The sequence below is a fragment of the Episyrphus balteatus genome, chromosome 4, assembly GCF_945859705.1.
Source record: "Episyrphus balteatus chromosome 4, idEpiBalt1.1, whole genome shotgun sequence".
Taxonomy (NCBI): Eukaryota; Metazoa; Arthropoda; class Insecta; order Diptera; family Syrphidae; genus Episyrphus; species Episyrphus balteatus.
The window spans coordinates 4,203,724-4,629,080 of NC_079137.1; the positions used below are offsets into that span (position 1 = coordinate 4,203,724).

The following is a 425,357-nucleotide window of genomic DNA, read 5'->3' on the forward strand; positions in this document are numbered from 1 at the left end:
ATACGTAAACCACAAATTGATATAAAATCAACTTCCCTCTCAATTGCTACCACTTGTCATAAGTTTGTGCGAAAAAGCTTTATTTTTACAAATGACTCCACAATCAACACACTATCAATAGCCAACTTGGCAGAGAGAGATCTTTCTAACAACATGTCGACGTTAATACGTCATCGAGTGCCAGCGCCTCTGACAAACTACACATTCAACGATCGCAAAAGTTTCGTACTCCACATTTTCGGAATATATCAACGGCATTGGCAGCCAATAAATTTTATTCTTTTGGAGAGCTCGCTCTTGCTACTTCTAGCTGCTAGAGGCTTCGTTTATTGAGTGGACAAGCTCCTTCGATTCAAATTTCAGTTCAGTTTCATTACGTTCGCGCCATCGGCTGGATGGTGTCTGCTTAGCCTCCTTTCTTGCAATTTCCTTTTTTTTTTGTTTCTGGTGTAACTTTGTTTTGTATCGCACTACGGAGTGCACTTTATGTGATAAGGCTCTGTCTTCTCAAGAGAGATAATGACAATCAATCATACAACAAGTCGACAAAATCAAACCAACGAAGAGCTATCGTCACTCATTTGATGCTCTTTTGTCAGAAATAACGACAAAAAAGAAAAAACCACCCATTCCATCTAATTTTTTTTTCGACAAACTCGTTTTTTAAGTGATTTTGTTTTTTTGCGCTGAAATTTTAAATTTGGCGCGTGAATTATCACCAAAAAAAAAAAAAGTGAAAAGGTGCACAAATTTGATTTGTTTTGTGATTTGTGTGATTCTATTTCTATAACAATCTTTTACGGTTTTTTGTTTGTTGATAATTATTATTTTTTTTTTTTTGTTAAATAAACATCAACTAATAGTTACTCTAATTTTGTAAGAGTTGAAAAACGATAAGAAGGGAATAATGGCGGTTGATTATGTTTTGGAGGACCTAATGGGGAAGTTGGGTAAGTCGTGTGTAACGTCTAGACATTAAAACAAAAATGTGTAATTTTTATTTTTCTTTTGTTTTGATATTTTTTGAGAACACATGTGTTTTGAATTTAGCGAATCGTGATCTACTTTTTTCTTTTGTTTATTTGTGTTAGGTTAACATGAAAAACAATAAAAAAGAATGAAAATTTGAACTTTAATCTTAAAAATGGTTAAGTTAAAGTCAGCATTTTTATTTTTTATAATCGTGATGACGAGGCTGTGTTAATTGCTTGCAACACTTTTGCTTTTGGTCTTTGGCATTTTTTTTAACAATAATCTTTTTGATCTGCCAGTTTGGAATTGATGTGAGAGCTGGTGAAGTGAAGGTCACACGTTGCAAAGAATTTGTTAGTTATGGTGTTAGGTTGCTGCATTAACTTGTTTGGAAACCTTGATTTAGATTTATGTTTAAATAGACATAAGACAAGTTTAATTGCAATTTGATTTCTTGATAAACTCGAATTTGGTAAAAAAATTTGTTTTTAAGTTCAACAACTTTAAACGTATTTTTTGTCCCCAATGATGAATTGATGTTTATTGGGTTCATTTATTCACAAATAGGAGTTTTTTTTTTTTTGTCCACAATAACAAAACTATAGAATGCTTACGGGGTCAAACGAACCTCTGATTAAGATTCAAGTTGAATAGATTTAACAAAATGTGCTGAAAAAACAAATTTGTAGTTTTAGGGTACTTGATTTCTATAAAAAATGCATTTTTAATGACGATAAAAATAAAGCGCTCAATTTTTGGTGATTTTAACAAAAAATTAAATTAAAGAAAAAATATCGATTGACTGTTTTCAAAAAATTTAATTTTTAATAACAAAAATCATTAATTTTTACTTTACAAAATTTTTTTTTGAACATTGTTATTCGAATAGATGAAAACGTTTCAAGACTTAACATTTCACTTTTCAAGCATTTTTTCATTTTCTATTTTTAATTAACTTTTTTCCTGGCCAAAAACATCCCCACAAAGTTTTAAAAAAAGAAAACAAAAAAAAAAATTGATAGGGCGTTACAATTCTTTGCAAAACAAGTGCAAGGAGGTATTTCGCTCTCTTTCTGCGTTAACCACGTTTTCTTAACATATTTTTTTTTTGCTGGTAAACAACCCTTTTTTTTTTGAAAATAAATTAATTGAAATCTTTTCAAGTAATTTCGACTCTTGATTGCTCATACGTGGTTAACACAGAAGAGGGACGATATGTAGGATCTCGGAAAAGATATCGGCATGATAAATAACACTGGTCAACAAAACTAAACTTTTTTTTGCTACAGAAACCAAAATATACTTTTCTATAGATTTTTTGTGCTGAGCTCGAATCCGAAGTCAGAAAAATTCTATAACATCACGTTTTTGAGATATCCCCGTTAGAAAATTTCCTATCGTTTGGTTATTTATTTCAATTAAATTTGTAACGGTTTCTAAAAGAACTTAGTTTGTCTTTCTAAATCCGTTTAAATCGTTTTAATATCTCTTTTCTTCCTCTAGATATCTTAAGTTGAAATCAACGTGTTTGGTATATCTCATGTTTAAAGAGCTTTACCAAACATCAAACTCCATTTTGGGCATTTTGATGATAAACACTTTAATTGTTTAAAATTTAATTATAGTTCAAATTATTGTTTTTTATTAATCACGTTGAAATGTTAAGTTATACCCATTTTATACAATAATTTTATAAAAAAAATTACGCATACGCCCGAGTGATAATTTTTTCTTAAATTCATATTTTAGACAAAATCATGCAATCGATTTCTGTATCATCGAAGTAAGACAGTTCTTAGGTAGCAAAAAAAAAAATCATTAATAAAATAAATAAATTGAGTTGAGTGAGAAAGAAGTCGATAATATTCTAAATTAGTACCTAATTATTTCTCAGTAAACTTTTTGCGTTGTGTCTACATTACTTTACCTCACTTTTAAAAATTCAACCGTTGGTCATCGTAATTATAATCATCTTCCTTAATATTCAGCCCTATATAATAGCGCATGTTTGATAACTTTCTTACAATCGAATGGAAAATTCTGGAAGTTAAAGATAACAGTCATTGTTTTGACAATAATAAGCCAAATTGTGTGCTGGGCAGCGAAGCAAATATCTTTACAAATAAAGATATTTCTTGTTTTCGAATTTTTTGTGAACATTGGGATTTAATAATTTAAACATTTTCCATTGATGCAATATGCATATTTATATTAGATATACATATGTACCTACAAAGATATCCTTATTCAAATTTCTTATTTTTGTTCCAGTGATTCTAAGTTTTTTTTCTATTAGTTTGTGATTGTCAATCGACCTATCCAAACACCAAACGTCATTGACAGTATCGTGTGAAAAGTAAATAAGAAAAAAAAACAAGATTAAGGGCCAATTTATTGAGCCTCCATTAAATTTTGAAATTTATCGCTTTAGTTAACGGCCTCGTTAAACTATTGTCGCCTTTAAGTATACATCATTAAAAATTCATTTAATTCACTCTTCTTTAGTTAAAGTCCTTACTTTTAAGGGAAACTTTAAATTTAAAACTCTGTTAAAAATATCCTAGGGATTTTTTATTTTGTTTGAAAAATAATCTGTCAAAAGCTACAATTTTGTCAAATCAAATAGATTTGAATTGGAAGAAAAACCAAAAAACTATGACCCGTAAGTATTTTGCAGCTGAAAACGCCAGAAAATGAAAGAGATTAACGATATACCAGTGGTAACCAATGAATGCTACAACCTACAATTGAAACCATGAGAAGAAGAAGGAGTTAAGTGAAATTTTTAATTTTTTCCATCGGTGTCAATATAACAACTTAAATTTAAGTGTTATCGGCATTCATCTCGTGTCATTGGTTTAGAAGTAAGCTTTACATGTATCTCTTCTTCTCATGGCTTCAATTGCGATGTTATGTATGTTATGTATGTATTATGCAGCATCTCAAAAATGATTAGCTTTGAAGTGGAGAATATAATCTAGTAGATCTAGTATTATCTGTGCGAAGTAGACAAGAAATGCATTAATTTCTTTGAATTTTGTTTTTTTTTATGGTACAAATGCATGTGTGTATACCTACAAAAAATTCTAGTCTGGACTTTTTTCTTAATTGTGATGTTTTTTTAATAATTCTTTAGCTCATTTGACATTTTTCAAATAAAATAATAATTCAAATAAAAAAAATTAATGAAATGACATTTGACACTAATGGAGAGTGAATAAATAGAAATTCTGTTTAAAACCTCCATTAGCTCTAAAAATCCCTCTTAAAAGGTCGAATTTGGTGTTTTAACTAAAACAACTTTTAAATTTATTGCTCAATTAGTTAATGATGCCAAACTTCAAAAAAATCCTTAAAAGAGACTGAATTAAACGAAATTGGTTTTTAATTTTAAAATTCCCTTTTTAATGGCGATGTAAGTTTAATGGAGAGTCAATAAATTGGGCCTAAGACAAGTTTTATGAGATGAGGTAATTAATACTCAGACAATAATGACACAAAAATAATTGAAAGTCTTATTTGATTCTAAGAAACTTATACCTATTTGTTTATCATTGATGTTCACAAATTTAAAATTCATCTCATTTTATTTAATTTGAAAACATTTCGAATGTGGTCTATTAATTGCAAAAAAAGGTTACGTATACGCCCGAGTGTCCCGCGAATCTTGTTTATTTTCATTACAAAAATACTTTATTTCAGTTGTGAAGACAATTTTTAAAAAAAAAATTTTAAGAAAAATAAAACTCAAGAGCTTTTAATTGAAAGTAAACAAGAAAATTTTATCTTATATTACCTTTAAAAACCATTAAAATTAAAAAAAATTCTGTTCAAAACTATAAAATTGCAACTTTTAAAGTGAAAAAAACACATTAGTAACAATTAGGTGTCTTAATTAACTTTGTAACTTTTCTATAAATAGTCAAATAATGCGTCGCGCCAGACGATAATAATATCGACACTTTACACACTCCAAATATATATGTATATATCACGTCAATTAAGAAATTAACCAATTGAAAACCATGATCAGTCAATTAGAAGCAATTAGCACATACTTAATTGATAGCTCACCAAAAAAATATAATTGATAGACAAACTAGATCATCACTGCGAAAAATATAAATAACACATCTGCTGATTTATAGTCTGAGCTCAAATTTTTTAAAGTTTTTTTCAACTATTTTCTGTTGAAATTTTTTTGTTGCTTTCAAGAGACAGGTCCAGAAACATTAGGAATTGAATATTTAGTCGATTTAGTCGGTATCTGATTGGTCAACTGTCAAAAAAATTCTTGTGCACGATTTGAGAGTTGGTGTTTTTTTTTCCGTCAGTCAAATTATTTTGACATCAATGCAAAATTTATCATTCTATCATTTTTTCATATTTTATTATTTATATATTATTTTCCGCATTGATTGTGATTGCCGGGATTTTACTTTTCTTCGTACTGCAAGTAAACTATGGGTACTTTAAAAAACTTTAAACAAAGAACCTGTCAAATTCGCATGGCTCCCCTGTCAAAACAAATAATTGTTGCATTTCTTTCTAAAATACAACATTACATTCTAAACTATAAATATTATGTAGATACGATGAATTGAACTATTGTAAAAAAAAAATAAATGATGGTGATTTTAAAAATCTTTTAAATTAATACAAAGTACCTAAAGCTAACGACAGCATAAACTGTATTAATTGAAACATAATTACTTATATTCAAAAGTTTAAGGAATGTTAATGGATATTTAATTTAAGTGTCTCAAGTCATGCTCATGATGACTATACTATAATGCATATCCATCCATCAAGTTAACTACGACGAGTTTTGATTTACTGCACGAAAAACATGACAAAAAGAACCTGTCACTCAAATTATAAAATCAAACAGTTCTAAATTTCATAATCCCTTACCAGCAAGACTTAGTCAGCTGATTTGCAAAACTGGCTACATAGTTCTAGAAAACACCTTTTATTCTAGATTTGAAACAATAAATTTTATTTAGGGAGCCGGCTAGACTTGCATTTCGCATTATATTGTATTGTTCTCATTTGCATTTCCAGTCCTTGAGTAACTGAACTTGAATAACTTAAAATGTCACTCATTGACACTTAAAAACTTCACATATAAATAAAAAAATTAATCAAATGCATTTTTTAATCTGTTACTAAGGAAAGGAGCTTTTTTTTATTGTAGAATTCGCATAGAATTAAGTGTCATTCATGAACAAACACCTCCGCACAGTCTAAGAATTTTAAATAAATTTGTAGAGTTCTCAAATTAGAATTAATGACATTAATGACATGGAAATGGACAATGATGGATCGGCGGGCTTAACAGGTTGGTGAGCCTTATTATGGCGATCGTTGATCGCATCTTAGAAATACCAAGCAATTTGTGAATTTTTCAATTTTTTTTTGACATTTGAATCAAGCTATACATTTATACCTTACACCTGTCTAATTTTTATAAAGATACAAAATTGGATTCACTTGATGGTCAAATTTTCTGTGATCCCGGATCAAAATCTAACAAAATTTCCAATTCATTTTCAAAAGTCCAAAAACTGCATATTAACTTGATAGTAAAAATGGGACCCTGTATTTAATTAATAAAACAAATTTACGCGGTCAAAATATCCATTTTGATAATTATGTTAAATTATTTTTACGGCTTAAAACTGTCATTTAGACAGGTGTCAAACAACCCATTTATATGAGATCTGGTGATTACAATTTGCTAGATGATTCATATCTACATCCATACAAAGTGGTTAACTATTTGAAAAGACTTATTAACATTCAACCTTGGAATAAATTTTAAAGTTAACAGTCTATCTCTAGTTGCGCTTGATGGCGTACCTACCGAACAAAATGCACTTGCAAATGTAAACCAATGCAATTAGAAATTTCATATGTAAATTTATTGGTAATCTTTTCAAAAACTCAAACAACGACCTTCAAAGTTGTGAAAATAAAAAAACCGGAACAATTTACCTTCAAAAGTTTCACGGTTGAGAAAAAACAGATATTTTTTTATAGCTATTCGTGTAACGGTTTCCATCAATCGATCTGATTTTTGACAGGTATGAAGAATGAAAAGAGTTAAAGCTAAGGCCATCTCACACTAGGAAGAATTTCATCAACAAATAATTATACAACTATGGTAGAACTGCTTATTAAAATAAATAAATTAAATTGATTTTAATTACTCATTAAAGTGAATATTATAACTTCACAAAAAGTTGATACAAAAAAAAAACTTGTAAAGTACACTTTAACGGGCTTATTGATATAATTTCAATGTTGTTGTACCTATTTTACTTGCTTTTACTTGCATTGAATGATTTGTACTGGTTTTATCAGAACTAATAATAGTGCTAATTTGAATAAAATGAAACCACTTTTATTAAGCCATCGGATATTAATTTAATTTTATAGAATGTTAATCAACTACAACTTGATACTGTTTCGCTAATTATCTTAGGTACACATAGATTCCCCTAAACCTAAACTATTTGTATTTACAACTTATCATCAGACTGGTGATAGTTTTATTTGAGTTTTGGATATAACATTCAAGCCTTAGTAACACATTTGTTTGGATAACTTTGATGGAAATAGAAATGGCAATAGCGGAATATCTTTCTAATACCGAGCTTCTGATATAATCTTTGGATTAACTGTTTTATGACTTATGGGGTTAATTTTTTGGAACATTGAAACAACACCATAAGGTTTCGTTCAGACCGATTATTCCTCTCGGAATAATTAAATAATTGAATTTCTTCTTCCTATTTTTGTTAATCTCGTCTTTTTAACAAGACTTGCACTTAGTGTAAGATAATTGCTTTTGACGATTAATTTTCTGACTTTTGACGTTTATTAACCTTGCGATGTAGGTGTTACCAGTTCTTTACAGTTCACTTTTAAATCACAATAAAGGTTCAATTTGATTTTGAAGACAATTCGATCAACGATGTTCAATGGAAACGTCAAAATTTCTACTTTGATGAACACTCTTGCTAATCTCTTTGGAATTGTTCCAAAAAAAATAAATCAATAAAACACGATTGAACAATTGACAATAAATTCATAGTTAAATTGATTAGAACCTCGTTTTTAGATGACCTTGCATTTTTGTATCTGTTCAGTTTAATTTATTCTATGGCTGTCACTTTTTGACTTTGACAGATTCCGAAATTTTACTATACGATGGTTATAGGAGTTGATAACTCAGTTTTTAAAGTTTTCATCTTGATTCATTCTTGGTGGCATGACCTTGTCAAATTCTTGAATAAGCATTGCTATAATTCTATTCTGACTTGTTTTATCACCGCCAAACTCTTATTGTTTTCTCAGGTAAAATTTCAGTTGAAAATCAAAAACCACAAGAGTGTTGGATTAAATTTTATAATCCTAATTTGAATCAACCCATCTTATTGTGCATAATAAACAACACAATTAAAAATGCAACTGATGACAGTCATAACTCATTATTATTAATAATGGCATTTTAATCAAACGTGATAGAGAGATCAATTTTTTATTATTGTATTATTTAGAAAAAGTAGACTATTACCTAATTTGAAATAAAAAAAGTATAATTATCAGAAGTTGTTGTCGACAAACACCTGAGAAAATAAAGTGTAGCTTTTGTTAACTTAGCTTGGATTCATATATGTATTTTTTTTTGTCATATTGTGAAACGTATTTTATTATTTCAAGGTTAAAATAAAACTGTCAACTGAATAACATTTTGACATTACCTTTGGATTACTATGACGTAAGTGTAGGTACCTAAAGTGCGTAGGGCTGTCAAAGTTGAACAGAACTGTTTGATTTTGACGAAATCTTATATATTCTCAATTAGAGTCTGTCAAAAAGAACCTCCAAATTTTAAATGCATATAAAAGTCCTGCCTTACATAGCTATTCGTATTTTATTCTCACCATTAACTGCGAATGAGAAAGCAACACAAAACTGTCAAAATGAGTTGGCATTAAGCCAGAACTATAATTGGCGGATGGAATCGGAAGCTACTGTCAATTGTTGTTGTTTTCCATAAGTTTTCATCCGACGAGTGCGCTCGCAACCGCACTCGACGGATGAAAACTTATGGAAAACAACAACAATTGACAGTAGCATCCGACTCCATCCGCCAATTATAGTTCTGGCTTTAATCTCTCGCTAACTGTCAAAAATATCTACATATAATCAGATTTTTTGATTGGAATTAATTTGCTTTTACCATTTTTTTTTTCTAACACGTCGCGTCTTCATGTTAATATTTAATTCACGGAAGACTTTTTTTTCTGTATTGAATTGTTTTGTTTAGTCATTAAATTTCTATTTGTGTTCTAATTTATGAGAACAATGAAATTAAAAATTTAACAAACTCATACATAGTACCGTGGATAAATATAAACAAACTACTCCTACGTATTATTTTTAGTAAAATATTTTTCGAAAAATTTCCACAGATGAATTATTTGAATGGAATTTTTCTAATTCAACGAAAAAACTATTTTCAATAAAAATGACGTGTATAATAATATAGACACTGAATAAACACCACGCGCCTCCCTGTTTAAGAAAACAAACAGTGCAAAAATTGATTTTTTTTTCTCTGCTTTTGGTTCTCTTTGCTAGAAGATAATGTGCATTCAGCTGTTAAAATAACTTTATAGATTCAAAAAAAAAAAATGTATAGGAAACCATGTTTAATAACTTTATATTTTTTTCGTCTACAAATGATTTTTGTTTGGACAAATGTATGTTGCGTTTTGAGAGAAAATTGTTTAGTTCTGTTTGATCTAAGAGAACCAAAACAAGGTAAACCAATAACTGTCAAACGTAAATACGGAAACTGACGTTTAAAAGACAAAAAAAGGTTGTGTAGGTGAAATTTGACATTGTGCTTAAGAAAATATGCAACATCGAACCGGGTATAAGGATTATGATTATCTAGGTAGCAAAATGACTTTGCTTATATACAAATTTACAGATAAATAGGTACTGTAGCTCCCATAAAGGTTAATAGAAGTTTTTAGCAGGGTTAAACAGTTCGGTCTGTCACAGAAGTGGATACTGTGACCGCTACAGGATTAAGTACTGTTGTAACTTTAACGCTACCGTATACCTTTTTAATGTGCCAATACCTTCTTTGAAAAGTGGTCTTTCAAGGTCTGATTTGTTTAAAATTATAGATAATTTAGTATTTTTAACTTTTTATTTATTTCAGTAAAAAAAAACTTGATTTGCATCTTTTACAGCTACCTTAAAAGGTCCAATCAAAAATAGTTAAATGACCCTAAAGGCACTTATAAGTATCTAATAATGAATAAGACTTGTCTAACTTTAAATCGCCGTCATCATCATTCAACAAAAAAAAGTACCTCAGCTTGCAAAAAATGAAATCGAATAGGAAGTCCCTGGCCTGGTTCAATTTCAAAGAAAAAAAAAAAAAACCATACAAAGTGCAGAAGAAGAAAAAATAAAACTACCTTATTGGTCTTTCTAAATTACAACACAAGTTTCCCCGCATTCACACCTACCGATAGATATATAAAAGTTGCAAAGCTTCCATTTAAAGTGATTCCCCTACATGTCACTTTCGTTCGATAGTTTTACTGATTCAAAGTCCGCTATTGCAATCGAGTGACGCTACTTAAACCTTCAATTCAGCAAATCTATCAGAAATGATCAACATCAAGAACTGTCAATTGGAGTTCATTTCGTTAATTAAGAAACGAAGAAGAACAGACACAAAGAGAGAGTGAGATAGATGTAAAACTGTAAGGAGGCTGGTGCACACAAGTCAAGCTTCAAATAAACCAAATGCTTGTGCTTTTTTATTGCCATGCGAATCAATTTATTTAATCAAAGAAAATATAAATTTAAATATCGGTCTCACCTATTAAAGCATATGTCTGTGCTGTGGTGGTAGTTTGCTGAAGTGCGGTCACTAATCAATTATCATGTGGTTTAGCGTACGCGCAAAGTAATATTCTACGTCAAAATTGTTGTCAGCATATCACCAAAAAAATAAAATGAAAGCGTAACGTAAGCTAACCAAAGGCATATAGCAGCGCCACCATTTAGCATTTATGATTGTTTTGTGTAACAAATTGCAGATCTTCTGATTTTCCATAGTTAATTTTGTAAGCAAAGTAAAATGATGCCAATGGGGTAGTAATATAAATATGTATGTATATATTATTTGTGAATAAGTAAAATCAATTGATTGCGGAATTACGAAAAGGGGCCGCGCCGCATGTGTGACGGTTAGCTTGGTTATAAATATCTATCAAAACAATAATTGATTTGAGCTTGAGTTTTTTTTGCTACCCTTTCACCACAAGATTCCACAGTAAGGTTTACGTAAGAGATTGTTATTTGTAATTTATTAAAGATTTAGGTCGATAATAATAAATTTATTGAAAGTAAAACAAAATATAGCTAAATGTGATTTGAAGGTTCAGTTGAGAAAATTATTGGAATTTTAATCAATGATTACGTATGAAAGTACTAGAACTGCAGTTACTGTCAATTTGCTGATCATTGATTGGACAGCTGTCACTCGAATTGACTTTTGTATGCCATCCATACAAAGTCCTTCAACTAAAGTAATAAAGGCTCTCTGATTTGTCAGCTGTCATAAAAAGCTCAAAAGCCATCTTGGTTTTTTGACAGAATCAGAGCCTTATAAATTCTGAACTTATGTTATTCAGATGTCTATTCTAAATGAGTCTTTAAAGTGCTTACTTCCTTTTTATTTTAATATTTGCTTGCTTAATATTAAAATAAAATGATCACATGTTTTTTGATTCCCTACAAATCATAGTAAAATCAACAACATTTTTTTTATTTAATTAAATCAGAGAGATAAAAATTGAAAACATGCTGAGTACAATGAACCTGTCAAAGTTCAAAGCAATTAACAAAGCGTGAATAATTTAAATTTGAGTGTGTGTTATTTTTGGTGACATGATAATTTTGAATTATTTGCACAATTAGCTGTGTTCATTCATCTGTAGATTTTAATTTATCGTCATATAAATAGGTGTTGAGTGAATCATGAGTATCTATTCAAATTTATAAATAAAACCAAAAAATATGTAAATCTTTATCAAATGACAGACGTGGTTGTGTTTCTATAAAAATTTACATATATTTGTGAGATTTTGAGGAAAGAATAATTGTGTCAAGGACTTAATGATTTTTTTTTTTAATTTTAAATTTGTGTCTGGGATTGAAGATTAATGTTTGGCGCTATGTTGGCTGAAGATTAATTAATATAATAATGCATTTTGACAGGTTGTGAAATTGGTTGGATGACCTACATTTAATTCACGTTACATTTAAAGCCTGGTACGCAGATCTAGCTAAATTTTAGCCGAGATAAAATTCCCATACAAGTTATCGATAATTTGTATGGGATCCATAGCTCGGCTAAAATTTTTCGATAATTTGTATGGGAGCTAAAATTTAGCGCGAGGTGCGTACCAGGCTTAAGAATTGTAGTAGAATAGAAAAAAAAAACACATGTGACTTTTATAGTTTCAAATAATCTACAACTAGACAGTAAATAATTAATAGTGTCAATTTTTATTTACGATTATTTGTATTCTTTTCACATATGTTGAAATTGCGCGATTTCAAGAATTTAATTAGAGGTGTCAACACTGCAATTAAAATGATTTCATCTCCAGTTCCAAGGCACCATTTACTTACATGAATGAAATTGCGCCCAGATGTTTTTTGTTCTGTTTGTTTTCTATAAAAAAAAATCTATTATAAAACTTAATTTTGTTGAATACAAATATTATTTCAAAATTGCGCCTTTGTAGGTTTTTATTTTGTCGTCGTACGCTACCATCTTTAGAAAAAAAGGAAATAATAAAAACGTCACAAGATTTTGAAGGCTATATTAGTCTTCCAAAGGATTCGTGTTATTAAAATTCGTAAGTTTTTAATAAAAGTATCTCGCTATCTTCTTTACAAAGGTTAATCAGAAAACAGCTAACATGAATGTAGGTACTAACGTCAGAAGAGTTGTTTTTTTTTTCAAAATCGCATCCGCTTTAAACGTAGTCTTATTTACCGCCGTCTGACGCACTGTAGTAGTACATATTCCTAATAATTTACAAATAATACCTTTATCAATAAGAGAATTCCAATCTCATAGCAACGTCATTTCTATTCATTGTCAATTCTATTACAATAATTTATGTATTTCTCTAGCAAACCAACCAAATTGTGGTTCTTCTTTTTTTTTCTTTAGGTTATTCTTTTGTAGTAATTTAATACAATTGCGATCAATTTAAATTTTATTAACAATACCACCAATTGACCGACGCCAAGTTAGACTAACATTCAATAAGGCATAACGCCATCTGTGACATAATCATTGCCGACACTCTAGTATGTTTGTTGTAAAGTTAGGAAATTGTCATTTAAATAAAAATTTGCGGTTTTGTTTTTATTAATAATGAGACCAATAGTTCTGTTTTTTTTTTGTGTTAAATACCACAAAAGTAAACAAAGTTATTAAAATAAAGATACGCTTAGTTAATTCTTATTTTTCTATATTGATTATTTTTTTTTGTATATAGGAATTGTAAACAATTGTGTGTCGGCGGCATTATGTTTTGACAACTTCAAGTATCAAGATAATGATGGCCGTAATATTTATTGAAGTGTAAGTTTTAATGAAATTTTATCCGAAATCCCCATAAAGAAGTAGGTACTATATGAATTGAATTATATTTCGAAATGGATTATAGATAGTTGCCATAAAAATAAATAAATTTTTTCTATTCATTCTCATTGACGGATTAGATTGTTTTGAAACTTTTAGGATTTTTAGTGAATTCCTACTACTTTCAATTTATTCTATTACCAAACGCATCGAACGCATCATTTTAACATTTTCTATACTGTTGATTTTGTATAAGCCTACTCATGAGTAGGAATCTAGTAGGTACTATCTAATCCAATCTACCAGTACTAGATTATATCTGATAATCGAAATAAAATGTTTGTAAAAGATTGCGAAACACTGCATTATTTTCTATTTCTATCACCTAAATTGCTTGAACTAGTTAGCAACATATATTTCAAGATAATCATTTTGTTTGTTACATTTTTAATTAATCTTAAGATAATAAAATAATTTAATAAAATATGTACCTTGTGTCTAGATTTGAGGGATTCCTATTTGAAGATAAACTATATCAACAAATAAACACTGATAAGTGTGACAAAATAGTTGAATAGTAACCAATATTTTATATGAAAGCTTGAGCATTTCATTTAATATTAGGTGAAATATAGTAACAATCAGAATATAAATAATAAAAATAGCTAATCAACATTTTGTATCGCTATCAATAAAGTGTATACAAACTTTGATCGATGATTACTTTAAAAGTAAATCTCCATAAATTTTTTGTTTTCACTTTTCAAATTTAAATCAAAACAACATGCTTAATCGGTAGATACAAGTATTTTTCTACTAAAATATTCAAGAATAGTTTTTTAGTCCATTTAAAAAAAAAATTGTTTTAGATTAAAAAAAAAAAAAATGGAGTGAGAAGCTATAATTATGTGCTTTGTCTAATGCAAGTGAACAAACATTTCTATAAGTCATAATATAATAGATCCGTTCCTTTGGAGGTGGTAAACTACTACCAGTACTTTACTACCGATTTTTACTACCGATTTTCGTTTAACGAATAAATGCAATTCCCATCTACTCGGCAAAAAAGCTAAAAGCATGAGTACTTCTAGTAGTAAATGTACTAGATTATCTACTCATGAGAGAACTACTTATAAACATTTTTTATAACAAAACTAGATGTGTTTAAAATGCCAAAATTTTAAACTATCGATTTGAACCTCAATCTGCTACTCCCTCGTAAAACATTTTTAATTTCAAATTTGAATTAATATGTTTTTAAGTTCTCCTAAAATTATGCAACATTTTTTGCTCACAACGAAAATACATATCATCAACAGTTTGATATTCACTGAAAATAATATTTTTGAGATTCCGTTAAAATTCAAAATTTTAATAATTTGCTCTTTCTTATTTGTATTTTCAGGTGATTTTGGCAGTTATCAATTCTACCAATTCATTCTACACATCTTGTCAGCTTTACTTGCTGGCTTGCATATGCTGTCATTAGTGACAGTTGCTGCTGTTCCCGATCATAGATGTTATATCGAAGGTGTTGACAATGGCACCGATTATGCTCCATGGAATTCATCAGACATTCTAGCTGCCATTCCTTTGAAACCATCTGGTGAATTAGATTCCTGTCATATGTTTGACAGTTTAAATAATACAGTGAAATGTCAATCGTATGTTTATGACAGAACTTACTATCAATCATCACGAACAATCGAATGGAATTTCGTATGCGGTGATCGTTGGTTGGGTTCGATTGCTCAAACTATGTACATGTTGGGTGTTTTTACTGGAGCTGTTGTCTTGGGACGAATGGCTGATAAAGTTGGACGCAAGACAATCTATTGTTGGTCAGCAACTTTACAATTGATTTTGGGTGTAGGTGTTGCCTTCGTGCCGGAATATCATGCATTTTTAGTTGTTCGATTTTTGTTGGGTATTTTTGGATCAGCTGGAGCGTATATAACTGGGTTTGTTCTAACAATGGAATTGGTGGGGTTGAGTAAGAGGACATCATGTGGAATAAGTTTCCAGGGTGTATTTGCTGGAGGAATTATGTTGGTTGCTGGATGGGGAGCTCTTATCAAAGATAGACAACTTCTTCAGATTGTTTATGGACTGCATGCACTTCTCTTGATTCCACATTGGTGGTTGATGGATGAATCACCCAGATGGCTCTGGGCACAGGGTCGCGCTTCTGAAGCGGTTAATATTGTTGCTAAGGGTTTGAGGATAAATGGATCTGGAATTCACATCGACAAAGAGTACTACATTCAAAAGTCTAAAATGCAGACAAGTATGGAAACAAAGTCCTCAGCCGGAATGGCAGATCTTTTCAAAACTCCAAACATGCGAATGAAAACCTTGAATGTCTGCCTTTGTTGGTTTGCAAACTCAATTGTCTACTATGGTCTGTCGTTGAGTGCCGGAAAGCTCTACGGAAATCCTTTCCTCATATTGTTCATTATGGGATTGGTTGAGTTCCCCAGTTACGTTACAATCATTCTTGTCCTCGACAAACTCGGAAGACGTTCAATTACCAGTACTCTTATGTTAGGTGGAGGAATTTGCTGTATTGTTGCTGCCTATGTGCTCCAAGGAAGCACCACATCAACAGCCATTGTTATGATGGGAAAACTCTTCATTGCTGGATCATTTGCTGTGATTTACAATTACTCAGCCGAATTATTCCCCACTGTGGTGAGAAACTCTGCCATGGGATTGGGTTCTATGTGCGCTCGTTTCGCTGGTGCCCTAACCCCTCTCATAACCTTGCTAGATTCGTTTGATCCAAAAATTCCCGCAGTTGTTTTTGGAGTGATTTCTCTACTCTCCGGCTTCTGGGTGATGTTCTTGCCGGAAACAATGAACCAACCAATGCCAGAATCAATTGAAGATGGTGAGAACTTTGGCAAGGGTGACACTTGGTTCAGTCAGTGTGCAGGTAGAAAACAAACATACCCAGAAGATGATCCTGAACATATGGTGCCACTTAAAGACATCGATCGTAAATGAACATAAAGTATAAAAATATGACGTGTTCATTCAAATGAGAGCAGAGATTTTGTTTATTATTATTATTATTTTTTTTTTTTTGTTAAATTGTAGTATTGGTAGAAACTTAATACTCTACAGATGATGTAAAATTTGTTAATTACTTCTTAAAATACTTATTTAAAATATTCGATTTTTTTTTGTATAGTATTTGTTTCTTTTTTTTATATTTTTATATAAAAAAATCTATTTTGCTTAAACTTTGAAATTGTTAAATGTTTAAATCAAAGTTTAAATTAAACTCTAATAAATTATAATCGAAGTAATTTTCTAATTACTTAAATGGAACATTCCAAAATTATCGCCAAAACTTATGTATTAGAAAAAAATGTACGTATCGCATACTCGTATATACGAGAAAAAGGTTACTATTTTGTATGCAATAGTAGAGATGTTAAATAATTATAAATAATTGTTAGTTTAATATTATTTTATAATCAAATTTCAAATCATACATAGAAATCATAATAAAAGAAAAAAATATTAATTTAATAGTTCTTTAATATTTGTTAAAATTGTGTATTCGCGATAGCTTGATCTGTGCCAACCAAGACTTGATTAGGTAAGTTGTAATTTGGAAAGAGAAGCAACTACTTCTGAGAATTGGTATATCAATTGTTTTTCAAACCATTACTGGTTTGCACATCACTAGTGTGAAATAATCAAAACAAGTTGTTTGCCCATCACTACGGACGTCAATGTGAAAACAAAAATGATCGATCTTTAACTCCTCCTTCAATTAACGCTAGTTTTGCAAAATAGTAGAACATGGTACTGTACTTGTACCTTCTTAGTTTTCATGAGAGCCTAGTACTTCAGTGATGATTTTTGTATGAATTCTTGTACGCTTTGCTAAAAATTTCTTCTTAGAAATTGAAATGAGTAATCAGGCAAGCATGCAGCTGCAATAGGCATCGAATGTTTGTTTTTATTGAGCTTTACAAAACAAAGGGGTTCTTTCTTATAGTGTAACAGTGCATCTAGACTCCTCCTACAAGAACTGGTGGTTATAATAACGTTTTTTTCTAACCCCTCCTTGTGCTAGTAAATGTGCAAAGCTGTGAATAAACAGAAAAGGAGTATGAAATGGTTCCTACTTATTATTATGAGCGCCTAGTAGATCGATAAGTATTTTGGGAGCATTTTAGTTGAAATAAGTAGAATTAGGTTGTTTTCGTGTGTGTGGTGTTTTTAATTTTGACATTCATACAAAAAAAAAAAATTGGAGTAGAATAAGTTCTTCTGAAAGTTGGCATTTCAATCTATTATTTTTTTTGTTTCTTCAAAATGTCATTGCTTGCTCATCACTAGTTCGAAATAACAAAATAAAGTTGATTTCCCATCACTAGCTGTAAACAACAAAATACAGCTGACAGAATGTTAGTCCATTTAACTCCTCCTTCAATTAAAGTTAGAAAGAGAGCGCCGGTCATTGTGATGTTTTGTGAGGAGAAATTTCAAAAACAGCATGTACCATACCTACACTGTGGGCATGGGCGCCTAGTATATCGGTGATCATTTTTGTATGATTTACATAATGACGTTGTTTGGTAGTAAAATTCGTGTGGTCGTCTACTAATCAGTTGTGGTTTATTTTGTTATTGTTAGAAGTTAATAAGGAAGCATGCAAAAGTGGTAGGCATTGAGTTCGATTGCATATTTTTCGTTGTTTTATTGCCCATCACTAACTGCGAATAAAAATAAAAAGATAAAATAAAGAAGGAAAATCGTATAGAGGAAGGCATAACTACTCTTCTACATGAGCGCCTAGTGGGAGTATGAAAATTGTATGGAGGAGGAGAATTTAAAGGGTTTGGGTCAAAATTCTGCCGGGGTCAAAATTCTTTTATCAAAATTCTGCTTTCAAAATTCTGCTTTTCAAAATTCTGTTTTTCAAAATTCTGCAAAAAATTAAAAAAGAATTCTGTAAAATCATCTTTTTGAAAATTTGTCATTTTTAAATGAGTATTACGTAATTTTTGTTTTATGAATGAATAAATTTGAAAATTTTAAGAAAAGGTTTAATATAAAACACTAGCTAACCCTCACCCGCTTCGCTGAGTGCGCTTTTGTAAAAAATTGAACCTGTGTGAAACTAATTTAAAACCGAAAAAGAGAATTTATGTTTATTGTAATGAACATTTCTAATGGTTTTTGGTACACAAAATTTTAAAAAGAGCAGATGGATTTCCTACTCGCTTACAGCCAACGTACCTATATTAAATTGTCCAAAAATAGGTAATTTCAAAACCAATACCTCATATTTTCAACAATGGACCTTGTGGTTTATTTATGGTTAGAGCGAGTGCAAGATAAACAGGAAATCAAAGAGCAAGTCTGGCGGAATCATTGCAATTCGATGAATCAAAACATCTTCGTCTTTGAATTTTCCACACAAAATGCCAGCTTTAATCAGAGTTGTTATTAAATTCTTTACGGGAAGTCTGGTACCATTACAAAGTTAAACCAAATGATTCAATAACTGCATCGGATAATATTCTAAATCGTTTTCACTTGTAATTGTGTCAACTGATTTGTCTGGGCTAAAAATTGTGCATTTATATCGCCCAAAAGTATTACTATGATTTTTAAAAACATTTTTATCTGTACCACCCATTATTGCTTATTCATTTAACCAACCATAATTTGTATAATTATTTTTTATGTTTGAAAACACAGTTTGATTCAATTCATTCCTCGAACTTGAATTACAATAAAAATTGGTTGGAAGTGTAGTTTGGCCTTCAGAATAAAATGGCATTATTCCATTACCAATGTCCAATAGTAACTAAGAAAATTTTGCCGCAGATATATAGTTTTTTATTTACACGCAAGAATTTTTGGCCAATGTTAATTTTCTGACATATAGCCAAAAAAATTAAGATTTTAAACAGACATTGATTTTGCCTGCAGCAGTACACCATGTTACCTATAATCGTCAAAGTTTGTCGAAAGTCACCAGCCAAAAAGATCATGGCACTGTCAAATATTTTATTGACTTCTTAGCAAATCCATCTAGGTGGAATCTAAGTTTTCAAGTGATTTTAAGTGCGCCATTGTGCTTTCATCCACACAATAGCCTGACAATGATAGCAAAAATATTTTCCCCGTTCCACCAAGTGCATACAAAAAACACAAAATTATTATGATTACCATCTAACTTCGGCACATTAGTTTACACAAACATTTTTGATTCAATGCAATCGTATTGCCTTTCACTTGGTCAAGAAAATATTGCTCTTCTGCACGATTTGGAGCAACCATTCCTAATTTTGCCTGTGTTTTATTCTTAAAAATAAGACTGAAGATCAGAACTTTATTGTAAATTTCATGTGTGTATTGAAAATATGGATTAAACGTCACACGACGCTTTCGATATGCTAAAATTCGAGTGGATTGCAAGCGGTTATAATTACTTAAAATAATATCTGTATTTGATGTGACGAAGACCAAACAAATGTATCAGCAAGCTCTGAATCGGAATGAGTGTCAATTTCAAGCAAATCCAAACGTAAATTTTCAAAAAATTGTTTGAATTTCATTTATAAATTAAGTGATATTAAAAGATTTTCCTTAGGTTATTTAAAGAAATATGTACATATATGGGAGTTAAGGACAATTTTCCATAGCAAAATATGGAAATATTTACTTTTACCACGGAAAACCAATCACACTAATATTTTTCCATGTCAAAAGAAATGTTCAAAAAATTCTTATTTCATCGAAACGTTTAGGAACAGCAACGGTAAATACACTATACTCACTTTGATTTTTCGAAAATCCCTTTGAGTTGAGCGATTCTCCCAATTCAACTATTAGTTTTTTCAAAGACCCACTTTAAAAGAAGACTGTTATTATTTTGAAACCATGTCTTAATTAATTTGTTTACTACTTACTTACTTTTTTACTCAAAAACGATAATAATTATTTTGAAAGTCTGTCTTGATAAATTTCTTTACAAATTAAGCTTAGTTCAAATTTTTAAAAAGCTAGAGTGTTTCTTCACTCGTACAAATTGACAGCTATGTAAAGATGGGAGAAAATGTATTATTTTTTTTTATACAAACCATCTACATATTAATACCTTTCAACCAAAAAAAAAATTACCAAAATCGAAACAGCCAAACGCGAGTTTATCGGCCACACACACTTAACGAACTCATTTTTATATATAAGATTTCCGAAAATAATTAAAAATTTATTAATTTATCAAATAAAGATGAATGTTCAAAAATTTGAATAAGAAAAGAAATATTTTGTATCAAACAACATCGGTTCCAATTAGTTTACATATTTTATTTGAAAGAAAGTCAGTATATGGAATTCAAAAAATATTTGCGACACTTAAATAAAAAAAATTAGGAAAGTACCAATGTTGAATTACATTAATGAGGTGTATTTTTCTTTAGCCAGTGAATTTTTTGTTCAAATATAATACTGGCAGAATTTTGAAAAGCAGAATTTTAAAAAGCAGAATTTTGAAAAACAGAGTAGAAAAAAAGCAGAATTTTGAAAAACAGAATTTTCGCTAAAAAGGCAGAATTTTGAAGCCAGAATTTTGACCCGATCCCGAATTTAAAATATTACATATTTGTACACATACAGTGGTGGTCATAATTTAAAGGACAGTATAAGATCTCAGTATCATCGTAATTTTATGAAAGTGCTATTTTTCCTAAAAATCAGTCTATTCAAATTGGCCCTTAGTTAAGAAGAGTTAAATTAGGTATGGAAAATATGTAATTTATCTCAAAATAAACTACCGTTATCTGTTAATTAATTATAGAAATCTACCTTAAAATAAGGAACGCATTTCATTCTTTGCTGGAGAAGATCCATTATTTGTATAAAAGATACAATGGCTGTTAAATTTTACGTCGGTGGCTTATGGAAAAGTGTCTTGTTGCAGTATGCCAAAAACAATTTGCCATTTAGATATATTTTACAAAAGGATAATGATCCAAAGCATATGACAAAGATTTTAAACAGGTTTGTTCAGTCTGAAAAAATTAATATTATATTTTTTTCTTTTTTTTAAACATCCCCTGTATTAAAATTCCACTAAGAGCTTGTGGAAGTATGTAAAAAATCGTATTGGAAAAGAAAAAATAGAAGTCAAGACGAGTTTCAGAAAACAAGGGAAGGAAATATTAGTTGAAATCTGTGGAGGGTTTTAGGGTTTATGTCTGGTAGGTGTCAAGCTGTTTTGCAAATTTTGCTAATGTGGCTAATTACTAAGCACGTATAAAGTATTAAAAACAGAAACATTCAGAAACTATCAACAATTTTGATCATTTTCCAAGGAACTAAATCAGTGCCCCTATAAATTCGACCAGATGAAAAAGATTAAATTTTGATTCCTTAATTTTTTTACAATTTATGTGAATGATATTAAAGTTTATTTTTAATATTTGATGACCTCTACAATGTGTTTTCGAAAATAAAGTATAAATCTATTTAATTTCGGTTAAATTTTTCTTTAGAAATGTTAAAACATTATAAAACCTACACTGTCCTTAAAAATATGACCACCACTGTATGTGGGCTTCATTTGCCCTGTTTTGTTGCTTCTAAATTGTAATATCTTTAGTTCTAACTTTAACTTTGGTAACTTTTATACATTTTTGAAAACTGCAATAACACGGAAAGTTTTAAAAATAATAACCCAGTGTCACACCATACAAATTTTTTTCAGGGTTGGGCTCTGCAATAAAAGTAAGAAATTGAGTTTTTAGAAAACATGGAACTGTTAATTAATTTGCAGCAAAATGGCGTATGAAAAAAAAAATATTTTGATTAATTAATTATTTCTTAATATTAGGCAATGTTTTAGTGAAATAATTGTAAAAAAAAACCAAAATCAATTATGAGCGGAGGAAGCAAAATACTGTTGCAAAGTCGGGATTTTTCGAAATTTCACAAAAACTGTATTCGCATCGAAAACCGTAAGGATTTGGGTTTTGGGATAAACAAGTTACCAAATTCTGAGAGCCCTTAAGTTGGCCTATTAGCATATTCCGTTTGATCCATTACTTTTGGGACAGCCTGTATATTGAAATTCAAAGATTGACGTAATACCAATAATCCCTATTCGAAAAAGATTTAAAACATGTAAAATGAAAAATTCAAAAATTTAATTTTAAACAATAACTATATTTTTTGTTCATTTATTATCGTCACATAATTAGTGTTATCATTTTATTTTACTTATTATCATAAGTTTCTCTGTTTTTTATTAATTATTTTATTTTTCTATAGTCATTGTAGGTTAGGTAGGTATTTTATTTTATTGATTTGTTTTTAAATTTAAGTTTAGTTTAGTTCTTGTTATACACGAACACGGTGTTAGTCCTGTTTAAAAATCTGTCAAACAGACTAAAAGATGACATATAAAATATACATTTAGATTAAAGGTTTTTTTGTTCTTTTTTTTATAATTGAATTTCATCTATATTCAAATCCATTGAATTTTAATAAATATTCAACATAATTTTTTGTTATGTAGGTATTTTTAATAGTTTTTAGATAAAATTGCTTGTTTCTGTGTGTGTATTTTTTTCATAATTAGTGGATTACATCGACTTCAGTAGCATTATTTGTTTGTTTTTAGTAAAATACATATTTACTTAAGCAATGATTTAATTTGTTAATGTATGTACTTTTTGTTGGATTTTTTTTTGTTTTATTAACACAAAGTACACAGTGGGTACAAGCCATACATGAATTAGTTAATAGTATTTTTGAAAAAAAAAAACGAAAAATATTTTTTTTATTTACATAACATTCATACATTGACAGTTTTTGTTTTTTTTAATTCTTGGAATATCCATTAAGATTTGTGTTCTAATATTAAAAGTCATTTAAAGATTGTATATGGAATTTGATTAAATAGTTGGATTAACTACGCGAATTTATAAAAAAATACAACACAGTTTGTTTGCGTTTTTTTTTTTCATTCGCCTGTATGCTAGGAATTATCAGTTTTATTTTTAAGTTAATTTTCAAAAATAAGAAAAAAAAAAAAACAAAGTGAAAGAAAAAAAAAAAAATCTGTTGGTAAAAGTTAAAAAAATAAGCAACCATGTAAATGTTAGAAAATTGATGACTTTTTCAATGATGTTAAGAGAGTCATGTTCAATTAATTTATGTAATTGTATTAATTTATTTCATAAGTTATTCTCGCCCGTATTAACCTGAAGACGTTAATATTCTATGAAGAAAATAAAAATACATTTATTGGTTCACTATGGCGTATACGTACTTTTTTTTTAATTTGCTTTGGCTCCTATTATGACTCGAGCTTTGGACTCAAGACGAAAGTTTTGGCAAACACTTGTAACGTGGTATTCCGATTAGAAAGCAACCACGAGCAAGCCAGTCAAGATATAGAAAATGATAGGACAATATCATTTTTAATCAAAAGATTTCTCGAACTAGCTTAAAGGAACTGATATTGCGATAGCAGTTGATTTAGTGTCCGACCGAAGGTCGATTTTCAGCCGAAGCCTAAGCCGAATTATTAGGCTGAAAGAAAATCTTCGGCCGAAGCCTAAGGTTTAAAAAGTTAAGAATTCTCCTTACCAAATGGATAAAAATATTATTTTTATTTATTTATTTATGATGACACACATGTGTTTTGAAATTTTTGAATACCTACCGAAGAAAAGATTGCAATTTTTTCTTCGGTATTCAAAAATTGAAATATTTTCAGGAGCCTACTACGATGCTCCATAATAAACAGATTCTTCGGCTTCGGCCAAAACTTCGGCCTAAAATGGCCGAAGCCGAAGGTTTGGCCGAATGTTGTTTTTTTTGGCCGAAGCCGAAGCTTCGGTGGGACACTAAGTTGATTCTCCAATTTCGAAAAATTACAGTAAACATTTTTTTCAAACACTGAACGAATATAGATTTCGTCGTGAATGTGTCCAAATCTTTAGAATTTTCCATTTTTTGCTAAGTCACCATTTTGATTCTATCGTCGGTCGACTCAAAGCGGACAGTTTGACGATTTTGCAAGAGGCGTTTGGCTTTTAAAATTGTATAGGATCAAAAAAGCATTGAAGAAATAGAGGGTCCAGGAGCAACACGTCAATCCAATCAAAGAATTGGTGTTCGGAAGTAATTGATTGACAGTTACTGACCTAGCTGCCTTAAATATTTCTACCTGAGGAAAAAATTCTAGTAGCGCTCATCCCGAGTTTTACCTTTTTTGAAAAATTAGAAAGGAAATTGTTTGTGTCTTTCAAAAATATGAAAAAAGTGTCTCCTAACTGATCAAAAATACGAAAGAAAACAAGTTAAAACCCATAAAAAGCTTTTTTTTTTTATTTTTCAATCATTTTTAAACCTGAATTAGAGACCTACGGATTCTATCCTTCTTTCAAAAAAAAAGTCATTCAATTAAAAATCATCTTCATGTTCCCATTTTGTTAAAACGTCTATCAAAGAAAGAAAAAAAGAAACTAATTTCAAAGTTACTGCAAAATTATTATAATTAAGGAGTAACTTTCTAACCTTATTCTAGTAGCGCTCATTCCAAGTTTTACCTTTTTTCGTCTTAATTTGTCAATATTAATTTCTGACATATGTACTACAAGATTATATATAGAAAAACTATTTAATCATTTTCAAAAACTATATAGCTCAAATATTCCAAAAATTAACATTCTTTAAAGGAATTACTTCTACAATTTAAGTTGGAAGGAAGTTCTGCACCCTTTTTAATCCTCCCATCGATTGATACCAATCATGGTATTAGTTACAAGTCTCATGCAAGGAAATCTCGAAGTTCGAAAATTGAGAAAATGTGAAAAATTGTATTCTTGAAAACATATGGCATCGACAGCTACGATTCTTTGACAAAGGGTATATTATCATAAAATCCGAGCTACAGTAGACGCATAATAAAACGTACCATGCAACATAGTAATCCACTTACATGTATATTACACAGATTACTCTAAATAGAAAACTATGACACTCTCGATATAGTGAACTTTGTTTTAGTTATTTTACTGGGCACACGCTTTAAAAAGGCAACGAAACTCATGGCGTACAACAGTAGAGGAAAAATCAACACAACCTCGGAAGAGATGGAGCGAACTGAAGTACATTTCAGAAACCGTACACGATGGCGCGCAGGTGTAGTTTTGGCTTTATGTCTACCTACAGACATAATAGGTCTGAGGACCTTGGTAACAAAGCAATTACATGTTATAATAAGCTCATTTGCTTTGAAATTTACGTTCGGAATTTTATTATAGAATAAACTCCCGCTTGAAATAGTAAAGTGGTTCAATATAGCAGACCTTTTATGGTCATAAGTTTGTTGTAAGATATATATCTTTTAGTTGAATACGTGACAAGGTTATTTGAATAATACATAAAACAATTAAACAAAAAAAAATATACTTAAAATCTAAGATTTTTATAATATTAATAAAGGGAATAAACAAAGCAAAATCAATATTGATTGAAGGAAAACAAAAAATAAAAACTTTATTTCATAATATTTTGTTCAATATTCAACAGCCGAATGTTTTTTAAAAAATTTGTGTGTTTATCTAATATTACATATTTTTTTTTATTATTTTAAAATTATTATACACAAATAAGTTTTTTTTTTAACATTAAATGAAAATATATTTTATGTTTAAATGTTTTATTATGTTTTTTTTTCATGTTTTATGTGTGTATAAAAAAATATTTATTTATTTACAAAAAAAGTTTTTGCAATATTTTTAAAACGCTAATTTTTTTTTAATATATTTTACTTTCTGATTTAACATAACTAGTTTTCTTTTATTTTTAATTTTTTTTTATTACAATGGATTTTTTTTTTTGTTTTAATTAAAATTTCACATCTCTAGAGATATTTAGTGTTTGATATTTTTGTAATTGTATCATTTTTTTTTTATTTTTGTTAATTCAACATTATTTACATTACAATAACAATTATATCATTTTATTTATTGATTTTTTTTTTTTTTTGAAAAATATTATTCCATTTAATAAAAATTCATTTAAAATACCTATAATTTTTTTTATTCTTGATAAACATTTTTTTTTTCAATTTTTTTAAATTTTTTAGCACAAAAAATGTATAACATTTTTGTTTTGTTAATTTTTTTTTTTTGTTTTTTAATATTTTCATCAACTTTCTATAATCAGTTTTGTTTTATTCGATTTATATGGTTATTTTCTTTTTTTTTTTGTATATATGTATATCATTTTCTTGTATATATGTATTTGTATATATATGTGTGTGTGTGTAGTAGTAGTAAACCTCTAAATTCTATGATTTTCTTTATCTGGTTCGAAAGAAGTAACATGTTTTTTTTTTCAGTGTACAGTTTTACGCCCGCTCTGGGCATTTGGTGTGAACTATTGCCTGCTTTGGAGCAGCAACCACACCACCGCTGCTGTCTTGTAGTTTAGCTGTGTGCACAATGATTGCCGGCTGGTCTTCGGTCTGAGGATGCAGCTCATGGCTCTCACCGGGAGTGAGACTAGCCAATGCCGCCAACAAATCATGATTTACCAATGGTTCATTTTCCTCTCGCGGTTCCCAGCCAGCTGGAGGGCTCGCTGGTGGCGAAATGAGAAACTGTTTTACCGGTGCTGGTGGCTGGAGATTCTTGTGTGACACAGGCGTCACAGGCTGGGCAAAATAACAACTTATTATCGTCTTTTTATTGAATTCAAATTGGTGCAGCTTGATGCGGGCATTAGCCGCATCGATAGCATTGTCATAATTCACGCGCAGTCTTCGGAAGCTACGTAACCATTGGAATGTAGCCGCTTCCGAGAATGTTCGGAAGAGGTCTTCCATCTGTGCTTTCATTTGGTCGCTGGCAAACACCTCCGAATGAATGTTTGTTACGATTATCGACGTGGGCAGATCATCGAATGAATCCAAATCGACTTCGTTGTGTTCATTTGTGGCATCCAGTTCGGGTAGAGTTGGATGCTGAGAGGGAAGGCCATCGACAGGATTTATAAAGATATCTTGATCTGGAGATAGTTTGTCAACGCTGTTTGTGCCACTATTCGAGCCCGTATGGGTCGTTGTTGTGGTAGTGTTGTTATTGTTGTTGTTGCTATTATTATTTGTTTGATTGATAGTTGTTGGAGAGGAGGTATTGTCCTCTTGTGATTGAGGCGGAGTTGTGGAGGACATTTTTGTGGCTTTTTGTTTTTGGTTTCTTCTTTGAGATTGATTGTTTGGTGTCCTTAGTTGTAGAGGTTTTAGCCTCTTATAGGTTGGACAAGGTGATGAAGTTTGGAGTTCTGGAAGAAAAAAAAGAAAGAAACAAAAAATTAGAAAGGAAATTGTTTGATTATTTCCAAAATATGAAAAAAAGTGAGATTGACGAAAGAAAACAAGTTTAAACTAATGAAAAGCTTATTTTTCAATCATCTTTAAACCTGGGGTCGAATTACGGCACACGATTACGATCATACGTTAACGTTTTGACTATTTCTGTCCCTATTTATTTATTAGAAAACGATAGGGACACATAGCAACCATTCGTTAACGAACGTATGCCGTAATTCGACCCCTGATTTAGAAACCTACGCATTCTATCCTTCTTTGAAAAAGAAAGTCATTCAATTAAAAATCATCTTAAACATAAATATAATAGCTTCATGTTCCAATTTTGTTAAAACGTCCATCAAAGAGAGAGAAAAAAAAAACTAATTTCGAAGTTACTGCAAAAATTATTATCATTAAGGAGTAACTTTGTAACCTTATTTTCTACACATTTTTTCCTTCTTCAAAGTTCTAAAGATTTTTTTCTTTTCTTTTTTTTTAATAATAATAAATATTTCAATCTTCAGTTCCTTGCTCAATGAATTGAGAATTATTAATGAGTTTGGTCATCGAATCTACTTTACTGAATATTGAACACTTGTTCCTGTTTAAAAATTTATATTATGGTGGGAGTAGGTATTCTTTGTCCATTAATTTGTCAATTCAATTTATATTAGTTGTTAAGTATTTAAACCCTTTTCATAACCTTTTTTTAAGATTTTGTAAGTAGTTTGATTGGGTTCTTTCAATAGGGACAGTGTAATTTTATTTCAAACAAATTTCATACTTTTTTTTTATGTTATGTCACTGTCAAAATGTCAGTAGGAGTAATTTTTCTACCACGAAGCGGCACGGGTGGGAAAAAATTAATAAAGACATGATTTCGAAGTACCTAGGGTTAAGTTTAGTACGAACACCTTGTGTATTTATTTCATAATTGTATACAAATTATTTGGTTTCTTACACAAACAAATGTCACGGGTGGGACTCTCTCGCAAAAAAACAAACTTTTGAATTGATTTGCAAGAAATCTTGGTTTCTTGTAATTTTAAAATTAAAATATTATTTATTATGAATTAAAGAAGTCAAAAGTTCGCAGTCAATATTTTCAGCTTAGACTGCATGAGATGAGTCTTTCATCTTCTTTTGCATCACAAAAGAGTAAAGAGATTTTTGTTTTATTTTACATAAATATAAAGTAAGCAACATTCTCAGTTAATTGTATTCTTTTTACTTCCTTTTTATCTTTGGGGTTTTCCAAGTTTTTTTTTTTTTTTAACCAAAACCTCAGATGCGAATCTTCATTTTTCTTTCGAATAAATTGCGTTATTTCAATGTCAATTGCAAAACTAACTAACTACAAGTATGGTCATAATTTGCTTATAAATTCACCACATATCCAATCTTGACCAAAACTCATCCTGAATATGATTAGCAAACCAAGAACAATATGTGGTCATTATAGTACACAAGAGAAAACAAAAACCGTAGTCATAGAATAATCAAACGGGTGGAATATATTTCTTTTTTGTTTTCACTGGCTCTATAAGGCAAGTATTGGTTTCGTATCGAAAAAAAAAATTGTGGATTTAATCAAAACCAACTTTGTGATGATGGAGAACTCCGATAAAGTGGGTGTCGCAATTCCGTCATTGCGTCTGTGCGTCCATCTGTACACATTTCCACAGCTTAAACGAGTGGTACGAAATTGGTACAGATGATTTTTATAGAATCCTGAAAGTTGTTTTTTTTTTTTGTTTTTTTTTATATCTCGCTCCACACAAATTTTTCAAGTTGAAGCAAATTACTCGAAAACAGCTCTAACGATTTTGATTAAACTAAGCAGACGTAATATTCAAAGCAATTGCGATAAAACTGCATTAAGTTTTTCCCAACTACGGCCTTGGTGATGTTTAATTATAAATGGTCTTCTACCATAACCATCTTTCAGGACAAATGTTATTCACAGTCTTGATGTGATATGAACATTAAAGAGGCAGAGAGGAGAAAATGAAACTCATAAAACTTAAAGCCCACATAGCATTCGGAAACAAATTGACTTCGATTTGCTTGAGAAATTACGTCTTAGAAGATTTTTCATGCATATAAGAACACATTGGAGTAAAAAATGTTTTTTGATTTGGTCAATTAAAGTGCCAAATATTTAGTGTTCTTGATATTATTTGAATACATACAAGACAATTTACAATCAAAGCACTTTATGTTTGTAATTTGTCTTGTTTGCTTTTTTAAGTGTTTGTTTTTTTTTTTTTTTTGTATGAAAATGGAAATATATTATGTTTGAAAAATGATATTTAAAATTGAATCCTAACTGACATGTTTGTTCATTAATTCTAGTCCACACTAAAGTATCTTACAAGTTGTTTAGAATTTTCCTAATTTTTCTGTATGAAAATATATTTATTGTTTAGAAATGTTAAAAATTGTGTACTTTTAACTTAACAAAGTACAGATTTAATTTTGATGATTTTTTCTGTAAAATTTTTGCTTTGGAAGATGCCATCATCACGTGTGGGACACTTGTACAATTAATTTATTATTTCCCATACTAGCAACAGTAAAATTTGTTTTTTTTTTTATTTAAACTGGGTAAAGAAAATTATGTCAATTTGATTGCTTTTTGAAAAGAGCCATGGCATTTTCTACTGTCACGGGTGGGAAAAATAGAGGCGATTTTGAGGTTGTGGAATATCTTCGAATCCGTTCCAAATGGTATTTTTAAATAAATAAAAATCAAATGAAACATTGTAATAAAGTCAAAATAACCAAACCAAATGACGCAGGCATCTTTAGATTGGGAATAATTCATTCATGAAATTTGTTTTATTTTGTTTTATCGATCGATGCATGTACAAATAATATTTTCATTCAAAAACACAGAAAGAGCACCACAATTTCTCAATCAATTTTGTAATTTTTGTTTTATTTTTTTTTTGTGTTTTTAGTTTCTCAAGAAAACAAAACATTACTTAGGAGTTAGGAAATAAATCATGTTCGTGGAACCACTCAAAAGAGCTCTAAAATTGAAATACAAAAACAAATTTTTTTTGAAAGCTATTTGCACAAAATATCAAATGACTGTTTTGAAAGTGAGTTTGAGTTATTTTATACTCAAACAATTATTATTCAATTCAATTCAATATTCGACTTTTCCATAAATAAATCTGATTAGTCATTTTGTTAAGCACTTGTAACTTTTTCTCAAAGAAATAATATAAAATAATTTTATTTTTATGGTGTACATTCATCTGCTTATCTATGTAAGTCATCTATAGAAAAAATAAACCTACATGTCTATCGTCTGTATAAATAAATTATCTCAAAGAGAAAATGTCAAAGGCTGATGTCAACTGACGACGACAACGACTTGAAGTAATCAATCTTTATTATACCTGGCAAAAGGTAAATGTAATGCATACTGTGGATATGGAGCACCTTCCTACACAAAATACACTTTGGCATTGATTGCCAATTTATTTATTGAATATATCGATTTTCAGTAAATTTATTTAAGTTAACAAATATGTAAAAGTAAGAAACCATTAACTTTGATTTTTATTGACTCAACAAGAGGTAGAGGTTGTCACCTATTTTGGCAAATTGTTATCAAGTTGTACAGAGGAAGTACTCATATGTTACTTAGAAATGTCAAATTCAAAGTAACGCCAAATATCATGGCAAGAATCTTCTAATCTTAAGACAAAAGGTCAAGTTTGGATAGAAAATTGCAATTGCGTCATAACTGATATTGTTTTTTAAGTTTGATTCAAGTATTGATTTTAACTTTTTGTTTTCAGAACTCCTCTTCTTTATTTATTTACATTTGCTTAGTTGGGGGAGGGATGAAAGACCTTAATATTTTTAAATAAATCTCTTTATAAGTAAATTTACGTAGACAAAATGATTTACGTGAGCAATAGGATTAGAGTTTAATTGCTTGCGGTGAGATACTATATTGAGATTTACTTGTATTGCAAAACCAATCGATGATGGGGTTATTTAAATTGACCTAATCATGAAGAGGCCAGAAAAAAAAAAAGATTGCATTTGGAGAAATATTGAAAGTACGTCAATCATCAAACTAAGTTTACCTTTTGCAGTTTTTGAAACTACTTTACAAATTAAATGAGTTTTCACAAAATAACGTCATTTTTAAAATTGGATGGATTAAACATTTAAAACAAAATTATTAATATATCTTTTTATCAATAAGTCAGTCTAGTACCTATGCCTATGTGCTAAATTTTGAAAAGTAATTGAAAAATTGATATATTTTTTCAATTTTTTTGACCTGTTAAATTGTAAGATATCAAAAATTTAATTTGATAGATTTTTATGGTTTTATAATTTTTTTTTAACACCAAATAGAAAGTGAAAAATAAAAATCCAAAATGCCGTCCAAAAGGTTTATTTAATCAAATTTGAGGAATTTTAAAACTACTGAGTCAGATTATAAATTCGCTGGGTTGAATAAACAAAAAAATAAATTAATTAATATTAAATTGACTGATTGATTGGAACTTTCAAATTCAAACTCATTTGAAACGTATTTGGAATGAAAAATTGTCATCAAAAGATTTCAATTCAATATTTTTATTTGCGATATAGGTACTATATATTAAGTTATGCATTCGTACAAAAAAAAAGGGGAGATAACATTTTTCCATGACATTACGATGGTAGAGAATTCCAAAAAAAGTGGGTCCCGGAAGTCCGTCTGTCTGTCAGTCTGTCTGTATAAGGAGCTACAGCCTGAACGGATTTACCGATTGACTTCAAACTTGGTATGTAGCATTTTTTGGAGGCTCTCCAGAGGGGTTTTTGGAATTAATTTTTTTGGTCCAAAAATAACGGTACCTGTCGTACAAAAATTTCGGAAAAGTTTAATTTCACGAAAACGGCTCAAACGATTTAAAAAAAAAAAATTCAAATGTTAGTTTTTAAATGAGGTTTATCTTTTGAAGAAAATTTTTTTTTTGAAAATCATTATTAACGGTACCTGCCATAGGACCGCTTTTTTCAAATCGGATTTTCTGCAAAACTGCTTATTGTATTTCAACGAAATTTTTTATACAAAAGCATTTATATATGTACTTTAAATATAAGCCAAAAATAAAATTTTGAAAAAAATAATTTTTGGATTTTTAAAAAAATTTTGAAAACTTTTTTTTGAAAAATCAAATTTTCGAAAACGGGACAATGAATTTTTTTGAAATTTTGTTTTTAGATGTCGATTAGTGATTGATTTACAAAATAGCATACCAATTTTATTTTAAAACTTTTTTTTTTCAAAAAATTATCTATACAAAATTAGTTTTTTAAAAAACGGCTCTAACGATTTTGAAATTTTTTTTTCTAAAAATGCACCTTGATATATCAAATAAAACTGCGTACCTGTTTTGTGGGGCGATTTGATTTCAGATATTGTTTTATTTTTTTGAAAAATGTATTTTATTTTTTTTTTATTTTGAGGAATTTGAATGAACAACAACAACTTGTGTGTGTTACCACCAAGTTCATAGGCTGGAGTTATAGCTATTTCACGGGGACCAACCCGATCATCAGACTCCTTTCAGTGGTGCTAAGTCGCTTATGTTCAATTGATTTTGAAAATTGCCCGAGCTGGGCTTGAACTCACGACCTAGCGGTTGGGAGGCCGACGCACTACGCTTCGCACCACCGCTGCCACTTGAGAATTCATAACCCCGAACAGGTTTTCCAATTATCAAGTTCACTTGAACCGACTAGCATTTTTATTAACTCAGACAAGTCTGTTATTGTTCATTCGGTTTCTTTCACTTTTTCTCCAACTCTATTCGTATGACAACAATTCGTTGTTCGTATACAAGGAGGGAGATGAGCGGAAAGAAGTTGACCACTGGTCAATTTTTTATTTGTTTTTTTTTTTTGTTTTTGTTTTTATATATTTACCCAATACCAATTCCCAACTTTCTATATAAAAAGTCTTAAAAACTTAAGCAACTTCAACTCTAAGAGCAAGTTCGTGCGACCCAGTCGTGCATTTTATTTTTTTATCGAAAGTGCTATTTACAATTTGGCTTAACGTTAGTTTACTAGTAAGGGTATTCCATCGTCACGGGTGGGACATTTGTTCAATGAATTTAATGTTTCCTTTCCCTTCGGTTTTGTATGCAAAATATTTGCATTAACATAAAAGTTAGTTTTTATACACACAAAAAATGAGTTTTTAATTTGTCACGGGTGGGAATTGCCCTGCAAGAGATCTTCACAAGGTCAATTCAAAACATTTACTTTGAAGGCGGTCCGACCGACGGTTCATCTTTTTGAACAGGCCATGTTACCTCAAAATAAAAATCTACAAAGACTGTAATTGCAAATTCTACATAATGAAGCTAAAATAGCTAATTACGAGCTTGCTCACAATTTGATGACTTAGTTACTTTATAAATTGAACATCTTTAACTTAACTAAAATATTTCACTTGTGTTCAAAATGCATCCATTATTATTTTCAAATGCTCATAAGTCGTAACATATGCATACATAAATGACAAGTGCAAGTGAAAAAATTCTTTCCACATTTTTCTCTATTTTATTCAATTTCCATATTGTACTCGTACAAGGTTATAAGCACCGTGCATAGAAAAAAAAGAACACAAACAAGGTTAAACTTTTTCTTTACAGAATTTGCAGTGGCAATTTTATTCCCTGTTCGATTCACAGTTTTGTTTTTTATGCAGAGTGGATTTTATTATTTTGATTTTCTTGTCATCAGCTGCAGAAGGCACATGTCAGATAGAGAAAAATAGAAAAAAAAAAAACACAACCATGGCAACCCTATTCCAATTAGTTCTTCCTTTTACTACACTAGCGACTATTGTTTAAAATATGCAATAAATTTTTTTTTCTACCAGAAATTGTATGGATTTTTGAGGTTAGAATGAAAAGCGTTCTTTGTGTATCTATATTTACTGTTACTTCGAGAGCAGGTGGCATGTGTATGTGTGTTGTACTTATTCACATTTTTTTTTCAATTACAAAACGCGTGCAGATTACTTTAATTCTGCAAAATTAAATGTTATTATTAATGTCAGCAGGAATCATTGTTTCCATTTCGTTATTGTTGTTGTGATGTCCGCTGTTATCGTGGAATTAAATTCAATATTGAAATTGTGTTTTTGTATAATAAGATGGCGGTTGGTGTACCTCTATGTAAATAGACTGGTCACGACAGAATGGTTGATTGTGATGGAATTTCAATTTAAAATGAATGTAGGTACCTGCTATGTAACCAACCTTATTTATAAAAAGAAGGGAGTTACAAATAATTGAAAATTTAGTTGAGAGAGGATGAGAGGGAATTTTCACATGAATTACTGATCGAATTTAAATGCGCTATATTGATTGTGATTAATTAATAATTTTTGCTATGTTTTGCGCAAAATGTGGACAGTTTGTAGAATGAGGAGGACATGAAGTATAAAAAGGTTTAGTTGGAAAATGGATACATTTCGTATTTTTTTTTTTCTATTTGTATATTTAAGTTACAGTTTGTGTTGCATAAACGAATAATAAATAAATATTTAAGCTTTAAATCAAAGGTTAGTGGAATTAAGTTGAGTTTATGATAAGTACTTATGTTGAACTTTTTGTCAAACTTTTTTGTTCAATAAATATGTATATTTTTTGTTTTAGCAAATTATTTATGCAAAATGATGGGAAATGAACTAATCACAATAAAATGTTCCATCAAAACTTATTTGGAACAAATTTTAAGTGGAAAAATACAACGATATTGAATATTTCTATATTTAAATCATGATAACGAAATATAAAAAAGTACGTATACACCATAGTGAACAAAAAAATATTAGCCCTAAACAGGGAAGCTATTGTTATGCTTACATTATTAATGTGGAGAACTAAATAAAAGATTTTCTTCTTATTTATCACAAAAAAGAAGGCAAAAAAAGTCGTTAATGTACATTCAATTCTGTACTAAACACATACAAATGTGTACTCTGTAAATACAACGCTGAAATTGTGAGTACACACAAATCTATACTGAATAAATTTGACTCTGAAATCAGTACATAATAGTCTTTTAAGAGTACATTGTACAAAAAGCTTGTACTGACTATGCATAACAATTAGTACTCAGTTCAAAAAGGTGCACAAAGAGCGTAAATTTCGTAAATGTCTGTACTGAGTGCATAAGTATAAAACATTTATGAACTATTTTTAATCAGAACACATTAATCAGTACAATTTGCACCATGTAGGTACTCAGTATAATTTGAATGCTTCTAGACATTTTTGGCATTTTGAATTTAAAGTGCAAATTGTTTTTAAATTTGCTCTAAATAAGTTTCAATTTCACAGCAAACTTGTGAAAAAAAAACTCTTATTAAACGAATCAAGTCTTCAGGCTGTAATTTAATTAAAAATGTTCGTTTGTATTTTGTGAAAACAACTCTTTTTATTTTTATTTAAAATTGACTTTTTTTAAATAAAACATTTTTTTTTTTTTAAACAAAATAAAATAAATTCCTTGAACATCACATTATGCTAAATATACTATATCTATTCATTTTTAGAGTGCTTGTTGGTTGTCAGTTAGTTTAATTTTGCATAGAAAAATACCACACAATTCTATAAAAAAAAAAAAAGTATCTCATGAAAAATCCCACTAACTAAAAGTTGGCGCGTATATACGAATAAAGTATATTCTTTCTCTCTTCTCTCTTTGTGTGTCGTGACTTAGTTTCAACATTTTATTTTATCACACATTCTGCACATTTTGCCAAGAGTTGTTTATGCCAGTTATGTAAATATATACGGTCCCTAAAGTTTTGCTCCTGTTTTTGATTTATGCTCAAAATAATATTGCCATCGTAAGCTGAATGTTGTCCTGTCGTAGTCGGTCGTTGTCTAACAGTGGGGTGTTTGAATCACTAAACTGAATAAAAAATATTTTACAATTTTTAGGATTGAATTACGACAGTCTAGATACTAACTTAACCGGGGAGGGATTAAGTTAAAATCAATTGCAAAAGAGTTTCAAATCGGTTTCAAATTAATTTCAAATCGATTGTATTATAGTTATAAATCAGTTGTAAACAAAATTCGTAGGAATTTCAAATTATTTACAAATCTATTTAAAAAAAGTTTAAATTAATTGAAAATTATTTTTAAAACAGTTGCAAATAAGTTTCAAATCGATCGCGAGGTGTTTTGAAATCGATTGCAAATCAGTTGTAACCATTTGCAGTTTTTTTTAAACAATAATTGAACACTTGTTTAAAAAATAAGTTTCGAAAAAGTAGAAAATTCGTTTAAAGATTCTTTACAAATTAGTTTCAAATTGGTTGCAAACTGGTTTATGTTGACATTCTGAAGTTTTTAACCATTAAAATAAAAGAAAAATTGTAAGAAAAGGAGCCATTTTCTTGAATTATATGAAGGAAAATTACAATCAAAGAACCAATTCCTCGAAGAGTGTTTTCGATGAGATTCTCCACCAAAATGTCCATCTGTTTTCAAACAGAAATAACCAAAACAACCAACTATGCCAATCCTACGCTACAACACAAAAAATACTTTCGTTCTTTTTTTTGTCGTTGCTCCAAGTTATTTGTGTTTTGCAAAAATATGTGTGTGTATGATATCCATTTTCCGTTCCGTTTTTCCTTTTCCGTCGCATTTCCTTTTCTGATATTATTTAATACCCCATTTTGCTAACCCGTCTTTCAGTTACGTTTTTACTTTTTTTCTTACATTCTTTTTTTTTATTTCGAATAAAAGGAGACCCAATCATGGACTCCATCATCATTATCATCATCATTCCACCCACATTCATATAAAAAAAAAAAGTGGCAAAATGGCCTCTCCCATCACTAGCAATATGCACCCATTTCAAATTCCACGAAACTGTGTATAATCATTTTACACTGCGATGTGTCAAAGTCGATTCTCCTTCTTTGGGAGTAACATTGGAGGACATTTTCATTTTTTATTAAATAAAAAAAAGAAATGTAATAGAAAGTCTTTTACAGATAGCCACGTTCTATCAAGGCATAAGAAGGAGCTTAGGCGGTTACGGTTATCGTGGTTATTCTTCATTGTTATTTTTTTGATCGGTTTGTTTGACAAAATGCCTGACGCGTGGTTTTTTAACGCCGTAATTGCAAACAACAAAAAAAAAGATGATAGGAAGAGATAGGAAAAATTATTGCCACTAGGTGGTAAGTCTTTATCAATTTTTCAAGGACAAGGTTATATGATTGATTATAATGACATTTCAATAATGCAGATGTATAGCTAAAGGGGGTTTGATATTTATTAAGTTTGATAGAATTTCAATTTTGTATAATGGGATTATTTTTTTACGGTTTTTATTATTTGATTTTGGGATTTTGGGATTTTGTGGCTTGAAGCTATGTTTTGTAATCTGTTACTTAATTCAATCATAATGTTTTTAAATAAATCGAAACAAATATGATTGTTTTGGTGAAGCTTAGGTAATTTGATTTAGCATTTTGTCTTAAAATTAATTTAAAACTGTAAGATAACACTGGGTGAGCAAGGGTTTTGTTTTATTAAGTTCGATGAGCTTTTTTGAAAGTTTTTGGGGTGCTGAAGGTCTGGTTGCTAAATTATTTGCAATCGAATTTATTTTTCTTACATTCGGAAGCAGATATTTTCGGATTAAAGTCTCGAAAAAAGTTAGTTTTGATTTATAAAAACGAGTTCACAATAATCAGGCCTATCTAGTTATGCAAAAAAATTACAAATTTGTTTTTTTTTTTGTGATTTTCGAAAAAAAAACAAGGTTAACCCATTGCTAAAAAAATTTTATTTAAAAAAAAGTGTTCAAAATCCATCGAGTGAGACATCAAAAGAAAGGTCTCTTTTAGCTCTATTCATAGCTGAAAACCAAAAGTTTCTTGGAAGACTGGTTGCTGAATTATTTGCAATCGAAATATATTTTTCGAGATATTCTCGTTGAAAAATTTCAATTATCAATTTTTTCTACTTTTCAAGCAAGTTAACAGTGTTTTTATTACAAAGAAAAAAAATAATTTATAAATTTTTCTTCAACTTAACACCTTTAAACTACCTATACTAAAAGTGTGCAATGTGCATGCAAGCATCTGATTTGGAACGACTTGTGCTGTTTTTCCCAGGACCCATCAAATTCAAAAACACAAGTATTAAGTTGGCCTCAGAAATAGAACAATCTTAAACCGGAAAGCTTGCCACCGCACCGCTAACTAAGTTCAATCCGGCGATTGAACCACAGACACACGGATAACTATTGTCAAGTAGTAACGTGCGAGAGTTGTGATCCCCTCAAAGTTGAGTTCATGATAACGCCGAACAAGAAATTCAATGAGTACTCTTACAAGTTAACCAATACAGTACATAAAAGTCTGAATTCGGTACAAAAAAGTTTTTACTCACCACTTAAAAATATGAACTCTGTCATGACATCTGAATCATGTACATACAAATTTGTACTAAGTACATAACCCTTTAAAGAGTACATACCTTTTGCTCTCATGTGTACTCATTTAATGTACATATTGAGTGAGTAGTTTAGACATTGAAAATAATGTTCATATTTTATTTATTGAATTGTAAATCTACTCAGTAAAATTTACTGAGGGGGTAGCTTATTTACCGTTCTGATTTAATTAACAGGATACATTTTGAATAGAATCCTGTACTCATTATATGAAATATGTACCATACATTTACATAACGTAGATATTGAACAATTTTGAAAACATTAATTTTTAAAGGTTTTTTTTTATAGAACTATTCACAAATGGGATTTACTTAGCATATACATAACATGTTCCTTTATTTGGACGGGGCACATGATTTGGTACACATACTGAATTGTAAATCCAACACGTTAACAGTAGGTACTCAATACTCAATTAAAACTTCGATATTATAAAAAGAAAGATCAAATAGAAAACAATATACCACTTTTATTTTCTGACAGATCGATATGTTTGAATTTGAAATGATAAATAGAAAACATATTTTCTTAGAACACGAACCGAACAGAAATGTAATCATAAAAATTCAGTTTTCTGGATTAAGAAAAATGTTTTTAAAAATATAAATTTCTGAGCCATAAGCAAATATGTAAATATTTTTAAATGTCAATTCAAGAATTAAATCTCTCTCAACACTTTGATGCACTTCAATACATTTTTAAATAAAATATTTTCCATCAAAAATATTTGTATACCGCTGTGTGGTGGTTTTCCACTTTTCTCAAAGTCATTTCTGATAAACCACAAACAATAATTAACGTCTCTGAATGGTAAAAGTGTAAACAATTTTGCAAAACTCAAATAAAAACAAAAAAGGAACCTGCCGCTACCATGCTTCATAGTCGGTCGTCTTGTCATCATCATCACAATTCCATATAGTATTTTTATCAAGTTATAAATTATGATGTGTGCGATGCCGTATTTACGTCATTTCCTCTGTTAATACAAATTCTCAATCAATTTCAACATTTCTCTTGTACGTTGTAAACGCATGAAATGTTTTTACAATCATCCAACAGATTATTTGTTTTGTTGCCCCCATTCCCCCCGCCATCCTCAATTGAATGATGTTGATGGGACCACATCCCATGGCCGCATAATAAAATTGCTTTTTCTGGGATGAAATTTTTCTTTTTCTTGTTCTTCACACACTCATATGAAATGAACCAAATTCCCGCAGATTAATAAACCGACAAAACCAACAAAATGCCATGTTATTCAATTTCCACCACATTTCTATCCTTCTTTTCACCACACCGCCACCGTCGGTCGCACCTTTATATATAATAAAATTGAAGTCCAAATATTACTTTTGATTAAGCCTCTTTGCGTACAGAAAGAGTGTTTGATGCATCAATAAAAAAAAATAATAATTTACACCCCGCATATACACTTGTTCATCATTATTATAGAAGCGATTGTACCGAGTTATTCATGACGAGGGAGAAAAAACCTCAATTTTCAATGGAAATTATAGATAAAAAGAATTCGAGAATGTTTGCGTAGAATTTGCGTCAATAGGGGCAGGGGCGTACACTCCCTTGGGGCAAGCGGGGCGGTGCCCCGGGGCCCCCGACCGACCCCAGGGCCCCCACTGGAGACAATGCAGGGAAAAAACTGTTAGCATAAATTGAGTTACGAAGTAACCAGTGAGACAAATTATGACATTCAGTGTAATGTATAATGCATTGGTAGCCACACAATATATGTATATTGATTTAAAAAAAAGTTACCCCAGGGGCCTCAAAAAAAAATAAACTGCTTTTTTAAAAGAAAAATTATAATTTTATCTAAGGGCCCCAAAAAATATTACTTGAAAAATCTTTGCCACCACAAATAATACATTATAATCCAGTCAAATAAGGGTTTAACCTCGGAATGAATGTTAGTAGAAATTTTTTTTGCTCAATATCTTCCTTTTGCCATTCTATAACATATCTCAAAAGTCTAGAAAAATCTCATGTCCGCTTGTCGCGATTTCAAGGTCAAATCGCGAAATGGAGATTTTCAAAACTAGCAAAAATAGGCTATGGTATTATATACACATATGATACATGATTTCAAAGTATTTTTTAATGCTGATTCCAAAAAATCTAAAATCAAGACAATCTGACGTCTCTGGAAAAAGTTATACCTGTTTTTCATCTGTCAACTCATATTATTATAACAGTTGCAAACTCACTGCCGAAAAACCCTTAAAAGTTATGGTAGATGAACCAAATTTTGCATGAAGATTTTAGAATCCATCATTATTAAAAATCAAAACAATCCATTACAAAAAATATATATACCTACGAAATAATGGTATTTTTTGATGGAGCGGCAAATTTTGGGATATGCACTAAAGAAGATTCTTGTTCATCTTAGGAAAAAGTGCTAATAGGCTAATTTTTTCATTTTAATCTTTGTTTGGATATTCTTTAACTACCCTCAAAAATCTAAAAAAATCTCATGTCCGCAAGTCCTAATTTTCTTGGTTTGAAAATAAGGTGCAGATTTTAAAAAATTAATAAGAAAAGTTTAAATTTTTATATGTATACCAACATAAGCGACATGATTTAAAGGTATTTTTTAACACTTATTCCAACAAAACTCACAAACAAGTCAACCTGACCATCCCTGAAAAGTAATGCACCTTATTCATGTTGATCTGACACAAATATCTGAAGTGTAGTTTTTCAATTTTTTTAAATCTGCAACTTATCTTCAAACCAAGAAAATTGGGACTTCCGGACATGAGATTTTTTTAGATTTTTGAGGGTAGTTAAAGAATATCCAAACAAAGATTAAAATGAAAAAATTAGCCTATTAGCACTTATTCCTAAGATGAACAAGAATCTTCTTTAGTGCATATCCTAAAATTTGCCCCTCCATCAAAAAATACCATTATTTCGTAGGTATATATATTTTTCGTAATGGATTGTTTTGATTTTTAATAATGATGGATTCTAAAATCTTCATGCAAAATTTGGTTCATCTATCATAACTTTTAAGGGTTTTTCGGCAGTAAGTTTGCAACTGTTATAATAATATGAGTTGACAGATGAAAAACAGGTATAACTTTTTCCAGAGACGTCAGATTGTCTTGATTTTAGATTTTTTGGAATCATCATTAAAAAATACCTTGAAATCATGTATCATATGTGTATATAATACCATAGCCTATTTTTGCTAGTTTTGAAAATCTCCATTTCGCGATTTGACCTTGAAATCGCGACAAGCGGACATGAGATTTTTCTAGACTTTTGAGATATGTTATAGAATGGCAAAAGGAAGATATTGAGCAAAAAAAATTTCTACTAACATTCATTCCGAGATTTACCCCTTTTTTCTCCTTATTTTACTGTATTATTAGTGGCCCCAAAAAAGCAAAAAAATATTATTTGAGGATCTTCAAAAGTGGTTCAAAACCATCAAATGGAAAATAAATATAAATTCAGGGGCTCCAACATAAATACATCAGGGCCCAAAATAAAAACATTACGTTATTGGTGGCATTCCGAATATTACTTCAGAACAGAGGCCCCAATACCTATTAATTCTTGGCTCCAAAAAAATTATATTATATTTTAGGGGCGTCTAAGCACTTAATTTTGAAGCTCTAAAAATAATTTTTCAGGGGCCCCACAATTAAAAAAAATATGTCTGATGATGGAAAATAAAACATATATTTATCACTTCAGAACAGAGGCCCCAAGAACTATCAATTCTAAGCTAAAAGAAATTTTATTTTAGGGGTCTCTAAATATTTAATTTTGGGGGCCCCTAGTACAAGTGTTTACTACTTTTATAAAAGACATTTTAAGTAAGTATAGCAAAGTGCATTACGAACATATTAAAAAATTAAAATAAACCTAAAAATAAATAAGCCATCCAAAAAAAAACTATGGCGTATACGTAATTTTTTTTAACTAAGGGGCCCCCAAATATCAAAGGGGCCCCAAAATTTAGTCTTACCCCGGGGCCCCGGCGAATCAACGTACGCCACTGAATAGGGGTCACAATAATACGTAACACAAAAAAAAATGAAAACATTGGATACAAAAAATTCTAGGGGCACAGTTACAGATACAAAACGCTTTAGAAATTAAAATTAATCAGTTAAGTTTTTGCTTAAAAGATTTGTCAGTGAAAAACTTCTGTGACATTGTCACAAAAGATTTCAGCGTCATTAGAATTAAAGTCAAATACAATTTTTAAAGAAGTTTCAAAATCAAGCGCCTATTACATTGCCAAAAAGCCATCAGAAATGCCATTTTTGATGAACTGAATAACATAAACTCCTGCTCAAAATTAACGCACACATTTTTCGTCTGAAGTTATACCCCTGCATCTTATTTTAAAAGGCTTTAAAATTCTTTGGTGCATTTTTTTGTGTTTTGTTATTGTTTAACAAGTCGAAAAAATGCTAAACTGCAACAGTATTATCAACCAAAAAAAAGATAAACCAATAACAAAACGAAATTTTTATTAACAAGTTAATCTGTTAAAAGGAACAAAATTTGTGGTCTCGATTATATTGAAAAATGATAAGTCTCTTCCTTATTGACCGCAAAAAGATTGAAGAAAAATAAAACAAAAAACAAAAAACAAAAACACAAACAAAATTTAGTTAAGTTGTACTTTATTTATATTTTTCCAATACCGAATGCATTTCGGAAGGCAATTGGCCTACCATCATCAGCGTAATACGCGTGAACGTAATACGTTGTTCACGCGTATTACGCTGATGATGGTAGGCCAATTGCCTTCCGAAATGCATTCGGTATTGGAAAAATATAAATAAAGTACAACTTAACTAAATTTTGTTTGTGTTTTTGTTTTTTGTTTTATTTTTCTTCAATCTTTTTGCGGTCAGTAAGGAAGAGACTTATCATTTTTCAAGATAAACCAAATTTAACAATTCAAGGTCTGAAAACTGATTATAAAATAATTTTTATTTTTAAGAAGAAAAATTTAAAAAAAAATGGAAGCGGGTGACGGTTCTTTCCCATAATTGTATGCAATACTTGGTATAGTCTCCTCTAGCGCATATGACAACCTGGAGTCGTTTGTCCATTCCACTAATTAACTTTTGAAGGTTTTGTTTTAACACTTCTTTCACTGATGTTTTCAGTTGATCAAGACTGCTTGGAGGTGGATTTCGGTCGCGAATGAATCTTTTCAATATTTCCTACACATGTTCTATTGAATTCAAATCCAGATTTCTGTGTGGTTAATCCGAAGCTGGAATATTAAAATCTTGAAGATATTCTCAAACTACTCTAGCATGCATTATCGTGCATCAGACTAAACTGTGGACCAAATCTAGGGGTGATTGGAACCAGATGCTGTTCGAGGGCATCAGTCAAGTATTTTTGGGTACTTAACTTAGGTCTAGAAAGGCTCGCTAACTCCGTAGGTGTTGTAAAGCAGATTTAACTCCATGAAATTTTATGACTCTTCTTTAAAAGGCTCGCGGGTTAACAGACAGACTTCAGCAAATCTCTCCCCAAATCTTCCCGACAAACATATTATTCCATACCTTTAATTTAAGATCACTATTGTCTCATTTGAGAAAATAACCATGATGCTGTGGCATAAAGTAATAGCAGGACTTTACTTTAAAATAAATTTGAGCAGGAGTGTAAAATAACACTAGAACTGAGGCTGCTCTTGCGATAGCTGCTTTTAATCATTCTGCTCTTTCACTGAGCAGAGAACAGTTGCGATTGCTCTTCAATATCACTGCTCATTCCTCAGCCTTATAAAAGCGATCAAGCGAACAGGGAGCGGAGAAAAGAAAAAAATGCTCTATGCTCTAAAAGATTTCACGTTTTTTTTATAAGCAATACTGCTCTCTATTCTTTGAAACTTCACTGCTCTTTTTCAGAAAATGTTCTCGGACCTTTAAAATTTCACTGCTTTTCTATTTTTTCACATGTAATATTTTGATTAACAATGAAAAAAGCAAAGATGTAGACAAAATTTTAGCATGATGATGACGAAATATAGAAGTTACGTTTTTAATTATTTTTTATTATAAAAATCGTCAATGGTCACTTTCAATCATATCAAGAAGAAATTTAAATAGTAATGTAGCTGCTATATAAAGACAAAGAGTGATTTAATAAAAGATATTAATAGCTGCTCTTTTTAAATCCTGTTAACTGCTATCACTGCTCTTTAAAAATCGCTCTTTAGCATACCCTTAAACAAAGAAATTATCTTTGTGATTTGTGAGAGTTGATAATCACATTGCACTATTTTGTTACTGCTTGTTGGGCTGTAGAGCATACAAATATTTGCAATGTGAATATCAAATTATTTAATTTAGATATCAGACAACAACTTGTACAAGCGCACAGTGGGTCACCTAACATACAAAGTGCGGTCAAAAATATAATAACCATTTTCTTTTTTAATGAAACACCTGTATTATCATTTTATATGATTTATTATTGCAAAAAAATGCATCAAGTCAGTTTTTTAAAATTTTGGTTATTTTCAAGAAAAATAAAAAAAAGGTAAAAAAATTTTTTTTTTGAAAATATAAAAAAATAAAATGCACGACTGGGGTCGCACGTACTTGCTCTTATGGTAAAAGTAACTCTTATGTTGAAGCTTTTTACCAAAAAAAATTAGAAAAAATCTAAATTTTGTAATTTTTAAGGAGTTTCATAAGTAGAGCAAAAAAATAAAATCTGTTTTTATAATTAATTAAACACCGATTTAAAGGAACTTTTACACAAAACCAAGTATGCAGTCTGATTTCTTGCATAAAAAGTAATTTTTAGAAAAAAAATTTCGAAAATCGTTAGATCCGTTTTTTAAAAAAATAATTTTTTATATATAAAAATTTTATAACATTTTTCAAAAAAAAAGTTAGTATGCCATTTTTAAGAAAATATTATTCAACACATAATAACAAAAATTCGATGAAATTCATCAACCCGTTTTCAAAAAAACGATTTTTCAAAAAAATATTTTGAAATATTTTTAAAAAATCCAAAAATGAGTTTTTTGAAAATTTGTTAAAGTTTTTTAATTAAGTTTGTTTTAACGTTTCTGTATAAAAATTTTGGTTGAAATCTGTTTTGTCGTTTACGAGATATTCATAAATCGAAAAAACCGTTCTATGACAGGTACCGTTAGTAACGGTTCAAAAAATATTTTTTTTATTTCAAAAGTTGGCTCTTATGTGTAATACTACACACAAAAATTTTGATCAAAATCGTTAGAGCCGTTTTTGAAAAATATTAACTTTTCTATTTCCGTTATATGACAGGTACCGTTAGTTTTGGTCCTAAAAAAAAAATTTCAATTTCTCCTCTAGGGAATCACCCAAAACTGTTAACTACCAAGTTTGAAGAAAATAGCTCCAGTAGTTTAGGCTGTAGCTCGAGGTTCTTACAGACAGACAGACAGACAGACAGAATTGCCGGACCCACTTTTTTGGCATTCTCCATCATCGTAATGTCATGTAAAATGGTTATCTCGAGTTCGATTTTTTTTACGAATCCTAAACTTGCCCTATAGTACCTACAGCTGTGTTCAAAATAATAGTAGTGCCTGCAACAAAATAACATTTGTTATATTTACGGTGCTTCTATGGTTAAAAATTTAATTTCTTTGATGTCAAAGTTTGTAACGGTCAATTACTAATAAATGTATCGTAATTTTAAAGTGAAAAAGAAGGTGCCAAATCATTTATCAATGATTTTTGGTTGTTCTTTCGAATTTGACCTGTTCAAAATAATAGTAGTTAAAGTTATTTTTTAAGAATTTAAAAGCGGTTTATAACTTAGAATATTTATTTTTGGTGTAAAAGTAAGTACTCATATAATTTGAATAATTTTTCAACAAAAAACGATTTGTTTCGGTTTTAATCTATTTAAAGTTCGAAGAGCAAAACACTGCAGTTCGGATAACGGAAACTTATACGAAAGCTGCTTGAAGAAGGGAAAACCTACTTGGAAATTCAAGTTTATATTAGGATGCTCCCCTACAATGGTAGCCAATGCAATAAAGTCAACGAATAACCCGAAACGCGCGGTAGAAGAAGAAAAAAGACCGCCGTAGATGACAGGAGTAATGTCCAGAGGAGCAAAGTTGAGCCTTCTGCATCGTTGTTTCACATCCAGAAGGCTTTAAGCCTGGATTACAGTGCAGTGAAAATTCGGAGGCGAATGTTAAACACTAATTTGTACGCTTGAAGTCCACAAAAAGTTCAGCGAAACATGTTAAAAAGCGTATCCAGTTTGTAAAAGACCACATAAACTGGCCAGCAAAGTAATGGCGTAACATATTGTTTACTGATGAGAGCATATTTGTCCCCTTTGGTGGTACTGGATCTCCAGAATACGTCCGACGTCCACCCAATACGGAATATGTTCCAAAGTATACGACGGAAACAGTTAAACATGGAGGGTCGAAAATTTAAGAATTTAAACATATTTCTTTGTTAACAGCGGAACTTTTCGTGGACTTCAAGCGTACAAATTAGTGTCTAACATTCGCCTCCGAATTTTCACTGCACTGTAATCCAGGCTTAAAGCCTTCTGGATGTGAAACAACGATGCAGAAGGCTCAACTTTGCTCGTCTGGACATTACTCCTGTCATCTACGGCGGTCTTTTTTCTTTTTCTACCGCGCGTTTCGGGTCTTTCGTTGACTTTATTGCATTGGCTACCATAGTAGGGGAGCATCCTAATATAAACTTGAATTTCCAAGTAGGTTTTCCCTTCTTCAAGCAGCTTTCGTATAAGTTTCCGTTATCCGAACTGCAGTGTTTTGCTCTTCGAACTTTAAATAGATTAAAACCGAAACAAATCGTTTTTTGTTGAAAAATTATTCAAATTATATGAGTACTTACTTTTAAACCAAAAATAAATATTCTAAGTTATAAACCGCTTTTAAATTCTTAAAAAATAACTTTAACTACTATTATTTTGAACAGGTCAAATTCGAAAGAACAACCAAAAATCATTGATAAATGATTTGGCACCTTCTTTTTCACTTTAAAATTACGATACATTTATTAGTAATTGACCGTTACAAACTTTGACATCAAAGAAATTAAATTTTTAACCATAGAAGCACCGTAAATATAACAAGTGTTATTTTGTTGCAGGCACTACTATTATTTTGAACACAACTGTATATCGCAAGTAAAAATGGTTAATGCCGGAAATGGACCTGCCTGTCAGTGGAGCACTTTACCCTTACCCTCTAGTTCAGTCTTTTATAAAAATAATAGTGCCAAAATGGAATTTTTTTAGTTTTACGTTGTAATTTTTTTTCTTCGTGTATCGTCATTTAAACTCGTATTACTCGAAAAGGGAAAAAAACGGCGCTATTATTTCGAAAGGTAGGACGGTATTCTTCATTTGAGAACTTAAATTGTAGAGGGCACTCGAAGGCAAATCAACTAAATCTCTAATTTAATGAAATTTGAGCTAAATAAAAATGATCAAAATTGCTTCGCTAACGAGCCCCATTACAATTAGCCTTAATGCTATTTCACAATATAATTTATGTTTTTAGAAAGTATTAACCTTCTCGTTTAATATCCATAACAATTTAATACTGTTCACAATTTTTAACACCCGCTATCACTATCGCAAGTTCACACCTTATAACTGCAGCGATTAAAAAACTGTACCTTTTTTTATATACCGACTTTGAATGGCTATTAAGAAATTTTGGTTTTGGTTTTGGTTCGATGGGAGATTGTAGAACGTTGTTTAATCATTGGATTTTAAAAAATTGACATTTACTTTTTTTATTTTTGACCTATGGCGGGACCCACTGTTAAGCGGTAACAAAAAAAAATTTAATTTTCGAATATAAGGGAGGCTATGTCATAAATAGTTTTTTGGCTCTAATACCCCCGTTTCTTAATTGTGTTTTCTTCAAAAAAAAATTAGAACAATGGAAAACAAATTAGAAAAAACCTGCGACTAACTTCAAGCACACTTAATGGGTACATAGGAACAAAATTTCAAAAGAATTCATAGATGGGGCATTCCATGAAAAATGGTAACTTTTTATAATTAGGAAAAAGAGTAATAGATGGGATTTATTGCAATGAAAAACTTCTTTAGAGGCAGATAACTCTTTGTCAAGAGTTAATAAGTGATTGCGAACTTAACTCCTAAATCGATATTCACCCAGCTAAACTTTTCATCAAGTTTTAAGTAAAAATACACGCTTAAACGTGGTTGACTTAATGTCGTTTACGTTACGCAACATATGTATCTAATTTATGGTAACTACATATATTTGTTAAACTGAGACATGTGGACGGTTAATTACATAGAAGGGATAATCTTAAATTATTTCTAAGTGTACAAATCGATCTAAAAACTGTTTCGGCACTATCTATTTCAAAAAATCTATTTCAAACACCAAAAAACATGCAAAAATTTCTTCTACGTTAGAATGGAAAGCTCCAGATCTGTTTTAAAAATTTGATTTTTCAAAAAAAAATTTGTTTTGAGACCAAAAATGTGTTTTTTTTTTTTTTTTGAAAATATTTTTTGAAATTATTGTGCCTGTAATCCTGTATTCGTCATAATCACTTTGATTTTAATCCGAAAAGTTTTTTCCGATTTAGCTGGTGAAAGAAGAATGCACTATTATCATACCAGGGTAGAATACATTTTGAAGTTATTAAACGTAAATATCAAAATTGATTTCTTAATTCAACTGTTAAAATGTCAATCCATATAATTTTAATAGTCTTTGAAATAGATGTCGTTCCCTCGAGTTTCAAAAAAAAAAACCTCTACAAATTGAATTCTGTTTTCGGTTTAATTAAATAAAAAAAAAAACTCTTCATCTCCAGTTGCACTTGAGTGGTATCAGCTTCCGCATAGTCTTTATGATTGAAAATAAATTTTTTCAACTTTCAGTTTTTTGTTTTTTTTTAACAAAAAATAAAATAAAAAATAACTCAAAACAAGTTTGCCAACAAGTTTTGGAGAGTATTCTAGTTAAAAATAAATTGCCAACAGAATATTTTAGAAACTTGCAAAACTTTTGATACGATATATGTGTTTCTGTTTCTGTGTGTGTTTCTGACATTTCCCCAAGTGCATACTTCATCCACATCAATTCCGTTTCTCAAGTAGATATTCACTTACACAATAAAATGAAATAATAAAAGATGACATTCGTCTCCAAAAAGTTTCAAAGTCAAAACTAGCCATCACAACGACGACGACAACGCACGATGACAACTACAGCAAAGACTACGACGACAACGACAATGACGTATCTATCTCTTCAGTCCTCAACAATGTCAACGACAATATCTGAAAGTTACTTTTTTTTTTGAAATCCCAACTAGTACGAGTACGAGTATATGCGTTTTGTGTTTTACCACAAACTTTCGCTTTGAACATTTTCTTCTTATCCGCATATAAATGGCTTGCAGCTGTATAAAACTGAAAAATGTCATTTCCCGCCACAAAAAGAACTGGTAGCAGCCACAACCATCAGCTTCAGCCAGCAAACTAACAACCAAACCAAACCCAGGGATGTCCTCTTCCATTATCATTTTGAATAGATGTCAAGACACACATACCTGACTAATGAGAACATTTGACCTTCCTTGGTTATGTCTAATAGTCATTGTCTTGGTCGTAGTCGTCGTTGTCGTTGTCGGTAGAACGACACAGATGTTGTCGCCACAAGATGGATTACATGAAGGATTATTTTTAGCATCCAATCGCGCACGAAACGAAACCAAAACTATACGACAAAAACATAAGGCAAACTTTTATCTTTATCACTCTTTTCTATTTTCTATCTCTTTTTTCTTTCACTATCGACCTCTTTCTCTATGTTAGTCTATTGTTGTGACAACCCTGATTAATCTACAAAAATCCACTTAACTCAAGTTGTGGTAGAAATTTGAATGAATTTTACCACTCTGCTAGGAGATAGAGATGGCCTCTCTTCTGTGGTCGTTTTGTTCAAAATGTGTCATTGTTTTCTTTTCCTTGTGCAAAAAAAAAAGAAAAGTTTTTCCCATTAAAATGTCGTCAGAGTATTTGCGCCACCAGCCAATGACTCATTTTTGGAATATGAACAAGACCAACTATAGATACTATGGCAATGTGGCAAACAAGGTTACCCTTACCACCTACACACGCAGGCTTCTCTTCAATGACAATGGTCTGGCTCTTGCTTTTTTTTTTATTATTGTTTTTATGCTTTCACCAATGTCATTGAGTCATATTGTTAAGGAAATTCATTAAAGATATAAAAATGATAGATATATAGTTCGTCTGGGATGAAAAAAAGTTGTATAATAGGATATTCTGCCGCGCCAGTTCAATAGAAGATAATAAGAGTACGTAGTTATAGTTAGTAACTGGTGAAATTTTTTTTTTTTTATTTAACGAGAAAAGTATGATGAACGTAATTTTCTTTTCTTGTGTCATGCAGTTTTCATAAACGAGGGAAATTTTTCGTTCAATCTTTTTTGGAGATAAAATAGGATAAAAGTATTTTATGGCCTACAAAAGAGTTTTTCTTCAGAGCTAAATAAAAATAAAATCAATCAAGTTATTTGCAATATAGCGAAATATTGAAAGAAAATTAATTTTCGAAATTAAAATTTCACTTCGTGAATAGTTAGTAGTAGTTTTTTTTTTGTATTATTTGTTTTTTATAAACATGATTTTTTCACAGCGATTAATTATAATTAATAATTATTAAATTTAAAGATAATAAATTTATTCAATAGCTAACATTATTTTCAAATTTTTTCCATTTTCTTCATAGCTTACGAAAATATAAAAAATGTCAGTACCGCGACATGATGTTTATGTTATCAATTTTTAACTAAATTGACTAAATTCCGGTCCTAAAACATCGGTTCCAAACGGAAATTTTAGTTAGCTTTGGTTTCAGTGGAAGGGCGGTAGGTGTTATTAATTACAACCTAAAACTCCGCTTTAAATTGTTGCTAGAGTTACACAGAGTCTTAAGTGCTGAAGCGATTTTCTGGGTATTTATCAGTTTTGGGTGATAACTACCAATTTTTCTTAAAGGGGGAAATGCCTGTGGAATTTTTCATTTTTGCATTATTTTTTTTTTGCCTAATTAAATCATTTATCAACCGAAGAAACTATTTTCAGTGGTCTTAGCCTTAAATGAAGCATCAAAAGTCCCTAGATAGTTCCGAAACCCATTCGCACCGAACCTACCACAGTACGAAAACGAAAACTTTAAACGCATTTTTCTCAAAACGCGTTTTTTTTCCGCGCCGTGCAACGTTACTCAAAAACAATAAAGCTATCGACTTGAAATAAAATGCATTGCATGAACCTAAAAGTTCAATAAAATTTTTACACTAAATATTTTTTTTTACAATTTGTTTACAAGAAAACATTGTGTTTTTTTTTAGTTTTTTTTTTGGTCTCTAATTTTTATTTTACACTTTTTTTTTTACTAAATTTAGGTTCATGCAATGCGTATAAATAGATTTAATTGGAAAAAAATTTCTTTTTTGATTACAAATAATTTTCTAGATGTGGGCATTGCACGGCGCAAACTCGAGGCGTCAATTTTTAAGAACTGTAGAGCCACCATTTTTTTTTTTTTACTTAAAAAAATTGTATCAATACTTCATAAAGTCAATAATATCATATACATAGTTTTCCAAATTTTAATAAATGCTTTCACAGTTTTACAAAAAAAATTATTGAAAAAGGTGTCGTCCAGAGGGATTTCCCCCCTTAAGACGGTGAAAAAATTAATTTTGTTCAAAAACGGCTCTAAAGATTTTAGTTAAAATTTTTGTAGTCCAATTTTTGATATAAAAAAAATATTTTTGAACCGTTATTAATGGTTAATGGTACCAGCCATAATTATTTTTTTATTTCTGAACTTGTTGTAAGTCACTAAATTCATATTTAAAAAAAATCATACAGACGCGTTAAAGCAAACGTACTTTTCAAAAAACACATTTTTGAATTGAAAAAAAAGTATTCCAAACAATTTTGTTTTTAATCTTTGAATTTTTTCGAGTTTTCGTTTTAGGTATTGCTTAATATTTTTTTTAAAATGCAACTTTTTTTTTTTTTTTTTTTAATTTTAGAAAACTTTTATATACCTATACTCCAGTCAAAGCGTCGGAAAAAAGGGCCTCACCTTGCGATGAGAGGCACTGTCAGTTTTTATTTCATGGATCGATAGGGGTATATTTAAAAGGCTTAAACCCAATTTCTCACCACCTGATCATTCTTATTAGGGGAGTTATTCACAAAAATGCATTTTTTGGGATATTTTACTTCTAAGCTAATATCTTTGCTCCAGATTATTGTAGACCAAAAAATGAACATTCATTCTCTTCCTTATAATTTTTTCTATCGTTGTATGTAATTTTATTGTATTTGAGTGAGTAAATACAAAATAGCAGCCATTTAAAGTCAAATTCTTGTTGTTAAAAAACACATTTTTGTCATTATTTCGAAAAAAGCTTATATCATGATTGACATTTTTCTAACCTATTTTGTAGCCCTGTTCATGTCCTGCATTTTACAGAAAAAATGAGCTCTTTATCACCAAAGATGGCCGAGCTATTGATAACTGAACGCATGCAAAACCGGTGTGAAAACACCCAAAAATATCGTTTTTTGGGAATAACTCGACTTCAGAATGTCCTACGGCAAAAAATAAAGCAATGAATTGTTCGTTACAACATTTTCTATCAATTTAGTCCACAATCTTTTTGTTGAAACAAATAAAAAATAAGTAATATTAAGTCAAAGTCGTTTTTTTGTTTAGCAAACTCTTGCCTTATTATTTTGCAAACGGTGCGAGTATTGGCTAAGAAAATAAAATATTATTGTAGTCCTTTAAATTATCTACAATTAAAAAAAAAAATTAGCTCTCTACGACCCACGGGAGCCGAGCTATTATAATTTTAAGAAAGCATTAATCCGTACGAAAATTCAAAAAAATTTCCCTTGTTTATGATTCGAATACTAGTTCTCAGTGAGAGGGGTTGTTTTCATTGTTTCTTGTTATAAGAGAATTTGTCTTATGTTTTTTCGTTGGTCATTTGGACCTTTTTTAAAAAATTAATTTCTCGGCTTGTGTGGGTCGTAGAGAGCTAAACTTTTTTTTAAATTGTAGATAATTTAAAGGACTAAAATAATATTTTATTTTCCTAGCCAATACTCCTACCGTTTGCAAAATAATAAGGCAAGAGTTTGCTAAACAAAAAAACGACTTTGACTTAATATTACTTATTTTTTATTTGTTTCAACAAAAAGATTGTGCACTAAATTGATAGAAAATGTTGAAACGAATAATTCATTGCTTTATTTTTTGCCGTAGGACATTCTGAAGTCGAGTTATTCCCAAAAAACGATATTTTTGGGTGTTTTCACACCGGTTTTGCATGCGTTCATTTATCAATAGCTCGGTCATCTTTGGTGATAAAGAGCTCATTTTTTCTGTAAAATGCAGGACATGAACAGGACTACAAAATAGGTTAGAAAAATGTCAATCATGATATAAGCTTTTTTCGAAATAATGACAAAAATGTGTTTTTTAACAACAAGAATTTGACTTTAAATGGCTGCTATTTTGTATTTACTCACTCAAATACAATGAAATTACATACAACGATAGAAAAAATTATAAGGAAGAGAATGAATGTTCAGATTTTGGTCTACGACAATCTGGAGCAAAGATATTAGCTTAGAAGTAAAATATCCCAAAAAATGCATTTTTGCGAATAACTCCGCTAATAAGAATGATCAGGTGGTGAGAAATTGGGTTTAAGCCTTTTAAATATACCCCTATCGATCCATGAAATAAAAACTGACAGTGCCTCTCATCGCAAGGTCAAATGACGCTTTGACTGGAGTACTACATATGTATAAAAAATAAAAAAGTATAGACCCGACTTAAATATTTAATTTTTTTTTTAATTCCTTTATAAACACGAACTCATTGTGAACTCCACTTTAAGGTATTTTAATTATTTTATGTTATTGTAAAAAATAGTTATGTATCTATTTATTTTAGGCAAAGTAGCTTCATACAAAGGAATAAGGAAATGATTAGTTTTGCAAGATTTTTTGTCAAAATTAAAGCAAAATTTTCGAATTAAAAAAAAATAAAATAATTTTTGGGGATTTTTTGGGACTTTTTCAGTACAAAAATTTGGTTTTTGAATATCTCCTTAACGTAGGGTGGACAAACGATGATTTTTTTTGTTTGTATCCATTTTTCGAGGTGGACAGACGATTGCTGTTTGAATTTTTTGTAAAAACGCAAAGTGGAAAAACAACGATTTCTGGTTTGTAACAATTTCTCGAGGTGGACAAACGATTGTTGTTTGAGTTTTTGAAAAAAAAAAAAAAAAATAATTTTTGGGCATTTAAAAAAAAAAATGATTTTTGTATGAGAGTTGGTATAAAAAAAAAATCTTTTTTGAATATCTTCTAACCAGAGGGTGGACGTACGATGATTTTTGGTTTATGTAAAGAACTCGAGGTGGACAAAAGATAGCAATTTGAATTAAAAAAAAGATTGATTTTTGGGGATTTTAGGGGAATTTCAATTTTTCAGTGCAAACGATTGCAATTGGTGCTAATACGTCTATCTCAAAATTTGAGCATTTTAGACGATTTTTCATTTCTCAGACTTCCTATAAAAAAAAAAGAATTTGCTTTAAAATTTTTTTTAAGGGTGGACAAACGAATTAGACAAATTTTGTTCAAAAATTTTGAGGTCGCAGTTCTGGCTTCACTGAACTAAGCAAAAAGGCAATTCAGACTTTTGTAACGGGTTTTCTAGTCTAAATTGATGCTGAAGGTAACCATATTCTAATAAAAAATAGTTCATCAGAAAATTTACAAAAACTTGCGAAATTAGTTTTAGTCAGGTAGTCAATGATAACATAGAAAACTGACTTCGTGTTACAAATCCCTTACCAATGAAAAACAAAATAAAAACAGTTCTCTCGGAAAATCCCAAACAAAAATATTTTTATTTATTCATTTGAGCGAGCAAAAAAATCTTTCCACTCAAATTGGCTTGGCCTTTATTACTCTTCTGGGAGGAAAAAAAAAAAAAAAACCATTTCACAAAGTCAACAGTCCTTTCAATTTCACTAAACAATCGTCGATATTATTGTGTTTATCTTTGATTATAAAATCATTCCCAAAGGCATTTCCCAAAGCGCTATTATTGTCAATATTATTGTTGTTGTCGTCATCGTCGTTGATGTAAAACTTGATTAAACATTAAATTTTTGATTTTTATATAAGCATTTAATAATCCTTTCAAAATCATTCATTTCGAATCATCATCATCATTGGACTATCATTTTTTACTTTTCTATAAATTTCATTTGAATTTTCAAGTTTATTTTTAGGGCTATTTTATTTCGAAAAAACGTTCTACAAACAATTATTGAAAAGTGAACCCAATCCATCAAAAAATGTGTGTTAAACTTTTAGCTTTAACTTGTTTCGTTGTGTTTTGTGTATCGATAAAAGGTCATCTCTTTGTATAGACACGATATTTTGTTGGGGTTCATTTTTTTGTGTTTGCTTCTTAAACAATAAACGCAAAGGGAAATAATAAGGAATGAATTTGAAACTTAGTCATTGTCAGCAGGGGGTTCTTGTCCTACGGGCGGTATATTTTGTCGGGATCTATTGTTTACCCACTTGCTCAATCAATATTGAATTTTTATTTTTTTTATCAGTTTCATTGATGCTTTCTGTGAGACACTTTATTTCTCAGTAACAAATTTATATTTAAAAGGGCCTTAAAATTAAATGTTTTATATTTTATGTTTTTTGTTTTATGGTTTTATGTTTTATGTTTTATGTTTTATGTTTTATGTTTTATGTTTTATGTTTTATGTTTTATGTTTTACATATGTTTTATGTTTTATGTTTTATGTTTTATGTTTTATGTTTTATGTTTTATGTTTTATGTTTTATGTTTTATGTTTTGTTTTTTTTTTTGTTTTGTTTTATGTTTTATATTTTATGTTTTCACTATAGAAACGACTGAAATCTATAAATATATTTTAAAATTCAGCATCATTTCTACTTAACAAAACAAATCCATCCCTGTATCCTATGTCTACTCTCCTTGTAAACAACAAACAATATGATACAACACAAAAACCAATACCAAAATTTTCAAGGATCAAATTCTCCATATAGCCTTGAGATTCTTAAAATGTAAGCCTCATTTTGTTTATTTTAGTCCGAAGACACGATTTTATCCTCATTCCAAAAAAAAAAAAAACAAGAAAACATGGAATAAAGGAGAGTAAGTAAGTATGTATGTTTTATAGATAATTCCCAAGTCTGTTCTGATTTTAAATTGATTGAAAATTTTGTATCTATAGACTTGTGTTGGTTTTTTTTTTTTATTTATGTTTGCAAACATATTGAGCGATTATGTTTTATTCAGTTTGTGACGGCTGCTGTTGATGTTTGGTTTTGGTTTGGCCATGATTTGTTCATGATTAGGCTATAAAAAATTGTGTTCTGCATAATAACGGGTGGTAACACAAGTCGAGGGAATATCTTTAAGGAGATTTATTGTTTTACAAAGGCAGAAGATATTGTTTTAAAGAGAAGTATGATTTTGAGGTTTTATGATGAAATTTTAATTGTGTGGCATTTGGAACTGTATAATTATTACAATTTAGAATTTTTTTTGGAGAGAATCGGGTTTCATTAATCATACTACAAGGTCATTAAAAAACAATGAAGCACTTTTAATATCCTTATTTTGCCCTCCAAGAATAATACCTTTATTCAAAATTCTTCAAAAGAAATTCACAAAAAGCTTTGAAATGAAGTCAAACAAAATGTAAAAAGGGAAGTCTGCTAATAGGTAGATGCTTTTAATATTGGCTTAAAGAATCTTTCAACCTTTAACAAAAAAAAAGCTTATACACGAGACTTTGTAATGGATTCTGGTTAAGCAATAATTTCCAAAAGACAATGCTGTCTGGAGTAGCTGTTTCACAATAAGTCATTGCTCGTGTTACTCGTGTGTTGTTGTTTTTTTTTTCTTAAAGACAGACAACCGGAACCGGATAGAATTTCAAAATGTTACCAGTCGTTGTAAGTCACGACAAGAAGCATTGCATAATTTTGTGCAATAGCAAGGAGACTGTTAGTTGAGATGGGAAATAAAAATAGTCTTTCCTCTTTCTTTGCTTAATGAATGACTTCTTTAGGTTTATCTTCGCTATTATCCCTGAAGGAAAAAGAAAATTCATTGCACAACTGGAGACGTCTTTATTTGGTTACCGAAGTGAATTTACACATAAAGAAACTTATTGATTTTTATTTCAGTCTCAAAGTGATTTAGAAAAAAAAAAATATAACTTTCATTTAAAACAATTGCGTCGCTTTCAAATTTCTCATCTTTCAATTATGTATTTTATTTGTTTAAGTTATTCACACAAAACGCCATTGTTAATTTATTCAACTGTGAATCATTTATTTTTCATTTATATTATTGCGATCAAAATCATCGTCGCAAAATACTAACGGAAAATTTAATTCCAATTGTACATGGAGCCATGTGAGTGTCATAAACGGGCTGACATTGAAATATTCAAATATTGGAGAAGTAATTTAATTGGTAGGTATTCCATTGGTATACACTTAGAGAAATATTATTTCTTGAACGTTTTGAATTCCATACTATGGAGGACAATATTTGTAAAATCTCTCTGTTTTTTGCAGAGCTATTTGCACGTGTCCCACCAGTGACAAAAACTTGTCCGACCCGTTGCATTAATATGAAACTCATTTTTTCTATGCAGGGACGATAATTTTTATTTTTATTCGCTTTTTGTTATAAAAGCAACAAATGTTTTGCTCAGGAAATCAAGGGTTTCTCCTGTGACGATGGAGCACGCTTAATGTTATGCCAAAACAGCCATAGCGATTTTGATAAAAATAATGAGTGCATTATTGCAATTTGGGACGTATTTTTACAATAATCAATCAATCATTTTTTTAATCATACATTTTTTTTTTTTTTTTTGAAATAGTGGAGTAACTAAAGCTCAAAAATTGGCAATATTAGGGAACCCGGCCGAACAGCTTAGATTTTGATGATCTTTTTTTTCAAACGTCGGTAATTAAAAATACTTTAAAGTCTATAGATTAAAAATTGCCGGTGTTGCCGTTTTGATTTTTTAAAGTTAATTGAAGATTTTTGTGAACAAAAACAAATTTTTTTCAAAAATTTTTCTTAAATTTCATAAATTAATTGATGCCAAAAGATTGTCTAGGAAATTCAAGGAAAAAAAATATATGGGAGTGAGGGACAATCTTCCATAGTTCAAGCGATAGATGCAATTTTCTTATTAATTGACTTCAAACACAAAAAAAATTATTTGAACACAACGGCAACACCTACAATATTCAAATATACATTTTTTAAAAGCTAGAAGCTTAGTCATATATGTAAAATTAAAATTAAGTTAATTGAATGAACGGCTTTTGAAAGAATGGTAATTGAACTCAGATTTTGAAAAAAAAAAAATTATTGAAAAAAATTTAACATGTCGTTTTTTAAACTTGGTCGTAATATAAAATGCATTTATTTTCAAATTTTTTTGGCCGCATTTATTATGATTTCAAATTATAAAAGGAAATGTCAATATGTATTACGGTTTATGAAAAAAATTCGAATTTCGAATTTCAACTGATATTATTTATGGTCAAAAATTTTTTTAAAATAAATTCATATTTTATTAGAAAAAGTTTGGAAAAAAGTCATTTTAAATTTTTCTAATAACATTTTTTTTTTTTATTCTGAGTTTGAGGACCATTTTTTATAAAAAATCTTGATTAAATTTAGTGGATTTAAATTTAAGAGATAAGAATGAGCTTCTGGCTTTTTAAAAATGTATTTTAAAATATTGTAGGTGTTGCCGTTGTTTTCAAAATATTTTTTTTTGTGTTTGAGGTCAGAATGTTAGAAAATTGCATTTATCAAAATCAGAGCTGTTCGGCCGGGTTCCCTAATAATTTGCTTTAGTTACTCTACTAAAACTGGTTATTCAATTTTGTTTATTTGTCTTTTTGAGTGCTAGTTTATATGTATGTATATTTTCAAGAATGGTTTGATATTTTGTTTGAAAAAAAAACGTGGGATATTTGTTACAGACTACTGAATAAAAATAAAGATACAAAATTGCATATTTTAGGGATTTTTGAAAAAGATGAATCGTTGTCGTTGTCGTATTAAAATTTAATGTTTCTTATTTTAACATCTTAGGACAAAAAAAATTTTCAAGTAACCTATTTTCCGCAATTGTAAAGGAAACCGTTAAAAAAAGTCATAAATATTTAATGTCCTCTTTTTTGTTCTATTGACTTTGAAAAAAAATTTTGTTTATTTAGCTTCAATTTGTTGATTTTTTAAGACCACTAACTTACTTTTTTTAGCTGAGAAAAACGATCTGTGCTTAAATCTTAAAGCAGGATTGATTTTTATAACGATTGCGATACGAACATAAACGGATGGACCGATTGATGTCAAACTTGGTATGTAGCTTTATTTGGCGACTCTCCAGAGGGGTTTTTAGAATTAATTTTTTTGGACAAAAAATAACGGTGTCATGTACCGATTTTAGTAAAGTTGAAATTTCTCAAAAACGGCTCCAAAGATTTTGTTTACAAAATTCAAATGTTAGTTTTATGACAAATTTTTTTTTTTTAATCATTATTACCGGTACCTGCCAAAGAACCGTTTTTTTCAAATCCGATTATCTCCGAAACCACTTATTCTATTTCAACTAAACTTTTTTTAAATTTATATAATTTAAATATAAACTAAAAATATAATTTCGAAAAAAATCATTTTTGGAGTTTTAAAAAAATTTTTAAATTTTTTTTGTTGAAAAATCAAATTTTCGAAAACGGGACATTGAATTCTTTTGAAATTTTGTTTTTAGATGTTGATTAGTGATTTCTACAAAATGGCATACCAACTTTATTTTAAAACTTTTTTTTCAAAAAATAATTAATAAAAAACTAGTTTTTTAAAAAACGCCTCTAACGATTTTGAAAATTTTTTTTCTAAAAATATATCTTAATATATCAATTAAAACTGCATACTTGTTTTGGAGGGCAATTAGATTTCAGATTATTATTTTATTTAAAAAAAAAAACAAATTTTATTTTTTTTTGTACCTACATTTTCCAAATTTCTACAGCTGTGTTCAAAATAATAGTAGTGCCTGCAACAAAATAACATTTGTTATATTTACGGTGCTTCTATGGTTAAAAATTTAATTTCTTTGATGTCAAAGTTTGTAACGGTCAATTACTAATAAATGTATCGTAATTTTAAAGTGGAAAAGAAGGTGCCAAATAATTTTTCAATGATTTTTGGTTGTTCTTTCGAATTTGACCTGTTCAAAATAATAGTAGTTAAAGTTATTTTTTAAGAATTTAAAAGCGCTTTATAACTTAGAATATTTATTTTTGGTTTAAAAGTAAGTACTCATATAATTTGAATAATTTTTCAACAAAAAACGATTTGTTTCGGTTTTAATCTATTTAAAGTTCGAAGAGCAAAACACTGCAGTTCGGATAACGGAAACTTATACGAAAGCTGCTTGAAGAAGGGAAAACCTACTTGGAAATTCAAGTTTATATTAGGATGCTCCCCTACAATGGTAGCCAATGCAATAAAGTCAACGAAAAACCCGAAACGCGCGGTAGAAGAAGAAAAAAGACCGCCGTAGATGACAGGAGTAATGTCCAGACGAGCAAAGTTGAGCTTTCTGCATCGTTGTTTCACATCCAGAAGGCTTTAAGCCTGGATTACAGTGCAGTGAAAATTCGGAGGCGAATGTTAGACACTAATTTGTACGCTTGAAGTCCACGAAAAGTTCCGCTGTTAACAAAGAAATATGTTTAAATTCTTAAATTTTCGACCCTCTATGTTTAACTGTTTCCGTCGTATACTTTGGAACATATTCCGTATTGGGTGGACGTCGGACTTATTCTGGAGATCCAGTACCACCAAAGGGGACAAATATGCTCTCATCAATAAACAATATGTTACGCCATTACTTTGCTGGCCAGTTTATGTGGTCTTTTACAAACTGGATACGCTTTTTAACATGTTTCGCTGAACTTTTCGTGGACTTCAAGCGTACAAATTAGTGTTTAACATTCGCCTCCGAATTTTCACTGCACTGTAATCCAGGCTTAAAGCCTTCTGGATGTGAAACAACGATGCAGAAGGCTCAACTTTGCTCGTCTGGACATTACTCCTGTCATCTACGGCGGTCTTTTTTCTTCTTCTACCGCGCGTTTCGGGTTTTTCGTTGACTTTATTGCATTGGCTACCATTGTAGGGGAGCATCCTAATATAAACTTGAATTTCCAAGTAGGTTTTCCCTTCTTCAAGCAGCTTTCGTATAAGTTTCCGTTATCCGAACTGCAGTGTTTTGCTCTTCGAACTTTAAATAGATTAAAACCGAAACAAATCGTTTTTTGTTGAAAAATTATTCAAATTATATGAGTACTTACTTTTAAACCAAAAATAAATATTCTAAGTTATAAAGCGCTTTTAAATTCTTAAAAAATAACTTTAACTACTATTATTTTGAACAGGTCAAATTCGAAAGAACAACCAAAAATCATTGAAAAATTATTTGGCACCTTCTTTTCCACTTTAAAATTACGATACATTTATTAGTAATTGACCGTTACAAACTTTGACATCAAAGAAATTAAATTTTTAACCATAGAAGCACCGTAAATATAACAAGTGTTATTTTGTTGCAGGCACTACTATTATTTTGAACACAACTGTATATAAAAAGTCTTAAAAATTTAAGCAACTTGACCTCTAAGAGCAAGTTTGTGCGACCCAGTCGTGCATTTTATTTTTTTAAGGGAAAGGGATTTTTTTTTAAAGAAGGCATAGAAATCACATTTTTGATTCATTTTCCATTTGTTTACAGTATTCGTCGTCGCTGTCGGAGTCTTTGCCTTCGTAAGGTGTTGAAAATTTTATAAAACAATATCTTCTTTTAAGGTTAAATAAGAATTGAAAACTTAAGTCACAAAAAAAGTCCTAAAAAAACCTTCTTTTTGACTTGTTAATGTTCAAGTATTTCAAAACCAGTAAAATTTGTAATTTGGATTCGGAATCAACTCACAAAAATTCAATTTTGGTTATGTTCAAACTCTATTTTCGTTAGTATAATGGGCCCTATTGTGAATTTTGATTAGAATTTTTTCCCCGGAATATTTTTTTTGACCTTTCCAATAATCTTGTTTTATTTTCAGATTTTTTTCACTTTGGTATATGCTTGAATTGGAACATGTTAATTTTGTCTTAATTCTTAAATATGTTTAAGAAGCTCTAAAAAAATATTCAAGGTCCCGAGAAAAGCATATTTTATTTTTGACATTTTTGATTGTTGTACGAAATGATTTCACGAAAGAGAGTCTTGTTGGCAGAAGCCAGAATTCAAATAAAAAAAAAAAAAAAAAACAGAATCCGGAAAACTCAAAATCCCATAATCGATATTTCGAAATATTATATAAAATGAAAAATTTGCGATGTTTTTGTAAAAATATAAATTGTTGTTATATATTCATAGCTATTTAATATTTTTAATTTTGTTTAGTCTTGAAAAATGTTCTTAACAATATACAATACCTATATTGTATATCCTATCCTCACATCTATTAAAAATTGAATTTGACCTTGTCCTATTTAGATAGTCTATTAATATTTAAAAATAAAAAATATGAGAAAGTACCTACTTAATTATTTTTTTCTGAGTGCATAAAATCTTCTTTGCCAAAAACAAAAATCTCATTAGACGTCATCGCTATCGAATGAAATTCAATTTACAATACTCGTAAAAAAAAGCAAAAAATAAAACCAACTATCGGAACGAATCAATTTCAATTTAATTCTCAATACAAAATGGCATAAGAAATCAAAAATAAAAGAAAAAAAAAAAAAAACTTTGAACTTCGATAATAATTTTCAATTTTATATTTCTGATGACTCCTGATTTTTTTTTTCTTTCATTTTTTTTATAACCAACACGACGACCTATATAAACGAGACTTGTCCGCGTGTAATCGGGCGGTGGTGGCGGGCGCAGCGCGGCGACCCGAGAAGTATAAAAATATATAAAAGATGGAAAAGGTTGAAGGGAGGCATTGTTGTAATTTAATTTTTGTAATATATTTCGTTTTTTTTTTTTCTTCTCTTTGAACGATTGATTGAAAATGTTATTCTCGAATCGAATTGAATCGAATGGAATGAAAGACGACTTGTTTCGAGTTGAATTGGCTTTGCTTTGCGTGTTGAAATGTGATATTGATATCACTAGGCGTCAGGGCAAAGACTATTACATACATTTACTTATTTTCTTCGTCAGAACAAAATATGTATTTATAATAAAAAGTTACTGAAATCACAGTTGCAGAACGAAAATTTAATTTGCATTCAAGTGTACGAAGGATAAATCGCTTGATTGGAGCTCATTACTGAGAATGCAAAAATTTTGTAACTTTTTTTTATTTTTAATATAAAAATGAATTACCCATCTCATCGCTAAGGGTGTGTCGACTTTTTAGATAAGGGTTTGAATTTACTGTGACCTTGAGTGATAGAAATTGTGTTGTTTACATATTTTTTAATGAATCTATTAAATTGTTGAACACGTTTTTTAAGGCCATGAACATACAAACATCAGAAATATCAATTTCCGAATGAGTATTCTTTTTCAATGAAAATATATTTTTTTTCTTGTTTTTTGTGATAAATTGAAGTTTTATATTCACAAAAGAATAGAAATGCAATAAGTTTTTGCAAACTTTCTAGGTTTTTTGTTTTTCCTTAACAAAGTATTGTCAACAACAAAAATGATGTAGGTTTTTCTAAGAATTGAAAAATGATATTGAAAAGTTTTTTTTACTCACACACGAGATTTTTTTTGTGTATCAATCAAAATGATTGTCACTCTCGACAGGTGGAATGACAGACAGACATAGAGACACTGACAAAAGAAAGCAAATGAGAGATTCTTTCATTTTTGTTAAATTTTCAAATAACTTTTCTTGACAAGTTGGAAAAGATTTTTTTTGTATTATGAATGTAATTTCAGGTCAATAAAATCATAACGAGTTTAATTAAGTTTGAGAGAAAGTTAATTTACCTTGATCTTATGGGGATACCAAGGTGACGTTAAATGAAAAAAAAGGCATAGAAAAGAGTTTTCACTCCAGTACAAGTTTTATAAGCAAGGTTTGCATCAGTAAAAAATATTAAACTCGAGAGAAATTAAGCTGTATGGAGATAACCACAGAATCACCACATCATAGGACAACTCATCATGAGGAAAGTCATCTCAAGGTTGGATTGGAATCAATTAATTTTGAGTTAATTTTATTTAAATATTTTTCGTTTGTGATTTTTTAATTCTTTTTCTTGATTAAATACTCTGTGTTTTGTCCTTTTGATGGGCTTTGTCCTTTGATGGGCTGTACATTATGCGATGACTTGTCCCAGTTACCACACATATTTCTAATAGAGACTTACATTTATTTCTTAAGCAAATCGTACTCTTTAAAGAACGATAAGAAGTGTTTTCCATATAAATGATTCTTTTTCTTAGAAAAAATTTAATAAAAAAAACTTATTCGGAAAAGTTGCGAGCTCTATTTGTTTTTATAAAATTGTTCAACATTCTTTGGTGCATGGAGCATATGAAAAAATGCACTTCGTACGTCTTTCTTTAAGTTTCTTTGAAACAGCAAGCTCTGCTAACAAGATCACTCGGGCGTATACGTAATTTTTCACTTTTTTGAAATTTTTACTTGGGAATTGGTTTATTTAAGCTTAAAGAATCATAAAATACATAGACAATACATTCTTGCAAGGTAAAATTAAGGACATTTTTGAAATCGGTGAACGTCCAAAGTTAAGGGTTGACAAATTTTGTTTTAATTTTAGCCTAAAAAGCGCTTTAATTTTTCCAATGAAGATTTGTATTAAATAACGAAGAAAAAAATAACAAAAATAATAAAAAATTATTAAAATTATTTTTATTTTAAGTGGAGTGATTGAATATAATTCAATATAAGTTCAAGTATTCAAATATCAGTATTTAAAGGTAGAAGCATTCAAGAACTTTTGGTAAGAGTTGCTATTTTTCAAATATTGAATTTTTGTATTTCTAAAAAATCCATAAAAATGGCGCTTTTGGGTTTTGTAGGCAATAGAGTCATTTTTATGGAATTTTTTAGGAATTTATTTAATTCTATTTGTTTAAAACAAAGTATCCAAATGTTAGTCTGAAATAGACACAAAACGATGAAAACTTACTGAAATTAATTTTTATAGTAAAAATTAGTTTAGAAAATTTGAATAGGTATGTAATATTTCTCACGAAAACGTGACTAATGTCTATTAAAAATAGCCATAAAAAGTTAAAAAATTTGTTTCTTTTAATTTTATGAACAGTCTATTCGTATTTTATTGATTTAACGATTTTCAATGTTTTTTTTTCCAAAAAAAATTATATTTATGGTAATAATTCAAACAATTATTTTTAAAACCCTCAACTTTCTTAAGAAGCTTAATCATTAAACTAAAAACGTGGAATCCACTCATGCATTTTACTTGCACTTCCTTCGAACTACCTACAGCTACCGAGAAATTTACTGCATGCAAATCCTTTGCTAGCATAGGTCACTCGGGTGTATACGTAACCTTATTTTTAACAATAATTTTACTTTTGCAAATTCGCGCATTTAGTAACTGTTGTGTCAGTATTGTGTAACGAAAATTCCCTTAAACTATCCGTTATTTCTTTTTTCTGTGTTCAAGTTTTTCCAAGAGATAGAATTTAAAATGAAAACTCTACAAACACACACATATTTTAACGCCCTCCAGTAAAGTAAGTATAGTATAAAATTATATCCTTTTATTTTTTTCATTTCTTTAGTCGTCTTTTCGATTGCTTTTGATATGCAAAATTAAAGGACACATATAAAAAACCAAAAAAAAGAATAATGGGTATCCTTTTATAAAAGAATTTAAGGGAATATTAATTCTAAATCAGATAGATACAGAGAAAGGGAAAGATAAAACAAGAAAAAAAGAAATTGTGTCCTTATTCTATATTATATAGTCTTATCGATCGATTTAATTAAAATGCCAAAAGGATTCAAATAACCGGTCACCACTTCTGTTTTACACCATTATCACTGCCTACGCCTCGTATCGCCTCCAACCACTTACCAGTTTATATACATATATAAAGACACCATTGTGCATCATTGTGGGTTTTAAGTTGAACAAAAAAAAAAAAAAAACAACTATTGCCTTTAATTTGTGGATTACATATTTTGAAGTGGCATGAGATAAAGGAATGTTGCACTGATAATGGCAGCAGAGGATTTTCGGCTATTAAAAGTGTAGGTGTTTTTGGTCTGGATATAAATGTTGGCAGAATTTACACTTCAACTGAAAATACATTTTTTGTGGAAAATAGTCAATGTGAAATTTTCAATATTTCAACCAGTTTAGGTTTTTGAGTTCTCTGAGAAAACAGAAAATAAAAATGAGCAAATAACCAAAAATGTGTAATTTTTTTTAGGAATCCTGTAGTTCGGATTATTGGATCTCATTGATGTAAACTGGAAAATTTATTTTAAATCATAATTTAAAAATTAAAAAATAATAAAAAAAATTTCTCATAAACCTGGGGCCAAATCGTCGCATCCGTTGACGAAACCTCAAGCGTATGAAAGATAATTTCGTGATACATTAAACGAGCACAGCGATTGGGATGACGGCATACGTTAGAAAACAGAACGAAATTTTTGGTAGAATGTACAACTGCATAGGCCAAAACATAATTCGTGACAAATTTGACTTCGTCGACCCCTATGCGAGGATGGCCGAGTGGTCTGAGGCGCCTGACTCAAAAAACAATGTTGCCTTCTAAAGATATGGGAGCGTAAATGACATGGGTTCGAATCCCACTTTTGACAAGAATTTTTTTTTTATTTTTTTTAGGTATACATTTTAAGAGTTTTATTATTTTTTTGGCTAATCACGTCGTTTTAGTTTTAAAATCAAATTTTTTTTCCATATAATTCTAATTTGAGGAATTTTTTTTTCTTAAATCATTGGGGGTTGGTGCTGGTGCTTTTAAACTCTTTTGGTGAAATTTTATTTTGTTAATATATGCCCTAATGTATGTTTTCGTGATTTTAAACAGTTTGATTATTTTTAAAATAAGATATTCTTATATTTTCATTACTTTTTGAACCCATTAACAATATGTTCGAAAGCTTCAAACCAAACGAATGACATTCCGTTCAGTTGAATACGAAGTCGTTTGCTGTACGTATGACATCATGCCAAATGAACAGATTTCGTTAACGAGTTACTCGTTAACGTATGCGACGATTTGACCCCTGTTTTTTGTATGTATGAAAAACTGTTTGCAGGGAACTGAATAGGGACGTTTAAAAAAGACAACAGTACATTTCCGTGAAGAATACTAAAAGGTATCATTCTTTCAAATCTCTAGTAGGTACTATAGAAACATGGTACAAAATCTCTGAACATGCAGAATTCAAGGACGGACCGATCGGTACCTGCCATATAACCGTTTTTTTTTTTTAAATCCGATTTTCTGGCAAACTACTAATTTCATTTCAACGAATTTTTTTTATACAAAAGCATTTCGTCGCCGTTCAATGAAAACTCCCTAAGTCTATTTCGACTTCAATTACATTTTCCAAGTTAACCAATAACGGAAGCTTTATTTTTCAATTGTAAGAAAACAATTATTTTACCGAACACGTACATAGATTAAACCATTTTTGGATTTTTAATATTGGATAACCAATTTCTAACGCGATTACGACGACCATTTATATAATTTTAATATAAACGACAAAAAAAAAATTTAACAAAATGTAATTTTTGGATTAAAAAAAAAAATTTTAATTTTTGTTTGAAAAGTCAAATTTTCGAAAACGGGACAATAAATTTTTTGACATTTCTATTTTAGATGTTGATTAGTGGTTTCTACAAAATTGCATACCAATATTATTTTTAAACTCTTTTTCCAAAAAATTATTCATACAAATTTTGTTTTTTTTTGAAGTGAAAACTTCTTTAGTATCGTAGTGATTTGAAACAAAATGAAACGAAAACGCGACACGACTTCAACTTGTTATAACTTTTTTGTTTTAATAGATAGATGAATGAAATTTGTACTGTAGATAGGTAATTAAATAATATATTATTGTACAAAATTTCAATTAATTTCATATTCAAAATTCGGAGATAACGGTAAAAAGATGTTCTTTTCCAACACACGTTATATCTTTTGATCTGGTGCACATACAAATTTGATTTAACTTTAATACGCATGCTGATAACATAACCTTTTATTTGATATATCACACATAACGGTGCGTGCTCTACAAGTTACACAATCTTAAATTAAAAAAAATTGAAACATACCTCAAAACACCTGTGGAGATCTGTTGTCGATGACCAGCTACCAGTGTAGGAAGTACCGTAATCTCAGTCTGGAAATTCGACATGGTTGACTTTAAAAAATTCTAACTTCTCTTGTAGACATCTTTGAAATAAGATTTATATATCATTATACAAGGTAAAACAATAAGCTTTCACATGGTATAAAATTTTGTATAGGTTTTCAAACAAAAAAATTGATTCAAAGCATGAGAACATAAAAATAAATGTTTTTTTTTTGCTTTTTGGATGAAATTTCATCGAGTTTAAAAAATTCTAGCTCTTTTTGTAGATGTCTCATACACCTGATCGATATATATATTTTGAGCTTAGACAATAAGCTTTCAGATGGTGTAAAAATTTGTATAGGTTGTTAGGGAAAAAATGGATTAAATAGCGTGAGAAGATAAAAATACGTGTTTTTTTTGCTTTTTTTGATGGAAATTGATCGAGTTCAAAAAATTCTAGCTCTTTTTGTAAATGTCTCACAGACCTGATCGATATATATGTTTTGAGCTAAGACAATAAGCTTTCAGATGATATAAAATTTATATAGGTTGTCATATAAAAACATGGATTTGAAGGTGATAGAATAAAAATAGGTAGATTTTTTCTATTTTTTTTTTTTTGCAAGAAAAATGATTTTTTAAGGTTTCACTTCTACCACGTGTGAATTGCACACATGATTTTTTTTTTTTTTTTTAACGGCTCTAAATATTTTTAATTTTTGTTTCCAAAAATGCATCTTCATAAAACAAATCAAACTGAATTGAGTTTCAAATGTTGTTTTATTCCTTTGAAAAAAAAAACGAATTTTATGTTTTTTTTTTTTTTTTGTTCTATACATAACCAAATTTGTAAAAATTTTAGCAACTTGAACTCTAAGAGCAAATTCCTGCGACCCAGTCCTGCATTTTATTTTAAGTTCAATTACAAATATTTTAATACAATATAAATATGTATATAATGATAATTTTAGCAATAGTCCAGTAATTTTAGGTTTTATCTGCGGAAAAATTCCTACTGGGCTCGATTTTGGTATAGACCTTCGTTACGGCGTTGTTATGAAGATGTGAAAAATCGACATTGATATCGCGTCCGCGTTAGAAGTTATAGAGGTCAAAAGGTCACGAAAATGTGTTGGATTTACAGAAAAATGCTTAAGGCAATATTTGTAGATAATTTTATGACGAACAGTTTTTCCATAGACCCCTATTGACCTCCGAGCAACAGGTCACGAGACATATGCGAAAAACTGATTTTCGTGACCTTTTGACCTCTATAACTTCTAACGCGGACGCGATATCAATGATTTTTCACATCTTCATAACAACGCCGTAACGAAGGTCTATAGGCCAGTCATTATGTCGGAAAAAACGGCATAGAAATGCAAAATGACCGAGAAAGCTAAATTTTGGATATGTTGTAGAGGATGCTTAAAAAAGCTTAACTTGAAGTTTTCGACCAAGATTTTCTATGAGCTTTTTCCACCATTTTGAAAAAAAGGATAAAATTGTGTTTTTTTTTGACAATAACTCGGCTATCTGACGAGATGCGAAAATTTTACAAGGAGATTTTTTGTAGCTTTTAACGAGTTCTACAATTCATGCATACACTTTTTTTGTGTATTATGAACCGTTTTCGAGATATCGATTAAAAAAGTCAAAAATTTAGGACATGCTATTTGTTTTTTGACATAATCTATTTTTGGGTGATGAATATCAAAAAAATTATTAAAATAAAATTTGTAAACCACATTCAGACCTACAATGTCGTATTTTTATATTTTTTTTTTTGGACAAAAATTACGACTTCCAGCCGGCCGCAAAGTCGTTTAGTCCGCACCCACCGCCAAGCAAGCCGCCCGTTTGGTTGTAAAAAAAAACAATCATTCATGTTTTTTTTTAATGTTTATATTATTATATCAGTAACACATACATACAAATGTATGTACTTATTTAATAAATAATGAGAAGAAGATGGTAATGGTTTTTTTGTAACCCCCAATTTTGTAAATACAGTATACCGGCTTTTTGTGTTGATTGTGCATTTTGTAATTTGCTTCAATCTCTATATTATTTAGTTCATCAAAATTGCAATTAGATCAGTGCCAATAATTTTTAAAAATAAAATTGGAAAATTTAGGATCCTTTTTTTCAAAATGGCGGAAAAAGCTCATAGGAAATCTTGGTCGAAAACTTCAAGTTAAGCTTTTTTAAGCATCCTCTACAACATATCCAAAATTTAGCTTTCTCGGTAATTTTGCATTTCCAAATGTATATAATGACTGGCCTACTATACCAAAATCGAGCCCAGTTGGAATTTTTCCGCAGATTGGGGTAAAAAATGCCTAAAATTACTGGGCTACAAGGAAATTACTTATTTAAATGAATATGTCCCTTTTTTAAGTGCAATATTTTCTTGATGCAAAAATATTTATGTAAAATGGTAAATTGTAGCGGGCAACATTTAATACAGATTGTTTATATTTGTATTTATTACAAACAAAAAAAAAAAAAAAAAAGACAAACAAAACTGAAATTCATCTTTGGACCTTATAAACTCTCCCATAATCGATGTTTGTTTATTTTTGTATTTACTCATTGAGATTTTAAAAAATACGTCTTAGCGTGTGTATAAAGAATTCACACCTTATCGTCTCAAGCCCATATGGGACAACAGACAACTCAGACAGTTTATTATCAAATCTGTCTGGTCATTGATCTTGACACATTTTAACCTTTTTTCAAGATTATACATAAGTATAAATAAAAAAAATACTCATCAAGACTGATAGAAAAAAAAAAAAAAAAAAATCTAAAAATAATATTTTGTTTTGAAATTGAATCCAAAAAAAAAGTTCTAACACATAATTAAATTATTCTCTCTTTACACCTTGTATAAATCTTGTAAATTGTTTTGGCATACCTATCCTCAAATTTACAATTGAAATTTATTTTATTCTTAGAAAAAATATTTACATTTGACCTTTTTTCTTTCCTTTACGCTCATTTAAATTTGAACTTTTTACAACGAATGAACAAAAATAAAAAAAAAAAAAAACAATAAATTCTTTGAAAACCCTAACCCAACATGAATGAATCATCAAAGTTCATTGAATATTCAAATTCAAATTTCAAATAACATAACCTTTCAATGAAACAAACACAAAGCTACGCAATTTCTCTTGAAAATTCTTCACTTCACAAAATTTTCATATAAATACACACGTACATTTATTCATTTACACTAAATGTATCCATGTGGAATTTTATGTTGAATTACAATGTATCTTCTATAATTGGAGAAATATATCTATCTATTTCAAAATTCAAGAATAGAGAGAGATTTGGTGTATTAATTGGGGGAATTTCAAATCAAATTCAAATTTTAGTAATCAACCAGGCTTAAAAAATAGAATCAAATTGTTTTACAAAAAAAATTATTAAAATCCTTAAAAAGAGTAAAAATTTATACACTGCCTCAATTTGGTTAATATAAAATATCCTTTTATAATTTTTTTGATTGGAAAAAAATTATCAAATTTATCGCTCGAAGCAAAATCCCATTTTTCAAAATTATCAGGATAAATTGTCCCTAAAGGATAAGGAAAGGAAAAACCTTAAAATCGCGTAATAATCAAAAAAATGTTTAAATAACTCTATCCTCATGGTACTGGTTTGATAATAATAATTACCAAGGCCAAGGACCTACTTTATCCTTCCATCGCACAGTTCATCCATATAGCCTGTTTTCAATCCCCACTTATCCAATTAGAACGTGCTACAATGCATCGTCATTGGCATTTCGATATTCCGAGGCTCTTTCCACTCCTATAGCTGTAGCTCTATAGGAGTAAAACTCATCCTATATCAATTGACGGACTGAGTAACTCATCCCAATGTTCAGCCTACTAATTACAGAGGTAAATATTTGCCCAACCAAGACCAAGAGCAGAGCAGGATTTATAGATAGTAGATACATATAAGCCAGGAGCAGGAGCAAAGCAGCTTCATAGTCATTGCTCCCTGGCCATATCACTTACATATACTTATATCTATTCTATATACCCGGCGTCCTCTTATCGTTTCGTTTTCATTTCCAATTCGATTCATCCCGGTTAAATCCACTTAATGCTGAAACAGGATCTAGCACTCCAAAGTGTATCATGGACTGAGGAGGGAAGGTGGAGGAGGAACACGAGGACGAACACACGAACAGTAAATGCAATCTATCCAGTGTGTACGACGGTATGGTGCGGTCGGGTCGGTCTGTTGGTGGGGGTGGGGGTATAAATTCAGTTATTCTGATGGTTGTTTGCAGAGTTGTTGGGTGCACTCTTAGTTTTGGTATCAGATATGTCTGGCCGAGAGGTCTGATGGTGATGACTACCCCACTTTTTTACCTTAAAAGCTTCTAAGGGGATCTTTCATTCTCTTTGTTTTCTTTTTTTTTGTTTAATTTCAAAATGGATGACCATGGTAAGTATCAGAAGGGAAGTTTACAAAAAGCTTTAAAAAAAAGAAACTTTTTGAATAATTTTTGAAGGATATTAAATTTACTGTTTGCTTTCATAACTTTTGCTTGTGTATCTTTTCTCTTCAATTTTGGAGATTTTTTAAAATAAGTGTGTATTGATTTTCCCTCTCAAACAAAAAAAATTTATTGGACTTGTAGCTTTTAAAGGGTTCTTGGAATTAGTTTGCATGATTTTGACACTAGAGGGCGCCATATTCAATTCAATATGACGTCATTTAGCCTATAACCAGCGGACAAGAATGACGTTTTTAACGATACTTTATTTGTCAAAATGCGATAAACAGTTTAGAAGTTATGAGGGAATAAATGAACACTCACAGTGTTTTTAAACAACAAAATTATTTTTCATTAACTTTATGATTTAAATGTTTGTTAAAAAGGATAAATGGGTTTTGATTCACCTCGAAAAAAAATAAAATTTATTGAATTAGTAGCTTTAAAAGTGCGTGATAGAAATAATATTTCAAAAGTTTGTATGAATTTGCCTGAAGCGAGTTTCATATTGAATTTTATGTCACGTCACATCACTTATAACCTGAGGACAAACATGACGCTTCTAACGATTGTTCATTTGTCAAATAGGGATAAGTAATTCAAAAGTTATGAGGGAATAGATGAACATTTACAGAATGTTTGCAAAAGTTGCCACGATTTGGCTTCTAGAGGGCGTCTTATTCAATTTTATGTGACGTCACATAACGTATAACCAGCGGACAAGCATGACGCTTCTAACGATGCTTCATTTACCAATTTATGAAAAGTTATTTAGAAACTATAATGGAACACATGAACAAACACCCACTGACTATTTTTTAAACAACATTTTCTATAACAATTTCATCTTCCAAATCATTTATATAATGATGAAAAATGTCAAAAAATTACACAAGTGATGACTTCAAAAAACCCACATAGATGCTTTTAAAATGATGAAACATCATCTATCCTTTTTAACTTTTAATATTGATTGATGGATGAAACACATTCACACAACAAAAAAAAAAAAAAAAAAAAAACTTTTGCAAAAACTTGTGTAATTATCTTGAGAGAAATTTCCCTACCAAACATCATCATCTGGGTCTTTAGGTCTTTTTTCAAAAGTTAAATATACATTTTATCCCTAAAGCTAAAGTACCAATGGAATGAAATTCAAAATGATGTCAGTCTTTTTCTCTATTCATGTCCACTGCATAACAAATGACAAACAAAATAGAAAAAAAAATGATATAAAACGTCTATCCACAGCTAACTTTTAGTTTGAATTCCATGTACGATTTTTAATTTAATAATTTAACAGTTGAAAAAGTTCCTTTTTTGCTTTTTCTTCTTTTCCCGTCCGAACGCCTACAAGGTTGGTTGTGTTTCAAAAAAAAGTTCTACGATACATCAAAAAGTTTTGAAAAAAAACTTTTGGAACTTGAGAAAATGCGAATATTATATTACGCCAGACAACGAAAGTTCACTATCTTTGGCTACATAGTTAGATTATGGTTTTTTATAGTGTGGACAAAGCCTAAAGCAAGAGGCAGAAATGTAAAATGTATAACTTTGAAAGATTTAAATGGGAAAATGTCAATCTATTTTTGATTATTTTTTTTTTCACACGCGCGCCGGTTTCAGTTGAAATACAGTCCGGCACAAATTCTTTATCTTATTTTTTCGAAAAAGTGTTATTGATATTTTTCAGAATTTGAAAAAGTTTTCGACAATTTTTTGAAATTATTATTATTATTATTTTTTTTTGTATAATTGACTTGGAAAATATTTCTGACTTAACTCTGATCAACTCCAATTTCTTGTTTAAAAAACCTTAATTTAACCGCCTTTCAACGAGAAGTCCTTTTAATAAATATTTTTATTTAAAGCTAAAAAAGAGCGATTTTTAAAGAGCAGTGATAGCAGTGAGCAGCATATAACAAAAAAAACAGCGATTAATAGCTGCTATTTAGTCACGCTTAGAATAGCAGTTAAAGTAGCAAATTACTCTTCCAGTTTGGAAATATGATTGAAAATATGGAATACAAATTAAATAAAAAGTTATTTACCACTGTCGAATTATGTAACAGGAAATAACTGCTTGAATTCCTGCTCTGAAACAATATTAACATAGATCTTCTCTTTTTCGTCCTCATCACGTAAACTTTGCTTTTTTCATAGTAAATAAAATCATAAGATAAATAATGTAGAAAAAGAATGCTCACAAAGAGCAGTAAAGTTATAATGAGCAGAGAGCAGTTTTGCATATAAAAGCAGTGACATTTTTCATGTTCACTTTATCGCTTTATGTTTATCATTGTAAATCTAGGAAAAAAAAAAGAACACAGAAAATTAAATTGATTTGGATAAAGACTGAGCAGTGAGCAGCTTTATTGAGGAGCAATCGCATCTGTTCACTGCTGAATGGAAGAGCAGAGTGATTGAAAACAGCTATCGTGATAGCAGCTTCAGCTCTAGGTACCATTAATTTCTTTTTTTTTTCTTAAGTTTTTTTGATGAACCTTCGAATTATTTTTCCAAAATTTCTTCAGTGGTTTTTCTTGTTTGGAGTTCACGTTGGGCGCCATTTTAATATAAGTATGAGGTGAACTTTGACCGTACTAAAGCAAGCATATCTCGAATAAGATAATAAAATAAGGTTAAAGGTCGCCGATAAAATAAAACCACTGAGTCTTTTTTCATTTACTGGGTAATCCTATTTGGATTTTAAAATGCACAAATAATATTTTACGGAGCTTTTATCCTTTTTCGTGTTGAACAAGAATATTTAACGATATAATAACCATCACTAATCTCTTTATTTATTGTACTTATCGAAATGTCCAATTCTTTTTAATATAATTGTGGTTTTAATCAGAAAACGTGCAATGCCATTCTCAATATTATTATGCTGATTTTATCTCTCTGAAATAACTCATAACTTAACTACCTGGTCATCCACAACTTTTGACTTTTTATTGATATTCAGAAAAGTTCTTGGACTTGGATTGCAATTTATAAATTGACCCACATATTGAACAATTGCCTGAAGTGCAAACGCTTCATAGTTCCACCTAACAACACAACTTTACACCGAAGGTAGGTCATATACGTCACAGAAACGTGATAACGATTCCAACGAAATAATAGTAGTTTGCCACTGGCGTATTGAAGTATTACTGCAAATCTGTTCGGTCAACCTCAACTCATACCATTCTCTTCTACTCGCATTCAGTTCTGAATCGATAAAGTGCATCATGATTTTTATTATTTTTTTTTTTTTTTTGTTATTTTTGCTTGGCATCATTTGGCGCTCGTGTTCGATGAACCGTAATGCAGTTTCACACGCGTGACAACAAAATCAAGGAGCAAACTTCATTTACCATCGTCATCCTCATATTGAATATGCGAGCACGAGTAGTGCTGCAAAAAGATTCTTGATGGAACTTCTGTTTTTCTAAGTGTGTCACCCATCATCAACTACCTTGTTGTTTGGTAAAGGATTTTTTTTTTTTTGTTGAAAAATTATGTAATGACGCATTGAGAACATCTGGTTGATTACAATTTCAATAAAATACCCATTTGTGTAAATCTAGAAAATATTCTATAAAAGACATGTGTAACATTCGAGGTACTTTTTTGTAGAGCAGTTATTTCTTTTGATAATAATTTAATGAATAGATATAATTTACGGGTAGTAAGATTTTCAGATTTTATCTGGCTACTTTGGGGTTTTTTGTATGCGGTCACACAACTTGTGATAAATAATCACAAATGATGATTGATTTGACATTAGAACATCGAATAATGAGATATTGCAAGATTTAAAGATGCATACTTACAAAATTCTATAGAATTTGAAAACTTTGATGTGCATACCTGAAATAAGAAAAGAAGTATTTTTAAATAAATTTTTAGTTTTAGAAATATTTTTTTTTTTTTAAGAGATTAAGTTCATAAAATTAAATCCACTTGACTAGATCACATGTATTTAATTTGTTAAAATGATAGATATCAGGAAAGATAGAAAATTTAGTACCAATATCAGAAATAATTATGTTATATTAAAAATATGTATATTAAGTCACTATCAAGCTGGTTCAAAGTTTCCCAAAATCCCCATATTGGCTTTTTAAACAGCTTTTAAAGATCACGACTAAAATGGGGGATGATAGATCATCAAGCTGTGATTTTGCAGGGAGCGCACAGTGCGGCGATTGTATGGAGATGGTGGGCAAAAATCAATTTTATAAAAAGGAATTGATTTGGCAAAGAAAAATTGTTGTTGATGTAATAAAGAGAAATTCTAAAAAAATTGACGAAATTTTCACGCCCCCTGTCACGCCCACTTTTGTATATGATTATTTATATCTACAAAACGGCGTGCACCATTTGATTCAAATTTAGGAAATTTGATTATCTAGATGAGTGTGAAAATTAAAAAAATAGTTTAGACCCTTTCCGCCCCCTGCCACGCCTACTTTTGTATATGATTGTTTATACCTTAAAAACGGTTTGCACCATTTGCACCAAATTTAGGAAATTTGATTATCTAGATGAGTTAAAAAAATATAAAATAGTTTTGACCCTATCTGCCCTCTGCCACGCCCACTTTAGTGGCTAAAGGCTAAACGCTTGCAAATTTTCCTTTTTTTCGTCTTTGACGACGCTTTTAAATGTAGTGTTTCTGTCTTCCACGACTAGTTCCCCTTCATCAAGAGGTTAAAATGCTATCAGGTAGACTAATTCTATTTTTAGGATTAGCTTCATGATGCTTCTCGAAGAAAGCATGAACATTGTTCCCATCGTCGAGGTTTGAGTCAAAAAACTTAATTTGTATATTTTAGATCATTTTTAAATTGTATGGAACATTTGTTTATCTTCAATTCATACAAAATAATTATTAACATATTCAATTCGTGATTTTTTATAAAAAAAAAAAATCCATTTTAAATTTTTAAATTTTTTAAAGATTTGACCTTGTCCTAGAAATGTTGAAAATTTTTAAGAATAGCAAAAATTAGCATGAAAACTTTACATTTCCACAAAGTAAAATATTAATACAGTGTAACGATACTAAAAATGTTGCTATACTTTGCTAAAATTAATTTATAAACATATCCAAAATGGAAAAAAGCGTTAAAAAGCAGTTTTTTATGCATTTCTTCCCCCTCGGATCAAGAATTATGTCAAAATTTATCAATTTTTTTCATAAAACACTTTATGTGGCAGTTGCTAGTACTTAACTAATTCAAAATAATTTCAATATCTTCATCTTCTCCCCTGTTTTTGCCAAAACAAATCCACCTTTCAAATAGTCGTTCATTTTTTCTGGTCCGACTTTGGCCTACAAAAAGTCAAATATTTTGAAGGTTAGCAAAAGTTAGCAATGAAACTAAACGTGTTCTCAAAGAACAATAACAACACAAGATAATGCCATAAATCATTGTGCTACAATTTGCTACTACAACTTTGTAGGCTTAATTTAGATGAAATTTTATGCCTTAAAAAGGAACTTTTTTCGATAATTCACTAAAATTCAAATTTATTTAAAAAATTAAATATAACTACTCATACAAGTTCTCAATGTATCCATGATTATTATTCACAAATAAAAAAAATAAAACTTTGGTACTTTTCTTACACGAACCAAATGAAAATGCACAAAAATAAAATCTCGAGCTATCAAAATGACTAAAATTTTTTTCAGTGCTTTTGAAAGTCCCGCTAATCCCCCAAAATGAGCAAAACAGAATTAAAAACAGCCAAAAACAGTAATTTAACATATGCTTGACCAGCTCCATAGCTTAGAAGATCAATATTGCATTTTTGTTTTTTTTTTTTATTTTTGTCCACTAGTCAACGCACTGTGGAGCGGGCCAAAATTCTGACTTCAAAATTATGGTTTTCAAAATTCTGCTTTTTTAGGAAAATTCAGTTTTTCACCAAAACTCTCCTTTTTTTCTATTGTCTTTCAAAATTCTGCATTTTAAAATTTTTCTTTTCAAAATTTTATGACCATATATTTGAACTATATACAGTGCTGCTAAAAACATTCTGGATTTTTTTTTGTCATTTCATCAATTGAAATTTTATAACACAAAACTGTAACAATATATTATTTTAATATTTTTTCTAGGTCGTTTATATATCAGTTAAGCAATTTTAACAGAAAAAAATTATCTTTAATACATAAAAAAATTTTTAAAATTGAAAAATAAAGTAGTCAGAATTTCAGCTTGTTTGTATTAAAGATCATTTTTTTCTGTTAAAATTGCTTAACTGATATATAAACGACCTAGAAAAAATATTAAAATAATATTTTGTTACAGTTTTGTGTTATAAAATTTCAATTGATGAAAATGACAAAAAAATCCGGAATGTTTTTAGCAGCACTGTAATTAAAAACGATGAATTTTCCTTTTTTTGTTAAATTTTTTGTATATATTAGTTTTTATTTTATAAATAAATAAGTTTTTAATTATTTTTCTCAATATTTTTAAATTTATTGATTTATCAAAAAAAAAAAAAAAAAAATGAACATTAAAAAATTTGACAAAGTAGGTACATAATCAAATAAGTAGAAAAATTAGCTAGAAGATTATTTTACAAAATTCTGCAAAAAATTAAATAAGGGTTTAAAATATGTTAAAAAGTGCGGAATTTTTGACATTTTCCTAACTTTTTTTTTATTTTTTTGTGGAATTTGGTAAAACAGAATTATGAAATCCAGAATTTTGAAATACTTAATTTTGAAAAGCAGAATTTTGAAGTAGAATTTTGAAAAGCAGATTTTTGAAAGAAGAATGACCTGGGAATGAGAACGCATTTGACAATTTTAAAAAAAGTCATTTTTTTGCAATGCTTAATATTTTTTCGATACAAACAAAACATAGGCAAAAAAAAAAAAAACATTTTTCACTGTGGTTTTATTTGTAAAAAAAATACAAAAATTCATTTTGACTTGCAGACACGTAATTTTAGGAAATTTTTGAGGTAAGATCAAGAATTTCCAAAGACCGATAAACTTTCATTACGAGGCTAAATCTTTATTTTATTATTGATAGCAACTCGCTTTTTGAAAATGATAACACAATTAATGATTTGCTTGAGTAATTAAAAATTTACTTATGTCATTATTGCAAGCATAATGACTGCGTTAATCAAAAAGGGAGCAAACTAAAGAAAAATGAACAAAAGGACTTTTAATTTTAATACTTTGTCATACCTTAACAAAAATACATATAAAACAACTATTTGTAATATATTAAAACCAACACAAAAGAACAATATATCGAAGAAGAAAAAAAAAAAATAATAACAAAACCCACTTGGTCAGCGAACTTTTGTTCAGATTTGTATTCTGTCTTTTTCCGGACATCGTTGAATTGGCTCAACGTTAATTTATAAACACACTCTTACATTTCTCTATGGTCTCGTTAGACAAGACTCCCTATTATCCCTGCATATTATGAGTTTTGACCTTGTGTGGGTGGATGGATATTTTCTAAACGGAAAAGTTCTATCTTTAGTTCCTTCTGCATGCATTAGGTACCTACATATTGAAAAATGGCAACATTACCAGCTTTAGGTTTAGTCTCTCTCTCTGCCATTACATCAACCACACTACTACAAACAAACACCCACACACACATATAAACATACGTCGCACATTTTATGTCATTAACAGAAGCAGCTGCCATTGTTCTCAATTGACAATGTGTTTCCTGTTTATTTTTTTTTTTTTGGTTTTGCTGCTTTGTTTTGTATTCTTGTGTGTGTTGCCTTGTTCAAGGGAGGGAAGGCCAACTTATCCAAGCCCCCGACAGCCCGACACACACATGATTATCGGTCGTCTTCGAGTCTAATCCCTGACTTCAATATTGGAAATAGGAACGATAAACGCATCTCATTGCATATAAATGACATAATCAATTCAATGCAATTTCAAATTATAGTCGAAGTCGCACACATATGGTTTCAAATGGCAAACTAAAAGAGGACGATGGGATATCGAGGAGCTTATAATCTTTATATTTTATTTATTTGCTCTCGATTGCTCCTTTGTTGTTAAGGGAACTATCCTTGATATTATAGAGCCATAACAGCAGATGTAATGATATTAATCTTTAGAACTTGAGATATATATATTTTTTTTTTCAAACTTTAAAAGTTTATCCGTTTTGGTCTTTTGTCGTCAAATTAAAAATATTGCCCATAAAATTTTTTCATTTTCAATTATATTGACTCAGAAATTCCACGGAACTATGTTGCAAAATTTTATAGACCTCGGTTCATACAAAATATTTATTTTTTATGTTTCACACAAACAAATAAAAGACGTTAAACCGTTGTTTTAAAAAATTGACGAACCTACAAAAAAAAAAAAAAAATAAATAAATAAATAAAAACTAAACTAAAATAAATTGCACGACTGGGGCCGCACGTACTTGCTCTTATGCTTAAAGTTACTATAATGTTAAAGCTTTTTATTCAAGAAATTTAAAATTTGATATTTTGAAGAAATTTCATAGTATAAAAAAATTAAATCTGTTTTTATAATTAATTAAACTCCGTTTTAAATTATCTTAAAAAAAAAAAAAATATGCCATTTTATTTCTTGTATAAAAAAGTATTTTTAGAAAAAATTTTTCGAAAATTGTAGGAGCCGTTTTTTAAAAAAATAATTTTTTATGTATAAAATTTTTTTAACATTTTTCAAAAAAAAAGTTGGGATGCCATTTTTAAGAAATAATTAATTTACACATTAAAACTTAATTTCAAAATTTTTCATTGATCCGTTTTCAAAAAATTGATTTTTCAAAAAAAAATTTGAAATATTTAAAAAAAAAACAAAAATGCGTTTTTTGAAAATTTTCTAAAATTTTAATATTATCTTTACTTACACACTTTTGTATACAAATTTTCATTTAAATCGGGTTAATGTTGTACGAGATATTCAGAAACGAAAAAAACCGTTCTATGACAGGTACTTTTAATAACGGTACAAAAAATATTGTATTATTGGCTCTTATGTGTAGTACTACACACAAAAATTTTAATCAAAATCGTTAGAGCTGTTTTTGAAAAAAATTAACTTTTCTATTTCCGTTATATGGCAGGTACCGTTAGTTTTGGTCATAAAAAAAAATTTCAATTTCCCCTCTAGGGAATCGCCAAAAACTGCTAACTACCAAGTTTGAAAAAAATCACTTCACTCGTTTAGGCTGCAGCTCCAGATAGATTGCCGGACCCACTTTTTTGGCATTCTCCATCATCGTAATGTCATGTAAAATTGTTATCTCGAGTTCGATTTTTTTTACGAATCCTAAACTTGCCCTATAGTACCTATCGCAAGTAAAAAAGGAAATTTAAAAACAAATAAATAGAACAAAAAAAAAAAAAATTAAAAATAAAATTTTGTTTAAATAAAAAAAAAAAATACTTACATAAATTAAAAAAAAAAATTAAAAAACAAAAAATTAAAAAAAAAAATAAATTTAAGAAAAAAATAAATTTAAAAAAAAATAAACTAAAAAAAAAATAAAAATTAAAAAAAAAAATAAATAAAAAAAATAAATAAAAAAAAAAAATTAAAAAATAAAATAGAAAAAAAATTATTTTTTAAAATTAGAAAAAAATTAAAAAATAAATTTGAAAAAAAAATAAACCAGAAAAAAAATCAAAACAAAAAAAAAATTCCAAAAAATAACATAAATCCAAAAAAAAGTTTGGGCCTACTACGCACCACAGATGAAAATTGAATCTTGTGTTATTATACAAATCCCAAGATTTTTCGAGAACACTCGGTATTTAATTGCGGAAACTTGGGTCTTTACTCTGTGTCTCGTAATCCTACTGGGTTAACCCGGGGTTTTAACAGATGGATCCATTATTTTACAAGGAAATCCATGGTTTAACAGGTTCGACCCACGAATTTACAGGGAAAACCCGTGATTTTAGTGAATAGACACGTTATATTACCTTAAAGCCCTTGTTTTTTCAAATCCAAACCCTTTATGATTAAACGGACAGACTTTAAACCCAAAAATTAAATCTATATTAAACGAAATGTAAATTTTAAAAAAAATAACAAATATCAACGAGAAACAGTGAATTTCTATCAACCCCCAGATTTAACCCTTTTTAAAAAAGTTGATTTTTGAAAAAATAAAAATATCCATCCAAAAATAGTTTTTCTTGAAATTTGAGATTATGGACACATAATCGCTTGTAAAAATTAAAGTTTTTGAATAGCAGTGGCATTAAAACTTTAAATAAACCAAAAGACTTTGTAATTTCGTCTCATTTGTATAAAACTACGAACTAAGTGTGCCAGGATAAAAAGCTTAAGAGAAAATTTAAACAAATGTTTTTATTAAACTAGTTGATTCAGAAACTCTATTAAAACAAAATAATTACATATAAACCAGCCAAAAAGGTATTTGAGTACGAGAAGAGTAACTACATCAAATATAGTACAGCCCTCTTCAGTACCAGAATTACACAATTTATCAATGTTATTACCAAGATTATGTTTAATGTTTTTCATTTTTATTTTCCTTATTTTTCTCGTTATTTTTCTTAGAGTGAAAGAAAAAAAAAAAACAAAAAAAAACATTAAATAGTAAAAACACCCAACCCCAAGAATGGTTGTGGTATAGACCCACAGTGGTATAGTGGTTTAATATATAAAAACAAGAACATACCACTAGCCTCTTGAACATTAATTTTTTTTGTTTTTGTTTTACAAGAGAAAAACAAAATCAATCATCCAAACGAAAAACCAAACAAATGACTGCAAATGATGGTTTGGAAAAGAAGAAAATACAAAAAAAAAAAAAAAACCAAATATTAATGGAAACAAAAGTTGTTGTGGGTACAGTGGTATAAAGTGAAAAATTATTTGGATAAAAATAAAAATTGTGAAAAGTTAAATTCTATTATTTTCTTCAGTTTTTTTTTGGCTATCCAAAAAGTACATAAACCATTTATTTTACACTTTTTCACTATTTAAATTCTATTTTAAATATCTCGTAATTTTTTAGAATATTGTGAATAAATTATCTTGCAGTTTCAAAACTGAAAATACAAAGTCGATTTGCAAATAGTTTATCATTTTGATGAGTCAGAAAATGTACAATTGTTTGAAAATTTAAAAATCAATTTTTCTATCAAATATTGTATTCCATACCACTGTTGGAGTATACAATACCTATAAGCAGAAAAATTATTCAAGAGCACAATTCGGGTGTGCGCAAAAAACAATAAGTATGTAGGTGGATGTGAATTTTTACAGAACTTAATAATACAAGTGCAAGAGTCTGTAACCGATATGAAGAGGGATTTATGTTGTGAACGTTCCACTTCGATGTGATTTTCTTCCATCCTCTCTAGAGCATGTACCGATGGAAAACGAAAGAAAAAAATTAAAAATAAAATCGAAGAGAACAACCAAGAATATTTTTTGTTGTTTATGGATAACTTCCTGAGAATATAATGTGAAGTGTTAGATGTCACACATTCGTAGGAGATGACTGGATCATTTTTGTTTGACATAAAAATAAATTTACGTAGCCTTTTTGGAGAATAATCTGAAATTTACTTTTTATGTATCTTGACACCCGTTTTTATTAAAGCCTTTAAATGAAAATTACAAGTGTCCAGTCGTGGTAAAGTAAGGTATAACCCTTGCGAAGGCGTTTTGGGGTAGCAAAAAGGCATCAAATAGCGGAAAAAATCGAATTGATCAATAAAAAAAATATTGGTCTAAAAAGGTATCCCTGTTGGACACCAGTTAAACAAATGAAAATACGAATATGTAAAGTTCTAAAACTTCCCTTAATATTTCTTTAAAAAAATTATCTATGTACATTGTACATCCAATTCTTTTTTAGAGGTGACAGCTCAAAAAATTATATTTTCTAGAGACTTAATAATTTATTTAAGCAAAATTCATTTCATTATTTCTTTCATATTTATCATATTTAGTAAATAATAATTCCTCTTAAAATAATACATTTTATGAACTTGACCTTTTCAAAAATAGAATCATGTGCCAAATATCCCATAGGTTCAATTATAAACCGAAGATTTACTTCCTATTTATAGAGTCTTACAGTTTACATCCTTTTTCACGTATTATAGTTAACAAATTGATTAATTTATTGTCAAAACGTCAGCAAATAACCTATAAGCTCGCATAATACTTATAGACGTAGGTATACTACACAAAACGTGCCATTTAAATCAAAAACGTGACGTGACGTGACGTTTTCTCTTCCTCTGAATTGATCAAATTGAAATAGTATCCCGCTACTTTATCAATACTCTCTGATGAATTCAATTGACCGTAGATAATCATGGCTAAGAGCAGAGGATGAAAATTAGGATGAAATTCGAATGACTTAACAAAGCCAAACAACAAAACGTAGATATATTTATATATATATATATCCACCACCACCTCCAATCGAATTCTCCTGCTGATATTGCTACTCCCTCCTCCCATGACTCTTAAACGAAATTCAATATTAATTGAATAATCAAGTGGCATCCATTGTATAGGGTCAAAAGTCCACTGAACGTAATTTCCTGGCACGTCAATTGAAAAACGTATAATTTGTGTGTGCGAAATTGGCTATAAAAGTAAGTATATACGAAATGAAAATCAACCAAAATGAACAATATTGCAGTCATTCTTTTGTCTGCTGGGCGTGTGAATTAATTATATTCTAAGGAAAGTGTCAATAAAGCCTTCACTTTTAGAAGGTTTTCTCCAAACCAGTTTAAAGGGCATTTTAATTAATTGCGTTTGCAGTGTTAACATTGACATTTTAAAGGTTTGAAAAATAGGTTCCACACTTTTTTTATGACTGTTTTCTTAATTATTGATTTGTTGCAGTATAAACAGTATTAAAACAAACAGAAAAGAGGTTGTGTTGTGACAAAAAGCTTCCACTCCACAATTAATTGACAAATAGGTATCACTTACAAAAGAAAATTGTATGTAGTAACAGTTTAAAATTGTGGAACGTATTGACGTTTTGATTATACTAGACTAGAATAGATAACTAATACAAATCATGCAAGAATTAGTTCCACTCAGTGGAACGAGTCTTTAAGCTTTATAGATGTTTTTTTCTCAAATACGTTCCACACTATTTTACCTGTGGAACGTATTCATATTTCTTCCCAGTGCAGTTGATATGAAGAGGATACAAAGTTTAACTCTGTAGGGTTCATTTAGATTCATTCATGAAATTAATGCAATTAACTAATATTTCATGAATACGTTCCACAACTGTTTCACTAATCACGGAAGCACAGTGAAAGTAGGTATTGATGTAGAATGGAAATTTTTAAAGATGAAAAAAATTACGTTTTTTATGAAAATATAAACTGTGGACCTTGACTTCCCACAAAGACCTCATTTTCACTTCAAATCTACAATCCACCTCGCGTGAAATGAAATAGTCCTTCTAATTATTTCAAAGTCTGTATTGTATGTTAACAACCATGGATGGAGAAGGGAATTAAGAAGTGAAATATACCAATCAATAGATTTTGTTTTATGGTACAACTTGTGGAACGTAAGTTTTAGAATTTCAAGCCTATGATTTAATTTCAATCAAAATATGGACTTTTTCAAATATTAGAGATAGATTTCTTCTTAAATTAAAAACGAATACCTTCTACAAAACTTGAACTGGAGCATTCAACCAGGCGTTACTGTATGTAACCACGTTGTAATTTTAAACCTTGAAAACAAAGTGTACAACAATACCAAAAGTGTTAATAATGAAGGATACAAAAAATTAACTTAATTTAAATCTTCCACCTGCACCTGCTCAATTTCCACTTTTCTCAACAAAAAAAAAAAGTAATTCACAAAAGATTCACCTTGAACAACCATTAAGCAGAAAATAATAATAAAAAAAAAAAAAACTCTTGACCTACCCCAAAGTAATTAATTTATTTTACCAGAGAATCTTTTAATTGAAAAATCGTTTGTGTAAAAAGATACATACATATATAAAATTCCTATTTTCCACTGACGTTGAAATTCGTTTATAGTTTTTTATTTTGATTTTTTTTTGTTTTTCTCTCTCTCAAGGAAAACAACAAAGTGAAATGTTTCAAAGAGGTCAATTTCAATGAACACTGACTGACTTTTAATAATAATCGTTAAAAATATATTTTCTAAGAATCGGAGAGGAAGCTATAGGAAGTGAAATATAATTATTTGCGTTTACTGGCAACGAAGACGACGAAGCAAAAGTGGTTAGATAGAATTTTTTTTTTGTGGTGGAGTTTTTTTAATTGATATTTATTTAGAAACCATCATGATTCAGTATAATAGTGAAAGGATTCAAAGACTTGATTTTGTTAAAAATGTTTTTTTTTTTTTTTATTGAGTAAGAAATTATAAAGATTTTATGACTTAGTCATAATATTATAGTGGAATAACTAAAGCTGGAAAAATTAAATTTATTAGGGAACTGTGCCGAACAGCTCCGATTTTTATGATTTTTTTTAAACTAAAATATATTTCTTTTTTCAAAAAATAAAATTTATCTAAATTGCAAAATACCTATGTTTTCCGTCAAACTTTTAAACTCACATTAAAGTCTTCAATAGTAACAAAAAGATTGCATTAATTTTTTAGTTTTCGTTCTGAAAGATTTCTTATGGTTTCTACTTCGTTTACTTTCCACTATTTATACAGGATTATTTTTTCTTTTATTAAACAATAATTCTCGACAGTGGGCATCTTTTCATCTCATTTAAGTGTCCATGGGTAAGTTTTTTTTTTTTTTTTCATTAAACAATAAGAAATAAAAATCCCTCCATTCAATCCAATACTTATCGTTGCAGAAATGGATAAAAGGCTTCTCCAAACAAAAGATAACCAATGAAAACATATTAATAATGCTCAGTTGCATCAAGTTTTCTTTAGGGATTTGGATAAATTCTCTCATTGTTTATTTGATGAAAAAAAAACATTATATTTCAAGAGAAAAAAAAAAAAATCAAATGACGTGAAATAATATTTCCCTCTTTTGGGAACGTTAGCGTTGCACCTAAATTTCCTTCAAAATTTCATTTCACTCAAGTTTTTGTTTGAAGAAAGTTTATGTCAAGAAAAGTCCACGATATCCGATTAAAAAATTTTTGAGAAATATATTTCTAGGGAAAAAAAATTTCCCTTGCGGCTTTCATTATGACACGATTTGCAAATGATTTTTAAATTGATATGAAAACATACGCAAAAAAGAATAGTTAAAATGAATACGTTCCACAATTTTTATCTAGTGTTCATATCTTGTGCAATAAATGTCCAACCCAGTTAACGTGAAGTTCACGTGAAATTTCCAAAGTTGTTACAAGTTTCACTCGATATTAACATTTTCCTCCAAACTGGTTTGTTGTTTGCCACCAAAATTAAAGTGAAAACGAGTTGCCAATAATTTCGCATTTTCATTGAAAATAAAACAAATTTCGCCCGAAACTCAAACTAAGGGAAAAGTGATGTTCAATTTTTCCTCTCCTTATCCACTCCTTTCTATAATTATTCCCTTTTCACTCGAACTGAATTCAAGGGTTCAAGTTCTCGTAGTGAAAAAGGTAAAAAATTCCAGACAAAAATGAAAAATAAATGGATTCCACAGTGTATTTACAAGTCACACTACCAATTTTTCAAAATGTAATGTGAAAGGAAAACTTCTATTGTAGTATTGAAGATTTTAAAATTTGTCAAACAAAGAACTTTAAAAGTTGTCAAACAATACACTCTTACTAAAAAAAAGGACCTGTGGAACGTAAATTTTCAACGGAAACGATTTTTGTAATTGTTTCATTTCCACGCGGAAATGTTTTCCACATGAAATCTGTTAAAGTTACCAACAACTATGATACGCTTTTTTACAACTTGAAAGGATTTTCTCTGCAGTAAAAATTTATTAATTGTAATGAATCCAGGCATGATTTCAATGAACTTAAATATATATTATTATGGGCAAAAGCCTCTTCAATTGTCTCCAAATAGAGCCTGAAGAAAAAGAAAAAAAAAAATAATAAAAAAGGAAAATTTATTTGAATTCCTTTTTATTTTATAGTATGTTTGTATGTAAACCCAACACCCTGCTGATAAATTTTCCCACCTAAGGGCTACAACAAACGAATAAATTCCCACTGCTTCTGGGGGATTATCCGTATGCCACGTGAAACAGGCAAAATGGAAATTCAATTAAACTGTTTGTTATTTTCTTCAATAAGCGCACGAAAATAGAAGATATTTTAGTATTATTTTTTTTTTCTGTTTATTTTTGTGTTTCATGACCCAAAAGTTTTTTTCTTTTTGTTTGGGGTTTTGAAGTGGGTTCGTTTTTTTATTTGAAACGTCACTAAAACTATTTTTTATTTTTAGTTATGTCATACTTTTAAGGGGAAACAAACACAAGAAAAAAAAAAACATTTTGGTTTATTTTTTAAACTGACTGACAGTATACTAAATTGGAATGCGCACTAAGAGCAACGGTGACGTGTTAGGTAGTGTGCATGCCACATGCATCAAGGACATTTACCTTAACTGACAGCAAATTCATCCCGAATTTATGTGTACCTTCATATTTCATGGCAAAAGGGAATTACAATTTTTGCATATATAGGAAAAGGTGTCTTTTTGAATATACTACATTATATACCACTTTGATGGGACTTGCAATTTTTTAACATAAACTATATATTTTTTGTAAGGAGATGATGACGGAATGACTTTTTGAGTATTAAAAGTCATGTCAATCATACCGAGTATTTTTTGAGGAGAAACACAAAATTTCAAAAAGAACTTTGAATCATGAAACATTTTTTTTTTAAATTGATCATGACCATGATTGATGATTATAGATTTTTTTTTTTGTTTGAATTTTAAACTTGAAGAATATTTATGTGAAAATGGATACGTAGTTAGATTTTTTGCGAACAATTTTTGTCCACCTCGAGTTCTATATACCTACATACCAAAAATCATCGTTTTTAAACTCCGTTTAGGAAATGTTAAAAAAAAAACAATTTTTACACATATAATAACTCATACAAAATATCTTTTTTTTTTTCTAAAGTCTTAAAAAATTTTGAGCGTTTTAGACGATTTATTACACTGTGCAAGTCGAAATCTTTGACAAGTGCGCTGTTGACTGTTTCCCCCTATTTCGGACCTGAGAAATCGATTGGCATCATTAGTTTTTCGATTTATCGGTACGACTTCGAACAAAATTTTTTTCGGAAGTTTTTTCAGTACTTTTAAGCATTTTGCCCGGTTGAAAGTCATTTTTCTTGTTTATATTGCTATTTTTTTCTGCTCAAACGTTATTTACTACCAGCATAAACTACTGGCTTTGTGAAAATGTATATCTTAGTAACGAATGTGTTGCCGTTGTGTTTTAATACATTTTTTTTACATTTGAAGCCGATTTGTGAGAAAATTGTTTCTACCGCCTAAACGAATTAATCTTATCCTTCACTCCCATACAATTTTTTTCTGTAAATAATCTAAATAATCCTTATACATCATTTTATTTATGAAATAAAAAAAAAAAGTTTTGAAAAAAAATTTATTTTTAGTTTAAAAATAAAAACAAAACGACAACACCGGCAATTTTAAACACATAGATTTTAAAGTATTTTTCATTACCAACGTTTAAGAACAGAAAATATTAAAATTGGATCTGTAATTTGCTTTAGTTACTCCACTAAAACGTAATAAAACGATAACAATGCAAAAAAAATCCAAATTTTTTGAATTTTTTCAACAAAAACTTGCTAAATTGTTAAATAAAGTGCATAAAATTGTTTATTTGTTTTATGCTGGTAGTAAATAACGTTTGAGTCGAATAAATAGCAATATAAACAAAAAAATGACTTTAAACCGGGCAAAATACTTACAATTATTGAAAAAAACTTCCAAAAAAATTTTGTTCGAAGTCGTACCGATAAATCGAAAAACTAATGATGCCAATCGATTTCTCAGGTCCAAAATAGGGGGGAACAGTCAACAGCGCAATTGTCTCAAAAAATTTTTTGAAAAAACTTGCACAGTGTTATTTTGCAGACTTTCTATATAAAAAAATTTGCTCTCAACAAACATATTAAACTATTTTGGCTCAACAAATTTGAGGTCGCAGGATAGGTTTCCATCAAAAAATTTGTAGTTTTACAAAAGGTCATGATAATAATTAAAAATAGACTGCCTTGAGAATATTTACAAATTCAAATAATGTTATTATAAATAATTGACATCTTTATTTTCGTATTTTGTATTTATTTTTAAATAGAATGTAAATTAACTTCCCAAGTCACACTTACCTGAGAAATACCACAGCCAAATAACATAAATAGAAAATAAAAATATACAAAATATTCATATTCAATTTAGTCAGTAATAATAATTATTAAAATACTAATGAAATTACTGACAAATTAACAATAACACGTGTGGCAATGACTGTATGACAACCAATGCAAATGACTGCCTGTGTCGTTCTTAATTAATTCACACAAAATGATTGAACACACAACATAAAGTGTTGTGGCTCGTGACCACATTTATTTATGGGAGCGTTTTGGTTCTGCCAGCCGCAATCAAAATTTGTCACACAGAAGCCCTTTATAGCCCAGGGAAATTAGTAATTTAAATCGCATTTTTCGCGGGACAAAATTTTTTTCATGGAATGTGTTCGGGTGGTTGTCCTTATCATAAAAGTCAATTTGTTGGGAAAATTGGAGGTTGGGAACAGCCGCCATCTTGGAAAAGAGATTGGTAGCGTTTTTATTGAATAGCTCCATTGTTATTCATTTTAACAGAAAATGACAAAGGTAGGACTTATTAACAATAAAATTATCTAAACAATGATATACAAAACAATTCCGTGAGTTGATTAAATAAAATTTTATAGTTGGTCAAAGTGCGGGTTTGTATCGCAAGGTTGGGACAAAATGACATTTTTTCATATATCTGACGAACTTTTGATTTGTTTGGATAATTCTTCAAGAATGTATTATAGTACTTATAATTACCTATAAAATGAGCCCACAATCGTTATTGTAACCATCGTATTGTAGAAGTAATCTAACTCCGAAACTCTCCATGTACTAGTCAAAAGTGAGAAAAAAGCTAGTTTTTTGCTAGTAGGCCGAGAAAATTTTGGGAGTAGAGGTATAACCAAAATATAAGTACGCAGTTTTGCTGCCATACTCGTGTTAATGTCGATTTCAAAGGTCTGACAACTCTAATTTTGGGCTTTATACGGTTTTTGGGGGGTTAAATAACTTAAATTTTCCAGTTAACGTGAATGGGCTAAATTTGTACTATTTGAAATTATAAATATACAAGCTGATGCTCTATTATTTTTCCTAAATCTGGACACCTTAATCTCGGCTATGGGGTTAATAGAACTCACGATATAAGCTTTTTTAACTAACCATATCAGGCTTTTCAATTCAAATAAACAAACAAAAATCGAAACAAAAAAGCCTCTAAAACATAATCGTATAAACGGCTTATATCTTGAGTTCTATTGGTCACATCCTCAAGATTGGGGTGTCTAGATTTAGGAAAAATAATAGGGAATCAGCTTGTATATTTATAATTTCAAATAGTATAAATTTAGCCCATTCACGTTAACTGGAAAACTTACGTTATTAAACCCCCCAAAAACCGTATAAAGCCCAAAATTAGAGTTGTCAGACCTTTGAAATCGACATTAACACGAGTATGGCAGCAAAACTGCGTACTTATATTTTGGTTATACCTCTACTCCCAAAATTTTCTCGGCCTACTAGCAAAAAACTAGCTTTTTTCTCACTTTTGACTAGTACATGGAGAGTTTCGGAGTTAGATTACTTCTACAATACGATGGTTACAATAACGATTGTGGGCTCATTTTATAGGTAATTATAAGTACTATAATTCATTCTTGAAGAATTATCCAAACAAATCAAAAGTTCGTCAGATATATGAAAAAATGTCATTTTGTCCCAACCTTGCGATACAAACCCGCACTTTGACTAACTATAAAATTTTATTTAATCAACTCACGGAATTGTTTTGTATATCATTGTTTAGATAATTTTATTGTTAATAAGTCCTACCTTTGTCATTTTCTGTTAAAATGAATAACAATGGAGCTATTCAATAAAAACGCTACCAATCTCTTTTCCAAGATGGCGGCTGTTCCCAACCTCCAATTTTCCCAACAAATTGACTTTTATGATAAGGACAACCACCCGAACACATTCCATGAAAAAAATTTTGTCCCGCGAAAAATGCGATTTCATGCCCATATTTTGACTAATTGCCCTGAGCTATTATGACTTGTGGTTGGGTTGTTTTTGGAAATTTGTTTTTGTTTTTCTTGTCTTTTTAATAACAAAAAAACACTCCTTGGCGGAGATTTTCAACGAAAATTTAATGGGCAATTAATTTTTGTTGTCTCCCTTAAAGCTATAGTAGGTAGGTAGGATGTGAGAAAATATTAAATATTATGCAAATGTGTATAAAACTGTTTTTATCTTCTCTTGATGTTAAGTATCAATTACCTGCCAATGTTCTATTCAAATTAGTTTCGAATAGAGTGTTATTTTATCGATTCATATGAAGTAAAAAAAAATAGCAACTAATTATAAATAAAAAATAATTGTTATTCACAGATGCATACAGAGGTGAATTATTATAGGGAACCTAAATGTTCTCACAAAAAAATTCAAGATCAATAGTCACGTAATAATAAATAGTCTCTGTTTTGGTTTATGTAAGTTTTGCATCTCAATTTCTTTATAATTTCGGTACCTTAAGTAAATTCGTGATATGTGAAAATCATTTTAATTTTTAATTTTAATCAAGAATGGAATGATTCTATAATAAAAGGCTTTAATTTTTTAATTAATATCCAGACTTGAAGTACGCTGTTAAAAAAGAGCGAAATTTTTTCAAATTGAGAACAACTAGTCTCCGTGAAGCCAGAACTGCGACCTCAAAATTTTTTGATACAAACTAGTCTAATTCGTTTGTCCATGTTTGTCAAACCAACATTTTCGTTTGTGTGGACAGAAAAAAATTTAGAGCAAATTGATTTTTTATACAGTCTGAAAATGAAAAAAAGCTAAAATAGACGTATAAAACCAATTGCAATCGTTTGTCCACCTCGAGTTCTTTATACATACCAAAAATTTTCGTTTTTCCATACTCCACTTAGAAAATATTAAAAAAAAACTATTTTTTATAACAACTTTAATACTAAATGTCATTTTTTTCTAAAATCCCCAAAAATGATTTTTTTTTACTAAAATGACGATTGTTTGTCCACCTCGAGAAATGGGTACAAAATTTGCACTGAAAAATTTAAAATTTCTCAAAATTCTCAAAAAGAAAAAAATTGCAAATATTTAAGTTAAATTTAGTCGCATATTGTAGAAAAAAAATAACTCTTAATTGCATACATACAAAATAGAGACAACATTATCCAAGCAAATATTTTTTTAAATTTTTATGAATTAAAGTGTTTTTTGGGGTATGAAACAGAAAACAAATTATGCAGCTCTCTAGCTGCAGCTCCATAGCCAAAATTTTGACTTTACAACCGTATAATTTTCAGTTAGTGAATGGTCAAAAAAATTCAGACGATTTTACTACTCAGTCAGTTTTCAGTTATTAAATTAGAGGAAACTAAGAAAGTCACTGTGGTGTATACGTAACTTTTTTTTTGTAGTTTTGAGGAATTTTTAATTTTTCAGTGCAAATTTTGTTCCTATTTTGAATATCTCCTAAACGTAGGGTGGATAATTTTTGATATGTTCAGTTCAGGCTTCACCAAGCTCTGATATTTCTGCAAATTTCTATGTAATTCGACTATATACCCTAACTTTCCATTTAATGTACCTATCAATTTTAAATTTTATCATAGAGTAAACTCTTTATTAAACTGTAAATTGTTCATGTCTATAAAATTCAATGAAATTTTCTCATCATAATACTTTTTTTTTTCTTTCATCCTTTCTCAAAAAACCACCAACAAGAGTGAAAATATTTTTAATAAGAAAACCAACAATATAGACGATAACAATTGAAATTTACATTTGACTTACTCTCAACAAAAAAAGAGAAAAAAAAAGGAGAAAACTGATAGCACCTACGCATCACATGTAAAAGAAATCCAATTCAACAAGATTCTACTTTGGTTAATAAATATGGAGAAAGACATTTTTGCTCCAAGGTAACTCAACACACTTGTGTAATATTTTCCCTCAGGTTCTCATCATTATTATATGAAAGTTGTTGCTAAGGTGTTTTTTTTTTTTTTTTTTGTTTTGTTGTACCGAGATATTCTTTTTGAAATCAAATATCCATATTTTGAAAGTCGTTTACCTCAAATTATTCATGGTTTATGAAAAAGCAAATAAAATAAGTTAAAGAAGAAATTCTCATGAAAATCAATTTTTTTTTTTTTTTGATTATGTCATGGTTATTATTTCTTTTAGTTGTATTGGAAATGTCTATGATCAGAGGAAAGAAGTAAAAGAATTTGATGAATGACATGAACGAGACACTTTAATACAACAAAAGGTTAAAAAAAAAAACAGCTTATGACGGCTAGAAATAATGTATCGCGACAAAATAAGTCTTTGTTGTATCCCACTTCTGATTTTGTAATTATCTGATGTAAAAAAACCATCATTAAAAACAGTCTGCTTCAAAAATGTCTGAAAATTAAAATATCGAATTGGGCCAGGAGCTCAATTTACTAATTTTGATTTGAATGAATTGTGTTACATTTAACAATAACCAGTAGGTAATTTGTTGCAGAACGGAATATGTACCTAAGGGTAGCAGACTGTTACCAACTGCATGAAATAAAGCAAATGAATAGCTAAAATCACTTATTGATAAACATATTCAAATTTTTAAATAAAAGTTGTAGAAAAGAACATGCTGAAGTGTTTAATGTTAATTAAATCTACAAACTTCTCAATTTCGTTTAAGAATTTAATAAGAGAAAACAATATTTTAAAGGCTCTACCTTCTTTAAGTTTTTAAAGGGACGGTTTTGACATTTTTTGTAGGTAATATTTTTTGAAAACTTGTGTATTTAAGTGTTAAAAGCAAAAAAAATAGTATTCTTTTATTTTTAACTGACCATCGACTCAGATTTTCCAAAAAAGGACTTTTACGACCTTAAAAAAACGCCTCATATGTACGCAACTATAGTCACTATGTGATTTGTGAGTTTCCCAGAATATCTTAAACATCTTTTTATAAAATTATTTTGGAAACCAAGAAAAATTGACACATTTGCTTGTGGTTTTATTTCTTTGATGTAACTTTACTTTAATTAAACCATCTGATGATTAAAATTTCAAGCATTCAAAACATTACCTCGAATAAATGTATGTTGTAAATGTATACACATTTCTATTAAATTACAAGAACCCTTTTTTTTCTAACTATAGTGATTTTTCATTCAGCAGAAATCTGACGAGAGTGAAGTAGTACTCTATTATCGTCTAATATAAAGGTTCGTACGTAATTAATTTCTTGTATATATGTAGGTATATATTTTCTCTCTAGAAATGCCTCTACATGATAAGAAGGATTATTTTCCTTGGATACCAAAAATAATTCGGAATCTGTTTAAGAATTCCTTTTTAATTTTAAATCATATTAAAACAGATCCCTGTCTCTAATCTAAATTCTGAATTATAATTCCATACAATGAATATGGATTTTACAATTTTAATGCCTATTTTTGGAGTAATTTTATTCAAATTAGTATAAAATGTTTTAATACCTATTCCCCACTGGTTGTAAGATTTCCTACTTTTGTTCGTTTCTAAGTCTTTCATAATTATAATCCTTAAACATTCTTAAAAAAAAAAAAAGTAATATAACCCATATCACTCAAATCATTAGAAGAAATGTCACACTCATCCACACTCACTTTCATAATTCATATAAAACACTTGAAGAACGATCCCAGTTTTTTTTTTTTTTATTTAACCCTTATCTCACCTTAAACCACCACCATCCTTTTTTCCTATATAACACTCTAAATTCATTAATCACATCTTAAGGCTATATTCCTTAAGGCTTATTCAATTACGGTAGGGCTAATTTATACAGGGTGATTAGCATTTAATATGACAAAGAAAAAGGAATAGGGTGTCTTTGTTTAGACAACTCACTATGGTGGATTGCTTTTACTTTTCGTCAAGTTTTCGTTCACTTTTCTTTTCAAACTAAAAGAAGGCTACAGTTTTTTTAAATGAATTTCAACTGGCTTTAATTATTAAAAAAACTACTATTCACTTAATTGCTTTTGAGAATTTGAAGTTTCGTTAAGTTACTTTTCGTTCTTTTTTGACATAACCTTATAACAAATTCTGAATACTTTGATAAAAATGAATTGCCGGAAAGCCGCTTATGTGGTAGATAGTATGAAATTGGGAAAATGCACGGAATTCAAATGACGATTTGTTACTTTCGTTCAATTTTTGTTCATTTTTGCTTTCAAATTAGAATAAGGCTATTCGCTGAAGTTTTTTTTATGTAAATGAAAGCAAAGATATTTTAAGAGGAAATTATTTTTAGTCGAAAGAAAAAAGAGCAACACTATTTTCCATGATAAAATTCTCTAAAAATTACACCATTAATTGTAAGCTGGTTATTGTCTGTATATTTCTGTCGTTTTCTCTACTCAACGAAAGTTCATATTTGCTTAAAATCTCGACTTCGAGTTGTATTTATTTTTGTTTAGGTGCAAATGTGTAATTTCCCCTTTCATTGATTGTTTAAAAAAAAAAACCTTATGACGTAAAACGTATTAAGTCACCATGTATGAATTCAGTTTGAGTTCATTGAAAAAATTAAAAAAGAAACCAACACACAAAAAATGTATTCATATATCCTCTCTTTTTCGTAAACCTACTACAACAGACTTCTAACCGTTCCGAGACAAAGAAGAATAAACCAAGCTAAATCGCAGAACGTGATCAAAAACAATATTCCGACTATTTCAACCTCATCCTCATCGCCCTCTAACGAAACCCCACTTTTGCACTCATTGTTCGGTGTAAAATCTAATTTTGTCAAAAATGTTTGCTTTTTACGTCAGAAAATGAGAATGAAGATAAATAAATTGGATTCGGTGGGTGAATCTTTTTCTTTTTTCTATTCTTTTTTTTTTATTTTGTTTTGTTCTTTTTTGTCTTTGATGGGTTCGCCTTGCTCTCAATTTATTTGTTTGTTTGCCACTTGAATTTTTGAACTCAACGTAGGAGATGATTTTGAACATATAAAGAAGAGAAGTAAAAATGACAGTGGCATTATAGAGCGTTATGGCAATATTCTCTCTTTGGTCTACCAACAAATCACATATGTACGAGTACTTTCTGTATCACGTGTGGCAATCTGTTTCTATTGTTAAGTGTCTTTTTGTTTTTATTTTCCTTTTTTTTCTTCTTTCTTTTGATTTAGTTTGATATTTGTTTTTAGAAGTAAAAGTAATGGGGAAAACCATAATTTGGACTACAATGTTGTAATAAAAAAAAAATAATAATTGAATCATTTCATGATTGCATTAGGTTTTTGAAGGAAGTTGAATTGAAACAAGTTGTTGACATTTAAAAAGGAGACACTTTTCAACGAAAGTTTAAATTGAAATGGTCGTTTTCTTTCACGACATTTTTTGAAATTTGAAAATATAAAGTCGTGCTTAATTGAAGATTATTTTTCTGAAATAGGGTTTTAATAAAACGATATTAAGGGTACCTTATAAAGTGTTTAACTCTATTTTTAAAAAAATTATACAATATCATTTGTTTAAGAATAGTTAAGAGGTAAGACACCTTAAACCTTCGCAAACTACAGACTTTCTATCGAATCATAGTTTAGTCGAACACTTGACCAGTATGAAAATATGTATCTATATGAAAACGATTTAGTATCGATCGATTAAAAAAATTACATGATTATCCTTAAACTTAATAATCGGCAAACTGTCTTCTTCTTATTATATTTTTTTATGAATATAAATGTGTTTAAATGCTAACTTAAACACAAAATAAAGTTTTAAGGAACTAGTTTTAATGAAAAAAGAGTTCACCAGCTTTCAATACCTACTAAAAATATTTTTGTTTATTAGAAACATCGATAATCGTTTGAAACCGCTTGAAATCGTTTTAATTGTCCATTTTAAATAAAAGTAGAAATTTCAATCACTTTATTCGCATACATCGGCTAATCAAAAATCACTTTCATCAAAATAACGACGTAGGAAATCGCTTCTGTCGAAACCGTAGCCTAGGACTCGAAATAGAAATATATTTTAAAATAGATTTTGAATGAACAACAACAACTTGTGTGTGTTACCACCAAGTTGTTGTTGTTCATTCAAAACCTTCAATGTAAATTGATTACACAGGCAGCATCACTGCAAATATGAAAAGCCATACAAAAACCCCTTTCTAATTTTTTAATAGGGTTTAATTAAAACACAACAATAAAAACCGTTTTTATTGTTGATTTTTGTGAGAAGTTAACCAAACTTTATAAGGATGCTTGTCGCACACCTGCACTCATTTTTCTTTTTTATAAAAAAAAACCTGCATTTATGTGACTGTGTTTGGTTTCGTTTAGTTTTTGAGGGCCAAATTGTATTTAGTGTACGCACTCATTTCCAATCCGACTATTCAATCTTCCCGGTATGCGCACAAACAGCCCAGATCAACTATACTTTTACCCGCTAGAATGTCTGCGGTGTGCAAGGGCTCTTAAAGTTATAACTAGTTTATCTAGTTTTCAAAAACAAATTTTTTGAATAAAAAACAAAAACTTTTAAAAATCAATTTTTTTTTTTTAACGAGTTGATAAATTTTTCCAACTTGGCTTCAAGTTGTTTATATCGTTTATGTCGTTTTATCCTGAGCAGATCGATGAAGTACAGAGCTAAACAATTTTGTGCTCTGATATGTCTGAGGTAAAAAATAAACACAGATATCTTTTTTACAGTTGTGTAATTTCATTAATCAAACAGCTTTGAAAACTTGAAAGAACTGTTTTTTTCTGCTTCAAAAACGTTCTATTTTCTTTTGTTGAGTGTAGAAAAATGGAAACAAAATATATGTTGTAGAACTTTTTCCTAGCTACAGAATACCGTTTGGTATTTTTACTTTTTACCGACTTCCAAAAACGAGGAGGTATTCAATTCGTCTGTATTTTGTTTTTTGTTTTTATGTTTGTTACCTCATAACTTTGGACTGAGTGAACCAATTTTGATAATTCTTTTTGTATTCGTTTAGTACTGGCCATAGGAACTATTAGAAAAACCATTAAACCCAGTTTTGATCAGGGAAGTCGGTTTTGTTTTTTTGATAAAAAATATTTATAAGTCTCAATCTATCAAACAATAGTTTTTGAGTTAAGAGTACTTATTTTACTTGAACGACACTTTAAACTTAAGATTTTCAGCCAGTAGTCAGCTTCTTTATGTGTAATCAATTACTCATAAAAAAGTTTCTGTTTATTTACAAAAGATGATAAGTCGGAGGCTTTTATCATGTTTTTATAATACAGATTTATTTCGCGTAGCTGTATTGAATATGGACTGAGTAGATACTTATATGTACAGTGCTGCTAAAAACATTCCGGATTTTTTTGTCATTTTCATCAAATAAAATTTTAAATCACAAAACTGGAACAAAATATTGTTTTAATATTTTTTCTAGGTCGTTCATATATCAATTAAGCAATTTCAACAGATAATATCGATCTTTGACACATACAAAAAATTTAACAATTGAAAAATAAAGTAAAGCCAGAATTTCGGCTGTGAAAAACTAACCGGATTTTTTAATGTTAATGTTTAAAGTTAATATTTTGTTGGCACCAACGAGACTTGGACTCGGCCAAATTAAATAAAGTAGAACGAAGAATATGCTCCTAGTCATTTTTCAAAGCTACAAGTACGTTAGTTGCTGAGGTGTGCTTTTTCTTCTCTACCTGGCACTTAAAGATGACCCACAAATTTTCAATCGGGTTCAAGTCGGATAATTGTTGCTGCTTTGTCAAACCAGGAGTGTTTTCTACCCCGAAATACTGTTTTACGAGCTTTTAAGAATTTTTGGCATCTTAACCTGCAGGAAAAGCCAAATTAAAGGCATTTCTTTCTCCTTTTATGGAGCCATTATCGACTCCAACATCTCTCCATTCTGGAAATGACCCATAAATCCGTTGATTTAGTGTAACGGGGTAGAGCCTGCAGCTGAAAACACCCCAAACCATCAATGATCCTCTCCTGTGCTTCACGGCAGGGAGCACATTTTTTTGGTTTCAAACATGTCCAGCGCCTGGCTGCCATTTTACAATCGGAATAGAACAAGTTAAAATTGCTTTAATCATTGAAAAACATATTTTTCCGTTTTGTTATCGAGCAATTCAGATGATTTTTTGTAAATACAAGCATGATGAAGTATTTTCATTTTAAAATTTAAAGTTTTTCTTAAGATCCTTTCATTGCCTACTTTTTTAGACAATGCTTAGCATTAAGGAATGGTTTTTTTCCAAGCGGAAAAAGATTAAGACCAAATCTCTCAAAGCCTTCCTTACTGTACTTGATGTTGAAGGCAGATTAATCTCCTCACAAATCGATTAAGAAGTCGCAAAAGGATCTTTTATTAAAAACCTCTTTATTCGCCTATCAGTTTTTAGGAATATTTTATTATGGCATCCACCCTAGTGATCTGCTTTAACTGATTTTTTTCCTTTTTACTGTTTGACGATATCATACTCACTTGACGTTGCAATTTACAACATTCCAAAGGGATAACATTTGGTTTTATTTCGACTTAAAAGTGTTCTACGACTTAGTAACTAATTTTATGACTAGAATGCGTTTTTTCCGTTATTCCATTAAATAATTTATACAATTCACAAAGCTAACAACTTTGTTTGTCACTGCAAACAAAAAATTTTCAGAAGTGACGCTTAAACCCGTTACCTTAACACCGAGAATCGAAATCCTTGAAAAATCCGGTTAGTTTTGCACAGACGAAATTCTGACTTTCCTTCATTTTTCGATTTTTAAAATTTTTTAATGTATTATGTCGTTTTCGATTGGACGTCCAGAAGCGTCCAGAAGCCTTCTGAAACCATTTTATTGGCATGAAAATGACAGCTTGAACGATTCTGAGAATAGGAATTCTCTTCTCGATTTCAAATCAGAATCTACTCAAGAAGTACTAATACATGAATTTTCAAATGCAAAAAAAAAAAACTCAATCAGTGTGTTTTGTTTTTAATTCAAGAATTAATTGTTTTCTGAAATTGAAATTAATAAAAAAAATAGAAATATGTGCATAAAAGCGATGGAACTATTTATTATGATTATCTTCTTTGTCGTCGTCCTCATAATTATAATTTTTCAACTTTAATACCATGTTTGCCAGAAAAAAAAATTAATTCAAATTTTTGACATTTAGAATTTTCAAAAACGCAAAAAAAAACAGAATTGAGTGGAAGTGATTCAAACCGTTTTATTGGATTTCAGAACGAGTGAATCCTCGAGTGAAACCAATCGAAAACGACATTAAAGAACATTATTTTGTGTTCAAATTCCTTAACTGATATATTAAGGATCTAGAAAAAATATTAAAACAATATTTTGTTCCATTTTTGTGTTTTAAAATTTTATTTGATGAAAATAACAAAAAAAACCGGAATGTTTTTAGCAGCACTGTACATATTTTGAAGTTAAAAACAAATACGAATTTTGAAAAAAATAGACTTATCATGTTTTGAAAATAATTGATTCATTTTATGACACTTTGTTTAGTTTGAATTGTTTATTTTTTAGGTCTGTTTGGATACAAAATATATTTGTTTCTACTATTTTCAACCCATTTTCTGTTAGGGTACTTGAAATATGGTAAGTTTTTTCTAGCGCTTGCCTGAGAACAAAAAACTGTCCATTCTTGCAAATTTCAGTCCAAAAATGTGAGTTTGGTTAAAACCCAAATAACAACAATAAAGAAAAAAAAAAAACGATTTGTTTACAAACAATTGTCAAAGTGTTACCTATATTTCATGGAAAATAAATCAGTTTTATTCAAATTGGGGCGTATTTATTGACACTAGATATTTAAACTGCTATTAAGAAAAACCCGAATTTATCCCACTTGAATTGCATTGGCTAAACTCCAACAACTATGAATGTGCCCATTGTGTTTTTTTTTTTTCCATTTTAATTTTATGCTTATCTCGCTACACCAGATGACAAAAAAAGAAAATTAAATAGTAAAATAAAGAAGAAGAAGATTGGTTTATAATGCAAACTTAAGGCAATAGAAGCAAAAATAGCACAACAAACAAATCTTATTTTTTTTTTTAATAAAGTGGGAACATTGGTTATTTGACAGATAAAATGAAATTTTACAATTGTCAATTGGTTCTGTTTGATTTGTTTTTTTTTTTTTTCAGATTTTAAGTCTTTTTCATTTGCTATGTGAAAGCAACATCCTTTTTCTTTTATTTGAGATTTAAATTATGAAATCTCAATTATTTGTCCCCTAATTTTTTGTTCGTTGTGTATATTTAAACAAAACAAAAAAAAAAATAATGTGCAATTCCCTTCCTTTTCTTCTGCTTTCACTAATTTTCCGCAAACAACGTAAATAACTCGAATCGACGACCCACCGCTATATTTACCCAAATAGAATAACCGAAATAAAAAAAGAAAAAAAAAAACGGTAAAAATAAAAGCAAAAACGATGACGCTTTTTGTTTGTTGTGTTGTGTTTGTGTGTATTGTCTCATCCAAACGGGGTTTTCATCAGTTTTTCCTTGGAGCTGTTATTTTTTTTTTGTTTGTAACCTTTTCCGGTTTTCCTAGTCGTCGTCCATATTATTGCATAAGCTTCCAAGTTGTAAAAAAGGACCAACAAAAAAACAACAACAACAATAACACAAAACCCTTGCCAAAAAAAAGAGAGAATTTGGTTTATACCGTAATTTTTTTTTCTACTCACCTTATTTCACGTCAGAACACCTTTTTACAGTTAGTATCCTTTATTTTTTGCCTTTGTGGGGTTTGAAGCGGGGGAAAATTGGAATGAATTTATTTTGCCAAAGAAACAACAACAAAACAGCAGCTGCGTTTTTTCCGGTTTTTTGTTTATTTTTTTGCTTCTTTTATCAATTTTTCACTTATAAACAATCAATTAATGGAAATTTTCTTTTATATTCCCAAGCTGAATTCGATTACGGCACAATTCCACAAAATTTTTACAAATGAGGAGCAGGACAACACACACACAGAAGATAGAAGAGAGGGAATGAAGTGGTGGTAAGTGTGGAAGAAGAGTCGAGAGAAAAAAGAAAAAGCACGAAACAAATCGATTTGCAAATTTTTTCCTTCTTTTCTTTTTACAGTTGAAAACTTTCAATTATTATTCTTTGCCGTTAGCAAAAACAATAACAATATTAATCTACCGCTATGTTTAGTTGGAAAGAGGAATTCTAATTGGGAATTTTTTTTTCTAGATTTTTCTACTTTTTCTTTCGGTTTTTTTCTTAGGACGGCGAACAATATAATCACACAAAAATGACAAACGACGACCGATACCGTTGGAAAGTTAAAACGAATTTGAGGAAGAGAAGATTTTTGCTTTTTCACTTTGTTGGTTGGATTGGAATTTTGCAAAAAAAGAAAATTGATGAATTTTTTTTTTTGCTTGCGCGAGAGCAGAACTGCGTCAGGTGCTGTTGTGTTGTTGTTTTTTTTTTTGTATTTGATTTTTTGGACAGGTGACAGGAAAAGAGAAAATTTTATTTTACAATGTTGGTAGAAGTGAAAAACAGGGTTGTGCAATCAATTAGTGAGTAAATTGAAATAAAATGTTTTAAGGCCGTTTAAACATTGGTTATTTTCAAACAGCGGCGATTTGAGTAGCATATCCCAAGTAAAGGCTTGGCCACACCGAATTGTATGAACAAAATTCCAAACTGACACATCAACGTTCAGATCTCGATTTTTTTCATTCAATTACCCGTACCTTAAGGCTTGTAGACACCGGAGGGTATGCGGTAGCGGTACGGGTAGAGGTAACGGTACTTGTATGAAAAAATTCCAAACTGACATATCAACGTTCAGATGTGGAATTTTTTTCATACAAATATCGTTACCGCTACCCGTACCTCTACCGCATACCCTCCGGTGTGGCCAAGCCTTTAACATTTCAGGTTCGGTAAAAGTATTCGAGAAGTAGCATTTCAGCTTCTTTTCAACTTAAGTAAGGTTGTTGGGCATGGAAAAAGGAGAAAACTATACAAGATTGAGCATTTATAAGAATGTCCCATCTAACGATTTCGCTTCTATAAAGCTTTATAGAAGCAAAAAAAGCATGTATAAAGCTTTACAGAAGCAAAATTGTTAGTTGGGGTACTTATAAGGTCTAAAAGAAGCTTAAACCAAGCTTTACCGAAACTCTACCGAAGCTTTGATATATGAATTTTATCTTTTCATCTGAAATTATATATAATAATCCATTGGTTGTTAGTACCTATAACTATTTCAATAGTATATACTTTTTAACACACCTAAGAATCGAACTTCGTATCTGCTGGCCCTACTAACAATTTTGCTTCTATAATGCTTTACAGTAGCAACACCAGCATCTGAAAGGCTTTATAGCACCAAAATTGTTTGTCGGGTGGTAGCAGTCCGTCACTCTTCCTACTCGGCCATTCTGGTATCATATTCATTAATATACTAGGATGGAGTTCAAATAGCAGATATCGCACTAGTATTACAAGACTGTTGTGATTCAAAAAAAAAAAAAAATCTCGCTGAATCAGCGAAAAAATGTTCCAAACTATAAAAAAATAATTTTTTATCAAATTTTTATATTAAAATAATGCAATAAACTATTCAGCAGTTATTTAAAATATTGGATTATATAAATATAAACTTACAGGCATATTTATTAGATTTTTGCCTACTTAATCACTGTTTAACTAAATATCACACTATTTGAAGTTAAAATAATCTATACTTAGACACAAGTTTGACAGCTATAAGACAAACAAAGTTCTTGAACACATTTTCGAAACTTAAGCAGTTGCTTAAAGTTAAGCAACGATTATAAATAATAGCCTTATTGTGTAAAATATGATGTCACCTCAAGCAAAAACAAATTTTGAGTTTACAACAGTCTTGTAAAACTAGTGCGATAATGTCAAAACAAAGAAATGTCCGAGCTAAGTTATTCAATGTATAAAATAAAAAGTGTCCTAGCTAGATTATTCAATATAAAAACCAAAAATCAAATACAAAACTTGGTAACTTCTGTAAAGCTTCTATAAACTATTCACTAACCAAGCTTATCCAAAAAACAAGCTTTCTTTAACAGTATTTAAATAACTTATTTACAGTTGTAAAACAAGTTGGAACTTCTATCCCAAGTAACAATTTAGCTTTCATAAGGGTCAATGCAAGCTATTTTTTGACTTGTTTAAGAAGAAGGACAAGTCTTATGCAAATCATTTTGGCGCACATTACCGAATTTCCCCAAGACCTTCCTCCACAGGCAATCCACAAGCTAATAGCTTGTGACGAACAGCGTAAAACGACCTTATGCAGGCCTTTTTACAAAACAATGAAACATTTTAGGGAAACTATAGCTTCGCTAAGGAAACTATCATTTGCATTGGATGTTATAATAAGGCCTTATGGAGGTTGTTATAAGATGTTGAATTTATGAATAAAAAAAAATATTTTATTGAATTTTATTTTCTTTTAATTTTTTTCTATTTTGTTTTTTCTTCTTTTTTGGCCATGTCAATGCTTTTCCTGTCGTTCTGAAATGGGAAGAATTTTATTTTAATTGAAAACGAACACATTTTTTTTTATTCACAAATGGCCCCGCCAGGAATCGATCCTACGTACCTCTGCATACCAAGCCAGCACCTTACCAGTAGACCATACTCGAATATTAAAGATGAGTGGCAAAAAGGGAGCTAATTGAAACCTCACATAAAAATGCAATGTTTTTTTCTAAAGTGTTACAAACATTGCATATCTGCAGGATAAAAGCTTTGCATACTTATTGGTGAAAAACATTGCATACTTGAGAGATGAAAACATTGCATACTTACAAGAACCTCTTGGAACAGGTCTTATGAAAGCCTTCTGTCACTTGAAAATAGAAGGCTTCTTTAAAACGGTTCAAACTGGTCTTATGAAGGTCTTCTTTAACTTATATTTACAAGGCTTCTTCTAAACACTTCCAGATGGCCTTAAGGAGACCTCCTTTGTTTCCAAATTGGATGATTTGGGTAAGTAAGCCTTAAACTAAACTTATACAAACTATAGCTTGTGGAATCGAAGAAAATGGACCTTATGCAAGTAAAATTGTTACTTGGGATAAGCAGTTAAATTCTGAAGCAAGCTCAATACAACCTGTATAAAAAGTAGTACCTACGAGACTTTAATTTACAGAAGTGTTAGTTGGTCACTGAACGAGTGTTCACTTTTGCACTTTTTCTTACTAATAGTAGATGTTCTACTATCATGCTCTTCTTCCCGATTATATACGATTTGTGTTGAATTCGTAGAAAATGCATTCCATTGAAAATTGCTAGTAAACTACTAGTAGTACTTTGCCACCTCCCAAAAGAACAGGGCTTATTAGTGATCAATCTAGTATTAATTAAAAGTGCATGTTCATCCTTAAAAAAATTATTATTCAATTTTGATCAATTTTTTTAGAAAAATCAACTTCAATTTGCAAACCCACCTACTCTACCATACCGACAAGAGAAAAAAACTTTTTTATCCCTAACAGTTGTCACCCTGATATGTCACATCTGCCGCTGTCAATAAAAAAAATACAAGCAAAAATTTTAACCCAAAGCATTTATTTATTTTATTAAAAAAAATTTGCATTTTCTTAACTAAATTAATCAATATTCAAAAAAAAAAACTAAATAAATAATAATGGCAAATGTAGAATCAATGATTGTTGAAGAAAAATCCCAACCAGCTAAACAAGTTGATAGAGAAAAGGTAACACAAATGAATTCAAAAAAAAAATTCCCCTGAAAAACATCTCATTTTTAGACCTGTCCTCTCCTCCTTCGTGTATTCTGTTCCACTGGACGTCATCATTCCGTCTCCGAATACATGTACGGAAATGTTCCATCCAATGAACTACAAATCTACACTTGGCAAGATGCAACTCTTCACGAGCTCACTTCACTCGTTCGCGATGTCAATCCGGACACCCGCAAAAAAGGAACCTATTTTGACTTTTCTGTCGTCTACCCAGAATATCGAAGTCAATCCTTCCGAATGCGTGAAATCGGTGTCACTTGTTCTGGCCAAAAAGGCGCCGATGACAACAAAACTCTCGCTCAAGCGAAATTCTGCATCGGAGACTTCTTAGACATTTCGATTACTCCGCCGAATCGTTTGCCGCCAATGAGACGACAACGTCAGTACTAATTTCAGACCAAAAGGAAACATTCTCCATTTTTTTTTACTTAAGATTCTTTTTATTTACAAGCTAAAAAAAAAACTGAACTTCTCATAAATAAAATAAAAAAAAAAACTGATCCAAAAAACAAAAAAAAAAGAAGTCTTTTTCTTAATCTCTAAATGGGGGAAGGGGGAGGGGAACTAGGCCCTCTTCTGTTTATTTAGTTTCTATAGTATTGTTGTGGTTGAGCCTGCTGCAGAACTGCACCCGGTCGCTTGGATTTCTTCTTTCCCATTAAAGCCAGGTCGATCTCGAGACCGTTTGGTAAAACGGCTTTGTTCTGTTCGTAATTGACAAAACCACTGTTTTGTAACTCTTGTCCCTCGGGATTACGATTGTTGGGGTCACATTTGATTCCAGTTTCGTAGTGGTATTCTCGCTTGGTACCATCTGGATCCACATAGCCATAAGTTCCCCTGAAACAAAGAATTTTGATAAGATTTCTTTGATATTGTATAACAAATTATATTATTTAATATTCAAAATGAATTAAAACATGACCCTAAAAACTTTTGGTCTTTTTGTGAGTAGTAAACGGATTGTTGACTGACACCCTAACTCTACTATGAGCTTCAATAAGAATTCAAGTCATGATTCGCGAGAAATTTCAAATATGTTTGCTAATTTCTTAGAAAGACGCATTTTTATTAACCGATTCTCAATTCATTTTCACTAAACTTAAGTTTTTCGCACCAAAGTTCGATCAATTCTGAAAATTCATTCAGCCCTATAAAGAAATTCTAGTGGACAAGATTCCACCCGGAAAAAATTAATTTCACTATTCCCCAATTGTGAATTCCGGGCGAAAAGTTGTTCACGCTCGGACATCTCTCGGTAATATGCGAGGTAACGATAGCTCTTCTCTCACTTAAATTTGGATGTCGAACAAGAACTACTTCAGCGGGAAATGTAAATTGCCTTCGGGTGAAACTAACGATACCTTTAAAAATTCTGGGCGAACAAAAATATTCCGGATGGAAAAGATTTCACGTGAAACTCACGATACGATAGGGCGTATTAGAAGGGTACAACAGCATCTTACTGATGTGCCCAACTGTTGAGCCTGGGCGAAACGCATTATTTTGGAATACAGGTCAAAACAAAATATAAAATTGAATTTATTTTATAAAGTCCACAAAACAAAAACAAATTCTTGTTTACGTTTTCTTCTTCTTCAAAAAAAAAATTACGATATTGAAAAAAAAATTCAAAAAGGCAAATAAAAATCAAATAAAAGGCAAAAAAAGGCATTTATGAAATAAAAAGAAAAATGTGCTTGATATTTAATTATGAAAGTATTGAACTACTAAAAGCTCTTTTAAGTTTTCAGAAAAGTTCTCTCTTCTTGAGCAGAAGTAGAGACCCGATTTATAATTTTCGAAGTTATTCACTTCAATCTTTTCTGGAAGTCTGGAGTTGATGCCGCCATTAAATACAGAATTTATTATTGAAGTTAAAAACAAAAGTGAATTTTCAATGATTCATTTTCTTTGATATTCTTTCCAAAGGGGAACACTTGCCCAATCGGTGTCGTTTGAAAAAATAAAAGTAAATAATGTACATTTACAGTCTCTCAAAACTATCTGATTTTCGTTAGCTTTCGAAAATTTGGGTTTTAAGGTCGAACAAAATTCAAAAATTTATTTTAAAGCTTGAGAAAAAAATAAAAAATTTAATCTAGAATAGAAAAGTACTAAATCATTCCATACTTTCTTTTTCTAATAAATTCAGTTCAAGCAAATCTGGTTTTCTTTCGCTAGGTACATATGTTACGGCCATATTTTAATGCGAAATAATCTCAACTGAAGGGAAAGAAATTTCATGCTGTTATGGCATATAAAAATTTAGATTCAAGATTTTTTTCGATTTAAAAAAGCAATATAACTTAAAAAAGTCATACAAAACCAACAAAATTGCCAATAATATACAAAAAAGGCACTGATGAGTAAAAAAGGCAAAAAATGCACTTACGGGTAAAAAAGGCAAAAAAAGTCAAAATTAAAAACTTGGAATCAGAGTTCAGAGGGACATAAATCGTGTTTGTATATAATCTATATTTTCTTACGATAACGCAAACGCAGAAAAAAAGGCAAAGTTAGGAAAATCCGTTCCCTGTTTATAAGATGTGACTATACATATGTTGAACACTCATCTCGACTGGATAAATTATCCCTGTTTTCCAACCTCGGAATTATTTTTGACCAAAAACTGACTTTCATTGATCACTACAATTTTATTGTAAAAAAAAAGCAACTAGGATTGTAGGATTTCTTAAACGATTTGCTCGTGAGTCCCAGGGTTCTTACATCCTAAAACTACTTTATGTGTCTTTTGTGAGACCAGTACTAGAATACCTACTTCATTTAATGTTAATTTTAAAAGAAAGAATATCAAACAAAGTTTCTTTAATGCACAAAAAAAGATGCAGGCCCTGACTAAACCCCTAGTCCTAGAAAAATGGTTTACACCTTTTAGAAAACTATGTTTTATGTAGACAATAATTTCATTAAAAATTTTTACTTTAAGGCTATAACTAAAAAAATGGCCTCATAAGACAACATAGACCTATTTCAAATGAGAAAGAACTTTAAACCTCTTGGGGCGCCATCTATCGCCAAAATAAAAATCTGAAAAAATTAGGGGATTTTTTTTTTATTATTTAGAAACAGTTTTTCCACTTAGGAACTTGATTCTCAAAAAAACCTAAATAACGAACGCCCTAATGCACATTTATGTAATATTGTATTTAACGTTTTAAGTATATAAATTTAATGTTAAGATGTAACGTTAGTATAACGAATTAAATAAATAATAAAAATAGATAACAACTTACTTGGTTATGCAATCGATTCCAATGACTTCCTCTTTGAAGGAACCATCGTCGTTCTCGTAGCCCCAGGTGATGCTTCCATCTTCGTTCTCTTCGCGGTATTTCCTCAGAATCTGTGCAACTGGTTTGCGTGGTCGGTAGTCATCTTGACGGAGAACATTCTGTTCAATTGGACGATTTGGGACTTGAGCACTGGCTCTGGGACGTTGTGATTCGTATTGAGGACGAGGTTGTTCTCGTGGTGGTGCGCTAGCACGAGTTCTAACTGGTTGCAGACGAGGTTGTTGGGGTTGCTGTTGTTGTTGGCGTTCAATGGCAAACCTCTGACCGGCAAAGTCATTCTGAGGTTGTTGTGGTTGTGGTGGTGGAGGAGCTGGTCGTTCGATGAATCGTGGTGGTGGTGGTTCTTCATCCTCAATTGGGGAATCTTGTTGAATTGAGTTCGGTTCGTTGAAATAGTTTGGTGCCTGATTTGCATACTGAGGTTGTTGTTGCACCAATTGTGGTTGTTGTTGTTCACGCAGGAGCTGGGGAATGAAAGGATCGTTGATTTCATCTTCAGTGGATTCGGTCACTGGTTTGGGTTCATCAATGATTCGAGGGGCAATTGGTGGAGCGATGGAATTGCTTGTTTGTGATCGTAGACCTGGACGACGGACTCGCAGAGGTAGATTGTTGCGGATAAGAGGACGGGCTGGGATAGGTATTGCTCCGGGGATGTTTAATCTGGGAGGAGTTGGTTGAGCGGTGACTAGAACTATCGTCGCTGCTACTAAGAGCTGAAAATGAACAAAACATGGAGAAAAACATAAGAGATTTGCATTTCAACTTTTTAAATTTTGAATTCGCGCCAAAGAATCAAAACCGGAAATAAGTTGTATTTCCATTTCCTTTTATTTCAACGGAATATTCATACAAGGCGCCTTTTGTGTGAGATATAAAAAAAGAGTTGCCATAATACTATTTTTGTTTTGCATTTTTTGTATTGTTTTTAATTTTATAAAGTATTTAGTTTAGACTGTGGATAATCTTCTCTTATGAATTTTTAAGCAATTTTCAAAAGTAAGGAGATGCGAGATGAAAAGAGAAAAAAATCATGAGTGCATTTTTTTCAAAAAATAATTTACCTACAAAACTATGCAGTTCCAGAACACCCAAACAGAAATTGGTTTGAAAAAGTAGAAATATTTCTGTTTTAAGCAGTAATCAAACAGACCTTTTGATTGGTCTACTGTCACAAAAACAAAGATGGATTCTAGATTTTTTTTTGACAGCTGATCTTCAAGATTTCTGCACTTAAGTTCACACACACGTATTGCACACGAAAAGCTCTCTGTCTGTGTATTTTTTAATTTTTTTAGTGAGAAATTCATAATTTGTGCTTATGTGTTAGTGATTGTCTACATGTAAAATAAACTAGTTTAAGATCTTTTTTTAAAGTGTCTGCGTGATAAAAGTTTTAAGTGGCAATACTTTGTTCAGAAGATAAAAAGTAAGCCAACAGAACTTGTGTGTGTTCGTTTAAATTTTCAATAGAAAATTGTTAAGTGTGTGAAAAAATAAGAACAACAGGGTGTTCCCTTTTTCATTTGCTATTTAGAATATTTCGTCAACCCTTTTTAGGGTTTAGATTTGTGATTTTTGTTTGTATTCCATTTTTGAAATTAATACAGGGTGCCCCTAAGGAAGTGCCATAATGTAAATTGAAAAAAAATGTTAGAAATGCAAAACAATGAGCGCTGGTTTTCATTTTGCAAAATTTATGAAAACAAATGTACCTAGATTAAATAATATCGGTCAAATCAGTATCTTCCGATTTAATTGACATTCGAATAGTTTTATCCCAAGTAACAATTTAGGTCTCATAAAACATTGCATACTTACAATGCAAGCTATTTTTTGACTTGTTTAAGAAGAAGGATAAGTCTTATGCAAATCATTTTGGCGCACATTACCAAATTTCCCCAAGACCTTCCTCCACAGGCAATCCACAAGCTAATAGCTTGTGACGAACAGCGTAAAACGACCTTATGCAGGCCTTTTTACAAAACAATGAAACATTTTAGGGAAACTATAGCTTCGCTAAGGAAACTATCATTTGCATTGGATGTTATAATAAGGCCTTATGGAGGTTGTTATAAGATGTTGAATTTATGAATAAAAAAAAAGATTTTATTGATTTTTTTTCTTTTAATTTTTTTCTATTTTGTTTTTTCTTCTTTTTTGGCCATGTCAATGCTTTTCCTGTCGTTCTGAAATGGAAAGAATTTTATTTTAATTGAAAAAGAACACATTTTTTTTTATTTCACAAATGGCCCCGCCAGGAATCGATCCCACGTACCTCTACATACCAAGCCAGCACCTTACCAGTAGACCATACTCGAATATTAAAGATGAGTGGAAAAAAGGGAGCTAATTGAAACCTCACATAAAAATGCAATGTTTTTTTCTAAAGTGTTACAAACATTGCATATCTGTAGGATAAAAACTTTGCATACTTATTGGTGAAAAACATTGCATACTTGAGAGATGAAAACATTGCATACTTACAAGAACCTCTTGGAACAGGTCTTATGAAAGCCTTCTGTCACTTGAAAATAGAAGGCTTCTTTAAAACGGTTCAAACAGGTCTTATGAAGGTCTTCTTCAACTTATATTTACAAGGCTTTTTCTAAACACTTCCAGATGTCCTTAAGGAGACCTCCTTTGTTTCCAAAATGGATGATTTGCGTAAGTAAGCCTTAAACTAAATTTATACAAACTATAGCTTGCCGAATCGAAGAAAATGGACCTTATGCAAGTAAAATTGTTACTTGGGATGGCATTTTTAATTGTTGCTCACAAAATGTTGTTCGAAACTGGCTCTTTCTACTTCTTGTTTTTTTTTTTTTTAATTTTTTTTTTTGCATAATGACATTTTTGAAAACTAGGCACATTCAACTTTGTTTGTGAAATTACTTTGCGCCACCGCGTAGAACAAAATAAGACCTTAGATGTTGACCATTGCACCAATTTAATATAGAAAGGTTTAAAATTGACAGTTTTTCCAGGAACGATTATTGGCGTAGTTGTAATCCCGTACCCGACTAACAAATTTGCTTCTATGAAGCTTTACAGGTAGTAATGTAGCTCCTGTAAAGCTTTATAGAAGGGATATTGTTTGTTGGGTACCTTTAGGTGTTTAAATTAAATATTGAAATATGTACTTGCTTTCACAACTGCTATAGCCTTTTGTTTTAAAAAACTGAAAAAGTATAGGCACACAAACTAACTTTTGGTGTCCCAACCATGGACAAATCTTTTAACTATAATTCTAATATTGCAGTTTGAGTCTGATAGTCTCTTTATTCAATTCTTTACCATATTCATCGAAATGCTAAAATACTAATCTACCCAAATTTTCTGAGAACTCTATAATGATCTTCTTACTCTCATAGATAAGATTTAAAAAAAAAAATCATATTTATTTATTTCTCAAAAAAAATGTTCAATATTTGCAATTAAAGTGAATGGTAAGATTAACTGCAATCAAATCTATAAGCCTCCAGTCTAATTGGTCCTGAAACTTGATTTCAAATAAAGCTACAAGGCCGTATCATTTGAAATAACTTAGAGCCATCGATGGGGGAGTAAAATTTATCGTAAGAAACCTGGAGCCACGTTTCACGGTCAAGTTAATAACATTAAAATACCCAATATTTGACAACTAATCGAATCTCCATTGAAAAAATAAGCGCTTTTTTACAATCCATAAGTTTAAGGTCTCCCTGTAAAATTGGCCATCGATTTATTCTATTGTCAAAGATGTAAATAAAAAAAATATATTTTTGGAATCGGAATTTAAAAGGTCATCTCACAAAATCTGACAATTTATTTCACAATGAAGACATCTCTAAACTCTGACCGCTCAGTCATTTTTTTTTTGTATCTAGGACGCTTTGTTTATTGGCCTTTGTTAAAGCATTACAAAATTTCAATTTGATTCTTATTCAGTTCAAGTTTTTAATTCGTCAGTTAAACTAAGGTTTAACTACGGTTCAAGTTTTTTCTTGGCTATATTGACAGATGAAAGCCTTGAACCTTAACCAATATTTGTACAAAATAAAACATGAGTTCCATGTTCTTCAATTTTACATATATGAACCTTTCATTTTCTTTCAATTTTTAAACTTGAAGGTAAATAATAACCCCTGCAAAATATTTCCAGCTATACGGCCTTTTTCAAACTGTTGTTGGTTAAATTTTTGCATCTACTCGAGCCACAAGTCGAACTTGTTTTGCATGGGGTTTCTGGTAATTGAAAGCTCTCCATACTGACCTGCATACAATTCGACGATTTATGTAATTTCACACTAAAGTGGGCGCCACCACACCGGTGCTTTTATCAGTAACGTGTTTAACTAACGTGTTTTTGCTTCCGAAAGGGATTTTTGTATTTTTTTTTTCCTTAAGAAGCAAGTTCTTCCTAAGAATTCATAAAACTTACCCACTGGGACTTTAAAATTTTTGAATTCTAGATTTCGTAGACTATATCCTCTACCGCACCTCCAAAAATTTCCCCTATCTATGCTCCAATGACCGAAAGACCAAACCACGATCTGATTTAATAGGAGATTTGAGTTTATTTGCCTGCGGAATTTATTATGCGATATCGACCTGCTGGCCCTGTTTTGTTGTTTTCTTGCTGGTTGCATAAAAATTGTCTGTAATGTATTTTGGCAGTCTATAGACTCCTCAAAGTACACACCAAAAGTGTTGGTGGATTAGACAAGATTTGTGTGTTGGTTGTGGCGGCACGGACCAGTCCAGTTCAGTCCAGCCGGGCAAGGTGGGGTCTGTCTTGAAAAATATACTTACTCACTACCAGTTTCTTTGAATTTTGGCTCATTTTTAGGTCAGTAAGAGTAAGCCGGTTGGGTAATATTATTAGCCGAACTTTATGTACCCCCAGCCTAAAGTTATTTACTTGTTTAACAACAACTCTATCCTCTATGTCTTGTATATGTGCGGGTAAAGTATATTTGAAATTCTTTTAGGTAATCAAAATTGTGTGGTTTGATCAGTGAGGTTCAATGGGGATCAGGAATTTACTCTATTGAATGGAAATAATGATGGTCATTAAGATGCAAAAATTTAACTATACAACGGAATCGATGGATAATTTATAGAAGTTCTCTGTAAAAATGTAATAGATCGTTTTTAAAACCTTGGCAGAGGTTGAATTTATTTTTATTTTTAGTAAAAAGACAAAAAAGTGTAATCAAACAGAACTTTTTAGTACTTTTGACAACGCGTCAGTTATAAAAACTCACTGAGAAATATGCCGAGTATTTCGACAAAGTTAGTAAACGTTGACGAAATTATGACAACTATTCAAAGCCATCCCAACTAACAATTTTGCTAACGAATTTGGAGGCAAAAGTGCAATTGATACCTATAACGATCCTATAATATGATGTAATACTTCTTAGGAATTCTTTATAGTGTCTTTACAGATACAATGAGAAATATTTCTATAAACATACTTTAATTATGTTTTTTTTTTTCCCAATAATAATCCGAAGAAAGTCCTATAAAGCTTCTTACCCTTCAACTAACAATTTTTGTTTAAATAAGACTGATAAATAATGAATATGATACGATACAAAATTCAAATTCAAACACAGACCTCCGCGATAAGTTTAATGCACCTTGCATAGATTTTTATCGATTTTCACAAATCATTAATAAACAAGAGTATAACAATCAAAGTGACATCCAATGGGCCATTGTACTGATTTAACTTAGCGCAACGATCATTTGATTTTAAAATTGCCATCACGATTCCTCCTAATCGTTGGATCGTCAACGTCGTCGTCGCATCGATCGTTTGTTGAGTTTCTTTTTTTTCTTCTTCTTTTTTGTGTCAACCATTTGGACATTAAATTACTATTTTATTTATATTTGTATCTGATTTATTTGAAAGTGTTTAGATACCGTTACTGCAAAAAAAACTAGAGACGAAGAAAAAAAAAACTTTCATTATGATAAACCACATTTTTGTTTAAGGTGACGTTTTATGTTTGTGATGCGGTAGAGGGCGTGCTGCATAAAAAAAGCTAGAAATGCAATGCGTTCATGAACTTCCTCGTGGTTAATGGTAAATATTATATCAACCTTACAGAGAAGTAGAGGGAGATATTTGCACATCTTGAATCTTGAAATATCTCTGATGCAAATGAGATTAAATGAACGCAATTAACCTGGTGTCGGGATAGTTATAAAGAAAGTGACAATAAATGATGTCTTTTGTGTTTTTACTGAAATGAGTAAAATATTTGCAGAAAATTACAATTTTTCTGTGAAATTTTTATTTATTCCTGGGAATTTAAAATAAGTAGGTACATAGAATATTAGATATTAATTTAAAATTATCGCTGCTCTGATAGAGGGCTTTTAAGCAAAAAGATCTTAAACGTCAAACTGTTTACTTTGAAGACATTGACATTATTTTTTTCTGTTAGAAAACGTCAATGAGAACATTTAAAGTTATTTTAATAAAAAATCAATTTAACAAGAGTCTTTAAATAGTCAACAGCAATTTAGCTAGTAAATTCTCCCGAAAATTAATAAACCCGTGTTTTATTAAATTTAAAATTTATTTATCTGTCAAGTTCTTCAAAGTCAGGGTTGTAACATTTAACTTATGCCGGATTTACACCACTGGAAACTTTCCAATATTTTTGCCATTTTATCACCATTTTTATTTTCATGCTTATTCCTTGCCAATATTATGGCAAAGGCATTTGACAGTTGTGTGCCAAAATTACTGGCAAATTGCCAGTCGTGTAAATCCGGCATTAGACAGACTCGCTTACTTCCCTATCATACAAAATTCTTACAATTTTGGCAATTTTATTAGAAAGTTGACTGAAATGTTAGGTCCGTTCAGAAAATGACGTTGACTAAATTCTGTAGAACTGAATTTCTTCGTAAATTAAAAATTGTCAAAATGACAAAGAAAAAAATTTAAAGTCCTGTGTTCGTATTTTACTTTTCATGTTCCCAGTTCAAAAGGGGCACTATATTCTCAATGTTGGAAACTTACATAAGTGTCATTTTGAGTTTACAAATCGGCTAATTTAATGACAATTATTTGCAACTGTCAAATTGGCCCTTAATAGCCCAATTCATTCCTTTGTCAGAATTCATAAATTATAAGATCTGAAGATGAAGATTGTTATGAGTAAAAAGCTCCTCTAAAGGAGATCAAGACTTTGATTGGCTTATGAATTATGACTCTTGTCAAGTCACTTGGAGAAAGAAAAGAACCTAATGTGTCATTTGCTCGAATGGACTTTAAAACGGTAGAAAAGTAGACAATGAGTGAATGGTATCAATTACCATTCGCTAATAACAATTTAGAACTGATGGTGATACCAGAAGCAAAAATTTGAGGTCAGACATCAAACTAATCGATTAATAACCGTAGACGTTGATGACAACCAGCAAAGTCTGAAACGTCCTTAAATGGCAGTAAATCCGGATTCTACAACTCTTAGCAAAAAGCCAAACAAACAAAAACGTCAAATAAAAATCATAATACGGTTGAAATTAAAAACCATGTTTATTTTTCTAAACCGCCAATATAAAAACTATTATTATTATTGTGTCTATCAATAAGCTCAATACTGTTAGGTACTGTTATAATATCTCTTGTGTCAACACGGTGTTAAATCACATTCCGAAATCCTATATGTCACCCCAAGTAAACCACATTTTGTTTTAGTTATCTTGTTGTTAATTAAGAAACACACTACATCACAAATATATTAACCAGTAGCAACAAAATAATGTCTTCAGTTATTGTTAGTTTTGATGAAAAGAAAAACAAAATCCACAGTAATCTTAAAGCCGGTTTTTATTTCTTTCAAATGTAGTGTAGTTACACGTCTGACAGATTCCAATTCCACCCGTAAAAAAAAAAAACTTGGAACGCGGGATATATTCACATATTTTATTTTAAAGTTGCAATGCGACACCAGGTGGAAGAAAAATGAAACATCGAGTTCAATTACAAATCAGAGTAAAAAATGAATAAAGTATACAAACGCAAATCCAAACAATCAAGGTCGACGACTTTTAACTTGAGCTGAATTGTTGGATTATAAAAAAAAATAATAATAATCTAATATTGTAAGAAGTAAATACTGGAAACATATCTTAAAGCAAGAGAGGGTAAAATACTTCAACACACATGTGTTGACCATAAGCTTAATAAGTGTCTCTTTTGAATGAATTGAGGTACATTCAATTGCCAAGTTGATCGTTGTACATTCAATGGCGGCTTTTTTGCCTGCAAGTATTATTCATTACCTTTGTATTTGTGTGTTAACATCTGATAAAATACATTTTAATTGACAATAACTAAAGCAGGTTGCAACCGACAGTAAATAAAGGTAATATAATAGAATGCAGTCTAAGTAACGGTACTTTGGGAGTGATGGAATCATTTGGAATTCGTAGTTTATGTTGTGTGCCTTTGTGAGCACGATTACTGAAAATAGAAATAACAGGTAGAAAAACATCACGTATACGCCCCAGTGTACCGAAGAAAAATACATTTGGAGACTTTATACCGAACACTGAACCTAGAATAATTTTTTATAATTATTTTTCGTAGTGTCTTTCTATGTTTCCTATTGAGTGAAGTCAGTTAATTTTTTGAGAACATTGGAAATATTGCACAGTTTAGTTTTAAGGTTATCACAAACTTACGGGATAGTTTAGCAGCAAGTTACCAAAATTTGACAGCTGAACGTTACAGTAGGTAACGCATAAGTTGCATCAAAATGTAAAGACATAATCATCATTAAGCAAAGCAACTTTATATTAAATGAACACAACAAAATACGCCCTCTTTCTTTGCCATAAAAAAAGTAATAAATTTACCACTCCTCTGAGTAATGTGTCTACTCGTTGAACCGATCGATCAAAAAATTAATTAAATAAAATCCAGTTTTTTTAACGCCTTTGCAATCTTTTTACAGATGTTGGAGAGCATGCAAAAGTTATATAACTTCTAGTTCTTCAATATATTTACTAAACCAGTAGAAATTATTCAATAATACAATACTTTATAATCTTTGGTTTTGTTAAAAACTTTCCCACGGGTTAAGAAATGAGTAGCTGTCAAGGTCACTTTCAATTTCAATTTTTCAATTTTTTTTATTTCATTTTTAATTGAATTCAATTCAATTAAAATGAAATGATTTTGCAATTTTATTGATCTAATTTCATGTTCATGTTATATTTTAACTATCAACTTGTCAAATTTTATTATGAGCCATGAACGAATTTCAAAATTACGTGAGGTGTGGCTTTGTTTTCATTTTATGCTTTTTGGAAAATGAGTATGTATAGTATAACTCCATCTTTTATAGTAGGTACCTTCTTTTACGTAAGCAAATACAAAATATAAAAGTTTATTAGTTTGTCAAACATTAGTTGATCTGTCAAAAATAAATGATAGCGTTCAGATAGCAGTACGTTAGCTATTTTATGTAAAAATGTACCCGCGAATTTGTTTGTCAACGAATAAAATTAGGCTAGTTTAAGATTTGTTCATACTATTCTAATTAGAGTGGACATGTAACGTAACGAAAGCCTATTTTTTTTTGGATGTTGTCATCTGTCAATTTAATGTCGTTTTCTACTGACTTTTGAGATTTTTGTGTTTTCCACTGCAAATCGAATATGAAATCTAGTTTTGTAATTGTGTACGAAATCTGTGCGTATAAAAAAATAAAACAACAACAAATGTTCAGACAAATGTCAAACAGAGGAGTGTGTGTGAAAGTGCGTGTGTTTGTATGCGTGAATCTTGCTAAAAATCCAGATTCAGATTCTTGAATCTCAGATTCATTTTTTTGTCATTTTTTTGAATCTCAAATAGATCATGGAATCTGAAATTTTTCCACTATTTCCCCTCTTCACCCCCCCCCCCCCCCCCTTTCAGCTGTCAGATTCACAAATCTCATTCTGAGATTCATCAATAGAAAACGAAATAATGCAAGTTCAAAACGAAACGTTGATTATTGAGACGATGTTCGTTTGACAGATTCAAAGAAACATAATGCCAAATCGAGTGTTTTTCCTTTTTTGCTATGTTTGTTTACTTAAAGAAAATAAAAAGGAATATAAAAAACCACGTAAGCTGTCACATAATGTAAGATGTAAGATTATTTTTTTAAGTGCTCAAAATCTTTTCCTTCAGGAAGTTCAAATATTGTTAGCACGTGTTATGTTACTATCTCAAGTACGTGGTACCTGCTTTTTGTTTTTTAAATTTGTTTCCAGAAGAAGAAAAACACTCAAGTTTATAGTTACTTATTTTTTACTGACTCACTTTCAAAACAAGAGTAATCCCATGAAGTTGATCTCTGACAGAAATTTCCATTCACGGCTACAACAAAAAAGTATAAATAAACAAACCGTCAAGGTTAAATGGTGAATATTTTCTACAAAATGCGATGCAAAAAGTTGATCTGGGTTTCAGATTAACATGCATTATTATTTTCAACAACTTTTGCGAAGCTTTTTAACCGGCAGGGCGTCTGGTCAGAAAGGTTTACATAACAGAGGTGAAAGAGATATTACACATCAGTTTTGAATTTTCAAGATATCTACATATTAAATCCTGACCGGCAGTTTATATGTTTTGTTTTTTTTTACCTACATGGAAGGTAAAAAAAATGACCAAGTACTTGAAGAGAACTTGTGAGCTCGATAATTGTTGCCATTTTGTTTATACTCAATGTACAAGGCCAACGGCTTTTGTTGCACCTTGTTGGAAGGTTATATTATGATGGTGACGCGACTTGTGTGCCTTGTCATCTGATGCTGATAAATGCAGTCGCATTAAAAAAGAAGTAGCGCATGTTTGTCTGTGTTTGCGAACGCGCGCAAAATTATATGTCTACCCCTGAGCTGCGCTGCGCTGCTGGCTGCGTGCGTGATCTTTTGGGCCAATTGTTCCGAGATGATAATTGCTATTGACATTCCTGGCTTGTATGTTTCTGTATAAGAGTGTGTTTTTGTGATATATTGTGGATAAGAGACGACGACGCATTGCACTATGCTCTATGCATTAAAAGAAAAAATATATATAATTTTACTGGTTGCGCAACACAAAACTTATAATAGCTGGTTTTTGGGGTGCGGTAACTAAAATGCTACGTGGTTTGCGTTACTATTTTTTTTTGACAGAACAGACGTGTTATTAATTTCTTGCGTTCATTTTTCTTATTTTTTTTTTCGAAGGTGCGATGAATGGTTGGCTTAAAAAAAAAGTATATTTCTGGGTGGAGACACAATATGCTTCGAATACATTATACTTTTTTTTTTGTCTAATGGATGACAGATCGGAATTTATTTTTCAGCAGAAATTTGGTTTGTTTATTTATGCATGCATCTATCTGCACACTAGACACATAAAAGGCGTTATACAGAAAAGGAGTTACAAAAAACTAAAAAAAAAGAGAACTTGTTTGTGTTAAGTACTTTATGAAAATGAACGCCTTTTAATAATGCAAGACACGTTTGACAAGTTGAGTCATTCAAGGAAGTCGTTTGATGGAACATTTAAAATGTTTTGTTGACATTTGAAAAATAGAGAACAACTGTCCTTTTACATTTGAAGATTTATCTTAAAAGATATCGATCAAATATGGTGTTATGATGACAGAAGACAAAAAGAAATACCTGAATCGTGTTGGAATTTTTGCGCATACATAAAATTTAGTTGTCAAAAGATGGTGCTTAAATTAAAGTAAGGTAACCCTGGAGCACAAAAGTGGTTCACGCAAGGTCAGAGAGTAATATCAAATGCATTTGATCACCGGGCTAAGAGCGACCAAAATAGTCGACTCAAATCAGGGTTAACTTTTATCTCGCAGTGAAAAACTGAGCCTTAAGCCCAGTACGCAGATCGCGCCAAAATGTATCTTTCATACAAATTTCCTCCAAAGTTTAATTTTAGCGAGGATTTTTAGCCAAGGTAGTACGCAGTTCACGCACTTAATTTGAATTCCCATCTACTACTTTTTTAAAAAGTCTCCACTCAATTTTTCACAGATAAATTTTGACATTTGTGCTCATTGTTGTTGTTGCAAGAAAACAAATAAGGAAACAAAATTTTTTTTCCATCGTCGTTGGATCCGAAGATCTTTTACTTTCGAAAAATTATATCAAGGAAGATTCATTATTTTTTTACCTCTGTTTTGTAGCAAGAGCACACTATGCAGGTGCAGCTGAAGCAATACAAAACTTTCTGTCTTCAAGATGATTCTAAGATCACAGTAAAACAAAGCTCGTGACTCAGTAAAATGTGTGGATATTTCTCCAGTTGTCAAAATCGTGCAAAAAATCGATATATTATATACCTATAATAAGTGGTACTCTTATGAGTCACTATGTCAGGTGTCACTAAAATTTAACGGCTGAACTCGTCTATAAAGCTACTTACAAATTTGTATTTACAGCGTTCTCCACAAAAATTATTGTGATACCTATAAGAAATATGAATACTAGCCATTTTATCATCTCTTTTCAGGGAAATATCTGAACCTGTCAAAGTCAAAAGTGACAGCCATTACTTTGATGAAACTAATACAAACTACAAGTTCTCAGTCAATTCTAATGAATTTACTGACTAAATACTTGTCGACTGTTTGAAAAAAGGGTGTTCAATTGATTTGAAAGATAAAAATTACACAGGTCCCGTAGTTCCTTCCAAAAACTTAAATAAATGTCAAATTCATCACTCTGTCAAACGCACTGTCAATGTCGGATATCAAATATGTGTGGCAACGAGAGTGCGCATCAATCCATTTACAGAATTTTTCGCTCACGATTACATGAAATAATATCCCTGGGCTATAGATAATGACGTCATTTTTAAGTCAAAAAAACCAATACGGTAAAAAATTAATGACAGTTTCATCAAAGTGAATATCTTGACGTTTGTTAACAAACGAGAGAGGAATATGGATATTGCCAGAGGTGGTTTACGTTTGAAGCCAGCTAAATTCACTTCAATTCCTTGATTTAGAAACTTTTTACAATGTCAATTACCTAGTTTGCAATTTATTTCAAATTAAGAGAACTTGTTGTAATAAAATGTATTGCAAACATGTCCGTGTGAAAAAAATTAAAACTAGATCAACTGTCTTCGCAGAGATGTCTTATAAAGTTGATCAATAAAAAAATATAGACATTAAGAGCTGATTCGTGTCCGATTGGTCACTCTTGAACTACTTCGTCTTATATTAAGACCCATTCATGGCACGATCTTTTTTGATCGGCTCCATTTATGATGAAATGGTCACGATGGACTGTTTTTGTACTATAGTCCCGGTAGCAAATTAATTTCTTGTTTGCGAAATGTACTAGTGTGAGCATTTTGACACATAATTTATTTAGTACCCACAATAACTGTCTTAGATAAAATTGTTGTATTATTTCAAGTCTTTTTGTAGCATAAAGTAAAGAAACAATAAAATCGAAAAAATGGTCTCACTTTTTTACTCCTCAATTTTGTAAAAAGTAGGAAATTATGTTCAATGGTTAAATCTAGTTTAATGTTATGCACAATTTTATGTTATTATATCTTGACCAAGTATCTTCGGCACGAACACGGTAGTTGTATCTTTCTTTTACGATGTCATAATATGGACAATATTTTTTCAGTTTTTTTGCATAAACATATTGCATTTATTTTTATTTTTCATTTATTAACAATTGTATTTGTATTGCAAAAAAGATTAATATCTGTCAAGAAAAAATAAAAAAAAAAAAAAAATAAACGCCACCGGGCTTATTTAAAATGACTAAATTAATGGCGATGATATAATCAATTAATTGCAACTTTAAAAATATACGAAATGAAAGTAAAATTTAAAAACTTTAAATGTCCTTGTGTCACATATTTAAATATTTTAAAAGTATGTATATCACAAACTGGTTTCTCCTTCGATCTTATGTCCATCAAAATAATTTATTTGAAAATTTGAATAAATCACAACACACACTCACCGTTATATGTAAAAGCTTCATTTTTTGTTTGTATCCTTAACTTTAAAGTTCACTTTTAATCACTTTTTTATTTTATATCCTTTTGTAATCCTTTGTCCTTTTGAGCTTCAAGAAATACCACCTTTTTCCAACACCTTCTTACTTCACCTATATGAGTTACTTATTTTTTCGATCTCTAAGTACCTTTATCTGCGACCGACTTGGTAAGTATCTTGCTGCGTAATGATGTGGGTTGGGTAGCTCCAGTTGGGTTTTATATCGACATTCCTTCTACTCTTGTTGTTTCTGGGCAAATAAATGGGGGATACAAAGAGCTTTCATCATGAATAGGTATATCTTCGAAGTTCCATACCGGTAAAACAGCCATCGTGTATAGAGGTCTGTTTTTTGAGACATACTAGATACCACCAACTACAATTGTCGATGATGTTGTTTAAGATTGGTTCGGGGGTGATATAGATATTACTTAGGTGTTTATCTATGGTTACCATAGTTAAACTTGTGTCATAGTTTGTATTTGAAGTTTAATTTTCTCTGTTTTGTCTGTTAAATCTATTATTGCTGATATAAGGCTTCTATAAGGCTTTTCTTTCTTAACTTGGTTTTGATATTTTGCTCTTCAGCTTCAGTTTGAAAGCTGAGATTGGAAAACATTTCATTTAAAATAAAATAAAAATAATAGGAACGAAGTAACTTCGAAAAAGCTTCTTTAAATGCACACACAGTAAGCCTTATAAAAGTTGTAGAAGCTCTTGAATTTGGTGATTTGATTTCCCTTTTGCAAACTATTTTTGACAAAAAGTTAAAGATGTTTGGTGAATAAATAAAAATGATGACTTGATGTCAGAATATTAGTGATTTAATCTGTGAAAACTCTTAAAGAAGCTTTATACAAGTTGTTATGTTTTTCAAAAATCTTTTAATTAATAAAATTACTTTCTTAGCTTTCAAGATAAATTTTCAAGCTTTTTAAATAAAGAACAGTTGGTCACCTTACATCTATACACCGGGCATATTGTACTCATACATTTGTTATTACAAAAAAAGTTATTAAACAACAATTCAAATTCGAATTCGAAAAAATTGTATGCTTGTATTAACATTTTTGAAATTCTTTACAAGTTTGCCAGACGTACTTGCACTCAAAAAATCATAATACTTGTTTTGTTTTGGATTTTTTTTTTCTATAAACATTAAACTTGTTATAAAGTAACAATGAAAACACTCGTTTCAACTCTGTTCAAGTTTTCTGTTAGGTTTGCAATATGCATGCTAAAAAAGTTAATTTTTGCATCGTTCAGTTTGTTTTTATTTATTATTTGTTTATGATCATTTATTCAAACTTGCCGATGGATAGAATTTAAGTTTGTTAAGTTTTCTTGGCTAAGCTTTTTTTTACAATATGAATAGTAGCAAATTATCCTTTGAAACATAATTTAAATTTTATTTGATTTTGCAAAATTAATAAATGTTTATAATCTCAAAAACATGTTATCACTGGCGTCACAAAAAAACTAGGTATTGTGGAGCAATGTTATGCAATTACTAATCTCGCAGCCTTTTTGCGAAACGTTTTCCAGGTTTGCTTGGCAATCGGTTAGCGCCACCGACTAATCAATTTTTTTTACATTCTTCAGTTTTACATTGTTGATTTGTAACGTAGTTTTGCAAAAGTGGCATACATAGTTTCATAATTTCCATTCATCATGATTGTAAGGTCATTTTTAGTTTGTATTCCAAATATGATTTATTTAACAATGTCAAGAAATTCACAAAAAAAAACAAAAATCGCAAAACCAAAAAAATTATTGAAATCATAAATTTCTATAGTGTTGTGTGATTCGCATCTTTAAAGTGAATATTCGCATCTTTTCCTTCATGGCTTAAAATATAAAAAAAAAAAAAAACAACCCTCCATGCATAATGTCATGCAATATAGTTTTGTATCATAAAAAAGATAAATTTAAAGTAAATCGTTGCATTTTAGCTGCTATTCAATAAAAATGACACGTACAACTTTATAAATTCATCACTTCATTTAATACCGTTATGACATCACCTTTGACAGGATTGTCATAAAAAAAAACAATAATCGTGACTTTTTTTCTTTTTGTACGTATGACAGGAGCTTTAAAAAATCGTGTTTGGAATCATTCAATAAATTGAATTAATGGAAGCTGTTATTTAATTATTATGTTTCATGAATTGCATATGGTTATTTTCTCATCATCTTCATCGGCATGATGCCAAAATGAAATAACTAATGCAGAATGGGCTACGGTTAGATGCGCGAATTGCTGATATGCTAATGAAGAAAGAATAAAACCATATTTAAAAAGGTTTTTTTGCAATCGTTCTTATTATATTACACTTCAGCAGTGTTTTCTTTTATTTAAATTTGTAAAGTATAGAATTATGACTTTCTAGTCCCTTAATTATTATTATTGGACTATGAGGTAAATTAACGAATTCTATCCATTATATTGGAAATTACATTGCTAATGTAAATGAATATAATTGACGATGACAGAAAATTGGTCACTGTGACGTATGAGTAATTTTATGAAAAACAGTTAATTAAACATTTCTGTCGAAGAATGTGGAATTTTTTTCTTAGGACCACATCCAACCAATTAGAAAAGTTGGAACGACGTGGCATTGATTCAAATTTGTAAATTTTGTAGTGTGGCAAATAAAGCTTTTTTAAAATGAATATTTTTTGAACCTTCAGAGTTTGAACCAGAGTTGTAAAAATATCAATTGAAAAAAAAAAATTATTTGAAATAAAAAAAAATATTTGCATTGAAAACAAAATGTTTATTGCAAATAAAAATGCTGTATTAATATTCTGAATTGAAAAAAAAATTTCAATGAAAAATGTGCGCATTAAATACTTATTTTTTTTTTATTCTCGTCGAATTTCTTATATTTTTGGTTATTTGGCCTTGCATTAGGTTCAAGTTGCCTTGCATTAGGTTCAAGTTGAAATAGCTAATGTATGGTCAAATAGCCAAAATTGTCAGAAATTTGACGAATATTAAAAAAATATATTTAAGCACACATTTTGCATTGAATATAATAATTTTTCAATGCAGAAATTTAATTTAATTTTTTTAATGTAAAAAAAAATTTTTTTGCAATACAAATTTTATTTTCAAGTTGGAATATAATTTTTTATTGCAAAATATTTTTATTTGCAATAAATATTTGTTTTTATGGAAATATTTTTCAGTTGCAACAAAAATTTTGTTTAATGCAATTTTTTTTGCAGTTGCAATAATATTTTTTGTTTAATGCAATACATTTTTAATTTGGAATAACTTTTTTTTAAATTTATTATGGAAAACAAATGCTAAAAAAAATAAATAATTTTTTAAAACCCTGCACCAATCGTACTTGTTTTTGTTTTTAATTCGAAATTTTTCGGCAACAACTAGGCCGATTTAAATTTTTTGTGCAGTATCGTTATATTAAAATTAAAATGAAAAATATTTCAAAACATTAAATTTTTTGATGAATTTTTTTAATTTCGTTTGTTTGATTAATATTTTCTTAAAAATGGCAAACCTTGTTTTTTTTTGAAAACCCATTTCATTTTTACTTGAATGTTGTGAAATCGTGTATGAAACATATTGTCTAAGGGCAAGGGGAAGCTTGATGCTGCTCCTGGCTTATTTTAAAATTTTATGAGGTTCTTCCAGATGAATCCTCTATCAAACAAAATATACCATTCAATGACCTTCTTTTTTTTAAGTTTGGTCTTATGATTTTTTGTTCTCTCTGCTTCAATTGAAAAAATATTTTTAAAATGTACATTTTCATTTTTTTTTGTGTTTTTAATTTTCTATTTATTAAATTTAAAATATTTCTAAAAGAAACGAGGTGAAATCTTACATATACTTAAAACATGTGCGAACATTTTTTATTTTTCTTATTTTCTTAAATAATAAAATTAAACTTAAATTCTAAAAAAACTTTACAATTTCGGTCTTAATCCATTCAAATACATATCACAACGATATTGACTCGTTATATTCGTTCTCCAATAAAATGATTTCCTTTTCAATTCAGTTGATCGAGGTCTTGTTATTAATGGATATTCTTTCATAAATTCCTTCCAGCTTTCTACAAAAAAATATTTTATAAATTTGTTTAAAAAACAAATCAAATCTAGTACAATTTATTTTTTTATTTTGATAAATTTTGTTAAACCTCATGCACATTGAATTCTTCGTTTGGTTAGTAAATTTATGGCATTGTATTTTGTTGTTATTTAAATTGATCATTAATATTTTTAAAAAAATGCATAAATTCCATGCTAACAAACTAAGTTCAATGTGCATGAAATTTGACAAACAAAAACAACTTACAAACAAAAAAAATAACAAAAACATTCACTAGGACAGCAACAAGAGGACATAATACAACATTGTTCAATTATTAAAATGACTATAATAAATTATATTAAAACACATCCCAGGAAGAAGACACAATATAAAGCAAGACCTCAAAAACAACACAAACATAAAAATCAACCTCAAGCTGATGCAGAATGTTCAGATGGATTCAATGATAGCTGACGCATGGTAAAGGTTGTTTTTTCTAACAAAAGATACAAATATAGAGAAAATGAAGAAATCAAATAGAAAATTCGGCTAGTTTTTTACCAGGAGTCCTAAGGCCATCTTGAATTTTATAGTATTCACCCAGTTCCCTTGAACTACACAATGGAGTGTCAACTTGGGTGGTTTCATTGAAACGCTGATAGTCAATTTCATAAGCTTGACGATCTTTGTTATAAACCACAACAGGATCAAATCGATGTCCCCAAAGGATCTCAGTATTTACATAACTCGATCGAGCTTGGGTAGTCTGACCGGTGGATTCTACTGTTCCCTCAAGGATCACAACAATTTCGAACTTTTCTTGTATCAGATCTGTCGCAGACATATTGTACAGCGGTGAATCCTCGGTGATCCTGTGGGTAATCACCATTGGCCAAATAAAGAAAATATCAGAACCACACTCATCAGTGCCTATTTCGAGTTCGGTGAAATGTTGTGTCATTACTTCTCCCTCTTTTGAAGTTTTCGTACGAATCAATTGAGCTCGTACATTGGCACCAATAATATGGCTCTTTCTCATATCTCCCACTCGGAACATCAAAGCAAGGGATCCGTCTCGCTGACAGATCACAGCGTTCTTTGAAAATAGTAAAGTTTGTGTTCTCTGTCGCGGACGGGTCATCTTTGCAAAGACTATTCCTGCCATAAATGCCTGACTCATAACTCCGTACATGGATTGGAAACACATCATGAAAACTGCTTCAGGACATTCCTCATTTGTTGATCGACCACCATATCCAATGGTATGTTGGGTTTCAATCGAAAACAAGAAACAAGATGTAAAGGAGTAAATTGCTGAGACACAGGGTTGCCAACCGCTTTCATCTAAAAGGAGAAAATTCTTTAAGTACAATGTTGAAAAGTTCAAAGGGTAAAAAACCTTACCTTGATTGTCTGGCAAATGAAGCTCTTCAAAATCGCCATGTGTAAACATAATAAGCCACCAAATGACTGCAAACATTCCCCAAGATAGCATGAAACTCAAAGCAAATGCTAACAGTGTCCATCTCCATTGACTATCAACGAGAGTGGTAAAGATATCCTGAAGGAAGCGAATTCTTCTTTTGGCTAAATTCTTCTGCAGGACGTTGCATTCGCCATTCTTGAGGACTGCTCTGCGGCGAATTTTTCGCATACTTCCTGGACGGAAATTGCGACTTCTGAAATTAATAATAAAGAAAAAAACATATTGAATAGTCTTCTGACTCGTTGCAACATGTTGCCTGGTAATATTTCCCTACCATGGCTTCTAACAATATTTACCCAAGAGATACATATGTCACTTAGAAATGTTTCCAACAGGGAATTATTCCCATAAAAATATTTTCATGGGCCACATGCTTCCAGAGGATCGCTATGTTTCATAGCGACAAGTTCCTTCGTGAGCTATTCTCAATTAACATGACGTCTTGCAACATGTGTCTTAATGACATTTTCCGCACTAGTAAGTAAAATAAATATATCCCCAAGTGACATATCGTCTACCGACACATCCCCTAGAGACCTGACTTAAAAAAATATGTTCCTACTGACATATACCATAGCAACATGTCCCTTAGGAACATGTCCCCTAAATATGTCATTTAGTGTCATTTCCCGTACCTACTGATATCTACCTTTTAGTCATATCATTTAGCGACATTAACAGGGGCTCCTGTGTAGGTGTTTCCTAGGAATGTTTCTGCTAAAAAAAACTTCCGGCACAATTAATGAAGAAGTTACAGTATTTTAATAACATTTTCCAATTCATTCAAGATATTTCCAAGTGTGAAGTTAATTTTATTTATTTCTCTTTAACATCGTAAGTAAATTGCAATATCGTAAGCTACATTTCTATTCAACTCTCAACGTATTTGTGTAATGATCGTTTATTGATTTTTAAGTCTACTTTTAGGTGCTACCATATACAGAATTACAGCACACTTTTAGGAAAATTTTTATTTAAATTTTCAAAATGATAAGAAATGTTTATTATTTTTATCTTCTTCATCGAGGAAACAATCTTGAACTTATCCAATGCAAAGGTCAAATAAATAATCTTCTAAGTGCGAGGGTGAAAAGTGCTAATATTTTGCTTGCAAATTGCAAATTACAAATTATACTAGCGTCCGTACAATTGTTTCAGCTGGGAACAAGCAAATGGTTGATGGGGAGATAGAGAGATAGATGAATGGATAGATGGGTGACAACGTGGGTGGATGTATAGTATACAGTTGTTTTATTATTGCCTTAAAAAGTAGCGATCGTCTTGTGATCTTGATATTTGTCACACATGTGGCGTGTAATTAATTTGATTAAAACCAAACGCAATCTTGAGTATCTGTGTTTTTTTTTTCTCTTCTGTTTCTATCTTAAAGATACTTTGGTGTTGATTTATGATGGCAGAGATAAATTGAGGGAAACAAATTGTGCAGATAAGATCAAGATGAAGTGATTATTGTTATTTATTTTTTTTTTCTTTTTCAAAACAAGGAGATTTAGGAAAGTAATCTTGAGGTAAATGATGTTTTTTTTTGAGCTTTTGGAGAAATTTTGGAAAACTCATGTCTATCAGGTAATGGGTTAGTTTTTTTTTTTTTCAATAAAAAAAATTTACGTAAAAAAACAATTTTGAATTTTGGTGTCTTTTAAAGATTGAGGTGCTTGAAATTGTTGTTCCACACCCTTTACTTTACTGCAGTAATGTAATAAAATAGGGTTAGGTCATACCTAGAAAATGTGTGCCCTTAGTGGTTTGAAGCAGTTGCTTAGATCAAATTCACATAAATAAATTACTATTATCTACTGTAACTGTCAGTTTTTTGGAATTTTTTTTAAAAATATTGTGTGATAAGAGCACGGAGAAAAAAAGGGCACATTAAGTGGAATCTGCTTAAATGCTGTTAAATTTAAGCTGAATTTCATTTCATTTTAAGACGAATTTTCATTCAGTTTATCATAGTTAGTTCCAGCAGTGATATAGCTGATGGTAAAGCATTTGCCTAGTAACCCAACACCTGTAGGATCGATCGTCAGTAGCTGACAGTTTTTTTTTAATTAAAATGTTTCCATATAAAAATAAGATGATTTTCCGCTTAAATTAAGTGGATTTCTTTTAACTTTGCACATTCAAGAATTTAAGAAGGAAATCATCTTGGCAAAAAACCATGTAGAAATCCGCTTACTTTTTTACGGAACCCGCTTGTTTTTAGGTGGTCTTTTTTTTCTCCTTGAGGCTGTTTCCTACTTGATAAGAAAACAAAATCGATTAACACGTTGACTTGAGATAGAAAATGACGTCAAAATCTATCCTAAGGGTATCTTGCGTCGTGGGACTGTCAACGCATTGACGGTTACAATCACACTTGTACTGGCACACATTTTTGGGTTTTGACACTGACAGTGTGAAGATAAATATTTTTGGTGACGTCAGCGAGTCCACGCGTTGACCAATTTCATTGAGTCCTAGTCTCTAATTTGACTTGGTCAACATACAAGGCTTCTGTCATAAGTCAAATTTTGACTTTTCATTTACCTAATCTAAATTTGATCTTTTGATGCAGATCAAAGGTCTTTAAATCAAAATAGTTTTGCGTCACAGTATAACACGTAACACATTGTGCCATCAAATCTGAATTTTTCTCAACATTTCATTGACAAAAGTCAAGCAGTATAATATGACGCCTGATTCATTTATACACACTTTTGCGTTTTGCTTACGCTTAAATTCTCGGTTTCCGGAACTTAATTCAATTTATATCATAACATAACATTGTGCAATAAATATTCGCATTTGTTGAAATAAAAAAATTAAATTCAATCCTCTCATCATCATTATGATAATGGCGTGTGTGATATTGCACTTGAATTTATTGGAGGAAATTGAACAATTTTCTATAATCTAAAGTTGATCATCAGGTGCGTAGACAGCGAGAGGGTAGATCATTATGTCAATATAATGTCAGACTCAATAAATTCATTCTTTATTGACATTCGTTTACTCTAAGTGACATTCCGATGCTTTGTCAATATGCTGAAATTAATTAAGCTAGAAAATATTACGCAATATCATTTATTGTCTCTTGTGGTGTCAACTGTCAGTACTTTCAATACTCAGTAAATAAACGTCAGTTGTAATTGTGCAATTTTTTATATCTGTCAAAAATGACAAAATCAGTGGTTTGGATGTCAAATTTGCGACCCCATTATTCTTAAATCCCATCTACGGATCTGACATATAAAAATAACGTTTCAGATCATTGCCCCTAGTTGATTACTTTGATCAGCAGATCAGTTACATAGACTCATGATCCGCGATATTTTTTGTTGAATAGAATAGAAAAAAAAATATATGCAAATATAAAATTATGCAAATTATGTGCGCATTGTGTTGTCCTGATGTTTTTGATAATAAATTACAAAATCACAACTATACAAATCGACCATAAACGGTTTATTGGCATTGCATAATTGATAATTATTGTTGAATTAGCTTAGATAGATGTGTTTATTGGATAAAGTGATATTATTTTTATTTTTACTTAGCTGAAAAAGTGTAAGTAGGCGTAATTCTTAGAGGCTGTAGACTGCACTATGTAAGTGCAATTTAACATTTAAGAAATTTATTTTTTATTTTATACGTATAAGTAAGTTCTATCAGTTTTTTTTTTTGCTCTAGACAGCTATCTTACATAATCAATATTTTATGAATATTTATACGTTTGTCGCAAGTATGCAATTCAAATTTGAAATAAAAATAATGTGTGTAGAACATGGGCTTGTTGACTTAGATGTAACTACATGAAGCGTTGAATTTATAAATCAGAACGTGTGGAGGTTTTTTAATTTATTAATTTTGAAAAAGTTTTGAATTTGCATCTTTCTCGACTTGAATTTCTACCAAATAAATCTTTAGAAATTCCAGAGGATTATAATTAAGTGTCAAATAGATGCAACACAGAGATGTAGCAGCATTTTTAATTATTCGTCGCTCAGAGCAGATCATTGAACACATCCCAAGTATGTAAGTTAAGCTTGAATTGAACATTTTACTAATAAAACTAAGTTAACGTTGTCCCATACTAACGGTAAGAAACGCCACAGACACCGTTTTTGAATGAAAAAAAAAATTATACACCCGAACGCCGACGTTCCAGTTTAGATTATTTTTTTTTTCGTAAACGTTGTCGGGGTTTTTTTTGTCGTAAGTCGTCGCTTTTTTTCAAACAATAATGCAAAAGTTTGATGCTGACATGGAGTTCTCTATATGAATCCGTTTAGGATAGAAATTTTGTTCTAAAAAACCATTCACTATTTTGAAAAACCATTTGTTTTGGAAACAATAATTTATATAACCTTGAATAAGTAATATATTTTTTAATAAATTAATAAAGATTTCTTGATTTTTAACCAGTTAACCTATATTTTTTCTCAAAGTAGAGTAATGTGCAGTAAGAATTTTCTAAAATTCTAGTTAAAGACCATTTTTTTGAGCTCAAGACCTTGAGTCCACATGAACAAGTTATGTAGTTACAAAAACATTTGAATGTATGTAAAGAAAAACTTCTTCCACTATCAAAGTCATATAAGGCAAAAAACTATTCTTAAAAATTAAAACTTTTGAACCCTGCCTGTTTCAAAAAGAAACAAATCGGAAAACCCGTACCGAAAGCTTCGGAAGAACAGAACTAGCTAATTTTTTTATTGTAAAGGAGATGGCACATTTTTCTATGGAGCTTGGGCCCAGTGTGTTCACTAACGAAATTGGTATCAAATGAAAGGTGACGGTAGGCACATTACGTGGGTAAAATATTTTCAAATTCGTTAGTGGGGTTTTGGAGATATTTGAGTTTGAAGTTTCAGATTTCAAAATCAAGATTTCAGCTATTTTTTCGAACAATTAATCGTAGAATGCGTAATAATGGGTGTACAGAAATAATATTGGTATCAAATGAAAGGTATTTCTGTTTTCTATAAATCTGTATCAAAAATAATACATATTAGGTATTTACTTCTCAAAAGGTGATTTTTTTAAGCGATGCATTTAGCACATCGAAATATCAAAATATTCAGTGGTGACATGCACTTTTTTTTTGTAATTTTTCGATAGCTTAATGTGTTACCTTTAATTCTATATATAAAATAGTTCTATAAAACATACAAAAACCTTATAATAAGCAAAATACACAAAAACGCGCTGAAATATGCCTATTAAATAATAAGAATAGAAACTATTGTTCAGTCAATGGGGAAAAATCTGGAAAAAGCTATGACGTCAGCTAAGTTTGAATGTATTATTGAAGAGGGGTTTATCCCAAGTACAAATCTCAGATTGCGTATTGTTTGGTCTTGTGGGGCGACCGCCATTTTGAAAAACGCATTTGTCTCAATATCTCGAGAACGACTGGTCGGACAGAAAACTAGAAAGAACTTTTTAGATTAGAAATTAGTTAATCTTTCTTTTTCTAGTACATCATTTTTCTCTAGGAGTTATAATTTCAGAGTTACACTACCGAAAATTGTGTGTTTTTTGATATTTTAAATATTTTAAACAACCCTTAGAGTTAAGTGCGGAATTACTGAGAATGAGATACTTTGCGGTTCTGTTACTCTGAAAGTATAACTCCTAGAGAAAAATGATGTACTAGAAAAAGAAAGATTAACTAATTTCCAATCTAAAAAGTCCTTTCTACGCATTCTACGATTAATTGTTCGAAAAAATAGCTGAAATCTTGATTTTGAAATCTGAAACTTCAAACTCAAATATCTCCAAAACCCCACTAACGAATTTGAAAATATTTTACCCACGTAATGTGCTTACCGTCACCTTTCATTTGATAACCATATCGTTAGTGAACACACTGGGCCCAAAAATGTGCCATCTCCTTTCTCTTTCTTCGATTAGTTTGAAAAATCACCAAAAACTGAAAATTAAGATATTTTGATTTATGTTTTATGTTTTTAAAAAGCTCAAAAACATGTGCTATTTTCTATTTATATCAACAACAATTTCACCAAAATAGTTGATGTATTGTACTTTGAAGTAAATGAGGATTTGATTAGCGAAACGCTTTATAAATTTATGGAGTTGAGGTCACTTGAACTTATAAATTGAATTATATACAATCGCTCCACTTAAAATAAAAATAATTTTAATAATTTTTTATTATTTTTGTAATTTTTTTCTTCGTTAGGATTTGATTAGTTGGCAGATCGATACTAAACTCTGTTGAAAGAAGAATTTCTTAAAACAGTTTACAGAAAACTGTTTTAAGTTGGAAGGGTTATTTTAGAGTGGTATGAAGCTGACAACTCCTTTGAGATCCATTCTGTTTAATCAATATTCGTAGAATGACCGGGAAACTGTAAGAAACAATAATCTGTGGCGAATTCATAGTCTTATAATTTTATTTTTTTTTAGAAAGTAATTTTAACTTTATTTTTTTAGAAAGTGCTGTTTTGTAACCTTGATACAATTGGCATTTTTGCTCCTTTAAGTGGTTCATAGTTAATATCGCCAACTTGTGATGGTGTTGAAGAAGTTCCCAACATATATTGCCTTCGCCATTGTGCTGTTAGAAGAGCCGTATTGTCACCGTTTGATTGAACGTCAGTTAAAATTTGCATATTTTTACACAGTAAATTACAAAAAATATTAAGAAAAATTTACTATTGCAAAATGACTTTTGTCTGTAGACCATTAAAGACCGATCGAAACTGAATCAAGATTTGAATAAAAAGCTTGCAAAACGCACCCAAAATAGTTTATTACACCCAGATGCAAAGTGATAATTGAATAAAATATTCAATGTGATATTTTATTAAATAAAACAATTGTGTTAAAGGGTGTTTCTTCTTGAGATTGAGATCAATACAACAACTATCGTTTCTCGAACATTTAAGATTGATTCGATTTATTTTTACTTACAAACAGAGATAGGTCTTGGCTTTTTTTTGGTTTTCGAACTATGAAAATCTTTTTAAAGATAAACAATTTGTAAAATTATTTCAAATATTTAACAATCTAAAACGAAGCTGTATTTTTGGAGTGGATCCTTACTCTGGAATCTTATCTTAAAGGAGTGCATTACAAACGGGCAAGCCATTTTTTATTCTTCTTGTCAAAAAAAAAACACCCTTTATTCAAGATTCTGTTTGCAAAACAAAAATATTTTGTTGATATTTATTTTCAATTTTCTGATAAGTGATAATTTAAAAGTCCGTCTCTGATTTAAAATAGATTTTAAACGTGTGTTTATGGATAAAATAAAACCATGTAAATATTTATTAGACTTGAGATTCATATAATAAAATAAAGTTTTTCCACAAACTGAAACTAAAACTGATTCCTTGGCGCCATAATCTATGATGTAAACTGACATACTACTGTCACTTTTAATATAAAGATGTATCTTTTGTTTGTTTTAATAATACTTAAAATACATAATAAATATTTACGTCAAATAGAAAAACTCACCTGCAACTACCTTGACGATTAAAAGTTTTGCCATTGCCATTCGCTGAATATCTATAAATGCTTGCTGGTCGACTGGGTACAATTGTTATTGGAAATGAATCTGGATTACTTATTACACTATCTAATGAATCGGGTTCTTCTTCAATGGTTATTTGTCTACGAAGTGGTTTCTTTTCGGCATTTGGATTATCTGAAATGGATTTTTCATTTGCAGGATCATCGGTTTTGTTGGGCTTCGAAAATATGTTGAATTTCATGATGCTGGTGATGAGACTGAAATAAAAAATTATCATAATTAAAAAAATCTGTAAGAGACAAAGTCGGTTCAATTAAGGCTTAAAATATAAGTTATTTATATTACACAATATTTTTGCATAAAGGACATGGGCGAGTCCTTTTTACAGAAACTCTTTGGAGTATAAGTAACGGCAATAATAATATAGGTAAAATATGTAGGCGGCATTGAAAAAAAATTGTTACCCTCATGAAACTTGGATAAGAATCAAGAATCACCAATTACAGATTTTACTGCTTCTTCGAAAAAACAATCCTGTAACCTTATTTTTTTTAATGAAAACTGTTTTTTCTTGTTTTCTATCCCAAATGCAATTTTTTTATTAGATTTCATTAGGGCCACCCTAATTGTTATATGTATATATTAAAGACAATTTAGATTTTCAAAAGTAACATTATTTCAGAATTTCAATAGGGTACCACCATTATAAATTAGTTTTTTCCATTAAACCTACATTTTCTCACACCTAAAAAAACACCCTTTCACATGAAACAAATTTATAGACTTATTTTATTCGGAATTCCCATGGGAAAGACAACATTTTTAATAAATTTCGTAAAGATACATTTTTAATACCATTCATTTTATCTGACTTATCGCTTATTTTCCTTATTTCCAAAAAAAAAAACACCCTTTCACCTTAAATATTTTTAAAGACTGGTTTCTGTTATAAGTGAAACATTTGTACCAATTTTTATTAGGGTAACATTTTTTTCCCAGTTTTTGTGGTACTAATTTCAAATTTCATCATTTCATATAAAAAAAAAAACACTCTTTCACTCAAGATAATTTTGTAGACTGTAGATTCTTAGTTCTTATATTTATTTTATGTCATTAGGTTTTTATATCTTTAAGGAATGAAATTCACAGAAGAGAAGTAAAGGATTTGCACACCGGGTTTTGTGCTGAAGGAACTCTTTTCAAGTCCTGGGACACTGAATGGAAACTAAATCCTAACTTATTCTTGTTTGGCTATACCAAGCTCTTTTTAAAGTCTTTAAAATTCTTTTTCGAATTGATATAAAAAAAACAGTAGGTAAACAAAAATAAGAATAAAAAAAAAGATAGAATGTAATATTGCATTCGTGTAACAATAGAATAAACAAAAAAAATATATAACTTTTAAGGCTTAATAAAAAAAAATATAAATATTTATATGAATCATGAAGAAATCAACATCACTATCAGTCTCAAAGCACGTGCATTTTTATCACTCACTATAGAAGTGTCATTCAAAAATTACGTTCCATTGAAAAATATGATTATCGTCATCACTCTCATAAAAGATCAGATTTTCAGTGTCTGTATCTAGATCAAAATTGAGTGTCGAGTAAGTAGGAAACATACTGATTTAATCTTCTGTACTTAATGAAAAAAAGCAAACACATTTCCTAAGAAATTGTGTAAAAAAGTATTTTTTATCTAAACAAAAAATTATAATTACAAAGTTTTGTAATAAAAATCCGGAAGTTTGTTAAAAGGCAGAGAAGTAGGCGTTAGTTGAAGTAATTTACGATGGATTGGCTTGTAAAAAAAAAAAACAATCTATCAAACTAGTTTCATTTTAATATAACTTTTATTTATTTTTCAAATATAGATAGTAGGTAGGTACCTAGTAAAAAACTTGAAAATAAGATTAAAATGCAATCGAAAATATTACAGTCGTCGTCTTCAAACTAACCTTCAAGCACCACACACTTAGTGAAAAATAAAATGAAAAAAAACCTACTTATAAAAAAAATGTAATTCAAACTGATAATGCAATTTGAATATTTGCACAAACATGCAGTTTATTATTTTTATTATTTAACATATTACTGTCATAATTCATTTGAATAACATGGAACTCATTTATATTATTGAGTAGGTATAGAGATGTGTTTTTTTGATTACATTTCGACAATGTTTGTATGCAAAATATATATAAAAAAAAAAAAGAATTCGTTACAATATCATTGTGCTAATAAGAATTGAGTTACATATAAATGATTTTTCTCTCAACAGTGGGGGTTTAAAATAATGCCGAAATAAAAAAACTTTTTGGGATTTGAAAAAACTAACCTTTTTTACACTTTTAAAAACACACGATCATATATAATAACCTTTAAACCACAAATTCCAATCGTTTACTTTTTTAGAATAAATATATTTATGCTGTGGTTTTCAGTTCTCATTAATTTTAAGTTAAAAATAGATGACAATTTTTAAAATATTGTGATCTTTACTGTTGGCATTTTTATCATTTCAAATTGGTCATCCATCTTCATAAATATAGATAAATCAATTAGTGAAGACGATTCAATGATAAATACACTCAAGATGGATTGCTTATCAGTTTAAGAGTCTTTTTAGCGATAAATTGTAAAAAAAGTTTCGAAAAACACGTACCAACCTATATGAATAAGAAAGTTTTTTTATTTAGAAGACTGCATTTAAACTTGAACTCTTTGAGAATGCGTTAATTCAAAAATAATAAAAAAAAACTGTCTCCACCTTGTCTCCTCAAAAGCTCTTTTCCAACTTTCGTGTTAAATCTATTCCTTTTTTTTTGAAAAATAATGAAATTAAATAAGCAATAGCTAAAATTCATTGAGTAGGGGAAAGGTGCGGACAGTGAGACAGTGCAAACAGTGAGACAATCCATTTTTCTCTTTTCTGAAAATAAGCACAGTAACGCTAGTTTGGGTCAAAACGTTTATTTCCCCGTCTGCGTCTTTTAATTTTGCCCCGACTTAATTAAAGCTGTCCATTTCCCTACGCCGTAAAATATCACACAAAATCAGGTGAAAGTAGTTTTTGGAGTGTTATAAAAAGAGTGTATAACACAAAAAAATCTGGTTAGTTTAGAGAACTTTTTTTACATATGTATTATATTTATATGTTCTTTCATAAAAAAATATCATGTAATTAGAATTCCTTCTCGTTTTTTATAATTTTATATTTTTCCGAAAAATGACAAAAAGTAAACAGTGAGACATTATGTAAAAGCAAACAGTGAGACATAAGATTTTTAAAAAGCAAACAGTTAGACATATAGTTTTTAAAAAAATCTATTATTTTAGAATGTTCAATATGATTTCGAAGTGTTTTTTCTTTCGTTTTTTTTTGGGCTTTTTGTTATTTTTATTTGAAAAAATGGGTTAAAGTAACATAAATTAATTATTTATATACTTGTCAATTACCTAATTATTTGACGTTTTCGTAAATTTTTTGTTTCACCTAAGAATGTCTCACTGATCGCACCCCTTGCAAACAGTGAGACGTTTTGACTTTTTCTACATTTAAGTCCAATGTGATGCTCTCATTCATTCTTTAAAAACAAGCTTTTTTGCAACAGTAAGATAAAATGTGTCTTAAACTGTCTTCAAAGTTTTGTTAAGCTATCTTGAAAACATTCTAAGATATACCAATTTAAAAAAAGGGTGTCTCACTGTCCGCACCTCTCCCCTACCTATAAAAACATTATACACAATTTCAGGTATTTTTTTTTTTTTTGTTTAAAAATTCATATATTTTCTTGACAGTTTAGCACTTGTTTTGTGTTTCTAATTGTTTACGTTTAATATATAAGGTCTGGTAAACAGTAATAAATCATTTTTACTCATTTTTTTCCAAAGAATTTTTACAAATAAAGCAATCTTTTTAGTCTTAAAAAAAGCTACCCTTGATTTAATCAATAACACTCCATGACACTGGAATAAGGACTTATTTTGAAATGTAGGATTTCTTTGAAATATTTTAATGCATACAAATATTTAGGTGAGATAATTGTACGAAAGTCTTAGGCTCTAATGAAAAAAAAAAATAAAGCAATAAATGATTAAATTAAATGACTCAGATTAGGTTTTAAAATGGATAGCAGTTTGTTTTAAAGTTCATAAATCAAGGGGCACGGTAGTGCCCAGCCAAGTTCTCTAGCAACTTTGGCACTACACCCTTATTTACAGGAAACAACTCAGGCCATTTTCGACCCCCCTCTAACTTCCACACCAAAGATACTAGAAATTTCAAACTCGCTTCATTTGTTAAGCTAGTCAAAACAAAACTCCTCACAAAATTTCAGCTTGCTACGATGAGTAGTTTCTTAGATATAGGGCTTCGAAAATCTCAAAAACCGTAACTGACTGACTGACTGACTGACTGACTGACTGACTGATTCACTCACTGACAGATCATCAAAATTATGGAGAACTTCCCGTTATCGTAGAAACTTGAAATTTTACACGGTGATAGGACTTGTGGTGTATACAAAGGAAAAAATCGAAAATTTGAGATTTTCAATTCAGGGGGCGTGGCATCCGCCCATTTCCGCTGAATTTTCATCAAATATTATAGAGCACTTCTGATTATCTTAGAATCTTGAAATTTGGTAGAATGGTAGAGTTGGTAGTTTATACAAAGGAAAAAATTTTAAATTTGAGAATTTCAGTCAGGGGGCGTGGCAACCGCCCAGTTCCGCTAAATTTTCATCAAATTTATAGAGCACTTCTGATTATCTTAGAATCTTGAAATTTGGTAGAATGGTAGAGTTGGTAGTTTATACAAAGGAAAAAATTTAAAATTTGAGAATTTCAGCCAGGGGGCGTGGCAACCGCCCATTTTCACTGAATTTTCATTAAATATAGAGATTTTCAATTCTACAGCCTTACCTTGCAAAAAGTAGTGAAATCACAACAAAAACATTACTGTTAAAAAAAGAGCCAAGTTCTCCTATGTTGAAATTATGCTGGCACAAAAAGTACTGAGATGTAAAAGTGTACCAAGTTCTAAAGTTTGGGTTCAAATTCGTATCAATAAAATTTTGATTGTTTACTTGGCAATTTTTGAAATAACTTTAAAAATCGGAAATTAAAAGAAAAATTGTCAAGAGAACAATCAAAATTTTATTGATACGAATTTGAACCCAAACTTTAGAACTTGGTACACTTTTACATCTCAGTACTTTTTGTGCCAGCATAATTTCAACATAGGAGAACTTGGCTCTTTTTTTAACAGTAATGTTTTTGTTGTGATATCCTTTTCTTGATGTCAAAATCACTATATTATATTCTTTTTTTGTATCACCAATTTTGTAGCACAAAATATCAGTAATAGCCATCGGATTTCGAAATTTAGTCACTAATTTAAATTTTGTGTAGATTTTTAAAATTACAATTTAATGGGTCACTGTGGTGTATGTGTAACCTTTTTTGCTTTTGAATTCCATTTTCCATATTAAAAATAACTTTTTCAACATTTTATGAGACTAAAATGAACTACGACTGTATGGATTCCTACGTAAAGAAATTTTTTTTATTTTAGGTTTTGAAGAAGTAAGTTAACTTCAGTTTAGTGATAACTCAAAAAGGCAAAAGGTGGAAGGTACCAAAAAATCTTGTTTTCCACGTTTAAACATTAAAATAAAGTCAAATTTGTCAGTTCTAAATGCAAAACTTTTAATTTTAAAACCATTTAACTCTCGGAATTATTTTGAAATTTTGGAAGATAAACTGATACTACTTGGAAACTTATATAAATACCCTCTATCAATGACCATCACAATAACACTATTTGCAAGCCGAATATTTTTTGTTCATACACTTTTAAAATAAAAGTGTACTGGTGGTAGGTACATTATCATAAAAATATGGATGAAAATGTATCTGCTAAGACGTATATCTATAAAATTTAAAGGACTGTCAGTTTTGCTGTCCCTAACGCAGTTAAATTTAATCAAGAAAATCAAAATGTTGCTTTATCCATAAGAATGAAAATCTCAACCTTTAAGATTCAATCAATAGGACTCAAGATAAAAGCTTTTAAAATGAAACATAACTAGTATTTTTCGGAGACTTACTTATACATTCATCAAATAATTTTATGCAAAGGAATTTGATAATTTAGGGAATTTTATGTACAAGCGATGCCAAAATTTTGGACAAAACCATTTCTTTTAGCAAAATCAAGTCGCAGTTATCCTCTTCAAATAACTCCCCTTATTTGTTTTGATCAAATAAACACTTGTGCAAGTAGGAAAATTATAACTTAGTTTTTTTTTCAAATATTTTCGATCGACTTATTTTTTTTAGTTTTTATTGAATCGTCAAAACAAAATAATAAAAAAGTTTAATTTATTTTCTAAAACAAATAAAAAATGAAAAAAAGTTCAATACCGAACGGAAATGGGTCTTAAACATCCCCTTTTAACAAAACCAGTCAAAAGTGAAGCTGTTCTTATGAAAAAAAAAAAAATCAAAAATCCTCAAAAGTTGGAAAACGGAAAAAAACTCACCTAAAAGTCTCTGGAATGTCTCGAAGTTCAGTGGAAATGTAGTAACCAGGTACGAAATTACAATATTTTGTATTTTTATTTAGGGCCAATTTTTCAATAGTCAGTTAAACAGTCAGTTAGTACTTATTCCTAAGGATAGAGAAAAAATCAATTTTTCAACAGGCAGATATAGCTTATTCCTAAGAATAAATCTATCTGCTTCTTTCAGAGACGAATAAAATTATTCGAAGGAATAATCTCAATAAAAATATTGTGTCAGTTGTCAAAGCTGTTTTGAAAGAATTTTGAAAAAAATACAGTGGAAAACAAGAAAACAAAAACAATCATGAATAAAAATGACGTTTAATTTTAAATATTTTTGAATTTGACAATTTTTTTTTGTTATTCTGTAGAATAAATTATTCTTGATTGAAAAATTCAATGTTTTTATCTGATTGTTTATGAGCCTAATAACTTTACTCGTCGAACAGTTAACTGACTGTTTATTAGAAGATTGAAAAATTGGCTCTTAAATAAATTAAACTTTTAGTTAGCACATCTCATTTCCATTTCGCATCTCAAAAAAAAAAAAATCTTGAACTATTAATTTTTCTATAAATACAAGTCGACTGTCGTAATTTAATCGATTTTTAAAGAGATCTTTTCAAAATCACTTAACTGCACTAAGTAGAATCACAAATCCCACCGATCACTACCGTCACCACTGCCGCCGCCGCCGACGATATTTTGCATAACAAAAAAAAATATTATTTGTTTGCTAGACGCATTAGCACCTCTCTCTTAAACAAGCACCCTTCAGTTACTAACTAATAGTAACTATAAATCTGCCAAACGTAATTTCTAGTCATCAGAACATTCGATTGTTGTTCGTCTCTTAAAGTTCGAGTGGTGTTTTCCGACTAAGAGATAGACGACGACGACGCGACGTCTTTGTCAACGCAACGCAAGAACGATTGAATCAGAGAAATACTTTTACACACTTTCATTTAGTTTGGACTCTTTATATTTTTTATCCGCGTAAACCAGAATGAGGGTTGAGGTTCAGAAGACTCTTGTGATCGGAAGCCAAGTCAAACACCGACTAATCGACGTACAAAAGATTTGGAGACATCTGAGATACTAAGTATTTTTTTTTATTTTTTCATATCATAACTGTGCCACAGGCACAACAGCAGCAGCAGTAGGGTATCTCTACTACTAGAGAGATACTTGAAACCCTCGCGTAAGCGTAACACCAGATAGTAAGTAGATCCGTACTTTGCATTTTTGCGGTGATGGTTGGAGTGCGATTGTGAACAGGGTGGTTATAAAGAAAGTATTGGGGGAATTTCACCAAAAATAGATGTAATTTATTAATGTATAGGGTTTTTTTTGAGGGTATTACACATGAACCAAAAAAGTTTAAGTTTTATATGAGAATTTGTTGGTCACTGTGGCGTATGTGGAATATTTTCAAATAAAAAAAAGACAAACTTGAAAAGTTGAATGTTTTTGTTTGTTTCACTGATACAAAATAATTAAAGTAGTTAAATTAAACAGTCACAAAACAAACACAGAGTTCTTTAGAATTTGCAAAGCTACTTGATCATTTGAAGCGATCGGACTGTGATTATGATAACAGAAGATGCACAATTTTATTGCAAAAATGTCTTGATTTTATTCCTATGCTAAATGCAGTGAAAAAAGGACACTGCAATTCTTTGCCAGTACGAGATAGATTTGTTCCCATATTTTTGATATTAAAACTTTGTATGTATTGTACTTAATATGTTCATATAAAAATTTAAAAAAAAGTAAAAAAAAAAAAACATAAAGTTCGTTCTTCTAAGGACGAAAACATCTTCTTAAATGAATTTGATCTCAAAAATAACCACGCAACTTGATTTATTTTATTAATATGCGTTTTTAGAAAATTAATTTCAAAATCGTTGAAAAAAAAGTTTGTAAAAATTAAAAAAAAAAATTATTTTTTCAATATTTTTTTTATTAGGTAGGTATCTACAAAAATTTTTTAAATCCTTTTTTTTTTTGTGAAATAAAATCGTTGAAATTGTACTTTTGTTTTGTAGAAAACCAAAAATCTCTTATGTTGGCAAAGTAAACTTTTTCATCTATCCTATTCTACTAATCTTTTCTGGAAGGAAAACAGCATTTGTCCAGCCTGGTCCTTAAAAAGGAAGGAATTTTTTTAAAAGCCCCCCTCTGTGTTCAAAGGAGGTAATTAAATGTGTTTTATTCGTTGTAAGTGAACTGTGAAACCTTACCTGTCTGTCTATCTGTCTGTCTATATGTCTCTATCTCTATCTCGAGCTCCAGTCTAAACCACTGAAGCGATTCATTTCAAACTTCATAGTTAAGAATTTTTGTGTAGTTCCCTAGAGGAAGAATTCAAATTTTATTTTTTTGACCAAAATTGAAAAGGTTACTACCTTATTGGCATTTATCTAATAGTTAGAAAATATTTTTTAGACCATTATTAACGGTATACTTGCCGTTTTCTTGATTGAAAACCATTTCTCATAACCGTTAACCGATTTTTACGAAAAAAATTGTACAAAAACCTTTTTGTAACTTCAATGTTTAAATTAAGAAAAATTAAAAAAAAAAAAAATATTTTTGGGTTTTTAAAAAAAGTCTCGAATTTTATTTTTTTTGAAAAATCAATTTTTTGAAAATAGGTTGAATGAATTTCACTGAAACTTTGTTTTTATATGTCAATTAATATTTCATTTTTAATGGCATACAACATTTTTTTTCAAACATTTTTGAAAATGTTGGTAAAGAAAAAACTTAAAAAACGGCTCTAACTATTTTCAAAATAAATTTTCTGAAACAAAGATTATACAAGATATACAAGTGTATATATTTTATTTTTCGGTCAAAATTATTTAAAGAGATGTTTTTTTAACTTCAAACAAAATTTTGTATTGTTTTTTAAGGTTTTTTTACTTTTTAAAATTTCTTATAAAATCTTTTACGAATTTTTAAAAAGCTTTAATATTCCAAGCAAGTTTTAACATAAGAACAAGTACCTGTGACCCAGTCGTGCATTTTATTTTTTATTGTGATTAGTCTTCTTTCATTTCATTCATTTTCATTCATATTTTTATTTGGTAAAACATAAGTAGATTTCAAATTTCAGCCATTTTGAAAAAACATTTTTAAAGCAGCCATCCTTTCATAAAAAGTTCAATTCAATGAAATATACTCTATTTGTTACCCCTAAGCCCAACAGCATGGGAAGATATTTTATCCATTAAGAGAATAATATTTTAAAAATTCTGTTTCTAATATTACTTTATAATAAATTGCAAATATGTGGCCATTTCTTGAGGGAAAAATGTTACGCATACGCCATAGTGACCTTTTAAGTTTAAATTTTAAAAATTGATATTTTTTTACCCTGCACAACTTGGGATTCAATTAATTTTCTTTTCATTTATGAAACATAGTTTTATAGACAGGATATACCAACATTTTTCAAAGTGGAGAAAGTAATTATAATTTATAAAATGTTTATCTGTATATTTTTTTCCTGTATTTGTGTTCATCACACGGCTAAAACTACCCCCATAGTTGTAGTAGATACCTGCTGTTGCACAACAAAACAATGATTCTTATGTCACAATGACACATTAGAAGTTCTTCGTCGGTAATAAATTTTGTACCCAACAACTGAATGTTTGACAATTAAATGTCATACAAAATAATTAATTATTATATTTTTTCAGGTGGGTTTACCTTCTGTAATGTTTGTTGTGGGTCATAAGTTTTTGTCTTTTGATTTTGTTATACAACAATTTCATTTTTGTTTTGTTTTCCTTATATTATTTTGCTCACTGAAAGTGTCATGTTCTATTACAATTATGCCCTAAATTGAAAATTATGATCATTTTTCAGACACTAGAGGTCGTTGTATGTATAAAAGCAAAAATAGCAAACTACCGTAATCAGTTACAGCTTACAGTCACACTGTAAACACCGCCTATGATCAAAGTCAAGTTCAAAAATCATAAACTCTCGAGAGATGGACCATGAAAATAGTGTTGCCCCCCCGGGTTGTTGTGTTTTTGCTCGACTTGAACACTCGTGATGATTTGTTTTATCAAAATCGAGTGTGGGTGGTGGATGATAGGGGTTAGCTAGATCTAGACAACCACAGTCATAGACGATGACAGAATATTGTCTTAATTAGGGTCATAATTTTTTTGAGACGGCTTTTTGTTTTATTTTTTTCTATTTTTTTTTTTTGTTATGGTTCATCATGATGAATGTGAATAATAGAAAGAGTTAAAATTAAGTATGAACGGAAGCCAATGGAAAAAATGTCATTTTTTATGGGAATTTTTGTGGAATTTGTTATTATTATATCCGTCAGGAGTTTTATTTAATGAAATTTAAAAAGTAAATAGCTTTTTTGGTTTAGAATATTTATTAAGTCGCATGCTTCCACGGAAGCAAAAAAGTTAGCATAATGTTAACTATCTATCAAGTTTCAAGTAATCTAAATTCTAAAATCGTAGAGCTAATTCAGTATGACATCCTTGATAAAAGACACTCAACCACAAGACCAACGAGACACTTGGAATTTGAATTAATTTTAATGCTTGCCACGAACCAATCAGCAGTTCATAGTTCACACTTGCTACCATTAACTCAGGCGGTCAGAGTAATTGAAAAAAAAAAAAAAAATGCAATTTATCTAACCCCTCAAATAAAGACATAATGAGTAATTCCAATGTCTCTTCCGTCAGATGAGATTACCCCCCATTTGTAGCATCAGGTCTGCACTTTATGATGACCCCCCATTTTGTTGTATGGTGTGAATTTGTTTTCTGATGAAGATAAAATCGACTTTTGTCGAGCTGTCAATGTCATATAGTAAGTGTCAAATGCCAACGCTCATACAGTTAGCGACCGGCCGGTAATGGCGGCATCGTTCGATGAAATAGTCGGATAAAAGTAATTGAATAACGAGACCCAAGCAAAAAGCAGTGTGTCATCGTTTAGTTGGCAGCGCGATCGACATAGCAATGAAGATATTTTATGTATGTTGTTGATAATGACAGAAGATGAGTTAATTTCTTGACATTTACAAGTATCCGATAAAACTTTCATGTAATGTGATCAATTATATGATTCAGTGACAGACTTTATCGACGTGATGATAAAAGATTTTATGGATATCTTTGAGATAGGTTTTGTGTGACAGATAACAAAATTTAAGAAATTAAAACTCGTGTTTAGAATTATTATGTTCGCCGAAGCGGGTAGTGTAGAAGAAAATTAAGAAGGGACGTTTTGGACGCGATTTGGACGCGTTTCGGAACCTTTTTGGATTTGTTATGGACGCGATTTGGACGCGTTTTAGACGCGTTTTGGACACGTTTTGGGAGCGTTTTAGACGCGTTTTGGATGCGTTTAAGACGCATTTCGGACGCGTTTTGGACGAGTTTCGGGCGCCTTTTGGACGCGTTTTACACGCGTTTTAGACGCGTTTTGGACACGTTTTGGAAGCGTTTTAGACGCGATTTGGACGCGTTTTGGACGTGTTTTACCCCCTGAATACAATGGTGTAGCTGTGGCTGTAGCTTGTAGCGCAAGTCGAAGAATTCTCAACTTTTTGCTTAGCTGCCGCCAACTTTTGTTGTTGTTTTCCTCAGTAAAATTTTGACAGTACTACAAGCTTCAGTCACAGCTACATCATTGTATTCAGCCATTAAGACGAGTTTTAGACGCGTTTTAGACGAGTTTTCGACGCGTTTTGAACGCGTTTTGGAAGCGTTTTAGACGCGTTTTAGACGAGTTTTAGACGCGTTTTGGAAGCGTTTTTGACGAGTTTTAGACGCGTTTTAGACGCGTTTTAGACGAGTTTTCGACGCGTTTTGAACGCGTTTTAGACGCGTTTTAGACGAGTTTTCGACGCGTTTTGAGCGCGTTTTGGAAGCGTTTTGGACGCGTTTTTGACGCGTTTATCGGCCATTATTTAAAATGTGTCGATTTTTAAAGACTATACAGCTTTGCAACCTAATCTTTAAATACAACTCATATTTGTTTTTTTTTCAGTGGCCAATCATGTCTCTATTTTATATTTATCAGAATATGATTATAAAAATACATTTATTTCATTGTTTTGACAAAAAAAACTTCTTATTATGCTCCGTATACGCCACAGTGACTCACTAAAAATTACCTTACATAAGCAATATTTGTCATTTTGACAATTCTTTTTCGAATTGGATTCAATATTTGACTCTTCATGCAATTGAGTTTAATTTGATTTTACCTGTGATTTTAAAATAAAAATTGGTCGAAAGTAAGAACCTTGAATATATTTTCATTTTGCTCAATCTCTCAAACCTAGCTGATAACACGATTTTTATTAAATATCTTATCGAGACGTTAAATTTTCTGAAGATTGAATTTGAAATTCAGATAAAAATCTCGTCATTTATTTAAAAAATTTTTAAAACAATTCAAACTGCAGCCTAAAATCAAATACCTAGTTTTAATACGGTTTGATCATATAAGTATGCAATAATTTGAGTAAAGAAACGATAGTATGCTCTAAGAAGTATTCAACAAGAATTCGTGGACTAAACCCCTTGTGGTGTGCATGTTTTTCATTTTTGCACAAACATCTACATTTAAAGGAGGTAGTTACTAGGGTTGCCAAAGTAAATGTATAATAATGTGGCATTTAAATTACAAAATCTTTAAAAATAAATTTTTGTCATCCAACACCTAACATTATTCCAATCAATAGGCGTTATTCTTCAATTCTTTAGTTTTAACCATTCCAATCGAAATTAAAAACACTTTCAAGAAATTCATTTGGTTTTTTGCTTTATTTTTTTTTTATGTTTTCATATTGTTTAAATTTTTTGTTTATGCTTTTGTTTTATTTTTCAATTTTTTTGTTTGTATTTATTTAGATAATAACTTTGAGATAAATTTTTGTTTTGTTCCTAATTTAGGCTAACTTTTCATTTTTTTTTTTTACATAATCTTGCAACAAATTTGATTTGTGCAATATTATAAGCTCTAAACCTCCCACATTTCATCTTCTTCATTTTTCACTTTCAATGCAATAAAGAAATTAAAAAAAAATAATATACATAATTAATATATATTCAATTATATTGATAAATTCGTTAAACAAAACACTTGATACAATACAAAAATTTGCATTAAGCATTTTTAACATTTCATACTTTTTCATTTAATATTTGCATTTTTTTTTCATTCAATGAAATAAAAAAAAAATAAAAACAAACATACAATTTTCCCCGCTAAGATTTTAAATTTTATTTTTATTTTTTTAATAAATAATTTTTTTTTGACAAATTATTAAATAAATTCATAATTTATAATATTTAGCGGCTTCTTTTTTTGTTTTTTTGTAAAAAATAAATTTTAATTCTTTCGAATGTGTTTTTTTCTTTTGTTTTTGGAAAATAAAAAATAAATTAAGTCAAGTGGAAAAGTGTATTTTTTTTTGGAATAAAATTAAAATAACAAATTTTGTTTCCTTAAATTTACATTAAATATTAAATAATAATATAATGGTTTTATTTTGTATTTAAATTTAGTGTTTTTTTGTTTGTTTTTTTTTTTTGAGAGGAGGAAAGAAAAAAATCTTTATACACAATATACGAATATAGTATAGAGTGATTTGATTTCTTTTTTTTTCTAAATTCTAATTAATGAAGTTGTCTAGGACTTTTATTTTTTTATAATAATTTTTTGTTTTTTTTTTTTTAATTTATAGGTATTTGACTAAAATATTATTATTTTTTAAAATTATATTATACTGGAAAACATATATCAGCAAATTGAATCCACTGATAATTGATTTTGTTTTATCGACAATCTTCTGGGTACCGATTTGGATCTGGATTTTTCATTAATACTATTTATCGTTATTCCATTTGGCGATAGTAATGCTGTGTTACAGGTGATGTTGTTGTTATTTATGGAATGGCCATCGGCATCATCATTTGGTAAGATGCCATTTGGTATTGAGCCTGCACGCATATGCAGGCGGCCAGAGTCTAATGACTCATCACTGGCAGGATCTAGGGAAGCGGCCGATGAAATACGGGGCAAGATACCGGCAGAAAGGGCACGTTCTGAAATTGAAAAAAGAATAAAATTAGATATGAATTTGCTTAAAGTTAAATCGAAAAGATAAAATAATCCTAAGAAAAAGACAGATATTTGATTTAAATTGATTTACCACAGGGAAGTAAAATAGGGCCTGTACTCTTTTTTTAGTTTTCTCTTATTTCAATTAAGATTATGAAGTTGTTTGTTTTACTTTAACCAAAGGAAAATTTATATTGTGAATATTCAATAATGCGTAATGGAGAGAAATTCTGAAGAAAAAGCTAACTTTTACAATGTACAAAATTGTACATAGAGAACTTCTGAACTTTTTGGGTTCTCTTTCTTTTCTACTTTCCACTCTTGAACCCTCTTTTTGGCCTCATCTTTCTTATTCCAAAAGTTAATTTAAATTTAAAGAATATTTAAACTATTTAAAAAAAAAATTTAAAACTTACCCAATCCCGTTTTGCTGTTTTTACTGAATTCAGCCTTGACTTCATCCAGTTGCCTTGAACTACACAACGGTGTATCAACATCGTATGTGTTATTAAATAGAGTATAATCGACTTCATACTCTCCGGTTTCTTTCCGGAAGGACACAACATTTACAAAACGATGTCCCCATAAAATTTCCGATGGTAGGTAACTCGAACGTGCCTGCGTTGTCATACCAGTAGACTCAATTACACCTTCTATAAAAATGGAAAAATGCAAACAATTGAGTAAAAAAAAAGCTTTTATATGTAAAAAATGCGCTCTTACCCAACATAACGACAACTTCGAAACGTTCCTTCAGCATATCCGATGCGGACAAGGTATACAAAGGACTCTTTCTATCGATTTTATGTACAATTGTCGTTGGCCAGATGAACATTAGTCTATCTTCACCACCGTCAGCCCCCACTGTCAGTTCCTGCTGATAGAAAGGCATGATTTCTCCTTCTTTTGTCACCTGGTGATGGACAATAAAAAAAAACGAAAAAAATTATAAAAAAACTCATTCATGATAATCTGTCATCGTTTTGAATGAATAAATCTTTTTTATTTTTCAAGAAAAATTTTAAAAAATTACATTGAAAAAAAGTTTATACCTTCTTGCGAATTATTTGCGCTCGGACATGTGCCTCAATAATATGACTCTTCCGCATGTCACCCACACGAAACATCAGACATGGCACTCCATCCCTATGACAAATGACCGCATTCCTCGAAAACAACAACGTCTGTGCGCGTTTCTTTGGCCTCGAAAGTTTCGCAAAAACAATACCAACCATAAATGCTTGAATGAAAACTCCCATAATGCATTGGAAGCACATTGTAAAAATTGCTTCAGGACATTCTTCTGTCACAAATCGATTACCATAACCGATGGTGTGTTGCGTTTCAATCGAATACAAGAATGCCGATGTTAGACTTCGAATTTCGGTAACGCACATTGTGAAATTCAAGCGTTCGGCAGCTTCTTCATTTTGTTCACGCAAATGAATGTACTCGAGATCACCGTGTGCGTATGCTATCGTCCACCATACAAAACCGAACGCCGTCCAGGATAATAGAAAACTGAGAGCGAATACCAGCAGGGTCCAGCGCCACTGTGCGTCCACTAACGTTGTGAATATATCCTTTGAAAGGAGAGAGAGATTCTGAATGATAACTTAGAATTCTTCCAGTAACTGCCCACATCCAGTGAACCTCCATAGAGATATTTACATAGGATTGTCATATAATTCTTTACACATAATATTTATATATACAAGAGAAAAGAACAATAGACACCGAGACGGGGGTTTTAGACAAGCACTTTATAAAATGGGATATGATTTGAATCTGGTACATAAAATACTGCGAGCATTTTTTTTTGTTGTAGGTTTTTAATCTAGCTGTCAACTTCTGCGTAATGAGAAAATATACGTTCCACAATACTTATTCTGAGTTTGCAAATATTTTTTCAAAGTTTTAATTGAAAAATTAACGAAAAAACCATCGGAAAAAATGTGGAACGTATTCATAGTTATTTCAAAGTAAATAGTAAAAGACTCAATACGTTCCACATTATATTATCACTTTGGCTAAATTAAATAAAAAAAATCCGTAAATATTTCAAAATATAAAACGAAGGTACATTCCACAAACTAGACTTCCTGTGGGACCTGTTTTTTTTTCACCATTAACTATGTTTTAACGATAGTGAAGTGAACGAAATACTTTCTAGAATCCAATCTGTGGACATTCTTCCTTCGTGTAAAAGTTTTCCACGGAAATAAATACATATCTACTTTAAAAAATTGTGGAACTTATTCACTTCTACTACACTGTTGCAGAGTTTTGCCCAAAAATAATTAAATGTGGAAATTTACGTGAAAATAGTGAAAAGGCGTGGAAAGACACAAATAGTTTTTCAAGGAAAATACAATAAACGAATACGTTCCAATTTCTATTCACACTTTAGAGAAAAAAAAAACTAACTCATGCAAAGTTTTACACAAATTATAAAAAAAGTGAAATGTGGAATCTATTTGATTTCACTTCGTGTAAAAATAATAAAATATGATTACGTTCCACAATGCATGTTTTTATTTTTTTCTGTGTAAAAGTTAAAAAAACAAGAGAAAAAATTATGAAAAATAATCAGTTTTTTGCATTGAGAATGGAATTCCACTTTTTATTCTCACTTTTAGTCAACGCAAAAGATTTTGCTAACAAAAAAAAAAAACAAATTTTGACATAAAACTTAAAATGTGTGCAAAGACGACAGAAAATAAGGTGCAAATTGTCTTGACAATGAATTGTGCAAGAATCGAACATGATTCATAAATTAATGAACGCACGAAAACGTGAAAATATTGAGAGATTTGTGAGAATGCGAGTGAAAACATAAAAACAAAAACTAACAAAAAGTAGATAATAAAACAAACTTATTGAATTTACAAGTTTTCTTGACCTCTCGATGTAAGAAATTGAATAACTAGTTTGAGTCGTTAAAACTTACATTTCACATATTTTCACAAGAAAAAATACTAATGTGAAAAATATAAAATATCAACAGAGAATATGCAGTGAAATAAAGTTTGGAACGTATTAATATTCGAAGTTTGACTATGTTAAATCCAAGCAAGCTTAAGCATTTTTTTCTTTACGAAAACACCCTGTATAAAAAACATAACTCCTACAATATTTTGTTTCGATTCAAATCATATGCACATTTATATAAATAAATTGACAATAATACAAAAAAATTTTACACAAAAAACATAAAAAAAAATGTTAGTTTAATGTTGTTTTTTTTTAAGCTTAATTTGGAGGATTTTTTTTTTAATTTTGTTTAATGCGCGGACTCTGGGTGTGGGAAGATGTTTTTGGTTTTTATTGGAAAAGGTTAGAATTTGAAAATTAAAATTGTTAAACAAACAAACTCACCTGTAAATACCTTCGTCTTCGTTTCGCAACATTGCCTTGTACAACATTACAGTCTCCATGTTTGAATATTACACGTTTTCTAACACGCCGGGAGGAGAAACGTGTTTGACGGTACCTAAAAAGAAATAATTTAAAAAATATTAATATTAAATGTATTAAATAAAATGTGAAAAAATTAAATAAGTATCATTTAATTACTATCACAACAAAAACATTACTGTTAAAAAAAGAGCCAAGTTCTCCTATGTTGAAATTATGCTGGCACAAAAAGTACTGAGATGTAAAAGTGTACCAAGTTCTAAAGTTTGGGTTCAAATTCGTATCAATAAAATTTTGATTGTTCTCTTGACAATTTTTCTTAATTATCGATTTTTAAAGTTATTTCAAAAATTGCCAAGTAAACAATCAAAATTTTATTGATACGAATTTGAACCCAAACTTTAGAACTTGGTACACTTTTACATCTCAGTACTTTTTGTGCCAGCATAATTTCAACATAGGAGAACTTGGCTCTTTTTTTAACAGTAATGTTTTTGTTGTGATTTCACTACTTTTTGCAAGGTATGGCTGTAGAATATAAAATCTCTATATTTGATGAAAATTCAGTGAAAATGGGTGGTTGCCACGCCCCCTGCCTGAAATTCTCAAACTTTAAATTTTTTCCTTTGTGTAAACTACCAGCTCCACCATTCTACCAAATTTCAAGATTCTACGACAATCAGAAGTGCTCTATAATAATTTATGAAAATTCAGCGGGAATGCCGGTTGCCACGCCCCCTGGCTGAAATTCTCAAATTTAAAATTTTTTCCTTTGTATAAACTACCAGCTCTACCATTCTACCAAATTTCAAGATTCTACGACAATCAGAAGTGCTCTATAATAACACGGTGTTACAAAAATGAGGTTTTAAAATATACGCGGGCGGAGACCTATCAGGTTTTGTAGAGCTAGTCGCACTGAATACGAAACGGTATTTGAAAATCCCCTAACACCCCCAAAATCTGGAGTTACGGGCAAAAAACGGTTTTTTGGACCTTCACCCATTGAAAAAATTCTAGCTTCGACAATTTTTTACCCATTTTCGATTTTTTTATAGTTTCTGATAGAAGATAAATATACCTTTTTAACAATGTTTAAAACATGTAACTCGGTTAAACCACTTAGAATTTATAAGATGTCAAAGTTCAAAAATTCAATTTTTTTTGTCATTTGCCCAACTTCGGCATCAATTTAAAGTATATGTTTTCAAAACAAAATGCTATTTAAAAAATATATTCTAAAATTATATCTATTTCCCAATTAATCGAGGTATTTTTTATGAAAATCACTTCAAAATTGGCTTAGAAAAAAAAATTTTTCGATTTCAACCCAGATACAGAAATTCGAACTTTTAGGTATAGAACAAAAATGTTGTTTCGGCACGTAGTAGGATAACTTGGGCGCCAGGATTCGATAACGGGTTTTTGTAGAGGACTCAATACAATCTTTTTTGTTCTTTGGAAGGGGGGTCTATCTCTCCCCGTTTAGGTGGGAGGGGCATTTTGCTAAAAAAAAATTATCAAAATAAAAAAAAATTATTAAAAAACAACGGCAACACTTACAGTAATAAATGATACCATTTCCGAAAGGCAAAATTGTACATTTGACTCTAATTTTTAAATCAATATATTATAACCAATAGTTTTTGAAATAATCGATTTCAAAGTTAAAAATAGGTGAAAAAAAAATTTTAAAAATTCATTTTATACTTTTTTTGTCCAGACCGTGAATTTAAATAAAAAAATTACTCACATAGAAAACTGCCTCAATTTATTCCTTATTAATGTGTGAAAACTATATGTTTCTATGTCTTCTAGTTTTTGAGAAAATTGAAAAATTATTTTATCAGATTTTTCTTTTTTCAAAATATTTTTTGTTTTTATTTGTTTTTATTTTTCAATTTTCTCATAAACTAGAAGATATAGAAACATATACTTTTCACGGTTCGATAAGGAATCAATTGAGGCAGTTTTCTGTCTGAGTAATTTTTTTACTAAAATTAACAGTCTGGACAAAAATAGTATAAAATGAGTTTAAAAAATTTTTTTTCACCTATTTTTAACTTTGAAATCGATTATTTCAAAAACTATTGGTTATAATATATTGATTTAAAAATTAGAATCAAATGTACAATTTTGCCTTTCGGAAATGGTATCATTTATTACTGTAAGTGTTGCCGTTGTTTTTTAATAATTTTTTTTTATTTTGATAATTTTTTTTTAGCAAAATGCCCCTCCCACCTAAACGGGGAGAGATAGACCCCCCTTCCAAAGAACAAAAAAGATTGTATTGAGTCCTCTACAAAAACCCGTTATCAAATCCTGGCGCCCAAGTTATCCTACTACGTGCCGAAACAACATTTTTGTTCTATACCTAAAAGTTCGAATTTCTGTATCTGGGTTGAAATCGAAAATTTTTTTTTTCTAAGACAATTTTGAAGTGATTTTCATAAAAAATACCTCGATTAATTGGGAAATAGATATAATTTTAGAATATATTTTTTAAATAGCATGTTGTTTTGAAAACATATACTTTAAATTGATGCCGAAGTTGGGCAAATGACAAAAAAAATTGAATTTTTGAACTTTGACATCTTATAAATTCTAAGTGGTTTAACCGAGTTACATGTTTTAAACATTGTTAAAAAGGTATATTTATCTTCTATCAGAAACTATAAAAAAATCGAAAATGGGTAAAAAATTGTCGAAGCTAGAATTTTTTCAATGGGTGAAGGTCCAAAAAACCGTTTTTTGCCCGTAACTCCAGATTTTGGGGGTGTTAGGGGATTTTCAAATACCGTTTCGTATTCAGTGTGACTAGCTCTACAAAACCTGATAGGTCTCCGCCCGCGTATATTTTGAGTGTTACACCGTGTAATTTATGAAAATTCAGCGGAAATGGGCGGTTGCCACGCCCCCTGGCTGAAATTCTCAAATTTTAAATTTTTTCCTTTGTATAAACTATTAGCTCTACTATTCTACCAAATTTCAAGATTCTACGACAGTTAGAAGTGCTCTATAATAATTTATGAAAATTCAGCGGAAATGGGCGGTTGCCACGCCCCCTGGCTGAAATTCTCAAATTTTAAATTTTTTCCTTTGTATAAACTACCAGCTCTACCATTCTACCAAATTTCAAGATTCTACGACAATCAGAAGTGCTCTATAATAATTTATGAAAATTCAGCGGGAATGCCGGTTGCCACGCCCCCTGGCTGAAATTCTCAAATTTAAAATTTTTTCCTTTGTATAAACTACCAGCTCTACCATTCTACCAAATTTCAAGATTCTACGACAATCAGAAGTGCTCTATAATAATTTATGAAAATTCAGCGGAAATGGGCGGTTGCCACGCCCCCTGGCTGAAATTCTCAAATTTTAAATTTTTTCCTTTGTAAAAACTACCAGCTCTACCATTCTACCAAATTTCAAGATTCTACGACAATCAGAAGTGCTCTATAATAATTTATGAAAATTCAACGGAAATGGGCGGTTGCCACGCCCCCTGGCTGAAATTCTCAAGTTTTAAATTTTTTCCTTTGTATAAACTACCAGCTCTACTATTCTACCAAATTTCAAGATTCTACGACATTCAGAAGTGCTCTATAATAATTTATGAAAATTCAGCGGAAATGGGCGGCTGCCACGCCCCCTGGCTGAAATTCTCAAGTTTTAAATTTTTTCCTTTGTATTAACTACCAGCTCTACTATTCTACCAAATTTCAAGATTGTACGATAATCAGAAGTGCTCTATAATATATGATGAAAATTCAGCGGAAATGGGCGGATGCCACGCCCCCTGAATTGAAAATCTCAAATTTTCGATTTTTTCCTTTGTATACACCACAAGTCCTATCACCGTGTAAAATTTCAAGTTTCTACGATATCGGGAAGTTCTCCATAATTTTGATGATCTGTCAGTGAGTCAGTGAGTCAGTTACGGTTTTTGCGATTTTTGAAGCCCTATATCTCAGAAACTACTCATCGTAGGAGGCTGAAATTTTGTGAGGAGTTTGGTTTTTACGAGCTCAACAAATGTAGTGAGTTTGAAATTTCTAGCATCTTTGGTGTGGAAGTTAGAGGGGGGTCGAAAATGGCCTGAGTTGTTTCCTGTAAATAAGGGTGTAGTGCCAAAGTTGCTAGAGAACTTGGCTGGGCACTACCGTGCCCCTTGATTTCTTTATTATTGCATTGAACGTGACTCATTGAAATTGTAATAAAAACGCTAACTAGCTAAAAGTAACTATGTATGTAAATCGACACATTACACAATCGAAGCTTGGGATGACTTTTCTTGTGATGAGTTGTGCTGTGTGATGTTGAGTTGATCCTTATTAACACATACAAAATCTAGGGCAACATGTGTTGCCAGGTGAACTGAATCAACCCTGAATTGGAGTTTGTATAATGAAGAAGTCTTTAATTTTTAGTGTGATTACTGACCTTAAAAAATCAATCAAATTACTTTGACGTCATGAAATGATATTTATCAAATCAAAGTTTTTTTAATCTTCCATCATTGAAGGCCTACTTGAGTGAGTGAAGATTACTAGATAGTCCTTGATAATCCGTATTTCTTTTCTTGATAGTGAGGTTATCTTAACTTTTTTTTTCTTCTATTTTTCTTATCAAATAAAAAATTCGCAAAATTAAATTGCTCCCACATATCACTCAACAAAAATTTCAATTCAATTATCAAATTGATAAATTGTTCATTTGAGCGCAAAAAAAAAAAACAATATCAATCAAATTTTAATTATTTTGTTATTAAATTAAATTCATTAAAATTAAAACAAAAACACAATCAATTTGACTTAATTGAACTTTTGAAGATAAATTTAAAAATGAAGTATAATCAATATGAACTTTCTAGGTTGACAAAATGATAAGTACCTAATCAAAAAAGATGACATTAGAGGAATAAATCATCTTTTATATGTGGGTTTGGCATTGAGAGTCGGGCATTTAATTAGTTGCTGATGGGAATTTTTTTTAGATTAAGGCGTAAAAATTTATAAAAGTTAAAAAAAAAATATCTCTAATTAACTATAATTAGAGCAATGTATAATGAAACTCTTTATCTTCAGAACATCCATTCCCAACTTCTTAGAATGTAATTAAAAAATTTAAAAGTCTATTTATGAACTTGTTGTAGAGTTTTTGAAGCTGAAAAGTACATTTTCGTGCTAAATTTAGTATAATATCGTGCTTCATAATACCATTTAGGCCAGATAAAACCTTTGAAGTATTCTTAGAATCAAACCTGGATCTAAAATGTTTGATACCTGATGCAGCAAACCAGTACAATGGAATATAAAGAAAAGAACTCTCTTCTGAGAGAGAATAAGTTTTTAAAAAGTTTTTAGATTTTTTTATTTTGTAGACATTTTCGACGCGATTGACTCCTTTTAATCACTTTAAACTTCGCTAATGCCAATAGAATAAAATTGTAAACAATTAAAAAATGCCTAGCCTCCGAGAGGTTAACTTTGTTATTAAAAATTATGCAGCAATGGAACTTATTATACTTTTGCTCTTGTTGCATAAAAACTTTAATGCATTTTGCAACGCACTTACTTTTTTAAGTACCACTCAGCACGAAGAGATTTTAACTGTTTTATTAACATTTAAGAAAATTATTCCTTTAAAATACACATTAAACACACATTTTGACAAAAAATATTAAAATAATAAATTTTAATATTTCCGAAAAACATTTAACTTTTTCTAAATTTTAAATAAACAAATCATAATTAAAAAAAAAAAAGAAATTAAACATTTGGGTTAGAAATTGAAATAATCCCCATTAAAATGAAGAAAAATTGACTGTTAAAATTATGAAATTATAACAAAACACATTTGACATTGACATAAAAAAATATGTAAAATAAAACAACAACAACAATATTACCAAAATATTAAACCCTGTAATATCAATAAACAAAACAAACACCACCATGATATTGTTATCCATTCCATTTTGTTGACAGTTTGTTGCTGTCTGGATAAAAATACAACAACAAAAGTGATTAAGTCTATTGTAGAAGTTGTACAATGTTACTGAAGATATTTATCAGAAGCTCTCTAATTCTTTTCTATGGACAAAATAAGTTTAAAAAACTCATCTGGTTTTTGAGACACTTTTACCAAACGGACTTAATCGCGCAATTAAAATTGAAACTGGTCTTTATGATTGATGCAGCCTCTTTTTTTGCCGGCAAAAATATAATTTCTTATCAGCATCATTGGTTTTTTGTTGGCTGGACTTGACTTGGGCGAGAGTCTTGCAGCTTTTGATAAGAATTGGAAAACAAAACAAAGCAAAAACAAAGAGGTCAAATGAGAGTGGATCAGAGGTTATGAGAGATCAGTTAAAAAATAAAATAATTTAATTATTGATCAAGCGAATGATTGTGTGAGGTAGGTTAGTTGAGGAAGGAAATAAGAAACAGGTGTAAGTGAGTTTAATTGAGGCACTTCTTACATAATTTTATTTGTTAATCAAATTTTTCAAGTTTATTTAAATTAAAAAAAAATGCCTTTTCTAATTTTAGTTAAAATTTTCTTTGCAGCTCCAAATCATAGAAATATTTCGATTTGTGAAAGCAGGTAAGTCTCTTTTTTTATTCAATTCTTTTATTTTATTTTTTAGTATATTTCTCATTAAGTTTATAAACGAATTTTGATAAATTTTTATACATACATATTTAAAAACCCAGACTGATATAATTTTAAATCTGTACCTAAATTATATCGAAGTGCAATCAATAAAACACATTTAAAGGAACAACAAAACTTATAAAAAACATTCTTCTTTCTTTTTAACCAAAGTGTTAAATAGTATGGTAAATATTTGAGAAAATTAAAGCGTCTCCTATTTCAAACTAAAAACCAAACAATTAAGCAATCAATAGCTAACGACCATACATTTTCAAGTAAAAATGCGATAAAAAACATTTTTCTTTCTCAATCGCCTTTCCTTATTGCTTGGCAGCAATTGAATTGCAAGGTGGCAGACAAATTCTGAAAATGTACTACCTACAGAAATAGTGGAGATTTTGATCTGGTAGCAAAGAACTTTCAATTTTTTTTGTGTAGAACACACTAATAAAGCCTCTAAATTAGTTATTTTTACAAAATCCGTCCAGCTGTTTATATTTTTGTCTAGACATAAAAAAAAAAATGTCAAAGTTCATATCAAATTTATAAACCTATGCTCTTTATGACGAATTCAAAACTATTTGATCTATTACTTAACGAAGATTTTCTTTTTTATTAGAAAACACAAACAAAAACTTGGAAAGCAGTTGTTTTAACCTTCAATCAAACCCAAGATATGTCAGGTACCAAACTTAAGCAATTAGTCATTGAAATACCCAACACGTGTTAATACTATAAATCTTCTTTTTTTGCGCAGACAAACAAGAAATATTAAATGCATTTTTTGAGAGCATTTCTTTTTCTCAAAACCAAACAAAAAATGACAATAATGGCGTTCAATTCTTTAAGCTTTTTAAAGATTTTTTTTTTTTTCATTTTCTCTGAGAACAAAAGAGAATACACGCCTTTTTATGATATTTTCTTGTTGTAATTTTTGTTGCGGTTTTATTTACTCAAAACTTTTCTTTGCATCAATTTCAATGAGAGAACAAGACAAACATATTTCAAATTAAGAAAAAAACTAAAAAAAATAATTAAATTGAAATAAAGAAAAACCGCTAATAAAAATTGGCAATATAATTGCCGCGAACCGCATGAGCGAAACAATAAAAAGCATTTTGCAAATAGTTACAGTAGTTCCCAATTAAGTCCCCTTAATTTTTCATAGAAGTAAGGAATTTTCAATAAAAGGTTTGATAACTTTGTAAACGAAAAAACTATGATCGTATCAAAAAAATGAAAGTAAGAGAGAGAGAGAAGAAAACTCCTTGTCCTTATTTATTAAGTGTGGCTTAGTATATTCAAGACGTCTTCTAAACGGGTTGTATTGTTTACCTTTTGTTTTTGTTGTAGAAAATAGCAATGTTGTAAAGAATTCAACTGTGCAAAGCAAAGAAAGCTTTTAAAAGAATGCGAATGCTTTGTGTTAGTATAAAAACAAATACAAAAAAAAAAAATAAACTCTTGTATAATATTATTTCAAACTCACTGGTGAATCTTTGTTAAGAATTTTCGAAAGAAACTTTTCACGTACAAATTATATTCACTTTCCCTCGTTGTCCAAGGTTTTAGTGAGCCTTCTTCCATTATGCTAACAGTATTCATTGCAAGAAATTTGTACACACTCTTGAAAAGAAAAAGTGTGTTCTCCGATTTTTCTTTTTTTTTTTCTTTTTAACAATGCAATAATATTCTATTTTTTGGCAACAGAAATCGAAGCCTTTTTTCAAAATTTAAAAAGTCCATTTTCCAAAAAAACAAAAAATCTATTCTTATGCAAAAACCCGACTAAATTAAGCCGTTTTACAAAACAAACTGACAAAAAATCCAAATCTTCATATTGGAATCCTATACCCATCTCATCTTTACACAACAAAACAGCTGACAAGATAGAAACTATTTCCGTTTGATTTCTTTTGAGAATCAAGTCTGTACAAGAACTTTTCTCATTTTCTCTAATTTATTTTTGAATATATAAATAGCTTGAGTGTTACGTATTTTTAATTCTAAAAAGATAAAAATGTCAACTTTTGCTTGTCTCTAAGAGCAGATTTATTTAAACAAACAAATGAAAAAAAAAGTTAAAACACAAAAATAACAAAGAAACAGAAACTGAAAGAAAAAAAAAACTGTTGCTTCTTTAAATTCACATGCGTTAGGTCAGGAATACTACTAAGCAAATTCTTAAAAAGATTCTTAATTTATATGACGTCGGAAGAGAAAGTATTTTAAACGTTTTATTGGTCATTGATGTGATGTTTTGGTTTTGTTATTTAAATTAAGTAGGTGACAATTGACAAAAATGGAAGCTTTGATTTGTTTGTCATTAATTTAATGAGAGAAGATTAACATATATTTGAATTTATTCTTAAAAGCTCTCACAATTGCAATTTGAAAATAAAAGTAAGTGAAACAGATTTGTTTGCGTTTGTTTTATTTGATAAAGAAAGATGCGTTAAGAGATTGAATCATAAAGAAATATAATTATGAAAAGTTGGTTCTTGTTGATTCTCATCGTTTTGAGTGACCTCGAATTTGAATGTGACATATATATTGTGGACTTAAAAAAAAGCATTGAATTTCCCAAATTAATAATTTTTATTGATTGCATATTATGTCAGCTTGATGAGTAATAGTAGGATGAATCATTCTTTGAATTTTTGGAAGGTAAAAATACAATACAAAAATAATTGTTTTGGTTTTTTTTTTTATATTAAGACACGTGTAAGGTGCAAAATATAAACAACAAATATTATTGTTTTCTATTTTTGAATGATTGATTTATTATTATGGTTGATTGTTAGTTAATTTTTACTTGCTCTATAGGGCAAGTATTGGTTTCGTGTCAAAAAAATAATTCGAGGTTTTAATCAAAACTAACATTACGATAATGGAGAAGTCTGAAAAAGTGGTTTTCGTCATGACGTCCGTCGGTCTGTGCGTCGGTGCGTCTGTGCGTCTGTGCGTCTGTGCGTCGTCAAAAAAAGGTGTACAAGAAGCTGCAGCCTAAACAGGTGGACGAATTTTCTTGAAATTTGGTACAGATGATTATTTTGTAATTTCCAAGGTTTGTTTTTTTTTGTTTTTTAATATCTCGCCTAGAACGTATACCTCCCATACAAACTTTTCGAGGTTTTGCAATTTTCTCGAAAACGGCTCTAACGATTTTGATTAAATTTGACACAAGTAATGCTGTACGTATATCTAATATAACTGCGTTTTTAGTTTTTCTCAAAAAATACGGATAGTGGAAATATGACAATTTCTTTTTTTTTCAATCGCTAATGTCGGCTCTTCCCGTGTATCGTTAATGAGTTATTGCAATTTTCTCGAAAACGACTCTAACGATTTCGATTAAATTTGGTATTCGTTATAGTCTTAATGAGTCTAACAAAACTGCGTTTTTAGTTTTTCACAAAAATTTCCTAGAACGGTATGGCGTTGCCGTTTTCTGCCAAATTGATGTATTTTTTAGTTAATGTCGTATATTTCATCAAAGGCAAAGCCAATTTTATTCAAAATTTGCAGACAGATATTTCTTGTCATTTAGAAGTGTAAAATGTAAAAAAAAATCTTAAAAGTTTTGAAAAAAAAAAAAAAATTAAATGGAATTTTTTTACTTTTATTTTTTTTTCAAAATTTAACGAAAATCTTTAATTTCCAATAGTTATTTAAGATATAGATACTTTGAACTACAAGAGCAAGTACGTGCGGCTCCAGTCGTGCATTTTATTTTTTCTATAATTAAGATTTATTGGGGTTCCCAAAATCCATACCAAGAATATCTCTTTCCAAATTGAAAAACACTTATATTTTGTACTTAAACTAATGCATTTGTCAGTATCTACTATCTAAGTGTTCTTTTGTATTCAACTAACAAGCTGTAAACCCCAGTTTTAATACATAAGTTGATTACAAAAATAAAAATATTATTGGTGTTTTTATTCTTTTGTTAAAGAAATTTATCAAAAGCAATAATATTTACCATGTTCTAATATCAATTTGTTCAGAAATAATAGCTATTTATTGTTGAGTTTTTAATAGCTGTTTACGTAAGCGTGTAAGTGAACAAATAAGTTGGTTTCTGAAAATAATTTCCAAAATTTCGGAGCTGGAGCTTGATTTGAATAAAAAAAAATAAATTTTTCAACATTTCAACGTACTACAATGTTCATTAACTTTGAACCTTGGAACCCTAGCATTTAGCAAATCGTAATCTGTGATTAGGTATGTCTAGAAAAATGTTAAAGTTTTTTTTTTCAAAAATTTGCTTGGTAATACAAGTGTTTTAATCAGGATTCTCTGATTAAATGAAATCCGCTATATCTTCTAACTGACCGTTTGTATCGAAATAATAGTCATGGATTTTTTTTTCTCTGGAATAGTTTTATCTTTAGAATGAATGTACATTATTTGTTTTAAAAAACTGCGATTTAAAAGCAAAGAGCAAAAACAATTTGCTTTATACTTTGACCATTTGTTTGAAAAAATGATATCTTTTATAATACCTATTATGTGTTTTTTTTAAGAGGGTCAAGGGTTCGTAGATTAATAAAATTCTTAAAAAAATTACAATTTGAAAATGTCAAAACCTTTATTTTTGACGCTTTATTTTTTTTTTGAAGTAGCGTTATCTTTTTTTTGATCGGTCGTATGGAATAAAGTGTCATGACATTTTTTGTAGATAATATTAAAATCTTTTAAAGCAACACAATATAGTTAAGGACAACTTTGGTTGCAAGGAATTACATAATATGTAGGTCCTCTCTATAACACGTACACGTACAAAGATATTTTTGAGAGTTGTAAGTCACTGACCTCCCTACTAACAATTTTGCTTCTATAATGCTTTACAGAAGCAACAATTGCATCTGTAAAGCTTTATAGAACCAAAATTGTTTGTCGGGCTATCCTTTCATATAACTGAAATCGAATATAATTTAAAAATTTATCGTAAAAATTTTTAAATTTGAAATAATTTAGGTACTACACATACATAATTATTATAGAATTCATTTTTTATGTTTTTTTTTTTTTCAACAAAAAAATATTTTAAAAAAGCTTTTGTGATATCTAATGGTCCGAATCCATTAAAAAAATTGAAATTCTTTCCTATTTTTATTTTTTATTGAACAAATTTATTTTTAAGATAAAAACAATTCATTCATGATGTGAGTTTAATAAATTAGCGAAGAAAAAAATGAGTATAGCAATCTGTTTTTAGTCAAACAAGCAAATAAAGAGAAAAACGGATGTTCTCTTAAATATCTTCTTTTTTGTATTGAAATTCCAAACAAAAAATATGTTAATAGAACACAGAAATGACATGTTCAATGAAGAGTCCTTTAAAAACTGCATAAAAAAACCTATTATAGAAATTCTGATACCACAAGTATCTACAATTTAAAAAAAAAAGTAAACATGAAAATACAACGGCAATACCATTACATTGCCGGCGCTAGCTGAGGTCAACTTGGCGGATTTGGCGTAGTTACTCTCAAATAATGCCTACATTGTATGTAACTAATTTTGTATTTACTTAAAAACTTTGTCGTTTCCAAATACCTATTTTGAGACTAAAATTAATTTGTTTTGAATAAACAAAACCTGACTTCAATTGATTTTAATTAGATTCTCATAAAAATAAGCTTTGATGTCAAAAATATACAAGTTCACACCTTGTCTTTAACAATTCTTTGAAATTGGAGATTATAATCAAAACAGATGTCGCAATAATATTTTTGACGAATTTGGCAGTATTCCAACTACAAATCATAATGTTTTTTTTTTTTTTTTTTGGTCTTAAATAATTACATTTTTGTATAGAAATTACATTTAAAATATTATTATTAAATCATTAAGTTATTTATATAAAATTATAGTTTTGATGGCACCTTAAAATGTAGGTATTACCAAAAACGTAAATTATCTTAACCAATAAATTTTTATGACATGTCCGGCATAACGTCTATGTATGACACCCCCAGATTGTGGGTATAGAACTTTGGACATATTAATCTTATTTTTTATATACATTTTTAAGTACCGACGCGACATTCCCAGAAAAAGATATAAACATATGTTTAGTACATGTGGGTTTGTATAATATATATTTTCCTAGAAGATAAAAACAAAAAGCGACAACTTTTTTTTCTAAACAAAACAAAAAAACGAAACAAATGAGAATGACTAACAAGCTAAAACAACTTTGATGTACATATTCGATAAACTTGAACAATCTAAAGGTGAGATCGCAATTAACCTTGATAAAACGCCACATAAAACATCCCCCCAAAAAAATTTACAAAAAAAAAAAAAACTTATCTATTTTAACCAATTACTCATCAATAGAATAAAACAAAACCATATAAAAAAACAATACAAGTTTAATTTATATATGATTAATTTCCAACCACTTAAAAGATAAAATCAATCAATGTTTCTACCTAGTATATCTCAAGACCGCCAGACAAAATCAATTTATTAATCACAAAAATCCATCATCAATTTAAACTCAAGAGTTATAAAGGTAATTGAAAAAAAATATTCCATGTTTTTTTTTATCATTTCTTGAGAAAAAAATTAAGCTTAGTCGGCAAGCACGTTTTTTTTTGTCTGAAAACAAAAACAAAAAAAAACGTAAACATAAATAAAAATGATTTTGAAAAATAGATCGCCATCGCATTTTTTCGGCCAATGTGTGGGAATTCGGCAAGACACAAAAAAAAAGCGTTCCGCCATCGGATGTATATTGTAGACCTTGACTTTTCAACATTTTGGTGGGTATTTTATTCAAAAAGAATAAAAAAAAACACAAGAACACAAAAATCACATTGAAGGTTTTTCGAAAATAGGGTTTTCGACTGTAACATATTCCAAAAAATGCCAATTTTTTATATGGGTTTGTTTAATAACTGTTTTCTTAGTTCATTTTCAAAATATTGAGTATGAAAATACTATAAAAACATGGTTAAAATATTTTTTCTAAATAAGTTGAAATCTTGAAAGTCCTTAGCTTTCATTTAAAAAAAAAATCGTTTGAAATTTGCTTTGAAAAAAGTATAATAAACAACTTAGTCCAAAAATTAAATCTGTTAATTTTTTTGACTAAATTATTTTTAAATTTATTTTGATCAACTTATTTCGATAGAAAATTAAATTTTCAATCTAAGGGCACTTGAAAAAAAAACCCCAAAACCATCATAGTTTTCGAGATATGAATACTTATCCAAAATATTGAAAAGTGATTAGTGTAAAATCTTCTTAAAAAAATTAAAGTAATATTAATTGGTGATCTAAAACTGAAACTAGTAATTTTAATAAAAAAAATCTTATATTGAAAGAAATCTTCTACATTCAGGATTTTCAAAAACAATAGTTTCAGACGCTAAAATATGAACAAGTTCAACACCCGGGGTGATAGTCTGAATACACCATAAACAAAATATTATAAATTATTGCCCTGCAATCAAAATCGTATACAAATCCTTGAACACATGTGTTGATCTTGGTCAGTAATGTAATAAATTTGGAAAATGGTATTTTTGACATTGAATTAAAAAAAAAAAACTAAATAAAAACAAAAAACTTACTTCAAACACTCTTCACGCCATGATTGTTCGCTTGAATGTGTCGCACGAAAAACAATCATAGACAGTTGACTAAGAGCTCTTTTAATTTCCGGCATTTTTTATCACAATTTTATTTTTAATAAATTTTTTTTAATTAAAATTAAATATATAAAATTAAAACTTAAACAATCACAATTTGTATATAAAAAAAAAAAAAAAAACAATAAAAACTAAGGACACACAACACACTGTTTTGTATAATTTATTTATTTTATTTTATAGATGCACTCGTTTTTAACATGAATACATTCTAAGAATAACCACCGTCTTATGCAACACTTTTGATACCAAATGGCAATTTCTTGGTGCGTTCCAACGATTCATAATTTTTTTTTTTTTTGTTAATATAAATATTTATCTTTTTTTGGAAGAAAAATATAAATAATTTATCTTATCGTCCGTGTAGTTAAATTAATATTACCGGCCGGAGGTATTTTTTTTTTTTTTTTTATTTTACTGTACAATCACTCTAACAGAGAAACTTTCTTAAAAAACACACAAAAAAGTATGAAAATTCCTTTCAAACTTGTTTCTTTATATCTTTTTTTTTTTTTTAACGGAACTAGAAAAACGTCCGTCGACGACGAGAAAAACGAATATGACTTTTAATTAAGTTCGAATACTGCATATTGTGTTTTTTGGGATGTGAGAGAGTAGAAGAGAGATTCACAATTTAATGAGAATTTTAAGTTTTTTTTCTTTTATTTATAAACTTTTTACAGAAACAAAAAAGAAAAGCATAAATGACAGAGGAAAACTAGCGTGACATTGCTTAGATTGGTTTAGTTTGTGCGGTTTTCTTGTATTTGGTTTGTTGGTTTTGCGCATAAGAAAATTTAAGTCACAATTATTTTTAACACTATAGAAGCTTTTTTGTAACTATCAAACTATTAACAATTTTCGTCCGTAAATTTCTGTTATTTTTTTTTTTGTGTATGTAAAACTTCAACGACGAAAATAGGTGCCCAATGGGCTACACGATGAATTTGTGACTGATATAAAGTTTATCGTTTCGAAATTCAAAAAGCCAACAATGAAATTTTGTACGCTTGCAGAATTCTATTATCACCACGAAAATTCATATCTAAAGCTCGTGATAGCGACGACGCTAACTGCTTACTGACTATCCGAACGGCTGGCTGGTTCAATTTGATTGACTCACGATACATTCGATGTATCTGATATAAGCGCAAAAAAATAAATAAAAAATTTGAATTAAATACAAAAAATTAGCTAACAACTGTGAATAGAATTCATTAACACGCGTTGCTAAATGTAAATGTGTTTTATGTTTTTTTATCTGTTTTTTTTTTTTTTTTTTTTTTTTTTTTTTTATTGTTGTTTTAGTGTGTCATACTTCTGTCATCAATTTTTGTTGTTACGCTTTTTTTTTAATGTTTTTTATCTCAATTTTATATGTTTCTATAGAACTCAAAGAGGTGTCAGGGATACAAATTGATTGGATTTGTGCGAGACTCCAATCTCTGGACTGTACTCAACCGATGAAGTCACTGACCCGATTAATAACTTTTTTTTTCAATTTGAAAGATAATGAAAAAATATAATAAATTTGTTTTTTTGTTGTGTGCTTGTCTAGTGCAGGAAATATACTGAGAGTTCACGATGATTGAATATTATTTTGGAAAACAAAAATTTATCCCACTTCTGATTAATGTAAAGTCGTTGTTTTTTTTTTTTTTTGAAAATATTGTTTAGTCTAGCCTCAATGGGTTTATTAAGATTGTTTTTATGTCTTAAGAAGTTTATTGTTATGGAGAATGCGTCATTTTGATATTATATCATATAATTCTTATTCATCTTACCAAAAACTTACTAATTTGAACCAAAATTTTTGTAAGGATGTTAGAGAAGCTTGAGGAGGTTTGATTATAAATATGTTAATTTAATTAGGTGAAACCATAGACTTTCACACATCAAATAGGCAGCTGACTCATATATTTTGCAGTGTCCTTGCCTCCATTGTATATACCAAAAAACGTACCAAAGACATTTCTAACCAATAGCAAATCATTTGATTTTGAAAAACCATCACACACAAACCTAAAAATATATACATATACATATTTGAATTTACTATTTAAGAGTGGTAGATGGCTTCAATCTATCTATAGTTTGACAATAGTTGTGAAAAATTGAAATCTGTGGATAAAACCATAAATACGCACGTATTTCTGTATTTTCCAGAGATTTATTTGAGAACTCTAAGCTAATAATTATTTTATTAAGAATTTTATGAAATTGTTTATGGTTTTTAGGCGTTAAAATCGAAATTCAAGCAAATCAATTCGAATTTTAAACAAATTTCTCCTTTGAGAAAAAAGGGTACTCAAATCGATGAGAATCAACAAGAACGAAGTTTTTCGTTTAGTGAAAATTGCTTAGGAATTTGAATTTATTCAGCAAATTTTTGATTTGTGGTGGAATTATTCAGGAAAAAGACGTTAATATTGTTGGAATTTGATACCACTGAGACGTATAACGGTTCTTGATGATAATTTTTGTTTGTTTTATACGATAAATCCGCCTCTGTGTGTCTCCTAGCCTACGCAAGTTGTCGCACTTTTTTTCTTCAGAATTCCATATCAAATCTAATTTTTCATTACCTACTCAATATTTAGTATTATATGTATATTATTCTATGGTACGATGCAATATTATTATTTATTATCAAAATAACAGTTATTACTATACCAATCTATATTATTGAAAATAATTGTGAAATTTTATCTCTGCGTATATTAATGTTTAATCGTCATTTTGAGTTTTTTTTTTGTACTTTTTTTTGAACAATTAGTTTTGATTGACGTACTTATAAATTTATGAAATTATTTTTTTGAAATTAGATTTGTAGTCATTTGTTATTCGGAGTAATAACAAAATAAAAATATAATTGCTAAAAAGCCGTAAATAAAAGTTCAAAGATCTAAATTAGACGGTTCGGTGATTTTTTTTTTGGGCTTACTGCTGAAAATCGAAATTCTTATTTATGATTTTTATTTTATCATTTATTTCAGAATGATGTTAGAAGAAAAACATGTGACTGGTCTAAATAAATTTGATACGTGACAAGCGTAAAAGTGTAATAAGACTCTACTGTTCTTAAAAATTGATGCAATGACTGTGACTTTAAGTCAAGTCAACAAATCGCAGGCAAAATTTAAGTCAGTTAACATCGACTGAATTGACTGCATTCTTTTACAATTGTGATTTTGAGAGGGAGTGTAGTGCGTTGATAAAAGAAAAAAACAACTATTCCTTCGAAAAGTTGTTTCTGTTATAAAGATGATTTAGATTTAGGGTTTTTTCCTTTACGTCAACCTACCGCAATCTATTGATTCTTATAACTTTTTCAAAAAATATTAAAACAGGTGTTTTAAAAAAATCTTTTAACAGCTGCAAAAGTGTGTACAATGTATCGAAGTTACTAGATCTTCTTTTATGGGGTTACTTATTGAAGATAAATAATTGCACAAATGTTTGAATATACCATAGTTTAATATTTGTTTTGTATTTACAATAGAACTTAATGAAGATATTTAACTATGAAGTGTTAATGAGATATTTATTATCAATCATTAAAACCTTGGAATAAAGCTGTTTTAGTTTTTTTTTTTTTGTTGCAATAATGTGACAAGATCTAAAGTGGCTTTTGTGGTTGATTTTATCAGAATTTTTTTTAACACCCTGGATTGAACTGGTCTCAAGCACCGCAAGATTAGGTTCAAGTAGTCAATTCTGGTTTGGTGCAAAAATTTGCCATTTTTGTTTAACTTACTAGTTACAGGTTTTTATAAGATATTCTCATTAAACAATTGTTATAATTTTTATAGAATAACGTTTTTTTGAAAGAAATACTTGTTTAATGAAATTTCGAATTCTAGTATAACAACGGGTTTCAATCATTCATTTTATTAGTAAGACCTGAATTTTTTATCCATGTTCAAAATATTTAGTATCCCAACCGACAACGAGGAAGTAGTTTACTTTTACGCCGATACGCAATCGGCCTACTACCGCGGCTAAATGCCATACCACCCAACCCACCATTAATACCACAACTGGACAACCGGGACGGAACACCCCGAGGATAACCTAGTCAGCAGACTTGTAAAATTAAGCCTATTCATGTACTATATTTATATATATTTTATCTTTTATCCATTGTATAAGGTTAGGCCCCATATGTGCCAACAAATTTTATATCAATCAATGTATCTTATTAGAAATAAGTTAAGCTTAAGTCAATTGTATATAGTATGTTCAATAAAACAAAATTGAAATTGAATCAAAATATTTAGAAATAATAACAATTTTAATAAAATCAAACTTACAATGGAACAATTTCACGAATAATTGGTTTACTGTTGATATTTTTCACGTGCTTTCTTGGAAATCGAAAGAATAAGAAATATCCAGTTGGTTTCATAAATAAAAATATTTATTAATAATTTTTTTAAATTTGTTTTTACTTGTTTTCCTTCTTTTTGTTTACTTTGATTTTCAAGTAATTCACTTAAACTTAACTCAGACTATTTTTTATTATTATTTAAACCATAATTTGTATTTTGTTGTTTCTTCTTTTATTTCTGAAAAGATTTAAGTTTATTTTCTTATTTATTTAATACTTTTATTTTTTTTTTTTTGTTTATAAAATCCTCTTGGGTTGAATTTTATCTTTGTTGTTTTCACAATTATCTTTTTACTCTGTCATAAACTTTTTGGCTTTTGTTTTTGTTTTTGATTTTCTTTTTTTTGATGAAAAACTCTACTTAATTTTAAAAATTTAAGTCATATGGTACTTTTTTTAACTTTAATACTATGCATAAATAGTTTTTTTTTTTAATTTAACATATGAAAGATTTTTCCTGTCACTTTTAATGAACTGTTTCTCTCTAATTGCAGTAAGAAAATGACATTCCTCAGACAATAATTTTTCTTTGTTTAAACGAAAAACCATACAAACTACCCCTTTGCAGTAGCATGTTGCTTAATTCTTTTTATTTGGTTTCTTTCATATGTATTCATAACTTATACTTACTACTATATTAGAGCAAAAACTACTTAAATAAAACCTTCATTTATGATTGTTTATCGACTTCACCAATGTACTTACTAGAGCAGCACATTTGAGGGGAAGGGTGCACCCGGGTGGTTATAATCTGTTAAACATTGGAAGCATGTACAAAGTATAGAGTGTCACCGACACGACACTTTGCCGTCGCTTTTGATTTTAAGACATATTTTTTTCTTCCTCATTTTCCTAAAAACCGTGCGGAAGATACGTTCGATTGTTAATTAAGTTTCTTTTAATTTAAGCCCAAGATAGTCTTTCAGAGTTCGGATTTCTGCAAAATATTGCTTTTCAAAAATGTGCCTGCTAAAACAGGGGGATTGGAAAAGGCATTTCTCGAAAGAATCAACCAAATATCACAACACATATCGTCGGTCTCATGAGAAAACCTCGTAACTCCCAAAATCAAAATTTTACAGGAGAGACTAAAGAGTAAACAAACAACAGAGTAGTTGGAAAGAAACGCGCTGTGCAAAATTTGAATTTAAGTCTATTTAGAGTTTTCGGAATGACCTGGGTTGCTCCGCTGACATATTTTCTAAAGAATGGCATTCAAAAGTCATTTTTGAAAAAAAGTGGAGTTACGAGGTTTTCTCATGAGACCGACGATATGTGCCCTTAATTATGAAAGTGGACTAAGTCACTCCCAAAAATACGATCAAATCTTGCCCAAAAATAATTTTTATTCAATGGGTAAAATTTATTTGAAAACGAAATTGCATTAAATGAACTTCTTTATTACTCCTTCAGTGTTTTCATAAAAAAAATACAACTAAATCGTTATAAGAAAATTATTATGTAAGTTTTTCTTTAAACAATGCAAAAAGTGACTTAGTCAACTTTCATAATCATGGGCACATATCATCATAGGACAACTCATCATGAATTATGATAAGTCATCAAATGGTACGATAGGCACAAATTCATTTGTAGTTTAATTTTTTTTAATGTTCTTTTTTTTCGGAAGGGACACTTTTTGGTGTTTATTGTTTTTTTTTTTTTTCATTTGTAATGTTTCCTGTGTGTTGTTTCCACTGATTAATTGTCTATGATGAGTTGTCCTATGATTAGTTGAACAGTAATAACAATTTCTCAAAGTAACATAGTTTTCGCATTCAAAAACAAAATCAAAACCTATTTAATTTTTCTTTTGAGATTATTTTGGGATCTGTGTTAGTTTTCAATTTGGCTAAAACTGAGCTAGCAGTTGGCTTTGAATGACAATCTTCTTCTTCCTTTTTATCGGCGCTGTTATGATCTCGTTGTCGAGGGGATCATAACTATCCCACGTAACTGCTTCACACTAGTGATCCGCCTGTGGGGTTGGCTTTGAATGACAATGTTAATAAAAAAAAGGAAATAACCTTAACCTTGTTTTCTAAGAAAAGATGCTTTAAATATATTTTTGCAAGAATTCTCAACATCAAATCCGCTCCTGAACACCGCCACTCATTGTAAACCTAAGCCGTTTTTGCGACAATAATGCATTGATCTTAATATCATTTGCGAAGCACGACAAACAAGAAACGACAACCGGCAGTATAAATGGCAAATAATGACTTATGACTAAAGAAATTACTATGTACGAGTAGTACCACCTTTCAATGGGGGATGACAAATTAGTAATAATATGATTTCCTTCAATCACATTAAATGCTTTCAATGGAGGGAAACTGGGTACTTAGAAACATCCAACGTCCACTAAAACTACGGATAAAAGAGTTGTCTATTTCTGTAAACCTAGTCTTCCTTATTGCTGGCACAAAGAATACGAATTCCTTCTCAAAGATGTCAAATAGATGACAGACTGTTTATTTGTTCATTTTGTCCATCCATATCGGTTATAGTCGTCCCCACATAAGCTTATTTGTATTTTGTTTTGTTTGTCTATGATTTGATATCTTTATACAAACATTTTTTTTTTTTGTAAAAATACATCTGCCATGGTTGATATTTATGTAAAACGTTGAAAAGAAACGAAGCTAGGAAATACATAAATACGTAATAAGTAAATTGTAAATTACAACAAAACAGAAAACCTATAGATATTGAATTTTTGGTCTTATTGTCAAGCAACACGTTCAAGGATTTTTTTAAAGGAAAATTCATGTATCGGTATTGAATTCATTACAGATCGAAAAAAGGGGTTTACAAACATAAACCGGTGTCTTGTCTATGCCTTGAGCAAAAATTTACAACAAGTTTTTTACGAGAAATAATAAAAAAGGGTAATGAATGGAGTCCTAATTCATTGTGAATTTATCTTACGACAGACGACGCAGTCGTTTTGTGTGCGTTCTAACAAATGGCAATTTGCATATCGACGTTGAAAATTTGTAGTGAGTCTTATTTTGTGCGGAGACCACCAACAGGATAGGATGATTGCCAGACGCACGGCTGGAAGTCACGATGGAAAATTTTTACTATTTTGTGTCGCCAAGGAATATGGGTTTCAAAATGGTAGTTAATCCAAAAAGACTGCGGAAGACTACAGGAATTGGTTTGTCATGGAGTTAGGTGCAGTTTATTTTATTGAATCAATAACTCCATACAGGCAGGAAGGCTTTTAAATTGCGTGAAATATCTTTAAATACTCGCTACATGCTTATTACGATAACTATTGTAAATTCAATAAATCGAATACATTCTTTCACAAATTCAATATATGTAATTTAGATTTATTAAAATCTCAGCTAAATTGTATAAATTGGCTTTCTGAATTTAAAAACAATGAGCTAGACATAAATTTTTGTAAATTTAAAAGATTTGTAAGTGCAGCTTTAAATAGTTCTGTTCCTTTGGTTCAAAAAAAGTTGGCTTCAAAAAAAGTTGGCTTCTAGTCCAAAGTGGTAAAACTACCGCCTTAAAAAACTAAAAAATGCAAAAACCTTGGCGCACAAACGTTATAAAAAATCTAATTCTATGAATGACTATGTAGTTTTCTGTCGTTTAAGAAAAGAGTTTGTATTCCTTTCGAAGTTTTTATATTGTAATTACATTCAATCAATTGAATCTAAATTAAAATCGAATCCAAATCAGTTTTGGAATTTTATTAACTCAAAGCGCAAAAGTGTAGGTTGTCCTTCAACAATGCATTTTAATCAGAGCTTTTCCTGTGAACCTAAAATAATCGCTAACATGTTTGCCGATTACTTTCAAAGTATATATAATTCCACCTGTACTGGTGAAGTAAGTGATGAGTATCTGACATCAATTCCATCGATTATTGAGCATTCCGCCATAAAAGTTGATTCAGTTGATGTACTAAAACTACTTAAGGAATTAAAACCAGTCATAAGCCCGATATTTTGGGCTTTATTCCCTTAGTTTTGCGTCATTGCGCCGATATACTTTGTGTTCCATTAACAGAGCTATTCAACCAATCATTGTCTTCCGGAATTTTCTTGGAAGAGTGGAAAATATCGGTAATAACGCCTGTATATAAATCTGGGAAAAAAGATGACGTTAAAAATTTTAGGCCCATTTCTAAACTTTCCATCATTCCAAAGATGTTAGATTGTCTTATCAAAGATATATTTATAAATCATATAAATGGTCTTGTGTGTAATTCCCAACATGGGTTTTGGAAGGGCAGATCTACTATCTCAAATTTGGTTGAATTCACGAACTACTGTATAAACTCTTTAGAACAAAATAAACAAATTCATACAGTATACACTGATTTTACAAAGGCATTCAGCAGGGTCAATTTAAAAATCCTCATGAGAAAACTTGAGTCCTATGGAATTAATGGGTCATTGCTGTGTTGGTTCGGTTCATATTTATATGGTCGTAACCAATTTGTAGTAATTGATGACTTTGTTCCAATGGGATCCAAGTTTCCTCTGGAGTTCCTGAAGGAAGCCATTTGGGTCCTCCTATCTTTCTGTTATACATAAATGATGTGCCTAACATCCTAAAATTCTGCAAATGTCTCTTATTCGCAGATGATATAAAGTTTTTTGCTGTTATTTCTAGTATTAGTGATTGCTTGCTTTTTCAAAACGACCTTGATGAATTTTGTAGGTGGTGTAACCTGAATGATCTTAATTTAAATATCAATAAATGTGCTTCGATGTCCTACAATAGGTCTTTATTTCATATTGTTCCATTGTATTCTTTGGAAAATGTTGATCTTAAAATCGTTCATGATGTTAAGGATCTAGGTGTCATCTTTGATGAGAAACTAACATTTAAACTTCATATTAATTCAGTTATTTCCAAAGCTAATTCAATGTTGGGATTTTTAAAAAGAAATTCCGCAGATTTTAAAGATCCTTATACTCTTAAATCCCTTTACTGTAGTATTGTTAGGCCTTCATTGGAATATGCTTGTGTTGTATGGAACCCAACAACACAATGTGATATAAATAGAATTGAAAGTGTTCAAAGGAACTTTTTGCGCTTTGCGTTAAGAAAATTCTTCGGCAGTGGTAATCCAATTCATCATTCGTATCAGTCAAAATGTTTATTACTAGGAATGCAAGCTCTGCATTCACGCAGAGAAATGTATAGTGTAATGTTTGTTCGTGACATTCTATGTAATTTTGTAGATTGCAGAAATTTACTTGCTCTAATTTCTTTATATGCACCTTCGAGAGCATTAAGACAAAGGCCATTACTATTTGAGGTTGCACATAGAACTTGTTATGGATTACGCGAACCTTTAAGCCTTTGTTGTAGAATTTTTAATGAAGCTTATTATAATCTAGATATAAGTTTAAAAATAAACATTTTTAAGAATTTATTGTTGGCTTATTTAACCCACAAATGTATCTCAAGAACTTGAACTTTATATTTTCGAATCTGTTGATGTATTATCGTAGAATGAATAAATAAATAAATAAATAATAAAATAAATAAATTAATCCGTAAGAAAAGGGAAGACCTACAATTTTCTATCAAATCTTAGCGGCTAAGATAAAAGTCTAACACATCAAAGAATATTGTATTTTAAGCTCTGATAATTTTAGGCTTAGTCAGTAATTTAAAAGTATAATTCTAACTTTTTATAATAAATTAACTACATGCGATCAAAAATGACATCCGACAAATATCTAGTCATCGTTACCGACCTATTTTCGATTCCCAGTAGCTTGTTGATCTTTTTATCTTTATCTTACTTGCCCTACTTTTCATAAAGTTTCACGCAAAACGACCTCTAACCAGTTCATTTATACAACCAGGTTATCAGCAAAGCACAAAGCAAACAAAACAGTCATTATTTCATTATGAAAACTAACCGTTTCCACCCCAATTTTCACTAAAAAAAAAAAACATACACACGCGTCTCTCTCTTCCCTTAGTCACTTTTTCATAAACGGCACAACCATTTAAAAGAATTGCGGAAATCACAACTACTACCTACAACAACCAGATATGCACTCCCCCGACATTAACACATTTACAGTGGGACAGATCAGGTTACAAGAAGAAATTGAATTATACGTTTTGTAACCTAATCGACAAAACACTCATTGACACATCTTCTGCCATATGCCAAGACTGTCTTTTTTATACATAATTATAGTTTAGTTAAAAAAAGACTAAAAAGCTGAAAAACGCCCACAAATACGCCCACTTTTAGGTCATATCAATTATTTTACGATATATGTAAGTTCCTTCCTTGACCAAAAGATGTTGTTTTTAAGCTTCTGATATTTAGTTGATCTTTATAGTTTGGCACGCAAATTTCAATTAGTTCAGCTTTTTCGTACAAACTGCCCCACTGTAATGGTATTCGAGCTTTGTGTGTGGTTTTATATGTGCCCCATCTACACACCATGTCTCTATTTCTTTATTCACTAAGGTCTCGTAAAGACTTGAATTCCAGACACTAATTTAATGGTTTTAATGGCTCGCGTGCTTTTGTAGTAGAAAAACTATGTATATTAAGAGCAAAAATATAGTACTTTCGACGTCGTCGTCGTTATGAACGACTGACTGATTTCAAGTGGAGGCGTTTTCGATGCGGCAAAAGCAAATATCTTGTCAAGAGAGGTACTACTCTGACGGACTGGTTAATTATAAAGAATTTTCGCATGAATTTTAGTGTGACATTTAATTGTGTTTCCATTTATAAAAATGAAATTAAAAAAAAGTACGAAACAAATTCAGACACAAAATCTTTACATTTTTTTTATTACAATATTATTTTTGTGTACTTTTCGCTCTGGTAAATTGACGTAGTATATACAAACATACTTCTGTATTATGATCTTGAATTAACGAATTATTATTATACGTACATATGTGCTTTATGTATACAGTGTTTGACATTTTAACAGGGAGGTAATTATGGGCTTACAGGGCCTTGTATATTAAATAAAAACGGTTTTTAGGCAGGGAAATTTTATTTGTTAGCTAATTTTTAAGTTACTTTTTTGGCCTATAGTATAGGAATAATCATGACCAAAGAACTAAGTTAATTAAACAAGAAAATTCGTTCAAAAACTAAAATCCGAATAGTTCATAAGTTTTTCCTCTAGAGGGCGTCATATTATAAAATACTATACCCTTAAACCTACGGAAAATAAGACGCTTATAAAGATTACACATTTATTAAATTATGACTATAGTTGTTTAGAAGTTATGAGGGAACAAACATACTCACATATTTATACAAATGGCTTAAAAACATGTTACTCTTTTTTGCTACTTTGGAATAAATCTTCTATATGATTTTTTTTTTTGTTACTGTTGAAGAAGTCAGATATTTTCTAAATTTAATTTTTAATCCTTAAAAAGTAATTTTTCAAACGATTTTCCAACATGTGTTTAAGACATCTACCTAAATCTTGTTTTATGTATTTCTTAAAATTTCTAAAAATAAAAATAATCAAAACAACCCACTTACCAGAAATGCGCACAAATTTTTATACTTGTAGGTATGTTGAAATTTTTTTCTGTCACTTAGGTGAGCCAAAATATTTTACAAACAAATGACTTTTAAACGTCACAAGTGAAAATAAAATTTGTTTTCTTGAATATTTCATTAACGCCATCAAAAATCATACAAATTATAGTATTTTTCGTGCGCCAGCCAAAAACCAGCTGTTTAGTTCAGTTCATTTAATAATAAGCTTTTGGCAGCATATTTATTAATTGAATAATAATTTTTGAAAGCTTTATGTTGACTGTACCTTAGTCGTATTTTAAAATTGTTTAATAATTTTTTTCTAGAATGTTCATAAAAGTTTTTGTAGATACGATTATGTATTTTTTAGGCGCCCCTTAAATGAGTTATTGGCTCAGAATAATCACTGAATTTCTTTCGTTCTTTTTGTTTTTTAAGTAGAATTCTAAATAAAATTGAGGCCCTTCTATTTTAAATTTTTTTTTTTTTAAGGTTTAATTTTAATTTTTAAGTTATTTTTGGCTCCAAAATTAAGTGTTCGAAATTTTGTATCACAGACAAAAATTTGATAATTGTTATTCTACCTTAAATTTTTACAAACTAGTGAGACCAAATTATGAATCAAAATTCTGCCCTTAAGTGCCAATAAGCCACAATGGAAATACATACATTTTCCCTACTTCTTTGTTAAAATTGGAGGTTTTATAACAATTTCGACTGTTTTTTTTATGATACAAAATTTGGACCAAAAAATAAAAACTTTTTTGATTGATTTTACAAACCTTAAGAAAGATCTACAATTATTAATGGACTTTCTTGAAATTTATATAATTAAGTAATAAGTACATACATATGTATATCCAAAATTTCTGACCCTAGTTCATAAAAATAAGCCCAAAAAAAAAATTAATTTTTCAATAAAACCAATAAGTTATCTTTTTTTAATACTCAATTCATTTTTGTGCTTATTTATCTTCCTTAAAAAATTCATTCATGAATGACAACAATTTTTGACGCACAAATTGACCTCCTCTCTATATTGTGCGAGTATATATTCCGCATCTGTCATAACATTTTGCATCGATACGATGAGAAAAATTTATCTTAAAAGCAAATCAAAAGTGCAGAAGCCGATTATATTTACCTTACTTTTGCGTTTATATTGTATACATTTATATGCATTGTTTAATATTGTGCATTTTATCTATTTTTAATTTTTTTTTAAAGCTTATATTTTTTTTTAAATACAAAAAAAAAATAAGTTGAATCAATGCCGGCACGCGGTTCCAAATGTTAAAAAAAAGCTTTTGAAGCGTGTGAAAAGTTTGAGTTTTTATTTGACATGCATATAAATATAGCTACATTCATGGGATTTTTTCGTTTTAAACGTGCTCATGCTGGTAGTACATTTGTATGACAAGGAGAAGAAAAACAAAAAAAAACTTGGCAACATTGGATAGACAAAAACTTATTGGCCAATTGCCAATGATAAATGTTTTGTTCAATTGCATTTCAATTTGTTGGGTTAAAGTCCGAATATGAGAAGTACCTACATTTTTTTTTAATTCACAGGGTGATTGGACAGTTTTTCTGTTTTAATTTAAAAAAAGTTAAATTTAAAAAATAATAAAAAATTTTAACTTAAAAAATTCACTGTAGGTACCTACTTCAAATTTTAAAAGTCAAGTGTGTTTTTCCAAAATTTTCTTTTTTGTTATATATTTGGTATGCTTTCAAGGTTTCTTATTTAAAATTAAAAATTATTATAACTTTTTAAAATTATTTGAAAATTTACAAAAAAAAAAGTTGACTGGCTGTCAAAATGTGGGTTTTTGATACTAACAATTGTCCATTATGTAAAATTACAGAATTCAAAAAAAAAATGTTAACTTAAATTTACAAAAAAGCTGGTGCAACCGATCATTAAACTAATTTATCTTCAATTGCAACAAATCAATCAATCAAAATGTGTGACCTAATTTCCTGACCTAGTTAAATTAGATGTAAAGTTAATAATAGTTTTCTAATTTGCCCAAAATAAACCAAATTTTTAAAAAGAAATTTAATCCATCTAATTTTGTTCTACTTGAATGCATTATAATTTCTCAAAATAAAAATACTAAACATTTTCAAAATAAAATGTCTTAAATAAGTTCTAGTAAAATATTTTGATATACACAACGATGCCTCTGCCAAAAATCCTCCACAATAGGAATTTAAAGAAGAAACAAATTTATTTACATTTTGTAGACAAAAAAAAATAACAAATTTTTGTTTACACTTCAATCAAATAAGAGAAACTGTTGTTGGTACTTTAAAGATTTTATTTATCATACCTGTCAATTTTAAGATACATTATTTTGAATTTTCTTGTCAATATGTTGCTGATACAATGTTGCAAAGGATAGAAGAGGTGGAAAATATTTGTATAAACACATTTTTCTTAGATTCTTTAGTGCAAAATTCAAATACACTGAAAAAAATATTAAAAATTGGCTTTCGAGATCTTTAAATTTCCAATGTTTTATAGAAAGTAGGTATGTTTTCTGATAAAGAAAGGCTTCTCTAAAAATTTGCAGCTCCTACGATACCACTCCCCACCCTTCTCTCTTGGACGGGCTTGAACATAATTTAACAAAAAAAAAACCTATGTTTACCAGTTCTACATAAAATTTTCAGAAGCACACTGAGTTGTTGAAATTCATCAATATTTATATTAAGAAACAATTAACAACATCAATTAAAAAGTATTAAAAGAGAAAAAAATCTATTCATTCTATTCAAGAGAATACTGTTTGCCTACAAGTGATGATCTCAACAAAAAAAAAAAACTCGTCAAAAATACAAAATCAAATCATCACGATTAGAAAAAAAATTTTAAACAAATCTTAAACAAAAGTAACAATTATCTTACAATAAATCTTTAATTGACGAGTTCATTATAATTAAATTGATGTTTTTAGAAATTAAAAAAAAAAAGCATCATATATATAATAAACAAGAACATTATTATAAATGTTGTTGTAAAACAAAAAATGCTTTATAAAGACTAATAAAAACACGTATATTTAACGATGAGATTTTGTTTTCACATTTTTAGGTTTATCTGTTTGTGCCATTTTTTTATAATTCAAAAGAAAAGTAACAAAAAAAAAAAAACAATGTGTGATTTTTTATTAAGCAGCGAGCAGCCATATGGACATTTGTGGTGTTTGGCACGCGCTACAAGTAATTTTCACAAACCTTAAAAATTGTATTGAAAACAATAGAAGAAAAATCTATTTCTTTTGAAAAAATCATTTTGAAAATAATTTCAACTTGAAGCTAAATTTATCAAATTATGCAATTCTTCGCAATTTTTCCAAATTGATATAAAAACATTTTCTTATTCCTTAACACTAAAATATTCTTTTAAACTTATGTAAAATTATATGTATTATCCGAGTATACGGGAATTCAGTCTTAATTTGAAACTGCAGTTTATAATTCAAAACTGCGGAGAAAGCAGATTTTCTATCAAAGTTTAAATATAAACGGTCACTAGGGCGGATGTGGAACATTTTTCCAAAATTTACCCCAACTGAAATTTATTGAAAAATTTTAACAGCTTCAGTTAGTATATAAAAGAAATCGTGTGAGTTTATCAAAATTGTCAAAAAATTGTCATCTTTAACATTTCACGCTTTAACGATTTGCTCCTGACATTTCTGACAAGGGTTGTAAAAAATCATTTTATTTTTAATACTTTTGCTTTCCATTGCAAATGAAAAAAAAAAAAAATTGCATACAAAAAATATTTATATTGCAACTGAAAAATATTTGCTTTAAAAAATTTTTTATTTCAAGTCAATTAAATTTGCATTAATAAAAAAAATATTAATTGCAACTAAATATTTTGCATTAAAAAATTTTTTATTGAAAATAAAAAATTTTCTTCACCGAACAAAAATAATTCCTTACAAAATTATGTGCATTAAACATTATTTCTTTAATATTTCTTGCGTTTTTGTATTTTATAACATTTATAAGGCAAAATTTTCATAAGAAATTCGATGCAAATATTTTTTAGTTAAAAAACAATATTTTTTAGTTGCAACAAATATTTTTCATATGAAAAAGAAGTTTTAAACCTTAAACGCATTTTTGAATATTTTCACTTAAATTTTGGTACAAGAGCAACTTTTTTTTTAAAAAGGCGCGCCCACTCTAGTGACGCCATTTTGTAATATTTGTTTGTGAACGTTTTTGTAATTACTCATAAATATTATGCAAAATAAGTTTTTTGGAAACACATTTCTTTGATTTCAAAAGAAATTCCTAAAAAAAATCTTCAAGGAAGTGATGTGTATAATCTTTGTAGAAATATTTCTACTTCACAATTCACACAATAAAAGCTTCAACTTTTGTGTTTATCATTCAGTAATCTTTTAACTTCTATACTTTCAAGACCTTCTTCATACTGAGCAAAGTTTAGATGAGAGTTTTAAAAAAACTTACCTTGTAATTGGTCCTGGAGATTCACTAACTGCCTTAAGTGACATCCTTAAATGCCTATGGAATGTACCTAATATTGACTCTTTGCTTTTTGTTTGTGGTGGGTCCATTGACAATGGACTCTCTTTGGGATTACTACTATCCGTATCGTTTGTATTTTTAACAATCACAGCACCGTTTGTATCCTTATCATCTAATAGCTTTGTCCAAGCTTGTTCGCTGACATTTTCAGTTTTGTCCACAATCATGCCTTTAAACAAAATAATGTATGTAAAAAATTCTTTTTCGTTGATATGGTTTGTTTGTTTGAGATTTTGGTTTATTTGTTAGTCCAAATATGTGTTTAAAATGATGAGTATCCTTGGTTTTGGTTATTCTGAAAGAGACAAATAAAAAATAAGAGAGATAAAAGATATTATAAAAGATAAATTGTAATTTTATAAAGAGTTTTTTATGAATCAGTAGGGTGGATAGTAAGAAACCTACCGAGCTGTATAGCGTTTAGATATTAACTTAAAATTTACTCATTTGTGCCCATGTTTTTATTGGAACTCCCCGATAAGACAAAAAAAAGATACAAAAGTCTTTCAGTCTAAACACACGTCACAAATGTATTGTCAAGACATTCAATATTTTGTTGTTGTTGTTATTTTGATTTCTTCATTTCTGCGATTTCTGCGATATTTTGCTTTCGATTTGGTGTGATTCATCATATAGAGGTAGTATGTGTAACAGTAGAGCTTAAGTCGTTTACCTATCTAAGGTAGATACAGTCAGAACCAGTTGATATAAAAGTGGCAGCTTCATAACTTATTTTTAGATTTTATGTATGTTTTTTTTTTTAAATATGGGGGTGAAGTTTACTCCGGAAAGCTATATAACTTGTATGATGGTGTAGATAAATCAACAGGTAAGACAGCGGCGAGCGTGCGGTACATAATGGCTCGCTGGCTCACCGTCTTGACGCCGTTTGCCAGCGCATAATGTACCTGGTTATAATTCTTGAAAATTTATCTAAGGTATCTAAGCAGAATATTTCTTTTATTGGCATTTGATTAGTAATCAAGACTTGTAACGTATTGGTATTGTTTCACACTCAATTTTGATGTGTTTCGATTTTCTGAGAAAATGTTTGCTTATAAGTACCTACTAATTGATTTATGGAAGGCTTTGATTACTGTCCAAATGTTTGGTTAGATTTCAAAAGAATAATAAATGACAAAAACTTGAATATTAAAACCCCCGTTAAATATTCATCGTTTTATGAGTAGATTGTTTCTTGGTAAAATATAATAGAAAAGTTTCTTCAGCTAAAGTAAAAAATTTTAACCTCTGAAAATATTCTTCGTAAAATGTTCATTCCCGGAATTATGTTCTAATTTTTTCTTTCACATGTTTCATCAAAATTAATCAAGTTGTTCATTCCATAAGCAATCAATAGATCTTTCACCTTGTAACTGTGATAACACAGTCAAACAATACATGTTGGGTGATTGCGACTAAATAAAGAATAAGGTTGGCTTGATCAAGAGAAGTTAAGGACACCGGCTTTTGCGAAAGAAAAATAAAAGAAATAAAAAAGGATATAAGCTTGTTAGTTGAGGCCTAAATTTATTGTAGAGCCATTTAAAGGCGCTGATCACAAAAAGTGAGAAGTTTTACTTCGAAACTTAAAACTCATCAACTTGTTAGGTAATACCAAAAAGTACCATTTTCTTCAGTGGACTTCACTTGAGAGCAAGAAAAAACAGCTTCTCCATCTTACAAAAAGCATTATAGGAATAAGCCCAGTGCAGAGAAAAATAGATTTACTACATACCTATTTCTTAAAATACCTGGGGGGTCATTCCGTATCTCGATTATCGTCAGACGTTAACGTTTGAACGATAGAGTTGCTTCAGTAAAATTAAAAACGTCCATCGTTTGGACGATCACGTTTTCGCTATTATTATTTTGCTTCACGGAAGACGAAAATCGTCTAAACGTACACGCAAAAACGTCGACGTTTGGACGATAGCTAAATAGCTCACGTTTCCCATACGTTTATACCCATTTAATATTGTTTTTATTTTTTTTTATAATTATTTCCAGTTTGTGATCAAATGTAATTTAAGGTTCGAGTTTTTTTCTTATTAAAAAAATAAACATCACATTATGTTTCTCTAAAAAAATTAAAATAATGATTTTGTCCTAACAAACGATGATTTTATATTTATATGTGCAGTACATGCATATGTATTAGGTTTTTTTTAAAGAACAATACGCGCAAGAAACAAAAAAAAAATTGTTTGTTTTGCATTTTTTTTTTAGTTCATACACCACCAACAAAAAAAAAACACATGACAGAAACAGAAACAAAAAACAACACAAACAAAAAAACAACAGAGTATCCTTCTTCTTCTTATCCTTAATAACAGACAGAGTCAGTATGACATTTAAAGCAGTTTGAGAATTTCTGAAACCTCTCAAACTGCATGAAGAAATAAACGTAGACGAAACGAATTTCGCTGAGTTATGTGAAGCAAATTGTGGACGTGATCGTCCACGATCAACGTTTTGACGATTATCGTTTTGAAAATTACAGAATGACCCCCCTGAAAAAATACGCCAAAAATCTCTCGAAATAGCAAGAAACCAAAAGAACAGTATTCTAGCACCAATATTTCTGCTATTTGAAGAGATTTAAGGCTTGTTTTTTCTGGGTATTTCAATTTCTATTTCTTTCCTGCTGTTAGATTGATAAGATGCTTTTCCTTGCTCTTTCGAGCGAATGGGACAATTTGGGACTGTTTTTCTTAATTAGTAGTTAAACTAAGATCTTTCTTTACAGTTTTTTTTATGGGAATACACTGAAAGTTCACAAACTTACCTCAGTCTTTGGCAACCACAAACTTAAACATTCAATTCTAATCCGAAGTTTTGCTACAAGGACCTTAGTTAAAACTAACCTTGTTTTGTACCAACCAAACACTCGTTCCAGGAAGATTCTAAAAAATTTTCTGCAATAGAATAGTACACTGGTACAGAATTAAAACTGATAGTCTAATTTTCGTATTTACTTATTCCAAATATTTTGTCACTAAATTGCATGAAATCTTTATGAAACATGAAGAATTAGGCATTTTTAGAAAAGAGAAACGTATTTACGTTGTAGAAACCCATGTTTTTTAGGCTAAACAAGTCAAAAGTTATCAAACATTATTCAGTTTTTATCCAAAGCTTTGCATCAGTTTCGTTAACAAATTTATCTTCAATCATCATCTTAGAAAACCGACTTCTACAAAGTGTTTGCTTTCAATAGCACAACAAGGTAAAAATTTTGATTGGAAAAGGTTATAAGAGGGTTGAGTGATAATCATATCATAAGTTGACCCAGTTGTTTTAGAAATTACCAGAAAAAACCCTACTGCATTGTAAAAAATCTTCATAAATCTCTTTTGGTGTTCTTTCACATTCGAAAAACTTTTTTAGGCATTTTTGTCTCATTTCACTTTGGCACATTCTTCACGCATGCAACTGCAACACCCCACGCACTTACATTATCTCAATGTTTTTATGTTCCATTTAAAGGTTAAAGACCCATTGCTATAGCCATCGAATAAAATTAAAAAAAAAAAAAATATATATTGAACACCCAGAACCACACGTAATACTTGCCGACTTGCTTCATTCCGGTTTAGATTCACCCTCACTTCGTTGGTCAATCAAAAAAAAAAAAAAAATAGTTTAAACACCTAAGGAATTTTACCCAGAAGCTTGAAGCATGTGTGTGGCAGCATAATACTACATAACTCGCATGTGAATTGACCAATGCGTCGACCTACACAACAAAGTTAAATCTGCACAAACAAGTCTGGTGTTCTTGGGTTGTTGCAACTTGGTCAATTTTAACTGACCACCACACCACATTACTTGAAGTATAGTTGCCATGTGTCTTGTCACATAGCAGATATTTTTAGAATGATTTCTCTTGATGGTTAGAGGAGACGCGACAAATCCTTTCAATAATTTATTAAGAAAAAAAACTGATTTTGAATTGAATAACCTACGGATGCAGTTTAAACTTGGTTTTAGATTGCCGCTAAAACCGCTCTGCAGTCTTGTGTACCTACCTCAATCTGCATTCGATACAATTTTAATTGATGCAATGTAAATTGGCGTGAAATAAATTTTTAATCCTTTTCCACCTAGAATTTTTATTTTTTTTTTATTAAATATGTATAGTCCTTGGCGTGTTGGGTTGTTTTTATTGCAAGGATATTCAACCTCACAAAAAGCCATGAATAACTCACCTCAAGTTGTAATTAATTTAACCAAAGTACTTTAAAATTTTATCACGCATGCACCTGGATATTGTATCTGGAACATGGTTTTTCATTAATACACTCCAAGTCGCTTGATTGATGTCAATAATGACTTTTCAGTGCACTTTATTGTCGATATAACTCGAAAACAGAGACGAGTGTGAAAATTTTTCTTAAGTAACTTTTTGTTAAAAATGATTCATTTAAAATAAAATAAATAATTAGGTTGTAACAAAAATTTAAAAAAAATAAATTTTTTAGGAGCTTTTCGAACTTTAGTCAAAAACCTTCCTTTGTGGTAACTTTCTCAAAAAACAAAAGAAAAAAATATTTCGTTGAGAAAAAAATTTAATGAAATCTGTCCTCAATCAACTGACTCGCAGTGTACATGTTTCAATGCATCAATCGTTTGTCTAGTGGGAAAAGCTATATCGTCCTGGCACTGGTGGTTTTTTGCTATATGAAAAAAAGGACATATAATACACTCAGGAAGTTTTCTGCTATTCGTGTTTGGGGTCAATGACTACCGCGCAGCCTAGTTCTGTAAACAAAACAAAAGTAGAAAAAAAAAATAGAACATTGCAGTGGCTAGAGCTTTGTATAATTATTATTCTGTCAAATGAACTAAAAATAGAAAATTCTGTTTTTAGAATTAAAAACAAGGTAAAATAGAAAAAAAAAACAAATTTGAGTTGAAAAGAAAGGAAAATGTTTTTTGCAGTACTTATATAATTGTGAGCTCCTTTTAAGGATATTTATGTTGAAGAATAACAAAAACTTTTGTTTGTTTTTTTTGAGTTTTTAAAGAAAACAAATTTCCTAATTGTGGGTGCTAAGTGTTCAACAATAGGTACAACATAAAATAACACTTAAATAAAACTCGCATTGCAGATTTGTTTTGACAAAAGGTATAAAATACTTATGATGCGGAAGGACTTAAGGGAATTATATGTCGGTCGGTATACAGCAATTTGAAGAAAAGTGGACTTAAATTCTTATTCCCTCATTGAGAGTTGTGTTAATGGTTTGGATTTTAATGAACTGAATGTGGGTTTTGGGAACAAGAAGGAATTATTTTTCGTAGCAATTACAAAATTAATGGGAAAAGGCTTAGGTACAAAAATATGCCAACGTAATCTTCTTTATAAGTAAGATCGGTAGGCTTTGACATAAATAGCTCTGACGAAGTCTGGAGAGAATTTGAAAGTCGAAGTTTTGACATCTTTTTATATTGAGAAATATTTTAGACGTTCTACAATGGACATGTTTTTTATCAATTACAAAAGTTACGGGTCACTGTTAGAGCTCTTGATTTCGACCGGGTAATACCCGTCCTCACAAATACCCGGGTACCCGGGTACCCGAGTTTTCGGGTATTACTCGAGTACCCGGGTACCCGGGTATTCGGGTACCCGGGTAGTTCGGGTACCCGGTAGTTTCATGTATTATAATACCCGAGTACCCGGGTACCCGGGTACAATAAAGCCATTTGTTTGTTTTATTTGGAAGTGTTTGATTTAAGAGTATTAGGGCCATGGGATCTATGATGGGTGGAAAATTTTTTTTTTTTACCAAAAACCAAAAATGATTGGTATATTCTAAGCTACAATTTAAGACAATAAACACTAACACTAGGTGTGTTTTTTTGTTTATCTATATAGATTTTGTGCAAAAAAACGACATCGGGATTTTTGAAATCCATGCAAACATTTGGCACCACTGTACATACACTTTGGCAGCTGTCTGTCAAAAAAGTTGCTGTTGTTTTTTTTTTATTTAACTCCGAAGTGGGAAGGATGTTAATCCATGTTAGATACAAAAAAAATTTTCACAAGAAAACAAAAACCATTTGTATGGCCATGGCATCCATGTTGGATTAAAAAATTTTTTTTTTTACAAAAAACCAAAAATCATTGGAATATTCTTAGCTACATTTTAAGCCCATAAACCATTAACATTAGTTGCGTCGTTCTTGTGGTATAAGCGTTTGAAGGTAGCCACATTGATTTTTTTTCGATTTTGAAAAAATCAAAAGTGGAAACTTTTTTATTTTTATTTCTAAGTTTTCGAAAAAACTGTGGTAATTTTTTATATATATTTGTTCAACAATCTTATCAGGATCCATTTAAGACTTTGATCTGGAAAATGCATTGCGTATATCTCGAAATATTAACATTTCAATACAACCATGTCAAACAAATTTTTGATTATTTTTTTCTATGAGAGCTTTTTTCAAACCTCATTTTCTCCGCTTTTTTTTTTATTTAATATTTTGGAAAATTTTTATGGAAATCTATAAAAATAAAAATAAACAAAATGAAAGTTATCTTTGCACACGGCAAGGACCCTTCTCCGGTGGGCATAGTTCGGCCACCCAGAGGAATGGAGACGATGCGGATGTTGCGTCTTTTGATTTTTGCTAGTAAACCAATTAAAAACTCTTTTTGACGACGATTCTTCGCTTTGACTGGAGAACTGTTTTAAGTTTAATTTTTGCCTTCAATCTTATACCTATGGTGTGTTATTTACCGTTTAAAATGCTCAGTATTAACAATTTTCCTAACAAATCCTTTTTTTTCTTTTGATACCCGAGTACCCGGGTACCCGGGTATTCGGGTAACTAAACAACCGGGTACCCGGGTACCCGAACTACCCGGGTACCCGGGTACTCGAGTAATACCCGAAAACTCGGGTACTCGGGCGAGTACTCGGGTATCCGGGTATCAAGAGCTCTAGTCACTGTAGCGTATGTGCAACATTTTTTTTTTTTTAATTTTTTGTTTTAAAGGAAATTTTTGTTTGCTTAACAAATAATAAAATTATACAATTTTCTGACTATTTTAATTTTGTGTCAGTTGAAATTTTATTTACGTGTTTGGCAATGAAGTTAACCTTTCGTTTAGGACTCAAACTTTTTTAAACGAGATAAGAAATGATAATAGTCAACAGTGTCAAGTCATGTTATTGTTTTAGGTATCGCTGAATACAGATTAATGTTAAGAAAAAAACTATTGCATCTAAATTTTAACGGTTTCAACCTTAATTTTAATATACCCAGACATCGTTTTATATTTTCCTTCTTGATTGCATCAAAGTAAGCTCTTTAAACCACCAGACATTTCACTGATTCGCATTACTCACTCATCTCAATTATCTCCTCAGTTTTCAAAGTATAATATCAAAGAAGCCAAAAGAAATAAAAAACGAAGAAAAATTTGTGGTTTCAAAATGTCTTGCATCAAATATCTCAATCTTACGGTAAAGAAATTAAACATCAAAAAATTAGTGAGCGGCTCTCCTCCATTATAATCAAAATTAACATCCAATTTTCGCCTTTGGGTAAAATTGAAAAAAAAAATTCTTAATAAAACAAGAGATAATGCAAAAAGTTAACCTGAGCTCACGCAGTTTTTTTTCTTTTACTTTTCTTCAGTTCTTTGGTCAATGAGTTGGTTTTTTTTTTTTTGTCGGTTTAAAACCACAACCAGGCGTTGTGCAAAACTTCTTGAGTTGAGTTCAATGGAAACTATGTTGAATCAGGTCAATCTGGTTTTTTGTTCTTCAACGTAAAGTCGTATAGTCATCAACCATCGACCGACTTGGTGGTGGCGGCTCGTCGACCGACACGGCGGCGGCGTCGACTGTCTGTTGTAGGCGTATTGGGTGTCTTTTAGTTTTGTTTTTCTTTATTTTTTTTTTTAATTTACAAAAACGTTTTTACTTGGTTTTCTATAAGTCCAGTTAAACTGGGTGTTCCTTAAAGAAATTAATAAATAAAACAATTAAAAATCAATACACAGTTTATGACGATCATGACAGTATGCACTTAAATAACCATTTTATTTGTCAAAATTTCAAAATTTTTAATTTCAGAATCGAAAATTCGAAACAAAAAACCCATAACAAAATCCTGAAACACGTCAAATAACAAAGAAATATAAAACCGAATAGTTCGTTCTTGTTGATTCTCATAGATTTGAGGGACCTAATTTTGTTTTCTTTTTTTTTCTTGTTTTCTTGATTTGTTTCATACGAAATACTGATTTTAATTGCTTTATAGGAACAGTCTTTCAAGTTCAAAACACAAGACACGTGTGCACCCTGTACAAAAAAGCTTAAAAAAAAAAAAACTAATTGTTTCACATGCTGAGTATAACTCCACATGTGATTCATTCACAGTGAATTAAAATTGCATATTTAAAAACAAGCAACATAATTGACTTGTAGAGGGTATTTTTTTTTATAGGCTACCTTCTAGCCCTACCCTATCTTAAAGCTAGGGCGTTTTATTCTTTCAAGGCACCCACCTCAATTTATAGGAACTAAACAGTACGTTATTTTCATACATATTGAAGTTGCACATGCACATAACTGAAAATCTATATATACACATTTCAAGGGTTGAAATGTGCACAGACTTCAATGCATAAAGCCTACTCATTACAAAGAAACAAGCACAATATCCGTTGGTCGTCATCGGTATGAGTTGAGAGTATATTTATTGCTATATAGTACCTACCTTAGTCAAAGAGTGAATGTCCGAAGAGTTTTCTATATTTAAGTAGGAGGCATTTTCCTCCTTAGTCACGCATCTCATTCTCCTATAGGAAACCTCTTTTATTTTAGTCTTTTTTTTGTTTTGTTAGAAGGTAAATATGACCATCCGTTTTGTGTGACGAGTGGAGACGACCGACGAGACCTAAAAGCAAGTTCCAATGTCTGGAAAATATTGCAATTTTGTATCATGCAGAGGTGTAAATGTGTCGCCTAGATGTCTGAATAAGATGACTAATGAATACTGAATAACATATGTCTCTGTGCCTGCGTAGTTATAGGATTTGGTATTAGATATAGCAAAAGGTTTCTGATGGAGATATGGGATTGGTTTAAAGATTATGCATTTTAAAGTAGGGGCGGAATGGATTACTTTTAGAGTACTTATGACGCAAAAGTATTAACATTGGTTTTGCAGAAAGTTACAAAGCAAAAATGAACAAATGCTAGAAATTGAAAATGTTACCCCAATTTATTTTGGAGTAGAAGATGTTGACGAAAAGGCCTAACAACAAATTAAGAAATGTAACATCGTTTTACACGCAATGACATTGCATGTTATTTTCATAGTTTTTTGAACAACAACTTGACCATGGACTAAATATTAATACATTACTTTACATGAGTCATGGGGATTGTGGCCGATAACAAAAAAATAGTTTGAAGTGCTTTTGCCAAAAAAAGCTAATGCCGACTGACTTTTCACGAGTCGATTTTAGCCGCACGATATTTCGGTCGACTAGGAACTTACGTTCACACGAGTCGAAAAGCTTCGCCGCACGGCAAAAATCGACTCGTGAAAAGTCCTAATAACTTGTTTTGAGGATTTCGATTAGGTAACCTTAAAAACTGTTTTCAAATCATAAAATAATGCCGGTTCTTAACAATTTTTGAAAAAAGTAGACTTCTTATCGAAAACTAGTATATTTATAATAAAACTTGTAGATAACTAAAAGATCTACAGCATTAATTTATTTTCTTTCCATATTATTTTAAAACTATTGAGAAAATGCGAAAATTAATTTTTTTGGTTATTATTTTTATCTTCCACAAAAAAAATTGATTTTAAAAAGAAATAGTAAAAATGTACATTTTTATGTTTCAAAAAAGCTTTAATTTTTTTTTTTTTTTTTTTTTTTGAAAAAAAATTATGTATTATTTTTTAATTTCCTACCATTTTTTTTTTCAAAATTTTTTAGCGGTTTTTTTTCGAAAATGTGATCAATTTCGTAAATTATTCACATAAAAAATTTCGGCTTATACAGTGGTGGAAAAATAATTAGAAACACGCTTTCTTTTCAAAATGTAAGGATCTCCTCTTTATTGCACCTCCTTTTTCTCAAATATAAGGTCTGTCAGGAATTGTTAAGAACGTTTTATTTTTTTTTTTTTTCGGAACATGTGGCATTTTTCGAGGACTGCAACCACATAAACCAACTTATAGAAATTAGTTGGTGATAGTCCTTTTTATTAATTGTATGTTTAATTAATTCACCAAGTTTTGCAAATGTAAATGCTAAAAATCAAAAACAGGAAATTTCTTAATAATTTTTCCTCAGTGTTTCTAATTATATTTCCACACAAAATTGGACTATATTAAGATTTTTTGCAACATTATTCTTTTTGTTGGATAAATTCTAAAATTATTTTTCCAAAATGTTACAAGGATTATATATCATCACTTGTGTTTGCTAAAAATTTGTTAAATATTTTTTATTTATAGTAAGAAAAAATAACATTTTGTATACAAAGGAGAACGTTTCTAATTATTTTGCCACCACTGTAAATATTATAATAACAATATCAAAACAAAGATGCCGTCAGAAATATTTTGTCTGATGATTCCATTTGAGCTTAAAAATTTACCGAAACATTTTTATCCTCATTTAATTATGATTTTAAATCATCTGATATTTTATTAAATTTAAAATAATTTAAATTCCACTTACCAGCAAGAATATAAATTGTGGAAAATAAATATTGAAGTTTGATTTTCCTTAAAACTCAAACCATTTTTTTCCCATAAAATTTCGAAATAACACTTTTTTTTAAATTTAACAAAATTCACTTTTAATTAAAAAAAAAAATCTTATACTCTGACCGATGATGTGACAGACATGAATCAAGACCAAAATTACATGATAAAACTTAAAGCTTTTATTATCAACTGATCTCAGTTAAAATTCTTTAAAATTCTATATAAAAGATAACATTTTACAATGAATATTATATCTTATTCTGATACTCCCTCACTCTCTCTCTCTCTCACTCTCTAACATATCATTCCAAGGTAATATAAATATTTTTTAATTCCATTAAAAAAAATGTAACCAAGACTGATATAATTGATAAATTCCTCTTGATTAAAACGTTAAAAAAGAATTATTTTAACCAAAAGGTCTACAGAAAGTACATAATTTTCTGTTGGTAAGAAATATACACATCAACAGAGATTGATTTATAGATACAAAAGTCAACATATATGCCGTTTGCTACTATCATCATCCTGTCATAAGGCTGTAATCTCAGTGTTTCTGTTTCACGCAAATAGTTTTAACTTTTTTTTTTTGCAAAAAAAAAAAAGTACGTGATACTGTCAAGTTCTTTTGAAATCCTTCATCTTTTTTGATATATGACAGACTGTGTCGTCGTCTGTTGCCGTCGTTGTCTATAGACCAGACCAACAAAAAAAAAATGTAAAAACAAACAATTAAAATTGTGAAAATCTGTGCGTTTGTTTTTTTAAGACTTAAATGATTGATGTTACGAGTAAACAAGAAATAACTCAATGAAATTTTGTTTTTTTTTTTTTTTTTTTTGCTGAACGACAGATTTGTTCCTAATTTGGTTGCAAAATTTAATTTACTGCCTCAGAAAATTTTAAACTGTTGACAGTTGGTACAGAGCTTAAAAGGTTTAGAAGCCCTGAAGGAACTGACAAGGTTTTTAGATTGTTACCTTAAATATTTATAACATATTTAAAGTTTTAAAAATAAAAAATTTTATAAGGTAAAAAAGCAATTAAAAAAGGACATAAATGTAATAATTGAGCTCAACACAACAAAAATCTCAATTTTCATTCATATCCACAAAAAAAAAAAAAATAAATACTCCTTTAAAAATATTGTCTACATCATCAATCTTATATCTGATTTTGTCATGGCACACGTTTTCCATAATAAATTTATGCAAATTCCTTTTTCTTGCTGACCCAATTCCCTTGAAATTCAAAACTTGTGCACAATTGTTTTTGACTATATGTACTCGTAACGATACTTACTCGTAGATTTGTGTATATAATATCAACGAAGGATGATATTTTTAGAAACCAAAAAGTTGTTATTGCTTGTGTTGTAATGTACATCTATCTATACAACACGTCATCAAACGTGATTCAATCACATTTTCGTTTATTTTTATATGTGAAAAATGAAAAAAAAAAAGTACCTACTCTGAGATCTATAAAATAAATAAATATGAATTCACGTGGAATAGAATATAGTGTTTTTGAAAATTATGTTTTTGGCATTCAGACTGCATGTAGTCAGTCTATGAGTGGTTGGAGGTAGTCTACAAGTACAATGTATTGTATATTCAATGTGCAAAGCTGATATACTTTTTAACTTTGATTTCATCGATTTGCGTTTTCTGAAACAGGTGTTAAATTTTAAAATACTATAGTACAAAATCAAATTCTTGTTTGGATTGCAATGAGTTTTCAAGACTTTAAAAAATTGGCTTGAGTAATATCTATAGATTTCATCTACAAAGACGAAATCTTAAAAAAAAATCAAAGTCTTTGGAAAAGTTTTAAAAAGATCTAGATATTTTTTGAAAAAAAAATTTTCAAAATATTGGATAATTCAAATAAAGATAAATAAAATGTCAAAAAAAAAATCACAGACCCGTTTTTGAAAAATTGAATTGAAACTTTTTTCAGGGTGTTTCTTTTTACAAACTGAGTTAGATTAAAATTTCGAAATATTAATTAATTTGTAGCAAAATGGTGAATCAAATAAAAAATAATATTAATGTTCAATCGGGCCTTTTTAGTCACTTTAAAAACTTTATTTCATACATTTTCTGTACGTTTTGTCGAAGTATTTTATTAAAAAAATTTAAACTGCTACAATAAATTTTAAAGTTCATGAAAATAATTTTGCTTTATTTAATATTTATAATTAATGACAGATAATTTTAAACTTTGGAATTTAATAAAATAAGACTAAGTAAGTATGCAATTTATTTTTATTGCAAACAAAATTTAGGTATACCACTAAACAGGAAATATCAAATTATATATAAAAACAAATTTCCTAAAAACTACATGAGTCTCTTTTCGAAAAATTGATTTTTCAAAAAAAAAAAAAAAATTGAAACCTTTTTTTTTTAATACAAAAATATTAAAAAAAAATTTTTTTTTAATTTTAAAACTGTCTTTACTTAATTGGTTTTGTTCTTACAAATAACGCATTTTATTTGCATGTAAAATCACTATAAGAGAAGTTAATTGTCAATAAAACCCAATTTTTTTAAATTTCTTATAAAATGAAAATACATATTCATTTACTTTTACAATGAAAGTACTTTTAATCCAGTCAATATTTCTGATTTTTGTATTTAAACTAACCAGTGTGACTAATCGTTAAGAAATGCATATGGGAATTAAATCGAATTCAGTGTAAGCATAAATTCTACCAAACATGAATCCATAAAAAAAGTCCTTGAACTCAATAGTACCTAACTTTTTGCTTGCATTTTGTAGCTGCAAAAGAACAGAAAAACTAATCTAACTAAAAAACATTCATAATTTTTATTAACATAAAATAATTATAAATTAGTAAAATAGTTGCAATTAATTTTATTTAAATTGACTTTGAAGATCTTTTTTCTTTGGTTATAGAAGTATATGGACAGATACTAGTGGTTCTTTTTTCTTACCATTGGGATTGGATCCGGCAAAACTGTCGCTTCTTGCACTGAAAAAAAAAGAAGAGAACAATAACATATTAATATAAAATATAGCAGTAGGATGTTATTAAAAATATTTAAAGTAAATATAGTTCTTTATACATATTTGAATATTTGAAATTTTGAGCTCCTAACAAAAACAGAAAAGAGCCTAATCCTTAAACTTTTAGAAAATTATGTTATCTGTAATATTCTAAATTTGGTAAAAAAAATTTATTTATAGTCCATTTGAATGAATTACCCATTTTGTGGTCACTTCACAGTAATTCTAATTATGTTTCAAAAATATAAGTTATGGCTATAAAATAAACCGCAAATATGGCCATAAAATATTCATAAAAGCTTATTAAAATGAGTAATGTTGTTTGTTTTTGTTATTTTTTTATTAATTTTATTGCTATTTTGATGATCAAAAAACGATCGTTTCACTACAATGAATAAATTATATATAAAAAAAAACTGATTCAGATCAGCGACAGAAAGTTTATAAATTTATGAATGAAATCAAGCTAATTAAGTTTATTTTTGTTGTATTCAAAAATTCCAATAAAAATTATCAAAATTAGTCATAAAAAAAAAACTCGTTCCACAAAGTGACTTGATCATAATATAGTCTGATTTGTTTGGATCTTTGAATTGGTAATTATACTCCTTAGATAATCTGTGGGTTGTGTGTCTCAAGAACTATGTAGACACTAGACACTATAATTATTTTTTTCTTATTCATAATTTTTTTTTATAAAACGAGTTTTAAGATTTCTATTGGAGTGTAGTTTTAATAAATCTCAAATGGAGAGTCTGTCCAATATCAATCAATTCGAATTAATTTCATGAACTTCAAATGCCAACTTGTTTAAGTTAATAAATGTCTAATAACCAATGATACTTTATAAATGTCAATTATAATAATACAAGTGACGTAAACAAAAAACTTAAGAAAATACGCTTGAATTTATAAAACAGAAAATTGCAAGATTGTATCTAACAGGTTATTCATTTTTTTGATATAAAGGCAAAATGCGTATTCTTCTCTTCATAGAAAAAGGAGCTATTTCTTCAATGAAAATTGATACCCATTTTTACCCCAAGATATAATTCACATTGTGTTGTGACTTGTGATGAAAAAATTCTAGTTGTAAATCTAGCTTTGGTTTCTGAGGAAACCATTTCATTTTTTTTTTTGGATATTCGAGAAAAAAAATCAAGGTTAACAACTACTTGCAGAACAAAAAATGCATTTTAAAAAATTTCTTCCTAGTTGATCGAATGAGATATCAAAGGAAAGGTCTCTTTTATCTCTATTCATAACTGGAAACCATAAGTTTCTTGGAGGTTTGGTTTCTGAGTTATTTGCATCCAAACATTTTTTATCTTACTTACTTTTTTATCTTTTGACTTAAGTCTCAAAAAAAGTTTTGGTTTACAGATATGAGTTCACAGTGAACAGCCCTATGCATTCCGGTGAAAAAATTACAAATTTTTTTTTTTCAAATTTTTGAAAAAAAATCAAGGTTAACCCCTAGCCAAAAAAAATTCAAATTTTTTAAATTTCCTCCAAATCCATCGAGTGAGATATCAAAAGAAAGGGTTATTTATCCTCTATTCATGACTGAAAACCAAAAGTTTCTTGGTGGCCTGATTACTGAGTTATTTGCATCCAAATATTTTTTTTTTTACATTCTGTGGCAGATATTTGCGGACCAAAGTCTCGGCTGTCCCAATTGTATGATGCTCTTGCAGTCTGGCAATTAATGAAAAAATCAATGCATTGGATTCCATAGCACTTAGAAATAAGGGTGAAAGTACTCCAACTAATAAAATTCTAAGCTAACTTAATGTTAACACCAAATTAATAACATTTTTGTAAGTTATCCCCAAAACATTTAAGATTAAAAATGCAAATTATTTTCTTTGTCTAAAATCATATTCTTCCTTCAATTAAGATAAAATTCTTAAACATTTTTTTTTTTTATAGAAAATAAAAATTATGAGCAAATACAGCTGTCTAGCGCAATTTGATAAATAGCATTCTTCAAAATGAATCTCTTGAATAAATCAACATTAGAGTGGAGGGGTCAATCAATTAGTATCAATCCATCTTGCATGCGGAAAGAAAAATTGATAAACAAAATCATCAAACCATCCATTCATTTCCATGTATACACAACATTGTGAAGTGTTTTGAAAAAATGCGTTCCCATGTTTCCATTTCCATAGGAGTACGTCATTTAATGGAATTTATAATTATTATTATACGAGAGAAGGTATAATACCTAATCTACATAGTATCTCATAGAAAATTCAAAACTCTCTTGTCTAGTGGGATGTTGATCATTGAAAAAAAAAACTGAAGTGCTTTGCGGAAATGATGTTTGTTTTTTTTTTTTTGTTTTCTTTCAAGAAAAACAAAACAATTGTGATGATTTTTTTCTTAGATATTTTGAATTAGTTTAGGTTTAAATTTAAATTCTCTAAAATTTATAATTAAAACTTGATCTAGGTAAATGACAGTAGCTTAAGTAAAGTTTTGTTCAACTTCTGCTGAAGTGACTTCCAGGAAGCTTTTCATTGTTCTGGAAAGAGAAAAATACTTTTAAAATTGAAATAGTTTTGAATGAAATCAGAAAGTATTTCAATGTCCCGAAGATACAAAAATTTGGACACTTTTTTTTGGTCTATTTCTATTCTCGAATTTTTTTATTATTAAAATCAATTCAGCATACTTAACAACTTAAACCGTAACAAAAAAAAACGTGACAGACATCAGTCAGACAGACAAATTCGCTTTCAAATATTATTTTTCGCAATTAATTTTACATCGTGTTTACCTTCACAAATGATATAGTTTTCCGACAGGCACATTGACCCCTCCTAGATTCTATTCAAAAATAGCTCAAATTCAAACACCCCAGTGGGGATTTGATAAGTTTTGCAAAGCAAATAAAAAAGGGGCCAAACATCATCGCTTTTAACGAGTACTGACAACAATGCAACAAAATGATTGTCGTATCATTTCATATTGCATAGACATGGCCTTACTTTATGCTCGTAAAACAATCATTTTTGATTAGCAAAAATTAGTCACTACGCGTGGTGCAGCTTTAATTTAATGTCAGTTGTTGTCAGTGGTGATATGAATATAACTTACATCAGGAAGTGGCATGAATCTGTTTTCGTTTTATTATCAAATCAGCGCCTACACTTCAAACGGATGCCACAAGGGGAACAACAACCTGTACAAAGTATGAAGATTTTACAAAAATTTTCCTCAAGAGTGGTTTATTTTTAGTACCTACCTACAAAAATTATCAGGTATTGACGTTTCCATACAATGAATTTGTTGATATATTTTCTGGAGAGAGAAGAAAAATAATCAAAATAATTTATGAGCTCTTAATTGAGTACTTTGTTTTGTTTGTTGTTGTTATTGTTTTCGGTGGTTTTGTGACTCTCAGTTGTAAGCAAATTGTAATTGAGGTGATTTGCTTCAAGTGATCTCAGGTACAGGAAGTTCTTCAGAATCTTCCATAAATGTAATGAGTTTATTTTTTTTTTTATTGAAAAAGTTTTTTTACTTCTTGTTTCTTTTTTAAGATAGAATTGAAATCGAAGGACTAAATATCAGGCTTCAATATCAGTCCATATTTATCCATTTCAAAATTTCGAAGAATTGCGAAAACATCGTAATCTTCAAATTTTTTTTCGACAATTTCAAATACTTTATAAACTTAGAAAGTTTGTCGAATTCCACAATTTCTGTTAATGTTGCGTATTTCGGGGAATTTTTTGTTAAACTTGGTTAACTTCGAGAATTTCGTCAAATTCATTAGTTTCTTGCATTTTGGGTGTTCCGTAATTTTGTAAGTTTCGAAGTTATAGTAATATTTGAAAATTTCATCAATTTTGTGTATTTTTTTATAAAATCTTATTAGTTTCGTGAATTTCGAGAATTTTTAAAAATTTTGTGAAAATATCGAAAGTAAAATTTCTAACTATCCTGTATTTTGTGTATTTCCTTGAATTTTGAAAGCTTCGTGAACTTCGAATTTTTTTTTGCGGAATTTCGAATCATTTGGAAATTTTGCAAATGTCATTATTTTCGAGAACTCTGTATATTTTGTGATTTAATAAACTTATCTTAATTTTTATGAAATTCGTTTATTTCGAGAGAATATTACGAGTTTCGGTAGTTTCGAAAAATTTTTGAACTTGAACTTAAATTTGGGGAACATCACAAGAAAATCAAATTATTTTTTGTTTAATTCTTTTTTGAACTTTGGCAATTTTGCGAATTTTATAAGTTTAATAAATTTTTTGAACTGCATGAGAGTTTAGCGATTTTCCTTATTTTTTTTGAATTTCGTTAACCTGCTGTGAAAAATTCGTGGATTTAAGAACTTTTCAAATTTCATAAATTTCCTTATTTCCTTTATTTGCGCAATTTTATGAAATTTTGCGAACTTCAGAATCTTTTCGTGGATTTCGTAATTTTTGTGAATTTTCTTTATTTTTTAAAGTTTGTAAATTTAGTAAATATTGTTGATGTTATGAATTTGATCAATTTAAAAACTAAGTGAATCCTTGAGTGAACATGATCTGCAAACATTTATTTAATTGCTTTTATTTAATATTATTAAACAAAAAAATTTTACCCGTGTATTTACCCTAAAATTCATGCATAATTTGCATCGGTTGTTTTTGGGAAACATTTAAGTAAATAATTCAATTTAAAAAAAATGAAAAAAAAAAAAAAAACCTCACAGATAAATGTTGTAGATACCTGCCTTCACAAAGAGAAATTCACGTGCGTCAAGATAACGAAAAATGATATCGAAATTTCTGTTCAATAACCGATGGAATGATGATTATATCGAAGAAATATAGGTTTCTCAATAAATCGTGGGTTGTTACTTCCCCAATTATATTCAGATTCCTGGAAATTACTTTTTTTTTGTAGGAATTGATGTATTCTTTAAGGGAAATTTTTTGGTATTGATTTGTTTCATGACGCAAAATGGAACCAATTGTATTAACTCGTGATTATAATATATATCAACGTGTTTAAACATAAATTTCTTAAATCACATAAAATGTCAAAAACGTTATAGTTTTGTATTTTTAAAGAAGTAAACAAAATATGTATATATATTGAAACGGAATTAATTTTGTTGTAGCAAAATTCTAACGAATTGAAACATCTTTGAAATGAAACAACACAATTCTTTAAAAATTTTCCATTGATTGTTCACGTTTTATATTATTGTTATGTTATTTTGTTTAATTTTTTATTTATTATTTACCTACTTTTTTTTTGTTTACTAAAATTTGTTTGGGAATTTGTACCGTCAGAAAACTGAAAGATATTACTCATGAAGACAACATGTTTGAATCAATTCTAAGTAAATAAAGTGGATTAAAACTTCACTTGAAATAATACCAAAACAAGGTTCAAAGTACCATTCACAAAATGACACAAAAAAAAATAAAAAAGTACAACAATATAAAATATAATTACTAATCGCTATAACAGACAATACGAAATTATTTATTGCAATAAAATAATCATAAAAATTCAAATAGAAGAAAGTATAGTAAATTTCAGAAGTATAGGTACCTAAAATACCTATAAAGATGAACGGATTGTCTGTCGAGTTTGTTTTTATTTGATTTTCATAAATCATTTTATCGCCTAAAATCTTTTTTATTTCTAGGCAATAAGTTTTTGTTTTGAATTACTTCTTTGAGACTTTGTACATTTCCACAATTTATATAGGCATATTGACATGAGTCCATTTATTATAAGGTGTAAACTTTGCAGACGTTTGAATTAATGTCTTTTTTTTGTTGTTGCTCTCATCAATATTAAGATGGAAACTTTTTTCAAGGTAGAGTTAAATTAATGTGTGGAAGGAAATTGGAAAGTAAAAATATGTAGCGGATTGCTTTCCTTATGTATAGCTGAAAATATGAACATTTTTCGAAAATAAATTTGACATGCCATATTAAAGCAATTATTTCTACACATATTCAAACAAAATTTCGAGTAAATTCATGGATCCGTTTTTAGTCCAGTAATTTTAGGCATTTTTAACCCCAATCTGCGGAAAAATTCCTACTGGGCTGAATTTTAGTATACACCTTCGTTACGACGTTGTAATGAAGATGTGAAAAATCGACATTGATATCGTGCCGGCGCACACTGGGGCCTATTATATGGGAGGGATACCCAAAAGTCCATTTCTTAAATTATAACTTTTACGTTTTTTTTTTGTTTTATTTCATGAGTATATGTTTTTAAGCTTAATATCATGAATTAAGCACAACAGGTGAAAAAGTGAGGCATCAAAGTACAAAGTTTGATACCATTGATTTCATCCAGTTTTAGTGATTTATCATGGATATAATTTTTTTCTTCGTATTAAGTGAAAATAAAAATTACTAAAAATTATCAGCTATGGGCCAAGGTAAGTAGAGTTCACTGAAGTATTTTTTTAGAATTACACATTTCAAAATATCAGAGATATTTGAGGTTAAAGTAGGAGGTCTTTTTTCGAAAAAATATCGATTTTTATGGAAATGCGCAGGGGGCTTTTACTTTTGGGTTTAGTTATATGTTAATATGCATTATAAACAGGCAATAGTTTTAAAAGAACCTTGTAGACCAGGGTCGATAATTTTTGAAACCAAAAAAAAATCATAGTAGAATGAAACCCATTGGAAAAGTAGGTGAATATAATGAAAATTAAAGGAAAAATAAATTACGGGCGAGCCGAGTTCGGGAAGTGGGTGGGTTGAATTTTTAATGGTAAAAAATAGTATATCTCGATTTCCATCAAAACTACAAATCCTATAGAAAAAAGTTGTATGGCAAAGTTGTAGGTAATATAAAGATCTACAACTTTTGTATCAACAATTTTTTCACATAACCTCAAAATTTAGGTGAAAAATTCAAAAAACCGAGTTTTTGGTTTTATATTTTTATCTTTTTCAAAAACAAAAATTTTTCTACGAAATTTGGTGAAAACTTACCTTATTATGTCCCAAATACACTGTAATTTATTTGATTTAAAATATTGAGTTGTTCACCTTATTTTGACTTAATACCAAAAAAACACCCTAATTTTCAATCAAAAATTCACGTGTCAAAATATCAGCTTTTTTCAAAAAGTCGGTGGGCATTTCGTTCGTTAAAATGTCTATTTTCTCATGGTGTAAAAAAAATTTTACATTAGTATACTATAGAACATGTTCTAGTAAAATTCAAAAAATGAAAAAAGCTTGAATTCGAAAAAAAATTTGTATCATTGTTTACAATTTTGGCCTATTTATTCAAATTTACACTTTAATTACTCAAAAAACGTAAGATTTCATGTAAAATTGATTAATCTTACGTTTTTTGAGTAATTAAAGTGTAAATTTGAATAAATAGGCCAAAATTGTAAACAATGATAAAAATTTTTTTTCGAATTCAAGCTTTTTTCATTTTTTGAATTTTACTAGAACATGTTCTATAGTATACTAATGTAAAATTTTTTTTACACCATGAGAAAATAGACATTTTAACGAACGAAATGCCCACCGACTTTTTGAAAAAATCTGATATTTTGACACGTGAATTTTCGATTGAAAATTAGGGTGTTTTTTTGGTATTAAGTCAAAATAAGGTGAACAAATTAATATTTTGAATCAAATAAATTACAGTGTATTTGGGACATAATAAGGTAAGTTTTCACCAAATTTCGTAGAAAAATTTTTGTTTTTGAAAAAGATAAAAATAAAAAACCAAAAACTCGGTTTTTTGAATTTTTCACATATACATTTTGAGGTTATGTGAAAAAATCGTTGATACAAAAGTTGTAGATCTTTTTATTACCTACAACTTTGCTATACAACTTTTTTCTATAGGATTTGTAGTTTTGCCGGAAATCGAGATATACCATTTTTTACCACTAAGAACTCAACCCACCCACTTCCCGAACTCGGCTCGCCCGTAATTTATTTTTCCTTTAATTTTCATCATATTCCCCTCCTTTTCCAATGGGTTTCATCCTACTATGATTTTTTTGTACTTTTTAATGTTTTTGAAGGCATCGGCACTGGTCTATTGATTCAGCCCAATAGGAATTTTTCAGCAGATAAAACCTAAAATTATTGGGCTATTTGGAAAAATAGACTTTTCAAAAAAAAAATTCTGAAATATTTTTTAAAAACCAAAATTGATTTTTTTACTTTTTTTTATTTTTTAAAAAATATTTAAACTAAGGCAGCTAAAATGTTTTTGCAAAAAAATTTCCCTTGAAATCGATTTGTGGTGGTTCCCGAGAAAGTCAGAAATCAAGAAAATGCTTTTAAAATAAAACCCTTTAAGTTACAATTACGTGATTCAGGTCAGCACTATCAAATAGGGTTTTTACATTCAGTTCACCCTTTTTCAAATCAGATTCAACCTTTTGCAAATCAAATTCACCTTCTGAAGATGAATTTCTTAAACTTATCAATAAACACTCTATTACCCTCAAGACTTGAAAACATGATAGTAAAATAATTTACTAACTTCCTTTCAAATAATCAAGTATGAATTGCAAATTTTGTTGTATCACAAAATGAATGAATGACCGGAATGCGATATATCTTTTGAGACTTATTATACCTTAAAGTAATCGCAAATGAAAAAATTGATTAATTCATCAGACAGTTTATTACTATGTGCAAAATTATTGATTTATGAAAGAATTTGAGTTCAAAATATATGGGTGGGATTTTTTAAGGAACCTTGAAACCTGATGATTCAAATATACAAATTTTACAATTTTGATAACAAAAAAAACTTATGCTTGATAAAATAATTATTTCTTTTATTTTCACCCATTGAACATTTTTCCTGCTTTCAAAATTATTTTACTTTTTATATTAAGTACTGAAATTACTCATAAGATAGCAAAGTTTTTCCATCTTCTTTTCTACAAGAAGGTTGTTTGTTATTTCTAAAGTTATATAGGAAAATCACCAATCACCACAAAATGTATTAAAAGTATTCGTTTCTGCGTATACACTCCATGGTTCGTTTGAAGGCTAGTCATACATTGTACGACATATTGCTTAAGAATTTAATAATTTATTCTTCATGCAAATTAGACTTCAACATAAAAAAAAACTACTCTTCCATTGATAAAAATAATTGCAAAAAAACCACATCATAAATTCACAACGACCTTCTAAGAAAGCTTCTACTTTTTTATAGCAAATGCTATCAAGTCAAGGTTTATATTCTAAGAAAACATAAACCAATCATCAATGAAATGCGTGAAATTATAATACAAGACGCGTGTTGCTGATATTAATTATTGTGTTTAAAAATGTCTTTCTATTTGTTGACGTTTTCCTATGTTACGCACTTATTTCTATGAAACTATCTTCTTCCAATAAAAATAAAATAAAAATACATTATCAGAAAGTTGTCAATTATTTTTTGAATACTATTTAAGTTTTCGAAGAATTCTAAACTCAAATTCTAAAATTTGAACTGCGTAGTTTTTGTACGCACAGGGACAAAGTGAGGATTGTGAAATTTTTTTCTTAGTGAAAGTAGAACCATGTCCAAGTTGCTTCGCACGTTTTTGACATTTTTTTTGGTTTGTTTTTGGAAAGCCTAAATATCAAAATATATTCTCTTCCGAAATTTTATTCAAATCATAAAAGTATTTAAGGCTTTTTGCTGACAAAAACAGACGAATAAATGATTATTTGATTCAATATTTAATGGAAAGGATTTTACGCATAAATAAGAAAACCAACATAATACATTTTTTTTTTTTTTTTTGAAAACAAGAAGATTTTGTTAAGACTTCTTCAACCAGAAGTTAATAGTTTGCTGTTTCCATCATCCACTTTAAACTTGAACCTAAACTTTGCTCAACTTTTTGTATAAAGAACAACAAACACAGGATATTGTTTTATGTCCTATCTCTTGCCTCTTCCTTATTCTAAAGTGTTCTTTAACAAATCAGCACTGTGTGGTTTCTTTTGTAGCACGTTTGTAGCATGATTGTTTTGAAACAATAGAGAAACTTTTCAATAAAAGGCTTCAAAACCAAAGCTTAATAATTGCGTAAGGATTTAGATACTTGATAAAATTTACGAAAATTCTTATCGCAGAGTATATTTTTGTTTTGATTAGTTGAAAAATCTAAAATGTGCGGAATTGTTATTAAATCCTTCAAGGTTCTTTTTTCTCTATCATCATCCTGGTTCGTGTGTTGTGGTTTCGTTTTTGATGGTATCCCACGCGCGTTAATGTTATTTTTTCATGTTCGAAATTAATAACAAGAACGCACACTGTTTTTGATCCATGTAATGAGGAAAAAAAGATACATTTATAGAGACTTTATTGGGATATAACCCAGCAGTGAAATGAATTTGTGTCTGGAGATTTTTGTTTTTTTTTTTTTTGTATCCTCTTTGAAAATAAAGAAGAAAAAAGTCAATAAAAATGCGTCGTAATAGACGAAATGGTAAAATACTAAAATAATCCATAGGAGAAATATTTTTTTTTTCTTAAAATAGAGTCTCTCATACTTAAATGTGATTTCATCTTTTGCAAAAGATATATAATTTCCGCTGTATATTTTAATGTCATGTGCCTGCAGATAACTTTAGTGCCTTAAACTGCGAAGTCTCGCAAAGCCCAATAAAAATATTGTTTCATTTTCTAAGCTTAAGACTTGTATCCTTCGAATTTTTGGTCATTATTATCCTTAAGGGCTTAAAATAAGTTGCTTATGAACTTTTATTTGATCTAGTTGATCTTGGTGTGTTTGTATTTATTTTCTATGAATTTGTTTATCCTAACTATTGCATACGTGCTATTTAGTTATTTCAATAATTTTCCCATTCAACATTAATGCTTGTAAATTAGTGTTATTTTGACTGGCTTTGAGCCAGCATTATATCTATCCATAATGTCAATGAGCAAATTTTGAATGACACTTGTTGATTTATGCCGGTTGGAAAAAAATATTTATATTGTTTTAACCTACCTATTTCTATAATCACCCATATTATCATGACTATTTTGCTATTGTTGTTTTGTTTTTTTTTTTTTTTTTTCTAAGAAAGCGAGACGAGTTAAGGTTCTTCCAATGCTAAAAAACTATTTATTTGTTATAACTTTTTTTTGACATATTTAAGTATGACATGTTATGTGCATAGCTCACTAATCAATTGAACAAACATTATATTGCAAACTGATAACTCTATTAACACCTTCGTTTTTTTTTTTTTTGCACATTTAAAAGTTCATGTCAATATAAGACTGACAAAAAAAGTAAATAGGTATTCATAACTGGATTTACTTAGAAAAACCTACTTATCTCTTGAATACAAATTAAATGTAAACTTATTGACTTTGCCAATTTTGTTTGTTTGTTTGTTTGTACAAGTAGGTTTGTCCTCAGGGAAGTCCCGCATTCTCTATTAGAGAAAAAAAACGTGTTTAAATTTTTTTTTCAAAAAACACTTATGAATATGCTCTTTTTCTAGGTTAAATTTGTGGGTTTTTTTTAAGGTTTTATAGAAATTATCTTGAAACTACGTACAGCACAATTCACCAAATTTATATCAAAAATACCTAAGACCTGCACGTGTCCAGATCCTTAAGTTCATTCTTAAAAGATGTAAACTCGTAATAATAGATTTCGTTTGATAAAAAATTTCGCCAATATTTTTACTTGCGATATAGGTACTATAGGGCAAGTTTAGGATTCGTAAAAAAAATCGAACTCGAGATAACAATTTTACATGACATTACGATGATGGAGAATGCCAAAAAAGTGGGTCCGGCAATTCTGTCTGTCTGTCTGTCTGTCTGTCTGTCTGTCTGTATGTACCTCGAGCTACAGCCTAAACTATTGAAGTGATTTTGTTCAAACTTGGTAGTTAAGAGTTTTGGGTGATTCCCTAGAGGACAAATTGAAATTTTTTTTTTAGGACCAAAACTAACGGTACCTGTCATATAACGGAAATAGAAAAGTTAATTTTTTTCATAAACGGCTCTAACGATTTTGATTAAAATTTTTGAGTGTAGTATTACACATAAGAGCCAACTTTCGAAATAAAAAAAATATTTTTTTTACCGTTATAACCGGTACCTGTCATAGAACGGTTTTTTTTATTTATGAATATCTCGTTCAAGAATACCCCGATTTCAACAAAAGCGTTTAAGTATAAATAATATTAAAATTTTAGAAAATTTTCAAAAAAATCATTTTTAGATTTTTAAAAAATATTTCAAAATTTTTTTTTGATAAATCAATTTTTTGAAAACAGGTTTTTGAAAAATTTTGAAATTTCGTTTTTATGCGTAAATAAATTATTTCTTCAAAATTTTTATATACAAAAAATAATTTTTTTAAAAAACGGCTCTAACGATTTTCGAAAATTTTTTTCTAAAAATTCCTTTTTATACAAGAAGTAAACTGGCATACTTGGTTTTTGGTGAAAGATCATTTAAAACGGTATTTAATTATTTATAAAAACAGATTATATATTTTTAATTTCTTAAAAATATCAAATTTTAAATTTTTTCGAATAAAAAGCTTTAACATTAGAGTAACTTTAAGCATAAGAGCAAGTACGTGCGACCCCAGTCGTGCATTTTATTTGTTTTGAAATTGTTTTCAATTGTTTTTTAGCCTTGCTTAAAATTAAAATTAATAGTATTTTTTTTTCTATTTCGTGTTTTTTTTAATCTTTCAAATTTGCATTATTTATAAAACAAAACACAAATTGAAAACCCCCAAAAACATTAAAAAGAACCTGTCATCAAAAGTGTGAATCGAATATTAAACATTTTTTTTCTATTTTTTTGCCTGTCGAATGCAGAAAACCTCATGTTTTTTTTTATTAAACACTTTGTGTTCCTCCATCATCATCAAAATTTTAGGAAACAAAAAATAAAACACAACTTCCATCATCATTGTACTCATAAGCTACAAGTGGATTTGCTCAAACCATTGTTTCCGATTTGGGCCGACAAGGATTCCAACAAAATGGTTTTAGTGACGCCTTTTAAATATATATTCCCCTACCACACTTTTCTATCGAAATAATAATATGGAAGCTTTTGTTTTGGTTTAGACATAAATTTATTAAAAAACATAAGGATGGCGTTGGTTTCCGTTTGTCCCTTAAATCAAATTTTGGCTATCCGAGATATTTTATTGTTTTAAAGATGCGGTGACGCCTACTCTTTATCATATAATCGAGAGAACACACCATCACATCATCAAGACTCTTGAGGTTTGACATTATTTATTTTTGTAACGATGATAATAATTATGTGATGGTAGACATAAATATCAACTCCCAACTCACCAGATACGTGTATCACATCCCCAGCTGAGTAGCGGCAGGCGGCAGTGATGCTTTGTGATAATCGATATTTATTTTGAACTTTTTTTTTTTAATGGTCAAAGTAAAGCACAGCAGCTGTGACATTTATAATGTTTTGTTTTATATGTCAAAGATGAAAAAAAAAACTGAAAATGCGTGTACTTTGTTCATGTTTAATGGCGAAACTAATTAGAGAAAAATAATATTAATACGAAAAGACATCCACAAAAAAAAAACACTCATACGCCCCATAGCACCGAGAAAAAAGTATGAAGTTTAACTCGCGGCAATCGACCGACATGGCAGACGAGTAAAATCTGTTTTTAATTAAAATGTTAGCAATCTTTGACTCTGTGTTTGTGTGTGTTTTGACCTTTTCAATTTTTAACAACTCATTAAAAAAAAAACAGTTTTTTTATATTTTTTTTTTTATATTTTTTTGGATTTTTCTGTTCCTGACAATGACTTTGTCATAGGTGGGAGCTGTTGTAATGTGTTATTGAATTTTATTTGATCATTAAAATTATGACATTATGATTTTTAAAGGAACCACTTGAAAGCCTTCAATAAAATTATTTTTTACAACATTTGGTTAAGCGCACTTACTATTACAGTTTAAGTGGTTAAAATTTGTGATATATGCTAAAAATAGTTAAAATTGATCAAATTAAGGAATCTGACATTTAAAAAAGTGCATTAGAGTAGACAACTCAATTAACAGTGGGAATAAAGAGGAGTTTTCATTTAATTTTTCAATTTATGTACCTAAGTATTTAAATAGAAGCCCCATAAAAAAACATTAATATAATTTATAATATAAATACATATTGCAAATGAAACACCCTGTATTGAAAGAAGAAAATAGTAAAAGCAACCTAACTTGCTTTTTATTGATTTAAAAATTAAAAAAAAAAACAACAAGATATTTATTAATAAATATGCCATTCACTGTCACTATCACTTCTATCCACTATACTGTCACCATCTGTCAACTGTCATTTACTTTATTATCTCAATTTGACATTTAACCATTAAATTCCATGCAATTTTATGTGTCAAATTGCATTAGACTTAAAAATAAAAAAGACTTAAGATCTTGTTTTCACTCTCAAGCACGTGTTTATTTCTGCAAAATGCACGCACACGTTGTGATATCCAAACCATGGAAAGAAAACTTTATAAAAATAAATCAAACTATATGACGTGACGGTTGGTAAAGCACCAAGGACTTTTCACACTTTGTTTTGACTTAAATAAATAAATCAACTTAAATTGTAGGTACTGCATATATGAACATTTAACAAATTACATTACAGACAACAAAACAAAAAAAAAAAAAATTACATAACCAAATAAAATTAATGACACTTGCTTGCGTTCAGGTGCACAGTAACAACAACCAACCACATCGCATATATACTGGTTCAACAACAAAGGGAAAAATGTTGGCTGACAGTAAAACTGCATTTTTTATGATAATCAACACATAAAATGTTTTTCAAGTCAGTCAAGCATGCGTAATGAATTCTTGGAAACAAGTTTATGGTCAAGCCTTACAGCAAAATGTGTGTGTGTGTGTTGAATTTTCATATATTAAAAACAAACAAAACAAAAAATAAGATTCAAGATCTTTTGTTGATGCAAAAAAAAAAAAAACAAGTATAGGTTAAGTGAAAGTGCTGAGGGCAGTACACATTGCGACGTTAGATCGCGCGCAAATATATTCCAAGCTTTTGTATGAAGGTATAAACCTAGTTACATTATTTTTTTGGCGCGATATTGGTAGGAACTTGTTACAGTATTAGACCATTATTATAGTCAATGAAATAGGGTTGGTATCTTTGTGGCTTGATAAAAATAGAGCAAGTGCTTTGAGAAAAATTCCCGCTTCCCAAAAGTGGAACTAAAGCTTTTGTAAATAAGTCCATATTTTTCTTATCATAATTTTTCTAATCATAACACGTAGAAAACTTCCTCCTTTAAAACAACATAATTTTTTAGCATATCCTTGTAATTAACTCTGAAGTGTCACGTCTGTCAAAAAAACAACAGTTTTCTGAAATTTTAAAGATCGCTGAGGTTTTTCGAACTTCGGTGTAAAATGATCGGCCTAAAATAAACCTTACCTACCAGACTCTAGTTATGTATGTCAGTTATAGACTTCAGGCCACATCTTTCCCAGGTTGCGGATGAAACAATGTTTAATTAAAATAAAGTACGCATTGTGTTGTATTTATATTTAAGACGTAATCAAATTTTACTGTATGCATGTGTTTTTTGAAAATACAAAGAAAAAGACAAAAAAGTGTCATCACAAAAAAAAAAAAAAAAAACAATGTTAAAATGAATTTTTCCCCATAATGTGTCCTTATACAAAGTAAGTTGTAGGTAGCTTGCATTTTTACGGGTTTCTCAACTTAATAAAGGTTTCTTATTAAAACACCATGGGCAAGCTTTTATGTCCGATATAATTTTACCGAGGCTCTACCTTTGCGTTATAATGTCTTGAACGGAAAGAGCAGCATATCTACGAGCCTTTTTTCGGTGTCTTTGGAAATCTTCTCCAATCCGGAAAAAGATTTCTCCAAAAAAATATAGAAAACCACCCCGATCCACAATTTCTAACATTTTTCTCAAAAATCTGCATGCACTAGAATTCGTACATGAGTTTTCGAGCTACTTTCAGAATTAGAGTACCGTAAAGTACCTCATTTTTAGTATAGGTAACTCCTATAAAAAAAATTATGTACTATTTGCAAATTTTCTGTGAAAGAAGTCGTTCTCGAGCTATTAAGACTTTTACGTTTTTCAAAATGGCGGACACCTCACAAGACCAATCAATACGCAAACTGAGATTTATACTCGGAATAAAACCCTTTTCAAAACTGCATTTAAACATAGCTGACGTCACAACAGTCAACTCCATCTAAGTCGAATTGTCACAGGACACGAAAATTGGTTCGAGTTAGAGGGAAATTCGACTAAGAGGAATCTATTTAATCTTTTTGCTGCAGACGGTTTCATTAAAACGGTAAAAAAATTTGAGTTAGAGGAAAATTTTACCTAAAGGGAAGTACGACTTATAGGGAATCGACTGTATTTGAAATTTCAATTGTTTGTCAAAAGACCTTTTTTTCGCAAAATGACAGGAACTATGTGATCGAAGAGCTATACCTTACAGAAAGGACATAAAATATTGTTTGAGTGTTTTTGTTTTTAAAACTTTGTGAAAATTGAAAGCTTGGTCTTGTTCAAGCTTTTTGAATCGAATACTTTTTTAAAATGAAAGAGAGATATACAAACAAGCTACTAGGGGGAAGAAGAAAAAATATCGTGTTTACTTTTTTGTACTTTTTTGACTTTGTGTTTTGATGTAGTTCAGGCTTAACAATTTTCAAATTTTTTTTTCTAAAAATTCCTTTCCATACACCGAAAAAAAAATTTGATAATAACAGCTATCAAATTAACATTTTTCAGTGACAAAAGTCGTCCAACAATTAAAATATCAATTTTGATATTTTATCATATCATTTTGACATTTTTTAATTTCAATTGGGATAGTGAAAATTTCTCTTTGACAACTTAAATATCATTTTGACATTTTTTTAAGTTTAAGTGGATAGTGAAAATTTCACTTTGACAATTAAAATATCAATGTTGACTAGATTTTACGTTTTAATTTATTATAATGAAACCTATTTCTTTCCTTTTCATTTTTATTATTTTTATTATTTTAAGAATTTTCTTTCTTTTTTTCAAAACATTACTGAAAGGGAATATTCTTTACAAAATAATGGTGATATTATTTTTTCTATTATGGGTGATATAATTGTTTTGTTATTTTCTCCCAAACTATGTGAAGTAAAATCTTAGTGCCGATCAAATTTTCTCAGTAAATCATACATTTTACTTCGAAAAAACACAAAGCGCCTTTAAATTAGTACACATTAAGAATTTTTTATTTAATATTTTTTAATAATTTGGAATGAGAAATTGATACGAAAAAATGATAATAAAATATCAAAAAAAATTTCCAAAATGTGACATTTAAATATCATCCTGATAGTAAAAATGTTGTTTTGACATTTTAAATATCATAAAACACATTTTATAGAGCATTTTTGGCTGATATTTAAAAAATGTTAATTTGATATTTAAAAAATGTTAAATTGATATTGGTTTTTTTTTTTCGGTGTACAAGAAATCAGATTGCATAATTCGTTTTGTGATCAAAAACTTTAAAAACGGTGTTTTATTAATTAAAACAGATTTAATGTATTTTTTTTACATTATCTGAAATATGCTTTAATAAAATCAAATTATGTATTTCTTTCCCAATTTTTTTTTTTTTTTTTTTGTTCAATTTATTAAAAAATTGTAAAAAAAAAAAGTGACAGTTCCATTTGAATCCAACTGAAACGCCTTCTCTTTTTCATTCACCACAGACATTCCTACATTGGAATTAGAAAGGAAATGCAACTCAGCTCCAAGCTAAAAAATTACAATCAAACAAAGAAAGAAACAACATATTTTTTTAATTGCATGCAACTTCACTAACTGATTAAACGTCAAAATAGCAAAAATTTGACGTACCACTAACGCCCCCACAATTTATCTCTGTATAAACTATAGGTTGTAAGTTTTTGCACGATTTTGTAATAAAAGTCGACAATCCTAAAAAAAAAATTCCACACTTTACCTGTCTGTAATTATTATTATCTCACTGGAAAACCACTTAAAACACATAACAAACAACAAAAAAAAAAAAAAAAGAAACGTTTAATTCCCTATCGATAATAATATAAATTTTAAGCCCTAATCACTATTATCTTCTATAGCACCTATCCATTAATTTCTATATCGTATATTAATCTTTCTGTACCTATAAAAAAACATTGACGTCCCTTATTATTTATACATCACGCGTTTGTCATTTTTTATTTTGTTGGTTAGTTTTATAGGAACTCCCTCTCGCTCTAAAACTAACTACAAGTGAAGTCATTCATAATAAAAGGCGTTGCATATTGCGTCATTAAAATTACTGAAGTGCAAAAAAAAAGAAAAGAATTCACTGTTGCTACTTGGCGCGATCATTTTCAATGAAACTCCACTGTGAACGTACAAATTGCCCTGTTTGACTCATCATCATCACCATAATAATTATTATGTTCTGTGTATATTTACATTTTAATTGATGATAATGAATTTGCTCATTCATAACTATTTACGTTTTAAATGCAGTTGCATTTAAAAATAAAAAAACAAAACAACTAAAATACTCGGAATAGTTTTAGTTAATTATATAAAATGACGTCACTTGACAACAGCCCTTTTCTTCATTAAAAAAAAAATATAAAAATACAAGAATTGACGACAAACGGAAGTTGCATTACTTAGATTGTCGGGTTTGAGAGTTGATCTGATGGGAAATACTAAACAAAATGGAATTTTAAAAAAATGAGAATTTTCAATTTGACGTTTTTGATTATTTTTGCATAGAATTTTTCATTTTTTATCAAATCAGTTGTACAAATTTACAAATCATTTCAAGAGACAATTTATGAAATTTGTATTTGTTTAAACTGTCAATCCATTTAATTTCAATTCTAATGGTGACACTTAAAATTGTGCTCATATTTGAACATGCCAAATAATATCATTAAAATTCAAGCAAGGAAATTTAACCCCAACCAGATGCGTCAATAGAGCACGGTGGTCTTAAAAACGCGGCAGGTTTTATAAAAATGGATTCCAAAAGTAATGATGCAGATTTGTTCGAAATGATCTCAGGATTCCAAATTTGTAAGTTTCAAAATCGTACCTGATCCCTTTTTTGAGTTACAGGCATTATACATATATATACATTTGACTTGCAATGGAAAAAAAAAAATTAAACAAAAAACAAAAGCACATTATAATGTATTATACCTTTTTGGAAAGCTAAAATATACTCTTTTAATTTGATGTTTATTTGAAGTTGATTGAGTAAGTAGTTTTTGAGAAATTTAATTTTAAAGTTATTATTTTAGAAAAAAATAATTTTTTTTCTTTTAGTTTATTTTACTCTATTGTTTTTAATAAAGGGTAAAATTTTTTTACACAAATCAATGCTCTCATTGATTTTAAGTCAAAAACAAAAAACCGCATGTTTAAAAGTATCTTAGTTTTTGAGATTTAAGAAAAATGTATCTTTTCTCCAATTTTTTTTTAGCTTTTTAAAATTTTTTTTTTTTTTTCAAATAAAAAAAAATTAGCCTCAAATTAAATGGAAGAAAGGTCACTGTAACACGCTGCTGATCAGGACGTGTTCTTTTTTTTTAAATTAACGCGAAAAGTCAACGTGGATTCATGAAAAATGGCTCTCACGATGAAAATCGAGAAGAGGTTTTGTGGTCCCTGAGGACCTTAGCTGTCCTGAAATCTATGTAATATGGGATATTTTTCAGTTATACGTAACATTATAATTCTTACATTTCAAAAATAGTCCTGAAATATTCAGAACGTAATGAAAATAACTTTAAAATATATAAAAATTAAAAAAATAAAATACAAAACTCTGAAAATGGCAAAAAAAAAACTTATAAAAAACCAAAACCAAAAATTAAAATCTCAAAAAGGTGCCAAAATACCACTTTGTTCTTGGGGTTGATTCTGAGTCACACTTAGTGTGATTAGAACTTACAAATCTGTTGATTAAATAACCATTATACACATTTTTCCTTAGGAACAAATGAACCAATAATAAAAGTGCCTATCTTTTCTTTCCATTTTTGAAAAACTAGAATAGTTTTTTGCATCTATTTTTAAGGATTTGACTAAGAACTAAATAGAACATTCAATTTTGAAAAAAACTTGTACCTTGTAATTCAAAGGTAAAAAAATTAACATAAATACAAAAATTATTATTTTTTTTTTTTTTAATTTTGACTTTGAAATTAAATTTCTCAAAAACTATTTGCTCAATCAACTTCAAATAAACATAAAATTCAAGGAGTATATTTTAGCTTTCCAGAAAGGTATAGGACATTATAATGTGCTTTTGTTTTTTGTTTAATTTTTTTTTCCATTGCAAGTCAAATGTATATATATGTATAATGCCTGTAACTCAAAAAAGGGATCAGGTACAATTTTGAAACTTACAAATTTGTAATCCTGAGATCATTTCGAACAAATCTGCATCATTACTTTTGGGATCCATTTTTATAAAACCTGCCGCGTTTTCAAGACCACCGTGAGAGGTATACCTCAGGGTGATGTCCTATCTTCTCTATTTTTCATTAAATCTAAATTATGAACAAAATGCTCGTCAAGTTTAAAAAATGAAAGAAATGCGATGAAAAACTTTAAAACTCCTTTCCATTTGCAAAATATTTGGGTTATTTTAAACCCAAAACTGAGCTGCAAACAAAACAAAAGGAAAACTTATTAGAAACACCTGATAACTCTCATCAAAAATGATCATTTGGACATAAACAAAAAAACACAATTTTTCACAATGATATCTCCAAAAATGATGCCAATTTATCATCAATCGCCACTTAAATCGGATTATAAAATCATGAATTAAGTCATAAAAAGAAAACATTAATTAACTGTAGAATAATAAAAAAAAAAAAATATAAAATAAATTTTAATTACAAAAATTTATCATCGTCTCCATCCTTTCGGTTATTAAAATTATTAAACCAAAATAAGGGTCAAGTGATTCAAGAATTGATTAAAATTATGTCTCTGCAGAGATTGGCACCATTGAACCAATGACGTTTTAATGATATTAATAACAATTTAAGTTGACAGCAATAACCACCAATAAACCAGAGACACACAGAGTGAGCACCGACCAACGAACGCAAGCTTTTCCAATTACAATAAATTGCTGCAAGATAAGCTCTGATGGGATACTTTTGATCGTCATTATTTTAGGAAGATATACAAATATACACCACGTATAGAGGTATACGTATGAGAATACAGTGACACTATATGAAATTAATTGTCCATGGTTAATTGCCATCTGGTTGCACAAGAGTTGTTGTTGTTGTTTTTGTTATTTTTGTTGTCAACAAAAGAGACAAGTTAATTTGACATTTTGGAGAATGTTTGCAAAAAGCTAAAGTGTTAACCATATGGTTTTTTATATTATCTTTGGACTTGAGTTTCTATATTTACCTCTGGCAAAAGGCAAAATCAAATCCTTTCTGTTCACAATTTTAGTGAATATTTATGTTGGTTTTGTTTTAAGTCTTCGTATGGAACAGTGGGAAATTTTAGTGTCTCAAATATAATTTTGAATTTAGGGATATTTTTGACGAACACAAGTTGCGATTTGTTGCCGGGACCTTTTAATTTTAAACCTGGCGTCTGCAGTTTTGGCGAATTTCTTACTTGTTTGTTTAGTTTTTATAGGTAAGGAAGATCCTTTCATCAAAATCTTAGGTTTAGTTAATTTTTTTTTAATATTTTGAAAGCACAGCCCCACTGTTATTGTTTTTCTTGCCATCTTCATCCAAGTTCTGGGTCCCATCCCAACCTTAGCATCACTGACTTACTTAAAGAATTTATGATAACGCATATACGACCGACGACCGACACGCTACTCTGGGTCATTGGAACTTTAGTGCAATAAATGTGAACAGATTCCAAGAATGAGGATTTATATTTGTTCATAAACAAAACTCACAGACAGGTTGTGTATTCATCAGAAAAAAAGGTGTTGTATAGACTGTTATTGGTAAGACGATGCAAACTCGAAACCAAATGAGGGACATTCATTTGAGGGTCAAGCTGCTATACGCATTTTAATGGCTTTTATAATAATGTACTTTCATTTTATTAAAGTTTTCCGTTGTTTTTTCATGAAATGAGAAGTAGATATCTTCGCTTGCAAGGAAGATACAATTATTATTTATTCACTCAGTTTTAATTGAGAAATTGATGAATAGTGGTATCTTGAAGCACCGAATTTGAAAACATTTTATTTGAATTTTACTAATTTGGTCATTAGTTCTTACTTATTTACATTAAGACGCATAAGAAAGTTGTGTACAGAAAAAATAAAATGCACGACTGGGGCCGCACGTACTTGCTCTTATGATAAAAGTAGCTTTTATGTCAAAGATTTAGAAAAAAATAATTTTGAATTAGTTAAAATTTGATTTTTTTAAGGAATTTCATAAGAAATACAAAAATACGAAATTATTTTTTTTTTGGTTTTTCTTACGCCATATTTTTGTTACTCGTGTTTTTTTTGACAAAAACAAAAAATGCAATTAGCTACATATATTAAAATCACTTAAAGCATTATGTATGTCAAATTTAGTCTAGAAAATTGTAATAACTCATTAACGGTGTACGGGAAGAGCCGACATCAAAGATTAAAAAAAATTTAAAGTCATATTTCCATTATCCGTATTTTTTGAGAAAAACTAAAAATGCAGTTACGTTAGATTTACGTATAACATTACTTGTGTAAAATTTAATCGAAATCGTTAGAGTCATTTACGAGAAAATTGCAATAACTCCATTAAGATGTACGGGAAGAGCCGACATCCGCGATTTAAAAAAGAGTTAATGTCATATTTTCACTATCCGCATTTTTTGAGAAAAACTAAAAACGCAGTTATGTTAGATCTACAAACAGCATTACGTATGTTAAATTTAATCAAAATCGTTAAAGCCGTTTTCGAGAAAGTTGCAATAACTCCAAAACTTTGTATGGGAGGTATACGTTTAAAGCGAGATATTAAAAAACAAAAAAAAACCAACCTTGGAAATTACAAAAAAATCATCTGTACCAAATTTCAAGAAAATCCCTCAACCCGTTTAGGCTGCAGCTTCATGTACAGCTTTTTGTGACGACGTACCGACGCACCGACGCACCGACGCACAGACCGACGGACGTCATGACGAAAACCACTTTTTCGGACTTCTCCATCATCGTAATGTTAGTTTTGATTAAAACCTCGAATTTTTTTTTTTACACGAAACCAATACTTGCCCTATTGAGCAAGTAAAAATTGCATCTGTTCAAGAAAAGAAAAAAAAAGAAAATTATGAAGGTTTCAAGTTATTAAACTAGAAAGAAATAGTAGAATTCATCTACAAATCAAAGCTAAAATGAAAAAAAAAACTGGATAAGTTTTTGTACTAAAAAGTTTCACAAGCAGTGATGCTAATTCTTACAAAACTTTTTTATAACTCTATTACTTCTTACAGTTGTAAAACAAGGGAAAAAACCGTATCAATCAGAAAACAAGGTGCTAACAACTTGATTTTCAGAGTCCCCACAGATTTTGGTGGTAAGAGAGAAAATAACGCAGGGATAACTTTACATTTACATCTGGTATATTTAACTTTATTTCTGGTATATCTATTACACTGGTTAACAAAATTAAACTTTTTTACTTGCTCAATAGGGCAAGTATTGGTTTCGTGTAAAAAAAAAAATTCGAGGTTTTAATCAAAACTAACATTACGATGATGGAGAAGCCCAAAAAAGTGGGTTTCGTCATGACGTCCGTCGGTCTGTGCGTCGGTGCGTCGGTGCGTCCGTGCGTCCATCTGTACAAGTAGCTACAGCCTAAACGAGTGGACGGATTTTCTTGAAATTTGGTATGGATGTTTTTTTCGTAATTTCCAAGGTTGGTTTTTTTTTGTTTTTTAATATCTCGCTTAGAACGTATACCTCCCATACAAAATTTTCGAGTTATTGCAATTTTATCGAAAACGGCTCTAACGATTTCGATTAAATTTAGCACACGTAATGCTGTATATAGTTCTAACATAACTGCGTTTTTAGTTTTTCTCAAAAAATACGGATAGTGGAAATATGGTCTTTAAATTTTTTAAATCGCGGATGTCGGCTCTTCCCGTACATTATTATGGAGTTATTGCAATTTTCTCAAAAATGGCTCTAAGGATTTTGATAAAATTTTGCATACGTAATATTGAAAGTAATTGCAGTAAAACTGCGTTTTTAGTTTTTCTCAAAAAAGTCAAGTCAAATAAAAAAAAATTTTATTTAACTAACATTTGGCCTCCATGCCGGCTCTTCCCCTACATCAACCAAATTTCTTAAAAATGTATATAGAGGCAGCTCTAATAACCTACAAGTAAGCTAACATAAAAGTGCTTTGAACTGCAAGAGCAAGTACGTGCGGCCCCAGTCGTGCATTTTATTTTTGTTGCCGAAACAAAAACATACTTTTCTGAAGGTTTTCGGTGTGCTGAACTCGAATCTGAAGTCAAAAAAAATTAATCAGCTCCCGTTTTTGAAATATTACCGTTAGAAAATGCAGTACTTCGGACCTTATTCTTTTATATAAGGAAAAATTTTTGAGCATAATTAGTAACGGTTTTCATAAGTACTATTTACCACTTTTTTAAATCTGTTTAAATCTATCCGATATCTTTTTTACTGCCCGAGATATCCTAAGTTGTTTGGTATTTTTATAAATTTTATAACTTCATCTATCTATTATGATATATGAAGCCAAACCCACTTACTTCAGTTTGAGATATCTCGGGCAATATAAAAGATATTGAAAAGATTTAAACAGGTGTCTAAAGATGGAAAACAGTTCTTATAGAAACTGTTACTGAATATGCTCAAAAAATTTTCTTTATAAAAAAGAAGAAGGTCATATCTCAAACACGGGAGCTGATTAGTTGTTTCTAACTTCGGATTCGAGTTCAGCACACCAAAAACCTTCAGAAAAGTACATTTATGTTTCGGCAACAAAGCCCTTGTAAACCAGTGTTATATATCGCACCCTCAGTGCAAAAGAGCGAGAACTCAAAAAAGTTCATTTCGAGAAAACGCTTCTGCAAAATACATACTGACTCTAAACTTTCCCCTATAACTTTCCATGGGACAGCAATTTCCATAATGTCAAAGCTCTATTACGAGAACCATTATGTTTATTTTGTAGTTTTAATTTATTTTTTAAAATTGTTTAAATTAGGAAAGAGTTTGACTTTTAATATAGTATGAATTGGATAAAAACAGCCATAATCTTTCGAATTTTTCGTTTGCGTTAACAACAAGCCCTTCAAAAGAAAGGTAATTTAAAAAGCAACATTTCCTCATCATTATCTCAAAAATGTCATTTTTTGACTTATCGCTCTTTTTGCACTGAGGGTGCGATATATTAAAGTTTGGTTTTGTGTACGTACGCTAACCGGCCACACCGGCTGACTTATTTTCTTAATTTTTTTTTAAATCAAAGAGGTATAAGAGGAGAAGGTTTAAGGCAAAAAAAATTTAAGATTTTATAGGGTAAATAGGGGTAACACGACATTGAAAAAAGAGGCTATTTTCTAAACGGTAAGTTGTAGAGAGTTGAATTTTTTTTAAATGATAGATAAATTTACTGTTAGGTTGAAAAAGGTATTGCAAAAATTCTAAAAAATTCAAAACTAAGTTGTGAAGGTTTTTGTGCAGTGAAAACATCTGGTAGAACTTCGACATAAGGCTTATTAAAGGTAGGGAAATTTTTTCACGGAAACTTGAAATACACGATTGGAAAGATACTAAGAAAAAAATTTAGGCGTCTTATACGGATTTTTTTCATAGGCCCTGGATTTTGAAATTTGAATTTTTGAAAAACAACTAATTTTTAGGGACATTTTTGAGTAGTTTTTAATTTTTTTGTAATTTTTATAAGCCTCCAAAAAATCTCAAGCTTATAGGAAATATAGGCTTTAGTCATGCGGAAGCATTTACAAATTTTTAAATTTTAAAATGATTTTTGACCGAATAACGGGAAAAACAAGTTTTTTTGTCCCAAGTTTTTTGCCCGTTTTTAACATAGGCCATATTTTACATAATTAGGCCACTTTTGCTAAAAGCTTAAAAGTGAATATTTTTAAACTCATTTTACGAACTTTTCAAGTTTTGATTCCCTTTTTCATTTAAAATGTTGACTAATTATAGAGTCGAAAATTAAAAATAAATACAAAAAATGGCGGAACGAAGTCCGCCGGGTCAGCTAGTTTATCTATATTATGATTAAATGTACCAGAAGTCAAGTTATCCCTGACGTTAGTTTTTCTCCGTGTACGGCTTAATTGCTGTCTATTAACCCTTAACCAATTAGCCCTGCAAAATCTAAATTGGGATAGATGTTACCTCGCGCTATAAAGAGTGATGGAGGCCTGTGCTCAGCTGTGAGCCATACAAATAGCAAGACCAGAATTTTAACAGCTGCCTTAATCTGGTCCATATTCCGCTGAAATGGTGAAAAATAAAGCTGGAGTTTATACCTATAACCGGGCAAGTGCCTGTAGAGTGAACATCCATAATGATAAGAAACCTAGTTATTTCTTTTATTTATTTTTTTATTTACTTTATTTTTTTTTTTAAAAGCTTAGTTATAATGAATCAACTCCAAAGTTATTTACTGATTGTCTACAATATTGCCACAAATGTTTCCAGACTTCCTGGAAACTTTATCAGAATAAAAGAACGTAATGTCTACATCTGCATATATTTACCATAGAAAACAAACAAACATTATATCAAAACAATATTCACATAACTCCTAGTTGAAGTCCACATTAGATTTCAAACCCCTTATAATTCTTACAACAGTGATATTAGCACAGCTGCTATTATTTCCCTATTTATTACAAAACCACATTGACCTTAATTTAATACAAAATATTTAATAGTAGCAAATATCAAATTATACAAACTGAAAAAAACTGATAAAATAATAATCTTTTACCTTCCGGTTTATTTTCAGAACCTCTATTATGGGCTAACAAGCTCCAACGCAATGTCATCACATGCAACGTAGCGTAGGTCGTCGTTACACTATACCCAGCTAATGTAAAGATATTCGTGTTAGATGTGATGTTTTTTCTAATAAAAGCCAAACTACCTATAACCTCATGCTGTTCAATGATGTGCAACAAACTTCAAGGGCAAGGATAATGTCTGATAGTCTGGAAACATACCCCAACGTCATAATGACTATGGAAAATAGTGGAGAGAATTCTTGGTTAAACGATATACATTAAAAACATAATATTCACATGGTTTGAATCCAATCAGATTGTCAAGGTTGGATGGAAATGCCTTGACCTTGAGAAAAAAAAAAAGAAGAATGACAGAGTAAATATTGTTTTGATATTTGTTGTTATTGTATGGGTTCTGCTTAAAGATCATTGTCATATATCATATTAGCATAACCTAGCTCAAGAATTTCATATTTGACATCAGGGAACATTTTCACTGCATCAGAGAGATATTGGGCAGGTTCAGAAACGTTAGAGACTAAATATTTAGGTAATTTCTCGGTCTCTGATTGGTCAGCTGGTAATTTTATTGGAAAGCTGACTGGAAAGTTAGGCAAGAAAATTTTCCCTAAAAGTTTAGGAAAGTTTTTTTTGTCAACATGACAGCAGATTGTTTTTAATTTAAGAATTCATTTAGCAAAATTACATTTATTTGTGTGAAAAACAACTAAAAAGTGCATTAACGGTCACAATTAATTTTATTTATTCATTACAGTTAAGTGAAATTTGGTGTCTTACCCATGCGACCGGTAAGATTCTTAAATAAATTTCGAAATTTGACAATAGCATCGCATCCAAACTAATTTAGTCAATTTACTCAAATTTCCGTTCAGAAAATGACGTTGCCTAAATATCTAGTCCCTAATATTTCCTGAACGTGCCCATTTACGTGAAGCCTTAAAGTTTGACACTTAAAATTTTGTTCTTGACAGATTAAATATTTAAATTTGCAAGAGGTGTAAATGCGTGGGTCTTAACATCCACAAATAGACACTGACTAAATAAAACAAAATTAAGTGTCATACGGGCTTAAAAAAAATATGAACAAATTGTAAATTTTTTTTTGTTCTAAAACAATAAGCTTTGTGATTATTGTTTAACTAAGAAAGCAGACACGCTCTCAATTAAGCAAAACGTTTTCTTTGTTATAAACTTAGCAAAAAGTTAACTCAAGTGTTTGAAAAAACCCACACATGCTAGACTTAATTTGTTTAAAGAGCTTAAGTTTATCAAATTAGTTTATTTTTTTTTTTTTTTATAGTTTTTGACATTGTGTACTTAGACAAAAGTTAAGGTTTTTTTTTTTATGAGGGCAACTACTTTTTTGTTGAATTTTCATAATTTGACAAGGCTATAGTTGTTTAACATTTTTGCTTACGCTTTTATGACTGACTATTTTATTTATTGTATTACCTAGAGAGCAAACGGAGTGTGTTTAGACATCTGACGGTGACACCTTTTTTGACAGGTATTTTACAATTACTTTGAACTTTTTTTTAGAAGAGTTGCACTCCGAACACCATACAGTCCTCATCAACAAGTGGATGAAGGAAAATTATAGGTTATCTATTAATTTGTATTGAAACTTCAATTCTACAACGACCCGAGTATTTTTTCACAATGGCATTCGGGTGAACCATAACTTAAAAGTTAAAAAAACAGTGCCTTCCTTTGTCACTTTTAGAAAAATAACTTCTGGGAGCATATAGTGGTTCAACCGGGTTCAATTTTGACTTTCCATTGATCAAATTTTCTTTGGCTTTGTCTTAATTCTAAGAATTCATGTTTCTCCTTCGAGATCTCGATTCTGATTGGGATCAGCATACCAGGCATTGCTATCCTACCCTAGATAAAGGAGATAGTCCTTGATCGTTAGATGACTTCAATTTTGGGCTGCTTTATAACGCCATAGGCCAAGTAGTCCGGATGACAGGATAACGCTGAAGCAGAAATCAAATTCGATAATTCTTTGCCCCTGTCCTTTCATAGAATTATACAAATGTTTTTTAATCCTAAATACCAAAGGGTTTTTTTTTAAGTGAAACAAAAATGCTAGCGTATTTTTAAAGAATCAGGTACAATTATATGTAATACGACTTTTAAATCAAGTTATAATATTAAACTAAAGGTAGGAATCAAGAATTTAAAGGGTTCGTAAAACTGTTTTGGGTAAAAGGGTGTTTTTTTTTCGAGGAGCAGGTTTAAAAAAATGTAAAGATTTAAGTGTTAACGTTAAGAACTTTAATATGCATATAAGTTTGAATTGTTTTTTTTTTTTTGTGAAGAGGATTAATATCGGAGATTTCATTTTCTCTTGTAAACAAAACACCATTTCACTGAATAGAAATATGTTGACTCTCTAGATTCTTGCTTACTATTAAAAATAAATCATTTAAACAAGTATACAAAAATACTTGAAAAAATGAAACCTTTATACCAAATTCTAACAGTTTTGCCATATATTGGTGTGTTTTGGTTCTTTTTCCGTAGTAGTTGAAAGTCATCTTTATGATGTCTTGATGATTCACTTACAGCATCACCTCTGTGATATAGGTATAAAGGTCTCATATTTGTTAAAGACGGTTTGGATAAAATCAACAAACAGTTTTCAAGATTTTTTATTAGAAAATGTTTAATTAAAATTGTGTGTGCGTTTTATTCTCAACTTCATTGCATATAATCGTTTTGTTTTATTTGCATGGCTATTTTTGTCCTTAGACCATTTGGGAACAACTCTTAAAATTTTGTCATCTTTGCAAAAAGTACCCAAACAAACCTGTAGGTAAGTAAAACAAATTATTCCAGTTTTACCGATAAAGTAAACAAACAGAACCAAAACATAACTTAACGTGATTTCACTGAATCTGGTATAGGTACCTTACTAAGCGCTCAGGTACCAACTAATATTTTAGGTTTTCTGTAACTGTAAGAATTTTCTACTGCATATAATATTTGTAATAATGTTAAAAATAGCGTAGAGTTTATTCTATTTATGTTCTGCATTGATAAAATAATTTGTTATAATTTTCTAATTTGTTCTTTTTTTTTTTCTCAAAGTATATTTACATAAATCAAAATTTGAATGCTCCATTTTCTATCTCTTTTTATTTATTTATTTATTTATTTATTTATTTATTTATTTATTTATTTATTTATTTATTTATTTATTTATTTATTTATTTATTTATTTATTTATTTATTTATTTATTTATTTATTTATTTATTTATTTATTTATTTATTTATTTATTTATTTATTTATTTATTTATTTATTTATTTATTTATTTATTTATTTATTTATTTATTTATTTATTTATTTATTTATTTATTTATTTATTTATTTATTTATTTATTTATTTATTTATTTATTTATTTATTTATTTATTTATTTATTTATTTATTTATTTATTTATTTATTTATTTATTTATTTATTTATTTATTTATTTATTTATTTATTTATTTATTTATTTATTTATTTATTTATTTATTTATTTATTTATTTATTTATTTATTTATTTATTTATTTATTTATTTATTTATTTATTTATTTATTTATTTATTTATTTATTTATTTATTTATTTATTTATTTATTTATTTATTTATTTATTTATTTATTTATTTATTTATTTATTTATTTATTTATTTATTTATTTATTTATTTATTTATTTATTTATTTATTTATTTATTTATTTATTTATTTATTTATTTATTTATTTATTTATTTATTTATTTATTTATTTATCTCTTTTGATTAATTTTACAATAAGTCATTTTGCTGGCACAAATTTCAAACTACAGTTCAATGACTTTTGACAAGAGTCTTTCGCAAAAATGTTCACCACTTGCAAAAAAATCTAGACTTATTACACAAATTCTATTGTCTCAATATGACTCATATAAAGTCTATTAATTGCAAAATCAAGGCACAAGCATCACCCACTCGTAATGAAATATAATAGTTCTATGTATACTCATTAAAGCCGCGTTTCAACGTAACGCAACAGCGAACGTAACAACAATCACAGTATAAAACTTTCTAAAAAGATTCAAAATGATGATAATAATGATCATATTCTACTATTTATTATATATTTTTTTATTCTATAAATCAATTAACTAGAACGTCGTCATATTGTCGTCGGCGTCGTCGGTCGTCGAGCTGAGCTTTCATTTACTATATTAAATAAATAATTGCGATTTTATATTTTAACAATACCTATGTAAGTCCATAAATAACTTAATCAAATTCACACTACAATTGCAAGATTTTTTTTGCTTGTTGCTTTTTTTTCATAATTTATTTTATTTTCACTAATTTAGCAAAAAAAAAAACTCGTTCAATTTAGTTAATTGAGTATAGTAGAGAGCTTCTATATACATTTCAAGAAATAATAAGTTCACAATGACGTTGATAATAATCATAATGATGATTGTGATCTACACTTAAGTGTAGTTTAGTTAGATTCTACTTAAACTATACTATAGAAATGGAATGGAGATGACATTATTAAATCACCAACAACGAACCTGTGTGGCTACTTGGTTCGGTTGATTGATGTGACAGATGATGCAAAATTAAATAAAAAACAAAATAACATTCCGAAAATAGTTTATGTCAAGATTGTATACAAATGTCATCGCTTTGAGATATGATTAGATTATTTAATTAAGCTTTTCCGTCAATTAATAAAGAATCGTTATGTGTTGTAGCAACATAATTTTTATTGATAAGTTTATAACCTTGAACTGTCACATTGACAAATTATTATAATTCTCGATCACTAGCAATTCAATAGAATTGAAGTGATCGCTTTCATAGGAATCATATCTATGTTTAGGTCGCACTTTGATTGAGTCAATTAGTTTATGTATGCAAATAAATGGCGCTTGACAGCTGCACAGCATAAACTTGAGAATGTGGCGATGATTGTTTTTTTTTTTTTTTTCTTCTTGGAAGAAATGATCAATTGAAATAACAACTGAGATGTGTTTATAGTTTTTAATTTAATTATGGAAATTCAATTATGAAACAAAAAACCTTAGACATTGATCTTGTCCACATGAAAAAAAGAAGAATAATTTTCTACCCTGGAACGCATTTTTAATTTCTGTGACGGTTCTTTTGACTTTTCATTCTCTGCGTGTGTTTGATTTAATTACTAAGAGCCGATGACTAGTACTGCCGATGAATATGAACTCTGTCATAAACTACTTTACGTTTTATAACACAATATAACTGTTTATTCTTTAAAGTAAGCGAACAGAACTAAAAACCCAACTGACAGCTATTGCGTTTAGCACATTTCTTCCTTAAAGCTGCCAAGCGAAATCATCTCCAATCTGTGAACTCAAAATTAAAATTTTCATAAGATTTAGTTCTGTTTGTTGACTTCATCGAAAAGTGATAAAAACTGTTATACAAATCGAATTTTCGATTTGGCGTCGTTATGTCAAAAAAATAAATCTGATTCCATTCACGTGAATCCAAAAGTCTCAAACTAATGTCAGACTAATCAATCAAAATTTAAGGATTAGTATTGATTTACAACATTTAAATGAATATACCAAAAAGTAAAAGTACCTAAAATATCATTTGCAACTGAATCACGATGATTTGTTTTAAAATATATAAAAATAACATCATATACAGGGTGTCCCAAAAGTAATGGATCAAACGAAATATGCTTATAGGCCAACTTTAGGGCTCTCAGAATTTGGTAACTTGTTTATCCCAAATCCTTACGGCTTTCGATTTAATGCAGTTTTTGTGAAATTTCGAAAAATCCCGACTTTGCAACAGTATTTTGCTTCCTCCGCTCATAATTGTTTTTTGTTTTTTACAATTCTTTCACTAAAACATTGCCTAATAATACGAAATAATTAATTAATCAAAATATTTTTCAATTCATACGCCATTTTGCTGCAAATTAATTAACAGTTCCATGTTTTATGAAAACTCAATTTCTTTCTTTTATTTCATAGCAACACCCTGAAAAAAATTTGTATGGTGTGGCACTGGTTCATTGTTTTGAAAACTTGCCGTGTTATTGCACTTTTCAAAAATGTATAAAAGTTTCCAAAGTTGTAGTTAGAACTGAAGATATTACAATTTAAAAGCAACAAAACAGGGCTTTTCAGAGAAAAATAACAAAGAAAAATAAACACATTTTCTCGACTGTTGTTTGTTTATTTCCTTTTTAACAAAAGTCTCGATTTTTGTTTGTTATTTTGCTCTGAAAACGTCTGTTTTTTTGCATTCAAATTGTAATATCTTTTGTTCTAATTTCAACTTTGGAAATTATTATACATTTTTGAAAAGTGCAATAACACGGCAAGTTTTCAAAATAATGAACCAGTGCCACACCATACAAATTTTTTTCAGGGTGTTGCTATGAAATAAAAGAAAGAAATTGAGTTTTTATAAAACATGGAACTGTTAATTAATTTGCAGCAAAATGGCGTATGAATTGAAAAATATTTTGATTAATTAATTATTTCGTATTATTAGGCAATGTTTTAGTGAAAGAATTATAAAAAACAAAAATCAATTATGAGCGGAGGAAGCAAAATACTGTTGCAAAGTCGGGATTTTTCGAAATTTCACAAAAACTGCATTAAATCGAAAACCGTAAGGATTTGGGATGAACAAGTTACCAAATTCTGAGAGCCGTAAAGTTGGCCTATCAGCATATTTCGTTTGATCTATTACTTTTGGGACACCCTGTATATACGTTATTCAACCACCAACAACAATTGTAAACACATTAACGTGATGGCAAAATCATCACGTTGTCTTATTTGCATCGCATCTCACGCAAAAAATTAAATGTTAATTTTAAATGACAAATTTTGTTTCCAACATATTCCTGTGTGTAGTGTATAGCAACATAAAAAACGTGCAATGTCAATATAGGAAATGAATATTGTCGTTGTATTGAAGGAAAAAAAAAAAACGTGCAAATACAAAACTGGAATGATAAAGCCAAATACACTACATGTCTTTTGATTACGTTCTTCTAGTTATATCACTATGTGTTATATTGACAGTTTGTTCTTACCAAAATTGAGCAATTTGAACATTTTTTCGAAAACCTATGACAAAATTGAGCAAATTCAAACATTTTCATTAAATTTCAATTCAAAAAAATTATATGCAAATAATCCCTACAAGTTAAAGTAAACAAACAGAACTATGCAAAAATGCTAACTTTAGAAAAGAAAATATAAGTTGCCCAAATAACACAATCATTTGATGTGAAGTGTAATTTAGAAACGAGTGTGAACTGACAAAAAGTTCATATTAAATTAGGTTGCGAATGTTAAGGTCTGTTTGTTTTCATTTGAAACAGAGGCGGCCCCTATATAAACTTGGAATTCTGTGGAGTGTGAACCATATACCCTTCTGGGCTTTGTTGTTTATTTGTGTGTTTCACTTGTAACACCTTTTAGATGTGGGTCAATAAAATGCAAATACTTTAAATATAGAACAAACGGAATTTGGGAGAAGTTTAAATCAAAAAGATGTAATGTACTCGGAAACTGTAAGTTGAAATAAAAAATTCAAAAAAAAAAAAAGAATAAATCCAAGGAATTTTAACAAAAAAGGAATTTTTTTTATTGCACAAATTGTACCTAGTTGTTTTTTATTTATTTGGAATGTTTGAAGAACAGGTAAGTACTTTTACAGACGGCTGAGTTGAAAATATACAAAAAAAAAAAAGGAATTTAAAAGAGGAAATATTTTAACAGGTAAATTTTAGTTTTTCAGCTGATTGAGAAATTTATTAAGTCTTCAATTTCTTTAAAAGATCGTAGTTACTAAATTTAGGGCCGGTTTGTTCACACTCAATTATCTTTTAATCAAGGAATTTTGTATGGAATAATCCTTGATTAAAAGATAATCGACTGTGAACAAACTAGGGCTTAGTTTGAAAATATTGTTTTAGCTCTAGTAAAATTTTATAAAACATGCATTGATTGCACATCACTAGAACTGTAGCAAATCGTATGTATTCGTTACTAAAATGCGGGTATTCACTTCAGTAACGAGTAACGAAACGTTACTTTCTAAACAGTATCGTTACTCGTATGTTTCGTTACTGGGTACTGAAGTAACGAAACATACGAAACGTACGAGATACGAAACATACGAGTAACGACGCGATTCCAGTTTCAATACTAAATCCGATGTAAGAGATACGAAATGATGTGATACACTCAATTTGTCGCATTTCGCATCTCGTGTCGGTATCGTAACCATAGTCAGAATGCTAACTGTAGATAATTATCTGGAGTTTACTTTTATCTCGATTAAAACAGTAGTGCCAAGGTTCAATAATAATTATTAATTAATGATTATAATCATTGTGTTATCGATAAAATTTATACAGAAATATCAAAATCTATTTGGCCGAAATATGTATATCCACGACGCAACCAATCTGTTTATGGCCTTGGTGTTAATGGTATTGATATTTAGCTTAAGAATGTACAAAAGTTTTTTGGATTTTCAAAAAATTAGTTTATTTTCGGTGCAAAATTTTCAACACAAAAAAAAACAGAGAAAACGAGGTTTGAAAATCACTCTCAACAGAAAAAATAAATGAAAAATTGTTCGACATGGTTATATTGAAGTGTTAATATTTCGAGATCTGCGAGTTGCACTTTTGAAATAAAGGTCTCTAAAGAATTGTGATAAGATTACTGAAAGAATATAAACAAAAAATTACCAAAGTTTTGTCTAAAAATTTGGAAAAAAATCAAAAAAGTTTCCACGTTTGATTTAAAAAAAAAACGAAAAAAAATTCAATATAGCTACCTTTAAACTCTTATTACATGAGAATGCCGCAACTAATTTTAATGTTTATGACCTTAAAATGTAGCTTAGATTATAGAAATTGTTTTTGGGTTTTTTTTTCAAAAAAAAAATTTTTACACTCTTATACCAATGTACGAAACATACCTACTTAAAATACCAAACATACGAAACTTATCAAATACATGAAATATACGAAATGTACGAAACACACGAATCATGCGAAAGTAACGAAACATACGAAATATGCGAAAAATGCGAAACATACAAAAGTAACGAGTAACGATATTATTGATGCGGGTACTAGTATCAAAAGTAACGTATACATGCGGGTACTCATTTTGTCGTTACTTTTACAGCCCTACACATCACTAGCTTAAATAAGAGAAAGCAAAAATATCGGTAAATTCGAACTTCGAAACTCGCTCACTTCGTGACTCCTCCTTAAAGCAATGTTATTTTTCAGGCAAAGCCAAATAGTCTAAGAGCCAGGAGCAGATTTCTTGCGTGAGAGGTAACCGATTCATATGAATGTCAGAGGTAGCGTGGGTCATGGTGATGACGAATACCTTAGTCTGCCTGCATTTATTTGGGCCGTTGTCGAGAAAAAGCGCATCAAAAGTACCATTTTTCTGAAAATCGATTTAGTGAGGGTAACCACTTAAAATTTATTGATAACCAACGCCACATACTCACTGATAACAAATATACCAATGGCAGACATTTTAAGTGTGGCCAAAGCCCCGGCAGACTGTCCCGAAAATGCGTTTTTTTTTGGCGTTTTTAGACTTTGGGGTAACCACCTAAAATTATTTGCATCCTGTAGCGGTGGACTCCCTGATAACAAAAATACCCATGGCAGACATTTTGAGTGTGGCAAAACCCCCGGCAGACGGTTTTGAAAATGCAGTTTTTCTGAAAATTGATGTATTTAGGGTAACCACTTGAAATTAGTCGCATCCTGTAGCGGTGGACTCCCTGATAACAAAAATACCCATGGCAGACATTTTGAGTGTGGCCAAACCCCCGGCAGACGGTTTTGAAAATGCAGTTTTTCTGAAAATTGATGTATTTAGGGTAACCACTTAAAATTAGTCGCATCCTGTAGCGGTGGACTCCCTGATAACAAAAACACCCATGGCAGACATTTTAAGTATGGCTAAGCCCCCGGCAGACGGTCTTGAAAATGCAGTTTTTCTGAAAATTGATTTATTTAGGGTAACCACCTAAAATTAATCGCATCCTGTAGCGGTGGACTCCCTCATAACAAAAACACCCATGGCCACACTCAAAATGTCTGCCATGGGTATTTTTGTTATCAGGGAGTCCACCGCTACAGGATGCGACTAATTTCAAGTGGTTACCCTAAATACATCAATTTTCAGAAAAACTGCATTTTCAAAACCGTCTGCCGGGGGTTTTGCCACACTCAAAATGTCTGCCATGGGTATTTTTGTTATCAGGGAGTCCACCGCTACAGGATGCAAATAATTTTAGGTGGTTACCCCAAAGTCTAAAAACGCCAAAAAAAACGCATTTTCGGGACAGTCTGCCGGGGCTTTGGCCACACTTAAAATGTCTGCCATTGGTATATTTGTTATCAGTGAGTATGTGGCGTTGGTTATCAAAAAATTTTAAGTGGTTACCCTCACTAAATCGATTTTCAGAAAAATGGTACTTTTGATGCGCTTTTTCTCGACAACGGCCCAAATAAATGCAGGCAGACTAAGGTATTCGTCATCACCATGACCCACGCTACCTCTGACATTCATATGAATCGGTTACCTCTCACGCAAGAAATCTGCTCCCGGCTCTCGGTCTAAAAGGAGAGGCTTAATTTCTTTTTCGGAGAATTAAAATACTTATTGCGTCTACATGAGCTACTAGTACATAGGTGAACATTTTGAACGAAAAATGTCAATCCCTCAGCTGGCTCCATAAATTTTTTTTGTCTTGCTTGAAATACAATGGGAGATGAAGAATTTCTTACATGAGATTACCTAATAATTTGCTTTGCGCACAACTTGCTTTCAACCACATTCGCAAAACATCCCGACTTATTCAGTTTTTGTTGAAATTTCAAGCTAGAAATACTAGGCGAACATGAAAAAGAAGAAGGAATAGCTTTGTAATGCAAATCCCATCCCACTAGCTTAAAGAAGTGAAAGCGAAAATATCGGGGAATTGGAAGCTCGCTTTTATCACTTTGTGACTCCTCCCTCAAGCAACGTTATTTTTTCGAACAAAACTAAAGCGAGGCTTAGTTTTTTTTTAGGAGAACTAAGCTCAGAGAAATAGTTACTATGTCAACATGAGCGCCTAGTAGGTTGATTAAAATTTAGTATGAAAAATGTGATTTTCGAAGGCTTGGTAAAATTTCTTTAAGGATTTATTTTGTTGATATGGGGATATAGAAAATAGTAGTTGAAAAAGAAGGAAGAGAAGAATTATAACCCAAAAAAGGATGATTTCTTGTACTTTTAACATGATTATCTAGTAGTTTTTGGTATGGGTTCAGAACAAGTGCGATTTATTGCCACATCGGTAAAACATGGATCCAGTCTTGTTCAATTTTTGTTAAACTTTCAAGCTAGAACTACTAGGCGAACATGAAAAAGTAGAAGGAATAGCGTTTTAATGCAAACCATATCTCTTTCTTATAGGATCCACCTAAAAATATCCGTTTTTTTTATTTCTCATGTCACAATTGACTCCTCCCCTAAGTAACGTTAAGTTGTTAGAGTGGCTTTACATTAGGAGAATAAAGCTGAACCAGAGATTAGAAAAACATTTACTGTGTCAACATGAGCGCCTAGTAAACTGATAGAAATTTTGTATGATTTGTTGATATGGAAAAGACAGACAAACAAAAATGCAACAACAAAAAATTGATTTCTTTTTTTTTTATTTCATTCTAGTACTTTTGTTTGTGCACAACTTTCTTTATACACGAGTGCAAATTACACTGGTCGGCAACGAAAATGGAGCTTGAACCAAACCATACTTTTCTAAAGAACTTTTTTGTGCTGATTCCGAATCTGAAGTCAAAATTTGACTGGCACGTCAAGTTTTCGAAACATTTAAAAATTAACAGGTCAAAAACGCTTTTTTGTGGTACTTTTGGCGTTGAATTTCATCACTACATATGCAATATTCAAAAGCCATATTTTTTTCTCGTTTTAAATACGTTTATTTTTATTTTCGAAATTATTTTTTTCTAAAAGATATTTGGTATAGAAAGGTTTGATATCTCAAAATCTTGGTAGTTAAGGTAACTTATGGTTTTTGAAGCAGATTTGAAGTAAATTTCAGTTTTCGACTCCTGATTTGGTTGAAAAAAAAAACAAAATATTACGGAAAAATAATATTTTTAGATCAAATGTCAAAAAACATTTCATTTAAAATTGGTTTTTGGGACTTTATAGCTAAAATTGTGATGAGAGCTCAAAAACTAGACGTGATGGAAAAAATCTGTAAACTGTTTTGAATTCAGCACATTCAAGATTATTTAAATCACCTTACAGAGTTCTTGCTCCGGACTATTTTTTGTTTTTTTGTCGACCAGTGTTATTAATTAATTACTTACCACATTGGTCAAACATTGATCCTGTCTTATTCAGTTTTCATTGAATTTACAAACTAGAACTATTTGGTGAACATGAAAAAGTGGAAGAAATAGCTTTTTAATGCAAACCCATCCTCCTTCTAAGATCCACTTTCAAAAATCCGTTATTTATATTGTTATTGGCTCCTCCCTAAACTAACTGTTAACCTCTCTGGCTTTAAGCTCTTAAATTATTTAAATTATTATTTAAAAAAGAAAAGTACCAACTGCATCAACCAACATGAGTCCCTGGTAGTTCAATGAGATTTTAGTGTGAACTTAACCGATTTTGAAAAGCAAAAAATGTCTTGAATGCAACTGCAAATTGATAAATTATTTTTTCCTATCGATTATTGTGAACTGAACAGGGTTGTAAAAAATCATTTTTTTTAATGCATTTGTTTTCCACTACAAATTAAAAAAAAATATATGTAGTTATTGCAAATAAAAAAAATTACATTGAAAAAAAAATATTTATTGTAAATAAACATATTTTGCATCAAAAAAAAATGTATTACAAATAAAAATTTCTCCAGTGAAAAAAAAAAAATCAATGCAAAAATAAATGCATTAACTATTTTCTCTTTTAATGTTCTTCGGATTTCTTACAATTTGGACTGTTTAATACAATAGCTATTTCATTTATAATATTGAACCTAATGTAAAGCCAAATAGTCAAAATTGTAAGAAATTCAACGAATATAAAAAAAAAAAAAACTTTTGCACACGTTTTGCATTGAATTTTTTTTTTCAAAGCAGAAAGTTTTTTTTATTTGCAATAAAGTATTTTTAATGCAAAATGTTTTTATTTGCAATAAAAATGCAGAAAAAATTCATTTTCAATGCAAATATTTTTCAGTTGCAATAACATTTTTTTTGCAACACAAAATATTTTTACTATTTTTTTTTAATGCAAATATTTTTCAGTTGCAATTCAAATTTTTTGTAATGCAATTTTTTTCCAGTTGCAATAAATGTTTTTGTTTTTATTTGCAATAAATATTTTTTTTTTTTTAATTGATATTTTTCAGAGATGCCGCGAACTATTCGGCCTATTTTTCTGGTATTCGGTATTCGGCGAATACCAAATGGAGAAGAAAAAAGAAATAAATTATTATACCAAAATGTGTGTTTTATTAAAAAATTTTAATTTTAGTACTTATAATCTACTAAATTCAAGTTGTGGTGAATGAAAACTATTTGTTCCGCTATTTGTTGTGTAGTAAACGTTTATCTTCGTAGACTATTTCTGCTTCGAAAAATAGTCTTTTACTGTAAACACTTGTCCCAGGAGAGAAAAGGTAGACTTTAGCAAATGTTGTCAAAATTGGAAATTTTGTAGTATGTGTTGACCACCACTTGTAAGGGTCCGCTGTTCGATCTTGGCGAACAGTCCTCAAATCAGTGTTGCCATGAAAATGTTTTGAAAAATCTGCTGAAACGACGAAAAAAAATCTGCAATGCAGACTTTTTTTTAAATTTGGGACACTCAATTTGAAAGTTTGCGAACAGGTGTATTTTTCCTCGCTCAAATAATTAAGGTCCATTTTCTTCACTCGGAGTTGAACAAAACTTGAGAAATTTTATATTAAAAATTCTCAAGTTATGTTCAACTCCGAGTGAAGAAAATGGACCTAAATTTTCTTAATAGTTGTATTGTTATCAATTTTCCTCTATAAAATTAAAATCGTACTGAATTTTTGTTACAATTTGCATTTGAGAAAATGAAATGTAAAAATCAAGAAGGAAATTTATACAACGTTAGAGAGATTACTTAGAATTTCTTCAAAAGTAAAAGAAGACTTACTACAGAAATGATCCTGTGAAGTATAGTTGTGAAGTACAACGTTATGAACAAACTCCAGCTGATTTGAAAACTATAGTTAAATAATAGAAAAAATTGATAGTTTTGGCAAAAGAAATGATGTCTTAATTCATCCTAGGCCTTACTTCAATTACCATTTTATTAGATTTTTTGGAAACGTAAAGTTTCAGTTGCAGATTTATGGCTCTTAAAAGTCTGGGAATAGGTTGAAAATGCAGATAAATCTGCACTATTGGCAACACTGCCTCATATGTAATTCGATTTTAGATGTCTACCTTTGCAGTAGTAGGTAGTGTGTTCAGACATTTATCTTAAAAGTAGTTCAGTTATTCATCGTTACAATACGATGTTGTTGGGAATTTTTTAAGCCACATCTATTCTTGAGACAAAGTATAAAATTTTTGAAATTACCAACGTTTTTTTCTGATTATGCTTGGCCGAATATTCGGTATTCGGCCGAGGAGCGTGGCCGAATATTCGGTATTCGGCCAAATCGATGTTCGCGGCATCTCTAATATTTTTACAACTCTGACACTGAACGACATAATTCTTCGTACCAAAAAAAGGAAAATGCTGTTTTCCAAGCCCTTCAAATGAGCACTGTGATTTTTCAATAAGGACACAATACAAAAATACTATATAGGTAGGTATATGATTTTTGAATAAAATGAGTAAGATTGATTAAATAAAAAAGAAGGTCTTTTCGTTTATCAACTTCAGAAATGATGGCGGTTACTTTTGTGAATTTTTGCAACTAAACGGAAATGATATCAGTTCAAATTTGAATTTCGGAGTAAATCTACGCAACAATGATGAGATGATGATGTGACAGCTTGGTAAAACCGATGAGTCGTGCCTTCAATACCTGATTATAACTGAGTCTGAATGTCATGTATCAATATTGTGGTTAATCTTAGTTCAGTCTTTATTTTTTGTTTATCTTCTTTGTTCCAGATAATTTACTTACTTTTCATTTATATTCAAAAACTTTTGGGTAACTTTTTTTTACTCATTATTTATCAAGCATGAATCAAGCCAAACAATGACCTATTGCTCCATTCTCCATAAAAAGAAAAAAGAAATAAAACAAAAAATTGTATGTTTTGTTCCGCACGCGCTGAGTGTTGAGATATTTGTGTTTAACTTGCCGAATTAACAAAAGGCATAATTTAATGAGCCATCTTTTTTTTTTCTAGTAAAAGAGGTGGTCTTTTTTTTATTATTATTTTTTTTTCTTAACAAAAACCAAAAAAAAAACTTTCTGTTTGAGGTACTTACTTTTTTGCTCTTTGTCATAATTCCATAGAAATTGTGTTAAACAAAATTACGATGCCATACAAACCAGGAAAGTCCATTGACTTCTTTATTTCGCCTTAAGTTTGGTTATGTAAATTTTTTATTTGCAAATAAACTCATCTGTCATAATCATACATTTTATATTTGTTAAGGTTTTGAGATTGTTTTGACAGTTGTATATAGACAGTGTTGAAAAGGCAAAACTAATTCATTATGCTTAGAATTTAAGTTTTGAATACAAAACAATTTGAGGCTTATCGATTTGGATGATTGAATGTTAATGAAATCATTATTTATTAATAAATACTTGGAATTCTGTTATTTTTCGCTTTCACTAAAAAGAAATTGATGAAGAGAATAAAAAGGACGCAAACTTATCTAATTATTTGCATAATTATAAAGAAATTTAAGAAATTATGGCGCTTTCGCGACCTGATCCTTTTTTGCTAACCTTGAACCAATAAAAGTTCAACATTTAACATTTGAATCAATTATTATTTAATATTGTTAACACAAATGCTTTTTGGGACAAAGAAATTCAAAGCAAATTTGAAACACGAGCCATCACTTTTTTTCTAATGATTCAGAAAAGAAAAAAAACTTCTTCTTTATTTCTATTCGCAATACCTAATTTGTTTGAACATTTGTGACAGAAAACGTAAATATTTTGAATTGAATACAAACAGTTGAAATAAATCATTCTTCTTAATTTTTAAAATGTGTTTGTCTTCTGAAATATGTATTTACATTCAATATTTTTTTAATTTTCAGTAATTTTTTTTCTAACAAAAATTGCATGAGACCATGAAAAATAACTCTTTGCAGTTTAACAGAGAACGAGTAAGGAATATTAATGTGCTTCTAATATTCTTCTTTAAGAGGAATTAAAGTTCATATTAAGTAGATGATAAAATCAATGAACAAATACAAAAATTAAAAGAAATCCACTTGATTTAATATAAAAATCCTTGATTCTATAACTCTTGGGCCACTGGGCGAGTCGTTTACCATCAGGGCCCTATTTCACCAACTTACAAATTTGTAATTACAAGTAATTTTCGCAATATTTGCGAAAAAATTGAGAAATTTAATTTCACCAGTTTCTTGTGATCACAAAATTACACTTGTAATCTACAATTTTAAACTTGTGAAAAAATCAAAAAACAAGTAACAAATTTGTGAGCTTTCAAGTTTCTTGTGGGTTTCTGTTTCACCAAAAAAAAAAGTTACAAGTTTCTATTTATTTGTGAAAATTTTCTAAAAGAGTCAAGACGTATGTCATTTTTGTTACAAGTTTGTAAAAACCGTATTTAGCGTGATTAAAGTGTTTAAAATGGCCTAACGCCGAAGGCCATTATTATTATTTTTATAAAAGCTATGTTATTATTATTCAGGGTTGTAAAAATGTAATTGAAATTTTAAAAAGAATCATTTATTGCAAGTAAAAAAAATTTCATAGTGAAAAAAAAATTGCATTAAAAAAATTTGTATTGCAACTGAAAAATATTTGCATTAAAAAAAAATATTTATTGCAAATAAAATAATTTGCTTTAAAAAAAATGTTATTGCAACTGAAAAATATTCGCATTAAAAATAATATTTTTATTTCAAATAAATATATTTTGCATTACAAAAAAAATACATTTTAAATAAAAAATTTTCTGCATTAAAAAAAAAATCAATGCAAAATGTTGAATCCCTTACAGTTTTGACTTTTTGGCCTTAGATAAGGTTCAATAGTATAGGTAGTTGAAATAACTAATGTAGGTATGGTCAGATACCCAAATATGTAAGAAATTTGACGAATATTAAGAAAAAATATTTAATGCACAGGCACACACATTTTGCATTGATTTTTTTTTTCATTGAGAACATTTTTTATTTGCGATAAAATTTGATTTTGGTATATTTTAATTTGCAATAAAATTTTTATTTTCAATCCAAATATTTTTCAGTTGCAGTTACATTTTTTTTAATGCAAATTTTTTTTTGCAATATATATTTTTTTAAGGCAAATATTTTTCAGTTGCAATATTTTTTTTTACTGGAATTTTTATTTATTTTAAATATTTTTTTTTTTAATTTGGAAAACAAATGCTTTAAAAATTGGTATAGCATTTGTGTTTCAAATCGAATGAAAACATCACAAAATATTTGTTTAAAAATTTTTCCTGATCGCTATTACCTGTCTCTTAAGTATGTAAAAATTCGTTCTTTTTTATCAAAGAGGCTTGTTTTTATTTCTCATATTTGTAGTTTTTCATTCCTTAAATAATTTTACTAATTTTGCTACTTTTTACAATTTTATTATTTTACCTTTTGTTTTACTTCTATAAATCCATGGATGTCATTATAAAATAATAAATAATTATAAAAATAATCCAGCAATACAAAAATCTTAATATATGTTTACAATTTTGTTTGGCCTTTAAAAAAATTTTGTATTTGATCTAACTACTAAGATATGACAGTATTAGTTATTTGACAATGTTTCGTTTAAAATAGGGTTGCTTAAGTTTTAAAAATGGCAATCCTAATTTTTCATATTCAATATCAACTTAGTTTTCATTTGAAACCAATTTTAACCTCTGTCGTTATGAGTTAAGTAACTCAACGGTCACTGTTGTAATTCTACAAACTTGTGGTTTTCAAAAGTTGATTGTAAATTTTTTTCTCGATAATCACAAATTTGTGAATTACTTATTTGTACTTTGTGAAACAGAATTCCATTGTACAAATTTGTCCTTGTGATCTACAAGTTACAAATTTGTGCTTGTAACTTGTAGTTGGTGAAATAGGGCCCAGGCTGTTGAAAATCAGTTTGGTAAACTGCAACTAAAGCTGAAATCTAATAACAATTTAAGACGATTTCTACATTAATTTTAAATGATTCACTTTTTTTTAGAAAAACTTTTCAGTATAAACTTAAACTAAGGATTTCTACTCTAGACCAGAAAATCTTGAAACATAAATAAATTAATATAATTCGTATTTTTTTAGGACTCAGTTGTATCTCATTGTTCCATTTCATTTCTTACTGGACTTATTTGTTTTGGAAATTAAATGAAAAATCAGTAGCCACTGAGTATAGTGAGTATTATAAAAAAAGGCTATGATAACAAATTGTTTAAAATTAAGAATATTTTAATAATATTTAAAAAAAAAAGTCTTCTAGGTACTCGGAATTTAGACAATTTGGTAGGCGAGTTAGCTTGATGTTGCAAATAGCTATTTTGAACCTAAACAAGTATTTATAATAGAACTTTTTTTTCGGTTAAGTTATGTTGTATATCAGTCCATTGCCCATCTATTACTTTTGTGCATGCAAATTGCATATTTCGTTCACATCTTTGATATTTATAAACGCTAATGATAACTTAAGCCTGCGTACCTACGACAAATTCAAACTTTTCGTTACGTACAAAGTTCCTTCCAACTCTTTCAATTGAATCTGAAAGAGTGTCAAACTTTTACCAAAAAAATTCACAATATTTAGGTATTTGTATTTGTATTCTTTTACCAAGTTATCTCAAATTCCAACACTTTTAATTTGTGCATTATGAAACTACAATTTTGCATAAACACCTGCCAAATTTTGTAACAATTAAAAAAAAAAGCCTGAAAATATCTGCAGCTTTCAAAAAAGCAGTAAGGAAATTGCAATAAAAAAAAATTCACAAAACTAATATATATCTTTTACGTAGATATACAAAAGATAAAACAATTAAAAAAAATAACTACTCTCTCTCTTTTATTATCTTAAATTTTATTGCACTCTACAACTGATGTCTATCTGGAGACAATTAAATAAATTATCACCACATTATTGCATTTAGATTGAATTATATCCAGCTACATAACAACTAATTACGTTCCACAACAAACGAGATAAAAAAAAAAAAAAACAAAAAAAAAAACAAAAGATATTACTAATTTTTTGAACGTCACCTGTTAAAACAAAAGCTACTCAAGGGCAAGTACCTACAATATCATGTGAAATAATTTAAATATGAATTAAAACAAAAATAATGCAAACAAAATAGATAAAATACACAACAAAAAAACTTACCTTCTGGTATAAAAAAATTTAAAATTCGTTACGTTCCACTGCTTTTCCGGTGTTTTGACGTTTTTGAAAACAAAAAATCACAAAAAAAAGAAGAAAAAAATGTGCGCAAATAAATCCAATAACTCTCGAATTCTTTTTCTCTATTTCTCTTCTAATTCTACTTCTTCTTCTTTATCAAAGTGTTCTAAAATGCCGAAAATGCCGTTGAAAAAATAAACAAAATTAAATACTATTTTTGAATTTTTAGTAACAAAATGAAAAAAAAGATACTTCTGCCGGCTTCGATACTTTTTTTGAACAGAAAAAAATCACTTTAAAAATCACTGGATGCGATCCAAAATAAATATTATTTTATACCATCAGAAAATGCACCTCATACGAGAGTTGTATATCTACGATCTCACAACGATAAACCAAAGACACCAAAAAACAACCGAACCGATCCGTATGAAAGAAACACAAAGATACACTTCGGCCGGCGGGACGATATGATGAATGCGATGATGATGCGTTCTTGTGTCGTTGTTCGTATCTATTAGATGCAATTTAAGAGTAGATAGGATTTAGCAAATTTGATTTCTTCAGTTGATACTTTTTTGTATATGAATCCACCACAATGACGAATATGATGATGACAACGACGATAAAATGACAAACAACAACAAATAAACTCAGATTTCAGATACGAAATTTGTATTCCAAAGGTGTATTATACTTCCCCACATTGAATATAATCAAACACTGGGATTTCTAACGTACGATATAGATACAATAGTTGTGCAGATAGAAATAGTAAAAAAAAAATAGATACTTTCAATTGCCTCCTCCTATAACAAATAAACAATAATTCTCATAATAAACGATTCCAACAATTCCACAAGGCAATAATAACATCATTTTGGCAATTTTTTTGCAATAATTCATATAATTCATATAATTCACATCCACTACCGGATATTCGGACATATTATATTTTTTTTTTTTGTTTTAAAATTTGTATCTCAACAGGAAATCCAAAAAAAAAGATTCAAAATTTCAAACTGAAAATTTCACTTGTATCTTTTTGGTCGAAATAACTTTTTTATAAAATATCGCATCAGGATGAAATATCCAGTAAATTCGCAATATAATATCCACCGGTATTAAATTGACAACTTTCAAACTTGTATACAAAAGATACTTTTGCTGCAGAAACCGATTTAGTAGTAAAAATTTACATGCGATTCAAACGACGGTTGTCACATAATTAAATCTCACTAAAGTCCAATGTTTTGATTTTATTTTGTTATAGACAGAAAAAAATATATCTAGCAAAAAATGTTGTAAAAAAAAAGATACTTTTTTTTGTAATGCTAGATATTTTTTGCGTTCGACACAGCGACAACCAGCAGCAGCGACGATAGCAACGATAGCAGCGACAATAACGACGACGTTAAACAGCGTTTGTGGCAGACAAGTCGCATCGGCCGATGTGGTGCGAATGTGAATGAAAATATTTTTACACACAAGTCTGCTGTTGCTGCTGGTTGAGGAGGCAAGATTTATATTGTTTGTATCTTTGTATCTAATAAATTCAACAATTGGTAGAGGCAACCCAACACAATTCTCTGTGTTGTGGGCTTTAGAGTTTTTGTTGATTTTTTTTTATTCTTTTTTTTCACTTAGAGACTCTTTTTGAGTTTGACAGTGTGGTAGTTTGGTATGGTTTGGATTTTTCACAGATTTTCAGTTTGTTATATTTTTGCAGATTGTGAAAATTGTGTATGAACTGACTCTGATACAGCATGGGTCATTGGTCGTCGCATACACCTTTTTGTGGGCTCTCTTTAGTTTGCCAATACAAATTGTGGATTGTATTTTTATATCACTTGCAACGTGTTGTGTTTACGTTTGAAGCAAACAAAACAAAAATGCATTTGAATGTGGATATCGTTTGACGAGAATGTTTTTTATACAAGTGTCGAAGATTTAACATTTTGTTTGAATTGGATACTTGTTGTATCGAATTGGCACTTTGCATGCAACAGGAGGATTCAATCAGGTTGAATGAGAAGAGGAGTATGCCGGGATTTGATGAAAAATCAAAGAAAAAAAATAGTAATAAAAATTGTCAATACCTAACAGGGTGATCCTTTATCAAACTTTTTGAAACTAAAATCGTATTTCAAAGTGAAATTCGTTAACATGATCTTTTTGGTCATATTTTTTTTTTTTTTTTGGTTACTCCTACATTTTTTATAATTTGTATTATTTTAAAACTTATCACAAAATTGCATTTAAATTGTTTGGAAATTAAGTGGAAATATGCAGCTATTAGTTTCTATGATGTTTTTTAATTCAAATTAAATTGATACTAAAAAAAGTACGCATACACCATAGTGACCCATAATATAAACTATGCACTAGAACTAGTTTAGAGTGATGTACATAGTTTAAAGTGTTTAGTTTTAAGTAGGGACAGTCGGGGTGGCACAAAAAAAAAAAACAGAAAACAAATACCAAAATATACAAAAAAAAATACGAAAAATAATAAAAAAAATATATAAAAAAAAAATAATAATAAAAATTGCTTACTGTGGCTGTTCTAGTTTTTTAAGTAGTTTTAAGTAGTTTAAGTAGTTTTAATTAGTTGTAAATTATTTTTTTGGTGAAAAATAAAAACCATTGAAATATTTGTATTAAAATAGTTTTAAGGCCGAAAGGCATTAGAATTAAGAAAAATGAAGTATATAACTTAGAGTGCCCGTATAGGGCCAGTTAGTAAGTTGTAAGTAATTGATAAGTAAGCTTGGTTTCATGAACTTTTGTCTAGCTTTAAGATAGTTTTAAGTTGATGAATAATACAAATGAATTTAAAATTGAAAAAAAAAAAAAATTTAATTGAGTGATGTAGTCATTCTACAAATTTAAATTCTTTTATTTATTTGTTGAATATTTAATAAGTACTTACATATAAATATTAAATAGTTCTTTCAAACATATAAAGAACGAGTCTATAATAACAAGTCAAGAATTAAGTTTTCTCAAGAAATGGTTTTAATTTATAAAATGAAAGGATTTTTCACTCTGTGATTTTAACAGTTTGACACGGTGCTTGCAGTTAATTCAACTGAAATGATTTGTTCTTTAATTACACTTTCGGTGTAAAGGTGTTTTTTTTTTTAATGTAAGTATGTAGGTAAAGTAGCAACCAGAATTAATTGTGAAGTGCCTCTTTTATTTAAAGAAAACATGTGTTTTAGATTTACAAATTTCAAGTGGAAATAATTAATTATAGCATTAAGTTAAAATAGTTCGTTGTTGTGATTTATTTATTGGTATTTAAAAAAAGAAATAGTAAGTATGTAATTTATAAAGTAATAATCATTTTTATCAAAAAAAAAAAAACAAAACCGACTTCCATGGATAAAAACTACGTTTAATGGTTTTTCTAATAGTTCCTATGGCCAGAACTGAACGAAATTGAAATGACCACATTGCAGCCACCAGCTTTCAAAATTGGTTCACTCAGTCCAAAGTTAACAAAAAAAAAAAAAAAAAAAATACCGACGAATTGAATACCTCTCCCATTTTGGAAGTCGGTAAAATTGAGGTTTTTTCATATTGTATTTTTCTCTAAAGGGGGAGTTAACAAGTCATGAAAGCTAAAAGACTATATTTTTAAGATCCTAAGACAACATGAAATTTTCGTTTGGAATGTTCAGCCAGAACAACCGTAATTCTACATGTCCGGATATGTCCCGGACGTGTCCCGGACATGTCCCGAATATGTCCCGGGTGTGTCCCGGCCAAAATAATTTTTATAGACAGCTTGCTTCTGTTATAAATCTTAGTTCTCATAACAAAACAAACGTTTTCTCCAAGTTTAAAAAATTAACAAAATGTACGTCAGCTGTTATGACACCTTTCTCACGCATAACTCAACCCCTCAAAAAAGCACCCTTTTACAAAAAATAAATAAAATCTTCATTCCGATTTTCATCAATGTAAGTATCATGTTTTTGACATGGGTTTCGGTTATATATTTTACTTGTTGAATTAAAAAAAAAGTACCCTTGAATTTTTTCGGCTGTACATTTTCTTAGAGCAATCTTATTGAATTTATTTTTATGTCACGTTCGGGACACGTCCGGGACATGTCCGGGGCATATCCCTAAAATTCTTTTTCTATCCCTTTGTAGTTATTTGGCATCAAAATCCAACTGGAGTGTATTTTGAGGATAAAAGCGTACCATTAGTTTTATTTCACCAGGTAAAAAAATTTTCCTTTATATTCAACATCCACAATCGTAATCAGACTTTGGTAAGAAAGAATATCTAAAAATGACAAATTTTATAATAATTATTTCGAAGAAATTCATCGAATTTAAAAAAAAAAGTACTCATACACCCCAGTGAACTCGTAAGGTTGTACGATAAATATAAATTTCCAATACTCTTCTACAATGTTTATAAAAAAAAAAGAGCTTTAAAACTTACTAGTATGGTTGCTAGTATGGTTTTTTTTCAGTCGGTTTCTCATTGTCATGTCCTATTCACATAATTTAATTCTGCAAATAAAAATAAGAAAATCAATTTTTTAAACTTATAAAATTCAATTCCATTTTTTTATCGATTCTTTAAATCTTTACATAAATCGGCTTGAACCAGTTAAATATGCATAATTGTTCAGAAAACTCAATCTATACTTAATTGATTTGCCAATTTAATCTAGACGGGCTGAGTTAACACGTACAAAATTAATAAAACACTTCATTCATATTGATGAACTGTATCCACCTCACTAAACCAAATCATGTGAATCTACAACTTTATTGTCAACAATGTTTATTTTCCATTTTTCTGGAAAACCCCTAATAAATTTTAAAATCACGAAATTTATAACAATTTATCTTAAAGATTCATCTTGAATTCATTATTTTAATTTTAATTAAAAATTTACAATAATCAAGAAATAATACAAACAATGTGTTAGAATTATGATAGCTACGATCGATGTTGGGTGTGGGTGTAAAATGTTTTATTATTATCTAATTCATTATCATGCAGAAAGCACGTTTTTTTTGCATTTCAAATCCAAAAGAACAATGTTTTGTAAACAATATAATTGTGTTTTTGAACAATTATGATGAACTTGGCTAAAAGCCATATAGACATAAACATTTAATAGAGGTGCAGTTTTGAAAATGGAAAGAATTCTTATGAAAATTGAATTAATTTTTATGTCACAATTTTATTATCTATTTATTGTTTGATGTTTTTAATTGTTGATAATTATAAATTAGAAAGAAAATTCTTAAATAAACAAAAAAAATTCTAATATGAAAAAAAGTTAAAAGTGATTTATTTTGGACTAAAATAACAATAACAATTATTCTATGAAATAATAAAATTTAAATAGAAAAATTAAAATTATTAAAATCTATTTTTCGAATATTTGTGATTATTTTAAGATAATTTGTAAGTTAAATAGCGCCATTGGATTTGGAAATAGTAGTGCGCATTAAGATAGGATGTTGATTGTTGATATCGATAAAATTTTGGTCAGTTTAACCATGATTTTTATTTATTAATTTCAGAAAAAAAAAATGATTGAAGTGTAAACATTTTATATGGACGGTTAAAGTCTTACTGTTGTTAGCAGAGATCAGAAATAAATCTCAACCTTTTGAAAGGTTCCTTAATAACTCTTATTTATCGCTATTTTCAATAAAGGTCATAAAATAACCTTTATTTTAAAAAAAGAAAAATTTCGTTCAAGGTCTGAGAGAAACCTTTATTTTGTATTTTCTTATGTTTCGGTCAACCAGCGAGATTTATCGCTGAGAGAAAAAAATAAATCTCATCTGCAAATGTATCAACTCCTAGAGACATTGGAGTGGTGCCATATGAAAGCTTATATTCTCAGCTACCCGATAGTGGTATAATCGGGTTTTTGGATTTTTTTCTCAAAATCCCGAGAAAATCGCGTTTGAAAGTTAGGGTACATTTTTTTTTTTTCGAAAAATTCCCGAATCTTTGAACGCTCCTGGAAGCTAAACCGCTTGAGAGCAATTTTTGGGAGCAATGCCAAATGATAGCTTGTGTCATGGGCCTACGCTTTGCACTTTGTCAGATTTTTAAAAAATCATTTTCCATGTTAAACCGGAACATCATGCCTATTTTTTTACCTTTAAGTTCTCCCGGTTTGAGAACGCGTGCACCTACAGGGATGGGAGTTGTACCCAAATGTAGGTTAGAGTCAACGCTACCTTTTGGCATCAAACAATTTTTTTAAATTTTATTTCAAAATTCCGAGATATAGCCGTTTGAAGTTGAGCGGGCCAAAACGCTTCTGGAAGCTGAACGCTTTGACTAGATATTAGAACATAATCGGTCTCCTGAAACATTTGAAATTGCATTGGTTTTGCTTGTCGTCCCAGCGACTCAAATTAGAGTGGAAAACACATTTTCGTCTTTAGATTTTACTTTAAACGAAAAGAGATATAAGCTTGGGTCTAAAGAACTTTGAGAGTCTCTTTAGTTCATACATTATTTAATACATAAACTTAGAAAAAACATCCTTTTCACATTTATATTTGCAATATAAAGACATACTTGACATATTCGACATTTTCCTTTGAATTGACCATTTTTGATTTATTTTCAGCGAAAACGGTTAAAGGTTGACCTTTTCCATTTATTTTTTTTGTAAAAATCTCAACCATTGAGAGATATTTAAAAAAATAAAAAATAAATTTCAACCGACAACCTTTATTTTTGATTTTTAAAAATAAATCTCAAGCCTTAACCGAAACTATTTAAAGTAATGTGGTAACTCACAGAGAGAAACCGATTGAAAATAAAGGTTGACTGTTATTTCTGGTCTCTGGTTGTTAGACATTCATACCTGAATGGACAAATTGACCAGTTTTAAGTGGTTTTTCAAATGAAGGATCCAGGGGAAGAACAGCACAAGTACATTCCAACTCATTGCGAGAAAAATGCATTTTTAAATTTTGTTCTCCATACATTTTAGCACACAATTTATTTATTTTTTCAGTAAGGCTTAAATTTGTTTTATAAAAGTAAGAATGCCATCAGATAGTGCTAAGTAAATACTACAAAACCTCATCATTAGTTTATTTTTGACAAAAAGTATAGACATGTGCCGTTTTTCCCCTTCAAATGTTTGATTATTTTCAGCTCCTTTCAAAAAATTTTACATTCCAAAGATCGTTAAAGCCATATTGGTTCTTTCCTCCAAGAAAAACTGTAAAAAAAAAAGAATTTACCGAATGAACTTTAGAAGTAAATATAACAAAAGTGAATTTTGAAAAAATAACAAACACACAAACTTTTACGAAGAATAGTACAGGTGAATTAGGCATTAAAAAAAATGTTAAAAACATGATTCTTACATTGATGAAATTCGGGATAAAGGTTTTATTTATTTTTTGTAAAAGGGTGTTTTTTTGAGGGGTTGAGTAATGCGTGAGAAAGGTGTTATAACAGCTGACGTACATTTTCTTAATTTTTTAAACTTGGTAAAAATGTTTTGGGTAAAAAAGTGTTTTTTTTTTTGGGTAAATAAGGAAAATCCGCAAGTCTATACATTTTTTTCAAGTGAAAGCGTGTTGTGTTTATTGAACAAAAAAAATTAAAGGTCACTCTTATGAAATTTGGTAAAAAATGTTGCATTTATAATAGAAAGGAACAATAAAAGGTTTTCATATCATAACATAATGTTAAAAAGGTAAAAAACTATTTTTTTTTAATTTTATCGTTACCAACATTTTGTTAGATTTTGGAAAAATTTTGTGAAAAAAAAATGTTTTAATATTTCAAGTGAGCTCGAATTTTGTTCAAAGCAAAATTTCAATTCTTCAATTTTTTTTTTAAATAACAAAATAAATTGAGTTTTAAACTTTGCACCACTCCATTTTTTGCTTGAAACTTTAATTTAAGGTGATGTAGAAAAACTTAGCTTATAAAACACCTCATTATTGTCATTTGCTACAAAGTTGATTACAAAAGTTTTTTTTTTTGTTGTTTCTGTTTTTGACCTTTTTTTCTATAAATAGGAGCTAAGCTTTTCTACATCATTTAAAAGGGAAAGCTTTAACAATAGACCAGTGCCGAAGCCTTGAAAAACATTAAAAAATAAGAAAAAAAACATAGTTGGATGAAACCCATTGGAAAAGGAGGTGAATATGATACAAATGAAGGGAAAAATAAATTACGGTCGAGCCGAGTTCGGGAAGTGGTAGGGATGAGTTTTTAATGGTAAAAAATGGTATATCTCGATTTCCGGCAAAACTACAAGTAATATGGAAAAAAGTTGTATGGCAAGGTTGTAGGTAATAAAAAGATCTACAACTTATGAATCAACGGTTTTTTGAATTTTTCACATAAATTTTGAATTTATGTGAAAAATTCAAAAAACCGAGTTTTTGGTTTTTTATTTTTATCTTTTTCAAAAAAATGTTTTTTTCTACGAAATTTGGTGAAAACTTACCTTATTATGTTCCGAATACACAGTAATTTATTTGATTTAAAATATTTATTTTTTAACCTTTTTTTTACTTAATATCAAAAAAACACCCTAATTTTCAATCGAAAATTCACGTGTCAAAATATCAGCTTTTTTCAAAAAATCGGTGGCATTTTGTTCGTTAAAATCTCTACTTTCTAATAGTGTAAACAAAAATTTACATTAGTACACCAAAGTACATGTTCTCGGAAAATGCAAAAAGCTTGAATTCGAAAATTTTTATAAAAATTTACACTTAAATTACTCAAAAACCGTAAGATTTTATGTTACATTAATTAATGTTATGGTTTTTAAGTAATTTAAGTGTAAATTTTAATAAATAGCCCAAAATTGTAAATAATGATAAAAAAATTTTAGAATTCAAGCTTTTTGCATTTTCCGAGAACATGCACTTTGGTGTACTAGTGTAAATTTTTGTTTACACTATTAGAAAGTAGAGATTTTAACGAAGAAAATGCCCACCGATTTTTTGAAAAAAGCTGATATTTTGACACGTGAATTTTCGATTGAAAATTAGAGTGTTTTTTTGATATTAAGTAAAAAAAAGGTTAAAAAATAAATATTTTAAATCAAATAAATTACTGTGTATTCGGAACATAATAAGGTAAGTTTTCACCAAATTTCGTAGAAAAAAACATTTTTTTGAAAAAGATAAAAATAAAAAACCAAAAACTCGGTTTTTTGAATTTTTCACATAAATTTTGAATTTATGTGAAAAAATTGTTGATTCATAAGTTGTAGATCTTTTTATTACCTACAACCTTGCCATACAACTTTTTTCCATATTACTTGTAGTTTTGCCGGAAATCGAGATATACCATTTTTTACCATTAAAAACTCAACCCTACCACTTCCCGAACTCGGCTCGCCCGTAATTTATTTTTCCCTTCATTTGTATCATATTCACCTCCTTTTCCAATGGGTTTCATCCTACTATGATTTTTTTTGGTTTCAAAAATTATCGACCCTAGGCTACAACAAAAATGCTGTATCTTATTTTGAAAACTCAAATTTTGTTTCACAAACTTTTTTGATCCAAAATTATTAAAAAACAAACATAAATAAACGAAAAATTAATATTAAGCTTTAAACAAAATATTCATTATCTCAAAATTTTACCGTGTCCAACTATTTTTGTTAAAGATAAAAATAAGAAAAAAAAAAACAACAATCCACAGTGGTTACGTAGTAGGCCGAAATATCGATGTCAATATAATGACGTCATTTTTCGTTATATTTGTTATAAAAAGCCTATTCTTTAAGATAGCATAACAGACATTTTGAGAAAATAACGGAACTTTTCATATCGACCATGAAAAGTTGTCGAAAAAAGTCTGATTTCAATGCTTTATTTTTGGTCCCGAATCAACTTAAACTTTTAAGTGTATTTTTCGGTTAAAATTATTTTTAAAGTTTTTTTTTTTGTTATGGAACTTAAAGTTGAAGGTATGTACTTTATTTAAAGAGTTTACAGTTCTATTTTATTTAAAATTTTCAATAAAAAACAGACTAGAAAAGGACAGGTTCAAATTCCATACTTTTGTTTTTCTTCTCACTTTACCGAAACTTTTAACTATGTTGTCATCAATATAAATACATGATTCATAAATTTTCTCTAGCACGTGTAGTTTCTTAAACAATTGAATCTGTCTGCGAATAAGTGCGACGGGCTACGACTGACTCTTTCACACTCATTGTTTCAATTTTACCCATATTTCTCATATTTAAAACTTTTTCAAAAAAAAATTTTTTTTTTAAGTTTTTATGTTTTCCTTAAGTTTTTGCACATATTTTTATAAAAATATATGATATTAAGCAAGCTTTTAATCTGAAATGTAACATAAAAATTATGACTGAAATTGAAAAAAAAAAAAAAAACAAAAAATAACTTATCATTTGTTTGTAATTCAAGGCTTCTTTTTACATTTTGTTATTAAATATATACAAGATTTCTTTATTAAACAATTGTTTTTAAATTAATTAATTTTTTATTGCTAAAAAAATATATTCTCACACATATTCAAGTATATTTTGTTGCTATCCTAACCATAATCCCCTATGGCCGCCCTTCTTAGAAACCGGTACCAGTGTGCAATCTAACCAAAAATTGAAGATTTTTTAATTACCACACAGAGAAAAATAGACCACATAAAATAGAACAAAAACAATAAGATTTCTCTATGGTTTTCATCCAAGAAGGAAACCTTATTAAAACAATCGGGTTTTCCTTATTGTTTTAAAATCTGCAAAAAAATAAAAAAACGATGACCAGGCTGGGAATCGAACTGGAGACTTCAAATCATTAGTCGCCCACCTTACCACCTGAACCAACCTGCCATGAAAATATTGATCGCGATTTTTGTTCTAGTGCTAAGTTGCAAAAAAAAAAATCAACTTTTCAGTCAAATTTTAATAAAATTTTCTCTATAAAAATAATAAGAAATCTCCTTAAAAAAACCTTATTAATCGTTGATTTTAATAAGATTTCCTTATGAAATGTATGGACGGTAAAACAATATGGCAATCTGTTAGTTTTTAGCGGGTCATATTTTTCTCTGTGCATATCTACAACTTTTACTTTTTTTAATAGGAGGTGTATTTTTGCCAGAAATCGTTAAAAACCCCACTATCCCATTTGAGATCAGTTTTTCTAGATCTAGAAGAAGTAACATTTTTACTAGACTAATAAAATTCTAGAAAACTAGAAAAAATTGAAAAAAGAATTAAGTAGGTATTATTTGTATCATGAAAGGAAAATTACAACATTTTTACGATAAAAGAATTGAACGTAACTTCTTTTACAGTCTAATTACTAAATTGCATTAGTTAAGTAAGTTTTGTTGGTTTTGTCTGGTTTTGTCTGAAGTGTTTTATTATAAAATATTATTCACCTAAACTCTTATTATTTTTAGTTACTGAGCCTGTGCCTGCAATAAAAGTTCATTTAATTCTGGTTATTAAAGTAAGGTTTATAAATAATAGAGTCATATGTTTCGTTTCCAAAGCAATTGACTAATTAACAACCGTATAATTAATCATTCCTATCGTAAATCAGTTTTAAAGTGACCACAAAAGCATTCTTGTTCGATTGACATTTCTTTCTTTCTCTATAGAAAAATAAAGTAAACACTTTAAAATTTATATAATAAAAACTTCAAGTCATGCGCCATTGGCTAAAATTTATTTATTTGAATTTACAATCTACATAAGTGTGAATAACCAATTCAATCTCGAAAACCCCACACCTTTTAAGATAATAAGAGAGTCAAATCAAACAAAAAATAAATTCAGACAAAAAAAAGAAAACAAAACAAAAACGCCCGCAATCTGTCACACCAGACCATCGTAAATTAATCAATTTATCTTTTATTGGTCAATTTAGATATTTGCACCTGGTAAAAGATTAAAAAATTTCGAGTAATATGAGAGTACAATTACCTATTAATAGCGATTTGCAGTGATTCGATTTTGTATTTAGAATTACGTAGGGTTTTTTTACCTTAATCACATGCATTTTGAGTATTAAAGCGAACTTTATCTTTGGTTACATTTGGGGGCATTCCCATTTTGATTTTCAGTTTATCAGTCAATATTTTTTCGATTTGTTATCTTTCTTTAAGAGGACAAAGTTTGTAGAGTGCTTAATAATAATTTGAAGTTTATGACATACAATAATTCTGCGATAAGTCAACTTTGAGCTTAAAAAATATGGTCATATTGTTGATTCAATTTCTTTAGTACTAAAATTTTCAAAAGAATTTTTTTTTTTCAAATTGAATCTTTCTCGAAAATGACTGAAATCTGTTATTTTAAAGGGAGCTTAATGTCATTTCAAACGAAATGATGATGAACAGAAGCACTGGCAATTTTCTGGGATTATATGTACCTATTGAATGATAATTTTGAATTTTTTTGTATTTGGTTCATCGATTTTTCTTCATGAATTTGTATGATATTCAGATACCTTTGGACTTAAGTCCCAAAACAATTTTTTTGGTTTAGAGATATGAGGTCCCAGTGAACAGGCATATGCATTGCGCTAAAAAAATTATCAACTTTATTTTTTTTCAGATTTTTGAGAAAAAATCAAGGTTACCCATTTTGCCTAAAAAATTGCATTTTAAAATTCCAAATCCATCGAGTGAGACATCAAAATAAAGGTCTCTTAAAGCTCTCTTCATAACTTAAAACTAAATGTTTAATGGAGGTCTGGTTCCTGAGATATTTCCAACCAAACATTTTTTTTGTTTCTTTTCCTTACATTACATAGCCGATATTTTTTGGCACAAGTCTCGAAACCACAGGGAGAAAAATGAATCTAGTATTTTATACTCCATATGACTATTAAGGAAATTAAAGTAAAAAGCCCTACATTTTTAATAAAATTTACCTTACGTATTGAACATTTCTTGGCTCCGTAAATTAATTTTTACAAGACAATTATGGTGAACAAAATAAAGTAGTACCTATGTACCTTACGAGTAGCAATATTTTCTTTACGTAGAGTAAAATAAACCTTCATCCAAAAAAGTGTATGACTCTTTTCACTTCTTTAAGATTCTAGTAAAACATATTTTACAAATTTAACTATTCTATGAATAAGTTTTACCTTACACTAAGGTCATAATACTACCTAATTCTAGGAATTTTCCCCATATCTTAATTATTGCCGTCATTGAAAAGTCTGCGATTTTGTTTTCCATTTGTTTTGGATATTTTTTTTTTTGTCAAAGCTTTTAGGTGTCCGGGTGCGGAATAATTAAAATAAAGAAATAAAATGTAAAAATTTCTTTTCAAATTTGTGTTTTTCTTTTGGAAGTGAAATGTTTTCATTACTTTTTGTGTTCTTTTATGCGTTATTATTGGCTCCGTAATTACGGATAGCAAATTTTTGTCTTGTGTTAAAATAATATAGGAGTATCCATATGCATTAACATCATTCAATCTAATTAATTCATGAAGAATAAGAAAATAAATTGCACGACTGGGTTCGCACGTACTTGCTCTTGCAGTTTAAAACACTTTTATGTTAGTTAACTTGTATATTTTAAGATCTGCCTCTATATAAATTTAAAGACATTTTGTTGATGTTGGGGAAGAGCCGACATTTAGGGCAAAATTTTGAAAAATTTGTATGGGAGGTATACTTTTTTGACTTTTTTGAGAAAAACTAACGATGCAGTTTTATTGCAATTGCTTCAAATATTACGTCTGCAAAGTTTAATCAAAATCGTTAGAGCCGTTTTTGAGTTATTTTGTTTGAATTGAAAAATTTGTATGGGAGGTACACTTTCTAAGCGAGATATAAAAAAAACAAAAAAAAACCAACTTTCACAATTCCATAAAAATCATCTGTACCAAATTTGAAGAAAATCCGCCCACCCGTTTAGGCTGTGGAAATGTGTACAGATGGACGTACAGACGGACAGACGCACGGACGGAATTGCGAGACCCACTTTTTTGGAATTCTCCATTATCGTAATGTTGGTTTTGATTAAAACCTCAAAATTTTTTTTCGACACGAAACCAATACTTTCCCTATAGAGCAAGTAAAAAATTGGATCAAATAGATTCAATTCCATTTTTATTGATGATATTTTCCTAAATAAAATTGTTTGTTTGCACCTTACAAAAATTATAATAAACTAGGTAATTTATGTAATTATTGAAAAACATAACAGGGTCATACGTTACTTACTTCTAAATAGCTTTGAGGATTAAGTACTTGTTACCTAGTTATGCTTTTCAATAATTACAAAAATTACCTTTTTACTTGCGATATAGGTACTATATATCAAGTTATGCATTCGTACAAAAAAAAAAAGTTGAGATAACATTTTTCCATGACATTACGATGGTAGACAATGCCAAAAAAGTGGGTTCCGGAAGTCCGTCTGTCTGTCTGTCTGTCTGTCTGTCTGTCAGTCTGTCAGTCTGTCAGTCTGTCAGTCTGTCAGTCTGTCAGTCTGTCAGTCTGTCAGTCTGTCAGTCTGTCAGTCTGTCAGTCTGTCAGTCTGTCTGTCTGTCTGTATAAGGAGCTACAGCCTAAACGGATGGACCGATTAATGTCAAACTTGGTATGTAGAGTTATTTGGTGACTCTCCAGAGGGGTTTTTGGAATTAATTTTTTTGGACAAAAAATTACGGTACTTGTCATATACCGATTTTAGTAAAATTGAAATATCTCAAAAACGGCTCCAACGATTTTGTTTAAAAAATTCAAATGTTAGTTTTAAGCTAAGTTCTATCTTCCAATGAAAAAAAAAATTTTTGAAAATCATTATTAACGGTACCTGCCATAGAACCGTTTTTTTTAAATCCGATTATTTCGGAAACTGCTTATTCGATTTCAACGAAACTTTTTGTGATGAAGCACTTATATAATTTAAATATAAACCAAAAATAAAATTTTGAAAAAAATAATTTTTGGATTTTTAAAAAAAAATTTTTTGAAAAATCAAATTTTCGAAAATGGGACATTGAATTTTTTTGAAATTTTGTTTTAAGATGTTGATTAGTGATTTCTACAAAATGGCATACCAATTTTATTTTTAAACTTTTTTTCCAAAAAATTATTTATAAAAAATTTGTTTTTAAAAAACGGCTCTAACGATTTTGAAAATTTTTTTTCTAAAAATGCATGTTAATATATCAATCAAAACTGCATACTTGTTTTGGAGGGCAATTCAATTTCAGATTTTATTTTATTTTTTTTTTTTAAACGAATTTTATTTTTTTTTCCAAATTTAATATAAAAAGTCTTAAAAATTTAAGCAACTTTAACTCTAAGAGCAAGTACGTGCGACCTCAGTCGTGCAATTTATTTATTTTAATTTTTATAAGATAAATGCATACAATTTTATTTAGAAAAATGTCATCAATAACAATGAAATTGACTTTATTTGATCCAATCTGTAACTAAATTATATATTATATAGAGAAGTTCAATTTACTTTAAAAATCAGTATTTTCAGCCTTATAGTAAGGTTAAATATGTACCTAACTTTCTAGTAATTTCTATTAGAAATTCATACAAAAAAAGGCTTTACTGTAAAGTTAATCATAAGCTATAAATTTACCAGAAATAAGGTGGTTCATACCTTATTTTTTTCTCCGTGCAGGCCTATAAATTTATAGTTAAAAAAATTACAAATTTATTTTTTCAGATTTTTGAAAAAATTCAAATCTTCAAAATACAATAATACATCGAATTCAATTAATTTCAGACTTAAAAGATACATAGAACATAGACGACTAAACTTCGTATTGGGAATAAAATTACATTGCTGAAAACCATTAATGATTGTATTGTAAATTATAGCTTTGAATTAGTTTAAATAGAGGAGTGTTACGAAAACATTGACTTTATTAAATATAAATATCAAACAAAACCCTCAAATTCTTTGGCAGTATTCTTTGCATGCTAAAATTATTTTGTTATTAAAAATTACTCTTTAGATATAAAATTCGGTTGTTTTTTTTTTTTATTTAACGATTTTATTTTTGAAGCCATTTCCGGTAGCCATATTTGGCTCAAACCAATACCGCTTTTCTAATGCAAAGTAAACGTAATGTATTATTTTTCCAAACGTAACATCAGACAAGTTTAGCTTTAAATGGTTTGAGTATTTACTTTCAAGTTTTTTTTCACACCAAAAAGCTGTTGAGCTTTAAAGCTCATAATTCAGAATTAAATATTTTTATTTCAAATCATCAGTTGTTTTCATTCAAATCACTTTGTTTTTTTTTCTGTTGCCAGTTTAAATTAGAATAGTAATTTAAATTTATGAATGAAATTGGACGTCATTCTGATCGTACGCAACCCTTTGCATATAAAAAAATATTTAAGATAGACACACATATGGAATATTTTTTAGTCAAATAAGTTTGACACATTCACCGTTTTTATTATACTTTGTGTACATATGTAAGAACGTATACATATGTTTGTGTGTACTTCCATGTTCTATGAGTTTGAAGTTATTGAACTTACAAAACAAGAACTGAAGACGAGTAATTTTATTTTCTCTTAATTTTGATGTTAAAAGAAACACTTCTCAAAATGATGGTAAGTTACTGTATCAAAAACATGCATCTAGTGTTCAATTGATAAATTTTAATTTTTATAATTTTTTATTTTGAAAAAAAAAAATTCAATTTAAACAATACATAGTTCAGCCATGCAATGATAAGAAAACGAAAGTGAGGAAAATATGAAAAGAATACTGTAATAATAACATTAGAAAATCAAAATTAATCATTTTGAAAATAAGAAATTTCAATTGAAAATCAAACAACATGATAATAATAGAAGCTTTATACATTTGCGAATTGAATTTTGATAAGTATACAATAGTGGAGTAACTAAAGCTCAAAAATTGGCAATATTAGGGAACCCGGCCGAACAGCTCTGATTTGTATGATCTTTTTTTCAAACGTCGGTAATTAAAAATACTTTAAAGTCTATAGATTCAAAATTGCCGGTGTTGCCGTTTTGATTTTTTAAATTTAATTGAAGATTTTTGTGAACAAAAAAAATTTTTTTTCAAAAATTTTTCTTAAATTTCATAAATTAATTGATGCCAAAAGATTATCTAGGAAATTCAATGAAAAAAAAATATAAGGGAGTGAGGGACAATCTTCCATCGTTCAAGCGATAGATGCAATTTTAAACATACATTTTTAAAAAGCTAGAAGCTTAGTCACATTTGTAAAATTAAAATTAAGTTAATTGAATGAATTGCTTTTGAAAGAATGGTAATCGAACTCAGATTTTTGAAAAAAAAAAATTATTGACAAAATTTTAACATGTCGTTTTTAAAACTTTTTCGTAATATAAAATGCATTTATTTTTAAAATTTTTTAGGCCACATTTATTGTGATTTGAAATTATAAAAGGAAATGTCAATATGTATTACGGTTTATGAAAAAAAAATTAAAAAGTATTTCATTTTCGAAGAACTTTTTTTAATAGAAATTTTGAAAAAAAATGTAACTTATTTTTTTTTCAAAGTTTAACATTTAAAAATAAAGTTGTTTTTTTATTTTTTCAATAGCCCTTATTGTTGAAAGTTAAATAACAAAAGTTCAAATTTCTTATTTGCCAAAGTCTTTGAGAAAATCAATTATTTCCATGCAAAAATACAGTTTTTACCAAAAAAAACCCATTGAAATTGAAGTAATTTTTATTTTATTTTTTTTTTTCAAAAGTTTAATATATATTACCTTTTCTGCTTCGGAATTCAACCGATAAAATTTATGGGAAATTTTTTTTTTAAATAAATTCATATTTTATTAGAAAAAGTTTGGAAAAAAGTCATTTTAAATTTTTTTAATAACATTTTTTTTTTTAATTCTGAGTTGAGGACCATTTTTTTCAAAAACCCTTAATTAAATTTAGTGGATTTAAATTTAAGAGATAAGAATGAGCTTCTGGCTTTTTAAAAATGTATTTTAAAATATTGTAGGTGTTGCCGGTGTTTTCAAAATATTTGTTTTGTGTTTGAAGTCAGATTGTGAGAAAATTGCATTTATCGCTTAAACGATGGAAGATTGTCCCTTACTCCCTTATATTTTTTTTTTCCTTAAATTACCTACAGAATCTTTTGCTATCATTTGTTTTACGAAATTTAAGCAAAAAAAATGGTTTTGTTCAAAAAAAATTTAATTTTAATTTAAAAAAACAATACGGCAATATCGGCAATTTTTAATCTATAGACTTTAAAGTATTTTTTAATTACCTACGTTAAAAAAAAAAATCGTCAAAATCAGAGCTGTTCGGCCGGGTTCCCTAATAATTTGCTTTAATTACTCTACTACAAGTCCTTCATCTTGTTGCGTGCATATAAATCATTGTTCAATGTTGATTTTTGGGAAATCCTTCTGTGGATATATTTGCCAAAATTATGAATAAAAATGACGTTTAATTTTGAATATTTTTGAATTTGACATTTTTTTTTGATATTCTGTAGAATAGATTTTTTTCTATTGAAAAAATTCAATTTTGTCATCTGATTGTTTATAAGCCCAATAACTTTATGCATCGAACAATTAACTGACTGTTTATTAGAAGATTGAAAAATAGGCTCTTAAATTTACTATGGGAGGGTGGTCTAACTCCCCCCGTTTAGGCGGGAGTTGCAATTTTCTAAAATATGGAGTAAAATAAAAAAGGTTATTTTCATATTTTTCAATTATCTCGGAAGCTAGAAGGCATAGAAGCGTATGGTTTTTAGTATTTGATTAGAATTTAGTTGAGGCAGTTTATTTCATCTGTTTAGTATTTAAATTCACAGTCTTGGTAAAAATAGTATTTATTGTGTTTTTTTTTTTTACTTTTTTTCCCAAATTATGACTTTGAAGTTGATTTTTTCGAGAACATATAATTGAAATTATTTGATTTAAAAATAAGAATTAAATGTATAATTCTGGCTTTTGAAAAAGGTATCATTCATAACTGTAAGTGTTGCCGTTGTATTTTAATATTTTTTTTTTTATTTTACGTCATACGCCTAAACGGGGGGAGATAGACACTAGACTGGGCCAAAAAAATTAAATATTTTTTTTTTTGAAAGTAACTTCGAAAATCTTGTTCAGGATGATGAAAAAAAAAATTGGTGAAAATTTGAGCCGTTAAAAAAAATTTTAAGAGGTCTATCATCGGTGTTTTTTATTTTTATACATGATATGATGTTTTACAACAGAACTATCTTCTAAACGGTTAAAGCAATTAATTTGCTGCCAAGGAACTTTTTATAGAACGTTTAATTCCCTACAAGAAAACATCTTGTTAATTTGAAAATATTGAATTTTCAGTGAATTAGAAAATTTTGAAATTGAAAATTGATTTTTTAATTTTTTTCTCGATTTAAATCGTGAATAACTTCTTCAAAACTCAATTTAGGGAAAATTACTACAAGACCTTTTTTGTAGAGAATTAAATTTCCTATAAGAATCTGTCGAGGTTTTATTTTTCTATTCACTTATTTGCTCATCACAAAATTCCAAAGTGAAACAGGCAAATTGAAAAAACACTTCGATTTAAAAAGCTTAATTACTCGAATACGGCTCGTCTGACGAAAATTTTCAATCAGATCTTTTTTGTAGGAAATTTAATTTTATATAAGAAAAAATGAACAGAAATTTTTTTTACTTTGATCGTCTAGCAGTTCTGTTGTAAAACATCATATCATGTATAAAAATAAAAAACACCGATGATAGACCTCTTAAAATTTTTTTTAACGGCTCAAATTTTCACCAATTTTTTTTTTCATCATCCTGAACAAGATTTTCGAAGTTACTTTCAAAAAAAAAAATATTTTATTTTTTTGGCCCAGTCTAATAGACACCCCAAACGTTGTATTGAACTCCTCTACAAAATACCGTTTTCAATTTTTGTCGCCTAAATTTTAAGTTAACAAAAAGGTTGTATTTTCATTCGAAAAAATTACAGTCATGAAATATTAACTAGTCCATCAAAATCAGTCCCACTTTCTCAATTTAGTATGTTGATTAAAGTTGACTTCTTTTAAATCAGGATTTTCCATTTAAATCCAGCCTGAATTTTTTCAAACATTGTTGCTGTTGTTTTTCTTTTAAGCTATGACTTTCTTTTTACTTAATTTTAAGCGTTTATAAAAAAATTTGGAAAAAAAAATTACTGACTGTTCTTACATATAAATGAACAGCATAGGAGCAAAATTTTGGAATAAAGCTTACGAAATCACTATAGTTATAACGATTTTCCAAAAGGTGGCCGGAAACTGTAGACGGCCGCAAATAGGCAACTCTACCCTATAAAGCATTAAAATTTTGTATGTTTGAAATTTCCTCTTGGCTATTTTTATAGCTATTCATTTTAATAGTTGGAGACTTTATTACTTAAAAAAAAAACTTATACCATTCAAAGTAAAATATTTTAACTTAACTTTGCAGGTAGTTATGTCTTCCGGTTTCAATTAAATTAAATTGGAAACAAAATTTATTTAGTTCCGTTATTTTGTATACATTAAGCTTCTCATAGAACATTATTAAAACTACACATTTATACCTGACTACGAGTATTTTCTCAAAATAATGAAAAATTGTTATTGCATATTGCAACCACAATCTTTCAAGTCAACCACATGATTTGACCTCTTTCTCATTAATTCTTTTAAATAGAAACTCAAACTCACGTTTTAAAAACCAACAATAATCTGGCTTAGCTATACTTATTATAGTCATTATAATATAGTTTATCCAGTATCTATCATTGCTATAAGCGTTGTTTTATTGTAATAAAACACTTAACCAGAATTGTGTTTTAAATCTCGCCAGGCATTATTTTCATCATAATCACTTTGCTAGAGACTATTACCTTACTTATTTAACCCCAAAGTCACTCACTCCAATATCTCAAGACTTGTTTCATATACCTAAATAAATATATTATTTAAGCTTTCACTTTGTTTTCAAAAATATTTAACTTCCAAATGAAAATACAAAAACAATTCAATACCTATCTATATAACAAGAGAAGTAAAAAAAACAACATTTTTTATAATCATGCATGAACGCTCTGATAAAGATACTTTTGTATCTTTTAGATAGAAACAACAAAAAAAAATATAACTCAAGTCGACTTTAGTTTTCTCAAATAGTTTCCAATTATAGCCATCGTCATTTTAACCTAAATTACTGGAATCAAGTTTCTTCGTCATTCGAAAACATTTTAATCTTGCTTTTAAAGGCCGTAAAAACCTATACACACTCACTTTACATTCAACATCATACCGATACCAGTATTGTTATTCTTTAGTATATTTTATTTTTTGTTATATACGAAAAATCCAACAAAGTATAGATAATAAGAAGTCAAAAGCAAAAAAAATAATCGTTTTGAGTTTTTTTTTCTTATTATTTTTTTTTTTTTACTTCTCATTCCTCATTATTCTCTCTTTTTTGGGTTGTTTTTTTTTTCTATGTTTGTAGTTTCATTATCTTGGGTATTGAAAATAATTTGAGATATTTTTTAAGGTTTTTTTTCCAGCGCAGACTCTGAAAACTGGTCGTGTATAGCTTCTAGCTCTACAACACTGTCTTCTGAAATTGATTGTCAGTTTTATTTAGTGTGTTGAAATACTTTTCAAATGAATGGTTAGGTATACCTAACTTATTCGTAATTTTTGTAGATGTATCTGTATGTACCTATTTAAAATAATTTATTTGGCTTCGTATATAAGAACTTGATTTATCATTCTTTATCATCACGAGTTTCAAGAAAACAATTTTTTTTTTTACTTTTATTTAACATTGGTACCTACCTACTTTATTTTTGTTTGTGTAGAAAAAATAATGATTTTGAGATATCAATAAGGTTTTATTTCACTTTAATCCATGATTCTTTTTTTAATAAAAAAAAAAATAGTAATCTGGTAACACCTAAAAATTCTTCTAAAGACTGTGATTTAAAAGTTTAAAGTTCAAATAAATTGTCTCCTACAAATATTATTCTATTACATTATTTACAAGAATACAATTTTTTGTTTCCAAGGAAAACAATCCATTCAGATTATGATGTTAAATATCCGGCTCCGATCAGAAAAGAGTTGCCAACATACTCTTGATCAAATTGAAGTTTATTTTTTTTCCAGTTTTAATAAAAATGGAATACCAACTTTTCAGCAATAATTACACTGGTCTGCAAAATTTAACTTTTTTTTTCTCCTTCAAATATTTTTTTGATATTATGAAAGATTAGACTTTCCTGAATCTAAATCTGGTTTCAGAAAAATTCTATCAGGTACCATGTATAAATAATTTTTGAAAAATGTGGGTAGTTTCTAAAAAATCAACCTTTTAGATTTATTTGAACTCGTGCAAAATTAAAACTATTTGTAGCATTGAGCTCAAATTTGGAGGAATTATTCCTCGTAATATGGCCTATCGATTGACACAATGTCGAATTGACAAATATGTCCTTAACATTAATGTTTTCTCATATTTTAAAATACTGATTTATTAAAATTAGCAGAAATATCGAAATCCTTTACTTTTTAGTAAATCCTACAGGAACAAAAACACCTTAATTAAGGAAAATGTAAAATATCAACGCTCATTATATTTAAAAAGTCAAATATGTAAAGAAAACCATAGTAAAATACGTTAAACAAAATTTTTACGTGTTTTGTAATTTTATATACTATTTATCTATTTAGAAATATCTTATTTGTAATAAACCATTCGATAAACTGCCTTGTAAAGCTTCAGATTTGTTTCTACTAGAAACAAAAGTATACTTTTCTTATAGTTTTTATGTGCTGAGTTAGAATCCGAAGTCAAAAAAAATTCTATCACGTGAGGATTTTAAGATATTCGCATTAAAGTATCACAAAATCAAGTTTTTTCTTAGAAAATCTCAATAAAAACTACTATATCTCACAAACCAGAGCTGACCGGAATTTTTTGAGTTCGGATTCAAAATCAGCACACTAAAGTCCATTAGAAAATTATATTTTTGTTCTAGGGAGAAAGATATATTAATTTTTAGAGATCATTTTTTTTTATGATAAGATATGCCAAACCTACTAAACTTACTTAAATTAAGATATCTCGGAGAAAAAAAGAGATATTGAGAAGATTGAAACTGAATTTGAAAGAAAAAAATAAGTTCTTTTATAAAACCGTAACAATTTTAATTGAAAAATATTACATTATGCCAAAATATTTCTTCGAAAACAGCAAAAAAATGGGTTTTTGAGATATTCTAACGGGCATATCTAAAAAACGTGACGTGCTAGATCAATTCTGACTTCGGATTCGGAATCAGCATACAAAAATGCTTTAGAAAAGTATAGTTTTATTAAAAGGAGGATTTCCTTGCAGACCAGTGTTATGGAATTTTGGTGACATACATAATTTTTTGTAAGAAATTTGCATAGATAAGAACGGAATTTAATCGATAGATTATTATCTTTGTGTAAATACAATTTGCAACGAAAAAAAAAAAAAAAAAAAAAAACTAACGAAATCGATGAAGGGGACTATGGACATCTCCTTGCTGATGGAGTTTGAATTAAAGTAAAAGAAGGTAAATGTCTTATCTTTGTTTGCACGATTAATAGGTCAAACTAAGATTTAAATCAGAGTTAACTCAACACTAAAAGTCCGACACTCTTGGAAATTAACTAATCCTGCGAAATAAATTATTACCATTTTATTCAGGTGCTATTTTCAGTCAATTTTAGGATTAACTTGACGTTAAGTTTTAAGAAGCCTATTTATATTCATAGAAATCATCCCTTTCGTATGAACTATATACAATAGAGTGAAGGGAAGGTTCAGCATTTTGAGCTTGGTAGAGTTTTATAAAGCGGACTTAGGGTAGGATGGTATAAGAGTGCGCAAAGCGATTTTCTACGATTTGAAAGGGAATATTGGACTGAATGCACTTATTTTGGAAAGATCTAAGGGAGTTTGATCTGCTATCGAAAATTCATGGAAATGTGTGTATAAACAAAGGTGCTAGTTAAGTTTAAGTTTGTTAGCTCTTTTTTTTCTAATTTTTCTTGCCAAACAAATTATATTTTCCGCTTAACAACAAAAAATTACAAGGGATATTGAAAAGTCGACAAAAAGAAAACATTTGAGGAACACGGAAGATTGGTCATAAAGTGCATTGTGAAATATATATATACTCTTCGATTACATGTCTGAACGTGTAAGAGTGCGCACCATGATGAAGTATAAGAGTGCGCGGGTTATAAAAGCAGTAAACGCTATCCAAGGCTTCAAAATAACTGGCATTTGTCCATATACCAGCAAGCAGCAGCTAGAAAAAGCAATTTCTACCAAAAAGAAACCAAATACAAGTTTTACAAAAAACAAGCGAATGGAAGTAACTAGGAAATGTCGAAATTTTTTCGGAACCATTAATCGAAGACTAAATAGATTTTTCCTCATGCAAGGAGTAATGGGTCGATAAATAGTCTGTTTATTTAAAGATAGGAAGTTTTATTTGCGACTTTTGTGCGAGCTTACACCTGTGCGCAGTTGCGCACTCTTACAAACTAAGCAGCGCACTCTTACACAATAGGATGTATAAGAGTGCGCAAATTACTTAATGTGGTATTTTGTTTATAACTATTGAATTAATACATTTTTGTTACCAGTTTTAAGTTTTTTTCGTTGCTTTGATTATAAACTAAAAAATATATATAAAAAAAGTAGTTATATTCTTTTTGTTATTGTTTTATTTGGTGTTTTGTCTAAAATGCGCACTCTTGTACCACCTTACCCTATATGTTGGGTTTTGGTTGCATATACGTTAGGAACCTTTGCTCTGTAAAAGCTCTAGAGTAGTATCGGATAAAAGAAGTCATGGACAAAATTAGGGTAGAATATCGGCCAAATGTGTACATCATCTCATCAGCTTGAACGACGAATCTATTAATTTAACAGTTTATATCGTTGTTCGGTGGTCGGTGGTTCAGCGGAAAAATTGAATTATACTTTCATTTTAAATATAAAATACAATTCTCTGTCATTTTTTCTAAGCCTTAATTTAAATATCCAACCAATAATAATAGAACTCAAAATATAAGCTTTTTAAATCAACAAGTTTTAACATTGACCAAATCAATATAAAGTTATATGCAAAGCAAAAATGCATTTTATCCGTTGTTGAATTACGTCCCAAGGATAAAACTCAGGCACAATATATGAATCGTTATAATTGAAAGTATGGTAAAAGTAACATTTTCCATACTTTTCAAAAAAAAAATGTCAATTTTTTTAATCAAACATAACAATTTAACGGATTTTCTTGTAAAATATAAAGTGGAGTAACTTGAACATCTAATTGATGTAATATTTTATTTGGAAAAGAGATAGGGTTTAAAGTTAATTGGTGATTAATTTAAAAGTAAATTTACCCGTTTTTTTTTACATGAACCTATACCACTTTTCAATATAACTACTCATAAATATGTAGGACTTAATAGCAAATTCTTGGCCGCGGAACGTCCAAGTTTCATACAAAATTTGCCCAATCTCCTTTGACTCAATTATTCCAAAAGACAAAAGCGTTACAGATTTTTGAGACACCTAAGGCTATTTGGGCCTACAGTGCATTAATGAATGCCAGCAAATTCAAGGATATGCTTGCATGCCCAGGCCCACGCAAACTAATGTTTTATTAAATGTTTACGAAGTCAAAATGTTAATTTAGCAAGTTTTTTGCCTTTTTCCTTCTTTCATGCATTATTTCTTGATTCTTTCATCTCTTTTTTAATTTTTGATATTATTTTATACTTAATTGAGCCTTAAATTGGTATGTTAGTTATGGCTTTTTTATTAAACCTATATCCCTTTTTCCGGTGATATTTTTGAGAATATCATTCAATAACTGGGTTTTTTTAAGCTTTTTTTTGTCGCTTCAGTCAAATGTCTGCAAATAAATAAATTGTTCTTTTAGTTCTTAAAGGTTTTCTGTTGATGTCTATAAAATTATGGCTTACAACAACTCGCTCTTTTTCTTCTTACATGTGGCTGAGTCGTGCATTTTATGGCTAATTTAGCTTGAGCTAGTAGCTGCTTAAAAAGCCTTGTGATAATGAGATCAGTTTTGTAATACTAAACAAAAATTATCTTAGTCATTGTCGTCTTATTTCTAGTCTTAAAGAATTGTTCATAATGTGAGTACATAAACCTACATTACGTACATAAAAAGAAAATAATCTCAAAACTCACAAAGACTTAAATCACACCTACAGTTTGAAATCTCACAATAAAAACTAAAAACAACATTTTCAAGCCTTTCGAATTTCGAACAAAGAATTCTTTGTATGAACAAAATTAGCATTTAATTTTGTTCAGAAAAAAAAAAAATTGTAAAATAGAAAATAAACAAAATGCCAAAAAAAAAAAAATAACAAAAACAGCAAAAACTACTTTACACTAACTAAAAAACCGGTCTCAATACAGAACTTCAAGTAAAGTAGGTTTCTCATATGAAATTGATATTTGGAACATGAAAATATATTTTTGTTGTCATCCCAGATAGATACGACTTTACTTGTCGTATAACATTTATACGAGTACAAGTTGAAAAAAGTGAACTAAAATGATATTATTTTTGTTTCCAAGGGAGTCGAAAAGAAAAGGTCTTTGAATCTTGTTGGGCTGGCTCCCACTTAAAGATTGAAAATTGATTACGAAAATAAGATAAAGTTAAAAAAAAATATCTTTTTACTCGTATACTTTCTTGTTTCTTTTTATTTTCGTTTTTTTTTTCTGCAGCGATAAACAATGAAAACTTATTCAATTCTGTAAATGGAAAAGGCATATATGAGTTGAGTATGAGACTTTGTGGTTGTATCTCTATCATATTTTTATATAGAATATATGAAAAAAGAGATAGTTTGTTTGAAAAATTTTCAAGTTTGAGATTTCAATTAGAAAGACAGGGTTGTCGCAATAGTTTATTTGTAATTTTATAAAATTGTATTGAAATTGTTGAATAATATTGCAAATGGAATGGTATGTAGGTACAGTAGTGTTGCCAACTATCATTGAAGTACATAAATAAAAAATAATTAAAATACAAACATTTTTTGAATTTTTTCGAAAATGCACAAAAAGGATATTTGTATTTTTTTTTAATGAAAAGGCCTGGTAATTATGAACTAATATGTAATATCTTTAATTCAAAACCAATATCGAGACTTTGGTAAAAATGTATCTGCTTAAAAATGTTAGAAAAAGAAGAAATAGGTACAAAAATATGTTTGGTTGAAATATCTCAGGAACCAGACCTCCAAGAAACTTTTTGTTTTCAGTTATGAAAAGAGCTTAAAAAGTATACTCTCTTTTGATGTCTCACTCGATGGTTTTGGAAAAAAAATTTCAAAATGCAATTTTTTTGGCAAGGGGTTAACCTTGATTTTTTCTCAAAATTCTGAAAAAAATAAATTTGTAATTCTTTTACCAGAATGCATAGGCCTGTTCACAGTGAACTCATGTCTGTAAACCAAAACTTGTTTTGAGACTTTGGTCAAAAGTTATCGGCTTGGGAATGTAAGAAAAATAAAGAAAAAAAAAAATGTGTGGTTGGAAATATCTCAGGAACCAGACCTTCAAAAAACTTTTTGTTTTCAGTTATTTATAAAGCTAAAAGACACCTTTTTCAATTTTTCAAAATGGAGTTTTTTCGGGAAGGGCAAGGGGTTAACCTTAATTTTTTCTCAAAATCTGAAAAAAAAAATAAGTTTGTAATTTTTATACCGAAATGCGTAGGCCTGTTCATTTAGAACACATATCTGTAAACTAAAACTTATTTCGTGTATTTGGTCAAAAGATATCGGCTTCGGAACGTAAGAAAAAAAAAGGAGGAAAAAAGTGTTTGAAAATGTCTCAACAACTAGAACTTCAAGAAAGTTTTGGTTTTCAGTACTTAATAAAGCTTAAAGAGATCTTTTTTTTTAGTTCACTCACTTTAATTAATCTTCGCAGTCATTTCATAACTTAGTTTAAATGGTATTGATACAATTTTCATATATGATGTAATAAAAATGTATTAGGCGGTGGAGTTGCCATTGCTGTCTGCCAGATTGACGTCTTTTTTACAAATTTTGAATTCAAATATAAATTAAAATGTTTATAAAATAATATACAATAATTCCATTAATTGATAATTCTGTTGATTTAAGAAGACATTTCGCTGGAAACTTAGTTTAATATTTGGCCTGCCTAATAAACATTTATATATGTAATTTATTGAGGTGTGTATATTAGGGTGTTCGATATTTAAACGTTTTTCGGGAATCAAGTTCCTTAGTGGAAATACTATTTCATTGTTTAGTCATGACATGTGAGGAGGTGATTTCCAAAACCAGCTATCTGACCTGAAGGTAAATAAGAAGATAAAGAGCAAAAAAATCTTCTACATCTTCTTTTTGGAAATAAAGTCGTTTTTTGACATTGAATTACTATCTCTGTTTGCTGTTAAGAAAATTATTTTTGATTGAATCAGACGCGCGTTGAAAAGACCTAAAAAATGACATATGTAGGTACATATCTCATTTTCCGATTTTTTTCTGATAGCTGGTTTTTGAAATCAGCTCCTCATGTATGTTTTTTCGTTTTTTTTTTATTTTTCATGCTAATTAATATGCTTGTTTTAATAAAACATGCTTGCTTCAATAAACTCAAAAAAACAATCCTGGCGATCTATAAAAAATAAAAATCTGCAAAAATTAAGGGATTTTTTTTTTATTATTTTGAAATAGCTTTTCCACTTAGGAACTTGTTACCCTTAAATAAAGAACACCATAATGTATATTAGACTGATTCAAAAAAAATTATTTTTTTTTTTTGTTCAAAGCATTGTTGAAAATATTGTTGGAAATGACGAAAAAAAAATACTGTAAAAGTTTCAGCCCTTAATGTTAACATTTAGTACCGCCGCATCGCAAATTTCTATTTCCCATACGATTTGTATGGGAAAGATTGTGTATTTGTGTTTAGAATTTTTTATCTTTTTAATGGTTCATTTAAAAGGCTTGACAAAATCGAAGTTTCGAAGTTATTCAACGTTTCGAAGTTATTCAACTTTAAAATATAAAAAGTAATTTTTTCTCATTTTTTTCCGATTTTTTGACGAAATTATTAGTTTTTTTCAAAAAAATTGGCAAAATTTTCGAATATTTGTATTCTATGTTGTGTTTTGGTTTCACAGATCCTTTAATATAACTCTCAAACCCCTAATACTATCATATTAGATTTCTTCAATAAATTCGAATTATTCATTTTTTCAACTAAAAATTATTTTAATTTATTTTTCGCGTCGGTTTTTTTTTAAATTTTATAAATGCAATTTTGTAGAGCGTTCAATTTTATACAAGAAAATTATTAAATCTAGCCTTTTTGATGAACCAGTAAAAAGATAAAAAATTCTAAACACAAATACACAATCTTTCCCATACAAATCGTATGGGAAATAGAAATTTGCGATGGGGCGGTACTAAATGTTAACATTAAGGGCTGAAACTTTTACAGTATTTTTTTTTCGTCATTTCCAACAATATTTTCAACAATGCTTTGAACAAAAGAAAAAAAATTTTTTTTTGAATCAGTCTAATGTATATACTATGTTTTCAGCAGACATGGTATGAATGTGAAAAAAAAACATTAATAGAATAATATAAGGGTAATATCTCCTTTAAAATAGAGTCGACTATTTTACACACGCAATCACCCCCAAATCGTGATTGTCGATAAGAGTCTAAAACAACGACCTTTCTTTAGAACAGTAAACCAAAACTCAGTACAAAACCCTTGAATGCTACATTTTGAATTGTTAAATGCTTAAACTTCCTACAATAGCTGAATTGCTTAGTGGTGACTTTAGACTTGATGACCAACAATTATTATTGTAGTTCAACACCTGATGTTTAACAAAGGACTACTGACGACTCTTTTAACTGTAAAATATTTAAAGATAAAAAATTTTGTTTAAAGAAATGAAAACGCTTGATTTTATAATATCTCAAATCTAAACTGTTGTTTCAAAGTTTTTTTTTAAATATTGATCGAACAATTTAAAAACATGAAAATCTTTCATGTGTTATTCAACACCCATTAAGCACTTTTTCTTCATATTCGAAAACACCCCTTTAAAAAAATCAAGCAACATTCCTATGTAACTAGACATCGTCATCAAATTACAATAATTATTATTCTCTTTCAAATAAAAAAAAAAAAAACACCCGACACACCTCATATTTTTAAAGAGCTGAATTCCAAAAAAACATGTTTTACAACAACAAAAATTAATCTACACACTATTCCACACTCCCTTATTCCCAAAACACTAGATGAAAAATTATCATAGATATACTTTTTTTTTGTGCTGTGTTCATTTTCCAACTCTCGTTAACCAATACATTGAAAACAAGATTTTTTTATTCAATTTACGACACGACAGTAAAAAAAAATCATATTAAAAATAAATCCATTTTATTATATACGTACTCAGACTATCTACTACCTAAAAAATCTATATAACTCTGCAACTTTTTCTGAGCTTTACGCCAAAAAACCCACCAAACGACACGAAACCAAACGACGACGCCATATTTTTGCCTTCTTCGTTTTCGTTCATACAAAAATACTCTCATACATAAAAAACTGAAACTGGCTCTAGCTTTGTTTGGCTTTGGCTTTGGCTGCGCTATAGCTACATTCATTAAAAATACAAAAAAAAAAAAAGTAAAAAGTTTTTTAAGTGGTGACCTGTTTTTCGTCATACCTGAAAGTATACTAAACGAAAAGCAACAAAAAAAAAACTGCAGACTGAAGAAAAATAAATTATATCAAAAGCTTAGATAATGAGATAGAATATCTATGTTTAAGAAATGGTTTTTTTTTTTTCAAAAATCGTTGAGACTTTTCTAACATCTCGACATCAGAAAAATGACCTAGAATGACCTCCAGAAAAATGGGGACAAAAACAAGTGAATTGAAAAAATATTCCTCGTTTCCATCTTCTGTCGCTCTGCACCACCATCGTGTTTCGTTTCTGTCCCTGCCCGGGTATTCGTTTCGTATCTCCAAAGTAGGTACCTATTCGTTTTATAATTTTTCATCGTCGTCGTAGCCGGTCGTCTCGGTCTCAGTATTGAAAGAGAGTTCAAAAAATTATACCAAACGACGAGTACTTTTTTACTCTCTGGCTTGATTCTCGTTTTTGTGTCTTCTTGCCGCTGACGACGCCGCGTCGTCTTCGATTCAATTCGATGGTATATTCTTGCTGGAACCCTCCTAATAGCTCCAAGAGCATAGATTTATCTTTCTTCTTCTTGCCCGCCACCGATGTTTCGTCTATCGTCTTGAATCAGTTTTTGTATTAATACTCCTAGAGTATCATCATGAAAAGTTCTTTCCATTATTCTTGGTCTTATACATTTTACTGGTATTTTTCTGGCACTTATAACTGCAGCAATGAGATTCTAAGATTCGGGTTTTTGTATGCTGACTGCGATATCGAAGCTAAACCCAAACTAGGTAAGGTAAACCTTCTTTACCTTGTGCTTGCTTGCCATCACCTCGAACCTCGACTTGAGTTCTGTTTTATATCATTCTTCTTCTTCGTCTTCTACATAGAAGACAAAATCATAAGACTTTTTTTTCTTTCTTAAAAATTGAGAGAAAAACAAACGAAGAAGATGAAGAAGAAGAAAACTTCCAATACCTATACAGAAAATCTTTTAAGACACCGTTTTGCGATACCAGACAAAGGTGAAGAAGAAGAACCAACCTGTGAGGTAAAAAAAAGAAGAGGAGAAGAATTCAAGACGCGTTTTAAAAGTTGGCCAGAAAAAGGTTTTCTTTAGCCAGCTTCTGCTACGAAAACAAGTAGAAAAGTTGTTGTAGACCTCTACTCGTCTAAACCATAAAATGAGAGTATGCGGATGGCAAAAAAATACTATGTATAAAAACGTTCAAAACAAGGGAAACAATATCAAATTCTCGATACCATATCAAAAAACTATAACAACTATCCAAACCGTTGTAAAAGTAAAAAGTATTAAGTTGGTTTGTGGACAAGGCCGTCTAAGTAAAAAGGTGTCGATAGTGTGGAAGGGTTCTGGGACCCCAATGACATTTTTTGTGTTGGATTGAAAAATTGGAATTTAAGGTTTCAACGTTCTTAAAACACACAAGAAGCTGTTAAAGTACCATTGTCAACTGCTGGTCAACTTTCAGACAAAATTTATAAAACTACCTATTTTACACTTTTTTTTTTAATAAAATTTTAATCAAATATCTTAAACAAATATATTCAACCAATTTTAATGTTTTTTGCTTATCAGTAATAAATTTCTGCATTTCTTAAGGATATTTTAGACTTTCTGCAAATCAAATATTTGAAAAAGCAATCAAAATTAAATTAACTTGCAAACAGCAAGTAATTGAGGTTTTTCCAAGAAAATGATTGCATATCTTATTTTCTTGAAAGTTTTATAGAGCATTATTCTTTGCTCAATCTTCTCTTCCTTATTTTGTTTGACTTAACAAACAAGAGGATTCCCAATGGTCAATTAAAGAACTTTAGTTCAAAGTAATAGTTGAAGACATTCATTTATTTTACATTTATGAGCCGAGATCACGAGATGTTATGAATATCGCTCAAAGCCTTATATATTTGAAGTTCTTGCAAGATCGAAATACAAAATCATATAAAATCATTTTCGTTTAGTTTTCATTTCTAAACCTTTTACCATTGAATAATTACAAATAGAAGTGACACCGCAGATTACTCATGCGACTATAAGAGTACCGTAAGATAGATGAACTACAGGTTTGCGCCTCAACTATCATGTATTTTCGAGTTGAGTCTTAACTAATAATTTTTTTAAACCTTCATAAAAAAATTAATAATTATTATTATACATTTCCAAGAGCTTATATTGATATAGCTATAGTCGCTATACAGGATTTAGTATTCGATAGCCACAAATAGGGATGCAAACGATACATCGATGTTTTCAAAACATCGATGTTTTTGTTAAAAACATCGATGTATACATCGATGTTTCTTAAGCCGATACATCGCCGATGCATCGACGTTAAATCTGCAAAACATCGACATCGTTCACTTTGTTACTCGTTTTTCTTTTTTTGCATAATAACAGAACTTGAACTCTCAAACTCAATCTTTTTTGTCTAGTGTTCAAAGCTTCAAAGTTTTTTTTAATGTTTTCATTCAAAAGACTATTTCTGTGTGTTCAGAAATCAGAACGCGACCATCAGAGGTGTACGTTTAGTTGCCGGGGCTCCGGGACAATATTAATTTTAAGGGGCCATTCCGATATAGACATTTTTTTAAAAAGGATATGTATACGCCTTTCTCTTTTTTTGGGGGCCCCAGAAGTATTGTTTGTTGGTCGCTTAGATTATTTTAGTAGCATTTTTTGAGGTCCCTGAGGTAATATTTTTTCTACTTTATTTATAATAACAGTTTCCTTCTCTGCATTGTCTCCAGTCAGGGCCCTAGCGTCAGTTGGGGCCTCGGGGCACCGCCCCGCTTGGCCCAATGGTGTGTACGGCTATGGCGACCATTATTGACATGCTTGTGAGTTCCGTTCAGAGCTCTGAACGTTAAAAAAATTGATTCCATTTGATTAGAATTGGTGGTATTTATATATAAATAAAAACGAAAATCGTATTAAGAAAATATGTTTCATTTTGTTGATAAATTTGTCTGTTTTGTGGTACCTAAAAACTGAATTCAACTTAGGTTTTTGGGTTTTAAACAGATAAGACATAAATATTTTGTTCTTTAGATACAGTAGAACGTCCAACAAAAATACATCGGGAAAACATCGATGTATCGAAGATAGAACCGATGTTTTTTTAACATCGATGTTGTAAGTAAAACATCGATGTATTCAAACATCGATGTTTTTTTTAACGATGTTGCATCCCTAGCCACAAAGTCCCTGAATAGGACATTTTGGTTACTTAATTAACCAAAACTATATTAAAAAATACTACACTGAGTTAAGAATCAACATAAAATAAACGAAAACCACGTTGATACAACTATTTTCCGGAATGATTTTTCGTTGAAGATGATAATTTTAAAACGTCGTTGGTTTAAATTGGTTTGCAGTTATAAAACATCCTTAAACCAAAGTTGTTTCAACTTTGAAAAAAAAACATCAATTTAAATTTAAAAAAATAAAAAATTGCTTTACCAACAAATTAAAATTTTTTTTACCATGTTTCAATTTTAATTTAAATATGTTTTATGTTAGTTTTTCAACATCAAATCAACGTTGACCATATTACATTTTACGTTGCGTTTTTTCCCTCAGTGTATCTATATTTTTTTTGTTTATTTGTATGGTTTTGTTTTGTGTTAAGTATTATATTATTTATTTTTTGAAGAAATATTTTTAAATATTTCATTAGTATTTGAAAGAACTTTGTTTTTCTGTTTATTTACTAATGTCGTTTTCGATTGGAATCACTCAAGGATTCACTCATTCTGAAATCCAATAAAACAGTTTGAATTGCTTCCACTCAATTCTATTTTTTTTTGTGTTTGTGTTTGTTTTTCTGTGAAATTTAAAATGTCAAATATGGCATAAGACTTGAAAAATAATTAATATGTGAAGAAAATAATACCTAAAATTCAACAAATTAATCGGGAATTCGGTTTGCAAAATATTTTAAAAGCTTAATTTCTTTGTTTGAAAATAAATAAACAAATTAATTTCAGAAAACGAAAAAAATTTGAATGAAAAATAATAATAAACAATGATTGAGTGTATCTTTGACATGTGAGTATTCATGTATTAGTGCTTCTTGATTTGATTCTGATTTGAAATCAAGAAGAGAATTTCTCTTCTGAGAAGCGTTCTGGCTGTCATTTTCATCCCAATAAAACGGTTTCAGAAGTCTTCTGAATGATTCCGGACGCTTCCGGAGAGCCAATCGAAAACCACATAACACTTACAAGAAAAATATGAGTGCAAGTAGAGTTTATTTAATTTCCATTAGGTTTTGTTTTCCACATCCACTCTGGTGTATACGTACTCTTTAGCCAATAAAATTGTTTGATTAAAAAAAAAAAGCTTATCTTTCTTCCTTTTCTATCGAATATCATATTCGAAGACACTGATTTAAAGGTTGTAAACATGAAGTGGAGTTTGTGGAACGCATTCATATTTGATATTTGCTTTTACAAAGACTAATAAATATATAAGTGCCCTTGTTTTGTTTTCGAAGTCTAGTACAAGGAGAAAAAAAAGTCACGACACAATTTCCGTTTAAAATAAGTCGAATCCGCTTTAATTCTGTTAAATTTAAGATTAATTTCATTTTTAATTTTAATATAAATTTTCATCTAAATTTATTGTTTAATTAAAATGTTTCAAGAAATTAAACAAAATTTGTCCGCTTCTTAGTTTAAATCTGAAGTCATCTTGGCAAAAAACAAGCAGAAATCTGCTTAATTTTTTAATACAGAATTCTCTTGTTTGTAGGTGATCTTCTATCTATGTATGTGTAGATACAAGCAATATTCATACAAAATTACTTTCGTGGAAAAATGACAGCTTATGCCAATAACTTTTTGAAAAGTTACAAAAGTAAAGAAGTTTCCCTTCCAAAACGAGTTTGAGTACACAGATTCCACACAATTTTTCTTACGCTATTTTGTACTTACATATTTCAAAAATATTTTGTTTTTAATTGGAACAACTGAATGAAATTTTCAATTTCTGTGTTAAGTTCCTTATATGTACAGTGACGAGCAAAAGTGGTCAAATGTTTTGCCTTTTTTGAGAAAGTTGTTTAAAACTTAGTGTTCTTTACATGAATTAAATCGTTTTTATTTTATTATATTTTTCTATATTATGCCAGCATTTGTTTTCCTGATTAAAATTTTAAAAAATGCTTCATTGTTCAAAAATGGAGAGTATCATATTAGTATTTGGACTTGACCAATTCTGCTCGTTTGACAATTTTAAAGGTTTTGGTGGGGTCTTCATCTAGTTGAAAAATTATATCAGACAACACGGAGTCTTCTTTTGCCAAAAAACTTTGTAAATTGTTTCGTTTTATATCAGGATAGGTTCGCTTGTTCATTATTTTTTCAAAATTAGCTAGCAATCCACAAGATAACACCGGAAAATATTCTTGAGTCCATAATAATTTATGTCCGTTCTATAAACTTGATACTGCTGAAATGTTTTTTCCAGTTTTGGATAGTAACTAGATTTGCATTCTATTTCTTCTGAGTTCTCGTCAATTCAATCTACTTTTCCCATTGGTTATTGATTCTTTTTTGTGGTTATAGTTAAAGTTTTAGTAAAAGTTTTAGTAAAAATTCATCTAACCTAACGATTTTTGACTTAAAAAAAAAGGTTTGGTGATGTTCTGTTTGAGTTTTTGGGAGGAGTTCCCGACCTTTGATAAAATTTGAAGATATGATGAGGAGGAGAATCTATCTTGATATAAAACGGTACAATTTAACAAGTTTTTTTTTGCAAAAGAAGACTCCGTGTCGTGTGATATAATTTTTCAACTACATGAAGACCCCACGAAAACCTTTAAAATTGTCAAATATTGCTTCGGAAATCAGAAATTTAAGACAGTTGCGTAGCCAGCACAAGGCCCTAAACCATTTTGGCTGAAAATCTGTTGAAAATTTTGAAGAAATTGTAAGGGCAGTAAAAGAACGCAAGCCTAATAGTGATGAGCTTTGAGCTTTCCATTAAGCTGAAATACGACCGAATTTTAAAATTATTTCTTCACAGATTGATAGATCCTATCTCGCGGCATTGTTAAAAGTGGTTAAAAATAATTCTAGTACACTCAATATATTGAAACAAAAGCCTTTTTCCAAAACGAGCAGAATTGATCAAGTCCAAATACCAATATGATACTCTCCATTTTTGGACAATGAAGCATTTTTTTTAATTTTAATCAGGAAAATGAATGGTGGCATAATATAGAAAAATAATAAAATAAAAACGATTTAACTTATGTAAAGAACACTAAGTTTTAAACAACTTTTTCAAAAAAGGCAAAACATTTGACCACTTTTGCTCGTCACTGTATATTCAAAAATTGAAATTATACAAAAGATTGTGGAACGCAATCATTTGGGAAATATTTGTTATCTTTTAATAAAAACGAAAACCTACCTATTCTACCAATTTCCAGACAATCATTACAATCACATTTTCAAATCACCATCATCAATCTTCAATTCAAATCTAATTACGTAGTTTCATTATCTACTAATAAGCTACGGCCCTGTGAATATAGTTGGTTAGTACTGAAAGACTTTGAATTGAATATAAGAGGTTTTTCTGTTTCCCAGATTGTGTTGCTTGCTGGTTTTTCAGAGATTCCAAGACACGTTTTCGTGAAATAACGAAAACGAAAAACCAGCACAATTCTCTCGTCGTCGTTGTCGGTCGCCGCGTCGCGTCGTCATCGTCGACCACCGCTAACCCTCATTCGTCTTTTCGTGTCTTCGAACTTTTTTTTCAAGACACAAAAATATAAAATTTATATAAATTTTTTTTTAACGATACTGAGAAAATACTCGTAAGTATAAAGTTTGTTTTTAATATAATTGTCGATGTTTGAGGTTGTGATGAACGATGACGATTGACGACGTTACATTCAATTTTGTTGTATAGCTACTCTCGTAATTCGTATATAAAAATTCTCGTCGTAGAGTAATCGAGTTCGATGTTAATAATGAGGGTTTTTGACATTAACGGCAAATAGGCAAACGCAAACGGCAGCCCGCCCGGCATAGCTTGAATTTGTGTGAAAATACTACTCGGGTATTTTTCCTCTTTCTCGTTCGTACAACAAGCTTGCTCATAATCGCCTCGCCATTCATTTCCAATTCGATGGAGATTTTGAGTGAAGCAGTAAAATGGAAAAAAAATATAATAAAAACGAAAATACAAAAAAAAAAAATCCAATCCAACAACAACAACTTAATACTGTGTGTACTTTGGTGTGCTCTGCTCTGTGTTTTCTGGCTTGGCTGGTTGCTGGCTGTTGCTGGAACAGTTTTTCGTGTGTGTTGAAACTGACAGTATTGAAATAATCGCTGACGGTGTAGGTTCGTATTTTCTTAAACATCGTCGCTAGTTTTGTTGTTTTGTAGTTCGCTCTCTCTCATTTCTCTCTCTCTCTCTCAATTTTTTTAACAAGTGGTGATTTTGTTTCATATGAATGAGGGTTTTTGAGTTTTCTAATTCGAATATAAATTTTGAAAGTAGGGAAGAAAACGAAGATAAATAATAAAAAAAAATACAACAATGATGATGACACCAATACTATCATCATCATCATCACCAACAGCTTTAACTGCTGCTGGTGGAACTGGCACTTCTGATATTGAAATGCCCACATCAACACCAACAACAACAACAACAATTATTAATAATAATCGTATTGAAAAACCAGAACGTAACCTTTGGCGTGAACAGGAAATGTTAACCGTTTTGCAAATTATAAGAGAGAAAAAATTATTACCGCTTTTGAATGATAAAACCGTTCGCAGCGAAGCGGTTTTTCGCAAAGTCGAAAAAGAAATGTTTGAACGCGGTTTTTGCAAGAAGAATTTTCAACAAATTTGGACAAAGTGGAAATTTTTGAAGTCAACTTATATGACGTCACGACGCGTGCACCAGATACCGAAAATTATACCGTTGGAAGTTTATGAATCGTTAGATGAGCTTTTAAGTACGGAATTTCAGAATGATGGTTCAATGTCATCATATGATGGTGGTGATTATGATGATGCGGGTGGGGGTGGTTGTGGTGGTGGTGGTTATAGTGGAAATGTCAGTAGCGGCGGTGGTGGTTGTTATGAGATGAATGCATCCGTTTCGACAACCGGAAGTAACGATGGATATTTGCCGGTTATATCGAATGTTCAGGGTAATTTGCCGTCAGCTGCTTTGTCGTTGTCATCATCGTCGGTCGCAACGCCGACTTTATTTAATGGCGCTGGCAGCAGCAGTGGCGGCGGCGGTAGAAATTATGCGACAGATTTAAATGGATTCGCTGGTGGTGGTATGCGAAGAAATAATAAATTTAAAAATGGATTTCGCTCGTCGTTCAAAAACGAAGACGACACTAATGGATTCGGTATGCAACACCCTATTTTTGGATATCGATTAGGGGTGGTTAAGGATGAGCCAATTGATGATGGTGAGTATATATACCTTTAAAATGTTAATATATTGACTTTTTTTTATGTCGTATGTCCCTGGGCAAAATTAAAAAAAAGGTGGTGGTTTTTGAAATTTATGTACATTTTTGAATAACTACGTTTTTTTGTGTCTTCAGAGGGAATTATAATAATTTATGGGGATTTTTTTTTTTTAAGTTCTTTCCGTTTGAAATTAATTATATTGCCAACAAGGGGTGAAACGGTTTTTTCCATATATATTTTCATAGCTATACAGGTACAGGTAGGAAGGTTGTCGGTATGGAATTATAAGTATTGAAGTCATTTCTGTTTTTAGTGTATTTTTTGTGTATAGAGAGTTTTTGAATAGGTTTTATGGGGAGAATATGCTTGCTATGTTGTATTTGTTGGTTATAGAGTAAAAGGTTTTTTTTTGTGTTTGCTTTTTGTCTTACTCTTTTCTTGTGTGTCGATATAGAAAGTAGGTATTTTTACCTATCTTTAGAATTTTTAGATACCTACAGGTAGAAATGATATGAGTTTGTATAATTTTTTATTTTATTTCTTAGATAACCGGTTTTTTTTTTTTATTTTTCTTGGATTTATGACAAGCATGGGAAAAAGATAGATACTTAATTTTTTGAGTTTTTTTATTTGAGGGTTGATTTTATTTATGTTTCTTGTGAATTAAAGCAGGGAATTTTTGTAAAGTGGTTTTTAATAGATGGATAGATGGTCTATTTAGAAAGAAAAAAAAAATCATATCGTCTAGTCAAATGCAGATAGTAAAAATGTATCTGGAAGGTGGGTGTAAAATGTAGGTAATTATGTGTATATGTCAGATCTTGTATAGAGTGTAGAAGTAGAGAATCAGATACAAAAGCTTTTATAGCAACAGGTGTTTTTTTTGTTGCTGTTTTTGTTTTTCTTTTTTTTTTTGTTTTCTTGTAACATTGAAAGGCGTGTGTTTCGATTGCAATTTTTGTTTCATATGTTTTGTAGATATGAATAGATAGATAAAATATTGGACAATCTCTGTGTGTTGTGTATAGATACTTTTTTTTGGGTGACGATTATCTTAAATAGTGAGTCAAGTTTTTTTTTTTTTGCTTTGTATAGATAATTTTTAAGCGGAATTATATATTGTTTTGAAATATGGGTTAAGATGTGAATAAATTGTTCACATCTGAGAATGTATCATTAATTCATTATTCATATGAATTGGATAGGTATATCTATTATTATGTAGGTATTATTTTTTTTTTCCTGGGAATAGAAATAAATTTTTGTTTACAATTCTAATTTTCACTATAGTAAGAACAATTTTCTGACTATTTTTGATGATGCGGGGTATATGATTTAAACAAAAAGTTAGAGATTGAGGGTTCGAAGGGCTGAGAATAATTATAAATATGAAATGTATAGTGAGTTTTTAGTTTATTATGCATAAGGGTTCGAATACCTATGTCCCTTTTGATTTTGAAATTAACATAATCTATGTGTATAGGTGTTTGTAAGATTCAGGGTTGCCATGTATTTGTTTGTTTCCTCGCCAAGATTTGTTATAAAGTTAATCAGGTAGATACTACAAAGATCCTACGTTTTACTTCTTAACGTTTTGCTCCTTTTTTGTCCAAGAAACTCTGAAAGTTACTTATTTAACCGGGATTAAGAGTTTTTAAATTTAAGCCAATGTGTAAAGATTAGAAAAAAAAATAATAAATTTTGGGTAAACGAAAAAATCATTCCATTCCTTGGAAAAATGTCACAAACTCAATCAAATCTACATTTTTTACGGAAATATTACTTGGAAATATGTCACAAACTCAATCAAATCTACATTTTTTACGGTTGCTATATCATACGTTACAAATTTAATATTAACAAAGTCATAACTTTTGAGACTGTCATGTCTCTAACACTTCTGAACCAAATAGTGTTCTAGACAAAGAATGCATTCTTTTATACAATAACTTAATTTAAAAAGACATAGGGTATTTCCATTGTAACGGGTATGACACAATTACCTAATTAATTTTGTGTTCCTGTCTTGTGTACTATTTACTTAATAAAGTATTTAATAGCTTCCACACCTAATATATTTAGTTGTTAATATAAATGTTTAAAATATAATTTTATTGACCTATATTTCAACGACACAAACTCTTAATATTAGATGTAACGGGTGTGACTTTAGAAAATCAATTCAGTCTGCTTCGGTGACTTTTCAGCCATATTGTAGATTTTAAAAAAAGTCGTGGTTATCGTATTTAATTTGAAAGGAGATTTAATTTGAGAGGAGATGGGAATGACATTGTAAGAAAAAACGTAGTAATAAAATATATAAACATTGAAAAAATCTATAACTTCAAATTTTAAATACTAAAGCACTATTTACACAATCAATAATTTATTAGGGTCAGAATCTCATTACACATCAAAATAATAGGCTAGAGAATTTTTTTTGCAAATTATTTCAATACAGTTTATTCTTGGGTTTTTAAATGCATACTTGCTTTTAAAATGTTTAAATTTTGAAATGCGTTCAAAACTTTTCAATTTTCTTATGGGGAAGAAATATCTGTTTCACACTAGTGAGCATGTGCGTTTCGTCAGGTTTACTTTTGAAAGTGTCGAGAAGCTTTTCGGTTTTGAATTTTTTCCATTACTGAGGCCAAATAAGTAAATGCTGGTGTTTTCACAATTGCTTACAAGAATTTTCAAGCCTCCCCTTTTAAAGCCTAAAGCCGCCCAATACCAGAATTTTTAACAAAAATACAAATAATCATTTTTTAAAAGATATCGTTATTTCAACGAAACCTAAGTATTGTCGAAAATACCATTTTTCTACTTATAGTGAACAAATCGCCAATGTGCCTGAAAATATCGTAATCATTTTGTTTCTTCAACTCAGTACCTACTTATTCATTTGAAATTTTTAACGCAAAACAAAAAAAAAAACAATTTACACAAGAATTTATTTGATTTGTTTTGCGAACAAAATCAAGGTAGATACTGAGCTGTAAAAATAAACATGCTTTATATTACAAGGTTTTTCCATAATCAGATTTTCTACAAAATATTATAATTTTAATTTAATCGTTATTTTTTCAATTATAAAAATAAAAAGAAAAATAAAACATATTTTAGGCTCACTTTTTTTATTTTAGTTTAACCTCAACAAAATTTCTTGACACTTTTTTCTAAAGGAGTCAGTCAGGCATTAGTTAAAAGATATTCCAACTAACCAAGTTGAAAAAAAAAATATAATTATTTTTACAAATTCTTCAGTCGAAATTTTGTAATTTGTAAAAAAATACTTTTACATTTGCAATTTTTGCAAAAAGTGGCCACTTTTAAGGTTTAATAGTAAAATGTTCGGATATTTAAGGCAAAGAGATAGCCCATCAATTCGCTAGACAAAAATTTTTACTCCCAATGTAAAAAAAAATCTTAACAAAAATATCATAAAGTGGCTTCACTGTCTCACAAACAAATGTCCGTTACTTTTCTTTCAAAACAGGAAGTCACTATCTATTTCATCTAGTACAATTTTACAAGGTGACGTTTGTTGGATATGGTTTTTGTTTTCTATGCTTACAATTTTGTTTATTTATGATTTCTCAAAAAAAAAAAAAAATGTCCTCCTCTAAATCAATATCACCAACTGAATTGCCACAAATAGATTTAAATAATGTTGCATTTGCAATTGTATACAATAATCAACATGGTCAACCCTTGAATAACCATCTAACAAAATTTAATCTTATTGGTATTTTTTTCAAATGAAGACACAAAAGAACACAACAACAAACAAATATAAATACATTCTTTGTATTTCTATTTCAGAATATGAAGATAACAACAATACAACTGCAGAAGTTGAAGCTGATAACTCCTTCACCGACACACACATCCACGAACCATCCAATTCGAATTCACAATTTACAGAGATAAAACCAGAACTAACATCACCACCTGCCTCGCCGTCACCAGCGCCATCTACAATCCAAGAAGATGATCATTTACCAGTACCTGTTATTCAAAGTATGTCTCATTCTCATCATTCCTCAGCAATTGATCCAATGGACATTGGAGAGTCACCTCTCATTGATCCACACATGCCCCCACTTCACAGATACACTCCCCCTCCTCCTTCCTACCGTTCCTCCGCCGATCACCAACATCCACCTCCCCTCAAACAAATGCCATTCATGAAAATCCAACTGCCTCCTCGACCACAAATAACTCAAACAACAAAAATGAACGAATCACCTCCAATTCCAATCGAGTACAACTCGAAGAAGATTCCAGTGTTGACACTGCGTAAACGCAAGAAGCGTCTAAACATTCCCGATCTCTCTGAGGGAACACAATCGCCCGCACCAAGTTCCAAACATTCCAAAATTTCCGATGAAGATGATTCGCGGGAGTCGCCCCCCGAAACAACACGCATTCCATTTGTCACTTATGGCAAAGCAATGCGAGAGATGAGTGCATCTCTGCGAGATATGCAACGGGAGATGATCGATGACTTTTTTAAACAACAAATGGATTTGGCTAGATCGGAACATGAATTCCAGAAGCAACAGGATGCAATGTTGTTGAGATGTTTCGAGGATCAAACTAAATTGCTATTAGATGGAGCAAAGAGATTGTTTGCTGGGGATAATCCCGGTCCAGATGATGTTTACGAATAGACTTATAAATTAGAATTAAGAAACCAAGAAATAAAGTAAAAAGAACAAGAAGAGATAATAGTGGACTGGATCCACAATAATTTATGATCATTCCATTTGTTAACCATAAAAGACTAATTAAATATTAATTTTTTAGAAGCTACACAATTACATTCTCTATATATATATTATGTGTATAGTTATCATTCCATTCAAATATTTATTTTATTTTTATTTTTTTCGTTTAAGTTAAAAAATACATAATACAAAAAAAAAACATTATCATAATACATTATTTTGAAATGAAGAAGAAAGAAAAAGTGAAGTAAATGTTATGTATATTAGATGAAATAAAAATATACCTTATTTTAAAAATAAAAATATATATATTTTGTAAAAAAAAAAACACTTTTGTATCTTCTTATTTGTGCCTTTGATTATAAAAATGGACTAAGTCACTGCTTAAAAAACTATTAATACTAGCATAAAAATATTTATAATTTAAGGATTAAACTTAATTTAAAAGCAAAATTGCAGTAAAATAAATAAACTTGTTCAACTATTTTCGATAAGAAATACAATTACATAAATCGTTTAAATAAAATTATTAATGACTTTGTCCACTTTCATAATTATGGGCACTTTTATTACTACTTCTATTTTAATTCAAAAAGGATCGTTGCACTTGGCAAGTTAGTAGATACCCCTGTTTTGTAACTTTATCACTGGCGATACAAATTTTTGAATGGCTCTAAAATCCATTTTCTTCCAAAAATAAAATAATTTTTTTTTCAAATTCAAAATTTATCAATTATTATGAATTTGAGAAAAATTTCTTTTAATTTGATGGTTATAAATAGATTAAAATAATTATAGTCATTCAAAAACCAGTGATAAAAATTACAGAACAGAGACACAGTTCTTAAAGGAAAAGTAAGTGTGTACTTAGGCTTTTTTTGGACGACTGGGAAGCACGAACTTGCTCTTAAAGTTCAAGTTGCTAAAATTTGTAATACTTTTTATACAGGGTGTCCCACAGTCACCGCCCCAAACGAAAACCATGGATTCCTGAGGTCATTTTAAGTCGAAAAACTTAAGAGGTAATTTTCTCGTTTTCGTCCCGTTTTCGAGTTACCACGGTTTTTATGATTTTTGTTCTCTTTTCCCTTATCTAGCTTTATCTTTGCCAAACTACGTTTGATTTGAAAAATTTTTTTTACAACCAATCAAGAATTTATTACAGTTTTAGTTTGTCTCAAAACTTTTTTTTCTGCGGACAACCGTTTCTCCACAATTTGGCATCAAACACAATTTTCTTCGTTTTTTAAGTTGTTTTTTACACTTTCATATCATTTAAGTCAAAAAAACACGTTAATGAGTATTAATTTTTTGTGCTTTTTATTAAAGCCCAGTTTATTTTCATAAAAAAATAAGTTTTATTTCATAAAAAAGGCTACTGAAAGTAATTAAAAAAAAATAAACAAACTGAGTGAATTAAAAAAAAAAATAATTTTTAAATAAAAAATTAATTTAAATGAATTAAAAACTTTTTCTGAGCTGTTGTGTTAAGAAAAGAACAAATAGATAAAGCTCAGAAAAAGTTTTAATTCATTTAAATTAGTTTTGTATTTAAAAATTATTTTTTTTTTTTTAATTCACTCAGTTTGTTTATTTTTTTTAATTAATTTCAGTAGCCTTTTTTATGCAATAAAACTTATTTTTTTTATGAAAATAAACTGGGCTTTAATAAAAACCACAAAAAATTAATACTCATTAACGTGTTTTTTTGACTTAAATGATATGAAAGTGTAAAAAACAACTTAAAAAACGAAGAAAATTGTGTTTGATGCCAAATTGTGGAGAAACGGTTGTCCGCAGAAAAAAAAGTTTTGAGACAAACTAAAACTGTAATAAATTCTTGATTGGTTGTAAAAAAAATTTTTCAAATCAAACGTAGTTTGGCAAAGATAAAGCTAGATAAGGGAAAAGAGAACAAAAATCATAAAAACCGTGGTAACTCGAAAACGGGACGAAAACGAGAAAATTACCTCTTAAGTTTTTCGACTTAAAATGACCTCAGGAATCCATGGTTTTCGTTTGGGGCGGTGACTGTGGGACACCCTGTATAGAAATTTAGTAAATGTATGTGTATTGAAAAAAAAGATTTTAAAAACATACAATTCGTTTTTCAAAGGAAAAAACAACATCTTAAATCAAATTGAGTTCCAAAATAAGTATGCAATACAACTCATTTTATTAATAGGCATTTTTCGATTAAAAAAATTAAAATCCTAACGGCCGAAAATAAGTTTTTTTATAAATAATTTGTATTCCGTTTTGTAGCAACTCCGAAACAACACCTAAACCAAAATTAAAAAAAAAAAAATTGGTTCCAATGAATTTTATTACCATCTATTACTCTTTTTTCTTTAAATTAAAAAATTACACTTTTAATGGACTGCCTCTAATAACGATATAAAAAAAACTTTTTAATTGAAAGATATACCTTGTCTAAAAACAATTACTTGAATTTTTTCAAGCATTCAAATTAAACTTTTCCAAAATCGGTATATGACAGTTACCGTTATTTTTGGTCCAAACAAATTTATTCCAAAAACACCTCTGTACAATGCCCAAAAACTGCTACATGCCAAGTTTGAAGGGGATCGGTCCATCCCTTTAGACTGTGGCTCCTTTTACAAACCGATAGACATCCTGACACGAACTTTTGAGACCCACTTTATTAGCATTCTCTATCATCGCAATATCATGTTTTTTTGTACGAATGCATAACTTGATATACAGTAACATACCTACATATATCGCAAGTAAATCAAAAAACATAAAGCTATACTCATGTCATAAGATTACCCACAAAATAGCAACTTGGAGGTGAAGTACCCGGCAGCTTGGTTTTTCATTTATAATTTTATTTTCGAAACAGTTTACAATCGGTTTTTTATGAATTCTATTCATATCGTAGATTTGCTGCGTATCCCGAAATAAAAACTAATCACAAAATTCATCTAGTTACCCTGATGTTTCGGAACGTGTCAATTTTTTTTTTTCTTTTGGGATTATCAGCAAATCTTCGACATTAATGATTTTTTTTTCTAAATCAAGTCATCTTCTTCTTCATTATTGACGACAGTAATGATAACAAATGGGACAACTCTCCCACTGTGACTTTATTGCTTCATTTTTAGGTTCCCACATACATAAGCCGTGTTTTATTGGTAACTCAGTAATTAGCTCAGTAAAATTTTAGACGTGAAACAACAACAAAAGATTACTAAGGTTAAACAAAAGTTTTTTATTTATTGCTTTATAAACTTATACATTTTTGACCCTTCAACAATAAGGATTATTAATAAATAAAAAAAACTATCAATTCTTGTTATTTATAATGTTTACTCAGTAAAATACAGAGTACCAATAAAACACGGCTATGGTTCACCGAGTTGACGTCAGGCAAAGTCGTCGGTCAGCAGACCTCCCGATATTGAATTGTGTATAAAAGCTTTATTTAAATCAGAAGAACAAAACAAATTTTAATAACCAAAATCGATAAGAAAGGTAAGGTATGCATACGTACTTGTAGATATACTAAACAAGTTTTTCGGTAATCTTAAAAGATATCATTTGCATGTAAATCAAATGAAAAATGGAAAGTTTTAAGAAAGTGTTAAGATTGACGACACTGATAAAACGATATCAACGATAAGGAAGACCACATTGTTAAGGGAATACAACAAAACCCATTTGTGGAAAAAAAATTGCCACTAACGATAGTTTCGACATTATAAAGATAAGAATTTAAAAAATAAACGGTATAAAGTTGATTAGAGAATAACATGGAGGTATTCATTTTCAGAAGCGCCTTTAAGAACCCGATACTTGAGTTGATATTCGAGACAGAAAAATAGCAATAGCTATTTTATATTCATTGAATTTTTTAAGAGTTTTAACATTGGTTAACTACTTAATTGTAAAACTTGCCCGAAATTGATTTCAATCTTATTATTGAGATTTTCTAAAAGAATAGTCAATTCAGTTGAAAAATTCAAATTTAATTAAAAATAAATTGAAAGTCAGTTAAATTAATTGAATTTATTTTTTCTAAGAAATAATAAATTCCAATGCCTAACCAAAAATCCCAAATATAATTCACTAAAAAGGTAATATCACCCACAACCTTAAATAGAATAATGTACTCGTAAATTTGTTTGTTCATTATAATATTTATTTTCGTTAGTTAACTAAGTTCATCGTTTATATTCAAATTAATATTAAAATCAAATATAATATATAATCTTGTTTGTTTCTTTTGTTTTATTCTTAATAACTAATAAAAATCATCTAATCTATTATCAAGTTTTATGCATTTTTTTTTCTGTTTTTATTATTTTTTTCTTCCTTTTTATATTTTTTTTTTTTTTTTATTTACAATCTATATTCCGTTTATATGTCTACATTAATATTCTTCCATTCTTTAAATTTATTTTTTTTATAAAATAAAGAAAAAAATCAATAAATAAATATGAAATAAATAAAAACAAAAGTACAAAAAATGAAAATTTTTCCAAAATATTGTTAAAGGCTATTGTTTTTCATTAGATTTTTTTTTAATTAAGATAACTGTTTGTATTATGGTGATCCTTATTTTAAACATTTTTGAAATTTTATGCTTGCTGAAGTTCAAAGAACTCGAATTAATAGCATTTTTTAAATTTAACTACAATTTCACTGTCAATAAGGTGCAGCATTCTTTAATTTTTACCGAATCCAATCGAGTTGATTTGAGAATTTAGTTGACTTTTTTTATGAATTCCGGAGGAAAACATATTTTCAAGAGGAGGTTAAACTCGTATGTATTTAATAATATTTTGCATTAAAAAATTTGTCGTTCTATTTTGTCAGGTGAAAACCATTGGAGAACTACTAAAGTGGAAAAATTGCATTGAAGTTGGTTATTAGAAAGCTCAAAGCTCTTACAGCAATCAAGAATATTGAAAGACTTAGAATAAATTTAAAAAATGATCAAAATACGGACCACCATTGAGAAGATTATAACAAAAGTTTTCAAAATCAATAAATGGTTTTTGTATCTGTTTTGTTAAATATTAATACTGCCAATTTATTTTAATTTTTTTTAATATGTTAAAAAATAACAACAGCTCATTGTTGCTTTCAATAAAAAAAAATTAAGCCAACAAGCGTTTTAACGACGAAAGTTTTTTTGTTTACTTTTACAATCCAGTCTCAATTTTTTGTTTTATTTTTTTCTGTTTTGTTTATTTATTTTCTTTTTATGTAAGGGCATTCCTTCTTAAGTGCAAAATAACAGTGACAGTGTGATTGGAAAGCTCATTTGCCAAAAAAAAAGCTTTCTTTTATTTAATCTTATTGCTTGAAGGCTTTTTATTTGGAGGACTTGTTTTTTTTTTTGTTTTTATTTTTTTTTACTTGAAGCAAAGCCTAAAAAAAATTTGCACACAATTTATATCTCCTATAATCCTATATGAAATTATATAAACTTTTTTTTGTATCACTGTCCTCAGACATAATTTTTATCAAATTGTTTTAAAAAATAGAAAATAAAAAAAGCTTTGTAAAGTTCACGCAATAATAATAATTTATAGGCATTTTAATAATAATTATTATAAATTTTTTTTTATTATTTTTTTTTGTTATAATTTTCTTATAAATTCCAATATTTGTTTTTTTTTTTAATTCACTTTTATCTTATTTTAATATATTTTATTTACAATTTTATATTTTTTTGTTTGTTTTTTTAATTTCCTTATTTACAATAAAATTAGTGCAGTTTTGTATTTTTTTTTTGTTTGTTTTTCTTTAAACATTTTAGTAATAATTTTTAACTCAACAACTAATGGCAAAAAAATATATAGTAGTAGTAGTTAATATATTATAATAAATTTGTTAAATACGAGATTGCTAAAAACGCAACACTTTTTGTTAGTTTTATTATTTTTTTTTTTTCTTTCTGTTTTTGTATTTTTCTGATAAACATAATTCATCAATATTCTGTGCAACCGATATGAACCAAATATAATGTCTATGTCTTGAAATTCGAATGCCCTCGTGGGTAAAAGATTCAAATATCAAAATCAAATAATTTGGTCCACACCGATATAACAGAATAAAGTTGATTTTAATTTGTTCTATGTTTTTGCTTGAATTATATTATATTAGTAAAAAAAATGTGTGTGTTTCTTTAATGTTGGAGTTAACAACAAATAGGATTTTACGATTGACTGAGATTTATAGTTTGCTGAATATATATTTTCTATTGGAACATAACAAATGCTAAATTATATTTATATATTTATAGGTATATTCTCTGTTTTTAAATAAAATTTTAATAATAAACAAGTATAATAAGGAAAATTAGTGTAGCATATTGAACAGCCTCCGTGCATTGGAACTTTTGGCTAGTGAGGAAATTCTAACTACAACTCATAACAAAAACAAGAAAAAAAAAAAAAAAAAGAATTTAAACAAATAACTTTTTCCTAAGCTAAAGTATTTATATGCATTTTTTGTTTGTGTGTTTTTCTTTATATAAAAAAGACAAAAAAAAAAAAATAAACTCCGTGTTAATTTTGTTTACAATATATGTATATAACTAGCCTCAAAGTTCTACAGTTGTTTTGTTTGTTGCATATTTTCATTTTGATATTTTCACAAAATCAAAAATACATTATAAAATAAGTTTTAAAAAAAAAAAAAAAAAACTGTAGAAACTTCTTTTTTTAATCAGGACGATATATTGGTGTTTTGGGTATAAATTCGATTTGAATAACATATTCCATCATCGAACTGGAATCACATTGTTGCTTATTCAGTCGCCAGTGTAGACCAAGTTTATGATATAAATGACTATTTTCCCATTCAAGTAATTTATCCAACATTATTTGTGTCTACAAAAAAAATAAATTTATATTTAAACTGTTACATTGAAATAGTTATATAAATACATACCCTTTTACTTAGACATATTACAGGCCAAAGAGAGCAACCCAAAGTGCAACAACAACAAACGCAACCACAGAAAAGCCATTTAACATTCACAGGAAGGGTTTTCTTTAAAATGCCATTTATACGGCTTATGGTAGCTTTAAATTCTTCGGGTGCCACACGAGAAACCAGTCCCGTTGGAAATTCCGAATTGAAACGATTACTGAGACCAAATCTGAAATGAAAAGAATAGTATTAAAAAAAAAATGAAACTAATCAATTTTGTATGAAAAGACTTAGAGCATACCTTCATTTTTGGGGTTATAAGTGATGACAATGATTTGGGAACATGATTTGGGATTGTAAGACATGTTTTTTTTTTGCAAATCATTTTTGGGGCATTATGCCGAAAAATAATTTAGTTGTTCAACTAATTTTACGATACCAAACAAAATTGTTCGCATAAAGGTAGATCTTCCCTGCTAAATATCAGTTGTTTTGGGTCATATGCAAAAATATGAGCTTAAGGTCTTGTCTCACTTTTTAGTACATTTTTATGAGGTTTATCTCAAGAAAATGAAAATGCTCTGAAAGCTAGAAAAGAGCTTATGCTCATTATTTTTTGCATACGACCAAATGATATCAGGGCAGATACCAAACCTACAATCACTTTTATCAACTGCTATTTTCTCAACCTTAGGAGGTATTTAAGTATTAAATAAAGAAGGAAAGCCTATACACCAATTCGATCCAGTATGGGTTTGCGGATAAAATTTACTCAAATAATATTAAAATCTTGTTGATAAAATTAACAACGTGGCAGAAGAACACTAAGCCAAAAAAATGCGGGCCCTTAATTTTGTCTGTCTTTCTGGTGCCGCCTGAACGATTTTTTTCAAACTTGGTAGTTAACAGTTTTGTGTGATTTCCTTGAAATAGCTCTAACAATTTCGACAAAAATTTTTGAGTATACCTAATGTTGCAAAATGTATTAAAAAAATACTTTTTGAACCATTATTAGCGGTAATTGCCCAATAACAATTTTTTTTATTTGAATTTCTCGTAAAGTTGACTTTAACAAACATTTTTGTACAAAAGCGTTAAAATAACCAAATAATATATCGACCGATAAAAAGTCTGTAGTGTGTAGGGGCTCTAAAAATATTTTTTGTGTCAATGAAATAGCATAATCATCAAAGCCAAATAAACGGCTGCTGCCTGCTGGATATACATAATTCAGCATCCTCAGATGTAAAAGCTTTTCCAGAAATAGGTCCAATAACTTTAAAAAGTAAGCGACAATAACAGGTCATTTTCGTTTATTTGGTGGATGAAATCGGTTCTGGGTTCTGCGTTTCTGAATGTGCCATTACTGTTTTACATTACTCTTTAAGAGCAAACATTATGCATTCTTCCAGCCACTAAACGCACCATTGCACTATCAACCTCAGGGGAAGGTACAGAACAGACCAACAGTCTCTGATGCCCTAAACGTTCTGTGATCACAATTTTTGTTTTCCTTTATTAGAACCAAACCTTACCATGCCACAAACAATTAAGGTAACTAGAGTTATGGTACTAAAACGGCGCTAACCAGGTGTCGAATTACGGCATACGTTCGTTAACGAATGGTTGCTATGTGTCCCTATCGTTTTCTAATAATTAAATAGAGACAGAAATAGTCAAAACGTTAACGTTTGATCGTAATCGTGTGCCGTAATTCGACCCCAGCTCTAATTGCTATTTTTTTTTTATAGATAACAACACCAGCATTCAGTTAGCCTCATAAATGGAACAATACAAAACCGGGAGGCTTTTCGCCGATTTCCAAAGTCAACCCGGTGAACCCCACAGCAAATGCGCAGGAGAGTTATGATCTTCTCGAAAACGAGAAAAGGTTGGAGAAGATCCTTTCATATGTACATATGTATTAGGGTGTCCGTTATTTCCCAAAGTGATGTTTTCTCGGGAGACACCCCCTAGATCGAAAGTTTAGGGCCTAAATAAGGGGAATTTAGCAAAAAAAAATTTTTTGGAGGTCATTTCGTTTTTTGAAATTATTAGCTGTTTTCGTCACAAAATTTTAAATGCAGTTTTATTGGTTTTTAATTCTTTTTAAATATTGCATTCAAAAATTTGTGTACAAATCAAAAATTTTAATTTTTTTAAATTTCTATTTGAAATTTTTGCCGTTTTGATAAATAACGGACACCCTAATATGTATATGCCTTAAGCTATTTCGCTGATGTAATAGGTAGTCCCATAGATACACATTTTTAATGAAAAGCATTGAAAAAATGTAGGCCAAGCGTTTTAAAGGAGGACCTCTACACATTTTTACTGATACTTAAAGAAAGAGTTAGACTAGCAATAATGTAGTGCATCCGGAAGATCAATGCCAATAATATGAATTTAGTAAAAATATGAGCATAGTAAAATTCTACTCTACGAAATCTGCATTTCGTTCAACTATAGAAAAACTAGGAGGGTTAAATGATTGGTTGGACGATGATGGTCAACTACAAGTAAGGACGAACAATACAAATCTGGATACCGAACAAAGTAATGAAATTCTGCAATTTCCCCAAAAAAAAAACGTTTATTACTTATTTCAAATTTCAACTAGAAAACGCAATGGGAAGTGGGTGGATTAATAAATTCGTCTAACATCTTTCGACATCTTATAATAGCTTTTGTTTTGTTGTTGTAAATATATATTTATTCTGTCAGAGAGAAGAGTGTTGCATTCCAAATTAAACAAAAAAAAATATACCTACAACAACAACACTAAAAATGGGGGGAAAATCACAACCTTTTTTCTAACCTTCGAAAAATATATAATTCAGTACTACACGACAAGAACAGAAAGAAAGAAACAAAAAACCATGAGTCAAAGGTAAAAATTCCAAACAAAAATCATCATCTTTCAGCCTTGAAATAGTAAAAAAAAAAATGCATAAAAAGGAGGGAAGGAGTTAGGAGAACTAAAAAATGTCCTGGAATTAAAGAAAGTAACAAAAATCATAAAAATTCTAAAAAAATCTTCAGTAACAGTTAAAAATTTATACAAAGAAGGGAAGGAGTTGGGAGAACTTAAAAAAAATGTCCTGAAATTAAAGTAAAGCACAACTTACACTGTCATATTTCCTGCCCCCCGGATAACAATTGGATCCGGAACAGGTGCAACTGTCTGATCCTCATAATACTCTTCCAGCTGTTCATCCTCGTAGATTGCATCGAAATCTGCCATTTCATCAAAAATATAGTAATAATATTGTAATTGGAGTCCTCTTCTCTTCAAAAAAACAGAGTAAGTAACTTAATCTTCTTCGTATTTTTCTTCGAAGGTAACACGTTTTTATTTTTTGTTGGTTTCCTTTCTTTAATTTTTATTTGTTTCTCTTTTTTATTTTAAACAATAAAAAAAGTAATAAACTCAATTTTCCACTCTTTTTTTAATTGTGTTTTATTACACCACAAAAATGACAAACAACAAAGAAAGAAGGAGGAAAAGCGGGAGGTCGGAGGTAGGATGTGTGTGGACGACAGCTTTCACGTTTGCATTTTGCACCAAAAAAGCAACCACAACGAACGACAACCAACAACGACACACCAACAATTTACAAGGGAACGAATTGAACGACCGACGAATGCGGTGGCAGTGGGGTCAGTTCAATGCTTTCAGCGGTAAAAAAAGAGAAACTTGGATAAATCACGAGAAGGAAGTAAAACAGACAAAAATGACATAAATAAAATTACAAAATTCATAACAAATTTTTACATATTTTTCATTTTTAAATTATATTTATTACATAGACGAGAATTTAGTGTTTTTTTTTTTGTTGGATATAATCCCCGAGGAGTAATAAAATGCAGCAGCAACACGGTGGTGGCAAGAATTGAGTCGATGCAAGATTGGGAGTTTTGGGGGGGAGTCAACTCGACCCAACAGAAAATCGAGTTCCACTTCCAATCAACAGCAACATACAAAAAATTATTATGAAAACAAAATTCGATGTTTTGGAAATAAACTTCCTTTTTTTTTTTGTTTCACCTCTTCTTAAAAAAAAATAAAACAAAATGAAATAAAAATAAGAGAAAACGTCAAAATGAAAATTTAGTTTTTTTTTTTTTTATTTCAAAGTATTTTTTTTCTTCTTTTTTATTATATTATTTTTTTTTTTCAACGAAGAAAGATTTTATAATAATCCGATGAGTTTTCCATATTATTTTCTTTTGATTGTATTTTTCTTCTTATTTGAATTTTGTTTCACAGGTTTTATTTTATTTCTTTATATTTTCGTTAAGTTGTGTATTATTTGGTTTTTGTTTTTTGATGTAAAATTTTAAGTTTATATTTTATTATTATTTTTGTTGAATTGGGAAGTAAAAAGTTTATTTTTTTTTTTTATTGGGAAATATAAATTGCAACAGACGAGAGAAAAACACTTGAAAAGAAAACTAGGCTACGATATATTTTTTTTTTTTGGTCTATTTTGACAAAGGAGATCGTGTTTGTTTTTATATTTGAATGTTGGTGGCAGTGGGAAGGAGGTGTACAGTGGGTACATTGACCTACTATATATGGACTGCTAGTCGTTTGACTTTTCCATACAAAAATTGAAAAAAAATGATTCCACATCTTTCTAGCTCTACTAGCGGTATAACCTTAGACGGCGAAAAGAGGAAACTTTTAGTGAATGACATCTGTCGTTAAAAGGTAGTGCTTTCTCTGTTTTTCTATATTTGTTCCTTTCGCACTTCGTAAAAAATGTTGCACTTATTCTCCGCTTTTTTTTAGGGCGCTAGTATCGCGAAGAAACAAGTGGAACCAACCTGAATATGCTTCTAGCAGTCCATATATATTAAGTCAATGAGTGGGTAAATGGCTGAAGCCAGAACAATTAAAGCTGAAACACAATCACGCTTTGCCGTCGATTTTGACAACTGCCAAAAGTTCAACCATACGAAATCTGTATAACCTCCCACAATGACGCTTTACTTACGTACGCTTTTTTTGACTAACGTAATTAAACGTAAGAAAGCGAGCAAAAGTTCAACCAGACTGAACTTTTGCTCGCTTTCTGACATTTATCAGACATAGTTACAGTCACCCACATTATTATTATGGCAAAGCGTGATTGTGTTTCAGCTTTTACCCCGTTTGTATGGCGAATTGAATCAGGATTTAGAGCCAGAACTATATTTGTCGGATCGTCGGATGAAAACGGAGTGGAACAGCGCTCGCAACCGCACTCGACGGAAGAAAACTTGTCGAAAATACAAAGAAAACAACAACAATTGACAGTAGCTTCCGACTCCATCCGCCAATTAAGGCTTGGCCACACCGCACAGTGTGTCCTCCCCTTATGATAAATCACTTTTTTTTGTTAAAAATTAATATTTTTGCTATTAAAATAAAATTTAGAAGTGTCAACTCATATGAAAACATATTTATCTTACAAAATAACCTAGGTTATGTATTCAAAATAAGCTCCGAAACATGAGTACCTCGGAAATCGAAAATATTTTGAGGAATTTATGGGAATCTTTGAGAGTGTATATTTCACGTTTGGTAATTGTTTGAAAAATTTTGTTAATGTTATTTTGTTCATTTGAGTGTTGTTGTAAAACGTATAACAAAAAAAAATTAAATTTATAAAATTATATATGAGTTATTAAAATTTCTTTGATAAATGGCAAAAAAAAAAAATTTAATTTTTAAACTTAATTTAAAAAAAAAACATATAAAATCATAACCGCCATCAACTTAGCAGCACTTAGTGGGGATTTTCAAAAATTTTTATGCAAATAATTAGGTGAGAATTAGGTGAAATTTAGTGAATCAATTTTACAATTTGGTGAATCATAGTTTTAAAGGTATGCCACCATAGTTTTAAAGGTATGCCATGGCCATATGAAAATTTTTGTTTGCATCCAACATGGATGTAATGGCCTTCCCACTTCGGAGTTAAAATAAAAAAAAAAACAAAAGCAACATTTTTGACAGACATCTGCCAAAGTATATGTACAGTGGTGCCAAGTGTTTGCATGGATTTCAAAAATCCCGATGTCGTTTTTTTGCACAAAATCTATATAGATAAACAAAAAAATACACCTAATGTTAATTTCATAAATTATACTAAAAAAAAAGTAATAGGTTGTTTAATTTGTTAATTTGTAATTTTTTTTCTATTCCTGCCATAAAATAAGATATTAAAACTCCAAAAACTTAGCTGCAAGTATTTATGATAAACTTTTGTATGGGCTCGACACACTATGCGTCGTGTCGAATGGTGTCGCATTTGTTTCACGTCGTGTCGCGTTGTGTGATTATTATTATTTGATAAAACAAAAATACAATGTGTTCACAGCCTAATACTTATTAGTAATTTTTCTTTTTTAAATGTTGGCATTTCTGTAATTTATGACAAAAGTCGAAAAAGGAAAACCAAAAACACAAAAACGAATGAAGAAAGTTTGTGTCGTCTTTCTTTCTTTGCAACAACCACCAAAAAGTTGAAAAAAAAAAATAATTGACAGCTCAAGAAGTTTTTAGAGAGAAAAGATTTACTTTTTGCTTTGAATAAATTTAAATAATCTAATAAATCCAAGGTAATCATCAGTAAAATAAACAATAAACTTAAAATAAAACTAAACATTTCCAATTATTTTGTTTTACAGTCATTTCTAACAAAAGAAAAAAATGTCACTAATCGATAAACTACAAGAACCCGATGACAACATTCCCTTGGCCGATGATGATCCACAGGGTAAGTGCACGAAGGGGTTACTCAACTGAAAAAGGGGTGAAACTATCATTTGTATTCTTTTATACATATTTCAATTAGTAATCATCAATGACGACGATGTTCCACACATTCCAAATGGTCGTTCAATGGATTCCCTTCGTTCGTCCTACACAAATCGTAGCTCAACTCCGGATTCATCGAATTCCCTCGAACCAGATGTTAGTCCAGATGAGAAAGAAGAAAAAGCACGTCTCATTACGCAAGTTCTAGAACTACAAAACACCTTGGACGACTTATCACAACGAGTTGATTCGGTTAAAGAGGAGAATCTGAAATTGCGTTCAGAGAATCAAGTTCTTGGTCAGTATATTGAGAATTTGATGTCAGCATCGTCTGTATTCCAATCAACATCACCAAGTGCTAAGAAGAAGTAAAACTTAGCATCATCACGAATTAACGTGGTTTTCTTTTTGTTGGCATTTTAAAATATCTCGAATGTATCTTCTTCACACACAAATTCGTTTATAAGTAATTCTTAAGTAGAGCACTTCATTTAAATAGTTTTTTTTTTTTTTTTATTTACACAATTCATTTTTTTAGTTTATTATGTTTTTTAGCTAATCCAATTTTCATAGCTTTTCTATGAATATTCCATAAATAAATATTATTTACAATTTTATTATTATTTTTTTTAATTTTTTGATAAAATAGAACTGATATTTTATGCCCTGCCTTATTGTCAGTTCAGCAATGCCTCTAATATATTATTATATAGAAATTAATCCATAAAACATTTTTATTGCATTTGTTTGCTTACATAATTTAATATAAAAAAGGAAAAAATATCTAATAAAACGCTTTGTTATAAGACAAAAAAAAAGTTTTTAAATGTAGCTAAGAAAGATTGTGGGTGCATAATTGAGCCCGAGAACATATCACACAAACACTCTGCAGTAAATACAGCGGCATAAAAGATAATATTCTGAGTAGTTGCAGTAAAAAGCCTATCTAGACATTTTTTTCAGGGGTATTTTCTCTTGCGAGGAATTGAGAAAGCTTTCAAAAGAATTATTCTCATGCATCTATTTTTAGTCGTTGGAGGTCAGTAAAAAATTAAAGGCCTCCATATCTAGAGTTATGTCATAAAGTCCAAAATTTACCCACGATCAGTCAGAAGTCAACCTTTTTAGCCACAAATCTATAGGAACTGATGGACTAAAGAAGAATTGTTTCAAAAACGTTGTGGAGACGATCTAGAGAAAAGAATTTCTGCGAAATAGGAGACTTCTAGCTGAAGATCGAACAGGGAAGCAGTCTATTTTTATTATCGACATTTAATGTCCATGTTTAGTCAAAAATAAACTAATGATGAGATCTTGTAGTATTTACTGAGCATTATATGATGATATCCTTACTTTGAGAAAACAAATTTAATTCGAACAAGAAAAAAATAAATAAATGCCGCCTTTAGAACTAAAAATTTGTATGAAGAGCAAAGTTTTAAATGTCGTTAAAGTTCATGGGAGATTTAGTACAAGGCAAACTGCACCTAATTTCAATCAAATGCTAGTATAAATCGTCGTTTCAAAGGAAAAACTCACTAACTGCTATTGCAATCGTAATGAGTTTTTTCTTTGAACCTCCTCATAATCGACTTTAACCCAAAGGCAAGGCGCAGTAGAGGGAGATCTAATTTTAGTGGCAGGGGACCTATATTAACTGGAAGCAGCTTGCTAAGCTGACTGGAGAAGCCTTGTTAGGTGAGACTCAAATCCATATTAGAATGTAGCGCCACCTAAACGCATTGTCAATATTGTGTATATTTCACTTTGTGTAAGAAAGGGCTCCTTTACGAAAATGCTCAATCCAAGTTAACCTAGCTTATCACTGAGTTTCAGGGTTTTTGATTTATATTGAATTTTCTACTCAGGAAAACATACTTGGATATTTTATTTGATAGCCACGGCGTAACTGGGAGCATTAGCTGGCTTTCATATATGATAGCCATGGCGGGCAACTATCGCCGGAAAAACTTAGGTTTCATTTCTGCACATCAATTGAGTTCCCAACCAATCAACAAATGTTAAAACGAATCAAACGTAATGAAATAAAAAAAGCCTGGCAAGGAATCGGCTAACGCAATAGTCAATAATTTTTTATCAAAACCGACGATTTATGGAGCAAAATTGTAGTTTCTTTTACCAAACGACAACAGAACAGAAAGTATGAAAATTAATTGAAGGCAGCAGAGGTGAAGATACTTCGTGTAGATAAGGCAGGATAGTAAGAAGTCTTGATCGAATTAGAAGTACGAACATCCGAGGAAGCCTACACATTAAAAAAAAAACAACTCTCAACAAATAGAAAACGACCAACTTAGCTCATATATCTAAGTTCAAATGAGAGACCTTGAGGGCCAGCTGTACAAATATTTGATCCGTGGATCAGCAACTTTTATCTTCTGAATTCAGTGGTAAAATAGATTTCTAGCACTGGTTCTAGGTCCATATAGGTTGAAATAGCTAAACCCATCCTTGAACCAAAGTTGATCCACTGCTAATCCGCCGAAATCGGCGAGTTAAATTCCTGACCCGAGGCTGAACCACGTTTGTACAACTGACCCTTAGAATCCAGTCAAAAAGGTAATATCAAACATCGTTCTGACGTTTTAACGAACTAAGAAGAATGGGAGGCCTAAAAATTCCTGGAAGCTATTTGGCTTCAGAAATAGAACATTACAAAACCAGAATGCTTGGCCGTCTTCTGATAACAACCCGGCAAATCGCACAGGTTAAACAGTAGTATGAAGCAGATACTTGGGAAAGTAATGACACTTTCGAGATCATAACAGCACAGAATAAAGAAGGGAAATGATAAGACCCTATTGAGTTTAGTGCAATTAGGAACTTATTTTCTTTCATAAAAAAAACGGAAAATTACGTATAAGATAGGTTAGGTATATCATAGTATTTATTCTTTTTTATTATTAAAATGCGAATGCTCAATTTTTTTATATGTATATATATTTAAAGTATGGACTTACCTCTATCTATTTTCTATTCAAATTATTTTCAAAATAATTAATTTAAGTATTTTCTTCGTTTTTGACAATTTCAAACAAAAACGGACATTTACCAAAATGGTTGTGTTCACAAAATGCACTTCTAAAAAAATTCTAACATTTTGATAAGCGAATTCAATTCGCCGTGTCAAATTAAAAACAACAAATTATTCCGTTTACCTACTCCTCTTCCTCAAAAAAAAAAATACCAAAACCAATTTATTTATGTCTTCTACTACAAACATTTTTAATTTCAGGGTTGCTATTTTTTTATTTGTAACATTTTCTTTGATTACATTTGTTTGTATATAAATACATACATATGCACACATATATGAAAGACGTGGTGTGTTCACACGACATTACGACAACGTCAAAGCAATTCTAACCTACAAAAAAAAATTATCGTGGAAATGCACAATAATTTGTCTCTTTCAGCATAAAATACCAACTGAATGGTAAGAACATTTATTTATAAATTATTATAATCTTATCAAATTATTTCTTTTATTTATGAAAAAATGTACGACTGCATAATTATGTCAAAAAAATTTCATTTTCTTTTTAACATTTTTGTTCATGTATAAATCTATATATGTCCATCTCGCTCTTTTCTTTAATGTGCTGTATATTGTGTGTATACCTATGCAAAAAGTTAGGTTAGCGTACCCTATTTTCTAATGTTTGTACAAAAATCAAAATTTTGGTAGGTATTCTGAAAAAGAATTACATTTTCTGAAAAGAATTATTTTATTTAATGAAAAAAACATCATGAAAAAGTATTTATATACTCCTCCCCTACTAAATCCTACAAAAAAGAGATTAAAAAAAAGTAATATACATAAGAAAAAACTCTACGTCATCACTGTTCTAGTACTCAAAACATTCTACTACTTTTTTTTTCCAAAATTATCATAATTTATTTAAAAATTTGTCTTTTTGGATAATTTAAGAACTGATAACCTATTTTATGTCCATTTATATTACCCAAATATTCATTTTAATTAATTTTTATTTCCATTTAATTGATTTTTCAAAAATGCACATTCAAATAAAATCACCAATTTATCTCGCTGAATGCTTCCAACCTCACACACAAACAGGGATGACACTTCAAGTCGCTGTACTAGATTACAACACCCCACATCGACTGTAGTTTGTAGTAGTTTTTAAATATGTCTCGCATTTGTTTTTGGCGTTTCCATCGATGCCGATAGCTTTTATTAATTTTACCCTCGTAAAAAATCACAAAAAATTAACAAAATTACAATCAATATTTTATTTAGTGAATGTTTAAGAGCTATAAATACAATTTGCAAGAATATTTTAACATTTTACAAGTGAAAAGTGCTTTTGAAAAATTATTTTGACGCATTCGAGTGTGTTGCGTGCTCTTTTTTTTTTTTTAGTTGAGTTATATACGAGGTTTTGTTGCAACGACTGTGACTGTAGTTTTTCCTTATTTTAACAAATTTCCTAGTCTATAGTGTGTTTGCACGAACAAATTTATTAAATTATCAAGAAAAGTATAATTTATTGGATGGCAATTTTATTGGAAAATTGTTTAAAATATAAATCAAATATAAAATAAGGTAAATATAAATGGGTTTTTTTATATGTAAAGCAGTTTCATTTAATTTTTGCCCCTGATTGTGTGGTGTCTTTTTTTGAATTCATTTTTATATGAGAGTGAGTGAAAGAGAATTGTATTCAAAGTGACATTCGATGGGGAGGTTAGAAGAGTGTGGCAAATTGCGCGTCGCTTCGGCGGGAATGTTACTTGATTAGTTAAAAGAGTTGCCATCACTTATTTAATGGCAAAGATTTTTGGTTTTTTAAAAAATTTATTTTAAATTAAAAAAAAACCTATTTTTTGCTTAAATTTTGATAAAAGATTGAAGAAAATGTAAAATTTTTAAAAATAAGGTAGACTAGATTAGAAATATAAGCCGTGTTTTATTGGTACTCAGTATTTTACTAAGTAAATATTTTATGCTGCAAACAACAAAAAACGATAACTTTTATTTATTTTTTATAATCCTATATTGTTGAAGGGTCAAAAATGTATAAGTCTATAAAAACATTTTCTCTGTAAACCAACAAATACAAAACATTTGTTTATCCTTAGCAATCATTTGTTGTTGTTTCCCGTGTAAAATTTTACTGAGCTAAGTACTGAGTTACCAATAAAACACGGCTATAAAGTAGTTTGGAAATGTGTATATATTTTTTATTGTACACCGCGTTTTTGGAACTTTGATTCATACTAACTAGTATGTTTGCATTAATACTACAAAACGTGGCAACAGCAGTGTTTTATTGGTAACTCAGTACTAAGCTCAGTAAAATTTTATACGGGAAACAACAACGAAAGATTGCTAAGGATAAAGAAAAGTTTTTTATTTGTTGGTTTATAGAGAATTTTTTTTTCTAAACTTATACATTTCTGACCCTTCATCGATAAGGATTATTAATAAATAAATAAAAGTAATCAATTGTTGTTGTTTGCAGCATAAAATGTTTACTCAGTAAAATACTAATGCCATGTTCAAAGGAAAGAAGAGAAAGCCCCAGGCGGATCACTAGTGTCAAGATACTCTAATAAATGCTGCTCGGCAAACGGATCAGGGATGTATTCTTGTGGTCCCACTAGGCTGGCAGTAGCGGCTTCAATTCGGGAAATTTCCGATAGTTGACTTCTCGTTAACAGAATAAATGGATTAGGTAAAGAAGTGCAAAAAGCACAGGGACTATTCAAATGCGCCCTCTTTTATAGCTGAATGAGTAAGTTGCTCTTATGCTCATATTCTCTTTCATTTCAATTCAATTCAATTTTGGGAATTTGGAATGCCTGCATTCATTTGCATCTATTAGAATTGATGGAATTTCTGTTATAAGAGTGCTGATACGACAAGTGAAACTATTTACTATTTTAAGAATGTTGAAATGCCTTCCGTTTTGCAGTGACGGTCTTGGTTGTAGTCCCTGCAGTCTTCATGTGGATTTAAAGTTAGAAAGTTCCCTTTAATATGAAGTTAAGTTATAGGCCCAAACATTCACCGTCAGATGTTCCTGATTCCTCTATATGTCTAAAAACGAGGCCTCATTTTATACCGTCTAGTTCTATCGATCAAGAAAATAGGTCAAGAAAAAGTTTAAAACCGATAATTTATGGTATTTCATTCGATTTTTTCATCCAGAATACAATATTTAACAATTAGAAATTAGTCAATTAAAAATGTTCCTTACTGATTTCCCATCGATCAGTGTTAAAACATCGTTAGCAATTTAAAAAAAAATCATGTACCGTTTTCCTGATGGCTAAAACCGGCCTTAAGCCGACAACTTCAGAAAAAAAGTTTTAATCCTCTAATTTAATGTTTAAATTATAATTGAGTTTCTTCTAACTATTCCATTTTAATTTTTTTTTTAATTCTCTAAAACTAACTTTTTATCTTACTAATTTTCTTCCAACTATTTTATCACTTATAATTTTAGTTAATGCTTGAAGAAAATAAATCAATCAATAACAGAATATGGAAGAAGTATCACAATCTGAAACTAGTTTAACTGGTTCGTTTGAAGAAGAAAAACAACCAGTTGAACAGGAGGAAGAGACTCCTGCTGCGGAAGCACCAAAAAGTCCTGCTGCCGATAAGGAAGAAGTTCATAGCTCAAAAAATGATGATGAAGAAGAAGAAGAAAAAGAGAAAGATGAATCTCCAGCAGTTGCTTCTGAAGATAAAGAAGGTGATGATGATGAAAAACAAGAAAGCAACGAAGAAAAACAAGATAACAGTGATGAAAAAGAACTTGTAAACGATGATGATGAAGTAAGTCAGGAAGAAGATCCAAAAGAAAAGGATTTGGAAGACAAACCAAGTGAAGAAGCAGCTGAACAAGAAGAATCACCCACACCTGGGAGTCAAGAAGAAGAGCCAGCTTCGGAAGAAGCAACACCTGCGGAAGAAAGTGATTTAAATACTTCAAAAGGTGATGATGAAGAAAAGTCTAGAGAAGGTGAAGGAGGAGATAACGATGAAACAACTTTCGAAGAAGTGGATGCCAATGTTTCGGCGGAAAGGGATGCAGACGAATCTGATATGTTAGGAGAATCCGACATGACACGCCCGGAAAAAGAAACCGAAAAAGATGGCCTACATGATGATGATGCGACTCCAATGGAAGTGGATAGTTTGAGTAATGATGATGTTGAAATGGGATCAGTTGAGAATGCCCAAACACCAGGTGATGACGATAAAGAGAAAGAAGCCGATGATGACGACGAAGACCAGGAACAAGAACAAGAAAAGGAATCACCAACAAATCCAAGTGAATCTCCAACAAAAGAAGTCGAAGATGAGAGAATGGAAGAGGATGCTGAAGAAAATCCGGAAACAACTAGTACCACCCCAGAAGCAGGAGAAGATGTAGTTGACGAAGGCAAAGATGATGATAAAGAAGCAGATGATATAACTGATCAGACAAATGATGAAGAAATACAAGAAGAAGAAGGAGAAGATGTCGCAGAAAAATCGACTACGGATAAGGAAGTGCATGAGGAGGAGGATGATGGTGAAGAAGAAAATAAGGAAGATGAAGAAAAAGATGCTGATGACGATGAAGCTACTCCAGAAAATGATACTGAAATGGCAGAAGACGAACCTACAAACGATTTGCATGCGGAGACTAGTACAACGAGAGAAGATGAAGTTGATCGTGAGTACCAATTTTGATTACTTAATATGACCTTATACTCGTAATTTGACTGTACAATTTCTATAATACCAAATAGATTTCTCTAATACCAACTAGATAACTCAAGTTCATAATAGTTAAAGTTGAACGTTAGCATTTTTTTCAGCAAATTAACTTCAGTTCGAACATTTTTGTAAAAAGTAAAGCAAAAGCTTTTGATAAAACAATTAAATGTCAACCGTTTCAAAAATCTCTCCGTATTTTTGTTCCATAGTTTCAACTTGTTAAACTATTTATCTCAACTCTTTTTTGTTGGAAGAAAATGAATAAAGTAACTCTAAGAAAGTTTTTTTTGTGGGGATGTCTGTTAAATTTTCACTGACTAAATTATACCTTTTCTTGCACTTTAATTCCTAAAACCTAACAAAATAATTGTGCTTAATGAAAATTTAACAATTTAACTAAAAAAAAAATCATTGAAAAACTTTTTAAAAAAATCACATTTTATACCTTTGGCAACCCTTTTATTGCTGACATTTCTTTTTTGGTTTTGCCGTTGTTGTTTTTAAACGAGTACAAGTGCATACACACCAATCGCGTGTATAGGGGGTTCACATTTACATGGTAAAATTGTATCTACTTCTACTACATACTAGATGGGCGTAAAAGATTTTTTTTAATGATGATAATGGCGGGAGGATTCCCAAACTAAATTAATATGGTTTTTATTTTTATATTTTCATTTCATATCAAATAAAAAAAAAAATGCATTTTGAAGAAGTTCATTTAAATATTCTTCAAGAAAATTCTTTTCAATCTTTTAATATTTTTTCATCGTGAATGTGAACATCTTTTATCTCTTTCTATTTAGCCTATTCATATAGATATACAGCCTGTTTCAAGTCTGATCTCTGATGTTTGAATAAAAGAATGTTTGTGTAGAATTGTTGCTTTCATTTTGCTCAATATAAATAAAAATGTTTAGTATTTTTTTCATTTGAGTAAAAACTTTTTGAAAAAAAATTATTCATAGGCAAATTGGGCATAAACTTGATGACAGCAAAAATTAATGTCGAATTCCTTTCAAAAAAAAAAAAAATCGATTTGAAATCGATTTTTGTTCAGTAGAAAATGTTCGGCACATTGTTTACGATACGTAAATCGAATTGAGATCGGACATAAAAGAAAGAAATTGGACTGGGGCTTTCCATTTGTAAATTGAGATTTTGGTCTCGGAAGGAAAAACAAAATTGACATGTCGTACAGTAGTGTTATTAAAATGAATAACTTATCTCTTAAAAATCGAATTGTAAATACATTTAAAATAATTTAGGTTAGTCAAGTGGCTCAAGTACGGGGAAATGGAAAAAAGGGGACCTTTAATAGGTATAAAAATAAGTCAATTATACTGCCCACAAAAATCTGTCTGACATTTAAATCTATCGCATTAAAGTAAAGAAAAATAATGCTTAAAAAAATAAAATTTATGTTTTCATATCTTCTGTTTCCACCTTAATGTTTTAGTACCTACTTTAATCTTCTACTACATTTAAAAACAAAAAGAAGTTATTCTAGGAAATTCAACAATACAGTTATACAGCTGCCTCCATTTATAAACCCCGAAAAGCAGGAATTGTGAAGTTTTAATTTGTTTTAATTAAAAATAAAATGTGTCTAAAAGTTGTGAATATGGTTTATAAAACACGAAGTAAAATTCCATTTCCCTGTAAAATATTCTTGGGTAAGATCTTTTTGTTTTTTTTTATAAATCCAAAGCAAATGTCTTGCATTATGCAGAGATAATACTAACATTTGGATAACGGTAAATTTAAAATTTAAGAAAAACGATCGAATCAAGTTGGAATAGTAGATAGTTTTAGAAAAAATAAAGTCAAGCTAATTTTGCAAATACTATGCAACAATAAAAAAAATGTAATTTGCTCAAATAAAATAATATTCTCTTTTCAATATTAACATGTTTTATTTGTGGTTATCTGAATTATAAGACACTAGCTCACCCGACGGACTTCGTTCCGCATTTTTTAGTATTTATTTCCAATTTTTGGCTTTGTAATGTGTTAACCTTTTCAAATACAAAAAAATCGGGCCACAACTTGATATATGGAGCACAAACATAAAATTGTATGAAGTATTAAAAAAGCAAACCGTTTGTTTGACAGCTATTATAATTTTAATTGGAATGTGTACGAAGTTTCATTAATATTATTATTAAGGTATAACAACATAAATCTTCATGGGAAAGCAAAATGGTGCTATGTCCTTAAGAGATCCTATTGAGTTACAATAGTTTTGCTTTCCCAGGCGATATGTATGTTGTATGCATGCCACTGTTTTTTTCTGTTATTGGCAAGGGTTTTTTGCGTCAAATAGTAAAAAAAAATGTTTTTAAAAACAAAATTTTATGTGCCTCGAACTCCTTTCAATCACTTGCAATCGCTACTAAAATTTGATATTTTTTGGCTATTTAGGAAATTCAAAAAGTAGCGATCTTTCTTTGTAAATTAAAAAAAAAACGACTTAAAATATTAAAACATTTTCTTAAAAAGATTAAATCATTTCAAATTAATACGGAAATTGTATTAATAAATTGGTAGTTGAAACAACTTAAACAAATTTTAAGTTTCAGTTTATCATACCAATTTTCAACTGTGAGATAGCTTAGTGGTAAACAATTTTATTTGAGGAAATAACATTTTAAAGATTTAAATCATGTTTGTTTTGTTAGCCTTGAATATAAGCTCTTTGAACCCCAAGTATTGAATTTGCTCATAACTTGACAGCAGCGCCATGTACCAGGTCCAACTATAAAACAAAACCTGTTATCAAACGCAAAAAATTTCATAAAAGTCTTTACAGCCGTCGGACTCCAAATATGGAATTTAACTATAACTTGACAACAGCGTCGAGTCTATCGAACTCCAAATATCGAATATTTGCCTATAATTTGACAATAGCGCCAACTACCGCATACAATTATAATTTACAAAACATGGATGGACCTTATCACACAAACGAACTTTCACAAAAATCTGTCAAGTCTTTTGGACTCCAAATATGAAATTTGTCTCTACATACTTCGGTAACAATTTATGAAACAAAACATGTTTCGAATGAATTTTATCAGACACAAAAAATTTCACAAAAATCTGTCCAGTTATTGGACCCCAAATTTGAAATTTGCCTATAACTTGACAGCAGCGCCACCTACCGGGTCCAATTATAAAATAAAACCTGTTTCGGATAGACCTTTTCACATACATTTCACACAAAATTTTAGAAAAATCTCTAGTCGTTTAGGAGTAGGGTCACAAACAAACGCACAGGAGAAATATATATAATAGATACAAACCATAACTCTGATTGAAGGTGTCATCATACACACACACTTTCTGGTTTCACGATATGTGGATTTAATGTCACAAGACGAATAATTCTTTGTTTCACTCAAATCAGGCTTTTTTAATTATTTTGAAAGCTTTACAATTTTTTTTTACTCGTACAAATTGACAGCTATGTAAAGATGCGAGAAAAGGTGTTATTTTTTTTTATACAAACCATCAACACATTAATACCTTTCAAACAAAAAAAAATTACCAAAATCGGACCAGCCAAACGCGAGTTTATCGGCCACACACACTAAATGAACTCTTTTTTATATATAAGATAAATCGCGTTCAAAAACATATTCCAGATAAGGGTATCCCAGATAGCCTATCCGATAGGTGATTTAACACACCCAAAGTTTATCAGATTTTTTTTTCTGTAGTTTCTGCTTCAAATTTGTGAGATAAAATTCTATGATTTGCAGAATATTTTTCCCATACAAATTTTGACAGCTCATATCTACCGATAGAAAATTCTACGGTTTCTATGGGCTTTCCGCGTTTACGTGAATACCCCTATTATTTAAACTGTTTGAAATCACGAAAACATACAAATATTTATGTTAAGCACATATTTCTCATTTACTTAAATACTGTCATGACTCAAAAATCACGAGTTTTTTGTTATTAATGCAGAAGTTATAGGAATAAAGTAATCTTTAATCCTGCAAAAAGTAATTTCTTAACTTTAAAAATTAACTGAGAAGAAGCACTAGTTTTATTTTAGAAACTAACTTTTTACATATAAAAATAGATCGGTACTAAATTTAAAACTCGTTTTCTAAAAAAACAATTTTTTACTTGCACAATAACGATTTTGACTAAATTTAACACACGTTATGCTGTATAAAGTTCTAACAAAACTGCGTTTTTAGTTTTTCTCTAAAAATACGGATAATGGAATAATGGTATTTCTGTTTTTTAAAATCACTCATGTCGGCTCTTCCCTTATTGTTTTAAATTGTAATAAAACTGCATTTTTAGTTTTTTTTTTTTTTTTAAGTCAAATAACAAGGAAAAAAAAAAATTTTTTTTAACAAAAATTTGATCTTCATGTCGGCTCTTCCCCTACATAAACCAAATTTCTAAAAAATTTATATAGAGGCAGCTCTTATAATCTACAAGTAGACTAACATAAAAGTGCTTTGAACTGCAAGAGCAAGTACGTGCGACCCCAGTCGTGCATTTTTTTTGAGTTATGATAGTCTTCAAGAAAATGAGTGATATATGTACATATTAACAAAATAAAATTTCACGAAAAGATTTCAAAACACCAGCACCAACCCCCATTGCAGACCATTAATAAAAAAAAAAAAGAATTCCACAAATTAGAGTAATATAGAAAATAAAAAATTAGATTTTAAAATCAAAACGATGTGGTTAGTGCTGCTCATCAAAATATTCAATAAAAATCTTAAAATTTATATAAAAAATAAAAAAAATCGTGCTAAAAGTGGGACTCGAACCCACGCGATTTTACGTTCCCATATCTTTTACATTGCTCCTTGAGTCAGGAGGCCACCCTAACATAGGAGTGGACCAGGTTAAATTTGTCACAATTATTATAGCCTATGCAGGTACAGATTCTACCAAAAATTACATTCTGTTTGCTATCGTATACCGTCATCCCAATCGCTGTGCTCGTTTAACGTATCGTACATTTGAGGTGAACGGATGCGATTTGGCCCCATCGATCGCAATTGAATCGTTTATTTTAAAAAGGGGATAAGTCCAGTTTTTAGCGAAATTGAGTTAATAACGGTTTTAGGCTTGTCCCTTTTGAAGTAATGATCAAATTTATTTACAAAAGGTATTAAATTCTATGGACTTATAGCCTTTTCAAAATGAATGGCATTTCTTGTAGGTCTACTGAATGCTTGATAGCTATCATTTTATGTTATATAGGTATTTGGATAAATTCATGGTTTTATTTCTGTTTAAATTAGGTATTATTAAATATATTCAAATACACACCTATCGAAGTTTTGAACATATTTGGTGTGTTTTTATTTTAAATTAAATTTCTGGCCAAAAAACTATAAAAAACTAATATTTTTTCTAGGATGTTAATGAATTCGACAAAGATTTTATTTTATTGTGTGTTAAGTAGATGAAAACGGATGAAAATTCTTTATACGAAATACTACCTACACACTTTTTTTTCTCCTGAAAAAATTTATAAAATGGACTATTATGCTTTTTTTCAAAATAAACGATTCCATTATTTCCGCTTGAAACACACTACAGTGATTATGGAAAAACATAGGTTTATAATTACATTTGTGTAACTACTGGATGGTAGAAAAAAAGGCGCTTGGTGTCATATTCTCTAAAATTACAATTGAATAATACAATTTCTACCCGTATCAAACCATGAATATCATTTAGCTTTATATAAAATCCTTACGTTTACCTAGGTTCATAATTAGAATGCTTTTGTTTAGCTTGAACTCAGTAAGGTTTGTACCCGTGTCTAATATTTTCACCAGAATTCTGCTAACCAATGTTTCCCGGTTATAGAAAAATAATTCCGCCATTTTCAATGAATGAAATTAAAAAAAATTTCTATGACTTAAATTATTACTTCTATAATTTTAGCTGACGGCTCACACGTGGAAAATGTCCAGGAACCTGAAGAATCAGATGTTTGTCTTATACCCGATACTGAAAATGAAGTAACCGATGCTGAAAAGGAACAAGCCATACAAGCTCGGGAAACTGCCGATAAAGAAAATGAAGCTGCAGAGGCTGAAAAGGCAGCTGCTGAAAAAGAAGCCGAAGCTGAAGCATCTTCTGCTGAAAAACCATCAGAATCAACACCAGAAGGTAAGGATGAAAATAAATCTGTTTTTTAAATAGGTATCCTTTAAATATTATAATTTTTTTTATTTTTCTTGATAAAGAAACCCCACAAGAACAAGAACAGGAACAAGAACCGCTGCTGGAAGAAATGCAGCCACCTGGACCGATGGAAGGTGTAGGAACAGTCCAAAAAATCATCATATTCTTGGCTGTCTCATTGCCAAAAACCTGTGCCCACTGTAATGAGGAGAAAGTGTGTGGCTATCGCTACAAAGATGTCGAAAGTGGCTCAACTCAATACCTTTGCAAAACAGGTTGCATTGATGCACTTATGCTAGCCCATCCAGGAAGATATTTCATTCGCCGCAAGAAATTCTTAGTCGAAGAAGTTCCCGAATCGGAAAATACAACCGAACACGAATGCCTTCAGTGCAAGAAAAACATATCCAAGAACAAGTATTTTTTCAAACAAGAAGATCAAACATTTTATATTTGCTCGGAGGATTGCTACAAGACCATAAGCTCGGATGAGCCGGAAAAATTCAATCTCAAACGAGATTCTATTCGAGTGCGTAACATCGGTCACACAACAATATCATCCAAAGGATCTAGCTCTGATTCACGAATTGTATCACGATCTGCTCAGGAAGCAGAATCAGCTAAAATGGAACGCAATAAGAGTTTCCTTCGTCTTTGTACTGATTGCAAAACTGAAATACAAGTGCGTCCAAATGGCAATGGTAAAAATTTGATCTGGCAAACAATGGACTTTTGCGATGAGCAGTGTTTGGGAAAATACCAACGACGCATTGGTTCGCGCTGTCAAACATGTAGCGGCGAAGTGCCACACCAGAGTTTGGGTAAATACTGCGTTCGCTTTGGCTTCGAAGTGCGTCAGTTTTGCTGTGCGGCTTGCTTAAACAACTTCAAGAAAGGTCTCAAAACTTGTTCGTGTTGTCAGAAGGATATATCTGGTAGTGGTGAAGGTTTCTTGGCTCCCGTTGGAGACAAAGAGCAATTTAAAGACTTTTGTAGTCAAACCTGTATGCGTCGATACGATTCTATGGTAAATGCCAAGAAGAAACAACGCACCGATCGCTGTGGAGTGTGCAATTTTGAGAAAATAATGCGCGTTGAAATGACCATCGATGGCAATGAACACAACTTCTGTTCGAATCCTTGCTTTTCAGCATTTAAGTTTGTCAGTAATATTGTCCCAGATCAATGTGGCATGTGTAGTAAGTACTTTGAACGCAAATCAGCTGATTGCTTCACCATCTATGGAGAGAAGCAGCGACCTAAGGTCTTCTGCTCGCGTATTTGTTTCAATGTCTACATCATAGTTAATCGCCAGATAACTTCATGCCAGTGGTGTAAGGTAAAGAAATACGACTTTGACATGATTATGAAATCGAATGATACACCGAATCCTTTAATGATGTGCTCCCTGAATTGCTTGACTCTTTATGGGGTGTCGGTAAATGCATTCAGTCGTGCTGCTGTTAAGTGTGACAATTGTCATAGTTGCACAACACCACAATATCATTTGACAATGTCGGACGGGTCGATGAGGAACTTTTGTACTTACCAGTGTGTGATGCAGTTTCAGAGTCAGTTCGCCCGTGTCCCGTTAACTTTAGATTCAGAGGCAGTAGCCACAGCTACTCATCATGTTAGCCCCAAACCTAAAGCTTCGTCTGCGGCGGCACCATTTCCAACTGGTCTGCCAAAAAGAGTCAAGTTAAATGCGTCTCAAACAAAAGCAGCAACGACCGGAACATCACCGCCCAAAAATCAACTACCTGTTATGCCGGTGATATCGAATGTTGCCTCCTTGGCCTCAGGACAGAGTGAAAGAGTGTCGAATGCTTCATCGACTGTAAGACGCGGAGCTTCGCGTGGTCGTGGTCGTGGCAGGAAAGTCGTCCTCAATGAACGCCCTCAACCAACACCCAGTCCTCCGCCAGCATCGCCGCCACCTGCACCGGCGCCATCAACAAGAGCTCGTACAACTACATCTCCAGTACCAGCAGCTTCATCATCGAGTGGCAGCAAAAGTTCGCGCGGCGGAAGAACAGCCACCCGATCAGCAGGCACGCACACTCCTTCTGAGCCTGTCCGTCCACCATCTCCCATAATCCAAAAAGAAGTGGAAACGAAAATTGTGACAGTGCCACCATATCCTCCTCTGGTGCGTAATGTACAGACCAGTTGTCAACCGAAAACCGAGGATGCTTCAATTGACTGCCGACCTGAAACGGCAGAAATCGGAATACAAACTGATGAAGACTACAGTACGAGGGTTCTCATTCCTGTCCCAGTTCCGATATTTGTTCCACAGCCGATGTATATGTATTCGGCGCCATTTCCAATGCCTATTCCAATTCCTCTGCCAATTCCGGTGCCGATTTTCATCCCAACTACACGAAATTCAGCCACTGGTATTATGAAAGAAATGAAAAAGATTCAAGACAAAATGCCTGCTGATCCATTCGAGGCAGAGCTGCTTATGATGGCTGAAATGGTGGCCGATGAGAAGAATGAATCAGATTCTGATTCAGAGGAGGACATGAAGCCCGAACCACGAATGATTGAAGTTCAATACCAGACACCATCGGCATCAGTTGGACAGTCAAATAATGTTGTAGTGAATATGGAGGCACAAAATAATTCATCATTTGGTGAGGATGTTCTACAGATGGCACTGAAAATGGCCAGCGGTGAGTACGAAGAACCCGGTGTTGATCTGGAATCAGCAATGACGACAAATACAATAACTAATCCACCACCGGGTATGATACATCCATCGCAAGTGCACGAGGATTCTGGAATGCAAATGGGTCATCATATGATGATGGAACAAACACAAAGGTAATTAATATATAAATAATTTGAAAGAAACAAATTTTAATGATTTTATTTATCATTTCAGAGGTGGACGTGGCCGCAAACGAGGATCAGTTGTTTCTCCCATAACACCACGCAATAATCGATCACCAATTAAACGACAACGTTTGTCTGTCGATAGCACACCGCCACAACAACCGGTGATGCCAGTAGAGAAACCTGACGCAAATATGTGTCTGAAATTCACATTCGGTGTGAATGCCTGGAAGCAATGGGTAATGACTAAAAACGCTGACATCGAAAAGAGTTCTATTAGGCGGCGTCTCTTCAAAACCGAACTACTACAAATGACAGCCGATGAGTTGAACTATTCGCTGTGTTTGTTTGTCAAAGAAGTACGAAAGCCAAATGGCACAGAATATGCACCCGATACAATTTATTACTTAGTCTTAGGTAATCTCAAAGAGACAAAGATTACCGGTTAAAAGATTTTATTATGATTTTTCTTTTTTTAGGTATCCAGCAATATCTTTATGAAAATGGTAGAATAGATAACATATTCACTGATCCTTATTATGAACGTTTCACTGATTGTTTGGACGAAGTGGCACGCAAGTTCTCGGTGCTATACAATGATTCACGTAAGTTTTTATTTTTTCTCAACATAAATTAATTCTTTTTATTTATTTACTAATTCTTTTGTCATCTTTCGAAAATTAAATATTATTTTGCTCTTTTTATCTTTTTTAGAATATATTGTAACCCGTGTGGAAGAAGAACATCTGTGGGAATGTAAACAATTAGGCGCTCACTCACCCCACGTGCTGCTGAGTACTTTAATGTTTTTCAATACAAAACATTTCAATTTGACGGTAAGTTCTTATTTTCATATTTGTCTATATCTACGAACATTAGTTGATTGGGAAGGTTTAAAGGAGATATTCATGCATTTTTAGTTTTGAACATAAAAATAGTAGTAAAAAATGGATTAACGTTAAACATTCTACACTTGCCTAAATTTTGAATGGCAGGCTATTCCTGTGAGCAGTGCAACAAATTAAGAATTTTTAACATCTTCAAAGTCGATCTACGAAGGAAGGTTGTATATCAAATTTGATCATATTTGACATCATTTCTCAGAAGCTTTTCAGTCAAGGAGGGACATTTCGTTCCATCTTCAAGTCGTTTAGTCGATGATTAGGAAGATATCGCGCAATTATGTCTGTCTGTATCAGGTCCTGCGTGTGTATAAGTTCACTTCAAACTCTCCAATGGGGTTTTTGGAACTATTATTATATTTTTTTAAATGAATTTTACGAAACTTTTATTTCGATGAACCTTTTCTAGTTTGATTAGTCAAAGCAAAAAAGTTGCAATTTTTACCAAGCTTGTTAAGAGTTTGAAATAATTAGAAAAGAATAGCAAAGAAAGGAGACTACTCATCACATACATATTTGGAAATATTTTTTTTCTCCGCAATTTGTTGAGTTAATGTGACTCGTTCTTGTTTGAAAAAAAGAGAAGTTTTCACAGAAAAAATTTAATCGTCAAAATCCCCGTTTTTCCGTATTAAGAAAATACAGTACGTGCGATACAATTATGACTTAAGAAATATTTATTTATTAATTGGCTTAGCATAAGTTTTTTTCTTTTACCAAAATGTCTGGTTTACGAAAGTTTTTCAGTATCCATCTAACCCCAATATGCACTTAAAGTATGCATTTTCAAGTTTGCGGTCAGCAGGCATCTATTAAACCGTCTTAAATTTAACTTTTTCGTTTTCTGACAAAAAAAATTATAAGGTAATGTTCCTTTCTATTAAAAAGAAACTGCATTGTTAATTCCCTTTATTTTGGAATAAGTCGAGTAGGGTCTACAAATATATCAAATTTTATACATCCAAGTCAAAGACTCATCGACGATAACAGTAATTTTATGTTATCCCCACATCCACATAATTCCTGTGGTTCCTTATGTCAAATTCCAAACAACCAAAAATTCGATCTGCAGTCGACTTGCAGTAACTACTTTTTCCTTAAATAAATTCCTATGAAAAAAAATGGCTACTTTTTCCCGAAGAATCGGTCCTTTTTAAATCTCTTTTTTGAAACGTATTTACACAGATTATCACACACACTACAATTTTTCCAAATGTAAAACGTCAAACCAAACTAAGATTTTGTAAGGAAATGAAAAACCAGATCCAATTTTTGTTTGTGAAATATAAATCATTTTGAGGGAATAAAATAAACAAATTTTACGTTCTTTTGCTCTTACTATGCAGTTGTGCATTTTCTTTTGTTTTTCATCGGTCACTTGGACACAAATACATTCACAAAAAGAGATTGTTACCTTTTTTAATTTCCTAAATGTCCAAGCGAAAAAGTATCGACTTTAGTAGTGATTTCAGTAGCGACTGCAAGTGGTTGAAAGGAATTCGGCATTGGTCTATCATGTGATTTGCCCCAAAAAAAGGAGTCATTGATCTTATGGTATATGTAAATTTTACTAGAAAGTTTTATCTTTTTCAAAAACGTTATTTGCATTAAAAATGAAGCAGCATGTTGAAAAGCAGGAGGACCAAATGTCCAATGTATTTTTTTTTTAGTTTACGTAATAATCTTAGTGTCGCTGTGCAGTTAATTAAACTTAAAATATGAAAACACTTAAAATTTAAATTTAAATTAAAAAAAAAAAAAAAATTTAAATTTTTTAGAACGTCGAAGAACACATGCAATTATCATTCTCACACATAATGAAACATTGGAAACGTTCTGCACAAAATACCAAATCACCCGGTACAAGAAATGTGCTTTTACGATTTTATCCACCACAAGCTGGGCTTGGTAAGTTTATCAATTTATTTTTCTTCCTGCTAAACGTATGATTAACGTAAATTGTTTCTTTTTCAGATGCAAATCCTCGAAAAAAGAAAGTTTATGAACAACAAGAAAATGAAGAGAATCCCCTTAGATGTCCTGTTAGATTATATGAATTCTACTTGTCTAAATGGTTAGTTAAATCTTTTTATATTATACTTTATTTAGTTTTATAAATACCAAACTGGTCCATTTTTATAAATCTTTGACACATCTAATCGATAACTTTGTATTTTTCAGTCCCGAGAGTGTGAAGACTCGCAATGATGTCTTCTATCTACAACCAGAACGATCATGCGTACCCGACTCGCCTGTTTGGTATTCAACGCAGGCTCTGAGCGAAGATAATCTACAGAAAATGTTGCACCGAGTGAAAATGGTCAAGGAAATAAACATTGCGCTATTGACTAGTTAATTTAAATGTCTAAATGACTGAATCCGAAAAACATAATAAATATTATGTGCAAGACAAGGGGGAGGGGCAAACTACTAGAGCCATGCTGCGAACTGTGAGCTAGACTGTAAAAAAATCTTGCATTAATTAATTCTTCCTCACACTGCGGGTGTTTAAAAAACAAAACAATTAAAAAATAAAGTATAATTTAAAACACACAATTTATTTTCCTTGTCTTATAAAAATATGTGAATACAAAATAAAAACTATAAAACAAAATAAAATTATGCAAAGGGAAAAAACCATAAACAAAAAAAAAAAACATATATAAAACAACTTCAAATCAATAAAAATTGTATTTAATGTTGTTGATATATTTTTCCAAAATAATTAAATTTTCTTAAAAATAAGGTGCGTGGCACAAAATAAATATTTCTAAATATTTCTTTTTTTTTTGTTCTTTTTTAAATATTTAACAATGGAATTTTTTTTTAAATAAAGAAGAGAAAAGAGAAGAAAAAAAATCATACATTTTTTTTTACTTTGACTTAAAACTAAATTAACTACTCAAGGAATTCAAAAAAATTAATAAATTTGTTTTTGTAAATTAGAAGAAAAAAAAATAATAAGTAAATTACACACATACATATATAAACACATGGAGCGAGAATATAATATTATTTGTGATGCTTAACACAACTAAACTTAATAAAAAGTATAAATATACATATATAAATAAATATAAAAATAAACCTAATTAAAAAATACACACAACAAGCAAGACGAAAAAAAAAAATAAAATAAAAAGATGAATAAATTTAGAAGAATATATTAAATTTGTATGTACTTGTTTTTCTTTTGAACTATTGAATAAGATTTATAAAACTAAAAAAAAAAACTATAATAAAATGATAGTTGTTTCAATAAAGTATTATTGTGACAAAATGAAATCTCTTTTTTTTATGTAACCAAAATAAGAAATATGAAGACGGTCTTTGTTTAACTTTACAATATAACTAGGAGAAAGTAACCGTTTATGATAAAATAATAAGTCGATCAAAAAAAAACTAAACAGAAAAACTTGGATATTTTTTTGTGGATTTTCGGAAAAAAATCAAGGTAAACCTTGCCTGAAGAAAAATTGATTTTTAAAATTTCTTCCAAATCCATCGAGTGTGACATCAAAAGAAAGGATTCTTTAAACCCTATTATTTAATGAAAACCAAAAAATTTCTTGGAGTTCTCGTGGCAGAGTTATTTAAATCCAAAGATGGTTTTTTTTTCTGAAATTCGGTAGAGGGATATCTGCAAAATGCGGGAGTAGATATCTTTTGACCTAGGTCTCGAAACAGGTTTTGGTTGTTTGGAGATATGATCTTGAACACGCGCATCCATTTAGGTACAAAAATTACAAATCTATTTTTTAAGATTTTTGGAAAAAAAAATCAACCCCTTGCCTAAAAAAAAATATTCTCCAAATTTCTTCCAAATCCATAGAGTCAGACATCAAAAGAAAGGTCTCTTTAAGCCCTATTAATAAATGAAAACCAAAAAATTCTTTGAGCTCTCGTGGCACAGTTATTTGAATCCAAAGATGGTTTTTTTTTTCTGAAATGCGGGAGCAGATATCTTTGGACCTAGGTCTCAAAACAGCTTTTGGTTTCGAGATATGATCTTGTAATGAACACGCGCATCCATTGATGCACAAAAATTACAAATCAATTTTTTTGAAGATTTTCGGAAAAAAATCAAGGTCCCTTGCCTGAAAAAAAATTATTTCCAAAAATTTCTTCCAAATACATCAAAAAAAAAGTCTCTTTAAACCCTATTAATTCACGAATACCAAAAAGTTCTTTAAGTTCTCGGAGCAGAGTTATTTCAATCCAAAGATGTTTTATTTTTAATGCGGAAGCTGATATCTGTGAAATGCGGGAGCAGATATCTTTGGATTTAGGTCTCGAAACAGGTTTTGGTTTGAAAATATAAGCTCGTAATGAAAACGCGCATCTAATTGGGTACAAAAATTACAAGTCTATTTTTTCAAGATTTTCGGAAAAAAATTTCATTTTTTTGAATTTCCTCTAAATCCATCGATTGAGACATCAAATGAAAGGTCTCTTTAAGTTCTATTCATAATTGACAACTACAAGTTCCTTGGAGGACATTCTGTATCGCATAAGCGATTAAACGTTTTCTCGTGTGCGAAAGATTTCCTTCAGGCCATGAAGCAAATCTTTTCGAACACTCGAAAACAATTGTTCGCTTATGCGATACAGAATGTCACCCCTGGTTCCTCAGATATTTCCAACCAAACATTTTTTTCTTTCTTATCGTTACATTCCGCAGCCGATACATTTTTCGAAACAAGTTTTGGTTTACAGATATGAGTTCACAGTGAATAGGCGTATGCATTCACATAAATAAAATTAAAAAACAATTTTTTTTAATAATAATGTTTTATTATTGATTTTGTTTTGTTTTTTTTTTTTTGTTTATATTTTAATATCGTAGTAATGGTTTGTTTGTGTCTGTTTTGTTTTGCTTATAATTTTCCTACATAATAGCACATAATGACGATTAGGTTCTTTTTTGTTTAACTATTACATATATTCAAATATATTATTAATAATAATTGTCTTGTTTAAAAATTTTCATTTCTTTGACCACTTAAGTAAGCATAATTTATATAATTTTAACACTCATTCCTCATTTTTTTTTAAACTTTTCTTTCACAGTCCAAAATTTGTGTTTTTTTCTTAAATAATTCACTAGTATCCAGCTTCTGTGAAATGAAAGATATGTAGATTTTCCAAACTTTTTGTTCACATTATTTAAAGTGTCTTATGCTTAGCAAAAAATGTGTTTGGCATTCGTCAATTTAGTTATTTTATTTGTGAAAAAAAAGAAAATCTAATGTGATGTGTATGGAAAATATCACTTATCCCTTCACGAGCTGAACACTAGTTTGTTTTAAGTTAAAAATTTAGAAAAATTTCTTTTTTTCTTTGTTAAATTTGAAAATAAAATAACAATTATATTTCTTTTTGTAAGAGAAGAAACACAAAGAAAAAACAACGAATGATTTATCTAAAGAACAAAAAAAAAGACTGTTTTTCTACCATTCAGCATCACCATTGGACTTTTGGAATACATAATCCTTCCCGCCAATATTCATGATACCATCTTTGAGATAGAATTTCCATTTATTTCTCGATCTTGTGATCTATAAAATAGATTGTTAAAAAATTTTTAGTTTCTATTTTTGAAAAAGCAAAAAAAAGATGTATATTACCTTATCATATTGACATACAATAACATTGTCCGTGTCGAATAAGTCACTAGCATCTTCGTCCGTAACATCATCCTCACTGTTAAGTGGCTCTTCTTCGGGTCCACCGTCGTTTTCGCCATCCTCGTCTTCTTCTTTGTCCAAATCATCGTCATCTTCATTGTCCATGTTGTCGTCGCTTTCTTCTGATTCATCTTCGTCCGATGTATCAAGAGCACCATCTAATTGTTTGGCTGTTGTGAAATTTTCTGTAAAAAAAAAATAACAAGTTTATGTTAGCATAGATTGCAATTTGAGGGAATGAAACTTAAGAGGAACGTTATTTTATTCTGAACAAAATGAGAGCTTTGTTCAGGCCCTGAAAGAAAGAAGATCAAAATAAAGCAGTCAAATAAGGACCAGGAAATTGATTCAGATTAATCAGCTCCAAACAATCAGCGGCAAACAAAATATTTTTTGACTACCTTTGAAGTTAAAAAGATTTTTTCCACAAAAACCAAAATATACTTTTCTGAAGGTTCTTGGTTTGCTGAACTCGAAACTGCTTTGGACGATATTCTTTTATGTAAGGAAAACTGTTTAAATATAAATCGTAACGGGTTCTAGAAGAACAGTTTTCTTTCTTTTGACACAATGTACTGGATTCACAAGACAAACAAGAATATTTTAGGAAATAGTGCAAAGATTCGAAACCTCAAATCAAAAACTACTCTGAAGACAAGAGACCTAGATGAACTAACAACAGAAGAAGTGCAGGAAGCAATTAATAAAGAAATGGCTAGCCAACCTACAGACATCAAAATCTTTGTCACAGGGAAAAATAGAAATTCCCTTAAGATGGGAATATTATACACCCTTAAGATGGCAATTGTTTCAGTTCCTTTTATTTATGGTGTTTACTCTTCTGTTTGGCAACAATTACACCTTATTAGTCATTGTAGTTGCACAAGCACATAGCATATCATAGTATGAGGAAACATTGAGCTCAAGCACCGTAGAAAATTCACACGAACTTTTAAACTATTATCTAACGAGATTGATCAGATTCAGACAACCTATCTGCTAGAGACACCATCACTTTGATAGAAAGGTGAACAATTATTAACGCCTAATGCGAGTCAATGCATAATTAAACTATTTTTATCATTTTTACCGATCAAGGAACTACGTTTTTCCTACTACAATTTTCTCTTTTTTTTTGTCAAGTTAAACCCTCAATTTTCCCATTTGATCGACTAAGCTAAGTCAGTTTCAATTTACTAAAATGTGTTGCCCTTTGTCAACTTCACATTTAGTGATGCATTCAAGTGTAATGATTTGTATTCAGATACATGTAACTTACTTTGCATAGAGGTATTCTGTAGAGCAGCGTTAACATGCTGTTGCAATACAGACGAAGCCAAGCTTGTTGGCAACGACATAATCGACGAAATCAAATTGGCCGTGAGGATCTGTGTCAATTGATTCTCTTGCAGCGCCGATGCTGGCACATGAATGGTCAGAACTCGTGATTCTGTATTCATGGTACCGGGTTGAGCAGGTAAAGTTATCTATGGAAAAAAGAAATGTATGATTTTTTAGCACATTTCAAAGGAAATATTTTAAAAGTTAGTCATACTAACATTGACTGGCATGATCTTATTTGGATCTAATGCTGCGACTGCTGGTATAGCTGACGCCGATGATGGGTGTTGTTGCGGAACAGGTTGCTGATTGTTTTGATTTGGCTGTTGTCTTTGTTGTACTATCTGCTGTTGTTGCTGCTGTTGCATTTGCTGTTGTTGTTGTTGCTGCTGCTGCTGCTGTTGTTGTTGTTGTTGTTGCTGCTGTTGTTGTTGCTGAACCATAGTTTGTTGTGGTTGCTGCATTAATTGATGTTGTTGTAGTTGCTGATGCTGAGGTTGGTTTGGTTCTGTTTTAATTGTTCCATTCACAGTCGATACGGAATTGTTTATTTGATTTGGTTTAACATCGACACTTTGATTAGCAGCTGTTGTATTGTTTTGAGATGATACTGCTGCTGCAGCAGCGGCGGCTGCGGCGGCCGCAGCGGCAGCCGCTGCAGCTGCTGCCGCTTTCTTTGATTTATTAGCAGCGGCCTAAATTAAAATCATTAAACATTAGTACACAAATTTGAATACATTATAATTAAGTCAAACTTTTAATTAGAAAAAAAGCAAAAAATTAAAAAAAAAATTGATTCATACCTTTGATGGCTGCACGAAGAGAATATCATATTCATTGGGTCAAAACCGCAGAAATATACATTCGTAATGCGCGAGTAGTTCGTGGCCATGGTGTTAAAGAAGAGGTTGAGAGCGCAGTTGTTTTGATGATTCAATAGTTTTGTGGTTGTTTTTTGGTTATTTTTGCATTTTTTTATTTTTCATATTTTTTTTTAAGCAAGCGATAGTTGTAGATTATTTTAGTTTATCAAATAAATTTTTTTCAAAAAAAAAAATAAACACGCAGAAGTATTAAGACAGCAAACATTTTGTACATATGAAAGGGAACAACACGCTATTAAGGGTTTCAACAAGACAATAGTTGAGAGAGAACACAAACCTTGCTTACCTTTGGATTATTTGAAATAATCGGTGGTGGTTGGGGCTCTGGTGGTTCGGGATTTAATTCAACCGCCTTGCTTGCTAGTAATTTTGTTCGCCATATTTGTTTCATTTCTTGCAATACCTGTTCGTCGACTCCTTCGTCGAGGAATGCATCACGTACACTCGAGATGACATCTTCAATTACAGTGTGATATAATTTCAACTGCAAAATAGAATAAAAGAAAGAAAAAAATTTGATTTAGAATGATTTATGCAGAAAATTGTTTGGTAGTTGGTTTAGATTACGTTTGTACTAAAAATAAAACCTGAAAAAGATCTAATAAAAGTAGTAAGACTCTCTTCCCATAGATTTCTCTCCATCTTCATTCAGTAATTTTATTGTTTCGAAGCTTTAAGTTTTAAACTTCAGGACTTTTTTTGGGAAAAATAATTTTTGACTAAAAGCCTTGCAGCGTTTTAAACGCCAAATTAAGATTTTTATAATTTTCGATTGTTTAAGGTTTTTTTTTTTTTTTCAAAATTCGGAGTTATTTATTTTCCTTTTGAAAACTATTCCCAAAACGATAAGTTCCTTTTCTCGAACTCAATCTTACTTTTTCATTTTCGAGGTAGATTAATTAAAAATCAAACACTAAAGTGTATCTATTTATCTGTCCCAGAATGTAGGCATATAAATGCTCACAATTGTTTTCAATATTGATAACTTGATTACATGATTAAACAAAGAATAATAATCAAATGAAATAAATAGCATGTTTCTACTTTTATCTATTGTCAATTGTTAAAGGGTTGTTGGATAATCAACAGAACACAACACAGTATCTTTCCACACTTACTCAAATCAACTAGCATGCGTTTGATAAATGATTTTATTTGTTTAGGTATTCATGTAAATTACATGCTAGATTAATTTACATTGCTTTTTAATAGTTGGTGGTAAACACTGACCATATTTTTTGTTAAACCCTCAAAACCTTGATATGCAGAGTGATTGAAAGTGAATACATTTATTCGTAGCTTATGAATATTTGTGTTTTATTAAAATTATTTACACAATTGTTTTCTTTTAGTAGCAATGTTCAATGTTAAGTTACAATTAGACAGGACAAAGTTGGTTGAGTGTGATTTATTTAAATTTCTATATATTTTTTTTTTACAATCTGTTTTTGTTTAGGTGATACTTAGATGATATTTGGTTCCGATTAATCAGAGCCTCTAAAAATTCAGAATTTAAGTTCAGCTGGACGCAGCTTTGGAGCCCACAGCATTGGGTATGAGTGATAGCAAATAATTATTGATGTTTTTGAAAAAGAGCATTTATACCATCTTAATGTCAAGCCTATTTTTTATTTTGATCCTGTGCATTTTATTTAATCACTTATACTATGCATCAGTGAAATGTTTGCTTTAGGTATGTCAAATAAAAAACTTACCTAATTCTTCTTCCCTAGTTTATTCTACTTTTATAGGAATTTAGTTGCCACATGCATTAGTATCGTTTTAAAATCCTTCTTAAATTCTACATACTATAACTTAAAACATAAAAAATAATTAATAAACCAATTTGTTGCTGCTGCTCAAATAATAAAATGTTCCTGAGAAACTGCAAGTGTTCGTTAATACTAATAATTTCAAAAATCCACTTATGTTGTAAATTATTCAAATATTTTAAGTCAATTGAGATGGGGGGTGGATCTCCTTTGTTTCGACTTAATATAATTGGATTCAAATCGATATTTTAATAGAGTATTGTTACATAAGTGTAAAACTAAACCATCAGTTATTTATTTCATTGTAGCGCAACAATTTTGAAGGCATATAATGTATTTTTATTGAATATAATGTATTGGCATAAAGCAAATTTCTTTTATTTCAATTTGTTTTTATAATCATAAACATAATGGGCACGTTCAGAAAATATTAGGGACTAGATATTTAGGCAACGTCATTTTCTGAACGGAAATAAAGGTGAATTGACTAAATTTGTTTGGATGTTTCATCATTGTCAAATATCCAAATTTACTTAAGATTTTTACAGATCGCATGGGTCAGACACCAAATTTCACTATTCTTTAATAAACAAATAATATTAATTATAACCGATAAAGCACTTTTTATTCGTTTTTTAAACAAATAGATTTAATTTTGCTAACGTAATTCATTTATTAAAAATAATCAGCTGTCATGTTGACAAAAAAAACTTTCCTAAATGTTTAGGTAAAATTTTCTTGCCTAACTTTCCAGTCAGCTTTCCAATAAAATTACCTAAATTGGAAGGATTTTTTTTGACAGTTGACCAATCAGAGAGCAAGAAATTACCTAAATATTTAGGCCCTAACGTTTCTGAACCTGCCCAATTTTAAGACTTCATTCATTCATTCATTAAAGATATACAGATTAAAATAGAGCTTTAAAAAAGTTCTTTAATTTCACCTACAGTTAACCTTAGTCTTGAAGAAGAACTGATTTGAAACGTTAACCAACAAATAAACAAAGCAAAGCTTAAAGCCCATAGACGAGTTCCTGTCCGAAAACTAGCTTTTTTTTCAGAAAATTTTCTGACAACTCTTCAATGGGGAAATAAAGCCTGTCTTGTAAACCTTCCAAACCTCAATTAATTTTCAAAATATATTTTCTTTACCTTTTTTCCTATCCTTTTAAACTGTTTAACAAAACGCTATAAAACTCTTATAATGCCAAAGGTCTTATAATCCAAATTCGGATTGCTTTAACTATTAAATCGTAAAACGTAAAGGTCTTGATTTATTTCGATTTATGAATCAGAGGAAATTTGCAGAACAAACTGTAAACTGGACTTAGAATTATTACAAAAATATTAAATCAAACAGAGAAATGATTTTATATTTGCCCTTTCGACAAATAGATAAGAGATAATAAAAAAAAATGTAGACCATGAATCATTTCATAAACAATTGTGACCTTAGATTTTGCAAAAAGAAAACAAACAATCCGGATTCATTTCAAAATTAACTATGCCAGATTTTCATTTTTACTTTTTATTTGTCTTTCAATGCCAAGTTTGTTGAGTGTTTTAAAAAATATTCTTCATTGGAAAATAAAACAAACAAACAACAACATAATAGGTATGATGAAATCAGATCCCCAAAGCTTTCCAGGAATTGTAAAAAAATCATCAAATAAAAAAGAGAAAAAAAAAAACAATTCTCAAGTAACAACAATCAAAAGCTGATAAGACATCACTACCTACTCAATTCAGTCTAACGTAGGGTGTTATTATGAAACATGAATTGAATATGGTGTTAGCGATAGCATCTGCTTGCAATTAACGAATAGATGAAATGTTTGTTTGTCGGCTGCTACAATTTCGTGTATACGGAAACTATAGTGTAGTATTGAAACAGATACGTAGATAGCAATAATTGTTATCAATTTTAAGTAGAGAAGCTTTTTAAGGAACAAAAAAAAAAACAGAACTTAAATGTTACGAAATAAAACCCTTTTATAAGCACGTGCAGAGTAATATATTTATGTAAAAAATACAAGTTTCCAATTAGACCTAAGCGATTAATTTACTGAGTGCGAAATGGATAAGGTTCCCAGATCAGAATATAAATAAATTGGAGGCAGACATACAAACATGTGTTAAATGGGTCTTATTTCTTTCTGATCACACTTGATTGCCTTGAATTTCTTAATGTACCTAAGAAAATTGATTTTAAATTCTTATTGTTCACAAATGTAAAGGAAATGGAAATTTGTCTTGGTACTCTTTTAAAACATACCTTAGGTAGCATACAAAATGTTGGCCTTAACTTTTGAGGTTTTTTACTTATTGGGAAAAGGTTAGAGGTTAGTGAAAATTAAGAGAAAAGCATGTACTGCATTAACGCTTAAGGTTTTTATATAGGATTTCAATTGCTTCGTGCATTGACACATATTTTTATATTATTTACATTTTAATATTGGTTATATCAAAGAATAGGAATTTTATATGACAAACTCTCTTGTTGTCGGTTCAAATACAAAATGCTACCTGATTAGCGAACATCAAAATAATTTCCAATCTTATGCACACAAACCAGAATCTCTAATCGGATTAATATGAATGAGAAATTTAGTCAATTGAATTCTTTTATTTTCTAATGAAACGACATTTTTTTTTAATATAAACAAATAAATTTCGTAATTTACGTAACCGTTAATCATTCTGAAGAGAAAGAATAAGTCTAAGTTCATTTTTGTTATTTAACAATTATTGTTCTATTCTATTTCTTTTTTATTTGTTCTACGATATTCAACAAAGATTGCGTAAAGGGTTCTTACACGTTCAACCAATTACCGTAATGTGATACTTTTATTAATCTCTGCAAATCAATTCCATACGTAAAAAGCTAAATTTTATCTTTTAAATATACAACTACCATCAATCATGATCATTCATCAAAATGAAAAACGGTTTGGTTTTTTTCTTAAATTAGATTTTAATAATTTGTATGTGACGCATAATGGTTTTATGGTCAGCCAACATTTTGATCGAAATATGTGATTCCTTTAATCTTTTTACCATTTTTATTCTCTAAGGACTGATAATGTTTCGATTTTCTTACTTGCGATATAGCAGGTAGGTACGTACTATAGGCTAAGTTTATGACTCGTCAAAAGAATCGAACTCAAGATAACAATCACACATGCGATCAAAGTGGACTCCGAAAATATTTGCGTTTCTCTATCTCGAGCTACAGTTCACAGCAGTGAAAGGAAGCATTTGCTTCAAACTTGGTTATTAAAATTTTGGTGATATCTTAGACGAGAAATGAAAAGTTTTTTCAGGGGCCAAAATTTAACATACTCAAAAAGATTTCCAATATCAGAAAAATTATTCCATGATTAGCAACTTTGTTCTCAAAAAACAAAGTCACAAACATTTAATATCAACGTGTTCATAAAATTCAAATTCGCTGTTGCATTCAATTAAGGGACGCACATTGCAATAAACCAACTAAATTGTGCTTACAAAAAAAAAAACAACTTAAAGAGAAACCAAAAGAGTCATAAGAATGCAATTTAACAACAACTTTCACTTTCTTGTTACATCAAACCAACCCACACACATCAACGAAAAAATCAACACGGTTAATGACATTGCAATGCTGTTGTTTTCACAAGTTCATTGTTCTTTTTATGACAATTTTGTTGCTTGCTTTATATATGACTACTGTTGCAATGGCGAACAAAATAAAAAATGGGATTAATAAAACATTAAATTACAATATTGACAAAATTAAATAAAACTAATTCGTCTGACATATGTACATGAGCCAATCTGCATTTAAATGACTAATAACTTCGAGAATCTCCACGGAGGAGATATTTGAGTTACTATCCTTAATTTTAAGGTTATTTGCACTCATGAGAAATATGAAGTGATTTTTAATTGACATATTCCTAATAAATAAATAAATAATTGGTCCATCTGCTAGACAGTTTTCTTTGTCTAAGATGTAGGCAGTTTAGAGTCAGTCAACTGATCTAATTTGTCAATAAATAGTCGCATGAATGCAGAAATAGATCAATTCATAAAAAATCATCTAAATACTTTCTTACTTTGGATGTTTGTGAAATCTAGGACTTATGCGACTAGGTTACAAATAAGTAAAAAAAAAAAATATTAACATTATTTAATATAGATTTTTACGACCTTTAGTTCATACAGAAATTCCGTTCTTGTAGAGCAGTTGACTTATCGTAAGACACCTTGTCAATTAATAATTTAACAAGTCCAATTAATAAAGTTCTGAGTCTTGTATTACAAAACCAATCTTTATTTACAATGCAAATCTGTAGTAACCTAAAACTTAGATTATTATAACACAGACCATACATAAAAAGTAGAATTATACTAAAAAAAAATAAGCTAAACTAACAAACTCATTATGCAAACTGATGCCCTCATACTCATATACAAGGTGTCATAACTCATATTATAAATTACAAAAAAAATCACGTTTTAAAGCGTAAATTTCCCAATGCATCATCATCATCATCATAATCATCACCACCAGCATGATGCACACACTAGAGACTAGACCTCAAACGACTAACAAAAAAAAAAAAAAAACAACATATCCGTTCTAAATTCAAATCAATGCTTTAACTCATTGAAACAAAAAAAAAAAAACACATAATAATAATAGACCAAGGCATTACCTACAACAGAACAAAAAAAATCCCAACTTCCACAGTCCAGCCAGAGCTCAAACCCAGAAAAGAAAATACAAAATAAGAAGTGATCATTACTCGCTAGAGTGGTGGCAACAGCCGTAAATATTGTAAAAATCAATTTGCTTTTATCTTAAAAATAAAACAACAGCAAAAAAAAAGACACAAGAAAAGCACTCTTAAAGGCAAGGCAAGGTATGAACTGATTATGTTTCTTTTTTTGTGTTTATTTTTGTTGCTGAAAGAAGCATCAATATTTTAAGCTAAACTTTCTCTGCCGGCAACAAAGAGGAAGACAACGACGACACGAGGAGAGGAACACCCAAGTTATTCATTCAATTGGGAAACTTACTACCTACATATTCTACTCTTTCGTCTTTTAACAACTTATTACGCAATTAATGTTGTTGGATTAAAACTTGGATGTCGGTAGAATGGCTAGTGAAAGAGAGGCTTTTGATTGCGTGGTTCTATCTGAACTACATTGCATTACACTGATGAAAATCTGCGAGGAATGCATTAAGCAAGCAAACTCTAGTCCAGACAAAATAGACATAACAAAGTGCAAACCCAGAAATAATTCACATAGAGCTGAAAATTGGTACAGAGCATTTAAACGTCGATTAAAGTAAAATGTCAAAATTCCCCAAAAGTCCGATGAGCGCATAAAAAGTTATTCAAGTTTAAATTTCGAAAATGTAGGTTTTTCGTATATAACTTTGAAATGGAGGAAGCTATCAAAAAAAAAGTATATCGCTGACTTATGGGTTTTGTAATGTTCTAAAAAAAAATGTTATGACACTTTTTTTTCTACGAGCAATCGTTTAGAAGATATCGCGATTTAAAAATGTGTCAAATGTCGAAAATAACGTTTTTTTGCCGTGAGTCCTATCGAAAAGTTTTCTTTGGGAATGTGCTCTTTCTGAGAGATATAATAAGAAAAAATTTTTTTTTTGAAAATTAAAAAATAACAGTTTTTCGTACTCAACTCTTCTAAAAGCGGGTTTTGACAAATATTTTAAATTTATTTTATAGCCCCGAAGTTTTTCACAAAAAAGTAGCTGCCATCGTTTAGAAGATATTAGGTCTCAGAGATAGGACTATTAAATAAAATCGGGTATTTTGTCTTTTGTTTTTAAACGGTTAAGGCTAAAGTAAAACATGGACAAAATTAGCATAGAGCTGTAAACTTGTACAGAGCATAAAAACATCGATAAAAGTCAAATGTCAAAAGTCCACAAAAATCCCATGTGTGCATAAAAAGTTATTAAAGGTTAAATGTCGAAAATTTGAGTTTAATTTTTATTTTCGACATTTGACACGTTTCAAAATCGCGTTAATAAAATGCATTTGTTCATTTTTGTTTTCAAATATTATATTAATTTTTTAGACTTTAGAGCATTTAAAAAATAAACTGAAGTTTTGGCTGAAACCGCTTTGATTTTGGAAAGCCAACCTTTATTTGTAAATTAGAAAACAAATAATTAAAGTCGTCATTTTGTAATCCAAAAATATGAAAAAGGATCGTAATTATATAAGCTATTGAATACGGAAACAAAAAAGTTTAATTATTATTGGAGTAACTTTTTTTCGAAATTGGAAAAATCACGTATTTAAGGGTTTAACCAAAAAAATAAGCTTTTTGCATCATTATTTTTAAATTTGTGGTCGGAAAAACTGTCACAATATGAGTTTGAAAATCTTCACTTTTTGACTATTTGCAAAAAGAGGTCATTCTAGTTATACCTTTAAGCCTTAACTACATTGACCACAAAAGTGAAAATATTCAAACTGATTTTGTGATTATTTCCCGTAATGGAAAAAATAACAAAAATAATGCAAAGAGCTTATCTTTTTGTCTAAAAAAAAAAAACAATATGTATACTGTTTTTTACAAACAAATTGTCCTAGGGAAAAAGAATATATACAGGGTGTGACGGAATGAGATAAGAACATTTTGAGGGATGATTCTTGGGTATATTGTAGAAAAAATGTTTTTAAAGTAACTCTCTATCTGCAAAATTGATACTCTTTAGTATGTCAATGTCAATGTTAATAACTCCGTTAATACTTACGATAGAAACATCATTAGTCTTGATTTTTAGAAGAAATGCTATTCTTTGTAACTGCATGTAAAAAATGTTAATATCTTTTTTTAATTTCTCAAATATTAATTTTTAAAGGGAATTACTTTTTTCTTATCCATGATAATTTTGACTTTGGGGACGATTTTCTTCGATAAATGTATTAATAAACATAGTGTTTTATAAATTTATTTCAATGAAGAAAACAATAATGAACAAAAAAGTTGCTAACAAGTTTGCCAGAAAAATCATAGATTTTATAATATTTAGGAAAACCTGCACCAGGTAAAATCTCTAAAAAAAATGTGTTTTTTTGCTATAGTCAAAAATGGGTAAGAATTAAAAATTTATTTTTGTAGTTTTAGTTTATTTCTGTTTAAGATCTTGTTACAACAATTATTTAAAAAGTGTTCTTGATTTTGTGTACTTGATAGAGCCCGTTTTTTTGGATCAAGACATTAATGAAGTTTCTATCATAAGTACTAACGGAGTTATTAACATTGACATGAGCAAAGACATACCAAAGTAAGCGTTTTCTTAAATCATCGCTAAAGAGTATCAATTTTTCAGATAGAGAGTTACTCTAGAAAAATTTTTTCTTAGAATATACCCAAGAATCATCCATCAAAATGTTCTTATCTCATTCCGAGACACCCGGCCCGGTATATCACTTTTATAATTTTGCAAAAAGTTGAAAATTTAGTTAAGGCTTTAGGAATAATAAAAAAGATACCGAGCAAAGTGGTCACCCAGGTACTCGACGCAGCGTTACCGTTAAGCGACTTTAGTCGCTATTAGCGACCTTTTTGAAGCCTTAGCGACAGAGCGACGACTTTTTATTTAAAGCGACCTTTTCACTAATTTCATAATAGCGACTATTTTTTTCTTTCTAAAAATTGTATTTCTTTTTTAGTTCTGAACATTTAGAGCTTCAAATTTGTGTTTTTTTGTTCTGAACGTATTCTGAGCTAGTTCAGAGCACCATCGATGGACTCAGAATAAAATAACTGAGCAGACCGAGTTGAATGCTGAAGGCTGAACACAAGCATTTAGCAAGTGAAGTTGAAAAAAATTTCAAACAAATAAAATAATGGCGCAAGAGTGCAGTAGTCGTTCTAGTTTTTTATTTTTATTTAACCCTTTTGGACCCAGCGTTACTCTCATGTAACATATTTTTAAAAATTCGTAAAAAATATTCCATTAAATATTTGTTTAGGTTTCGATGGCTTAATTGAAAGATAATAATGCCTATTTATTTATTTAATATGTTAAATGCTTACATTATAAATAAACTTAAATACTAACAATGGAATTATTAAACTACTGGATTATTACAAAAATTTAGTCAAATATCATACCTTTAATTTTTGTTAACCCTTAACTATAGTGGTGGGTCCAGGGGACCCACATCTACTTTTATTTTTAAAGTAAGATTTTTAAGACTGAATTTTAAAGTGCAAATTTTATTTTGAAAATGAATTTTCTTTTTTTTTTTTTTTACTTCTTCTAAAATTGTTATCTTTTAATGCTCAATAAAAAAATTTATAAAAAAATTCAATTTGGTATTTTATTTTATCATTGGTGGGTCCACTGGACCCACCACTATAGATACGTCACAAAATTTCACCACTATATAACATTTTTTTTATATATGGTCAAAGTTTTGAAAAAAGATATAGAAAATGTTAATGCAATGAAAAAAAAAATGTTAATTTTCAATGAAAAAATTTAGTGAGCACAGAATTTTGAAGGCAATTTAAATAGGATAAATTTTCTAAAATGTTAATGCAATGAAAAAAAAAATGTTAATTTTCAATGAAAAAATTTAGTGAGCACAGAATTTTGAAGGCAATTTAAATGGGATAAATTTCCTATTTAAATTGCCTTCAAAATTCTGTGCTCACTAAATTTTTTCATTGAAAATTAACATTTTTTTTTTCATTGCATTAACATTTTCTATATCTTTTTTCAAAACTTTGACCATATATAAAAAAAATGTTTGCAAAAAAAAAAGAAAAAAAATGTGAATATCAGTCCCTTTTTCGATTAACCCTTAACTATTCTCTATAAAAAGTTTTATATGCAATATATCAAAATTTTGCTTGGTTTACGAGGTATATATTGAAAAACCCAAAAAGGGGGCTTTTGCACCCCTATCTTCAGTTTCCACCCTCTCATTTAATAGCACTCTGCGATTTTATCTTCTACTATAACCCATACCAGTGAACTAATCAATACTGACATCTTCAACCTTCACCGCTTTATTAAAAGCTCCAACTGGTTTAATTAGTGAGGAATTTCCTCACAAAATCATGGTATCACAACGGACCAATAAATGGTCTAAGTGTGTCAGTTGTTTTCCTGACAGCCATTTCTACCTAACCTAACCTATAACCCATTCAACGATTCCTGCAATAAAAACCCGTGAACGTCTTAGTTCCTTTCCAAACTACATAATCAATAGCCTATTAAGATCCTAAAATGAAGACTGTTTTTTTTTAGTTTCTAATTTCGTTATTGTTACTAAAAACTTTGTTTCAAGACAACTTATGTTTATTTTTCTATGTAAAAACATATGAAAACGATTTAGCGACTTTTTTTTTAAATAGCGACTTTTTTTTTAAATAGCGACTTTTTCGACAAAAAAGCGACTTTTTTTTCAATTTTTCAGGTTAGCGACCTTTTTTTTTTCTAAAAGCGACTTTTTTTAGCGACCTTTCAAAAATTTTCAACGGTAACGCTGACTCGACGTTTAAATGCTCTATACCAATTTTCAGCTCTATGCGAATTATTTCTGGGTTGAATGTCTATATTGACCGGACTACTTCCCAGATTTGCATACCTGTGATGAAATCACAACTTGCATTAATCTTAAAGGCTAAGAGAAAAGCTTCCAAGATGTTGTTGCCAATTTCAGAACGGGACTTGTGTTTATTTCATATTTTCTATTCCATATGGTTTCATTAGTCGATTGATCCTACTTGAAAACGTGAAGGATATTTTGTTGGGGGGAAAAAAAGAATAAAATAACACATTTTTATTCGATAAACTTACCACAGAAGTTTGGCACAAGGCCATGGGGACCTTTTTTTCAGCCAGTTTAAAGCCTTTTTGGTTTTATCTCCGGGCCCACAGGTGAACTAAAGATATAAATTCTTTTTTTAATTGTAATTTTTTCTTTATCTCTCCTCCCACCACCACCGGTAACGAATGGGGCAAGACTTTTATTTTTTTAAAGTATGAAAAATAAAATTGCACAAATGAGAAATTAAATAAATTCCTTAAAATTTTATTTAACGATATTTTGAGGAAATAAAAAAAAAAAGTCCAAAAATTATAATCGAAAAAAATTAACCTTTTTTTTTTTTTGGGAAAAATAAAAAAATCAAATGTCAGCGGTTTTGACACACACAAGTTGGTTGGTTAAAGCGAGAGAGAGCAACAAGAGTGACAAAAGAAGAATTTTACGACAAGAATGGAACACTAGTAATCTAGTACGTCGTTACAGGCCGAGCAAAATATCACAAATGGCGAACAGTGACAAAAAGATAAACGATGACTGCCACTGAACCACACCAACTCACTCAGCGGCGAGCGACGAAGATGGATGAAGACGAGACGACTACAAAAACAAAAAAACACATTTAGAGACAACTACATTCGTAGGTCAGTGCAAAAATATATTGTAGTCCTCTTCGCACTCACATGTGGTTTGATCAAATGAATGGACTTCGATGACAACGAAGCCGAAGACACAAGCGAAATGAAGGCTTTTTATACATTTCATCGTGTTTTATGTTGAAGGTGGTAATTAGTCAAGCTGTGGTATAGTATTGAATTATTTTGATTAATTTATGTGTTAAAAAGAAATAATTGATGATAAACTGCAATTACGAGTTTGAAAATTGATTTTAGTAAGCTCATTTTGTGTCATTTGGGTAATAATTTATATTTTCGTTAAAAAATTAAATTGTTTTTGAATTTTGTTGGAAGATAAATTCATGGCGGATAAGAATGTAGTAGATTTGTGGAATCCAAATTTATTACTTTTTTTGAATTGTACAAGCAAATTTATCGCTGAACTGTTTCAATTAACAGGGATGTCAAAGAGTTGAAAAAAACCCTTTTTTTTATTAGATTCGTATTGGTTTCGCTTATGATTCTTCGGGTGACTTGCGATTTTTCCGAATCTGCTAAAATGACAGATTCAAAATTGTAAAGTTAAAGACTTAACTACATTGGCTCAAAAAGTGAAAAATTACATGAGTGAAAATTTTCAAACGCATTTTTAGATAGTTTTTGGGACTGGAAAATTAAGAAAATGATGCGGAAAACTTGTTTTTTTATTAGGGGTATTCACGATCCGGTGCAACGAAAAGGCGTAAAATTGCTAAATTTTATTTTTCTACAACAACTACAAAAGACAAATTTTACACCATTGTATTTTATTTTTGCAATAGGGTAAGGGTATAGCAAAAGTGTAAACAAAACTTTGGAGACTTAAAAATTTTTCGTTTCACTTCAGCTGCGTACTAGGCTTAAGGCTTGGCCAAACCGGAAATGTATTCGGTAACGATACGGGAAATTGTATGAAATAAAATCCAAACGTGAACGTCCATGTTTCAGTTTTTCAGGAATTTTGTTCATACAATTGCCCGTACCGCTACTGCATACCTTTCCGGTGTGGTCAAGCCTTTAAAGGCTTGGCCACACCGGAGGGTATGCGGTAGCGGTATGGGTAGAGGTAACGGTACTTGTATGAACAAAATTTCAAACTGACATATCAACGTTCAGATGTGGAATTTTTTTCATACAAATATCGTTACCGCTACCCGTACCGCTACCGCATACCCTCCGGTGTGGCCAAGCCTTTAATGTTTCGAATGTCTGTATTTCGGTTATATAAAGCATGGAATACACGGTACATTATCGTACCGATTTTCGTACAGAATTTGAATCGCATTCGATAACTGTATCGTATCGTAAGCCAAGTTGAACTTTTCTTATACCCCCCTCTCTGAGTTGATTTTCTCTATGCAACGAGATTATGCTTCAAATATCTATCCCGCATCACTACCGCACAGCATACCTCTTTAATGTGTTAGTACCTTAAGGTTTTTAATTTCTGTTGTTGAACGCATCCAGTGCAGATATTTTCTCAGTCGGCAATGCAGTGCTCTTCTGTCACTTTTCTGACAGTTCGTCTTTATTCATATTTTTCCGCAACTTGCCCTTTTCCAGAAAAATAAAATAGAAAAGTTATTTTTCATCATTTAATCATGAATGTTCCCGGCCGAATATTCAATAAAAATGCTCTCCACCTTAACACCTTCAAACGAATTGGTAAATATACCCTCAAATTATTGATTGTCAGTCAAATATTAATGCCGTATTTTTATCTTCAGTCACGTTCTCAACAAAACCCCAACTAAAGGAATCACCGCCTGTTACCCAATCATCATCATCGTCAACAACAACAACACCATCTCCACCAACAAATCCACCACAAGAACCAAGAAAACCCATTACTTTAACTAATTACAGATTCATTTATCCAGAATTTCTTCCCGATCCCAAAATCGAATGGCGTAATTCTGTCCGTGAAAAACTCGAACGCATGGACATGGTCGAACGTCGCAAACAAATCGACATACCTGAATTCTATGTTGGTTCTATTCTAGCAGTCACAAGTTCTGATCCCCATGCAGCTGGCAAAGTTAGCCGATTTGTAGGTAAGTTCGACAAAACAGTTTTTTCTATTCAAAGATTTTTTCGAGGTTTTATGAAAGAGAAAAATGAAATTCTTCTCAGGCATTTGCATTGACCGCGATCGTTGTGGATTGCGAGCTCGTTTCATACTTCGCAATGTTGTCGATCATCAAGGTTGTGAGGTACTCTATGAAATGTACGATCCGACAATTCATAAAATCGAAGTTCTGCGTCTTGAGAAACGTCTCGACGACAAACTATACTATCTGAGAGATGCACTCCCAGAATATAGCACTTTTGATTTGAATATGGAAGCTGATATTCTACCCGAAGGAACACCAGTTCCAATTAATGATATCCAAGTTAAATTGAAACCACGTCCATGGTTGGAACGATGGGAACGACAAGATTTGTTGGGTGTTTCCAACATCCATGAGCATATCAAAGAGAAACATATTCTTAGTGCGGAAAGGGTGCGCAAACCATGGGAGAAATATGATATGATGAAACAGTATCGTAGTACTATTCCGGAAGAGGAGCAGAAGGAAATCTTTGCAGAAGTGCATTCGCAATTGCATCAATTGGAATTGGCTAGGAAGAAGATGAAGCGCAAGCGTACATTTATTAGGCCAACTAATTTAGCTTAAATTTAGAAAAGAGTTTTAGTTTTTTTTTTTTTTTAATGTTATGGTCGTTATTGAAAAAAATTAATAAAAATTACGAAATAGTTTTATGCGACAGTTAATTTAGTTTTTAAATTACGTTCTTTTTTTATGAGCTTTAACTTTAAAGAAGGTTTAGGATGTTTCCAGTCTTTAATTGGGTTTATCATATGGACGTCCCAATCCTCCTCTACCTTTCCTTAACAATTTTGATTTTAAGGGTAACATGAGGTGAAAGTTACTACTAAACTTCGTGGCAAAATGTTGTTGATGCAAACTTTGCTATAATCCGCTTTAAATTTGAACATCACGCTGATCCATGGTACAAAATGTGTGAAAAGTTACTCGATTAAGGAAACATTAATCTTACCGAGAGGACGGATGATAGGAAGACCTCAATTCCACATCATAGTAAGCACTCTATTCGGACACCAGATTGACCCTGTTGTAATTGATCTCAGAACTGCCAACCAAATTGACCATGTTCTAATTGACTCAAGGCAATCTTCCAGTATCATGGATATCTGAATTTTACTGTTATATGAGTTATTTATCATCGAATTACATTAGCTAAATCTACGGTTTTAAACAATAGCTCAGTTTTTTTTATACAACTCAATATCTGCTCATTTTTTTTATTTTATTCACAAAACAACTACTTAATTATTGTGTTATTTTTTTTGCATTAAAAAAGGAAAAATGAGTAGCTACGGAGTTGTAAAAAAAAACACGGCTGTTAATAGGTACGTCCTTTTGGATTTCATCTAGCATGGATTTATAATGCTATATCTGCATTATTTCGACCATAAAAAAAAACAATCCTTTGATTTATTGGATACAAAATATTTTTTCAAATCTTCAATAAATTCTCAGAGAACCCACCACAAGGAACCAGACGACAAATGCAGCCAAACGAAAACTAAAAAAAAAAAAACCATTTTTAAACTCATTCGAAATTGCAACACCATAATCATTTGCTGGTTCATTGGACTACTCTGTAGTCTGTAATCTCTTCTTATTTATCGCATTATCGTTATTGCCCTTAAAATGCGTCATAAAATTTTCTGAAATTTTTGTATTGAAATCTTGAAAATATAATCACTAATTATTCTGTTCCACCGGATAGCTACACCAGAGTTTAGTAGCGTGACTAATCATTCACTTAAAAAATACTGCATCTGTAAATTGTCAATAATTTATTAAATTTGTTGCCAAGCGGATTTTCAGCACTCATACAATCCAGTACTTGTCCAGCATACTTTAACTTCATAAAAAGATCGATATGGGCCACAAAATCATCATTACTTGTAAACAAAGTACTCTTCGTTTTTCGGGCCTTCGATATTGGAGGAAATACTTATTTGAAAACAAAATTCGTGTCTAATTCCAATGAATATTCTGGCCAACAAATATTGTTAACAAGAATTTCATTACTTCTTTATTTGAAACTCGTTGTTCCTCTCTCCAGACTGAAGCTTATTCCAATAAAATGCAGTTTTGATAAAAATTCTAGCAAAGGACTTAAATACATAATTCCTTTATATATTAAATTGTGACTAGTCTTATAACCATATATTAAGTCTCGGGCCTTAAATACAAAATTTGTTAATCGGAGGGAAAAAGATTCACCGTTAGAAATGTTCTTTTGATAATCAGAGCTGTGCTAGAGAATTATAATCGTAATTCATGCCAAGGAAATAAGAACAATATTTTATGCAGACTGTACCAAGTCAAGGTCGTTCTCGATTTCTTGTGTGTCAATCTGGGGCTGTTTCTCGACAAGCTACATCAACTATGTACATCAGCTACATTTACTACATCGACGACCCTAAAAATCCATAGTAAAGCTCCATTTAATGTTGGGAAATATTGTTTGTGGTCGGAATAGTTCAAAAATACTAAAATTTTATCCATGTGGTCCGATGGAATGGAGATATTGAAGTTTAAAGTCGTTGATGTAGTAAATACAGTTTGAGGATGGATGACGCATTTTTACTGTAAATGACGGAGAGTAAATAAAATGTTTTTAAATTAAATTATTTTCGTTTTGTTAATTTTTTTATTTTTGTTTAAATAATTTCGTGAGAAAACCTTGTTTTCTATTTACAAATTTTTATTTTTTTATATACTCTCTCCTTTCCGATCATCACGATCATCAGTACAACCTATACTTATAGAACATTATAAACGATACCGTTACATTCCATCCAATAATCATCGTCATTAAATAGAACAAAAACACAATGGGAAGAGGAATTAAGAATAACCGAGTGTTTTTTAAATGAGGGATACCTAAAATGAAAAATGATTAGCTACATATTACAAAAAATAATATATTTTTCCTTACAATTATATCCCAAGAAGGTAATATAGATATAATAACAAAAAGCCAACAGCCAAAAGGTATTACCAATAAATCGCGAAATAAACCACGTCTGACTGATGAGCCAATTGTAAAAGAACAACTGAATAAAGTGCAACAACATGAGTGGCGGAAAGAAGGCATTCAAATGAACATCGAATGCATATCCCCATTCGATGTCGGGCTCAAGATTGCTGGCACGCATATATCTATTGGTGACAATCCAGTAGAATGTTGCAACCAAACAGCCAGCAAAGATACAATCAACAAACACGACATAGAATATAAATGAGATACTTTGCCAGAAACTTAAACCAAGGACATAGGCAAAACCAAGAGAAGTCACTGAAATGATTCAAAGAGTTTCATTGATTTAGGAAAGAATTGAAATGCCTCTAAAAAATAACTTACCACACACACAAATTAAAAGAAGAACCAGAAATGCTGGGTCATCTCTAGCAAATTGGGATTTTGTCTCTGAAAGAAAAGATTATTTATTTAGTAACCAATCTACGAATTTACATTCAACATATTTTGAAAAAAAAAAAAAGAAATAGTAACAATTATTTCATAAACACATATTTTACATATTCGTACATAGGTTATATAAAAAAAAATTTAATTGAAAATAAATTAGGTTAAGCAAAGTTAATAATCGGCTTTTGAATAAATTTCTAGACATAGATATATTCAATTTTGAATAATACTGGTTAAATAAGCTACAAGCTACAACTTGCAGAGATCGGTTCACGCTGTGCGTATGATGAGAATCAATTGCCAGAACCAGAAGCGGTCTGGGTCTTAAAGAAGAAGAAGGAGCATACAGATGGATGCAGTTAAGCAAACTCTCACAATCAATACTATTCATTTTTCTTCTCATATCAAGGTTCTGTATTCCAAGTAATACACATTTTGAATTATAAGAATGATGAAATCCTTCTACATTATCTTCAAAAACATTTCGCAGAGCAAACCTGAAAAAATTTTTCTGAATGTTTTCAATTTCCTTTTTATTAAATTGAGACAATACAAGAACAGGACGCGCAATACTGCAATATAAGGACTTAATTGTATAAAGATCTTTGAAGTCAAATGAATTTCTTTTAATGAATCCATGTAAGGAATTTGCTTTGGACACAATGGAATTAATGTGAAGGTTAAATCTAAATATCGAATCGAATATGACAAATGAATTTTTAACTCTTCTACAATTTGTAACGGTAGATTATTCAGTGGATAATTTGGAATAATATTCAACATAATTAAAGATGTTTGAGAAAATTCCAATTTGTTCCCATTTCTCAAACATCTTTAATTAAGTAATCACTTGGCCAAATAACTCTTCTAATATTCAACAAGCACACTTTTCCATATTTAATAACAAATCGTTTAATTTGCACCAATCGACAAAAGACAATCAATTCAGTAAGAAATCTGAGAGAATAACTTACGGCCGATTTCTTGACAGAGTCCTAGCGCTAGTACCGGTCCTAGTCCTAAAGTTAGTACTCAAATCGGTATCAACTCATTTCTTCACTCAAGTACTAAGCCTTAGAACTGTCAATTTAGGACCGAGTACTAGTTAGGACTTGGTACTAGCTAGCTCCTCAAAATCTGCTAGTACCTGGTTATTATACCAATCGTTAGTACTCAAATCGGTACCAAGTGATTTCTTCACACAAGTTCTAAGCCCTAGTACTGTCAAATTGGTACCGATTTTTGCTTAGGACGTCCTAAAAGTTAGAACCTAAAAATCGACAGTCTAGCGACGATAATACTTGATTTGGTTGGATTTTTTGCATTTATTGCAAAATTTAATTAGCAGTTTTGAGATTTGGTGTCTTTTTAAATAGATACTTTTATTGATTTTTATTCTGATTTTGTAATTTTATTTTTTGTCGAAATTGTTCATTTTGTAATTTTTTTTTTGTTGAAGAAAATGAATTTAATTTTTGATGCAGAATTGGTAAACGACATCTGTCCCGCAATTAAAAATGTTGTGGGTAGACTTTTTTAACAAAAAGTCGGCGCCTTTTACTTTTTCAAGTTAATAACGCGACTTGCACCGATGATTTCATTGAGGCATAATCACACAAAAAAAGACTGCACTTTTAAAAACTGTTATTTTTATTGAAATATAAAGGTACAAACGTCTAATACGGAAACTATTTTTTTTATGTGCTAACTTAAAATGATTCTTCTTCCGGCAGGCGACCTTCGTAGGAAATAGACATGACATCCCATTTTTGATGAATTTTAACTTTTTTTATTTTAATTTTTTCTTCTTAGGTCTTCTTAAGCGTCACTATAATTTTTTTTAATTATTTTTTAAATGGTGATTTCACTAAATTTCAACGTTTTTTGTCTATTTTGTTTTGTTTGATTTACTGAATTATCAAATAATCTATTTAAAACTTCAAAATATTGTCAAAATGACAGTTAGACCAGTTTTATACGAATTAATTCTTAGGACTGCTTTGTGAACTTAGATCAGGTCCTATAAATGTGAAGAAATGCTCAGGTACTAACTTTTCGTTAGGACCGAGTACCAGTGCTAGTACCGGTCCTAGCTAGACCGGGTACTAAGCTGGGCTAGTACTCATGTGAAGAAATTGGCCGTTAATATCATCCGCATACATTAAGCAATGAGAATTTTTAAAACTATTCGGAAGATCATTAACAAAAAGTAAGAACAGTATTAGGCTCAGGTTACTTCCCTCTGGAACCCAAGAGGTTACTCTAATTTTCTTTTGAGAAAAAGTCTCCAATCCTCACATATTGTTTCCGTCCAAGTAAATATTACGAAAACCATTGTAGGAGCGGTCAATGGATCTCATAAGCTTTTAGTATTTCTAAAAGAATATAGAAATTAACTCCGCTGAAGACTTCAACAAAGTCAGTTTAAATCATATGAAATTGTTTCCAAATGTCCAGATTATTGATGCAAAAATTTGTGAATTCTACTAGATTAGAATTAGTAGACCTACCTTTCCCAAAACCTTGGTGATATTTACTAACGTGATGTTTTATAACATATTTAAATTCATCTTGAACAAGCTTTGGAACAACTACTGATAATTTAGAAATGGGTCTATAGTTCGATACCAAATTCTATGAACCAAATTTAAAAATCCGATCAATGATGGAGGCTTTCAATTCATCTAAAAACATTCCATTAGAAATAGATTTGTTAAAAAGATGTTATAGTGGAACAGAAAGAGAACTTGCACAATGACGAAAAACGATAGAAAAAAAAAGCATTTATAAATTTCCAAAAAGATATAGGATCTTATCTATCTTAAATCCTTCCTTTTGATAAACCTAAAGTCAAAAGATACTTACGTTTTCTATAATTAAAATTCCTGTAAACTTTTTGTGGTGCAATGAGTAGGTAGATCATTTGCCATAAAGCAAATTCAAAATCCATTTGATTGAATTTCAATAATCTTCGTAGATATTTGTAACTCTTTGTTGTGGCTGAGAGACAATCACGATTATGATTTACGGGTGGTGGCAGAGGTGATGTTCCACGGGAATAGTAGCTTCCTGCGCCACTGGCATAAGAAGGAGCCAACGATGGTGTTGGAGATGTGGAGTGTTTCATTTTGATATTATTTGTTTTCTGATAATTTTACTGTCGTTTTGGAATTAAACTATAGGGTTTTATTTTAACTTTGGGAATTTAATAAATTGAAATTAATAACATTTTCTTTTTAAATTTTGTTTTCGTATTTCTTTAAAATCGAAGTTTTCTTTTCTTTATTTTCGATAAAAATATTTTTGACACATCATTGACGTTTTTTTGGATGTTTTCTGTCATAATTTTTTTTGACGTTTGAATATGTGGGAACAAATTTTAATAGAGAGTGATATGGGTTGAATTTATGAGTTCAAGGGAATGCATCGGCTTGAGATTTTTTGGTCACAATTTGATTCTTCAAAACCAAATGCCTTCTTCTTCAATCTGTTAATTTTGTTTTTCTGGTGCACAAAAAGGGCCAGCTGTACAAAAGTGGTTCAGCCTTAATTCAGTAATTTAACTTTCCGATTTCGGTGGATTAGCTGTGGCTCAACTTTTATTCAAGCATGGGTTTAGCTATTTTAGCATTCATAGACTTTAAACCAGGGGACGACGGCATACGACTTTTTGACTATTGCTCTCTCTATTTAATCAGAAGAAAGTGTTAGAGACATAAAGCGTCAATACGTTAACGTGTACGTATGCCGTAGTTCGACCCCAGTGCTAAACTTCAACCTTACCACCGATTTCAAAAGATAAAAGTTGCTGAATCATGGATTAAATATTTGTACAACTGGCCCTAATAGATTCCATTGAAAATTGGTAAATTTGAAAAGTTAATACCAATGGTGGCAGTTTGAATCAAACTGTTTTAACTAGTTCCCAAATAAAATCATTGGCAAATTATCTCATTTCGAATGTCAAAACGTATAGGAAATTATTTCATTTGAAATGAGATAATTTCTGAAATTATCTCATTTTTGAGCTCTAATGAAATCAGCCTTCAGACTATTAAGTTGTGACATAAAAATTTCGAGCTAAATGAATTCAAAATTTAATTTATCTGTGTTTTGTATTTTGATACAAGAAATGTAAGAAATAAAAAAAAAAAAATTGCATGTATTTTACAATTCCGAGGACATAAATCTTTCATGTTTTCCGCGCCAATGTCACGTTCCGTTCTTCTGTTGTTGAGGATTTTTCGCAGCAACGAAACCATGTTGGTTTGGGAACTTAACGTCGACACGACATTCAGTTGTGTAATTTTTTCATAAATTAATTGTTTTTTTTTTAGCGTTTTTTGTAGCCAGTCATCCTTGATTTGGCAATGCCATACACTTCAAAACAGAGTCGTAGGTTATGGACTTTTATAAAGACTTATCCGTATGACAGTATATGAAATTTAATTTACTGCTTATAAAACCCAGACAGAACCACTTTTGTACCACAGTACACATAATAAGGTAATATATTCCGAACGTTGTCAAATAAATTCTTTTATTGTGGGCTTAAAGTCAAAGAATTTATTTATATAAGAAAAGTCACCAAATTTGTTAAAGAACGTTGTCAAAGTTTGTTTGTCAAAAATGGGCACCAATCTGTCAGGTCGGCCTTTAATTTTCATATTTCAATCGCAGTAAACAGGAAATTTGTTTTTGTTTTAATTTATAAAATGTCATTTAAAAATATTATAAATTGAAAAATAACAAATTTTCTTCGTGTTTCATCGCGGAAAATAGTAAATAATTGTTTAAAAATTAGTGGTGAGCGTGGTTTATCGGTTTTTGTGCGTTTTTCGTCGGTATTTTAAACAATTAAGAATTCGGTAGCTGACATTGGTCGCCAAAGTGTCATGTTTTGACAATCTGGCGACCAATGTCAGTTCGGAATATATTACCTTTTTATGTGTACTGTGCTTTTGTACAACTCATACAAATTAATTTTCACAATTGAATTGCAAACTTAAAAACGCTCCATGTAAATCCATACCCATCTACATCCTCAATTATTTCCATCCCCAACCATACGAACACATCCCACATTGGCATGAAAAAAAAAATACAAAAAAAAAAAAAAATCGAAATGCACTGTCGCCATATTTATTTCATTTTTCATTCTCGGAAGAACCTTTTTTCATCACCGCAAAAATATTTTCCAACAGATTGTGGTTAAATTTATTAAATAATTTACATTAAAACAACTAATTACTTACAAAACCATCTTATTAAACTGTTTATTATGTAAACTAACAGAAAATTCTTATAGTTTTCTTACAAAATTCAATTGAAAAGAAGAATTCTATTCAATTCCAAACTTTGAAGGGTGCATAGAAAAGCAAAACAAAAAATAATAGAATTACCGATAAGTGCGTGTGGTGTGATTCAACACAAAACAAAAAAAAAATTCCAATAATAAAAAAGAAAAACATTTCTTATTTCAATGTTGTGAAATAAATTAACTACAAATGGTTTAAAATTGTATCGAATTTTTATTATAAAACAAAAACATAAAAAAAAGATAAAAAAAAGAAAATTTAGCGGCGTGGGGCGGTAATCAAATCACACCTCAAAGTGGATGCCCGGAGTAGCCTGGGTGTTCCCCAGGATTATTCAGGAATGGTTGGTCTTGCTGGTGGTGGACATTTGTATGCAAATGTCTCACCACAAGATAGTAAGTTTAAAAATCATTAATTTTGTGCTTGAAACTAGATAAATTTATTACCATTTGTTAGCAATCATTGTTCGTGAAATGAATTCAATGCCTCCGCCCCCGACATCGGCGCCAACATCCGCTGACGCATGCTTGAGCATTGTGCATTCGCTAATGTGTCATCGGCAAGGTGGCGAGAGCGAAGGATTCGCCAAACGCGCAATTGAATCGTTGGTCAAGAAACTCAAAGAGAAACGAGACGAATTGGATTCATTGATAACAGCGATAACAACAAATGGGGCACATCCTAGCAAGTGTGTGACAATACAAAGAACACTCGATGGCAGGTTACAGGTATGAATTATTGAATAAAGTTTAATTTTTAAAATTAAAAATGATATAAAATCAAAATCGATATTTAATAATAGAAATTTACTACATGACCTTGATAACTAAGCAATAAGAGGGGAACATACAAAATATTGAGCATATCTTTGATAAAAATACTTTTAGAAGAATTAAAAAGTTGACACTTTTTAAAACAATAATTACACTGGTCTGCAAGGAAATCCTCCTATAAATAAAACTATACTTTTCTAAAGGATTTTTGTATGCTGATTCCGAATCCGAAGTCAGAATTGATCTAGCACGTCACGTTTTTTAGATATTCCAGTTAGAAAATCTCAAAAACCCATTTTTTTTGCTGTTTTCGAAGAAATATTTTGGCATAATGTAATATTTTTCAACTAAAATTGTTACGGTTTATGAAAGAACTTATTTTTTTCTTTCAAATTCAGTTTCAATCTTCTCAATATCTCTTTTCTTCTCCGAGATATCTTTATTTAAGTAAGTTTAGTAGGTTTGGCATATCTTATCATAAAAAAAACTGATCTCTAAAAATTAATATATCTTTCTCCCTAGAACAAAAATATACTTTTCTAATGGACTTTAGAGTGCTGATTTTGAATCCGAACTCAAAAAATTCCGGTCAGCTCTGGTTTGTGAGAAATAGTAGTTTTTTTTGAGATTTTCTAAGAAAAAACTTGATTTTGTGATACTTTAATGCGAATATCTTAAAATCCTCACGTGATGGAATTTTTTTGACTTCGGATTCTAACTCAACACATCAAAAACTATAAGAAAAGTATACTATTGTTTCTTTTAGAAATAAACCTGAAGCTTTACAAGGCAGTTTATCGAATGGTTTATTACAAATAAGATATTTCTAAATAGATAAATAGTATATAAAATTACAAAACACTTAAAAATTTTGTTTTATGTATTTTATTATGGTTTTCTTTACATATTTGACTTTTTAACTATAATGGGCGTTGATATTTTACATTTTCCATAATTAAGGTGTTTTTGTTCATGTTGGCTTTACTAAAAAGTAAAGGATTTCGATATTTCTGCTTTTTTTATAAATCAGTATTTTAAAATACATTACATCAAAAAACATTAATTTAAAAGGACATATTTAATGTCAATCGATAGGCCATATTACGAGGAATAAGTCCTCCAAATTTGAGCTCAATGCTACAAATAGTTTTAATTTTGCACGAATTCAAATAAATCTAAAAGGTTGATTTTTTAGAAACTACCCACATTTTTCAAAAATCATTTTTACAAAAATGGTACCTGATAGAATTTTTCTGAAACCAGATTTAGATTCAGGAAAGACTAATCTTTCATAATATCAAAAAATTATTTGAAGGAGAAAAAAAAAGTTAAATTTTGCAGACCAGTGTTATCAGTCTTAGGTTTCTCTGGTAATCAGCGCCATCGATATATTTTTCAAATTCAAATTTAGTCTCATCGGAAATAAACTACTCCTGAACGAATAACTCTTTCATCTTTCAAAAGAGAAAAACAAATATTTAGATGAAGTGAAATACAAATTTAAAAAAGTGTTCTGAAGAACGTTGAAAAATTTTAGAAATTTTTTATCGGCCTCAAAAATTCAAAACAATCAAAAAAAAAAACTTAATAAGAATTAACAAATCCATAATACTTGTTTCCCAGCAAAGATTCTTCTCTCATTGAAAAACTTTTTGAGATGTCGGTCAAAAACTTCTCTTTGTTTGACAAAGAAGTAAATCTATTACAAACATGATAATGCACAAATTCAGAAAACGAAACAAAATTTTTCCATCTTAAATTTCTATTATAAAAATACACATGTGGTCAAAAAAATCAAATATCTCTTTTTTGATTTTATACTCCAAAAAATCGATTGCTAGACACCTCTAGAATATACTCACCAAATATGAGCTCTTATAATGGGAAGGTCATCCGCTTCCTACTTTTCCATTTTTACATCAATTTCATATTAAAAAACAAAATCATTTTTTTTATCAATCGACTTTTTAGTAATTTTTTTTTAACATATTCTTGTAGAAAATTGAACGCTCTATAAAAAAAGCCTTGCAAACTTTTTTCGTTTATCTAACAGTTTAAAAGATATCGAGGTCCAATGTTTGAGAAAATCATTAAAAGTTCTTTTTTATTCTTAATTTTGTGTATAACAAATTGAAAAATTATAGTAATCAAACGGGCAAAACATATTCTTGTTGGAAATAGATTGCCTCCAAAAAAAGGTCCTAAAAACTTTTTTTTATTAATTTAACCATTTGAATTTATATTTTTTACTTTCTCAAAATTTTCTAATACAATGAGATGTCAAATTATCAAGATGCATTCCTGTTGGAGCTCGAACGTTCTACCAGAAAGGTCCTTCTCTTTGGTATCAAATCGGTTGCTTTAACCGTTTCGAAGATATTCGTATCCAAATCCGAATGCTCACTGATTTCAATAGTTTTTTTTATGACCAGTATGCATTTGGATTTGGATACGAATACCTTCGAAAATGCGATTTTTGGTTTATATATGCGTGAAAATCAAGTAGTAATACTTGACTGGTGTTTAAAATTTTTCATAAAATATTTTTTTTTACATTATGCATCGAAAAACGAATTTCAATTTTTTTTAAATAAATAGTGCAACAGCTATACAAAATTTAAATGCTCAAAGTTTTAGTCAGTTATTGTAGAAAATTATTAAAAAAAAAAATTTATAAAATTCATTCATTCGTGGTTGTGGTGAACGAAAATGTAAGATGATGAAATTTAAAATACACTGAAACGAAAAAAAGCTAATATTTTCTAAACTGGTTGCGATAGAAATATTTTCTATTTGGTTTTAGTACAGTCATAAGTTTAGCTATCAGCCATTTCAAGCTTATCCATTTTTTACCGGACACACTTTATAATGTATTGTCAATCAGAATTAAAAATTTCAAAACAGTTCTGCAAAACCTCGAAATAAATTGGGCCAATGGGGTTACAGAATTGCCAATTGCAGGCAGAATTGTCATATTTCATCAAAATTCATGTTTCGAATTTGCTCCGGATACAATAACCATTCCATAACACATTCAGGTTTAAGGATTAAAATTAATTTTTTGTTTCACAACTCGTGATATTTGTTATAATATCATATAATTTACAGGTTGCAGGTCGCAAAGGTTTCCCTCATGTCATATATGCTCGCATCTGGCGTTGGCCGGATTTGCATAAAAACGAATTGAAACACGTCAAATACTGTTCATATGCGTTCGATCTCAAATGCGATTCAGTTTGTGTGAATCCATACCACTACGAGCGTGTTGTGTCGCCAGGAATCGATTTATCTGGCTTGAGCCTGCAATCGGGTCCAAGTCGAATTGTCAAAGATGAATACTCGGCTGGTCCAGTGGTGGGCGGTGGTGGTGGCATGGACATCGATGGCAATGATATCGGTACAATACAACATCACCCGTCACCACTGGGTCCCCAAGGCTATGGCTATCCTCAGGGATCTGGTAAGAAAGAATATTCACATTAGTATTTATTAAGCATTTTTAATTATAAATGGATTTTTTATGATTTTTGATTCTACTTTGAGTTGCTAACTGTGCAGTTGTTTAGATGTTTTTTCTTCGTATTCTCTATTGTCTTTTTTAATTTGATTTCATTTTGGTTTTTTCGTTTTCTTTTTTCTTTATATCTGTTGACACTTTTTTGCTGCCGTTATTTAGTGCCTGATCCAAGTCAAATGAGTGCAATGTTCTCGGGACGAACTATACCAAAAATTGAACCGACCGAGGGTCCGCGGAGTCCATGGATGGCTCCTCCTCCTCGGTTGGCACCGCATCCGCTCTGTAAGATTTATGATTTTATGTTTATATTTTCTTTCGTTTTCATTTTTATTAGTTTTGTTTTGCATTTTGCTCTATTTCTTGATTTTTTGTTTTTGATTTTTGCATTGGTGTTGTTGTTTCATGGCGACAGTGAGGTTTATTGTGGTGTCGGAGTTGCTTTAATGTTTATTTTTTTCAGCGGTTTCACACGTTATGCCTTTGCAAGGTCAAGGGTCAATGAACCCTGCCTCTGTGATGCCTCCACCGCCGCCTCAAGCACAATCAACGCAATCAACACAGTCGTCTCTGCAGGTGAGTTTGTCCGGTGGTGGAGGCGGCGGTGGTGGTGTCGCCTCTGACGGCTCCAGCCATCTGGGGCAAACATCACCCACAGAATCGAGCCAACAATCTCAGAGTGGTAGTGGCAGTGGTGGCGGTGGAGGCAGCAGTTCCTCTGTTGGTTCCGGACAGGGATCCTACTATGGACAAACGAGTTCATCACAAATGCCAAATGCTGAGGGTAAATTTGGCACGTCTCTAAATAATGTTGGCGCCTCTTCGGGTTCGCCACATATGCAGCAAAACGGTTATGTGACAATGGCTAGTCAACAGCCGAACACACTGCAAACGCAGACATACACTCAACCGCCACCGCAGGGCGTGGGGGGCGGGGTTGCGGCTGCTGCTGCCCAGGGAACATGGACGGGTTCAAGTACACTCACGTATACACAGTCAATGCAACCTCCAGATGTTCGTTCACACCATGGAGGCTATTGTGAGTTAGGATTTTTGATAGTTTTGATTGTTGAATGAAATGTTTTTCTTGATTTTATTAGGGAATGCACCAATTTCGGGTGATATGACTGGACAACCAAGACTGTTGTCACGTCAGCCTGCACCTGAATACTGGTGTTCCATAGCGTACTTCGAATTGGACACTCAGGTGGGAGAGACGTTCAAAGTGCCCTCATCGAAGCCAAATGTTATTATCGATGGCTATGTTGATCCTTCGGGTGGGAATAGATTCTGTTTAGGAGCTCTAAGTAATGTTCACAGAACGGAGCAAAGTGAAAGAGCTCGGTATGCTAGTAATTCTTATTCATATGAAATGCAGATGTTAATGATTTATATAAATCTTCTTAAGATTACACATTGGAAAAGGCGTTCAGCTTGATTTACGTGGCGAAGGCGATGTTTGGCTGAGATGTCTGAGTGATAATTCGGTATTTGTTCAAAGCTACTATCTGGACAGAGAAGCCGGACGAACTCCTGGCGACGCAGTTCATAAAATTTATCCTGCAGCTTATATAAAAGTAGGAATCTTAGGATAATTAGATAAAATTTTATTGAGTTTATTGTTTTTTGTTGAAAAAAATAAGGTATTCGACCTGCGACAGTGCCATCAACAAATGCATTCACTTGCAACAAATGCTCAAGCAGCTGCTGCAGCACAAGCAGCAGCTGTAGCTGGGTTACCTAGTACACAGCTTGGTGGAGCACCAAGAGGTAAGTGTCGTTGATAAAACGACTGACTGAATTTTTTCTTCATGCATATTTCTTTTTGTTCACATTACTAATATCATTACCTGCTGTTGGCAGGTATTACAGCGGCTGCAGGCATTGGTGTCGATGACCTGCGTCGTCTATGTATTCTACGTTTAAGTTTCGTTAAAGGCTGGGGACCTGACTATCCACGACAATCGATCAAAGAGACCCCTTGCTGGGTAGAAGTGCATTTACATCGCGCCCTACAGCTGCTCGATGAAGTTTTGCATGCAATGCCTATTGATGGCCCTCGAGCGATTTCATAAATCCACTAAGAGTCATTCTCTTACACTCACATCAACAAAAAAAAAAAAATAATAATAAAATATACAAACACACACTCTCTATTTATTGATTAGCTTTCTTTGTTCAGTTTTAAAATTTATTAAAAACAATTTTAAAAATTGAACAAAGTGAGTGAAAATGAAATATTTTTGCTACAAAAAAAAAAACCGTTAAGTTAAAATATCATTAACAAAAGTATTCGTTAAATCGATAAAAAATAATTCAAATACACAGGATAGCTTATTTTATGTAATTTTTATTAAATTGACAAAGACAAACAATGATAAAATTGTTTTAAAAAGAAATCTTTAAAAAACAAACAAAAAAAAATATTGATTATGATATAAAATTTGAAAAATTATTTATCTATTCTATCGCCTTAATGCAGCAGTTGCAATTTTAATTTTTAATTTGTTAAGCTTATTTCGTTCTTTTTTTTCTGTTGTATTTTCTAAAAAGAAAAAAGAAAAAAAAGAAAAAGAACGAAAATTATAAGAAATATTTTAGAAATGTTTCGTTTTTCTTAAACTTATTGGCTTTTTGCTTGTTTTTTGTTTTAGTTTTTTTTTGTATTTTGTTTTTAATAATATTAAAAAAAAAAAGATAATAACCAAATGAGAAATTAAAAAAAAAAAATACTGAAATAGATCAAACAAGTTTTGATTTTTTAAATAAAATTGTTTTATTTACTCTTCTTCTATTATGGATTTTGAAACATGTTCTTTTTTTCAGTCAATCTAGTAGTAACTTCATTATTGCGGATGATTTACTTTTTTTTATAACTTCGCCAAAACATATAACAATCGGCAAAATCACATCAGGTTTGTAGCCTAAATAAGGCCTGTAGTTTTATAAGGCCTATTTTCTTAAGATACCTGTCTATGTGAAAGAGTACAAATTTTTCGAGTCAACACGGCATAAAGCTTCCCGAGAGCTGATTTTTTTTTACAATGTCATACAACTCTCAGGCACAACTTAATGACAACTCGCAGGGACTGCCAAATGGACAGGGACCTTTAGTTTTGGTTTCATTAAAAAAAATGCATTTTTAATGTTTTGAAAGGGTGCTTTTGTGTTTACAATGTTTTGAATTTTTCTAGTAAAGGTGTTTAGAGATATGCATTATGTATTTTTGAGGTTTATAGGCATTTAAAAGTCAAACAAATCGATTTTTTAGGGTTTTGGGTCCCAATTGTGTCCTATTATAAGTAGGATGTGGATTCAGGAGTCCTATTTTGTAAAATCGTTTGAATAATGTCTAAATTGTTCAGTTGGGATTACATAATATAAGTTTTCAAAGAGATGTTGGCGAAAGAATTTTTTCTATACAAATCCGAGACTAATCCATTCGCAAATAGCAACGACCACTTAGAAAAGCTTTCTGTCCACTTCTATTTGTAATTTATTCAATGATATGGATGCATAACTTTTTTTAAAAGACTTTTATAACCTTTTATTTCCAAAGAAATACAAATGGTGTGCGTAAGTAAGAAACGGCTCCCACGATTTTGACAAAAAAAAAAAAGTTCAAAAGCAGTTGTTTAAAGAAGGTCAATCATTTGATGAAAAAAGTTTTTTTTTCCAGAACTGTTGTTTTTTTAATTTCTACTTTCTCCAAAACGATTAATTCAATTTTAATTATATTTTTTTGTGTCCCAAAATTAATGCTGATAGGGCTCCCAGAATATGGTAATTTGTTTGTACCAAATTCTTAAGGTTTTCTATTAAATAAAGTTTTTGTGATTTTAGTAAAGTTGAAATTTCTCAAAAACGACTCCAATGTAATGTAAATTTTAAGACAAGGTCTATCTTTTAATGAAAAAAAACTTTTTGAAAATCATTATTAACGGTACCTGCCATAGAACTGTTTTTTTTTTTTTTAATCCGATTTGCTCCGAAACTCCTTATTCGATTTCTATGAACATTTTTGTAAAAAAGCATTTCTAAGCCATAAGCCAAAAAATATACTCAAAAAAATAAAAAAAAATTTTTTTTTTGGAACTTCAAATTTTCGAAAACCGGACATTGAATTTTTTTGAAATTTTGGTTTTAGATGTTGATTAGTGGTTTCTACACAATGGCATAACAATTTTATTTTAAAACTTTTTTATAAAAAATTAGTTTTTTAAAAAACGGCTCTAACGATTTTAATTTTTTTTTTCTAAAAATGCATCTTAATATAACAAACGAAATTGCATAAGTACTTGTTTTCGATGGCAATTAATTTCAGATGTTGTTTTTTCTTTTAAAAACGATTTTTATGTGTTTTTTGTTTTGTTTTTATATACCTACTATAATAACATTTACTAAGGCCCTAATTGCAAGTGTCGTTCAACTTTCCATGCGATAAAATTAGATGGAATCGATAAATACCTCTTTTGGTATTGCGTATAGTATATCTCTTTCGACAAAGCTTTTTGTTTGAACTATGAACTCGATTTTAGTCAATAGCAAAATTGTAAACCAAAAAAAACCGAACGATAACACGAAAAATTTCGTTCATAATACAGTTTCACGACACTAAAATTCAATTTCGATGATCGATTTTCGACAAAAGTCATCTATAGATAGAGATTCACAATACCAAAAGTCATTTTCGATGACGAATTATCGGCAAAGGTCGTCTATAGATAGACAAACGACACTCGCAATAAGGGCCTAAATTTCTATGTAAAAAGTCCTAAAAATACTAGCAACTTGAACCCTAATTGAAATTGTTAGAACCGTTTTTGAGAAGAACAACTTTTTCATTTTTGTCATGACAAGTAGGTACCGTTAATTTTGGTCTATAGAAATGAAATTTCAATTTCTCATCTAAGGAATCTCTCAAACTATGCAAATCGTTTCAGTAACTTGTGCGGTAGGCTGTAACTCGAGATAGGGACAGACAGACATAATTGTGAGACCCACTTTTAGCATTCTCTATCATCAGCCGTGAAACATGCAAATACGTAATCTTGATAAATTAAATTCAAAAATAAATTAAATTAAATTTTTAACAATTACATACTTCTACACCATATCTCAGCAAATCATAACACCAACGGATTTGAACTTTAAAAACCAAAAAAAAATCAAGGTGCCCAGAGTTAGATTTACCTTCTTTTCCCCTATTTTCAATAAACCTCTACCAACTTCATTAAATTTTATTGACATTTCTTTCCAATGATTGCATTCAGTGCACAATAACAAACCAAAAAATTTTCTCGATTTTCCTTTGCACCTCTCGAAAAACAACAATTTTTTTTTTATTTACATGTTGCGCCTTTCCTTTTCAATATTCCTAAAATAGAATTTTTCTCTTTTTTGAGAAAATAGTAAAAAATATTTTTATCCACACGTGAAGATTCAAAGAAAGTTCTTTTCTAATTTCTACCTCAATCCAGAAGCTTCTTGCATTTTTCTCTGACGAAACGAACAAAATATTTTATAAATTCAAACGATTTCGCTATCCGGTGATTCATTTTTATTTAACAAGAAGTCTTGGTTGGTTAAACTAAAAAGAAATTTAATTTTTTCCAAAGTAAGAATAAATACTTTATAAGCAAAAAGAAAAGTTATAAATTTCAATTTTTCATAGAAGAACAAGAAAATGACAAATTCCGAAGCGGATTTAGCATTAACCTACAAAGATAAAGGCAATGATGCATTCAAAAAAGAACTCTGGGAGGATGCCATCAAATATTATTCAGAAGCAATTAAATCTGGTGAGAAACATAAAGATTTAGCAATCTTCTATAAGAATCGAGCTGCTGCTTATTTGAAAAAGAACGAATTTACAAAAGCCATTGACGATTGCACTGAGTCATTGCGATTAGCGCCAAATGACCCCAAAGCACTATTTCGACGTTTTCAGGGTTATGAAGGTTTGCAAAAGTATGAAGAAGCCTATCGAGATGCTATGGAATTGTTTAAAGCCGATCCCGGCAACAAGGCAGTTCAACCTGCATTGGCTAGGTTGCATGTCATAGTGCAGGAACGTGCCCAGAAGAATGCTCAAACATCCACAAAGGTTAGTCAGATGTGTGAGTTGGCCTTTGATGTGGCAACTCCTTTAGACAAACGTCGTAATGCCGTGAACAATTTGCTTGTTCTGGCCAAAGAAGAAGTTGGAGCTGATTTGATAACAAAACAAGGTGTTATCAAGAAGATTGCCAGTCTAGCCAAGACTGAGAAGGACCAACAAATCTATGTGAACATAATCCGTGTCATTGCTGAACTCTGTAACAAGAGTGTTGACCGGACAAAGATCGTTCTCACAGAACTGGGAGTCCCATGGTTCTTGCAAGTTTTGGATAGTACAAATGAGGAACGTGTATCTGCCGCACAGTACTGTCTTCAAACTATTCTGAATTCACTTTCAGGAATGGAGAATAAGGTAGATAGTAAACCAGATGCTGAACTTTGTAAAAAGTATCAAAAAGAAATCGATACTTTGTTGACTTGTTTGGTATACACTATCACTGATCGGACAATTTCTGGCCAAGCCAGAGATGCTGTTATAGAACTTCTTACTCGGAATGTTCATTATACTGCTTTGTCATGGGCTGAAAGAATGGTTGAGATTAGGGGGCTGCATAGGCTGTTGGATGTTTGTTCAGAATTGGAAGAGTATAAGTACGAAAGTGCCATGTCCATAACACCATCTTCAAAGACTGTTGCATCGGTATGCTTGGCAAGGATCTATGAGAATATGTACTACGATGATCTGAAGTTGAAGTTTTCCAATCAGATTGATGAATATGTCAAGGATAAGCTACTGGATCCTGATTTGGAGTCAAAAGTTCGAGTTATTGTGGCTTTAACTTCGTTGTTGAATTCTACATTGGATGTTGGTAATAGCATTGTTGGACGAGAAGGTATAAGTTGATGAATGTTTTTTGAGTTGCCTATGCTTATCCATTTGTCTTGTTTTCAGGTATCTTACAGATGATTCTTGTCATGGCCACCACGGAAGATGTTTTGCAACAGAAAGTTGCATGTGAATGCATTGTTGCTGCATCATCAAAGAAGGACAAAGCCAAGGCTCTTTGTACTCAAGGTGTTGATATACTCAAGAAACTCTATCACTCCAAAGATGATGGAATTAGAGTTCGTGCTTTGGTTGGTTTGTGCAAATTGGGAAGCTATGGTGGTCAAGATGCTAGTATTCGTCCATTTGCCGATGGAGCAACTAAGAAACTAGCTGAAGCATGTCGTCGTTTTTTGGTCAAACCAGGAAAGGATAAGGATATTCGTAAATGGGCTGCTGATGGTCTTGCCTATCTTACACTCGACGCTGAAGTGAAGGAGAAATTGATTGAAGATCAACCTGCAATTCAAGCTTTGATTGAAATAGCAAGAGCCGGAGATCAATCATGTCTTTATGGAGTGGTAACGACTTTTGTAAATTTGTGTAATGCCTATGACAAGCAAGAGCTTCTTCCTGAGATGGTGGAATTGGCTAAATTTGCCAAACATCATATCCCCGAAGAGCACGAACTTGATGATCCAGATTTTATAAATAAACGTATCATGACACTGGCCAATCAAGGTATCACGACTGCATTGTGTGCTTTGGCAAAGACTGAAAGTCACAATTCACAGGAACTTATTGCAAGAGTATTGAATTCCCTTTGCAGTTTGCAAGATGTTCGTGGAAAGGTTGTTCAGGATGGTGGTGTAAAGACTCTGCTCAAACTTGCCTTAGAAGGCACTGAAAAGGGCAAGAGACAAGCATCTCAGGCACTTGCTCGTATTGGTATAACAATTAATCCAGAAGTGGCGTTTGCTGGTCAACGTGCCCATGATGTGATTCGTCCTTTGTTGAATCTATTGCATCAAGATTTCACAGCTTTGGAGAATTTCGAATCCCTAATGGCATTGACAAATTTGGCTGCAATGAATGAGAGCGTTCGCAAGAGGATCATTACAGAGCAAGGTCTGTCGAAGATTGAATTCTATCTGATGGAAGATCATGTCTATTTGGTTCGAGCTGCTGCCCAGTGTGTATGCAATTTGGTTATGTCTCCAGACATTGTTGAAATGCATGAAAAAGAAAACGATCGAGTGAAATTCTTGTGTCTTCTCTGCGAAGAAGAAGATGAAGATACAGCCAAAGCAACCGCAGGTGCCTTAGCAATGCTCACATCGGTGAGCAAGAAATGTTGTGAGAAAGTTCTACAAAATCCCAAATGGTTGGATAATTTGCACACATTGATTGCAAATCCTAGTCCTGAAGTTCAACATCGTGGTGTGGTTGTAATTTTGAATATGATCAATGCTGGTGAAGATATTGCTTCGAAATTATTTGAAACTGATATTATGGAATTGTTGAATGGTTTAGCACAACTGCCTGATGATACAAGAGCTAAAGCACGTGAGGTTGCAGCACAGTGTTTGGTAGCCGCTGAAAAGTATAAAATAATTGAGAAATCAGATAATGTAGAGATTCCGGATGTTTTTGCGCAAGCCAAGGCATTGGAAGAGCTCGAGGAGGATTAAAGTGTTCTTTTTTAATTTTTTCGTTTGAGTATTAGATACATAGTTTTTTTTTCACAATTTTATTATATATTCAACATCGAAGTTTTTTCTTTGTCGTACTTATTTAATTTTTTTAAACTTCATGTTGTCTTTTTTCATTAAAAATTGTTTTTTGAGTTTATGCGAACAAATATATATTTATAAAGTTTTTTCTAATTTTGTAGTTTTTTTTTTGTATTCTAGAAAGTCCACTACATCTAGCCTCATTGAATTCGTGTCCTTTTCTCTTTCAACGATGGAGGCTTGGTTGGATGTCTATTTTGTATCTACTGTTGTTCTCTGTTATAACTTATCGCACTTGGTTTTTACCTTTAAGCCTGGTACGCTGCTCGCGCTAAATTTTAGCCGAGATAAAGTTCCCATACAAGTTATCGATAATTTGTATGGGATCCGTTTTGGCTCAGATAAAATTTTTCGATAATTTGTACGGGAGCTAAAATTTAGCGCGAGCAGCGTACCAGGCTTTAGTTTTTGAAATAGATATTTCTCTATCTTAAAAACTGTTCTTAAAGTGTGCGCTTTAATTAATGTTATTTACTAATTCAATTTTTAAATTTAATGGGCCATATTCATAGACACCGTCTAAGCGGCTTCTAAGACTGGAGTTTATCCTATTAAGCCTGGTACGCTGCTCGCGCTAAATTTTAGCTCCCATACAAATTATCGAAAATTTTTAGCCGAGATAAAATGGATCCCATACAAGTTATCGATAACTTGTATGGGAATTTTATCTCAGCAAAAATTTAGCGCGAGCAGCGTACCAGGCTTTAAAATAAAATTGGGTATACCCCAGTCTAAGATAAACTAGGGTCTAAAAATGACTATGAATTTACCCCAATGTATTCAATTCAAAAACGACCTAATTTTACCCAAAGGTGGTCCACATAACCCTGCATTTTTCTAAGGGCATTTTTTTAATTGCGATATAGGTTCTATATAATCAAGTTAAGCCTGGTACGCTGCTCGCGCTAAATTTAAGCCGAGATAAAATTCCCATACAAGTTATCGATAATTTGTATGGGATCCATTTTAGCTCAGCTAAAATTTTTCGATAATTTGTATGGGAGCTAAAATTAAGCGCGAGCAGCGTACCAGGCTTTAAGCAAAAAAAAAAATGTTGAGACAACAATCAGACATACCCTTACGATGTCGACTCCAGAGGGGTTTTTGGAATTAATTTTTTTGGACCAAAAATAACGGTACTTGTCATTACACCGATTTTAGTAAAGATGAATTTTCTTAAAAATGGCTCCAACGAATTTCTTAAAATTTTAATTTTAGGGATTTTTTTTTTAAAAGCCTGGTACGCTGCTCGCGCTAAATTTTAGCTCCCATACAAATTATCGAAAATTTTTAGCCGATATAAAATGGATCCCATACAAGTTATCGATAACTTGTATGGGAATTTTATCTCAGCTAAATTTTAGCGCGAGCAGCGTACCAGGCTAAAGCTCGGTACGCTGCTCGCGCTAAATTTTAGCTGAGATAAAATTCCCATACAAGTTATCGATAACTTGTATGGGATCCATTTTATCTCGGCTAAAAATTTTCGATAATTTGTGTGGGAGCTAAAATTTAGCGCGAGCAGCGTACCAGGCTTAAATCTCTAACGGTACCTGCCATAGAATCTTTTTTAAATCCAATTTTCTCCGAAACTACTTGTTCGATTTCTTTTTATAAAAAAGCATTTATATAATTTTAATATAAGACATTATTTAGAAAAAAATAATTTTTGGATATTTAAAAAAATTTGAAATTTTTTTTTTTTTTTTGAAAGATCAAATTTTCGAAAACCGGACATTGAATTTTTTGAAATTTTGGTTTCAGGTTGATTGGTAATTTCTTCAAATGGCATCCAGTTTTTTTTTTTTTCAAAAAATGATTTATAAAATTTTTTTTTTAAAAGGGCCCTAATAATTTTGAAAATTTTACTTGTTTTGGAACTAAATTTGATTTCAGATGTTGTTATTTTCAAAATTTTAGTAACTTGAACTTTAAGAGCAAGTTCGTGCGACCCAGTAATTGTAAGATTTAAATCGTGTCGAATTTCGCAGAGGATTTCGCTATCAAGATTTCGAATGCTTATTGGCAGCACTTTCCTATAATTTTGACATTTTCAGAATGAGACAACACTAATCCTACTTTTTCCTCTCTTGCTCCATCTGACATTTCACAAATGTGTTGACGTTTCAAAACTGCAATTTCCACTTGTAAATTTTAAAGTCGATTAGAAATTTACTTTTACAGAAATTATTATAAAAAATGGATCTAATTTTGTTAGTTGGAATTGCCATTGCTCTCCTGGTCATCATAATAACTATTTATTTATTACAAAAGAAATCAACTCAAACAGGTAACTCTCCTTGATTTTCCAACAAAAACAAATTTATTCATAAAACATTCCCCCCAACATTCACACACAAGGTGACAAAACAAAACAACAACACCACCAACAAAGACCAACTGCAGTTCGTGCAGCCGAGGGAATCCCACGACGTGCTCAAATAGCTCGCAATCAACGTAATCGCCTACGTACCAATGCAGCAGCAAATGTTGCTGAAGATCAAGACGACGACGATGTCGAAGAAGTTGAAGCAGGTCCTTCAACAAGTCATGAATTCCCAGAAGAGAAAATGGGTGCCAAGAAGCGAGCTAAGCTCGAAGCCAAGGCAGATAAACGAATGCAACGCGAACAAGAAATGAAATCCAAGGAAGAACGCAAAGCCCGTGAAGAGAAATTAGATGAAGAACGAAAGAAGCAGGAAGAAAAAGAAGCTGAAGATGAAAGAAAGGCAGCCGAAGCTGAACGTTTGGCTCGGGAAGAACGTGAACGAAAGGAACATGAAGAATACTTGAAGATGAAGGCTGCTTTTAGCGTTGAAGAGGAAGGTTTTGAGGAAGGTGAAGAAAGTGAAAAAGAAAACTTGCTCCAAGAATTCATTCAATATATCAAAGACAACAAAGTAGTTGTTTTAGAAGACTTGGCAACACATTTCAAACTCAAGACACAACAAGCTATTGATAGGATCACTGAACTTCAAGCAAACGGTTCGATTACAGGAGTAATTGACGATCGAGGTAAATTTATTTATATCACCGAAGATGAACTTTTAGCTGTGGCCAAGTTTATAAACCAACGAGGACGAGTTTCTATATCAGAGTTGGCAGAATGCAGTAATAATTTAATAAACTTGACTCCAGATAGTAAATAATTAAGGATGGGAAGGTTTTTAGAATTTTAGAAAAATTTTTGTTTTTTTTTTGAAAAATTACTCATATGTTTTAAAAAAATATAACAGTAATTATTATTGGAAGATGTTTTTTTTGTTGTATTTAATCCATATCGTCATCATCGTCATCCATTTCATAGTCATCATCATCGTCTTCATCTTCACTTGTTTCGTTGGGATCGTTAGCTTGTTCTTTACATTTTGGACATTCGCACAAGAAAATGTAATTTTCTTTTAGAACCTAAAAAGAGTTTAAGGTTTTTAAGTGAATGTAAAAAAATATGTTATAATTACTTACCTTTTGTCTTGAATGCCTACTTCTTTCTAATTGGCAATCGTCGAGATATGAAATACATATCTCATCGCCAGGTTGAATTGGTGATATGGCTTTTAGTACAACAATATCATTTGAGTAGGGAAAGCTTGATTGAGCATTCGGTACGCAACTGTGATTGATTTTGCTTTGGAGTTGATAGAGACCAGAACCTTCGTTGTTGAGGAATTCACCAGCGACTAAAAACAAATTCAAAATATATTTTTTCAGTATTAAATACGTACAAACCGGTTTTAAATGAATAATTGAATAGACTATAGGCTAAGAAGTGTGTGGCAGCTTTTGTGCTTGCCTATACAGTTTCCAAGTAGATGAATTAATGACTTTTTAAATTTTTAAACACATCTTTTAACAAATAGGGAGTAGCAGTGTATTTGGAAGTACTTCTTTCTCATTTGATTAAACCATAAAACTCAATGCAAGAAATATGTATACATAAAAAAATAAATTAAAACAAAAATAGTAAATCTATTTTCATTTGAAATATTTAATAAAATTAGAAAATAGTTTTGGGATTAAGGATAAACTATGAGTTTTTTTTTTTTCAGAAAATAGAGTACATCTCTATTCGATATCGATACAAAAATACAAAACTACTACATAATTACCACTTGTAAAAATGGTTCAAAAAGACCAAAAAAAACTGTAGATTTTAAAAGTACATATTTTACAATTTTAGACGTATTCAATTTTTGTGACCTTTTCTAAGTTTCTTACAAAATTTTAATTTTTTAAATTTAAAAAGGATCCATATCAATAAAAAATTTAACTATCTACAAAAAGTAACTTAATAAAAATTTTCAAATTCAAAACTCGAAAATTAACAAAAAATTTTATCGTTACGATAATAGTCATATCTTTATAACTTATCCATAGATTTTGAAGAAAAGTATCTTGTTATCTTTGCCAGAGAGTGGACAACGCATAAAAAATTTAAAACTGGGCGGATTCGAAAGATTTTGAATTTTTCCTTCAGTAAGAATTTTTTTTTGTCTGAAATTTACTGGTTGAACAGAATGAAAATTCGCTTGTAGCAAAGAAAAACGTTGTGGTACAAGATGTCAAATAAATTCGCTCAAAATGTATAAAAGATGAACAGAATTCTGTGGCGTACAAAAATGTCAATTGCCTTGAAAAAAAAATAATTTTAACTGAGTAACCACATTAGAAACGTCAAAAGTCATTCCGCTTGTAGCTTGAAGTAAAAGTCGACTCGACTTGTACCACAGCGAATTTCCGTGCCACAGCCACAGCTACGTATTCTGGCACCAATATACTAATTTCATACTTTTTAACTTTGACAGCGACACAAGACACAAGCCACAGCTACATCATTCTGGTCTACCAGTTACTTTAAAAATACAATTTTTTAAAAATGTTTTGATACATTGAATTTAATTTGAACCCAGAATCTCAATATTTACATGATTTATTGAAAAAATCGCTTTCAATAAAGCTTCTTTCTAAGAGTTATAGTTACTTACATTCTCCAACTTTGTTATAAAGGTCATCAATATACACATCAAGTTCTTGTTTGGCTTTTTCGTCCAATGGCAAGTCTGAGACCTTTTTCACCCACTCAGCAAGTGCGCTAGTTGCAATTCCTTGGCTATTTGTTCCGATTAATGCCATCAGAGATTTAAATGCTTCAGGTGTAGTAAACTTAAGAAAATTTAAAAAAAGTAAAATTAAAAAGAACTTATTAAGTTTTTTTAACTCCTTTAACTTACAACTGCAAACTGTTCGTTATTGAAGGCATTACAAAAAGCCATAAATAACTGTTCCAATTGAGTTTCAAAATTTTCACCCAAAATTTTGTGGTAAATTTTCTGTTCAGCATTGACTGCCGAACTTTGGAAGGATTGCAATGCCTCTAAGAAATCTGTTTTGTTTTGACTCTGTTCATACATCGCCATTAGACGTACAATGAGCATTATGGTACCAGTTTCTGGAGGATAGTGCATTTCTCTAAATTTACAAATAAAGTTATTTTATTTGTTTTAATCACAAACTTTAGATTAGACTTACTTCCAAATATCTCTTAGAAGATTAATGGGATGTTTGTCATCAGCGACAAATTGACCCATACATCCTACTTTGTGGTACTTCTTGAAAGCTTCCAAGCGACAGTCTTCAGAACAGTATCGTACTTTACATTTCGAACAGACGGTAAACTGTGGAACCCAATTGAGTGTGGGACAATGCTCAGGAAATGGAACCACCAAAGCTGGATTATTGGCCAGCCGGCGGACATTTTCTAATGTTGTTTCCAAAGGACGCATGCAATGGTCACAAGCAGCATATCCATATGCTGCATTCCATGTGAATTGACATGATACAAAAGGTTCTTCTTCGAAAATTGTATCTCCCGTAGCAAAGCTTTTTAGAGATATCATAGAACGACCCTATTTTTTTGTTGATAAAACAAAGCGTGTTTGGGTTAAAGCAAGGGGTGGAGTAATTTACAATTACTGACATACCTTTCCAGGGAGTATTTTAATTTCAAATGAATTCATCTTGAGGAACTTTTCCCGAAATTCAATCAGGATAGATAGGACATAAATTCAAGGGAAGCTTCCTTTTGGTTAATTTAATTGAAATCGTCTCCCTCGTGTGTTTTGGATTTGATAAACAAGCGAGAAATGTCAACTGTCTATCAAATTTGAACAACACAAACACATGTTTATTTTTAGTGCTGCCAGTACCTATTTTTATTTGACTTCAATACGGTTTTCCAAAACTAGCGCGAATTATTCGCAACAAAAACGACACTCTTGGTTGTCGCAAGCATTTTGTTATGTTTCGATTTTAATTCAGTGGTGCAAAACAATTATGGTATTTTGTGTAGGGATTTGCTGCTTTTAAAGTTAGAGAACTGTTTTTTAACAAAAATATATTTATAATTAAAAAAATGTATGCTAAAAGGTTAGGCTTTCATTAATTTCGCATTAAATTTGTCTATAATTTAAGACCAATCATGTTTGAAAAAAACTGGGGTTTACCTAGAAAGATGGGACAATGTTTTAAATGTGAAACTTTTCTCATTGTAGCACGCAGAGGGTTTTTAAGTCGAGTCTTTAAAAATATAGCCTGTTAATTCTGTTATCTTTTTTTTTATACATAAATATTCATTTATTTTTATTATTATAGTTATTTATATTTATAATTACCTGTAACGTTAAGATTTAAACGTACTCAATAATTCAAATCAAAAAACCCTTCCTAACTTTCTACTTTTCCTGATTGAACAACACGAACAAATTTTTCGAGTGTATTTCAATCAGAAAAAAAAGAAATGGGTAAATTTTGTGGCTTGCCAACAGACATACATTTCCTGATCGCTATAAACAACTATGAGGACAAAATAATCTTGATCGCTCTATAATCAAGGGAGTGTTAACTTACAATATTAATTTTATCAAAAAGTTGAGGTTACTAAATTATCTCGAAACAAATTTTACGATTTTGATGGTTTTTTTTAAATCGTCGGTAAATAAAAATACTTTAACTTTGGATTAAAAATTGCAGCTGTTGCCTTATTTTTTTTTTTATAAGTTAAGATTTTAGTGAATAAAATTTTATAGCCTAGGTTTTTTAAGAAAAAATTGTTATGAAACTAGGTGACAGTTTTTATATTGTTTCAACGGTATAAGCATTTTTTTCACAAATTGACTTCAAAAACAATTACCTGAGCACAACCCAGATAATTTGATTTTAAAAAGATTTTTATTTCCTTTTAATTTGTAATAAAGTAAATTGAGACAATTATTGTTTTTGAAAAACTAATCTTCAAACTCCCTCTGGCTATAGAGATTGTGAAAATAATACAGAAGGTTTGAAGTCTTAAGAAAATAATTTTTGTAGCTGTTCCATGGTAAAATGATGAATCCCTTTAAAATAATCAAAATTTTTTGAAAATGTTGATGAATTTCTATTTAACATTTACTAAAACTCTTTGTAGGTAAAAAACCGTTCGATAAAACTAAATGAGTCGTTCAAATTAAGAAACGGTTCTAAGACAGCAACCATTCATAATGGTACAATATTACTATGTATATTATTATAGTAAAAAGACTTTTAGAAAATTATTGTTAGCGGCGTATTTGAATTAAAATAAGTTTCTCCATGCCATTCATTTTGGTCTTATAAAATGTTAATTTTTCTCTGTAGACAATCAATGCTCTATTATTAAAAGTTTTTTTTTATAAACATTTTTTGACGTATAAATTACATGTGGCTTAAAAACTAGTGTATAAAGTCTAGTGTAATTTCGATAGAATTTTCTGAAAAACGAACAACTATTGTATATTATTTTTTTTTTAATTATTTTTCTTTAATGCCACTTGACTAAAATTATTTAAAGACATAAAATTTCATAATTGAGCTGGTTGGTTAGTTGCTTTTATTGTATGCTCCTCAGCGATCGTTAAGATCAAGACCGTTTCTATGGGAACCAACCCATAGAACGTCCTATGGTTAACATGATCCAATTTCCAAATGTAGCAAATTTTTTCATTTAATATATGATGAAAAAATAGATTTAACGATGTCTAAATTAAACTTAAATATTGTATTGAGTTATTTATAAAATTTAATGTTAATATTATTATTATATGTAAATATATTTAGTTTTAAGCCCACAATCTGTTGATTTAAATCGTAGATAATAAACAAATAAATAAATATTAAGCTTATGGACCCTATTATGACCAGCGAATCGGTAGAAACAATTAGAAAATCAAAGCTATTGGGGTATCTCTATATTAAGCGATCCGTCCTTAAATATTGGCACATCATGAAACTTTTTCTTCAAATTTCATATTAACATATATCCTAACCATGTTGATTTCCATTTTCAAGCATACATAATTGTTTTTTTTTTGTGTGAATGTTCATATTAGACAATACAAGTCTCAGATCTCCGCTTGAATAACATTTTTTCAGTTTTGCCGTTCCAAAACTGAATAAGGATATTTTTGCTTCTATTTTTCAGTACCTTCCAAAGAAGATTTTCAGAGATATCAAACAATTGAAAAATTGGTAGTTTTCCTGTCGTCTATATTTTATATAACAAACATGATAAACAGAAAAAAAAATATTTAAAGAAAATATCTAATTTATTTATTCAAAAAAATAATATGGCTTTTCTTCTTTATTTTTGAGATTTTTTTTATTTCAACAAAGAACATACAAAATCACATCAAACAAAAAGAAACTTTTTGTTCACTTCAACAACATTCCTACGGCAACTTCAGTTGCTTTAGCTTCTCCAGCCAAAACTTCGGCAAGTTTCAAAGCAAAATCAAAAGCAGTACCTGGTCCACGACTGGTTATCAAATTTCCATCTTGAACAACTTTTTGATCATCCACATACCTAACAGAATAAAATTATTTAAATATTTGTTTATAGAGTCCAAAGCTTACTAACTTGTAGACCGAAACCAATTGTCCTTTCATTGCGGGATACGATGTCAAACTCTTTCCGGTAAAGATTCCATGTGCAGCCAAGGCAATTGGTGCAGCACAAATAGCTGCAATCAATCGGCCTTCGGATTCTTGTTTCTTAAGAATCTCACCAACAAGAGGTGATTCAGCCATTGCCTTGGAGCCGCCAAGTCCACCTGGTAGAATGACAACATCGAAATTCTTCTACAAATACAATAACATGCATTTTAACAAACATTTTTCAGTTTAATTTCTGTACTTACACTTTTGGAATCTTCAAGAGAAGCATCAGGAGTAATGACAACATCTCTAGAACATGTAACAGCTGTAGCATCTTTTAAGCCGGCAACTGTGACAGCAACCTATTTTTAGATGATTCAAAAGAGATAGATTCAAGAATGATGTAAAGATTTTTTTCTCCTCTTGTGCACTTACTCCAGCTCTACGCAAGACATCGGCAGCAATAACAAATTCCATTTCTTCAGCACCAGGTGCAAGAATTACCAATGCAGTCTTTGACATATTTCTAGTAATATTTTTGAAATTCACAAGAGTAATTTGTGGTTGGTGCGTTAAAAAATTCGTTTGTACAATTTTACTACCAAATCCAATTCGAATAAATGACCTTCCGAAAACAGAGAGCATTTTGACATTTTGGTTGAATATGTTCCACATTATTTTGGAAGCCATTTTTAAAATGGTACCATGATAGGTGGAAGTGAAACATTAAGGTAGAAACAAAATACAAATAGGAAATAGCATTGACTTAATATATATGGACTGCTAGAAGCATATTCAGGTTGGTTCCACTTGTTTCTTCGCGATACTAGCGCCCTAAAAAAAAGCGGAGAATAAGTGCAACATTTTTGACGAAGTGCGAAAGGAACAAATATAGAAAAACAGAGAAAGCACTACCTTTTAACGACAGATGTCATTCACTAAAAGTTTACTCTTTTCGCCGTCTAAGGTTATACCGCTAGTAGAGCTAGAAAGATGTGGAATCATTTTTTTTCAATTTTTGTATGGAAAAGTCAAACGACTAGCAGTCCATATATAGTAGGTCAATGGGAAATAGGTATCACTGATCTCAATAAAACCATTGAATAAGAAGTACAGGAAGGGGTGTTTATCCAAATAAGTGAAGCCGCTTTTTATTAGTGTGAGTTGTACAGATGCACATGTATTGGTAAAGGGTCGAAGTGCAGATATATTGTTCACTCAAATCACAGAAATGTAACTGGTCTCGTGAGAGACTTCCGTATAAATGCTATTTTTCATCATAATTATATACGAATTTTAAACTGTTTTTTTTTTTCCTTAACTAAAAACAGACTGAAAATTGCTTTAAAATCATCAAGAGTAGCTGAAACATTGGCGGTCAATGATTGCATCGCCTTGTCATCACCAATAAGAGTGAGTTCGCCCCTGGAAAACGAGCTCGAAATTTGACAGATTATATAAAATTTTTGACAGTTTATATAAATTTGTTTTTTTTTTTTTAATTTTTTTTGTGGCTTCACTCGCCAACTCTATAGGTGTGATATACACCCCTTCCTGTACTTCTTATTCAATGAATAAAACATTGGATAGAGGATTCATATAAAGATTTGAGGGAAATTGAACAGTTTCTTGTTGTTGCATTCATACATAAAACGAGAAAAAATTAATCGTAGCCTCAGAATAGTTTTGTTCCATACGCCATTGGCACTTTTTCAAGAAACGCATTTAAAGGTTTGCGTACTCCGAAACTGGGCGATAAGAATTTTTTTTATTTTTTAAATTAAATTTTTTCTTATTATGAGTTCACCCACCAATTTTCAAAGTGATTTGCCAAACCGTTAACAAGCTACGTTAATTAACGTAAAAGTCAACTTTTTTGACTTGTGTCCCACCTCCTACATTTTTAAAATGATCTATCATGTCACTACACACGTGGAACACAAAAAATTCTCAATTTTTTCAGATACACGGCTATAATGGAGGTGGCACAAACCAATATTAAAATTTTTTTTTCCCATCATTGTCCCCCATCCATAGCATTTTCTTCATTTTTCGACGCCTTGGTATACACGTGGAACTAAACTATTCTTGACAAAAAATTGCCAAAAATTATATGGAAAAAGTTGTCCCAAACTCCAAAGAATGGTTTATGGCACAAAACAATTCTAGAAAATGTTGATTTTGATGGATATGGAACAAAATCTGTATTAGATATCCCGGGATTGAAGTATGTCTCTTCAATCAAATTTGATCACAGATTTAGAAAGAGCATACAAAATTACCATAGACTGGATTCCTAACTCAAAAACGACAAAAATGTGGCGTATGGAACAAAACAATTCTGGGGCGACGTAATGCTAAAATCATTAAAAAAAAACTCCAAAAAACAAAAATTACACATTTGTATAAAAAAACTCCCAACCGGAACGTCAACATTCAGGTGTGAAAATTTTGTCATACAGTGCCGCTTCCGCATAACTTTTATCATCAATTTTGTTTGAATTTTTTTGCAGTTTTGTTTTATTTTTTTACTTGTCACAATTTTTCCGGCAGAATAATTCTTCGAACATTATTTGTCCGCGCAAAATTAAGTGGAGACTTTTTTTTTACAGCAGCGGCTCCAAATATCTAATTTTTGCGCGTGACAAAATTTGTATGAGAAATAACATTTTTCCCGATCTGCGTACTAGGCTCAATGCGTAGTACGCAGATCGTGATTAATTTTAGCTGAATTTCTCTTAACTTTTTTTCCATGCGTGAAAATGTGACAGATAAATAATTTAAAGTTGAAAACGAAAATGTGATATCAGAACATTAGAAAATAAGTTTTTAAACAAAAAGAAAAAAAATGGATTTCGTTTAAGATATCGCTGTGCTATTTTTGCACGGAAAATTCCGTTTGGCTTCTGCTGCCTACTAGGCTTTAGAGGTTTCTTGCGTACATTCTCCACTTCAGTACACAATCATTCAAAAATTTGTATCAATTTCAACAGTTTTCTTTAAAAATAAAATAAAAAAAACAACTCGGCAACGCGATTTCTCACCTGCGCCAATACAATCCACACACACAAAAAAAAACTCCTGTCAAACAAGCGATTCCCGTTTCATTTCCAACAACATACCTCTTTTTTCCATCCATTTTTTCGTCGACTTTGCGTTTCGTTTGCAGTTGAAATTCTCAAGTTGCCGCAGTTGAATGTTCGTTTTCATATTGGAAAAAAAGCCTCTTCGGTATATAGTTCTTTTGCATTTTCTTTCTCTGTTTTAAAAAAAAATTCATGGAATAAATTTGCGCTAGAAAGTATCAATATTCTTTATTTTTTTGTATCTATTAGTAAATTTTAAAAAGTGTTTTATAAAATATCGGCAATTCGACAAAAGCAAAAAAAGAAAAAAAGAATTTTTAGTGGGCGAAGCAAGTGAGTGAATCAAGTGGCCCCAAAAAGAACCTTGTACGGCGCGAAATTAGTGCAAGTGAGAAGGTGAATAGATGAGAATTATTATATATTTTTTTTTACACACAGAACAAGTGGATTCAGGTGTATATTCTGTCTCGCTTTCTCAAATAAAGGTCATTCATAAGTGCGTGGATATTTTTCGTTTAAAACAAATTCCTTCAATAAAATAATTTTTTTGGAAGATTTTATAGAAAATTAAATAAAACAGTTTAATCACTGTGAAAAACGGGAAATTCTTTAAACAAGAATAAGAAAGAAAAAAAAACTTCAAGGTTGCTCTGATTTGAAAGAAAGGAATCGAATCACAAAAAAAAAAACTTGTTTTGCTGAAATGCTAACACTAAAGTAGCCAAGCACTATGCGTTAGAAAGAGAAACCAACAATAACACTTCTTAGATTTTTCTATTACCTATGCCCGGCGGGTGGGTGTGTGCGTTCGTTCCTTTGAGTGTAGTTCTTATTCTTATATATATAAAAAGAGTTCTCTTTCTCTTCTCCTCTCTCTTGTTGTGTTTGGTTTTTTGTTTGTGTTGTTTGTATTTACTTTGGCAATAGAGAAGGAATCGCGGCAAATGTCAATAAACTCTGGAATTGGTGGTGGTGGTGGTGCTTTTGCTGCTGCTGCTGTTGGCCGCGTTGTTCTTCTGGTTGGTTTTGTTGTTGTTGTTGTTTTTGTTATTGGTGGTGGTGGTGGTGGAGTTGGTGGTTCTTGTTCTTGTGCGTAAGAAGCGTTTGTATCCAACGGCCATCCGTAATCCATCTTCAAAGAACCAAAGAAAAAGACAGAATAAGTAAAGTGACCAAACGCTAAACTTGAAGGTCGTGCTAGTGGACCAACAAAAAAAAATTAAGAACTTATGACAAAGACAGAATTTTGAGAAGGCGAGGGGGAATTTCTTGTGCACTTTTTTTTTTTTAGTTTGAAATATATTTTTTTTTTCTTATTTAATTTTGTTATTTTATTTTTATTTTCCTTTTGTTTTTTCTTTCATTTTTGGAAGTGAAATGTAAAAAAAAATGAGTGATTAAAAAATAAAGAAAAAAATTTGAAAAGAATAACCATCAAACCAGTTTTTTGGAAAAAAAGGAAGGGCAATGATTTTTTTTTTTAGTTAAATTTAAGTCATTTTGCATGTGAATGTTATATACGCACTAGTTCCTGTTGAGGATTTTTTAAAAAGGAATTTTTGCTTATATCGGTATATCGCAGCAGGACTAACTTCAGTTATACGAATAAACAATAAGACGGAAAAGTGTGAAAAGGAGCAGGTTTTATAAAGGTGAGTTTTGGAATTTGATGGTGCTTCTACAAATTAAAAAAAATCTATTATTTTAACTCAATTGACATGACAATGAATAACTAGACGATGAAACGGCGAGTTATATAGAAAAACGTTTATTTTTTTGATGATTTGTTCAAAGATTGATCTTGAGTACGGGTGTTTTCATAAACGTCGGAAATCTGCGTTAGTACAACCGTCTTTCTGCTTTGCTGCATTAATGAACACACCAATTCTGCATAATGTTTGCAGGCCTGCGTTGGTACAATTTTCAGCAGTCACTGAGTGTTCATAAACGTCAGAAAAAAATATAAAAAATTACCGCAGAATGAGTTTTGTTTAGTAAGCAAACAAATATTTTACTTTTCAGTTCCCGAAAATATTGTTTTTAATAACACGAAAAATGTGTAATCCGTGTTACATAAGGGGGCTTCAAAAAAAATTACATACTTTCTTCTATGGAAAAAATATTTTTAATTAGGGTGTTCAAGAAAGTTTTTTTTTGCGTTTGAAAAAAAAAATTATTTATAGTACACAGAATGTTTGTTTAGTTCGTTTTTTGCTATAGTAATATTAAATTCATGTCAAATTAATTAAATTGAATTTGGTTGAATTCCAAGCGTAAATGTAAAATATACCATTTTTCTGAGCCCCCTAATTCGAAAATACCTACCCCAATTTTACATTATATTTCATGTTTTACAAACTTTCTCTGCAGTGAAAATTAATAAATAAAAAAAAAATTTTTTGAACCACCCTAATGGAATTTTTTTTTTATTTTTTGATAATTTGGTCAAAACAATATCCACGTTGATTTTTTTAGAATTTCACAAGCAAATTTAGAAGATAGCATTTTTTGGAGCCACCCTAATACAAAAAAAAATAAATATAAACTCAGTACCTCAAAAAACCCGTTTTAGAAATTTTCTGCGTCATTAAAATCTAAATTTTTCGAAAAATGATAAAAGAAACATTTTTTGCACCACCCTAATTTATATGTTTGCTTTTCATTTTTCTTTTTTTTTACTATATTTACATTTATTAACAGCAAAAAAATCGAATCAAGAGCCAAATAAATTTCTTCGTGAGCTCTGCAGCAATAAAATTTTGGCTGAGCAATCTGCCCGATGTTGACGACATAATGACGTTTATGAACAGCAGAACTGCAGTTGGACTAAGTTAGTCCGATCGCAGATCTGACTTTATGAACACGTCTAACGCAGGCCTAAGTTAGGCAGACGTTTATGAAAACACCCTACCTACATTGTCTAGTGCCAATACGATTTTTACTATTTCCACCATACGAAGTGGGTTACATTTGATCTTGTAGTCAAAAGTGTTATAGTACTGCTAATGAAGGGTGTTTATGCCACCGAGGATTTTAATTTCATTCAAGTAACTATTACATACATAATTCCTAAACAAAGTTAAGGAATTTTTAATTTAAACTTCAATTTTTATGATTCCAAAAGCGTCCGAGACGCGTCCCAAACGCGACCAGAACGCCTCCGAAACGCGTTCAAAACGCGCCCAAACGCGTCCAAAACGCTTCAAACACGCGTCCAAAACGCGTCCAAAATGCGTTTATAACGCTTCCAAAACGCGTCCAAAACGCGACCAAGACGCCTCCAAAACGCGTTCAAGACGCATCCCAGACGCGCTCAAAAAGCGTCCAAGGCGCGTCCACAACGCATTCAAAACGCGTCCACAACGCGTTCAAAACGCGTCCAAAATGCGTCCGAGAAGCGTCCGAAACGTGTCCAAAACGCGGCCAAAACGATTTTAAAACGCGTCCACAACGCGTCCAAAACGCGTCCAAAACGAGTCCAAAACGCGTTCAAAACTCGTCCGAAACGCGTCTAAAACGCATCCAAAACGCGTCCAAAACGAGTTCAAAACGCTTCCAAAATGCTTCCAAAACGCGTTCAAAATGCTTCCAAAACGCGTTCCAAACTCGTCCAAAAGGCCTCCGAAACTCAAACAATTGAATGAAAATCCTTTTTTTTTTATTTGATTTTGAACTCTAGAATCTACTCACCCAATATGAGCTCTTTATATTAATGGGAAGATCGTTCGCTACTAAAAAAAATCATTTTTTTTTAATCGTCTTTTTAGCAAATTTCTTTACATATTCTTGCAGGAAATTGAACGTTCTACAAAAAAGCCTTAAACACTTTTTTTGTTTATCAAAGGAATAGATATTTGAGGTCCAAAAATCGAGAATATCTTTAAAAATTCGTTTTTTTTTCTTATTTTTGTAACTAATTGAAAAATTATAATAATCACACGCGCAAGATAATATATTCTTGTAGGAAACAGATTTCTCCACAAAAAAGGTCTGGTATACTTTTTTTCATTAATCTAACCATTCTAAAGATATTCGAGGTCAAAGTTAAAAAAAATGATAAAAACATTTTTTACTTTTCAAAATTTTTGAATTCACTGAAAATTTCATTATTATCAAATAAGCAAAATTTATGAAATCGCAATGCATAAGAAACCATAAAATACTATTGCTTTGGATACGAATATCTTCTAAATTGTCATAAAATCAAATTGATGCCAAAGACTTTTTTGTAGAACGTTTAAGACCCTACAAGAATACATCTTGGTAATTTGATAATAATGAATTTTCAGTGGATTAGAAAATTTTGAAAAGTAAAAAATATTTTTATAATTTTTTTTAACTTTGTCCTCGAATATCTTTAGAATTGTTAGATTAATGAAAAAGGTATACCAGACCTTTTTTGTGGAGGATTTTTCGGAGTACAAAATTAAAAAAAAAAAGATTTTGATTTTTTGACCCACCCTTATGAATATTCGTGTTGTGCGGTTGAAATAGAAAACTCAGAAGGTTTTCCGATTTTTTTGATCCACCCTAATATTCATATTACTAATATTCAGCCTTATTTTTCTATTTCTTTTCGTAATCCTTATGTAAATTTAAATTGATAAAATTGAAGGCGTAACATATTTAAACACCCTATTTAATTTTCATTAGGTAATATTTTTAAAAAAATTGATATAAATTTCGAACCTCAAAAAATCATACAAAAAAAAAAATTAAAAAGGTCAATTCTTAACCCAAGGCATCATCTTCCGACAGCGACCAAACAATATAAAAAAAAATCGATAATAAATTATTGGTTGAAATTATTCCCAGACCAAATGGTCAACTTTTAACAACAGAAACCCACTGAATCGTTTGGCCTTAACTATTCCAACCTAAACAACAAACCACCGACCACGACGACGACAACACAAAAAAAAAAAAAAAAAAAACTTACAAAAACAGAAAGTTGTCCGCTACCTATATTGCTCCATGAGTCACCATCATCATCATCATTGTAGTCGCAGTCGCAGTTACAGAACAAATCCAGTTCCTAGTACTCCAAAAAAACTAGTTAGTCACGAGCAAGAGAGGGCCACCACAAAAAATTCGGCTTTCAAGTGGGAAAATGTCAATTTGCTTTACCATGTTTTCTTTTTTTTTTTTTTTTCTTAAAAAACCCTGAGGTACCAACACGAAACAACAACAAAAAATTGACAACGTGCATTTATATGTATATCACGTCCTGAAATGCATCATCATGTGTCGGCTTGAGATGAAGCCTTTCCGAAACGATAACACACCATACAAAAAAAAAAAAACAAGGTCAATAGGTTGAGTGGAACGAAAGCTTTTCTTTGATTACGTTTAAGTTGCCGCCACCGCTATTGCCACCACTGTGTTATATTCGTTTCTCCTTGAGTTGTATTGCTGACTATAATATGGCGGCGGCGGCGACCTGAAGATGCAAATTAATTTTCATTCCTCCTTCTCATATCTCTGATTGACTTAATGGCGCAAGGTTGTGGAGCAAAATTACCAAAAGAACTTTTTTTTTCTTATTAGTAGATAAACCTACCTTCCAGCACTTCTTTTACAGTCTTTTAAAAGACAAAGCGTGTTAACCAAACAAAAAATGAAGACAACATAAAGAAAAAAAAAAAAACCAAACGCTTTTTTTGCGGTCAAGTAGCAGATACACTCATCCAAACAAAGTGTCGGAAAAGAAGATTCAATAAAATGAAAGACAGTTTTACGACAAGAAGACGATGTTGATGATGACTAGTACGACGACGACGTCGACAACTGCAATACAACAATAACAACAAAGAAAATGTATCTAAAACTATGATAGCTACCACGAGAGAGAGAAAAAAAATAAACAATCTCATAAACACCTACATAGGTATATTATAGTTGAGTTGAACGTTATTTCTTGTTAACGACTCAACTAAACCTCGGCTACTCCTTGGTTTTCTAAACTTTGTTGTTTGAACAGTGGTTCTTTTTCAATTTTTTGATTGCAAAAAAGTAAAAATGTCAATGTGTTAATTTCCAACCGTTGTCTTTGGAAAAGGAAAATCTTTCGTTAAGTTTTTTTTTGTCGAAAATACAGACCATTTTCATTAACTAAGCGTCAGTTTTATTTGTGTGATTGTCATACAGTGTTGTTGTTTGACAGCTGTCATTTGGGATGTTATTCGTATTTACACAAACTCAGCGAAAGTCATTCAGAATTAACCGTTTGATGTCAGCATAAGTTATTTTATTGTCAGTTTAAGCATTCGTTACGACTCATCCTAAAATCAAATTTTACTAATACTTTCGTCAAATAGATCCATAGTGCACAATACACCGTCTTAAACAACCATGCATCAGCTTAGACTTTCAAAAAAATAAACAAAGACGCAACCAGCTGGCTTGGTTGGTTAGTTGGTTGTTTGACTGTTACAGTGCTACCTTAGAGTTTAGTTTGCAGTTGGATTTTTTTATATTTTGTGTTTTTGTCTAAAAGTTTATTTTTGTTTTTGTTGTTGTTTTGTATGCCAACACCCTGAAACTGGTTCAAAGAAAGAAAATTGCGTTTAGAGAGACTGAGCAACAAACTTAGAATTGGCACATTTGGTTCGTTTGCTGCTAGCTAGTCTTATATGAGAGGCATTATGTTTATGTGTAAACCACTCTCTCATTCAATGAGAAGCTCTCAAACTCTCAAATTTATACAAAGATAAGAGAGAGGTTAGATTTTTTTTTAAATTTTTTTTTAGAGCCTACCAGAACAACCAATCAGTCAACGTAGCAATAGTTTTACTGCAACATTGCAAATTCATGAATATTCCAAATACATAATCATGATATGTAGGTAATTTAGTTGTATTGTAATGAACAGTGGGGCCAAATGCATAGCTCAGGGGAAAAATTTAACTTAAAACGCCTTGACTCTCTGACTTCACTTAAAGTCAACGTATCGGTCAAGGCATTCAAATAACATGACAGCCTTTTAGACGAATTGTGAAGTCATTTTTCATCAGACAGTCAACGACCATTTGACCATTCTGGTGCATACGTAATTTAACCAACAAATTTGAAGATTATACCAGATTTCCCATTTCTGTTCAGCTTAAAGAGTTGAAGCTGAATAGAATGCGTTGTTGCGCTGTTCGCTCAGCGACTAAAATGACAGATGAAAAAAAAAATCGTTGTTCAATCTCTTAAGAATGAGTAAACAGAATGCATTCGCACGACCGACTGCCAAACTACATGAGTGTTCAAATAAAAGTGCTCATAAAAAACCGTTTTTTCTTTCCATGAAAATTTCTTTCAAAGAGTTTGCGTACTTTTGCACATATTTCCTTTTTCATAGAGAAATTCATCAGTACCTTAAATGTTTAACGAATTTCACATTTTTGTGCAGAAAGTAAATAAACAGTTCTAAGACAAGATTTGTGAACGTCCCCAATATGAAGGCTGCCTTTTTTTTATTGTGAAGTTGGCAACACAAGGGATTCTTTCGTTCAGATTTGTATGTCTAATTCTCCGTATGTGACGTAATGACATTTCAATTTACACCCGCTAGCAAAATATATGATTTACTGGAAACAAAACTTAATTTATCCAATATCGTGTGTATGAATTTTGACAGCAATTTCTTTCTGGTTCTGTTTGTTCTCACATTCATGGATTCTAATGAATTGTTCTTGTCTTCGAATGATAAATTGACTTTTAATTACTAAACCACACCAATGACACTGAAAAGACGCCACTGTGACTAACTTGGTAATTAAATTGCCTCATTTCTCACGGCCTTTTTTTTTTGTGTGTATGGGCCAAGAGTGTTGGATTACATTTCTTTATCCTCATTCTCATTTCGTTAGCAAGTTATTATTCACTCTCAAAAACTGTTATACCCAATTCACATGGTATAAATGATTTGTTGAGGCTTTCAAAATAATTTTCCTTTTTTTTATTTCTCCTTTTTTTTTTTTTTGTTGTTTTGTTGTATTTGAAAATACAATGAGAATCATAATGCATTAATGAATCTATTGCCACTGCCTGTGTTGTAGGTATACATTTTCACAGTGACATGTAATCAAATACGAATTTTAATACAAGTTTGGTTATTTTTTTTCGTTTTTTGAATGAAAAGTGGGTGGTGGTGAATGATGATGGTGAAAGGAAGGTGCTGCAGTAAGGAGTTGGTCTTTTTTTTTCTTTCTTTCCGAATACCATATGTTTGTAGCAGGTTTATACACTGTGAGGTGCAGTTTACAAAAAAAAAAAAACTGGCATTGACTTGTTTTTTTTTTTGATTTTCATAAAAAAAAAATATATAAATTTAAGTACATCACTGGAATGGTGGTTTGGTATCATCATCATCATCGTGGTCGTTGTTTTTTTTTGCAGTTGTCGTTAAAATTGAGGCACGCATTACAAACTGAGCAATTACATGGAGCACCAGCCAGCACTAGCAGCGCCGCATACATTTTGATGTGTGTTAGTCCTGGAATTCCTCTGACTTGCCAGTTGTGTTTCACCTTCTTCTTTTTCGCCGTATTATTTTTTTTTTTCTTTTACTTTTCTTTTTTAACTCTTTAGTCGTCGTTGTCGTCTTCTCCTTATATGTTCTGTTGTGCAATGCATATTAATATCAAACGCGATGTGAAAGAAAGAAAAACCTGGAGTACGAGTATGAGTCATAGTGCGGAAATGCTTTCGAGGAGGAGTTGTATATATAATAATTATTATTATTGTAGAAGAAGAAGAAGAAGTAGGATGATGCTCTAAAACTCAAGACGTGTTTAATATCAAAAAGTCGATGACTTTGGTTTTGAGTATGGTAAAAAAGGGTTTGTGGTAAAAGTTTTTTTTCTTTTATTTCTTTAAATTTGATCGTTTCAATAGAAGATTTTACGTTTTAGATCTTACCGTTATGAAGAAAAGAATATAAAACTTATAAAATGTATATTTCGCTAGTTTAAAACTAAACTGTTCTCAGTCTCCGACAAGAGTCTACGACAAGATTCTCCGACAAGAGTCTCCGTCAAGATTCTCCGACAAGAGTCCGACAAGAGTCTCCGACAAGAGTCTCCGGCAAGAGTTTCCGTCAAGATTCTCCGACAAGAGTCTCCGACAAGAGTTTTCGACAAGAGTCTCCGACAAGAGTCTCCGACAAGAGTTTCCGACAAGAGTCTCCTACAAGAGTTTCCGACAAGAGTCTCCTACAAGAGTCTCCGACAAGAGTCTCCGTCAAGATTCTCCGACAAGAGTCTGCGACAAGAGTCTGCGACAAGAGTCTCCGACAAGAGTCTCCGGCAAGAGTTTCCGTCAAGATTCTCCGACAAGAGTCTCCGACAAGAGTTTTCGACAAGAGTCTCCGACAAGAGTCTCCGACAAGAGTTTCCGACAAGAGTTTCCGACAAGAGTCTCCCACAAGAGTCTCCGACAAGATTCTCCGTCAAGATTCTCCGACAAGAGTTTCCGACAAGAGTCTCCTACAAGAGTCTCCGACAAGAGTCTCCGTCAAGATTCTCCGACAAGAGTCTGCGACAAGAGTCTGCGACAAGAGTCTGCGACAAGAGTCTCCGACAAGAGTCTGCGACAAGAGTCTCCGACAAGAGTCTCCGGCAAGAGTTTCCGTCAAGATTCTCCGACAAGAGTCTCCGACAAGAGTTTTCGACAAGAGTCTCCGACAAGAGTCTGCGACAAGAGTCTCTGGCATGAATTTCCGACAAGAGTCTCCGACCAAAGTTCCAATCTATCATTTTAATATTTCTGGAGGTCAATACCATGTTTTACCAAGAACTACTTCTCAGCAATCAAAGTTGTAAGCTTAAAAGTCAAACAACTCGATTTGATTCGCACAGATGTCAATCACTTTAATAATTGTCTTCAAAACTTGACAACTAAATTGCCAAATCTGAGAATTACATCTTTGTGCGAAAGAACTCTTCAACCTTTCCTACAATCTCAAAATCATAGTAAAATCAAACTCCACCTATTATAATATAGCAATTAAGTACTCAGAGCATTAGAAAAAAAAACTGACATATTCATCAAGATATACAATTTAGTAAAGAAGAGGAAGAAAAAATAAAAATAACAAAGATTAATCATCATGAAAGTGTCTTTTTATATTCATTCAAATTCACAAGAAAACCGGCAATATTTTAAGATAACCTCTATCGATACAAAATAATGATCGGCTATTAGATAACCACACATGTGCACACAGAGCAACCACAAAACACTGCATGAATCACCCTATAATTGATTCGTTGTGTTTTTTTTTTTTTGTTTATTTGTATTTCTTTTTGTAAGTTTTTATTTATTTCTTCCACCACATTGTCAAATCAAAATTCAAAACTGATTTTGTATTTTTTCTTCGCATTTGCTTCTGCATAAGTTCGTTAGTTGGTAGTTCATTTTTTTTTTGTGCTCTCTCTTAAAAACTTGAAATAGCAATAAATAAATAGATATGCAAACCTCTCATTTTAACGAACTATCAGTTGAACGAAAAACAATAATATGATTGCCAACTGTCATTTGTTTAGAATTTCTATTTCTAAGTGACACATCTTACTGTCCAATATTTTTAGAGATAACCCTTCAAGCAAGAAAACGGAGTTCAGAAAAGACACTCCGACCTCCGACCGAGAAAAACGGGGTTGCACTCACACACTTGCAACTTTTTGTGTATGAACACAAAGTCGAAGGAGAAATCGTGGTGAAAAAACCAATACATATAAAATCGGCTCCGCGGTGATTATAATTTCCATACTAATTTGAGCCGCCTTCGGACCCGTTCCTGAGCCGAAGTCGGACTCAGCTCCGACTGATGCGGAGCGGATTAGGACCGAGGTCGGACTTGTTTGCTTGAAGGGAAGTGACACTTCGTATGTTAAGACGTTTACTGCCTTAACTGTCACTCAACTTAATTGTTGTCTTTGAAACTGGCCCTAAATGAATGACAAACGTGCCACCTATTAGAAACTTAAGAATTAACAACCCTTGCGCGAAAATAGACACAAAGTACGAAAATGTATATATCGTTGATAAAGTTCCGTTTGTTTACTACAAAATATTAGATTTAATTCGCTTACTGCACGGAAACAAAGAAAAAGAAAAAAATGCAAGAATTCTGAAAAACTTAGTAAATACTCCATTTGTCATGTTTTCACTAAAATGCGACCACAAGTGGATAACTTAGGTTTGTAAAAATGTAAAAAAATGACATCTGTCAAACAGCAGTTTTGTAGACATAATCTTAATGTGACTCGAACTTAACTGTATGTGAATAACAGACAAGGTTCATCGTTGAATATATATTTTCGTTCTTCAAAAGACAGTTAGTTATCTGTTATAATATATTTGCTTTGCAGTCGACTTAGGAAATTATTTAGGAAAATTTTTTTATCTGTCAAAAAACTGTTATAACTGTTAAGTATTTCAGTACATTTAATAGTTCCCTGTAGGACAAAATCCACCGATGTTAGAGGATTTAACACAATTATCTTACCGTGCGATTTGCGTTACACATTTCATCTTTCCATAACAAACTGTGCTATACCTGTTATAAAGTGTTATAACTGTTATAATTTGTTTCTAGACACAACTTCACCTGTTGACAAATCCTTAGCTGTAAACCATTTTTAAACAAAGTTGGCAATAATAAACTATATATGAAATTGCGTCTTCAGGTGACGACAAGACAACGTAATGGTTGAACGAAGTCCATTGGAAGAGTCGACGGCGAAGGCGGGCGTCATGTGCGGTTCGATTCGCACACACACATTACGTTTGGCCTGGTTAGCATTTTGCAGCAGCACAAAGCTGTATGTTGTGCTTAGAGGTGACTGCGACTGTGCCTATGCCGAGCCGACTGTTGATGGTGCTCGTGGACGTCGTCGTTGTAGTCGACGGGCCCGGTCGGTGACTCTCACAGGCTTTTGTATAGAGTTCACCTTGCTAACGCTATGGCTGGCTTATTGTTGTTGGAACTGACTATAGGTTCGTTCCTCTTCAATACCACCACCATCGTTTCTTTACTTTGGTTGCCTGTATAGTTGAGTTGGATTCAATCGAACCCCTCTTTCTCCCTTCGCCTCCTCCAGCCGGGTGATAGACCATGATGATGGCGTTTGTTCTTTGGTTTGCAGAAATCCATGATCAGTTGGCCGTTGTTTTCGTACCTTGATGGTTCTGCAAGGAACAAAAAAAAAAAAAAAACCCAAACAAGTCACGGATTCTCGGGCTCATCTCGCATTTTCTTTTTGTGTTGGTCCTCGGTTTTGCAGTCTTTGCTTTGGGGTTCGTTTTCTTTATCTGTTCATAATAACCATCCATTATACGGGATCGGGATCAAGGTGCTCTCATTCGCCGTGTCGTCTAACACAATCAAGCCTTTTGCCCGACAAGAACAAGGACATTGAATGTTCTTCCTTTTTTTTTTGTTTGTTGTTTTTGTTCCTGTTTTGCTCTAAATATATTATTTATTTTTTCGTTTTGACGGTTTAATATGCTGTTGCCAGTGTGTGGAATTTACAAAAAATAATACAAAAAAAAAAAAATAAACAACTTTCAAGAACCACGGTTCAATTTGCAAAGAATTTTATCTGGCGTTTTTTTTTTTTAATTTTTTTTGTTTACTTGTTTGTATAGTTTAATTTGCACACCCAATTTGTTGTTGTATTAGTGTTGTGTTATAGAAATTAACTCAACAAGTTGTTTAGAGCTCAAATGTCCTTCAAAATATACACATTTTCTTGTTTAGATTCATGTGTGTTTTTATGTGAAAAAGAAAAAATGAAAGATAAGTGAATAAGTTGTTGTTATCGCAGTTAAAGTTGTCATTTTATTTGTATACATTAACTATATACAAGTGCATAAAGTAGGCACCTTCGAATAGAAGTTTGTGATTTATTTTTTTTTTTTGGTTTTGTAAAATTGCTACAAAGTGTGACGACTGATCGTGATCATGAACTGAACAAAAAAAAAATCTATGACACAGAAATGAGTAAGATATTTTATTGCATTTTTGTATTTGATTGGTTGTTTTTTTTTTTTTAAGTTTTCTTGCATAACAACAGTGTTTACTAACGAAAAAATGGTTTTGGGTTGGAGTACCATAAGGTTCCATCCATTGGCCTTTACTATTTATTAGTTGTTTCTGTGTTATTAATCTTAACCTAATTTGTGCCATCTATAAAATTCCTAAATTTTTATAAATTTATATTTGTAAAAGAACATTGATTAGCAAGGAAAATAACTGCCACTTTTTAATAGAAATTTGTGTGTTAAAAAAAATTGCTGTAATTTGATTGAAAAAGGAAATATTTTTTGTGGCAAAAAAAGTTAATAAAATAATTTAATAATGTAGATCTACAAATATGGTAACCCTGTTTCAGTGTAAAACACAACTAAAAAATTGTTTTTTTTTTTGCAAAAAGTATCATTTTACATCAAATTTGAAATAAAACTCAAATAAAAAAAATGGCAGGTTGCTATCTCTAAAAAACGAAGAAGTACTCAGCAACCCTGTCTGAATGCTAGCAAAAAAAATCAAAACACTCGTTTGTTTCAATGAAGAGAACAAAATTACGTTTTATATCGATAAAGTAATCGAACAGAGCCGAAAACCAACTGTCGCAAATAGGGAAGTAAGCGAATCTGTCAAAGCCAAATCTGACAATTCTCACTTTGAAGAACATGACAGATACAAATTTTAAATTTAATAAAACACATTGTTGCTGACTGTTTAAAGATTGTTGTTAATTTGATTTTTGCATTAAACAAATAATTTAACAGTTCCCATAAATGCTTTTTTGTTATTGTCTTCAAAATGGACAGTTTGACGTTTGAGCACTTCTTGCTTAAAAGCCCTATTCGTTGAGCATTAGGCTCGGTGCACACTTTGATTTGTCCGTATGTAACGTTTGATCCCTCATAGAGTGTGGAAACTTAGAGTTTTCGAATTTGCGTAGGTACCTATTTGATTAGACAACTTGACAAGTATTGAGTCTTTGACCAAGACTCAATAATTCAAATAAAGCTTGAAAAATATTATCAAATCTATTTAATTTTCATGCCGCAAATAATGACTAATTAAAAAGTATCATGAGTATTTTTCGTAAAAATTAAATAAAATTTTCCTAGACTCTCAACACTTCAAATGATTAACAAAAAACATAAGAAAAAAATATTTCATCGAGAGAAAAAGAGTTCTTAGTTTGCTTTGTGTTTTTTTTTTTATTTTATTTTTAATTTTTTCTTTAAACATTCACGTTGGCTTTCTTTTCTTTTTCTTTTTTTTTACTTTTGTTGTCTCTTTTTCGGGCAAGGTCATCAACGAGACAAAGTCAATGGCCGGTAGTAACCTCTTACTTTTTTTCTTCTTCTTCTTTCTCTTCGTCTTTCTTTTTTTCTGTTTTCTTATTTTTCTATGTATTTTTCGCTTCAACAACAAGTCATCATCCGACTTTACCTCTACTAGCTGTTCGCTCGTTGCTGTGCCATCAATCCAACCATCAAGCCATCATCATCATCTATGTATCCACATCCATTAACTTTGCTCCCAATCTCTCTCCCCTTTCTCCTCTTTCTCTTTACCAAAACCATCGGCTTTTCGTTTTGACAAACAGAAGAAGTAGAAGAAGAGTGTTTGTTTGTATGTTGTGTGTGTTGTTCCACTAATGCCACAGAATCAATGAGTGTTAGCGCTAGCATAGCGCAGCTAGCAGCACACTCAACAGTGCACAGCATGAAGGAAAGGGACAACCATCAGCAAGCAACATTGTTGTACTTCTACTTTTACGTTTTTTTTTTTTTTTTGCTTTTTGAAGTGTTTACTTCTTCTGACTCCTCATACTGAATCAATTGAGGGAACCAAAGGAAACTCCATCGCTAGATAATAGATGAAATACAAAAAAAGTAAAATAAAATAATTTTTCCATTTTTTTTTTTTACTCATTCACGCTAATGTAAATGAGAAACCGTAATCGTCGTTGCCGTCGGTCACAATAATAGATATCTAGTTGATTCACAGTGGAGCAAAATTTATGTTGAATTGATATAATGTTAACAAATTGGGTATTTGTAAAGTTGAAATGCGCTGCTAGTGGTTAAAATTTGAACTAATGGTGTTTTCGTTTGGTAAAAAAATCAATATATTTTTCGATCTAAATCTGTCAAAAAAACAATTTTTGGTCTGTTCAACTACAATTAAGTAGTCGCAACAACAGTTTTTTGACAGATTTAGATAAAAAAATAAATTGATTTTTTTACCAAACGAAGACACCATTAGAGTCAGTTACTGAATCCGTCACTTTTTCACTGTGGTCGCCATGTTTTTTTTAATTTTTCAAAAGAAAAAAAAACAATTTTTGATCTGTTCAACTACAATTAAGTAGTCGCAACAACAGTTTTTTGACAGATTTAGATCAAAAAATAAATTGATTTTTTTAACCAAACGAAGACACCATTAGAGTCAATTACTGAATCCGTCATTTTTTTTACTGTGGTCGCCATGTTTTTTTTAATTTTTTTTTACAAAAAATGATTTTATAATTCTGAGAACGAGGCAGCGCTTATGTCACTGAGATCTGCCTAAACTACCTATTTTTATATATTCTCAAATATATTGAAAAATTAAAAAGTAGCAATTTTTCGTACAATTTTCGTCACTCTGCTAGAATTTTATCGCCACTTTTTAAAATTTGACAAATTTTACATTTTTCTCTAAAAAGTACTCAAACAGATCTGTTGCTCTACAGGCACATCAATCATTATGTCATTTGGTTCTGTTCGTTTACTCTATTGAAAAAAAAACTAGGTAGCATAACTGCCAAACTGTTATAAAACGTTATTGATTTTTTAAATGATCTTTAAAAAATAAGAATTTACCAATTATTTAAATGCTTTTTAGAATAAATTAACAATAAATTATCGACCACGAGAAGTAAATTAGAGTTTGATCTTAGATGCATTATTTTTGACTGGTTAGATTTTTCCAAGTGAGTTGCGTTCACGGTTGAAGCAAAAGTTTTGCGTTCAGGATTTGAAATAACATTTGAAGATGAGACATAATTGAACATAGCTTTTTTAACAAATGACGAAATTTCATTAATTTGTCATATTTGTTATTTATATTGTCCCACTATATGCTAGCAAAAAAACACGGGCGCGTTAATTTTGCCGGCATCAGCATTATTTTTCTAGATTTTTTTGTTTTGAATTTTTACTATTTTTTTCTAATTTTATTTTTCGAAGTTGATTATCATCATTTTGATGATGTTCTCTTATGTGTAATGAGGGAAACTTTTTTTTTTCGTTTGTTTTAATTTATTTTCGAAACAGTTAGATGTGGATTCAACAATTTTTTTGTTTTGTATTTTACTTATTTCTATTTGCCCATTTTTATTTTTGTACGCATATATTTCTATAGTTTTCAAAAGAGAGACTATACACAGTCAACATTGAACAATAGATGAGGTGAAGTACCTTATTCCAGTTTTTAGCTACAAAGTAAGATGATTATTGCACTTTTTCTATTGTGTTTGGTTTTAGTTTTTGAATATTTTTTTTGTGTCAATGAGAAAAAGTCTATTGTTTGATATTATTTTGCATGAAAATAAGTAAGAATTTAGTTTTAAATATTTTTTTTTTACACTTGTCAACTGTCATTCGCTACAATAGTAAAAAAAAATTGGACTTTTAAAAAACTATCAGTAATTTCTGAGACACCCTTTATCACCTAAAATAATGAAATAGTTACTCACCAGAGTGCTTAATAATAAAAACTTAAAATGAATGAGATAAAATTGTTTACAGCACGTGGGAATTCTAATCAACCTTACAAAATAATGTAAATCGTTTTAAGAGCACATGTTTTCTAGTCAATTTTTCAAACACGTACAATTCTAAAAGTTTAAAACAAAATGTGTATAAATATTTGTATTATTTTGTTGCATTATATCGAAAACTTATTACAAAATATGAAAGATTTCCCATACGCGCATTGCACACATTTCATTTCTGTGTTTTGTTTTGGTTTTCATTTTTCATTTTAAACATAAAAAGATTTATGAGATGTAAAGTGCGGGATTTTATTTTGTAGCTTCAAGGACGACTGCATCGATTCCGACACGACAAGAATAATTTTACAAAAAAAGAAAAAAAAAAAAAGCATCGTGAATCGTGTGTGTGTTATACACCTAAACCATAAAGTCGTGTCATATTTTTGCAAGTTACGATTGTTTACAGCACACACGTCTTATTCTTCCGTATATTTTCTGAATTTTATTATTAAAAATCTAAACATAGCAAGTAAACAAAACATAGAGGTGTTGTGTGTTATGCATCATATAGATGCAGCTTTCTATCAATAAAAATTTAGATATTTAAATGCGTTTTAGAATATAAACCCAAAGACTATATCCATAAGAAAATAAAACTACATTATTATTTCCCTCGGTAACTAGTTTGTTTACGGCGTAATTTTTGCTATTTTATTGGATTTTCATCTTCATAAAATGTGCAATCTTAGAAGGTCACTTTACACACAAAATGGTGTGAACACTTACATCTAGATAGATCGAATTAACTCATCTCAATGCTTCGTGTGATTTGCCAATTTTCAACGTTGCATAAATGTCAAAATAAATCAGTTGCCCATATGATAACACTGTAAGAAATTGCAAATAGTTAAGGAGTTCATGTTTTAAAAAGTCTAAAACTAGAAAATTTTCTCATCTGAAATTTTTATTTGTAACGTTTATATTAAACCTTAAAAAACAATACATTCTAACAGTAGCATATTGCGTCTTGATGGCGCCATATTCAATTAAATGATTCCCTATAACCAGCGCAAAAGCAAGGCGCTTCTTAAAAAACTTTAATTGTTCAATTTGGATAAGTATTTTAGTTGTTATGATGGAACATACATACCTCCTTTCCTCCTTTTGGATTTGTCGTAATTTGGGAAAAAACATAATTTTTGAGAGTTGAAATTTGGAAAAACTGGCTTAACATAAAGATTTATTCGGATATATTCAAAATCTACCATCCACGGGGAGGATTTCATCAAGAAAAACAATTAAAAAATACCACTAAAAAGTGTCTCTTTACAATAATCATTTTTATCAAAAAAAAACGAGTTTCATGGATCAAAACTGTGTGTTATGGTTTTTCTCATAGTTTCTATAGCCAGAACTGAACGAAATTGAAATGGGATCAAACTGCAGGCAACAATACATGGTGGCTTTCCAATACAAAAAGAATTATCAAAATTGGTTCACTCAGTCCAAAGTTATGAGGTAACAAACACAAAAAAAAAAAAAAAAAAAAAATACAGACGAATAGAATACCTCCTCCTTTTTGGACGTCTTATAAAAAAAGATCATTCAAATAAATTTAACTTCAAATAATTTTGTTCCCATGATGGGCTTCCCCAAATGCGTTTTCCTATGATGAGTTGTTCTATGATGAATTGTCCTATGATGAGTTGTCTTATGCTGATTCGTTTACCAAGCAAGCCACTATTGAGGAAACACAGGAAAAATGGTTTATTATACATAGGTGTTTAGAACCTTTTGAGTGCCCTAGTATCACCACAAAGTACATCACGAAATCACGATGACACATAAATAAATTGACAATAGTTCATAAAAAATTGGTACCTTATTGATTGATTACAAAGAAATTGACAAGAAATACAATTTACAAGAAATATCTACATTTAAAATTATGCATATTAGCCCGAAACATTAAAAATAATTGTCTTGAATACTTTTCAAAAAAAAAACCCTACTCGGTTCAAGTTTCCTATACATAACCAAAACTAAGCCCACCTCAATAGACCTCAATCAGTCATAAATAAATATTCAATCTCTATATAAAAATTTAACGACCTAAAGCGCCAAACCTCGAACTAAATCACTTTAAATAAATTTACTCACTCAATTTCATTCTCTTTAAATTATATTTAAATTGTTTAACCTTGCATCAGCAGCCCATAATAATACTTGAAGACCTCAATCAATATAGAGAACCAAACCAACCAACCATTTCTGAATGACATTCCATTATACCAGTTCACTGGGTGATTGTCTCTATCTCTCAAAAAGAACAACCACTCAGCACTTCCCCTGATATTCCCTATAATCTGCATTTTTTTTTCTCAATTTTCATAAAAGCCACTCAAGAAATCTTGGTACAACCTCGTGGTGTTAAGATTCGAAATCAAACAGAGGCGCAGTCAAAACGAGTTCTGTACCATCAAGGTTACCACCAACCGACGGCGACTTTTGTGTTAAACAACTTTCGTATATGTATATTATAATGTGTTCGAGTAAATTTTTTATTTACACTTAAAATGGTTCCATTTGGTCTAAATAAAGTGATAAGTTGCTGTAATTATACCTACAAAAAAAAAAAACTTGAATCGAAAACGACTTACAACATAAAACACACATCTCAACTGACAACGACGACGGACATCGAAACTCATTCACATTCCATTCGATTAATCGTAAATTAATCATTTATGTTTACTTTTTTGGTTTACGACTGGCATACGGCATACCTACATTTTAATAAAAAAAAATATATATAAATAAATGTCATTTAATTGATTTTGAAATCATCAACAACAAAATTTTTAACCCATTTCCTGTTAAAAGAACCACAAAAATGAATATAGGTAATCTATATATTGTTGACATTTCACGGACAATTATTCATCTTTTAAAACTGAAACCAAATACCTTCATAAATGTGCTGCTGTTGTTGTTGTTGTTATTGTTTTTCGCTTTGTTTACATTTCGCCGCAACCATTTATATTTTTTTTTATGACAGCAATGACGCGACAACGATTGCTGAAGGTCATTTAACATCTCCTTATTGTTGCGTGTTATTTTTTGAAGTCATTAATGCTCAGTTGCATCAAGTTTGTTTAGCAAAAAAAAAAAAGTAATTTGTGTGCAAATTGTGTTTCTACCTTAAGGAGTTATGAATTTTTGACACTTCTTTTGTGAGTTGACAGTTGATTACATTTTTTTATGAATTTCTCAATGAAGTAGTTCAGGGATTTTTTTTTCAGAAATCTCTAGATTATCAAAATTTTTAATAAAGTTTCCACAGTATTACTGTCAAAGATAAATGGTTTAATTTGTATCTATTCGTCACTTGAAATCAAATATTAATGTACTCGTCATTTTTCTTCATGGTGAATAGAGGATTCTGAATTGAGAGAAAAAAAAAAATGAATTCTGATGTCAAAAACGTTTTTCTCATGATAAACGGAAAAACTCGATAGATTTTTGACAGCTCTCTGTGACGTCATCGCCATCTTACTCAGAATTAAGGTCTCACTACATTTGCCTGAAAAGTGAAAAGGAACAACAGTGAACATTTTCAAACGTATTTTTTGTATAGTTTTTCCGAATGGAAAATTTAAAAAAACGATGCAGAAACCTTAGTTTGTAGTCTAAAAAACTTTTTGTATTCCTTTTTCACAAAAATCTTTAAGAAATCAGGCATAATTTCATAAAACTCAAGCAAATTAATGATTAAACAAAAAAAAAAAATATATATTAACTGATTAATTATATTTTCATTATCTACTGCCATTATCTAGATCACATATCTATACACAACTCAAGTTGGTCTCTCGGACTCTCCTTGATTTATAAAGACTTACAAAATGTGTATATAAATACTAGTATAGATTTTTCATTCAATGCCGGTGGGTTAATAAACTTGCTTTGACATAAAATAGACTTGCTAAACCCGATATGCTTTAGCTGCAAGCGTGCGATATACCGTCGATGATGGTGGCAAGACACAATGTGTGTGGTATGGTGTTTATGTTACCCCACTGTCGTCGTTATTGTCGTTGTCGTCGTCGTCGTCGTCGTCACCTTTTAGTTCAGAAGAATGCCATTCGTTTTGTTGCATCCAAATTTACAAGGTGAACTCAAGCAAATGGTTCAATTTAACAGGTTTTTTTTTTTTTTATTATTTCGTTTTTATGTCTCGACATTAATTATATTATATAGCCAGAAAATTATTATTAAATGATTATCGCATAATAATTGCCACAATACGAATTATTATTTTACGATTGACCGACATCGAAAGAGTTTTCCAATGTTAAATGAATTAGTAGAATGTAGTTCAATTAATTATTGCGTGCTACTTTTTATCATCAATTAGTTTTTTCGAATTCATGAAGTACCGAAATGTCAAGTTTATACTAAGTAGGTACCTACCCTTAGACGAATTTTTCTTTTATAAACGTCAGAATAATGTCCGAACTTGGGGACAGACCTGGGGATTGAAATTTGACATAAAAACAACTTAGAGCATAATAACTCTTTATTTCACGATAGATCAAAATTATTAGGTAAATGTCATTCGTGTGAAATGAAGTTTCAAGACGGAATAGGTGTTATGAATAAAGAACACTATTTTACCTAACTTGAGTTGAATGTTGTCAAATTGAACATACATTTTTTTTGTTTAAATGCTGCGGGACGCACTCATTTGAGGAATGTAGAATCTATTGAGCGCGTTCAAACTTGTATCCCACACCCACTCTACTTAAATAGTGTTTTTGCGTTCATTACACTGGGACACTAGGCTCCCAACTGTCATGGAACAAACAGTCATGCAAGTTTGCATCAATGAATGGTGTTCACATTGGCCCCACTCCACCGACTAATTTTGACATTGCTGTGTTGCTTTCTCACTTGCACTTCATGTTGAAAATGACAAGGCAGGAACCCATTTTAAATCTTTGGACACACTTAGCTGTCAAAATAAGTTGGCGCGAAGTGAAGCCAAATACCCATTCAATAGTTAATGGTGGATTATAAAATTCATCTCATTGTCATTAAAAATTTAGATTAGCCCACCTACCAAACATTTCAAAAGTCAAATAACTCATTTGACAATATAACAGTTTAAATGTCATCAAAAATGATCTTCATTGCTTAAACCATTTAATCCAGCCTCCTTTTTTTTTCCACTTCTTCACATCATTAACTTTTTGATATTTCCGCAAAATTCACTGTCGCAACCACGACCAACGCAACGTCGAACATAAAGGTTAAATTGCTACTTGCTTATTTTAACAACTACTACAACTGTCAACTACTATCAATGGAATAGAGTTAGTCAGAGAACTCTTTGCTTTTACTCTTGTTTCTTGTATACATTTTGATTGCGGTTTGTGGTCATCTGCGTGTCAGCCTCCTCTTCTTACATGTTACTTCCTTTTCCTCAAACATTTCAATAATGGTGGCGACGACTGCCGGTGTAGCTTAACTTTTCTTCTCTAGTAACATTCTATAAAAACTTTAAGAAGAACACAAAGACGAAAAGAAGACATGAAAAAAAAAGAATACACAAAAGTGAACGATCAGGGAGCACTGGACTCAAGTGTCATCGCTTCATAACGGAACCAATGTAATCGAATAAAAGAGTAGAGTCAATGAAATAATAAAAATAAGACAAAACAAAATAAAAACTACTCAACGAAGAAGGCATTCACTTTGTCTTGGTTTTCTTCTTCTTCTTCTTAAGTCTTCGTTTTGTACTTACTTACTTTTGGTATTCTTAACCCAACTCCTACTCTATACCTACACTATAAGCTGTGGCTCGTGCTTGGATTTTATGACATTTACTCATTTCGTATGTAAAACTTATTCCACAACTAAAATTCAAAGAGAGAGACAAAAAATTTAAAACTATGAATTCTGTCGTATGGACTTGCTTTTTTTCCGGTAGTTGGTGTCAAATTTGTGACTTTAACAATTATTATACAGCAAAATGACTTTCCATGAGAACAACAACCAAAATAAGTTCGGTATTGCTTTACATTTTTTTTTCAGTTAACTTAGCAGATTCAGATGTCAATCTGACGTTCAATGGCAAACGTTTTTATTCTCATTTTTTAACTGTCAGATTTGTTGCTTACAGATAACAGGGTTGGAAAATTTCTGCCTAAAAATGGCGTATTGATTTGACTGCCCTTTAATTTGAAATGTCTCAATTCAATTTTACCAGTTAAAACATCAATTAGATGTGTTCGTTTGGCCATATAAATGTTTTCAAAATTTCTGATTGCTTTATATTTTAGAAAAAAATCTTTGAAAACAAATTAAACTCATCCAACGATTTAATTTAAGCTCGAAAAAGAAGGTATTGAATGCAATCAAAAGTACTTTGCAGTAAGTACATACTGAATTGTAAATGAACGAACAGTCCTATTGATTGGTACTCAAATTCGATTAATTTTTGACATTAGAATCAAACTTCATTTTTCCAATTCTTATTCATAATATTCGATATTCAAAATTGGTGCTCTCCGTTGGGACCTGTAAAGTACTCTAAAGAGCTTACTTATGACATTTTCATAAGTAAGTCGATACCTTTTGTTGTACAAAAGTATGTACTTTAAAGTACATTCTACAACTCAACGGAACGCACCTAATGGGGACACTCAACAAGTCAAGTAATGCGCTATACCAAAATTAAAAGTGTGTTTGTTGTGCACAGGGAAAAGTACATTAAAGTACTTAAGTTGTTGAATGCAGTGAAATTACTTTGAAGTACTAATCAAGTCCCAATAAAATGTACCTCATGTTCACAAGAAATCGAGAAAAAATTGTATAATACAGTACATTATTTTCATTTTACTTTTACGAAATCGTTAAGGAGGGAACCATTATCTTTAAGTTTGTGCAATGTTCAAAGAAAAAACAAAAAAAAAACCTTCAGCTCCTATTTTATTTGCAACTTTAAACCAGATCAACCACAATATCTTAAATGGTCAACGACTAGACGACGACAGTTACTAGATCTTGAATTATATAACTTTTCAGTTTGTAAGCGATACAAATTTGAAAATCCGGTACAATGAGCGCGGGGCACCTACATGTGGCCTGACCAAGTGGTAGCAACCATGCAGCATAAATGGACGGTGGCTCAGTCTGTCTTAAAAAAAAAATACAAAAAAAAAAAAAACCAGTTAAATGGGTTACAAGCGGTAAAGACGTCTCTTGGGATCTGTCTGAATCACAACTATCTGTGCAGTGCAACTAAATAACTGTATATGGATTTAAATGGAGGCTTTTACCCTCAACTATTACTTAATATAATCTCATGCCATACTACTAGCTTCTCTTTGCTTCTGTGTCCACCTCTGTTTTATGTCTGCATGTACATATACTTAAATTGTTTGCAAACTTGCAAAAAGGCGTTAAATTACTGCCGCACTAATTAAAACCAGCGCGGCTGCTGCAGCAGTCAGCGCAGCGGTAGCGGCCAACGCGGCCTGCCACAGACAACAACTTTCAAATCGACGTGATTTATTTATGTATTTTTGTTGTTGTTGTTGTATTTGTATGCGCGGTAAATTAATTTTTTGCCAGTCTTGCCGGTGTTGATTTTGGTTTCTTTGTTTCTTCTAATGTTGATTTCTGCACACTCTCCCTTCCTGCCCACCGATGTTTTTTGTTTAACCAGCTGCCTGCAAAAAGGTAGGTTGGGTGTATAAATTACAATATTTAATAACAGTGCCACATTCTTAAGCCATTTTTTATGTTAATAATTGAACAGGGTGACTCAGAAAAAAAGCGAATGTCTCCAAAGTTTAAGAACTTTATAAGAAATGTGAGTGCCACATGTATACATGTGCACTACCTTATCCTCCCTTAACTTAGTGTTAGCTTTAAAAGAGTGATCAATACTAGAAACTTCAGTGGCAACCTCATGTTAAGATATGAACTACATTATCGACCATTTGCTCAAGTGTTGAATGTGCTACTACTCCTTAGGACCAATGTCACGACATAACACTGTATTACCGACACTCAACTTTAGTGTTGGCTGCGATACTGATTGACAGTTGACATCATGCTGACTGATGGAAAATGCAGTAAATTGTTTCTTTTATAGTTCTGTTTGTTTACTAAGTTTCAATTCAAAAAATTTCCAATCTTTTTTTAAAACATACTTCTTCTCCAATTCTGAAGATTATAATGAATCACCCTGTTTACTTTAAAGTAAGAGGACTACGAGGCTACTACTTTGTTTATATAGATGCATGTAGAAGTTTGTCTTGTCACATAAAATTAGCTATCGGTTCTTGGTTTGGCTGACGCGACGTGTGAGCATATAATATAGTAAATTATAAACAAGATATTGTATATTTTAAACATAAAATTGAGATATACACAAATACAAACACGTTAGAACATGATTGTTGGTATTAGCAACAAAATGTCACTTTAATGTTTTATGACAATCGAGTTTTTTTTTAACTCTTTTTTTTTTTTAATTTGAAATCGTGATTGAATTCAACAAGTGACATTAAAAGAATTAGTATTTAAATTTTACAAATCGACATGCAGAATTACATATGTATATGTTTTTTTGAAAGTAAATTTGTTTGATTTATGCATTTTTTTAATTTTTTTTTGTTTATATATAAACTCAGCCCTCGATTGAAAAGTGCTCGTTTTATTTAATTCCGACAAGTGACATTATTTTCAATTGATGACATATTAATGACAGTTACACTAGATACATACTAATGAGAATGACACTTGAGACTATTTTAATCATGACAATTTTTGTATTGATAGATTTTTGACAGATGTCATAAAATTCAAAGGTTTCAGTTCCACCCATTTTTCTTTGTAGGAAAAACCGGTTAATAATTATTGGACGTTGGTTTCCTGATAAGGCATATTATCATTAGTTCGTACTTAGTTTTTATCATGTCCATCACAGTTCTGCACACATTGACACTCACTATTTTACGTTTAAAAATATGAATTTGATGTGAAATTTTTTTTTTTTTTTTTTTAATAATTTTCTGCACTAATTATTCAAATAACAAAACCTAATTAGATTTCAATTATTCGGGGTAACGTGTGAAATTCACATTGACAAATCAGATTAACTTAAATCAAACTTATAGTGTATTTTTGCTTAAAAAAAAAACAATTTACCTGAATGCGTTCATTACTGTATTTCCTCATTGACCTACTATATATGGACTGCTAGTCGTTTGACTTTTCCATACAAAAATTGAAAAAAAATGATTCCACATCTTTCTAGCTCTACTAGCGGTATAACCTTAGACGGCGAAAAGAGGAAACTTTTAGTCAATGACATCTGTCGTTAAAAGGTAGTGCTTTCTCTGTTTTTCTATATTTGTTCCTTTCGCACTTCGTCAAAAATGTTGCACTTATTCTCCGCTTTTTTTTAGGGCGCTAGTATCGCGAAGAAACAAGTGGAACCAACCTGAATATGCTTCTAGCAGTCCATATATATTAAGTCAATGTATTTCCTCTAAGCTGATGTTTTCTTTTACCCAGATGCCACATTTGCAAGTTTTTACAAGCAAGTTGTAACTTTTTTTTTAATGCCCCATTCACCCAAGTGGAAATCTGACAGTAATTATGACAACAACTGTCAAATGCTCTTGTCATACAAACTGGAAAAGAATGATCATGTTTATTCTTTTATGGCTGCTTGGTATCATTAAAAAAAAAATCTGAGCATTTATACTTCGAAAAATAAAATGGCAAAAAAGAAGCTAGCAGGTAAAGCCAGCAGGTAAAGAACAAGTAATTTGACAGATTCTATGAAAACAAACGAAATCGTTGAAAAATTTACACCTGTCAGCAAATTTGAATGCAAGTGATGTGTGGATGCAGGTTTACCATGACGAACATTCAACTAAAAAAATTTCAGACGATTTTTAATTTTGCAATAAGTAGCCATTGTGGTAAGGCCTTTACTTTTTTGACAGTTCTTTCATTTTTATAGATTATCAAACAATAGCTGCGTTCCTTTGGAAATATTTATCTACTGCTTAGTACTTAAAGCTGCTTTGAACTACTTTTTCACTATAGCAAAAGTAGTTCAAAGTAGTTTTAAGTACTAAGCAGTAGATAAATATTTCCAAAGGAACGCAGCTAATATTAAACTTGAATGAGTGCATTCAGCGATGTAAAATTAAGTTAGGTTTGTTTGATGTGCCGTTTTTATTTGTTGCATTAAGAATTTTTTTTTAATCACACTTGCAAGATCAAAATTTTTTATGAAATTCTCCCTCGAATGATGTTGTCATTTAATTTGTTCTTTGGACAAAGGTTCAAGTACCTGAGTAGTCTAATTTTTAAATGGCTAATTTGACTCCTCCACTTTAAGTCCTCCATACGTACTATTCTTGGTAGGAACTTCTTTGTATTCTTTCTTGACATCCCACACACTGAAAATTACAAAAAAAAAAAAAAAACAGAAGAAAATACCAAATAGGTAACAAAGACATATTAATCCCTAACTGAGAACTGGAATCGCCATCATCTTCCACCTTCAGCATCATCATCATCGTCCTCCTCATTCATTAACGAAGGGGTGACGAATAACGACAACAAAAGACCAAGACGAAAAGACGAAAAACTTCGACAACGAAGGCGTTTTGCTAAGGTTAACTTGTTTGTTCCTCTGCAGCTTCTAATTCGTGTTTTTTTTTTGTTTGTTTTGCCAGTATCTTGCACTCTTCTTTCTAAGAAATTCAATTTTTATTTCATTGGTTTTTTTGTTTTTCTATTTTGTTGATTTCCTATCAAATCGGTTCATTTATTTTAAAAAAATAAAGAAAAGACAAAAAAAAAAAAAACATGAAATCAAACAACCTTTACCTTCTTCTCTATTCTGTCTATGTGCCATATAGAACTCTTTCTCCCATTGTGTTTGTTATATTTTTGTTGTTTGATTTTACAAAACCAACACAAAGATACAAATTTATAAAACACATAGAGTCATCTCTTTCTGTCGAAAAATTCTTATACATATTTATTGTTGTTGTTTTATAGTGGTTGTTTTTTTTTGAAGATAGCATCAGGGTTGATTTGTATTAGTATTGTGTATCGCATCACATAAATGTGTGCAGTATATACGAATTTCCAACACAAATACAAACATACATCATCAAATGTGACGAAATGACGACGCACGAGCAAGGTCGTTTGAGAACAAACTCAATCATTGCCTGAAGGTCGTCCTTTGGTTTTTTTGATCACGTGACGCGCTCAGAATTAAGTGACAATGCACGAGTGCGATGCTCTTTTTTTTTTTTTTTTTTCTTCAGATGCTCTGCTGGACTCTGAGAAACTCGATGACTTTTCGATTGGGTGAACTGACGAAATTCATTTTTTTCAGATTCACCAAGAGACCAAAAGGTCACAATTCGAAAAAAGAAACAGTTTGTCTGTTTGGTTTTATTTCGACAGATGGAGCTAGGTGTTAGGTACATAGAGATGAGTTTTATTTTTGGATAAAATTTTATTCCGGTGCCGGTGGTGGATGCCCCCATGTCTTTTCCTCTCTCTCTCTCTTTGTTTCCTCTACCTTTTTTTCGAATGTTTGGGAAAATAGTTGGGAAATATAGTTTCGGTTCAATGAAACAAACATAGGGACCAGTAAATGCGGTGGGGTGTATATACTGTGAGAGGGGGTTGGTTGTATATTTTTTTTTTATTTTGTGTGTTTACACAAAGTCAGGGGTGATTGACAGAGATGAGTAGTGGAATGGGGGATACATTTTTATTATGGTGGTTGTGTATATTTTTTGAGAGTAAAAACGACGAAAAATGGTTGTGTGTGGGGGGTCGAATGTGTATAGAGAAGAAGCCGATGCTGGAGCTCTGAGTTTATTTGATTGCATGCCTGGGTTATTGACACTATCGTCGTCGTCATATCGGTCGCACAAACATAACGTTGTGTATATTTTTGTATTTTAGTTTATGCCACTGATTACACAGTCTGAGAGGTAGTGTTGCATTTGAGAAATGAGTTTAAAGAGCTGAGATTGAATGATTTTATTGCGAATCAAAAGCATTTATTTATACGATATCTCTGAGTGAAATAAATCGAAAACGATGTAATATAACCGCATAAAAGAGAAAAATGTTACCAATTCAGGGTTCAAAACAATAGCTCCGTGAAGCCAGAACTGCGACCTCAAAATTTTTGAACCAAATTTGTCTAATTCGTTTGTCCACCGTTTGTCCATGTTTGTCCACCCAAAATTTTCGTTTGTCCACCCTTCAAAAAAATTTTAGAGCAAATTCTTTTTTTTTTTATAGGAAGTCTGAAAAATGAAAAACTGTCTAAAACGCTCAAATTTTGAGATAGAAGAATAAAACCAACTGCAATCGTTTGTCCATCTTGAGTTCTATATACATACCAAATTTTATCGTTTTTCCACCCCCCGTTTAGGAGCAATTCCAAAAACAAATTTTGCACTGAAAAATTGAAATTCCCCTAAAATGCCCAAAAATCAATTTTTATCAAAAATTCAAACTGCTGTCGTTTGTCCACCTCGAGTTCTTTACGTATCTTTACGTATACCAAAAATCATCGTTTGTCCAACCTCTGTTTAGGAGATATTCCAAAAAGAATTTTTTTTATAGCAACTCTCAAAAAAGTACGCATACACCACAGTGTACCTCTACTGAAAATTAAAAAGTCCTCAAAAATTATTATTTTTCAAAAATTCAAACGGCAATCATTTGTCTACCTTGAGAAATGTATACAAACAAAAAATCATCGTTTGTCCACCCTACGTTTAGGAGATATTCAAAAAAAAAAAATTGTACTGAAAAGTTCCAAAAAATCTCCAAAAATTTATATACCCATACCAAAAATCGTCGTTTGTCCACCCTACGTTTAAAAGATATTCAAAAAACAAAATTTGTACTGAAAATTTCAAAGTCCCAAAAAATCTCCAAAAATTGACTTTTTTCAAAATTTCAAATTTCTGTCATTTGTCCACCTCGAATTCTACGTATACTAAAAATCGTTGTTTGTCCACCCTAAGTTTAAAAGATATTCAAAAAACAAAATTTGTACTGAAAATTTCAAAGTTCCAAAAAATCTCCAAAATTTCAAATTTCTGTCGTTTGTCCACCTCGAGTTCTATACGTATACCAAAAATCGTCGTTTTTCCACCCTACGTTTAAAAGATATTCAAAAACAGCAAAACATTTTTGCATTTTTGCATCCTGTTTCGTTTAAAAACAAATAACATTATTCGAATTTGTTTACTTCTCTTTAAAAATGTTGACTTTGAAAATTATTTTTCAAAAAAAGGTTACGCATACGCCACAGTGACTCTCAAATTATTTGTGTCTGTTATTTTGTCAAAGTTGTGTATAATGCACAGGTTTCAAATGTGCTTTACCCATGATTCTAAACGCCTCAAATATAATAAATATAGAGTTTATTTTTTTTTGTCCCAAATGAGATTGATTAAGATGTTTATGGCATTAGTAAGTACATTTCTCTCAATACTTTCCCTAAGCCAAACAAAAAAACACTATATTTAATGCCCAGTCCAAGTCCTTTTTGTGGGCTTTATATAACGCTTATTAAAAAGAATGAAAAATCTTAGAAAATCTGATTTTTCAGAAAAAAAGTTTAGAGCTCCTGATTTTTAGCATTTTTCATAAATGTTTCACATACATAAACAACACGAAAACATTGTCCATTTGAACAGGATAATTTTCTAATGCGTTAGGTTCATGTGCGTGCTTCAATCTATGGGCTAGAACAACATCACAAGCCGCAAACCGTGCACCAGACTAAAACTTTTCAAGGTCATGGTTTCAAAGAAATTAATCATCTAATTTAAAACCCCATTCGATTAAAAAAAAAAATAATACTTTTGAGTACGCATAGATGACCGCATTTCTTAACAATGCTTGTTAGCATCTGCACGTTTATTTTTCTTCGTTTTATAATTTTAACTTGTAAATCTCCAGCAAAAAAATAACAATATTTTTGTCTTCCTTTTCAGAAATGGCGATTGACGTACGACTGACTATTTTACAAGATACGATGTTCTAGTAGCACCTGGCTCCTAGAACACGTTTCTCATCAAATTGCAGAAGATTTTTGCAACAAAAAAAAAAAAACAAAAACACATACGCACATATACGCCCATCACAAACAACACAACTCAACTCTAACAAATATAAAACGAAAAAACACAATAAAACCATGTCATCATCAATTAAAAGCGAACCATCGGCATATAATGCTGCCCACGGCAGCACTATCACAAACATTGTTGGTGTCCAACAATCACCAACAACTACAACATCATCATCATCATCTATCATTCGCAACAATGTCTCAGTGACTAACATCAAATGCGAAGAAGATCGCAATTGTAGCAATAACAGCAGTCCTTTACGGACGCTACATCCATCGTCTATGGTCACAACAGCCTATTACAATCAAGGCAATGGATCCATCCGGATTCCGGTTAGTAAACGTGAGGATTCTGACTCGGAGACTGAACTGTCGCACATTGAGAACTTGAAAGTTAATCGAAGATCGGTCAGTCAAGCTGTGAAGAATGGCCCAAGGCCAATGTCATGGGAGGGCGAACTTTCCGATACCGACCCCGATCCGATGGACACTGAAAATTCGACAAGCTGTGACAAAACTTTCCCTCACGCGCCTGTAACCGTGATCAAAAACGATCCAGATCGCAAACCTATGCTCGATCAAATTTGTCTTGAGATAAACTCATCGCACTACATCAGCAAAAAGCCACAGAGTGATCCTATTAACCTTAAGTATGAGCCAGGACTTCTGGCCGACCCCACCGGCACCAGTAACTCGCCATTGCTTGCACGTTCCAAGACAACAGCCAATTTGTTGCCTGCCAATCCTAGCCCCGATTCTGCCATTCATTCCGCGTACACGCACAGTTCACCAAGTGAATCGCCACTCACATCCCGACACGCCACTTACACACCCTCACTGAGTCGCAATAACAGCGATGCATCGCACAGTAGTTGTTACTCCTACAGCTCGGAATTCAGTCCAACCCACTCGCCCATTGCCGGCCGCCACAATATGTATGGCAACTATAGTGGCGGCTCTCTTCATCATTCCGTTTTATATCGTCCGAGTATCTCGGATAGTGGCAGCAGCGCTGCCAGTTGCTCCTCTTCGGATCCTCAGAATCTATCACAAGCCGCTGTAGTAGCAGCGGCAGCATCTGCGCTGGCCGCAGCCTCAACCACATCAATCTCAGTGAATGGCACAACTCCGCCCGGGCTCAAGACCGAGGAGCTGCTTTTCGACAGTGAGGCCATCCCATCGGCTGGCATTTCGCGACAGCAGCTAATCAATTCGCCGTGTCCCATTTGTGGCGACAAGATCTCTGGCTTCCATTATGGCATATTCTCGTGTGAATCCTGCAAGGGTTTCTTCAAGAGAACCGTGCAGAATCGTAAGAACTATGTGTGCGTGCGAGGTGGACCATGTCCGGTGACCATCTCGACGCGCAAGAAATGCCCAGCATGTCGTTTCGATAAGTGCCTGCAAAAAGGCATGAAACTCGAGGCCATTCGAGAAGATCGAACTCGTGGTGGACGTTCGACATACCAGTGTTCGTATACGCTGCCCAATTCAATGCTCAGTCCATTGCTGAACAATGACCAATCCAATCAACAACAGCAGCAGCAAACACAACAACACCAACAACAACAAAGTGGCTCCTCTCGGATGGGAGTTAATGGCTTTGTCATCAAAACAGAACAACCAGACAGCAGCACGGGTGGAACATCGACCCCAACACCCGGAAGTAGTAACTATCAACGTTCCACAAGTCACGAAATCCCCACCCTGCTGCAGGAGATAATGAACGTAGAACATCTGTGGCAATACAATGCAACTGAGTTGGCACGACTGAATCAACCGTTGTCGGCGTCGTGTTCATCTTCGTCGACGTCATCATCATCATCATCGACATCGGCGGCAGCGCCGCCTCCTGGCAACAATATTGCCTCCAATCCGCTGCTGGCCAGCGCTGGTCTCTCATCGAATGGAGAGAATGCAAATCCCGACTTAATAGCCAACCTGTGCACAGTTGCTGACCATCGATTGTATAAGATTGTCAAATGGTGCAAGAGTTTGCCGCTTTTTAAAAATATTTCTGTAAGTTTTTTTTTTTTGGAATTTGAATTTGAATTTGAATTTCGATTCCATTATTTGTGTTTCTTCTTTCAGATTGATGATCAAATATGCCTGCTTATCAATTCATGGTGTGAACTTTTATTGTTTTCATGTTGCTTCCGATCGATTGATTCACCAGGCGAGATCAAAATCTCACAAGGCAAATCGATAAATTTGGCTCAAGCTAAGTCGAATGGTTTGCAGGTAAGCAAAATAATTAGGAGTGGATTTTTTTTCCTTTTTTTTTTGTATTTAAATTTATTTATTAGTTACAAATAGTTTTTTTATTTTATTTTGTTTTGTTGAACTTTGCATAGTTTATTGACTTTTTAAGTTGAGCTTATGGATTTGGTATGGTATTTGTTTTGTGAATTAATTTCAAGTCATTTAGTCACGATTTAGCATTTAGCATTGGAATTTTTAAGTTATCTAAGAATAAAATTGTGATAGAAACATTTTCTAAAAATAATCTCTGTCATACAACACGTATGATGTAGTGTAAATTATTTAATTTAAAGAATTACTTAGATTCAAAAATCTGCGTATTTCTTCGATAATACGAATTCTAATCACTTGTAGATTTATAAATTAGAATACTTAATATTTTCTTATTTAGCATAGTCCATCTTATTTTTTACTTTGGATTCAAACAGCTCTTTTAAAATCTATTATTAAAAATTACAAGTTTATCTTTGTTAGAAAAGACAAGAAGGTACTGTTGAAATTCCATGTATTAATATGATCGGCAATCCGAATAACCGTTCCTATCTAAATCTTGCTAGATTTTGGTACTGTCATTTTGAAGTTGTTGGATAAATGTTAAGGGTTTGTAAATTATAAAGCAATCATAACATATTGGCCACTGACTGCTCATAAAAAAGTCACTGGCAAGAATCCTAAATCTCCATTCCATGTACCTAGTCAAGCCATAAAGCCTATTACATGATTTGAAGCAGCCATGACTCAAAAATCTCTAGAGAAATAAGATTATATGCTTTTTTCTGAAATGCGCTCTAAAATATGTAACGAATTAGTGACAGTTTGCTTTGAGCATGAGGTATAATTACATGGACGAGAGCGTTTAAGAAAAGAATTGAGCGGAACACGTTACTTGAATCCATTTTTTAAAATTCCATTGCTACTTTTTTAAAAGAAATACAGTCACTTGAAAAATCTCAAAACAATTTTGATTTATTTTTGATCCCTTATTTTTTCCGCTAGTGTATATAAATGGTATTTTTTCGAATCATTCAATTAAGTGTCTATTTAAGTGGCGTTCTTAATTTGTGATGCAATGTAACTCTATATCTGATCTCCTGTTATTTTTTTCCATTAAATTTTTCAGTATTCAAAAACTAACTTCGAGATTCGTTTCCGATAAATATGTACGTCTTTCGAAATAATAAATCGATTTTGCTTACAAAGTGATGTAACTTGTTTTGTTACCCAAGAATAATAATTTTCATAGAAAAAACTTGTGCACAAAAAATGATGGGTCATAATAGAAATGCCATTTCATTACAAGACTAGTAAAAATGTAAGGGTGATCGGTTAAATTTGAAAAGCTCTAGGTTTTGTTCGCTTCGTAAAACAGAACAAATGTAAAATGGTCTTGTGTTCAAGAACCGGTGACTTTACTAAAAAACTTGTCTGCTTCAAACATATTAGATGTCCCCCCATACAGTGGCGTAGATAGCTTTTAGCTAAGGGGGGGGGGGGGGGGGATAGATCTAGTTCGCAAAATTTTTTTAAAGTTTTAATAATGCTTTTTTGTATTGTTTTTATTAAAACAATACAAAGAAAGTTCTTTCGGTAGTTAACGTTGAAACCAGCAGTGAAGCTAATATCTTTAATAAAATATGTAAACTAGGAAAACTTTTTTCGGGGCAGCTATCGAGCGCTTTCAATGAGTTCATAAAGGAAGTATTATTCCTTCTGATCAAATATCTTTTTTGAGTTTTTAATTCTTCACACAGAGAAAAATATGACCAGACCAGACCACCTAAAAACTAACAGATTTTCTTATTGAACTGTTTTATGAAGAAACTTTATTAAAATCAACAATTAATCATTATATATTATTTTCATGGAGAAAATCTTTTTATATGTAATTTTAATAAAAATTTCATAATTTTAAATTATTCAACTTGGCACTAGAACAAAAATTGTTACCAATATTTCTATAGTGAGTTGGTATAGGTGGTAGATGTGCGCCTGGAGAGTTAAGGTCTTCAGTTCGATCCCCGACAAAACCCTACAAGTGCATATTTTAAAACAATAAGATAAACCCGATTGCTTAAATAATATTTCCTTCTTAGATGAAAACCATAAGGAAATCTTATTGTGTTTGTTCTATTTTATGTGGTCTAGTTTTCTCTGTGGAAGAATAGAAGATGGTCCTGCAGCCAAATGTTTTGTAAAACTCAACAATTTCATTAAATTCTTTAGCTGCTTTGTCTATTTCAGACGAAGAATTATTAGAAAGAACCGAAGACCCTTCTAGTATGTTTTCATGGTTTGTACATTTTTCTCCAAGGCCCATTACATAGAAATCGAGAAAAAGATTAAAAATAGTAACACGAAAATATTCTTTTCTGTACTTTGAACCGAAGGGTTCGAAGTATTATTTTGTCGCTTCACTATTCTCTTATGTTTAACGCCTATGTCAAGGACTTCAGATATTTTTTCGCATCTACAAACACTTTCGAAAATGAGTCGTCTTCTGCCCGTTTAATTTTTAGTTGATCCCTTAAATCTTTGGCAAGCTCCATAGCTTGGACCAAGTCTAAATTTACTCTTTGAAATACCGACTTAGTGGCAACGAGAGTTGGTAAACCATATTTATAACCTTTAAGCCAATCAAGAATTGGAAATCCATAGCGTTTTTTTTAGAGTGCGTTTTTTTCAGAGTGCTTTTCTTCAACTTATTTGTTCATGACTGGTTATACAATTGTCGATCCCAATGGGGGGGGGGGGGATATATCGCCCTGATCCCCCCCTATCTACGCCACTGCCCCCATATGTACAGACTTTTGAATATAATTTTTATAAATCATTTTTTTTTTTAAGTTATAAGTTATTTTTACCAAATAAGAACTGGTGTCGGGTAAATTAAAAAAAAACTAAACAAAAAAAAATTTAAAATATTTTCAATTTTCTTTCTGTTTTTGCATCTCAGTCGTGCATTGAACGGATGCTCAATCTGACAGACCATTTACGACGTTTACGAGTCGATCGGTATGAATATGTTGCCATGAAAGTAATCGTTTTACTTCAATCAGGTAAATTTAAAATTTATAATTTTCTTAAAAATTAAAAATTAAATAAGTTTTTCTCTTGCAGATACATCTGAATTGACTGAACCGGTCAAAGTACGTGAGTGTCAAGAGAAAGCATTACAATCTCTACAAGCTTATACGTTAGCCTTTTATCCTGAAATGCCATCGAAATTTGGTGAATTACTATTAAGGATTCCAGAATTGCAGAGAACGTGTCAGGTAATCAACGCATTTGAGATATTTAATGCAGCTGTTTTGAGTGTTAAACTAGAAAATGTCTGTTCCGACTTCTTGCTTGTTGAATGTTTTTTCATGGAACAGTAGAGTAGGATTTTCTGATCTTGCTTTTTTTATTTCATCCAATAAAGCAACGTTTTTGGACACGAAAGTAAGACACCTTGAATGTTTTTAGTCACTAGACGGGAAGAAAACAAATATTTTACTTGCGATATACTCGTATTTACATATGTTCTAAGAGCAAGTTTAGAATTCTAAAAAAAAAATCTAACTCGAGATAACAATTAGATATTACATTACGATTATGGAGGATCCAAAAAAGTGGGTCTCTAAACTTTGTTCATCTCTATCCTGAGTTACAGTTCAAATAACTGAAGCGATATCCTTCAATCTTGGTATTTAAGTATTTTAGGAATACACCTAAATAAACGATGTTGAAATTTTTTTAGGACCAAAATTAACGGTTCTTTTAACATAATATACCTAAATTAAAAAAATTTACTTTTCTAAAAGAAAAGGATTTATAGATTTTGATTAAAATCCTTTTCATCGATACATAACCTAGAACTGGGGTCGAATTACGGCACACGATTACGATCATACGTTAACGTTTTGACTATTGCTCTCTCTATTTAATAAGTAGAAACAAATAAGGACGCATAGCAACCATACGTTAACGAACGTATGCCGTAGTTCGACCCCTGTTTTCTTGGTTTCTGACTTTTATAAATGCCTCTTCCGATTTCATGAAAAAAGGTTGTACATAGAAGCATTTTAAATATCGTATTGATAAAATTTAGCATATATAGTATATTGAAAACTGCAATAACATGGCAAATTCTTAAATTGATATATCAATGCCAAACAATACCTGTTAATCTCTTTTATTTTCTTCCAATAATAAAAATGTCATTAGTTGATTTTTTTTGTCTGCTTTGTAAGTTTACTACCTGCTCGCGTTGCTCAAAAAAATTAATGGCAAGTCGAGCCGTCTTTTGTGAAGCCGTCAAAGAGCCGTTGATCATTTTCTGTGTACTATTTTACTTTCATGAGAACCGCATTTCTTTTTTAAGACTACGTAGGATTTAAATTTTTCATTTTTTCACAAAATGCTTTGAAAATATTTTGAATATTTGATAAAGGTTTTCCTTAACAAAAATACATTTTACTTTTTTTCAAAATTTCTAATTAATTTTTTTTTTTAATTTCAGTTGGGTAAAGAGATGTTAACTATAAAATCTCGTGACGGTGGTGATTTCAATTTACTCATGGAACTTTTACGCGGAGAACATTGACAAAAACTCAAGAAACCTTTGAGGTATCATGCATAAAATTAAATCCCGCCGCCGCCGCCGCAGTGCCGATGTCTTCGTCACCATTATGGTCCACCTTCATTATTATATATTATATTTTTTTTTCATATGGAATTGAAAATTGCATGCAAAACAAAATTAACGTGCCTAAAATTGAACAATTACAAAAAAAAAACATAAATTAAAGTAAATTAGTTTTATATTTAAAAAAAGAAAAAAAAAAAATCATTCATTAAATCGCCAAATTTCCGTTTATTGTTTCTAAACCTAAAGACGTAAAAAAAAACAATAAAAACAAACATGCATGACTGTAAAACACTAAAATACTATAAAATTATTAAAAAAAGAAACTTAAAATGTATAAGCCAATATAAAGAAGCAGCTTTACATGTTCCAAGGGAATTTAAATTAAAAAAAAAAATAAAATAAATAAAACAAACCCAATTAATTCCAGTGATAATTATAAAAAAACATTTTTTTTTAAACTTAAACTAAACTGTGCAAATGATTTATGAAAAAAAAAACAAAATAGCAAACATAAAAAATGATATATACTTAATTATAATACAAAAAATATAATTAAAATAGGTTTAAAGTATCTCTCCCACGATTGGTTTAAAAAAATATATATTTGCTTTAATTATATAATTTTCCTTATTTTTAAAACCATTTACTTATAGTTTATTGTGAAATCAGAATTTCGTCCATAGCCTTAAAAAGGAAATTAATGGCGATGTGTTTTTTTTTTTTAAATTAAATAATTTAGTTATTATTATTTTGAACAATTAGTAAATATTTATTTTTATTTACATGTTTTTTTTTTATTTTATATATAAAGATATATATACAATTATTATTTTCATTTTAGTTAATAGAATATTTTGTAATATTTTACAACTTAAAAAAAAATGCAAAAAAAAAAATATAAATGTATCAAAATTTGAGTTTTGTTTTTTTTTTTTTTTTTATTTTCTTTATGTTTTATGTTTTAATTTTCCATTTTCTAATTATATATATTATATTTAAAAAGCAATGCAATAAATAATAATATTGATAAATATAGTTTTAATTTTATAAATTGTTGTTTTGTTTTTTCTTTGTTATGTGTTTTGGTTTTGCTGATTTTTTTTGTTTGGGTTTATGTTATGCTTCCGGTAACATTAATTTTCAACTTTTTTTTTTGTGAATTTTGGAGTATATTTCTGAGAATTATAATCATTTACTTGAAAAAGAGACCACTATATTTTTAAAAATCAGTATTAGCTAGCTGAAAACTGGCTTAGCTCAATCAGCTCTTCGGTTTTTAAAAATCAAAATCATAGGAGGCAACTGATACCAGTGGCTTTGAGTAAAATTTTACAAAGGACGATTTCTTTCAACTAATTTAAATTGTTTTGAGAGCACTTTAATATCTAAGTTTTCATAAAAAATTCTATTTTCATAGGAAAAGGTAATTTGTGCTTTCCCAAAACTTCTTTGAGAGGTTTGCATCCCAAATGACCAACTACAACCAACTGAATATAGAGGCTAACTAGTTTCTGAATTTGGCCAGCATTTTTTTTTTATTTAAACTTAAACGGTCACTGTGGCGTATGTGGAATATTGTTTGTCATTGGAAAAAAATATATGGCTGTATCTGTTTCCATATCCAATTAAACCAGTTAACCTTTATTGACCATTCATTAGCATTTATATTATTGACGATGAGTCGATGATGAATTTACTAGAATTTACTTTACGTTAACGTACATTTATATATTTTTCAAGTTCAAATTCAACCCACTGATTTCTCGTGGCAAAATGGATATTGCATTTGAAGACCAAAAATAATAGATTTTTTGTGGAAAATGAAAATTTTCATCAGCTTGTTTAAAGTATTGCTAACACGGGAAGTGAGACGTTTTATTAGCAGAAGCAAATTCCAAAATCGTCTGTATTTTTGTTGTGTGTTTTTGTGTTTGTAACTTTGGACTGAGTTAACCAATTTTGATAATTCTTTTTGCATTGGATAGCTGGTGCCTGCAATTTAATTTCGTTCAGTTCTAGCTATAGTTTTGATCCATGGAAGTAGGTTTTGTTTTTTTTTGATAAAAATTATTCTCTAGTCGTTAAATTTAAAATTATTAAAAATGTAAGGTATCTGTGTGGGAGTGACACGTTCTACTAGACGTTCACCCTCAGAAAATGCGTAAGTACAGATGGACGCACAACCGCACAAAACGAGGTTTTCTTTTCTTTTATCTTTATTTTTGGATTCCTTCAATGTCGTACCTATAGTGGTTTTGATTGGAATCTAGATTTTTTTACACGAAATCAAACCCCCTTCTCCCACATCCGTTGATTGGTATCTACTAGGAACCTAGAAAGAAATTGTCATAGTTTCCAAAGTACTAAAACACAGCTTAGCATTTATTTGAAAAATGTCGCATGAACCAAAATATCTTTTATTTCAATGGTTAGAAATATGGATCAACAAAGATCAACTTATTTCATTCTACCATTGATGGAATTCTTTTATTAATCTTTTAATTTTTTGAAAAAGAAGAAAATAGTACATATACGCCACAGTGACTTGAAAAAGTAAAATCAATTGAATTTACTTTTATCGACCAAATAAAGAACTCTGATGGCCTTTAATGAAAATTCACTTACCTTTTGCATGTTATGTGGTTGATCAGTATGTGTAATATTAGAAAAATAGTTGAACTAAATATTTATTTTAATTTAATTAATCTCCAAATTTTAACTAAAAAAAAAAAAAAAAATTTGGAAGTTTAATATTATATGTTTTGAAAAAAATTAGTAACCTTGTTTCCAACACCTCAAATTAAACCAAAATACATTTATTAGCTTATCCCGGATTTTTATGATAATATCCAAAATTTGTTTTGCTATTAAAAGTATTAAAGGTGAACCTAAAGAGATACGATAAATGTAAAAAAAAAACTATGTGCCTTTATGAAATCAGTATAATCACAAAAACAAATAATGAATAAAACATTTGTAATCCCAAGGAACAAAAAAGCTATATAATTCAGAAAAAGGCAGTTTTTGTTTTATACCAAACCAACAAAAACGTTTATAAGAACTTTCAATTTTAAGGTAAACAACATCCCCGTCACCTACCAATAATTGAAATATCAATTACGCCTAAAATAGATAAACAATAGAAAAAGCTGTACCACTAAAAACAAAACTCTTTGTAAGTCAGTCTTTTTTTTTCAATCATTGAAGTTTCTTTCACCTTTTAACATTTAACATTGTTTTAATAGATAATAATTGTAATGAATGAACTTATATATATAAATATGTGTGAAACAAATTTAAATCTTTTTGTATGTCATCAAAATAAGAAAATAGTTGAGTAAGTAAGTTAATAAACAAAAAATTAAACAAAATAATGACTGAAAAACAATAAAATATATATGTAAATAAAATTCTTCTGGTAGTTAAACAAAATAATTTAAGAATAAAATTTCTTTACAAATAAAAATAAAAAAAAAACTATATAAAATATTTTGTGAGAAAATTGTACAAAACTTTTTTATATAACAAAACAATAGAAACATTAAAACTAAAAACTAAAAAAAAAAAAAATTATACATAAAGTAATAAAAAAAATAATTTATATAAATGAATTTCATACTATAATAAAAATAATGAAGCCACAAATGAGTATTGTACGATTTTAGATTTTTTATACAAGAAAAGTGTGTTTTAAACATAAATAAAAGAACAGAACAAAAAAAAAAAAAAATCAGCAAAATTTATAGCTCTTTACATATTTAGGCTATTGAATATACCTTAAGTAAGGAACAATTATATTTAAGGGTTTTTATTATTTTTTTTTCACAAAAATTGTATGTAAAATTTGGCTTATTTTTTTCATTATATTTAAAAAAATAAACAATTTTCTCAAAAATTCTAGAATCAATCTAAAAGTACTTTCTATTTTTTTTAACATTTCTCGATATTCATATGTGTATGATAGTAATTAAAACCTTTAAGGTAATTGTTCTTTTCTTAATTTTATTTCGGTATATTTAATAGCCTAATTACAGATTTTATGTAAAATGACAATTTTTCTACGTGTGTACATTTACATTGTACATTATAAGTAAAAATAACAATTTTTTTAAAAATTATATATAGACAGGTTTATTAAGGTACGAGTATATTATAAAATTTGTATATGAATTCTTGTAAAAATTTGTTAACATTTTTACACAAATGAAAATCAATTTTATATAGAAATTTAAAAAGAAAATTAAAATAAACTACATGACAAATAAATTTTATACTGTGTTTATTATTTATACTTTAGTCAAATTGTAGGAAAAAAACGCCTAAAACTTAGCGCAGAGGCACTGATTATTTTTTTCATGGACCGCAAGGAGTCTATCTAAGAAGTTTGAACCAAATTTGCGTTAAACATTTTTAAGTGCTTATCTGATAATTTTTCACTTTTCATCTAAAATATGTTTGAGGACTCTTTTTTATTTTCAAGACTGTACTCAAAGGGAACATTTGTACCTAATTTGTAACATTTACAACATTACTATTAAAATTTTTCCCATGCATTGCATTCACTAAGCAATTTATTAAAAAACCGTTTTTATCGTTTATTAACGTTTAGAAATTTTATGAAACATTTAACCTTTTTTTTCGAATGATCAAAATTAACGTACCATCAACGTACCATCGCATTTAATAAGTTTAAAGTAATAATTTAACTGTTATACTGGACACCTACATATGACAATACACTATTAACGGCTATAACTTTTGCTATGGTTGTCTGTCCGCCTTGATTTTGGTCTTTTTGTATTTGTGATTAAAAATTATATTGAATTCATGTGTCGCATGTTTAAAATACATCAAAAATTTTTTTTGTTTTTTGGACCACCTGCACCTCATAGTTGGACCCTGAAAAACCGACCTGCCGACATGGGATTTCTCTATACTTTCCAGGTAAGTTATGTCCACATAAAGATATTTACTTCATCAGGAATAGAGTTTTTGTTTGTTCATTTTTAAAGTTTAAACTTTGACGTTCACTATGGCGTATGTCCCTAATAACAATTTTGCTTCTATAAAGCTTTACAGGAGCAACAATTGCATCTGTAAAGCTTTATAGAACCAAAATTGTTTGTCGGGGTGTAACATTTTTTTTAATAGTCCTAAATTTTAAAAATCGGTTTTATCCCTTTCGAAAACGTTATAGAATGATCTACATTTATTTATTAGATATCAATATGCATATGTGCATATTCTCCTTGATTCTTCGCATACATAGTTCATTTCATTATGCTACTGTTAAAACATAAAATTCAGACGCATCGTCTAAGCTGAAAGTCCACATTTTGAAATATGTACTGTTAAAACCCTTTAATGTGACTTAACAACGCCATTTGTTAAAGTGCCGCCATTTAATGACGTCACGTGTATTATAAATCGAATGTGAACACCGCCTTTCAGATTAAAGGCAGACATACTTAAATGTGTTATCTATGGAGAGCAACAAAACACTTCCAAGATCGGAAACTTTCATAGGTTTAATCTATGGAAAATTTGAAATAACATAAAGAGAAAGATCTTCCACACCATTGACTTAATATATATGGACTGCTAGAAGCATATTCAGGTTGGTTCCATTTGTTTCTTCGCGATACTAGCGCCCTAAAAAAAAGCGGAGAATAAGTGCAACATTTTTGACGAAGTGCGAAAGGAACAAATATAGAAAAACAGAGAAAGCACTACCTTTTAACTACAGATGTCATTTACTAAAAGTTTCCTCTTTTCGCCGTCTAAGGTTATACCGCTAGTAGAGCTAGAAAGATGTGGAATCATTTTTTTTCAATTTTTGTATGGAAAAGTCAAACGACTAGCAGTCCATATATAGTAGGTCAATGTTCCACACTATCTATCTTACAAAGTGTAAACACATGTCAAAAATGTGAGAGCAGAAACCATGTATGACAGTCTAAAGGAAAAATATGAAAGTAGATTCCACCAAATCTGTCATCCTATTCCGAGTGATTTGACATCTGACATGGTGTTTAGGATTGGTTTAAGGTTATGAACACACTTCTTTTTTGTTTTGGTTGAAAATAATTTTCCTGTTAAAGAAAATTTCTTAATTTGTATGTATTTAAATAAAAAATAACAAATAATTAAGACAGTTTGAGTACTTTCTTCCATGAATAACAATCATCAAAGTAAAGATTTTGACGTTTGAGAGAGAAATATATATTGCAGTCATGACATTTCAAAAGCATTTCACTCATTTAAAATAACTACATTCAACTAAAAATAAGAACGCAACAACGTTCCTGAATTAATTCATTCCATTCCA

The 425,357-nt window shown here is 30.2% G+C and overlaps 19 protein-coding genes, 2 long non-coding RNA genes and 1 other non-coding gene across 45 annotated transcripts; 11 read left to right on the forward strand and 11 right to left on the reverse strand.

Moving 5' to 3' along the window:
- The first annotated feature begins 270 nt into the window (after window positions 1-270).
- Window positions 271-17,212, forward strand: LOC129918335 (organic cation transporter protein). The gene is made up of 2 exons (XM_055998810.1): window positions 271-950; window positions 15,081-17,212. The coding sequence occupies exons 1-2, from the start codon at window positions 908-910 to the stop codon at window positions 16,679-16,681; spliced, it is 1,644 nt and encodes a 547-aa protein (XP_055854785.1). The 5' UTR covers window positions 271-907; the 3' UTR covers window positions 16,682-17,212.
- A 9,522-nt stretch (window positions 17,213-26,734) lies between these two features.
- Window positions 26,735-106,494, reverse strand: LOC129920210 (protein sarah). Its single transcript, XM_056001459.1, has 2 exons — window positions 105,748-106,494; window positions 26,735-28,009 (listed from the first exon to the last, which is right to left on the reverse strand). Exon 2 carries the CDS (start codon window positions 27,897-27,899, stop codon window positions 27,075-27,077), a length of 825 nt encoding a protein of 274 aa, XP_055857434.1. The 5' UTR covers window positions 27,900-28,009; window positions 105,748-106,494; the 3' UTR covers window positions 26,735-27,074.
- A 3,096-nt stretch (window positions 106,495-109,590) lies between these two features.
- Window positions 109,591-110,335, forward strand: LOC129918858 (histone deacetylase complex subunit SAP18). Its single transcript, XM_055999601.1, has 2 exons — window positions 109,591-109,784; window positions 109,839-110,335. The coding sequence occupies exons 1-2, from the start codon at window positions 109,716-109,718 to the stop codon at window positions 110,220-110,222; spliced, it is 453 nt and encodes a 150-aa protein (XP_055855576.1). The 5' UTR covers window positions 109,591-109,715; the 3' UTR covers window positions 110,223-110,335.
- Window positions 110,317-127,429, reverse strand: LOC129918857 (RNA-binding protein 33). Its single transcript, XM_055999599.1, has 3 exons — window positions 127,160-127,429; window positions 113,090-113,865; window positions 110,317-110,672 (listed from the first exon to the last, which is right to left on the reverse strand). Exons 1-3 carry the CDS (start codon window positions 127,178-127,180, stop codon window positions 110,417-110,419), a joined length of 1,053 nt encoding a protein of 350 aa, XP_055855574.1. The 5' UTR covers window positions 127,181-127,429; the 3' UTR covers window positions 110,317-110,416.
- Window positions 127,430-131,112: 3,683 nt separating this feature from the next.
- Window positions 131,113-147,991, reverse strand: LOC129920089 (ATP-sensitive inward rectifier potassium channel 11). Of its 5 annotated transcripts, none has more exons than XR_008773186.1 (7): window positions 147,314-147,991; window positions 146,806-146,884; window positions 140,240-140,512; window positions 132,670-132,944; window positions 131,827-132,609; window positions 131,530-131,761; window positions 131,148-131,284 (listed from the first exon to the last, which is right to left on the reverse strand). XR_008773186.1 is itself a non-coding variant. In XM_056001267.1 (7 exons), exons 3-6 carry the CDS (start codon window positions 140,494-140,496, stop codon window positions 131,697-131,699), a joined length of 1,380 nt encoding a protein of 459 aa, XP_055857242.1. In that variant the 5' UTR covers window positions 140,497-140,512; window positions 146,806-146,884; window positions 147,314-147,991; the 3' UTR covers window positions 131,163-131,284; window position 131,696. The 5 variants fall into 5 exon arrangements, 3 of the variants coding, with proteins under 3 accessions (XP_055857243.1, XP_055857241.1, XP_055857242.1); XM_056001267.1 differs by having other exon boundaries at window positions 131,163-131,284; window positions 131,696-131,761; XM_056001266.1 differs by lacking the exon at window positions 131,530-131,761 and having other exon boundaries at window positions 131,114-131,284.
- LOC129920090 (uncharacterized) lies at window positions 146,574-230,489 on the forward strand. The gene is made up of 3 exons (XR_008773188.1): window positions 146,574-146,854; window positions 164,943-164,979; window positions 230,067-230,489. It is a non-coding gene; the product is annotated as an uncharacterized LOC129920090 (long non-coding RNA).
- LOC129920088 (G protein-activated inward rectifier potassium channel 3) lies at window positions 154,280-250,654 on the reverse strand. 8 transcript variants are annotated; one of them, XM_056001257.1, is made up of 8 exons: window positions 249,733-250,654; window positions 202,903-202,940; window positions 189,107-189,479; window positions 158,332-158,446; window positions 156,006-156,557; window positions 155,677-155,866; window positions 155,370-155,606; window positions 154,280-154,937 (listed from the first exon to the last, which is right to left on the reverse strand). In XM_056001257.1, exons 3-8 carry the CDS (start codon window positions 189,349-189,351, stop codon window positions 154,633-154,635), a joined length of 1,644 nt encoding a protein of 547 aa, XP_055857232.1. In that variant the 5' UTR covers window positions 189,352-189,479; window positions 202,903-202,940; window positions 249,733-250,654; the 3' UTR covers window positions 154,280-154,632. The 8 variants fall into 8 exon arrangements, with proteins under 8 accessions (XP_055857232.1, XP_055857234.1, XP_055857233.1 ...); XM_056001259.1 differs by having other exon boundaries at window positions 156,006-156,536; window positions 249,733-250,653; XM_056001258.1 differs by lacking the exons at window positions 202,903-202,940; window positions 249,733-250,654 and adding an exon at window positions 199,911-199,933.
- LOC129920324 (small nucleolar RNA U3) lies at window positions 244,301-244,379 on the reverse strand. Its single transcript, XR_008773242.1, has one exon. It is a non-coding gene; the product is annotated as a small nucleolar RNA U3 (small nucleolar RNA).
- Window positions 250,655-254,482: 3,828 nt separating the features above from the next.
- LOC129920097 (39S ribosomal protein L19, mitochondrial) lies at window positions 254,483-348,075 on the forward strand. 2 transcript variants are annotated; one of them, XM_056001288.1, is made up of 4 exons: window positions 254,483-254,493; window positions 346,845-346,964; window positions 347,027-347,353; window positions 347,433-348,075. In XM_056001288.1, exons 2-4 carry the CDS (start codon window positions 346,901-346,903, stop codon window positions 347,975-347,977), a joined length of 936 nt encoding a protein of 311 aa, XP_055857263.1. In that variant the 5' UTR covers window positions 254,483-254,493; window positions 346,845-346,900; the 3' UTR covers window positions 347,978-348,075. The 2 variants fall into 2 exon arrangements, with proteins under 2 accessions (XP_055857263.1, XP_055857262.1); XM_056001287.1 differs by lacking the exon at window positions 254,483-254,493 and having other exon boundaries at window positions 346,811-346,964.
- LOC129920094 (uncharacterized) lies at window positions 287,333-293,930 on the forward strand. Its single transcript, XM_056001278.1, has 2 exons — window positions 287,333-289,000; window positions 292,830-293,930. Exons 1-2 carry the CDS (start codon window positions 288,103-288,105, stop codon window positions 293,678-293,680), a joined length of 1,749 nt encoding a protein of 582 aa, XP_055857253.1. The 5' UTR covers window positions 287,333-288,102; the 3' UTR covers window positions 293,681-293,930.
- Window positions 299,509-304,767, reverse strand: LOC129920098 (cysteine-rich hydrophobic domain-containing protein 2). Its single transcript, XM_056001289.1, has 3 exons — window positions 303,775-304,767; window positions 300,665-300,875; window positions 299,509-300,603 (listed from the first exon to the last, which is right to left on the reverse strand). Exons 1-3 carry the CDS (start codon window positions 303,888-303,890, stop codon window positions 300,436-300,438), a joined length of 495 nt encoding a protein of 164 aa, XP_055857264.1. The 5' UTR covers window positions 303,891-304,767; the 3' UTR covers window positions 299,509-300,435.
- On the forward strand, window positions 307,099-308,071 carry LOC129920099 (short coiled-coil protein B). Its single transcript, XM_056001290.1, has 3 exons — window positions 307,099-307,255; window positions 307,325-307,413; window positions 307,492-308,071. Exons 2-3 carry the CDS (start codon window positions 307,347-307,349, stop codon window positions 307,824-307,826), a joined length of 402 nt encoding a protein of 133 aa, XP_055857265.1. The 5' UTR covers window positions 307,099-307,255; window positions 307,325-307,346; the 3' UTR covers window positions 307,827-308,071.
- On the forward strand, window positions 311,638-327,913 carry LOC129920093 (zinc finger MYM-type protein 4). 2 transcript variants are annotated; one of them, XM_056001276.1, is made up of 10 exons: window positions 311,638-312,045; window positions 313,952-315,172; window positions 321,154-321,381; window positions 321,459-324,228; window positions 324,290-324,657; window positions 324,720-324,845; window positions 324,955-325,076; window positions 326,921-327,050; window positions 327,117-327,216; window positions 327,324-327,913. In XM_056001276.1, the coding sequence occupies exons 2-10, from the start codon at window positions 313,990-313,992 to the stop codon at window positions 327,496-327,498; spliced, it is 5,202 nt and encodes a 1,733-aa protein (XP_055857251.1). In that variant the 5' UTR covers window positions 311,638-312,045; window positions 313,952-313,989; the 3' UTR covers window positions 327,499-327,913. The 2 variants fall into 2 exon arrangements, with proteins under 2 accessions (XP_055857251.1, XP_055857252.1); XM_056001277.1 differs by lacking the exons at window positions 311,638-312,045; window positions 313,952-315,172 and adding an exon at window positions 316,729-316,892 and having other exon boundaries at window positions 327,324-327,904.
- Window positions 330,198-345,385, reverse strand: LOC129920096 (transcription initiation factor IIA subunit 1). 7 transcript variants are annotated; one of them, XM_056001282.1, is made up of 9 exons: window positions 345,327-345,382; window positions 344,980-345,243; window positions 344,676-344,762; window positions 333,332-333,538; window positions 332,974-332,982; window positions 332,389-332,865; window positions 332,109-332,316; window positions 330,770-331,014; window positions 330,198-330,700 (listed from the first exon to the last, which is right to left on the reverse strand). In XM_056001282.1, exons 3-9 carry the CDS (start codon window positions 344,697-344,699, stop codon window positions 330,593-330,595), a joined length of 1,278 nt encoding a protein of 425 aa, XP_055857257.1. In that variant the 5' UTR covers window positions 344,700-344,762; window positions 344,980-345,243; window positions 345,327-345,382; the 3' UTR covers window positions 330,198-330,592. The 7 variants fall into 7 exon arrangements, with proteins under 7 accessions (XP_055857257.1, XP_055857256.1, XP_055857258.1 ...); XM_056001281.1 differs by lacking the exon at window positions 344,980-345,243 and having other exon boundaries at window positions 344,676-344,761; window positions 345,327-345,385; XM_056001283.1 differs by lacking the exon at window positions 345,327-345,382 and having other exon boundaries at window positions 344,980-345,320.
- A 1,956-nt stretch (window positions 348,076-350,031) lies between the features above and the next one.
- Window positions 350,032-354,160, reverse strand: LOC129919548 (protein unc-50 homolog). Its single transcript, XM_056000465.1, has 4 exons — window positions 353,697-354,160; window positions 350,766-350,831; window positions 350,340-350,699; window positions 350,032-350,284 (listed from the first exon to the last, which is right to left on the reverse strand). Exons 1-4 carry the CDS (start codon window positions 353,956-353,958, stop codon window positions 350,148-350,150), a joined length of 825 nt encoding a protein of 274 aa, XP_055856440.1. The 5' UTR covers window positions 353,959-354,160; the 3' UTR covers window positions 350,032-350,147.
- A 1,818-nt stretch (window positions 354,161-355,978) lies between these two features.
- LOC129918679 (mothers against decapentaplegic homolog 4) lies at window positions 355,979-362,571 on the forward strand. 3 transcript variants are annotated; one of them, XM_055999358.1, is made up of 9 exons: window positions 355,980-356,544; window positions 356,606-356,877; window positions 360,031-360,382; window positions 360,599-360,721; window positions 360,900-361,475; window positions 361,537-361,780; window positions 361,845-362,013; window positions 362,080-362,206; window positions 362,300-362,571. In XM_055999358.1, the coding sequence occupies exons 1-9, from the start codon at window positions 356,490-356,492 to the stop codon at window positions 362,509-362,511; spliced, it is 2,130 nt and encodes a 709-aa protein (XP_055855333.1). In that variant the 5' UTR covers window positions 355,980-356,489; the 3' UTR covers window positions 362,512-362,571. The 3 variants fall into 3 exon arrangements, with proteins under 3 accessions (XP_055855335.1, XP_055855333.1, XP_055855334.1); XM_055999359.1 differs by having other exon boundaries at window positions 355,981-356,544; window positions 362,309-362,571; XM_055999360.1 differs by lacking the exon at window positions 360,599-360,721 and having other exon boundaries at window positions 355,979-356,544.
- Window positions 362,572-365,629: 3,058 nt separating this feature from the next.
- Window positions 365,630-365,970, reverse strand: LOC129918758 (uncharacterized). The gene is made up of 2 exons (XR_008773000.1): window positions 365,869-365,970; window positions 365,630-365,813 (listed from the first exon to the last, which is right to left on the reverse strand). It is a non-coding gene; the product is annotated as an uncharacterized LOC129918758 (long non-coding RNA).
- LOC129918757 (protein unc-45 homolog B) lies at window positions 365,799-369,208 on the forward strand. 2 transcript variants are annotated; one of them, XM_055999469.1, is made up of 3 exons: window positions 365,799-366,053; window positions 366,111-367,389; window positions 367,449-369,208. In XM_055999469.1, exons 2-3 carry the CDS (start codon window positions 366,123-366,125, stop codon window positions 369,011-369,013), a joined length of 2,832 nt encoding a protein of 943 aa, XP_055855444.1. In that variant the 5' UTR covers window positions 365,799-366,053; window positions 366,111-366,122; the 3' UTR covers window positions 369,014-369,208. The 2 variants fall into 2 exon arrangements, with proteins under 2 accessions (XP_055855444.1, XP_055855445.1); XM_055999470.1 differs by having other exon boundaries at window positions 365,873-366,053; window positions 366,114-367,389.
- Window positions 369,209-371,215: 2,007 nt separating this feature from the next.
- Window positions 371,216-372,305, forward strand: LOC129919117 (DDRGK domain-containing protein 1). Its single transcript, XM_055999965.1, has 2 exons — window positions 371,216-371,405; window positions 371,477-372,305. Exons 1-2 carry the CDS (start codon window positions 371,315-371,317, stop codon window positions 372,262-372,264), a joined length of 879 nt encoding a protein of 292 aa, XP_055855940.1. The 5' UTR covers window positions 371,216-371,314; the 3' UTR covers window positions 372,265-372,305.
- Window positions 372,306-372,329: 24 nt separating this feature from the next.
- On the reverse strand, window positions 372,330-375,289 carry LOC129919116 (histone-lysine N-trimethyltransferase SMYD5). The gene is made up of 6 exons (XM_055999964.1): window positions 375,097-375,289; window positions 374,645-375,021; window positions 374,347-374,584; window positions 374,101-374,278; window positions 372,581-372,795; window positions 372,330-372,523 (listed from the first exon to the last, which is right to left on the reverse strand). The coding sequence occupies exons 1-6, from the start codon at window positions 375,130-375,132 to the stop codon at window positions 372,386-372,388; spliced, it is 1,182 nt and encodes a 393-aa protein (XP_055855939.1). The 5' UTR covers window positions 375,133-375,289; the 3' UTR covers window positions 372,330-372,385.
- Window positions 375,290-377,753: 2,464 nt separating this feature from the next.
- On the reverse strand, window positions 377,754-378,716 carry LOC129918433 (protein dj-1beta). The gene is made up of 4 exons (XM_055998954.1): window positions 378,497-378,716; window positions 378,325-378,423; window positions 378,045-378,265; window positions 377,754-377,990 (listed from the first exon to the last, which is right to left on the reverse strand). The coding sequence occupies exons 1-4, from the start codon at window positions 378,704-378,706 to the stop codon at window positions 377,840-377,842; spliced, it is 681 nt and encodes a 226-aa protein (XP_055854929.1). The 5' UTR covers window positions 378,707-378,716; the 3' UTR covers window positions 377,754-377,839.
- A 3,839-nt stretch (window positions 378,717-382,555) lies between these two features.
- On the forward strand, window positions 382,556-419,297 carry LOC129919066 (nuclear hormone receptor FTZ-F1 beta). Of its 2 annotated transcripts, none has more exons than XM_055999889.1 (6): window positions 382,556-382,799; window positions 412,001-414,156; window positions 414,229-414,378; window positions 417,353-417,455; window positions 417,517-417,671; window positions 418,901-419,297. In XM_055999889.1, exons 2-6 carry the CDS (start codon window positions 412,204-412,206, stop codon window positions 418,982-418,984), a joined length of 2,445 nt encoding a protein of 814 aa, XP_055855864.1. In that variant the 5' UTR covers window positions 382,556-382,799; window positions 412,001-412,203; the 3' UTR covers window positions 418,985-419,297. The 2 variants fall into 2 exon arrangements, with proteins under 2 accessions (XP_055855864.1, XP_055855865.1); XM_055999890.1 differs by lacking the exon at window positions 382,556-382,799 and adding an exon at window positions 393,748-394,141.
- Window positions 419,298-425,357: the final 6,060 nt, after the last annotated feature.

What these genes read in the sequence shown, in the direction of transcription:
- LOC129920089 (XM_056001266.1), bottom strand. Translation starts at nt 140,496, where the DNA reads ATGAAATTCAACATATTTTCGAAGCCCAACAAAACCGATGATCCTGCA. An exon ending in TCATTTGCCAGACAATCAAG is followed by an intron (nt 132,610 to 132,669) that starts GTAAGGTTTTTT and finishes TTCTCCTTTTAG; the next exon opens with ATGAAAGCGGTTGGCAACCC. An exon ending in AGATGGCCTTAGGACTCCTG is followed by an intron (nt 131,285 to 131,826) that starts GTAAAAAACTAG and finishes ATTTTTTTGTAG; the next exon opens with AAAGCTGGAAGGAATTTATG.
- LOC129918857 (XM_055999599.1), bottom strand. Translation starts at nt 127,180, where the DNA reads ATGAAGCTTTTACATATAACG. An exon ending in TGAAGCTTTTACATATAACG is followed by an intron (nt 113,866 to 127,159) that starts GTGAGTGTGTGT and finishes GTTCATTTTCAG; the next exon opens with CTCTTAGTAGCAGCGACGAT. An exon ending in GGAATCGATTGCATAACCAA is followed by an intron (nt 110,673 to 113,089) that starts GTAAGTTGTTAT and finishes TCTTTGTTTCAG; the next exon opens with GGGAACTTATGGCTATGTGG.
- LOC129918858 (XM_055999601.1), top strand. Translation starts at nt 109,716, where the DNA reads ATGGCAAATGTAGAATCAATGATTGTTGAAGAAAAATCCCAACCAGCT. An exon ending in AACAAGTTGATAGAGAAAAG is followed by an intron (nt 109,785 to 109,838) that starts GTAACACAAATG and finishes TCTCATTTTTAG; the next exon opens with ACCTGTCCTCTCCTCCTTCG.
- LOC129918679 (XM_055999358.1), top strand. Translation starts at nt 356,490, where the DNA reads ATGGTTGGTCTTGCTGGTGGTGGACATTTGTATGCAAATGTCTCACCA. An exon ending in GAGCAAAGTGAAAGAGCTCG is followed by an intron (nt 361,781 to 361,844) that starts GTATGCTAGTAA and finishes AATCTTCTTAAG; the next exon opens with ATTACACATTGGAAAAGGCG. An exon ending in ATCCTGCAGCTTATATAAAA is followed by an intron (nt 362,014 to 362,079) that starts GTAGGAATCTTA and finishes GAAAAAAATAAG; the next exon opens with GTATTCGACCTGCGACAGTG.
- LOC129920088 (XM_056001257.1), bottom strand. Translation starts at nt 189,351, where the DNA reads ATGATTGTGGACAAAACTGAAAATGTCAGCGAACAAGCTTGGACAAAG. An exon ending in CGCAAATAATTCGCAAGAAG is followed by an intron (nt 155,867 to 156,005) that starts GTATAAACTTTT and finishes GTCCATCACCAG; the next exon opens with GTGACAAAAGAAGGAGAAAT. An exon ending in CGAAGTTGTCGTTATGTTGG is followed by an intron (nt 155,607 to 155,676) that starts GTAAGAGCGCAT and finishes CCATTTTTATAG; the next exon opens with AAGGTGTAATTGAGTCTACT.
- LOC129918433 (XM_055998954.1), bottom strand. Translation starts at nt 378,706, where the DNA reads ATGCTCTCTGTTTTCGGAAGGTCATTTATTCGAATTGGATTTGGTAGT. An exon ending in ATGTCTTGCGTAGAGCTGGA is followed by an intron (nt 378,424 to 378,496) that starts GTAAGTGCACAA and finishes ATCTAAAAATAG; the next exon opens with GTTGCTGTCACAGTTGCCGG. An exon ending in CAATTGGTTTCGGTCTACAA is followed by an intron (nt 377,991 to 378,044) that starts GTTAGTAAGCTT and finishes TTATTCTGTTAG; the next exon opens with GTATGTGGATGATCAAAAAG.
- LOC129920097 (XM_056001288.1), top strand. Translation starts at nt 346,901, where the DNA reads ATGAATGTTCCCGGCCGAATATTCAATAAAAATGCTCTCCACCTTAAC. An exon ending in TAACACCTTCAAACGAATTG is followed by an intron (nt 346,965 to 347,026) that starts GTAAATATACCC and finishes TTTTATCTTCAG; the next exon opens with TCACGTTCTCAACAAAACCC. An exon ending in CAAAGTTAGCCGATTTGTAG is followed by an intron (nt 347,354 to 347,432) that starts GTAAGTTCGACA and finishes AATTCTTCTCAG; the next exon opens with GCATTTGCATTGACCGCGAT.
- LOC129920096 (XM_056001281.1), bottom strand. Translation starts at nt 344,699, where the DNA reads ATGGCCTTGTGCCAAACTTCTGTG. An exon ending in CCTTGTGCCAAACTTCTGTG is followed by an intron (nt 333,539 to 344,675) that starts GTAAGTTTATCG and finishes TCTATTTTGCAG; the next exon opens with TTGAAATTATATCACACTGT. An exon ending in TTGTATGTCAATATGATAAG is followed by an intron (nt 330,701 to 330,769) that starts GTAATATACATC and finishes TCTATTTTATAG; the next exon opens with ATCACAAGATCGAGAAATAA.
- LOC129919066 (XM_055999889.1), top strand. Translation starts at nt 412,204, where the DNA reads ATGTCATCATCAATTAAAAGCGAACCATCGGCATATAATGCTGCCCAC. An exon ending in CTAAGTCGAATGGTTTGCAG is followed by an intron (nt 414,379 to 417,352) that starts GTAAGCAAAATA and finishes TTTGCATCTCAG; the next exon opens with TCGTGCATTGAACGGATGCT. An exon ending in AATTGCAGAGAACGTGTCAG is followed by an intron (nt 417,672 to 418,900) that starts GTAATCAACGCA and finishes TTTTAATTTCAG; the next exon opens with TTGGGTAAAGAGATGTTAAC.
- LOC129920210 (XM_056001459.1), bottom strand. Translation starts at nt 27,899, where the DNA reads ATGTCCTCCACAACTCCGCCTCAATCACAAGAGGACAATACCTCCTCT.
- LOC129918335 (XM_055998810.1), top strand. Translation starts at nt 908, where the DNA reads ATGGCGGTTGATTATGTTTTGGAGGACCTAATGGGGAAGTTGG. An exon ending in GGACCTAATGGGGAAGTTGG is followed by an intron (nt 951 to 15,080) that starts GTAAGTCGTGTG and finishes TTGTATTTTCAG; the next exon opens with GTGATTTTGGCAGTTATCAA.
- LOC129918757 (XM_055999469.1), top strand. Translation starts at nt 366,123, where the DNA reads ATGACAAATTCCGAAGCGGATTTAGCATTAACCTACAAAGATAAAGGC. An exon ending in TAGCATTGTTGGACGAGAAG is followed by an intron (nt 367,390 to 367,448) that starts GTATAAGTTGAT and finishes TCTTGTTTTCAG; the next exon opens with GTATCTTACAGATGATTCTT.
- LOC129920099 (XM_056001290.1), top strand. Translation starts at nt 307,347, where the DNA reads ATGTCACTAATCGATAAACTACAAGAACCCGATGACAACATTCCCTTG. An exon ending in GGCCGATGATGATCCACAGG is followed by an intron (nt 307,414 to 307,491) that starts GTAAGTGCACGA and finishes TATTTCAATTAG; the next exon opens with TAATCATCAATGACGACGAT.
- LOC129919548 (XM_056000465.1), bottom strand. Translation starts at nt 353,958, where the DNA reads ATGAAACACTCCACATCTCCAACACCATCGTTGGCTCCTTCTTATGCC. An exon ending in TCTTTTAATTTGTGTGTGTG is followed by an intron (nt 350,700 to 350,765) that starts GTAAGTTATTTT and finishes GAATCATTTCAG; the next exon opens with TGACTTCTCTTGGTTTTGCC. An exon ending in TACCTTCTTGGGATATAATT is followed by an intron (nt 350,285 to 350,339) that starts GTAAGGAAAAAT and finishes TTTTCATTTTAG; the next exon opens with GTATCCCTCATTTAAAAAAC.
- LOC129919117 (XM_055999965.1), top strand. Translation starts at nt 371,315, where the DNA reads ATGGATCTAATTTTGTTAGTTGGAATTGCCATTGCTCTCCTGGTCATC. An exon ending in AAAGAAATCAACTCAAACAG is followed by an intron (nt 371,406 to 371,476) that starts GTAACTCTCCTT and finishes TTCACACACAAG; the next exon opens with GTGACAAAACAAAACAACAA.
- LOC129920093 (XM_056001276.1), top strand. Translation starts at nt 313,990, where the DNA reads ATGGAAGAAGTATCACAATCTGAAACTAGTTTAACTGGTTCGTTTGAA. An exon ending in CAAAACATTTCAATTTGACG is followed by an intron (nt 325,077 to 326,920) that starts GTAAGTTCTTAT and finishes TAAATTTTTTAG; the next exon opens with AACGTCGAAGAACACATGCA. An exon ending in TCCACCACAAGCTGGGCTTG is followed by an intron (nt 327,051 to 327,116) that starts GTAAGTTTATCA and finishes TTTCTTTTTCAG; the next exon opens with ATGCAAATCCTCGAAAAAAG.
- LOC129920098 (XM_056001289.1), bottom strand. Translation starts at nt 303,890, where the DNA reads ATGGCAGATTTCGATGCAATCTACGAGGATGAACAGCTGGAAGAGTAT. An exon ending in GGGGCAGGAAATATGACAGT is followed by an intron (nt 300,876 to 303,774) that starts GTAAGTTGTGCT and finishes TTTTCATTTCAG; the next exon opens with ATTTGGTCTCAGTAATCGTT. An exon ending in TAATATGTCTAAGTAAAAGG is followed by an intron (nt 300,604 to 300,664) that starts GTATGTATTTAT and finishes TTTTTTTTGTAG; the next exon opens with ACACAAATAATGTTGGATAA.
- LOC129920094 (XM_056001278.1), top strand. Translation starts at nt 288,103, where the DNA reads ATGATGATGACACCAATACTATCATCATCATCATCACCAACAGCTTTA. An exon ending in GGATGAGCCAATTGATGATG is followed by an intron (nt 289,001 to 292,829) that starts GTGAGTATATAT and finishes TTTCTATTTCAG; the next exon opens with AATATGAAGATAACAACAAT.
- LOC129919116 (XM_055999964.1), bottom strand. Translation starts at nt 375,132, where the DNA reads ATGAATTCATTTGAAATTAAAATACTCCCTGGAAAG. An exon ending in TTAAAATACTCCCTGGAAAG is followed by an intron (nt 375,022 to 375,096) that starts GTATGTCAGTAA and finishes ACAAAAAAATAG; the next exon opens with GGTCGTTCTATGATATCTCT. An exon ending in GTAGGCATTCAAGACAAAAG is followed by an intron (nt 372,524 to 372,580) that starts GTAAGTAATTAT and finishes AACTCTTTTTAG; the next exon opens with GTTCTAAAAGAAAATTACAT.